General features: G+C 36.5%; 5 protein-coding genes across 11 annotated transcripts in view; 3 read left to right on the top strand and 2 right to left on the bottom strand.

Moving 5' to 3' along the window:
- Window positions 1–88411: 88411 nt before the first annotated feature.
- Window positions 88412–152634, top strand: SLC1A3 (solute carrier family 1 member 3). Its single transcript, XM_021551769.3, has 10 exons — window positions 88412–88532; window positions 90222–90495; window positions 107306–107443; window positions 132954–133158; window positions 134909–134951; window positions 142910–143205; window positions 145227–145460; window positions 147191–147385; window positions 148704–148838; window positions 150066–152634. Exons 2-10 carry the CDS (start codon window positions 90315–90317, stop codon window positions 150268–150270), a joined length of 1632 nt encoding a protein of 543 aa, XP_021407444.2. The 5' UTR covers window positions 88412–88532; window positions 90222–90314; the 3' UTR covers window positions 150271–152634.
- A 63253-nt stretch (window positions 152635–215887) lies between these two features.
- NIPBL (NIPBL cohesin loading factor) lies at window positions 215888–364622 on the top strand. 5 transcript variants are annotated; one of them, XM_077790267.1, is made up of 47 exons: window positions 215888–216018; window positions 265752–265895; window positions 268257–268422; window positions 269530–269660; window positions 279537–279636; window positions 281182–281333; window positions 282371–282531; window positions 285323–285416; window positions 294981–295613; window positions 307838–309358; window positions 322526–322708; window positions 327043–327240; window positions 327425–327496; window positions 327584–327673; window positions 328812–328915; window positions 330093–330179; window positions 332103–332334; window positions 332990–333141; window positions 333846–333926; window positions 334451–334551; window positions 335562–335700; window positions 335866–335948; window positions 336983–337115; window positions 338006–338149; window positions 341685–341774; window positions 342011–342225; window positions 342326–342428; window positions 343300–343398; window positions 343490–343636; window positions 345249–345383; window positions 346753–346851; window positions 348350–348403; window positions 349541–349649; window positions 350225–350361; window positions 351927–352067; window positions 352377–352470; window positions 352581–352735; window positions 353007–353097; window positions 356235–356408; window positions 356929–357119; window positions 357869–357976; window positions 359270–359470; window positions 359862–360008; window positions 361570–361865; window positions 362143–362317; window positions 362883–363068; window positions 363634–364622. In XM_077790267.1, the coding sequence occupies exons 2-47, from the start codon at window positions 265832–265834 to the stop codon at window positions 363997–363999; spliced, it is 8334 nt and encodes a 2777-aa protein (XP_077646393.1). In that variant the 5' UTR covers window positions 215888–216018; window positions 265752–265831; the 3' UTR covers window positions 364000–364622. The 5 variants fall into 5 exon arrangements, with proteins under 5 accessions (XP_077646393.1, XP_021407417.1, XP_021407400.1 ...); XM_021551725.3 differs by lacking the exon at window positions 215888–216018 and adding an exon at window positions 217212–217488; XM_021551732.3 differs by lacking the exon at window positions 215888–216018 and adding an exon at window positions 217213–217488 and having other exon boundaries at window positions 362883–363109; window positions 363634–363748.
- Window positions 364623–371672: 7050 nt separating this feature from the next.
- Window positions 371673–434481, bottom strand: CPLANE1 (ciliogenesis and planar polarity effector complex subunit 1). Its single transcript, XM_077790522.1, has 54 exons — window positions 434130–434481; window positions 433832–433990; window positions 432903–433038; window positions 432598–432717; window positions 431564–431790; window positions 431122–431228; window positions 429260–429416; window positions 428398–428501; window positions 428074–428256; window positions 426393–426645; window positions 425211–425408; window positions 423651–424408; window positions 421126–421310; window positions 420134–420214; window positions 419144–419308; window positions 418241–418414; window positions 415322–415550; window positions 414950–415083; window positions 413160–413377; window positions 412735–412899; window positions 411607–411745; window positions 411161–411270; window positions 409955–410116; window positions 409685–409793; window positions 409017–409326; window positions 407689–408616; window positions 406369–406532; window positions 405283–405416; window positions 404661–404743; window positions 403765–403833; window positions 401534–401613; window positions 398852–399041; window positions 396505–396762; window positions 395594–396340; window positions 394558–394724; window positions 393255–393384; window positions 392323–392377; window positions 391156–391260; window positions 390577–390669; window positions 389802–389914; window positions 389361–389559; window positions 388854–389095; window positions 387422–387512; window positions 386638–386805; window positions 385179–385209; window positions 383786–383917; window positions 382799–382964; window positions 381130–381191; window positions 380567–380731; window positions 379147–379259; window positions 378741–378824; window positions 377285–377454; window positions 376746–376886; window positions 371673–371787 (listed from the first exon to the last, which is right to left on the bottom strand). The coding sequence occupies exons 2-53, from the start codon at window positions 433910–433912 to the stop codon at window positions 376773–376775; spliced, it is 9558 nt and encodes a 3185-aa protein (XP_077646648.1). The 5' UTR covers window positions 433913–433990; window positions 434130–434481; the 3' UTR covers window positions 371673–371787; window positions 376746–376772.
- Window positions 434482–438502: 4021 nt separating this feature from the next.
- Window positions 438503–468546, bottom strand: NUP155 (nucleoporin 155). Of its 2 annotated transcripts, XM_077790283.1 has the most exons (36): window positions 468355–468546; window positions 467246–467383; window positions 466831–466927; window positions 465678–465748; window positions 464769–464861; window positions 463857–464023; window positions 463314–463419; window positions 461354–461427; window positions 460959–461050; window positions 460739–460836; window positions 460505–460657; window positions 460117–460217; window positions 458641–458811; window positions 457480–457590; window positions 456513–456607; window positions 454738–454826; window positions 453457–453516; window positions 452445–452504; window positions 452203–452353; window positions 451320–451386; window positions 450460–450578; window positions 450150–450253; window positions 448767–448900; window positions 446844–447035; window positions 446080–446218; window positions 445285–445420; window positions 444785–444938; window positions 444423–444527; window positions 444165–444319; window positions 443580–443709; window positions 443180–443293; window positions 442599–442719; window positions 441964–442074; window positions 441039–441175; window positions 440255–440355; window positions 438503–439077 (listed from the first exon to the last, which is right to left on the bottom strand). In XM_077790283.1, the coding sequence occupies exons 1-36, from the start codon at window positions 468488–468490 to the stop codon at window positions 438939–438941; spliced, it is 4221 nt and encodes a 1406-aa protein (XP_077646409.1). In that variant the 5' UTR covers window positions 468491–468546; the 3' UTR covers window positions 438503–438938. The 2 variants fall into 2 exon arrangements, with proteins under 2 accessions (XP_077646409.1, XP_077646410.1); XM_077790284.1 differs by lacking the exon at window positions 453457–453516.
- A 3450-nt stretch (window positions 468547–471996) lies between these two features.
- The window catches only part of WDR70 (WD repeat domain 70), a 126891-nt gene continuing 121306 nt past the window's right edge, over window positions 471997–477581 (top strand). For both annotated transcript variants that reach the window (XM_021551634.3, XM_021551628.3), the window contains exons 1-4: window positions 471997–472064; window positions 472154–472216; window positions 472330–472413; window positions 474444–474558. In XM_021551634.3, coding sequence (XP_021407309.2) covers window positions 472043–472064; window positions 472154–472216; window positions 472330–472413; window positions 474444–474558 — 284 coding nt within the window. In that variant the 5' untranslated portion in view covers window positions 471997–472042. The remainder of the gene's footprint in view (window positions 472065–472153; window positions 472217–472329; window positions 472414–474443; window positions 474559–477581) is intronic.

The following is a 477581-nucleotide window of genomic DNA, read 5'->3' as shown; positions in this document are numbered from 1 at the left end:
TCCAGTACCTGACCACCGTTTCGGTGAAGGAAATTTTCCTAATACATGATCTAAATCTCTCCTGGAGCAACTTGAGGCCATTTCCTCTTGTCCCATTGCTTGTTGTCTGGAAGAAAAGGTCGAGCTCCACTTGGCTATAGCCTCCTTCTCTGAACATGCTCCAGCACCTCATTGTCCTGTAGTGAGAGTCCCAAAACTGAACATAGCACTTGGGGTGCAGAAACCTGAGCCTTAACTGTTAGAACTTGGTATTTTTGTGACTTCCAATTGTATGTGCAACCTCTGTATAAACCTTAGTAAGTCCATGACTTGTGGTGTGCACTTCATTGTCACGTTCCACAGCAGTCACAGTATTGCATGAAGTTTGTAATTTTTGTTTTGCCAGTTTTCAGTTTAAGTTGAATACTGCCTAGTTACTATTATGTCCAACAGTCCTTTTTTAGCTTCTGAATAACATTTCATTGTTTTATACTTTTGTCATGTATTCTAGTTATCTTCTGAGATGGACTGTTCAAAATTTTTCAGTCATTAATTATTTTGAATTCACAAACACCCTGCTCCAGATGCAGGTGGCCTATAGGCAGTTGCAGAAAAAAATAATGGCACAGAGCTATGTCTAGTTTGTCCAGTGAAACCAGCTGCACTGTCTGACAACAGATATAGATATTTGAAATTAATGCCTTTAACTCCCTGTAACAGTCTTTATAGAGTTAGGTTGGATCAACAGATATCCATAAGGACAACTGCTGGAGAAGGAGAAAGTATTCAGTGGAAACCACATTATCCTGCCCTGTTGTCAGCCTCAGCATCCATTGCTAGCCACTACTCAAGAAAGGATTCTGTGGTGCCACTCAGCATCACCATTCTTATATTATTTCTTAATACTATATTCATTTTCCTTGTCAAACTCCTTTAAATAGTAAAATCTTTAATACACTGGCAGCCAAGCAGGTGCAGTGTGAATCATCTGAAACTGGCAACTAAAAGTAAAAAGAAAGGTGAAATAATTCAGAAATTGTAAAGCACATGTATTTATTTTTTTGACATTTCAACTATGAATATGGAAATTAACTGGAGGTTAGCTTCTCCATAAGTAGTTTTTTCATCATAAGAAATTAACTTTGTATTAAGAGAGAGAAAAGTAAAAAGCAAAGTAGTTATCTGGGTCTACTCTTGGCTAGGCCACAATATAAATTCCTTATTAGTTCAAGCTCAAAACGGTGCAATGTTCTTAAATAGGCAAAGTAACTATGAATCTTAGATCAAAGTAATTGTAATTTAATTATTAGTCTAACACTTTTGTGAACACTCAATTAAAATAAACAAAACCAAGCGTTTGCAACTAGCATTCAGACAAAATCCTGAAAATGCCTGCATATATCCTGCTGTCATTGACATCTCTGGCACTCTTCTCTGCAGTCCTGTTTCTATCAACAGAACTTCCAAGGACAACACAGGTTCTGGGAATACCAGCATGATGCAATCACATCACTCCTACTTATCCAAAGGTAACATTTGAGAATTCCTTATTTAACATGAATAAACTAAGCACAATACATTAATATTAATTTACAGATACATTAATCACTCAACCAAACCTTTATTCTCTACTTATTAAAATTTTAGGAGGGAGTATAATTCATATCAAACATGGTAACAGTGCTATTGAGGTTTAACCCCAGCAAGCAGTTCAAGCCCCAAGCAGCCACTCGTTCTGTCCTCCATTTCCCAGGATCAGGGAGAGAATTGGAAGGGTTGAAGCTAGAAAACCCATGGGTTCAGATAAACAGAATATAAGAGGGAAAGCAAAAGCAAAGGAAAACAAGGAATTAAATCACGGCTTCCCATGGGCAGGCAGGTATTCAGTCATCTCCAGAGGACCCAGGTCCTATCAAATGTAAAATGACTTGGGAAGACAAAAGCCATCAGTTCATATGTTCCCCTCTCCTTCTTCTTCCCTCCACTTTATATCCTGAGCATGATGTCAAATGGTCTGGAAATCCATTTCGTCTGTTTGGGTCACCTGTTCTGGCTTTTTCTCCTCCCAACCTCCCAGGCACTCCCAGCTTCCCTGACAGCATCACAGTTCAAAAGCAGAAAAGGCCTTGGCTCTGTGTAAGCTCTGCTCAGCAATAACAAAAACATCTCTGTATTATCAGCCGGGTGTTCAAAAGAAATTCAAAATATAGCCCTGTGTTCAGAAGAAATTCAAAATATAGCCCTGTACTAGCCACTGTGAAGAAAATTAGCTGTACCCCAGCTGAAACCAGGTGCATTCACCTCCTGCATCCAGAACATCGATAAGTACATGGAGCAGAACTGACCCTAGACTGGATCTCTGAGGAGCACACTCCTAAATGGTCACCAGTCAGTGTAGTCCCATTTGAGCCCTGCCATCCAATCTGTTCTTCACCCAGCACACTGTGAGCCTGCTCATTCCACTGCTAGACAACTTTCTCAGGAGCATGCTATGAAGGACAAAAATATCAAAAGCTGTACTAAAACCTAGGGAAACGTCCGCTCACTTCCCTTGACCCACTATACCGGTGACCTTCTTGTAGAAAGATACTAGATTAGATGAACATAAATTTCCCTCCGTGAACTCATGTTGCCTGAGCCTGATGGTTATAAATGCCTTTCTTCACACTCTTTACCCCCTTTTTTTGATGGCATGGACGTCTAAGCAGACACAACATGTATTTGCCCCCAGCACATCCTCTGAATGTGCAGGGCAGGAGAGCAGGGCTGCTGTAACACATAGTCCTCCCAGAGTTGGGGCTGTTCCCAATGCATTTCTCCACTCTCCGCAGAACAACACACTCCCAAGTGCAAGACTTTTAACATTGTATTTTTCCTTATTAAAACATTAATTATTTAAATAAGCCTGAGTCACAAAGCCAGCCAGACAACCCACTCCTAAATCATTATGCCATACATAGACTGTTGATGTAAGTGTAGAACAGCTGCAGGTTTCCATTCTCTAGAAAACCCACACATATTCACTGGTGATTTCCCCAAAGACGGCTACTTTTTGAGCAACACCAGCCAATTTTTTACTCATTCTACATGAACTCTATATTGTAGAGTATACAAATTTTTAATCATGACTTGATGCAGTACTAAATCAAAAGACTAGTGAAACTTCATCTGAAAATAAGGGCAGTTTCATTAATCCAAACACACATGTAGAGAACAACTTTTACTACAGAGCCTAATTTTATTATTAAATTTGAAATATTTGGACTATTATTTTAAATTACTCATAGTATTTAGCAAGACAATAATACTTCATTTGATCCAATACTTTGGAGTTCATAATGACTGAGTATTCCACAGGTCATTCCGCAATAAAAACCAAGCAAAATATTTCTAACATTTCTCAATTTCACACAGGAATCGAGAAAAGAATTGTCAACAAATGCTGTAAGAGATGTTAAAGCCTCCAGGAAAACACATTCCTGTTTTTTGTATCCAAATCCCTGATTCCTTAAATTACACCTTTCTAATTTCAGGCAGTCAAGTAACACATCTAGATTAAGAGCCCCATTGCTCTGCTTCTACTCTGTACCTCAGAGAGGGCAGTTGCTGGGACCTGCCCCTGAGGCAGGGCAACCAGGTTCCTTGTTAACAGATACTTTTTTTTACTGGATGAAAGCAAAACAGTGCTAAATAACTTATATAACAATAAACAACTCCATTGAAACCATAACTGGAGAAAAAATGAAAAGGGGTATATAGCTGTTCTGGAGGATGTGATCACCCTAAGAGAGGAAAATTGGGTAGAGAAAACGAGGGAGAGGAGAGGAGAGGGAGAGGGAGAGGGAGAGGGAGAGGGAGAGGGAGAGGGAGATATAGAAAGGTTTCACCACACATGGTTCCAGCCATGTGTGGATGATTGTTGTCTGCAGTTGTGATATGGAGCCCTAGTCTGTTGCAGGTGAGGACCCACATATGTATCAGGAATTGGAGTTTTATAACCCTGGTTCTCCCTATAAATGCTCCAGAACCCCCACCAGGAGTCCTGGCCATGGACAGTCTGATTTCTGGAAGATCCTGGAAGTGTGGTGGCATTGAGAGGAGGCAGAGTGAGTATCTGTGTATCTGTCTGTGCCAGGACAAAGTTCCTGAATAAAATTCCAGAGTTGTGTGTTGGCACAGTGGTGGATTGCAGTATGAGAAGACCAGCAGAGAAAAAACCTCTACCCTACCTCTGCAGAATCTATTGCTTAAAGATATATTGTCTCTTAATTCAAAACCAACTTTTTTAAGGCAAAACTCACCTGCAAGGTGCAACTGTTTTGCTAGAGTGATTTATTCCAGTGATCTGAGCTGCCTTTGGACAGACACTGTCCCTTTAGTGACTGCAGAAGGAGTGAGGAGTCTCAAGGATTCCCTTCAGATATCTTCCAAGTGAGAGAGATTAATAATTTCTTTATAGTCCACATGAGGCAACTGTCCTTCTGAACTCCATGGAATACCTTACAATAGCTTGTGCATAAAAATAAATACTTTAAAAGCCAAAAGTATTTATTAAGTATTTGTTAGAATCATACCTGCTTTTTGTATGCATTAAAATGCTTACAGCCACTTATTATAAAACAAAATAGACAGGCCTTCTTCTTACGCTTTTTAAAAAATTGGAATAATATCTTTGTGTTCAAATATAAGGTAGAAAATATATTTTCTTGTTATTCTTTCTCTACCTTTCTCATCCATCTGATGTATTTCACAAGGTGTTATCAGCAACATGGCATTGCAAAATGTAAAACCTGACACCATGCTGCATTGTTGCTATGAAAATACTGCATGTTCTGCTGTGACTCAGTAAATTAACTCCATGCAACATCCTGACAACTTTCCAGTGATTCTGTAATAGATATGCCAGGACATCATTGATATCACTTAATGCCATGTACAAAAGTCTTGGTTTTAATTAATCTGCCTCCAGTAATTATTGAAAGAAAATTGAAGGAGGACTAGGACATAAAACCCCTGCTGTGCTCAGCCTTTGCTCTTCAAGAGGAGAGGACTGGAAAAGATTGTTTGTCTGCTCTATCAGCTGACCTCAAGTCATGTCAACAGCCACCTCAATGACTTCTCTAAGAGCTAGTCCAGAGATGGAACTGAAAGAATGAGAAGGAATGAAGAAGAGACATCTGAGAAAGCAAGATAATACTGATTAAAACAAAAGTTAAATGAATATGCCATTAGGTGTAGTGTGCACACACACCTTGAATGTTATAGTGAAAACCTGCTTTTACTTGGGAATAACTGGAGATTTTGCCTTGCTGTTAACAAGGACTGTATTCTCTTTTGGTGTCTGAGTTTTAATACACACTTTTTTCACTGAGTTTCCATTCTTTTCTCTGTTGGCATTGAACTCTCATTCCTCCTGGGATAGGAAATGGACTCATTACCATCAGACCTGTAATCAAATACAGAAGCACAATGAGCTACAAGACTTACATATAAATCTCATTTTTATGCTGTAATTTACACATGTATAATATTTCAAATATCTGTAAAGTTTTGATTGTACTGCAGAGCTGCATTTGAGTAGCAGAAAATTCACTGATTAACAGACTACTGATGTTTAATAATGCATATGATAAAGAATGTGTCTTAAATTGAAACCATTACACTCTGCAATAAGCTTGCATCTTCTTTAGCAGTGCAAAGTAACAAAGTTTAACATCTTTGTTAACAGCATGAACATTGGTGTTGAGGGCACCCTCAGCAAGTTTTCTGAGGTCATCAAACTGTGTGTCACTGTCTTAGGATACAGTAGCATTGAGTAAATGCTAAATGGCAAGAAAATTTAGTTTAGCATCACAAAAAATAATGCTAGTTAATAGATAGTGTTATAGATAAAGTTATGCTAATAACATAATTATGCCTTCAAAGTGCATATATTTTAAGGACAAGAATGAAGAGAAAAGAATCGCTATTGCTTCAGTCATCTGTCAGGACAAGATTAAATGGATGAATATGAGAGAAAAATTGTTTCCTATTTCACTATTTTGTAATGTCAGAGGAGCAATTTCCCCAAAAGATTCCCACCCATCAGATGGAAGACAATTACACTGTCCATATTTGTTGAATAAAAAATAGGCTCAATCCCTTTGTCCTGCTGCAAGGGTTTCCATTTGGCAACTCAGTTACCAAGAGACATCAGGAGATTGTTGTGCAGTAGACCAGGCACTTTTGATTATTACTTCAGACTTCAGACAAAACTAAATTTTTTATCCATTGGGTTATCTTTCAACCATTTGCAAATTAGATGATTGAATTGTAAGAATCAATTCAGTTCCTTGTGGTCCCATAGTACTATATTTTTATGTGTCTTTATTTGGTTCTTTGCAAGTACAAAGTGACTTCCTGGAGCACAGAGCAAGAATAAATGAAATTCTTTGCATGACAAGAGGTCATGAAATGTTCAGAATTACCCTTTTTAACAATAATCTTTATTAATCTGTAGATCAATGAGTAGCAGAAGCTGCTTCAGCTATTAGAACTCATTAGTGTTTTAGCACATGTAGAACAATCCCTCTCACTTCTTTTGCTTCTTGAGACATGCTGAGGAAATTCTTTAACTATTTTCTGAGTGCAAAAGTTGTATCACTATTTTTTCCCTGGTGGGGAAAGAAATTACGGTCTTCAACTCAATTTTCATTTACCTAAGAACTGGGAGATGAATAAAACCATAAAGCCCCTTTCTACTGCTGTGATTAATTCAAACTTGGATATGATCAAACCAAAAATATATAGTGCCCCTGGCCAAATCTGATGTTATATTACAAAACCTGGGTAAAAAACCCAAAGCCTTAATTATCAAATACAACTAAATGAAACAGTATTTCTCTAAGAGTGTTGGCAAAACAACATAAAATATCCCCACTTCAAAGGTGATAAAATAGTAATTTTTTAAAGCACAAGAATTGTCTGTCAGTAACACAGTACTTGAAATTAATTAGATAGCCATGGTCAACACGTTTCACAGAACTTTTTACTAGAACCTGAGACATCTAAAGGGCAGACTTCCACATGAAATTTGTGGAAGTCTGGGAAATACTTTTTATTTCAACAAGAGACTGTTCAAACCCTTAATATATCTTATTAAATTTACTAAGCTCTAATTCCTTTATGCAGGAAACCAGACAGATTTGTGTTAAGAAACATGAAATGTTATTTATGTCACTCTTTCACCTCACTTAAATAGAGATTAATTGTCAAGTCCTTTTTGTATAAAACACACACACACACAATGCAGTCACTGGTTTTATTTTTTATTACTTCCTATGTCATTAAATTACCTAGGCTTAGCCTGTAGACTAGATGTCCTTATATAGAATTCATATTTTAATGGGTTTGGATTCTGAATCCTTTGAAGTTCATTTGACGCTGATACTTAAAGCAAACCTTGGGTTGTTAAAGCCTACATTAAGTGAAATTGTAAAAAAAGCCTGAACAAGCCTTGTGGAATTCAAGTATCATATTTCACACATCTCTGATAAACACTGAAATCGCCCTCATTTGCCTCCTGCTGAGGCTCAGTTCCAAGAGTTTGGTACTGCAGTTTGTACAGTAAGCAAATGGGCAGGCCCCAGTGGAAGAAAATGGAGTTTCAGCCACTGCCATACCACGCTGGCTGGCAGCAGGTACAAGAAGGCTTCCTTCCTTGGCAGACCCTAACATGCAGCTGCCAGGGGGACTGCAGGACTGCCAGGCTTTAGCCCAGCTCCTCTACCTGTTTGTGAGTGATTTCTCAGTGTTTGGCACAAAGAAGAAAAAGGAGGTCAGTTCCCAGATCCTAAAGTGGCTGTTGGACCTTGCTGACACAGACATGGCAAGGCTGCATTTTGCCCTGAACTTCCTCTTAATAAACTAACTTGCTGGGCAGAGAAACTTCTTCAAGCTTCCTGAAAGCTACTGTGCTGATATAATCTCCTTATAAGTGAATAATTTGTTTTGGTTTTGTTTTCAGTGTCAATATCTTTATATTACATTGCTTTTGTGTGTGTGTGTACATTGTTGATCAAGTGACTAACTACTCACAGCTGCCAGATCATGGTATTTTAGAGTAAACAAGAACTAAAGGAGTAATTTCTGCATGAATAGGTTTTTATGTGATAACTGTGATACAGTATATTAAAATTACTATAATTAATATTGCTACTGTGGAAACTATTATCATACTATCAGTTGAGTTTTTCATCATTAGACAAACATAAACAGGAAAAAAGATACACATGCTGTGTTTTTGTTATCCTTTATTCCAATAAAATCAGAGCGGCAAGCAGGCTAATATACAAAGTTAGCTGCAATCAAAAGCTGTTGCTCAACCTTAGAGTCAAAAGCCTGATTTGAGTCACTGGTACTATGGCAAATGTGGGGATTGACAGATTGGGCTTTTGTGTAAGAGCTCAGCAAGTGAAAAGAAAATCAAGGAGAAAGAGAATTACTTATGCTCTTTTAAGAGAAAACTAGACAAAGAAAATCAGGATGTAAACTCAGGTAGTTTTGTCTCTCCAAATCAAAGATGCTTTGTCAGTTACCTCTTTAATTACATGGAGATTATCATAACAAGAATAGTGGATATTGACAGATTTCAATATAATCCAGAAAAGCTTTCATTTTTTAATAGTGTTCACAGAGTTCCTTGCTATGACTGGATATAAATTGCCAGGGAATAAAAAGATAAAACCCACAGCTACTGAGGTTAAGTAAAAAAAAAGTTAAAATGCAACATTAAAAAATACATTATTGTGGGTTTTCCCTGAGGAAATATGGTGAGAGATATCTCCCTTTGTGTTTTCCTATAAAATAAAATGTTTTTGTACTCTTAAAATAGAACTACTTACCTTTGTTTCTCCATAACTAGTTTTACATGCGTAAAACTAGTGAGAAATGAGAGCTAGCCAGTGTTATATACTACTGCACAACTCTATTAAACCATTCAACAAACCAATTTACTGCTCAACACATGTGCTGAGAATAACTACATCGGTGTGTAATAGCCGAGTGTTCCTGCACCAAGCCCCAGATCAGATAACAGCTGCTTATCCTGAAACTGCCCAATAAAACTCCTAAAACTGAGCAAAAATGCTATTAACGGACAAAGAGAACTTGGAACACTGCTACAAGACAAATTTCAGTAAGACAGAAGTGTGTAAAAATAATATATATAAGAATAACAATTATATAGTCATAAATGAGTAAGGGATGAATTCTTAAGATCCAAGGCATAAACCACCAACGCATTTGCAAGAGGTAGGAAGAAATACCCAATTTAGGTATTACAGAATTGCACAATCCTCTGAAGTTCACTCAAGCTACTTTCATGGACAGAATGACAAACCATTTATCTCATATGTGGGCTAAAACTAACAGCCTTAAAACAGGATCTGTCTTTTTTTAACGTCCTACATTAGATTTGTGTGAAACCTTTTGAGATGTGTTGGACTTTTTTTGATTTGGAAAGCTGTGTCACTTCCCTACATTATAAGAAATGTAATATATTAGTCACACAGTGTCTTTCTACAGGGAAACTGTTTCTGCTTCATATTGAAACATAAGTTTTCTGATTCTGTGACTTTGCTAATGCATATTTTGTGACTTCATTTATCAGGATACTTTTGCTAAGGACCTTAGCATATTCTGGTAAAAGAATAAAGCAACAAGGTAGATTGGGAAGAGATGGAGGAAGCCAAACAATGGAGGAAATCATCTGCATGAACTTTCCTCCTCAAATTGATTTGCACGTAAGGGTATGGGAAAAGGAAGAAGGTACTGAAATAAATAAAAAGATTTGGAGGAAAAGGAGAACCAACAATTCAAAACATAACAAGTTAATGAAAACTAGAGGCTTACAAGGAAGAGGATCCAGATCAAGGGCAAGGGATAGAAATCCTGTCACTAGGGACCACTTCTACTTTGTTACACTGTAGAACAGCACCCCATAAGTAAAATCCCTGAATTAGTACTCAGTCAACTGGCAAAGCTTCCCCAGGAATAAAAGAAACTTTATGATTTCCAAAAGTTTATCTGGCAGTCTAGCTCTTTGAAAAGAGTATATAAAGAGCCCTAATAAGGACCCAGGCAGGTACTTTCTTCTCCTCCATAGTTCAAATAAATCATATTCTTTTACAATTTCTCTTCAGGTGTGTATCTTCTTCCCTTTTTGAGGCTACAACTCTGGTTCCTCTCTGGGACTAGGATATTAACTTGTTCTTGCCTGTGTCCTTCTCTGACATTTTTCACCTCTCCTCTGAGGCAGAAGTAGACCTGTACTGTAGTCAGAACTCAAAGACTTACTGCTTCAAAGACAGTTAACTTGACCATCAATGTCACATTTGGACATGAGATTGCAAACTCAAGTTATATGAAGAGCTTGATCTATAGTGTTGCACCTGCTCTGAATATCTTTTCACAGATACATTATGGAAAAGCCACAGCTGTCGGTCTGAAAGACTGTTCATATCCGATGCCACACACACACTGCAGCAGTCAGGCATACAAGGCTGAGCCCATGAAAATATTAATTTGCAGCAGACTAAAGTTAGCAGTGTAATGAATTCTAAGAAAAACGGTGACTTGGTATGTTCCCAGCTGCCATGGTATTAGTCAAAAGCTGGCCAACCCCTGAAGGCAATCCAAGGGAATGCTGACCAAAGACAACTTGTGCAAAGTCACAGGTATTGAGGCAGAGCCAGCTCTGTGATGGAAAGTACAGTGGCTCATAGTACTTACAGGCATGGAATCCTTCCAGCCACTTTCTTTAGGATATTAAGAACACTAATTATATTTACATTCCAATTAGTTGTAAGGCACTTGTGTTCCAGAAGTGTCTTTTTCACTCTTCTTTACGCATTGACTTTGTGTTTAGAATTAATGGAATAGGAAAAAGAAAAGGTAACTACTGTTGCTGTTTCAGGGATCTTCATTACCTTGTGACAGTCAGTGCAAAATTCAGCATCTTGGCTTTGTGAGGCTTTTGTGAGAGTCTCTACACGGAATGTTGGAGTATATTGCCAGTACATTTCAGTGAGATGGCAACAACAGCAAAGATCTACGATATAGGTGAAGTGGTCTTTTTACAAAAATGTGCTGGCTTAGATTTTGCCATCTATGGCATATCTATGTGGTGATCTATGGAACCTATACCTATAGCTATGTTTCTTTCTCATCATTGTTAATGTAAAAAAACCTTTCCATTGCTAGAGAAGCATTTAATTTCAAATGCACTTTCATTCAAAATTGTCTCCTTTCATGCTGTAATCTCATCAACCACTGTCTTCTTTCCATTGAAAATTAATTGCCTGTAAATAGAAGTTTTGTCCTAACACAAATAACTGAATAGTCAAGAACATAAGAAAATGTAAAAAGAAATTGCAACTTCCCAGACAATTAAGTAGCATAGCCTGTTTCTTTTTTCTGAATCATATGAGGCAGGGAATTGAAATTGCCAGTATTGTTAAATCTCACTGCCAAATAGAAAAGGGATTTTTCAAATACTCAGGTTTTTTTAAAGTGCATTCAGGATCCTTCTTCTTTTAGTTTTTTTTTTTTTCCTAGTCTCAGTTTTAAAGAAATTTGTATGCCTGTGTAGATCAAAAGGGGAAGAGTGATTGTGGAAAGGTAGTCTTGATTTATGGTGTAATGAGAGTGTATTGTAGCCTTCTAGAAGGCTTCATCCTTGTTTCTGAAAGGTCAGGAAAGATCTATTTTCATTTTGTGTAGTATTGTGCATTTTGTTTTATTTGTTTGTTGAATTAAAAATTTCAAACTGTATTCATATGGATGTTTTTAATGGTATACAGGAGCGCTCCATTTTGTCTGCAAAGAATTTCTTAGTTCCTCAGTAAAATATTTTAAAAATCAGAATTCAGTATTCTTGCAGTTTTAGTGAGAAAACTCACCATTGGTGACTAATAAATATTTCATGTTTGTAAATCTGCCTGGAAGAAGACTTTTCTTATTTCTATTGTATGAAAAAGACCTACTATTTCTCTTCTCCCTGCAGAAATCTTTAAGGGATTTAAACCCCTTTGACATGCATTAGGTGATGAGTACCAAACTTGGTTAGACTCCTCTGAAATCCTAGCCTTACATTCTGAAGATCTGACTGAAACTGCTCTTTGCAGAAATAATTAACCCTCTACTGCCCAGCCTTGGAATGTATACAGTGAGCTGATCAAAGGACATGATCTTCTGGCAAAAGTCCAGCAGATTTGTTTTGGGAATTTACCTCAGAGAAGACAAAAGATAAATTAAAACTGGGCAGAAACATCATAGATTTGCAAAGGATTTGTTTTCCTAGACAACAGACTGTGAATGCAGTTAAAACAAAACAAAACAAACAGACAAAAAAAAAAACAAACCCTAGAAAACCCAACAAAAACAACACAGAAAAGAAACAACAACAACAAAAAAAAACCAAAACCATACACAAACAAACAAAAAACCCCGACCCAAACAAACAAAAGAACCCAAGAAATATGAGGCTAAGTATTTAGAAATACACTTAAAAGTCTCAGAGATCCTGAGCTGAATGTGTTTTATATCTCTATCATATTTGTATAAGATCACTTCCAAGGATTGACTCAGATATTAGAATCTATTCAGATGATTTTCTGATTATTTATACAAATATATAAACATGAAATATTTATCTATATACATAAAGAAGCATGAAATATGAAAAGCTATACACATCCATGGTAAAGTAGGATTTATATTAATGACATTTATAATTTTGCATTATAATAAATGGCAATTACTTGTATTTGATAGACCAACCATATTTATGCCTACATTAGATAGCATGAAGGAATATTATTAGGAAGAGCAACTAAAAAGATAAAGAAGTAAGAAAAGCAAACATAAAGGGAATAAAAGTAATAAAGAGATGAGATAAGAAGCAGGCTGTGAGTAGAAGTGTAAAACCTCTTACATGTTTATTCAAACACCTCTAGGTGAAAGTATCCACTATCCTCCAGGCTAACCTGGGAATAGCCATGTCCATTGTGACAGTGGAGCTAGAGGAGGGATAATAAACTTGAGCAGGAGATGCTCTGTGAGAGCCCTTTGATGGTTCTGTTCATACTGCAAGCCAGGTCACTGGTGCTCTTTGGGGGCTTTCAGAGGTAACGCTTCGCCTTGCATTCAGTAGTTGCACAGTCTGCGGTCTCATGACAGATGCCTCCCTTCACAGGTACTTACAAGATGGAGCAAAGCTCCATGGCAAGTCTTTCTTACCCATCTGTTTTCTTCTATTCATAAACAGTCACTTCAGCCCCCACATTCATGGACTCTGTTACTCTGTCTTCCCTAAGGCACTCTTGCCTATGCCTTACTATCTTGCATCTTCCCAAAGCACAACACAAAAGGATTGAGAATTATGTGCTCTGGGAGATGTTGGTGGTCCTGTGAGGAACTTGGTTGCTGTGTCAATTGAAATATGAAGACTTGAGAAAGACTGAAATGAATGACCAAAAACTTCTTTGTAGACCAAATTTGATGGCCCCATGGACCATGATTTCTGGGCAAGGGAGAAAGTCTAATGAAATCCCCCACCCAGTAGGATTTGGTTTTAAGTATGTATTTTTTCTTCTACAGAAACTGGTTACTGTTTTCCCCAAACTGGACTGCTTTCAGACACCCTTTTATCTTCTCTGGAGCCCAGCTTCAAGCAAAGCATTGGGAATATCCATCTTTGGTCCCCGTTTTACATGTTTTGGGAGTCTGCTTCTCAGTTTAGGCCCTGTTACAAGGAAAACAAAGATCTTTTGTCGTTTGTAACAGTAAGGCTTTTTGGGTCTCATCAATAAAGAGTGCAGCCTTACATACTAGAGATGTTTTCTCCTGAGTATGTCGGCTGTTGTGACAGACAGTATTGAGATGGGACAGAACGTGGAAATCTGTTTTCTCAGAGAAGCCAGTCCTTCTGCTTCTTGCTGCATTGGTCTAGTGAATGGAGTGAAATTCTTTATATATGGTAAAGTAGATCACTTTTCAAGTGTACATATGAAGTCAGATCAAGATGGTTATTTAAGGGCCTTGATGAGATAGCGAAATGACTATTGAAATGAATGAAATTTATCACCCAAGAACATTGAAGGCCACGTGAACGTGTGTTGTGTGGATGACACTTAAGTAAATGGCAGAGCCTTATGCCTCTGGGACAGTCTATGGAAGTGATCTAATGCATTTGTTTCAATGTAGCCAAAGCCATCCAAATAATTTTGAAACACTTTAGAACAGCTTTAACCCTTGCTGGTTGATTTCTTGCCAGTATTTAACTTTTAAATGAAGATAAAAAATTCCAGTCATTCATGCTGTTTTGCTTGCCTGAAGTTAGTTAACATCTTCGGCTCCTCAACCAAGTGCTATTTCAAACCTACTGTAGTCAGAATGGTGCATTATTGCTGCAGAACCCCAGCAGGGCATATAGTGTATCTCTCAAACACCCATGGCTGTGGAGCCAACCAAAGTTGTGTGGTAACAGACAAGGATTGTTGGTAAAAACAAAGAATTGCTGGTAAGAGCATGCTGTGAGAAAGAGCAGGATGTGGTTGCAGAAGGGAACATGCATGGCAAGGACAGCACTTTTGGGGACAAATGTGCTTGATCTGGCTCTTGGAAATAAGCACAGCACAGCACAGCAGGATTGAGGCCGAGAAGTGGGCATGGGCTGTAGGGGGGATCAAGACCACCCAAGACCCCCAAAGCCTTCAACTAATTTCCAGAAAGGTCTGAAAGAATGAACGGCACCTGAGAACTGATTTGCATAGAAAGGGGCATCTCCAGGGCAGGGAAACTTTTCTATGTAAAGGTTCCCCTGTGAAGCCCAGGTGTGCCCCAGGATCCTGGACAATCCAGTAGCTCACCTGATGCTGGAACCAGGATCAGTGATCCTCTGGTGATCTCTCTTTCTCCCTTTTTCTTTCTTTCTACTCTGCTGTAGGAAAGACACAAGGAGAGTAATATACTGCACCTGCTTGAATCCCTGAAGTGCAGGTGAAGACAGCAGTTTAGTTGATCCTCTGCATGGACCAAGCCCCAAGTGGTGCCTCTGTCCCCTCATGTGTGCCTCTTCTGAGTGCTGCATCAGGGATACCCTGGCTGCTGAGGCAACAAAATTAAATTTACTCTTCACATTTCACCTGTGGTTTTGTGGTTGTTCCTGAGTCTTGCCTGTGCCAGCTCACACACTCAGGTTATAAATATTACCTATCCATTTAGGTTCTTCAGTAGCACCTATCACAGATATACCCAATCACCCTTCTCTTTCTCTCTCATGCTTCCTTTCTAAAGGAAGTCAATGTTATCTGTCAGTATTGCTCAAGATTAACTAAAAGGCTGAATATAAATTATCATTCTCAATCATAAATTCATCAAGAATATTGCACTTTTTTGACTAAAAAGATTTAAGTTCTGGAGTGCTTAATAATTGTGAATAATAATATATCTTAATCCTGTCAGTGATTCCAGAGAATGCCAGTCATAAAGAAGGGCAAAGTTGTCCAATGTTTTTCTGTTTTATTCTGGGATACTGCTCATTTTTCAAACATGAATGTTTGAGTGACCAGAGACAAACTGATGTCAGATTACTTTCTTCTATTTCTTGCAAGTCTTGTTTGAATTCAGGATGATCCACTGTTTCACAATAAGATTATTGCATAACTCTAGTATATGATCTCCCCATGTATTTAAGTCAAAAGCATATATTTTGATAATGTTCTTTGACTACTGTTCTGTTGCAAATAATTGGGACTTGGCAGCCTCAGATCTCTTTTTAGCTTCTACTTGTTTAATGTACTGATTTGTGTCCTGCCACTGCCCAAAGTCCTGGCTATTTGTAACACCAGATTTTCCTTTAATAAATTATGTTCTCAAAGGAGCAAAGAAATAAGACACTCGATACACCTATATTGTGACACAATATACATTACTAGGAAAAATGGATTATTTATGCTGCCTCAGATACTGAAGAATCTAGATTTCTGTGATAAAATAAAAGAAGGCACACATAAATTACATTCAATGCTGACTCATTCGAAGTAAAAATTCCTTTGGCAGTTGTTCTTGTTTAAAAACATAAACAAATCTAATCTGTTAACAAAAACTTCAAAATAAATATTGGTTTGTAATAGATAATGTAGTTGTCTTATAGACAGTCTCTACTTAGAAGTGTGCAGGAAAACCTGACTGAGAATTGCTAAGCAGATCAAAGAAGCATTATGCAATTTATGTTAGTGGATGAGTGAATTACCTGTTTTCCTGACTATGGAGGTCAGAAGGAGCAAAGTATTACCTTATTCAAGCTTGTTGGTGAAGTGAGCATATATACATATATATCTATATATATAAATCAATATAAATCTGGCAGATGTAACTGCAGCAACTTAATGAATTTGCAGTTGCAAATCAGGAATTTGATCTAGGTAATATTAGTCCTAAATAAATTATTACAATTTTGCTAACTCCACCTATTTTATCTGACCTGACCTATTTCATGCCTTTGTAATATAATTAGGATTGTGTCACCTGCATGCCATGCTGAAGACTTCATGGTAGATTGTGTGGGTTTGGCAGTCCCATGGGAAATACTACCATCTTGAAACTATTCAATGTTGTGCTCTTTGTGGACTTCTTGTCATTTGGTTTCATTAAAAAAATTATATGTGCTTCAGCAAATGTTTAAGTGAAGTCTTCATCTCTCTTCAGACTAAGAGGCAGCACTGAGTGAAAATAGATTTTTATAATGCTATTTACAGTTACAAACAATGTTTCCATGGAATTTATTGCTAAGGAGAAATAAACTGAGAGGGAATGTATTATGCAAATGCAAAATAAATCACAACATACATTTGTGAAATACCAAAATGTGACTTAAAGTACCATCTTTGCTGATGTATCTCCTTTACATAATTTTACAGTAAAACTGCCATTTTAAGAAAGGGTAGAAAGTCTTTGTTAACTTCCTGGAATCAAAATGCTTACAGTATTATTAGAATAATATAGCCAGCCATGCTGTATAATGGCCATAAAAATTATTCTGGCACTTGCCAATATCTGCACCAAAATGTAAACATTTGCTTAAAATACAAAAGAGGCATAGAAATGTGTTCAGACTAAAAGCTGAAAGAAAATTTTTTAATCTATTATTAATTCTGTAACAATTTTATTATGTATACATTCTTCTCATGTGCAATGGTTCTTTTATTGTTCAACATGCCTTAAACATGCTTTCCATACCAACAGTGTTTATTAGTGAATAACAGGACTTCCAGGGGACATACACAGTTGAAATGCATGCCATTCCACTGTGAACGGCTAAACTGAGGAAACATTTCTAAAGCTTCTCTTTTTTCTGTATGACTTCTGTATGGCTTTTTTTTTTTTTTTTTATGTGGGCTCACTTTGTGGGTTTTGCCTGAGAAACATGGGAAATTTTTGCTTGATAGGCCTGCTGCATAATATGTAGCGGAAGAAAGTGAGAGGTGTGATGCTTCTCTTGTGCTCACCTGATTATACTATATAATTAACTAATTAAATGGCCCTAAATATCCATAAGGCTGTGTTGACTGGGAGGCTGGGAAGCTGGGAAGGAAATATTATATGATAAACCACTTACAAATGGTTTCTGTAAACGTTATCAGCAACAAAAGGGATACTGATAACTCTCTTTTGTTCTTTTTTTTTTTCCATAATGCACTTGTGTAACATGTAATGGGGACAGGTTCAGCTGAAAAGTTCAGTGCCAACTTAATGACTTTGATTTTCCAATAGCTTTATCGTAACTACTCATGTGTATGCAAAACTTGAAATGCCACCAGGGGAAATCCAGTAGTTCTTTAGCTCTTCCATCATCTCGAGCATTGCAAACAGGTCCACAAATTTGTGCAGCTAAAAGGGGCCTTGGAAAGGTCAATCACAGACACAATCACTATGTCTGTCTTTTTGAGGCGGATTAAAAGAGTGAGATCATCTTCTCATCTTAACTCATCTACCCTGGGTCCCAAATCAATGAAAAAAGACAGCTGACAGAGTTTATTTCCATCTTCACTTTGGCCCATTCCTCATACAGTGCTGGCTGAGCTGTTCATAGAACAGCTGTTTCAGGAACAGCCTGGCTTGATGTCAGTACAGTGCTCTACAACAAATTAAAATCAGTGGTGGGTTTACATCAGGTGTGCTGCAGACAGCAGCAGAGGGATTTGCCAGTTATGCTTAACAACCCCTTCCAGCAACCCAGTGTTTATCCAGGAAGCCCCCAGCTGGTATTTGAACATGGCAACTATGGTCTAGAGATCTCATATGAATGCAGAACTGAGTCAGTGGTAGCTGGTTTTAATGCAGTGGGCCATGGACTGAGGCAGCTAAGAAACAAATAAAACAGTTTCATTCAGCAACAGACAAAATTCCTGCTACCAAGAAGGTGACTTCTGGTGGTTCAGCAGAGCAGTAGACTTGTAATTCCAGTCACTTGAGATCAGTTGCTGGATCTGAGTTTGGCTGTGACTGTGGTCAGAACCAGGGTTACCCTGTCTGTGTTGGTACTACCACGCTGTGTAGGAGTTACCCTCCTAGAAACTACCCCCCGAGCTTTTGGCACCATAAAATCACCCACCACAACTCTAACTAGAGAGCCATGGAGGATGTCTGGTGTCTTTATTGATGCAGACCTAGCAGTGCTCAGTGAAAAGAGTAACTCTTCCTCAGAAAAGCTGTATTAGCTGCTGGTGGGTTGTGCTGGTTTGAGCCATAGATCAGCTCACTGCAGCGTAAACAGCCAGCCTGAGCTGAAAGAAGAGCTGGGGCTTCTGAGTGAATAGATTTAAAGCAGGAAAAACACTCACATTATGAGTCAAATGAACTCTGTTATAAAAATAAACTGAGTGAGGCAAGATATCACTCAAGAGAAAACATATTGGAATTCTATACTGGAAGGAATGGAGACCTTAATATAAACATATTTTTCTGCAGGATCCCCTTTAGTTTGCTGTTACCATTATTTTAGTAGAACATAGACACTAACATACCATCAGCAGGAGGAAAGCAATACTTGGGAACAGGGCACAGGAAACTATATTCAAGAGCTATATTGATTATTCAAGTGTTTAGGCTACATTGTCACAGTAATGCACCTCAGATATCAGCCATGCCCTGACCTTACCCTGTGATGTTTGTCCAAAAATCTTTCTTTCTGCCTCAGATATTTCAAAGGGCCCAAATGCTCCATCAGAGAGGGGAATGAAAGGTGAACACACAATAACATCATCATTCTCCTGCTTGCACCAAACTTAAGAAACTTTGTTGAGGGTTACAGTGTAGTTGTGCTGTAGCAATGTGTTTTTAATGAGAAAAACAGTCTAATTTCTAATCTATTTAATGTATTTCTGATCCTTCTCCACACTTGAGCCCTGTAATTGGGGGTTGGAATACCTGGAAAACTGGTCCTGGTTACAGGCATGCATAATGACAAGTAAATGATTACATTTTCTCTATCCCCACCTCTGAGCTGGGGATTTTCCACTACAGTGTCTTTGCTAAGGGAAAGTTTTAGAATGGTAGCAGAGTCTCAAGCTGTCTGATTTTAGTGCTGATAGAATGGTACTTGATTTACTTAACTAAGGAAGCTGCTGGCAAAAAAAATGTTACAATTGGCAATTTACTTGTCTCCATGCATATTTTGCCTCCATATCAAGTTTCTAAATGTTTTCCAGACATGCGCAGAATAATCCACACATCTGCCATATGTAAAGTTGATGAAAATATTTTATTTATAGAAGCTAATGCCAAAATGTAATTTGATATCTTACAAATATAAATTCTAATACTACTAATTAGAGCTATAGTCTCATTGGGGAATTAAAAGATTTTTCTCATTTACTGAGACTGTATTCGCTTCCTTAAAATTCAAGTTTAGAGCTTACAGCATCAGAAACCTTTCTCACACATAAATACTAAACAGTGGACATTGTATAGGTGTAAATATTTGAGATTTAATCCCCATCTCATGGTCAAATATGTAAGTTTACATAAAATGCCTTTCGAATGCAGATCACAAAATGAAAGATGGAAGCAGTCTGCATTACTAAGTTACTGAAGATGATTTGCCATATATTTACATTTTTACAAGCATTCCTATTTTTTTTTTTCTAATGGACTATATATATTCTTATTCTGCATGCAACAGGTTTATACCACATGCCATTTTTCACAGGCTATACAGGGTTGTTTATTTTTTTTTTTTTTTGAAAGTCAGTCATACAATTAATTTGGATGAATATATAGCAATATTAAATAATACCAAAATATTTCTATTCTAGCTTGACTTTTAATTTTTCATCTTAAATACATATAATAAATAACACTGGTAAGATATTATTCAGTGCAATAAAGATACCAGATTGTAATTGCCAGCAGACTGCCCATCCTAAAAATAATTTGTAAAATCCAAGTAAAAAAAAAGTAATTTAAATGAAGGCTTGGAAAACATAAGAAAAGAATGCTGATTTAGTTCTGGTTTAACAAATCACTCCTATGTAATAAAGCTTTTCAGTGCATATATATCTATATACATAGGATAAACTCAGGCTTAAGTCCCGTTTATTTCAACAGGACATAAGCATATGCTCAATCTCTTTGCTGAATTACAGCTCCAGTATAGCTGATGTGTAAAGCCAAAATATAGTATTATATACAGTAACTGACCTTATGATTTCAGTATTCCTCATCAGTTTAACTTCCAAAGGTCATCCTTAAAAGGGTTGAGGAGTCAATTTTCTGCTGACACTTGTGACTAAGTTGTAACAGGGTTGTTGTTAACAGCAATTTAATGGATAATGAATTATGGAGAGAAGGTTAGTAATTCTAACTAATTAAGAAGCATAAAATGACAAACCATGAGATCACTCCTCCTGAGTGACTGGATAGAAATCTAATTTCTTTCTGTCAAATCCCCAATATTAATTGAGAATTTTCAATCAGAGTTTCTTTTGAATACTTCTTATATTCTGCCACAGTTACCAAGATAGACATATGTTAATAGTTTGCAAGCTTTTTTGAGCCAGCTTTGTTTTTAGTTTTCATACCTCACACATTCTGCATATTACTAGGAGAATTCTTCCACAAATTACTGAGGTCACATCTGTTTAACCATCTAAAAACTGAGCTTCTCATTTATTATAATAGCCAGCTAAATTCCCATATATAGAAAGTTCAAAAGTCATAATACACGTGCATACTTATTCTCTATATATTCTTTATGTGTAACTGTTAAGTGCATTTTTTTCCACTTTGATTCTTCAGAATTATGATTTTACTTCAAAACTTTTTAAAGGCTTTTTATTCCATTGCTTCAATTTACCTAAGTTCTTTCGGGGTGGGGGACATGAAAGTAAAAGATACAAAGAAGCAAGGACACAGTATTACATACCCTTAAACAGGGAAGAATTTAAAATTGTGGAAAATTTAAAATAGAAATTTATGTAGGAAATTTAATTTTAAAAATTTTAAAAATTTTAAAAATTCAGCTTGCTTAAAATCTAATGCTACAATATGGTCAACTTGCTTATTTTGATCTTCTACAGCCTCTTCTATTTGACATTTAAAATACAGAAGTTGTATTTATTAGTTTGGATATTTCCTTTCTGGTCTTTAATTAGATCCATTTTAAATGAAATTTTTTAAAAATTAATATGAATATTCTGGCTGCCACTGTGAAGTACTCACTCTTGAAGACAGTGTTTGCTGTGCAGGAGCATGCTGCCTGTTTGACTGTACCATTCCTTAAGATCACAAGTAATGGGTCAAAACCCATCTGAGAATCTCAGATCCTAGTGGATTCCAGTTTAAAGGGCTCTCTTCCACACTAGATGATGTTTCTGGAGCAACATGACTCCTGGTTCCTGTCCCTTATATGCATAACGTAGCCAATTGGACACATGTAATGCTTCTACAAGGCTTCAAATGCATTAACTGCATTCTACAACAGTTTTGAGAGATTCATTTTAATTCCATGCTATGTTTCATGCACATTTTTAGTATTTTGGTTTAGTATTCTTGACTCAGGTTGAAGTAATGCTATGTCTAATTGTTCAAGGCCAAAATGTACAAATCAAAACATAAAGAAAATCTATTATCAAAACCACTTTTCCAGTAATCAATATTAGTCCATATGAAAAAACCTACTGCCCAGACTTTGATTGTTAGTGAATTGTTTCCTTTATAAGCTCACTATCTTCAATCTTGCAATTGAAAGGTTGAATTGAATATAGGTTTGTCCACTTCCAATACACTGTTAGAACTTTCAACTTCAGCTCTGCCTGCTGTCAGAAATATGCACATTAGCTTTTCTTTTTGTACAGTGCGTTCTTTCCCCAAATTTCAAAACACCCTATCCAATGATAGCTGTGGAGTAATTTTGTCTACACAATTTAAAACAGCAGATCTATAGTCAGTTGTTATTGAAGATTTGACTAAAGGTCCCACTCTGACTGAAAGAACATTTAATCAGTTTGTTTGCTGCTTAGATTAAAGTCAGCTTCTTCATTCCCAGACCTGTGTGAGGAATACACAACTTAGCTGCTTGGAGAGATAACAGCTGTACTTAACATACACAAATGAGTAGAAGGTCAGCTTTGAGACTAAAACACAGCTTATTTCAGCTAAAGTTGGATGGAAAACAAACCATGCACCAACACCAGGAAAAGTGAAGGACTTAACACTCTAAATTGGAGGAAGAGTAGTTTTAGTAGACTGAAAGTGTGAAAAGGAGTGAAATAAGTGTAAATAAAATAAATGTAAATAAGTGAAACCCTCAGTCACTGAGGAGCAGGCAAGAGAGCAACAGTAGGGGCAACAAAAGATTTCAAGATGCAATTGTGGGCCCTAGAACTCCTGAACTATAGATGGAAGGAGCGAGAAGGTACAACTGAGCAGACACCCATGGGGAAATTAACCCAGAAGCAAAACGAACCTGGCAAACATCAATGACACATTTATTGAGATGGGGACATCCCTCAAGAGTGATAAACAGAGAAGCCTCAAAACAGCTTAGTATAAAAACCAATTCTTTGGTGCCTTTTTCCTTTAAAGCTCAGAAAAGAGAAAAGCAGGTAACATGTGGCCAATATTCACAAAACAAATTTTGCTTGTATCTAGTTTTAATAAACATGTTGAGAAGGGCCTTTTAAAATTCCTGTGCAAAAAGGAAGTTTTAGTTTATTGAACGTCATCATATCTATTTATAAATTATATTTATAATTCTGCCACTTTTGCAGCTTTTTGTCTAAGACTTTAAGTCTCTCAATATAAACATACCAATATGATACCATGAATTATATACAATTTTAATATATCCATTTAAATACAGTTACATCAATCTGTGGCATCTCACCTGTAAGAGGAAGGGGAGCATCAGTGCTAGTGGTAGAAAGGAAGAAAAGTCAGAGGTTCTACAAAAGCTTGCAAAGTTTTATTAGTAAATTACACACTGGGCATGGGCATTGGTATAAATCAGTCCCTGATCTTGTCCAAGCACACAGAGGTGGGTTTTGCAAAAAAGGGTGGGAAAGGGAAGAGAGAGAGAAAAATGGATTAAAGAGGGGACGAGAGACAGATGGGTTAAAGAGAGAAAGGACAGAATGGGAGAAGGAGAGACATTGTCAGTCCTGGCTCCAGAGCTGATCCAGCTGATGGGGTGTCCTGTGACCCAGATTGGTGGGGTGCCATTTTACAGAGAAGTTTTTCCTATCCAAGTTTTTCCCACCCATTTTACATTTATCTCTTGGTTTTTCCCAAGAGATAAATTTGTCTCTTTCTATGCAAATCAGTTCTCAGGTGCTGTTCATTCTTTCAGACCTTTCTGGAAATGGGTCAGGGGCTTTGGGGAACTTGGGTGGTCTTGATCCCCTCTATGGTCCATATCCACTTCCTGCTGTGCTGGGTTGTGCTGCATATCTCCAGAAGCCAGGAAAGGACATTTGTCCCAAAAAAATGCTGCCCTTGGTGTGTATAGCCCCTTCTGCAGCCACATCCTCTTCTTTCTTACAGCTGCTTTTCAGTACACAGAGGGGGCCTATAGGAAAGATGGAGAGGGACTTTTTAAATGGACAAGCAGTGATACAAGAAGGGAGAATGGCCTTGAACTGAAATAGGACAAGTTTAACTTTGATATTAGGAAGAAGTTCTTGAGTGTGAGGATGGTGAGGCTCTGAATAGGAAAGTTGGGGAGGCCTCATCCCTGGGAGTGTTCAAGACCAGATGGATGGGGCTTTGAGCAATCTGGTATACTAGAAGGTGTTCCTGCCCATGGCATGGGCTTGGAAAAGGATAATCTTTAAAGTACCCTCCAAACCAAGCCATTCTATGATTCTATGACTATGCTCTCACTGAAACAAATTTTGTCTGTAACACCAGCTGGAGCTGGCAGAGTAGGTATTCTAGATTGTTTCTATTTCTGTCATTATAATGGTGATAATTATTATATTCGAGCATTCTGAACCACACAACTCTTTTAAGGTTCTGGTTTGCTAAGCCCTAAGAAGCCTGGCTCAATAAAATATGTTTTAGTATGTGTAGAAAGAAGCTGTATACAGTATGTGCCTCAACATTTCCACTTTATTCCATTTCTATCAGATGTAAATTTGTGTTTGAGAATGTAAAAAAGCACATGACAAAGAGCCCTGTACTGCTCTAAGAACTGACAAAAAGCTTAAATTAATTTTGTTTGTGAGATTGCTGAATTTAGTGATCTTACAATGCTCCACACTCACTACAATGAATGAAACTCTGGACTGAAATCAGAAGATATAGTTCAATTTTACCTCTTCACCAGTTTAAAGCTCTTGTACTGAGTTAGAGGAAGCTGGTGTTCCTTTCTCTATCCCTTTTCAAAGTCAGATGAATATACTTCTAGTGTGACTTAATGCTGTGATATTTTTCCCTACAGATCAAGCTAAGAGCTGATATGAGATGGAAGAATCTCCATAATTGTATTACAAGGGAATCACAGTTTTCAGAGGAAATCACAACAATATTTTCAGAACTGTGATTTTTCCTATATTAATATGATTCAGTAGGATTGATCTGTTTTTCATACAACTTGAATTTTGGCCTTACATCTGTGACAGGGAAAATGCAGCTCTAAGCTTTACAATAAACCCAGACCTAAGTATGAATAACTTTTGTACCATAATCAGATTTTTAGTGACAATCATCAGAAATATTTGCTTTTAGGTTTTTATCAAAACCATGATACTATTAGGTGAGTTTCCTCTTACATTTTTGTTTGAATTCTCAGTGTATGCAAACCTTATTCAAACTGCAGCCAGACCAAAATCAGAACCCTTGCCAGCAAAAACTGCTGAGTTTCACACAGCTTTAAATATTTTACAAGGTCTGAAGCTTTGTTTGCTGTCATTTGAAAGACCTGTTAAGATACTGCTCACAGTTTGCCTGACCTCAGCCAGTAATTTGGAAGATTTACTCTCAGGCATACCTGTAACTTTCCACTTCACACTTAGTCCAAACTACTTGGGAAGAACTGAGTGAGCAATATGTGAAAGGAGAGTCTCACTTTACACCAAAAATGACATTGCTTTTTCACAAGTCACTGGAAAATTAGAAATAGCGCTCTTGAATGCTCAAAAAATCAATGTCCTAAAAGAAAAAAAAAAAGTAACAAAATATGTGGGGCCGGGTGCCTATCACACTAGAGAGCATGAGATGAAGCTGTAAGAACCAGGTTATCATGTGCAGGCTAGAAAGCTGTGTTATCACAAGTCACTCAGTATGAGAAACAAACAAGTAAGGGTACAAAATGTAAATGCAAGTAATGGACTATTCCCACTCCTAGTGTGAACAGATTTCTAAGTATCACTAATGGAATAGCAGCAAGAGTAATTAGCAATTAAAGATTTGTAACTTCAAAGACAACTGCACCACTTAAGTGGCAAAGAGGTCTAATTTGAGCAGATTGTGAAGTCAAACAGAAGAAAACTGAAGTTACAAATATGCATATCTATAATTTTTTTGAAAATCTAATTTTATATTGCCAAAAATCAGCAAATCAGGTGCCCGGAACAAAAGTATAAATGGCAATAGAAAGCATTTTAAGGATAACATGAAAAATTTGGAAAAAAAATTCCTATTTTCTGATAAATGTGGCAGCAGCAATGATCTATACATCTGTATTTATATACAAAAAATATAAACTCAAATGGAAGGAGAAGGAAACTGTCAGCAAGAAAAATAAGCTACAATCTGGAAACTTTCGATAATTGATAAAGAAATCAACATTCCAACAGAGACATATATGGTCTGTAGGGATAGGAATAATAATGAGATTTTTCATACATTAGGAACATTTAATAGATTCTTAATATTATAAAAAGGCCACAGCTACACAGATACAGTAAAATGTTATTAAAAAGCAGTATTTGCTATGATTTCTGAACTGCATCTGCAGAAGAAAAAAACCACAGATTATTAATTTTTTACAGAGAGATAATTGCACAAATATCATGCAAAAACTAAGAAAGGATATCATACAAATGAAGCAGGGGAGAAATCTGCAGGTCAATGTAATTTGCATTTGAAGTTTTAACAAGCTTTAGAAAGTTCAGCATTATGTGAACCTTAACTGTTGATTTTCAGTAACTGTTGGAGCACTGTAAAAGTTCCAGGATACTGGAAAGAAAACTAATGCTTCGCATGCATTTAAAATGTGAAATGTAGGCAGTTCAGCTAATTGCTAGTTTATCCACTTTAAACTGACTCTTATAAAATCTATCATAATATGTATTAATTAGTACAGACCTTTTAGATGGTACTGAAAGTGTTTGTCAATATAAACATCATGAAAATAAAGCCTGACAACACAAATTACTTTTTAATTACTTTTTTTTACTGTGATGCCAAGATCAGAGTATCCTTTCTCACCCTTGTGTATGAACCCTGAGAGTTATCTCAGCCAGTTATCATTGCGAGAGCCTGTAGATGACACAATTTGGAAGACCAGTTACCAATGGGAGCAAGATTTGAGATTTAAATATTCAGTCGATTTCTTGTTCCTTTAAGTTGTTCTTGACATTGGAGAATAAGAAGATCCTTTCATGTTAGGAAAAAAAATAGGAAAGAAGAATTGTAAGGAATTGTGGGCAAGAAACTTTAATCTGATGAGATGGCAGGTGCAAAGTTTGCCCATATGGGAAGACCATGGTCAAATAGAGGGACTGGAACATGGCTTTCCTTGTCAGCATCATTAAGGGATCTTCAAGCAAATGATGTTGAAGTAGGTAATGAGGCTTGATATCAAGATACACAACTGAGGAAGTTAAGAAAAATGGGTGTTAAATAAGTAGAAGTAGCAACAAACAGCTTAAATACATGAGACAAGGCAGGAGAAATATAGATCTCCCAGTTTGCACAAAGAAGAAAAAGCTGAAGTGAAGAAGGCTTACAAAGGTCACCTAAAACCGAGATCACATTTCAAGAAAAATCAGATCTTTTCAAGTGAAAAGCACTGGATTCATAACACTGGGCAGAGATATAATACTACCACAAGTGTTCAGATAAAATGAAGATGTCAGAGCAGTGGGCAGCTTTCAAATCTTTGCTAAGTTTTCAAACTTCAGATCTGAACAAAATTAACCCTGCTATCTAAGACTGCCAGGAAAAAGGGCTCATGTCTGGGGGCATTTAGGCCCTGCATAACCATCCTTGCCACTTTCTCCTTCCTCCCATACTGTTTTGTGTTTGTGCAGCACAGTGGAGGAAGGCAGCAAAAGAATCACAGCCAGAAGAAGATGCTATGAAAGCCTTTCAGGATGGTGTGGAGGTGTGTGTAGCTTGTCCAGGAATTGTCATAGAAGAATGGGGAAAAAACATAAAGGTGAAGGAATCTTGGAAAATGTTAACATGTCTCCATTGTATCTTGAAAACAAGCAGTCTCTCCTTTCTCCTTGTCTCATACACCCAAGCCATATATAATTTTTTCTTCATGCTCCAAGACATTGTTGTTTTTCTTACCATTTTCATTTCTAGATCTTTTGTTCTCTTATTTCACAAAATTTTGCCTTAGTAAACATTTTCCTGGAAATGCTTCCTACCCTTTTACTGGTTATTTCTCCTTGCCACTTCTTTGCCCCTCTCCTACATTCTTTTAATTCTATCTGCTTTAAATGCTAATCCTTTTAGAGTAAGAACATGTCCTTATTGAGTGGTTCACAAATGCAAATTTAGGCTTATGGTCATATATTTTGGGTGGCAATACTGAGTTGTACAGGTTAAAAACCTCAGCCCATCAAACAGCAAAGGAAATGTCTTCTGATCACAAAGCATCCTGCTAATCAGTATGCTCAGGATAAAATCAATTTGCTGTGAATAAAACAAAGAATTTGTTAGATATCAACAACTATGTACTATTAAAACAAAATTGCTGATATTTGACAAACACATAACTACCAATATAATCTGTTAGGCTTATCTATATGAAATTATTTCAATTTAAAACAAATATCTATGATTTTGGTAACATGTCTGCTTCTCATTCAAATTATTACATTCTCATATTTCTCACTAGAACTGTATAAATGCATTTTTTTAATTAAACAAGAAATATTAGATTAGGTTAGGTTAGAAAAAAGGCAGATTGGTTATCTTTAGTGAAGTAAAGGTTATACATTTCAACTACCATAAAGAATTGCAAAACTTCAATGTGAGTAGGGTTAAAGGGTGGAAATGTGCTGTAACTTGCAGTGGAAATTTCCACTGTGTGCTTTATTGGCAGAGGTATGAGCCTTACCCATGGTAAGGGGGGCTGGGAGTGTGGTCTCTTCATAAACACTTTGGAATGCTGTGTCACGATATTTTCCCATCCAGTTTTCTGACCAGCTTTTGGTTTTGGCTCTCCTGAGTGTTTTGGGGTCACAATGCACACTGGTCCACTAAAATCTGTGGGACATTCTCCTGAGGAAAAACTGCAGGGTCATATCAGCCTCCTCTACTGTTTTCTCATACTGACACATTGCACTCACTGCAGTATTCTCCAATCTCTGTCACCCACTCAGTCAGTCACCATTTTTATTTTTGAATGTAACACTGTGTTTTCTAAAATTCTGTAAAGACAAGACATAATTATGGGTATGGGGGTAAGTGTAATGACAAAACCTGTTCTTCTGTCTGTAAAAGATCAGTTCCTGTGCTTCTAAACTAGTAGTTGGTTAGAGGATACAAGAGGGAAGTTAGGAATACTTGGAGAGAAGTTACCTGGAAAGTCCAAAGAAGCTCAGTACTGGAGCCCAAGGTGTTCAATTCATTGGTCAATGATTTGAAAAAGGCCTTGTATAGTGAAGTGGCAGAGTGTGGGGCATTGTTATTTTTAACAATTAAAGATTAAAGCTGGCTGCAAAGGAACTGCAAAAAAACCTCAGTATTTGTGCATTGAAAGGACAAACAAGATAGGAAAGGGTTAGCAGAATAAAAACAGTCACTATGTCAATGTACAAATATGTACTTCATTAAGTTTTTGACATAACTAATAAAACTTCAGTCTGGGTGAATAGTTATCTGTAAGTGGGAATCACAACCCTGTGAATTATGATGAAAGGAAAAAAGAAAAATAGATGGTTAAGCTTCCTTATAATCCATCTTGCTGATGAATCCTTATTTCTGATCACAGTTCTTTCTCAGTGCCAAATTGAATATGTTGGGAACTGAAAAGGTATAAATAAATTAATGACAAAGAGATATGGTTTTCACATGTAAAGAACCTGACCAAAGAGGGACTTTTCATCTTAAAAGAAAGAAATATATCAGAGGTGACTCAAAATCATTATTTGACTGAGAGTAAATAGAAAACAAAATCACAAAATCATAGAATGTTTTGTGTTGGAAAGGACCTTAGTGGATACCCTGGAAGTGTTCAAGGCCAGATTGGATGGAAATTTGAGCAATCTGATCTGGGGAAATATGACCCTGCCCATGTCAGTGTGGCTGGATCTAGATGATCTTCAAAGATCCCTTCCAGCCTAAACCATTCTATGATTCTATGATCTTGTGACTAGATGAAAATTTAGATCTCATGAGGAACCCCTATTACTTGGAATCATCCCCATCACTTGGAACAAATATTTAAGCATATACCTTTGAAAAACAAAACTACCTCCAAAAAATAATTAAAATATTTTGTCTATAGCAAGTGACAAGTAATCAGAAATATAGATTTCTTTGGGTTTGATCTGAAAATCTTGAGGATGGGTGTGTTTATGCCCAGCTAATGACTTGGTAGACAAAAGGGAGGAGTTTTCTGTAGGTCATACTGAGCTAATATATGACCTAATGAGCACAGACATCTTCAATTAGATCAGAGCCCTGTCCAACTTGGCTTGGAATGTTTCCAAGGATGCGGCATCCACCATGTTTTCAGGAAACCTATTCAGTGTCTCCCCACCCTCACTGTATAAAAATTCTTCCTTACATCTAGTCTCAATCTACTCTGTTTTAGGATAATGTCTTTACCCTAAAGATATTACCCTCTGTCCTATTGCAACAAACACTGCCAAGACATCTGTCCCCATCTTTCTCGTAGGCCCATTTAAAAACCTGAAAGGCCACAATAGGGTGAGTGTGCCTGTAGCCTTCTCCTGTTAAGGCTGCTCAACCCCAACTCTTTTAGCCTTTCCTCATAGGAGAGGTGCTCTGATAATCTTGTCTCTCTGCTCTGGGCTGACTCCATTGGGTCCCTGTCCCTCCCGTGCTGGGAGCCCAGGGCTGGATGCAGTGCTCCAGGTGGGTCTCAGCAGAGCAGAGCAGAGGGGCAGAATCCCCTCCCTCCCCTGCTGCCCACGGGGCTCTGGATGCAGCCCAGGACACGTTTGGCTCTCTGGGCTGTGAGTGCCATGGCCGGGCCATGTGCAGCCTCTCACCCACAGCAACCCCAAGCCCTTCTGGGCAGGGCTGCTCTGGGTCTGCTCATGCCCAGCCTGCGCTGGTGCCAGGGGTTGTCCCAGCCCGGGTGCAGCACCAGCACTTGGCCTTGTTAAATGTCGTGAGATTTCCATAGGCCCATTCCTCCAGCTTGTCCAGGTATCTCTGGATGGCATCCTGTCCTTCAGATGTATCAAACCACCTCAGCTTGGTGTCATCTGCAAACTTGCTGAGGGTGCACTCAATACTTCATCATTAAGGTAAATGTTAAATAACTCTGGCCCCAATACAGAGCGGGGCACTACTTGGCACAGATATCCTCTGAGCTATTCACCTCTGGATATGGCCATCCAACTAATTCCTTGTCCACTAAGAGTCCACCCATCAAATCCACATCTCTCCAATTCAGAGAGAAGGATGTTGTGGGCGATCATGTCAGAGGCTTTACAGAAGTCCAGACAAATGACATCCGTATCCTGCCCTTGCCTGCTGATGTGGTCATTCTATCACAGAAGGTCACTGAGCTGGTCAGGCAGGACTTATCCTTGGTGAAGCTCTGATGGTTGTCCCAAATCATCTCCTTGTCCTCCAAGTGCCTCAGCACAGTCTCCAGGAGAGTCTTGTTTGATGATCTTCCCAGACACAAAGGTGAGGCTAGGTAATTTCCGGGGGCCCTCCTTTCTTCTCTTTTTAAAGATGGGTACACTTCCTCTTTCCCAGTCACCTGGAACTTTACCTGACTGCCATGACTTTTCAAAAACGGTGGAGAACACCATGGGAACTACATCAGTTGATACACTCAGGATTCTGGGATGTGTGTAGACTCAGGTCCTGTAGATTCACATGTGTTCAAATTCTTTAGGAGCCTTGAACCTGATCTTCTCTTATAGTGGGAGGGATTTTGCTCTCCCAGTTCCTGGATGGAGCTCCATCCAGCTGAGAGGTGTGGGAAGAGAGGTTGCCAGTGAAGACTTAGGAAGAATGTTGTTGATTGGCCTCAGCCTTCTCATCCACTGTTACCAATTTCCAGTTGTTTTCATCATTTTCTTTTACCTTTCCTTTGATTCTTTGTGTCTTTGGCAAAGTTCAGGTACAGTCAATTCCTGTCCATCCTGAGCCCATTCCTACACAACTGGGTAGTGTCCCCATACTCTTCCCAGGATACCCACCCCTGTTTCCACTGCCTGTGCATTTCCTTCTGGCCCTTTAGTTTAAATAGCCAATGAGCCTTTTCCTGATTTCTTACTCATAGGGAGCAAGAGCTCTGGTGCTCCATGGAACACATCCTCAAAGATCTGCCAGCTGTGTTCCACCTGCCTCATCTCTAAAGGCAATTTCCCGGGGGGCATCACTGGCAAAGTCCTTGAACAACTTGAAGTTTGCTTTCTTAAAATGTAGTGTCTTCACTTCAATCTTCTCCTGACTCTTGTCCTTCAGGACTGTGAACTTCACCAGTGCATGATTACTGCAGCCCACACCACCCCCAATCACTGCAGCCCACACCACCTCTGATCCCATCACTGATTAACTCCCAGGTGTTGGTGACTGGCAGGTCCAGTAAGACACCCTCTCTGGCAGGACTGTCTGTATTACCTATTTCATGAAAATGTTTATCATATATTTATCTCACTTTGAACACTGGAGGGCATCAATGAAATTACCCATCAGAAGAACTGATACTCTTTAGGTAAATAGTTTTTAAACATAACACAGGCATTTCTTGCCATTAAGTGTTGTGGTAGTCAGTATGTTAAGGAATTCAGGAGAAAAGAGACAAAATGCAGTTAATCCCATGAGCAGTGATGAAGCTCTGCAGCTACTCACTCAGGAAATACTTAGGCAAAGGATGCCCAAGCAGAGTGTTAGCTTTCTGCCATTGAGTCTTCCAAAAGTACCCACAGTAGAACCATAGTAGAAGGAAAGCTCTGAGACGAGACAAAACTTAGGGATGTCCTAGCATGACAAATGTGTGTTTCTGACATTAAACACACAGAACCACATTTAACAATAACCTGACACCAATATGTAAAATCTGTGAAACTAAGACATTTGTAATGAAAGCGAATGGACAGCAGGGCTCCATGTGCTGTAGTGAATGGGGCTACATCTGGCTGATGACTGCTCACCCTGCAGAGAGGGAGGTGGGGCTGGCTGGTGCTGTGCTCAGGGTGGGTCAGCAGTGCCCAGGCAGCCCCAAGGACAAACCCCATCCCAACAAACCCCATCCCAGAGCACGGAGCACGGCACAGCTGGCCCAGAGAGGGGATGGTCTCGCTGGGCTCAGCCTTGGGGCAGCCTCACCTGGGGCCCTGTGTGAAGTGCTGATGTGAAACTCCTTGAATGCATCCCAAGGAGGACAACTAAGCTGGAGAAAGAGACTGAAAGGAATGTCCTGTGAGGAGCAGGTGAGGACTTTGGATTGCCAGGTTGAAGAAAAGGAGGCTGAGGAGGGACCTCATTGCTCTCTGCAGCTTCCAGAGGGAGGGGACAGGGACATGCTGAGCTTTTATTATCAGTGACAGAATGCTTGGGAATGATTCAGAGCTGTACCAGGGGTGGTTCAGACAGGACTGTATTCCACACAGCAAATAATTAAATTATGAAACTTTCACAGGTTTCTCTAAATATAAATACTATAAATGTAAACTAAAAAGCAATTAGGCAAACTAATACAACAAAATACCTGCAAGTAAAAACTTCTATGCAAAATTCCCACATTTATAAATTCCATTCACAAGTCACATATTGCTTCAGGATAGAAGGGGCAGATCAAGGAAAACACCCATATATTCCTGTATTGCTTGCAAACTCTTCCCCTGAGCAGCTGGTTTTGGCCATTGGCAAGGACAGAATTCTGGGCTAGATGGACATTTGGACTAACCTAGGATAATATGAAGGTAACTATTTTAGTACACTTTACTATGCATTGTTTGAATTATTAATTCCTTTTTATTCTGATCAAGCATTTTTAGGTGAAGATGCAAAGAAAAATGTAAAGTTTCATTTTTGTTTCAGCCACTTCCTGCCTTGATTTTTTTGCTGTTTTGTGACATTGTCATCTTTCTGGAATGTAGTGGTCATCCTTTTGAAGCCACACAGAGCTCAGAAACTGTTTCATAGGAACTTTTGGATCCGGCCCAAATGTATTGTAACTAATTTTACATCTACTAATATATTAATGTTTAAAAACATTAATAAGGAAAAAATATTCCAAATAGACATTTTCAAAATCAAAATTCAGCCTGTATCCTTATTACACAGATAAAATAAGCTGTCAAAGCTGTCAGATTAATTTTTCCAATTGCCAGAAGTCAAGTTAAGAATACCAGATCTTCCAGACACCTTTTTAATGGAAAAAGTAACGGCAGGTATAACTATACTTTACAACAGCTGGTAGACATAGAATATTGAATTGAGAGAGGATTCATAGGTTTCAAACCTACTTTGCCACAGAACTTTCATCTTCCAGCACAATCATTCCACCTGGGCTGGAGTGAGGTGGGGAATACAGGCCCAACCATGACACATGACTTCTGTTGCAAACTATAGAGAATCCATTATTCTGCAAAAATGCAGAAAAGCCAAGTCTACAGCTACATAATATCCTCTTGACAAAAATCAAGTTTGGTCATAGAAGATAGTGTGGCTGTGATAACTAAAGCAGTAATTCAGGATGTCAAGTAATACTGAGTGGATAATATCCCAAGCATGTGTTTGGGGGGGTGATGTCATCCCTCTGTGGAATATATTGTAGGCAGTAATGAGTCCCTGTGTTGCACAAAGGTGCCTAACACATTAAAAGGAGCTATACATTTCATTTGGAATCAAATCTAGTGGAATGGTGAGAAATATTTTAAACTAGATTTGTGCCAGTAGCAACAACTTACAAAGTTTTCTTCGACACACCAGAATTACAAGCCAAGCTAAGAAGAAACACACAGTCTAGTGCTAAAAGACCTGGCTGCTTGGATCAAGGCAGGCCTAGAGTGGATTGAAAGACTGTTCAAAGTATTATGCACAGATTTTAAGCAAATAGCAGCAAAAGAAGACACATACTTTTGATAGATACCTTATACCCTGCATCTGACAAAGGTCCATGGGTATGAATTTAAACAACTTTTACTAAATTCAGTCCAAAAGACTTTCAGTTTCCTTGAAGTGGACATATTGAAGCCACTGATGGCTACTGAAAACAATGTTAAAAATTACAAATAAACTATTCACTGAGGATGAATGCCTGACCCTTATCTATTGTTAATACTGTTAAATCTGGGACAGCACTAAGGAAATCTCACAGTTTAAAGGAAGGATAAAAAGTAGAAAACTTACTACAATTGAGGTGGGGTTTAAAACAAAAAGTATAAAAAACACAATATGGAATTACGAAGCTGCCATGAACAAAGGATCATACATCTGGGGTTGAAATCAAAACAGTCACAATGATGCAGTCGTATTTCTTGTGTGGGATCATGTGTCCCTGATGTGACTTGTCTTTCCAGATGACTCCATTCATATGTGAAGAATTTAAGACATAAGATGCCTATAATTTAGCCTGTGAGAAATTGAAAATATGCAACAATCACACCCACAACACATAGTCAAACATATGGATAAAAAACATACCAAATGATCTCTCTGCTGCAAGCAAATCTCCAAGGATATTAGCCAGAATATCTAAATTGGATAGGAGGTCAATCTGCTTGGCTTGATTTCTTTTAATGGGATAAAATAGGGGATCATATTTCTCTAACAGAATTGGTAGCAATCTTTGTTAGCCATATGGCAAGGACTAAATTGTCACAGTGAGGACATACAGCAGGAGTTAAAGGGACGCTCCCAGGTGCTGCTACTCTATGACGCATGCAAGTGGCTTCCCTTGGAATTGCTGCACCCTTAAAATTTTAAGCCTTCGACTTCTACTGAGATTTCAACCTCTCTTCTTGTCATTTATAATATTAATGACTATAATTCTAATCATATTAGATTAAGAAAATTATGGCAGAGATGCAGCAAAAAGTAAGAAATATATTTTAATGGTGAATACTAGTAAATTATAAAAACTTTTTTGAAATGATGACAGGTCAGAGGACAACATTAGATTTCACATATTTCTGATGTCAGAAGAAAAGATGTGAAGTTATTTTGAAAAGCAACATTGTTGATATCAGTTACATTTAACAAAAATGACATTTCAGTGTTCTGGGAATTGAGACAAGTACAAAGAATTTGTTATGACTTGCTGGTGTCTGGAAACTTCAGACACATTGCTCTTTTCACCTTGATTGTGAGACACTAAATTCTTTACAGTGTCTTCTTCCAAACTGAGGTTTTTTAAAACCATCTCCTACTATAACAAATACAACTAAGATAATGGAAAATATTTGTAAGAAAATACGCAGTTAACAATCAGAAAAAAATATCTGCCTCTCCGAAGCAAAATTTTAAATTAATTTTTAAAATGCAGCTCTTAATAGATGTGTGGTTAAAGATTCTTGTTCATGCTGACCAGTTTATGAAAAGGTGAGATGGAACAGAATATCTGAAGCTAGGGCATATTATATGCACTACACTACTTGTGGTGTTGGGAAAGACTAATACCCAGTAGATATATTTGAAGATAACAAATACAACTACTTTGGATTAGATTTTAGATTACTTTAAATTACTAGATTACTTTTACATCTTTTAGATAATTAAAATCAGTTATTACAAAAATGCCTTTAAATCTTACACCTCAGACTCACCAGTTTTAAAAGGATGCAAGTACCTATCTGATTGATCAGAAATAATTACAAAAGGTGCTTAAATCCCTTAATCTGAGCATGTCTTCACCATGATGACTATTCAAGGTTTGTTTCAGTAGCACTGATGTTCTCAATTTCTGATATGATCACACATTCTCAAATTACGTGTTTTACACCTTTCTAGAAAAGAATGGCTGTCAAAGAGTAGAGTCTTTTAGTCAAATCAATGTATGCCGTGACTATGATCACCCCTTATAGGTTTGCATATTTTGCATGTTTCTCTGTTCACTAAACAGCTGGATGGCTTTGTAACAGCAAGAAAGTAGTGGATGGTGTTTATATCAATATCAGTTCTGCTTTTGACACAGCCTCTTGAGACACCCTTATAGACAAACAGGTGAAGTACAGACCAGGTAAGCAGACAGAGAGGTGGATGGAAAGCTGGCTGGACTTCAGCCTCAAAATAAATATCTCAAGTGGCACAAATCCAGCTGGAAGTCAGTCACTTGATCTCAGGGCTCAGCACTGGCATCAATACTGGAGTGAGTCCACTGAAAGGCCATGAAGACAGTTGGACTGAATTGCCTGAATACAAGGAGGAGCTGAAAGAGCTGGGACTGTCCAGAGTGAAGAAAACTCAGTGTTGTTATCAATGTGTATAAATATCAGGGGCATGGGGCTGGCAGACTAAAGAAGATTGAGTCAGGCTCTGCCCAGTGGTACCCAGTGACAGGACAATGGGCAATGGGAAGAAACCAAAATAGAAGAAACATTGTCTAAACAGCAGAAATTTTTTCTAAATGCGTAAGTGATTGAACACAAAACCAGGTTGCCTAGGAGAAGTTATATGGTCTCCATTCCTGGCAATATTCAAAACACAGAAGGACCCAGTCCTGGGCTGCCTGCCCTCGCTGACCCTGCTCTGAGCTGGCAGGTTGGACTGGGAATTCTCTGGAGGTTGCTTCCAACTGCCACTCTTCAACAATTCTACCATTGAATTCATCCCACAAATTCCTCTAAACTGGAACCCTCCTATCTTGTATGTTAATAAAGCATAACATGACAATCTACAGAGAATTCCAGTGACTGATTCAATTACACTCTGAATTGATCTAGAGGCTTCCTCCCATGTTTTCCTAGTGGGACACTTGGAAAAGGAGGGTTTTCTACTTTTTCTGATATGCTGGTTTTCAAAGTCTGAAGAAGCGTTACCACCTGCAAAATATCAACAGAATAAACAACACCAAATAATTTAAAACATCTGATTTTTCATGAGCAAGTTTAAAAAAACAAACGAAAGGCTTTGTAATAAAAATGCTGTCTAACAATATAATCTTGGAGCAGTCTGACAAGTTGCCCAATTCTTTCATGGCTGGTGCCTTTAAAAACTACTCCCTGTTGTGCAGCTCTTTGCTGAAGTTCCTGAAGTTTGTTTTGTCTTGCCAGTGTTTCTCTCCTTGCTCATAGTTCAAAGACACACCATGCAAACCACAGCACTTTCATGACATTAGTGATTAATATTGTTTATTATTTTATCTTGCCCAGAGTTAGACAGATACTTCTCAGGAAGTGTATCCCAGAAACACATGGGCCTGCCTTTATTGCACTGATAGTCTTCATGTCTAATATGGCCTGTTTCCTTTTTGCTCTGCTGGGTATTTGGCAGCACAGAAAGAGCATTAAAACACTTCCCTTCTCAACTAGAAAACTCAGGATCAGTGCAGCTTTCTGCCATAAGAAATTTCTATCTGCACACAGAGCTACAGAGGGAGCAATATAACAAGCACTTTCCCCCTTTCTTGCGATGGTACAACAAAAGGGGTTGAAAAGCCCATTCATTCCTTCCCCTCTACCCCTGGATGGTGGCAAGTTTAGAGCACCAGAATTATTATGTAACCTGGGCATTGCCCTGAAGTCACACTTTGTCCAAGGTTTCAAAGCGGATGTGCTTGACTGACACTGGTATATTTTTTTTCTGAGATGTCGAGATCACTTTTCAATTGCACAGGAAAACCCTCTGAGATTTATTTTTATATTTCTATTAGGGCTTTTCTGCCTTAGACAGATGGTATGTTCTTCTCACATTTATGCAGAAAACCTTTTCCAACTAGTTATTTTGTTCCTTGCACAATCTTCCAGGCAGTTTTTCACTGACACTACATTCTTATCATCCAGAAAATAAAAGCTACTGTCCTCTTTCCTAATTTCAAAGACTTTGGGACCCACAGCCCCATATACTATTTCTCATTTTTACTGAGATACCAAATTCTCAGTAGTTGGTTGATTTCCATCAACTACCGTCTCCTGAAATATCCTGATTGCTTATAAACAGCACTCTAAATGACTCTTCAGTAGACTGCCAATAAGAGGATAATAACTGAGTTTGTGGTTTGCTTATCATACAGACCAATGGTATCTTAACATCCCCTTGGGTTTAGCTGATGATATCTAATGTCACTTGTTTTCTACTATTAGATTATTGACCTAAAAAATCATTCTGGGAACTTCTGGCCTATGAATTAGATTTATTTGCATTAAAGTAATGCTATTATTATTCTATGAGGTAATGTAACTAACAATAGTAACAACAGTAACAATAATTATTGGGTAAGCATAGTAATTATGAAGATTATTATTAAAAATAGCAATAAATTTATTTAAATAAATACATTTATTTTTGTCTTGCTATAGTGCAAAACTTGACAATATCGCTGAGCAATAAAAGTTCATATACATCCTTTCAGTAGTAAAAAATGGGAACTGCTCTTTTCCTATAAACCATTGGGAAATACTGGCTTTCCCCAGAAGGTGGTGCTTATGTGCCACTAAATTAAAAACACAACACAGTCCTGTAATTTCAGGCAAGTTTCTCACATTATAGAATATAAAATAAACAATCGTTCCTGACTTCAGTGCTTCATTTTGAAAAGACTGACTGAATTGTCAGGATAAAAAAACGGTATTTTCTTTCCACGGAAATTAATTTTCCAAGTTTTCTAAAATACTCTCTCATCTCATTTTACATGCACAGACAGTAACATAAGTTTTTGCTGGTAGTACTATTCCATGCCCAAAACAATGAGATATAATTTATAATTTTTTTGTTACAAGACAAAACATGTAAGTTGTTTTAAGTGTTAATTATTTAATTTTGTACTAACATATACCTGGCAAGAAGCTGCAGTTTTGATAGTTTTTACAGATTTTTACTCTCTTGCTGAAGTTTTAATGATTGATTTTTACTACTTCAAATTAAGAAAATGTTTTTTAAAGCCATAAAGTGAAGATAAAAATATATTCACAAAAATAAGCTCAAAAGGGTTTCTTTGAAATTAAAATTTGAAGTATCTGGATGTCAAAACAATCCATAAATACCCTAATTTATTTTAAAAAACCAATATTTTCATTTATTCTCTATTTTTCACACAACAGGAACATAGAGATTCTTTTAGAGCCTTTGGTGCATAATATCTAGAATTTCAGAAGTTTTATTTAAAAAGTTAATTTGGAGAGGTGAGTATTGTATCTTCTACTTCAGTTATCAGCTGTTTGTAAGTACTTGAAATTTGTCTGTTCCAGTCTGAAATTCAGCTTAGACTAGACAGATAGCCTCATTCTCTGATTTCTAACAGAGACTGAAGGCACAGGAGACCAGGAGCTGCTCTTTCCTGGTGTTATGTCTGTTCCTCCATAGATTCAGTGCTAACCCAGAGCACTGCATCTCCCCAGAAACACAAACTATTCTGATATCTAAATTCTGAAGTGCTACAGTCACCACAGTTTTTCCTGGTTGTATGACCTGATTCTTGCTAATAAACATGCAGCCATCATTGCAGGCCTGTGTCTTGCCCATTTTCCTTACTGGATAAAGCCATTTAGATGAGTTTGTAGGTTGACTGGTAATTGTATTGAGCCAGGCAGATACCTGATTGGAGAATCTTGGCAGGGTTGTTTCCATCTATGTTTTTAGCTCCATAGTATGACAATTCTTCTGTGAACCTGAATTAATCTAATGGTTAAAAACAATAAAATACAACACCCAAAAACACAAAAACAAAACAAAACAAAAACTAAAAACCAGATCAGAATTGCAATCAAAGGGAAATAGTTGATCAATTTCAGTATGCAAATTTAGATGTTCATTACATATCTGCTTTCTTGACAGAGCCTACCAACTTCATACCACTATGTATTCACACTATGGAGTTAAAAATTAGCTAAAGTTTAGGGCCCTGATAGGTTATCTCCATTGGAATCAGGAATGGGGAATCTGAGTCAGACATCTCCAGACTTACTTCCAAGAAACACCAGACTGCATTTCTGTTTTCTTGAAGATACTTTAACCAGCTGTAGGTAGTTTCTTCATTTAAAAACTTCCCAATCCATTACCCTGCCAAGTATTGTCTTCAGAAACCTCTAGCCCTCTTCTCAGATTCACATATCTAATTATTTTACCTCCCATTTAAGTACATTCTATGACTTTTTGGAAGTGTAACTATGGGAGGCTGCTTTGACTTGCTGCTGAAGGTGACAGGCAGACAGAAACACAAAACCCTGCCCTAGGCCAAGGAAAATCAGATGTTACCTCCATTTGGTCCTTTACCAGAAAAAATAAGAAAAGGAAAATGTCCTCAAACAACTCAAATGTCCTCTCATAATCTGTGACAGGAAAGCAGAAAGCAGCCAGCAGCTGCTGTTCTGCTTCTTACCTCCACTGCTTGGTGGCCAGCTGAGTAGGCATTGATCCCTACTTGTTGTACACATAAGAGCAATTAAAAACGTTATTTTCAAACCTGGCTTAATAGGAGGTTGAAGGACACAAGGAATATGCTGCTGAGGAAGGAAAATTGCATTTTCCAGAGCTGTCCTTATTTTGTTTGTTTATTGTAACTATCTCTTTTGGTGGAGTTTAAATGACTTAAAGCCTGAATTGCATCTATATGGACCTTACTCCTTCCCTTTTAACATGTTCTTTTCTCTCTCTTTCACCTCTTCCCTGTAGAGCTCAGAAACATGGTATCATGCACAGTTTAAACTGCAGTGTTTTGCCCTCCTCAGAAGAATGTGATGAAGCTTTCTATAGAAGGACCCAGGCTGGTTGCAGCTGCTCCAAACCTTTTTGCTCAATCTCATGAGCAAACAAGGCTCTGATGAGATCTCTTTTCACAAGTTTCTGTGACCCAAGGGTTTTCTTTTTCTTTGGTTCTCTAGAACCCCACACAATATGAATTTCAGTTGAGTCGTGTTTCACAGAACAGACATTCCTGGTATTTTTCTCTCATTTTTCAGAGCTTTGATAAGGGCTGGGCTGAAATCACCACCTCAGCATTTTTTGGTTAAACAGTTTTATTCAAGCAGTGCATACAGGAAACCAGGCTTCACTTAGCCCAGCACTCACTTGAACCACTTCCTATTCTGAGGAGTCAGTCCAGTATCTCTGACAGGGATGTAACTCTGCCTCTCCTCCCACCCTTCCCCCTGGTACCTGAAAATCCTTCAATAACTAGACAGTAGGTATTTTTTTCCCAGTTTCCCCTGAAGTGTGGCCTGCGTGGTTACTGCCCTCACAGCTGCTTGATTTATCAACAATGAGATTGAAGTATTTGTTCCTCATTTAAAACTTGAGCTGGCAGAAGTACAGTTTTTATCCCAAGTTTCCAAGAGGAACTTCTACTGAGCACACCTCAGCCAGCAGAGCCAAAACCTCTGTCCTGAAGGATGGTGTAAGACACTGCAGGAGAGTTTCTGCAGAATTGTTCCACACAAGAAGAGCACAGGCATGTCTACACTGGGTGTGGAGTTACTCAGCCCACACAGAGTGAGGGTTCCTGCCTCATATGAGGCAAACAAGGGTCTTTTCTAAAGAAAGGTCTGAACCACAGATCATGGTTTTCACAGGAGTACGCACAGGCTGTTCACCAAACCCAAAATCACAACCTTCCCCTTAAATAAAGTGCAGTATTTTACAAAGTAAAGAGTTTTCCATCCTAATGTACCCTCATCAGAAAAATTAGATTAAAACACTTTTTTTTTAACCCGTAAGGGTTTTTTTAGGATTATTTCACCAATAGTTACATGATGTTTGATAGTGCTATCCATGACGTTACAGGACTATCCTATGTTGGACAATCCCAGTTTATCAAATATCCACTTTGTATGTTTGCATGCTGTTTTATATATTTTTGACTTCTTCTAATATCTAGTAATATTATTTTTGCCCAGTACTATCAAATTTCCTTTTAATCTTTAGGCATTCTGCATACTTTAACATAGGTCTCTTGATTAATCACTTTACTACTTATTTTTGTTATAGAACAAGTTGAAGAGTTGCTGCTAAAATGCTAAGTTCATGTCTTAAAGAAATCTGCACCAACTTCCCTGACATGTGTGTGAAATGCTTGATTCTATTGCAGTGGAAATTTACAGTACACTGAAAAGAAATTTCATCAGGCTTTTTTTCTGCATGCAAACTAATAAAAGGGTTTTTGAGAAGAGATTGTCATTGCAAAGGGACTAGAAAATTTAGGAAATTAATCTCTAAGAAAAAGACTAAAACTTATGCAACTCTGGTGACATATGTCATGTATATTCAAAGGTTTATTTTAAAATATCACTGTTGTATGTGCATCCTCTTGTACAAAATACTTAGTATTTAAAAGCACTGCATATTGAAGAAATAGGTTAATTGTCTCACCTAATACATATGATGTTTTTTTCAGAGGAAAGAAAGATTAATGTGGCTAAAAGACATTATCCAAGTTAATCAGGATAGATACAATCAAAAGTATTTCTGAAATTATAACTTGAGCTCAGAAAAAATGGATTAACTTTTGAAAAACAGATGGCTTGATGCAAGACTTCTTTGAGGAGGGAACCATTTTCAGAGAATTCACATACTTGAGAAGAAAATGAAACAAAGCTAATTCAAAGAAAAGTTTGAAAGCTGAGAAAAAAACCCCTGCCTATTCTCATAACATTAAGTGCTCAGTGGGAATGTCAATTTTCTTTTGGCTATAAAACTTGGATTAGACTGGAAAATGAAGTGCTTGAATTTTAAGGACTGAGTCAATCTTTGAATACTCTCTGCAATTATGGTCTCCCTGTAATTCTTTCTTGAACTTTATCCTGAGTAATCTTCACATGCATGCTTTGCATTCTAAATCATTAAGGGTTTTTTTCTGTGTTGTTTTGCATGGACCTAGGACCTGCTCCAATAGAGCAACTCCTGCACTCTAAATCAGTAGTTTTTAAACTATTGTTTGCAGTCATCCACGGAGAGCTGGCTTGTCACACGGTGCTGGCTGTAACCTGGTAAACAGAAATAAAAGACACTACAAAGATGTATTAAAAACTTTCCCACTCCACAGTCTCAGCAGATAAAACTGAAGGGACTGTGTAGAGCTGTAAGAGCATGGGGAGGGTTCTTGGATAAATCTTGGATTCTGAATGTGATTTTTGTGTACTTCTAAAGCTTCAGAACCCTTCCACTGCTACCTTGGAGTATCAGGACTACTACCACAGAGAAATCTGTTATGAGAATAGCAGTGAAGAGTGGTGAAATCAAGGAGAGGAAGGCAAAATAAAAACAATAAAGTTCAGGAAGGTAGATTCCAGTAAACTTAGGGAGACATTAGTTAAGAATTTATGGCAGGCAAGTTCATGGGGGAAAGGATTTAAAGAGACCTGGCAATTCCTCAAAGAAATGGTATTGAGGCACAAGTACAAACTGGCCCAATGCAGAGGAAGGATGGAAGTGTAGAAAGAGACTGGCCTGGCTAAGTCATGAGCTTGTTATTAGCCCCAAACACAGGAAGAGAGCACAAAGTGGAAATTAGGTTAGACTGCTGGGGACAAGTATTTTTCAGAAGACACAAAACTCAGGCCGAGGCACAAAGAGCTGTAATTAGCAAGGAACACAAGGATGAACAAGAAAGAAATATATAAGTAATTATTACATTACTTGCAATAAGCAAAGCAAGAATAATACAACAAGAATAATACAACAAGAATAATAGGAGATAGGCAAAGCTCCAGGGCTTCAGAAACCATTAAAGAGATCACTTGAGAACACTAAGCTTACAAACTTCATTGAGTGCTAAAATATACAGCTTGAATTTATAAAGGAAGAACAAGCTAGGCATTTTAAAAATATGTTATATATGAAAACAACTCAAAGTAGCTTTCATATGTGTTTTACCCCCCATCAAAATTTTCTTAGCATAATGCCTGATACAACCTCAGGGCATAAGCAGTCCTCTGAGTACTTGTGGAAAAACACACACTTAAGAAGCCTATACAGAGGGAAAATAAAATGAATAACTTTATTTGGAGAGATGGAAAGAAGGAGGAAGTGTTCAATGACTGAGAAAATCCCACTAACAACAACCCTTATGGGTCCCCTCCAACTCAAGACATTCTATGATTCAGTTTGATCATGTCAAAGTTTTTCTATAAAGTAACAGGACTTGCAGCTGAAGATGCAGCAGGTAATTCAATGTTTTTGACAACTGTGCCATAAAACATCCTCATCAACAGCTTATAGAAGCTTTTTTTACTCTCTTAACATAGAAAGGGTGTAAAACTTGTTGGAAATCCATATCCATAGTGACCTTATTTATATTTAGCTGTCAAAAAGAAGGGCAGCACTGAGTGATGCCATGACCTGAATGAAGCTCAGCAGGCATGCATGAAAGTACTATAGAAAGCAGAGGTAATCTACCAACTATACAAATACCATAGACAGAAGATCTGGCTAAGGAGGAGCTGGGGGTAAATCACACACTGAATGTGAGCCAAGACAGGCTTGCCCTTACAAAGGAAGCAAAGATGCAGACTAGGTTATATAAACAGAATGTATACCGCAGAACAAGTGACGTAATCTGTCGAGTCGGGTCAGCACTGATAAAACTACAGGGTGTGCAGGATAAGGCAACCAGTGTGAGGCACTGCCCTTCAAGGAAGACTTAGATCCGCTCTAATGGAAAGTCTAATGGAACTACAGGATTTTCAGACATCTTGAAACCATAACCTAGATAGACTATTAACAAAAGAAATTCCTTAAAATAAATGTGATAATAGTCAAGAACATAGAGATTGGTTTTTTTTCTGCATGGGACTGCTATCTGTTGATAGAATTATTTTTCTATATGCCTATTCACTAACATTCCCAAATCTTAGGCACATTTCTGTGGTACTAATTAGTTATTTTAGAAAAACATTGTAGAAGGTAAATTGTGTTTAAACTTCCATTGCTGTAATGAATATCTCATACTATATACCATTCATACCTTTGTAATCAGCTTTAACTCAGAACTGTCACATTCTTCAGCAAAAGAAAAATGCAGTATACATATACAAACAGTGTTCCCAAATTGTCTTTAATTAATACTTCTTCAGTATCCTTTAAAAAAAGTACAAGAACCAAAACAAAAAATGTTGATCTTTCTAGCTTCCTTTCCTTTATATTCCTCTCTCCTATGCAATAATGACCAAATATTCCAGCTTAAATAATGTCTCTCACACAAAAAGCACTCCTGAGATATCCCTGAAAAAATAAGAGTGCTGCTTTCCTGATGTCTGTACACCTTATTTCACAATTAAGTCTGAGCACCTAAAACAGAAGTGAAAAATGGGAAAAATTCACAGTATTAAAATAACCTCAACGAAACAGTTAGTCAAGTAGATCACCTGTGCAAAGCAGAACACATCTTAAGGTTGAAAACTCTATTGTATCTCAGAGTGCAAATCACACTGCATTTCTCTTTAGCAATAATTATTAGTGTTAGCTACTGTTTTTTCATGGGGAAGTGAGAGAGAAATCTTTATCATGAGAGCTGAATTACTTTGATTTACTAAATTGCTGGACTGACAGTAGGCATTGATTGATACATTACACATGGGATATATGGAAAGAATTAGTGAAAAGAAACAGATTAATTACTGCTTTGAAATACTGTTGTCAGAACTGGTTTATATTTCATAAAGTCAGCAAGGAAATTAGTACAGGATTTAAACTGGATTTTGTCCACTCAGACTAAATTCTTTCCTCCTTAAAATGCCAATCCTGGAAACTGAGATGGATTTGCAAACTCTTTTGATGGAGTTTTCTTTATTTTTAAACTGTTACTCATTTATTGTCCTGATAAGAAACCAAGGTTCTCTGATCTCCACTGCTACCACACTTTGAAAGTTGGTTAACAGACATCCAACCTAGTGCTATGGAAGAATTTGAGATGTCAAATGCTATATGAATTGCCACTGCAACTCTTTCTGCTGTCACCAGCAGAGAGTAAAAAATTACCCTCTCACATAATGAAAGTGCAAAAGTACATGTAAGGGCAGGTACATGAGTGCAATTCTGCAGGTACAAGACCATGAAAGAGCCCTGTTTATTACTTGAGAACATACTCTGTATTCTTGAGGACAAGAGGCTTTTAAATACTTAGAGAGAATACCTAAACAACAAACTAATTGGTCAGATAGTTTTGTATTTAGGAATAGCTATAAAAACTTCACTGATGTTGCAAAATTCAAGCCTTGAAAAATTAGGAAATCCCCTCTGCAACCTTGGCTTTCACAAGTTCAGTATTTTTCACACTGAATATCCTGCTCCAACAGGCATGTTCCTGACCCAAAAAGTTTTTGAGTTTTTGTAATGCAATGTAAGGAAAATAGAGCTGCTTCTAGTGTCATTTTAGCAACAGCCAAGCTGATACTCCTATAAAAAAATTCCAGCCCAAGACAATTAGAGTGGTGAAAAGGTCTAACCATTGAAAAACAAGATTTCATAAAGTTTTAATAGAAATGAGAAGTAAGTTTATCAATAACAAATATGTAACATACACACAGCTGCAGGCACAGATGTATACACACAACTGGTCAAGATTGGCAAAAATAGTACAGGAAGTTTGTGCCACTCTAGCAGTTACACTACTGTGAAAATATGCAAAGGTATAATATGCAATATAAAAAAAATATTATAAAGCATCCATAGCATAAACTGTAGGTAACATGCAGACAACTTGATTTTAGTGATGACACTTAAATTATTTTGGATAGAGTATAATGCTTTTTTTTCAATTCAGACCAGTGAGACTTTCATCATGCACCAATCTGCACAATGCAGTGTTCACATTTTTTTTGTGAGGGATTGTACTGTATTTTCTTCTTCATTTCAAAGTGCTTCCTTTCTCAGGGTAGTGCTCTCTCTTTCATGGTGAGTCACTCGGAAGTACTCTAGCAATGCTGCATCTTGTAAATAACTGAAGACTTATGCTTTCTCCTTTATTTTGGTGGTCTCTAATTTGGGTGGTCTCTAATTTGCATTTGGTTTAAATGTGAAAGCAGTTACTGTATGCTCAACTGATTTTTTTAAAGACATATTTAGTGATTACCTAAGAAGGTAAAATCACGTGTCTGCTATCAAGCAGGTCCTGATAAAAAAGATCATGTTCTCCTTCAGACATGAGAACAAGCAGTAGTTATTTCTAGTCGACAGTAGTTAAAGAGAACAGCAGGGCTCAATTGAAGTTTAATTCAGGAGGATCACAGTAGCAGTACTAGTTCCAGAGCATTGGTCATGTTTCTCACCTCAGAGTGACCCTGCAGGGCTCCTGTTCCCCTTCTCAGCATAAATGCAGGCAGTCCCTGGAGGATGGACACTCCCTAATCCACCTTCAGGAGGCTAGAAGGATTAAATAATAGATGTAAGATTTATTTACAGGTAACTGGGATGCTGCAGTGTTACATTTCTATGCCACATGGTTCAAAAGGTCCTGCAAAACAGCAGATGATAAGTCTGGCAATGAAAGGAGGCAGTTTATGCAATTTATCTACAAAGGAAGGAAATAGCTTTTTTGAGGATGAATCACAGTTCCTGTGAAATCAATTGATCAGTGAGACCAGCTATTCACTCTGGTAAGGTAATTTTAATTGTTTGTAAATGTAGCTTTAGTGTACATTTACTGATTGAGTAAGTATAATTGAAGTTCCTATTTTATTATTTAGAATTTTTTCCCTCTTTTGGTGAATGAACAAACATGATATCCCTTTAGACCACAGGTCTTACTTTACACATTGGACACATTTCTGAGGAAAATCCCCACTTTGTTTATCAATAGAATGCATCAAGTCTCAGGTGAAAAGAACTGAGTGACAGAACAGGTGACCTTTGCCTGCTTTATCCATTCTCCTGGCTTTCATTTATGGCCCCTACTAAGGAAAGAGTTTCACAGACACTTTTGGTGTGGCATAGACTGGCAAAAGGAAAGAGAGAAAGAGAGGGATGAATTAGTCAGTGAGAGAGAGAAAAAGGAAGAGTGAAAAAGAGATCACAGTCCTAGTTCCAGCATCAATCCACCTGATGGGGGGTCTCCAGTGTCCATGTGCACCCAGATTGGTGGGGGTACCTTTTTACAGTTAAGTTTTTCCCACTTTGGAGATAAATTTCTCTCTTTCTATGCAAATCAGTTCTCAGGTGCTATTAATTCTTTCAGACCTTTCTGGAAATTAGTTGGAGGCTTTGGGGTTCTTGGGTGGTATTGATCCCCCTATAGCCCATGCCCACTTCTTGGCCTCAATCCTGCTGTGCTGTGCTGTGCTTATTCTCAGGAGCCAGAACAAAGACATTTGCTCCAGAGTGCTGTCCTTGCTGTGTATATCCCCTTCTGCAGCCATATCCTGTTCTTTCTCACAGCATGTTCTTACCAAAAATCCTTGCCTGGAATTACCAACAAACCTTATCTGGCTCCACAGCTATGTGGCTACCAGTGTTCAATACCTGGATACCTTCACACTACCTCCCTTAACTTCTGGGTACTTACAAACTGAGCATAAAATAGAAGAACATCTCTAATTAAAGAGAAAGAATTTTAAGTTAAATTCTAAGTAGAAAGGTTTGAATAGCCCCCAAACTCATGGCTTACATTCTGACATTTTTCTGCAGGAACTTCTGAAATACTTGCTCTCTTCATCTACATAGTCATTGGAATAAAGCTGAGATGATAACACAGTACACAATGTCCAAATCAGAGGTGTTTAATAAAAGTAAATTAAAGACCATAGTGGTTGGAAACAGATTATGGGAAGTTTTAGAAAGGTAAGTATTTTAAAAAATAATATAGCCACAAGGCCTGGTAGGTTCAGAAAAATATTTTCCATTGCAAGGGGATCATAGTGTTCCATGTCCTGACTAGCATCCCTAAAATTTCCAGGCCACATCCAACAAGAGGAAACATCTGAAGGATCCTACAGCAGCACAGACCCCCAGTCTTTGTCTTGCATCACTTAGTGTGAGACTTCTACCATTTGTTTGAATGATGTATTTGAATTGCTTCTACTGCAAACATTTGCTGCCCCCAAAGACTCCATAGCTCAGTTCCCATGGCTCTGTGTACTTTGAAAGATGTGTCATATCTACAGTATCATGTTTCTGTGGCTGCTATGGCAAGGAAAGTACTTGTCTTTAACAACATTGCAAAGTGAAAAACAGGATATAAAACATGAAGATTAAACAGCAGAGTCTGAAGTGAAGAACTGAGGGAGGTTTATCTAAATATGTAAATATGTAATACCAGTGAATTTACCTTCTTTCTGTGTAAGATTAATATGAAGCTGAACTAATCTAATCAAAATAACCCCTTTACCTAAACAGTTCCATGTATTTATTTGTGCATCAGTTGCACAAACGCGTACATTTGTTAAGAAAGGGTCAATGACTGACTAGTATCTCATTATTTCTCCATTTTCCTCTGCAATATAATTGTTCCATTACTTTCTAAAGCATATGTTTATTTGTGTTTTTAATGAACAATGACAATTTGAGTTCAAAGCTAGCGTAGAAAGCAATCCTTGTGTTTATAAAATTAATATTTTGATGTTCCAATTCCCCATCCAGACTGTTAAGAGGGTAGCAAAGTGCCCCTCACCAAATTTTAGTACTTGCTACACAGAAAGTGAACTAACTGGGATACTGTATTTTGCAAGAAACTAAAATATGAAAGCTGTCAAGCAAAAAAAGAACAAGGACACTGAGAAAATATAAGTATAAACCTGAAACAGTAAAACGGGATGTGCTTGTAGAAAGTAAAATCTAATCCACTATGGAAGTGAATCAGCATCTCACACATATGCATTGCTTCTATAGAACCACACAGAAGCACACATACCTTTTATAGAAACACACAGAAACATATGCAAACATAGTCCTATACATGAAAATGCAGTATAAACTTGAAGAGGAATTAGTGGAAACAGTGAAGAATTTGCCAATAACATTTTGGCATCACAGCCAGTAACACATAAGAAATAACTTGTAAGTGTGCAAAGAGCTATGGCTAAAACCCAATATATTTTGCATTGCATATACACAAACAAGTTGACATTAAGCAAAAAAGCCTGTCTGCATTTTGTACAGTTCTATTGTAGTCATGCCTGTAATTCTGAACTCACCACATCTGTTAGAGTAGCACATCAAATTCTTTTTCATCTGCTGGAAACAGCTTTTCAAACTGTGAAGCTTCTAGGAATGTTTCCGATTACCTAGAAATACATTACCTTACACTTCATACTATCATTCTGTTACTCCAGTGTCAAGACCATTCAAATCTTTCTCTATGACCACAGGTGACTCCCAATTCTATGGCAGTGCATACAGGCATCATAGTAATTCTTGTCTTGAGTTTATGGTCTGAAATTATTATGTAAAAAAAAAAAAAAATAGTTAGGAACTAAGGCCAACAAATCTATGCAAGTTAACTGTAGTCCCATTCAACACCTGTAACTTAAGCAAGACATGATCCCAAATCACCAGGATCTCAGCTAATGCCTGAACTGCAAAACAAAGCTTTTTGGATGGGAATAATGCTAAAGCAATGAGTCCTCAACACCATTACTCATAAAACAACCTTGGCATTTTTCCTTCCTCTTAATGATATTAATGGTAACAATTTTATTTGCCATAAACATTTGTCACATACAAACATGATATTGCGTTGTTTACATACCAAATAAATTTTTATGCTCATTCAAATTAAAATGGCAGTGTTGCTCCCCTAGAATTAGTTGTAGAAATTTACTACATACTGTTAAACTCCTGTCTGACAACAAGAATTGTTGCTTTCCTTGCTTTTCTCGAACATTTATTAGTACAATATCTGAATTGTTAGTTCTTGTTAATTTATGTTTTATGACACTCATATGGAATGAAGGGGACATGCCACCTTACAGATACAATAGAGTTGTTGAGTACAACCCTACATATTCTAGGCAATTTCTCTGAAGTTTGCATTATTTTCTAGGCTTTCCCTGAAAAGCAAATGAGAAACAGCAACCAATGACCAAAAACAAAGCCCCTAGGTTTCACCTTGAGGTCTGCCCTTTTAATCCTCTCCATTCTTCCATTCTTCCATTTTTTCAATTTTTTCAATAAAGTTATGGGTTTTAAATTTTTTTTTTTTTTAACCAAGATAAGAAGAATTTAAGGCTAACAGCACAGCAACTGTGCTTAAGGAATAAGCCACCAGTGACAGTCACTGTCCTTATTAAGGCCCTGAGAGGCACCAGGATAAATTCCTATTTGGCCAGATACAGAGATGCTAGCTCACAGAAATAAGTGGAATGCAGAGAACTGGGACAGAAGTGCCCTTTTATGTACTCTTTTTCACATCTCCTCCTCCTTTCTCTATACTTTGTTATGCTAAAGGGTGCAAACAGTGTTGTGCAGCATGTGCCATGTATTGACACTCACAGGTCTTCCAAACATCAATCTATATTGCATCCACCCTTCCTGGGGGGGCTACAGTTCTAAAGACCTATGTTATCTTAATTTCAGTCCCATTTTCCTTACGTACCCAGTCTACTATAGAATAAATGGGGTTATCTTTTTTTCTCCCCTTTCCATTTTATCGATGTTTAGACTTGTAGTCCCTAAGCATACAGAGATAAAAACTAAAAGGAAATAAATTCACCCTCCCTGTTTACCATTCACTTCACCATTACCATCAACATTCCTTTGTATAAGTCAAACCCATTTTCAGATCTTGTAACTGCTCTTTTGTTCCATTAAAATCCATCTTGCTTCTGTAATGAATCTTGTCAGATTTCCCTTCCTTGACTTTCACCCATGGCCCCATTATTACCTGCCATTTTTTACATCCATAGATTCCCTCTTGGAACTTGGTTCCACAAATCAAACTAAACAAAGTGCCTCAAAAAGGGAGACTTTCTCAGTGATGGCACAGCACTTTATCCTACTCTATTCTGTGCTATGGGCTGCATTATCCTCCAAAGTACTTTGAGATGGAATTGGCACCTGTTGGAGCCCTTGAATGGTCACTTTAGTCTCCTAATATTGCTTAAGACAAACTGAGTGTAAAAGGCTGGATAATTTCTTCTGGGTATGGTGCACGGAGGCTGCTAAGTGTCACTTATCAGCGTCACAGCAAGGAACAGAACAATGTACAGAATGCAAAAAGGGGAAGGGGGTGGGCAAGCATGAAGGGCATGGGGATTAGGGACATGGCACATCTTGGTTTCTTAACTTTCATAAGGAACTAAAGCCTAAATCTTCCCTTTATCTATCTTGCTATGCATTTTCCATCTACATTTCCCTGTCCATGATGATGTGCTATGTGTGCCTCTATCCCAAGCCCCACCCACAGCCCCACCCACAATTTACTGCTCCATTCCCCTGACCATCCACCCCTTCAAGTCAACATCCCAGTCCCTAGTACTTTCCCTGGATCAGTCCTTTTCTCCATGGCATTCCTACCAGGTTCCTCCTGCCCCAGCACTGTCTGCACAGCTGGGGTGCAGGACAGACCCTCTGCTCCCAGCAGCTGCTTGCCTGGAGCAGAGCTGGTCAGTGACTGTGCTGAGGGAGGTTTTGTGCCTTGGCTACTGCACAGCGTGCACAGCTGTGTTTTCAGAGTGATGTGTGCAGGCTGGCCAGCACGAAAGGCCATCTCCATCAGACTCGAAATTAAAGTGCTGAACTCTTCTGAAGTTGCAGCATATTCCAAGTGAAGTAATTCAAAGTGTAACTCGGTTATGTGTGGGTGGAGCTCCATGGGAATAGCAATAAATTCTCTGCCAAGCTGAAAATACCATAGTAAAGAGATGGCAGGGCTGCTCAAAGAAGAGCTGATGGATATCTTTCTTAATTTGAAAGTTTTCTTCTATCTGAATGGAAGAATAACATACAAAAACACAACTCCAAATGCTCAGTTAAGGCACACATTCAGTCTGAAATGTGAGTAAAAGCCTGAAAAAGTTATAAGCAAGCAATGTTAGATTCTTAACAAAAAATGCCAGTTAGCTTTCATAAAAGATTGCTACCAGCCCAACCTATAATTACTGTTGCATACATTACAGCTACAGATCTATGTGTTCTCCTCCTAGTTTATACAAGTTACAGCTTATTTCTTGCAAGTTCAAGGAAGTGGGTCTTGTGGAAATATCTGATAGGAGAAAATAATTTCACAAGAGTTAGTTTAGGCAGACTATTACTTATCTTATTCAGACAAATTAGAAAAAAGCAACAACAACAAAAACAATAAAGAAACAAACAAAAAAACACTAAAAAATACCCAACAACATCTATATGTTTTTTTTAAATTGTCAAATTCACAGTGGAAGTCAAATTATCAGCACTTTTAATGGGACAATATGATGTAAGTGTGTGGACAAACAGGAAGTTTTTGATATTATGAAATTATCAAAGTCTTAAAATGCCAGGATAAGAACTGTAGATCAGGGACAGAAGTTAATTTATGACATTATTCCACAAGGTAATAATGCAATCAGATGGTAGAAATACTTGATTAATTGCTTTGGAAACTATAAGGCACTATAGTGTATTTACTCAAATCTCATTTTCTGTTAAATTAATCTAGCTTAAAGCAGTTTATAGTTTACATTGTAACATACATTAGAGCTAATGTATAGCATTCAGACTTCCTTAAAACCAGGTCTTCTTCCAATTTTTAATTTTTTTTTAATATAAGTATTGCCTCACTTTTGAAACTCTTATTAATATAAATTTGTTTATTCTTAAAGATTGAATTAACTGAAACTAAACACCAATGACAATATTTTTGTATAGATAAATAAAAGGAGACTCTTTTAGAGATAGATCTCTAAAGGCTTGGATGGCACAATTCAAAGAAAAATAAGGCAAGGCCGACATTAACTAACTTTGGAAATCTTTGCCAAATTGTTTTGATTTCTGATGGGTTTTTTCTTGCCATTGCGGCAGAGCTGTACACCAGCATGGTATGAAGTCAGTCTACGGGACTGAATGAACAACTCATCCTTCAGTTCACCTAATAAAGAGCTACATAATATTTTGCCTAAAATAAGATGCTATCACTTGCTTTCATGTGTTTTGCCTCTTTTCTGTTAAATGTAGTAATTTCAAAATAATAACAAAATATGAAATACTCTTACAAAAATCTCTAATTTGCTTTCAAAACCTCTGAAATTATTTGCTGAGTTGGACAAGTTTCCACTGAGCTTAATTTTTCACTTGACACTTCATTTTCTAATTTTTCCCACCTCTATCCATATTTTTCCAGTTTGATTAAATGATTGATTGTGGTTATTGGAAATTATTTAAATTAACTATATTTTGGAAAATGCTAAACTGTAACTTTTGCAGTTTAATGAATTCTGTTCATGTGTGATAAAAGTAGCAGATGCAGTCCAAAACAGTCCAAAACAAGAAAATTCCCAAATATACCAAATTACCATAAAACTTTTATTATATTGATCACCAGAGTTCTGCATATCTCTCTCAAAAAACTATGAATTAAGAAAACTAGCAAAGATCAATAGTAATAGGCATTCATTCTGAAAAGTAGACAGCACTATATGGCTGAACTAAAATTTCTTATTATAAAACCAAAAGACATATTTTTGTAATACTATAATACTGTAATTCTGATCCAGAATTTGATCAGAAAAAAAGCATTTATGAGCTAGTCCAACCCTTTTCCTATGAAAATTATAGATGTATTCATGGACACTACACTTCATTAACAGAGAAAAATATTATTATCCATTGTGGCCACCAGAATATAAACACAGCCCAGATTCTCTTGAATTCCAATTAAAAATAAAAATTAAAAAGATAGACTGTTGCTGGTTTGTTTGCTTTTTAAGTATTTTTAAAGAGAATCGATAAGAGCTCCCTTTTCATTGACTGCATTAAGATCAGAGTAGTTCAATGAATTCCCTTGCTCACAAGCCTTATCTTTCCAGACAGTACACAGAACGTGTCTCTTACCCTCTCTGTTTGCTTGTGTCACAGTATGTGAATGTTTCCACCATCCCTCTGCTCTTTAGATATTTTTAATACATACACACACACCTATGTTTGCATTTTCCATTTTATAGATATTCTACAAGAGACAGCAAGAACCCAAAATCTCAGACAGTGATCTACAAACAGCTGAGTCTTTAGATATGGAAAAGGTAGTCTGTCATTATCCTTCATGCTCATATTGCAAAGCTTGAGATCACTCAGAAATAGCAAGGGAAGCTGGAGTCAGTATCATATGTTAGCAGCATTTGTGCTTCAAAAATTTCTGGCAAACATTTCTTTCCTAAGTGGGGAAACCAGAGTGGCCTTGTTTACAGATGAATCCAAATCATTCTTCAGGTTTTGTGTTTGGATGCTGTGTCACTGTTTCAGCCATCAGCCAAAGGCCAATAAGTGCACTTGTTTCCACATTTTGACTGAGTGGGCAGCAGCTAACATACCTATCAGCTTGAGTGCAGTCTTAAGACTTCTTAGACCAAAAATGTATTCACTAGCAGTCATTCAGTATCTAGCATAACATGCCATATTTTGCCACTAATGAGCTACAAACAAAATCTCATCTATGTATTTGGCTGTACTGGAAAAGGTAAGAGACACAGGAAATACCTGACAGAAGTGTAGATTCAAGCTGATGTCAGTAATTAAAGTGCTGGCTAAAAGAACTTCTTGTGAGAGAGAGATTCAGAGGAGCCCAAAATACCTGGGAAGAAAATGAGTGACCATTTAAAAAGAAGCACCAGTCTGAGTCAGTCTGAGACCAAAATGACATTTGAGACTGAAGTGACTTGATGGAGACTATATGGTCTCAGAAACCACAGCACATTCAGCCATGCATGTATTGTTGAATGTTAACAAGTGTGCCATGTGCAGAAGCCATGGCAAAGTCCAGGAGAGAAGCTGGGCTGGCCAGCATGATTTCTCATGTTTTCTCATGTGACTTCTCTGTCCTTCATCAGGACACTATTTGATGCAGAAGAAAAGTCACAGACCAGAAATCATAGAATGGTTTGTGTTGAAAGGCACCTTAAGGATTATCTATTTCCAACCCTCTGCTGTAAAGGCCAGTCAGGTGAGCACAGAGACGCCAGGGGGGCAGTTTGGTGATCCTGGGGGCACTTATATTTGTGCTTCTGCTCACAGGCTTAATTTAATGTGGACCCTCTAAGATATGGATGACACCTTCATGTTTTTGGGTTATCTTAACAAATTCTTGCCTATTGTGTGACCCATGGTGACTGACTGCTGAACTTCCAGCAGGTTTATAACTGGCTTAGTAATATTTTTTAAAAATTTGAAAAGCAGAATTACTTCATTCAGGCATGAATATATTATGCATTATGAATGTAGTGGCTTAAGACTCACCTGAACATTTTTTTTCCACATTTGTCATAGTCAAGAGTGCTGTTACACTACATAGACAATATTCAGTTTCTAATACATACTATGAACAACCTTATTTATAGCTGTAAAAAACACAGCATACAAACTATCTGAACTGTATTAATTGTTGTTAATTGCTAAATCACTGTATAACATATGGAAATTTTTCAAAGCAAGCTACGAAGTAGCAGGTAATAAATTGCAATTCCTGCCATAGGAAGATGAACAGAAATCTCTTGAACCAAGACTCAAAGCCAGACAGTGTACTTCCTCTCTTTTAGATCTTCTAACATGTAAATTGACCGTTACAAAGAGGATTAACCACTAGAAGTGTTCGACTGAGCCCAACATTCAGCCCTGCTCTTTATTCACCGCCAGAGCAGACCAGGTGTCCAGAATCCTAATGCTGGCCTCTGCAGTTGGGGTTTGTATGATCTGCATACTAAACACAAGTCACCATTGTATTCTGGTTTTAATTTATTGGTGGCTTTAACAACTGGCTATTTTACTGCTAATTGTACTTTAAATTGCTTGTACAAAATCAAACAGTACTTGGGACTCTAAACACGCACTTTCATGAAGTACAGTTATTTTTTAAAACTGTTTATTTTATCAAAGAATTACATTTATGCTCAGAGATGTAAGGCTTTCTGACAGTAAAATGCCTTTTGGCATTTTAGTTATGTTAATAGCTTAAGCTATTTTTTTAAAGCTTTATAATATGTACTGTAAATGGATGATGGTGTAAGAAATAATTTTCAAAAGCTGCCAGAATCTAATCACAGGTATATCTCTGTCATTGCCTTCAGCATTTGAAAATCTCCCCTTTTAGCATTTCTTGCAAAAAAAAAAAAAAAAATTACTAGGTATTCTGAAAAATTTAATGTTGGAAAATCTGTCTTATTTACCAAAAGTCGGCATCTGGCTTCAGTTTCTATTTTGAAGTACATCTTGTCATGATGTTTGTGAAACAGAGCTAAGGGCTGGCAGGGAATATGGAGTTCACCTTGCCTGACTGCAGATGTAAATGTTCCTCCGGTACAGTGTAGCCTGTATCTTCTAAGTAATTTTCTCTTGGAGAAAACTAATTTAAATTACATGGCCTGCTAACTATTTTGAGCTCTGACTTGCTGAAATGCACTGTGAAATAATAATAGCTAGCTTCTTTTCCTGGATCTCAGAGCATTTTACAGATCTAGAAAAGCTAGAGCTTTCTGCTTAGACCATATTTGTAGATGAAGAGACAATTAGGTTGAAAGGATTTAGGTCACACTAAGCCCCCCTTGCAAAACTGGTAGCAGTCACTGTAGCTGTCACTTCCACTCCAGGGTTCAGTAACAAAATAATAATTTTTCAGTAAAAATTGAGGGTCATCCTGATCTACACAAAATACAGAAATTGTCACGTAACTCAGAAAGAAGATCCACTCTACAGACCACAGGACTGCATGCTTACTCTTCCAGAACCAGGCTTCATTTTTCCACTTCAAAATACTGTCCAGGCAGAGTTGATAGAATACTTCTATTTCAATATTTACCAGACGTGCAGTTGCCCATGATAAAAGTAAAATTTCTAATGGTATGAGACTGTGAGGTCAGAAAAATATAGTGATAACTATGGCAGCTATACAGTAAACTCGAGGTTATGTATGAGAAGTTATTTGGTCTGCTCTGTATTCAATATTACCAAGCAAGCTTAAGCTCTTCTGCTCTCAGAACATTAAACTATTGTGTTTCCATCCCATGGAGTACAGTCGTCATGTTGTCAGTCATGGAGTGCCCTGTGATACTTCCAACAGCAGTGAAGTAGTTTAAAGTGCTTGGAATGAATGAACAAAATAAAAACAAAGACATACAGTATAATGCTCAGGGAAAAGCCAAAACAAAAAATCCACAAAATCCCCAAACTGAAACCAGATTTTTTATCAAATTCAGATCATAAAAGTAAAATCTTGGTTGCAAGTGATGCTTTTGAATTTAAAAATTAATTACAAAATATTTTAGAAGTATATTTTAATGAAATTCTTAAAAACATGAAGCCATCTGCAAACATTTGGTGGGTTTTAATATAAGATAAGCAGTAGACTTAAAATTTCTGTGGAAGATGTAGAAAGCAGAAGTGCACTCTTTTTAACTCCCATAACACACTGAAATCTTTGTAGTTTTCTTGAATGATTGCTGCTACTACAGAAGTGTAGATCTGACCCTCAGCCCCATGGCCTGTGAAGAGGGCACAGTTACTTTATGATGTGCAGCAACTCGGTGAAGAGTGTAGAAATGGTAAACAGGCTGGATAGTCTTTTCATTCTTTTCCTTTTTAACCTTGTCAAAGACATAGAGGTAACAATCCTACTTTAAGAATAGTGCTGTAAATATTTTCACTATTCAGATGAGGGCAAGAGCTTGATGTCATATTTTGTTCAAGTAGAATCACTGAGATTGTGTGTGAGATTAGCTCAGAATAACTACTATGAGCTGAAATGTCAATGTGGCAGCAGCAAACAATTTTTCCACGCTATCACACACAATTGCTGAACCTATCAGAATAATTTGAGGGGACTGTTTAGATTGCAGACCAACATAGGATGTGGTTAGTCTGTCAACACCTACAGCATTTTCTCTGATTAGAAAGGTCTGAGCAGCTGCAAGATGACACTTCAACCTGTGTTACTGGAAAATTAGTGTCAGGCTTGAAAAACATTATTAATCCTGCTTTTTGCTACTCTGCTTTCAAAGCACAAACAATTAAACCATCATTATTTATAAACTGACCAATGTAAAAAGAGTACTGAAATTTACTGGACTTTTAAGATTCTTGATTATTTATCATTAGAAAAGTGATGCTGTCTTGTGACAGAGGCTTGGCAGAGCTCTACTTTGTGCACATATCTAGAGTTAAATTGAGTCATAAATAATGGCCTATTATTCTTTTCCTTATGTTTAATGTATATTGTCTGAAACTAAAACTTAGGAAAAAACCCTGGAGCAGGAATAGAGTTATTCAACTTGATTGAAACATAGTGAGCTGAAAGATTGAAAGACTGTGAGTGCTTAATTTTAAAGGTCATTTTTAGGTATCTTATGTCAAGATTTTTGCCCATTGTTAGCCTGTTCAACAGAATTGAGAAAAAAAGGTTGGATTATGACTCTGTCAGATTTACATATAAGTATTTATGTTTTGATGGTGTTGTCAATTTTCCTGTTCAGTGCTCCTTAGCTTCAGTCTACAAACCTTTGAGGAAGCTCAGATGGTGTGTTTGGATTACTTGCTAATGGTTCAAGCATCTAAATCATGTGAAAGAGATTTCTGTCTTTTTATTCCAAAATGATAAACATTTATCTGTCACTTCTCAATGAGAACTAAGAGCTGTGCAAAGAATTGTGAGCAAAGGTGAAGAAGAAATTTCACTTCTATTTTGTTAAATAACAAGACACGGAAAGACTGTGTTGTTGAAACATTCTTAAATAGCTGTGAATAGTCCATTTTTCAAAAAAAAAATTCACCTTAAAAAAACCCATCACTATAAGTATACACACCCTCTTAATCTCTGTTTACTGAAGTCAGTATTAGAAGAGGAATGCCTTTATTCCATAATTCTTCCCTCTGTATAAATACTATTTTTGATATGTTACTTGATAACTTGAAACTTGCTCTTCTACCTACACAGCGAAAACAATATTTAACAATACTTACTTGTGACATAACTGATCTGTGGTAAAGAACATACAGAAATGTTAATATTAATCAACCCAAAGTCCTGTTTTTTCTTCTCACTATGGTTTCTCTATCTGTAAAATAAAGAAAAGATAATGAGTTACGCTATGAAACGTTTTCAGATCTGTAGATGGGAATACCTGTATGGGAACCAGGTATTTTTTATTATAACTAAAGTTAGCAATATTGGGTAAAATCAACATTTTAGGAAACCAGCTTACACACAGAACATTAGCTAATTTAGACATCCTTGTAGAGATGCAGATTAAACATAAATATACATTTGTTTTTCTTTTCATAGTCTGTCCAAGGAGCTGTACAGCATGTGAGCATTGACAAACTCATGTCACAGTACTTTCCTTTTAGACCCTAATAGGAGACAGGATTCTACATATGTGATGATCAGCATTAGACTGTCTGAAAAGACATGCCTGAAAATTTGAAACCTTAGGAAAATGTTCATGATAACCTGGGTAATGCATGCAACCAGTATATACTTTTTCACTCTATACATCCTCTGACATCACTCTTGGCCTTTAGAACTGAAAATGAAAGCCTAAGAAAAGCTTCCAGGTTTCCATAGATAATGTTGCCTTCCAATAGACATGGGTTTAACTGTACTTAAAACATTCCAGGAAAACTCTTTTTTTTGTGCATTGTTTTTGCATGGCCTGGCTTTGGCAGCAGGAAGGACCTGCAGGGGTGGCTTCCTAGTGAGAAGCTGCCAGAAGCTTCTTCCATGTCCAGCAGAGCCAGTCCCTGGTGGCTCCAAGGATGGAGGAGCTGCTGGCCAAGGCTGGGCCAATTTGAAATGGTTGGAAATGTCTCTGGTAACATATTTAAGAAGAAATAAAACCAAAATTGTGGTGCAGTTGTAATACTGAGCAGAGAAGAGTGGAGTAAGAGCATGTGAGAGGAACAGCCCTGCAGACACAGGGTCAGTGAAGGAGGAGGGGCAGCAGCTGCTCCAGGAGCCAGAGCAGAGATTCCCCTGCAGCCCCTGGTGCAGCCCATGCTGAGGCAGCTGTGCCCCTGCAGCACAGGGAGGTGCAGGGGGAGCAGAGATCCACCTGCAGCCCTGGAGGAACCACACCAGAGCAGGTGGGTGCCTGAGGGGGCTGTGAGCTTGTGGGAGACCTGTGGGAAGAGGGCCCTGCTCCCAGGCTGGAGCACCCTGAAGTCCCTGAAGGACTGCACCCCACAGAAGAGTGACCCACTGCTGCAGAGTTTGAGGGCTGCTGTTGCCCATGGGATGGACTCACACTGCAGTAATTTGCAGGGGGCTGCTGTCCATGAGATGGAGCCATGGAGAAGTTCATGGAGAACTGTCTCCAGTGGGAGGGACCCCACGGTGCAGCAGGGGAATGACTTCTCCTCTCCCTCAGCAGCAAGAGAAGCCCAGGTGATGAACTGACCACAATCCCTATTCCCTGTCTCCTTGCACTGCTGGGGTAGGAAGTAGAGGGAAGGAGGGAATAGGGTGGGAAAGGTGTTTCTAAGGGTTTATTTGACTTCTCATTATCCTGCTCTGATTTTGTTAATAATAAATTCACTTAATATCTCTAAGTTGATCCTGTTTTGCCTGTGATGGTATTTGGTGAGTGATCTGTCCTGGTCCTAATCTCAACCTATGGACCCTTGCTTACATTTTCTTTCCCCTGTTCAGCTGTGGAGAGGAGTCAGTGAGCAGCTTAGATGGGGGCCTGGCACCTGGCCAGCATCAACCCGAAATATTATATCTTTTCCTTTGTTCAAATACCAAAATTCTTTATTTACTTCAGCCTAGCTTCTATTAGAAGTAATCTCTGTTTTCATGTCTGACCTACAACATGAAATAATGCTCTGTTATGGTAATGAAGTGAGTAATATTAATCTCTATAGAAGAGTATAAAACAGTGCTTTAGTGTTTCTTTGTATGAATGCTAATTTATGAATATTTATTAATTTTAACATAACATCATTCTTCGGGTTGTGAACATTGTGAATAACAGATTTTTTTAAGGAGGTAGGTATTTTTCTTTGGTATCTTGATTTTACCTATTTGGACAAAAGAAATGAAGCATCAGTTGGGTTGTAGGTAATTTATAGTTCATTCTTTTGCCTAATTCTTTCTTCCAGATTGACACTAATCCATGGATAGTGCTGCAAGAAAGTGGCCTACAAAAAAAGAAAGTGACTTACAAAATCAGTGAATAAACCAGAAAAATCCATACCTTTTACTGGGACTGGAAGCTATAAATGCCATGAAGACTCAGCTGCGGGTTTGTTGCAGGTTTCAAGTAGTTGGCTATTGTGCAGTCATGCTCCCTCAAGATCATATCTGAAGCAAAAATGTAAATCAAAACATTTAAATTCATTCCCAAGGTTTCATCCATTACATCTCTTTAAAGATGTCAAAACCTTGCCTTTTTTTTGCCATTCTATAAATTTACTGAGTATACTTTTGTCTGAATTTGCATAAACTATTTTCTCTAAATCAAATGAGAAACTATATGTAACTTTAAACCTCATCTGAGATCCAGATTCAATTGCAGATTCAGATTACAGTTAAATTTAGATTTATTTAATGAAATGCATTTGATTAACATGATTCATACTGTGTTATTTCTGAAAAATCACAACTTTTTTCCATTTGAGAAGGCAGTATTTCTGACTATATAGGTGAAGAACCAACAGCAAAAAATACAATGAAGCTCAAGAATTTCCTGCAAGAATTGCCTGTGAATGAGAAGACAGTTACAGACTTCTTTGTGGTTTCTGGTATTGACTGCTAAGTTGTTTACAAAATTACAGATTTTGCTGTTATTCTACATCTTTCTAACATTTCTTCACTAGAATAATTTCTATGACCAGTTGGTAGATAAAATACTGACTCATTTCTGGATAGGTATTTCTTCTACAAAAATGCTTTTAGGAAGATTCATGAATGTCCTGGGTCAAATATAATGGGGGGAAATTAGAGTGATGTTAATCTTCTTATTACTGCGATTTTTTTCAAATTTTTCTGATGAACAAAGTAAAAATATATTTCATTGTTCCTGTTCAAGCAAACAGTACTCCATGACAAATATAATAACTACCTTTTATGTATTATCTGCTGCATATTTGCTGGTATTCGTTTCATGCAAGCCTGGTTAGAAATACAACACTTCCCTGCCATCTATTTTACTAGTGTATTGTTCTAGTAAGCTTGGGAACAAACATAAACGAAGAACAGCAACATGATGTCCAAAGCTGCCCTATGGCAGACCAACACCTATTATATAAAATTACTGCAGGAATGCAGCCAATGGAGCTAGATTGCCTGCAGCTTCTAAACATGACTGAAAAACCATAGAAGGCAGGTGGAACTAAAGAGGAAAATGAGATAGGTATGCATCTTCCTTTTATGCTCTGAAGTACAATAAATACCAACAGAAGGGTGGGAGTCTCCTCCAGTAAATTTTGCTGCACTGACATTTTAGTAAATGAACACAGTGACAAGAGTTAGCAAATTTGTGTCCTCCAGCAGTACAAAATAAATAATTTACACCTACTGCCTGTTAGTTGTCTAAGTAGTCAATGATTATATTAAGTGTAAGTCACACATGTCAGTTTTTGGCACCCCTCTGATGGAGAAGTTTTACAGAATTTTTAGTACTGTAGAAGGCCTTGATACCTTGGATACAAATGGATGAAGCAATGGGCAAGTAAGGTCTATAGAAAGGGGAAATTGCTCTTTATTAGACTAACTAATAAAGCTGGAAAAAACAGGTAAGTGTTGTCCTTGCATTAATTTGAATTTTTTTATAAAGCTGTATCTGTTTCAGCCTACTAAATTTTATTATTTTCTCCTTGTAGTTTTCCTTTTAAATATCTGGTCTTTTTGTGAGAGCTTAATTTCAAAATTAAATTAATTAAGGTTACAAAAGTCTTTCAGATAGAACTAGCTGTGGAAAGTTTTGCTTGTGTTCAAATTCTCCAAATTTCCCTTCATAAAAGTATTAGTATTGGCAAGTCAGAGCATGTCTCCCATTTATTACCTGACTTTTTTGACTGTAACTTCATTGCGGCATTCTTCAAATTTCCATGCAACATCAACTTTTTAACAGATTTCTTTAATAATTTCATATTTAGCATTTTAATTTCAATAGGAAGAGTAAAAACTGACACTGGAACAATCTCCATATGTAGCATATATATCTGAAATAATATTCAGGTCAGTGGAAAAGATAGGATCACTTTTCCTTTTATCAATGGTATTTACTTCTGAGAGCCATAGCTCTTGTTCCTGGCATACTACAATGATTTGTGGTTTCTTTTAAAATACGCTTCCATGCAGACATACTTTGCATTTTTGCTGGTAAAGCAAGCACAAGAATCCACAAAGAGGAATTAAGGTGCCTGGTTCACACATCTCTTCCATTCCACAGAGACCATCCAAGCAGTTTCACAGCTCCCTTCCAGCCCCAGCAAGTCAGAAGGCTGAGAGAGGATACATTGTCTGATTTTCTTTTAATTTTTCTTTCTTTTTTCTTTTTAAATTAATTCAGCTGAACACTTTTTGTTTTATACTGAGTGTTATCATACCATGTTACATCTTTAATGTTATAGAACCCTGGACATAAAGTCCAGCTAAATTACCCAGATCTTATAGATGCTTTTTGTATGGATAAAACTTGCAGTTTCTGAATGTGATGTTCAGAATTCTCAGGGAAAGGAAAAAAAAAATGGACAAATCATTCATGGTAGCATACAAATTTATGCTAACCTGTCACACAGCAGAAATGAAGAATAGGATATGAACCAGCTTTGAATAACTATTATTTTCTTCTGTGTACGGGTGCATTACAAACAGGGAAAGGCAACAGCAGAAAGTGAGGGGGGTTTGTAAAATTACTGCAGCTTTGACTGCAATAAAATGAGACCCATCACATGTAACTGAATCCTGGTCAATGGAAAGCTCTATTTATTTTTATGTGCCTTTTATGGATGGTGAGTACTCATGGTTTTTGTTTCTTTCTAAATGCTCACTTCACTCTCTGGTAGTTGACAGGAACTGCCCACCGGGCTGCTGTTTATGTGCTCTAGCTCTTCCAACTTTTGGTCATATAATTCACTTGTTTACAATTGCTATGGCAACACTGATTGCTATGGCAACACTTAGTAAACTGACACTAGAAAAGAAAAGTTAAAAGAAAAGAGACAAAGAATAAAAGAAAATAAATCTTTCACTAAATTGCAGGAAGATAAAACATTTTTACTTCAGCTCACTTGTTGCAGGACCAGATTCCATTCCCCTTTCTCACTCAGTGAGTTAAGGTTCAGGCCTGATTAAGGAGAAAAAAGCTAACAAAATGAATCAGATATCCTAATTTACCCTATGAACTTAAGTTTCCCACTTCTGCAGAGCTCTTTTTAATTTTCAGTATACTGCTGATCTAGTCATATAAATACATCTTAATTTAAATTCCATTACCATTGCTGTTTTTACAAATTACATGGATCATTCAAGTCATAAGGACCAGATAATTCTTAGTGTATTTAGTTTCAAAAAACTTCTCTACAGACAGTCAAATGAGCTGAGCAAACATTTTGCAGAGGGAAGACTGAGATACAGGAGCCTCACTTAGAGATGCAGACACTTAGTACATATAGTGTCATGAATTGCAGATGACAGCACCACCTTATGCTTGGTCCTAGCCATGGCAAATGTGAAAAAAGAAATCACTGCCTTATAGTTCAGAAATGTTCTATGAGAGACATCAAGTTATCTTAAATCTTCAGTTAAAAGACTTGCAATCCAAATCTATTACAGGGATATTACATCACTACTGTGTTCAGTCTCAGAGGGCTCAAAATAACCTGAATATGTTGGGTTTGTACATATAATAAACACTTACCAGCATGGTCATATTTATAAATATTCTAAGTTTCAATTTAGGCTTTAAGTTTCAAATTAAATTCCAGGTTACAGGGTGGAATACAGTATTCTACTCATTTAAAAAATTGATAGCTCTTAGCAGGTTGTGTCTGTTTCTTGGACTGAAGGTTTTTCAACCCAGCCATTTCTGTCTTTATGTTTTTTATAAATTATGTAGAAGTGATAAGCCTTCTCCGAAAGTGTCAGCATCCTTATTAGGTTATGTTAACAGAAATCCTAACTTCAGAAGGAAGCCTACAGATTGACCCTGAGTTAGAAGACAGTCTGACGACAGAGCACTACACAAAAAATGAAAGGTGTGACCCTTCTGAGAGCCCACGTTATCTCTGTAAACATCTTAAGGCTGTCCATGAAGTAATGGGATACTTCAGCTACCAGCATGGGCGAGTCTTTTGTAATGCTTAAAAGATAGTCTGTAAGACATGAAAGGCAGATCTTTAGGCAAGTAGGGTAGAGGTTCATAGACATCAGTGTGACAGAAGGGAAAGTATACAAACTCTGAAACCTCCCATAGAGAGTTAGCAATACATGATCTCTCTTGGATACAAAAAGAATGGGGTTTTTAACCCGCCAAACCAACAACCAAGATCTGCCAAAACAAAAACCAATAAATGGCAACTTTTTTTCTTGTCATAACTTTTTTCTTAATTTTCAAGAACTCTCTATGTGGCCTGCAGAATAACCAGCCCAGGAGTATCACAGGTAATTTTTATATTAGTATCTTCATAAACAGAAGTCTAAACTTGGAATTTATGTCTAACATGCAAGGAAGTAATTTATTCCATAGATTTATAATATACTCTTACCAGTCAAACAAATCCATGAAAATCTAGTTGAGAAAGCAATATATTCAGCAAGGAAATCAGATAATCTTTTTTATACATCATATATGAAGACTGTATTTTATGAGAACATGCCACATTCTGGTATGAGCTAGCATTGTTCATATGGGCTTATTTCAAAAACTATTCTCTGAAAAACATCTTTAGCTGATGTCAGGTCTGAGCTGAAAAATTATGTGAACTTCTTTACAGACAAAAGTAATCATATAGAAATATTTAATTCCTTTTCTCCAAACCATCACCATAATAAAACAAGAAACTACAGCATTTAAATACTTTCTACAATTTTTTCCAAGCTGTTTGCTAATCTCATTCATCAGGTGAGATCCAAAAAATTAGTTTGGTATTTTGGTGCTTAATACCTTAGTGCCTAAAAATAAGAATCCAAGATGCTGATAAATTCCCTATACCATGACTGAGAGGGAATTAGACAATTCTAAGTAGTAGTCAATCTAAGAAGGAGTAAATACATCCAGGGAGCAGAAATGCTAAGGAAAAAGAAATCCCAGAATTCTGTGCCCTGACTGCCTTAAAGATGCAGTTATGAAACTTCAGAACTCAGAGCCCTAGGATACATGTGGTGCTGACACATTTACCTGGGGAGACACTTCCTAGTCATGGAGGTGACTGATCTGAAAATTTACAGTTTTGTTATTGATGCTATAAGTTAATTCTCAGCCCTCAAACTGGCCAACTGTTTAGTTTCATTCTGGCAAAAAAAAAAGGCTTTGGACAGCAAGTTGAGCAAAGGCTTACAGGAATCAAGGCACTGCAGATTAAGGATATATAATGGTACAACTAAGGGCAGCTAAAGCTGAGTGCAGCTAACAGGCAGAACAGCTCTGCTCTTGGCCTATGGGTGTTTAATCTTTCCCTTGCATTAGCAATGGTTCTTCCTTGGTACTACAGTCATCCCTATCAGGAAGCTGAACTGACTTAAAATCAGCATTATAGGGGGAGAAAAACTGCATTCCCATCAGATCATCCCACTGTCTCTGCATCCACCTAGATAATGTGCAAACCACCTAGGAGGGCTGGGGAGTCAGAGAAAGGACACAAGGGCAGGACAATACTGGGAGCAAAGAGGAGACTGGCTGGACTTGGTGCTGGAATGTCAGAACTGTTTTAGGTATAGCTTAAATCACACCAGCTCTTCAACAGCAAAAACCAAAGTTGAGAATTTCAACACTGACACACAGATCATTGTTTTCTCCTAAAATAATAACGTAAGTAAATACTGGTAGTTTTATCTTTAGCACTGCAATCTAGTGATTCAAACACTTTCCTTGTCATTGAAAAATGCTGGTTGCCTTCTATTTTCAGGGAGGGGGCTATTTCAGTGTTACATCACACAAGAAAGACAATTGTGAAACCTGTTTGGAGTACTTTGTTTTTTGTAGAGTTGATAAAGATGTCTATAGAAAGCATCCTGGTTTTCATCACAGGGTAAATGAGATAATTATAAAATCATGTGGGAAACAGAAATGAAATTTAAAAAAAAATAAATATATACAGTTAATTTTGTAAATATAAGCCCTCTTTATATAAAATTATTTCACTTTGTACTGCTGTCTGTAACATTTTAATGTTTGTTCTGTCTAGAAATACAACCTTGTCCCAACACAAGAAGAGATACATTCAAACAGTTGGGGTTTTTTTACCCACTCCATAGAGTATAGCTATGACTTTATTTTCCTCTTCTTTGGACTCTTACTTTAGTCTGGATACACAAATCTCTGAATAGTGAGTACTAAATAGCATCTCTTTCTTTACTTTCCCTCAGTTTCAGAACTTAATATGCAACATTAGTTAGCCCTAAAAAGTTTCTTAAAACCTGAATGCCAGGTTTTAAGGCATTCAGTCCATTGCCTACTTATTGTTAAGAGTCTTTATAGACATCCAAGTGCTAACAAACGCAAAATAAAAGAACTTGCTTTTCATGTTACCAGAGGAAAATGTCAGACCAAAGGAAAAGTATGAAAAGAAATATTTGTCCAAGATTCTCTAAATGTCTCTGATGATATGATTTCTAGTAATTGAGTTCTAGTAATGGCATTTCCTGCATTTTCATACACAACTCACAGCTGAAACAATTTGTGTGTAAATAAAATAACAGTGTGTAGTCATTGGTACTGCTTTAATCATGTTATGCAGATACTGAAGTCGCATATTCTACAGTTCTACAATTTCTTATTTTACCCTTTTTCAGATGATGAAGCAGAAGAGAAATAAATTTCAAACATTAATTAAATAAGCCCTGTTTTCTTTTTTGCATTTCTCATGTCTCTAAGTGTGGTTGCAGAACAAGAATCATACCCTTTTTAATGTTTGGGAAACCTAAAAAAAACTTATTAAAACCTCTTTTGTTTTTATTCCCCATCTTTGGGAAAACCAAAAGAAGAATTTAGGCACTCAAAGTGTAATTTTTACAGAACTTGAATGTTTACATTTGTTTTAAGCCACATCTGCAATATCAAATGTTTTAAACCAAAATTATTTACCTGTCCAAACTTGCCATGCTCTGCATTCCAGATGCACTTTCAGCTTTGCAGCTCTCACCTGAGGGCACTTGGAGCCCACAGCAAGACACCCCTGTGCCTAAGTCCTTAGAAGAAAAGAAAGAAATAAAAAAGGGGAGAAAAGGTGGAGGGGGGGGGGGGGGGAAAGGGGGAGGAAGGTGTGCTCTGCAGTAGAGAAAGTGAAGCTAATATTTATTCAGAGATGGAAATTCTGAGTGAAGAAAAGAATTTGTCCTGAGGGTTTATGCAGCAAAGAAGTGGGTGTAAATGATCTCATTCTTATCTTCTTCAAATTTGCCCAGTAATTTGAATTCCTTCTAGACCACTGAATTAGGATATCTTAATACCAAATTATTCCTGTAGCTGGCATGACTAGTTTCCTAGCCATTTTTATTCACGAGATCAGACTTTTCCTAAATTGCTCCCTTATAAAGTATAAGTTTACACAGTTACAAAAACAGAACAGAACACTCTCTAATTCTGTCTCCTAAAGCTCAGTTATCTACAGGAACCATAAGAAAATAAAGTGGCAAAAGTCTTCTCATTAAATCCTGCTGAAATTGGTTGTGTTCAGAGCATCAATTTTGTATATACTAAATATCTGTCTCTATAAAAAGTTTTCATTATGCAAGCCCAATTCTGATATTTATGAATTGCTTGTAGTACTCCAAGTTTGTTCTTTTGTGACTTCAAATCCAAATGGACTCACTGTTTTCCTTCCTCAAATACTTGTATTGCTTTAAATTTACTAACAGGGTGAAGAGATGCTTTTAATAGTGATTGAATTATGAAAATATTGATATCTGGAGTGCAAGAATTAATGCACCACTACCCTGCAAGGTCTGAGTATTTTTTTCTCCCTGTGTCAGCAAAATCTTTGCCTCGGTATTTATATGTCACACTTTACACTTTCCAAAATAAAAGCCACTGTGTGGCTGTGTGAGAAATTCACTTCCAGCACTTCCAGATGGTCTGCACCCTAATGCCCAAGTCTGCCCTGGTGGATTTCAAGACAGCTATTGACTCTACTCTGCAATGATGCACATCTCAGGCCATCTTTAAAGAACATTCCAATAACTTCAGCAAAATGTAAGTAAATCTGGTAGCTGAAGATAGTTTTGATCCCCCTTACTGTTAGCTGGCTTATGGTTTTTATCTGTAGTGTGCTGCTGCCCAAATTATGTTATGACTTTTGAGGTAATGCCCTCAACACAAATCAAGCGTATGTCAACACAAGGATTAATCAGCCTGATTTAAGGCCTTGCTGCACAAGACCTTATCCAGTGAAATTTTGAATATGTCACTGACAGGGACTCCACGACTTCTCTGGTCCCAATTTCAAAGTCTATTGCCATCTTATTAAAAAAATCTTATTAAGTCCCTTGTTCCAACTTGCGTCCATTGCCCTCTGTCCTTACACTGGGCACCTCTGGGAAGAGAATGCATCTACACTCCCCCCCCACCCACCTTGGAGAAATATTTCAAGATAGCAGTAAGATCTGCCTCCTTGGTTTTTCTCTTTTGAAGACAGAACTACCACAGTTCTCTCCTCATATGTCACATGTGTTGCATCCCCATGATCAGCTTCACAGCTCTCTGTTTGACTTCTCCAGCATGTTGATGTCTTAGTCACACTTGGGAGTGCAAGGCTTGACACTGTAGTCTGACTGAGGTATAACTAGTACCAAATAAAGGAGAATAATGGGCTCCTTTGACCTACTGGTTACACTCTAAAAGTCATCTTGTTAATGTGTTTGGCCTTCTGCAAGGGCACACTAACACAATCTTGTGAAAATATGCTGCTCCTAATAGAGATAAAGCTACCTATGATACTGACACTGAGTTACAAGACCAGCAACCGCAAAGCTTCTGTTTGGACTGTACACTTAAATTTTATCATCAGGCCTCTCTTACATTTTAAACAAAACAATTATGAATCTCTTACGCTTTACCAGGAGACATTCTCCACTCAAGATAGCAACTTTGCTCTTACTCCCTAAGAGAAAAGTATTACAAATAGTATTTGATCCCAAAGACTAAAGAGTGTAATAGGAATTACTGGTTCAAGGGAAGACATGTAACAAGAAGGAGCAAGGAGAAGTAATGACATGGAAAGAAAGAAAGGGATTCATGAAAGGGCAAAATGGGAAACGGTAGGGGAAAGGGCAAGAGAATTATTGTAGAGGTGAACGCTGGGAAGAAATAGTCTTTAGTCTTTAAAAGCATCTGGAAAGTCTGGCAATACTAGCAAAGGCCGCTTCTCAAGCCCCAGAGCCTACTGCAAAAACAGACCCTGCTGACCTCCTCTGTCAAACCCTTTTAAAGTTCTGAACACTATAAAATCTATCCTAGTGTTTCAAATAAACTCAGTGACTGCTTGCAGTGCGTGAATCCTTGATCAGTCTTTTGGCTCTGCATAATCAACTTTCCACAGTACACTGAGACTTTGGCATTGCTTCTCAGTGGCCAGTGCCAGCAGCAACCTGAGTTTCAACCGTTTTAAATTTGGAAGGATTAAGAATTTAAATCTAAATTCAGTGACTTTTTTAGTCTAAAGAAATATTCTATGCTTCAAATTTATTTTTTAACAAAATCAATCCACAAGTCTAGTAGCTGTTCCTAAACCAGCTGAGTTTCTGCTAATTTTGCTTTTCAGCTTTTGAGCTTTATATTCAAACTATCTTCCTATTTTTTTAGCCATTTGCCCCAACAGGATCGAACAGGGAATTTTTGTGTAATGAACTCCTTTCTCCATGACCACAGCTTTCACTGTGGACAGCAAAAACGTTGCAAATTGGGCTTTATTTATTTATTGTATTTGTTATATAACACCCATCCCCATGTATCTGGCTGTCCTACAAAAGTTAAAGGCAAGAATAAATAAAATAAGGCCATACCCAGTGGCCAGAGAGAAGCAGCTGTACTGCCAAGAGAATAGCCAAGAAAAAACAACTCTGAGAAAAAGAGCTGTTGAGAAAATCATGATAAAATGATCAAAGATGCATCATTCAGAAAGGTCAGCAGAGTTTATTATTGAAGCTTTCACATGCCCAGTCTGCTTAATTGCCTTTTATAAGCATTTTACAGTGATCCCTGGAGGCTAATGCAGGTGGAGATGGTGTACAAACCTATCAGTGGAACCAAAAAATACTCAGCAGCTGTCCCGAAGTCACAGCAGTGTGAAAAAAAATGAATTATGACAGTCAACTATAACAGCTTAACAAAGATGACGACACAACGCATTCATTTGCTAGAGTCACCATCATAGAGTCATGTAAAAGTCACTGTCACATAGCAGCAACCAACCAAACCAAAACAAAATAAATTATCTTTACTACTAAAAAGGAAAGACAATATCACAAGTACTGAAGAAAAGTTCTTTTTTCCATGGTATAACAAAGACATCAAAATTACAAAAACAGGAAAAAAAATTAGCACTCCATCTTTACCTCCCACCCTGAGTATCTTATAGAAATATTAGTTAACTGCACTTGAAATATGTCTCTCCAAACAGTAGGGAAGTGTTCTCTCTTCTATTTGTTTAACACAGCAGAATACAGAAAACATATAAATTTTGAACCCTAGCAGTACAGCCATATGATATTAAATTCCTGCACAATACAAATGCCAGCCAGATCTCCCTAGCTTTTTACTCAGTGTGACTATATGAAAATTTTGAGTCCTATCTGGAAGACACACAGTTTACATCCGAGCCAAATTGTCATCTGTGCCACTGGGCACAGTGAGATTGTTCTGCTCCTCTGCTGTTGCTTTTTCCACGTTCCCTGCTAAGCTGGCATGCTCCACTAGAGATACCTGCTTGTACTAGAATATATTTAGGGCACACAGTGGCTGTGTGTTCTTTCTGGCCACAGCTGTGCCAGCTCACACTGCTACACCTCCTATTTGTCCTTGGCTTCTTGCTGGTGCACCCTTCGCAGTGTTTGCCACACTTTCTGTCTTGCCAGCAGAGCTTTCCTGCAAGCACCTTTTAAAACATTTCAGACAAATTGAGTCATATGCACAAGATTCAGTGGGAAACTTGCACATATGTCTAGTTCAAATAATAAATCCTAACAGTTCAAAGAAGAAGTCCAGGCTAATTTACAGGAATTGAAGTTGATAAAGTAATGACGCCATAAACAATACCTGTTGCTCTAAGAATCTTATATCTCTTCTTTTTTCCTTTTATCACCAAAATCCTAAACACAATTAAATTTCCTCTACCATGATAGTTGTGGTTTGAAAAGCCGGCCTCTTAAAATTGCAATAAATAACCAGACATATTTTTATCTTCTACCAACCATAAGGCCTCAGCCTCCTGGCAAATTTCCAGCTATAAAGATTTTGTTGCTGTTTCCCATCCCTTTATTCCTTTTAAAGGTACTTCCTCCCAGTCCCCAGACTCAGGAGAAGATACAGAGAGTGCATGCCATGCAAATGTTATAACAGAGCCAACAAATTGATTTGTTTGGTACAACCTACTCTATTCCACATCTTCAGACAGAAAGCCCTTCAGGTCACAGTCTGTCTCTTTTCTGTGGTTAAATGACACAAAAGGCCCAACCTACCCTGGGGACCTGGGTGCTATCTGGATTCTCTGAGATGCTTTATCTCCTTTCATTATCAGGCCATCCCAACAAATATCATGGGCTGGGCTTAGCCTGCTGAGGTTCTTTAACATTTGTCATCAGATGTTAAACACGTGTAAAAATGAAGCACATTCCTTCTATTTCTTCTAAAAGACCCCCTTGTCCTTAGTCTCCCAGTATGTCAGTCTCATCACAAGGAAGCCATCGCCAAATCTGGGTGCAATTTAGCACACACAGGATCCTGTAGTTGTCTGCAGCCCAATATAAGCTGGCCTCATAGAAAACAAACCTGCCGATATGTGGATTTTTTAACACACAGAATCTTTAGATGCCATGGTCGTGGCAATAAGTACCTGGAACACAAATCCCTGTGAGCATTCTGGCTCCACTGCTCATACGGAGTTACGAAATCACCATGCAAATACAGAGTGTTTTCTAAACTGCTCATCACACCGGGACCAAACCAAACACACGCAGAGACTGAATTACCTCTTGTCCATGAAGAAAATATTGCTTTTGATTGCAGGATTGAAGTTTTTGGCAGGGTACCAGGGAGCTCCCAGTGTGGCTGCCTGTATGACCCAGGAGTGTATATGGCTAGAGGGCAAACATAAGATTCCTGCTGTGCCAACATATCAACCTTTGGAAACACAAATATGGAATGAAAAATAAGAAGCAGCATGACCATATCATGGTATATGATATATAGGTAAGTGCTGTATTTATTATTCTTATGCAAATGCTCTGAATAAAAATATCTTTGTGGAGGTTCTATTGCCTTTTCTCTCAAAAATAAAGCATTTCTAAACCCACAAGAGCTGATGGGAATATTTTTTCTCAACTTGATAAAAGATCCCAGAAGGAAAAATCTGATTTTAAAATGTCTATTTTTTTTCTTAACACCCTTTCAGTCTTTATTTTCATACATTATGGTATATGGCAGTTATCAAAGTGTATCTGAAGCATACCCTTGAAATGCAATGTTCAAGGAAAACAGCTCTCCCTGACCCCTCAGTCATCAGCTCCCTGCCTATGAGCAGGCCACATTCTGTAGGAATGGTATTGTGTGGCAAATTAATTTCTAATAATTTGAATTTCCTATTTTACTGTTACAATTTAATTAGAACTTCAATTTGAAACTGATCTGAGGAAAACAGTTATTTTTCTAAAGTAATTTTGATTGTCCTGTTTGTAAATTTTGAGAGAAAATATCATCATGATGAAAAATACCAGGATACCTGTTTCAATCCATTTTCACTCTTTCAGCTAACTTAGACCCAAGGTTTATACAAAATTTATTCACAGTAGACCTGGGAAGAAATTTATAGCTCTTACTGCAAGCTGTGTGAAATGTAATGGTTTTTTCTCTGAGTTTGAGGGGATACACATTTTTCTGAAAACAAAACAGCAAATTTCTTTACTTCATCTGAGTTGCAACTCTCACATTTTCATGTGCTTAGAAACTCAACTTTTTAGTCTTCATTCACAAAGAATCCACAGGCACCACCGCCATGAGAGCTGTGCCAGGGGTAAGGCAGCTTCAAGATCAAAGTGCAGATTTATCAAGAAAACAATGAAGAATAGGAAAACAAAACCACTTTAACTATGCAAAGTCATTGTAGATTCATACCAAGAAGATTTCACTCATTACCACATTTGTGAACAAAAGGGAGAGGCAAGCATAAAAAGGAAAGGCAGAATGACATTAATGAGGTTGCAAAAATGCAGCTGAAAGATTTCTCCCTCAAGTTTCACATGTGTGTAATATAATCAGTGATGGATTAACATGCTGGAAGTGAGAGGTTTGGAAGATTTTCTGAGCTCTGGAGAATGTCTAGTTTAAAAGTGTTGTTGTAGCTATTCTGAACAGTGTCTCCAAAAATGCTATATGGCAAAAGTATTGCAATATTAAACTTTTCTAATAACAATTTTGTTTCACTCCTCTTAGAATTTACAGTGTTAAAATGCGGGAGTACCTACAGGGAGGAGTTAATATTTTCCTGTCTGCAAGACTCTTATTCAAATATACTACAGAATGCTATACTGAGAGCCTCAAATACTGCAAAAAACATTTTCCAAATGTCATGGTGAAGTCAATTTAAGTAAATAAACCAGTGTCAGTAAAATCAGAGAAGTAGAATTTAAATGTGGTACTAGTGCATTTTTTCTTTCATGATCCCTTTTAAGATTTTTCTGCTGCAAAGCCATCAGTTCAGAACTTTTCTACTTGTCTAATCACTGACCAGTTTTGTGGTTTACACAGTGCTCCTATGATTCAGAAATGAGGGCAAGTACTGACTTCCATACACTTGAGTATAGGAAAAAAGTCAGGAAATTATCTTACATATATTGTTAGGAAAGGAAAAAGTAGTGTCAGTAGGGACAATCTCTTTTGATTGTTTGTTTTGGAACAAATTCAGAAATAGAAAGATATTATTAGTATTGCACTGCTGGCAGGACAAAACCTCTTCAGGTCTGGCAACTCTCATTAATTCCAAGTAAAACTGTGTCTGCTTTCTCTGCCCTGTGCTAGAAAGAACATTCCTGTCCAGAGAGTGAAAGGCTTCAAAGATGTTAGCATGAGAAGAATGGTTTCAAGATTAGCACATATGAAGTTCTTTGAATATTGAAGTCAGGGTTTAGAATCACAGCATTGTGCTCATTCTATGGCACCATCCAAATTTCACTGATGTTTCATTCAAGATCTTTTTGATCTGTTGATAGCAGGAGGAAGGGGCAAGTAAACAGGCAGAGCCATCCTTTACTCTGGAAATATTTCTATATCCTGTGCAATTAAGTTGAGGTGCTAGTTGAGACAGGCAGAGACCACAGATCTTCTAAAGGGTCATCTTCTCTCAGCTCTGACCACATTTCTACCACCAGTTGCACTTTCCTGTCTTTTATTGTCACCTGTCTCTGATGCTTGTTGGATCCTTTTGCGATTTGGTCCAAGTTACAAAGCAACAAAGAGTTTTGAAACAGGAACGTTCCTAACAATTTGTAGATGACCTTGCAGCCCAGGTTATATTCCAAAAGTCTCACTATTTGGTCAAAGATTCATTCAAAAGCCACATAGTTCTTGAAACAAAATTGCAAATTTTTCAGGCTCATAAAAGGAAAATACAGATGTCAGGAAAGTTCATTTTGTGGGCTTTTCCTGGCAAGTAATGTAATCAAATGACCACCTACGTAATATTCATAATGGTAAAAGTTTTTGAACGATCTTTTCTTAAGAAATGCCCAAAGTAATCGGTGGATACCTTAATTCCTTTTGTCAGATTGAAGAATATCTTGTGAACAAGACTGAAATCAACTGTTTGGCAGAATTTTCCCAGGATCCTCCACAGTGATAGCTTCTCAAAACATCTAGCTTTCAACACAGTCACAGATGCTGACTTATACTAATGCCAAGTAAAATCATAAACTTATCTACAAGTGATCTTAACATTAGAGTGTAGAAATATGTTGATTCATCTCTACTAGAAGAGTGGACAACTTATATTTTTTTATGATGATTCAAAATTACCTCAGGACCTTCTAACTCAGAGTTAATTTGGCAGCTGGTGGAATTAATAATTAAATACTTAAAAATAACTGAAATATTATGTTTATTTTGCTATTAAAAAGAGAGAGAAAGAGAAAAGCAAAAGAAAAAAGAGAGGCAGCAATTATCATGCTGCATGAAGATTGCTATTTATTCTGGGTGCTAAGACCTCATCTAGAAGTGATGTATGAGTACCCTATTACATTGTACTGTGTTAAAAGTACCAGAATGAACAGAGAAGTTCTGAAGTGGTGAGTCTGGGAGGTAGTATTATCATGACCTGATGTCCTTCAGCAGGAACTGAATATGTTCCTTTCTTCAGGACTCTTGTGTGAAGGTCTCCGAAAATTAATAGGACTGTAAATTCCTCTTAAAGTGCTTAGGAATCCAGAGCTGAAACCTACTTCTAAAAGGCAGTTTAGTAGTAAATTTTTTAAAACTTTAGAATTCAAAAGGAAGCTAGAAGATTTCTTGTGCTCCTCTTCAGACAGTTTTTTACTCTAATCTACATAATCACAGTAGTAAAAGAGAGTAATTTAAGAGCTGCAACACAAAGATAACTCATGAAAAAAGGTGGGATAGGTCCTTTTACATGTACCAATGTGGCTTCAGAGGAAAAGGTCCAGAAAACAGTCTGACGCAGTAGAAAAAATACCTGAGTTTATTATTACTTTTCAAACTTGTATGGAAATTTCTGAGTTTAGTTTGTGTTTTCTTGAAGAAATTTGAGGAAATCCTTATTTGGGATGGGAAGAAAGCCTGTGATCATTAACTTACATCAGCTACAAGAGTCCAGTAGGGAAAGATTACATCTGATGTAAAAAAAAAAAAATCTCAAAAAGCTGTTAAAAGTAAGTAAAAACCCTTAAATGAAAAGAGTCATCAGCAGAGAACTAATGAAGCAGGATGAAGAGTTGAATTGTTCTATATGAATACTATGTCAAAAGTGTTCTTACAGAAGAATCCAAATGAAAGCAAGACTATTGGTGATGGAAATCAGGTACCTAGATGGCATCCATCCTGGATTACTGGGCAAAACGGATTTCCAGGATTATCTAGATATTTCTATTTAATACAGTCTCTATTTCATCCATCTGAAACACAAAAAAAATGTGATTCATGACTCCTGCACTATGATGTAATTTTTGGGGCTTTGAGGGGCCTTTACTAAATATCTGCTAAATATTTTTAATGTGAATGAAGAAAAGTTCTCTGATAGGCAGAGAGATGCCTTTTCTGGATCACTGGCCCCACACCTTGCAGAGCAGGAACTTGTCTGTGGAAGATGGAACTTAGATAGAGTTCCTGGAGTTTCTGGTAATGAAAATGAAATATATTAATGCCACATATCTGTATTTCTCTTCTTAGTGGGAAGGGAAATCAGAAGTATTTTACATTTATTTTGCACCACATTAAGAAAGCCTTAGGTATTGGGAAAGAAAGGAATGAAGCTCCTAGCATCCCTGATAAAACAGGGGAAATAGAAAATTTAAAGTTTTAACCTGAGACAAAGCATATTTGATTTTCATGGTATTCACATAGATCTATCAAAGTAAAATGTTATTCCTAGAATCAAACAGGATTTCAGCTGTTCATATTTTTTGTGTAAAGAGGAGTTCTGAGTCTCATTTGTTAATGAACTACTGTAGACTTCAATAGCTTGTGATTTTAAAAAGTTCTCATAACTTGTTTTAAACTGACAAAAAGCATGACAAAAGCGACAGAATGTGATCATCTCACTTCACTCATCTCTCATTTTATTCTCCTGTTTTGTGTTATTGAATCACTGGGATTCACTCTTTAATAATTTATCGGGAACCTGATCAAAGAATTAAATGCTCTCATATTCCTTGGCCTAGAGGAAGTCAGGAGTAACAAATACTTTATAAGTATTCAGATTGCAGAAAAAGTACTGTTTTAATGATACTTCTCCCAAAATGCCCTCTTCTCATAGGTGATGTATTTTTAACATTTAGTCTAAACAAAAACTACTGGGTAACATTATACATTTATATGTACATTACATTATAAATGTCTAATATACATTAGACATTTATAATGATTTTATAGAATTAATGAATCATCAGGAAAATAATATCAAAGCACAGCTGACTGGGTTTCTATTCAGCACTTCTGAATCACTGCTCATTGAGCAAAGCAATCACTGGACAATAGGGGTTTTGCCTGAGCAAAATGTGAGTCAGGGGACCTGGACTCACATTGTCTTCACTGGGAGTTTTGCCTGCATATGGAGTGAGCTGAGACTTGTGGTGAATGGGAACCATTCACGGCGTGGCTAAGCAAAGCACCCAATACATCACCATTCTCAAGTTAGCACTAGGTGGTAGACATAACTGGAAGAAATACAGACATTTTTGGAGCCATGTAAAAGGCTTGTGTAAAGCAGCATTTTCAAACACATTGTCTCTTATTTCCCCTTATTTTGGCCTAAATGTTTTTGTTCTGAAAGGCATCTGGCTGTTCCCTCTGACATTCCCTTTGGTTTAACAAATTAATTAAAATAATTCCCTTTCTGCATGCAGTCTGTAGGCGGAAGAGACACCTCTGCTTGGAAGAGCTGACATCCTTGCTGTTTAAAAGGGAAATCTGTTCCACTGTCCATACCCTCTATCATTGTCTATTTGGAGGAGGAAGAGATTTCTAACTAGCCAGTTTTCAGCATGCAGCTATGCAAGTGCATATCCACTGTGTAGAGACAGTGCTACATGTTTATAGTACAAATTTCTCCATGAATCCAGTATGAATGATGCCTTCAAGATGCCTCCCAAACCACTGAGAGCTGGTGTAAATGGAACACAAGTAAAAGCTAAAGGTGAAAAAGATACAGTGAACTAAAGTAAAAGAACAAGATGGCAGGAGAAAAAGAAGGAAAAATAACATGAGTGAACAGAGGGAAAAGGACTATTACAAACTATCCAAATAAAGCTCATAAAATAAGGAATGGTTTGGAACAGGCATCTAAGAATCAAACAGGGCCAAGGTCTAACTTTTCCTCAAAACTTGGATTCATTGATTCAAATTAAAACAAGACCTGTTCAGAGTAATTTTACTCTGACTCAAAGGAAACTTATGGTGGGCTATGGACTAAAATGAATGAATGGAAGTAAAGAGAGAAAGAAAGCAGTGAACCTGCAAAAACATGGGGAGTAGTTGTTTTACCAAGGAAAAGAGGGCAAGGGGGGACAAGGACATTAAATTAACTTGTCTTGGGGTAGAAGTTCATAATGGAGCAGACTAGATGGAATAACTGACAACATGAAGAAAAATCTGATATGTAGTAATTACTGAATCCATAAATGAGGGACAGGATGCTATATTATGGGAGAGGTATTAGACTCACATCTTTCTTTTAATGATTTCTGGTCCAAATGAAAAGACTACTGTTTGTTTTCTTTCTATAGATGCATTTATAATGTATGTCATAAAAGCTTTCATTGTATGCCACAGAAATCTCAATAAAAACAATGTGCAGTGTATCAATCCTTTGTCTTGTTACAGAAAGATGGCATTAAAATGTAAATTCAATGTATCTTTTTTGTGATTGTATTTAATATTTAATTACAATGATCTGAACCTATTTGTACAACAATAGTATTTATATCCTCCCAGAAGCTGAGTGAAGAAATGAGTGCTGACAGAAAAAAATTGAAGTAATATGCCATCTTTCCTTTGAAACACACTTGTTCACACTATAATCCTTAATTTTCCTATATATATGATGACAGGCATTTGACCAGATTTCAAGAAGAACAATGAGTAATAAATATTAAAGGACAGTTCCTGTTTTAAGCTAATTGCTGGTTACCAATGAATTCTGTGAACTCTGGATCCCAACAGAGAATGGAATTTCAGAATGAAAAACACAGCAAGAAAATAAGTGCTGATCACCACACAGCCTGAGTGTCTGGATGACAGGGATACTATGAAACAGATATTTTGAGATCTTCCACGATATATCAAACAGAGATTCTCTAAAAGAACCCAATTACTTTAAACCATCCTAGCCTATGTGAACTACAGACACAGAAGCAAAACAGAATTTCTGCCACTCTGTTTTGCAAACCTGATGCTGCTTTTTCCTTTGCAGAAAATTTGCATGTTTTCTTAGAGCCTGTTTCTTTCTCACAATAAACAATGCAAAGCTGTCCTGCCAAAAAAATGTCCAAATGCTAAACAGTTTCTATTATAGTCATTATTATAACAGCAACTTTGAGCTGTGTGCTTTTAAATTATAATTATTTTTACAAAAGATTTTTGTGTGTCTTGATTGCAGTAATTATGATTCCATAGTAGTAAATGTCTATTTAAAAAGTCACGTTAGCTTACTGCTCCAGCTAAATTAGTTTCCTTAAATGAACTTCATGCAAATGAGTGGGTTTTTTCTGTATTTATCTTACTTGCTATACTAACAAGAAATTAGGATGTATTAAACAGCTGATAAATTATTGTTTCATTATAATAATAACTATGGACAAAGATGTCAAATGAAAAGCAATATTTTTTATGAAAAGTGCATCATGCAGATAATACCATATTCTAAATCAGGAATGCCCACTTCTCTTTAGTCTTGTTTCTCACCTATCTGCCTTTGCTTTGTAAGGAGGACATCTCAAAAAAAAAAAAAAAAAAAAAAAAAAAGGCAGTGGAAAAGGAAAAAATAATTCAAGACCAATCTGTTGTACAAGCTAGCACATGCGCTAATGATAAGCCTTTACCTTGTTTAAAGAATACCCCCTATAAACAACACAAGATCCAAGAAATGGGCTTCTTCAACAGCAAGTCTGGGAATTAAGACAGAAAGCACTTCAGCTAGTGGGACGTCCAAAAATGATGCTATTATCCCAAATCAGGACCTATGTGGGACCAGCGCTCTGTTACCACTGTGACAGGCAGGGATTGAAGGTCACGATTTAAATTGGCAGACTACTCAGTGGCACTGAGTAAGTACTCTGCTGGAGCATCCCCGGGGCACTCTCAGGAGCTCTGCTGATTCACAACCTACTGAAATTTAGCAGCTGAACAGAGAAAAGGCTTTAAAAAAAGGAAATTGGGAAGAGGAAACCAAGAGGGACCTGAGTGACAGGGGGTAGCAAATTTCTGGCTCTAATGCCATGCTCTTTTGTAACTTGCCACAATGCTGTATTAACTTTTCAAATGAACCTGTCTCCCCCTCAGCATCCATTTAAGTGGCTGCCACTGGCTGTGGGAAAGCCAGCGAAGCCACAGTGTACAGCCGTCTGCATCTGAAATGCTATCGGCTACCCACGAGATCCCATTCGATTTCTTACAATGACATAGTCCCATCCTATCCCAAATCCTTCCTAGACAACCTTGCTTATTCTTCGGTGAGAATCACTCCATTGTACATACAGACATTCACATCCTTGATAAGACAGTTAGGGGAAAAGTTCACGAGCCACATCCTCTGCTGGTATAGCTTCATTTCCCTCCCCCCTTCTCCCAAGAGTGAGTGCTGATCTGACGCCCTGTGTTGAAAGGAAACAAGGTTGTCTATTCAGCTGCAGTCAGACATACAGTGTGTGTTAAGGCTCAGACAGCCTATGATACTGAGTGGAGATACTGAAGGTTCGTGTTTCTCTGCTGGGAATTTTCACACAGCAGAAAAGGAATGCTGCCTTTTTTGTGTGTGACTTCCGACTGACTACTGACACAGCTCAAATGCATAAAATCACATTTATTCTCACGGCACAAGACCTGAAAATGCAGGAGGATTTGTTGGCTGGCTTGAGTGAGCAATGTTAAGACTGTAATGGGACATTAAATAGAAACATAGAAACAGATCACTGAAAAATTGAAGTCCCGCTGCTTAGATTGGCCTGTACTACAAGTAGTTAATCCTAATCTTGGACAAAAAAACTTTACTTTTGAAATGGTTTTTTGACAGAACGGTAGCATTTTCTAAAATAATTTTGTCATTGCCATCAAAAGAACATTTTAACCCTGACTTGGGGAGTTTTTTTGGTAAGTGAACTTGACCAATGGTTTACAACTTCTCAAATATAAACTGAAATAATCAGTAGAGGAAGTTTCCTTTAGAAGTCACCAAAACATGCTTGATTCATTTCATGGAGTGCTTTTAGAAGGTGGGAACTGGATTCCTTTAGGAGAAAAAAAACCAGACCATACAATCTAAGAACTAAAAGGTGATTGAGGCACAAAATGAGGTTAGAAGCAATTCAGTGTAATACTTCCAATCTGCAGATTCTGCAAACTTCATTCTCAGAACCAGCTGTGAAGCTGCAGAACTTTTCCTGCAGTACTTCATACTTGCTAACAGCCCATGGGTTTGTTTTTGGTTTGTTTTTTTTTTGTTTGTTTGTTTTGGTTTGGTTTTTTGGTCTTTTTTTTTATTATTGTAGTGCACATGCTGGCTAAATTTGGCTGCCTCACATTTGGCTAGCCAAAACAAAGGTATTCATCAAATTCCCCTTTGATATTTGGAAAGAAACAAACACTAAACCTCAATTTTTCCTACTCAGCATGCTCAAAAGAGCAAGAGCCAACCACGTATCTCAGAAAGAAAACTATGCCATAATCCTGTGGAAATATTCGGGAGCCTAAGGCTTAGCTTTGCCAAATATTTGCTAACTTGCATGGATTAAATTCGACCTCTTAGAGACTCAGCTTCTTCACTGATACAGCAGTGTATAATGATAATAAACAGTTCTAAGCTGGATTGCAGCTTAAAAGGGAGTAATATATTTTCTTATTTTGTCCAGATTAATTGAAGTCTGCAACATACTGGTATGCCATTTACCATTAATAAGTTTATTCATAAAAGTAATAATAATAATTTCACAATAATTTTACTCCCATTTTACCATTATGTTATCAACAGTATTTCACTGAGCTTCTAAGTAAAACTCCAACACTTCAGATATTCAGCCAGTATTAATTTATAGTGCTGACTTACTAATGCGAAACCGGTGTTACTTTGAATCTTGAAGTTTATTTCAGCTGGGATCCATGCAGTCTCATGCCACATTTATTGCTATCTGGGAAATTAAAGGATTGTACAATTGGTTGCTTCATTTCCACTTTTTGAATGTGTTACAACTAGCTTCCCTGGGTTTTTGTTTGATAACTTTTGTCAGCTGAAAATAACAATACTTTGTGTTGGAACAGCAGCTTCCACTCTAATACCTTTACTTATTTTACAGAGGCACTCAGATACTGTGTGAAGTGCATTTATTGACAGACTTTGTCAGCCACAACCACACAGTGCTTGGGTTTGCCACAACACATGATTTCAGCTGGCTGAATCCACACTACTTGGGAGTCAGAGACAGACCTTACCCTGTACTTGCACTTCACTGCCTTGCAGACTACCAGGGGCATTATCAAAGAATGGCTGAAACTGGAACCCAAAGCACAGAATAGAGTGCTGAGATCAGCACAGACACAACACAGACAGGCTCACCCAGGCCTTAGGTCATTCCTTGTCAATTTTTATGAGGAAAACCTACCACCCTGAAGCATGTAGAGATTATTTCATCTATGTAAAATTGGTGGTTGCACTGATGGCTGCCCCTCTGTGTCACCCTACAAAGCATTACAAAGGTTTTGTGTAGTTTTAGCCTTGTCTGATCCAATCTAAAATCTGCAATGTGTCTAACTTCTAAATTGGTCTTCCTGGAAACTAATGCTGCTGAAAACACTGCAGATAGAAGAACATAACCAATAACACTTTAAATTTGTCCTAGTCCTAGTATTAAATACTGCATACTAAATCTGTTAAATCTATCTATAAAGGGCAATTCCAGTGCATTTTAATTACATGTGTTTCAGATACCATGTTATGAACATATTTGACTTTTTTTTTTTGCTATCCAGGGATATCTAAAATACATGGGGTTTTACAATATAAAGCATAATACTCTTGGAAAATCAATACAAATTGAATGTAGAAGATGAAGCAGAAAGGAAAAAAAAAAAAGAAAATTTTGAACATATTGCCATAAAAGCTCTTAATATTCTGTTTCTCTAAGAAGCATATAATAATGTCTGTTGTTCTCAGAGAGATAATGGAAGTATCACAGTTGAAGTTAGGCTTAGCTGTCCAACTGATTATTGTTTATTTTAATTTTGTCTCACTGGATAGTTAAATCTCTCACAGGATTATCTCATTTCTCATAGACTCCAGTATTAATGAAAGCATTAAATTATGACATACTTTTGGATCACCTCACTTGGGGCCTGACCCTGTCCCATTAAGTCAAGTGTATCATCACTATTCATATGAGCAGAGGGCAGAAATATATGGGAGGTTTTGCAGAAAGCAAGCTGTGCTCCAAAAAGAAAGATCAAACAATCAGATTGCTAGAGGGCAAAGGTTCATTTAAAGGTCAGTCCACATCTACAGAAAAAATAGTGAAAGTATTTAAAAACTGCACCATGAAAAATAAAAGTGAGATAGACATTTAGGATGCCAGGTGCAAGAAAATACAGCATGTGTTTCTATCTTTGCAACACAAGCTGTCAATATTTTTTCTTCATTTTTAAAGTCAACTAATAAGTTAACTTAGATGTTTTCTTTCTTAAGTTATACACTAAAGAACAAGATTCCATGGTACACAAATCAATCTCAAACACACATTAATCATAAGCAAATTTGAAATTATTGTTAGATTATTTTTCTCTATGTTATGCGTCATTTTTTTAATTACATTCAAATTGGAAAACACTATAGCAAAACCATTACTCAGACTATGTGGAAGTAAATCTGCTCTTTATTTTGTACCTATCTATTATTGTTGTGTATTGCACGTAACTTTTTTTCCTGTATACTTAAAATGACTTCTCAGGAAAATAATTGAAATATCAACATAATTTATAAGCAAACCTTCAAGGATGAATATATATAGATGAATTATATATGTTTATCATAAAATTATTGATTTAGAATATTTGTCTTATAAGAAAATACTTTAAATCCTGTGAAAGATGCACTGAAATACAATTATGGAATATTTTAACCTGAATTTACCACTGCTTGAAATGAAAGTGCTTTTCTAAAAAGGAAAGTTCTTTGGGAATTCCCCTGACTCCCATCAACAAATACCTTTTCAACAATGAAATGCTAGAAACTTTCAACTTTAAAACGCTAGGAAAACTGAATGCCACTTATTTCTCAAAAGTGGATACTTTATACTTTTCCTTTCATTCACTCATTCTCTGTTGTTGAAACAGACTGAATGGAGCTTGCTGTCAGTTGAGTTTAAATTGCCAACCAAGAGGCAAGTTTTGCTATGTATTGTGAATATCTACACGAAACACACAAAGGATTACAACTGATAATGTTTTTCTCTTTCCTTGATAATGCTCCAGTTGCTTCTGAAAGATATGTCTGGTTTCCCACTCTGGGAAGAGTAGATCTTGAATAGCTGTCTGTAAGAATTAGAAAGTATGTGATAGCTTTCACACCTTGCTTGTTTTTAGAACTAAATGGCATGCTCAGATATTTCATCATTCATTTTAAAAAGCACAGGGCTAGTGTTATATAATTATGTTTAGGATTTTCAGAAGTCCAGCCCGGAATGTCTAATGAAGAAGAGCTCAAGCCTCCCTTGCTCTCTGTGTGTGTGTGATCCTTCAATTCTTCCCGGATCTTGATTTTGCATTTCTAACGAAGCTGAACTGACAAAGCGTGAAAGTGGTCTAAAAGGAAAAACAAAGAAAGTGACCCTGCTTTCACTGTGCCAGACTAATCAATATTCCAGAAGCTTCGCTTTCCCCTCTTCGCTGATGCGTGATTCGCGGTGGGTTGGATTTTTTTTTTTTTTTTTTTTTTTTTTTTTTTTTTTTTTTTTTTTTTTCCCGCGCGGCGCTGGGCCGGCAGTCTCCTCCCCTTTCCTTAAGTTACCGGGATAGTAAATTGGCGCATTCCGGAGCAGATGCAGATGTCCGTGTGGCGCTGCCGCCCGCCCGGCCGCGCCGCTCCGCCGCCGCGCTCCTGAGGGCAGCAGCGCTGACCAGGTGAGCCCGCGGCGGGGTCCGCGCGGGAGGCAGTCCTCCCCCCGTGCCTTTCTATCTTCACTGAGGCCATGCTCCTTCTGCCTGCGCTCACAGTCCGTCCTGGACTTGATGTAAATCCTGCAGGACAGATTGCCTGTTAAACATCCTGGAAAGATTTTTTTTTTTTTTTTTTTTCCCCCCTTAAATACATGTATTAATCGGTCGGGGGAAAAAAAAAAAAATCCTGCTTCCTACAGCAGTCTTGTCCACGGTGGAACTCTTATTAATGTAAATATTTACCTAGGGCTCAGAATTTCTGTTTCCACTCCTTAAAGCAGCAAAGTTTATAGCGTTCTGTTAAAATTCATGGAGGATATTGCGCTAAAGTGACAGTCTTGAAACATATGGTAAAAGCAGCGATCAAAATCCACCAAAATAAACTTGTTACAACATGCGATTTTGCTTAAAACGTGCTGGCTGAAACCCTTGTGTATTTATATTTTAAACGCTTTGGGGAAAAAAAAAGTGTTTTGGCAGTAAATTTATTAAAAATTCGGTGTTAGAGTTAAGCTGTCTATAAACAGAGATAGATTTCGGCAAGCACCTAGGTTTGTCCATTTATTCATTACTAATTACTTTTTAAAAAAGTAATTAGTAATGCTTTTAAAAAGCATACCAGTTTATGTTGACTAAGACTTCAGAAAATTGTATTCTCAGTCTGGAAAATACCTTTGAAGAGGCTCCATTGCTAAACAAATTCATACCCAGCAGTCATCAAAACAAGCCCACACCATCTAAAATAAAAAGTAATACCTTAATGAAAAACATAATATTGAAACATTATAATGTTGATTCAGAGTGTGATTTCTTAAAGTCGGATGTGTTGTGGTTCTTGGGTTGTCCTGTACAGCTCCAGGATTTTGACTGCATGATCCTGATGTGTTGCTTCCAACTTAGGATAGTCTGTGAATCTGTGATACATACTCATAATTGCTGTCAGGACAAGCTAAGCATTACTCTGCAATGTGAGCTGGTATTACAGTCTGAAGCAACAAGTTAAGTGGGATATTACTTCTGATGTTTTACAGATGTACTCGGAGTAGTTTATACAGCTAAAAGATTAATGTTACCAACATAGAGCTGTCAAAGGCATATCTTCTAACTAGTAGTTGAGGGATAAATAAACTATTGCTGCTTCCCGTTTCCATGTGAAAAGAAGGAATTCAGACAATGCATTCAATTATTTAAAAATATCTCAAATGTAGAACAATTTAAATGCACCAGTTAGAGCAAAATATTTCTCGTCAATGGTTAATGTGAAGGTGAGCTAGGTTTTTTTTTCCAAATAATAATGGCCTGATAAAATGTGCAAGAGCAAGCCTGACAGAATTTTAAACATTACAATACCTTAAGTTGCTATGATTTGTACTGATTTCACATTTATCTATCAATAGCAAATATTAAAAAAAAATTACTCCTGGGTTTTACAGCATGACAGCAGTTCATGTCTGAAGATATCTGGGACAGTTATCTGATGAGTTCATGTAATCCTTCTTTCAAAGTCATTGAGGTTCTTCATCAGAAACTCTTTAGATATTAAGAACAATTCAAGTTTTACTGAAATATGAAGAATATTTGCTTCTATGTAAATACATAGCTAATCATTCCCCTAAAATCTTACTGCAATGTTTGATATTTCTTGTCTTGCAGGTTTCTCCAGCAACTCCCACTGAAAAGACTCCTCCACTTTTCTGAAGGGATACTGACAGAAATTAATTATAAAGAAAGCTTTCAGCAAGATAAATGACTAAAGGTAACGGAGAAGATCCAAAACCTGGAAGCAGGATGGAACGAATTCAACAAGGAGTCCGGAAACGTACACTTTTGGCAAAAAAAAAAGTGCAGAGCATAACAAAGGATGATGTTAAAAGTTATTTAATGAGGAATGCCTTTGTGCTCTTCACCGTTGTTGCTGTGATTCTTGGTGAGTAATTTGTTCAATAGGAATATTCTGTTCCCCAGTGCATTTGACAATGATAATGTGACTGAGTGATTTGCATTACAAATGAGTTTCCAAATTCTTCTGCACTGATAAGAATGTTCTGGCTTGGAGAGTTTTGTCTTTGACAGCTGCATGAATTTTAAGGAAGAGCCATTAAATTTTTCTAGTAATTCCTAAGAAGAATTTTGGTGAGAAAAACCAACCAGAACAGCTGTTTTATGAATTCTTCCCTTAAAGAATCAGATACAATAACTAAATTGAATGTTTTCAGTTATATCTTTTCCTACCAAAGCCAGTTGCAGTAAAATGCTCAGGAAGTAACTTCTATTCACCTGAACTATCAAAAAATTAACACTTTGCAATGATGAATGGAAACTCTCAATGCATGAAATTAGGAGACAGTACTAAGCAAAGGCATGAAATAAATACAGCCTCAATCTTTTCAGTTTTCCCTTGATAAAGGCATACCTAAGTTTATTCTCCCTCAGCCACTCACAATCTTACACATGCATCTTTCAGATGCAATTTGGGCAACAATGGCAGTGTTACTTTCTCAAAGGACTGAAAGATAGCACCTGATTAAATGCCTTTAAAAAGTGTGCTGAGAGGAATCCAGTACATCAAACAACCCTTAGATTTGGAATGCACCAAAATATTGCTACATACTTTAAATTAGCATTAGAAAGAGTATCTGTTGAGAAAAGCATGCAATTTTTAAAGCTAATTTTTCTTAAAATTATTACATGATCGCTTAAGGTAATTTTTCTTTAACTAGAGATTTTCAAAGTGGCACCACATTTCATACATATGATCACTGTTTGCAGGGTGAGCAAGAACTTAATGGCTTTACTGTATGGCTTTCACTTTTCTCATTAGTTTAAAATATGAAATTGTGAATCTGATCACAATGATGATGAAAACCCATATATAAGCACTTTAAGATGATGGTCTGTATCCTTTGCCTATGTAGGCCTGAATGTCTTTCATCGTGCTGTTCTGTATAGGTCTGCTTGCTGTGCTTCTACAACTCTTCCAGGGACTGAAATTGTAGGGGTTTACCATTATTGTTGCTTGATACCACATCAGCACTGTTATTTCAAATTAGTTTTAGGGTTGATGGTCTTTTTTTGGGAGACATTTATATTATTTTGCCTACTGGTAAAATAAAGTACTTCTTTGCTAAAGCAGTAACTTCAGTTTTTGATCTCTATAAACAGTATTTGATAGTAAATGTTTTTAATTCCTAACTAAGAGTTTATAGGTGTAAAACCCCCATTAATATCAGGGGTGAAAAAATTAGGTGTTTTATCTACAATGGTCAGAAAAGACAGAGCAAGTCAAGCAAGTTTTGCAATACTGTCCAACCACAAAGAACACAATTCTTTGATTGTTACTTTTCTATACAGGATGTGAAAAAATATTCTTTGTACAATTTTTTTTTCTCTGTCATTTACATCCAGTAGGGCTCCCACAAATTTGTCAATGTGAAAATGAAATGTAGACTGCAGAAGTGTTTTTGCTGTTCTTGCTGGTTCCAGTTAATTTTAGGTAACTACTGACACTTTGCCCACTACTCTACTACCACCTACAGCAGAGGATCAATAGGCATGGGGACACAAGTTGGAGAACTGATGAAAATGTGCAGCCTAGGATGAGCTGGCTCCTTCAATTCTGCTCATGAACCTGTAGACCGGTTATCTAGTATAACATGTAGAAGAGAAAGTCTTCTTGTTCTTATCACAAAATGCTCAAATTTTTGCTTATTTCTGTTATTTGTGGTGTAATTTTGCAGTACCTATATATGAATAGAACGTAATTTCATGGTTAATAGATTATAAAAAAGTAATATTTGAGGCTTTTGAGAGTTTTTTGCTGCTGTGGAAATCCTCAAAAGTAGGGAACAGATGGCTACAGTGGTTGGGAAACACCCAGTGGTTGAACTCCATCTGTCTAGTTTGACAAGGACTAAGTTGTTAACCATCATTCAGGTGTTTGGTGGTCTGTGGAAAATTAGATGGTGGTCTTGATCCCCTCCCTAGGAGACAGTAATCAATGTTGCAGAATTAGCCCACCAGTTAGCACTACTGGCTCTCCCATTTGAGATGCTTGGATGTGAGTCTAGGTGGAAACCAAACTATACTCAGGCCAGGGTTGAATTGTTTATGAGAAATAATGCTTAATGCTCTGTAATCTTACAGACACATGACACCTCTTAGAGCTGTTAGTCCAGAAGTTTTCCATACTCAGGAAAACATTTTATTCAGAGACAGCAACGTTTCTTTAGAGACATTTTTTTCACATCCCTTTAGTCAAGGGATAAACATGAAAAAGCCTTTTTTAATAGAGCATTTCCTATTTCTTAGCTGAGCAGGATTGATTTTAGTAGAGGTTAAGTGCATAGGATCTTATCTTAGTTCCAGTACTGTAGTTTATAGTGGGGGCTTGAGCTTGTGTTGAAGTGGGAACTTGCCCTTTGATATGAAGTGGGTAACTACAACATGTAATTCTCTCTGTTGTATATAGATATTTTGCAGATAGAGTGAGGTTTTTCTGGTATTCATATGGCAAGGAGAAATACAGACATTTATATTGCCATTCTGTTGTTACTTTGATTCTAAACTGAATTCTAAACTAAATTCAGTAGCTGCTACCATACTAAGCCAATTATTCATTTAAAATGTAGTGATGAAGATGCAAGAAGCTATAAGTCATGTTAAAAAATACTTAGAACTATTCCCATAAAAATGCATGGAATGTCCTTCAGACTACATCTTCTGCATAGGTAGGGTCTGTCTTGCTCTTTGTCATAATAATAGATTTTTAGTGAAATTTAAACTTTTCGCAAGCCCTTTGAGAAACTTGGAGAAAAGCGTAGTCAGTAAGTCAATTTATGCAATTTTTCACATTCTTCTTGTTCACATAAAGGTATTATGAATTAGTTTTCTGTAGTCGATCTTGCCAAGACCCAAGAGATGAGAGCAATCCTGTGAGAAAATTTTTGAGGCTGACCATTGGTAACTTGAGGATGCCACAATGACCAGGAGCACTTTAAGGTAGTGTAGGGAACATGGTGGCTCATGGAAAATCTGCAGGAAGTCTCACAAACTTTGAACTGCTAGCCAGATTATGGGCAAAACCTAAGGCTCTCCCACACTACTCAGAATCATCATCCTGTCCCCAAAAACTTTCTTCTTTCAGACACACTTCCTTTAGCAGCCTGTTTTCATTCTCACATCCCATTATCTGAAAAATAGTACAGGAACCCAGACTCTGACAGGACGCTAAATGCCAAAGAATCTCCTGTGAGTTCTGAACTTCCACTGGAGGAAAGACCGAGACACAGAGCACTGCTGAGCAGAGATCTGCAGAAGCTGTCTGCAGAGAAATGCTGTTTTAATTGTGGGGCTAAGTGAAACAGAGGCAGGCTGTGAAGCAAGTACTGTGAAAAGAAGTTTCTGCATAATTATTAAGCTCTAATTTACTAGCTAAAATCCTTTTGCCAGAGGTATATGCTACAGTTGTCTGCTGGGACATTCAAGGGGAATGGATCCATTCCTGTTTTCAGACTGCGTTTCCCCAAGGGGAAGAGGAAATGCAGGTCTGACTGTGTCATTGAAGCCAGGCTTTTGTAATTCCCAGCAATCCCACAATAGGTGTGAAATATAGATAAACCCATACAACCTCTATTCTGCAGCAGCATGCACCATGTGGGAAATTCCAAAGCTTTCAGTGTATTTATAAAAAAAAAATAGCTAAAAGAACAGGTGAGATGAAGGCCTTGCCCCTTGTCCCTGAAGAAAAAAAGTGAGGAGATAAATAAAGCTTTGAAAGGATGCTTTGTGACACAAAAGGCAAAAAACCCACAGAGCCCTTACAATATCTGAACAATGAAAAGTTATGCAAAGGAGCAGATTCTCCTATCTCAGGAAGGGTCCCTGTCTGAACAACAGTTTAAAGGCTTAGGAGGTACAAGTATGCAGGTAGACAAAACTCAGGATAATGCCCACAAAAACAGCAGCCTTGTATATTGAAGCACTCTGTTTTCTGCTATTGGCAGATTTCTGTATCCACTTAAGAGTGAGGCTCACGTAACACAGACAAGAGTATTTGACTTCACTATATATTGACATTGAACACTGTGACAAATCCCAATGCAGCATTGTTAAAATTTGCATGACAACTAAGTGAAGATCCATTGCTGAAAGGGGAACAGCTGTGGGACCTGTTAAAACATAAAGAGAGAAATTATACAAAAAAAAAGGTAAGATAGATGCAAGAAAATCAAGAGAGCTGGCTACAGTTAAAGAGAAATTAATTATTCTTATGCTGAACTCGGAGACAGACTGTCTCAGGGCTCTCCTAAAGAACCTGCCCAATGCAATTGATTTCTCACTAAGTGACAAAACCTTCCTAAGTAATATTCTGAAAAATTTGCTAATCAAACCCTTTGTTTTTTAAAGTATAGAATAGTTATAATTTTGGAAGAAAAAAAGCATAAACACACACCACAAAACTCAGAGTGACACTTAAAGCTCCAAAAGAGATTATTCTTTTCAAAAGGAAGAAAAACTATAGAAATGCAAAGAACTTTAATTCTGCTATTAAGAAGACTGCAGTAAAAGTTAAACTGTGAAATACAAACATTACTTAACAGTTACTTGCAAAACAGAATTATGTTAATATATTATCACAATCCACATTTCTTACCACAATTCATTTTGGTATTACTGAAAAGAAACAACAATTTTTGAATTGCCATATATGGCACAGAGTAATAACAATAAACTTGGCTACCTTGTGAATACCAATTAAGCATTCTGGAAAGAGCAACTGTGCATAAATGCACATTAAAGATGCAAAGTCTGCCAAATATCAGCTCATTTTGATCCTAATACTCTAAACTGTCAAATCAGTGGACTTGTAAAGAGTTGCTCAAAAGCAGTATGTCTCAATGGCCATAAAACAGTTCAGAGAAACATACATTCATTCCACTCTTCATACAGATTGAAAAAAGGCTGTTGAGATTCTCAAAATTCTCTCTAGAAGTTAAAAATAAATGTATATACATAGTAATGCTTCTTAAAAATCAAAATTCAAAGCTATCCTAGGTGAAATGCATGGCAGTAACTATGTAGGGCATTTAGGATTTGTTTTCTAAGAGATTTTACAAGAAAATTCTCTGAATGCCAGTAGAGTATGGTCAACTGAAACAGTAGTTATCTCAAGGATGCTCAAGAAAACTTTTGTGCTGATCCTGAAAGAGGTCAGAAGAGACATATAAACATGAAATAAACTTGTATTAGGGCTTGCCAATCCTTTCCATTTCTCAGTAGACAGGGACTATAATTGCTGTGCTGACTGTAAGGCAGCACAAAATCATAAGCAAGATGCCAGTGATTTGTATACTGAGTAAATATTCAACATTGTTAGATCCTTCCTGGGACTTGTAAAGCTGGAACAAGATGTCATTGGAGATGAAATGCTTTTGAGTTAGGCACAATCAAGGTGTGGCTGAAGATGGTATGTTCAGTTGCTCATGAATTCCTGAAAATATCATTAATTTAGCTTAAAATTCTGACAAAATTCTTTGAAACATCCAGGCATCTGAAAGTTTCAAGGTATTATATGTATCATAAAAAAATGTTTTTATAAAATTCTTATGTTTAAGTTCATTTGAAAAACTGTATTAATAAATCTAATATTAAGGAGAAATAAACAGAGGAGCTAAATATTCTAAATGTTGAAAAGGCTGCTAAAATAAATAAGATATAAATGAAGGCATTGGGATAATTTGTACTGTACTGTACTGACTTTTAGATCCATAGCTGAGACATACTAATTATTTTTATTTTTCATGCCTTGTTAAAGGAAAATCAGGTGTTTTGCAACCAACCAGCTTCATAAAATAATCCTTGTCATCACATTACTTGTGTATATCCTCTGACAATCCTCCAAAGTCCTTCTGTATGCTGTGCATTTCCTTAAGATTTTGTATTTCATTTCATTTCATTTTTAATTAAAACCCAGTGATCTTTTGATTAGTAGACTTACAACAAGGCACACATTGAGGTGCTGCAGCAGGTCCAGACACAGACAATAAAACTGGGGAAGGGTCTGGAGCACAAGTCCTCTGAGGAGCAGCTGAGGGAGCTATGAGGTTTTAGCAGCTTTTCTTCTGGAGAAAAGGAGTCTCAGGGGACTTTCTCACTCTACAATTTTCTGAGAGGAAGCCTTAGCCAGGTGGGGATTGGCCTCTTCTTACAGATAACATGGGACAGGACAAGAGGAAAAGGTCTGATGATCTGTCAGATGATGTTTAGTTTGGATATTAGGAAAAATTCCTTCACTGAAAGGGTTATCAAACACTGGAACAGTCTGCCCTGGGAAGCAGTGGAACCACCATCCCGGGAACTACTTAAAAGCTGTATGGATGTTGTGCTTCAGGTCATGGTTTAGTGGTGGACTTGGCAGTGCTGGGTTAAGATTTGAACTTGCTGATCTTAGAGGTCTTTCCAGCCTCAATGGTTTTATGATTCAATGGGATTTAGCATACATCATCATATATTTTTTTTCACAGCATATTACAATTCAGTTTAACTGGAGCTTTGGAGCAATAAGGCAATGCAACTGGTGTTAAAAAAGTACTTGGTAAGGAATAGTAAGAAATTTCTGTCTCCCATATAAATTTCTTCATTTCTGTTGTTCAAAGAATATTTTGCGGTGGCTACAACATATGTTAGAGAACAACTAGGCTCCTCACCAAGAAGTTTTAAATTATTCATGGATACAAAAAAAATATATATATGGTATGGAGTAGGGAAGAAACTATGGATAGTGGAAGAATAAATGGAAATTATTTCAGAGGAATTTTAGTAAAAGCTGGATTATTGCATTTATTATGTCAACCCATCAGACTTGAAGTTGTATAGCCAGTGTCTGCACTTTCAGTCAGCACAATGAAACCACAGAGTGTGTAACTGTTTAAAATCTATAAAAGAGAAACTTATTTTGGTACTAGGTTTCATGAGACTTTTTAAAATAAGAGTCGAATAATAGGTGTGGTGAAGTGTGTAACAGTGAAAAGCAAAATAATTAAATACTGGAAAAAAGGCAAAGAAGGCCAGAAGGATTACAGGAGAATCAGGACAGTAACAAAATGTCATTGCTACTCATATCTCCTGGTTATTCTCTCACATCCTTTCTTTTAGCATGAATTATATTCACTTTTTGAATTCTCTTTCTAATCTCTACATTAAAAAAATTCAATATCTTGCTTGAAATGTAGCATCTGTATATATATTCTATTGGCATGGATAGAAGACCATAAATAGAAATGAGCTCAAGAGTTACAAAGTGTGTGCTTGTTTCTCACATTTTACTGTAACTTGGTATAAATGTAAATTGATTTATTCAAAACAAAATCTGTAAAAGATAGGGCTTAAGTTTTAAGCATCATTTACACTGCAACATAATCTGGCTCCTCAAACTGGCTCTAGTAAATGCTTTGGTTTTACCATGCACAAGGGCTAAATGAAAGAAAAGTAGAATTGCCTTTGTATTACAAGACCAAAAAGAAGGGAATTCCTGGGAGTACTAACTAAAACTAGTTGACAAATAAGTCTACTACATATATTTTTTGGTGTCTTCTAAAATAATTTTGGCTTGGGAATCCAAACATTAAACAGATACAGATGTGCAATCAAGTTCTTCAAAGTCTAAAATGCAAGCAAAGGAAGCTGTCCATGGAATCTAAATCTCAGAGCTGTGTGTCTTTTTAGTGCATGAGCTAGAGCAAAGAGACTCAACAGTATAGCTACTCAAGTCCACGACCTAAGAAACTATGGAAAGACTGAACTGCAACTGCGTAAAATTTCCAGGAGGAACACAGGCAGTCAAACAAACAAACAGGTTTGCATTCCTACTCCTTCTCCTTTCTGAGTCAGGACCATGCCAGACATTTTCACCCAGTGGAGATGCAGAAGCCCAAGCGTCGCTGTCACTAGTGTTTGAGGAGCTAGGTTCTTCTTTTCCTCTCAAAAGGCAAGTTACAGGAGGATGCAATTCCACCATTCCTTTCAAAGTTGTGTTATTAGGCAGAGGGAGATGTAAGACTTCTAAGGACAAATGCATATGCCAAGAAAGCAAAAGGCAGCAAATAGATGTTTAGATCATGGCAGTTATGGGAAAAAGACAAGCAGTGCCCATTAACTTTAGAGATTTCCAGAGTTAAGCTTTTTTTTATCTAGAGTGACTTAAAAGGTCACAGTGTGGACTCAGGTACTTGCTGTGTAATTATTATTCCAGGTGCAAGTTTCCCTATGCCATTTTTGTGACCTTTAAGATAGGAAAATTCTACCATTCAGAGTAACACCTAACAGTGAGAAGAGAGGTGTCATTACCTATATGGAGGCTACATCTAAATTAATCAAATATGCTACAAAGTATCTTTAAGATGAGTTAACTCACAAGAAGTAAGCCATCATACCTCATTTTAATCGACTGAAATTGAACACTTCTGGAAATTGATGTGTTGGAAGAGGCTGTTGGCAAGTAAAAGAAATAGATGGAAGGTTCTATTTGCATTTGAATAGTTTCACAGTCATACTGAGGATTTCAGGGGTGAAGTGGCTCATAATCAAACAGTGAGGGACTGAAAGCATCCTAGCTATCTTTTTAAGAAAATGGTAACATGATTCCATGAACTTTAGCCATGAGCCTGATTTTCTAATGGAAAGAGTTCACGGAACAAATCAAACATTTAGAAAAGATGTTATGGTAAAGTTTACACCTGATTTGGCAAAAATCTTATGTTCTACAAGCGGAAATGCTCCCTCTCAGTCTATCTTGGTTGTTTGCGTGTCTCAGCAAAATACTGGACAAGAAAGAAATCTTCTAACAAAGTCTGTCATATGTTCCGTGATCCAAATAGTTCTGGCATGGGCATATCTTAATTCAACAAAATACTTAAACCTCAGTGTCAAACAAGTAATTTACAGATGTAGGCTATGAGCACGAAGCTAAATTAACAGGTGGTTTTGTAGGAGTTAAAAGCTGGACTAGCTCCATAGAGATATGTATGCATAGTTTGAATGTCCTGTTAATCATGGTGCTAAACTGCATATCAAGACAGTCCAGCCTAAAATGAACTCTTTGTAGTGTGTGTCTAAGCTGGAAAAAAAAACAAAGGCAGCTGTCCATATCCAACTTCAAGATCTCTGTCAAACTACACTAAAAGTCCCTCAGAGTAGAGTTATGTTTGCCATGACTGTTTGCACAAAGTTCAAATTGGAAGCTGGAGTTTGACTTGAGTGGTCTCAGTCTCACTGTCTGCAATTCCTTTGTTCAGCTACATTGTCAGAAAGACAAAATAATATGGATGGGCAGCTGAAACCACAGTAGGGAAAAGTAGAATTCAGTGCTGGTAAGGAATATGTCAGTGTACAGCACAAGCAAAAAGAGGAAAGAAAAGGTGCCCTATAAGCTTTGAGAGAGCAACTTTCTTACCTGTTTTGATCTATATTTTATGGGAGTAAATACATTAACTTTAGTCATGAACATGAAGCAGCAAAGCCAGGCATGAAAGGAACAACTATTACAGGAACTTTGTAAAGCAAAATTAATAATTTAATTATTTAATTATTTAATTCTAAATAATACTATATAAAATATAATCTGATATATATTGTGAATGTCTGAGCTTTGTATATGCATAGTAAGATATTATTCCTGTTCATGGAATTATTTGTTATCTTTGCATCAAAAGTATTTTTAAATATAGCTCAGGGACTAACAAGAGTACATAAACTAGGCATACTTTGTCTTTCAATGAAGTCTCTTGTCTGAGGATGAAATAATGAATAATGTCCCTATTCCATTAAGAACTGCCTGCTTCAGTGCCATCAGTGAAAATTCTTGATTCCAAATCTGCTACTAATGCCCTGCAATTGCTTGGGGTGGGGGGGAGGAGGCAGGGGTGTGGGGAGAAGTGAGAAATCAATTACAAGCAAGAGGTAAATACAGAAAAGTTCAAGAAAAACGAGCAAAAAAAAAAAAAAAATTAAAAACAGTCAAAGGCAAACAGAGAACTTGAACTTGGATAAAATGAGAACAGTTTTTTGGACATGTTCTCAAAGGAACAAAATTACTTCCTAATTGGGAAAGATAGGCAAATGAGCCAAACAACTAGAGACAAAAGGGAAAAAGTGCATGAGTCTAACACAAGAGCAAAGAAATAGCAAAGGAAAGATTTCAGTGGTTTATAAAAAGCCTTTTTAACAGTACTCAGAAGCTGTTAGGTCTTCAGATTTGGTGTCCAGTTTAGGCAGCATCTGGTCAAATGGTGCTCTTACTCATTGCTTAGTTACATCAGTTCTTAGAACTTCAGACTCCCCTTTCCACTTGGATGCTTTCTCACCACAAAATCCAAGAAGGAGATGCTGTGTCTGCAAGTAAAGGCAAAATGAAAGTACTTTATAGCTATAAAGGTGTTTCAGGAATTCAGGCTCCTCCAGAGCTGTGCAGAAGATGTGAGGTAGAGTGTTTGACTGTCTCTGAGCTGGGAATTAAGTGCCAGTATATCTCTGTTAATCTAGTTCTAAATGCCTGCAATACAAGTTTATGATAAAATGCCTCCGCATCTTTACAAATTTTAACTGAATATTGATGTTAGAAGCCTGGAGTGGGTTTTTTGGGGAAAATAATCTCTCTTACAGGACAAAGCAAACCTTCAGGGTCAGTTTCAGGGGCAGGTGTTCCTGAGGCACTGTGACTGTAGAATTGTGACTCCGTGTCCCCAGTGCAGCTGTGAGCTCCATGGCACTCTTGTGGCCACTGAGCAAAAGTAGCACACTGACTTCTTTTCTGATGCATTGGACAACGCTCTGACATCACCATGACTCTTACTTTACTATAAACTTGATTTTCTTGGGCATGTCCCTTTTTGCAGATCACAGATCTTTTCTGGATCCCAGTCATGTCTAGGATATCTAGCTCTTTCCATTATTTCTCCCATGACTACTCTCACAGTATGTCTCAGGCAAAGGAGAGGTAGCAGCTTGTGTCTAAATCAACACATATTCTACTTTAATACAGATTCTAATACAGAAACAAGAATTATAAAAATCAAAATCATGCTGAGCAAATTGGGAGATTCTTGTGGCAAGCAAGGAAAGAAATAAAGAAAGAGATTTTGCCGGCAACTTGAAATATTTCTTATCACTGGAGAAGTAATTTACCTGTTTGTTTCAAGTAAATACAGTTGTGGACTTATCTGAAACTGGCTGTTAGAAGAAAAGGTGTCAGAACAAAATGGTAAATTAAGCAATAACAAGTGACCCAAAGAACAAAAGCAGTCATTCCAGAGTTCTGCAGGAATGTAGGAATGAAATGGCTGTGGAGCTAACAAAAATATACAATGTCCCATTAAACTGGTAGAAGCCTGATTCCCTCCATGGCTCTTGCCCAATTGCTGTTATAGAACAAAATGTTATTTGCTTGCTGGTTACAAGGTTTTCTGGAACTGAGCTATTAACAGCTGTTAGTTTAGAACAACATTCTACTCAGTGTAAGGGGTTTTTTTTTTTTAGTTATTTTTGAAGTTTTCTATTTCCTGCTGGAAAAGAAGTAGTTCTGTATCATATATATTAAGGGGAAGGATATTGATATGGACCTCATTTAACAGTGTTCTGAGATTTACAGTAAAAAGCAGAGGTGTATATAACTCTTAGTGGTATGTTCTGATTGAGCTGGCAGATACTGATAAAGACAAAGCCGTTCTTGCACCATCACTGATAGTAATTTCCTCTTGAAATATGTTTAAGTGATCTTTAGTCAATTGAGAAGTACAGTTGTCAGAATTCTGCACTTCTTGCTTGAAAATTTAGCAGACAGAATGGACAGACAGAATTATAAGTTTGAAATAAGTGTATGGTCTTAATTCCTATGTGATTCTGAAATAAGATGGAGATCAGAAGCTCATAAGAATTAATTTAAATAACTTAGACTTAAAATAACTAATTATTTGAAGTAATGAAAAAAGCAATCTTCTCTTTTTATTAAATTTATATATATAAATTTTCTGAGTGGGCCAGCAGGATAGTCTTTCTTAAGCTTCCCTAAAATTTTTGAATGGATATTTAGATGTGGGTAAAGCCTCATCTCCCATCTTCTAAGAGTTATGGTTTGGGATTTATTAAAAACTGCTGTGTTTTAAACTAATGTGTAGGTATGACACCGATTTCATATATGCAACACAAAGATTCATGTGAAACAGCCCTCCAATACTGTGTGACCAAGGCATTTTGTAACACAATTAAGAATTTCATTTTATCCAATGAAGATTTTGAAGCTCATTTTCAAATTCAATCAAGGAAATAGTGTGAATTTATTTTTTAAAAAACAACCATCTCCATAATGTATCTCTTAAAAAATAATTTGTATTACAGAAGTATTTTTGTCTTGCTACTTTAGAGCATGACTTTATTGCTTCATCACACTTTGATGTTAATCCATTTAAGACATTTTGTGTAGAAGGTTTTGTGGATTTTTAGTCATACAAGTATATCCATAGTTTTTAAAGCCTGACATGAAGATTTTACTGTTTTCTGCCTGGTACCCAACACCCAGAAGTGAAGACCATAGCCCATTCATCAATATGCTCCTACTTTTGGAATAAAGAATTCCAAATCATAACTCCCACTTTGCCATTTCCATCCTAACTGACAGAATTATTTTCACCTTCAGTTCCTTGCAAGTTTTAAATGCTTTCTTCACCGTATTCACACATACTGAGTTTAATTTTGGTTCAGAAAAACATTGGTATGAAATCAATACAATAAAATGGTTTAGCTTGTTAGATTGTTCTGATTATTATCAGGATTATCTACAAATAAATTTTTCTGTAAACTTAATTATATCACTGACAAGAACACCTCAAAAATCCTTTTATAACTCTAAGCTGATTTGCTTTTCCATTGTAAACTGTATAAACTATTTAACAGTACAGTTCTGTTATATACAAAACACAGGTATAGAATTCAGCTTGTTAACTTAAACAGGCACTATTGATTTTTGTTCAGAAAAAGCCCAAATTCTGGAGATAAATCTACTCTTTCCTGCAGTGCAGAAATGGTACACTATTAACCATTTGAGAAGTCAGGCTCTGATAGTGTTGATTAGTTGATCTTTTCTGTTACAAAGGGTACACAGAAACCTGCATAACAGGTTGAGAGAGCTTGTTTTACACAAGGCTTTGTCTCATTACAATTTTCAGAATTAACCTGAAACTTGAAACTTTTAGTGAGAAAGGCCAGTTCCAGTATGTAATCTTCCCAGTCTTGGTCAAAAAGCGTACTAAACACTCAGACTGCCACACACAAAGTAGTGGATGGTTGTTAGACTACTGCAGCCCTTCCAGAGGTTTAGTACCTCCTACCATGTCTTGGTTCAGGACTTTATTTTGATGCCATTGTGCCTATTTTTGCATCATCATTGCATGTTGCTATCTCACAATTTCAAGCCTGTGAATATTGGTTCTAAGAAGCTAATTCAAACAAGATAAAGCTACTTTGCCAAATTTGAGTTTGCTCTTTCAAGAATTTTGTTAATTACACTTTTGTCAGATGGGATATTATATCCACAATCTAGTTATTCAAACTCAGAACAGAAAATAAAGTTCAATCTTAATTTATTCTAAAATCAAGAGGGACTGATAAAATCATGCTGTCCTGCATTCATTATCAAATCCCACAATGAGGAAATAATTTATATAAATTTCTTGTTCTGCATTAATACAATCAGATTTCAGAAATATCTGTGAAACAACTAGTACTGTATCTATATTTCAAGCAGGGAAACTGAGTCAGAGAAAGGTTCTCATGTCTTAGGCATGACTGCATATAACTGATCAATAACAGTGTGAAAATTAAGGCTGAAGAATTAGTAGCTGTTGTGTGTTGACACATTTCAACATAATACACTACCAGGGCACATTTTTTTTCACATTGCAGAAATTCTTTCTGCAAACTGCAGTGCTGGGAAACCCTGTAATTATGCACAGAGGACGTTAGGACAAAAAAAGCCAATAATTTTTGGCTCAACAAGTTTACATGGAACTTTAGAAACTCACTCTCACTACCAATAATATTAATTCAAAAAGCCATCTTAGGCCACTTTGTACTGCTTGGATGGTAGTGGAACAGATAATCAAGCCCTTACAGCATAGCATAAGGACTAGTTCTTATAGCAGCCTCAGAAACCCTTACCAACCTCAGTGAGGCTTTGTACTAGTGCAGGGATTAATTCATGTGGAACTAATTGCAGAACTGTGACCTAAGTAAGAAACTGGTCTAGCTCTATTTGCTTGTTACCCAGTTGTCAAAATGTAGTGCTCATTAACTGCAGAAACAAAAAGTCCAGATGGATTCTTTATATCTGAAAAATGTGTTTCTCTTATAAAAAGAAAATAATGAGTAACTCAGCAGCAGAATTTAAAACTTTATTGAAAAGAAGGGAAACTTAGGCAGGTCTTTTAAACAAGAATTATGCAGAGGCCCTTCTTCTATGCATTTTATTATGTAATTTTACCAAAAAAAAAAAAAAAACAACAAAAAAACCCATAAACAATTATGTGAAATGCGCTTCAGCTACCTGAGACCACAGAACATGAATGAGACTAAACAAATGCCTTCTAGTCCTGCCACTCTTTTCCATAACACGAACTCCATACTTGGTGTCATTTGCACTCTAATTACTTTTCTCTCCATCCTGTAACACTATTCTCTAGAACACAGTTTTGTTTTCTGTTCTACACAAGACATTTCTGGTCTCCTCTAGCTTAACCAATCTGCTGAAGTCCCTAAATCATGATCAAACAGAGGTCACTAAATTGAGAGCTACAGATGTTTCCTTTCACCAGCAGATGTCAATAATCTGGTGTAGGAGGCATGACAGCATATTTTAGCTAGCAAAATTTGGCATGAAGTTATTATCTGCTCTATGGAAGTACCAATAAAACTCAGTCTTTAAATAAAAGCAAAACCACAAAGTGACTAAGAATTGGAACTAGCAGTTGTCAATTGTTCAATTTTACAGCATTTTCAGGATATACTCAAGTTCTAACATGATCTAGAATGGTGCTGGAATGCTCTGCTGCCTAACATCACTGAGGAGCAGTCTCATAAAACATTTTATGAAACCTGAGTCTGCCTATCCTTCAAAAAGAACAATCCCATTCTTCTCTGAGGCACATATCTGCCAGGGAAAGCACCAATGCCTGTCTGGCCATACAAAATAATTGCATCAGGGAATTGACCTGGCCAAAAATTAACCCAGTAAAATAAATTTGTTTGCTGCAAACCCACTGTGGTTTTCAGTTGTCTGATCCAGATTTCTTCACACACTTTATCTAAATGCCAATACTAGACAGTGATGAAGAACATGGATTCTTGAATGGAAAGGAAAGATAGTTGAGTTTCACCATCTGTATGGTTAATGTGCTCCAGATAAAGTAATACGTTATTTGACTGGGTATGGAAGTCCTACATCAGATAGGCACCAAGCCATTTAACAATTGCAAATTGCAACTGGTCATGTCAACTAACCAAAGAATTAAATAAATATACAAACAAAGCTGTTTGTGGCAAATACAGGACAAAATCTTCAAAGTTGTAGCTGGGAAGCTTAGGTTTCTATAAGTGAGTCCATCTATGGCTTCCATTTGTAAATGTATCTCAAGCATCATTTATCTGTTCCCAGCAAGATAAATGGATCCAGGCATTCACTTGCTCCTGTCCCTCAGGCATTGAAACCCATCACCTAATCACCCAGTAAAACCTTTCAATCCTGATTATCTGCTTCTTTGCAAGTGTAGAGATGTGTAAAGATGCTTAACCTCCTGCTTCTTTTTGACTGTGAAAAGACTAAACCACAAGGCAATTCTCAAATACATCTGTCCTGGTTATCTCCTTCAATATGAAGCAAATCTGTAGGATCAGACCCCAAAGAGTAAACAGGCATGGACAAGACTTCTGAAGACTGGTAGCTAGTATGTATATGCATTGCATATAGGATTACACTCAAAATCTCAGAATTAAGTCACTTGGCTGCAGTAGCATGGATTGTTTCATTAGCACTCAAGATACACCCTTAACAGTAATCCAGATTTTTAAAAATAGCAGTGCAAAAAATCCTTCTAAATAACTGTGCTGATTCTGGCCAGGAGAGGGTTAATTTTGGCAGAAGCCGGGAGGGAGCTTGGCCAGGACCCAGGAGTTATTCTATACAACCTGATGTCATTTTTGGGGTCAGGGGAAGGGGCCCCATCTTGTTCTTGGAGCATGTTGGGGATTTCTACATGGTGAGCACTTGTCTGTGAATCATTTGCCCCTTCTACATGTCATTATTAAAATAATTACTGTTCTTTCTTTTATTTCATTGCTGCCTTCAGTAAACTGTTTTTGTGTCAAGGCATGATGTCTGCATTTTGTGCTTCCAGTTCTCCTCTCTATCTCACCACAGGGGGAAAGAGAGGGGAGCAGGGGACTGAGGAAGCAGGGTGTGGTTTGCAGTGTTTTCACTGGGAACACTAAATTGGGAACACCATTCCTAAACCATGGCAATAACTTAATATTTTCAGGAGTAGTAGTAGATGATACCAGAGAAAGTAAATCAGTGTAGTAAAAACCACAGGTTACAGTTGGATATGTCCAGTAAGTATAGATGTTATAGATGTTCATGTTAAGATGTTGCTGCTTCTTTAAAAGACTGAGTAATGATCTCTTTTCCCTCCCTTCAGGTGTGATCCTGGGATTTTCTCTTCGATCATATAAGATGAGCTATCGGGAAGTGAAGTACTTTTCGTTTCCAGGAGAGCTACTCATGCGAATGCTGCAGATGCTGGTCCTGCCACTAATTGTATCCAGTTTAGTCACAGGTAAACAAAGAAAAAACAAAACAAAATACACCCCCACACACCCTCTTTTGAATAATTTTATAAAGATGCACACATCAAAATCTAAAAAGGGAACATTCTATGTCCTAGAAGTTTTGTATAACCTGCAGAAAGACCTAGCATTGCTATTGCTGCTTCAGACATAATGTAATAAGAAGTTTGAATTAATATACAGGGAAACTGAAAGATGGTTTTCCAAATTAATAAACAGACTAACAGTACAAACTACTATATGCAGCTGCTATGAAGTTGACTCTGTTCTCCGCTGTCTTCTTTTACTTTCTGAACAGATACTTCCTCCACAGTGTCCTGTTGTTATCAAAGATAATGTATCTGAAAAACACAGTGCCAAAACCCAAGAAAATTAAAACTGTTGATTGCGGGCAATAACACACGCCTGTAATCACAGATATGCAAAACATCTGTCTGCCTCCTAGTTTTCCAGCAATAGATTAGGGAAAAACAGAATCCTATAATAGAATTGTTTATGTTGGAAAGGACCTTAAAAATCTTGCTCCAATCCTTTTGCCCTGGGCAGGGACACCTTACACTAGAGCAGATTGCTGAAAGCCCATCCAAACTGTTCTCTGACACTACCAGGGAAGGGTCATCATCCACAACATGTCTGGACACCCTGTGCCAGTGCTCCATCACACTTATAAAGATTTTATTCCTGGTATCTAATCTAAACCTACCTTCTTTTAGCTTAAACCATCTCCTCTCCTACCACTTTTAAGTCCTCTTACAGGCCCTTCAGGCACTGGGAGGTGTCCTAAGGTGTCCCTGGAACCTTTTCTCCAGGCTGAGCAACCCCAAATCTCTCAGCTTGTCCTCATGAGAGAGGTATTTCAACCCTCTGATCATTTTCATGACTTCACTCCAATGTGTCAATGTCCATAGGGGATAGCTGGGATTGAATGTAAAGTTTGGAAGAAAATTAATTCCATCAGTTCTGGTTTGTCTGTCAGAAGCTCTAACAAGCTTTGAATTCTCTTTACCAAGTTGTTCCTCTAATTAGTGATATAATATTTAATTTCTTATGGTGATGTATGCCTTGGTATTCTACCAAGTTTTGTGGAAGACCTCTCAGATTTGTTAAGAATGTTTAGGATGTACCTGTGAGGGATTTATTCCTTCAATTATCTGAAGAAAAGAAGGTATGGATTTTAGTCTGTCAATAAGTCAGCTTGGAGAACTTAATTAAAATCACCCACTTTGTAGTCCTAATATCCAAAACACAAATTCACTGCTTTGATTGATGGAGAATCCAGATAATAAGTTGTTCTCTATTTAGTTGATTGTCAAATATGTTAATATTAAGAGCTCTTAAATATGCAAATGAACAGAGACTCACATGTTCACAGAAACCAAAGAAAGTGTGTACAAGTATAAGCTGTTAATTCAACAGCAGAAAACCAGGGTATTCACAAAATTATGAAATCATTTGCCTTCTCATATTTCAAGGAAAACAAAGTGAAGTTTGTTTCTATGCACACACATTATATGGATACTGAAAGTTAAATGAAAGTTTAAAAAGTTACTGAAACTAGGGAGTAGGAGAAATAATGGTAGGCTTTATTCACAACCACTGTATAGTTTTTTTACATGTCATACATTCTCCCATCTTCTTGTACCTTTCACCTGCAGAACTCTGGGTTGGCAGGACACTGATACAAGAACCATTAAAAGTAGAAAAGGAGAGATATTTACCCTTTTTCAGTAACAACTGACACCCCTGCTGAATTTTGCAGGATGAATTATTTCAGGAGAATTTATCTGATGAATTCTCAATTACGTATAACTCTGCAATCATACTGGTTCTCTGAGAGAGCTCAAGGTAAATCAGGAAACTAAGTAGATAATCCTATACAAGGATTTGAATGATTTTCAATAACCTGAGTAGAAAAACTTAGCTCAGGCAAAGATCAGCAAATCCATCTTACAGAGTCACAAGCATCAACAAGGAGCTGGACTTCTGATAAAACAAGAAGCTCATTTGCTGTGTCACCAGCTCTCAGTAGAGATTATGTGAAATATCAGAAAAATGAGTTTCGAAGTAATCCTATTCTAAAAATAATCTTAATTCTCTGGATTCAAACAATACCCTTCTCTTTAAGTGTTTTTCTTTCCCTTTAAAACCCTTTATCCTTTTTTCGTAACAACTATCTCCTTTATTATAGAAAAGCATTTGTCAAAGAGAAATCTTCTCTATCAGTAAGATTTGCCCTACTGTCATACATGTGCCTTGTAATATTAAGTGAATATTAATGTTAAGTGGATTATACTTAGAGATCCTTTTGAAGTAGAGATAGTAATTTTCAAGGTGAATAACAGCACTTTAAACTTCTTTAGCTGGGTAGGGAGCAATCAGAGAAAACTCAATGCATGTCACAAATGGTAGATTTAATTTCTTTTTAAGAATCATTTAGTACAGCAGGACTATACCCTTTCTCATCGGAATAAAATACTTTTCCAAATTATCCTAAAAATTGTCGGGAAAAGCTCTTTTCTACACTAAACAATACCTCAATTAGCATACTAATTGTTTTTGTAAGAAGGCTGTTTCTACATATTTGCTGCAGAGCTGTCAAAATACAAAATACAAAAATGAACATATAGGCATTAGTAAATACCAAAATAATAATTAAATATAACCTTTGCAGATGTACTACTGTGCCATTTCATGCATGCTTCAATTCTTTTTTTACATGTTATAAGACAATTCAGTGGATAAAAGTTGCATTTCTCAAGTTGGTCTTCAGACCACTCAGTATATTGAAGGCAAATCTCTTATTTCCTGTCTTTTGTTTAGCAAACAAAGTGGATGCCTCTTAACTAATCTCAAACTGACTCCTCCAGGTCTTCATCCTGATAACATACTTGTTTCTTCCAGTTGTCAGTTGTTCGAATAAATATTTTGCTGTTTGCAGGAGCAAAAGTGTCTCATAGAAATTATGTCCTGGATTTCCTTCTGTATTTATGCAAGTGTGATGGATGTAACTGTGGCAAAACTATAAACTATGGTGTCTGTGGTATTAGAAATAGGCTGGGGATGATTACATTCCCTTGCCAACTTCATGAATGTCAAAGACGTTAGAACAATAAAATCCAACTTATAGTTAATGCACTGTTACAGAAATAAAAGATAAATTGAGAAACTGAAGACTTCTGCTATTCAGGTAAACAGTTCTGATGGTTATTCACAGACCTCAGGAAAATAAACTATGTAAGATTAAGTCAGTCCAGTCACTTTTCTTTACCCCTGGTTTCTGTATTTCATGAAAGAAGCAATGCAGGATCACATTCAGAGGTTTTTAGTCACATTTACCTTATGACTTACCCCCATTGCCTGGGGTTCAAGCAGGTGTGCAGCTTTCTCCATGAGATTCTATCTCCTGACATGTGTTTTATTAGGCATGTACTAACGTCTGCTTGGGAGAAAATGGAGGTTATTTGCATACCATTCATCAGCTTTTCATGTTTATAGGAAAATATGATTATATGCATGTCTGTATTATTTATTTTTGTGGTCTAGACACAGATTCATCTCTATACTCTATTGCCATACTGTTTATTGTCTACAGTCTTTAAAATGAGAGAGCTCTAAGTCAGTGTTCCCAATTGGGATCTCATATAAAGTCAAAGGCAAAATTCAAACATGTGTATGAGAGGAAATGTAAATAACCAAATAAATAAATTCCCATTTTGATTGTATTATGGCCAAATCTTTAATATTAACTTAAATACTAATTCCTATACAAACAGAAGACTGACAGTTTTGCTCTGTTTTTGTTCTGTGTTTGCCACAGTTATGAAAGAAACAACATTTTATGCTTTCTCATTTCATTACAGCTTGAAGCATATGACATGAAAATTGATTTACACAATTATTTTAAATAATACATTGTCCCTAAAAGGTAAAAGGTATATAAAATGAATATATATGAATATGATAGCAATTCAAGTCATGAAATAGCCAAAGCCAGAGAAAATTGTAGCAGCAATAAGAGCACTATGCATCAACATTTTTTGAGCTGTTAGAGCAAGATTATAAATGAAATTTAAAATCCAGTCCTTAAAACTGGCCCACAAGTTTTTTTCTGCATATTTCAATTATTCACTGAATATAATGCAGTCAGAATGATGTATTTTTCTTAATGAAAGGGATTTCCTGAAATCCCTTCCATGAAAATTATTCATGGCCAGTCTTTACAAAGAGCATAGTTTTAACATAATATTAGTGAGAAATATTAAAGCTAGAGAAATTTTTTAAGTGTTATTTGAAATGTTTTGCACAGTTCTAGTCCTAGTTCAGTTTAATAGACTGCTTCTCTGTCCACAAAATTTTGAGAGCTTGGAATCTACTTTTACAGGGACAACTATTTTTAAATGCAAGCAAAGTGGTATTAAATTATGTGCAATTCTTTTAAATATCTTTGTGTGGTAAATCGTAGAAAAGCATAAAAAGCTCATTCTAGACCTGACACTAATGTTTGCTGCACATTGCAGAAACAGTAAGTCTACAGTTTGTTTACTAACATACATCAAGATGGGGAAGGAAATAGGAGTGCAGAAAGAGTAAAACTGAAGTCTGCTGGCTCACCAAGGATTATACAGCAATTATAGAATCAAGCAAAGACCCCATTTGTGAGTACCAGTACAACATACTGTACACTAGACAATGCTGATTGTCCATACTGTTTATGGGAGTAACACTAATACGGTGCAAATGAGTCTTAACCACTTACCAGGATTTTGTGTGCAAGATTCTGTACAAACACAGACCATGGGTCCTCTGCCAAAAAAAGAAGTCTGTGTGGAAAAACAGTTTAAAAGAATGAGCATGAAAAATTTACTTCAAAGAAGATAATTTCGTATGTAGTTTGTATAATATCTTTGTTTATATTCACTCCTGTTTCTAACTCAAATAATGTAGCTATTGTTAGTGGGTTCTGGAAGAAACAGAAATGTCCCTGCCTCTGCAGGATTTCAGTAACAGTCAACCACACTGAGTACTGCAGGAGACATGAGTGATTTTGTTTGGGGCAGACTCAGAAACACAAGGTTTTTTTCCTGAAACTTTATGAAAATGTTCTAGTAGTTACTGCTACACAAACTATAGAAAGTGTTGGCAAAAAGAAAGCTGGGATTTCCATGGATGGAATCTTCTTAAGGAACCTCAGAAGTGCATACATGCTTTTGAGTTTAGCTATGAAAAGAATGCAATGGATGGTGCCTGTTAAAAATATCCAGTAAGGAATAAGGTCTATCCTCTCAATTAAATAAAACTAAGACACACAAAATTAAGTAATAAAACAAAGCACTCTCAGGGTTGACAACTAACAGATAAGTGGTAGCTGCAGTTGCTTAAAATTGCCTACAATGGACAAGGGTAATGTTCTAGCAACTGAACCAAGTCACTCCCTTGCCTAAGCAAGGAAAAATGCAGCATGTGGACATGAGCATACTCTACTGCAGAAAAAGCAGGTTTTTCCCAATGCTACTTCTGGATGTAGTGCATCTCTGCTTTCTTTCTCCCTTCAGAGGAACTGCTGGTGAAGTGTTCTCAGGGTTTTTTATAGCTATTAGGCAGCAAAGAAGAGGACTGTATGTGATAGAAATTTTAGTTAAGGCATATAGGATGGCTCAGCAGATCCATATAGCTATTTTGGTTATAATGATGGATTAAATTAGGTTGTATGACAGGGAACTGTGATACAGTGACTCAGCCTCCCACCTCCAGAGAGCAGATATACAGACATAATTCTAGCAAGTAGTCTAATGTTATTAAATTTAGAGATTATGTTTTATATTTGCCTTTTTAACATTGTAAAGATAAAATAAATGATCCTTGAAGAGAACCAGATGCAAATGCTAGAAATAATATCAAACCCCCTCTGTTAAATCATTAATATTTTTTGACAATAGCACTCTCCTTTATTATCATAATAAATTAATAGCAGCAAACATAAAGGGCCAGAATTTTGAATTTGCTCATCTTTAGCTTTCACATCAGAGCACACAACAGGGAGGGATCTGTGCATCAGCTCTTCAAAAAAGAGGCTGTGAAAGTAGCTTGTGTCTAGGTTTGTTGAAGCAGGACCCATACTACTTGAAGTCTCTAAGCAGTTCCTGTGCTCTCCTGTCTGCTGGCAGACAAGTGTACTGTGGAAAAAAGGCTGTCACTTCTACAAGGCCCCAGGTGCTGTCTCATATCAGCTACAATATTTATGGTAATTTCAACAGATGGAAAGTCTCTCATTCAGGCCAGAACAGACCTGAGGAGCCAGTTAATTCTCTCCCAGGGGAAAAAAAAGAGGAGAGATCTAGCAATAATTCCCTTTAATTCATTCTGGCAGAACAGACACATAACCAAGTACCTGTGAAACATCTTAGTACTTACAGTTAAGCTGGAAGATAAAAATGTTAATGAAAGTCAGTCTTAACTTCTGTGTTCAAGAAAAGTTTAAGAAATACAGCATTCCTGGTTCAGTTCATATAGTTCATACACAAAAACCAAGAAGCAGTTAAGCAATGTTCAGTCAGTTTAGCTAGCCACCAGAGCAATGAATCCATTCCAAATTTCAACATTTGGCACATTTTCTGATTTTCCAGAAATTATAATTTTTTTGTGGTCTATATAAAGTATTTGAGAAGTCAGAATGTTTAATACCCACCAAAACAATAAAAAGTTCTACATTCATCTCAGGTGTCTCAGTGATAGAGAAAAGAATTAACAAATTCTCTCTGAGTAAAGTACTTCTTGAATTGTCAGTGAATTTGAGCTGCATATGTATTTGTATTAGGATACCTCTGCAGAGGAATTCTGTAGACCTCTCCTGTGGTAAGAAGCCTGCTATGAGTAACAAATTCATGGACATCCTAGGGGTGTATTATTTTTTCATTCAAGGCTTTCTTTTAATGCATAAAATATTACTTAAAAAGTAACTTGCCTTCCTTCTAGACAACTATTCCCTCTTTCTCTGCCACTCAAAGCTTTATAAGCACATCAATGTTGTAAAAGCTGAATTACATAGCAGTTTTAACTTTATGCACTTGTACATTTCATGCACAAACGAGTTCATTCATATGCATTCATATGGATATTTCCATATCCAATTTACATAACTGGGTGACACAGTTATTTAATTTGAACTTTCACATACTTAAAGGAAATAAAGGAAAGTCATGCTTTGATTTGTGTGTGCCCAAAATAGAGTCTGTCTTAAAGTGTGGGCACATAAATCACAAAGTTTACAATCTTGTAAACAGAATATCCTGTCAGGTTAAAAAAACAATTGAAGAAACATTACAGTTTCATCTCTTGAATCTTTATGGTAGATTCAGGCCAACAGCAGCTAAAAATATGCAAACATTGATGTATAATATGACTATTTTAAAGAACTTCTTTTCAGTAGCTGTATTTCTGTGTAAAACAAATGTCTATCAAGTCTGGCATATAGTCTTTAATAAACATTATTTATATAGCCACTCATAAATTATAAGATTTGAACCTTCTTATATTGTTACACCCCACTGTTTTAAGGAAATGTGAGCAATATATGTTTTATAATTATGTCATGTAAATCTTAAATAAATTGGAAAAATATTTTTGAAGTTAAAAAACTGAGCTTAAATAGCAGGCAGCTGCATTTAAAAAAATTTTTTAAAAAGGTAGCTTAGGAAGTATTCAGTACCTAGAAGCATCAGCTTTCATGTAAAAACACTAAAGAAATTATGTTCAGATTCTGAGTGTGCTGGCAGTCAGCTAGGGAATAAACTATACCTAGCATTTTACAAGACATGAAAGTTAGAAAATCATAATGAAATGTCCTAAGTATTTGTATTATAAATATACCTTTGGATGGAACATATTCCTCAAAAACTGCTACATCTTAATCTATGCAAATACTAAAAGTACGGACTTCAGAAAAGTTCATAAAATTAAATTATAACTCATTATTTCTGAGCCATTTATGAAACTATTTGGCAATACAGAATACACAGAAATCTACCTTCCCAAGAAATCTACCTTCTTAGATTTGACTAAGAAGTAAAATGCAATAACAGCAGAGATTAAATTCCCACACAAAATAACAGTCTGTATAAGATAAAATTTGATTATATCATAAAAGAGAATACCTAAGCAGGACATAGAGCATTCAGAAGGAGAAAGTACAGAGCAGTGTGGTTTTTGAAGTCTTAGTCTCTGAGAGAAGCAGAAAACAGCAGGGGTGTTCAAGAACAAAGTCTACAATAACTGAAGATAGTAAAACTTAAAAAGTTCCTCTAAAGTAATTTAATTTTGCTACTAGTCGTTAATTGAAGGGTGATTTAAACCTAGTTGCAAAATATAAGTTTAGTTGCTGGCCAAAGTATTGAATAAGAGATTGTTATACTTTTATTGAGTTTGCATTCTTCATGAGATTCCAGCTGAATTAACAATAGGGGCAACCTCCCACCCACGAAGACTCAGTTTTGCTTTTATATCTTAGTTCAAATGCATAACATCAATACCTTGCTTGCTGACAAAGCAAAAACTGTTGGAAAGAATACATAAAAATCAAAGCATCTTGCCTGAGCACTGGTGGACTGTTGTAAAGCCACACTGTCTCTTTTCTAACATTTCAGTCATGGGCAGAAGGACTGAAAGTGCATTAGGGAAAACTCAAAACACTTTTTTGAGTTTAATACAAACATGTCTTGGTTACAGTAAAACAGCAGACTTAAATTTTTTAAAAATTCAAAAATACTAAAAATCAGCTGTAAAGTTAGCAACATTAGTTTGTAAATTGAAAGTTTGTATAGTAAAATAAATGTCCAAAATGCAAAGCAAATTATCAGCATTTTGAGAATTAGGACACTGAGCATGCATTTTGTTCAGGATATTGAATACTGAAACTGTAAAGAATGATGTCTCCAATAATGAATGAGTCTGTGATAACTTGACAGGTGAGCTAGAATGGTGGCAAGTGCAAAGTAATACACCTGGGAAAGGGAAATGTGCTACGTCTAATCACGAGTTCTCAAATGGGCATTAGTACAGGCAAGAGTTCTCAAACTCAACTGTGAACAGTCCAGAGAGGGTGACAGGGCTGGAATGAAGTTCTAGTGAAAGACAAGGAGGAATTAAACAGACTTCATTTATTTTAGGTTGAAAAAATACAGCCACAGAAGTTGCTGCAGAAGTCCAGAAAAATTATTAATTCCTTGCAGAAGCTATAATGGAGTGGCTATTTATTACAATATCTCCTAACTGTATTTCACAACAAAGGAAAAACAAATTGTCATAAGAAACACCAAGAGCATGCATTTACGTGAAAGAAAAGACTTTTTACATGACACAATTCACCTCAACTATGTTCATAGTTTCAACTTAAAATTAATTTGTTTAATTAAATAGTTTAAAATTTAATTTTATTTAAAAGAGAGTTCACAGATACAGTCATCACTGGCTAATAAATTTGGGAAACTAGCAATTAGCAAGGCCCTAGATCCCACTGCTCCCTTGTTGCAGGGAGGGCAAACAAGGGCAATTTAATCTATCTTTTCCTCATAGTCTCTCAGTAAGAACCTGTTTTCAGATAAATGTGAAGACAAGTGGGTTGGACAACCACTGGACTAATTTATATGCCATAGTTTTATGCTGGTTTTGCAGTCCTTAGAACTTCTTAACAGATTGAAAGTATCTCTCATTTGCTAAGATTTCACTTACCACTTACTCTGAGGCTTTGACTACTGTATACAGTTTCAGCTCTTCAAGAACTAGTTCAAAACCAAGGAAACACAATTCCTGGATTTAAGAATCATCTCAATATAACCAGGTATTAAATGACTCCATTGGCATGAAAGTGGACTTCAAAATAAAACAGCCAAAGCAAGCCACCATGCACATCAGAACTGGTAGCTCTTAATTTACAAATAGCAACAGTATAAGAGCAATTATCACAATATCAAAATATGTCAACAAACAACCAGAAAATGTGGGCATAGTTACCTACATGCAGGCTTCTTTCAGGCTTTATCAGCTTTCACTTTTCTACTCCTTTCACCTCCTTAACTCTCCCTTGAACACCGTGAGCCACATCCTCATTTCCCACATTTGAATGTAGCACAATTCCATCATATTTTCTTCCTTGCCGGTCTGTGTTTGCTGTAACTGCTTGTGAAAACTGGAAAAATCCAAGGAAGAAAATTCCTGAGGGTGAATTTTGGGAACACCAGGAATGTTACTGGAAGTGCTTGCTCACTGGGAGAAGTAACACATATCATTGTTTCATCAGCATTGTGAAATGTGATAAAATGCAAAGTACTTTCTGAAGAATTACATCAGCTACACAAGATCACTGTAGAACTTGTAGAACATTGTCACTTTCAGAAACGTGGTCCTGTGATACTATCATCAGTTCCTCTAGCCTTGTTTTCACACTTGGCTTTTTTTTTTTTTTTGCCTTTTGCTAACAGACAGTTGTTGACCTATAATATATTGTTCCCATTTAATTCTCAAAGCTAATTGTTGGATCTGCTACATACAGTCCTTCAGACATGTATCTGGATTACAAACTTCTGTAAGGTAGATCCATCATTATCATCATCACTGGAGGTACTGAAAGCCGGGGTCTTGACAGCTTTGGTGGAAATTCCACCTGAACTCTGAGCAATGGAAAATGAGGAGAGACACTGTGGACCGCGAGACTTACAGGATGCAACTTTGGGTCTGGATTCCAGTAACATATTGGGTTGTCTGGGTGAGGAGGAAGGTTTCCTAGATAATTGTTCATTGTAGTATTCTAGCCACATCTCACATCTCTCACTGGTGAAGAATAAAAAGGAGAAAACAGAAACACTCAGAACAAAAATCTCTTAAAAATAGTTTATTAAGACTACATATATTCCTGAGGACCAGGAATACTTGGGATTTGGGTTATATGCCAGGGAGTGAAAAAGCACTTCTTGCATGTGCTAGAATTATTTTCATCCAGACACTTCTGGCAGTGCATAATTTTTTTCATTACTTAGATATTGTTTCTGAATACATTCTATATCATCCTGTTCAGACAATGAGAAATGAATTTAACTTAATATAAATTATGCTGTTGTATATGGTATGGAGAATGTCTCAAAATATAATCATTGCAGTTCTATAAGAGCTGGCCTCATTGATTGAAATTGCTTCTGAGTTGTATCACAGTTCTTTTCCCTAGTTCTTAACTTTCTGCAGAGACATGGCTGACAGACAGGTAGCATACCTTCTCCTTTTTCCTGTTTTGAAATGTTATCTCTGGATGAATGCCTGAGACATTCATGAACATTGCAAAGTATTTGCTGTTTGAATCTTCTCACAGTGCTGCCAGTCTTCTTTAATTGGGTGGAAAGTCTCTTGGTGCAAACTTTTGCAGACTCACAGAGTCAGATCTGTTTCTCTTCACACAGGTGAGTCTAGGGTTCAGCTGTTACGCTGCTGAAGTTTGGTGAGAAACTCTTGTGACCCCAGAAATGACTGGGGTTTTGTGATGGTGGCTTACCCCAGAAAGCAGCAGTTTGGGCTAAGTCTGGGCATACTCTGTCACTTCCATGAACTGCATCAGATAGGTCACTTGGACCTCCCTAATGGCACATTTCTCCACTCCACATGGCCTTTTTCCTTTGATTCTCCCTAGGACTTGGTCTTCCCAGGTCTGACAAAATGATGCCACTGATATACACTGCAGCAAGGCTACATCCATTTAGCTAAAATCACATGTATTAGTCTCTGCAAGGCAGCAAGATCCATTTGAATTCCAGAAATGGGTAAAGAGAAATTTACAGACCTGTCCTCAAAGTAGCCTTTCTTGAGTTGTCTGTCTGACCGTTCCCTCAGGTCAACAGAGTTTGTATTTTTAATGGTTTTGATTTTGGACAGGTGCAAGTTCTTGCAAAGCATAGCATTTCCAAAGGAAAGAGGGACACGTCTAATCAATACAAACAATAATTCCTCAGAGGTTTGCACGCTCCCCACACTTTCAATTCCTGCTATAAGTGGGCACACTTATGTCTAGCAAAATAGCAAGAAAGACATCTGGGATGACAAGCTCTGAAATTTTGGTTCATTGGGTTACCAGATACAGAAGTTCTGTGCATTCCTTCTACCAATAGCATCTTGAAAAGTCCCTTTTCTCTGCAGGATTCTATCAAAGGAAGATATACTAATGATGATCTACACAGACAAGTAAAAACTACTGGAATATAAAGAGACTTGTGCAAAAAAAAAAAAAAAAAAGAAAAGTGCTGTCATGTAGAAAGGAACATATAAAGTTCTTTACAGCTTCACACAGCTGAAGAGCAATTCAGTTCTAAGACTGAGGAATTAACGTGCAAATAAAGAAAACTCAACATTTGTGCCTACAGGAGCTTTTAGATCTTAATGCTAATCTTAAAGAACCGTCATCTCTGGAAGTAAAAATCAAAGCAAACTAAATTCTGGGCCTCTGGTTGTAAAATGAAACTCAAAAATAGATCCCAGCTGTATTCTGAAAACTCAAGAGTCAAAATACAGAGAGCACTTGTTTGAAAAAATTTTGGGGTTTACCCAAAACCATTATTCCAGTGTTTGGAGAATATGACTTAGAGTTCCTGATTTATCAGATGCGGTGTAAATCTTCCAGCAATATTCATGTTCTCCACTGAAGAGTTTGAAGGACTTCAAGTGTATCACAAATTGTGAACAGGTTTTGGACTAAGTATGCTAACACAAATGTTTTTTTATATGCCTTAATTCATCACATTTTCAGTTTGTTATAATTGTATACTTAAGCAGGATTAACTCTTTTTCAGATATAAATGCATTTTTTCATCCTCAGACAACAGTATGAGTAGCTCCTTACTGGTGGTAGATAAGAAAAAACAAAAGTACAGCATAACACTAGAAATACACTATTTGCACTGCAGCTAACATAATGATTCTGATTCTTCCCACCATAAACAGCTCTCTCATTTTCCCTTTACTCACATGCAAAGCTGAATACTTAATTCTGATGTTTCACCACCCACTTCTAACTTACTTCTGAATACTTAGATAATATCAGAGCTTCTCCTGTGAATATGGTTTCTTTTCTGAGCTAGAGAGAAAGTAAGTTTTGGTCAAGAGTTCACCTAATGAATGGCTATTTCATTAATGCAATAATTCATTCTTGGACTGAAAATCAGCTTTGTCCAGATTTTACAATTTCAGTATGTCTTAATTCCCCAACCTCTGAAAACCAAATTATAGAACATGTTCTTGTTAAGCCTGGTTAACATCTGCCTTATGGTGAATGAACCTGTGCAAAGGACCGTCATTCATTAAAAAAATAAACCTTTCAAATTCAATATAGGATGATTACTAGTTTATTAAAAAAATAGGCTAGTTTTCTGTTCTGCAGAACATCACAGGCCATTAATAAGTGTAACCTAAAAAACCTCTCTCTTCTCTTCCACGTGTTTAGTTTGAGATCAGGTGATATTTTCTTTGATACCGCTCACCTGTCATAGAGATTGATATTCTAAATCTTGCCAGCAAGCAGATAATGCCCAGACAGCAACTGTATAGCACTTGAATTGTGGATGCCAAATCCTCTTTTTCATCTGTACTTAGTGCTGTAACATCCTGAAAAGAGTGTAATAATATTATTAAAAAGTACTGATTGCTACTGTCAGGCATTCCAGGGTAGGTATTAACTTCTTTCCATTCCCTCCTACAAGTCTGTAAGATTAAAAAATACAAAGAAAAAAATGTACGTCTTTGATCTTGCAAGGCTGTAACTGAATCAGTGACCCAAAGTTCAAGAGGTCATTGAAACAAAAGAGAGAAAAGAAGGAAAACAAAAGCCTGTTCACATGAAACTTCAATTCCACACTTTCTTAATGAGTTCTCTGAAGCGCCTTAACATCATTACTGAATTGTGAAAAAAACCCTCCAAATTACAATGACAATTGAAAACATAATAGACTAATTGTAGCTAAAGTAATGACTGCTTAGTATTCATATGGTGTATTACCAGAGGACCATAAATTCACAAATAGAAATTGTTTTTTTTCTTAAACTTGATTTGATTTTAATTAATTAAATATTTGGGGTGAATTTAGAGTGTAATTAGGTTCCCCAATGAAAAAAAAGGGAAAAATGCTATCATGTTATGCATTAGGATATTCTCATTTATTATGAACATACTAATTAATAGATTATAAGTGGAGTTTTAAAATGCTACAAGTTTATCAATTTAATCATGTCTATACAATTTTTTTGAAAAACTTTCTGTATGAGATCCCATTCTCTTTAAATAGACTTAATTATATATGATAAAGGAAGTCTCAGATTGTTTCTACATTCTTTATCAACATAGGATTAATATTTTTATTTTAAAACTATGTGCATTGTTTCTTTTGTCAAATGCAAGTTCTTGTGATTCTTTTAAAAAAGGAATCGTAAGGTAGTCTGTATTGTCTAATTAGTTACTGTTCTGTAGTTTCTAATTCAAATAATGACTTAAGAGACACGAATGAGCTCTGTGTGTTTCATTTTGACATGGATAGATACTGTGTAGTGGTGCATCTTCATTGTGCCTGCACTCTCAGAGGAACTGAGGCATCACTACATTAGGTCCTGCACAAATGTCAGCACAGGCTTGGGTATAATGTCTTTCAGGACAAGCCTCCCCAGACTGAGTAGCTGTGATACCAAGATCACTGTCATAGAGAGGTACTAAGGTACTGAGATGCCCTTATCACTGCGGGAGCAGAACAGCAGTGGTACCATGGAGTTTCACTGAAAGCCATTTATGTTGCTACAATGCAGATAGCAACTGAACTTGGAGGGAGTTAAAATTATACTTAAAGTGTGAAAGGAGAGAAGTCAGCAAAGAACACTCCACAGAAGCATACAGAGTGCTGTAAAACGGTGTAGTCTGAAAAAATGTAGGGCACATGGGGACGAATGTGATAAACTAAAAGGATCATGAGGAGATGTAAACACCACAGAGTGTGTGCAACATACACAAAAAGAAAACACTAGCTCCATGAGTAGCTCATGGAAGATCAATGGGTAAAACAGCAGAAGATCAATGAACTGCTAGATTAAAGCAAAATCAACATTTAGAACTTTCAGGTCAGACACAGATGCACAAATACTGATTTTGTGCATCTTGTCTTTTGTATCACTGACAAGATTTATTAAAAAGAACAAAACAACAAACCATTTATTATTTATTTTTATTATTAATAAACTATTCCAAGACTAGATGGTAGCTACTGCAACAACAAAAAGCATGGAAGGTTCTTTAGTGACTGAGCTAGTGGAACTTCACTGGTGAAGTTACTTGTGGAACTTAAGATTACTCAAAATAGCCAAGTGTCATTATACATACCTAAAAGCAATGTCACACCATTTGTTTCCAGATAATCTTAGTACAGATGAATTAACAAATCATGCTCTCCATGTTTTAAAAATTGTGCTAAAATTAAAAATCCAAGCAGGAATCCAAAGGCTAGGTTGTTACCAGATGCATTAGTCACACACTACCATTGATTCAACTCTTTATTAAGTCACATCCAAGTGGGCAAAGCTTCCGTCCAAATGATGGTTGCTGCATGAACTCTATAAAATTAACAAGTGTCAGACCTTAGTGGACAAACATCCAGATAAGGTACTATCAGTGCAAGACACTCTGTTGTTGGAAGTTCCAGTGAAGAAGCCAAGAACAGGTTTGCTGACAATACTGAATCATAGTTTAAGTGAGAAGGTGATGTCTCCAGCATAGAGCTCTGACCAGTAATAATCAGAATAATCCCATGCCCCAAAACCCATGTAGTTTTTCACACAAATAGAGATGTCCATCTCTTTTTTTAGGGGAGAAGCTTAATTTCCCATTCTCTAAATCTTGCACCACTCTGACTAGAATTATATCCATTTTTCTAGCAATTCATATAAGTGTCTCTTCAATCACTTGTTTACATGCCCAAGATGTAAAAGCAAATTTTTTTTTACAGTAGACTGCACTACCAGCTACTTCTCCCTTATGGACACTTCTAATTTCTCACTGTTTTTTCTGCAACAACTAATGTACATCAGGAGTGGTTTAGTATAGTAAATAGTCTGCAGCTTTTTCACACTGTATAGAGCCAGTCAGATAAAAGAAGCACTGTACATTTGTGGAATGTTGATTAATAAGCACTGTACATACAAAAACATGTCTGTGAAGAGCTTCTGACAGTCTGCCAAAACTCAGACTAGCATTTTAGCAAAATAAAAGTTTGCACATGTACTTTATAGAAATCACATTATGGATGTTTATGGAGCACTGAGGAGTAACGTGCTCAACACCGTCCAGAAGACAAAGGTAATTGGATCACTTGTATCATGTCATAGGATGGAGTGCAGTTCATGCTTAAGGCAGGTATTTTTGGCAATACATTTAGAATAAATGAATACTAATATTTCATCCTGAGGGAATAGGATAAAAGTCTTATATCTACTACCATATTTATTTCAGTCTTGCAACAACATGCACTTTAGGATTTAAACCAATTGAATGTGCTTTGGCTTATCAGCTACCAAAATAAACTTGTTTCCTGATTAAACTGAACTAATTTACCATGTTACATTATTCCTTTTCATAAACAAATATGCTTATTTCTTTCACTTCATACACAGAAAATAATTAGTTTTATGTCCAACATACGAATCTCATTTCCAGGAAAGCTTAGTTCAAGTGTCTGGGCATAAAAGGATGTCTTTTTAGAACTGCTCTATGCAGGTAGCAATAGTGTTTTGTTACCAAAAAAATTTTGAGCTGCTATTTTCTCTGTTCCTGGGCCTCTGATTCTTGGCTTGAATACAGTCAGTTCTTTGTACTCTGTTATTACAATGAAGTAACCAAAGAAAGAGAGTCTTGGTTTGAGACTGTCAGCTGTTACTAATCACTGCTTCATGGCTTGCTGTGAATCCCTGCTTGCATCTCCCTCCTGCTCTGCTTAGCACACATAAAGAAGATAAATTACTCCCTAGTTTCCCTTCAAAAAGCATATTGTTTGTCACATTCCAATACTGTGAGCAAAAGACAGAATAATGCGAAGAGTTAAATGAGTATCTCAACAGCACCTCAGCAGGGTCCTTCTCAGGCAGATGTGTTTCAGGAAATGTGCTTTCCTACTGGTTCTTCAGATGTATCCTGTTATATTGCAAACCTGAAAAGCAAGCCAACTACACTTTTCATAACAGAAGAGCATAATCCTGTAGGAGTTTTCATTTAGTAATGTAAGCATCATTGGCACTCAGTAGATGCATCAAGTGTTTCATATTGATATATTTAATTTTACCAGGTGTTATACTTCATTGTTTATAAATACTTCAGCAATAACAAGCAGAGTAAAGAATTATTACATTCTTCCCTGCCCTTTGTGACTCATGCTGACAGAGAGAACACATTTAAAGGAAGAAATGTAGAACAGCTTGCATTGTAAGGTCATGTAGTCCAACCCCATGCAGTCAGCTGGGGCAGCTTCAGCTAGATCAGGGTACTCAGAGCCTTCTCCAGCCTGACCTTGAGAGCTTCCATGGATGGGAGAGACACCATTTCTCTGGCTGAGAGCGTTTCAACTCCCTCATTGTAAAAAAGTTCTGTTTTATGTCCAATCTACCCTCTTTAAAACCATTACCTCTTTTCCTGTAATAGCAGACTTTACTAAAAAGTCTGTCCCCATCTTTCTTACAGGCCTTCTTTATGTACTAGAAGGTGCTAAAAGGTCTCCCCAGAGCATTCTGCTCTCCAGACTGACCGACCCCAACTCTCTCAGCTTGTCTTAAAATAAGACATGCCCCATCCTTCTGATACCTTTGTGGCCCCTGGACCTGCTCTAACAGGTCCATGCCTCTCTTGTGCTCAGGATCCAGTAGGTGGATGCAGTGCTCCACTCCCATGCAGGTGAAGTCTCATGAGGGCAGAGTAGAGGTGGAAAATCATCTCTCTTGACCTGCTGGTTATGCTTCTTTTGCTGGCTCATGTCCAGCCTTGCACCCACCAAGTCCTTCTGGGCAGGGCTCTGGGTCTGTTCATGCCCAGCCTGTGCTGATACCAGGGGCTGCCCTGACCCAGAGGCAGCGCTTTGCACATGGACTTGGTTAAACATGATGGTTTAAACTTGGTTAAACCTTCACCTGGGCCCACTCCTTGAGCTTGTCCAGGTCCCTCTGGATGGTTTGATCTTGCTCCTCAGGCATGTCAAACACCTCTCTTTGGTGTCATCTGCATACCTACTGAGGTTGCACTCAATCCCACTGTCTGTCGTTGATGAAAATACCAAACAGTGCTAATACCATCACAGACTCCTGAGGGACACATCATGGGTCTCCCTCTGGACATGGAGCCATTGACCAATCAAATTTTTTTGCACTGAAATAAGCAAACTAGAAAGAGAGTAAGGCTGTGGGATATCCAAAACATGGAATTTGTTGGGATAAAAACTGCTATTGGTTTGAACTTAAAACTCAATAAGATTTTAACCAATACTGTAGAATGTATTCCCCATGCTAAACTTTGATGGCCCAAGAAATACTTTCAAGCAAACACAAAAGAGTAAGTTTCATAAAGTGAAGCTATTTTACTGAAAGAGCGTTACTCAGTGATGAACCACAGCAAGAGAGTATTTTATTATTCTTGGTTAACTGAAAGGTAGAACTCACTGTAAAGCCACTAGAGATTATTTGGACCTCTTTCATTTACATCACTCAGTGATGTTCAGACATTGTTGTGCCATGGTTTCACAAACATTCTCCTTCAAAGGAATAAACTGTGGCTAAAAAACCAGGTGTTTGTTTGCTAGTGTTCTGCCCCAGACACTCTTTCTTTCTGCTTCCCTTGTAAAAGTTCTGGTGTTCACGTGACAAAATTCTGGGGCAATTCAAAATTACAAATGGTCAGAAACAACTAACCCTACAAAACTCAAAGCTGATCATTTTCTGGCAAGAATGGGACAGGACTGCAGAGCTGTGGGGCAAGGCTAGTCATTAGGACCTGCTCTTAGTCATTTAATTGGCTCTTTGAATTGTATTACTATATCCCAACCATGGGTTTCATTAGTCAGCTTGGCTTAATCATGGTCACATAATTTTGGATCAAATACAACTGCTAATTTTCCTCTATTTTCCCACTGTTTTTAACACAACTGGAAAAAATAATGCAACATTTAATTTCATTATCTAAAAATTCATATCTAAACAAAGATAAGTTTAATTGAGATTTGGGAGCAACTTGTCTCATCAGTTCATGTAAAAAGGCTGTATTTCAGACATATATTTTAAGTGGCTTCAGGAAGTCATTAGCATATTGATTTAATATTACTTAATTTCATGTATTCATATAGATCTTTAAAAATGTTACTGTCTTTTTTCTTTGCAATTTTATTATTTTTCTGTTATTATTATTAAAAACTGTAATCTAGAGATTGGGTAAAAAAAAAACTGATCTTGTGAAGGGCACAAATGTCAAAGCCTAAATTTAACTTTTGTTTTCTGGGAATGCTCAGCACCACAGAGGACATATTCAGCTGCTATTAGAGTAAAGCTCTAGTGCTTAATCATGTTAATTAAACTTGGGCAATACCTCCACCATCTTTACCTAACTATTGCTTTTCCTTAGAAATTTTCTGTCAGCATATTTTACCATGACCTAGCACAGTGTTCTTAATTTCCACAAATCCTCATCAACATACACAAAAGAGTTGTTCTCATGGTCTCACACTGAGAGTTTACTCATCACACAGTGCTTAGTGGATGTAGGGGGTGGGAGTAGCCCATTTGAGACTGCTTCATTAGGAGAGTGAAAGACAACCTTAAAGAAACAAAATTAGGGCAACACTCCTGAGTCAACAGTTGCCATTATTGCTGCTCCACCATAGGAGTCCTTAACAAGCAACTGCAATTTCCTAATGAAGAGACCATAAATAGTGAACAGGAAAATAATTAGGAATAAAAAGATGCTCTGTTCGTAATTTTTTGTGTGTAAAAACTTAGTTCAAAACATCTAAGAGGAATTTATATAAAAATCTCCATTGGCAAGGAAGTAACGTCAATTCAGTTCTAATATGCTGAATAGGAAAAGAATTCATCATGGTCATAGGAATCCTCATTTTTTTTCAGAAAGTCATTATGTATAAGGACAGGAATGGACAGCTTTTTCTACATACTCATTCAGAACTGCTTCATTATGTTATGCATTTTCATCAACATGTTGCCATATCTTGGCAGAATCCTGACCTGGAGGTATTGGGTCCTGTGCCCATAGGTGGGAACCTCGTGGCAGTGGCAGCTCAGCCAAGACCCTGCACCTGGGCTCTGAGCTCACAGTCTCTCCCCTGCTGAGAAGAATTACCACTATCCTGTGATGAATGTCTGAGGACTTTGGGCTTGTCAAATTTGGAGAAAAGGAGGCTGAGGGGCTGACCTCCCAGTATGGGAGGTAGCACACTGGAACAAGCTTTCCAGAGAGGTGGCCAATAACCCCTACCTGTCAGTGTTGAAGAAGTCAGTGCTATTAATGATTTTAATTTTTGGTCAGTCCTGAAGTCTAGTTGGCCTAGATGGTTATTTCAGCTCTAACTGGAATGTTCTGTATTTAAAATGCTTATCATTATGCTTCAAAAGGGATTTTAAAGAAACAAAAATCTAAAAGCAAGGGGGGAAAATGCTTAAAACCACAATAATTTTAGTGTAGAAAAGCAAACACATAAACAGCTTTGATTTGCCAGAAGTTTTTAAAGGATGCCAAAAACATTAAGAGACAGACACTTCTAATATGATGAGCAGTAGTTGAGCATTTTAACAGTGTTCAACTTGAAATTACAGGTATGCATAAATGTATATGCTCACATGCACACCCTCTATTCCCCTTGTTAGTCTTGCTTGCCCTGAGGAATGATAAAATCACCCATGGTACTAGAATCAATCCTACATAATGACTTTTTCCTCAGAGGGTTGCTATTTACTTTGGAGTGTAAGAAAATAGATCCTATTTAAAAGCTATTGTTTATGGGCTCTCATTTGTTAGTGATTAATTACGGAGCCAAATATAAACCCAAGGATGTTTTGCTGACCAGGAGTTTACACACAGAAACAGGGCTTCAGGCATATAGCTAGTGACCAGTTACTGTTGTGGGAGAAAAAGCATTTTGGATCTAATGGTGTAGTATGTATATTTCTTCTTTCAAAATAAATACTACAGGTAGAAACTTTCAAGTAGTGTAATAGGGAAAATTAAGCATAAACTCAAATCTCAGGCTGAAATAGTTCATTGAGGACATTGGACTCTTATGCACAAATCATTTTATTCCATTGATTCTATTGTGCTAATTAAAGGGAGAAAGTATTCTGAAGCTGTAGGACTTTTAGCATAGGTTCATATTTAATATTTCAGCTTTTAGAACAATTCCTTGGAATTTATTCTTGAACTAACAGTTTCAAAGCTGTTTGGTTTAAACACTAAAGAAGACATGCTCAGTGTATTTTATGCTTGATCTTCCAGGAGTACAGTACCATCCCTCTTCTATAATACAAGATTACATACAGAATTTTTATGTGCAGCATGCTTTCAGTTACTAGAAAATTTAAAATAGCAGTAACTCTGGATTTGGTACGTTCTATAATTCTGTATAATATAAAATCGTAAGTAAAATATAAACAAATACCATTTACATAAAACTTGTCATAATATTGTAATTATTCATAATATAGTAGCTATTCATGACAATTCATAGAATCAATAGTTCATGCCAATTTACAGAACAGTGATCAAGTCAGGTGAGCAATAAGAACTACCAGATCAACAATTCAGAATTGTTAGTCATCCTGACTAGATCTTTTCCCTGCATCTTTTCTCTGTCTTCCTCCTCTTGTAATTATGTATTCACTTTCTCACTGCCTTTCCTATATTCTAAAATATTTTAATTTTTTCTCTAATATCTTTGTTAAAGAGCAAAATGGTGTTTTGCTTTGTGACACTCTGGAGTACTCCTTCTCATGTCTTCATTTCACACACGGTGTTACTTCCCAAAAGAGGGAAGGGGTAGGTGAAGGGAGAAAACAGTGGTAAAAGCTGAGGGATTTTTGCAGTTCTACCGATTTATGCCTACCCCATTCTTTCTTTTCTTCCCTCCCTTCTCCCCAGCCTCCCTCCCTCCCCATCAGTACTTAAAAAATCATTCCCATTCATGTTGTGTGAGTGCACAGGCTGGGAGAAATTACAGGGGATCTGCTCCAGATTGCCTTGACAACTTCAAGGCATCTCTGTGCGTGGGGACTGGTGGCACAGCAAAGTTTCCCAGGCCCCCTGGGGAAGGGGAGGGGAGAGGAAGAGAGGAGGCAGAGGTGCTGGAACCAGTAGCGTGGAGGAGGGAGCAGCGAGCAGGATGAAAGGGGCACATACATCTCCGCGGCACAATGGGGGTTTTGCTGGCTGACTGTGAAAAGACACACTGAGGACACAATGCTTTGTGACACATGAAAGCTCTGGGGACCTTTCCAGAGCCCCATTCAGTTCTAAGGGGTCTTGTCAACATCTTAAAATGCAAAGGAAACAACTCCTCTCATTTTCTCGTGTTTTAAAAACAGATTTTAGATATTATTTTAGGCACTTGTTGTTGTTGGTATGCTGGCAGCTTTTGCAGTTTGCCGAGTTCCCGTTAATTGGGGCAGGAGGGGAGACTGCCCAGCAGGTCCCTAGGAAGGGCTCTTAGAGGTGAGAACTTGTTTCCTCCTCATACAGCTTTTGTTCATACTTAGGCCTGTCATCCCTCTGCTTTGAATGCTTTCTGCTATACATGCCACAAGCAGTTACAGCTCAAGAAGAGGGGAATTGCTGTTCCCTATGTCCTAGATGAGAAATAAATTATGATAGCAACAGCAGGAATGAGATTAAAACAGCCTAAAATAAGGAGCAATGTATTCCCAGCCAGAGGGCACCAGGGGAAGCCAGGCTGGAAAGCAGCTTACAAAGACAAGAGCATGACTCTTGCTCCCTCACATACCATTTTCACATGGTTCACCACTCAATCCCAGAATCAGCCCAAGAAAAAAAATAGGATCAAAATAGCTTATCCTTCAAAACATCAATTTTTACTGGTAAGGTATGCCCTATACTGATTCCTAATGACTTTTGAAGTGTAGGAGGCTCAAGCTACTATAAGGGGCAAGGTACAGAAAAAAATCAGGCTTGGTTAAAGCACAGGTAGGTGTGCCTGCAAATCCTCTAAGAATGACAGTGCTCATTCTCTGGCCGTGAATATATTATCTGTAAAGGGCAAAACTGACTGATTCATAATCTCTGCATTTCCAAACATTTCTGCTAAACTGTACAGATTAACTGTTTGTGCTCAAGTTGTAAAACAAGTTTAAATATGTTCTTATCCAAAATGAAAAAATAGATAACCATTGTTGCTACTTTAGAAAGAAAAAGTAAGAACAGAAAAAAAGCTATTAAAATATACAAAAATGATATTGACTGGACTAGTATGTAAACATTCAGTTTTCACTTTTGTAAGTTGTTTTATTTTAGGTTTCGTAGTAATACTTTAAAAATAAAATTTGTAACAATTGCTGTCTGAGATATGCACTGTGCAGTTCAATAGCAGACCTGAAATTTTCCAAAAGTTATTAACTTTTTTTTTATTGGCTAACAGTATTTGCATTATTTCATATTTACATTACTTGAGGACTCTAAAAAGAACCCACAATCTTCCTTCCACAAATAAGAGGGTTACAGGACTTCCTGTTTGTAAAATTTAAAAAGTTATTTGTAACTTGCTACTGTTTACCATTTTTCTCACAGCATTTCTAATCATAACTGTAAATATACAATGAACATAATAATCCAGTTCTGGAGATGGAAAAGCTGAGTAGAAAAATGAAGGATCAAATTCTTCAAATTTTGGATTTCTGTGCTCAATTTTTTTCTATACACTTTGCTCTTCCACTACAATGGCACACACATAAATCAAGCAATTTAGTGTGCGAATCTAGTGATGTCCATTCACAGCTCCTTTTGTAGGTACAATTCTTAGTGACTTTAATGGTTTCTGCTAAAAGGGCAGAAAATGAAAAAATCTGAACTGAAAGGGTAAGTGTGAAGCATGTGTTATGTTTTATACTTTGAAGACTTGATCAGAGCCTGGGACACATCCTTGGTCTCAGCCACATCAGGGACTAGAGTGCTTTCACTGTAGCTCCAAGAGAATGTATCTCCTCCTTGAGAAGACAGACTGAAGTATTATATATCTACAATAATTTTAAAAACTTCTAATTTTGCCAGGCCATGATTTGAGTTTCAATATTATTTATATTCCTGCAGTCCTCTTGCCTTATTTTAAATGCTTTAAATGCTGTCCCCTGAGACAGACACCCAAAGCAGAAGTTGCTCAACTTTTTTAATATTTCATATGTTCAAAGGCGGCATCCATATAAATGGGTAGGCAGCCTTTGTAAGTATAGATTAGGCAATTCTATATAGGAGGAGACAATAAAGCTAAAAGGTTCTTTCCTAACCCCTTTTTTCATTCTGCACTTTGAAAGCTTGATTGCAACAAGAAGCATGAGCACTGCTTTGAGGCAGATGGCACAGCCCTCCTGATGGAGAATGGGCAAATATCAAGGAGAAGGAGCAGTGGGGCATTTTAAGGGGAAGAACTGTCAGACTTAGCTGCATCTGCTGGAAAGAGAAAGAGCATTTCCATTTCTGACAGCCCTCATGAGACAATCCTTCTCAGAGACTCAGAACTCTTTCCCTGGCAGAACTGCACCTTCTATTAAAAAACACATTGCTGCCATTCATCAGTGCAATCTGATGAACAAACACTGTAGAAGATGCCCTAGGGAGCACCCTAATATACATAGTAGATCCAAATAGAGCCAAGAATTAGGACTAAGGTTGCAAGTTCTGCGAAGTTTATGAAAGACTATAACAGTTTATTCATGCACTGGTAAGGATTTTCTGAAACAGGCTAGCAGCATTTAATCTAACTCCCATAGCTTGGGACAGAGGTAATCTGAGGTTTCCCACTGAGGATTAAAAAAAACTCTTCATACATATTAATTGTTGCAAACATTATCAATATTACTTAAGAATACTCACTTTTCTATCTTACAAATGATGTGTAGCACATTTTTCAGACTATGGTGATTATATTAAGAAAAGGTCATGAATTGTCTCACTGGAATATAGGGAGTGCCACACTGCATCAGACCAATAATCTTTACTTTTAATGAAGTGTTAAGAAAGCATGGAAAGTGGTAAGTCTTTTAATAGAAAATTATATAATGGGGGATAGGATGGGAAGACAGTGGCACTATGAGCTGCAAAAGAGTGACATCTTGCCTTGGGTAGCTTTCATTGAGGTCATCAAAACTCTTCCTGCTGAACTATTTTCATCATGTGTAGTTCATACTCTACTCACAATTGTATCAGGTGAATGTCGTTGTGCTTAAATTCACTAGGAATTGCTGCCCTGGATAGTAAAGCCTCAGGGAAGATGGGAGTCCGAGCAGTAGTATACTACATGAGCACTACCATCATTGCTGTGCTGATTGGCATAATCATTGTGGTCATCATCCACCCTGGGAAAGGTACGAAGGAAAACATGCACAGAGAAGGCAAAATTGTGCAAGTGACAGCAGCAGATGCCTTTCTTGATTTAATCAGGTATGGCTATGATACTGCGTATTTTTGGTACCAACAGCTATGACAGTAATGTTGGTTTGACAGAGAACAAAAGTAGAGAATTTGCTAACTTTATGATTGCATAAAGTTAGCAAATTTATTTCAACTGTGTGATATCAATATCTCTAACCCTTACAACGCTAAAAAGGGATATGTGGATTTATCTCCAAATCAAGCTGTTGCAGTGGAAGAAATTGCTTTTAATACTAAAAAGAAGATTTCCTTCCTCTCCTCTCCTCTCCTCTCCTCTCCTCTCCTCTCCTCTCCTCTCCTCTCCTCTCCTCTCCTCTCCTCTCCTCTCCTCTCCTCTCCTCTCCTCTCCTCTCCTCTCCTCTCCTCTCCTCTCCTCTCCTCTCCTCTCCTCTCCTCTCCTCTCCTCTCCTCTCCTCTCCTCTCCTCTCCTCTCCTCTCCTCTCCTCTCCTCTCCTCTCCTCCCCTCCCCTCCCCTCCCCTCCCCTCCCCTCCCCTCCCCTCCCCTCCCCTCCCCTCCCCTCCCCTCCCCCCCCCCTCACAAAAAATATTTCTGTTCTGCTATCTGTATGGGTCCTCCTTCCATTGCACAGAATTTTTAGAATTACTAAAAAGTCCATATTTATTAATACTAAATATTACTATTATTTAGTAGTAAGGTGCTATTACTTAGTAATAAAAGCACCTTATTACTAAATTCCTCTCTTTTTCTTCCAACTTGCAATAGTTTTCTCACTTCACTTGAACCCCTGATTTGCTTATTTATTTTACTTTTGAATAGTAGCCACCAATCTGGGTGCCATCTATTCAATTTATTCAATTATATGAATGGGAAATAACTTCGAGGAACAGGCAAGTTAAATGCTTGAGATAGAGGGCACAGACATAAAATCTTGTTTTTTCTTTGCTCAGAGAATCTGCAGTACCTCTTTTACAGAGCTAATATGTTACAGATATAGTCCAGGGAGTAGGGAAGCTAAGGTTTTGAGCTCGGGAGCTTTGCCACAGGTAAAACCATCAAAATTTTGTGTTACACTAACCTATTTGGAGAATCCGGAGACACGGAGAAAGGCCTCCAGGGATCACACTGCCAGAAAGGGGGACTACAGAAACTTCCATAAAGAGGTTTGCACTGAGGTTCTTCAAGATCTGTTCAGTTAGGCTGCTTCTAAATCCCTCAGAAATGCACAAAATAAAGGAGAACAAACAAACCCCTATCTGTATAACACATGTTGCAGACATAAAACACACACATGTATGTATTATTATTACAGAATACTCAAACTTTAGAAAGATTAGTGGTGTAACCACAACAAGACTAAATCAAGTGATAAATATTAAGTACTAGACTACATAAATGAAAAAATTGTTTGAGAACTCAAAATATATTAAATATTATTAAATTATTTATTTATCTGGATTCATAATGCATTAGTAAGTACAAAATTAAAACCGAGCCCATAGATCTTTGTACATTTAGTAATTTAGCTATTATTACCATAACCAGTTAATATGACCATAACCAGACCTGCTATCCAATACTGAATGAGTCTAATTGCCAGGAACTATCCAATCCTACATTTCATCCTGGTAAAGTTTACCAGGCCAATGCTATATGCAAAGCTCTACTCACTGTTTATGTAATTAAATATTACTCTGAGGATTCTTCAAAAACTAGATGTCCAGTTCTTTTATTAGCTGTGTCCTTACTAAAGGAATTATTAGCATATTTTTCTCATGTTATTTTCTTTCTCTTTCACAGAAATATGTTCCCTCCAAATCTGGTGGAAGCTTGCTTTAAACAGGTAATTTTTTATTAATGGCAAATAAAACATGAAGAAGAAAGAAACTAAATGTAACCATATTTGCCTTAAGAATATTATGTTCTTGTACTTACAGCAGAAACATAACTTACATTTGCTGCTGTTGAAAAAAAATATCCCTGAATTAAACCAACCAAGTTATGCTTTGTTTTCAATTATATTGAGACAACAGTATTTGCTATGAGAAGTGAAGAAAACACTCAGAGTTTGGCAAATAAAAAAATTTCTTTTTTCAAAATGTTAAATTCATAAGCTGACAGCAAGGTTCATTAAGGTGAACTCAGGATCTGGTTTTCTAAAACAGTGTTATGTTAAACTGGGAGATACTGAGATAAATATTCACCATCTGGCAAAGACTGGAAGATTTTCAGGGATGCCATATGACAAATATGCATAGTTCAGAAACAGAAGAAAAAAATTTGTAGACATCAACAGAAAAAGCAAATTAAAATCTTCCTGTCATCTAGAGTAGAAGTCCTTAGGAGCACTGCTTCTCAAAATTCTCTATTATTAGCTTGGTTGTAATCTTAGCTGTACTGTGGAGAACATAATAGTTCCATTTGTTTTTTTTAAAAGGAGGACATTTGTGATTCAGTGAAACCTAAAATGTGTCTTTCCATAATCTTATTGCTTAATCTTGACCTCATAGGTAATCTTGATCTTATATTATTTACCAGATACTGCTCTAGCAAAAAAAAAAAAGGCTGAAATGTGGAGGTCAGGAAGAGCATAAAGTATAAACTTTCCAAAATCCAGCTGAATTACATCTTGCAGAAGAATTGAAAAGAAATTGTAGCATTATCTTTAGCTGTAAAAACAGAAGCCAATAAATATGAATCACTTTCTGCTAAAGATTTCTAGATTAAAGAATAGAAAGTAAACTATACACCAGTCCAAATGCCATGCCTCTGTCTTCAGCAAGGATGTTGATGAACTCAGTACAGAAATGCAGAAGAGCAGTATAGAAATGCAAAAGTCTACATCTAAACTAGAAATAAATTCAAATAATGTAATGTAATAAAGTACAGGAATTATATGATCTTTATCTCAAAATAATGAAATAATTATGGCATAAAGTTACAAATGTAGCAGCAAGTATTTTTCAATGATCTCTCAAGTTCAGATGTAATTATCTAGAGCTCTTCAAAGCAATCAAAGTGTCTTCCAGATTGCAAAAATATTTGGGAAACTATTTAAGCAGATAACAGGCCATTAGTTCAATCTGTTATAATGAAAGATACAAATGCCTTAAAGGGAAAAGTAGAAACTTCATAATAAACAAAACAATAAAATGCATAAAACAAACCTACTACCAAAACCACAAAGGTTTCTGAAACATAAATTGTACTGTATTTCTTCTATAATATTGCTCATTTCTTCTTTTGTTGCTGTTGTTGTTGTTGTTTGTTTTGTTTGGGGTTTTTTATTTTCATTTTTTGGCGGGGGGGCTGACTTTGGAGAAAAACTTCAGAGTTTTTAAGATTACAAAAGTTGAGTAGGGGACTGTAATAATTTTTAAAATTATGGATATAGCAATGAAAGTTGCTGAAAGACTGGAGCTGATACTTTTATGAATGACATTGCCAAAAGATGCACACAGTTAAGTTTACAGAGGACAAGAAAGTCCAAGCAGTTTGTGTTGATATATCAAAAAAAAAAAAGCCAAAGAAGGTGATAAGACCCTGGCACAACACAATACTGTAAAGAACTAAATATTTAGATGTTAACAGTAATTTGTGCTTTGACATAGCAAATTATCATCAAAAATACCAAAAATGTTCAGTTCCTCTCTAGGATATACATTAAGTGACAGAACACTAAGACATGAAATAGGGTCAGAGGAATGTGACCATTTAGAAAACAGAGCGTATTCAGTTTCATTCATTCATAGATTAGTGCAAAATGAACATAGTGAGGAGTTGTTGAAATTATCAAAAGAGCACAACATATAAAGCGAAAAAAACCTGAGAAACTATTCAAGTACAAAAAAAAAGTGGGAACAGAGCTAAATAAGATAAAAACATACAAAAATAAATGGAAATCACTATTGCCAAATTTAAACTGGAAATTAATGATGGTTTTAACCCTACACAACTAAAGTTGAATTCCTGAAAACATCTTCATTTAGGAGTTACAGGAACACTTCAGCAGCTTTACAATACAGCTTAAAAACTATTTTGATAGTATTCTACTGTAACAGAAAACTTGGTTTGGTATCTAGCAGTTCTAAACCTGTGTTCTTAATTAAAGATGTCCTCTAGATTATGTTAACATTTAAGTATCTTGTATTTCTCACGTGCTTTAAAGTTTTAAGGAGGTTTCTAAAACACAATCTAGAAGAACAGGACATATTTAGCAAAAGTTTTTACTGACTTTCAGCAACAACTGAAAGTACCAGGATTTACTGAAGTACCAGGATTTTAAATTTGTTTTACCATTACTTTTTGAACTTGGTACCCAACCCTAGATTTTTACATAAAATTATTCTGTTGTAGCAGATTTATTAAAAAATATCTTAGCTTACAAGTATGTGTAATTTTCTTAGGTATCCAGATGATTTTGCACATCTGACCCCACAATTTTCCTTCCAAAAGTTTCCATTATTTTGTATGTTTCTCAGAAGATATATGAAGAGGAATGAGCCATCTGGCACAAATCTGTTTGTATAACACCGTGTTTGATGATCAGAGCACAGTACTTCTCATAGCTGTCCACATTCAACAGTGTAACACTACCCCACAGCTTTTCACACCTGGAAATCATCACTGGAATATGTACTGCACATTTAAATCACATCTTTGGATAGATCAGATGTGCACATTATGTCTTAGAGCATTCTTAAGCAAGTTTCTTTCCTAGTTTGTATTTGAAGCCACTGGAAGGAGCTAAATGAAATGGAGAGCATAACCAAAATGGGAGAGATTTTAAGTGGAGTTGGCAATGTTTTTATATGATTGCTGCTGGGAGACAAAGAGTCCTGGAGGGAGACTGGAACCTTAGGACTTGTCTAGGACGTATCTGCCTAAATTTTCTACTGTTCTTCTTTCAGTTGTTTGGTCCTTTGAATTCCCTTTCCTGTTTCTTCCCAACAAAGTTGCCTCCCCACTCTTACTTCTCCTCATCCTTCTTCTTTTCACAGATACTTCCCTTTTCCACTTGACTGTCATGAATTTTCAAATATGATGGAAAGTGGTTTTGCCTCAGGATCCTGGGATGAATTTTTTCATGCCCCATACACCTCCACTCAGTTTCATTCGGCGATTCCAAACTTTTGCGTAATGTAGGAGGGACTTGGTTCATCCAAATTCCACCTGGAGATTCAGGGACTTGAGAGATATGGAGAGATATGCCAGATAATGAAGACTGAGACAAATAACTGATTGGGTACCTCAGCCTTCTCAGACTGATTCTTAAACAGCAGATTATTAATCTAAATAACATGTTTTCTAATGATGCTTGTTCTTATATGAGAACAACATTCACTATGCACAGTTCACATGAGGATTTTGTGATTTTTATAAGTAGCAAGAGAATCTGAATAGATTGACTGCAGGTGAATATTCCACACTTAAGTAAAATTAGATTACTTTTTTCAAATTTTTCTCTATACCCTTGTATTCACCCCAGTTTAGGGATATCTAAAGAAATCTCTGGGTTTATCTTTCAGTTCTGGCCACTCTCTCTTCATTTCTTCTTTGCTAAATTAAAAAATGCTGTCTAGCCTGGGGCTGAGCAGTAGTGAGCAGTCTGCTTGTTAAGCAGATACTTCTTTTTAGCTGCATGTTCTTTGTGCTGTGCTCTGGAGGTGTATCAGAGGGCAGAAGAAGCACAAGCAAACTTGTAAAATCAAGAGAAACTGAATCAATCTAAAAATTTGGCAAGAGTCATTCTGGTGTGAATAAGTAGAATTTTATGCCAGTTGAAGCTTTTAAAACTGCATCTGATAGCTGCCTTTCTTCTGAGATACTTTTAAGTACTTTCTCTTTCCTGAACTTGTCATTATCAAGGGGATTTTAAGTGTTACTCACACATCCAGAAATGAATACTAACTAATAAATGGTTTATATTCCTCAGGATAATTTGGAGTAGTTAAGATACAATATGACTTGTGTCATCAGCTCTTACACAGAAAATTTAGAATGCTTTCACACATATACATATGGAAAGCAAAATAAAAAAAAAAAAACAATTCAGAAGATAGAATATCTGTCTTTTTTAATTTTTAGGGTTTGCATTTAAGCAAATTTGTAATTTTTAAAATCATTATTCACAAAATGCTGCATCATCATACAGACTTATCACAGACAGTACTAATGACAGTATCTCAGAGTAAATTATGAAAGTGAATTATGAATTTTCAGAATAGCTACCATTGCGATTACCTTTTCTGCAAGTTAAACAAGTGGGATATGCTGATGCCAGGTTATAATATTGCTTCTTCAAAAGTCCTTCAATATGTCCATGTCAAATGATGGGATATCTTGTATCACTAATAAAACCAACATAAAAATCAAACTGTAAACAACTGATTCATTACATTATTCAATAGAAAACCTGTATTGTCTATTTCACAGTGAGCTAAATTAATTAAATTGAATTTTCCAATTGCTTGTTACCACCATGTCTTGTAAAAAAAGTCCAGAAATGCATTATTTTTGCATTTTACTCACAGATATGATTGTTCATAGAAAGCTGTTAAAATTAATACATTCAAATAACATGTATCTTGCTCCTCAGTTGCTCTCTGTGCATGAACTTAAGGAACAAATATGAGTATTTTGCATCTAATATCTTACCAGGCAAAAATAGGCCTCTTCCTGTAGGCCCAACAAAATTATATCCTCCCAAAATTATAGGACTTCAGTAATATTGCCTAGCCCATCACATATTATCAATGTATGGACCTCTGTTCTCTCTTCTGAGACACTTAAGCCTACAATGAGTGGTTTGTTTTGCCTAATTTCTTCTATTTCTAAAGTTGCAAAGGAACCAGAATCAGCAGAATCACAATGTGAAATTAAACTGTCAGTTTCAGTTTCAGCTACATTAAAAGCAGATTACTCCGATTGCCACTAAGATAGAGATCTGCTGAAAATGGGAATATCATAAAAGTTTAAAAAAATCAACTCTTACCACCAGTTACTCTGCAGAGCAGTAATAGTCAACACTGCTATTAATTAATCTATTTCAAAGCAGTTTCTAACATCTTGAAGGTGTTCCTTCATCCAGTCACTTCCTATTAGCCATTGGCTTTTTCACCATTTCACACACAGAAAATATGTTTTGTGGTGGCCAAGTAATTTTATGTTTTGCCTTTAATGTCATCTGAAAGAGCAATAGTAAGGGTAAAACTCAACCAACACCTTACATTTTTTCCTCAGTAGATACATCCCTTGTGTTCCCTGTATCTGGATTGCTTTGATTTCTTTTGCTTTACCACAGAACTTCTCATAGCTTTTGATAGACAACTTTGTGCATAGGACAGATCCACAGCAGGCATATCCACAGGCATCTCCTGGTGCTCAATCAGCCATAATGGAAGAAAGAGCAGCTCAAGTAAATATTCCAGTGGAACTAAAGTTGCTCTGGTTTCTGTTGCTTAGATTAACACTTTGAATCTCGCTCTAAAAAAGCTGTTTCTCCCTTGCTCTGGAAGGGGCTCCAGAAATACTATTCTCCATAGTAATATTTCTGAACACTTAAGTCTGATTAATAAGGTGAGCTAACAGATAAGACCTACGTCTCTTTGGGCCAGTCTAGTAGCTGAAATGGAAAAGGACTTCACTGAGTGAGTTCTTAAAAATCCATATTATACTCCAAAAGAGACTTAAGTAATGAATTAAAAGCATGTTCCTGCTGCAACAGAATTCCACAATGAGTATAAAATTAAGGCATATACTTATTACCACCTAAAATTCTTTCTAGCACAGGTTTTTGAAGGTAACATCTTCCCATACAGATCCCAACACCTCAGTCCCTCACCACAATTTTGTAGAGGTGTGGGCAGCTCTGACCTAATCTGATGTGAGGGGGGCAATTCTCAGATAAGTAAAGGTCATGGTGCCTCTGATGGAAAAGTGGTTTATGACTTAGCTCATGGCCTGTTCCAACAGGCAGGTGGCACACATCCAACTCTGTCCTACAGCTGTATCACACTTTTGACCTAGTCATGTAGAAATGAGAGAAGAACCTGAAGGTAATGGAGGAGATCAAGAACCAAGTAAATTATGATGTGCTAGGGAAAGTGGGAAATGAATAGGAAATTTCATAAGAAATTAGGCTTTAATTCCAGACCCTATTGTTGCAGAACTCATTAAACAGCTTGCTTTTCTATGTTCATCTAATCCGTGTGCCTGCAAATGCATCTTATTTACAGAATTGCATTAATGGGTTTGCACCTAAGGTTTTTTCCCTATTGAAAAACAGCAATAAAAATAGAAATGTAACACAATTACCACACTTGGAGACAAGGAAAGAGAGTAAGATAGGGAACAGGAAATGGAAAGAGAAGAAAAGAAAACTAAAAGAAAAATTAAAAAGGAAAAAGAAAAAGAAAAATAGAAGGAAAAGAGTGATGTAAATTGTTAGGCAGTATTTTAACATTCCTGACAAGCCAGAATAAAACCACTTTAATGAGCAATTATAATACTTATATGTTTACAATTTAATACCCTTATGTTACTTAAAGGGGCAACCCCATGCCTTCTTCCCTGGCTATGTAGTTCCAGTCTCTGTGTTCTTCCCTCTCTGATGTTCCAAAAGCCAGTGAGAGCTGATTCACTTCCCCAGGCTTTACCCAAATAATGGTGACATTCTTTGCTTGGTGAGATTTCTGCCACTTCAAAAAGTAGAATTGTCTCACTAAGAGATCAAACAAGAATTATCACAGGTTGGTTGTGAGTGGGTGAAGCAGTGGAACTAGGCTTTTCCATGTCAGCCAACTGCTCATAGAGCTCTTAGCTGACTTCTGTACAGCCCAAATCGTAAAAGATTTTAGAAAATTTTATTCAAAACTCGAGGGTATCTGGCCTACAGGTTTCCCATCTTGGAAATTGCTTCATTTCACTCAAGTACTTCTGAAGTGTTCAACAGATACCAGTAAGGATACTTGGAGCTTTCCTGGTAGCTCAAAAAAAATAAAAGAATAAAAATCCAAAGTTGTTGAATAGCCTCAACACCAGCATTCTGCTGCTTTAATGGACTAATTAGCATCTTGAGACACATGAGGAACATACTAGTGATATTTAGGATACTTCGTGTTCAACAGAATTTAACTGGACAAAGCTGCAGGACTTCTTGAACCCAGATAGAATTATTCAGGCTGTACATTTCTCTTTGGGAAAGCATTGGGGCGTAAAAGAAACACAATGAAAAACATTGTGGGGTTTTCAAAACAGACATTTAGGACCATCCTGAGATTTAGAAATTGAATTGTCTGTTCCATAAAGGAATCATTTAAAGTATAACACTTTAATTAAGAAATGTGGTGACCTGTACTGCACAGTAAACTAATAGCTTTTTCACAGCAAAAGAAAAAAGAAGTATGTTATGTTTAAATTAGCTTCAGTCTTATTTCTTTCAGTACAAAAAGATGAAAAAATAAAGTCCAGAGTACAAGAAAATATTCTCACTAGCCAAAAAAGGGCTATAAACATTTGGAATTTTTTGTTAGGGAAAATAGCAATTTATGTAAAAGGCAAATTAAGAAACATAACAAATTTGCATTTTTTACTTCAGTCTATTTATGAGAAAATTATTTCTAGAAGCTAAAGCTGAAGATTCAGCTTTTGATATTAATAGGATTTTTGTTGCTTTCAGGAAAACCAAGTATTCATCACAGTACATTTTTCCTAGATAAATAATAATTTAATTTATGATTTTAGCCTTGGTTTGATATGATTCACCAAATTTCTATCTTTCTTTTGTTTTCATTTTAACAGTTCAAAACCAACTATGAAAAGAGAAAGTTTAAAGTAGCTATTCCATCCAATGATACATCCGCAATGACTTCCATAATAAGCAACGTGTCAGAAGCAATGGAAGCTCTCACCCGAATGAAAGAGGAAATAGTTCCTGTTCCAGGCTCTGTGAATGGAGTGAATGCCCTTGGTTTGGTGGTGTTCTCAATAAGCTTTGGCCTGGTGATTGGGAGCATGAGGGAGCAAGGTCAGGCATTGAAAGACTTCTTTGATAGCCTTAATGAGGCTATCATGAGATTGGTAGCTCTAATCATGTGGTAAGTGCCTCTTTGATAAATTCTTTTTTAAGCTACTAACAATATTTTTTCATCACAGTTAGGCACTGAATAGCAAGAATTTATTTGGCAGAAAGTCAGACGATAAGATTATATCTACCTTGGAACTTTTTTCATGTAAAAAAGAGAGCTGTAACTCTCTGTGATCATAATCTGCTCAAACATACCAACTTTTCAGTGGGTTTCACTTTTGACATGAGAAGAATCAGGGTCTATGGCCGAAGTTGCTACCCTTATCAGACCTATTCTATATCTTCATAAAGATAGCAATCACAGCAGTAAGCTGTTGAAGTTTCCTTACATCCTAATTGAATTCATTAAAGGAAACCAACAAACCTCTTGCATAATCTTATTTCTACACAGCAAGACCTTGTTATCGTAATTTTCCAACACAGCTGGTTCCTGTAGCTGTGGAGTTTACATGTACATCCTTGCATTGTAGCTGCACTGCTCACACATACACATAATTTTCCTGCTTTCATTACTGTGATTATTAGGTAAATAAAATAAATACCTTTTCCCTCTTCTTTTTTTCCAAAAACTAGGATTAATTATTTTCCAGGTAGAAGGTTAACTAAAGAATCTGTATGTTGTTGCCTTCTTTACTACAGGAAAAAGCCATTCCAGGAGTTTATTCAGGAGCACATATATTTACTGCCATACTAGATACGAAACCAAAATTAAGGATATTTCCTCCATTAACTAAAATCTTTTCTCATTCACAAGCACATTTAAAATGTTAAAGCAGTGGATTCAGATAAATTTCCACATGAACTCAATGATGTAAAGGGCAGTTGAGATATAGTGGATAGATTCTGCTCTGTGGTATCTTACTGTGAGAAGACAAGTGGACATTTATAGGAGTAGGACTGTACCTAAATTACTGCTGCAGCAGAATTCTGTTCAAGTTTTATGCTCAGCACCAACTGTTTCTTCACCTCCAGCTGTGCTTCCTGGTAGGCAAAAGCATGTCATCCCACCTGTGCTGCCAACATTTGACATACAGATTTTTTCATGTCTTCATGGTGATGAATATATTATCCAGTGCCCAACTGGTTGAAATGTAACATAACCAGAATTGATGCCTGGAAAATAAATAGACAGACTTACCCAAAAACTTTAGAGTGAATATAAAAGCAAATATTTAGTTGAAACCTTTCAGGTACAAAATATGACAAAAGTCGCACGTGGTATATTAATTCTCCCATTTTTATATGGTTAGTTCATTATTATACTTATCATACACTGTCCAATTAAAAGGTTAGTTGGTTAGATAAGTAATCCTGGGGTCCTGCCCCGCTGGAAGCGGTCCAGAGATTACTTTTGCCCCACTTTTGATACATCTGGTCCAGATTCTGGTTAGAAAACAGAATGTCCTTGTACTCTTCTTGGAATAAAACTAAGCAATATTTAGAAATGCATTTATAAGGTTAGCTTTTTGTTCCTAAATGTAGGGAAGAAAGGTACGAAAAATACTAGAAGCTATAGCCAAAGTTACAAAGCTGCAAATACGTGAAAAATATAAAAAGCTAAAAATCTTAGGTATCAGAAGCAACTTGAAATCTTCAGAAGTTATCAGGCTTCTGTGTGGGTTCCTACCCCAACAGCACTGGAATAGAATTGGGTGCTTCGTATAGTTACACCCATATGTCAGTTTAGCCTTCATTCACATGGGCAGAATTATAACAGGATTGGCTTTTATATTACACTTGAATTCCAAGGGGAATTAATTTCCCTACCTGTCCAAAAGGCATGCTGTGAATCTTGAAATGCTCACCAGATGTTGAATCCATTGAATCCCACCAAAAACATTCACTGCTGCGATTCATTCAATCCAGGTTGAATTGTTAAGAGTGGAAGAGTTAAATTTTTGAACTGCTCCTGAATAGGAGCCTCCTAACAGTGAAATTCTACATTTATGCATATAAAAACACAAACAGGATGGATGGGGGGGTCGAATCTCTACTTTGTTTTGTAATGCTATTTTGATTCCTTACTTGCAGGTATGCTCCACTTGGAATTCTCTTCTTGATTGCTGGGAAGATTGTGGAGATGGAAGATATGGGTGTGATCGGTGGTCAGCTTGCCATGTACACTGTAACAGTTATCATCGGTTTGCTAATTCATGCTGTCATTGTCCTACCTCTTCTCTACTTCGTAATCACTCGTAAGAATCCATGGGTATTTATTGGAGGCTTAATCCAGGCATTAGTCACAGCTCTGGGAACATCTTCCAGGTATAACAAAATACTTTAAAGCATTTTTATAGCATTACTAGTTTAAGAAACAATTTTGCTTAATGTTTGGTGTTTGATATTCTAAGTAGTTTGTAATGTCTTGATAATGAATGATAGAGCTGGCAAAGAATATGCATGGCAAAATGAAGTAGCAAACAGAAAAGTCCTGAGGGGATTCCTATTGCCAGCTGACATTTTGTGCCCAAAATCCTGATAGCCAATTATGGGTACAGAACCTACAACAAAAACACCAGTTTTGCTCTTTGCAGACGGTCAGAGTTATGTCATGTGAATTTAAAAAACTGTTTGCATATATGACAAAAAGAAACATTACAATAAAGTGTATATTTCTATACTATTTGACCTTTCATAAAACAGTAGACATTTTAGTAGATTTTAAAAATATGTCCTAAAGACACGGGCTTTCCATCAGATATCCTGTGATATTAATTTGAGTCCTTGGTGTTTGAGATTATTTTGAAGTAAAAACCTATGCTGATGCAAGACACCATACTGCAAGTGGATTTAAAAACCATTCAGAATTCAAATGTAAGATGACTGTCAGCAAAGATATTTTTCTAACACAACCCCTCTTTATTTTTGTTCAGTATTTTACCAATATTGTGATAGAGTTTTCAAAGACTTAAAGTCTGCTAAGTATTTAGCAATGAAGGTTTCACTGGAATCAAGTAACCTGAAATGCTTTGTCTCGGAAAACCTCTTTACTTTAGTCTGATCAGATGTAGAGATGCAGGCCTGGCTCAGACAGAGTTAACTTTCTTCATAGCTGCTCATATAGTACCATGTTTTATATTTTAGCCAAAACAACAATGATCACAAGCTGACATTTTAGCTATTGCAAAGTATTTGCACAGATCAAGACCTTCTCTGACTCTCATTCTGTCCCCACAGTGAGTTGAGGGGTTCACAGTGGGCTGGGAGGGCACATGGCCAGACAGATGAACCAAAGTAAGTAAATAGATATTCCATGCCACCTACATAGTGCTCAGCAATGAAAGAGGAAAAAGGATTTTAGGAAGGTTGGCCACATAGTACTCCAGAACTTGCTGGCCACTGGTCCATCTGTGGGAGCAGTGCCTAAATATCACTTGTTTCATTCTTTCAGACTTCTTCCATACTTATTAAACTTTTTTATTCTCAACCCCTCCATTTTCTTGTTCTTCCTATTCCTTTTGGTTTTTCCTGTCCCATCAAGGTGTGGAGGCAAAAGAGTGGCTGTGTGATGCTTAGCTGCTGACTGGTGTTAGCCCATAGATCAGAAAATAATACCCTTTGCAGGGGAGCCCACAAACAGGAAGAGAAAACAAGCTTTTTACTGAAGGTTTGAATAGTCCAATTGGTACACCTTCCATAAAATAATGCTTAAAGATTCAATCACAGCTCCATGACTTTAAAACTGAGAAGCAGGAATTTTAGATAGATTCCTGTGACAGGCAGAAGAACCTTGTGACAAAACACTAAACTTAAACACTTTCAGATTAGGGATTATATAGAGAATGGCAGTAATAACCAGCTGGGAAAAGTTTGCAATACTATTAGGAGAACCTTCACCATTAGAAATGCTTAAATTCAGTATTTGCATTAAAAAACCCAATTCTAGTAGATCACATAAAAACTAAGAACTGTGTCATGATTATAAATGTGGCACTCATCTCTTTCCCTCTTTGCAGAAGTTATATAATAGATTATATTTTTTCTTTTTATTTCAGTTCTGCAACACTACCTGTCACATTTAAGTGTCTAGAAGAAATAAATGGAGTGGACAAACGAGTTACAAGATTTGTACTCCCAGTTGGTGCTACAATTAATATGGATGGAACTGCTTTATATGAGGCTTTGGCTGCAATTTTCATTGCACAAGTCAACAATTTTGAGCTGAACTTTGGACAGATTATCACAATCAGGTATGGAAACCACTGTTACCACATTTAATAAAAGCACCTTTGTGATGACCCCTTCCTGGTTTAAGTGGGATTAAACAAAAGCATCCAGACCTAAAAACAAGAACTTCTACAGTATCAGGTTATCTGTAATTTACATTTTCTTCACAGAGAAGATGCATTCAGCACATATTCTCATTTAGATCAACTTTCAGCAAAACTGTAATGTAATACACCCATTTCTGCACTTAATAAAGACAAGTACAAAATTTAATTCATTTCAAATTTTTCTTTTTTAAGAACTCATGCAGGTGTTGGGACCTACAGACTTACAATGAGTACCAGGTAGTTTATAATGCATGTACAAAGCTGAAGCATAAAGTCAACACAGTGTTATTGCTAGAGGAGGAAGTACTTTCCTGGTTTCTGGAGACTATCAGGGCTAGCTGTGTAAGCAACAGTAATACAGTTTTATTACATCAGCTGACGGAAATGGTGAACACAGGTTAAGCACAGAACCCTTCTTGTTTGAAATATAATAGCAAACAACCCACTACTTATGGCATTCAGTGATAACTGATCTGCTTTAATTTCATTTTGTTTATCACAATTTAAGGAAAAAAGATGATGGGTACTTGTGCAGAAGAAAGGAATATCAGCAAGAGGACAAGTGGGCATTGTGGGACAAAGATGCATATCTATCACATAGGAACACTGAAAGTTCAGAAATAGTGCTCCATAAAACCCACCATTTTACTCTACCTTCATTCCCCAAGGAAATTTTTTCACTTTCATTAGTACTAGAGCTGCTTCCTGGCAAACTACCTGAGAAAACAAATTCTCCCTAAGCCAGGTGTGAACAAGCATATTTCTATAAAGTTGCTGGACGGTATAACTCAGGGTTTCTGTCAGCTTTCTTCACCTGGCATGAAGTTACAGTGAGATAGAGAGCAAAAGTTCTTGTGTTAGATCTGCCAGGACAGAACTACCTCCTCAGCTTTTCTTTAAACGTGTTTGAGCTTGTGGAGAGAGCTTTTTTAATGGGTGGGGACATGTAACTGTAATGGTTTTTTCTGGCCCTTGGCATCTGGTAGGGAATTTATCAGTAACAAAATCATGTTTCAAGGTTTCTGGATATAGATTTAGTGAAACACTTTGGATCAAGGGTCATAGTTCCCTGCAGCTATAGAGTGTTCAGATAAGGCTCATCTTTTTATTTACTACTGAGTAAATGCTTTCTTGCTTTATATCTGGTTTTAAAATTTGACTGATGATAAGGAGAGCTTTTATTACAGTTTAATTACAGAAAACGGTTAATTGTTCTTGCCATCTCTTTGCACAGCATCACTGCTACAGCTGCCAGTATTGGGGCTGCAGGCATTCCTCAAGCTGGACTGGTCACCATGGTCATTGTTCTCACATCAGTAGGTTTGCCCACAGATGATATCACTCTTATCATCGCAGTGGACTGGTTCTTGTAAGTATTTTTATGGAATTGTTAAATGCTTAGACTTTATTTAGAAGTGAAATAGCCCAGCTCAGTGTGGCTATACAAAAATATTTTGCTCTAGAAGGCAGTTGGAAACAAGTGTTGAAAAGAATGACTATTTCTTGCTAGTAAGGTATTTTCTTAGAGCAGATCACTATCTGTGAGGGGCGTTTCTTAAATATGGTTCCTTTTGCATGCAGAAGTTTACATAGAAACCTGTATTGTTCAGATACTAAGAAAACTTCAGATACACTATAATTAAATAAGCAAAGAATTGCTTTTTTCTTTTATTTTTTTGTAGGACGACAATAAAAACTTTTACATCAATCAGACTCAAAACTGGATCAGATCCAACCAATTTATTGCAGCCTTGCTGACTGTCTAATCTAGGAAAGATTCATATGTCTACCCCATGAATGCAGAAATTAAAAATAATTGTGTAATAGGCAGCACAAAGTATTGCCCCTCAGTTTTTCCATTCATCTATCTGTAGAAGATGACATGCACCTTTAAATACATATACCTAGGTCCAGGAAATAAATTAAAGGAAGACTTTTTCCAGCCTCTCTTTCATCTAGTATTATTTATCTTTTCTGGGGCTTTTACCCTTCAATTTTCTCTAGTGATCCCTGAAAGAAGTTGCCTGTGTTGTTATCAGAACATAACATCTGATTCATCTGATAATAAAACATAACATAATGATCTAACCACCTGATGTAGGTGGACGCTTACCTACTGACACTACCAGTCACTTCCTGCTGAGCAGAGCCCTCTGAGAGGGATGAATTTTTGTTGTGTAATTTGAGTCATTCCTGCACAATTCCACCCTAAATTACACACCGTATCTTATGGTCAGGAGACAAACAAACCTAACAAGGAGAATTCTTGCTGGCTTACATGTTGAGAGGATATAAGCCCAAACTCTTGATACCCAAGGGTATCAAAATGCCTTCAAGAAGCCATATTCTCCCTTTGCCATACTCATCACATGACCATTTCTTGCTGTGAATTTGCTGAGAGTATTAACACATTTTGTGATTCCATATCCCATTGTATTTGTTAATGTTTGTAGGAGAAGCCATGGCATTAACAGTTCAGGTAAGTGAATGTATATAAAACAGGTGACTCATCTGGCAGCTATTTATCTGGTGCCACTTTTGACAACTAGTCTGCTTGCTTCCCTGAGCAAGTAGAAGTAACTCACTTTTTCCCTAGGGATCGTCTTCGTACCACTACCAACGTCTTGGGAGACTCCATTGGAGCAGGAATTGTTGAACATTTATCACGGCATGAGCTGAAGAACAGGGATGCTGAGATGGGTAATTCTGTGATAGAGGAGAATGAAATGAAGAAACCATACCAACTGATCTCACAAGAAAATGAGAATGAGAAACCAATAGATAGTGAAACCAAGATGTAGACTAGAGAAAGCGTGAGTTCAGCACTGCAAGTGTGGGAAAACACACACTTTTTCCAGCGATTTATATCTTGAATTCACCAACTTCATCTATTCCTTGATTTCTCCCTTTATGCTCGCACTGGAAAGAATTAATGAAAATATATTCCAAACTAGCAGCGATCATGGTATATGTTGGCTTCCGACTTAAAAAAAAATTAACAGGCAACAAACAACACTGGTCCTGCTAGACATATGCTAACTGGGGATAAAAAAGAGATTGTGTATATGTTACTCAGTCCTGTGAATCTTCTTTTTTTTTTTTTTTTTTTTATGAACTGGAAAGTAAAAACAGATAACAGAGCCTGAAAATGGTTTTATTTTTTTAAATACCTGTTGCAAAATTCCTAACACACCATCAACACTTCTAACTTGATAACTGCATCCAGCTAAGTAAATTGACAGGACTTTCACTATTTTATCTGATTTTTTTCTCTCTAGTCTTGTATTATTGTTCAAATACTAGCAGGAAAATAAAAAGCAGGAGATTAATTGAGGGGATAAAAAGGGGGAAGATATATAAATAAGAAAAGGAAATACCCCCAAATCAGCACTTTTACCAGCTGAGATTAAATATTTCTGAGAAAGTTACTTTATCTAGACAGTTTTTTGAATTAGATTCAGCTGATCTTTATAAAAATTTAGCCTAGTTGGCTCCCACTGACTCGCAAACATTTACACATGCATGTATGTACTTCCAATCTGGATTTGCTCCCTTAATTTCAAGATCACAACCCAGTTAAACTGTCTGTATGTTTTTAGGAGCAAAGCCCTGGTCTGGGAGAGAAAATGTGTCTTCATCTCTGTTTGGATAAAAAAACTTGCACGCTCTGGATGCACTAATGAGCTACTTAATAAGCAATTATAAGAAGACAGTGCCAGCCTTCTACAGAAGGTGCAGAGGGTGAGATGTTCAGCTCCCAAATGGGCTGCATTCTGAATCTGAATCCCTGAGACCAGCAAAGATTTTCTGATTGGAAACCTCCCAAATTCTTGATCCACTAATAAATTATGGAGGTATGAACTGGATTGACATTTTGCCATCTGGAGAAGGCTCCCTATCTTCATGTGAAATTTTTAATTCCTAGAGCGTTTACCAGTAGCACCTGAATACGAAGATAAAAGCCTTTAGAAAATAAAAATAATGGATGCTTTTGTATTTTATTAGGAAAAGATATAAAAATTCAAAAATAGTAAATACTATAATATATGTTGAAGTTTTAATTAGAAAGGATTTTAAAAAATAAATATTATAGGCAATTTTCAGGGAATAAATAAGGAAAGAATGAAAAAAAAGAAAACAATGCACTTTTTACAGTGCACTTGATACAGTGGCTTTTTGGTTCAAGATTATTTCCTGAAAAAGCCCTTTTCTAGAACTATAAATTAGATACTTTTCCCTTTTTGCCTTACACTATTAGAGAGGTTAAACCAGAAAGTTTTATAATGCAGATGCAGTTGGGAGAAAGAAAAACTATAAATGGACAGGCACAATAATTTTCAATTACCTGTTTTATTGAAATATTCCATTTTCTTCTTTATTGGTCCTCATGCCACAATAATGCTAATGACAGAAATGAAGGCTCCCTTTGCATTGTTCCAGCTGCTATTCCAAAAACATTCAATGTGTTGCATCTGTCACTCAAAGTCCATCATTAAGTGTACAAGTAACTGTAGTGAAAATGTCAGCATGCTGGTCAAAGACAAACTTTTTCTCAGGCAAGATTGATTTTTTTGGGACTGAAAATTCCTGTCAATCTTCTCCAGTTGAGTAATTTACAAAATACGAGCAAGAACTCTCAAGTGAATGAAGTGAGCAGGGTTTAATATAGGTTACTGAGCATCAACCAAGAAAGCTCTAAATGAATCTCTAAATGAACAACTGAAAGAAAATATGGGTTGTTTTCTTTATTTTTGGTTTTATTTTGGGTTTTTTTGCTAACAGAATGCAAATCTAGGATACAGACAGGCATTTTCTGATACATAATTAGAGATATTTTTATATAGATACTGTATTCAGAATGTGTGTATAAACATTAACTGTAGAATTTATGGCATAACATTTAAAATTTTTGTTAAGATTTTCTTTGGAAATACATTGCAAAGACAATGTAAAAGGCTGTCTTTCTATGACATCAGCTGAGAAAATTTAATTGTGTCACAAAGAATGTGATCTTTTTTATACTAACTTTGTTTCTTATGGAAATCAGGTTTTATAGAAAGATTCCTTTCCGCATCTCTCATCGGTTCTGCATTGATATGCACCCAGAGTGGATTGAGAAACATTACTTTGTAGATGTATTTTCAATAAAAATAGTTTTACATTACTGCTCTTACTGTGATTTAGATTTCTTTCAAAGGCTTTGTAATAAAAGCTTCACACAAATTCAGAGATGAGGAACTCAGTATGGGATTCAGGGATTACAGGCCATTTTGTACAGCAGGGCTTTGAACAGGGCTTCCTCTCTACAAATGCTTACTTAGTTTCATGATCAAAAATAAAGAAGTAAAGGGTGGGAGGCAGAAACATCAAGAATTAAAAGAACCAGTGTTTACCCACCCAACTTTATTCACATTCAAGTATATAAATACATATTAACATCTGCAAAATTAAAAAAAAAAAAAAAAGCATAATTAGATGATCCAAACCCCAAATTCAGCTTTGTAACTATACAACCTTCTTAAACAATCCACTGTTATGTCCATGAAAGCAGTTTATGATGATGGGTTAATTTGGCAAAACCTTCAGCTGGCAGTTATCATCTAGTGGAAGTGAGTACCTCATCAGAGGCACTGGAAAGGTATAAAAGATACAAGCTGAATCACTTGCATCTGGGAAGTTGTGTTGTTTGGATCAAATGGATACAGCAGGGAGAGATCCTGCCTTCCTGAACATACATCAGCAAAACAGGCAACAATGACCTCTACAAATATGTCTGTTGTGTATTAAGTGTAAACAAATTTTGTGAAAGAAATCGGAGATGAAAAAAGTTCAGAGAAGGCATGGTGTTACAGGGCACATGGATGTAACTTTTAACTATTTTATTTCTAGTTACCTGCATTTTCATTCGACCAGTCAAGTATATTTGTGTCTTTGGAACTACTGTCATGATGGATTGAGTCTAACCTTTGACTGATCAACACTTTGTCAACTATACCATGGCACTGGGTGCCATGTCCATCCTTTTCCTGAACACCTCCAGGGATGATGACTCCAACATCTCCCTGGGCAGCCTGTTCCAATGCCTGACAACCCTTCCTGTGAAGAAATAAATTCTTCCTAATGTCCAGCCTAAACCTCCCCTGGCTCAGCTTGAAACTATTTCCTCTCATCCTGTCACTTATCATGAGAGGTGAAACCCTGTCTGGCTACTCTCAAATTTCAGGGAGTTGCAGAGTCACAAGATTCTGCTTGAGCCATCTCTTCTCTGAATAAACACCCTCAGCTCCCTCAGATGCTCTTCACATGACTTGCACTCCAGACCCTTCCCCAGCTCCACTGCCCTTCTCTGGACATGCTCCAGGATCTCACTTGGAGATACTTGTGGCACAGGGGCCTTGCTTACTCTTCCGTGCCCTCGTGCAGAAGTGATATCTCTGGTATTTCATAATTTTTCAGCAGTATTTTCATTTAGAAGTTGCGGAACAAAACGGCATTGCCATTCTTATGCAAGAATTCATGTCTCTGTAATGGTGTGTGGCCAGTAAAAAGTAAAGTGATTATGCATGTGGAAAATCAACTACTGGCATGGGAGATTATTTCTTCTGAAGGACTGAATTTGCACAAGTGACATTTGTGTTCCAATGCAGGCACAACAGACAAGAAATTTGAGGCTTTTTTTTTCAGCTAACCCTTGGTTGTTTTAATAAAGTTACAACAGAAATCGTGCTAAAGAGTATCTTGTTTCTCATGTGATCAGCAGTGTCCTAGTTGTGGTAACAGTGCACGATCAACTTGGTTCTGATGTGATCAGCCATTTCCCAGAACAAGACAAAAATTTTGAGATGAACCAAGATATCACTACATGCCTGGATTTCCCTCTCTCTAAAGGGATCAGCTTATTCTGGAAGCATGGATAAAGTAGAAGATTATACACATCCATGCAAAACTGAAATCTCAGACTTGCAGCATCAGTGAGGCAGCAAGATTTCTATAAGATTTCTATGGATAACAGAGAGCGATAGTCAGGTGGTATTATCCTTCATGATGAGCCCTTTCCTTTTCCCCTCCCCCCACCCAGCTCCTCAGATGTCTCTGAGATACACAGACATATCTAAAATTCCAAAATTTTAGGACAGGAGTAACAGCATCTCTTAACAAAAGTTTCTCTTGAACATGCCTCATTACACAACTAGGGCTGCACAAATAATCGATTTTTCACTTCAGTGATAGAACTGAAAAACTAGGGAGAATAATTCTTCCAAGGCATAATTGAAACAATTTTTTGTTGCTTAAAAAAAATCCAATCTCACTTTGAGATTGCATTAATTCCATTTTAAATTAAAACAAATTCAGCTGTAAAATGAACTGAACTTGGAAATAAAACATTGAATCATTCTGTTAGGAAAATACCAAAATTAAATGTTTCAACTTTCCTATAATATCTTCTCACTTTAATGCCAATTGTATTTATAGAAGTTGGCACAGCTTCACAAGTACTTGCCTCAAAACTGCATTTTTCAGCAGTATATTTTTATATTCATGCGTTTTCTTTGTTCTTTACAACTTCCTTTCGGCAGACATTGCACATTCTTCTGGTTTTCCCAGATTACTTAAGAGTTGTTCTTCATTATACTATTCACTCTTTTAGAACTTTGACACTTAATAAAAATGATTAAAAATGAACTCTCTTCTGATATTTGTCCACTATTGCTACTATTACTCTGGCTCCTAAACTTGTGTTCATTTTATGCATAATTTCTTTTTCAAAATCAAAAATTACCCATTTTTTTACATTGCCATATTCCTTTTTGCATCTGTCCCACTTGCTCTGATGGCTTTCCTCATTTTTACAGCTCTTCCATCAAGAAGTTCCCTACAATAGGTCTTCACATACCCAGATTCAGGTCTCAGGAGTATTCACAGTTTTCAACATGAAAACATTTTTCAACTCAGCCTGTCTGAGTTTTGATTTTTCCAGAAGAATTAAGATTGTGGGGAGCCTGGACGTGGGGCTGACACAGACACCTAGGCCGTATTTTGGGAACCATCCAGACCCGAAAGGTTTGTGTAGCACCCTTGTATTTTTATCTCTTGTGCTCAAGATACTTGGGTGAATTTAAGAATTTACACTCTCTTCAAAACAGAAATTAGATTAATTTTTTCCTCATAATTATACCTAAAACCAGTCCAAATCATGTAATGCTCCCTGGCTCCTTCCATTGGCAAAAGCACCATAAGTGGGAAAGAGAGAATGATAAAATAATGATCTGAGTTGGATTTCAAGCCCTACTTTGTAAATATATTTGTAATAGCATCAGTACTGACGGCAGATGGTGACTGTCATTCTTCTGAGCAGGTGCCACACAAACCTCCCTTCACAGATCTTCCAGTTCACCTTGCTCGTACCCCGCAGTCCCTCTCCTATTCCAGTCCTGCTCCTCTCCCAGGCAGCAGCTCCTGGCCATGCCAAATTGCCTGGTGGTTTTGTGATAGGCACAAAAGGGGACTGGATGAGACCACCCAACTTGCTTTCATTTACAGGCTCAGCCAGGATGTAAGCTCGAGTCTCCAGAAGAAAAAGCCGACAGTACTAACCCACTGTGCCACTTAGCCTGCACAGTGCAAAAGAGCTATTCAGGGGCTGCCAGCACTTCATTTTGAGATGTACTGTGGCTCTGTAATAATCAACTGCCTAAAAACTGGAGTTTCCCAGCAATGACAGCCAAATTTTTGGTCTCGATGGATTATGCTGCCATCGTGTGGCAAATGTTTCTTAAAAGGCACATTTTGCATCCAAGTAAAAAAAATTAAGCTAAACGCTCTTGTGAACACTTGAGCACAGCACTTTATGTATTGAGCCCCAGTTTTTACATTTGTTCAGCTGCAGAATTTTGTGGTCGTTGTTGTTATTTTTATTACTATAATTATGCTTACTCACATAAAGGATTTACTCGTTCATTTTGTCCTCTGTTTGACACAGTCTTGAAGAGGTTAGTGTAACACTGTCATTCTTACATTGATTCTTTGGTGTTTGTGCTCATTGTCTCTGCTTTCTTTGAACATCTCTCAGGCAAGATGAAGGTGTCTTGGGGAAAATGTGTGCCAGAGTTCTCAAAACATTCCCTTATGTGTATGGACTATTCTGCTAGCACTAACTGCTAACATAGCAGATTTCACACAGTACTAATCTGCCTTCCAGTCTCAGTTGTTTCTCTTTGAAGGGCTCTCTCTTGGTAATCTGACATGCCCCAAAGTTTTATGAAAATGGTAGATTTGCACACTTGGAATCTGTACCTGCCAAATTGTGTCCCTGTTGAAGCATGTAGAGTGTACCTAGGTACAATTCATGTTAAAATGGTGAGCAGTAGCTGAGGGAGCTGGGGGATGTTTAGCCTGGAGAAAAGGAGGCTCAGGGCAGGACTTATCATTCTTTAGAACTGAAAGGAGCTTCTGGAAGGAGTGGGGATTGGTCTCTTCTCCCAGGTAACAAGGGACAGAATGAGATTAAGTGACCTTGAGTTGCACTAGGGCAGGTTTAGATCAGATATTAGGGAAAAATTATTAATGGAAAGGGTCATAAAGCATTAGAATAGGCTGCCAGGGAAGTGGTGAAGTCACCATTTGTGGGTTTTTTTAGAGCTGTGTGGATGTGGCACTTGGGGACATGGTATAGCTATGGACTTGGCAGTGCTGGGTTAAGGGTCGGACTTGACCCTTAAGCATTTAGCTTGAGCTAAATTAAGCATTTAGCCTAATTTTTTTACGTGGATGCAAAATGTGCCTTATAAGAAACTTAGAGGTTTCTTCCAGCCTAAGCAGTTCTGTGATTCTATGAAGCAAATGCTCTCTTCATCTGGCTGGGGCCTAAGCTGTTGCAATACTTGCAGCTGCCAATACTTGCAGTAGTATTATTGTATTGCAAACCGCTGGAGACAGAATTGGGATAAATTTGCTTACTCTGTCTTCAAATTCATTTCCAACACATAGCACCATCTAAAAACCTCAAATGTCACAGAGGACCAGAACACAAAAAAAAGATTTCAAAATTACTATTTTTAAGTCAGACTCAAAAGGACTCAAGTAATGATTTTAAAAATTCGGTATCTGTAATACTGAATCCTACTAAAATTACATCCCTCAAAAGTTAGTCCATAAAATATTGATCTTCCTTGCTATTACTGTCTTTGTTAAATGGCAACAGGTCTTTCACAATTCAGCCTTTATCAAACCACCATGAAACTCCACCATTATCAAAAGGTGCACAGTCTGCTAAAAATAAAAGTAAGTATTTTAAAATTGTAAATACAATTCCAAGACCATGGGCTGGACTTTGTTCACTGCCAGCACAAAGCAGCTCTTCTGTTTCAGAGTCATCCCAAATAAAATGCAGCCAAGCTTTGCTTGCTCCGTCTTTCCTTTCAATTCATTACTTTTCACAGTATACTTTAGTCTGATGGGTAAAGCATTCTCCAAATATAAGCTCAGCTGTGAACACAAGAGAGGGAGAATTGAAAGGGTAAAGGGGTGCAGGGAAAATATTGGGAACAGAGCAGCAACTCTGACTTCCTGCCATGGTAGGATAATAACACAAACCCACTCACCATGTGAGCAAACATAGGAAAATATTGCTAAGCAGCTGATAGGATTCCAGCAAAGAGAAAGTCTGTGTCAGGGAAATCTGTCTCATGGACCTCCTGGACTTCTTTGGGTGCACTAGGAAAGAAATTAGTTGTACTAGTGGCACAAGTATCTCAGTTTTCAGAAAGCCGTAGATAATGTCCTACACCAAAGGCTAATAGAGAAAATAAGTTGCTGTGAACTGAAAGATATGTCCTTTATCGATTTAAACATTGTTATAAGAGGAGAAACAAGTGGTAGCATGAGTCCACAGACAAAATGCTTTGGGGATTAATTTTATTGAACAGTTTTATCAATTCCTCTGACAAGACGTTTTGCAGTGCCAATCTCTGTAAGTGATAAAATAACATCTTGCTCTCTAAAGTAGTTGTGTTCCTTAACAATGGCATTGAATTCAGAAGTGGCCCACAAATCTGAATGGGTGAAAGTTTTCCAGGTCATCTTCCCTTAAGAAAAAATACAAAATAGCGCCCTTACTGGAAAAAAAATTCTAAATGGCAACTACACTATGCTGAACTCCAAACTAGCAGTTATAAGGATCTTAGAGTTGCTGCTGTTTGCTGGAATCACTGGATCAATGCACTGGCCAAAAAAAAGGCAGCAAGATGCTGGGCGCCACCAGCCAAGGTGCTCAGAACAAGGAGAAAAGAGGACATACTTTTTCTTCTAGGTAGACTCCCTGGTGCAGACACACCTCAAATCCCCTAGGATGTGTCAAGGAGGATGTAGAGGAATTAAAAGAGGTGCACAGACATTAATACAGAGTAAAACATTCACAACAGGTGATAAAAAATTCTTGGAGATATAAAAAATATTCTTAACTGCAGAAGCTCTATGATGAAGTAAAAAAAAACAAGAAGGAAATGGATAAAGATATGTAGAACTGTTACTGTAAATGTAGAACACAGAGGGAACTGGGCAAGTACTTTAAAGTAGTGTTTAAATGCTGAAGGAGTACAGCTTTACAGAGTGGATAGTGAACACTGAGGCAACAGCATCAACAGGTTAAAAAAGAGATTACATACATTCAGAAACAAGAGATACCAGTGGAATAAGGAAGGACACAAGCCCCAGCACCTTTAATACAACAACTTTGAAAGTTACTGAGGCCACACAGAGAAGTGGCAGCTCACATGTTTTACGTAATAGTGTCTCCACTGCTGAGCAGTGAGAAAATACTGGTTTTAACAGAACAGTGGTCTGATCTTGGAGGAGATTTCTAATGTGCTTTTTTTTTTTTCCATCTATCCAACAACAGCAAGAATTTAGGTAATGTATCATAGCTCATTCTGTTATCTACTAATTCCTTCTGTGACTTTCTACTTCACTGACACATTCCTGAAAGTTACACATCTTACATAAAATAGTCACTCTGGAGCTACAAATTGATGATTCATATATTTCAGGAAAAACTATTTTCTGCCTTCCCACTTGTGATATTGTGTGTGCTCATGTGTAAAATCTGCTATCCTCCTCTTTTGCAGCATGTTTCAAAATTTCTTGGTTAAACCTTTTACAAAACTGACATGACTTCCCAAGCACAGACTTCCTCTCTAGGCCTGGAGCAGCAAGACCCACTCCCAGGAGCTCCCAGTAAGCACCATTGTGCAAGAAACACTAGGTGAGATGCTAAATAAAATGTCACATCTTCTCATCTCTTGTTTTACTCTTCCTTAAAAAAATTCAGAAAATCCAGTGGAGCAGCCTAGAAAGTGCCAATACACAGCTGTAAATTTATGCTTTGCTTCTTTTCCAGATGTTCCATTTATGCAGACAAAGTTCAAAGTCTGGAACAGGGGGACTTCAGCTCATTTATATGTAGTTTCCCAAAACACTACTTTTGCTATTCTTATGCTTCCTCCACTACATACAATATTCTCTTAAAGAACTCATGAAATTATTGGACTGTGGGGAAAAAAAAACAACTCTCCAGAAGCCATTTTTTTTCAGATTCATTCCACTCCTTTGGGAAAAGCAAATAGATAAAGAAAGACAGCAACCCAGTGAAGTAATTAATCTCTTAATGAAAGTACTGTTAGAACCAATTGCTGAAAAGCTTCATTTAAAATGTGATTAATACAAATTATTTTTAATAAATGAAATTATTATTTCCCAACACAAATTATCATTTAAATGTTCTTGTTCAAACATTTTATGGATTTTCATCTTTGGTTAGCAAATCTTTGAAAGCATTTGATTAAAAGCAGGTTACTTTGAAAACCTAGCATTAAAATATGAAGAAGTGGCATACAAAAAAAAAAAAAAAAAAGTGATTTTCCTATTTTAACCAACATGCCAAGTGTATGGGAATGTGAGACTCATTATTTCCTCCCCTGAGCAGGTTAGGGCTGTAATTAGTTATACCCAGTCTTGCAGACATCATTCATTGGCCTGATTGGCCAAGATTAAACATACCTTCAGCTGACATCACGGAACAAAGCACTAATTTATAGCAGAGTACAAAGGATAGCAGCTCTGTTCATTTAACTTCTTTCCCTTTTTATCTTTCTCCTCTTTTACTCAGTTTTCTCTTCTGACTCTTATTTCTGGGGCTCAGACTGATGGTTTCGTACATTCAGGTACATTGTCTGTTATGCAAGAGAGCTCCTGGAAGTCCCTCTCAGAGACTGGGCAGTGGATATCTATCCTTGCCATGAAATTGTTTGAGGTAAGAAGCAGCTAGAACAAGAACTTGTTAGCTCCCACATGCTCAAGATTTTGTGGTTTTAAGCTGCACTACACCAAAGTGCAAAGGAAGCCTGAGCAATAGATGCGAGACACAGCCCTGCAGATAAAGCCACTCCACATCCCTTTCTGAGGTGGATTTGTGGTCTTTCAGTAACCCGTTTCCAGGATGAAATCCACACTAGTTCAGGCAGGGTGAATTCTTCGTTCTTCCTGACACCTAGTGGTCCTAAACAGAAACATCTTCAGCAGCGCTGGACAGCTTTTCGTCGAGTTTCCTGTTTGGATAGTACACACTCAGCCAGTATGTCATGAGAAAAATTTACTGGCTTATGACCTTTTCTAGCATTTTCCTCTGAAGATTGTTTAAAACGGTCTTTTGATCTGAATTCCACTTACCTTTCAAGTGAAGAAAAAAAATCAAGTATTTAGAGATGTTAATTGATTTTTAAAGATAATTATTTGCCATGGGTCTTCCTCATGTGTACAAGAATGCTGTGGGAGAAGAAGAGCTCTGATGCATGACCAGCAAAATAATGGTTCTATGCTACACGGTTGTCCTGCTTTTAAAAGTAGTAAAAGTACAGATTTTCCTGACTTTTTGTGTTACCTTTGGACATGACACTCAGTACAAGAGATGTGTGATAATCCAGTTTAGAATTTATGAACCTAATTTTCACTTTTCATGATTTAGATTTAAGGAATTAATATCTTTTTCAATACAATTTTCTAAGACAAATGTAAGAACTACTAGTATGAAATGCAGTATCAAAAAAGTCCAAAATGTGTAAGGGTAATGGATAAAAGTAGAAAATAATTGTGAAGATTTTTCCACTGGGTTAAATAAAAACTCTTCACTGTTCATCTTTGGCTATGTCAATTCAAAAAAACTATGCAAGAGTAAAAATGTATTTCAAGAAAGACAGAATTCTGGTAAATTAAAGAGATGGACAATCACCAACCATGTGTATTTTAACAAGTGCAAGTTCTGGATTCTGCAGTTGGAGCAGGGCAGTCCATTAATTTACCAAGCTCCATTTTAAAAGCAGTTAGTTAGGATTTGGCATTTTGCCTGCACCTTTATAATTAGGAAGCTATTTATTAAAATATCCAATGGTTAGGAATTTCCTTTATATATCCTATTTTTTTGTAACTATTTGGTTCTGTTCTGCATGCTTCCTAGCATTTAAATACCTCTTCTCAATCCCCTTGTTTACTGACAGGTTTCCCCTTCAGCCTATCTTTTTCTGGACTAAGTAATTTTTTTACGTTTGTTCCCATATATCTCTGCTCCCCTGATTGTGCTTCTGACCTCTTACCCTTCTTGCATATAGGTGACCAAAATTGCAAATGGTATTTCAGATGAAGTTTTGGATGCACAAAAAAAAAAAAGTATTCTTCCTAATAGTTACCAAATACTCTACTGACACACCCCAAAATCTCATTTACTGCTTTACTAGCATCTCATTCTCTCTACATGTAGTCATGCTTTAAACATTTTCAACTAATTATCTCCAAGTATATAGCAGAAATCCTCATTTTTTCTCCCTAAGAGCAATGACTTCGCACTTCACTCAAATGAATTTCATTGCAGTGCATCAGTACTTGAATTCTTTTTATATCAAAGTCAGTAACAGAATTGTTAAGACTGGTCTCAAATGGGATGCTTTGCTAGTACCTCCCTCCCCTTCAATGTCATTCTTTTCCTCTTTAAAACTGTCTCAAACTCTTGCACAGTTCAAACAAATATTCTTCAGTGCAGTAAATTGTTTTCTTCAAGACCAGACACTATGTTGAATATTAAAAAAAAAAAAAAAAAAAAAAAGAGAGAGATCCAGTAAATTATTCTTTTCAAGAAAATTACTTGTATTTAGAAAGAAAATAATGCATCAAATTTGGATTGGTCTGTACCTCATGAGTTTATACTGCCTTTTGTCCCGTTTAATTTAGCCCCCACACCTCATTTCATCTCCTCTCACTTCCTTCTGAAGTTTACCAAGTCTTACATTCTCCTAAACACAGCCTGGGCTTGGTGTCATAGCCATGGGGCTTCAGAGAGATCTGTGCATTCTAAACAACTATGTAGAGGCAAGACCAGGCACATCCAACACTATCTTTGACAGATTAACCTGTTTTCAAAAACTATCATGGCTGTAAAAATCTTCAATTAACCCAATTACTTCTAACTTCAGTTAGAAGTATCTCCTGCTATTCATTCCAAGACCTCTCTACAACAAAAAAGTGCTGGTTTATGTTGTTCTTCTCCTGCAGAAAAGAGAAAATTATTGATCAACATTTTATAATAGTTTTGCTACATGGATAGACTGTGGCTGTTTCACTGTCTTCTTCCTTGACTTTCAAACAACCCCACACTCTCAGCCTCTCTTAATAGCATGTTTTACAAATGTGCATTTTATTTCATATCTTTCTGGCATTTTCTCTAGGTTATTCAATGAAATGATTTTAAATTACTATCTCTTTATGTTTTACTATACAAGATACCTAAATTTAGGTAATTCTTGTTTCAAACATGAATGAAATATGATAACTAGTACAGTGAATATTTCTTGTACAAGTACACAGGGGCATGTATGCTTATACACACAAATATACAAAAAATTAGCCTTAGTGTGAAGCAAATATTTCACTGGGTATTGATCAAATAGATGGATGGGCTGTCCATTTGAAGTACTTGTTTTTTTCCATCTTCTCTACATATCTGAAGCCCTCATGCCACAGACTTGAGTCTATTCAATGACTATAAAGAGTTCATTTGTACTGTCTTTCATTACTACTTCAAAAGAATTATTATAAACAGATGCAAATTTACATTTTATAAATAGCATGTAAGGCATCTAATACACTTGTTACATTTATGAATAGCACAAAGCATCCAACAGTTTCTACAAGAGCCAAAACTATTCAAAAATATTCAGATAAGATTTTTAGCTGATACACAACTTTGTGCTTCCTGCCTTCGTTCAAGAACCAATCACAGAGTTAACCAGCTGTGACTGCCTGCTTGGTCACAAAGTACCCTGGTTTTTTCTGGGAGAGAGAGAGAACTGTAAATTGCTGCTGAGTAGCTGTATAACATTGTCTGCCCACAAATTTTTCATAATTCCATGTAAAATAAGATAGATATTTTGATCATATGGTTCCATATGGAATTAATAAGAGATGTTCAGAAGATAGAGCATAAAGAAATGCTTACATAAAAAAATTAGAATACAAGCACAGATTTTCTTGGGAAACCTGAGCCTTGTCATGCTCCAAGATTTCTCACCTAGTGCTGAAGGGATTCCTAATGTTTTTCCCATTAAACATTTCCCCAGGTAGAAACCTTAGTAAAATGCTAGCACTTTCTAGATTGTTGGGGTTTTTTTAACGGTCAATTCATAATTTTGACAGCAAATTTCATTTATCTCACACATTTTTATGCAGCACTGATTTATTACTAAGATCCTCATTGTATTCTAATTCAGATACTAAACTATCTGTTTTGGGGTTTTTCTTTCACTCCTTTCCATCAAAGAGGTAAATAATCCCTTGCTGTCAGCTCCAGAAGCATTGTTGCATCAGTTTACAGGCTTGAATTCCAGTCTTGTTGTCTGAACAGCCGTGCCTGAATAGCTGATGCAGGAGACGCTCCCCAGGTGGCAGCTGTACCTTATCAACCACATGTTAACATTAACCCCTCTGTTTACCTGCCTCTGCAAATGCTGCAAGCCCCAGCCCTAGTCTCCTCTTCTGCTCGATGACAGGAGAACTTTCAGTGACTTGCTCTCATCTCACCCTCTGTCTTTAACAGAAACAAGCTAGAAAGGTTGCTGTCCAGTAACATCACAGGTTTTAGAATGAGGTTGTGTTCCAGCCCCAGGTAGCTTTTCAAGCTCCCCACTTTCTGATGCTCCATGCTAAACAGTGACAGGATATCTCAAGGGGTTCAGGAACCTGGGCTCACTTGCTAACACAGAAGGATAGCCATCTATTTTCTACGGCTTAAAAGGCTATAGAAATTCTCTCTGTAATTTGAGAATTCAGAATCTGTCCTATTTGAAAGCATCTTCTTGCAAAAAGATGAGACCTTTCAGCTTTTTTTCCACTCATTTTCTGAGTACAATTGCTGAGTTTGAGATTGCTGTGGGTCACACTCTGAACTACTTACAGAAGTACTCATTTCAGGTGTAATGAAAAGCTCACGTGGAACTCAATTAGATTTTCCTCCTCTTCCCCTTCCCTTTCTCCTCCCCTCCTGTACCCTACAGTCACACTATAGGAGCCAGGTCTAATTTATCCCTTACAGCAATGACCATAGGGACTGCAGTATATTTTACTCTTAAAGACTCATGCTCTGATTAACCAGTGATAGTGCTATAAACACCTCTCTCTCTGGAAAGGAAAGTGAGAAATTGGACCTGAAATGTCCTTTGAGTATACCTCCGCAGGGAAGGAGATTGTCCTGTCCCAGATAAAAATATTAAATTAGTAGCCATCACTTGAGTTATGTAATTTTTGTTACCTAAATGTAAGGGGCATAAAACCTAGCATTAACACTTTACTGTCTGCCTTCCCTGAGAGGCCACCAATATGTATTCCATATTTACTCTTTTTTATGCTTCAGTCAGGCAGGAGCCTGATATCTTCTGTTCTAAAAAGCAAATAGTTAAAATTCTATCTGAAATAACAGTTCCCAGAAGTTTCACTTACCTCAGTAATTATTGCTCAGGGAAAGGAAAAAAAAATCCAAGTCTCTAAATCCCAATACATTTTTAATACTTCCTCTTTGCAGCTGACATTGTATTTACTGATATATTTTAATTCAAGGATGAAAAATTAGACAAATACCAATAAGTTTGTTATCCAGAGGATCACAAAGGAAATAATAGAACAGTTAAATAGTACACATTGGAACAGGCTCATGAAATAAATACACCCACCATCTAACTGGCAGCAATATCTTCATTAGAATTCATTTTAGTGTCAGGCAGAGGGAGAGGGAAAAAAGGGAGGGGGGATGGAAAACTGAAAAAAAGAATGTAGTCATATTTTGCAAGACATCTTCCAACACAGTAAAGAATATGGGATAAATCATCTTGGTTCAGCAACAGAGTAACTCCTGCAAAGTGCTGAGGAGACAATAGGATATTGTGCTCTGACCTGCACAGGATTAAAGGTGTTCCTGCAGGATCTACCTGTGAGCTTCTAAAGGCCACAGCAGCCAGTCAGCTGCTCACCACAGGGCACTTACCTAAAGACATCAGCAAACTCAGGTTCAGCCCTCATGCCAGATGTGCCAGCATCCTTTCTTAAGCCAGGACAGTGAGCTTCTTGTTCTGCATGGATCCTGATATTTTCCATGAAAATTTTATTGTCTTCTTGACCAATAAGTAACTAGCTATTTGAAGAGGTTGTTTGCACATTTCACAGCTCTTCTGTTTTCCTGATTGAAGTAAGTGGTATTTATAACAGAGAGATCAGGCGGGGAAGATTTCTCTAGGCTAAGGATATGCTAAATTATGCTGTCTAAATCTACAAGCAGATGTCTTGAAATTACTAGATTCACCTGGGGAATCTGTTTCTGCCAGAAACAACAAATCTGTCTCAGTCTGATCCTTTCAAGCTGACTCAAGTAAATCCCTGTTGTCTTCACAGATTGCTGTGTCCAAATCATGTTTATAGCCACATTTCCCCCACAGAGAAGTTCTTCCACGGCACCTTTGGCTGTAATGTGAAAATCCAGCTTCTGGCACCAACTCCTTTATTAGCTTTGTATCATCAAATGTGGGAACTGAGTGCCATAAAGCAACCTCACCCCTCCCTTTCCAGTCTGTACAGGATGCATGCATCCAACATTTATTGTCAACCTGGAGTAAGAAATCTGCACCATGTATAGCTTGGAATATTTTAATCTCAAAGAGTAATTATTCAGCCAACATAAAAATGCATGTGTCAGATGTAGAACAGGGTAGCTCAGTGAGCAGGCCCAGCAGGGCAGCAGCTCTCTGCTCTGCCACCTAGGAGAGGCCAGGACTGGTGGGTGCTATTTATGCCATATTTGACAGAACTGGAAGGTGCATTTTTACAATAGCAACACCAGTCATGTGCTGGCATCTTTGAAATGCTTTCTGAACATTAGAGATTAATTTGAGCTCTTCTGTTTCTGAAAATGTGTGAAGCAAAATACAAACAAAGGCAAGAAAACTAAAACATACAGCAGAGACGGGGAGTTGCTGCAGTGCAACCCTCCTCATCACCACAAAAAATGCCTCTGGCATAACCTTGATACATTCAGGGTGGCAGGATATATAGGTCCCATGAGCTAAGAGAGCAGATATAACTTTGTATGTTCCTAAAGACCTCAGCAGGTCTGTGTTTCCAGCAGCATTTCCTCTCACCCTAAGGGGATAAAAAACTTTGTTACTGGCTTCAGAATTAAATGGTAAGAAACTACAGATTATGTATTCATGCTAATCAGCCTCACCCCAAGCATTCAACAATTTTGCATCCCACATATGATGGGAGATGCCATTAATCTCCTATAATCTAAATTATGCTTAAAGCCTGATAAAAGTTTGCTGCACCTTTGAAATTAAGGTGCAGAGCAAAAGAGGGGTTTTAGGACAAACTGAAATTCAAAACAACAGTGGGCTGAGGGATTTGGAGCCAAGAGAGTGTCTGGTGCGGCACTGAACAGAAGATGGTGATATTCAAATTCTGAGTATTGTTATCAGTTAGGTGGAACATCCCTTGTTCAGAACCAGAAACGACAAGTCTTGAAAGCAAAGCAGAAACAGCTCCTACCTGTATGGGCCAGTGAAATGTTAAACAGTAGAGAAGAGGTAATGCTAATGCCTGGAAATGTTCAGCTATATCTTGGAAATTAAGATAAAGAGGTTTGGGTGAGAGTATTTGATCAATGAATTTCATACGAGAGCAAGCAGAGAAATGAATGTATGCAAGGAGGGTGGATCAGAAGGACTCAGGTTGGTTTATGATCTATCTGTATAAAGATAGGACCTGGAGGCATGCAGATCACCAGAAGGTACCAGGATGAAGCTAAGACATCTCATGTAATTAAGAAATTAGAATGTTCCAAACATAAAGCACCAAGTTCACCTAAAGCTTAGCTAATTTTCAACTTCTGTTGATTTTCTTGGGATTTCAGTGTATATTCTGCCCTGAGATGTTTAATCAGCTGTCTGTTCAAATAATGGTTTAAGCATTATTCTGTCTCTATGTGTCAACCTCTGTACAGGATTTATCTTGTAGGCTACTTCACATCAGAAAGAATTGAAAGCTACACAAGTGGGATTGAAAGCTACACAGATAATCACCTTTGGGGATTGGTTTCCTTATTAGAAAACATGAACAGAGAAACAAAAATTCATGGTGGACCCAATGTGAATCTGTAGTTATTGCAGTGCAGCTCCATGCCTAGCTTTTCAATTCTATGTCTAACTGCCCTGAAAGGTCCTTTGCCAAGGTTTGTGCAGGGAAAAACAATTCACACTTTGCATCTAGATCAACATTTTAGTTATATGATTCTTGTGGCAAAGGCAAACAGATTTTTGTACACTACGTGAACTACAGGAAAGTTCTGTCTGATTGCTATGACTGCATAACACTTGTAAGGTAAAGCAGCTGAATCTGCCTTTTCTCATTACAGGCTGAGCTTTCACCAGAGTTATAAAGTTACTACATTGGAGAAACAAGGTTTATGAAATTCACAAATAACACAACCTGATTTAGCAAAAAAGAGCCCTGACAAATCCATGCTAGTACACCAACATACTCATAGAGCCAAAGAGCAGCTTTTAAAAACTAGTCTTATCACTTTATTCAACAGAGTAGTAGCTCTTTGAAGGGACTGAGAGAAAAAGACGCCTCTTGCAAAATTTGTTCAACACATCAGAGAATAAGATAGTAGGCAGCATCTAAAAATGCGGAATTTTACATAAATTGTCAACATTTAGAATAATTCAAATTTCTGTGTATGGGTTACTGTAAAATGTTTCTTTCAAAACAAAGACTTTTTAGGGCATCAAGGACTATACTGGTAATGATTTAAAGCTACATTATGGAGGTTCAGACTGGACATCAGGAGGCATTTTTCTAGTGGGGGTGTGGTCAAACACCAGCATCCTGGAGAGGTGCTCTGTCAATGCTCAAGAGCCACTTGGACAGTGCCCTTAATAACAGGCTTTAACTTTTGGTCATCCCTAAAGTGATCTGGCAGCTGGATTAGATCATCACTCTACGTCACTTACAAATTAATTATTCTAGTCTAGTCTGGTCTAGTCTAAAAAAAGAGTGTAGAATCCCTTTGATGTACAGCACATGCTTTCTCCACATTCCTTTCCAACACTTCATATCCTTCCCAGGAAAAATATACCACAGACAAGTCCATGGAAGTAAGCAGAATGCTACAGAGAGACTGTTTTCCAATGGAGAGGAACATTTATTTTTTAAACGTTAGAGCAGAATGTAGTCTAACACAATCCATTCCAGATTCCCAACTGTAAGTTCTAGCTTTTCCACTAGGGATAAGACCCATGCAAGACACCTAGAGAAAAGACGTGTGTATAGGTTATAGAAAAATCAAAAATCCAGATTCTTGCCTGCAACCTTCTGTACTATGCAGTCAGACTGAGCCTGCATGTCTGCTTCAGATCAAATGAAAGGATTCAAATGTGTCTTGTCTCATTCCTCCTGCTGTTGTGCCATTATCTTCTAACTCAGTTCTGGGATCTTTAGCCCCACAGAGTAATGGCTGGTAGCATTCTATAGGAAGTTGTCCACTGAAGTTGGGTTTCCACTTTATTTCTGTGAGGAACTTTTGGGCACTGCGTATGCATGGCTGTTGCAGCATAAAGAGGAGAAATGAGCAAGCATCACCCCCAATGCATGCAGCTCACTGCATCAAATATGTCTTTTGTGGATAAGCCCACAGGGTTCTTCCCTTACATGGCAGCTGACGAAAATAAAAGTATTTCCTAGTGTCAAAACATGGTAGTCAGACTGATTGTCCTTAAACACAATGCAAGTGCCACACAAAATCCCAGGAGTGTGTGCTGGTGCTCACGTCCTCCACCAGTGCATGCAAGTATTTCATGCCTTCACCTGCTATAAGGCTCCTCTGACAGTATCCCCACCATGAAGTTTGTGGTGACTGGATGAGTGAGAGACCCAAGAACAGACAAAACTCCAAAGTACAAAAGAGTCCACTCTGCTCCAAACTTCCAACCTGACTGCAGGCACAAGCACCACATGAGTTTCATCTCATTTTCTCTAATTTTAAAGTCAAATTGGAAATACATATTTATAAATAGCAGTGGGAAAGGGGGAAAAAACCCAACCTAACCCAGAAAACAAACAAGCAAGCAAACAAACAAACAAAAACCCCCAAACCACAACAAACCAACAAAAAAACACCAAAACCAACCAAACAAAAAAACCCACCAGAAAAGCCTCAAAAGTAAAGCTTTTGACACACAGCAGATTTTGCACTTTTGCTGTTTTGACAAACAGCATACTTTTCCACTTTAAAGATTTCATTTAGATGACACATTAATTTTCTTTTCCTATTTAGTCATACCAAACTGCTATTTATCTGAAGTTTATTTCCTGTCTGAACTATGTACAAAATGGAGGTGGCATCTTTTTGATCAGAGCCTTGCTTGGCTGTCTTGATGGTTTCTCTTTCAATCACAGGTGGACATTCAGGAGTGATTTTAGGAGCTAAATGTTTTGAAACTCTTCCATGTTCAGATGTGTTTAAACCATTGTCTGTGGTTCTTCTTTTCACAGAAAGAGAATTCCACTGCCTGGAGCAAATAAATATATAAAAATACACAACTGCAAGATAGAAAATTTACAGATTGACTAATAAGGAGAAAATTCTATTTTGTTTTATCCCAGAAAGTAATGTAGGTAATCTGCTTAATTGAGAGATGCCTGCTCCCTAGTGTTGTGCAGAGCTGTTCCAGCAACTTCACAGCAGAGTAAAAATGCATAATGGTGTGAAATGTGGCACGTTATTGTTAGTTGTTCATCATCTACTTCTGTTTATGCATTCTAGGAAGGTACAAGTGAGTACATTTAAGATAATGACTTTCTAGTTGCAATCTGTAGTAAGCACATTTAAATTATTGACTTTCTAGTTGCAATCTGTAGTGAGTTCTGCTAGAGAATGGAAAACTATCTGCAAAAAAACCAGATTACTACAGTTTATAGCCTTTTATACAAATAGCAGAAAACCGTTCTTATTATATCTGTTCATGTTTTATTGCAAACATGTCGTTTGTGCTCATCAGAAAGATGACTATATTGTTATCTTGTCTTTAAAATAAAACTCTCTCTTGTAAACTATTATACTGCAAGCCTATAAGAACAAATTATCATATTGGAAGTTTTTAAGATAGTAAAATGACTACAGTTTATCTCTAAATTATATTTGCAATTGTTCCAACCAAATCTTTATCAATTGAATGATGCTGTATTCAAAAAGAGCAGAAAATGCTGTTTATTACTGAACTGTAATATCATTGTTGCAATAACTGTGCTTTCTCTATTCAATTCCTCGACATGGTCTTTCCCTCGTGGTATTAAAGATATTTAAAACTTCATTTCATGGGAGGTTCACCACCAGAGGGCAGTATGATAAAGTAGGTTTTACAATTTATATTTATTTAATTAGGAAAAAACCGTGAGCTCTCAATCTGTCTTCTGTATTAAAACCATTTAACAAAATTTAAATGCATTACCTCATTTGCTAAACTTTTTCACGATTTAAATTTTCAAAAACATGAAGAAAACTGTATACAAAAGGAAAAAATACAAAGATGAAACCAGAATATGTGAAAGAAGGCATTCTTTTCATAAGAAAATTACAGAAAAAGAGCACAGAGCATCAATAACATTCTTGTTATTTGAACTCACTGAATTTTTACTCCAAGGTAGGTGGAAAGTTGAGGATCTAGAAGGAGAAAGAACTATGGTCTTTTGGTATCTTTTCTGGCAGAGGATGGTGTTTAGTTGACAGTAACCAAGGGCAAACTTCAGTAGATTATGAGCATCTGTTGATATGTTACAATCAGGTACAGCAGCACAAAATCTCTTAACTATGCTGGCAAAAATTTATACACAGCATCTCTTTATATCGTGTATATAATCACTGCCTTACAGAAGAAACCTGAGGCTGTATTTATTGAAGAACTGATAATTCAGTTAAACTGAACAAGGCTGATGTGTAGCTGATATAAAGGAGGGAGAGAGAGCGCTACAGGGTACTTAATAGCTAAAAAAAGAGTAGACAATTTCAGAGATTATGTTTATTCTTACAAAATTAAGACTGGACTTTTCATTTCAAGTAATTTTCCTTCCAAGTAATTTGCTTTATTTTTAGGTTTTAAATAAAACTCAGAGGTAAGTTATAAAGAAATGACATTTGAAGGCTAATTTGTAACAGGATTCTTTTAAAGACAGGATTTCCTTAATCCAGAAAATAGGATTTTATGCAAAACCAGTATCTAGACAGTCTCGATAAACACTTAAAATCATCTAGGCCAAATGAGGAATGGAAGAGATTTACCCCAATATCCATGACAGTAGCAAGTTCTCAGCTTCTTACATTGAAACCACAGGGTTACCAAGGATTATGAACAAAAGCCCCCTCTGGAGTTCTTCAAAGTTTGAGACTAGTTCCAGCAGGAACTGACTGCTTTCCCACATACGAAAACAATTACAGAAATTACACTCTCCCTGGTTTCAGTATGGTAACATTTATACTCAACTAATTAGGAAGGCAGAAAGACCTGGCTGGCATCCCTACCTGAAACATAAGAAATCATTAGTTGCATGCATGCAGTATAAAATTAACAACACAATATACAGGAATAGTATGTTATCAGTAAGAATGGAAGGCACATCCCATCCACAGGTTTGCAAGGCTCCCAGATTCTGGTAAAATTAACTACATTTTATGAACATCAGATATAGTAAGTGCTTATTTTGTATAGATAGAAAGGACTTTCTAGAAAATGGCTTGTCAGTCAAAAGGAATACAGATAAGGAAAATGATTGCAAGCTTTGTGCAGTGGAAGTATGCTCACCAGAGAGAATCAGAAGAACAATAACTGGAAAGACAACAGAATTGCAACAGTGCTGATACTTTGCTTTTAAATTATATTTTCCATTTAAGAAGACTATTTCTCAAAAGGACGGAAAACACCTGAGAAAATAAAGGGATAGTATCTAATTTAGCCAAGACCACACTATGAATCAAAGACACAGGAACAAAAATTTACCTCTGCTACCACCTGCTCTGCTCCCCAAACAATGTTTACTACTTACCTTGCTAAAAGCACTGTTTTTACTTGGCACTGTCCTTTCACAAAGAATAATCTGAAACTCTTTTTTGCACAAGTTAAAATCACATCCTCAGGAGGTTCCGCTTTGTCTTTATTTGTAATATGTGTTCATTATTAGTTTTAATAAGTATAATACATACATTCCAGACAATTCTGGGGGTAGCACAGGTGCATTTGCCTTCTAGATTGGTCACTGTCTGAGCTCCAGCAGATTTGACAGAGCTTGCACACATTACCAGTTTCAACAAGCCTTGCAAGCAGTCTGTAGTCAGTAGTGCCATGTCTGGAGAACACTTCTGTATTTGAGAGGCCAAATCCAGCACCACAAACAACTGAAACATCACAAACTTTCTGAGACTCTAAGGTGAATCTGACCTATATTCTGGTCTCCGGGCTGCTTTTAGATTTCAGTTTCACTCAGGAAAATTCAGAGGCCATGAAAGAGTATGTGATGAGGAGGGGAATAAAGATGCAAGTTATTTACAAACACAAGTCTAGCTGGAATTCCACCACTGTTTGATGCTTAAGTACATGAGCTGGTGTCAAAACAGAGCTGAGATACATCTTCAGGACACACTTTGATGAGAAATTACTGACACATCTCACTTTTAACAATCTGGCACCAGTCAGAGTTTCAGCAACAATGCAATGTCACTTGCAGCAGCTAATTCCTTTGTCCCAAACAAAGCACACTACTTATTAATTCTCGAATGCAAATCAGGAATTTAATGGAAATACACAGAGTGGTTTTGAATGGTCAGAATTGTCTTCAGTGGTGCTTAGAGTAAGCAGTAGAGGCCAAAAGTGATGAGGCATTATGCTTTGGTTTCTTTCATGTTGGAATTTTGGCAATGCTCTTTCACCTCTGGGGTGCAGTATTGGACAGTTAAAAGAAAATGGGAAGTCTCTCACAGTTCAATAGAGCACAACTGCTGCATCTTTCACACATTGTTGATTTTATAAGATTTAGACAGCACCTGCTTTTTATTATTTTTAAGTCTGTTTGGAGGAAAAATTTGTTACACTGTTGAAGGTTTCCTAACCTGAAGCACTCAATGCTCCTGAAGGAGGAATGTGCATGTCTTAGGTCTCCCATAGCCTGGTCATCTAGGTCCAAATAAAGACACACATTGTAGACCATTAATTCATAAAAGGGGTCTAGACCTTGCATCATTGCCTGTTCTTTCCACATAAACAGCCTATCACCAGAATTGGAAAGGTTCAGGACTTGCTAGCTGTAAATGTGGCCATGATCCTGTCACACACAAGCACATTTCTTCCCAAAAGTGATCCTTGCAGCAGTCAGAGCTCAAGTCACAGCACGAGTATGAAGAGAGGACAGTGCCACCAAGATAGATTATATGTCAGTGACAGAAAGATTGTGGGGTTATCAGGAAAGCAACAACACTTACGGTCACATACAAACACACTGTGTATTTATAGCTCCGAGTTCAGCAGTCTCCCAGGCAGTGAATCAAGTATCATCTAAACTGTGCTGGCTTGAGGGAAGTTATGCATGTCCCACAACAGTTAATAAAACTGGTAGCTCAAGCTTGAGTTTATGTAACTCTCTGTCCTACACTTCAATAAAGTAAAACTACAAAAAATACACCAGGAGTACAAACAGTATGACCAGGGATACACATGATCTCAACTGCTTTTTCACTTAGGAACTTAATTCTTTCAAAGACTTACCTTTAATTCTGAAATCCTGTTATTATAACAAATAATCAATCTTGAACCAGGAATACTTACCAGCTTCTTCTGTTCAAAACTAGTATTTTAAATCTACAAAAAAAATTATACTTGCAGCTGTTAATGATGAGTTATCTCAGATTTTAACTCCTCTGCTCTAAGTAACAGCTGGTGTTTAAGTCCCTTGATGTTGTTTACTCTCTCAATATATTCTCACAGTCTTGACGGAATCACCATATCTCTAAAGGGACAGACTCTAAAGGATATTTGAGTAAGCATTTAAGAAATGTACTTCTAAGGCTGTCCCATGACATCACTTTAGCTTAATTAAACTTCCACAATCCGACATTACCTATTTCTTCTTAAACCACTCTTTCAGTCCCAACCTTAGAACTTCATGCTGCAGAGTTATGTTGTGGTATTTGTGACTGAAAAGGGAAAAACAATGACACTCGGTGACCTCTAAGCCAAGACATCTTCCTGTGGAATCTCTCACTTAGGCCTGCACTGTAGACTTCTCTGTTCAGAATTTTGCATAAACAAAAGAGTGGAAGAATGAAAAAATTATCCAGATCATTCTGTTCCATTAAAAACAAACATTTTCTGTCTTCATCTGTTTTACAAATAGCTTTGAGATTTGCAGAGCAAAAGCATATCTATTTGTTACTTTTCATACAACAGCAAGCCTCGACATCTGTTATCTCAGGTAGTATTGCTAAATGCCTGCAAGATCACAAGCTTTTCTTTTAAATATTTTCAGCACATTTACATGGCTATAATAATGTCCAAACAATCAGATTCCCCCTCTCCAACCAAATTTTGCAAACATTTCATTATTGAATGTTTTTAATGAGAAACTGCTAGGCTAAATGGAACCCCAGATTATGTGTTTTATAAAACCTAATAGCACAAGATCTACCAGTGTGTTTCAAAAATATTTTTAATTTCAAATGGAATAACAGTGTGCTAAAGAAGAAAAATAATCTCTCCAGGGTTTGCAACCCATGTACTGGATATTTCTTTCAGTACAGTTTCTGAGCATTTATGCTATTTCCAAAGCAAGAGTAGCAAGACATTAAACCTTTCATTTTGTGGTTTGTTAAGTAACATAGTTAAAGGAATGGTTTGCACCTGCCAGTTTTAAAATTTCATCTGTGGCTAACATAAAGAGTTAGTGGCAATAAAGCTGAAAGCTACAAGAGTAGATGTGACCACTATAACAAGTCCTTTTGCTGGACTGGCATAAAGTGGACAGGAAATTTGGGGCTCCTACTTAGAGCACTTGCTTCATTCTCCCTGTAAGTTTAATGTTTTCTCAGCATAACCCTTAATTAGTCCTTACAAATTCACCTTGAACAAGGGTCTCAGACTGTGGCACAGATGTAAGCACAGTAATGAGCATTTTGGTTAACCTCTCTACAGTGGAAAAAGGCTTTCCAACTTTCTGTCATGGGCAGGTAACAGAAAATCTTTGCTGCCATAGCAAAAATTTCTGATTTGTCAATTGAATTCTGAATATCTGAATTCTGTCCATGAGCTATATGAGCTTCTAGACTACCTGAGCAGAAATCTGGATGACCACTTGGAGAACAGAAGAGGTGTTGCTACAAAACTGTTTTTACTGTTGGATATTGTGGAAGAGTCTGTTAGAATCAAGGAAATATTTAATTTATTTTACTTATCACTGAAAATATAGACTCTAATCCTCACTTTAAGGTTTAAATTCCAGATCCTAGGAATCATTGGGAAAACTTACTAGCAAGACCTCCTATCACCAAGGTAATGAGTTGAAAGAGCAAGAAATGAAGACCTTTCTCCATGTAACAGGACAATATTTTTTTTGTAGTTGCAAGGAATTTTCTTTTTATAGCATAAAAAAAATGTAGCTCTAACTAGAAAAAAAGATTTTTATAAAATGTAATGGAAAGGGATACATATAATATATATGGGAATGAGGGACAAAGTATGGAAGTGATTTGCCTGATCTCCCAGAACATCTAAAGCCAGTACTGCTGGTATATTTGCGTGATGTGTGGTAGCCCATGGCTTTTTTTTAACAGATTTTGGATTTAGAACCCAGAAGAAAGAGATACTGGGCTTTAAATATGTTGAGCCACATGGCCAAGCCTGCTTACAGCATATGTTAATTTAAATGTTTGGATTTCACAGAGATAGTTTCTCATTCAGAGTAATGAGATTTTTAAGCTATTACAAATATATTGCAAATGCTCCAGCTGCCTAACCAGCATATATTTTCACAGTCCTTGTATTGTGCACTCAGGAACACTTTAATGGCTATTTTTCTCCAGTGTTAACAAGCGCCATACGCCTTTTCAGTTGTAAATGACAGACTTAATTTTCACCTGTGCTTGCTTAAACCTCACAGTGAGGAGGAAATTATGGAAGACAAATGGAAATACTTCTAGAGATGCTAAGTAAAATAAAATTGACAATTAGATGTAGAATACATCTTGACAACACTCAGACATCCTTACAATATTCACTGCACCAACAAAAGTATGTGCTGAATTCCACAGGTTAACAGAGATGAGAAGCAGCCTAAAAAACAAACAGCATTAATTTGTGTTTGGAGTTGAAAGTGTAGCCTTGCTGTGAATGTGTATTATGGAAAGATTCTTACTAGGCAGGGAAAGACTGATATATTCCACAAGTTTACTTTCTTCTTGCCATCAGATAAGTCTGAGAGATGTTGTATAGGAGAGGTCAGTCTTTCCTTGTTGGAAATGCACAGATGGATAATAGATACATCTATCTGTTATAAGCAGTAATATTTTACTAATATTTTTAAATGTTAAACACACCAAGTAGATATATATTTGCATTATCCCTCCCTGTCAATGTCATCCTGTTTTACCACAACTTGTTTATGTCACTGCTCAACCTTTACTAATGGAAATAATTCTGTAATCCTGATTTCTAGTACACTGGAGAGTAGCTAAGATTTTATGAACATTTAAATAGGTTATTTTAGACAGTATGAGTGTCTAAGAAGATTATTTTAGATACTGCAAGTATCACCCTAGGGACAGTTTATCCATTACACTTCTGAGACAGTCTGCCTTCCACACTGAGTCAGCAGGATGGCTCTTTGACCAGCCAGTACCTCCAAAGAGCCAGTTCACTGAGTGGCAGCCCATGGATCATCCCTGCCTGCAAACAGATCTAAGTTCAGCAGCCATGCTGCAAGCCAACTAAAATACAGACCCTTTGCTTTGCTGAGAAAGTGTACAGACTGGCTGTAATGAGTCAGTCAGTCTTTTTGCTAAGGATGACTGAATGAAAAGGCACAACTGGGGTGAAGGACGGACAGACAGGTCTATAGCAATGACATAATTTTGCAGAATATTCTACATTTGACAGGCACCGCTTTGTGCTCCCATTAGTGATTGTTTTGAGCTACAATATGATTTTAGATGTAAGCTATTTCTCAAATAACAAGTGGCATAAATTATTTCCACATCTTGTCATGTCTTGTAGGCTTCCTCTCTCATTACAGAGCTCCCTTGGTTACCTGTACCTTTGGCATCTGGACTGACTCACTTCAAGTGATTCTGCATCAAATGCAATTTAAAACACTAAACCAAGAAGTCTACAAGGGGCATGATGGAATATTTACTAGGTGAGTTTTTATAATGAGTCTTTCAACAGTTTTTCAATTGCTGTCTTCTACAATTATTTGCTTTTTGACTCCACACTGAAGGTTTGGTCTATGCAACTTGAAAAACAGTCTAAAGGGATCATCTATCAGTTACCAACCTTAAATGACAATGAAGTCAGAGAGTTCTTTAAGATACTTAATTTTCTATTCAGACATAAAAGGTAGTCTTACTAATTTATTCATCATAAAAGATTTCCTCTTACAGTATAAGGTTCTGAATCGACTAACACATTTTGTTGATTTCTAAACTCAGTGAGAAACTTCTCTTTTGCTCCTCAGGGAATTATCTTTTGCAAATACTGGGACAGGATTTTTACCTCAGAAAATGGCAAACTATATGTGATTTATTTAAATTTCTGTACCCTTTAGTGAAAAAAAAAATTAAAACTTCATAAAATTACTGAGAAAGTTGTTTTCAATTTAGAATTTTACTACAGAGGAAATTATTCAACAAACTAAGCAATAAAGTTTCAGAGTGCAGTATTCCAGCAGACTTTTTGTTGCTTTTGTTACTTTGCACGGCAATTTTGTGCAGGTTGTTAGTACCTCTTTGCAGTAGTTCCTGCTTAATTAAAAGAACTATAATAATTAACTATAAAAAGAACTTCTGTGCATTTTCACTATGGTGCAGAAAGACAAAGAGGAACAGGAAAATGTCTTCATGCATAAACCCACCTCTAACAATGACTACTTCTGACAATTTGAATTTTGTACCTGGATGTTCTTACCAGGAGCACATGGGAAACCTGAACTCCCCCTTTAGCCATAAAGCATCCTAAATCAGATTTTAGTGAAGCCTGTTAGCTGCCACATGGAGCAGCATGGATTTCCTCATCTAAAATGGGCAAAGCAGTGGAAGGACAGCTGTAGTGGAGAATAGTTGCATGCAAAGGGGTGTCTGGAGCACAGCGTAGCGCCAGGACTCATACACAATATTTAGTCCATAATATGCATGTATATGTGGACAATAGCAAAATTAATATCTGGATGTCACTGACTGGATAGATTGTTAAGAGTTCAGTAACTATAAAGTCAGTGCTGCAATAACCTTTGGCACAACAGATTAAAACTTCTCCTATCAGTAAATCATATTCTGTTGATCCACTGACTGCAATGGCTTCTGAGTAGTCATGGTCTTCCAAGTTATGGTTCTGCAATGCAAATGTCACCAAGGGGCACTTGGGCACTGCAACAAGTGCTGCTTATGAGCCCCAGAGTTATTAATTCAGTAAGCTGAAGGACCTACTCTGATTTTGTCTATGACACTCAGAGACACTAGCTGTGCTGTTAACTTTTGTAAAACCTGACAATTTCTGTCAAAATTCTGCAAGTGGTTGAGGGTGTTCAATGCAGAAGAAAGAGATGTGTCATCTCTTCTCTGCTTTGCTCTGCATCTCTCTCAGCTAATTTCCATCCTCTGTACCTTCGTTTGTAAACTAACTAAAAATATACCAAGATTTTTAAGGCCAAAGGGACCATTACATTAAGCCCAGTGATTTGTGTTTGACCAAGCATGTCTTCCATGTAATTAATTACATAATCATTTAATGCATATAAATAATACTATTATTATATCCTCTAAGATCTATGGGTGAAAAAAATATGTGTAAAAGCTATTTTAATTATAGAAAAAAATATATTAAATTAATAAAGGAAAATCTGAATAGAAATGTCTTGCTTGTGCCATCTCTCCTAACTCACTAAGATTTTATTTGCAGTCCTCCGAAGTTATATGTTTTTTTGAATATAGATGTATACAGGATTTGGTACTGAATGAAGTTTATGGCTAACAAATATTTTAAAAAATATAATAAATGGAGTTATTACAAACTGAATAGTAGATAGTAATTTTTTAATACTTCTATCCCATTACATCAGGCTTTTTGATTAAATTGAATAATTTATTTTTGAAAATATTCAGTATATTGTTAATCTAGTATAAGTAAATAAAAAGTTTATTTTTATAACTTCATACAGTCATATCTTCAATGGAAAAAAGAGTCCCATTTTTCTTTCAGAAGTTCTACTGGTCAGTTGAACATTCAAATAAATCACCATGTATATGAAGATAGGGCTATTTCCAGGTTCTGCCCCTGGAACTCTCCTGTGTGGTTCATTTTACAGCAGTAAATGTTTCATCCAGTTATTATCTCAGTAAGTTAGTTGCTGCTTATTTTCTCCTTATTTATTTCACTTGAAACACCTTGATGTTGGAATAAAATTCTGCAATAGTCATGCTTTAATACATGGTTTAGGATCACTATAGTATCTTCAAGGTTAATAAATTCTGTTAAGTCTTTGGTTTGAAACTGGATAAGATCCAGATTCTTCCATCCTTCATCTTAATATATGCTAATAAAATTTTCTCTGTTTGGGAGAAAACTAGCAGAACAGGAAGTTCATTCAAAATCTTTTCCTGATAATGCTGTAAGTTCAGATTGAGAAGTTTTTAACCAAGATGCTTGTATTTCTGTAGCAACTTTTTTCAGTCTTTTGTCTTCTGCAAGACAGAAACAGAAGAGAAGAAAGAGGAAAAAAATACTGAGTTTAATATTATGTGTATATCTTGTATCTATTTTTTACACCAGAGGTAATGGGCAAGCTAATAGTTCAAGAGGATAAAATGCATCAGTGTAAGCTTTCAATTTTTTGTTAGATTATTTTAGTACCCTACTATGGGTGACAATTTTATCTTGTGCTGTTTAAATTAGTAGTTTTATATCAAGTTACAGAATGATTTGGCAAACTCAGGCAGAATACAATAGCAGCTAACCATTTATTCTACTAAGTAAACTGATGTACATTTAGAGTATATTACTATAAATGTAGCTTATTATATAGAAAAAAACCCTAAAAACAAGAAAAACTTTTGAAACAAATTAAAAAAAAATCTGATAAACTATTCCTAAAATGTTAGTTATATCAAATTAAGACTGATGAAAGAGGATCCAAGAAACTAGGAAAAAAAAAAAAAAGCAATAAACAGTTTGGAACAATCTGCAAATGATTGAAACAATCACCTGGTCAGGCTGGGAATCCCAGCCCTGATCTCTCACTGCCTCTGCCTTTAGAGGCTGTGTATGTTCATTGCTTACCACCAAGGGGGCAGGGGAAGAGAGTAAATTATGTGTGTCACTCATAAAAAAGCAAACAATATCCAACAACTATGCAACACAGCAGACTCTATCTGCAGAGGCCAAGGCTTTTGTGTAATGTCATTGATTTCAGTGGAACTAAACCAGACTGCACTAACTGAGCTTTTGGTCTGATATGGCTTTTATAAAGATATCAAAGGGGGGAAAAAAAAAAAAAAAAAAAAAAAGGTAAAGTTTCCACCAGCCAATTCTAGATTATCTTTCCTGCTCCCTGTGGAAGAAAGGAATACACATTTCTTTCCATGCTGTCTTTGTAACTGCTTTGTCAAGCAATCTGTAGAAGATTGTAACAGTGACATAATCCTTGCATTTTGGAAAAGTAATTTCACTCTAGCTACAATGGAAGACAATTCCAGTAGGAAAACCGAACAATAAAATATTGTCTCCAGTCAAGCCTGAGAGTGTTTAGTTTGCACTGCAGAGTGCCAGGGGTATGTATTTTTAGAAACTGTTCACAGGGTCTGTGTTCCCACCTGTGAAAGCGTTGTAGGCACTCCTAAAGACTGCATTGTCTTCCTATAGAATGAAATCTTCAGCATGAACAATTCAGAGAATGGTTTTCAGTGAATAATTATCAGAACCTCAGCTGACTCCTATCCTTTGTATCTGTGTCAGTTTTCCCTGAGATTCAGATCCATTATGCACCAAACATCTCCGTTATGAGTACTAAAACAAACTTGTATATCTAACAGGCACAGCAGCTTCTGGAATCATCGCTGAGGAGGTTGTTATCTGAAGTCAATTACTTGGAATCAGTTATTTCACAATGAAATAAAATGTTTACATATCTCCTTAACCATAATGTTTTCAGTGATATTACATATGCCACTTCCTTTTGGTCCTCAAATCTCTACACTATAAAAGTAATAATCTCTGAAAAGACCCTCTCTTCAGACCCCAGTTCAGAAAAATACATTGTAGAAGCAGCTGAATAATTTCATTTTGTACTACAGGTCAATGTAGCTTATTTGCATTCATTTTTCAATGTTCTTGAAGCTTTCTCACTCGAGTTTTCAATGCTTTCTTTGTCCTCTTTGAAATTCTGTGATTGCTCTCATATTGCCTGAAGTGCTTGGAAAAATCTCATTCTCCATGGAGAAGGCAGAGTAGAAGGAATAGAGCATTTTCTATTCTGGTTTGCAACTAGCTTTTAGGAGAGAAGAGACTGTCATTTCCATGTAAACCTCTATGCACAGGCCATGAAAACATAGGATAGCTGCAATCACAGAAAAGCACATGCTGTGGTGCCTCTTTGAAGCTCTGCAATTTTTTCGACTGTTCCCTTCATCCAGGTGTACCTCTCTGCTTCAAGTCTGCAGGAAACATGACACTTAACCTCATGAAAAGCATTCTGTATTGTCTCTCTTATTTTGAAGTGGAAGGCTATAGTAGCAGCTCTCTAGTTTCAGAATCCACAGCTTTTTTTCCTCTGGAAACCAGACATCCCCCAGCATACTGACAGCATTCTTTCCATCTAGTCTCTTCAAAGCTAGTAATTTCTGAATTTTACATTAATTTCCAAATGCCTATCCATTTCTCAATATATATTTTTTACTTCTTCTGTTCAAAAAGAAAATACTTATAAAGCTTCAGTAAGTGTAATTATTTATATATTACTAAGATAATACATGGAGCATGTCATGCCAAAATAATCACATATTAGAAAATAATATTTATGTTTTGTAGGAAGAAAATGAAGCAAAGCAGGAAGGAGCATAAGTGTAAAAGAAAAGAAGAGGAAGAGGAGGATAAATTATTTCTGTTATGAATGCAGTACAGAAGCTGTGTCTATAATAAAACTATCTTTCCATTGATTTATCATCTATACAGGTTTTTCTTTTATAAGGTAGTTTTACTTATTGTAATCTCTTGTTCCAAACTTTTTTCTGATTTTCAGTATCTTATAATTTTCTTCTGCAAATGCTTATATGCTTATACCTATGAATGCTGGTATTTATATGACAGCAATTGCACCTCTGTAAACTCAGAACAACCTTCCTCCTTTTTTCCACAGCTCTCACTTCATTCTTCACAATCTTGCTGCAGGAAACACCTGCATTCCTATATAAGAACCTGACTTTGCAGAAACTCTGACTGTTGTTTCTAGTACAGGCTTCAATCCAGCAAGGTAAAATAAATCCAGTCTATCATGAATAAGTTTTTTTGAGCTGATATAAAGTACATGGGCTCAAACACACACATCAGTTTCCACTGAACCAGACCTTGCAGTTTTGTGTTTAATACTCAAAACATTATGATATAGGTACTTTTTTCTTCTCCAAATTTCAAATGCCCAAATTGCAGATGACTCTTCTTCTAAAAACCTGACCCAAATCTCAAGTGTATATTTCAAAGTTCCATTTATCAAATTTCCACAACAAAATATGAAACCTTCTATTGGTACTATCTTTCTTGCAGGTATTTTTGTTCTGATGATTTGCTAGTTTTCAATTTTGCACTAAGGTACTTAAAAGAGACACATTAAAATGTGAAAAGTACTTTTTTAATTAGGACTAACTGATTGAAACAGCTAGCAGATTTTTGCTGTTAATCCTAAAGAATTTATTGTTAAATGTTCCTTTTATTACACACCCTATATCTGCTTCAAGTATTTAAAGTCCATATTCTCTTGTTCATATTTCATCTTAGTCATGAAATCTTTATTATTCCAGCAACTAATGCAGAAGTGTACTTAAAAATAATGTAATTTCTACATACTGACTAATTCTTTATTAGCATTGATCAAGTATTGATATAGTTCTAAGGTAACACTGAGAGTTAATCTGTAAAAACATAGTTTCTGTACCATTCTGAAAGATCAGGAATGCAAAGTAGGCTCTTCCAGCTCCAGCCACAAAAAGGCTGCAATTCTTCTTGGTATTTTCACAAGCTGCCAGAGGCAGGGGAAGTTCCTGAGCCACTCTTTCCTCTGCTCACCTGTAAAAAAAGAGGCTAGCTTCAGGCAAACACCTGAGGATTTGCTTCCCTAAGAAAGGTACTTTGCCTTCATTACAATTGGTAGAAAGAAAAAACTTCCAGTTATTTTTTGACTCTCAAGAAAGTCATAAATTAGGTTAAAAATTTAAAAAAGATCAACTATGTACTGGAAATTAAATAGCAAAAAGAATAAAATTGTTTCAAGTATTTCTCTTTAAAATCCTATTTTTCCCTAAAAGCATATCAGATTTTGCTTTGATAATAAAAAAGGAAAAAAAATTAATCCGAAAATAAAGACTCTGAGAAGCTTGTAAACCTACAGAGGAAATTTCTTTTTAAAGACAAAGATATTACATCATTATGTTATTTTCAGATTTTCAAATTTTGCTCTAAAAACTTGGGTGTCTTGAGTAGTATTACCTGCAGAATGCTGTTCAGTTTCTTGCTTTCTCTATTTGTCATTTGTCAAAAATATGCCTCACAAGTTTCTTTCTGTGCTCGCCTTTTCAGATTTAACAATAAATTCTGTAATAGTATTATCATTTTCTACCTGACTATACAGAACTCTCAATGACCTCAGATCCAAGCAGCCACTGCAGGGTTTTCCTGTTTCAGCCTTTTTTAAGCTTTTATTCAACATTTTTCAAACACAAGTAGACATTATTTAAAAAAGGAGCTCCAGATAGCATGTGATTAAGATAGTAGGATTCAGTTGCAAATTCAGAATAGACTCCTGTAGTCAATTTTCAAAACATTATTTCTTCAATCTTTTCTTTTCCTCACCAGTTTCATTTTACTTTGTAATGTCAATCCAAGGATTTTGAGGGAAACACTTAGTTCTAGCAGAATTTAAGGGAAACATTTCATTTTAGCAAACAAAGGATTAATTAACTGAAATATGTTATTAGGTATCATGAAGTTTTCACAACCTCTCAGTTTGCACATGTACAATACACTTGACCTTTCTCTTGTGCCTTCTTTAAATAATTGAGTCTCAAATTAATCTCATTCAGTTCTGTCTGGCATTTGCTTCTATTAATTGACAAGCTCTTTTCTTCCATACCTTCCACAGCATTATACAGCCCATCACTGTCACCAGGTTTATCACAAATGAAGAACACACTAATACTTTCTCTCTGGAAGACCCATATCAGTGTGCCTTAGTACTAAGGCCATACTGAAAGAAAGTCACAAAAATAGAAACACAGCAAAGAAAACTGCTGTATTCCTGTGATTTTAATTTTTTTTATATATAACCAATGCTATCAAAACTTTTTTTTGGCATACAGATTTTAATATCTCTTTGAACAATTTTCATCATGTAATGCTTAAATTTAAGGACCTTACTCAGGTCTATAATAATTCTCAACTTATCTGACTTTATCATAATTATTGTCCAGCAATCCAGCAGCATATTTTTAAAAACAATCTGACTACCATAACAAACACAAAGGCATTTCCATTACTTCCTGCCACCTAGAATATAATAATGAAATAATATAATTATCTTCTTGGTGCTATGCAAAAGTCCAGTAATTCATAATTATTTTTATATTCTATTGCAATACATGGGGGTAGGAAACACCATCTGTAATTATCTTGATTTATACAAGTTATCCAGTCATTAAAGCTTTTTTTTTTTCGTACCATGTACAAGGTAATTAGGCAGCTTCTAGATGTGATGGTAAATACTTTATGCTTCACCTTCCTGTCCCAGCCTTTCCACTCAAAAGTGAAGAATCTCTCCACTGAAGCCAAGCAAACTGAAACCATCTACTTCAGTTTCAGCTGGTTTATTTCTGGAATCACAATCTTCTCTTCAGTCAAACTTTTTATCTCTGTCAAGAAATCCAGCCAAGATTTCGTTACTGTTGGATTAGTGGGACATTGTCCTTTTGCTTAGTAACAATTCTGAAGTTCTTGGAAAACTCTGAAGAAAATTGGTGGGTTTATGCACTCCTTTTATTTAAAACATGATAGAACAATGCTCTTGCCTCAATGTCTTGAGATCTTTTAATGAAAGATCTTGTCCTTGTAGCCAATTGGTTTTCTCTCATATTCTACTTTAAATAGTAAATTCCTTCTTTTCTAAATGGCAAATTTTCAATGGCAAATTTTAATGGCAAATTCCTTCTTTTCTAAAACTCTCATAATTTTATTTGTGAAACAGAATTTTTACTATCATTGCATGTAGTTGCTATTTCAAAATTCATGTCCATCTTGCCTATGTATTATATTTTTACATTAATACCTAAGTGTCATGGGAAACCTCACTCAAAACTATTTGCCAGACTTCAGCATTTTAAAAAAGCAGTATTCAGCTAATTCTGGGAAGTAGATTTGATATATGGATTGTGTCAGGTGATCCAACATAATATTTCCTAGAAATTCATAGATTGGACTTGGAGTGGCAGGCTCCAATGTTCCTTAGGCTGTCATGATTAGCCTGCAGTTACCTGCTGCAGAAGTTCTCGTCAGGATCCACTCTCTTGAATAGGATTGTTCTTGGGATGCCATAATAGATCCTAAGAAAGTGCATTAAATCTAGACTCTTGTTAGAGCAGTGCCTTGGTCTAAACCAGCCAATTTCTCTGACAGTGGGAGTTGTGCCAGTTTGGCAATAAGGATCCCTCTGCCTACATCCTTGGAGTCCTTGGTGTCAGCTCCCTATGTTATAAATTCACATGGTTTTAAACAGTCAGAAGTTCAAGTTCAGCTCCTTGCTGAGTGTCTCATACAGCTTATAATTGGGAGGTAAGATTAATTCATATATTCTTTGCAAACACAATACTAGCCTTGAGTTTCCTGAACTTGGTATTTGTCAGTGTGTACCAACTTCAAGCTGGTATCTGCATACCATAGTCTGGGAATTTTCCCAGCAGTGGAGAGACCTCTACCTAGGCACAGTCCAAAACACATTAATCACACATTATGTCAGTGAGGCTGTACTACTTTGTGCCAACATTGTAGCTCCTCAGAGATGCAGGTTAAAAGTATCTGCTTGGTGGATAGTTAGGCACATGCTTTTACACATCCCCCTGAAAAACATGGGCTGTGGATGTGAAGAAGTGGTAAGAACATGAGGATTTGGACCTCTAGTAGCCCACGTGACCCCCAGAATTACTCTTACAGAACTTTATTAGGCAAGGAGTCAAATTTTCTAAGGACCATATGAATCAGGAGAAGAGCAATAGAAGACAAACATGTACTAGATTCTTGTCTCCATCTAGCTTTCTCCAGCCAAGGACTCATTTAACTCCACTCAGAAGGGTAAATTAGGACCTTAATTAGCAACTCTCACAAGTATTACAAATGCCATCCTTGAGTGACAAGCTCATGTAGGAAATCCATCCAAATCCCTGAATACCCACTGATATTTCCTTTGTGATCTGCCTAGCTGTCAGAATGATGAGTGGGAACACTGACATACCTCCTTCCTCTGCACTGCCAGCTCCTGCAGTGTTAGCACAGTGTCAACAAACATTGCATCAATTAAAATTTTGTAGATTGTCTCCACTTAGTAAATGAATCAGAAGCTTATCAATGTCTGGAAAGATTAGTCTACAATCCAAGTACATATATCTTTATTGGGATTTGAATAAGATAGTATCTTGTCTGAAATTAAACATAGTGCCTTACAGCAAAAAGGGAAGGGGAAGGGAGAAATTAAATATCTTGTATCTAGCACATGTAGAATGTCAAAAATATATAAATGTAGCAATAAGTGATAATGAGTAAATTATCACCTATTGAGTAATTATGAAAAATCATTACAGAAAAATTAGTTACTCGTGGGAAAACCCCTATCCACATAAAACAGCTGAGAATGCCAAGAAGTTCCCTACATTTTATCAGTAAGCTGTGTTTTCTGATACAGTAATAATAAAGTCTATTTCTTGTGTGCCTTCCATAAGCTTTCAACCCACAGTATACTGTGGAGATGTGGACTGCCTTTTAACAGTGTGACTTCTTGTTCTGGTTTGAAAGTAAAACCAGTGAGAGACTCCAAGTCAGAAATACAATTTATTGGGAAGAGGGAAAAGAAATAAAATACATGCAATAATACGAAAGGAACATCACCAACAAAGTCGGAATACAACCTAACACCCCTTGGGCCAACATGTTGGTAACAGTCCAAATTGGAGTGGCTGCAGTTCCTCTTGGAGTGGCAGATGTGGTTTTTGTTTGTGTAGTGGTCTAGTGGAAAAGGTGTAGTCGGTCTAATGGAAAACCCCAGCTGTGTCCTCTTGGAAACTGGTGGAAAGGCTGCCTCTCTGTCTAAAAATCCCAGAATATATCTAGGTGGGAATGTTTAGCCGCTCCCCCTTGGGTGGAACATCTCACAATGGGCTGACGTCATTCCTGTTAAACAGAACTGGCTCCTGGAGGGAGCTGTCTCAACTCATGTGGCGAGATATTGATGGGCCCAATAACAGGAGATACGGAAAACTGCCCGGAGGACAACTGCTACACAGATGGCAATAGAAAATATCCTGCTTCTCAATCTTGGACACTTCAAAATAAAATTAATGGCCTTTTGATACCAAAGGAATTGATTAGAGGAATGATCCCATCAAAGTAGGTAGTCATTTTTTTATTAACTCCTACACCTAACATAAGAACATCACTCTTTAAATAAACAATGACATAATATAAAGTCATATTAATAAGTTAATATTATAATCACCACTTAATTAAAAGGAAGAGTAAGCTTAAAAACAAAAACTAAAGTGTCTTTGCTATCATGTAACAAAACAGTGTAATTAGCAATAAAACAGGATACTTTCATTTTGACAGACAAATGGAAAGCATGGGACTCCTAGAATGCTTCTCCCACAGTTAATGCATGACAAAGGCAGAATCTTTTAAAGTTGTTACACAGAAATTCAAAGATAATTTGGTTAATTTAAATTTTTCATATAACAAATATGAAATAGCTTTTGTCTTCAATTCAGATATATTCTTTGAAAGCAATTTCTTTTGTACTTGTAAAGTCTCAGAGATTCATATGTGCATGGGGTCTTTGAATTTCTATAAATTTATCTCAGGAAGTGTTCAAGAAGAAAAAAGGTTCAACTCTGAAAATGACTGGGTACATCTCAGGGACACCTATAGAAAAGTGACATGTTTACAGAGACCACAATACAGTCCAAGCATTAAAGAAATGCTGATGCCCTTTTAAAAGTCTGATTTCAATTCAGTGTTAACGTATATTGCATCTTCAATCCTCTGCTCAGAGTTTCCCACAGATTTTATCACAGAGGCATTATCTTTTTCAGGTGGGTAGTTAGGATGCCTCACATCACCCCAAGTAAGTGCACTATGCACTTAGCCACAATTTCTTTTGATCTTTACATTTAAGCATATTTTATGAAAGCTGTTAAATACTTCTATCCAAGGTTAGTATTTGGAGGTTCTGATTAGGTATTAGAATTATTTTTTTAACTGAAAGAGATGTAAGGCATTGGAATAAGTTGCCTGGGGAAGTGATGGAATCGCTGGTTTTGGAAGTGTTCAAAAGGCATCTGGATGTGGATTTTTGGGATATGGTTTAGGAGTGATAATGGTAGCGCAGTTGGACTTGATGGTCTTGAAGATCTATTCCAACATGGATGATTCTGTGGTTCTGTGATGCTTGAAAAAGTTAATAATTTTTTAAAAAAATATTTATTTTCAAGCTCAATAAGGGAGTCAGTGAGAGGCTCCTATAAAGGATCCATTTATTCTTGTGCAAGTCAGTAACTTCCTTACAAACTGACTTAAAGACACTATCCAAGACCTTTTGTGGATGTAAAGAGATGTGTCAAACTCCAGCTCTAGTTCTCAGAAAACGGAACATGTCTACAATGCACGTTTGAAAGTTATATGTGTGTATTTGTAGAATGAAGAGCAATAAGCAACCATTTGTGAGAGAAACTGAACTTGAATCTGCAAAGTAAATGGTGAAAGTCCAAGCTACAGAAGTTTGGCAGGCACTGTTCTCATATGTAACCCTAGTTCATCACACCAGAATACATGTATCAGATTTTCAGTGCAAACCACAAGCTCTGATTTACCACTCTGAAAACACAAACACACACAATGACTTCAGAAAACCACATCCTGATTCCTGATCAGTTGTGTAAAAATCCTCAGCCCTGCTTAGCTGGGTCATAATAAGAAATCATGCACTGGTATGCAAACATGTAGCTGCAGGAGAGGGGAAAAACAAGGCAGAGAAAATGAAAAGGTAATGTAACGCCAAATAAGATCTGGGAACAGGATTATGCTTCCCGAAGGATTATGAACAGACAACCAATATAGTACAAATTTTTTAGTACAAAATACTACATATGCCATGAAGGCCTTCAGCAGCACTTTGTAGTCTGCTCAAACATTTTGCCTTGCTTGGAAATTCTCAGTAGCTGTGAAATAAAAGGCCTCTATTGAATTTTGTGCAACAACTGCTGCTCCAAATAGCTGTATTTGGAAAACAGCAAATACAAATGGTAAATATTTTTAAAATGGGAGGTGACCATCACATACATAATTTCAGTTTTCATTTTCTTTCTCCCACATGAAAGAATATTCACTATGATAGCTGTAAGCCATTTCAACATGTGCAATAATCAGATAGCTTCTGTAATTCTCAGGTGGACAAAGGCAAAAAGCAATCTTATTCTCACAGTTTATTGCTATAATCCTATATAGATCTCACATACAAAGGTAAACTGAGACAGCCTTTTGGGGTATATATCACTAACAACATTCTATGTGAATATCACAGTTTAGGATACACAACACAGTTAGCCGAATGTGATTAAAAGTAGCAAAACTAATCTCTCACAGGATCTTGAGCTTTACCAATCTGCCTCTGTTCAACTTGTCAAAAGATTTCACTCCTAAGTATATCCTATCTTGTAGCCCAGCAGAAACAAATAAGCAAAGCAAACGTATATACACAAGCAAAGTGTGGAAGTCTGTTATCACAGAAGCTTGTTACTTTTCCAGCTGTAGAACATCAAAACTATGCAGTGAAGCTCATGGTGGATTTTTTTTTCAGGATCAAGGAGAGGAAGATGAACATAATTTGCATTACAGCTAATCCTTGCATCCTCTTTCTTACTGCTGGTGTAGGCTTTCTGCTGTTTCTGAAAAGTCCAAAATCTGCATCTTTATGAACGAAGAAGGAAGATGTAACTGCAGTGAGGTCTCCCCCAAGTCTCCTCCAGGTTGAACAGACCAAGTGACCTCAGCCACTCATTACTCTGCTTCTCCTCCTGACCCTTCACCATCCTCGTTGCCCTCCTTTGGACTCTTATAAGTTAATGTGTTTTTTATGTTCTGGCACCCAAAACTGCCCCCAGCACTCAAGGTGAGGCTGCCCCAGTGCAGAGCAGAGCAGGACAATCCCCTCCCTTCCTGGCTGCTGATGCTGTGCCTGATGCCCCCAGGGCAGGGTTGTCTCTCCTGGCTGCCAGGGCACTGCTGGCTCCTGCTCAGGTCACCACTGACCAGGAGCCCCAGGGCCCTTTCCACGGTGCTGTTCTTCAGCCTCGTCTTCCCCAGTCTATACACACAACCAGAGTCGCCAGACGCAAGAATCTTTCACTTGCCCTGGTTAAATTTCACATGGTTTGTGATCGCCCAGCTCCCTCATTTCCTGAGAATTTCACGTTTTTCCTTCCTTCGAGGAAGTCAGAAGCTCCTCCCATTTTTGTTTCTTTGGCAAACTTCCTCAGTATCCTTTGCAGTCCTGTGTCCAAATTTGCAAAGATGTTGAAGTGTAACTGAACTGTCACTGTACAGTAACTGTACAATCACTGTAACCCTTTGTACCCCACCCATGAACCAGTTGCTTACTCATGGCAACATGGTTTTTTTTTTAGCTGTGAGCTGGAGGAGGAGAGAAAGTACAGAAAACTTCGCTGAAACCCAGGAAAATTCAACCAGCTGGCTTCCTGTGATCAGCTAGGTGAGTTATTTCAAAACACTAGGTATTTAGAAGATACTAGCTTGCTGGAAAAAATTTGAATAATGCCATTTTCTTAGCTTATAGAATGAAGAAGTTAATATTGCAAAATGTACTAGAATTCATATTAAAATTATATCAACTTAAGATTTCCCAATGTTCATGTTGTTAGAATAGCTGCCATTCAAAATATGATACAAAACATTCCACTCAAGAAAAATACACAAATCTTCAGCAGATTTATATACAAAGCCATAATCGTAATCAGCAAGTACATTTGTGTTCTAATGTATTTTTCAGGCCCTAACTTACATCACTGAAGTTCATGGAGTTTTTGTAATTCTGGTTATCATGACAAGGATCAGAAGCTGTCACAGATTTTTAGCTCAAATACATAGTTCTGTCATTAGATTTACCTGAAATTCACTAAATTTTTCATTTTTTTTGGCACAAGTGTCATACCAGTAGGAAAGTTGGGTTATCAGGAAGACATCTAAACTTCCAGAATGAAAGACTTAGCAGTTTTAGTGAGGCAAACTCAAATTTTTATAAGGATAAATATGGTTATTATTTTTCTTACTCAGGAATGATTTCTGATTTTCCCAGTCCTTAACTGAAAGTGCTTACAATGTACATGATGCTTAATTAGTTCAGTCTCCCTGGTAACTGCTGGGAGAATAGAAACTATTGTTCCCCTATAGTTATGTACAGTAGTTCCCATCGTGGGAGGATAGAAATAAATGGGACTGACCTTCAAGAAAAACAGTAAGCAATTACTCTAGAGGAAATTTCAAACTGTTATGTAGAGGTGAAGTGCTTCAGATGATGTTAGTCACCCTCACTTATGAGTTTTCCCTAAATAAGTGATTAACAGAAGAAAATGGTACCTTCAACTTATATTTCAGAGTTCCTGTTTTCTTGAATAAAATTTTATAATATTTAAAAACTAGAAGGTCATTTCCATTTTCAGAATATGGACCTTAGTACTCTAAAAAAATACAAGAAGATTAAATAAACCAACACTTTAGTGCATTTATTTATATTCGAGATGTCTTCAAATAGCTTGGTAGTTTGTTTCCCAAAATTTAGGAAGAGCTTATTAAAGGACTTTTAAATGTTGCAAGATTAACACTAAGAAGTAGTCATGGAACAACTGATGACTATAGCAGAAGTGCAGGCAACATGAATCCACAAATTTAAGTTGTAGGCCAGAGGAAGATGATAAACAAACAAATGGACACAAGGAAGATTCTGAATGACAGAACTTTTGGGGGACTTCTATGTTTCAAAAGCATTAATAATGCTCAGATATGAGTGATAATAGGGATGTGAGAGATCAGAACCTTAATTTCTGAGGTATTTATTCATAATATGTAATACCTTACATAATTTTGTAAGGTATTAAGTCCTCTTCTACAAGGTATCTCTTTTCCTGTTTACTATTATTAGCTTGGTTTTCTACCACCCAAAATCTTCACCGTCGCACTGAATAATGAGCAAAAATACATCAACTGTTTCAAAAAGAGTGAAGTCCATCTTCCACTACAAGGAAATTAAATACATAAGATTAGTGCAAGGAAAGGGACCACAAATTAACAGTTAATTAAGATACACAGAATGATCTATAGAACTGATGATGAAAATCAGCAAAATATGGTTATTGTAAATGTCATGGTAAAAGATATGGAGAAGAATTGTGAAAAAAATGTTATTTAACTGCTTTGTCACAAGATTTTTTCCATACTCAGGGACAAGAGGAGACAAAGCAAATACCTGAAAGGCATAGATGCTTGTTGGGAAAAAAAGACTGTGAATGTTGCTGAAGTGAAGACAGAAATCTCCTTTCCTATACATCTGTAATCCAGTAAAGCAGGATAGGTGTTGGAACTCAAAATGTCTCTCAGACATTTTTAGAGGTTCCAGCCCTTGGTCAGAAGCATTTTAGACCCTGGCAGGCAGCTGGAAACAGCTGTGATTTTGAGTTTGAGCCATGGAATGAGTTACCAACTTTGGAGGTGAAACAAGCAGTCACAAAGGGTTAAATAGTATAGTAAAAGTAGTTACAAAACAGGGGAAATTTTTTTAGTATTGTACAGGGGGGTTTTAACACATGTACAGGGGGGTTTTTACTTTGTACATGGGGGTCAGAAGTTCTAAGATGGAGGAAAGTGGGCTGATCCTGTTCTTCCTCCTTCTTCTTCCTTGCCTCCATGTTCTTGGTGATGTTGGCACTCACAGATTGGTTTAGAGTAGAAAAACACTTGGCAACGTAGGTAGTAGGTATTGGGGGAAAACTATAAACATGTAATACGTAATATAGCATATAAAAATAGCAGCAGCCCTGGGCGGGGAGAGAGAAGAAGAAGACACCAGACAGAGAGGATGTCAGAGTGTGTGTGTGCCTCAGCCCGGTCCGCTGACCAAACAGCCATAGTTAGTTATCTTTTAGATAACAAACAATAAACTGCCTTGAGACTGAACAACAAGAGCCTGTGGAGTTTTCCTTTGGAAGCACGGGCTGGAGGAGAGACTTTACCACCACACGAGACTCCAGACCAAGCCCAGGGTTCTCACAGATAGGGGCTAAGTAATAAAACTTCTAGATATGCAGCAGTTGGGTTAATTAAAGTTGGTTAATTAAAAATAGAATTAGTATTACATGAGAATTGTGTCTTTTTTTTTTCTTTTTTACTTTGGATAAAACAACAGCACTGAGAAACTACAAAATTCTATAGAAAATATTTTTCCTGAACATCTTCAAAGTATATCCTCTTAATTTGTGAAAAGTAAAATAAAAAATAAGTTAAATATTACTACTTAGATGACTGCTTCAAATGATTACCATAGGTAAAATGCCCAGTTTTACAAACAAATAAAATCCCATTAATCTCAATTTCCTTTTCTTGAAAAATGTTAAGTAGCAGAAATAAAAATCATGCACTTGAAAAATGTGAGTTTTTATTCTGGAGGTGATCCCTACCCTATGCTCTTTTTCTTCGCTAGTATCATGAACATATAAAGGTTCTGTTATACAATGTAAGAGCAAAATTGTAATGGCTTGTTGGAACAAAAGTTGCTCATGAAAGCCATGGTAGTCTCTTTAGTGCCTACCTCTATTTCCTTTCAAGTGCACAAGAGATTTTTATAACAGTACTGGATTTTTGGTCAGGCCCCTTATCATTCCTGAACAACTCATCAAGCAAATGCATTAAATATACAGACCAAAATGATACCATAATCATAATCCATACTTTAACTAACAGACAGAAGACACTGAAATGTGTTATGTGGAATTGAATACACCCAAAACACATAAGAAAAGAAAGCAGACAAACTGGGAGATGTTTCCAATTCCCACCTACCTGATATAGTCATCAGCACCACCATTGCAGTTAAAAATCTACAACCCTGACTTTCACATTTGTTTATGTCCGTAAACCATCACAACTATCCCACCATTCCTATAGTGTTTGAAATGTAGCTTATAGCTTTCCGTTACAGAAAGTATCAAAAGCAACCAAATTAATAAAAAGCTACTTTTGATAACAAACTCCTTACAGTTCTCAACTTGAGAAAGACTTCTATCATCTATGAGTTGCTGTAGTCTGGAGGGAAAAAAAAACAAACAAACAACCAAAAAACCAAACCAAACCAAAATCAACCAAACAGAAAACTCCAGCCAACCAACCAACCAACCAACCATTGAAAGGCAATAAAATTTATTATTGACTAATGCACACAGTGTAATTGGCAAAAAAAAATCTTCTTAGCTGTATCTCCATACTTTAAATTTCATTTAACATATGTTTGTATTTTAAATGTAGTCCCAGAGACAAGATGAGACTCAAGACAGTCACTGCAGTGTCTAGGGCTCACATCTATAAGTCGTGTTCTGCAGCTGATGCCTAATGCAGATTCATTAGAAATAAATAATTTCACAAGAAGTACAATCTGAAGGGTTTTAAATAAAATGACTACATCAAATCAGTCCTTCTTAAAAAGAGTTTAGGTTTTACCATCCTTATGTTACTGTGGAACAACATGAAATACATTCTAATAGGTCCAAAACCCATTAGCTCCAGAATACAATGACTTATTACAAAATTATTATCATCAATGTCTCATTAGAGAGATTAAATTTTGTCTTTCTTTGTTGCACATTTATATTCCAGATGGAGACTACAAATGCAGGTCTTCTGTTTTTAAAATAACCATGGAAATCTCTACCTTTATTAATAGAGGACAATAATTCAGACAAAAATTATGTTCATTTACCCTGTTACTTTCTGTGCCTCTTTCTCACAGCTGACTTCATTCTGTAAAGGAGATAAAAATATAAATCAGAAAGAATTGAAAGGAAACTGATTTAGTCCATTCTCTTGCCCAAGACAAGATCTAAACTGTTCACAGTACCTGTTCTTAAATCTTCCTACTACAGTCTGTCCAGGCCATCTACTTCAGTATTTAATTATCAAATTGTGAAAATACTGGCTTTGTTTTCCTTTTTTTTTTTCCCTCTAATGCCTAACATATATCTTTTTTCCTGCAAACTGAGCTCTTATATTTGTCTCAGAAAAAATACTGGTGTTTGCTTTCCCATTTTGATATGCTTTACATATTTGAACGCATGCCATCCCACCTTTGGTTCTACAGCCAGATTTAACTTTATGTTATTTTGTTCATTCATATTTTTGCAATGTTAATTTTATTCAAGTTGTTAGGCATATTATGTTTTCCAGCAGCTTGTTCTTACTGTATCATGTTTTGCAGCTGCTGATTCTTGAGTTGTCCAAAACTTTAATGAAATACAGTTGTCAAACCTGAAAAAATCCCCACTCCATTTTAGTCTTTTTCAGTTTCAAGCACACTGGACATACCACTTCGTATACTTAATGAAGATACTTTTATTTAAACATCTAAATATTGTGCTTGATTATTGGATCGTAGTATGACAATTTTGATGAATATTCAGGACAGCTACTAATACTTCTTTGCAAATTTCTAATTTGCTATCCTATGTTTTTTGGTTTTATTATTCCAAGCTCCTTCACTTTGACATATTTCTGTCTTTAATGTTGTTAATGTTTTTTCTAAGCTATCCTGAGATCTTAATTCAGATCTTTTACAATGGGATTTTTTACTAATAGTATTTTTATTTTCATCCCAGAAATCATGAGTTCAATCATTTCATTACCACAATCATCAGTGTTTCTTTTCATCTTCAAATTCTTCTAGAACTCTGTACTGAAAATTCACCTTGATTTCCTTCTTAAGGTTGAAATAACAAATGTTGTCAACACATTCCAAGACCTTGTTAATATTTTGCATCTTGCAATATGCTGGACTTCTAGCAAAGTTCAGCCTAGTCTGAAATTATTTAATCTGCCTTATCACCTTTGTCTGATGTTTCATCCTGACTGTGAAAGCACCTTTGTTATTTTTCTCTTTTATCACCACTATGGACTTCATATATTCTGCCACTCAGCACAAGCTGGTGTACCTCAATATATGGAATAATATCTTACTCCTCTTCTTTGACTGTCATTCCTAATAAGGTTTCATATTCTATATTCATATGTGAATCATGAGACTTAAATGCTCTGGCACTGAACAGATGATTTTTATCCACATAATTTGGTTTTTTTCTCACTTTACAAGTGGATGTATTGCTAACTGGGTTTCCCAATAGTGCAGTATGACAGCATGGGTTAAAAACCTGGTGAATGCATAGCATTAAAACAAATCAACTATGCTAAAAAGTAATAATATTAAGGGTAATAGAACTTTTCTAAAAATAGAAGGTGTCTGATGCAAATTTTAGAAGCAAAAATTTTCATAGCTCAATAATGCTGAGAAGCTGTCCAGCTGTGCTAATAACATTAGCTACCCTATCACCAAATATTTATCCCAGTGTCAAAATTTATTGATATTATTATGTTGTTATTGCCTTAGGAAAAATTATTTTTAATTGGTTTTTAGATTTCTAAATCATACCAGAAAAAATTAATGGACTGTCTGGTACAATTATAAGGGTTTACTTACATTTTCATTAAATTTTCCTTAAGATCATCTACAGATGAAGAAGAAAACCTTTTAAGTCCATTGGGGTTTTTTTTGAGGACTCATTTAATTGTTGTCTTAGTAAGATATTTAACTAATATAACTAAAAATGTGTATTTTCTAGAAAGTTTACCTTGTTTTTGAATATTACTCTAATGTGTCTTGTGATTTATTGTATTTCTTTTTATGTCTTGTTCAATGAATCATTTGTGAACACTTTAGGAGATAAATAATATGATTTGGCAATAATAGCACAGAACACCTATTGTGTCTGATGCAATAGCTACTCAGAGTCAGAATAGGGAAACTTAGAAAAATTAAATGGTTGCAGAACTATAAGCAAGAATTTTGTCTGAAAATCAACATTTCAAGCCACAAAATTCCCTAGCAGGATACACACTTAGGTAGTGAAATAGAAAATAAAGCAGTGTGTTATTATTTATTAGGCTCTTTAGTTAATCAGATTGAGAGAAATCACACTGTCTGTAGTAGCTACTAAGATGTACAATTTTCAAATAAGGTTTTTCCTGAGAAAAAGACACAACACATAGTTCTTCCATATTCTGAGGGCTGTTCACCTCTGCAGACATGCAGCGTGCAAATTAATTTTTTTACTCCAGCTGAGGCTGTACTGCGCCCACTGAGTGATTTATATTTGCAAAAGAGAAAGCAGTATTTGCACTATTAACTTTCCCTGAGACTTTGCTGGGGGAAGCTTTCCTCATAATTTTTATATGATTACAGAAGACTCTAGGTATGAGAACCACCCTAGACAGAAATACATCTGGGTATGATCTGGCCATGGACCTTGTATCTGCAGTCTTATTCATCTAGGGCACAGCACAGGCCCTAAATAATGCTTTAAGACAGCTGTAAACTGTTTTCACACTTTGCTGTGAAACTTTCTATTATCAGAATGAATCTGTTCTGAATTGTATTTGCAGAAACTGACAAAATTTAGAAGTGTACATGAATCCTAAAACAGTTTATTTGGAAGAGTTTGTACCTTTGAAAAAAATCTTGTAGTGAACAGTAAAGCAACTGCTGGTACACTAGAACAATCTGTAGAAATTAGATTGGCCTACTAACATGTATAGATTTGTTCTCCAAAATCAAATAATAACTTGTTAAATGTATTTACTTGTTGGTTCTTTTTTTTTAATATATGTATGTGGGCCTTAAAGGCCCATAGAAATCAGATCTCCTTGTCAGTTAAAAAAAAATATGCTCTCCATTTTTAAGGAGAGGTCAGGTAAAAAAATTAAGAGACAACAGCATAACAAGATAAGCATTAACCTTAGCTGTTCAGTTGTTCTACTCTTCCAGTATTTCCCATTCAGTCCTTCTTCCCTTGGCTGTTTATTTAAACTGTAAGCTATTTAGAGTGAGGGTGTTGTTTTCTGTCTCATTGTCCATACAGATTGCTGGCATTCTGTATGAGCAAACAACTGTTATAAACATCAACATGCATATTCTCTTTCATTCAAACACAACAGATTTTTTAACCATCAAGAGTAAAGCTTAAAAAACAGACTCTACACCTCAGAGTAGAACACTGGAAATTTGCTGAGATTAAATAAATGAATGAGCCAGATCTCTGGAGTTAAAACACAGAATTTGGCAATGCCAACCCCAGCAAGAAGTGTTGAAGAGACAGAAGGGAAGCTTCTGTTAAAGTATTGGAAGGGACAGAAAATGAGATAGGGGTGAACCACTCTAGTGTGAATATCGTTCTCATTCAACAGAGCTGAAGGTTTCTAACTAGAAATTTCACATTATATAGCTTCCAGGTAGTTGAAATTGCCAAGTCAAAACACTGTTGGGGAAAAAAATCCAAGCTTTGCACAGACACTGCTCAGCATGTAACAGTGACTGGCTCTGAAAGAAGATATTTCCCTTTCTCAGTGCCCAGTTCAGTAATATTACAGTGACACTAAAACACAGCTATTTTACAGATGGCTCTATCTTTATTCTAATCAATTTCTTTTGTTTTTTTAATGGAAAAATTTACTTTGTCAAGGCTAGCCAAAAGCACTAGCAAAAACTGCTTTGGTTTCAAAATGGAAATAGACAATATATGTGTTTATCACTGAAGACAGGACATAATCAGTAGATTATCAGATTCTCTTAATTGATTAAGAAAATTATTGTGTGTGCAATTGCATATACTGAGTCTTCTTAAGAGGGAAACATGATAGGGAGGTTTTTTAATTTGTCCAAATAGCTAGATGTAAAACAGAATAGACACTACATGAAGAGACTTCATTCATTGTTGTACTTATGGAATTTCTAAGAATACATTTAAAAAGTACAATTCACATTTGCCCATCTTAAAAATGGGGACTCAAATCACATTGCAGAAGAGCATAAACTAGATTTTAGTCCTGAGTGAAAGTATTCCTATTTATTATAATTACATAAAAACAATTATGCATATCACAATGATTAGTAAGTTAGATTCTAAATGCCTTTGACTGTCTTGCTCCTCAGTGCATTTCTGTATAAATTTTGCAAAGTCATTATTTTTGTCACTTTAGTTGAATTGATTATTTCCTGCTTATTTCAAGATAAAACTCTAAATAATTTTTCATGAAATGCAATTACTATTATAACATTTTTCTCAGTGTACCTGGAACTACAGCCTAGAAAGCCTGATGTCCACAGCAGGAAAAATGGTAAAAAATTATACTTGAACCATGAAAATAATGGACACATGAATAAATACTAGTAAAGAGGAAAGAATGAACTTGGCTTTCTGGAGTCAAATAGTTTTTCACAAATCTCTTGGACCTCTCTAGATCAGCTCTTAATTTTTCTATTACATGTAATCTTCATAGATCTCTTAATACACAGAATGCTCTATATGATTTCTTACATTTCACTAAATACATTTTCAAATGTCAGTTAACTCATGGCACAAACAAATGTGGCAGAAAGTGACAATTAAAAGATGTAAAATTCAGTTATTTGCTCACAACTTTCTATACTAACTACATTTTAATGCTATTGCTTTACTATTTCTTTAACTTACTTGCTCTACAGTTCATGTTCCTTTTTTTTGTTTGGTTGGGGTTTTTTTCCTTTGCTTAATCTGTGTGTTTCATATTTAGAAATCTGGTGTCTAGGATTGTGGTTCCAAAAATCCTTTACTTCAGAAACAAAACTCTGAAACACTACTTTTTTTCTGGTCTGTGTGTGTCTAGATGTCTTTTGATCTATTCTTTCTCAAGTGCAACACTACAGTAAGTAATAAAAATAAAGATAGAAACTGGATGAAAAGCAGAAATTATTGTGAGAACCAGGTAGAACATTAGAAAAAATGTGGCACAGGCCAGTTTATGTTTTTCAGTGCGGGGAGTTTGCTAAACAAAGACTTTCAAGATTAACTTTATTATTCAATATTCCTATTTTCCATTTGCTATATTTTCATGGTTGCACTCAACATCTCAGATAACCCTCTCCTTTCTAGAGGAATCAGGCCTGGAGGTAAGCACTGAGATAACTTACAGGCAATCAGAGAAAGAAGCATGGAAACCACTGGGGAGGAAGAATTGTGAAGGAATTACTTTGCAACCAGTCCAAACTTATAAAATTGCTCATTTGAGGATAATTTTTATCTGTTTATTTTAAAAACTCAGTGTTTCCTAGGTGAGGAAGAATTGTGAGTCTTTTAATGGCTATCAGTTACATGACATATGCACCATTATTTTACTGCAGCATTTACCATCCAGTTACCTAAAGTTTATATATTTTTGATACAACTACCTACCTGTGTTTCCAAATATATTCACAGTTTCACGTTTTGCTGCTGTCTTTACAAATGAAAAACAGTTCCACAGATAACCTCCTCATATAACTAAGATCTTCCACAGAGTTATTCATACTGTATGGTTTGAGAGATTGCTATGTGCTGAATTAAACCATTCTTTTTGAGTTAGACAAAAAACTGTCTAACTCATGCCATTTAGAATGCCAAATTTCTGAAACAGATATTCCTCCAGTGTCTTAATAAATTGTGCACATTCATTGAGGAACTCAAATACTTTCTGTCTCTTTGTAAAACTCCACCTTCTTTAAAATCTTAACAGAGTCTTCACTTTTTACAAAACAAGGAAGAAGTTTGTTTAAAAGTACTTTCACGAGACTATTCACGAATGGGAATGTGAACCCGCACGAGGTGAACCTGCTGCTCTAGGAGCAGGGAAGCCAGAGCTGCTCCTGCATCACCATCTAGTGGAGAAGAGCCCTGCTGCCCATCACACAGCTCTCGAGCTCCATCCTGACTGAACTTCAATTGATAGATTGCGCATTACCTCCTTTAGCTAAATCTTTATGTCCAGACATCAACTAATTTCCAGACAGGAGGCTGGAATTTACATCTAAGTATGTTCAAAGTAACAACCTAAGACTTCTCAATACCTTACCTTTTTTAGTCTTTTGCCTCTCTCGACCAAAACATTCACTGTATTTTTTTTTAATGTAATAAATGTCATGTTTGGAGGTAAAAAAAACTATAATCTGTTACCTAACTGTCATTTGGAGTAAAAATTAATCACAAAGAATGGGTTTCTTGCAAATTAATGAGCCATTAAATTAGGCTAATTATTTTAGGGAAATAAAACAACTGGCACAATTTGCTCAATTCCTGAAACAAGGACAAGAAGGCACTACTGGAAAAAGAATGTCTATGGGGTAAGCATTCAAAGAACAGAGAAAGATTTCTAACACTTATTATCCTTTCTTATGATATTAAAGCAGTAAATCTAATGCAATAATAAGGGAAATAGTAAGGGAAAAATTTGATTCCAAGACAAATTTTACATCCAGTAGGGCTAATATTTAAAAGCTATATTGATATTTTCAGTGACATTAGAGGGACATGGCAACTGTTCTCAACATTTTACTGGGGCTGAGGTATCGTAGTGTATGTACTTCCAATAGATTTCAGCTATTAAATAGTGTGATGTATATCTTCATAGATCAGTGTAGCATTTAGGGTTTTTTTCCTGACCTAATTGTGTATTTTCATACCTAATTATATTCACAGAACTACAGAATGGGTCAGGTTGGAAGGGCCTAAGTGCATCATCTAGTCCAACATCCCTTCTCAAGCAGGCCACATGGCACAGGATTGTATCCAGTCTTAGATATCTCCAGTGAGAGAGCCCACAATCTCTCTGGGCAATCTGTTCCAGTGCTTGGTCACTGCACAGTAAAAAAGTTCTTCCTCATGTTCAAGTATAATTTCCTGGGCACCACCACACTCAAAGATCCCCCCCCCCCCCCCAAAATAAAAACAACAAAACCCAAAACCAAAGAATTGTAGCCATCTTGCAGGACTGTAGTGTTACAGTAAAAAGCACATTTCTACCTAGAGAGGGGTCAGGAGGTCAACAGAATCAAACACCACTTCAAAAGTTCCCAGTGCTCACAACACTTTGTGGTACAAAAAGGAAGGCCCCTAGGTTTGATTGAAGACAAGCAAACAACAAAATTCACTAGGTGAGTACAATAGCCTATTTTACACATTCTTTTAAGTACTCATCCAGCTCTAAGCAGCCATTACTCATTTGCAATGTTTTAAACAAAATCTTGCACTTTATTGTTGTTATTTTGCAAAATGAGTTTTCCTTCTACTTTCACTTTTGAAGACTGTGTTTGCAGTTGGACACCATGTGTGCATTCTAGATTAGATAGCCAAGACTGATGTTGAAACATAAACAGAAAGTGCAAAACACTTTTCAGACAAGAAGTTATGCAGCAACAATAAATTTAAATATTCTAATGTCTAGTATGTTAAAGGAAAATATGATATCAATATACATGATTTGTCGAACAGCTGTACAAGTAACTCACCTTGCTTGGCCTTAAGCAGAAAAGGAACTCAAATTTGTAGATCCATTCATATCACTTGGGAGGTTTCTGGAAAAAGCTCTCCTGTACTCATGCAACTTCAGAAGTTTTTCTGCCAGAAGTCATTCCACATGTTCCTTGCTACCAGTGAAGGCCTAATAATTGATAACTTGGATTACCTTTAATATGGCGGAGTAATATTGCCAATTTCCTCCTGCATTTACTTTAAGCTATATTCCTTCCCTTCTTCCTAAAAAATGTAAGCGGCTCTTGCCATAAAGTTCAGTATGATTCAAGCCATTATCCTGTGAGAATCAGAGAATAAAAGAGAAAGGAAAGAAAAAGCATGGTTCTGAGAAGGAATATGGACCTGGAAAATTTGTCAAAGATGGAAGATACTGAAAAGAAAACATTTAATTTTAGGCGTTAACATTTGTGTAAACACCACAGGGACGCAGTAGTATGACCCTAGGAGATAAAGTGAGGAAGGGAAATGGAATTTCTGGTATTTAATATGGCAATAGACTGAAGAGGCTAAGAATTGAGAAGAAGGTTATAGGGGTTTTAGATGCTTTTATTTTGTTTAACAAACTTTTTGAGGGATTGAACTGCCACTTGAAGTTAAGGAGAAGCAGAAGCTGAGAAATAAGGAATAGTAAGGAAGAAAGACTAAGTCTAGAAATTTCAGCTAAATGACCCTTTGCATTATTTTTAAAAGTAAGTACAAAATTTACAATTTTCTTTAATCTCCCAGCAGCTGCATTTGGGAACCACCACTGGATGTCAAAATCCCATACCATCTTACCTTAGATACTTAAGTGCTTAAATTGGGAAAGACAGGTTGGGACCCAAGCTCTCAGAGTCAGGACACCTCCATTTCTCCACTTATTGCTGAAGAGAAGAGCTTCTGAGAGGTGACTGGTAGGAAAAATGCGTGCTAATGTCTTTACAAACAATTCTATGGGTGAAAGAATGGGTATTAACATCTTAGAAATGGGTCTTAATATCTCTACTGACTTCAGGCCGCAGGCTTGTTACAGATCCCAGACAACTTTACTCCTGACACAGGCAAGGGTCTGCTCTAGCCTCAACTTCCGAACTTTGGGGTAAAATGTATAGGTTCAAGGGGGAATATGTGGTAGGTGGTTTGGGAAGGCTGTGCCTTCTTAAGACCTCAACCAGTGGGAGAAAGAAGAGGGCAACATGCGGCCGGGAGTTTAGGGTAAAAGAAGGCTGTATCCTCTAAATTCGAGAGAGAGAAACCTCGCGGCTGTGCCCGGGTGGACTCGCTCCCATTATGTGCATGAAGTTGCAGGACCCCTCTGTCTCTTTTATGGACACTGGCTTTTCATGGCGTGATTTTCCGTACATGCCTGAGCCCACCTGAGGAAAGCAGACGATGCTTGGTCTGCAGGGATGGGGAGATTGCTCACCTGGACAGGTAGGCACCATCCATACAGGGTCTACAAAATTCTCTACCGGGAATCATAAAATAAAACAAACCAGCAAACAAACAAACAAACAAGACAACACCACCCCCGCCACACACACACCCCTTAGTTTACCTATTCACTATTTAAATATTGTCACACGTTTCCACAACACCTACGAAGAAGACATGTTGGAAGACTTTATCAGATGGCATTTAAGGCCATTTTGCAGGTGCGGGGTCGCTGCCCCCGCTTCACACTGCCTGTCTGAAGTGTGTTCACTACCCTGACCTGCCCGCGGTGCTCCAGCGCAGCAGATCCCGAGGCTGAACCCCACTCTGCCTCCGCCAGGCGGATTCTTTGGGATCGGCAGGAAAGGGTTAAAGCGGAGCGTCGGCGCCTGGAACGCGGCGGACTGTTCCATTACCTCGAGAGGGGAGACACACTTGCACATTGCTACATATTCGCTATCAAATAATGTTAAGACTCGGAAAAGAAAGCTACAACAAGTCGTTATAAAGCATGAGAAACAGGTTTGTGAGTTAAAAGGGGTGAACCTGAGGTAAAATCCTGAGGGCACCTGTCTTTCCTCCTGCGTGGGCGAGTTGCGCTCAGCCCGGTCTGAGGGAGGAGGCGAGGCGGCACCCCGGTAGCGTGTCTGGGGCTCACAGGGCACTTTAGGAGTTTTAGATACACTTTAATTTCTCCTTTCAGCATCGCTAGAGTTTTCCTCTTCCCCGGCTGCTTGTAAGAGGCCTTGTTTGCCTAAGCGGGACTGGGAGGAGAGGGTGAAGGGCGGGCAGGGAAGCGGTGACGGCAGGAGGGCTCTGAGGTGACAAAGGCGCGGGTAGCGGCCGGAGCAGCCCGGCTGCTGCTCGGTCAGGGGGTCCGCGGCTTTCTTTAGCTCAAATAACGATAGAATCGGTCGCGCCGAGCCCCGTGGAAGAGGTGTGACAAACAGGTTTGGGAGTCCTGAGCACAAACGCCGTAACTCGGCCGGATTTCACCGGCGGTGCTGGAGAGCCGGGGCTGAGATCCGCCCCAGGCACTTCGGGAACAGGCGGAGGGCGTCCGCACACATCCGCTCACACCAGTGTTTTGGGGTGTCTTAGAGACATTGTCTGTGTTCTTCAGGACCGACTTAATATGTCAGTGTATGGGGGAAAAAAGCGCCTTTTATTTATTTTTTTTTTTTTTAACTATTAATGGTAAGAATTAAGAAAGAAAGGTTCTTACGTCTGCACCTTGGCAGAGGGAAACTGAGGGTGCTTCAAGTCTTATGAAGGAACTGGTTTAAAAGCAGCTATTAGTGATAGAAAGCTTTCCATCATATTAAAAATATTTCTGTGGAATCATAAGCATGGGCAGTGCTTCCCAGGAAACTATAAAATGCCAAGCCCACTCCCTTTGAGAAACTCTGAAACTTAAAAGCAGATCAAAACCACACAGCATCAACAAATTTAGTGCTTACAGTGAGGGAAAAGGGGGGATGTTGTCTTCAAGAAGCCAAATTCATTTTTGTAAAGTATTTTATTCTGTATTATTTGTTAAAAGATTTCTTGTCTGCCTAGTTATTCTCCAGTATACTGTGGTAATATAGTATAGATGGAGAATCTACATATTTCAGATAAATATATGAGACATTGAGCTACTTTATAACCTGGGTCCCTCTGGCGTGCAACAGTGAAACAGCACCGGGAAGTGTGCTTTAATCGTTATTCCTTCTCTGGGCTTTTTTTTGTGGCTAAATAAGGATCTCAGTGCACCAGACTAGCAACTCAGAACCTTTCCTGAGCTCTACATTACCAAAAATAGCGTTTAATTAAAAAGTTGCTGTATGTTTTTGCAATCAAAAGCATATATGTGTTTTTGAAGTGTATATGCTGGAGAAAACCTACTGGATCAATAGTACTGTAAATTTTTTGCTTGGCACGTAAAGAGTTCTAAGAGCTTATCCTTAAAAATTCTGCAGGTGGAACCCCCCCATCCCCCACAAAATTCCTAGGGGCAATAGTTAAATATTATTCTACAGCTACCTAAGCATGTAGTTGTATTCCTATGGCCATGTTATTACAGGTCTATAACTTCCCAGAAATTACATAAGAAATTTTCTATTTCAGGCATTTTGACAGCAGTAAATAGCATTTTGAATGAAATTTTTGGTAACTGGACAGATTTTATCTATTACATGTGAAGAACACCAGCCATAAAGAAATCTCATATAGACATTTCTGAACTGCTTTTTGAAGAGTAAACTGGTAGAGGCCTGGTAATAAAATCTTCATTTAAATATACACAATTTTATTGTTGGGAGGGAAGATTATTAAAGGAGTGAGAAGGAGGAAGAAGGTGTAACTGCTAAAGTTAATCAGTTTGGTAGATCTTGAATGTTCAGCTGTTACACGGTTTTATACTAACTTCATAACACCATGACGACCACAGGAATGATATGTAACACAATGTCCATCGTAATGAAACAAAGCCTCACAGCCAGGCCATCAGACATGTATGTGACACTCCTTCCCCATAAGCCATGTTATATTTTTGAGTTAATCATCAACAGTAAAGAAATACCAAGGATTTTTCTCACTTTTGAAGTTCTAGATGGAATTTATGAAAATATATGAAAGCTAAGGAGACGATAAGGATATCATGACTAACTAAAATAAAACATACTTCCCAATAAAATTCAGATGGACTAGAAAAACTGCATTTACCTCTAAAAAACTAGTTTTTGAAACCAAAACAAACTCCCTAAACATCTGTCTATCACTAATTTTATATTATCAATTTTTCATTAAATTTAATTCTAAAGGAAAGCTCAGATATGGGTAACAAGTCTACTTGGCATGCCCCTAGGCTGGACAGTTAACTTCAGTACTTCCGAAGTTTATGAGGCAACATCCGAGTTTAGCAATCTGAAAAGTAATTTGCAGACAATAATAAACATAGCAGAACATTTACATTTTAAAATTAAAAAGAAAAATTGCACTAACTAGTCTAAATGAAGTTTGGTGTGAAAAAAAATTTTAAAAGGAATGATCAATTTTTGTGACAGTTTTCATGTAAGTACTTTTTGTGCTATCCTATAATTTAAACAGAAATTTATAGCATGGCTTTTGCAAATAATCTCTTTGACAGCAGATTATCCCTTATTTGATTGAACATTCTTCAGTCACAAATTCCTTTTCTATAGTATTAAAATGGAATACCCACCAAAGTCAGTTTTTCATTCACTTTCAACTCATAGTGCATTCTTCTTTGGGCATTTGACTATTCTGTAAACACAATTTAGAAGAAAAAAAATAAACCCAGTAAAAAAAACCTAACGATTCTTTAAGTGAAGCAGATAGAGATTCACATCATGGATTATTTTGCCAATGAAGAAAAATCAAAATAGGAAAATAATATAAAGACATTTATATGCTGCCTCTAACCTTTGGGAGCGAATAAGAAGGAAACAATCCAAAACATTAGGGAAAATACAACCTAATGGCAGAGAAAATATAAACATTGCCCAAGGAAATACAGGAGGAAAAAAGCACTTTAACCAGAGGAGAGTAGTCACTAGTGTAGCCTGGGATAAACAAAATACTTTCTTAAGTCTGGAAAAGAGGGGAAATAGCAATGGAAGGTATGAAAGTAACGAGTAAGTTTAGGAAAAAGTCTAGCGAATGAAAGTATATAGAGTATTTTGTGGTGCACATATTTTCCTGACAGGGAAATTCATATTTTGAAAGTTGCCAGGTTATTGTAATTTAAGGATCTATTTAGAAGGCAACTGTCTTTAAAATTGGTAGCGTATTCTTACTTAATTTGACTTGGTTAGTGCAGTGTCTCTGGTCAGAAAAAATAGATGGCTTCAGATGTTTTGATGAACTCTATTTATAAAGACTGTGTGTTCATTATTTTCCTCTGAAACCATGTGAATGTTTCACTCAAGGTCTCAGCTCCTTTTTGGTTGATAGTCATCTTGAATCTCACTTGCTCTGCTTTTCTTACAGCTACATTCCCAGGGTTTGCTCAGGCCTGTGTATGGGTATCTGTGGCTTCTCTGCATCTGTTTCTATGGCATTTTACATCTCTTTTTCTCACATATGCCTATCCCTCAAATATCCAACAAAACATGTGCCAGCCACTTGTGTCTTTGTTTTTGGTGGTGATGACATGCACCCATGTTCTTGTGGAATCTGGCTCTCTTTTTTTCAGAAAGTTAAACTACTTCTTACGGTGATTTTTGAAGAGCACTGCCTATGACAATTAGCTGTAATGCATTTTATCTAACAGCAAGTTTATGGATAACAGACCACGTTAACAAATTGAACCCAGCATGGAAAACATACTAGCAATAGCACAGGTATACAGATCACAGCTTCCTCAGGAGAGTCACTATTATTTTTCATATGAGTACTTGCACTGGAATGCAATCAACAGTGGAAAAAGTTGGTAAACCTACAAAATGTACAATAATAATTCAAAACTACAAATTAACAATGCTGTGTACACTAGTGGTCTTTCATTATCATCACAATTTTAAAATTATTTCCACTTACCTATAAGCTTTAAGCAAACTGCTTATGCTTAGTGTGTTATTTTTTCAAGTGTATACCTTTGAGGCAAAAATTTTCAATGGTGAATTCATCTTTTAATATATGAATTATGTTTAAGAAACCTGATGAAGTTGAACATGTATTTTCAACTAGTGGGAGGATAAATACAGAAATGTAAACATCAAAACCAGGAATTTAAATACATCATGACTGAGAAAAGGACATTTTCCATAAATAGATAATTTTGACGTGATTTTTAAGCTGTGTCATCCAGCCAGAGACATATATTTGCATTTAATTTGAGCTTCTCCATGTCAGCATCTCAATTTTCTGGACCATTTATTGTCCCTGTCAAAAGTTTAAACAAAAATTTTAAAAAGGTTTTGTGCTTCAGAATGCACAGTATTGCAAGTATGTGAGAAATTAAATAAGTGATAAATTTATACTGCTTTCTGGTTCGCTAATGGAGCACCCACACATCTTCTAAAGTCCTGACAAAGTAGATGCAGTGCTATTTGTCCCTGTGGCCATACTTAGAAGCAAATTTCCAGCACATGTCCAGCTACATTAAAAAAAAAAGATGAAAATAAAAGTTATAAATTGAATACTCAGCATTCAGAAAGTAACAGATTATGTTTTATTTATCCTTACTCATTTTCTTTTCTTATCTTAAAATCAATAAATTAGGCTTCAGAAGTCATTTTCATTACAAATTGATGCTGACAGCCTTAACTCAAAGAAGTGCAAAAGTTACTCATACTTATTTCATTTTATTGCACTATATTGCACAATCTCACTGTAACATCCTTTCATAAAGGCCACAGGATGTCTAAACTAAGAAGGACATCTGCTACAGGTTAGAAGTCTGGTTTAGACACTGTGTAGGACTTATTTTAAAATGTCTTCATATGAACAAATATCTCAACTGATAGCCAAATTTCAAACAACTTTCTTTTATCAGGTTACTGTATCAGATCATTAATTGCTTGACTAAATAAATAATTAGAAATGTGAATGTGATTTATCCCTAGATGGGGAGCTACAGTTTCTTCTTACCTTCCTTTTATCAAGTCACTTTGAAAATACTGCTTTAGGTGTGTCTATAAAATGCAACATAATTGGAACAGGCATGGACATTGGAAATAATCTGTCTAAAGATTGCACATTAAAGTATTTGAACAGACATTGGCACAGGCTCAAAGCATGCCAGCTTGCACTTTCCCAGAAAATTCCTGTGCACAATTTAGGCATTAGTATTAGTCACGAACCATTCTCAATGGGTAAAAAATACATGTGACTATCCTGGGTAAAACATGGAACATTATGTGGCTACAAGCTCCAATGCCAGAGAACAGTCCCAGGCATGTTTAACCTGATATTTATATGTAGCCATTTCATGCTTTGGCTGAGGATAATTAACACTTCTGAAAAATAGGAAAGTTCTCTCTTCCAAGGAAGCAGTTTTTAAAGGCCTGAGCCCAAGGCACTTCTTTTAACATACGCTATATAGATAAGCATATCTCTGTTTTAAATCTTCCTTTTCTGGCAGGTTCATTAAAAATGGAATGGCAAGGCATGTTGTGATATTCTCAATTTTTTTAATGCATACAAATATGATGTTTTGAATGCAGAGCTGAATATAACAGCCCTTAAGACCAATTTTAACTTCTGTCTTTTGCCAGAAGATGACTGTCCACATTTATTTGCTGGCCTGTGAAGTTCTGTATTTATTTAGTTTTACCTCTTAAAAAGTGTAGAAAGAAAAAAAAAAAAGCCTGAATATTTTTGTATTTCTCTCTTAAATTTTTCCATAGTGGGCCTCAACAACAGTCTTGTAGGAAATTGAACAGTATTTCTGATGTGGCTAACATGACAGTAAGTTGTCCTCCCAGTGCCTAGACAAACCAAGACAATTGAGAGAATAGAGTTATATAATGCTCAAATTATGAACAAAAAAAACAACCTCCCCTCCCAAAAAACCCCAAACAACAACAACAACAAAAAAAAAAAACCAAAAACTAACCAAACAAATAACAAAAGAAAAAAAATCCCAACCAAACCAAAAAACCACCACAAAAATTATAGGAAATCACAGCATGTATCAGGAATGATACCTGCTTCCTTTCTGAAGTCCAGCAATGGTGAGAAAAGGACCTAAAGAATATCATTGGCAATGTGCAACTGATCATGTATCTTCTCTAAAAAATCAGCTTCTGTTAGATCTGTTTTTATAGCCCTGATATAACAATTCTGGGACAATCTTGTCCAGCAGTCTATCATTGGTCTTTTTTCAATTATATAATTGAATATTTGCCTTATTGAATATATGAATAATTGAATATGTGTCTTATTATTACACATATTTTGTAGTCTAAATTACATGTTTTAATTTTCTTTATTTTAACTATATTCAGAATCCCTAGTACTTTGCATAATTAAGAGTTTACTTTAACATTCAAATGAAACTACCAGAATTTTGTCTTGTCATTTTTTCTTCATAGAAACATTATTGTACAATTTAACATATATGCCTGCCATAGAATTCATATTAAGTACAAACAGAAGCTCATTCTTAACATGGTAGAGATAACACAAGTTTGCCACTTAAAATGAAAATGTACATTTAATTTCATAGTAAATTCTTCTTAGTCAATTAAGCTAAATAATTAGAAGAAGGAAAAAATATTGCATCCATCTGGTTTACCAGGAAAAAGAAATAAAATTCAGTAGTCTCCATGAAGCTGTAAACTTAAGGAAGTAACCATACAAACATTTGACTCCTCAGGCTTCTTTGACTTTTTATTTAGCCTGTGCCACTGTCAGTTTCATATTTAGGTTGCTTACTTTCCACAGCGAATATTCCCATGTCAATTAGTTACATGGTGCTATTATTTGTTCCTGTGAACTAAAGGCAATGCAAAGAATATACCTTTGTATTAGTTGTCATACAGCATGCATTATGAAATTCTTCGTAATCATTGTGTAGTACAGCCTTAACACCAGATTCTTATAGAATTCTTAATAGAGTACTTCTAATAGTACTTCTATTAGTACTTCTTATAAAGTACTTAAATTTAGGATGACAGATAACAATTGCATTACTGTATTCAGATAACCAGCTACCACTTTTTATAGGAAAATTCTTTCCAGTTATTGAGAGAGTATATAAAATATACAGTTGTAATTTTAAAAAATACTTTATTGTTATGTCCTAATTATTTTAAATATCTACTTAGAAATACATATACTGTAATAAGGGTAATATACATACCTATGAATTACTAAGAGGTAAACAGAAAGCAGTGTTTGTGCATCACAACTTAAAGTAACAGGTAAACAACTTAAAATTACATGTATTTGAATGTTATACTGGCCCTTAAAGAGACAAAAATGATAAAAACCAATGCATTTTTCATTAATTCTACAGAAAAAAAAACAAAACAAAACGACAAAAAACCCCAACAAATTACAACAATAATATCTAAGGAAAATATTAGTTCCAGGTGTTTTATTTTACTCCAGTATTACATGCTGTACATAATTGATGAAGCTGAATAACAACATATAGCAGTCAGGGAAGTTAACATCAGAGTGAAGAGGGCAAAAGAGGTCCCTTCTTTATTATTTTCAGCAATACTATCTTTGCATTTATAAAGCTTATCTCAGTACACAGCAGCAGCAGTTGTAAACAGCAGCAAGAGACATACTTACAGCTTTCCATATGTTTTGTGAAAATGTTATGAGTAGTCTCTCCATGAAGATTTTTTAAATTCCTGCCTTTTGAATTAAAATTTACTTTGAAGAACAAAAAACTAATCTAAGAGTAACAGACTGGATAAATAGCTTAAATTTAGGGGAACTCAGTCATTTGTTTTGGGCAGAAGATGCATTTGCCCTTAACATCAAAGGGAGCAGGATTAGGTTCTAAAGCTTTACCCTGAAACTTGCAGTTAATTTTCTGGACTACATAGGTGTGGATTTGTCAGGGTAATTCAGAGAGCTCTGCCCTTCTCCATACTGCCACCAGTTTTGTTCATGCAGTGTATGCTCCTTAGTGTGCTACAGTCATGGTTGCATGGCTGCATAGCTCCTCCCATACAGATTAGGGCTATCCCCACCCCATGACTCAGGCCTGGAACACAAATAAGGTTTAAAGGCTTTTTGCAGTAGTTATCAGGTAATCTGAAATACTTGATTTATCACTTCACTGGTCATTTCAGGCATAATGACACGAACCCTGTGCATACTAAGGTGCTTTAGGAATGTAGTGAACATCCATTCTGCAATAGATTGTTGTGAGTGAGCTTTTGAAGCAGAATACAAGCAACTGCTTGTCTGAATGAAGACAAAGTATTCGATCTTTCATTTTAAAAAGCATAATAAAAATATTTAATTTCCTTAAGGAAAATAAATTCCTGATTTGCCCATGTGTGTTACACACCACCTTCTAGAAGAACTAATGGCTTAAATTAGTTGTTCTCTTGTGCAGGTAATACAGCATAGTACTCAAGTAAAATAGCCACTTCTACAAGATCTTTTAATTGAATGGTATTTTAAAAGCATTAAATGATCTAGTGATATTCTCACTGAAACCATAATCAAATAGGACTTGTGCCAGACCATAAAATCCAAAACATATTTGGTATTTGAAAATTAAAATTTCAATGTTCTGTATTTTATTTACATATTAATTCACGAACTAAGAAAAAAATAATTATTTGAATGGATTGCTAAAATCATGGAAAGACTACATCAACATGAATCGGTAACAATCACTCAGAAGTAGATCGAAATAGTATTCCTGAGCTTTGTAATTTTAGAATTACATTTTCCTGGAAATTCATAGATGTATAAGTACACATACATATGCTAGGTGAATTCCAGATAGGTAGCTCCTTAAATTATATTTTATTTCCAAGAGAATGTAAATAGTTTTCCCCTTGAGTTGCAGAGTTGCAATGTATTAAATTAAGTGCAAAGACATAAGGACACACTTTGTTTGCAAGACCAATTATTTACCTTTATTTCAAATTGCTAACTTCAAATTATAAATGCATAAACGATTTTAGGATCTTTTCTATTAACCTGGAACAAAGGTCTGTAATACATTTTTTTCAGAACCCAGTTTACTCTGTCTCTGTTAATACGTGTCATTGGAACAATAGTATTTCCACTACTGAATTACCGTGTTTTCCAGTGCCCTCTTCATTTCTGTGCTTTTAAGCAAAAACATACTTTAAGACAAACTTTGATTCACCCAAAATTACGAATTTTGTAGTAGTTTAAGCATAAGAGAGGCATTTGAAATCTGTATTAAAGACAGCACTATTCAAAAAATCCTAAGCATTGGAGAGATCAGGTGCACTGGTGTAAGATTTTATCCCTTTGTGCAAATAACATTCATCCAGCGCTGAAAGGGTGTGTTTATATGTCACAGGGTATTTACAGCTGTGTCCAGCTGATTCCTGAAGTCGACAGTCAAGGAGTTCTTCCTCTAGAAATGAAAGGAATTTTGTCCAAGTACTGAGCAGCAAATCGACATTAAGTGAGTACCAAAAGACACAGTTAATTCATGGGATGTAAATGCTTCTTCATTATTACCCTGTGCTATAATTATTCAGTTTTACCTGTACAGCGGGACATCAAAAAGTCTTTCAGACCAGGACATGCTCTGTCTCCAAACACTCCTTCACAACACAAAAAATATTTCCAGTAAATCTGGTGGTGGTGGAGCCTGAGCCTCCAGCGAAGGACATTTCACCTGATCAGTATTTTCCCCAGTGCTGGTCCAAAAAGTCCGTTTTTGAAAGTCACTCTCGTTCCCTATGTCCATCTGGAAATCCCTCGCCCCGGCAATGCTTTGAGCAGCGGGTCTTTGGTTCCTGCGGGGCGGCCTCTCACGTCCACAGAGAACGGGCATGAGCGGCGACAGTCACTCCAGCGAGTGTCCCACCTGCAGGGGCTGCCGCCCTTGAGGGTTCAGTTTAAGGGCTGTTTCCAGGTCTGCCTCCTGCGAGGCAGCCTTCGGCAGTCCTCCTCCTCGTCCTCTCCACCATGCTTAGGCAGGACAAAAAAAAACAACCAACCAACCACCACCACCAACAAAAAAACCCGAACAAACAAACAAAAAACACCAAAACGTATATTCTTTTTCCAAGAGAATCCCTTCTTCACAGTTCCTCAGAGCAGGTTTAAACGTAAGCTTCGGTCTCGTTCCGCGCACCAAAAGGCAGGGAGGAAGGGGAAAATAAAAAAAGAAAAAAAATAGAGAAGGTCGTGCAGCAACCGGAGGGGTGTGGAAGGGAGAGGAGCTACGGAGGGGAGACTGCCGGGAGAGGCGAGGCAAGGGAGCCCCTCCAGCTGCAGCGGCGGAAGCGGCGCTGGTGGAGCGAGGGAGCGATCGGGTGAGGAGGAGGCAGCGGAGGGAAGGGGGAGGTTGCTGGTGTTTGGCGCCGGTGGAGGGAGTCATTCCTGCCGCTGCACTTCCGGTCGGCATTTTGTTCTGAGAGGGAGCGAGAGAGACACACAGGATCCTTCCCCCTCCTCCTCGCCCTTCTCTCCCTCTGCCCCCCCGCTCGGTACCGACTCACCGTGCCCAGGCCGCCCCTCCCCGCCCTCCTGCGCTCGCACTCTCGGAGGGAGCGGCGGCGGCGGCGGCCCCTTGGCAGCGCTGCCCCTCGGCCACCCTCCGCTCTCCCCGGCTCGGAACCGGTTCGGCGCGGCGCGGCCCGGCCCGGCCCGTGTTGATGTTGTGAAGCAGGCTCGGGGGGAAGGGATTTGCCTCGGCCGCACACCCCCCGGCTCTACATGTTCGCTGCACTGAGGAGGAGACGGAAGAGGAGCCAGCCCCCCTCCCGGCCCGGATTATTGTTGTTATATTATCTCCCCTCCTCCTCCTGCTCCGCGGCGGCGGCGGCGGCCCAGCGGCGGCGGCGGCTCCTCTGAGGAGGGAGGGGGGCGGATTTCTCTCCCCCCCTCTTGGATTCTCGTTGGATTCAGACGCCGATTTGCTCAGGTAATCCCCCCTCCTTGTCTCCCCTTCCCCTCCCTGCCCTCTCCAGCAGCGGGCTGGGCCTCTCAGCCCAGCGGCCCAGCACTGCCGGGAGCAGAGGGGATTAGCTGCTATCCAGGGTAGAGGGGAGTAAGTGGCAACCGGAGGTGTTTATTTCGCAGCCCCCCCTTCCTTCTCGGTCGGGTTTGGCGGAGGTGGATGGTTCGTGCCGGGCTGCCGGAAGGCCCAGGCCCGGCGGAGGGCGCAGGCCCGCCGGCCAGCGCCTTTACTCCAGCTCGGGGATTAGAAAGGCGAAGCGGCTGCTCAGTGACAGGCCTCAACCCGAAAAGAGCAGCAGGAGGAGGAGGAGGAGGAAACAATGCAATTAGTCGCAAATGTGCATTGATCCTTTCCCATATTTACAACTTCACCTAGGGCAAGGAAGGAGGGTCCCAGCGCAGACAGCCCTTTGAAGTGGGACAGGAGTAAGTGGAGGCGTAGGGAAGGAGACAATGTAAATACTCAGGAACAAAAATGCCACTTGTCTTTGCTATCACCTTATTCTTCTAATCAAGTGTGATCTGAACATTCAAAAGTTTAAATGCTTTGTTTTTATAATCTGCAGACGTCTCATTTCTAAATAACGTTATTGATTAGTATGTTAATGACTTAGTATATTTATAGCATAAAATAGTGCTTGAAGGATATTGACACAACATTGGACACCTGCAGACCCAGGAAATACAGGTAGCCAAGCATATTGTATCAGGTACTCCACACAATTTTTGTGTCTGTGTCCTGTATACACTACAGGAATATATGTTAAAGGAAGGAATGCCATTTTCTGCTTCTAGTAAACAGAAAACAAGCAAGGGATCGTGTGTAAAATGCTGTGTTTATGACATTTAAGGGACCAGGGTGAAGATAAGATCTTAACCAAAGTACTTCAGAATCACATGTAAATTTATTTAAGTGCAATGTGAGGAATGCTTAAAAAGTGTCATCTTTTCTTGTCAGGCTATATCACTTTGAGATCCTGAGGCTGTTATTGGCTGTTTGTGTCTATGATGTTTGAATATGTAATTAGGCATAATTTTTACAGGTCAACTGTGTTTTGAAAATGACTGTTATTAGTCTCATGTCTTTATAAATAAATAGTAGCTGACGTGCAATAAAGTAAATCTAAGACTTGTAAGTGGTAGAGTTGTAAGTGTTGCTAAAAACTTAGGCACATTTAAACAAACACCCTGTGAACTAATAAAAATACTTCTACAGAAATTACATTGCTGCAAGAAATTTTAAGATACAAAGTTTCCATCCTTGTAGCGAGGAGTTTTGTTAGTGGCAATCGTTTATTGATACTAGATAATTTGTTAAATTTTCAGCAGGCTTTTTGGTTATTCAGGTAGATTTGCTGTTATAATATATGGTTACTATATCTAATAAAGTAACTTTCTGGGGCGTTGTGTTCAGAGACTTGTAAACGAAACTGCTACCGTGCCTCCCGCGTGCCCTGATACATGTTTAAAAGGGTGAAGTTAATATAGCTGTCACGTAGAAGGCGTGTTTTTAATGCTGTAAATCCGTGTAGTAGTCAGTAGCGTGTCCGTGATTTGTATTGGTCAGGGAGCAGTTTGAATTTTAAAAAGCCAGAAGATCCTGCTGAGCCCCAATCGCGGCCTCCCTTCCTCCCACTAATCTCCCATTCCTGTCTTTGTGCTGCCTGGTCCTGTTAGACACTGTTTGCAACAGGGCCTCAGGCCTACGTGCGTGGAGAGGAACCATTTACAGTTCGAAAAAGCAGCTTTTTATTTTTAAACTTTGTAAAATGCAGAGGGAGCCACTAGTCGTCTCTAACTGTCCCCACCTCGGTGTCTAACAGCAGAATTGCTGTTTGCTTTTGCCGTGTAGTGTACAGTGGACACCGAGTGTAACTCTGCTTCACAGGAAAGAAAGGACTGTGCAGAAGTAGTTGTAGTTCTTGGGTAGTTTTCATCATCAGGAAGCGACATTACAGCCCTAGCGTTTCTTGCGTCTATGTTTCAGGCAGCTGCCGTTCTAAGAAGAATGTGTTTGTTGAGCTAACAGTAGTGAACTTTTCTGACTGATTTTTCATTTAAGGAGGGTTGCTTTAAATATTCTCGATATGAGCAGGAAATGAGCTACTGTAGTTACACAGTTCCTGTCAAGTTTATCTTGCCAGGGCTGTGTGGTTGTGTTTACAGCACCCTTTTTTTTTTTTTTCCCTTTTTTTTTTTTTTTTTTTCAGAACGGATGCACTTTTCTGGAATGAAAAACACTTGTATTTTTTTCCCATTATATAAAGGAAAATATAAGATGTTGTCAATTTTAATTGTAATTCGTTTTTTGGGTTTGTTCTTATGAGCCATATGTGGTTAATCTGGAATTAGTTGCTTGATCACAGTTTATATAGTTTAACAGAAATATTTAAAATTGAAATATTTATAAGAGGACTTATTTTCCTTTTGAATTGCATGTTTTATCATATTTGAGAGTGTGTGTGTGCATATGTGGAGCAGGCCTGTAGCATTTTCATACTACTTTTCTCCTGATGTTAGGAGCTTCTGCTGGTTCTGGTGTTTATCATAGCAGCTAGCTGCTTAAAGACAATGTATTTATTTTATTGATGTTGTAGAAATACAAAACTAATTATTCTCAAGAGGCTAGTTGTAACTATTACTTTATCAAAAAGAGGAAAATGCTTATTTCTACATTTTATTTTGCACTTTTGCCTGCTTTGTGCATTTTGAGTTTACTTACTCTGCACAGGTTAGTTTTTTTCCTCTCAAATTTTTGAACATTTTACCTGAAGTTAGTCCAACACAAATCTCTTCCTGAAGTCTTTTACTGTTGATTCAAGCTGAAGCTGGTTTTTTACTTGTAAAAAATCAAGACACAGAAGCAGGCATACCAGTAAAATAATATATTTTTTTTAAATTTGCAGTGTTTAAATTTTGACTTAGAAGCAAGATGGATCAGAGAAGCAAAATTATATACCTAAGCCCTTTTGAACATCATTATTCTACATAAAAGCACAGGTACCCCATGAAACCTTATGCTTGGGACTCCATGTATATAAATGTTATTCTTGAAGAATCAAGGACATAGATAGTAATTTCCTTAGGACAGAAGAGTTTTGTTTGTGTTGTTGCATTAGTGTAATTATTAAGGTACTACAACTTTAATCCTAAGTGTTTCATATATATAGTCCTTTGCAATATAAATAAACTATATTTTGGAGCATACTAGGTGAAAAATATTACATTACAAAGTGTTGGACTAATTGTATTGCATTTATATTAATATTTCATAAAAATTGCACAAGGCATATGAAGTTTCTGGATAAATACTGTAACTAGAGAGAAAAAAAAAAACTTTTATCCTGAATATCTAGGCCTAGGAAAGAAATCAAGTCTTCAAATTCACAACTTTATGATTTCTAGAAATTATGTTAAAGGAGTGTGTAATATTCATGAATGTGTGTAATTTGGATAACAACCATGGGAATACTGAATCAGAAAAATATGAGTAGCAATAGCTTGAGAATTTGTTGAGTGTAGGTGTGAGGTGGGTCAGCTGGCATTAGGGTGGCTATTTAGTATCACAAAACACTAAAAGTATTTAACATTTGAATGTTAAAACGGCCATTTCAGTATCATACCACTTATTTTTTATCTTGTTTTTGATTTGCCTTTATTAGAAGTAGTTTGGGTTAGGTTAGCATCTGATTTTGAAACATCAGCAGTAATGAACAATCAGTTGCAGAGAAACCTGCAAGGAAATGCTTGAAATTGGTTATACCTGTGTATTTTTGCTAATAACTCTGTACAATAATGATCCCTTTTAATAATAAAAAAGGAAGTATTATTGAAATTAAGAAAACAAGTATTTAACAATTACAAAGTCCTTAATATAATTAATCTACATTTGTATTTTTATTTTCTTTCTATTATAAACATAATTCTTAGTTGCTGATCCTGACCCCCAAAAGGTGCAAAAGAAGTGCTTTATATTGACATGTATGACACCCCATGTGTAAGGAAATTGCGTTTGAGGAGATCGTGTAGCACCTGTCATTTGTGTTTCACTTCCTGTCCCTACTGCTAACCATGGAAAATCTCCCCATCAAAAGGGAGGGAAGAGAGCATTTTGGCCCAACTGTATGTGGAAACCAAAAAGGATTCCAGTCAGATTGAATGTGATTGTTGATACGTCTTTTAAGGTGATTACTTGGTCTACACAAATAACTTCAAAATAATGTAAATATCCAAGACCAGTTTTCATGTTGAAGTGATAAAAAATTCTAGAAAAGGTAATTTTATGGCCTTTAGAATTTGTATTGGTTTTAAGTGTAAGTAATCAGAGATCTCAGATTCTTTTTGTATTAGTAGAGAACTAAATTTTTAATTTTATTGCTGTGGTTTGATTTGAAGTGCTCTGGTTTTTGTAGCAGTGTATATGTGTAGACATGCAATGCATTTTAGTGGAACAGTGTCAGAAAGCTCTAGGCTGCAAAATAAGGGAGTCCTATAAAGAAACAGCGACTGAGGAGCTGGGCCTTTAACAGCACCACAGTATTCAACCCTACCCTTGCAGCCCAGCTCAGTGCCTCATCCAGTGCATGTGATATGCCAGCTAACCACGTTTATAACCTAGCTTATATACTTAACCATTCAGTGTGTAGCCTCTTGCCTTATTACCTGCTGTGTAAACCCCAGTCCTTCAGGAAGGCTGAAGTGTTTTCATATTTTAATTCATAGTTATCTCAAAACAAGGCACTTTTCAGACTTCAGAGAGCTTTTTTTTGAACATCTGTCAAATATTTCTTCAGTTTTATAGATGCAAGACCGAAATGGAATCAAAACAGTGATTTTTGAAAGCTTATAAATCGTATCTACTGTGACATGCTTTACTCTTCAGATTTTTAAAGTTACTTTATAGCACTTAGGAAGTTCATAACAATTTTTTTGTTGGCCTTATTTGTGGTCATGTGTGCTCTTCACATCAACTTGTTAGTTTGTTTCTCCTCCTGAAGTAAGAATAAGTAAGAAGTATAGAATAGGTTTTCACTGAAGGCCTTAAATATCTATTAAATTTCAACTCTTCTGATTATGCCAACCATTGGAAAAAAACAAACTGCCTGTCCTGAGAAACTAGAAAATAATCACTATCTCTTGAGGTTTATCAGGGAGCAGAGAAAATGTGATGTATCATTTACTCAAATCGCCCAGGTAATTAAATGTTACTGCTACAGTATTGAATACAGAGATACAAAATGTTACTGTTACTCTCTAGGATTGCTAGTTCCTGTTGGAAAGTATCCTAAGCATTGGGTTGGGATTCTTGGGGTTAAGGCTCTTGGCTCTTGATCTGATATTTGTTGCACTTGATATAGAGTGCTTGAATGCCCAACTCTACACCAGTGGTCAGACCACTGCCATGTCAGACAGTTGGTCAGGCTCCCCTAAGACTGTTAGTGAAGCAAGGTTGTTCTGAGGTGTAGTAAGTACATTCCTAGCCAGAAAATTGCTTTGGGGATGTAGGGACAAATGTGTAATTGTATCAGGCACAAAAGTTCTTGAACTTTTTTCTTCCCCTATGTTTTTTTGTATCATGCTCAATGTGTGGCTCAAGGGCTGTGAGTACATTATGGAACAGGCAGAATAAGTAGCACTTTAGTCTTATTAACTTATTTCCTTTCTGTCGTGTGCAGATTTTCTGCAAGAGTACATTTGTGGAAGTTTTTTGTTAGTTTGTTTTGGTTTTGATTATTTTTAAGAAGAGTTGTTTTTAATAAATGTCAGTTTTTGGCAAAAGATGTCTTCAATGAAACTTCTTAGTGAACTGGTTTTATTAACTGTTTAACTATTAATTTATTCAAATTCCTTAGTAGGAAAGTTTTATGTTCCACATAAAGCACCTCTTTTTACTTTGTAAGTTTGTGTTTCATGACGTGTATGTCATGCGCCATATATGGGGCAGTGATCCTGTGAATAACAAGAAATGTTATATGATCATTTCGTCAATGACTATCACAATGCATAAGGAACTAAAATATAGGTATAAGCAACCATAATTCTAACATTTCTTAATTCTTCTATGTTTGTTTTTGTAGTACTAACCTTTTTGCTCCCTTTTTCTTCCCTCAAGCTCACTGAACAACAAACATATGTCTGTGATAATACAATCTCTATATCTCATGTTTGAACTTAGTCTCCTCTGTGTTGACCTCAGAAAGGATGAGAATTGCAAATACTCAGTCTCTGAAATTTTGTTTTCAAGTCATATGACTTAATAAGACAGTCCACATTTCTTTCATGTTATTTTCCATTCAGATGTGTTGCTTTCTCTTTTTCTTCAGATATACTTTCTGGATATGGGAATAGGAAGAAGAATTTGGAGTGCCTTCACCAGATGCTATGTACAGAAGCTGACTTTAAAAAATTGCTGTAGACAAAATAATCTGGAACCTGCTTTTTGTAGTGTAAAAGCTGGACAGGTTTTGATGAGATTCTAATGAGACTGTGACGAGAATTTATGGGGAGTTCTTTGTGAAGTCCTAAAATCTTTGATTTTTTTAAACTTTGGTGTTACCTTTTTTTTCTAAAGGGAAAATATAAAATCTGTTTGGTGACATGTTTGTTAAGGTTCTGGTTAAAACTAATGTGATGTAATTGCTTTTTATTGTGTGAATGCTCTATTTTCTTTTTCTTTCTTTCTTTTGAATTAATGAAAAATGGATTTTTTTTTTTTTTTTTTTTTTTTTTTTTCTGCTAGCATGGTCTGTAGTGGTTGGCTGTTCCTGGCAGTTTCTTTTAAAAACTCATGTTGAGGCATAGCCTGTAACTTAGCACAACTTCATTTATCCAGTTAAAATTTGGCAGTTACAAGGATTTGAAGCATTGCTTAACAGAGTTACTAGTTGACTTGAGGAATGCATGTTTCTCCTTGCATATAGGTAGGATTGGTTCTCCTGTGTTTTCTGATTATTGATGTACTATTTAAAGACAATGATTTTACTTCTGACTTTGCTAAACTTCAGTCATTTGGGCCAAAATCTTCCATGTTGAGTGAATGCCCTTTATTGACTTATTATTTGAATAATGCTTAAAGTGATCGTAGCTCACTAGCTTCTAAGGGTTGTGATGGAGGAAAAAATATTTTTAAATTATTCCTGACTTTTTTTTCAAGCAATTGCAGCACTGCTGTTCTTTGGGAAAAGGAGTTTAGAATTTCAGTGTGAAATACTTTTTACATTAAGGATGTGCATTTAGTTGCTATTTGAAAAGCTTTCAGAAAATTGGGCAAATTATTAGTGTCTAAAAAATTAACTGTCTTCCCTGATTGTTGGCACTACTGCTGAAAAATTTTGTGTGCACAACAGAACTTTCCTAAAAAGTTCTAAGCAGTGAGATATATGTACAGACAAGAGTTTTATGGTTTCCATTCTCTGCTTATCCACAGCAGAGATTAAACTGAGTGTGTAAAAGACAAGAAGTTAAATTGCAGACAGTTGGAAGGGTGAGCATATGGAGGAGAGCAGTGGACTGGAACTGGACTTAGACAGATGGGGAGGGAATGGAGTTTGAAGGGTAGGAATTGGGGGAAGTCAGGAGCTTTGAAGTTCTTAAGGAGCAGGCCCACTCCTTAAGATGATCAGCAAATCTCCTGTGAAGACAGAGAATTGAGAATGTCTGAAGACAAGAAGGCTCTGGAGAGAGACTTCATAGCACTTTTCAGTACCTAAGTGGGGCATTTTGAAAAGCTGGAGAGAGCTCTTTTACAAGGGCATGTAGTGCTGGGATAGCAAGGAATGGTTTTAAGATGACAGAGGGAAGGTTTAGATTAAGTTTTAGGAAGGCATTTCTTACTGTGAGAGTGGTGATGCAATGTGTTGCTCAGAGAAATTGTGGCTGCCCCATCCCTAGAAGTGTTCAAGGCCAGGTTGGATGGGATTTGTGGAAGGTGTATTTGCCCATGGCAGGGAGGATAACCTTTAAGGTTCCTTCCAACCCAGATTCATATTGTTCTATGAAATAATGACTGAAATGTAGCCACTGGATAAAGGAGCTGGCGGGGCATATAAAAATGCCCTTAAGAAAGATAAAGGAAGAGCTGTGAAACAGCTTTATCAAGAAACAAAAGCAAAAAGATACTGTGGATTTGCTTGTACAGTTAAGGAAAGCAGTTCAGGGATGAGAAAGGATGGGAAGTGTGTTCTGAGAGAGGCCAGAGAGGGGAAGAAGAAGTAATTGCCTGAGAAACCAGAAGTACAAAACAAGGATTGGCTGGGTGAAGAAGCATTACTTCACAATAAGGAATTCATTGTTTGAGTTATCGTTTTGTTTTTTTCTTTCCCTAATCTGAGAAAATTACTTAGGGGGACAAAAAAGCTCAGAAATTTGGACTACTTCTTTTAAGAGCAAATGATGGGAGATTCTGTAGTACATATTACCTGTGTAAATATGTGTCACTTTTGTGAATGCATTGTGATAGTCTTAGTCTGTAATCTCTTTTTTTACTGACAACAGGTTGTCTATTTCAGTGGTTGTGTAAAATAAGTTGAATTGTGTTTTTTAATTTTTTTTTTTTTTTAATACAACAGGTTATATGAATGTCTCCAAGTATTTGTGTTAGATATTGTCGATTCTGTCTTGGAGAAAGGGATAAACTCTAAAGATTGCTTTCAGTCCTGTTTTTTATGATTAAACATTTTGATTCTCTTGGGTGTTCAGTGTGTAGCCTATTGGCTGAATTGTTCTGTGTCATGAAGCCCTGCTCCAGAGACAGAAGTCTTAATTCCTTATAGGCTTTTCTGTGATCTGTGTTGGAATATTGTGATTCCACAATTAAGCTCCAAAAATGCTTACTTTTAAAAAGTTTTTGAGAGTAGTATCTAATCACATAAGTTGAGTACTGAGATGAAGAAATTGATCTTTATTATCTTTGGAAGTCTCACTGGAACAAGTATATTACCTTAATTTTAAATTAACTGGCTTTTTTGTTTTTTTAATCATTATTTATATGGTGATAGTAGAACAGATTTTGTTCATTTTGGTTACAAATATGACTAATCAGTGCTTGTTCAAATTAGGCTTTGGGGCCTGCAGGATAAAAGGAACACAGAAATATTTGCCATTGGTGATGAAAATAGAATGAGATTCCCAAGAGTGACATTTTTCTGTTTCCTGCTATTTGATCTGAAGCATCTTTCCCTTTATATTTTCTTTGTTTTTACTTGGACTTGCAGTGTCACGTGAACAACAGACTTTACAGCCTTATGAATAGACTCTGATTCATTTTCAAAGCAGATCCCTCCTGTAAGCTGAAGGAAGATGGGGCCTAGGGATGGCAGAGAAGTGTTACATGGTTACATAATCCAAGGACCATGTCAGAATTCTTGGAGGCAAGGGACATTTATTAACTTTTGATTGACTTTGCAGAGACTTTCAGCCTGGGGGTGTGGGATTTCCTGTAAAAGACTAGAAACTTTTGGGTCGATACTCAGAAAATGTAATATTTCAGTATTTGTTGATATCAGCTTTTCAGTGCTGATTGCTCTGCTTTGGAGGATGCTTTTAAATCATGCTTCTAACATTTTGAATAGTAAGAGATTTAACATACATCTATGCATTTAGTGTGATGCATTGCTAAGCATTGTCTTGTAAAATAACTGTTAAAGTGCAATAAGTAAAATTTACAGTCTTGATTTCTACATCATAAAAAAGAATTGGAGTGAGACCAAAAAGGGACTTGGTTGTGATACTGCTATTGAAAAGGTCACCCTTTAAATATCAGTCAAAAGTTTGAGAGGTGAGAGATGCAAAATGGAACTTAGCTCCTTTGGTGCTAAGTAAGGGATCCGTACTGGCTAGTCGATAGAAAACACTGGAGAGATTTTTTCATCCTGAAGTTCAGTTTGAATCACTTTATTTGAAAATCATATTCTCTCCTTCAGGTTTTTTTCCTGTTCTAATTCATTTTCTTTGCACTGTGATGTAGTACTCCTTCAGCAGGAGGATAAAGGAATGATCACCTCCCCATAAAATATAAAGCCAGTCAAAGGCACTAAGAGATAGTGCAAAAGCATGTTTGAATGTTCTGCAGCTGAGGAGGATTTCAGAATCTGTCTGATACCTCAAGCAAGTGTTCAGTCTCTGTTCTCCTGAGGTCTTAAATGAAGTGTTGGAGGCAAGGACTAGTATACAGTGCCGAGTAATCAATTTTTGATGGATTAGGAATGTTCAAAGCATGTTTATGACTGGACTTTCTTACTCTGAAGGTTTTGCCCAGACTTATGGGTAAAACAGGTGTTGAGCTGCTTGGTTCTGACATACACTGAAGCAAGGTTGTAGGTGAGCTTTTCTGGTGACAAGTTAGGTGACTAATGTCTTAGAGAGTTGTAGGAACAGACTGTGCACTCCAGAGTCACTATTATAAAAGATTACTTAGAGTTATGACTCTGCATATTTACTCACTGGAGTAATTCTCTCTGGCATTCTATCTAGCATGATGGAAAATTTTGTCATGTTTTTTACAAAAATAGGTAATTTATTTTTACCATGGAAAATATAATGAAAATATTTGAGGAATTGAAATAAAAATGGAATGGTTTAAAGACTGTTTTGTCTGTAATTCACTAAATATCATTACATGAACAAGCCATCATACTACTGGAAAGTAAACATTCTCAGTTTTCACATCATACTATAATTTTAGCCTGCAACCTGGAGAAAGAATAATGAGAACCATTTATTTCATTTTATGGTATATTAAATGCTTGTCTTGAACTAGTAGACTTCAGAATAGGAATTCCCGCTTTTTTTTGTAAATGTTTGTGTTTTTTCATGACAAATCTTTTTCCTAGACTCAAAGTAGACATATGATTTAATGGAATTAAGCAAATTCCTAATCATGTCTTGATAAACAATTAGTCAGTGAAGCCTTATAAAAAGCTCTGTAGGTGGACTTCTGAGAATTCAACATAGTCCTGATAATGTGAAGTTATTACATTCTCAGTTACAGTGAATGTTCAATTGTGTATATGTAGCATGTGGCAATTGCAAATAACTTGGGTTAATTTAAACATGTTTCATTGCTGGCTAAGGAAGATTGTATTAATTTGCATTCTTCATGGACATTATGTACAGTTATTGAAAGTCAGCTGATGCATGGTTAACTAGACAGTGTAATCTACTTGGACTAATCAGCTTGCCCATGTGTGGCTGTCACTCCAGGTAGCCCTGTGTAAAATTTAGGAGACAACAATATTTGTCTGAAACAAAAATCTTTAAGGTCTACTACCTGCCCCTACTTATTGATACAGGTGTAAATTGGAGCAACTGTTTTGGGAAGGACAAATCAAATTGATGTAATCCTCATTGTGAAATATGCAAATTATGTAATTGTGTTAGAAGATATCATAAAGCTTGTTATAGATATAGCAGATAATTATTTTAAACAAGAACAGAAACATTGGTTTTATGATGATGCTTAAATACTTATGCTATTTTGTAAGGAATCAAACAAAAATTAGAAAATTTACATACTTTCATTTTAAAGGTGATCCTATAGAAACAGCATCAGTTACTAAAGACATTGAACTTCCTGTACAAAACTTGTAAATTTTATTTGCAAAATGACAGTTGCCTTGATAGGAAGAATTTAGTTTAGTTTCATGTGCATGGTTATGATTTATGAACATTCTGTAAATCAAGTTACATGCAGATTCATTCATAATGCTTTAAAATTATATTTTTGCAAATGGATTACTTTTAGTAATCCAGGGTTTACACAGATATGATTGCTAAAAATTGATATTTTTCCTTAAATAAGAAATAACAAGGACCTTAATGTTAAGGTAATGACATATAATGGAATATTTATTTTATGAACTGAGTTGTTGTGGTAGTAAGTAGTGAGTGCACACAAGACAAAATAGCTCCTTTTTCCTTTAGATAATACATGATAATTTTTAGGCTAGATTTACCCATTAAGGGTAATAATAGCTTTGTGATCCTGTTGTAGTTACTTATTATTGTTCTGTGGTTAGTTCAGTTTTTTCACAATTATTGTTATGGGTTTTATGGATCTTTGTAAGTTAAAGATGTTTGTATTTTGAGGCAATGGGGGGGAGTCGGTTGTGGTCTGGAGTGCTAATTGATGAAATGTGGTGGGCTCCCAGTTGTGATTGCTTTGCAGTAACTCTCTGAACATAGTTTAATAAATTCAGCACTCATTTAGCTTACTAACACACTTATCAGTGGTGTGTTAATTAGCGTCAGTTAACTTGAAAGATTTTTTTAATATAAACACCAGCGTAAAATGCTTATGTATTTGTTTGGGTAATAACTCAGATACTTGTCCACTGAAAAAGTGGAGAGTTGTCTTTGAGAATCTTTTAGAAATAAGAAGTACTTACTTGACAGTTAGTGTCTTAGAAAATGTAGTAAAGGATGTTTGTTGTGAGTAAACAGTAGGAATAATTAGCAGTGGGGGGAGCTCAAGTTCCTTGTAATATGGACCTGGAAGACACAAATATAAGTGAATGTTGGATTATGTGAGGTAGGAGTTCAGTACTATACAGAATACTACTGTCAGTGTAAATTGGTGTCTCAGACACTAGTATTATCATGTGTGCCAAAGCATGCAGACAATAATGTCAAACATTTGGCCTGGGAGGGCCAATTGTGATTCTGCAGGCTCTAATTTATGGTCTCCATGGCAACTGTTACAGAGAAAAAATATTATGAATTAAGATGTGTCCCACAGTCATATCTTAGGAGTTAAATGTAAAGACTTTATTTTTTTATGGATATAAACAACCTATTCACACAGGAGCAGATATTTACCTTGCTTCTAAGGAGTCCTACTCTTTGTTGTATGTTTAATCACAGAGATTAGTAAATTAGCAAGTATTCTGTTGGAAAAAGGACAAAAACTCAGCAGTTTCATGGTCTGGAAAAGTGGCTACCAATAGTTAGTGTGCCTGCCTGTATAGGTACCTTGGCATCCAAAATAAGAATGACATATACACATACTAAAGTAAGAATAAGGACTAGCTAATAGTCTTTCAGTCTTGATGCAAACCTAAGCTATTTGAAGCCTGATTTGTTTGAGATGCTTCTGGTTTCTCTTCAGATGACATGTGAGTGAAATTAGAAGGGTGCCATCCTTAATTTTTGCTGCTTCTGAGTTGTTAGAATAGTCCCAAAAAGATGTGTAGTTTCTATGTCTCCTTTGTGCTAAAATAACTTTCAGTTTGGAAAAAAAGTAAATGGATTCTAGCAAAACTGCAGAGAATTGAGAAAAAACTCCAAAATGAGCTTGTGACTTGAGAATGTTTCACAGCAGAAAGATTGTGCTGTCATTCTAAAAGGTGGATGTTATCAGCTGTATCTCAGGAAAGACTGCAAAGATCGGCTTTAGTCTTCCCTCAAAGGTACTGCCCTAAAAAGATAGATTTCTAGCAGTGCTGTGGTTTACATCTTACTCTGTACATTACTTGTTACCATTCATCAGTGATTTATGATCAGCAAACAGCTGTAACTGTACTTGTCTTACAAGATAGTGAGCTGAAAATCACAGAACACTTATTTTAGGATATTTTAAAATGTTTAATTTTAAAGTAATTGGAAGATACAAAGATAATAATTCAATTTTATGAAGAGTTAATATTTTTTATCAAGATAGGTAAAATTTAGCTCAGGTGGTTAGAGGATGCTGCTAATCACCAAGGTTAGGGATTTGATCCCTACATGGACCATTAAATTATGAGCTGAATTATGATCCTTATGGGTCTTCCAACTCAGAATATTCTGTGATCCTTTGTGATACTTCAGATATAACTTACCTCTATTTTAAAATCCACTCCCTTCCTAGAAAAAAGCAACATGTAATTGCAAATTATTCTAGTTCAACAGGTTATGAAAATAAAGCATTCAGCATCCAATTGTGTGACTTCTATTAAAAAGTTAAGCATGACTCACTAATCTAGTCTTCACTTTATTCATTAATTTGATTATCAGCATGGTCAGTTATGATTATCCTTGTATTTGTAGTGTATGGGCCACAGTTCACCTTTACCTTAGCAACAGCTGGGACAATAGTGGTGTCTGAATTCTAGTCAAAAGTTTGGTATAAAAGCCTCAGTGAAACTGAGAGCTGTAATTAGGCTTCTCTGGCACAGTATAGAGGTTCAAGCCTTTAAGAAGAGATGGTTGTCGTTTAAAATGAAGTACCTGGAGAGTAAAGTACATAAAATATGAAGAACATCTGTACGTTGTCAGGGAAATATTCAGTGTGGTTTTTTGTAGTGTGACCCTGTGGGGTATAATTGAACCTTCATGGAGGAGTTCTTGGGCCTTCCCCATATGCCCACAATACAGTTAACTATGCAGCCTGGAACTTGGAACTGTTTTCCTGGCCTTCTTTAATGTTAGCTCATCAGTTTAGAATTTAGAGATTTAGCTATAGGATGCACATGGATTTTCATTTAGTCAAATAATATCTGCAACTCATATAAATAAAGTTCAAAAAGGGGAAAAATTGCAAATTTTTCAGTTTTGGTCATTAACTGATGACCAACTTTCTAATTTTGGAAGGTGTGACTTATTTATATAAATATGGAGAAAACAGTTGCTGTATATGAATGAATAGAGAAGCATTTGCAGTGCATTTATCCTCTCTCAGGTGTTACTAGTAATTTCTTTGAACAATCATTGCTAAGAGCACTATTTTCTTTCACATATTAATGGTTTTTTGGCATGTTTTTTATTTGTCAGCTTCATTGACTCCTTGCTTCTGTAAGTGAGAGCTTGTCTGTGTGACATAATTAGAATATACTTTTTGGAAAGGCGATGTAAATACTTTAGTAAGTGAAGTTGAAAACAGGCTTAGCTAAACATAAACCAAGCTGCTTTTACACTGAGACTTAGATTTCTGCATTTCTCTGATATCTCTGATTAGTTTAAATATCTACTTTTTAGAAAAGTGTAGTAATTTTTCATTAGTTAGGGCTTGCTCATCTCTCTCTTTTCCCTCACTTCCCCACAAATAAAAATCTTTCTTGTCCTGTTTCTTTGGAGCATTGACAGAAGATACTGGTTGAGTGAATTATGAATGAGGCTGGAGCTTTGCAAGAATGTGACATGAGCTAGATGGTCCCTTTCTCGCCTTGCAAAATACAGAGAGATGTATTTTGATGTCAGTGAGTTGGGTAGGTTTGTGGCAGAAAACTTGATTTCTGAGGGAGCATTTGTTGTTGATTTGCAATGAATTTCATTGTTTTGTGATATTGTAGTGCTTGATTAAAAGTATTTATAAACAATTTGGGAATACTTACTTTCAAAATACATTGCTAAACTAGATCCTAATAAGTATTTTGGCTGATTGGAAGATATTAACAACTTACACATTTCAATAGAATAGATAATTCTGCAGAATATTTTGGTTTTTTTGACTTTTGAGGTAAGATGGATTAACATGTATGAATGTGTTGTCTTGTTTTCTTACATAGCTTACATATTAAGTTTTAGCAGTCATCTGATCTAGTGAGGACTTTCTCTGTATGGAATGTACAGTTTTTGATGATACTCTGCTCCAAAGCAAAACAGAAACAGTGTATGGCATCTCTGGTTTTTGGAAATCTTACATCACTAAAAATCCTTAATTTGACTTTTGAAAACAACATAGTGATATTTGTGAGGAAAATTCAAATCAAAGTGTACTAGAGCTGCAATTGTAGAATGTAATTAAAGTGTTCTACTTCAGAAATAATGTAATTCTATAAACCTGAAACAACTATGTTCTGTTATTTTAAAGTTGATTAAAATGGAAATATTTTATAAGATGTGTCCACTTTGATATATGACAGTGTTCAGTGAAGCATTCTAATTTTAAAAAATCTCATTGAGTTAAATGGATAAATATTTGGGAAGAGCATAAGTATTTTCTCTCTAGCCACTGCAGGAGAGACAAATAGGATTTTTACCAGTGTGTCCCCCTGGTACTGTATTTATAGGGGTCTCATATGCTGTAATATTATCTGAATAATGTTGTAAAACTTCTGGCCATTAAATTATTTCTGTTTCTGTACATGTATAAGTTAGTAGCTGTAAGATATCTTGCAGTCTTGTATGCTTTTTGCTTTTCCAGTTATTTTCTAGATCCTATTATGGCTCATTTCAGGGAGCCTTAGACACTTTGATCTCATGCATTATTTAAAATTTTTGCCAAATAGGCAAGTTTATTAAGATATTGCAGGAGATGCCAAGGACTTTAGGAGAAAGTTCAGTTGCCTTGTCATGAGCGTGATTTTTTTTTTTTTTAATTTGCTAGATGTGTTTTTGGAAAATACAAGACAGGGAATTAAGTTCAGTTTGTTATCTCTTGACCATAACACTGCCTACTGTATGTTTTTTGGTCAGGTTCATATGACAGGGTAGTTGTAATACGAATATCTGTTTTTCAGCTCCTCAATTTTGAATGTGTTACATTAAAGTTTCCCTAAGCTAAAAAAAAAAGTACTCTGGGTGCAATGATTACATTAAGACCAGCTAGGTAAACTATGGTAATCAATGAAGTTTATCTGAATTTACTAATTTCCTGTACTATAAAATTGGTGGTTTAATTATATGAGTTTGACAGTATAGTACTAGGGACTATAAATCCAAACCTTTATGGATGATGTGTAATAAAATTTCTTTTCAAATCAACGAAGTTTATTAGGAGTGACCACACTTAGTCAGTGCACATCTTCTAAATTATAGGATATGTACTTTGTTTATCTGAAGAGCAATATTTTTCCAAATAGGTAGTGCAGAAGCTTTGCAGTTACTGACATTAAATGAGTCTATTAAATTAGTTGATTCAGAGTTGTTGAGTTGTAATGAGAAATAGCTGATGTATCCAGCTATGATTTTCTGACTCTCTAAAACTGGAAAAATAAGGAAAAATGCTTTTACTCAAAATTAGTGAATGAAACCTCTTGATCAAGTTTTATTTACGTTTTGTGGTAAGAGCCTCCTTAACACTGCAATTTACTTTGAATCTGTGAAAAGAACAGTTTTTTAAAGAGATTAAATATCTGTGTTAATACTGTTGCATGCAGTCATTACATATTGACTAAAGAGTTCTTTCTGGGTTATGTATCTTTTGCTTCCCATGTTTTGTGCTTGAGGTGGGAAAAAAAGTTTTGCATTAGATTTAAATCATATTACCAAATAGATTGTCATATGCTGGAGTTTAACTGAAAAACACTAATGAAATCTGAAATCCTCTAATAATTTTCTAGTTTTACAGTGGTTCTTCTATTAGACCTCATTTTGATATTGCTTGTCCAGCTAACCCTTGTAACTACAACTTTAATCTACTGAAACTAAAAAAGTTTTTAATTTAAGTACTGTTACTGGGAAGTGTTAGTGGCTAGAAATTTTTATGATTGGCTTGATATCATTAACCTTGCTTGCATTATCTATCAAGTGTGCATCTGTATATAATACAAAGAGAACTAACAAATGTATAGTTTGAAAACTGGTTTGAGTACCAGGCAGAAAAAAACCCAGGCAGTCAAACTGTGACTCTTAACAAAAAATGTATTGATTCCTAAAAACAGCTCTTCAGAATAATTGATTATTTCACTATGATGATGTCAGTTGCCTTTCAGTCTGTTTTCTGAAACAATGGGGGACATGTATTATTGTGATGGAAATCACTTTATTATTTTTCATAAGGACTTGTCTATCCAACTGAATTTATTAAACCAGTGGGAGGCATACTATGAGACCATATGTCAATATTAATGGTAAACACTCTTCTCTGTACTTGAAGTTGTCTCTGAGTATAATTTCTTAGCTTTTCAAGTTCTTAGCTGGAGGAATGTGCAAAACATATTACAATTATGTGGAAGGTGGTATGTCTAAAAAAGGGGTAAAAAACTCTATTTTTAAAAGCTTTGCAACTTTTTAATTTTTCAGTACCTTCAGCAGAGAGTCTTTCTGGCTAGTCAGGTGTCATACTCAGCTTTAAATCACAGAACTTTTTTGGTTGGAAAGACCTTCTAGATGAGCCCAACTGTAGATCATCAAGTGCAGCCATTCCACAGCTTACACAGCTTGTGCCTTTTGACTCTTGAAATTGTGTGAATGATTTTTAATTAAATTATTAAGAAACAGGTTGTTAAGAAACACTTTGTGACTGCTGCTTGAGAGGTCTTGGTTGCATTGTAGCAGAAATGTTGTCAGTAAGAAAATTTTTTGAAGTTAACCCCCAGAATAGCAATATACTGTGTTGACATGCAAACTCGTATTTTAGAGAATGTGTTATTATATTCTGTTAGTTAGGCCTTGCCTTAATCATATATTTTGCATTTGACTTTGGATTTTCTGTGTGCTAAATATGTCTCACTGAATTCCTGTATAAGTTTATATCTTCTAAAAAGCCTTATATTAAGGGCTGAAGATAACTACATGCAGTAGTACATGCCTCTCCCTGTTCACCACATCTTCTATTAATCAGGCATGTCTGCCTACCACACTTTAAAACTCAAGATAACTTTCTGCTCCTTTACAGGTCAGTGAATACATCTGCAGGATCCATAAATATTCCTGAGAAATATTTACATTGAAGCCCAGGCTATACTTGCCCCTTCATGGAAGTACTACTTAATTTTCAATATTTACTAGTACTGTTGTTTGTGAGTCATGAATCATCTTGGGTCCTTAAGCTTTTCAAGAGGATTTTACTTGACAGTGTTGGAGTTGGTGCCAAAATATTCCTGAGGTTTTACACTGAAGACATTATGCCTTAGAAGGCCTGTATGCTTAATTTGGAGTTTTGAGGTCAGTTTGTCCACAGAATATAATTCAAGTTAGAGAAGAGCTTGCCCTTAATATCTGAAATAAGAACCTGTATAAAATCAGCCATTTTCAGTGAAAAGTGAGGATTAAATTTGAAGTATGCCATATATTCTCCTTCACAACGTTGCAGGATGGGTTAAATATCTACATATATACGCAGAAATCTCAGACCTCCACTGTGAGTTGTTTTCAGTCAGTTTATTCAGTAGACCAAAACTACCTTCAAATGAACAATGTTAGGGTTTACTTGAAAAGTGAAATATCAAGTGGAGTTTGACTTTGGGTCTTCAGAGAGCAGCAGGGGTAATCTTTCTACAGTATAAAAATAGAAATAATTTTGCTGACTTTCCAGGCTGCAGTAGTAGTAACTTGGTGAAGTTTTAGGTGTTTGTCTGTAAAGTAGTACCAATGAGAACAGCCAGAGGCTGCCATGGTTGTTATGCTGCTATGCTGCAGTGTAAGGTAAAGTTTCATGGATTCTGCCAAATAATATGATAGAAATTCTTCAATTACCTAGGTGTATTTTAGTGATTTTATGTTTTCATTTTATAGTGGTTATAGTATATGGTTTTATTATATGTATATAAATTTATGTATTGTCAGGTATGTGGGAACAGTCAGGGTGTTTGACAGTCGCTGAATGTTGAGATATGAGTATTTGAAGTGACCAACTTCCCCATATGGGCCAACTTTCAATAAGATGGTAGGAACAGGTGAGACAGAAATTACCTGCCTTATATCACTGGATGGTCTCTGGAGTAGCTGGAGGTGAGAGGCCTTTCATCAGAGTACTTTTCAACATTGATTATAAAGTTGCCATGGCCTTTATTTGTGTAGATTTCATTTCTTTACCTGAGGGAGTTGTTTGGTTTAGTTTTTATTTGTAATTTTTCCCCCTGTATATCTGGCTTCAGGTGTACATCTCAGGTTTAAATTATTACTCTAATATTTAAGAATTTGGGAATACAGATAAATAGGACAGAATTCCCTCTATCTGTGCTCTCAAACATTACGTCCTTTTCTCACCACTGCTTCCATTGACACTGACATTGATGTGCTATATTGCTGGTGTTCTGTGTTGAGAGGGAGCAAAAGGAGCAGGATTAGTCCTAGTATTTCTTGGTGTTTATGAAGCAAATATTTATCTTTGCATGAAGCAGTGGGACAGCATGGAAGGAAATCTGGCTAGTGAATAGAACTGAGAGAAAAGAAAGCAGTAAGAAGTAAAACAGTTGAATTTGAGAAAATGTTTTTGAAAAACAACATTTTGAAGAGTTGGTGGTTACAACAGTAGTAGGAAAGGAGGTATATTTGGTTTTTTTCTTCAGAGGTTGGGAATATACAGAAGAATGCAAAGGGAGATAAATGGTTAGCGCCTTTCTACTGTTTCTCAATCCAGGTCCTAATTGCATTAGAAAATTAATTAGAAAATCAGAAATTTCTTAAGAAAATTAGAAATTTTTTTTCCCCTTTCAGGATAAGATTAGGTTATCTCATTCTTACCCTCCAGTTTGTGTACTTTTTTGTGCTTTCTCATTGAAATGAATAATGAATCAGAGACAGTGCTGTGCAAGCAGTAGCTTTCAGTGGCAGTCAGTTCAACTGTTACATAGAAATTTATCCTGTGCTTTGTGTCAGCACCTTTAGTGCTACTACTCTCACTCAGCATCTTCTATTCTCAGGTTGTCCTGCACTTAATTCTTTCGTATGTTACTTTCTATTTACTTTTCCTATTTCTTGATACATTAATTTGTAGGAGGCTATGGGACTAACTTTTATCAACTGATAATGTTATTTCGTTCTCCATTTTTTTGTTTATGTACACAATGCAGTAAATTGTTAAAATTATTTTAGACTGTGAACAGTCTAAATTTTAAATGTATTAATAATTCCGAAGTAATTTAGATTGCAGCATCTGCATCTTTAATGTAGCCTACAATACAAAATATTTCTAATATTGCTGCACTAATGCAGAAGTAAACGAAACAGAAATATTCCTAATGTATAAAACACTTTTTCTAGGCCTAAACTCCCATTGTCAAAGTATGATAACAATGTTTTTATATATTGACAGAAAGAGGCTTGTTTGCACTTCTATTATATTTGAGTTGCGAAGCTGCAGGAAGTCAGCAATGACCATATCTTAGCTGGTTTACAGCAGACTGAAGAAGAGACCTAAGCCAGAATATTGGCAATATAAACTCATCCAGCAATTTATCAGGAAAGCAATCAAATCCAGACCTGAAACAAATAGTTTTTCGGAAGTTGTGAAAAAATAACTGATTTCCTCAGCTGTGTGGCTGTCTTCTAAACCAGAAGTTCCAGTAAGTCTCAGGAAAGATGGGGTAATTTGTGGGTTAATAAAATAGGTAAATGCAGTTATATTTACAAGTTTATATAAATGGTTATCATGGTTAACTTTATCCCAGTTGAACCCACCACCTTCATGTATACAAGTTGTACCTTGCTCAGGATAATCAGCAAGTGCTATATGCATTAAGGAGAGTATTGTTCAAAAAAGATACCAGGATGGAGAACACAAAGGACTTGTGATGTATCTAGGAAATTTACTTTGTATACAGAAGACAGAACAAAGCATTCAAAGCGCTTAACTGTTAGTATGAGAGGAGCAAATGATAGAGGAGGCTAGCCTTATTGACAGTGTGGAGGAGATGGAATGAAGTGTGATGTGAGACAAAGCATATAAGTGTTATGGAAAAAACCACAAAATTGTGCAGCTGTAACATTGTCGGGTAGATATGGAAGCTGGTTGAAGTTAGAAGATAAAAAGGTGGACTCAAAATGCCATAATGACAGTAGTAAATTACTCTGTAAGACATGAAGACAAAACCAGTCTGAAAACAGAATGTAAATGACACAATCAGCTAAAATAAAAGATGGCTGAGAGGAGCAAGTGTGACAGAGGGCTACTGAGATGGTTAGAGGGGTAAAGCATGAAATTTAGAAGTAGAGTCTGAGGTTTGGTTGTCGTGGTGAAAAGAAAGCTAAGAGAGGGATTGAAATGCTGTCTTTAACCTGGCTAATAATGACCATTTGTGTAGAAGGCAGAGCAGACTCCTCTGAGGGGCAAAACAAAAGAAGCAACAGCTGCTGTTGCAATAAGGGAAATAAGGGAAATGCTGACTGGATTTAGCTGGAAAAAATTCACAGTGAATCCCCATTCTTGAAAGCAGATTTTGAAAGTATGGCCCTTAATAACCTGACATAACTTTGAGATTGCTCTTACTTTGAGCAAAAGTTTGGTCCAGATGTTCCTCTGATAGTAAATGGGCTGATTTTTATTGCCACTTCTGTGTAGAATCATTGTCTATACTTGGTAGCAACAGGAGTTACCGAGAGAAAGCTTTAAATACTGGTCCTGTTCAGTCTTACTTGATTTATGTATCCAAGATAATCCAAGTATGAATACAAAGTTTTGTTTAACCACAACATTTGGTAGTTACTCACCTGTCTGAGTTGAGTTATATGGTACCTCTCATGGATTTGATGGAATTCAATATTTCAGTTAGATAAACATATTAATCTAAAATGTAATTTCAAATTTCTAGATCTGATTTACTGTAATTGCATATTCAGTGTTTGAAATTCTATGTTTAAATTATGAAAGAGAGAGGGGGAATTGTAGTAATTTACCTAGTGGTGTTTCCCTCCTGGGTGTTACTCAAAGCAATCATAATTAGAAACTCAATTTCTTCCTAATATTTTTATTCTTTATTTCCAATTCTTATGGATGTGCCTTTTTTGTAGATGGAAACTACTGTTGTCTCTTAAACTAAATATTCTTTCACAGTAGTGATATTTAAAGAATATAATTAAATCTTTTCTAAAGGACATACTTTATTTTAGCTAGTGAAAAATTATATGCCAGTTAAGAATCTAATTTTGTATGTTAGTGCAAGAAGGAATGCACTGAAATGTAAAGCAGTGTTAGACATTAAAAGATAGTTATAATGAAATAAGACTTCTGAAAGATGAATCCACAAACTTTTCAAAATAGAGACTTGTTTAAAAAAACATACTAAAAAGTTGTTACTTGTGGATATAAAGTTGCTATCTATTGTCAGCATATGGAAGATTTGGAATAGCTGTCAGGAAACATTTGATAACCTTGAGTGCTGCAGAAATAGAGGTGGGATAAAATTCAAGTGCGAAATGTTGGTACATTTAAAGATTTGTTACTAGAATTTATGTTGTAAACAGCTTTTCTGCTTGGTATGTCAGAGGAAGCGTAAGATCTGTGTATATTAATGTTTTTACAAAATACTTAATCGTCAGCAAAAAGAGACTATTAAAAAACATGCACAGTTTTTTAATCTACCAGAAGATTATATCAGAGGTATATCTTCTGATAGAAATAGAAATATTCAATATAGAAATATTGCAGTATAGAATAATAGAAATATTAAAGTATCAGAGTATAAGCATTGACATGCAATGTATTGGTGTATGACCCTTTTGGGCTCAGGAAAATAATGAAATGGTATCAAGTGTGGAAGATAAAAAAATCTTAACAAAACTTACAAGAACCTGAATATCATATTATGTGACTAGTATATTTAGCCATATTCAGACAAACAGAATTACTGGTAGGTTTAGACTGTAGCTGTCTTTGAATGGGAACTTAATATCTAAATTATTCAGGTGGTCTTCTATATGTGTTCTGAATCTTTACATTGATACCTGAAATTTCTGTTCTTTTCTTTTGTAAGGGTGTTTGTTTTTTTGTTTTTTGTTTTTTCTTGTTGGGAATGTAGAGTCATTGGTATGACTAGTAGGTGAGATTAATTTGTCCTCCTCACTTTGATCAGCTGGAATTTACTATTCACATGTAAATCCGCTGGTGCTAATAGGATTAAGATTTCTGAGTATCTTAGGGTGGAAATGAAACAAACATTTGTAGTGTTGAGCTGTTTTCATTTAAGAATTTGTGCTACTGTAATGCAGGACCAGTGAAGTAGTGTTGTTTGAAAGGAAGAATCTGATTTCATGCTGCATTTGAAGGTGCATTTGATGCTGCACTTAAAAAACAAATGCACTTGCTCTGCACGTTCCTTTTCTTTGAAATGAGTACATTTCAAAGAAATGGTTTTGATTTGTAATCAATGCTGCTATAGGAGCTATTTTTTGAGATACAAGAATGGAATTGGACTATGGGATTCACAAAAAAATCCCATAGTTGAGACCCTGTTTTGGAAAGCTTGCTTTCTAAATGCATATTGTATCACTTAGTCTCTTTACAAAAACTGTTTCTGTTGCTGGAGTGCATTTCTTTGTTTCAAAGTAATTAACTTGACTGTTTCATTTCTACTCTTAAAATAGTTTTGCTCTGTTTTCGTGTATACTCAGATAGGACTTTAATTTGTGAATACTTTTGTGAATGCCTGTGTTTGATAAATCTTAGAAAAGAGTGTAGAAAGAATGAAGGGAGTTATTTTTGTGTTCTGTTTCTGTATATCTTAGATATGCCATCCCATTTCTGTACAAATTTAAAGAAAAACTGAGGCATCAAGAGGTGAGTTTACCTGGACCAAAAATCATGTAGCAAATTATTTGATTGTTAAGAAAAAAAGGAACCAAATTCTTTCTAGCCTAGTTTGGAGTCCCGTGCTCTTGTCGTGGTTTCTATCCGTATTCTTGAAGCCAAAGAATGCATTGATTATGATAGAGAAACCTGCATTATATGACAATCAGGGACCATGGAGTTTAAACTACACCTTGAGCTGCAGCCTTATAAACAAGAGTAATGGACATGGTGATAAATCTTTACCTAACAAGCTCAGCAATCCTTAGCTGAGGAGAAAATACTTTGTGAATTCCCCTGTCCCAGGAACACAGTAAACGGAGTGAATAGCATTGTGATACTTGGCTGTATCATTCTTTACTAAGTGTTAATAGAATGAAAAGTTTAGAAGCACTTGTAGTCACCAGTATGCTATTTCAGTCCCTCACAGTCAAAACATAATGAAAATTTGCTACTAACTGATTCTGTTGTGTTCTCTTCCCCAGAGTTTTTTGATTAATTTGGAATAATTTGAAAATGCTTTGAAAGAAAAGCTTTAAGTTTGGCAGTAACAGAAAGTTAAATATTTACAGTTCCTGAAGTTTGCAAAATTTATGTGAAACCAGACAGAAGATCTACATTTGTAAAATTTGTATTTGAACAAGCAGTTGTAGCAGTGAAGTAAAGCTGCAAACAAATACATGTAGGTGAGACTTTGATGATATTACTTTAGTATTCTAAGTTGCTGCTGGTTATGCCACCTTCATTTAATGACTTACTAAATTAAAACATCATTTCATGATCCCTGTTCTCTTGAATCAGGGATTTGATAAGAACACCTCTGAGTTAAGTTGCTAGTCTGTTCAACTTGCTGACTATAATATGTCATTTTCTGTAGTATTTCCCTGTCTATCAAGATACGTTTCTTAAGATTGTGAGTGCTGTGCAATTCCTTAGCTTAATTTCTTACAAGAAAGAAACCTGGTTGTACCAAGTTCTTAAACTTGTCGGCCAGTCAGCTGCATCTGAAAGAGAAGCAGTTTGCCATGGCAGGCTTCATGAAGGTTGTCTTGGCCAAATGTGTCAAAAGCTTTAATTAGTTCTTCCCAGACATGTTGTCTCAGAATAAAATCACTTGTAACTTCACTTTATAGCACTGGCCAGCATCTGTGTAGCTCTGAATTAGGAATGTGATGTTGTGTGTTTTATGTAGTGTATCTATAACGTGATAAAAATGGTTATCTATAAACTGTTAGTTAAGGCCTAAAGGCTGAAGTTCAAGTTGTAATGAATACGAAGTTGCATGAAACAAGTTCTCCTTGGTTCTCCTGTACATGAAACAGTTTGTTTTACTCTATCTCTGTGTACAGAGAGTGGAAAGAAGCAGAGAAAGTGTTTATGGTTCAAATCTAGAGCTTCTGATGATAATGCCTGAATTCTTTCCATCCCTGGCAAAATATTTGGACTCTATGGAGTGTGCCAGAATTCTCAGGGTTTTAAACAGTGGTTGGTGTAAACTCTCCTGGCAATTCTGAGACACCAGTGTGAGAAGGAAAACCTACTTTTGTTATTGAGAGGCGCATTAAAAAAAAAACTGCAGAGGAATTCTCTTTCCTAACCTGAAGGCAGTTTTGCAGAGCTGAAATACAGTTTTAAAATTCTCACATATTTACTTTCTAAAACCTAAAAAATAATTTTTAGTCTGTGATAAAAGCGAGTTTATATAAGCCTTTCTGACCCAAAGTATGTAACGATAATTTTCATTTTTCTGGGTAGTCTTTTATATACAGTGATATAAATTGGTACATTTTTGTTTGTTTGGCTTTTTTGCATTAAATTTTTCAGCAGTTGTTAGAATGGCAAAAATTCCATTCTCCTCTACAACTGTGGAAGTAACTATTATTAGTTTTCATTGATAGCAAAGGATAGTTTATAAGGTAAACTGCCTTGACTTACCTGCCTTTCTCTCCTGTGTACTGTTTGTTGCAAAAATCAAGTGCTTCAGGTTCTGATAGTGTTGAAAATAGTTCCCAGCATATAGATTAATGAGTTTTTGGGGATTTGTAAGGTGAAGATTGAGAGATGTGTTGACTGTTGCAGTGTGGAAGTACCACAGCTGACTTTCAGGAGGAGCAGATGATTTAAAACTACAGATTCTCCAACAGTGACTTTTCTCATGTCCAAAAGCTTCAAGAATCATTGATGGATCCTCTTCATTGTCATTATTGTCAGTGTGGTTCATGGTTCAAATATGGTTTATTTGCCATGCAAAGTAGAATTTGAAATCATTGAATCATAGAATATACTGAGTTGAAAGGGAGTCGATTGTGCAGCTCCTGGCCCTGCACAGTCATCCCAAAAACTCACACCATGTGTCTGAGAGCATTGTACAAACACCACTTGAGCTCTGTGGCCTTGAGGATGTGACCATTGCCCTGGGGGGTTCTGGCAGTACCCAGCTTTCCTCTGAGAAAGACCCTTTTCCTGATACCCAACCTAAACCTCCCCTGACACAGCTCCAAGCTATTTCCATGGTTCCACTTGTCACTAGAGAGATCAGTGCCTGCCTCTCCATTTCCCCTTGTGGGGAATTTGTAGACTGCCATGAGGTCTCCTCTAGGCTGAACAAACAAAATGAGTAATTCCTTGAGAAACATTCTACATGGAATCAGTTGGTCCACACAGACTGAGATGAAGGACATACCTCTGTAGAAATTGCTGCAGTGACTAGGAACTTACAGGGACAAAGGAGAAAACCAGTATTATGGAGTCTAAAAGTTCAGCTGTTATTTGTTTAGGCCTTAATAATCTGAAGCGGAATGCAAAATTAGCATTCTGTGCTGCTTACTGGTCAGTAACCATCTGACCAGCTGGTTACTACTCTACAGTTTCTTACAAATTGTGCAGTGTTGCTGAGCAATGTTAAAAATTTGTAAAATATTCTATTGTGTCCAGAGTTAAAAGAACAATGAAATGTATTTCAGTAACTGTACTGGTAATGCAAAGCAGTAGTCCACTAGTTGACAGTGCAATTCTTTGTGTCCAGAAACCCTGCAGCCAATATTTAAACTGAATCTTGAATTACTGAGTACTTAGATTAAAAAAACCCAAAAATCCCCAACAAAACTACAGCCAAAACCACCCCCAAACCCAAAACAAATGGGCAAAGCCAAAGCAAACTGTACAACCACATAACTGTCATATGCTTTAGTTTTGTGAGGGTCAGTATTTGTTTAGCTTTCTGAGGTAGAACTCCAACTGAAAGCAGCAGGAGGTGTGTAAAATAAGTGTCAGGGGATAATGCGTAGTTCCTGCCTTGACTACTTGATAGATACAGGCTTTTTTTTTATAATGTTGTCATAAAGAATTATCTGAATTTACCCATTTGAACTTTATCTGATGGCTTTACCAATAACGAGAGAAGGATCCAATGCTGTGATTTATAGGATAGGCTTTTAATAAAACATATTTCCTGGTGAACATCTCTCCAGAAGATGGAAGAATTTAATATTTTGTTAATCTCTAGATAATTGACATGTGAAGGATGTAGAATGAAGCTTTACTATTTGTTGATCAGTGTTAAATCAGAGGAGACAATTTCCCTCTTAAAAGACATTCTTCATTAAATGAAATTAAATGAAATGCTAAATCAATTGGTGTTTTGGTAGGAAATTTATGTCATTTAGATGAGGAAAAAATGAAAGTATTTATAATCTGTTTCATACAGGTTTTAAAAGACGAGATTTTAGTTACACAGAAATGCGATGATAAACCATTTGTCATCTCAGAAATAGTCTTACACTGAGATCCTGGCTGTTCATGAATTTTAGAAATTCTGTTTCAGTGTTCAGAGGAGGAGGATGATTGTCATGATTCAGTAATATTGCCCAGAAACTTAAAAATGCTTGGTATGTCCAGCCAGAACTACTGGAGTAGTTTCATTATGTGCAGTTATAAATTGTACAGCTGATACAAATCATGGGACAATGTAATTTTTAATTCGTAACTTAATTTGTAATTCATAAAATTAAATGCATTCTGAGGAATGCTTCTTTTTGAAAGGCACTTTGTTATACCTGAGTCAATATCATTAGGCAAACACTTTGATGAGTTTCTTTATCCTTACCAGTGTTTATGGTATTCAGTTTTTGCATTTGTTTCAAGTGCTTTCTGTATTCTCACTAGCTCCCAAGATCTCATGCATGTTGCAGAAGTCTTTGCCTTTTTCTGCAATGTTTTTGATATTTGATTTTGTTATTTTCCAGTATAACCAATGTGCTGGTAAAGTGAGCAATTTTATTTTCTAGACCATTGATGATAAATTTTCATCAATTTATAGTTTACTGTGGGAAAGCATGCTAGTGGATTTTTTTCCCAATTTATATTTTACAGTTACTTGTTTTGGGGTTGTTTTGTTGTTTTTTTTGTGTGTGTGTGTGTCAAATACTGATACAATTTTGTAAAATATCTGAGAAACTGAGATAGTTCACCAACCAAATATATACTCAGATTAATCAAAGTCCTGATTTTAGATGGAATAAATAGGGACATTGCAAACTAATGTAGTAGTTTAGCTTTCCTTCTGGCTTTGGACAGTTATTCTCTCATCTTTATGTTAAGCTCTTGTAGAGAGTTCTGCTTGCTGTGTGGTTTTCTATATATAGCTTCACTGTCTTGATCAAGTTTACATTGTTGCTTCCCTGTGTAGAGCAAAGGAAGCATACTGAACCTGCTTGTCCCTGTATTATGGATAGAAATTGTGATATTTTAGTTTGATAAACAATGGAATTGTGAGAAAATCCCACATGGATTTAGACTCTTTTTTAGAGAGTAGTTTTTTTCCCGGATAGTATGTATTGCAAGTTTTTTGCTTGTTGTCTTGCATTGAATCTTACTTTAAAAATCATTTGACATTTGCAAGCTTTCTGAATCAGCACTGTAGAAGGTGTATGAGAATACTTCCACTCAGTCTTGTGTAGATGTTTTGAAGAGCTGTAGTGTACTCTTCAGGCATGAGGAAGGAAAGATAGCTGCTGGAGGGTATTATGCTGTACATGTGTAGATTCTCTCTTAATTGGGTCACATGGACCTATGCATGTGTTTGTGCTGTCATGGCAGGGACTTTGAGAAAGAAGTTCCTTGGTTTCCTGTGGTACTTGATCAGAGAAAAGTTTAGTTGAAAATAGTTTTGGCCATACATGATTTGTCGTAGTCCACATTTGGAGTTGATTCTCATGCTGTTTTAACTGACAAGGGATTTCAACATTTTTGTGAGAACACCACCGAAATCATTTTATTTCCCTCCTATTATTAATTTTGGAAGCTAAATAAATCTTCTATCACTATCTCCTTGTACCTTTTTCATTTCTTAAATCAATGCTGAAAACCCCCAACCTGTCATCTATGGGTAGTGAATATGAGGCACTTTAAGGCTCTTCATTAGGTGGAGGTTCAGAAGGTGTAGAAGTTTATCTAGCAGTATTTGGTACTGTGTCTTTCCCCGCTTTCCTAAGAAACAGTCTTTTAGTTGTAGAGAGGTTCTTTATTCCAGATGCTGTTCACACTCTGTGCTGTGGTGCTATTTTGACTGCTTAAAATATTACCTACTCTAACAGTTTAGACTTCTAGTTTTAGCTTAGTTTTTTTTTTTTTCCCACCCTTAAATTTTCAGAAGATACAAGACGTCATTTGCAATTTGAATCAAGTACCTCACCTTTTTTAGGCTAAGACATATAAACTGCTATTAAGGAAATGCTGAGTGAATTGCTTAGTGGGAAGAGTCATAGCACTTTTCGATCACTACAAAGGAAATGAGACTATGTTATTTAAAGTTCTTCTTCCTGCAAATTTACCTTTCAGTTCTGAGTAATGTATAAAACCCAAGGTAGTAGTATGAGCTTGAATTCTCCAGGCCTGAACTGACTCTTAGTCAGTGCACAGATACAATGGGCCACGTATTCCAGTTAAAATGCTGCTTTGAAATGTTACTGTATGGGTAAAGCCTTTTACCTCTTCATCAAAAATTGTTCTGTACTGGAAGGAACAGGAACATCCACACTTGTAAGTACATCATAGTGATTTAATTTATTCCAGCTATATTTGTTTAGTTTAGTGGGACAAGAAGAAGACTTCATGTTTCCTGACAGTAAAATAGAGCTGAAAGGTAAGTTACTGAAGCCAGGAATTAATGCTGTAAAGACTCTTTTAGTAGGTACCTGGCACTTACGAGATGTGCTGATTACAAAACACAAAGACAGTTTTCTGTCTTAACAGAGTGATGTATTTTTTAAAAAAACCATGTAATCATATAATGTTTAAGGTTAGAAGGAACTTCTAGAGGCCATCTAGTCAAATGCCTCTGCTTAGAGCTGTGTCAACTACAGCAGATTGCTCAGGGCTCTGTCCTGCCAGATTTTGAATAATTCAAATGAGAGAGTTTTCACAAACCATCAAATGCCAGTGTTTGATTACCCTTAAATCAAACAGGTTTTCACCTAAATGAATTTGCTTCTGCTTCCCTATGACATTTCAAGGTTTGCTGAGGATGGTCTCACACTGACATTGCCCAGCTCACTCAACACTCATGGATGCACCTGATCAAGTTCCATGGATTTATTTGTACATATCCAATTTGCCTAAATGTTCCCTAGCATGATCCTCCTTTACCCAAGATAATCTTCATTGCTTTCAGACTTCTCAGCTGGCATCAGTGCCTGTGTTTCCTATAGCACAGTCTTACCAGTTAAAACCAAGGTAAATAAACTCAGATTTTTACATAGTAGCACCACTGCTAACTTCCAGAATATCATGATATAAAAAACATCTCCAGGTAAAGAATTGACTGTCATATGGCAATTGACCAAATTTCACACTAACGTGAGTCTTGACAAGAACTGTAAGACTATTTCCCACTTCATAACACATTTTGTTGACAAATTTAGGAGTAACAAAAATGCAGGAGCTGCTCTGAGCAGTGTCATTAATGACAAGGATTTGATGGCCTTCATCTGATAGTTTCAAAAGGACTGAACATCAAAGAACAAACTGGAATATAAAAACTATTAAGAACAGTCTCTCAAGAGATACATAGTAGTCAAAACCGCATACCTCTTCCAATAGGCAGTGAATGACCTTGTAGTTGTACCAGCTCCTACTTTCAGCATCTGAAAAACTTATTTAAATGTCCATTAAACATAAAAACTAATGAACATGTAATTACAATACTCAGAAAGCAAAGTTTAAAATAACTTACAAGGATTCCACATTATAGCAGTTTAACTGCAGTTATTTAAGTATGGTAAGTATAACTCTAGACTGTTATTCTTAAAACAGACACTGAGTTCAAGTGGTTTCTAGGACGACTTTCTGAGATCTGTACAAAAGAATAATAAAATTAAAATAACCCTAAATTATTTCTGTGAACTAATGTTATGGGGGTAAAAGTGAAAGAGAAATAACCTATCCTTCCCTGCTATAATCTGATAAAGCTTCGCTCTTTTGTTCTAACTGCTGAAGAGTGCAGAACTTCACAGTCTAACTAATTCAAATGAACTAGGGAAGAAAGATACTTTATTGCAAAGTGTTTTAAAAAAACTAACCAAAAAGGACTGGGCAGTCAGAAAGTAATCACTTTTCCTCTGCTTTCTGCTTCAGTCTGCATTTAAAATTTCACCTCTAAAAAAAGCACAATTCCCTAGGTCAACATGTTCAATTAGGAGCAAGTCTTTTATGTGTGCTGTTTATATTCATTGGCAGAAATTACCCACCAGCAAAAGCACCTTTAGTAGGTCTACCAAGACAACATCAAAAACTTATAAATTCATAACAAGTGACCCCACAAAACTGCCTAGTAAATTATGTGGTGCATTAATATAATCTCTGTATTTGAAATGCTGCTTTCCATTAGGAAATTTAATTTTACAAACCGAAAAAGGCCAAAACTAAGTTATAATCATGAGGGGAAATAAAGTATATACAGAGTGTCTACTTAGACAAAAAGTGAAATGTAGCTGTGAATTGCAAAATACTTGTTCTATAACAAATAAGGTAATAAATGGAAAAAATACAGCACAGTCACCACATGAAAAACAGTGCTTCCTTCAATTAATAATGCATATTACCAGTCTTAGAGTCAAAAGTTTAGCAAGAGAAAAAGCAGAAGTCAGTTTGTTTCTTCTTAAGTTTTTGCTGACATCACAGAGAGGCATTGTGCTGTCTCTTGTTTAACATTACAACATACAATCCTCTAAAGTTTCTTAAAGTATTAAATATTTTAAAAATGCAAAATTTGTTCATTGCTGCTCTCTAGAAAGCATCAGAGTACTTTAAAACTGCTTTAAAAGCAGCAGTCCTTGCTAATTCACCACTGATGTTTTAGAAGATGTCTCCAAGAGGCATAAAAGGATGCATGTACACGGCATACATTCAAACAAGTTCAAAAATTTCTTTATCTTCCAGTCAAAGTATCTTACTCTAAAAGCATTCACTACTAAAAGTCATCCCTTTTTGTCACCAAAATAAGGTGAATTTTTGTTGTGGTTTGAGGGTGGGCCTAGTTGTTTGTTTTGGGGTTTTTTTTGGCTGATTGGGGTTTTTGTTGTTTCTTTTCTTTTAATTAAGCTCTCTCTGGTGTCCTCCTTGCAAGGCAGGAACAAGCTACATTTTTTTCTTTTAAAACTTCAAATTGAAGTAGAATTTGTTTGAGGAATCCCTCTGAAAGAAAAATTTAATCACTTCCAGCAGCAAGAAATTCCGTATACTCAGTCCCACTGAAAATATCATATGGTACATGTATTGCACAAGGCACTGTTTCACACTAGATTGTAAGAAAGGGGTAAAGGACAGACTCATCAGAAGAAGGTGAAGTAAAATGAAATCCTACAGGACTCAGACTCCTTCAGTAACAGAGACTACTACTCCATATTGTCTAATCCTCTCTTGCAAGTGTGAGATGTCTTCCTGATAAATTCATATGACTGGTATCCCCTCTTCCCTAGAGAGAGAAAAAAGGTGGGGGTAGAAGGAAAAATTAAAAAGATACTACTTATTATACAGCACAAAAATGTGATAATGCTATCAGCTGAAATTATGTTATAAATTGAAATGGTACATGGACTGAGTCTTATATGGCTTCTTCTGGAGCAGACATCCATTTTATCATTTTGGCCATTGCAGGAGCTAAACCTGATGACCTCTGTAGTCCCCTCCAATCTCAGGTCACCCTAGTTTCTTGGACAAATTGTGACTGAAAGATATTTTTCCTTGACTGTCAAACCAAAATACACTGTCACTGTAAAACTGAACATTTTAAAAGTAACTTTAAGAATGTCTCTTTGTCCTTTACCTTGTCTATCTCACCTTCATTGAGACATCATAAAATTCAAGCTGAAATTGATTTTTGTGCTGTATAATAAGGATTTTGCAAATATCCAGGAGAGGGTAGGGAGAGGATTGTGCATTATGTGATAGCAGTCTGGCAGGACTATGTCATCCAAAAAACTATGGGGAACACTGCTTACCATAGATTAGGATATGCTGGGAAAAGACATGATGCTGTGGGGCTGTGGTGCACACTACAGGATATAAACAATAAATTCAGCATTTCTATGACACATATTAAAAATGATGAAAATTATTTTCATACTTCTGAAAACAAAAGTTTTTCAACCTTGCATTTAAATAGACTGAATTACAAAACTAAATAAATTAAATCATTATAATGTATTTACAAGCATAGATGTTCAGAGTTTTAGACATTCTCTTCCTTCTAGCCTAGAACAATTTTTGATGAAGAAGTAAAAGCTTACCCTGTACAGTAATATTCTAAAGCAGCATTTAAACTGGAATGTGTTTTCCCACATTTATTTCAGAAGCAGCAGTTTTTTGTCTAGATACTTTATCACCTTTTTGCTTTCAAGGCTTTTGCAATACATCTATAGGAAACTTTATGTGATGTGGTGATTTGTAAAATATGTGTCCTTTCATGTGTCTTAATTTTACTAATTAAAATATCCTTTTGATTCCTCTTGTTTTTCCTTGGGAAGTCATTAAGTATTCACCAAGCTTCAGAGAGGTGTATTGGTAGAAGTTGTGATGACAGCTTTATGCCATAGAGGATAGTCTTTGAGTCCAAAAAAAATAGATTTTACAGGTCTTATGTATGCAGTGTACATTGTTATTTTCTTCTACAGAATAAATTTGATGATTAGAAATTGGATTTAGATTTATGACTGTTTTCATTGTAATAAGAGATGCATTAATTCTAATAGAAAACATGCAGTTGTAAAATGGTACTGATAACTCAAAAGAAAGTTGCTGAATGTCATGAACAGTGCTGAAAAAAACAGCATTGCTACCTTTGGGTTTATCACTGTAGAATGGTTTGGGTTGGAAGGGACCTTAGGAATCATCTTGTTCAAACACCTGCACTATGGACCGGGACACTTTCCACTAGACCATCCAACCTAATCTTGAACGCTTCCAGGGCAGGGACAACCCCAGCTTCTCTGGGCAACCTGTTCCAGTTCTTTACCACCCTCACTTCAAGGAGTTTCTTCCTGGCATCAATTTAAGGCTATTCCCTCTTGTCCTAGCACTGTATGTCCTTGTAACAGAGTCCCTCTCCAGCTTTCTTGTAGGCTCCCTTAGGGTACTAGAAAGTGCCATGGTTTTCCCAGAGGCTTCTCTTCTCCAGGCTGGACAGCATGTTTTCATAGCAGAGGTGCTCCAGCACTTTGAGCCTCTTGGTGGCCTCCTCTGGCCTTGCTCTGTAAGGTCCATGTCCTTCATATACTGGGGACTCTAGAGCTGGATGCAGTGCTCCAGGTGGATCTTGACAGTGGGCTTCCTCCCCTGCGGCCCACAGCGCTCTGGATGCAGCCCAGCAAAACAAGTGTGGGTTTCTGGGCTCAGAGCTCACATTGACAGCTCATGTCCTCCTTTCCATCCCCCAGCACCCAAAAGTCCTTCCTGTGTGTGTTCTTGGGATTACCCTGACATGTGAGGATCTTGCATTTCGCCTTGTTGGACCACATGAGATCTGCATGGGCTCTCCTCTCAAGTTACGCTTCATTGGAGTTTAACAGTTGATAAAAACTCTGCTTCATAAGTGGCTAGGTATACTCTTTAATTTTTGTACTTACTGATTAAGCAGGCATTGTCATTCATGATTAGAAAAAAAAAATGTAGTCTGGGTCCCCTAAATAATTTCCAAAAAGAGCTATGCTTTAAATTACTAAAGAGATAATTACCACTTTAAAGACATGTAGTGTGAATCTTTCCAGTTTCTTCAAATTATCTCAAATTTTTTCCAGGTAGGATTTATTTTTGTATATCATAGATTATATTCACCCTTCATTATACATGTTACTCAACTTTTCTTTAATATTCCTTTTTTTTCCATTAATAAACAATGAGATCTTTCTAAGTAAATTTACTTCAAAAGATGAAAACAAACTTACTGGAAATTTTATGGGCGTGACTGACTGCTTATGTCTTTCCAAGATTGTTCATCTCACATAATATTCTGGACATTGAAACAGCATTTTTATTTGAGGTTTTGCTTGGTTTATGAAGGCCAGATAACAAAATTGCCTTCTGAGCTTAGAACTTGGAATCACCTTGAGAGCTATGACATTTCCACTTATTTTTGCATCTAATGAAATTTCTGCTGAGGAGTGATTTTGAAGGTCTTCCATTTTTCCAAGACAAACTGAAGTCTAGTAAAGACATTTCTAAGAACCAGTACCTTAAAGGTGGGTCGGTTGATTTGTCTGGGGCTTTATTGTCTTTTTTTTTTTTATTAACTTGGAATGTGATTTTCAGCATCATTCATTCAAACTCTGAATAACGTACTGTCAAATTTGGTGTGCTAATTAGCAATAATTCCCTTGGGAGATGGTTCTGGCTTGCAAAGTCATGCTGAAAGATTGCATTAAACTGAGGGAAATCAGAAAGTCATTGTGTCAGCCACGTATTTTCTGTCACAGTTACAAGGGCTATGACTGTTGCCTTGAAACCTACAAAAAAGTTTCAGGTGGGTCAGATCAGATGTAAAAGTTACTTAGGAAGAATTGAGCAGTTTGCTAAAATATTTTGTTCCTTCAAGGCTTGCAAAGCAAACATTTTGTTTGTGAATCTGTGTGCTGAGTGTGAATAATGGTTAATTCAGCAGTTGAAAGGCATTGTTGTTAGTAATTTAAGAGAAGGATTGCTGCAAAAGGAGAAATCTACAGCTACAGTCTGATTAGAGAAATAGAAAAGTTAGATACTTGGATGTGTTTCTCTTTCAACTTCTTCATCTGGTTGCAGAAAGCTTGTTTAACCAAAGTTCTTCATATTTGTCAAAGCAAGACTAGGAAGCATATGGCTCATATTGAAAAGCACTTAAAGCTGAAAGTTGAATCTTCTACAGTTCCATGGATCCATTAATTGAGAAGAATAGAAAAAACTTCATTGCATCTACTAATCACGTGGGAAAAAAATGTCTCTGTCATTATAGATATTTCTAATTTTGTTTAAAAAGGCACTTCCAAATGGAGATGTTGAGATACTAATTTCTTTTTGCAAGTTGCTTTTAAAAAAACTCTGGTGGTTTTTGTTTGGTTTGGGTTTTTATTTGTTATTTACTGTAAAAGGGATCTTTTAAAAAATATAACTATTTACTGTACATGCTAGCTGTCTTCAATCAAGTAACTTACTTTCTGCATTCCATCAAAATAATGCATTAATAGAATTAAAAGCCAAAAGTAAAAACTATAATATGGAATAGCTTTGGAAGTCTTTAGTGTAGACTTAATTATTTGCATAATTTTCTACAATTTCTCAATTACTGATGATCTTTAACTTGGGGTGACCTTTTCTAGCTGTATGTACTCTTGGTGTATGGTTATGTCGTTAATTGTAACTTACTTGGTCTTAATATTGAAGCTAATCTGGACTTGAGGAGAAGTTTTTGCTTTGTTGCTGTCACTGTCAAGATTAGAGATGTTACTTTCCTTGGGGCCTTTGTAATCTAAAACTCACTGCTTGCTCTTAAAATGAAAATGGAGAAAGTGACTACTAGAGTAGAAATTAAAATAGAGTATTCTGCAGTCACTGAAGATATTAACTTTGCTTATATAATGTTGCTCTATGGATTGTTTACACTTTGTAATAGGGAGCCTTAGATTTTGGGATTTTTTTTTCCTAAGGCTACTAAAGTATGTTGTCTCAATGGTTGAAATTTTTTAAAATTTATTTTGTTATTGAGCAAATCGGGTGCTTCTGTGTCAGCTTTAATAAATAAAACAGCCAAATAAAATAGAGTGCATAGTCAATTTGAGTCCATAGATTTTATTTTTTTTAATTGGGAGGGTTTATCTCCTCCCTCCCCCACTGTAATTTTCTGGACATTGTGGTGTCTCTGCTTGAGTGGGAGATCGGATAAGACATCCTCCAGAGGTCACTTCCTTCAGCATCTGTGTGTTTTTGAGGAAAAATGTGGTGAGATACAATGTGTAACTCCTGGACGCATAAACACAGTAGTAGTTCTCTATTCCTTCCTTCTCCTTCAAAGGGTAAGGAGTTGGAGGGAACAAAGATGTGAAAACAAATGTATGTTCAATGTCTTTGGTATTTATTGTCATTAACTGTTTATTTCTTTGGTACTCAAAGGCATTGTTCAGCTGCAGAGGTGATGGCAGTTTGCAGTCCTGTCAAATTTAAAGTAATTTGTTCTCTGCTGTTCTTTGGGTTGCATACTGAAAAGGAGAGCTTTTGAGAAATATCTGCATGGGCAGACCATTTTTTTATGCAGTAATGGGATTAATCATGGACAGAGATAAATGATAAGCATTTGGAGCAGGAGAAAAACAGGTCACGGAACAGTAAGTTTGTGTATTGTACCTTCAGTCAGCTAGATGTTATTTTCAAGTGTTCATAAACATTTTGGGAAGTTTATCTGTCTTCCTTTTAAATTATTTGTCCTTGTTCTGTTCTCCACATCAGCAAAGCCAAATTCCATAACAGGATGGGAACCCCAGTTGGAGTTACTGCTTGGATTTATCTCATTTTTCCATCTACCGCCCTGGTCTGTACAAGTGCACAGCTGTGTCTGCACATCCACCTGTCTGAGCAACTAAGCTGCAGCTTTCTAACTCTGTGACTCAGCCTCATCCTTAGGAATTGTGTAAAACTGATGAAACAGATCTAAAGGAGCAGAACAAAATCACAGTAGAGTACTGTGCTGGTTTTGCATTGGAGTCACCCATGGAAGTGATTTTTTCTGAGAGGAGCTGCTGAGGGCTTCCTCTGTGCCTAGCAAAGCCAACTGCTGGCTAGCTTTGAGAATAAGCTTGTTAATAAGCCAGTTAAAAGCTAGTTCTGCCTTTTAAAGTTTTGAACCGGTTTTGCCTTCCTTCTAATCTTATCTCACAGCAAGAAAGGAGTAAATACATTCTAGTGGATCTACTGGTAAGTTTGGCCAGTGCTAGACCCACCACATATACCAAGACATTAGATTTTAAAACATCCCACATTTTGGATGTGGGAAAAAGGTCAGTAAAAGATAACTTGTTTGGCTGCTGGTCACATTAATTTCATAGACTGTTCAGAAAGCTCTTTGGCCTAGTCTCTTCCAGCCTTGTACTTTGTGGAATTGTTGTGAAATGAGGAGGTAGCCATAACAGTCGGGCCATGTGCTGTGATTTTCAAATGAAGTGAAATATTTTTCACCATTCCTCAATTTTCAGCTCTCTGTGTCACAGTTTATGATCTGCTCTGCTTTTTAAGGTGAAAGCAAACTACTAGATTGACTAGTTCAATATTGAAATGTTGTAGCTAATCTTCAGTTTTCTATGTTCTACACACTTTTATTGTGATTGATAAGTTTGTATCAGAAGTTCTGATAGGAAATGTACAATGTGTAACTTAAAATTGTTCTTGTTTCTTGGAAAAACAAATGTGAAGCTAGTTCGTATGTGTATTATTTGTGTTCAGGTGAACTACTTAAAAAGGTATGACTTTTTTCAAATAATTAGAAATAAAGGCATTGCTCAATTCTTATCTACATGACAATACTTTAGATTTTTTAATGCAAATTAATAGGAGTAATTATTTTAAATTGGTTTCGTTGAGCTACATTAAGCATTTGAGTTTATATTCTCTTTTAGAATTAGTATCAAAATTAGTAGCTTAAATTCAGTTGGACTTGTTTAAGATGGACAAGGCCACACATTAAAAATCCCCAAGTTTTTTTTGTACATAATCAACATAATTTCATCTAGTTGTTCTTGATTGAATGTTTGTTTATACTCTGACAGTGGTAAGTTTAAAAACTTTGGAAGTTGCAGAGCTTAACCTTGATGGAAGCTGTGAGCTTGCCTTTAGGCTATGAGCAACTTTGCTAAGTACTTGGTGCATTTTCTGTGTAGTTTGGTTTACATTTGTAGCAGCTGCAGGCTATCAAGAGTAAAATGTCTAAGATAGTCACTAAGGTGAGAGAGACACCACTTCAGAGAATTTTGTTTTGGAAATACATCCCTTCTTTCAGTACAATACAATAGGTGAGCTTAAGAAACTTCTGTTGTGTTTTTGCTGCAGCTGTAGAAGAACCAGCAGCAACAACAGAAGTTCAGAATTCATAGGACATTTTTGTTGGTAGCACTGTGAACCCATCCCCAGACCTACAAGAACTAAACACCAAAATAATATTTTTCATAGCTGTTGAGAGATTCTAGATTGTTACTGTCTAGCCCAAATTGCTCATGGTAAGCCAGTCTTCATTTGAGTTTAGCAGTTATTCCAACACAGTACATCTAGATGTTGCATGCATTGTGCTTCAGGGTTTATTAATAATTTTCTAAATGTGTTTGATTTTTTTCCCCCCAGCTATTCTTCATTTGTTTTCTGTGCTGTCTTTGAGCTCACTGTGCTTCATAAATTTAGCTGACCACAGTGTGTGTGTGGAATTGGGAATAAGGACTATATACTGACTAGTGATACTGTGATATATACTGACTGTGATACTGTTTCATAGGCTTATTTGTAACTTCTTTGTTTATAATGTTAATAGGGATTGTAACTAAATAGGATAGGAAGATACTTTTTTAAATACCATAAAGGAAAATGTCAGGGAATCCTGACACTAACTGTAGTTACAAAGTCATGGAGCTTTACAGTTTTAGCATTTCTAGGCTGAATGGCGTGTGTTCAAAAAGCTTATGTAATTCTCAATTTTTGAACACAAACATTAACTAAAATCAGCTATCAAACATATGAAAAATTTAATCTCTTTAAGTCTCTATGCAGTTACTGTATTTATTAGACACTAATCCTGCAGTTGGGTTTTTTTTGCAAGTTACCTTTGCTCTTTTGTTGAACCTTTTGATGCAATATGTTTTTGCAAGATTAGTAATTTTAATTAAACTGTTAAATTCCATTGATTATTTAGGGGATTTTGTCTCTTAAATGTTAGCATACTTTCCTTTAGAGAGTGTATATGCCTGTATGCTGCATAAACAATATATAATACCTGATGTAAAATGAACCAAACAAAACAGTAGGGAATGCTATAAAATTACAAAAATAATTACATTGCCAGAATTGCCACACTTCACAAAGTTTGCACAGTTCCACTTCTCAAGCCTGTCCAGGTCCTTCTGGATGACCCCTTCCCTCCAGTGTGGGACTGCATCACAAATATGTACAGTAGGACATTATAACCGAAGCTCTTTGTGTTTCTGCACACATTGAGTAAAATTACAGGTTAATTTAATAATTTTCTACCTATTGATCATTGGTAACCTCTTTATCTTTAAGTCCCTCAGCCTAATAATTTTGGAAAGCATCAGCTTCAGCAAATTTCAGTTATCATTAGAAGGGCTGGAAGCCGCAAGACAGTTTATTTTGTGAAAATTGGTTGTTGAATAGAGGAGATTCTTGTGTTTCCATTGAGAAAGAGACAGTGGCATGTGCTGTCTCTCTTCATCCAGCAGCTGAGACATGTGGGAGTGGATTTGATATGAGAGAGAGAAACTGGATATGTTACAGAGAGAGTCTTTGCATGGAGGAGTCGCTTCATTGTGTTGAGAGCATGAGGGGAAGTAATACAGCAATTCAGAAGAGAAGCATCTTAACTCCCTGCAGTGCTGTATAGCATCTCTCTTGTATGTGGGAGAAGTTAAAGTTGAAAAACAGGCAACAAGATGAATATTAAGACAAATGAAATAATGTATCACTGGTCAATATTAATTACAATATGAAGAGGCACTGATGTGTTTCTGAAATGCAGCTTACTAAATCTGTTTATATAGAATTTTATGGTTTTGTTTATTGTGGATTACTAAAGAAATGGTATACTGGTGAATCTGTTTTCTTAGTGTATATGGAAGAAGTCTGGAGGAATTTTATTTTCAAAGTCAAAAAAGAGGCAAAAATTGTGTGTCATGAAGACTTGTGTAAAATCAGTTGCTACCTCAAGAGGTTAATTTCATACCAGTTTTGTTTTGTAAAGGTTGTGAAGCATCTGAGGGAGTTCAAGAGCAGAAATGCAAAATTAAAAGTTGGAAGAGACTGTTGTATTAAGTAGGTTTTTAATCACTAGCCTTTTAGTCTGGTCAAGTTCCAGCTGAATAAAAGATCAGAAAGTCTTTAAAATACAAGTAAAATCAGTAAACAATTGTGTTTAGGAAAGGGCAGCACCATTAACAGCTAACATGAGACATTCCAGAAAGTTGAAAAAAAACCAAGCTGCTATGTCTTCCCTAATACCTGTCACAACTATTTTATTATTGAAGATGGGTATTGCAACCTAAAGTATTCTCCATTTGGCAGAGCTGACTTAAATGAACTCTTTGATTTGCTTTTGCTCTTCTATACATCCCTTAGCTATTTCCTTCTAATAAAATGAACTATATCTAATATCAGCCACTGCTGCATGCCTGATGCACAGGGCTATGCTTACTTAAAAGAGCTTTATATTCTTCATTGGTGTAGAAATTGCGTGTGGAAAATGTAGTGCAGATGAGAAATAAATGTATGAGCTAGTGAAGTAGGTTGGTGTTTTCCCTTCATGTTTGTTTCTCGGTGATGGTTAGTGTCATGACTGCCCCACTTCACAGGGTTTGCACAGTTCCACTTCTCAAGTCTGTCCAGGTCCTTCTGGATGACCCCTTCCCTCCAGTGTGGCACTGCATCACACAGCTCACAGTTGTCAGCAAACTTGCCATGGCTGCATTCAGTCCCACTGTCCCACAGATCAGGGAAGCTGCATATTACTTACAGGCATCTCTTCTCTGGCCTGGTCTGAATTTGGGCATGGTCCAGTTGTGTCAACTCCCTTTATTTCTTTCCCCAGGAAGAGTTTTTACAAGTGCAGAGCACAACTGATACTTACCTGATAGAAATACATGCGCTCCTGCATTAGCGGGTGTCTTTCGCTGAATCCACAGACCAATCTTACTCTGTTTGTACTTTCACTGCTTGTGCTGGGATTTCTCTTCTCATGTTTTGGGATGTCACTGACACTGGTACTGCACGGGCAGGGGAGCCATCAAACTTGTTGTTTATCAAATTAGAGCAGCAGAGCCCAAAGGATTGTGGTAGTAGTTACAGATTAAGAAGTTGGCTGCTTTAATTTTTTCTCCATAAAATTGCTTTATACTGCAATTTACAATTGTACAGTAAAGTACTTTTCACTAAGGTTTTTTCCCATAAAATGGTTGTAGATTGTTGATTTGAGCACCTACTATAGGAAGACACATTATGCTAATACTGGTTTGGAAGTTTTACTAGGTAATCCTTATCTCAAACCCTCTCATTTTTCACTTGTTTTGTCAGCATCGCTGTTCCTGCTGCCTGATAATTTTATGAATGAAACATACAGATTTCACTAGTACACACTCTTCCCTTCTTGCACCCCCTCTTTTCCTTCACCTCCACCCACATGCTGCAACCACCTCTTTGGCTGTCGAATAAATATACAGTAGCTTCATGTTTTCTTGTGTTACTATTTTAACCTTAAGACAGCTGCATCAGGCAGCTGATTAATAAATGTTCACTCTTCATTTTCAATACTGACTTTTTCTGAGATTGAATTAGCTTTAAATGCTTTATATTTTAAAAGTGTATGTTTACCCCTCCCCAGATACTTACTAGATTATGTTTTGTCAACTACATCACCTTCCTTAGTATGTTTTTTGAAGTATTTTTGAAAGCATTTAGTTCTGAAAACTTACTGTCATTGTATAAAACTGTAGTTCTGGAATAGAAACCAGAAATCTGCCCTCTTGTGGATAAATCTGTCTGATGTACCTCAGTCACAGTATCTTACCTGAATGAGAACTAAAGGATGTTAATTGATTCTCTCTGTGAGTCTCAATCTTTAAGCAATTTTTAAAGGATAGTTTATGGACTGATAGATAGCAGAGATTTATGTAGTAACAAACAAGAAAAGTAGTTTATTGCAAAATGTAGAAGTTTAAAATTGACTGTGAGATAAAGATTTGTAAATTTGTGATTCAGGATTGCCGATTTAAATTAATAGAAAATGTCCACTGTTCGTCTAAATTATGAATTAGCTAATATGTAGTTGTATTTATTTAATTAGCTTATGCATCTGAAGAAAAATCAAGATCATGATACTGTGGTTATATCTATATGATGTTACTCAACATATAGGAAACCAAAACTGCTTTTTAAAGTAATTTCATGCTAAATAACAATTTCATAATCTAAGCAGAATAAAACAAGACTATTTAAAGTACTCTACTTAATAGAATGTATTTTAAAAAGAAAAGCATACATATCTAATATAGGTTTATTTAAAATTTAATTTTAATCCACCTTTTTACTTCTTGGAAAATACCAGGTCACTTACATACAATACATTGATTTAAATCTGAATATATAATTAATTAAACAATATCCTGGAGAATGAGAAATTAAACATTTAAATGTACAATAGGAAACTGCCCAGTACTGAGATTGGTTACTTATCTGTGCTTTGCTGCTGAGCCTTTTTGTATCACTGCATAAACAGATTTTTCCTTTTGTTTTGTTTTTTATTCTTCTCATGCATGCACATGGCAAAGCTGCAGAAAACCTGGTATTTTTGTTAGAGATATGACAGTTTCTCAACCAAGAGGAATGTCTCATTAATACAGAGCCTGTACCATTATATGAGAAACAATGGTCAGAGTCCTCTCATAATTTAATTGATAGTTAAGTGCTGCAATATCTGAAAAAATACAACTGCAATTTGTTTCTATTTCTTATTTTATTTTTACAGGGTATTTTTTGTTTTGTTTGCTTGGGTTGTTATTTTTTTTTCCTTTAATGCTTGTAGTTTCTCTTTGCTGGATGTCAATGTCTGTACTTAAATTGCTCCCAATTTACTTTCATCCTCTCTTCCTCCCTTAATTTTGTCTTTGCAGTACAGGGCAATAACGATAATTAAAAAAAAAAAGGGAAAAGGATAACTTACAAAAATAACACTTTAAATTTGTATTTATTAACCACAGCCTAAACTTTTTTAAAATATTTTTTTCTTGCTGTGTTGGCTTGGCTTTTCTGTATTAGTGTATATTATGATGATAACTTTTTTCTGTGTTATTCTTTAGATATGCTGCCATTTCACTGTTTTCCTTTCACTGAGGGGTTCTTTATGTTGCTTCCTTTGTACACTGCATGAAAATGTCTTCCATGATATCCATTCTTTCTTCAAAGAAACAAGAGCATAAATACCTATATACATTTATATAGACTGGATTTCTTGTACTCTTTCTGAACTGCTACACTCCAGTGTAATGCATTGGTTAAAAGCTTTCCAGTGCAGATTGATTTCTTTAATTCAGCTAATATAACTAACAGTTTCATTTTTTTCAGTTAACGGGTAAAAATATTACACTCCTGTTAACAATTACTGAACCTGCCTGGCAATGGGAAATTTTTAGATATTGAAAATTATTGTTCTTCTTGACTAGTAATGAGCAGCTACATTAGTACTTTTAACTCTTCTTATATTTGAGGAATAGAGGTAGGGGAGTAAAACCCCAACAAAATCTATCTTATAGTCAAGCTATTGTTACGTGCTGTACTGATGTTTTGCATGGAACAATCTATACCATCTTGAGCTGTCAATCTTTATTCCCCTCACTGCTTGAGATTTTAAAATCTTTAAATGAATGGGTTTTCTTATGTTCTCAGTAGCATCAAATTTGAGTTATAGTTTCACTGGATCTTAGTCTTTGCTTCTGTATTTGAATCACACCTTGTTTGCCAGTTTTATAACAGATGCAATTTTATCCTCAACACAACAGATGTAGTATTTGGACCCAGATATTACTATGTGGTTTCTTTATATTGTGTTTGTTTTGTAAACTAATCCCATCACTTAATCCCATCAGTTTCTTTTTTTCTCTTGTTTACTTTCATCTGTTTATTAATTTCATCATGCTTAAAGAAACTTCTTAATGTCAGAGATGGAGTTCTTGAATTGCCATGCTTAGCCCCCACCTGGTGTAGACAACCACATCCCGTCCCTTTTGTAACATCTGTACATTCCATTTTTGGAGTAATAGTGTTGCTTATCTCTACTAATGTAAGGCTGTTGGAGAAGTCGGCAGCTCTGATGGTGGATAACTCTCTTCTGGTTTTCTTCTTGCTTGCATTTATGTGCCCATGTATTGTTGTGTTAGCATTGCTCTGTGGCTTTCTTTCTTTATAACCTTCTTTGACTGCCTTAGAGAGAGCGACCACATCCCCTCTTGACCTTTGTTTTGTTAGTTAAACAAACCAACCCCTTTTATTCTTCTCTTACAAAGAAAGTTTACTTTTCCCCTGCCCACTGCACTTGCTCCACTCTGAGGTCTGGACCTTGCCATGTTCAGGTCCTTATCATGTATTTGTGGAGAAGATTTCTAATTTTAAATGTACGATTTGGGAGGAATTATTCCTGTATAACGTCTCTATAATTTTCTTTATTATGTCAGTAATACTTGAATTAGGAATGAACTTGAATTAGGATTGATCATTTCTGTGTTAACAGCTTTCTCATGTGTTGAGGAAGTGAAAGTGAATAGACTTTTTTTTCTTAAATTTCATTGTTTCTGTGCTGCATAAAAATTTCCAGTAATACTGGCTAGTGGCATGGCCTTTCATTTGATGCAGTTTCAGTTGGGAGAAGTCATCAGACATGATATTTTTACAGTAAATACAATTTATGTGTGAAAGGTGTTCTTTAGTTCTAGGCTTTCAGTGAAATCTTGAATTTTAAAAGTGTTATCTCCTGTCAGTTTATTGCTACAGACTCCTTATGGGACTCTTTTAGAATATTTTCTTTGATTCTTAAAATTTCTTTTTAATAATTGCTTATTTGTGGAACTAGGCAACCACTGAAATTCTGCATATATTTGTATTCATTCAGAGTAAAAACCCCTTGGGTATTGAGTAGTACTTGAAACTGTTCTGATGGAAGTTTTCTCCTGCATTAAAAAAAGACCTAAACGCAGCATTCACACAGGGTATCTACTGACTAGATTTCTGTATTGGCAATGTACTATATTTTTAATTAGAAAAAAGTAATTTAGGTGAAAATGAGACTGTGGCAAAGGAAGTCAGCTCACTGTCAGTTCTGTTTAACCTCAGTTTTTCAAAGAATGTGCAGATAGGGAAACTTTGAAAAGGTAATTTCACTGCCTTATGAAAACTTTGAGCACAAAAAGCCTCCTAACATTTCTTTTCCTTGTCCTGTAGTCTGTATGTATTTATAAACAGTGGTGCTTTATATATTGCCATATGTTGCCATGTTGGTGCAGCATAAGAAAGAATGTTACTAAGAAACATTACTTAAGAAATAACAAGGATCTCATGACTTGTATGTATTTTGTATGCAATTCTCAAAAACTACAAGGAGCTAGTGGTTTGTATGTATTTTATATGTAATTCTCAAAAATGTAGGCTTGTAAAATATAATGATTTCAGCATTTCAGTAGATAAGAGAAATGCTTATGTAAGGACTCTACTATTTCTCAAACTGTCAACACAAGTGCCTGTCTACAACAGGTAACCTCATATCAAATTCCTTTAATATCTTCAGAAAAACCATGTCAATTTCACATTATACTAGGGGATTGCAGTGTGCCATGTTTGTTGGTTTGGAACTGCAGTTTTTGGGTTTCTTTTAGCAGTGTGGACTTCCTTATATTTGGGATCTTTATAATTAGTGAAATCCAAGTGAACTAATTCCTTTTTCTGTTGTTGAATATAAAATGTGCTGTTTTACAGGAAAGAAATGAGCTTGTTCAGTGGTGGCAAAACTTTGTTTTTTCCCCAAAAGGAGTAATTAGAATTTCTGGTAGTAGTTTGACCAGGCAGAATTATGTATTAAAGATATATTGTCAAATCAATTTTGAAATAGCTACTACTTCTGTAATGTACTTAGATTTTGTATTTGTCAGTATATTTGTTCCTTTATTTTTGAATCTGTAAATTACTCCTTTTAGTTTTGCTAGTCTCTTTATGAAAATGCCTCCTTCTGCAATACTGGGAAGTGAATGTAACTGCTAATTACTTAGACTAGTTATGTATTAAGTGTGATTAAACTTCAGTATGAACTAACAGAAGTTTTGTTACCAGTTTTTGAGTTGGTATTGCATAACTGGACCAACTTTTTTTTAAGATTGCCTTATCTTACATCTTTTTTTTGATGAAGGGGTTGTTTCTGGGACCAGAAGGAAGCTAATGCCTCCTGTTACTTAAAATCTACACTGTTCTACTGACTCTTGAAAAAGTTTAGTTAGTATGCAGCTCAAGGTAGTATGGTCTGTTTAAATTATGTTGATGAATGTAAACTTTGTAAAAAGTAAACTGAGAGATTTTATTTGTTTTTTTTCTTTATGTTTTGTGTTTAGTGCTTGGGAGATGGGAAGTAATGATAGCTGGCACCTGAACTGAAGTATCTGTGTAGGCACTACTCTCCCAGAACTTCAGGATGAATGGGGATATGCCTCATGTTCCCATCACTACTCTTGCAGGGATTGCTAGTCTTACAGACCGTAAGTACTCTTCTTTTTCTCATCTTTACTATGCTTTTTTCTACCTCCTTGAAAAATACCTGCATTTTCAAAATTCTAAAAAGGTTTTATTTAAAAAGTTCTTACAGTTAAATCTGTTTAAAATCAGACTTGTCATTAAATATGTTAGCCTTGTTATTTAATTGTAAAAGTCTATCCAAAAAACCATGCATATTTAAGCATAAAGTGAAATGCAGGTTAAAACCCTTAAGGAAACCTGAAATAAAATACAGAAATTCATTATTTGTTTGCAATATCATTTAGTAGCATACTGGGTATCATACAAATAAAGAAAAATATATTAATGATAAAGTACATCTAAAACACGCATCATCTTCACTAAAAAGACAGAGACGCAAGATTAGATTGACGTGTAACTAATCAAAAGAGTTGTAGAATATATTAAATATACTTTAAAACTAGTTTATTAATTGGAACTAGTTAATAGGGGCACAAAATGACTGCTAGAACAGAAATAAGCAGCTGAACCTGTCTTTTTTCTTTGCTGTTCAGCCTGCAAAGGGAGCATGTGAAGTGTGTGTGCTGACTTTAAGTACATCAGGAAGACAAAATCCTATGAAAGAAAAATAACTATTTACATTACAAGCTGATACTGATGCAAAACCAAATCATTATAATATGATCAAAAAATAATTTCTAATGTAAACTAGGAGGAGATTTATTATTATATAGTGAGGACATAGAACAACCATTGCAGTAAGAGCAGCTGGGGCAGAAAGGCGTCTTGCTTATATAGTGTATGAAAGATTTTCTTGGTCAGTTGTCTGTCCGAGGATAATTGGACTCAGCGACCTTAGGTGCTTCTTCAAAGCACTTCTGTTGTTACACTGTTGAAATTTGGAGGCTTTCCGAGAAACACTGGAAGTATATATCCAGCAATTGAATTTAATTGCTCACAGTAAAAAAGGCAGATGTTTTGGAGGAAAAACACACTTCATGTACTTCTGGTATATTCTGAAGTGTTTAAGTGAAAGATGCAGGTCATGTATTTAAATGTGTGTCTATGTATGAGCATGTCTGTCTAATATCAGACCACCAGGATACAAATAGTAGGTTTCTGGCTATTGACAGTTTTCCAGAATTAAGCATTTGCAGATAAGGTTGCTTAACTGGTGGAAGTCACTGATCAGACTCTGGTACAAGAGTTCCTTTAAACACCGGACTGTAATGGAAAAGGCCAGTTGCCCTGAAATCATGGATGATATGATGTCTGAAGGCAGTAGAGTAGGCTAGTTAAATTTACCCTACGTTAATCAATATGTTTTGCTGATTTTGCTGATTTTTCCAAGTTTCAAGCATATTCAAGATAATCTGTTGCAAGTAATGAAAGCTAGTGATATTAATGTATTACAAACTTTTATATGAATTGCAATTTATTCCTAAGTACGGCATTATAAGGGGTGAAAATGTTGGAATACCTTACTTTTTAAATTTCAAAATACAAAAGAACCAAAAATCACTTAGATTGGCTTTCTTCTTTTCCTGAAACTGTTTCTAATGGTTCAGTTAAAACCTTGATATCAGAGATATCATCAGCCTGGTAACTTGCACTTAGAGTCAGCTTGTTTTCCTGAACCAACTGAGGTGACCGTACTCTTTATATAGCCTTTTGGCCTCTCCTGGCTTAAACTCCTTTTGTCTGTGTGGCTGTATAATCATCTATGTGGTCAAACCTTCTTATATGTACCCTTCCTTGTAATGTCTGAAGAAAATAGTGTTTTCACTAAATCTTTTCATAAGATTTGTGAGTAAGTTTTTCTAACTGAATTGACATTTCAATGAACACACCAACCAACAATACTAGGGCTGTTTTGAGAAGATAGTTTACATAAGAAGAAATGCAAAAAGAAAAGAATAAAATGAGAGTTTAATTAGTGCATTTAATTGATTGTTGAGTTGCTTGGTCTTTTTGCTGGGCTGTTATTTTTGGTTTTTCTTTAAAGACTTTATTATAAAGTGGTAAGACTGATTAAATATTGAGATCAAAGTAGAAAACTGAAATCCTCAATACCCTTACAGTACTGCATGTAACTACAAAAATTTTGCATTTCCTTTTTTTTTTAATCCATGCTTTTGGCTCCAGAAGAAAGGTGCCATAATAAAGAGCTTAATATTCTGGAATGTTTAGAGAGTCGTGTGTGGGGGTGTGCATTTCTCTGTGTGAATTTAAGAATTTTTAAAAAATTCAGAAGTGTTTCCTGTGTTTTAAATCTAGTTACCAGGTTTTCTTTCTTAATCTCATGAGAGAGCAAGGGAGTGTCCACATTTGTATGTTGTGTCTTGTGAAATTATTCTGAAGTTCTTCCTGTTTTCTAATAACAGTTTTGAACCAGCTGCCTCTTCCATCACCTTTACCTGCTACCACAACAAAAAGCCTGCTTTTCAATGGACGGATAGCTGAAGAGGTGAACTGCCTTTTGGCTTGCAGGGATGAAAATCTGGTTTCACAGCTTGTCCACAGTCTCAATCAGGTGTCAACAGATCACATGTATGTATTTTGAACTTTTACATCAGATCACCATCCTTGAAATCAAAATTTACTGGATTGAGAAGGCAGTTTGTGAGAATATGAAAATTAGAATATGTAGGTTTTTCCTTAGACTTGCTTAGTTAGTGGCTACAATATAAGAGTCAAATGTTTCATTCAGACAACATTAATAATTGTCCATCAGCCCTTACACCTACCTGTGGAGTTATTTTACAGATCTAATGTTATTCCCTTCTTTATAGGTTACAGTGCAGACTTTGTGGTTTTGATTGTGCAATACTAATTTGTGTTCAATATCAGTCACTAATGCACACAGACAAATTACATACCCAAAAGAAGATTTTTTGACACCTGTGTCAATTCTGATTAGGTATTGTTAAATAGTTTAACAATTGAGACATCAAGTATGCTAATGTATTCTTTTTGTTATTTTTTTTAATTTCTCCCTGGTGTCCCTTGGATTGTTTTATGTTGACAACCCTGTTGTTTCCTTATGTGTTTTGTTCAAATGGATGTAGCTTTTTAAAGTCCTCAAAGCATACAAGAAGTGAGTGCACAGATGTATTTATAGAAAATCCATTGCATTTCCTTATGGTTCAGAGGGAATCCTGTGATCTCAAAGATATACCATTTTCCCCTTTTCAAAATAAAAAGGTTTTCAAAGCATTGGGTTGAGACCTGAATGTTATACATTCATACATATGTTATTTTCACTCCTACAGTAGTATCTTCTTGATATTATGCCAAAGTGTTCTTTTATAGAGAACACCATGATATAAAAATGGGTCTAAGAAACTTCTTATGAGAATCTTAAACTGACAGCCACGTATATGTAAGAGCATAGTAACGGAAAATGACTGTGAGGACTCGCAGGAATATTTCTTCTACCATTCCTTAAGGAAGAGGGTGAAAAAAACTAGAGGCAGGAAGCAGTGCTTTGCAGACTTGATTTTTTCTATATTTTAACAGTAAATTGTCTTCTTTCATTTTGGTTTTGGTTTTTTTGTTTGTTTGTTTTTTTGGTTTTGGTTTTTTTTACTTGACTCATAGTTTCTTATAATTTGAAAATGCATTTGCCTCTTTATTTGCTTACTTCCACAATTCCAGAGAGTTGAAAGATAACCTTGGCAGTGATGATCCAGAAGGAGATATACCAGTCTTGCTGCAGGCTATTCTGGCAAGGAATCCTAATGTTTTCAGGGAGAAAAGCATGCAAAACAGATACGGGGTACAAAGCGGTAAGGATTTTTGATTATCTATTGATTAATTTTATGTTGTTCTGTAAATCTAGGGGACTGATACTTACCACAAATATATATGGAGCACAGTGGTTGTATTTATGCTTTGCCCTTGTGTCTGATAGTAATTTAAAGCTATGTACTTTATTTAACATCTTCTAAGAGCAACTATATAGTAAAAAGATGGAAAATAAAGATGGAAAATACCTACCAGGTATTATTCTAAAAAATGTTTCATTTCACCTCAAAGTTTAATCTCTAGGATAAGCAATTGGATTTTATTTTGAAATAATTTTATTTTGAATTTTTTATGCCTAGGTTCATATGTTTGTCTTGGTAAATAATTGAAGTTGAAAACATATGCTTTAATCTTACTGAAAATCTATATGGTTATAGTGTATCATTGCAGTGAGAGTACTTAACTCTTCTGGAGTAAGGAATAAGGTTGAATGAGGCATCCTTAACAGCTCCGCCCTGCCATTCCTCATCTTAGTAACTTGTGGTGCCCTACAGCTCTAACCTATTTATGAATTTTGGGAGACTAAAGCCTTATGCATCTTTCCATGAGTGTCATTTACTTCAATAACATTTTTATATTTATGCAAGAACTCAAGTGCACTTTTGCATGTAAAAGGAGAAAATGTCACACATGCACTTTTAATAAGAATATATACCTAACTGAAAAATCACCTGTTGTTCAGCCATCCTAGCTAAAGCATGTATGCTGCTGTAATACAGTTTATCTGTACAAGATTTTTTATGTAACTTTGAGTTATGATTTTAAGAAGTGCATTCTTTGCCATTTGGTAGGAATGCTAAAATGGGTTTATGCATAATGCTTTTTTACAAGAAGAAGTGTAGTAAAACTGGGAGTATATGTAAGGAATCTCATTCTAGTAATGTTTCCACTAGGATGGTGTTACCTGTGCTATGTAGTAATATGACAACAATATGAAAAAATAAAAGGTACTGTAGTGCTAATGGCCACAGACTGATTTCAAATTCACTTTAGACCCAGTGTTTGGGGCTTGTTTTTACTTCTTTCTCATTACATAATTATTACATATACAGTTATCTGTCTGGAAACTTTGGAAAACGTGAGTTTTTTTGTTGTTGCGGGTGTTTAGTTTTGGTTTTTTCTATCTTTTTTTCTCTTACATTACCTGGACTGGGTCTTCCATATCTTGCCCCTGCCCCTGACTTTCATAAGAGAGGTATAGAAAGGAGAGAGAGGAGCTTTCCATCATGAATTAAGTTAATTAGGGGATTTTTTTCAATGGCATTAGAAAATTAATTTTATGTTTTCTGTCATTGTTTTAACCCAGAAACTACCACATTGGTGATTCAAAGCATGTTTCAAATTAGAGAAGGGAAAATAAATAGATGTATTTTTTAAGTCCTTAAAAAGAGCACTCTGTACTTAAAGCACAAAATTGGAACTTTATATAGTTGCTTTTGTTTAGGGCAGATTTGGAAGAAAACTTCTAAAGGGGTTCCTTTAGAAAGCAGATTTAAGCGGCCTGTCTTCTAACTGGTTTGCTAAAAGATTTCTTTAGAGAAGAGTGGGGAAAAAACTGTTTATGTAACAGGTAAAGTATTCACTAGCATAAAAAATGAACAATATTAAACAATAACATTTCTTTTCACTTTGAAGAGATGACAAACTCAGAAAGTCCCCTTCGTGAGCTGTGGCTTGGCTTGCTTTGTTTTTTATTAGTCTTTCTATCACTGGAATGCAGTGTCTTAGGCCCCAGTGGGCTACAGGTGTGAGTTCCTGGTGCTCTTTTGGGATTTTAGTGTAGAATAGGTTTGAGCAGTTCTAAAACAAAAACCATAGTCTAGGGAGCTTTTATGCCTCAGCTAGCTAAAAACTAACAAAAGGCAAAGGACAGCTCTGTCCCACTGTCTGTGTTGCAGATAATATAGTCTAGGATAGAAGGATGCAGGGGAACAAGTGCAGTTTCTGATAACTAATTATGTGCTTCTTTTCTCTCCTCTTTTTCTCTCAGTACCAGTCTTAATAGTGCAAAACTTATTTCTGGGCAAAACAGATGAATGGGAATATAAGTATTATAAAGTCACCCTAGGACTCCTTATCTCTATATTGTTAGCTTACTGCTAAAACTAACATATATTCTAGCTTTATAAACACATCTTGATATATATATATATATATGGTGTATAGCTATATTATAGACAATAGCAGTACCACTTAGTGAACAGTGATATTTACACACAGTTTTTACTTAATGATCAGATCTCCCTGAGGTACATATTGCTGTTTAATCTTTCTGAATTATCTAATATGTGTAAGTTGGTTTTTGAGCAAAGATAACTCTATGGATGGGTTTGTTTGTACTTGAGGCAGGATTGATCTTAATTGTCTTTTCTAACAAATCTCTAATACGCATCACTGGGACTTTGTTTCTGTATATTGTATGCAGGGGCTCAGATTGGGCAGGGCCTGCTCGGTTGGTGGAACTTTGGCTTTTAACTAATTAGGTGGCCTTTGCTAGATGCTGCTTTTAATTTTTCACAGATCTCTTACTCAGTGTTTTTAAGGTGGCTTTTAACAGTCTATTGGACTTGTTTATTTTGCTTGCAGCTGGTACATGGTAGGGGATATGGTATATTCAATGCCTTGTTTTTAGCCTAGGTGTTGCTAAGGCTGTGAAATGAGTCCTGTTGTCTGATTTAATTTTTTAGGGGTACTATGCCTTTAAAAGATTTGTTTCTTAAGGCTTAGAATGGTGTTACGGGCAGTAGTATGAGGCACAGGGTAGGTCTCCAGCCATCCTGTGCTGGCTTTTATTATTGTGAGCACGTAGGGCTTACCTTGGCATGTCTGGGCAGTGTGATGCAGTTAATTTGCCAGGCCTCCCCATACTTATATTTGGACTACTGCCTACCATATTATAGGGGTTTTAACTGCTTGGTTTAATCACAGCACACGTCTTATAGTCATGATTAACTTGAGAATACTCTTTATGGTTAAATTTGCTCCTTGGTCTTGTGCATACTTATAAGTGACATCTTTCCTCTGATGGCTTGGGGCATTATGAGCCTATTTAGCTAGGAACAACTCTCTCTTGTGTTGCTAATTTAAGTCTATATTTAACACTTATATTTTTGCAGCCTGATTTACCTGTTTATTGTTTTGGTGCTCCTAATTAACTTTACTCTTGGGGACGTGGGCATTTACATGGTGGATTTTTATAGGTACTTTCTCTATTTTGGTTGTAATGTCTTTCTACTCTTTAGTAGCCTAAATTGGTTTTCTTTTACACTGTTAATTGCTTTTTTTAAAATTCTCTAACTATTCCCACAGAGCATTGGCTATTATCTATGAATTAGTGTAGATGTAGAGTTTTGGCTACTCCCTTTTAGCAGTGTTTAGGTCTAGTTGAATGGCTTTGAGTTTAGTGAGTTGGCTTGATCTACCTTTTCCTTTAGTAGATTTTGTGACTTCTTGTGTTCAATCCTCTACAGCTGCTTTTTAATATTGTTTCATCCCTACAATGCAACAAGTACTGTTAGTAAAAAGAGTGTAACATATTTCTTCTGCTGGCAGCTGGTTGTATAGTGGAGCTTCCTTAGCTTATGTCATTTCTTGTTTCTCTTCATTAAAGTTTTCACTTTTAGGCCGACTTGTAATTATCTCTAAAATCCCAGGGTGATTTAGATTTCTAATATGGGCGCGCTGTACAATGAGAATAATCTACTTGTTTGGTGTGGCATTGGCAGCATGGTGGGTAGAGGAAACTTGTGTTTTGAACATCTACTTTAGCACTGGTAGTCAGGGAGCCAGGAGTTGTGCTTTAGTGCCGATGACTTTTGAGGTGGCTTGGACTCTTCTGTAGGCTGCTAAAATGTTTTGCTTTGTTGGAGTGCTGGCTTTAGACCCTCTGTAGCTTCTACTTTAAAATCTTAGTGGTTGACTTTGAATCTCACTAAGCACTTTCTGCTATAGGCTCTAGGGCAGACCATGGCTTCTGGCTGTAGCATAGAGCATGTTCTTTATATCTGGTCTTGTCTTGACTTGGACTAAGGGCTATTGCATGAGTGATTTTTTGCTTGATCTGGGTGAAGGCTTGTTGTTTAGGGCTCCACTGGAAAACTGAAGTTCTTCTTGCAGGTGACCAGGTAGAGAGGGCTTACAATCTGGTTGTACTTGGGAATATGCATTCTCAAAAAACTTAAGGCACTTAAGAAAGCTTGTGCTTCTTTTTTGTTCTTTGGTGGAGATATTGCTGTGATCTTGTTGATGACAGTAGTGGGAACTTGGCACCATCTATCATCTGTCTTGCTACTTTACTCTCAGGAGTTGGATCTCTTGAGCAGGTCCCCTAACTTTGCTTTTTTTGATGGCAAAACTGGCTTTTAGGAGAATTTGAATGGTTTTTTTCTCATTTTTCAAACATTTCTGCTGCTATGTTCTCCTACACAATGATGTCATCAAAGTATAACAGGTGTTCTGGAGCTTTACCCTTTTGTAGTGTAGCTTGGATTAGTCCATGGCAGGGGTAGGTAGGACTGTGTTTTCAACCCTGGGGCAGTCAGTTCTAGGTATACTGCATTCCCTTTTATATGAAGGAAGACTGAGGCCTGCATTCTGTTGTTGAATGAAGGGAGAAAATCATGTTAGCAATGTTAATAGTGGCGTACCACTTCGCTGCCTTGTTCTTTAGCTTGTACTGGAGCTCTAACGTCTCTGCCATAGTAATACCCACTGGTGGAGTCAATTTAAGGCACAATAGTCCGCAGTCAGTCTCCGTTCTCCTTCAGATTTGTGTATAGGTCAAATGGGCTGTTGAAAGGTGAGTGAGTTTTGCTGATCACTCTTTGGCTCTTTAGCTTATGGATTATTTTATGGATGGGAATCACAAAGTTGTTCTAGACTGTTGGTGGTGCACTGTCAAAGTGGCAGTTGGTACTCATTACTCTTCCCCTTCAGAAGTCTTACTGCAGATGGGTTTTCTGATAGTCTAGGTAGGGTGTTCAATTGTTTGATGCTCTCTGTCTTTATAGCTGCTGTCTTAAATGGCCACCTAAGTCCCCTTGGTTTTTTGAAACACTCACTTTGGAAGAAATCTATGTCTAAAATGCATGGGGCTTTTGGGCTAGTCACAATAGGGTGTTTCTTCCACTCATTTCTAGTCAGACTTACATGAGCTTCTACTAAAGTCTTGCGATGCCCCCTGTCAGCAATAGAAATAGATTTTGCCCTCACCTGTCTCGATAGGATTCATGTGCACTGTGCACCAGTATTGACAAAGGCTTCGTATTTTTGTGGTTTTCATGTGGTAGGCCAACAAATTCACAGCCTAAAAAATAAGGTTTTCCCTAGCCTCTACCTGGCAAGAGGCAGGGCCCCTCTAAGCTTGGTTATCCTTTTTTCCTTGGGTGAATGTCTTGGAGGTTTTTTTAAGGGGATTGGAAATGTCATTATCATAATATCTGGTAGTTTGTCTACAGGCTACCGCAGCTGTTTCTTTCTTGGTGGAACTTCTCTGAGTCTTGCTGGCTTTTAATTTAAGTGCCCATTCTGCCAGAGCAGTAGTAGATTTTCCATCCCATCTCCTCATGTTTTCTCCATAATCACTCAGGAAAAACCACAGCTCATCTGGTGGGGTGTACCTACCTTCTTCCTGATCTGGTGAATGTCTGTGTTTGATATTAGAACTTCTGATCTATATTGCCATTTTTTGGAGAAAGCCCTTTCATTTCTTCTCTAATCTCTTCTCTGAGTTTGTTAAGATTCTCCTCTATCTTACCTTCTAATTTCTGCAGACATGTTTCCACCGCTGCAATTCTGGCATGTGATGGGACATGCACAGCATCTGCATATGCTCAGAGTTTCTTTGCCATATCAAATACGATCTCGCCCCTGTCATCCTACTTCATTATTGCTAAAGCAGGAGTGTATTTTTGTAGCCTAAGTTGTGTAAATTTTTGCCACATCACGGATGTACATGGTACCAAGTCTGGATTTATAGTGTTTAGGTCACCTGAGAAGACCATTTCTGTCACTGCCATTTCTCTCAAGCATTGAAGCATTGTACCTTGGTCTTCCACTGGGTTTGCTGCATATAGGGATCGTTTGCACACTGATATCTTTGTGCCAGACTTCCCAGGACCTTTGCCCAGAGTATGTGAGGGTTAGCCCTCCTCATCGTTCCTTGGTTGATCATGGGACTGTATGACAGGGATCCCAAATGCCTCACTTCAGTGCCGTCCAGAATTGCAATCTTGCCTGCAGCATCCCAAAGACTGACTAACCAACTAATTATAGAATTTTCATCTGGTGGTTGATTGTAATCTTTTCTTAGGCTGTGAAGATACTTCAGGAAAAAGGACTTAATAGTGACTTTTGATTTTGTGTCAGTTGCTTTGACTCCGACTTCTGTGTCAGTAATTGGCATTGAGGGTCCTTCTCCCAGATCATAATCATCGATCACTGGCCAATTGGTTTTGCTTGTTTGCTTCTTTCCCGCAGCGACTGCCAGTGGCTTAGGCTCATTGTCTGGTTTAGCTGCAGGCTTAGTCTCACTGGTTTAGGTACAACCTGAGTAACTGGGGTGTTGGCTGCAGCCTGAGTGACTGGGGTAGCTGCTGATTTATCATCCTGCCACCCTGCCTCTGTCTGCTGCCCTGCACTATCTAGTACCATGCGATAAGCATATGGCAGGACCCAGCTTACTGCAATGTAATTTTTTTCCTTAGAGTCATCATGGCAGTTCTCTTCCCCACCTTGTCTGGGTTCTGAATTTGTTAATGTGAAAATTCTTTGGCTAGGGGACCAGAAAAGACCTTCAGGATTGGACCTATTCTATTTGCTACACCACTCAGAATTTTCTATACCTGGGTCTGCTTCCGGGTTAGGGGGTCTCATTAACTCCTCTGCACACCTCAGCCCCCATTCTAGAGAAGGTATAGACTATATACAGAGGAAGCTTACTAGATTAGATACCAGGAAGTTGGTCCCTTTAACATTCTGGGGAAACATTCTGAAACATTCTGAAAAAAGTGAGTTAATAGATTCAAAGAAGAAAGAAAGGGAAGGCTGAAAAGCCTCATCCCCTGCTCTTCTTCTAAGAAATTGAGTGCAATTACCAATGAACTCCCAAAACATGCTTCTGGAACTAGAACACAGGGTAGGACAAAGAAACCATAAACCATACTTACATTAAATAGTCTCTAGTACCTTATTAAACTCCCTATAAATTATTATTATTGAGCCCAGCACAATACCTATTCTAATCTGTGCCCCTCAACTGTAAAAACTAAGTGTTGGGGACAATACTGGAGCTATTTCCAGATAGGAAAATAAGCCTAGGGACTAGAAAGACATTTAAACATTAAAAAGCCTGGGGGCCAGAAACATGTAAAGGCCTCCACCCAGAGAGACATCATGAATTCAAGAAACATGGCTACTGATTGCTTTATCCTGATATGGTGTATGTACAACAAAAATGCAGTCAGTACAGAGTTTCTCACATTGGGCACCAAAAAATGTATTTGTCCTGGTTTAGGGCAAATGTGGGAGAAAACCTCTAAAGGGGTTCCTTTAAAAAGCAGGTTCAAGGGTACTCCTGCCCAACTAGTTTGGGAAAATATTTCTTTGGAGAAAAATGGAAAAAACCTGTTTATTTAACATGCAAGGCATTCAGCAGCACAAAAAAGGAACAATATTAAACTGCCGCGCTCCCGCCCCGGTTCCCGTTGTCTCCGCCCCGGCTAGCTCTCATCCTGGGGCGAGGGCGGGCGATGGAGGCACCCTCCGCCGCTACCAGCTGGGGTTTGGAGAGTGCCTTTGTGGGTTCCGGGCAGCGCTAGCAAGCCTCGCGGTGGTAAATGAAGAGCGGATCCTGCTGGGGGCTAAGTCCGAGTTTATTGTAGCCCAACGGGGCCAAATATCCTAGAACGGTGCCAGCCAACAGGAACAAGCACAAGGTGCTTGCACTGGCTTATAAACTGTAAGGGAGGGGTATCCAACGACCAATGGGGATAGGGATAGGGGGTGGCTCCGGGATGGGGGGATATGGTGGGGTCCAATGGGGGAAGGATATGGGGGGAGCCCCAGGTCCTCGCCCAATCACCCGGTGCCCTGAGTAGAAGCTTCTGGATGGATGGGAAGGGGCACCGAGTGATAGACAAGGCACCCGGGGGGGGTAAAATGCCTCTTTCAGGGTGATGGATAGATGCTGGGAAGGCGGGAAGGGCAGACAAGGCGGGAAAACTGGGGATAAACCAAGTTGCACACGGGGGTACAAAGGAATAAACCAATACATAATACAGGGATAATAAAACATATACATAACGCAACTCCACATTAAACAATAAAACCTCTCACTGCTCTGAAGAGATGACAAACTCGGGAAGTCTCCTTCATGGGCTATAGCTTGGCTTACTCAGTCTCTTACCAGTCCCAGTGGTGCTGGAATGTTGTGTTGTAGGCCCTAGTGGGCCACAGATGTGAGTTCATGGTGCCGTTCTGGGTTTTCCGTCTAGAGTAGGTTCAAACAGTTCCAAGAAAAAGAAAAGCCATAGTCTAGGGAACTTCTCTGCATCAGCTAGCTAAAAACTAACTAAAGGCAAAGGAGAGCTCTGTCCCACCATCTGTCTGTGCTGCAGGCAATGCAGTCCAGGAGAAGGATGCAGGGGAGCAAGTGCAGTTTCCGTGCTTCTTCTCTCCCCCTCTTTGCTCTCAAAACCCCTCTTAATGGTGCAAAACATATTTCTGGGCTAAACAGATGAATGGGGATACAAGCATCATGAAGTCACCCCATCATATGTATTATCATATGGTATATGTATATCATGCTGATATGGTTACATTATGTCAGCTTTCTGTACAGGAATGTTATTTGTTTGGCTGAAATATTGTACCTAGCTATGTTGAGAGTGGCAGTGAGAGGTGAGGGGGCAGTGGGCATGCTGGGAGCTCCTTCCAGCATAAAAAATCCCTGGGATTTTGTGTTCACTTGCCTCATGTGAGGCAACCAGCATCCATTTAAACAAATTTTATAGAAGTTGAGGAGTCCCTGTCTGTTACTCCAGACACTGAAATGTACTCTACATTGAGGTATCAAAATACCTAACTTTTTTTAGCTCAGCATAGGACTTTAATTCCTGTTCAGGGCCAGTATTAGTGTGCTATAGTATTAGTACATGGAATGCAGCATTTGCCACCTACTAGGGAGGTAGTAATGGCTTAATTCCTGTGGGTTTATCACTGTCTCTGCTGGAGAAAATAGAGGAGAAAAGAGGGTGACAGGGAAGGTTTCTGAAACTAGTTTTGCATGTGTGATTATTGCAGTAATTGAAATTGATGGATAGCAACTGTAGGATTAACAAAAATCTTCCAACAATTTAATATTGGGGACTTTAGTCTGTCTAAAATATTTGTACTATTAATGAGCTTCTACATAGATCACTTGCTGTGGTTTCCCTAGACTTCGTGTGTTCATGAGTTATGGCACTTTTTCAGCTGTAAGTTATTAAATTCTGTCACTAAAATAACTGCAAATTCATTTACATTTTTGTGTTTCTGTGTCACTTTGTCATGTAGTTGTTAGGATATTCTTTATTCCTGTATCGAAGAGAGGCAAAAAAAAGATTCCTTTAAATTCCTGTTTCTAACAATGTGACTCAGAGAACACATTTTTATGTCATGATGTAAAATGGACATTACACATGGATTCAGTAATTTCTAATTTTTTTAACAGTTGTGGGTAGATGATCTTAATGTCAATAACTTTTATAATGTCATTAAAGTTCATCATCTCATTGTATGTAATAAATTCTCAAATGAGATACTTCATTGATTGAAAAGTAAAGTGTGTAAAGTAATGCTGCTATCTTTTTTTTTAATAGGGATGATGATGTCACAGTTTAATATTTCTCAGAATTCCATGCGTGGTAGTCCTGCATCTTCCAATTATCAACAAACCACTATCTCACATAGCCCTTCCAGGTAATCCTTTCTTTTAAGTGGGGTGGGAGTTGTCCTACACTGACAGCCAATTCTTGTTGCAAATATGTAAGTGGAAGATGGTCAGTGTCATGACAAATTTGGCATTTGTCTGATAGCAGGGTAAGTTTCTTCATATGCAAAGAAACATCTTTCTGTCAGTGAACTAATCCCTGTACTTTAAGGATTCATCTTGAATTTTCCTCTCTCTCACTCCATCCCATAATTTGGTCAAACTTTCTTTCCTGCCTAAGGACTCCCTCTGCCGCCTGTCTTCTACCCATGTCAGAGGCTGAGACTGGTGGAAAGAAGAATAGAACAGAATAGGCTGGTGTGTTCCAGCTTGTCCCAGTATGGTTTAGCAGAACGGTGGGAAAGAAGATTTGTAAAAGCATGAAGTACTACTGTAACAGTTCTGCAAAAAGCTTCTTGCAGAAAGATAGGCCTGGTAGTTTGGCCAATCTTCCAGCAGAATCCTCATCAGATTTCTGGGTTTTTAAGTTTTTGAGTGTTTGCAAGTAGCATTTGCCTATAATTTATGCTTTTATTAATATACTAAAATACTCTGGTTGAGAGGAGAGAGTTCTGCCTGCAGTTTCAACCCAGGTACTGTGCTTTAACAGGTCCTATCTTCAGTTATTAGATATCATTATTAAAATAAACTGATTTCAGCCTTCACTTCAAGTTACTGTAACTGGCAAATGAAATGTTCTATATCTCACAACAAACAACACACTTTAAAACTTGTAAATCTAAAAGGTTGTTTGCATTGTGAATATTACAATTAATAGTACAAAATTCTCTCGAAATCCTTGCAAAATCCTTATGTTAAGTACTTTGCTGTTTCTGTGGAGGCTTACCTTCATGGAGTTCCTGTTTAGAACTTGGGATTGTGATAGCTTGTAATGTAGTTACTGATGTATTTATTTGGTTATTTTAATTTTGAGAAACTCATATAAGAATGTAAGTAATAATGTGCATGTATTGTCACAAGTCAATGCTATTTTTATGGCTTCTTATCTCTAGAACAAGTCTAAGATAAAGCCAGTGAAATAGGAAGTTGTATTCATTGGGCTTGTGTCACGTCATACCTAGCTGCCTATAACATTCCTCTATCTTGACAGTGTAGTTCTGTTAGAATGAGTTATTTGGAACCTTGCTGAAAAGTAAAGAAAGAGTAAATGGCTCCTTGTTAATCCTAGTGACCAAGTTGATTGCTGTCACTTTGATTCAAACTTCTGAGATTAACTTTAGGAAATTGCAGATCTAATTTCCATACATATTTGTGTCATTGTTTCCCTTCCCTAGGTGGAGGTCTTATGAATGCTTTTTATTATCTTCTGACTCTTCAGTAACATGTGCAGTTAGGAACGTATAGACAGCTTAAAATACTGCTTTTGAAGGAAGTTCTCAATTGTGTTGGGGGCTTTTTTTATCTTAAATGGATTTTCATGTTTTGAAAGTATGATTTTCAAAGAAATAATGAATTTGTCTATATTTGTTATTCCCAATTTTAATAACTTTTTTGCAATTTTGTTTTCTTTTTAGCCGGTTTGTGCCACCACAGACAAGTTCTGGTAACAGATTTTTGGCACAACAGAACAGTCCAGTGCCTAGTCCATATGCTCCTCAAAGCCCTGCAGGATACATGCCATATTCACATCCTCCAAGTTATACAGCTCATCCTCAAATGCAGCAAGGTAAGTCTGTGATGTTTGTTTCATTTTCCTATTTCATGTCAACTTTACTTCCATGTGCACATTTCATGGGTTTCTAATTTATTTGAAGGAGTTGCATACTTAATGCAAATCTTTGAGGCAGGTATATTTAAGCTTTGCTTTTTTTGTCTGGAAAATGTGGTGGTATCTACTTTGTTTAAAAAAAAATTAAACAGAAGAAGAAAAGGTAAAACACATTAATGTTGCAATGTTCCCATTTGTGTCCAATTTGCATTGTTGCCCTGTATATATGACAGTGAAAATAATCTAAGCAACCCAAAAGTTGTATTTGTTGTCTGTGAGCATCACTTACATGTATGACAGAAAGCCCTCATTCCTGCCAATGAAAAGTTAAGTTTTATTAACTTCAGAGATTCTTTAGTTAACTTTAGAGATTCTTTAGCCTTACTGGCCCCTTTTAGTGTCAGATTAATTCTACATTAGCTAGAATTATGCTCAAGGTATGCAGTAACTGTCAAAGACAAGCTTCAGAACAAATGGATTTTTGTTCTTCCCTTGTCTGAAAACAATCCTGAACACGTGATCAGTATTAAGGTATCTAGGGCGCTTTTTTTTTTTTTTTTGGAAGTAGAATTCTACTGTATTCTTTCAAATAATTTTTTCTTAAAGTTTAACATTGTGCTTAGAATATATGTACAGTTGTTTTATATGTAATATGTCCCACAAACACCTTGAAAGTAACTAAGGTAGTGAGTTCAAGTTATACAGAAGTAAACAAAGTTTTCTGGGATCAGTAGGAAAGATACTGAGTATAATTAGAATACATATGGAGAGAAAATTGGCTAATTTGTACATGGAATTAATATTTTAAATCCTTTTGAAAAATCTTAGCTAATGTGTTTTCAATCAAGGTATCTGTAGCAAGTTGGATCCTTGTTCAGATTCCAGACCTCTTGTATCCAATATTTTGATATCCACCATTAGGGTGTTTTCTCTGAATCTTTTCAAGTTTATGGCTGCATGGCTGTATCAATATAGTTAATTTTTTTGTATTCCAGCTTCCGTATCCAGTCCCATTGTCACAGCTGGGATGAGGAATCTCCATGAAAATAAAGTTTCAAGTCAGTTGTCTGGAAATTCAGCTAATCATCATGCTGATAATTCTAGACACAGCTCAAATGAAGACTACCTACAGATGGTGCACAGACTCAGTAGTGATGTATGTTATCTAATCAATTTATTATGATAAAACAGATATTTATTGTGATAAAGGAAGTATGTGTTTTACTGCCTTAGAAGTCAGATACTTTATGATGCTGTTGAGGAATAAAACTACTGAAGATAGATTTCAATTTCAGATGTGTAGATTCATTTGAAAATGGCAGACTATCAAAACATAATACCTCCTCTTTGGCTCTAATTGGAGAAATGCTAGACATAGAAAGTAGTAAATGTTGTAAACTTGCATTTTTATCCATTTGTGCACTTCCTTAATGGTGCATATGTGTTGCCTGTGTTTTATTTGTAATTATAAATTTAAAGCCGATTTTAGAAGCTATGATGCAGAAAACAATATGAAGAATATTGAATAAAGTTTTGCAGCTCTGTATGAATAATAATTATAATGTTGCAGCCTTTTCTGCTTTGGAGAAGACTTTTATGAATGAGTATTTTAAGAATCAAAAAAGTCAAGAACTTAAATTATTTTATTCATTTTAGGATTTTATTGCTTTAAAAAAGTTAATACATTATGTTTCTCTGAAATGCAAAATCAGTAAGTATACCCTCAAAGGCTCACAACACATTAACTCAATTTAAGGACAATTTTTGGTAAACTTGAGAGCATTCCTAGAATATAATTCATCATTTGGTGAAGCTGCAAACTAAGGAAGTGTAAATGCATGTTTCTAAAAATTTGTCAGCTGTGTTAGGTATAACATCTCTACCCAAAATATTGTATGCCTAGTTTGTATGTTTAGTTAATTTAGTAGAAGTTGTCTTTGCCTGTGTGTTTGACAATCATGGTTAAAGATCTTCTCCTGACTTAAAACATATTTGAGAAGAAGGTAAGCTTACTTTTCAATGAGTGTGTTTCTGAGATTTATTACAAGTCAAAGAAAAGTCAGTTTGGGAAAAAAAAATCAGTTCTATAATTTCCATGCAGTAGTGAAATGCGTAACTCAATAGGATATCAGTTCCCTTGCACTTAAAATAGCATCATATACTTTTGATACAGTGCTCATTTTATTGTGCTGGTCTGAATATTAATACAATTGAACTCCTTTGCCCATGAGAATTTCCTCAGAAGGTAACAACTCTTTTTGCAAGCAATATTGAAAAACTAAACAAAACAAAAAAAAAACCCCATCATTAAGACCACAGTGTAAGTGTAGGTTTATTGTGCTGTGAATGGAAAGAAAAAAATCTAATGTAATTGTGTGATAAGTGCCCATAGGTGGTAAAACTGATGAAATCTGATTTCTTATGGATTTGTGTTCTTGGAGTTGTAATCACCTTAGGCCAATAGACTTCAAACTCTTTCCCCTTTAGCAGTGTCATCTACCCTTTCATATGGCACAGTCTAGTCTATGGCTACATGTGTGGAATTTGGCTGTTTGGCCACATCAGAGTGTGATTGTCCATCTACCAAGGAGGCTGCTATCTCCTTGAAATACCAATTTTGTTTTCTATTTCACTACTGAATGCTGTTTTCTTTCATGCAGACATGTAAAAACATAATTAGAATTAAACCTTTTAACATTCTGTTTATTTAGTTTATATTGGTCAAAAGGTTAAAAAGTATTTATCACACAGATAATTCAGATTAAAAAAATAAAGGAAAGAAAAGGCTATATGAAAAAGTTGCTTTTATACAGATACCTCAAGAAGAGCCACATTAGAATGTTATCTACTGAAATAACCAATTTAATTAGGGAACATGAAATAACTTCTTTGGAGACTTCATTCATTTGTATCTCTGTACCTTTTGGAATAATGACATTTTTAGAATTTGTAATTACAGAAATTTACTCCTCATAGATACAGATTTTGATAGCTTCTTTTTTTTTCCATCTCCCAAACATTCTTATAAATGCTGTACAAAAAGCAGTAGTTGAGGTGGGAAATACCATTCTATAATTGAAGTTTAGTTAGGGCACTGCATGAATGAGTAGTTGTGACCAGCAGAGGGCTCCACAAAAGCATTGGAAAAAACCAAAACCCATGTAAAACTCTGGAGATTGGAATAGTGTGTTTCACGTTTTTTGTAAGGATAGTGTGGGGGTAAAAAATGCACATTTACATTGCTAAAAATAGAGTATGGATATAATTACATTGCAATTATATTATTATATTATGAAAAGGTTTGTCAGAAATTATTAATTGCTTTGGAGCAGGTTGGGGAAGTGCTTTATATTGCTATTGAGTTGTTTCCTGTTTAACTCTTACAGCTAAAATCACTCTAGCTGTGTTTTACATGAGACTAACCCAGCTGCTGTAATGGGACTGCTAGAAATTCTGTTCAGTCCTGGCTTCTATATGCTGAGGATACAAATACAATGTGTTACTTTGTTGACCTATAAAAGTGAGGTAGCATTCTAGATAGTCTTTTAAGAGTACATTATGGAAAAAACAGTTTTAAAAACCATTTTGTTTCAAATGGTGATGTATAAAAGTCATGCATCTTTACTATGAGTACTCTTTACTATGAGTACTTGCAACAAAAATGGAATCTTAGTGTAAAGTCAAAAGTGCTTGTCTAGCTAGAAAACATACACAAAGATTTATTTATATGTGCCTTTTTTGTGATTATAGATTCTTCTTAAGTCTCGTTGGAGCATTGCTTATAGTTTAATAGTCTAGATTACAGAGATTTTAATGTGACTCTTTTTCTAGTATTTCTTGTGTGCTTTTTGCCCAATCCATTTTGTCAATTTATGTACTAATTTCAGTTTTTATTTTAACAGATATTTATGTTCATATGTTAACTTTTTTTATTATTTTTACTTTAGGATGGTGATCCTTCAATAAGGAATGCTGCGTCTTTTTCCTTGAGGTCACCACAGTCAGTCTGCTCTCCAGCTGGAAGCGATGGAGCCCTTAAAGGTAGTCTAGCAGTCATGTATATGTCAATTTATTTTTCCCAGTTTGAAAGAACAGAGAATTTAAAGGGGTATTTTGTTTTCCCTCCTGAGTTTTGTATTTAAATAGTACTACAAACTATGCCATTATGTTTTGGATGCAAAATTATTTTGAGCCCTGATCCAGAAGAAATTTCTGATGGTGTGACAATTAATCTATCATCCTTCAAAATAAAGCTTAAATTTGTGGAGGACAGAAGGATTTAAAATCCTTTCTAATATGAGAATTAAATTCTTTATAAGAATTCAGTTGCTCTAAATAAGAAAAATTTTAAAGGCAGCATTACGAGTATTGAACCCTTAACCAGTTCAGAAGTATTTTAATATGCAGCACTTTCCTTAATTACAATAATGAAATTTTAAAAATATTAAAATAAATTAGCTCAATACACATAGCATAAATGAAGCCTGAAAACCTTAGCTGTGGAGAGGTATAGAGTGAACTGTCTGTCAGTTGAGAAAAAAGCAGAAAAAAATTGCTCAAAATAATTCGTTATATTAAAATCCACTTGGTAAGGTAGGGGCTGGGACATATTCTTGTTAGTTTTCTTTTCCAGTGATTGTACATTACAGGGCAATAATTGATAAATGAAACAGTGCTTTCTTCTCTATAGACCTGAAACAAAAAAATAAGTCTTACTGGGTGATCATTTTATGCAGTGAAGAGGACAGAAGAAGGTGGAGATTACAGTAAAGGTTAAGGCATTAAATTGCAGCCTGGATAAAAGACATGTTTGTCAGGGGTGGACCTCAGGGTAGCCTTTCTATGCCTATTGAAGAGATTATCAGGAAGACCTGAGTTAGTCTTTTCATTGTTAGGGAAAAAAGGATGAAATACAATGGACTTAAATTTAAATAGGAGGTTCTAACTAGATCTAAGAAAAAACTTTTTCACTATTAGGACAGTCAAGCAGTAGAAAAGGATCCCCATAGAATCTGTGAGTTTTCTGTCCTTGGAGATTTTCAGGATCAGATTGGATAAAACCTGATATAATGTGTCCTTGCCTTACCCTGCTTTGAGCATGAGGATGAGCTAAATGTCTTCTGAGGTCCCTTCCTAAATGAATTATCCTATGGTTCAGGTGGCAGTGAGAAGTATGTGTATAGGATGCCAGGAGCTTCAGTATTTCAGGATGTCTTGTTCTAAAGGGCTTCCTGTAAGCCTTGTGGAAATGTGGTTACTTTTCACTCTTTGTAAAACTTATAGGTTTAACAAGGTTTTGGATCTAAGTTAGCCCACTCATATATGTGATTACTACTCAGTCAGGCAATACTTGAATTTTTTTTTTTTTGTTGTTAAAATTGCTGCTGTTTCCATTGGCTGTCTCAGAACCCAGTTTTGAAGGGATGCCTTTTCAGATTATTTCTGAAAACGGACTGATTGTATAGTTCAGATTGTAATGCTTCAGTGGTAGCACTAAAGTGCTGAAAGAACTTTCTGATTTATCTCTATGTTAACTTTACTTTTCCATTTGATAAATTACACGGCTGAAATACTGCTGCTAATTGTGTTAATATTTTGCCCTCCTTAAGACATTAGTGCACCCTGATCAAGAGGACCAGTTCTTGATGCTCCATCTAGGATTTTAGAAATGCATAGAAGAGTTGTAAATAATTTCAGTATTATTAAGAACATGGGATCCCCTACAGGGAATTTTTGGGCTATGATTTGTAGTGAAAGTTGGGATGAATACAACAAGTATTTGTGCTGAGCTCTTTGTTGTTCTTTTATTAGCCCCTGAAAGTTCTGTTAGCAGGCGACAAACCTTGATAAAGAAAAATGCGCAAAATACTTACCATTTGTCTGGAAGGACAAAAAGAACAGCAAAAGGTTTAACTAATCATAATCAGAGGGAGATTTCAGGAAGGTTGTTATAATGTTGGAACTTTCTTATATAACATAGAGGTTTGAGGCATTTACCGAAGGTTACAAGACTTTTGGAGAAATGGAGACCATGATTGCACAATCTTGAATTACCTTCACACTGAATGTAGCTGTCTGTTTTACAGAATCTAAATGAGGGAGAAGTTTTGTTTGCGACACAGGCAAATATTTGAGATATGACAGGACTCACATGGTTTGGGTGGTTATTAATTTAATCAGTAGGGTAAAATTTCACTGTCTTTGCTTCACTTCTGCTTCACTAAAGGTACAAGAGCAGCTGAAGTTTTTTTTTATTTTGTTTTAGCTATCTGTTTTCATGCTGTCATCTGTTGATAGTGGATGACTTTTTTAAAAAACTCTTTCTGTGAATAGAGTATGGAGCAATATGGAGTGTTTTCCTCTTGTTGATGTCATAAAATATCCCCTGGATTCCATTACTGAAGATCAGTTAGTCATCAGAATGTTTTATCCATTTGTTCTACTTTCCTACTGCTATGGAACCTTACATTTTATTTTAATTATTTTTTTTTTTCTTGAGGAAACTTCTGAAGGATTGGCTAAAGGAAAGGCTTCCACAATGTTTTTAGTCCACTGCTTTTCATAACATTTTCAGGCCTGTTTACATACAGTTGCCTAAATAATTAGGAAAACATCTGTAAGGACTAGCAACAACTCTTACAAAATTATGTAATTTTGCACTTTTTTTCCCAAATAGGTTGTATTCCCTCCATAAATTGTGAATGAATATTTGATTATTTTCTGAATAATTTGGAACAATCATATCTATTTTCTTAGGGCTTTACAGAGCTTCTCCAGTCAGGTTGCATGCACTTGGTCTCTGAATATAGAATAGATAACAAGAAGAATTAGGAATCTTCTCGGATCTATAGTGTATACTTCAGTACTCTCTCTTCAGTGCTAGTCTTGAAGAAAAAATACCATCTTCCCTTCTCTCCTTCAAAAGAATGGCAGAAAACATTTATTCAAGTTTTTTTTTTTTTCTGATAGCACCAAAATAAACATTCATTCTTATTTTTCCTTCAAGATTTAACTTCGCATGCAAGGAGGCTCTAAATACAACCATTCTGAGGTAGAACAGCAAAAGCTGAGTTTTTCATGAGGTATTTCAAACTCTGGGTGGGACTCTTCTCTGAAAACTATTGGAAAAGGAAATGGAAAGTGAATACAACCTTTCCCTAAAAACTTCTCAAATCTATGTTCTTTATCTCTCTCATATGCTATCTCTTCAAGCTTGAATTTTAAATTAAGTTATACACTTTGAAAATAAGAATCAGTGTTGTTTCCTAATCAAAATAAGTAGCATTTTCTTCATGTCTAATGCAAATTTTGGGAAGCTTTCCAGAAGAAGATTCTAGGATTTTAGAAAAAGCTGCAGGAAAGGACTTGACGTCTTGCCATCTTTCCACAGTACCATGTCTAAGCTGTAGCAGTACTACTCTCAGTAACTTCCATGTATTTTAAAATGTCAGCAACAGTGTTTCCTTGGTTTTGCCATAGATCTTATTCCAATTCTTAGTGCTAGAAAGCTCCTAAGGCTTAACCTGAATCATTTTTGTTGCAGTTAGTCATGATGCTTCATGATTTCTTTCCAATGGGCAAAGAAAAACAGACCACATCCTTTGTTTTTAATATGAGACATTTACATATCAAAGAACATTATAATGTCTTGCACTAATCTAATCTACAAAGTGAACATCACAGTTTCTATTACCTTTACTTAAGTCATCGTTTCTGAGCTTCCAATTGTCTTTGATATTTTTATCTGACTTTTAATTTGTCTGCATATGTTTTGATGTTCTTATGGCCTAAGTCATAGATATATCTCTATTTGAAGATTTAGGATGAGTAGTCAGGAAAGTACTAAAGACTACTTTGAGTGATACTACTGTTGTATATACAAGTATAGCTGCTGTTTGCTGATAACTTAAGATTTATACTGCAAGTTGTTTTAAGCATTCTACTGTCTTTTTATAGAGCTTGTCTATCTTCCTCTTATGGTTTGCAATTAAAAGATAAATAAGAAGTTTGTGCTTCTTGTCACTGAATTTGTTTTGTTTCAGAAAATTACTCAAATTACTCAAGAAAACTTTTGATTCTATTTTTTAAAGCAGGGTTGGACTCTTAAAGACTTATGATCAAAACCATTAATGATATTTACATTAATAAAATTGCCTCTAATTCTGTTACATTAGAAGATATTAATGACAAATATTTTAAACTGCAATTCTTATGACAGTGCTCTGGAAAGCTGCACTTGTTCGCATATACTCATTTCATTTTTATTAAGAAAAATTGAATTTGTATCAATATAGCTTCACAGTAGGGTTTACAGTAATCAATGTATTTTTGTCTAGATGACACTAGAATAACACTCTTGATCTTGTTAGTGAAAGTACTGTGAGAAGCTATATGGAAAGCCGTGCTAGCATCCAGATATGGCACTCAACTCTCTTCACGATTTGATGATAGTTATTTTTAACAAATTCCTTTTGGAATATCATTTCTTCATTATCTCTGTTTATACAGAAGAATTGTTCTACTGTGTACTTCAATCATACAGGCTATGTGTTATACTCTGGGTAGGCCTTTTATCATCCTTTTGAATGGGCTGTTCTTCCCTTTTTGAGTCTTCCGGAGGCACGAATTCTCAAAGTGATTATTACCAATTTTGAGATTGGTTTAGCCAGAGTTCCATGGTGAATTTGTCTGATCACATTTTTATGAAAATCTTCTGTTTATGTGAAGGTGATAAAGAAAAAAAAAGATACGCTTCATTTACATATTTTAGCTACAGTCTCTTAAAATCTGCTGGCAATGGTGTGTTCCTCAGGTTCTGTAATCACAAAGTTCCTAGCTTTTCCAACAGACAAATTTCATTGTGATTACAGTATGAATGCTCTGGTTCTTTTCTCCCACCTCTGCACTTAGGAACTTGTTTACAGTGTAATTACTCATATGTGAATCTTAATAATTCACATGTGGCACATATACATTTCTTAAAGCCTCTCTTTTCAAATGCTTTTCCAGTACAATGTCTGGAGTGTTGTGTCCGGGTTTATACACCAATTTGATACAGGTTTAAATCACGTTCTAGGAGTATGGATGATCACTTTCCTATGGATTTAAAAAAGCACTTGAACATTCTTGAAGTTTCTCTCCAATGTGAATGTATGAACCAAGTATTAAACACCAGTCTTCATTTGTTCTCTAGAAGTTTTTCCAGCTTTCATGCTTAGAGAATGATGCTTCTGGCAAAACAGGGTGTAGGATGGTTGAAAGGCTTTTATCAATATCTGAGAACCTTTGCCTACAAGGGAGTTAAAAGTGTGTGAAGATACTGCTTCATGTGACCCTTTGGAAGTTGTTACTGTGCAAGTGGAAAAATAATAATTTTTTAAATACTGAAAAATATGTGAGTTCTAACTTCCTGAGAACCTTAGTAAATGCTTTTAAATCATGTGGACCACAACAGTGTTGGATCAGTGGTGTGACTTTGCTGCATCATCTTTGGAAGGCAAGTGACATGAAGAGACTTAGAGATGATCAGAGGAGATATCATGAATAATTAAAGAAGGTGTGAGTATTGTGGTGTGATTAGCAAGTACAGACAAAACCATAAAATGGAGATGTCGGTGATATGTGCAGTCTCCTGGACAGAAGCTTCTTTGTTTGCTATCCAGGCTAGTGATACACATTGAGCAAGTAGAGCCAGGGTAAACAAACCAGAAGTGGATTCAAAACCTTACATTTTAAAGAAGGCTAAGACTCTGTCAATGCAATTAAATTCTTTTTATAGCTGATTGCAAAATACAGGATTTGGTAAGATACAATTCAAGAATCACAGAAAAAAAGGTGTTTGCAGATTGGTACAGCAGTTAATAAAATTTCTTCCATACTTAGCGCCATCTACGACCAGGAAGCAATAGAAGAACTAAGAAATTTAGAGAACCAAACCTAGGATTATCATGGGTGGTCAGAATAATTGTTGCTGAAAAACTAGAGAGTTATTGTTGATGGTTGTGTTTGTTCTCTGTAGAGATCTCATTTTCTATGATGGTACCTACTTCTCAGCTATGTTTGGTGTTATCTGGTTGGCTGTCAATATTTGCTGTTCAGTAAAGATACAGTGACCTTCCTGAAGCCTGCTATATAAAGAGAGCATGCACAAAGTTCTTTTAATTATACTATCTATGGAAAATCAACTATAAAAAGTCATGTTTATTTATTTTTCTCCTGAATTACTGCCCAGCCTTAGATTTAGATTTAAAAATTGTCTAAATTTTCTCTGTTTTAAAATAAGAAACATGGTAATTTCATAAATATTATTTCTGAAGATTTGTATATTTACTGCATTGACAGCATTTTGTAGAACAAGCATTATCAGTCTTGGTTCAACTGGTTCAGCAAGCTCATCATAACTGTCTGTGTTTCCTTTAAGTTTTGTTTTTTCTTTTTCTGTCATCCAGTCTTGGTAAAGATACTTCTCTCATAGGAAATACTCCAGACTGATTCCACCATTAATAGACAAAACTCTGTCTGTATAATGGGCATAGTTTTCATAGAATTATTAAGGTTGAAAAGATCATCTGTTGCAACCTTCAAAAAAAAAAAACAAAACAAAACATCATGTCAGCTAAACCCTAGCACCAAGTGCCATGTCCAGTTGTTTCTTGAACGCCTCCAGAAATGGTGACTGCCCACCTCCCTGCCCAGCCCATTCCAATGCCTACCTATCCTTTTAGTGAAGAAATTCCTAAGATCCAACCTGAACCTCTTCTAGTGCAGTTTGAGGCTGTTTCTTCCAGTTGCCTGGGAGAATAGGCTGATCCTCACCTGGCCACAACATCCTTTCAGGTGGCTGTAGACAGTGATGAGGTTTCCCTGAACCTCCTTCCTAGGATAAACACCCCCAGCTCCATCAGCCACTCCTCGCTGGGCTTATACTCCATCTCTCTTCCCCTTTTCTAGTCATGCTCCAGCACCTCAGTGTCTTCCTTGTAGTGAGGGGTCCAGAACTGAACAAAGCATTCAAGATATGTCTTCACCAGTGCTAAGTACAGGAGAACAATCACTGCCCTAGTCCCACCGGCCACGCTATTGCTGATACAAGCCAGGTGCCTTTGGTCTTCTTGGCCACCTGGGTACTTTACTGGCTTTTGTTTGAAGTCTCAGAATGTGCTATGTGTTTGTTGTGTAATAACTTTTCAAAACTGCTAAGGTTTGTGGTAGGGTGAATCTGTTCAAGAATGCATCATATTTTTCAGTTTCTTTTCACCTCCATACACAGCCATTTTAGCTTCTTAGCCTCCTTGTTCTCAGAGGCTTAACCATCATTATACATCTCAGAAATATGTGAAGTTATTGCTGGAACATGGTATTTTAAAATGCAGCTTATTGGTCTTACTATCAAAATGTTTCTAGAATCTCCTTTAAGAGGAAGATATTTTCTAATACTTATTCGTAGTGCTGCCTAGGAGAGGCAAAACTTTACTTTTGTGTCTTCATTTACTGGATTCTAAGACTGTTCAATGGAATGCAGTGAAATCCTTCTGGCCTCCTCAAGTCTATTCAAAGATAAAAAGAACCACTTTATCTTTTGCTGCAGTCTTACTTTTCAACATGAGAAATGCCAAATTAATGCCAAATCAGATCTTGTCATATTTATCTATAAAGCTAGGACAAGGGCGAATAAAGTCTGTCCTCTGTGTTTAGAAGCATAAATCTGAAAAATAGTAAGTGTTCCATTGTTGCAACTTTAAAAGTACATATATAAGAGATAAATCAAGATTAAGATATCTATAATATCTCTTTGAAAAGGTCTGAGTTGCCTCTACTATTTTAGAAATATCCTGCAGGTTGTACTTCCTGAGTGGTAGTCATTACCATAAAATAAATTAGTAGCTAAGAATTCCTGCTACACATTATATTTAATATTTCAAATTAACCAAAGAAATGGCAGGGGAGGAGCTTAACAAGAATAGGAATCTTTTGAAATGCAAGGGAAAATCTTCTGAAGGTGTAATGAGAACTTTGGTACTGGTGGGTGAGTGTGCTATCTGATTTGAGGAAAGGAAGAAGAGTAGTAGAACTGTTTTGAAAATTAGGATAAGTCAAAACAGGGCTTCCCAACTTTTTGGGTGTTATTGACAGAATACGGATTTGTTGCTGAGGGCCAAGAAGACTTAAGATGTGATGTGACATCACATAAAGGGCATGTAATACCCTGCTCGTTACATACAGAAATTATGGCATTTTTACAGAATGGTCTAGGGCGACAAAAGCATAGCAGTCTATGCAGAGAGGCCATAAGTAAAAGCCCTTTTCATGTAAATTGAAGCTTCGCCAGAGATAACCATTCTGTTTTTTCATCTATGGTTTGGTACATTGCTTAATGATTTTTAACACTTCCAAAAATGTTGGGTAGAAATTTAAGCTGCAAAATAAGCTGCTTTCTTGTTTAGTGGTGCTTCTCGAATGAAGCATACAGGACTTGCGTTCCACTTAATTTTTACTTGCTGTTAGAAATCCTGACCTATGATGACCTGACCAGAATGAGTAATAATAATCTCAGTCACTGCTTTATGAAGATCAGTATTTCTCTAATGGGTGAATGGAATCTGAATGGTTGCTTTAGGAAGAGGAGTCTGTGTGTATTCCCCACCTTGCACAGTATTCCCTTCTAAGCCAGAACTATAGCTCAAAATTATAACTGGGACAGGTTAAAAAGCATCTCTGTTTTTCAGATTTCTTTTCTAGGCTAACAGTTACAGGAAGGTGATTAGTTAGAGGACTTCAAATGTAATTAGTTGGAGAAATTATTTAATTAGAAGTGTCCTCTCTTTAAAATTTCTGTAGATACCCTCAAGTCCTGGAAAGAGTGCACATACAAGCAAAAAGTCATACATTAAACAAAAAAGGAGGGGAGATAAGGCAGGGAATGGTAAAAGGATGCCTTTAGATGATTAGTTTTTCCTAGATAGTAATAAATGGGGGAGGTTGGAATAAATTTGTCCAAAATAAAATTTAAAAAAATAAAGAAAAGAAAAATAATTTTAAATAACTGTCAGAATCCAAGTTAACGAGGTTTTGTATGTTTTGGTTCTGTTGGTTTTTGTTTTGTTTTTTTGTTTTTGGGGGTTTTTTTGTGTGTTTTTTTTTTGTTTTGTTTTGTTTTAATTAAAAATGCGTGGCTGAAATGGCTAGTGCCTATATACTGATCATTAAGTCTTCATCACTGGACCTTAATAAGAATCTTTTTGATCTTTACTTTTTTCTGCCGTCAACTTGCTTTTGTTGATCATTTTCTAATAGCTGATATTCTGAACCTTAAGCACTACTTTTATTTATTCTTATTTGGTGGTGGGGTTTTTTTGTTCCGTCTTCTCTGAAATGATCCCTTCTCTACTTGCAGTGGATAGCTAAAATTCCTAGGAAATACACTGCAACTATCTAGATTGCATCTTGATCTAGAGATGATGTGCTTCCTACCAGTCTTATTTAGACCTTTTGTGAACCCAGTTATATGTAGAGATACACATTAAAAGTATGCAGGTTATATTTAGTGTGTTTTTATATAAACATGAAACAACATAACTGTTCAGTTTTTCTGAATTATTATTCTAGGATCAAGACAACCTTTAATCCAACAATCTCAGCCTCCACCTTATTCATCACCTAGAGATGTTCCCCCAGACATATTGTTAGATTCTCCAGAAAGAAAGCAAAAGAAACAAAAGAAAATGAAGTTAGGCAAGGATGAAAAAGACCAGACTGAAAAAGCTGCAATGTATGATATCATTAGCTCTCCTTCCAAGGACTCCACTAAGCTTACATTAAGACTGTCTCGTGTAAGATCTTCGGATATGGACCAGCAGGATGATATGCTTTCTGGTTTGGAAAACAGCAGTGTGTCAGAGGGTGATATTCCTTTTAATGTGCAGTACCCAGGACAGACTTCTAAAACACCCGTTACTCCACAGGATGTTAACCGCCCACTAAACGCTGCTCAGTGTTTGCCGCAGCATGAACAGACAGCTTTCCTTCAGGCACAACAAGTGCCTGTTTTACAACAGAACACTTCAGTTGCTGCAAAACAACCTCAAACTCCTGTGGTACAGACACAGCAACAGGTTTCGCAACAAGGAGCTATAACGTCATATGATGAAGTAGAATTGGATGCATTGGCTGAAATTGAGCGGATAGAACGTGAATCAGCTATTGAAAGGGAGCGATTTTCAAAAGAAGTGCAAGATAAAGGTAAAAGGATTGTGTGTGTGTATATACACTATATATTATATAAATATATATATATGCATATAAACCCCATATATATATATATATAAAAAAAGGCTTCCTGTCATTGTCACATAGTTCAATTCTGTTTACAACAGTGTAGGTTCTTTGGCAACATTCATCTCCATTCCCTTCCAACAATGAAATGTAATCTTTCATATATGCATATTTTGAATATCTGATATTCTTTATTTGGGGTCTTAATGGATGGAAAGTGAAATTCTTATGTTTCAAAATTCTTTTCAAATACTCTTACTTCTAACCATGAGACTGAATGAAGTACAGTTAATGTTGTTTATAGTTCCTAAAATCCCAGCAGTACCATAAATCAAAATTTGCAGCAAGTTTTGACAGTTGTATTATTAATCCATGTTGCCATTTAAGAAAATGCAGGAAAACTGTTTTATCCCATTTCTATTAATATCCCCGTTTGGATTTAATGTGAAGGAGATGTTAGACTAAAATCACATCTGTTATGTTCTTTTGAAGGCAGTATAATGATTGGGTAATATATGCAATTATGTTGTCACTAATGTTTGTTCAACTGGATATTAATTATTATGTAGGCATTAGAAACTTTAGAGAGCTACCGTATATCTCTGTGGTCTGTAGCACAGAACCAGGTGGGCTTCTGAAATGTTTTATCTTCACTTTGATAGGTTAATGGATTTAATTTAATCTATCAGTAGTTTTTTTTTTAATTTCTGTTTCTTTTTCTGTTGTAAACTGGTTTGAACATCTTCGGTTTCAGATGTATTTAATGAATTAGATAGTAATAATTTACCATAAGTATTTTTCGGAATCTTCCTCTGCACCATGTTTAACTTCTGAGAAAAAAAAAGTTTTGTACCATAATCCTAACTTATTAGATACTCTCACGAAACGTCTTGCAGAATGGAAAATGGTGAAAGTTCTGATTTTGGAAGTTCATAGGTGAAAATGGCCCATGTTGACATACTTGCATGGAATGAATTTACACACAGTTTGGGTCTTTAACCAGCAGGAAGGGTGCCAATTTTCTTCCTATTTAAAGTGGTTTTTCACTATTTTTAGTGATGCCTGAAAGGTGAAGGGAGGAGAGCGTTTGTGTGTGTGTGTATGTGTGTGTGTGTTTCTACACATGGTTGCAATACTAAAAGGTTTAACTTCTAAGATATTTCTTATTTGGTAACTAAATCAAATCTTTTTAGGAAAAACTACTTATGAATATACAGAGAAAATGTGTGCTCACCTCAAAAGAGATCTCTACTGATCTCTACTGTCTTTAATTTTAATTTAATGAGGTGGAGAATTTGTTTATCTGCTTAAATCCCTTCCATTAATTTTAAATTTATTGTTGGAGAGCTTGTGGTTTCTGGCCTGTTATTTCAAAAGCTGTGTTTATGTCCACACACTTGAAATAGCATCTCTACCATGTTTTGCCTGAGGAGCAGCTGAAAAAATGCACAACAGGTTTCAAACACTTTGATCAAGAATGAAAACACATTTTCTGTTTTGTTTTGGCTTTCAGGAAATGTTGACCATTAGTTGTAAAGTTTGTTTATGATAATCATCATAATCAGATCAGAGCCTTGATTTGTTTCTTTTGGGGAAAGGAGTGATCTCTATAGAGACTGTGACCTTTCCTGTTCATCACTGGTCAATGTCCATCTTCCCAAATACAGATTCTGACCTTACGGTTCCCCTTACCTTCATGCTCTGGTAGGTCTCAGATCTCCCTGAGTTCCTATAATTGCTGTAAATCAGGTTCAAGAGTTGCTGCCCTATACTGGGACAATGACCACTGTTGATTCACTTGTGCTAAGTTGCTTCTATGATAGACAGCAGCGCTTTTCACTTTTTCATGCTGGCTCTTGAGGTTTCAGCCATAAGTGCATAGTATTTAGTAGAAAGATTTTTAGCAGTCTTAGAACAGATTTCCTGAAGATGTTACCTTGGAGAAATATAGTTCCTACTTTTTTGGTAATACTTTTGCCATTGCTTCTAAATTTATGCTATGTCTAGAATCCGATACACTCTGGGATTGTTCTAGTTAGAGCTGTTTGATTTCGTGGGGCTGTAAGAGAAAGTATCCTCTATTGTTCCTATAGGAATATGTCTGTTAGACATACATTAAATAAATTCTAAATATGTAATGTGTTTCTGCAAAGCTACATAGTGTATTTACACAAAATTCTGTCATTTGTGCCTTTTTGTAAATGTTCACATTATGTCAGGAATCACATTATGTCAGGAAAAGTGTGTGGGTGTAGTAAGTGCTCGGTCTAATTAGAGTGGGAGTACATAAAGCCAGCTGATGCTTTAGAATAGCAAGCATACCTTTAGAGAACTTACTCAAAATGTTAACACATGCTAAAATGTGCATGAAAGTGTCTTAGCTGCTTTTGTAACAGAGGCATGGGAATGCATATATACAGCCATACTGTGTTTTCTGTGTATATTTACACTGGTTTCCATAAAGTACTTTCAGTAAAGTGGTACTCAAAAGTTCTCATAGTAGATTAGTGGTCTTTTCTGTCCTTTATTTTATATATGAAATTTCCATAGTTCTATACTCCAACACAAATTTTCAAATGCTTTCTTTTTAATAGTAGGGGTTTGGTTGGGAGGACAAGTTCTTCTGAGGCTAATAACCAGTAGTGTGAAGGAGTTTATTTCAGAGAAGCAGCAGAGATTTTGGGGGACATTCTTACTAAAAATTAGACACCTTAACTAAGGCAGTGGTGAGGTCTGGGTATTTTTTGTTGTTGTTGTGGTGTTTTCTGGGTTTTTTTTTTGGTTTGTTCTTTTTTTTTTAATGCTGAGGTCCTTTTATTATATTTGGTACTGGTGGTAAATGGGGATTGGAGCCTTGTGGTAATTATATTACTTTCTGTAACAAATCATTGTTCCTAATATACTGTTAAAATATTTAGCTTCCACCAAACAAAGTGTCTTAAAATGGGAAGCAGTCTGTGTTTCAGAAGAGGAACACAGGATTTTGCAGAGTGTCTTCTTCTTTGTAAAGCAGCTTCTCTTTCTGAAATCTGATTTTCATGCTTTTGCTTTATTTGCTTTATGAAAAAGGAATCTTTAGTGCAAAAATCACTAATTCAAAATCTGACAAATTTGAGCTACTGTGTGTCAGATATGCATAAGGAGTTATTTTATAATATAGATTTCCTTCATCATATCCAAGTACTTTTTATAGCTATGTTTTTATAATTCTATCTTTTTGGGCTTCTTGGTTCTTGGATTAAGTGGAGTATATCCTCTTCACAGATCATGATAGAGAGGTGCAAAGTTTAACAAGTTGGTTTCATCTTGTCCTCTGTGTGGAAGGGCAGGAGTTCATCTCCTCTTTCTACTTTATCCTCAAGAAAGGAATTCATCTCTCCTTTCTACTTTATCCTCTCTATTGATTAATTTAATAAGTAATTTTTCTGTATTTGTTAGTGAAAGGAGATTTTGAAGATCTAGGCATTTGGCACCAAAAGTTACATTCTAATACATCTCTTACATTTAATAGCTTCAGTACTGCTAAATAGTCCATGGAACATGACATAACTCAGGTCCCTTCACAATTGCCTCTCTACCCTCATCAAATAAAAGATGTTGATCAAAACTAGATCATATCTTCTCTTTTGAAAGAATATGTAGTATTACAGATAGATCTAGCTATTATTTATTATCAAGACAGATTATCTGAGTTGGAAAAAAGTGATTCAAAAGGAATTTTAAAAGTGGATTGACTTTTTCCGCAATGATTGACAGGTAAACCATCCACCGAACTGATTACATTGTGATATTTTGATGATATAATTTCTTCAGAAAGATAGTGAAATTCAATTCACACTTTCTTCTCTTCTAACTACTGCCAGTAGACACACTTCCTTTACTACTTGGTGCAGTTGAAGGCTTTTGAAACAAGTAGAGGTCTATATTCTGAACCAGTTTTGTTCCCTTAACTGAAACTGTGCTTTGTTCACATTCTGAAGTTGACAACTCCAAGAAACTACAGGGAATCCTATTAAGCTTTAGAAATTATCCTAGGAATTTCTGTTGTTCTCAGGCATCTTTTTTTCCTTTTGGGAGATGGTAATGTTGAGGGAGAAATTTCATTTTTGTAACCTCAGTTCTTTGCATTAACTTGTGCTTTGCTGCTGTTCAAGTGCAAGTTACGTATTTTTGTATGTAATTAAGAAGTTCAAAGTTAGTCCATCACTTATAGACTAAACCTTTCCTAGAACATTACATTAAGTTCTTCTTTTTCAAGATTTAGACCTTTAGATACAGAATGAATTTGTAGATACAAAGTTTATACATCAAGATCTTTCATGCTTTTCTAAAGCCTCCAAATACTGTGAAACAAAAATGTTTAACATTCTAATGCTAAAAGGAGCTCAGAGTCTTTTAGCGACACAAAAAAAGGAAGATAACCTTGAAAATTACATGAAATCCCAGAAAGTAACCCATCTCTTTCAGATACTCTTTTGCAAATTGATATTTTATTCCAATTTGCTACTTTTTGATCTGAGCTCTTCCATACACAGAACTGTGTACTTAGGTTTTAGGCTTCTTCAAAGATACTTTTGTATAATACAGCTCTCTTAACAGATTGAGGAGTTCTGCTTGTAAAAGGCTCTGTTTTCTGGCATTTGTGAGAAGAGTAATTAAATCATTAACCATTTCATTAGGAGGCTAATATTTTTTCAAACTTAAAAGAATTAGAAAAAAATTTTTAATGAGACAAATCAACTTGTATATGTGTGTTTTTTCCTATATATTTTACCCATGAGGATCCATTTTACCCACTTCTTTGGAATCTTACTGTGGATTCTTTGAAATAGGAAGAAGTGAAGCTGTAATAATTTTATTTCCAATAATTGGATCAGTTAGGGGGCATGTGGATGCCTGCTGTGGGCCTTTCTTTTTTTGGTTTGTTCCAAGCCCTTAGCAGCAGAGATACACATCCCAAGAGTGTGAATCTGCCGGAGCAAAACTCTCAAAACTACAGTCATAGGTAAGTAACCTTTTTATCTTACCTTTTAAGTTCTTACCCAGCTCCTCTCCCTTTCTCCCCATTACCCATCTCCCCCAAAAAATTCCCTAAAGAGGAAACTAATAGAAGAATACTATTAAGAATGGATAGTTTATGTCTAATTTTATGTAGTGACAGAATGTATAATTATAATCAGTATATTAGCATTCATTGCCAAAAATATATTGTAGTTATTTCTGTAAAAATGGAGCTACAAGTAGTAATTTGTATAGTAATCCTGCAGATTGCAGTTATTAATACTAGAAGGTGAAGAAATAGAGTGTGAAAGATACATGAGTGTCTGTACAGTAGAATGTGAGAGTTAGGTATTATGTGTTTTGTGTATATAAGTTTTCATTAGGTCTGCATTTTGTAGTGTGATGTAATGGATGAAACTGGCACCTTATATAGATCTTCCAAGAAAACACAGCTTTGCAGCCTCTGGGTCCTATAAAAGACCAATTTTGTGTTTGTGTGTGTTCAGACATGTTCTAAGAAAGGTAAGGGGAAGAAATTCCTGTTCTATTTAGAGGCATTGCAATGAAATGCTGCAATGTTTACACCTATCTGTGAAAAGTTACTTCCTTTTACAGTTTTTATAAAAAATTAAAATACTTTACAACTGATTTTTTTTAAAAAAGGTAGGATCGTATAATTCAACAGCATTTTTATTTGTGCTTATATGTAAAATGAAATCAAAATTCCCCTATTTATACCAGGTTGTGCTTTACATAGCTAATAACTAAACTATAGCAGTTTAGCAAGAAACCTTCTTTGTTCAGCCTACACTTTAAACTAAGACTAGAAAATGCAGTATAAATTGCATGTGATGTATACCCTAGATTGTACCTGTTGGATGAGAGGATTTATGATACCATTAACCTGATAATGACTTACATTCTGGGACGGATATTTCTCTATAATGGATTTAAATCTTGATAAAGAAATGTCACGAATAGTTAATAAACCCTAGTAAGAGCTTAAGCTCAGCATTTCTGTAGTTCACAGTCACTAAGTTCATGCTGACGTCAACCTAAGAAGACACAATTTTCTTTTTCATTGTCATGGAATATAAATGTTAGTCTTGTTAATTGATGATATTTTTGGGTACAAGGCAGAACAAAATCAACAGTTGGAAGGGAGAAAGGAAACTCATTGCTTATTTCTAGAGTTTTCTGTCCATACAAATGAATTAAAATCCAATTGGATGTGTTAGCTGTGATACTTAAAGTTTTCATTCTGATGTTAGTGTGTTGCATTTTTCTTATGGAATTAGATACTGCACTGGGTATGTCTAACTAAGTGCACTTGAGGTTTTGCTAAGATATTTTGGGTTTACAAAATTGTAATTTTGTACAAAATTACATAGATAAAAGCTAGTGTTTATGCTGAAAAATCTATCTCATAGAAAAACTAAAGTCATATGGTTTGTGAAAGCAATATTAAATTCAAGGAGCTTAAGTTAAGAGTTTCCAATCTCTAAACAAACGTAGATACTTGATTATATTTTTCTGCAGTTCAATTTTTTTTTGTTATTTCCTGGTGTAGCATTTCCTTTGTATTACTATAATTGACAGAGAATAGTGAGCAACCAGACATCCTTAAGTAGAAAAATTCTTAAGACACCATTATAATTGTGTTATTGCTATATTTAAGAAAACAATGAAAACTTCAGAATCTCAATTTTGATAAAGTCTGCTACACCTTACTGCCTTAAGGTATGTCAGGTATCACTGTATCCTTCTTATGTTTTAAATTGAGTGAGTTTAGACATCCTTCTGATGGGGCTTCCTTTTTGGACAATGAAGAGAAATTTGATTAAGTCTTTCAACAGGTCGCTCAAGAGTAGCAGGTGTTTCTGTTCTGAGTCTTGCAAGTCCATTTCTTTGAACTACAGCAGCTGAAAGTCTTCTGGTCTCTTCAGAGATTTTTGGAATTATGTGCCATTCTATAAAGCTTCCTCTATGAGGTTCACGACTGTTCATTCTTGATTTCTTCTGTAAGGGAGGAAGTAGTGAGAATAAAATCTTTGCCCTGTGTTGGCTGAATATCTCCTTCAAGGGGAAGAGCTTGTAGTGTGGAAATCTCTTCTGCTGAAGGGAAGGGTTCTGTTTGGTTGTTCAGTTCTTTTTTTCAGTTGGCATAAGACTTTGAGGGGAAATCAGATGGGAGAAAACTCTTATAGGTTGTCGATACATGAAGGAGCTGAAAAGAATGGATATTTGTCCTAACCCCACTGATAGGTTGTCCATTGGTACCATTGAAGTAATTTTAAAGATTCCTTGTATACAGATTAGATTGTGGTGGTCTACAGAGCACTGTTAACTGGGGGGACAGGACACTTAGCTTCAAAGAGATCTGTGAAAAATAACTAAGAAAAGGAAACACTTGACAGTAGACATATATTTGTTATTTGAATATTTAGCTCTGTGTCATTTGTTGAAAATTTCTAATCTTGATTGTTAATTTGTGATATAATTAAATATGTGCTATTTCAAATGAGTAAAAGCATATTCCAATAATTTCTTATATGAGAGATTAGAAGAATTAGAGGTTTAAAGGTGCAAAACTCTTCAAGGTTATCCTTTACATAAAGAAAATTTATACTTTCAATTATCATTTGAATGGTTCATCTAGAATTCAACATGAGAGGATCAATCTATTTTGTGTCTTTGAAGAGAAACATTTACATTTAACCATTTTGAATATGAAGTCTTCCACTGAGTCTTGCAGGGTGTAAAATGGGGAAGCAAAAATTTATCTGTTATGTCTATTTTTAAGTATACCAAACAGTATTGATGGAGGGAAGTGTTACCATTCTGCTAAAAGGAAGCTTAGCAATCATGTTTATGGTTATTATTTAGACTTGTTACCTTTTCATAAATGCTTATGAAAGGCCCATTTTCAATTTGATAGATCAAGCAGTTCTAGAACTGAGTATCATCCAATTGTACTCAGTTGTTTAAATAGTTAATTCTAGGATTTAAGGCGTTCATCAGGCTCACAAGGAGGTAGTAACATGGAGGGTTTCAGTACTAATGATATCTTGACTGTTGCTTTGGAAAGATTCCAGGGTGAGTAAAATAATAGAGATACATTTATAATATAGCTCTTCTCATCCACCTGCTTGGTTTCCAAGCATATCTGTTTTCAGAATGAATGGTCTTCAAATCATGATTGCTTAATATTTGCAGCAGAAATATATCTCATTATGTGTGTGGTTATTTCAGTGCAATGTGGTTCTTTGCACAAAGGTTCCACAGTAATGTATTAATTAAATTCTAAATCTTAAAGTCCTCATAACTTTGATATGCAGATATTTCCAAAGGTGAAGGCCATAACCTCCTCTACAGGAATACTGTTCATAAGAGGATTGGTGGGAGATTACCACTTGGAAATCTAGCTAATTTTTTTCCCATGTCAAGCTTGTGCTTCCAGTAATATTTTGTTTCTTGTGCCATGGTGAATAATTTCTTTTGATAGAACAGCTCTACTGTTTTTTTAGTATAGTGTAGTTTATGATCTTGCTCTGAGTTCCAAGGTACTGCCTTTTAGTGAGCATGTTGCAAGGTAAAGAGAACATTTTTATGAATTTGCTAAGTCAAAAGGAGTCATATATAGAGTAACTGTTCTCTGAACAACCATAAATTTCTTAAAGGAAGTAGAAAAAATGTAGGCATGTTTTGAATATATCTACAACCTCACAGAAGGGTGGAGGAGTGAATAATTGTTTTGAAAATAATCTGAAAACAACAAACTAGTATGTCCAAGCATTAATATAGTCAGAAAGTTCTTCTGTAATTTAGTACATACTCCTTTTACTATGAAAACTGTTACAAAGATGGAAGCAAAAACATCCTGATCACACTTTATCGGACTAAAGAGATTGTGAGCCAATATATTTGGAACTGCAACAAGCTTCAGATCTAGGTCTGTAAGATTTCAAAGACATTAGTCTGATATTTTGGGGAAGTCCCAGATCCCAGTATTTCCCCCTGCAAAAAACTACTACTGTCTATGGAATGAAGTTTGAATACTGATGCCTTGAAGGATATGAAGTATATTTCAATGGATTTTGTAAAAATTCATCTCTTCATTTTGGGACTCATGACTTAACAAAGCAGCTATATGCAAACTTAAGTATATTCAACTGTAAAAGAGAAGATCTGAAGACATCTGTTTTTAGAGGTTTATTACTCTCTTCTCATCTCACTGAATCTAATTCTTGTATAGCTGAAAGTGAGTTCCAGATTTTATGAAGCCCTCAGAACCCAGTGTTATGTTTCAGCTTTGAAATTTTCGTAGCTGTCATGTCAACTTTAGAAGTTTTTGTACTTATTCAATGGAGTTTTTTTTCATTATACTTTATGAAGGCAGTGGTACTATGTATCCATCCTACCTTTTTTGCCCTAGTTCAACTGGATATTTTCTTATACTCAGGACAGCTTTTTTTGTCCTAAATCCAGAATTCTCATAGAGGCAAAGTGGTAATGATTGAGTCTCATTTTGAGGCTCACTTTCAAGATGTACTGGAAATAAGAAGAAATCTGTGAATGATCTGTAACTCTGTCTGCAATCACCTTGCCATCTAAGAAAATAAAATTATGAAGGTGTCCCTTTCTTCTCAGGCAAGATGTCAAGTTACTAAAACATCAGTATTCTAATGTCAAGAGAAATGAAGAATGTGCATCAGAAGAGCTATGTATTTAGTGGGAATATATGTAACAAGTTCTGATGTGATCATCTACTTGTGTTCTCAACTTATAATTTGACATTTTGGATGATGAAGAGCAGCGCCATGTTGAGCCTGGTGACTTACAGAAGTCCAAGCAAGAAAATTGGCCCAACTTGAATTGTTTTGGTTGTTTGTTCTTGGTGCCTTCACCATGAGGGCTCTGAAAGGTGAGTTTTGGTTGATCCAGCTACAGCTGTCTAAGGCATCATAGCTCTTGGCCATCTGCTTCTATAATAGGCATAAGAGAGGAAAGCATTTTCTTGCTTAAAACTGAATCATTCAGCCTGGTAGGTTAATGCTAACCACCTTCACTGTTGCCTTATGGTGATGCATTAGACTAGTTGTAGAAACATGAATGTGTGTTCCCTTCTGCTAGAGATGATAACTTCAGTTAAAGAAATGGGGCAGATAATGAGTAACAGTAACGTCTTAAAGACTACTGTGACATCCACCATCAGAGCTTTTTAGGATTTTTTCAGTATGCATGGCATTTCTGGACTAATATGACAAGGCTGACCAACTTTTTCATAAGAGTACAACTTTCTGAACTTAGATTTCAAGATGTAAAGGCTTTTAATTGAGAAGTAAGGTAACGATGTATGCAGATGTATGTATAGTTGTTCTAATCCATAGTGAAAAAAATTCATCTATGTAAGTCCTCATACGAATCCAGAAGTTGCTGTAGCACAGAAAAAGTAAAAGTCTCCATGCTGAAAAGCTGCATCTTTGATTTGGAAAATCTATTTTGCCTCACGTATCTATCATAAAGTTGACATTCATTCCTACAGGCTTCTATTGAGCTTTGCAAAATTCTTTATTTGCAGTTGATCTGTTTCTGCATGGAGTTTATTGATCTGCCTTTACTGTCTTCCAGCCATTAAATCTCGTACAAAATTTTTGAGTTTTAGATAGTTAGAGATATCCAAATAGATTTGATTATGAAAATGGTAGGGAAAAATGCCTGTTCACAGGAATTGACCATGTTACTGCTTGTTTTTGTGATCTAATTTTAATTTTGGAGGTGATCTTTCAAAGTATTTCGAAATAAGAATCTTATAAAAATTTACAAGATATTAGAATTCATATATTGTAATTCTGGTTTACAGTTCCAGAGGGGCTGTGTGAGTTTTCTCATTGATATTTATTTCCCTATTTCTTGATTGCATCCTCCTTACTGTTCATTTGCCTGCTCTGAGTACAAGAGCTGGTTCATTGCATCTGGTGATAATGCACCACAAACCTAAGCACAAAGAATGGTATTTTTCTTGCTTTGCATTTGTGGTCTAGGCATTTCAGCAATAGATCTATGTTTAGTTATTCCTTCGACTTGAAATCATATTCCCTGATTACAGAGAAAGTAATTTTTTTTTTTACAAATTATGCAGTGGTAGTTGAGAAATGAGAACATAAGCCTTCATGCAGGTAGAGCATCTAGTTTGCATGGCAGAAATACTTTTTAGTTCAGAGTTCTGTAATGGGAATATAAATGGGTTGTAGTTTTATATAGGTAGAATATACTCTTTTGGATACTTCAATATGCTTCTCATTTCTATGAATTCTACCAAATTATAGGTGATTGACTTAATTTTTCTGTATTCTTTTCCTAATGATTTTTTAGTGTAAACTGAAAGGCTTATTGCAGAGTCAGGTTCTTGACAGAAAATTATCTCTATACTTCGTGTTTCATCTATAAAAAGCATTATGATTGCAAAGGGAAAATTACTCAAGTTTTTAAATGTGTAGTGGTCCCCCACCTAATATGCATATGTTAAGGTAGACTCCAACCCTTGGTTTACTGCTTTGTTTCAAAGGAAAGCATGGAGGGGCGGAATAGCTACTTCATCAGTTTTGTTCATTGTTTGTGTGTTCTCTGAATAAAATACATGTGAAGTCCAGCTGATCCACTGAACCAAGTAGGGAAAATTTGTCATAATGATTGCAGATCCTTGCTTCATACTTGTGTAATAAAATGGGTTGGATCTGCATAAGGTGTCGTCTATAGTAGTATTCCTCAAAAACTAGTTGTGGAGCTGTACCTTAACTTTGACTTTTCAGACTTCTGCTTCAAATGTAATTGAGTAGTTTGAAGGTTTTTTTAAATGAGGTGGGGTTTTTTGTCCTTATAGATTGCAGCTGCCTTATTAGGTGGTTCTTTTGAGAATTACACAGGGCCTTTGATTTCATGTTTTGAGGGAGGGCTTTTTAATTATTAGCTGGCATTTGTGGGAGACAGATAATGAATGATAGTATGAATACATGAAAAAGTGTTAGAGAAGTCCTATTCTTGCTTTTAAATTTGGTGGGTTTTGTTTTATCTGCACATCCATGCTGAGGAGGATTCATTGTGGGAGTGGAAGGGAATGAACATTCTTTGTTGAACACTTATCAGTTTTTATATATAATTTGTGATTTTTTTTCTCTTTTAACTTGCAGATAAGCCTTTAAAGAAGCGGAAACAAGAAAATAAACCACCAGAGGCTGGAGGTGCTACTGGAGGGAATAGAGCAGCTTCTCAGGAGACAGGTTCTGCAGGAAATGGGGCACGGCCAGCGCTGATGGTTAGTATTGATCTGCAGCAAGCAGGAAGAGCAGACTCTCAGGCAACAGTAACTCAGGATTTGGACACCATCAAAAAACCTGAAGAAATTAAGCAGTATAATGACGGGTTTATGTGTGTTCCCCAAGAAGACACTGTTGGAGTTCTTAAATTTAAACCTGAAAATCATCCAGAAATTTTTAGGAAAAAGTCAGACTTTGAAAGTCAAAAGACAGATATCCAGGAAAATGAAAACAGACAAATGGAATTCCAGCAAAATGAGACCAGACAGTTAGAAAGTAAATACAATCAAAGCAAGCAGTTAGAAGTGAAACATGAAAGCAGACAAATGGAGATGAAACAGAATGAGAACAGACAGACAGAACTGAAACAAAACGAGAGCAGGCAAATGGAGATGAAACAAAATGAGGGAAAACAAAATAATGGCAAACAAGAAATACGGCAAAGGCCAGAAACGCCAAAACAGAAGAGTGAAGGTAGACCTGAAACACCAAAACAGAAGAGTGAAGGAAGACCTGAAACACCTAAACACAAACATGATAATAGGAGAGATTCCAGTAAACCTTTGTCAGACAAGAAAATTGAAATATCTAGGCACAAACTAGATGTGAAATCTGATCCTTCAAGGATGAAACCTGAAAGTCGACCTGATCCAACAAAACCGAGGCCTGACGGACACTCAGTTTCTGATGCACCAAGGCGTGACCATGATAGCCTTAAACAAAGATCTGAGGACAGGGGAGAGTCGGAGAGATACAGAGGAGATCCATCCAAGATTAGAAGGCCTGAATATTTGAGATCCTCAAACAAAAATGAGCATGATTCTAAGCATGGTATTAAATCTGATGGTTCAAAACCTGAGAAATTTGAAAGGAAATATAGGCATGAGTCTGGTGATTCAAGGTTTTCTTCTGGGGATCAGAAATCAAGACCTGACAGCCCTCGTATTAAACAGGAAGGTAAAGGGGATTCTAGCAAATCAAGACCTGATAAACCTGGTTTTAAGTCACCAAACAGCAAAGATGAACGAAGGACAGATGGTAATAAGAGTAAAATAGATAGTAATAAAGCACATGGTGACAATAAAGCAGAGTTTCCCAGTTATTTGTTGGGGGGAAGATCTGGCGCATTGAAACATTTTGTCATTCCAAAAATCAAGCGTGATAAAGATGGCAATGTTACTCAGGAGTCAAGGAAAACTGAATTTAGAGGTGAACATAAGGACAAAGTAGAGAAGATTGGGCTAGTTGAAGATCTAAATAAAGGAGCTAAGCCTGTAGTTGTCCTTCAAAAGCTTTCTCTGGATGATGTGCAGAAATTTATTAAGGACAGAGAAGATAAATCAAGGGGCTCTTGTTTTAAACCTAACAAGAACAAGTCATCCAAACCTAATAAAGGTAAGATTGTTTTAATATTAATTGCATTTTTTCTTTTACACATGAGTTATTGTAAATTTTCTACTTCTGCTGTTAGAAATTAAATGCAAACATTTGATAGTTTATATGCTTGCTTATATAGTGAGAAATAAAGTGAAACTAGTCTAAGGACTTGTCATTATGTAAATCTTGCTACAAATGTATCTGAAGTTATTTATTTACTTCAGTACAAGTACTTAATCTGGCAACATTTAAGTAGTCTTAGGGTGTGCTTCAGCTATATTAGTTTTATATGGTAATTTATCTGGTGAAATATAACTGTTGTGTGTATAATTTTACCTGGTTTAGATGTGCCTGTATAAAGGACTGCCAGGACTGTAAATATTGTAGCTGGAATTATGGGAAATACTAAGTGTGCAAGCCCTAAGATTGTTTTTTTATTTAATTTGAGGTGAAATGGGTTTTTCCAAAGCATGTTTTGACATGGTGATAGTAAGAACATGGTTGCCAAGTCTCAGCTACCTCTTTTAACACTGTAGATACAAATCAGTTGAGGAGGTTCCATACTTGAGGCTTTGTGACAGTGACTTAGAAAAACGTTTGGTCTGTAGGAGAATTCATCTGTCATTGTCTCTAGTGTCCATTGTATGCAGAAAGAAGAAAGCTGAACAATTAGCTGGCATTTTGAAATTAGTAATATGGACAGGAAATAATTTAGAATAGCTTGTAGGTTTGATATTTAGCTGATGGTCTCTTTTGCAGATTTAACACTTTTTAAAAATAAGATAGTTTTTCTTCTTGGTGCTTTCATTTTGGCTTCTTTGGTTTCAGACTGAAGTAGAACATTTCACACTGTGAAATCAATATTACTAACTGATTTGGTTTCCTTTTTTTAACATTTAAAGAATTGAAATTTCTTATATAATGATGTTTATAGAGTTGTCATGTCTTAAAATAGACAAATAAAAGCCAGAGGAGAGGTTTTACAACTGTATGCAGTTGGATGGATGATGTATAAATCCATTTCCAGGTGTATAATGAATTCAAGATTAAAACATTTTCTTATATAGCTGATCTGGTAAGGAATGATATAGAAATTATCTTCATGAATGTATAACTATTTTACGTGCACCTATAAAGAGGTGTTTTCTGTATAATTAATTTCTTGTGCTATGTCTGTTTTCTAACTACTAACCAGTTTATATTAACTCTAAACAGCATTGTGATGTACTTTGCATCTTTGTAAAATATTAGCCTCCTTGTTAGGGGTTTATCTTTGTCCTGGAAATAAGAACATTGTTCCTGTCCTTTTTTGAGATTCAAAAGAGGCAAAATTTCAATTTCTAGTAATAGGTATCTAGAGTTAGCCATAAAATTATGATATCTGCAGTTTAATCTGAAGCTTTCAAATGAAGCAGTTATGTTCTTGATAGGAAATGCTAAAAACTTTCTGATAGAACTCAGATCTAGTCTCAGTAGGATAGATTTTTAATTCACACATTTTTATGTGCAGAAGATCAGTTACAAGTCTTCTGAACAATAGGCAGCGCATATATGCTTTCCAAAATGTTTCTGAATTACTTTTTTATTGTAGTTTGTATTATATGTGGTTATGTATGTAACATGCTTGTAATGTGTAAAGGTTTTGATGACTTTTGGTGTGATTTTAGTACCTGTCACACAAGAGCAATGCATTGATTTTAAAGTTAGGTTTATAATAGTTTTTCCTGAATTTTTTTTTCTTTCTGAAGTTATCATTTTCTTGAATTTCTTGCACTTTGAAGTAACTTGGGACATGTTTTATAGGGAAAAAATTGTTTGACTCTGATACAAGTCTTTTTGCAATTGTATTCACAATAAGGTTCTTACAATGATACTAGAAATAGGTTTCATGAAAAGAATAATGTAACTATTTTTATCTTACAAATCATGTTTTGAGTGTTCAACACGCAGGTTTTGGAGGAAGTGTCTTTGAACTGAAGATTTTTGATGTGTATATTTAGTTCTGTTTTTTTTTTTTCTGGTAACTTACTTCCTAGAACACATTATGCTAATTAACCAAGTAAATTCCAGTGTTTGAAAATATACATATTTTATAAAATTATTTATCTTCATAAGGCAAAGTCTATTTGTCAACAACTAACTGACGTAGATGTATTCATGCCGTTGACTTGGTGTCCTCAATCCAGTTGAAATAGTGTTCACAGTTTTACTTGGTGCCATTATTACTTATAAGCTTTTTAATACACTAGGAACTGTAATTTTCATAAATCTTCTTTTAGTTCATCCTATACTACTTAGTAGATTGTAGCAATTCTTTTTTAGTGTTACCTTTTAGCATCATTATTCAACATCTCACATGCCTCTTATGCCATGTAGCTTAGTATATTTTACTTTCTCTTATTTCATTACCCTTGTATCTTTTGTCCTTTCTTTTTTGCTTTCTCATCCATCCCTCCCTCAAGATGTCTTCTCCTGGCTTTGTCATGTACAACATCATTGCTATAATTTATCTGAAATGCAGTTTAAAATAGGGTTGTTCAGCTAGTTCAAAACACCATTTAGATAGTCATTCTTTCTTAAGGGGCTAATTCCCATTCATTACAAAACTCAATAAAATTGATTCACATTAAGTTACAATTAATTCTATGCAAACTGAAAGTCCATACAATTTTTTGCCTTGTTTTAGTAAATTTTAAATTTTAAAATCGTGCCTTTATTTGCATTGAACTTCCCAAATTTTATAGACATGTTTGAAATTTTATCGAGTTATGAATGGGAAAGATAGCCACAGTATGTGACTATTAATATTTAATCAATCCAAGAGTCCCTTTTGGCATTTGCAAGGAAGAAGTATTTTTTCTCTCTCTCCTTCTCTCTCTCTCCCCTGATTTTTGAGCATTTTTCTGAAAGATTCAGTGTATCTCAGAGGGAAGTTACAGATTATTTTTCCTAGTGTTTTTGTTACAGGGTCTTGTGGCCAATTTTGTCCAGGTCAGAATGAACTGTGACATTTTCTTTGTCAGACTTTAACATCTGTTAACGTCTTTTGTCTTGGTTTTAATGCAATTGTATGTTGTTGTGGGAACCATGAAACTTTTTCCTTTAAGCCTGTGCCTGCAATGAGGTCATGTTTGCTGTCCTTTCTTTTCAGAGTGTCAGCGAACACTTCAGCTTCAGTGCTGCTTTTTTAGAGCTTTGCTGATCAGCTGTGTTGGGATGGGAGCTGTTAGCAGCTTCACAGTTACTGCATGCTGAACAAGTCAAATTTTTCTTTGTTAAATATATAAGTAATGAGAGAAACTTTTAACTATCTGTGCAAGATGTCCGAGTAGGTTTATAGTATGTTTGAAGGATTGTCTTTACAAAATAAGCATCTTTTGTATCTTCCTATATCACCTAAAGGAGTTGGTTGTTTTAAGGGAAAAAAATAAATTCTGGTCTGAAGGCCATTCCTCCATTGTGTAGATTGTTATGGGATTTCATTATCTTCATAACGCAGAGCTGAAGACGTAAGGTTTCGTTGCTCACTACAAGTCTTCCTAAATATACTGTGTTCCCTGCTGCTCTGATCTGAAATTTGAGTAAAGACTTGATGTTATTTTGAAGGTTTCCTCATACATACTCTTTACAGGATCAGCTAAAAATCTTATGGCTTGATCATCTTCATGTCATTAAAACAACACTTCTGTATTCTTCTGTGCTCTGTGCTTACATGGTTTGGGGATTTTGATTTGGTTTTTTTAATTACAGGTAACTTTTTCAGAGCCTGTGGTAACTCTGAGTCAGTATTTGTGTAACATGACAGTCTGTCTTTGGGTTCTAGCACTGCTGGAAATAGTTTCACTTGGGAAACAGCAATCAGTTATCTTCTTGTAGTGACAAGAAAGGGAATATTTCAGGATGAAAAGCTGTATCCAGATTGTGTGGGCTCAGTTGAGTGAACTTGTTATGCCTCTCACTGATTTCTGGTTAAACTACTTAAAGGTGCTGAATGTAACAGATGAAAACTGTGAGCAGAAAGGAGGTATCAGTTCTAAACCTTGTTTAAATCCTACATGTACAGGAATTCTATAAGGGTAAAATTGGGTTAAGGATGTTAGCACATCAAATTTTAGAGTTCACACAAATTTTTTTCCAAAATAACAATTTTTTAATGCTGAGACAGACACCCCCCAAAATCAGAGGAGCCACGAGGAAATAACTGGAATAAAAACTTACTACCTTGGGAAAGGAAAAGTTTGAAACTCAGCTTGCTTCCCATAAAATTGTGATTTTAGCATTGTGAAAATCCTCAGTTCCCTGTAGCTTGAATTTGAAAACACTGAAGTTCCAGGTAGCAAATGCATTTGCATGTGTCAAGGACAGTATAATAGCCTGCTGACCATCTTGCAGCACTAGGTGGATCTGTAGAAAATTATGCCACATTTCAGAGGAAAGAAATACTGTATTTTAGCCTTTACAGCAGAAAAATTATGATGATTCTTCTTGGCTCAAATATTTAAACCTTCTTCAAACTAAAATTTATTTGTAGTTATAGAAAAACAGCTATGACTTTCATAAGAGTTCTACAGTCTTCTCATTTTTTTTCTTTTTGGATATACTAATGACTACTTCCTCTCATCTTAACTCGACTAGAAGAGAGGCTGGCTCACCCTTGTGCCATTAGAAGTATTTCAAGATATGTTGGGTTTGCAGAGGATCCACTTTAATATGCACTTTGTTCATTGAGCTCTGATTATTTGGGGTTTTTTCCTGGATTAAAAGGTGCATGCTTTGAAAAACATTCCAAGCATTATTTAGTTAAAAGTCTAAACAATATATAACTTGTTAAAGTCTAGGATGTTCTGATTTCTCCAACATGCTTTGCACTGGAATGGTTTTGCTCCTACTTGCAGGGAATTTTAAGGTACAGTGTGTCTGTCCCATTCCAGAAGGTAGCTGGGATTGGTGTGGGCATTGTACATACTCTCTAGGGCCTTCATTTTTGGTGCTAGTCTTTCAGAAATAGATGTTGGATAAACTGGTATTACTACATAGCAGGAATCAGCCACTGGAGTAATTCCTTATGTTACTCTATTGCTGGTAATAGGGGTGACATTTTCAGCACAGAGCCTTACCTGGTGGCTGCTTTCCTGCTATTTGTTTCCTATTTTAGTCTTTGCTACTAAGGTAAATACTTTGATTCTTACTTCTACAGTATTTTTCTGGATAGGAAGAGTGAACTTAGCATGTGTCACATTGAATTCTGAACAGCAACAATGATTTTGATCCAGCCCACTAATTTCATTATCCTTTGATTATCTGAAAAATGATGCTTTGTGTGTGTGTAAATTTAGGAGAGCATTGTTTAATTAGTTGATTTTTGAAAAATTACTTTGACATATGTAATACACATTTATTACCTAATTTGTCAGAACAACTGCTCTTGGTTCATGGACGTGGATGCTTGATTGAGTTCCGCTTACTTTTGGGAATAACTAAGGCTATTTTGAGTAAATAATTTTTTCAGCAATGCATTGTGTAAATGTGGCCCAGCAATTTGTCTAATGTCAGTTACAGTATGCAGTGCAGACTTGTTGATGTGTCTAAGAATCTAAAGGTGATATTGATCTTGACTTATGTGCAGGGATATGTACTTGAAATGTTTGGCTTGAATTTTCTTCTAGTCAAAGGATAAATTTGACTAAATACAAATACAAAAGAGCTTCATATTTGCTTCTGGAGAGTTAGCTTTTCTGTTGGTCAGCATTGTCAGCTCTTCTAGGTGACTCTTTTCACGTAAGAAAATTTAAGCTGTTTACTTAAAAATTGAGGTTTATTCTTTGCTCTGTGGGAATACTACCAGCAAATAGAAAAAAAGTATGAAACCTTTTTTGTCTTTTAAATTATTGAACTGCTGTTTTCATTGAATAACTTTTCTTTAAATATACATTCTGTTTAATTATCTTCTGAGCTACTTTCCTGTACTATTTTATATTTAAAGCTAAAACACTGGCAATCTTTTGTTGTTGTTCCTTATGTAATTGTTATCTTGAAGAAGCAAAACTAGTAGCTTCATGCAATATTTTCAGTGATAAGAACTGAGAATGTTTCTATGCAATAGTAAGAAAAATAAGCAAGTGATGTGCCTTGATGTCACGGATAAGATGTAAAATGATTTTTGTTTGCTTATTCTCTACAGAGGTTTTGGTTGTATTATATTCCTTATATAGAAGTTTTTATTTTATAAGAAGAGAAATTTTGAGGAACAATCTCATTTTATTTAATTAAGGTATTTTGTCTCAGGCTCAGTAAGCAACTAGAATACATGGCTGGAAAAATACATTAGTCATAAATTTCAGATACCGAACATTGATCATTATAGGGTCAACAAATTGTTTGGGTTAGAAATTATCTTAAAGTTCATCTCATTTCAACACCCTGCTATGGGCAGGGACACCTTACAGTGGATCAGGTTGCTCAGAGCCCCATTCAGCCTGGCCTTGAACACTGCCAGGGATGGGGCACCCACACCCTTTCTGGGCAGTTTGTTCCAGTATCCCACCACCCTCTCAGTTAAAGAACTTATTTCCAACATCTAAATGAAGTCTCTTCTGTTTTGTTTTAAAACTGTTTCCCCTTGTCTTATTGCTATCTGCCAGTGTAAAAAGCCACCCTCCCTCTTTTTTTTGTAAGCCCCTTTTGAGTACTGAAAGGAGTTTTAATAGAAGCATATTAACAGATAATTACATGCTGGATTTTGCAACTGTACAAAATATCTTAACTTCCTAAAACAATAAACTGAGTTGGCCTAAATTTCAGGGCAGGTGACAATTTTGCAATGACAGCAAAATTCAAAAGCACCCCCCAACACTGATTCATTAAAGCAAAGCAGTTTGTGCAGTATTAAAAGCCAACCTTGCTTCTTTTTATTCTTAGTACTGCTTTATTTTTTGTACAGCGTTTTGGAAAGCTAGACTGCTCTATCCTCCTTTTATCAATATCTGTACAGACAAAAATTCAGCAATAAGACCGACAGAAAGTTCCCACAGCAATCATATACTTGAGAATATCATTGATGCCAATGTGAGTTCTCTTGGTATCTTGGGAGAGTATGCGTTGGTTGTATTCCCTGCTCTCTGCCTGGGTATTTCAGAGTTCTCTTTTGAAATATCTTCCCTCATTCTAAAAATGTTTATTTCTTCTCAGAGTATTTTTTACTATTGTAAAATTCTTTTGGAATCTATGTTTCTTAGCTGTGGTTAATGATGACCTGTGTTGTATCATGGAATTATTCTGTTGCTATGTCCAATCCTTCTCTGACCAGCCTATCTGGGTCTATCTTTCACGGCCAGAGCTAAGAACCGGAGTAAAAGCAGGGAGTCTGAATTTTTTTTTTTTTTTCTTCTAGGCTGGGAGCCTTTCCTTTGTGCTAGTGTTGGGGCAGATGAGGAAGAATTGTTTTAAAAAATATGTTAGAGTAGGTTCCATGAAATGTAGGAGATACTTCTCCCTAACATTGCCTTTTTCCATTCTGCTAAATTGACTGCAGCAGAGAATTCCTGTGTGTGCAGCCCCTTAGATGGTGGTGAGGGCATCTCAGTCTCCATCCTTTTTCTGGCATGAGTGTACGTGAGGTGAGCTCTGGAGTCATCCCTTCATATGTGTAGTTAAAAGATGTGGGTAAAGCACTCAATAGAAGGTTATATCCTTTTGGATACATCCTGTAGGATGCAGCTGTATACCCTTCTGTAAGCTTTGCAGCAGTGAAGGGGAGAGGGCAGAGGAAAGAGTGTAAATGTCCAGTTTGTTTTCACCAGTATTCATTTGATTATGTGTTTTTCAGCTGATGATAGGGCATTGAGATAAAAGTAGAATTTCCATCATATGAGCAGATATGTCCTCCTCAAAACTTAAATTCACCTATAAAAATTACTGGGATCTTCTTGTGTTTCCCCTTCTGTTCCTGAAACTGTTCAGGGCACAAAATTATTTTGACAAGTGTGAAGCTGGTGAGCAGCAGACTGCTTGATCACCAGGGGCTCACTGCCCCATATACAGAACACACTGGAGCATTCTAAGGGAGAACCTGGTGGAAATTATATCATTAAATTTGCACACCTGAGAAAGAATCAAAGATATTTCAGCTTTAACTAGCAACATCTTCATGAGTTGTGGCCCTTTGCATTCCAGTGCCTGAATGCTATGCTGTAACAATAGTTAGCTATTTTAGAATATGTTATAAGCTATTTATTTTCTAAACAACTTATAACATATGGAAATACATCTGTTCTTTCTTTTTTTTTTTTTTTTTTATTTTAGTTCCTTATCTGAAACATAACTTTATCTTCATGAGAGTATGCTGTAGATTTAACCTTCTAGTCTCTGCTTTTGTGGCTACAGTGACATGGCTATTCAACAAGATAGCAGCACTCTTCTTATAGAAGAAGGATATTTTATTTCATTTAGCACAGGTTTCAAAGCTGGTTGAGATAATCCAGAAAGAAACTGCTTTCCTTCTTGCATGTATAAGATGACATAAGACAGAGGATGAAAGTTAGACTGCAAGCTTTTATTGGAAAAAGGAGGAATATTCTGTATCAAATGCTCAGAGAGGATATTTAAGGAAGGTGGGCTTAGTATCTGTGGAATAATAACAAGACTGGATAGATTAGTCATTGGCAAAATAAGAGAAGTCCAGCAGCAGGTAAAGTCTTTTGTAACAAAAAAGGAACAAGAAAAGGACAAAATTGAGCTGCAGTCAGTAGGGATTTTTTTTTTTTACATCCAAATGAAGATGAGTGACATTTCTCTACTGTAGAAATACAGTTGTCAGACTTCAGTTTCTAAACTATGAGAAATGGGAAGATTCGTATCCTCACCCCAAACAGGTGGCATTATTCCCTTCTCAGACCCTTGTGTGTTCTTTCATATAATGTCTTCATAATTGGAAAAGGTGCATTTTAAAATCAAGATATAGAGAGAGATTACAAATATGAATTTGCATTAACTGCAGTTTTGCTTATTGCAGACAATTAGGCAACAAAAATGGAAATATATGGAATATTTTTGAAAAAATATGTAATATTTATGTTTCCACTGTATTAACTGTCTCATAGTTATGAAAGTAGCAATTCAGAGTTTAGTTTTTTAAGTATAGTTTAATCTTGGTGGCTCATAGTTCACAGGAAATTGTACTAAGATCTGATCTAAACCATGCAGTTGTCTTCCATAGTTTAGAAAGCAAAGATAAAGCATTTAGTAGAAAAAAATAGTTTATTAATGTTGGTTTTGATTTCATGACAGGAACAGTCTCTCTGATCCTGGAAAGCTCACCTAACCATCTTTAAGAATCATTCTGTTTTCCATAGGTGCTTGTTTGAGGTTGTTACATCAAGCCAGGTGAAACTAATATGAACACAAGTTGCTAAGTCAAAAATAATTGTGCTGTCTATATTGAATGGACCCAGCAAAAGTCCATAATGATGTTACCCTTTTTAATGTTTAACCTCTCTTGAAGGATGATCTGCCTGGATCAGGAAGATCTACTTGACTTGCAAAGTCAACACAAAGTGATACTGGATCCTCTAAAAGATAACATATGCATAAAGATACTAGCTAAACTGTTCCACAAAGTTGAAGCTGCAAAACACAGTACAGAATCGTGAATCAGATCTGTTCTTTTCCATTAGTTTTTTAAGCCATATATGGAGAAGGGAAATACTACATCCTCTAGATATTTATACAGATTTTTCTCCTATACACAGCAAAACCCTCTGGAAAGCTTTCCAGACTATAAGATATGAGACCAGGCTTACAGATCAGTTAATTTCTCACTGAGATTCTCTGATTGATTTTTAACTTTATTATATTTTGTAAAGAAATGCTTGGTGAGAAAATGTGTTATCTTGAGGGTCAGTGGACATTGAGTAGTAGATGGAGATTCATTAACATCTTTCCCTAGAAACTTTTTGATGATAGCAATCAAGCAAACCCAAGAATTTTTTCTTCTTTGGGAAGTAACTTGCATGTAGATTGTGGACAGCATTGCATGTGTTTGGAGGAGCACTGTAGAACTGACTGTTCATGTATGCAGTTCTTTGAAATGAATTGTTCTTCTGTGTCTTCCCTTTAGTCTCACCAGTGTGGAATTTGTTAGAATGCTCTGCCTGGCAGTAAGAAAAAGATTGTGTTATGATCGTACTTTTCTTCTGGGTTTTGTTTGTTTGTGTTTTTCCTTTGTTTTTGTTTGTTTGTTTGTTATTTTTGTTTGTTTTGGTTTTTTCCAGTTGTTACTTCAAGAGTTTCAGAAGTTTTGAAATAATGTGTAAATGACATCTGAAGCATACACGTGCCTATAATCTCATTTGAGACATATGGTGTACATTGAGCACACATATTGCAGAAAATTGAGTTTTTCCATTGGTGCTGACTGTCCTTCCACAATATATTTGGGCATTCTATTAGATTATCAAGTAACTTTTCGGTAAAGTCGCTTCCTTTTTACTATTTAAAAAGCCATGCAGTCTAGAGACAAATGTAACTGCATAAATTGAAGACATGAAAGTAGGTACTAGGTCTTAGCAAACTTAGCAAACAAATTTGAAAATTGAAAATAATTTTACATGGATTTGTCAGTTTTAAAGGTGTTTGTGTTACATGTCCTATTAATTGTTTTATAAAGTTTCCCATAAACTGAAAAGGCATTAGTATGTGTTTTATAACCTAATTCTTATTGCCACGTGACTGGATTCTTAGGTAAGCTGGATTCTTGTAAGTATTTCTTCACCACTCTGAACAAAAAAAAATAGTGCCTACATTATAAAATATGAGATATTAAAGAAGGAATTTAGTAAGATATTTCTAGTGTCTTTTGAGTTGCCCTGACTCAAGATAGCATAATTAATAGAGTAAAATAAATATTAACAAGCTTCTGCCTTGACCAAAAGTACAGAATATCCCTGATTTTCTTCAGAAAGGTTGATAAGTCCTTTTCCATATATATAAGAATTGTACATATGTGTGCAGTCATGCTTAACTTCTTTGTACAGCAAAAGTAAAACTCCTCATATTTGATTGTTTACAATCCTCAGCAGCTAAGAAAATTGGGTATGTGGCACACTTATTTCAGGGAACATTGTGACAGGAAGAAAAACATCAATGATATCTTATAGAGAGCTTTATAATAATTCCACCTGTTCTCTCTTCCGGTGTTCTGCACTTGAATAAAGGAAAGTTTACCTATTTCCTAATAAAATAAAAATGGTTACGTTTATATAGTAATCTGAAATATCTGTAACAGAAGAGAGTGCAAATCAAGCAGTAGTTGAATTTAGCACTGGAGAAATAGAAACTTGAAAATTTTGAGACAGAAATAAAATTAGTTTTACAAATATTTAAAGTAGTCCATTTTTTCACTTATGTCTAATGAATATTGTAACTTCTGATTTTAAAAATGAGTACAAAATAAAAAGTCAGTGAGAAAAGAAAGCAAGAACAGATACTCCTAGCAGACAATAGAATAGCCTGTGAGTTTTGTTTGTTATTTAAGGATTTAATGCAACTTTCATTCATTTACTTGTAGCTGTCTCTTGCGATGTTTTTGTTTGGCCAGATTTATTGTAGACTTCATGCTACATGTGTAGGCCTGCTGATTTTAATGAAATGTACTGTATAGGCATACAAAGTATGGGGACACAGAGCTCAGATACGCAGCTCTGCAGCATCCAGCCTGGACCTGGCTGTCATCCAGTCAGGTGCTGGTACACTCAGAGGAAATGGTCTGCCCATGCTGCCATACTTCAGTCTGAAGTCAAGTGCATAGTGCACAAAATCAATCATTAACTGAGAAACATGGCCAACCACACCATGAAATGTTTTTCACCATTTTCAAAAGCAATATTGATAATTTAAGTAGCATTGTGTAAGCATGGCAACCTAACACGAATAAGTTAACAGTGAACACAATGTGAAGGAAGCAGGAACTACTTTAATTATCACTTTACTTTGTATATGTTTCACTATGTCACTTCAAAAACCCCAATATTTGAAGTTAAATTATTTTTTAATGGACTTAAATGACTTGCAGAATATATTTTGATGATGGAATATCATGGTAATACTAGTCTAATTCAAATTAAAGATGTTTAAAGAATTTATTATCATCCAGAAGATAGGCTTTTTTGGATTAATGTGTGTTATAGCAATTTGGAGGTGATTTCCTCTCTTAATAATATAGTATGCATTGGGAAGGAGAGAGTGGCACTTATGACAAAAATGTTTCTTCAGTTGCTGGAAAAAGATTGACAGTTTAGTCTAACAACCTCCAGATCTGTGTAATAGGTTCTTCAATAAATAAAAAGAAGACTTCAAATAAACAAACTCCAGAGAAATACTTTTGAATTGATTTGGTTTCCTTGTGTCAGTTGGAAAAATTTTGCCTGCAAATTTCTTTCATTCTGACTGCACATGGGTTTAATCTTGGTTTCAAAATTATGAGAATGGTGTGATATTGTCTACCTATTTATCACTGTGGAAAAGAAACAGAATCTGTGCTTCAGCTAGCTGTCTGTATTCAATAAAAATGTTTCAATTTTGTTTTGTAAAAAAATCGAGTAACAATTTGCATTGCATCATCATCATCAGTAGGAGGTAAGAAAAAATCAGAAGCAAAAGCTGAGTTGTCAATGATTTGGCCTGTATTTAGGGATATGACTTCCACAAGTTTTGCCACACGTCTCTTCTTCCTGGAAAAGGGAATATTACTGTCTTGGGTACACTAATTACAATTAATGATAGTAAACAGAAATAATGATTAGGCACTAAGCATCCATAGTTTACTTACAACTGATAAACAACTTAGAAAACCTGATAAATTCAGAGGATGAACTGAAATAAGACTAAACTTTCTGGAATAGACCAAGGATATCATTCACCAAAGGTAATTGAAAAGGTGATTCAAAGGTAATTCATTTTTGTGACTGAAAGTATTTTATTGAGGGGAAATGTGTATACAATTTATTGTGCTATTTCTAATTGTAGTGTGGACTTTAAAAAAAGGCTCTCAAATACTTTCAGGTCTATCCAACTGTGATTTAACTGATTGCCAGTGGTTATCCTGTGAGTGGTTCCTGAGAAAGGATTGTAGTACTGGGCCCTCTTTTTTACTTCACGTTCACATTTGCTCTTCTTACTCTCCACTAATAGGTAGCATAGATCAGTCAGTGTTAAAAGAGTTGCCTCCTGAGCTCCTGGCAGAAATTGAATCCACCATGCCACTTTGTGAACGTGTGAAAATGAACAAGCGCAAACGTAGCACAGTTAATGAGAAACCAAAATATGCTGAAATCAGTTCTGACGAAGATAATGACAGTGAAGAAGCTTTTGAATGTAAGTAGTACATAATTCTGTTCGTTAAGGTGAAAAAAGCTAATATTTTATTTTTACAAAAAGATACACTTTTTTGAAGCTGACTACCCTAAAATATACAGCCCCAAATTTGCTGTCCTGACAACTGCCTGGCCAAGAACCCTTGTCACTTTAAAAAGAAAAACTACTTGATTGCAATTTTTCATCCTGGATGAAAAACAATGAGTTGTTAAATTTATTTTCCTGATTACTGGAAACTGCTCCCTAGATTTTTTTTTTTTTTTTTTTTTTTTTTTTTTTTTTGCTTTCAGTTGTACCATAAAACATTTCTAAGTACTCAGATTAATGAAAATATCCTCTAAAGAAGCACAGAATTTGCATACAAGTGTACACAGAGAGAAATTTCACTAAATAACTTCTTGAATTATTCTTAGTTTAATTGATAAGAAAAGTAGAAGATCTCCTCTTGAACTTTTTCTGACATAATAAATTGAGAATCTTACTGCACAGAAGTTTCTTAAAATATTTCTCGTCATAGCTCTTGAAAAATATAAGTTACTCTTGATGAATTCTCAAAATACCATTTGCTGCTTCTACTATTCTTGAATTAACTGTTTTCAAAGGAAGAGAGGAAGCTTCTCTTTAGAGTTTTGTTGTGCAATTGAATAAAGTTCTTAGGAGAAAAAAAAAAGTTATTTGCCTCAAAGTTAAGAAGGCATTTCTTATTTGTTCATAGAAGTATGATTGGCTAGTTTCTATGGTTGTACAGTTAACCAGCACTGGAAATAAACTGTTAGAACAAAGTGAATCAGTTCAGTCTGAGTGGTGTAGCCATGCAGGGCTGCAGGAGAAGCCTGTTAGCCTGAGAAGCAATCTTGCTTATAGTGATGTTTTCCCCAAGTTTTGCACCTTTGTTTATAGAAACACCTTAATGAACTTTCATAAAATATAGTATTTTGGGGTTTAGTATTTCTTAAGGTCCAAAGGGGAAAGATTTGCTTGCTCTGCTAATTAGTATTTTTCAAATTTTCACACTGTGTTTTTGCCCATGAAAATTATAACACAGTTACCTTTGATCTTTATCAAAGAAGCTTAAAATAATGTCCTTGTGTTTGTTTGTTTTTCCTTTTAATTATAACTGAATAATGCTTCTCTGTGCATGAATGTGATGTCTTGAGATAAATTGTAATCAGACTAAATTTTGGGAAAGGATTAATGATGACTTGCTTCATTCAGGAATTCTATATTCTCTGTTTACCATATCATATCACCCTTATATAATGTTAATAATTTGGAACAGTGAATTAAAAAAATAAATTTACTAAGCAAAATTATTTAAGTTGGATGGGAATGGAGAGAATTGTAAACAATTTCAAATGCTTTAATCTATATATTAGCCATAGTGGCTGCTGAAGTTCTCAAATACAAAGTAGAACAAGTTAAGGAAAACTTTCACAATAATTATTTGCCTTGAGGATTTCTAATTTCACTATATCTGCTCAAGAGATCTGGCCATCATTCTAATCAATTCAGTGAGTTCATGTGGTTTAAAAATAAATTACAGTATTTCTTAAAGAATACTGTGGAACTGAATCAAGACAAAACTATCAAAAGTGAAGCATCTTTGGCAAATACACTTAATAGATTTGTATTGTTACAAATATATGTTTCTTAATTATTTTGTTTGCCATAAACTGAACTTTAAAAATATGAAATAGTGATTGGTATAGAAAAGGATAAGTTTCTTTGAATTTGATTAAGAAGGAACATGCCATTAAACTAAATAATGAGAAATTAAAGATTGATGAAGTCATTCTCTTACAGTAATTACTAAATGTGATATTGCATACATGTTTAGCAGAATTCAGTAGGAAATTGGGTGTTTGTATTCCAAATAGTATTTATTTATGTATAAAATCAATCCTAACTCTTGGAAAGTTATTAATGCTTACTTTTTTTGTCAATTTTATTGACTTCAAAATAAATATTGTAAACCAGTGATTGTGAATAGCTGCTCCAATATTCACATTATTTGTCCTGTAAAGCTAACAGAACTGTAACCCATTCTGTTTTGTCATACAGCATTGGTAAACTAGTCAATTTAAAATTCTGCCAGAAAGCAATATTGGAAGTTACTTTTCTTGTGGAGATGTAACTGGGGTCAGAATTCATCCTACAGAGCTTAGTGTTACAGATGATTTATAAACTGGGAAAAGGGCCATCTGCCTTCACCAAACACTGTCTCATAGGGCAAAGGAGTCACTTAAGATGTGTAAAGCCTTTCCCATAGAACTCTTACTCTCTTTTCCAGTACATTTACTCCAGGTATCATAGAATGGTTTGAGTTAGGTTTAGGAAGCAACCTTAAACATCATCTAATCCCAGCCTCCATGACATGGGCAGGAATGCCCCACTAGTCCAGGTTGCTCAGGGCCCTGTCCAGCCTGGTCTTGAACATTTCCAGGCATATTGCATCCATAGCTGCACTGGGCAACATGCTCACTGCCTCACCACCCTCACATAAAGATTTTCTTTCTGATCTCTAATCTAAACCTGTTCTCTTGCAGTTTAAACTCATTACTCCTTGTCCTAGGACTCCATGTTCTTGTGAAAGAGTTCACACAGGCTAACCTTTAGAGCCTGTCACAATCCCTCCCTTCTGAATAGCATTCATTTCCTCCAGTGCACCAGCTCTGTGTCACCTGCAGCTTACTGAGGGTGCTCTCAGTCTCACTGTCAGTGTCACCAGGATGTTAGAGTGCTGGTCTCAGCACCCACCCCTGAGGGACACCACTTGTCATTGGTCTCCATCTGGCCATCAAGCCATTCACCACACGCTTTGAGTGTGGCCATCCAGCCAATTTCCTACCCACTGAGTGGTCCCAGATGGCTCACCAATTCTTCAGTCACAGTTAACTCTCTCAACCGTTTTAGACAGTGCTAGTACCTCTGCCATCTTGAACATGACTATTGCTTTTCCAGAAGGAAGTCTGTTCCAGATGCATTAAATCTTGAAACTGGAACTGAGTTATTATATTTAAGACTTGGACCACCTCTATTACATTTTTGGAATTTGAAACCTCTAGGGTTCATTGCAAAACCGAAGTGTTCCCTTAGGGGTTATTTTTATTAGTTCTGATCATAGGCTGACTACTGATTATAACCTAGTATGTTTCCTACATTTCTTAATAAATGGTTTGTGGTAAGACTTCAGTTCCAGTTCTGTATAAATACTTTGAGCCATTTTGCTCAGAAAGAGTCTTATATACAGTCACACCAAGGAGACTTTGGTAGAGACACCCAATATCAGGACTGTTATATGTAGGTCCAGAAGCAGCCAACTGGCAATAAACACTGCCACTCTGGAATGTGATATTTGGAAGTGTTGTGATCTTTGCAGTACAGTCTGTGTAAGATATCTCTTTGGCAGCTCAGTTAGCTGATTATGTTAAAAATTTGAAAGTTGGCTGATTTCATGGAGAAAGCTACCTCCTTATCCAATTCCTTTCATTTAAAACTGAGCACTGTCAACTTCAAAACATGCAAGACTTTCTCTCAAAGTAACAGAAAACTGTCATTCTGCTCCCCCATTTTATTTCCACCAAATCCTTATACAATATTTACTCCAACTTCTTCAACATTCACTTTTGCTAGGCTTTTTGGTCCTGCATGAAAATTATTGAGAATAATTATCTGTGATAAAGGCTTACTTTTTGACCCAGAATTGTGACTCCAGCTTTCTCCTTTACACAAATTTCCTGCAGTATATATCAAGAAAAAATTTTAGTTGTCTTGGCAAAACAGAATATCTTTTAGAAAATAGATTACCAAGTCTCACTGGAACTCACTGGTGTGTTAGATGCATAAGGCAGTCACTGAATTGGAATATGGACACCCAGTAACAATTACAGTTTAGATAACTGAGGAAATTATCTATGTATTCTCTTATAAAAAGTTGAAACTTATTTTAATTTCTTCAACTTTGTTTAATCTGCTTTTAAAAATGCAAATGTCCTGTAAATTCATATTTTTAAATGCTTTCTGGTATCTGTGCCAATTTAGCACAGTTTTTCTGTAATTCAAAAGAAAACATTAAAATAAGTAATCCATAACAGTTGTATCTGATAACTTAGTTGTCCATTTGATTTAGAGAACAGCTATACAAGACTGTTGGACTTGAAATCATAGAATTATTTAGGACCTTTATGATCATCAAGTCCAATCTACAACTAATGCAAACTCCACTACTAGACCATGTCCCTAAGCCCTACATAAACACATCTTTCAAATATTTTAAAATGTTTGATTTTGAACTATTAACGGTGTAAATTTTGTGAAAATGCATTTATTTCTAGCTTCTCGTAAGAGACACAAAAAGGATAGAGATGAAGCTTGGGAGTATGAAGAACATGACAGGAGAAGTTCCGGTGACCATAGGAAAAGTGGTCATTACCATGAAGGAAGGAGGATTTCTGGTAGTGGCCGTTACCGTAATCGCAGTCCCGATGACTCTGATATGGATGATTATTCTCCTCCTCCTAGCCTCAGCGAGGGTAACTGATCACTATAAGGATTTAATTTTATTCCATACTACTAGTGATTTTTTAAATGGATATGTTAAATATTTTAAAGTGGACATCATTGCATGCAATATTGAGTACGAGTTTAAGAAATGTAAATAATCCTTTCTTGAATTTTTAAGAAAGTGTTTGTTTTACTCCTTATTCTCTTAATTAGTGGCTAGAAAAATGAAGAAGAAAGAAAAACAAAAGAAGAGGAAAGCTTATGAACCTAAACTAACACCTGAAGGTAATTTTAGAAGATTTATTTCCTACAGTTTGTATTTTCTGCTTTGTATTTAAGATAATTGTTTATTAATTTACCTTTATTCCCCAGAAATGATGGATTCTTCAACCTTCAAAAGATTTACTGCTTCAATAGAGAATATTTTGGAAAATCTGGAAGACATGGATTTCACAGCTTTTGGTAATATATCATAAATTTTAAAAATGCTTACCCCAGTTAGAAACCTGAGAAAAAAACTGTGTTGGTAGTTTTGAACTTCCTTCATGGTGACTTAATTTCATGTGGGAAATTGGTAGAGCCCACTAGATTTATACGGTTTCCACCTTCAGTGGTGGCCTTTATGTTTCCAGTTTCACTTGCTGCTGCCTGAAGAAGATCCTTCTTCTGCCTCTCTGCAGAATCCAAAAGGGGGATAAATCATAATCAATTGTAGAAAGGATACTTCTTTGGAATGTCATTAGGGTGTTATCTTCTGTCAAGCATGTAAACACGATGGTTCTCCTGCTAGCAATGTCTCATGCACATAACTACACATCGGCTACTTGCAGATACAATTATTCAATTCAGACAACAGAATCCTTGTGTATTTATGGCTAAGACACTGAATCACCTATTTCAGTGGAAAAACAGCCTCCTTAACTAAGTGTCTAAAGAAGTAGTTCATGTTGCCAAAGGTAACTTTCTTTTGAAATGGATAATGGAGTAGTCATTAATTTTTTTCCCTTTCGTCTTTGTCACAAGACTAAAACAAGGGGAGGGGCATAGTGAACAAGTTTATATAGTTTTTAAAGCCACAGTGTATGCAACCTTGAACTTAGGAGTGAAGTAATTGGATCTTTTTGTGTCTAGTAACATGGTTTTTGTTATATATATATATTTAAATACAGTTAAGACTCAGATCATCTCAAGTTGCTTAATTTCTCATCTATTGCTCTTGCCTAGATTTAGACTTCAGGGGTACAATAGTTTAAGATTTGTTCTACTGAACTGAAAATTATGGCAGAAGTACTGCAATAAATGGAATTTGGTATTTTAAAAATCTTTAGTTTGTGACTTTCAGAAGTCTTAAGAGCCTAAAATGCCTCATTTTAGATTCCTAAATGGTATTTCAGAACCAGTCATACTTAACCAGTATTCATTGTTTCAAGCAAAAGGTGTCATTATCAGTCCTTATTGGATTCTAATTATTTGGAACCATTAGATTATTTGGACAGTCAGCTGTTTTTTTTAGTTAGCATTTTCATATGGAATAAAAAATACTAATTTCCTAGAAGTCTTATTACAAATAGAATTGTTAATTTTTCTATTTTTTTTTAAGGTGATGATGATGAGATTCCGCAGGAATTGCTACTGGGCAAACATCAGCTTAGTGAGTTGGGTAGTGAATCTGCAAAAATCAAGGCAATGGGCATTATGGACAAGGTACTTCTTCATAATCTAGCTATTTTTTGAACATAAAATATTCACTAACGTAGAAAAACTTAATTTTCTGTAATGCCATTCTACCCTCTTCAAGGGCGCAGAGAGCAGAAGAGCAGCTGGGCTTCTGTTCACTTACCTGAAGTGCTTAGGAAGTTACAGTATCCTGACTGTTACTCTTTCTAAAGCTGAGACATTTTTGTTGAAAGGTCCTCCTCTGTGTCCTGCTCTTCCCCAGTCAGTTCAAGGAACTTTTGTTGGTGCAAATTTGTTAATGTCTCACCTCTAGAAACAGTGTTCTTGATTTCCTTTTATCTTCCTGGAGCTCTTGGCTTCGGGCAGTCTTATGTTAAACTCTTTTCCTGCTCTTGATCACTTATATTTGTGGAGTGTCTGTGAAACCACATACTATTATAATTACTCTGGACTATTTCAAATTTACGTAACCCAAACTTTACCTAGTCCTCCTGGATTTTCCTTTCATTTCCCTACCTACCTTTGTAGTTTGTGGGTGGCATGATCATTTCTCTTTCCTGATCATTCTCATCCTTAACCTCTGTTCCACATTTTTCATACATACATACATGTCTATATAAAATCAATTTTGTTGCTTCCAATGGTGAATAGTATCCAGATGAGAGGAAACTGGCTCTCCTTAAGGTCAACATATTCCACAAATTATTTAATCAGACTTATACAGAAGATCAGTGAGTTCAGTTTACTTTTTTCAACATGCTACTTCTTTGAAGTTAACACTAGTATTAAGAATACATTTCCCTTTTAGTATCTTTCAAATATCAGGGAATTAATTTCTGCTTGTTCATGCAGTATGGATTTTCTCATAAGAAAGCTCTATATGGTCAGTTAGAATTTGTAGATCATACATGAATTTGGTAAATTTATATTTTTAGAAGGAAATAACTACACAACATTAGTGACAGGCAATTTTAAAATTTATTTCTGTGGGTTTTGCTCATTGAAAATGAAGTTTAATTGCAATCCAAGAATATGTTTTGCCTGTTTCCATTATAGTATCTGCATTCTCTTTATGCCAAATTGCTTACAGTTGAAATAATTCAGATTGTACAAGTTCTGTCATTCATTCCTCAATGTTCTTTTCAGCAATTTGGAATAATTTCTATTCCTGCAGTTATTTGACATGTTTCTTTATTTGTTTTAGCTCTCAACAGAAAAAACAGTAAAAGTTCTGAATATTTTGGAGAAGAATATTCAAGATGGATCAAAGCTTTCAACTTTACTTAACCATGTAAGTTTGAAATTTCATAATTTCACATCATTGTGCAGAATAGTTTTCTTCACTTGAGTCCTATTTAGTGATAGATTCAAATACTCTATATGTGTGTGAAAGGGATTTCTGATACGTCTGTGATTGAGTTTGCCAAATTTTAATACTTGAGGCAAAATTCGATTGTATTTTTTCAATACTAATCATGTTTTACTATAGTAGTGACAACTAACAGATGTATTGGGAGCAACTATATTTTCTTTTGTTTCATTTTAGATATTATAGTAATCCTGAAATATTCATGGTAATTCTGGTGTAATTTGCATTGTTGGACATTTCTTTGCTATGTGTCCATAAAACCTCCTTACAAAATGGAAGAGATACTGCAGTTTTCATGTAGAGTCTTATCTTTCTCCTGAGCATTAAGGAGGAAGTTTAAGGTTTAGAGTGTTCTTACACTATGAAGTGACATTGTCAATGTAAATAAAATTAACAGGAAGTTTAATATTTTAGGATGGGATTTTATTCCTAGTATACCTAAAACTGCTCAAAGATTTTGAGGTTTTATGAGATTGGTGTTCCATATTTCACATTTAATGTATTTATTTATACGCTCTCTATTCAAAGCAATATTGCAGCAAGATTAGAATTGAGTTTTACAGAAAAAAACTCTTAATCTGTATAAATAAGAGAGTAGTGATTTATATCAGAAAGGAAGAATTTGAACTTGCACATGAAAACCAGACATTAGATAGTTTGTAGGGGTTTCAGAGTTTCAGTATATGGTTCTCAATGTCTTAGGCAATACAAAAAATGCATAAAAAGGAAGTACTGGTTTACTTAGTTTACTTCATTGTGATGAAGTCTTTATGCTGATGATTTTAAAGTGATATTTTTCTTTTAGTTTTTTGAAATAGAACTCAAAATTATTAAGTTAATTAAATTGTCCATTGCTTGCAATTCAGAAACAAACTTGGATTCAAAAAAAGAACCTTAAAAAAAAACCAAACAACTTTTAGATTTTCTTAAAATGATTAAAATTTATTTGAATAATTGTGGCAAAGAAGGTCTCTTCTAAGAGGTAAGGTTGCTACTTTTACGGAGCAGGGAAGATATCTTACCTCCATGTCAGTATACTTTTCAGAGGCAGAGGGTGCTTTAATATTTTCACCAACCTCTGATCTTTACTAGGAAAGCCAACAGTATTGAAGTGTGGTGTCATATAGGTGGTAAAGACCCTTTTTCTCTGGAGGCTCTGTCTGTACCAGAGAAACTATGAGAAATTCTCACTAGCTTTGGTGTAATAATGCTATTACAATATTTAAGTAGTGCTGGATGTCAGCACTCATGTATTTTACCTCATGTATTGGTTACCTCATATAAACACAGTAATACAGAGTCTCAGTATCGTATGGTGAACTAAATGGACATATTTGATAAAGAGGTTGATAGTAGGCAGGTTGGTCTATGAAGCAAAAAAAAATTTGTGTACTTACATTCCACTTTCATGGGCTTGGAACAATCTTTTTGTATAAGAATTCCCTCTAGTGGCAGAAATCAAATGGATCAAAGCAGCAACTAGTACCACTGAAGAAAACGCTGGATTAAGGAATTAGATTTTGCTTAATGTACATGGCTCTTAAATAGGGCATGCAGCAGTCTTCCCTCATAGTGCTTCCCAATGAGACACAGAAACCTTCTTTGTGTTCCAATAGAATACAGAATACAGGACTTTGAAGACCCGTAGCTTAGAGAGACATTACAAACTTGTTGCTAGTAAAACAAATATTACATTCTTTTTAAAAGAAATTATTGTAAAGGAAATACAGTATTTTACACATGAATGTATGTAAGCATATTTAAGTAATGTTATTTTATTTTACTTGGTGAGAATAAAAATTTGATTTCTTGTTCATACTCTGCTGTTTCTCTTGCCTGTTGCAGAATAATGACACTGAAGATGAGGAGAGATTATGGCGAGATCTTATTATGGAAAGAGTGACAAAATCTGCTGATGCTTGTCTTACTGCTATCAATATTATGACATCACCAAATATGCCTAAAGCTGTATATATTGAGGACGTAATAGAAAGAGTTATTCAGTACACAAAATTTCATTTGCAGAACACTCTCTATCCTCAATATGATCCTGTGTATAGAGTGGATCCTCATGGTGGTTAGTATACTAAGAAATCTTTCCTTATTAAAAGCTATAAAAAGTTAATCTACTGTATGTTGGTGTAAATGACTTTTTGGAATAAGATTTTTGTATGCAGCTTTTATACTGATAGAACTTTCTTATCACATACAGTATCCTGAATTAATGCACTGTTAGTGTGAGGATGATGGAAATAGAGTGAAAAAACAATTAAATGTGTCATCTGAAGAACTTAGTCATATAGCACCTTGGTTTACTGTAATAATGTCAGTGTAACCAATGTATTTAGACTGAGGTATTTAGAAGTTTGAACTTTTATGTATAGTTATTATGTCTTGAAATAAGTGATTTCATACTAATATGAAATACAACTAGCCATGTATATAATTTGTTTCAAGGAAAATTGTTTCACTTCTAGCCTTTTGTTTTCATGTACATACCTACAGACACATGGCTCAAAATTCAAGATCTTTTCTAAAAATCTCAGGTCCAGTATTTAGAGTAATTATGAAAAATATTTATCATGTGAAATTGTTGCTTTCAAACTGGTGCTACTGAGTAGTTTTTCTAAATTGCTTTTGCAAATCTGTAGTCATGCAGTTGTTTCACGGGCTCTTTGTGAGAAAGATCATCTTTCTAATATTTGAAACACTGAAATTATTTTATTTTCTAGGTGGTGTTTTAAGTTCGAAAGCAAAACGTGCCAAGTGTTCCACCCACAAGCAAAGAGTTATAGTTATGTTGTATAACAAAGTTTGTGACATTGTCAGCAGCCTGTCAGAGTTGCTGGAGATACAGCTTCTCACTGATACAACTATTCTTCAGGTAGGTTTTTTTAGAATTCCTGTCCAAAAATGTTAGCTTTGCTTTTCTAGAGTAAATGTGAAGTATAATTGTCTCAGTGACATGAAGTTTGAAAGTACAAGCTTTTGAATTCTTAATATCGGTGTGACTAGTTTGTTGTGCAGTATGTCATTTGCGTCTTCTCTTCTGCACTTCAGAAAAGTTTAACCTGATTGTATTGAGGTATAGAGTAGTAGAACCATTTACACTGGAAAAGACCCTTAAGAACATGAAGTCTAAACTGCAAAGTGCACCACTAAACCATGTCCTTAAGCATCCTATCTACATGTCTTTCAAATATCTATGGGCATGTTGGCTGAACTGCTTCCATGAGCACTTTAAATCCAATCTAAACCATCCCTGGCACAACTCACGGCCCATTTCCTTTGTCTTGTCACTTGTTAGTTGGGAGAAGAGACCAGTCTCACTTGGCTACACACTCCTTTCAGGGTGTTGTAGAGGACTGTAAGGCCTGCCTCGGAGCCTCCTCTCCTCCACACTAAAAAGTCTGATACTCCTCAGCCACTCCTCATAAGAGCAGTGTCTTAATTTAATAACTTTATTTGCAAATAACATTAAGTAATTGTTGAATGCCTTACCTGCTGAATGAATAACAACTTGAGAAACTGTGTTAAGTACCAGTATGTTAGTCCTATATACTTAAAATAACTTCTGTCCATTGATAGGTATCATCGATGGGAATAACACCTTTCTTTGTAGAAAATGTCAGTGAGCTACAGTTATGTGCCATCAAATTAGTGACTGCAGTAAGTACTTTCCAATTTGTGGGTTCTTGTGCCTGTCCTGCTGAGATTTCTTAGAGCATTTACATAGGCTGTGTTTCCTCTCTATTAGAGAATTGGAGTGTAGAATTAGTGCTATTCTTGCATGTTTTTACAGTTTGATATAATATGGAAATAGTGTTGTATCTGCCTGAGCTGCCCCTATTTGCTGAGTACTATATAGAAGGAAATATTATACTGTTTGACTTTCCAATATAATGTGTTATACCATTGACAAAATTATTTTAAATGGAAGACATTTTCAAGACCTATTACACATTTATGTTATATAAAGATTTTTTTAAAATTTCTATTTGGAAAAGTTTTAATGTATAATTTACAGAAATGCTCGCATTGAGAAAGCAACTCATTAACAATAAGGTGAATTGTAATTTATTGAAGTGTCATGTGAAGTGTATGCTGTCGTATAATTATTTACAATATATTTTAAAAGCTATGTTTTGTGTAACAATAAATCATTGTCTAATAATCCTGTAAATATTAAATAGGTGTTCTCCCGGTATGAAAAACACAGACAGTTAATATTAGAAGAAATTTTCACTTCCCTTGCACGACTGCCAACTAGCAAGAGGAGTTTGAGAAACTTCAGGTAACTTCTGATGTAAATTAATAACTTGTAGACTATAGTTTTTTGCAGGTTGAGATTTCAAAACAAATTGTTTGACAAAAGTTTGTAATAATTGCTCAATTTTATGCTATCACTTTAGTGCCTACTTGCAAAAATAATTGAAACATTATTTTTCTCACTAAGAATGTGAATGAGTTTAATGTTAATGTGTGTTGAGGATTACTTTTTGTGGGTCAGTTCTTTAATTCTGTTTGTATGGAATTACATAATTTCTTCATTGCTAAATCTGGCTGAATTGCTTTAAGGATACACTCAGAGCACTCTTTTCAGGAAGGGAATCAGTTTCATATCTATATCCACTAATATGTCAGAGTTTACCACCTTTAGATGTTGTTAAGTGTAGCAATAAGGTGGTGTTAGTGTGTGTATGCACAGTAAACTCATACTATTTCTGAGGTTACATCAGGGAGAAACATAGTCTTCTTATCAACTTAAGACAGTTGCCTGATTAAGTTCATAGTATGCAATGCTTCTGCAGATTATTGTAGGTGTAGCCCTTGTCAAAGTTACTGTAGGTCATGGTCATTATTTTCGCTTTTCTGAAGGTCCTATACATTTCACATACATTAAACACTACATAAAAAATATTACAGCAATAGTTTGGTGTATTTTGTTGCATTGTATTGGAGAGAACATGATATTATACATAATAACTTTATTATTAAGTATTTTAACAGGTAGATGTTTGTTTTATTAAATATTCCTGTAGCTGCTTCAGCCAGTGAACTGTGTGTTGTTTCAGTTCATCTCTTCTGTGCAAGAAACAATACTTACTGGTTTTGTTAGTCAAATGTTACACTGCATAAAAAGAAGCAAATTAATAGATTAATGTCTGGAATGTGGATTTCTAGCTGTGAAATATCCACCTTTCAATTAATTTTTGAAAGATACTATTTAGGAGCAAAAATTTTTCTTGTATTTTGTCCTTTTTGTTTACTTCTAGTGTAAAAACTGTCTTTTGTTTTTAACAGGTTAAACAGCAGTGACACTGATGGAGAGCCTATGTACATTCAGATGGTAACAGCACTAGTTCTGCAACTTATTCAGTGTGTGGTGCACTTACCAACAGCAGAAAAGGATTCTAATTCAGAGGAGGAATCAAACAAGAAAGTAAGATATTTTTAAAAGCCTTTTTTTATGTATATGTGCAGAAATGTGTGATTGTAAGCATTGCAATTTTAGGTATGCTGTAATTTTTTGATGCATAAGAAATGCTGATCTGGAAATCATAGATCTATTTTGAGATAATAGACAAATGTATCTTGTTATTTTTAGGTGGATCAAGATGTGCTTATTACTAACTCATATGAAACAGCCATGAGGACGGCACAGAATTTCCTTTCTATTTTTCTTAAGAAGTAAGTACTGTTGCATTCTTTAGTCTATTGATAAACCCGACTCCAAATGAATACTTTAAAACCTGACCATTGAACAGTAATAAATGCCTATTCATAAAGTTATTTATAATAATATACTGTATAAATGCCTAAGAGAGCTTCTTGCCTAGACAAAAATTTTTATAGAAGAGAAATTCTGCAGAGTATTGTTCATACATTTAAGAATCTGTTTCACAGTTCATGTAGGATTCCTTTATTATGGGCCTCTAAATTACCTGAAGCTTGGAAGAGAAGGCTGAGCAAATATTTAAGTGGTGTAATCATACTAATTTGGTCATCAGATATAAAAATCCTAGGAATTACTTTCACTGAGCTAAGAGTCTCACTATCTCAAAAAAGAATAAAAAAGGTACCTAAATTAACTATAAGATTTCAAAGAGCAGGTCTTTAGGTTTCTATTGTATTAATTTCTACTGATAAGCTATTTAATAAGCCATCTAGCAATTGGATGCTTCTGATGTTAAAAGTAGGGATGATACATAGAAGTCAAAAAGTATCAGGTATGTTAACTTTTGGTGGCTTTTTGTTGTTGATTTGGTCTGTTGGTTGGTTGGCTGGTGTTCTTTTAGCATTCTGATTGTAACCTTTGTGAAGCATAATACTGAGATGTAATATCACTATCAGACAAACAAAATCAAGCTTAAATCAACTCTTAAATATCCTACTCTAGCTTCATTTTAATAACTCTACCTACTTTGTCTATCCAAGTTAATACAGACTTTAAAGCAAACCTATAAATAAAAACCTTAGCAACAAAATTCTGCTGTCATGGATTAGTTGCTTTATTTCCAGCGCAACTTGGAGGGATAACTGTTTAAGCTATTTCTCTACAAACAAATAAAACAAATTTTCTGCTAGTATTTCAGATTTGTTTTCTTGTAATTGCATAAAACTGTTTTTTTCTGATTAAACATTGAATTACTTCTGTTTATATCAGAATAAAAACTTTATATGACTGTTAAATTTGCTTACAAAAAGCATTTGCTTGTTAACAGGTGTGGCAGTAAACAAGGAGAGGAAGATTACAGGCCACTATTTGAGAACTTTATTCAAGATCTTCTTTCAACAGTCAATAAACCAGAATGGCCAGCTGCAGAGTTGCTACTTAGCTTACTAGGAAGGCTATTGGTAAGGGATTCTTATTTTTAACTATTTCTTATTACAATGAAAACTTGTTTATTTCTGCTAAATAAACACTACTACTTTAGGAATGCTTTCTGATTGTTGACATGCAGCATATTAAGGTTTTCCTTGCATGTAGTATTACTATGCAATACATAAATAATAGAATTTTGGTTAGAGAATCAATTATATGGAACTTGTTAAAAAGTGTATGTATAGTTTCTCATGTAAGTCCAGTTTCATTATTTTATTACATTTTCAACATTAAAAAGTGTTATTTCATAGCATCTTATAAGTCCATGTATTTATTTGGAGTAAAGTCAGACTAAGCTGTAATTATACATATTACATCTCTTCTCTGGACTGTTCCCTTACCACAGAATCAGAAAACAACTCACTGGTTTGGTTTTTTACAACTACAGCAAATGCTTATGACATTTTACAGAATGGGAATGCTTGTGTTAGTGTGTTTTTTAAGTGTTGCTCTTCAGTATTGTAATGTAATTAATTCAGTAACTTGAGCTGCTTCTTGAAAAAGTACTGTAAGATCTTGTTCTTGGTAAAATGTAGCTTTATATTTGTGTGAATAATGAGGAGGTAGCATTATGGTGTTTAAAATCTCTGCTGTTGAAGACCCACTGTGCTAGTTGTCCAATTTATGTAATAAAAATGCATTTTAAAAACTCTGACAGACATATCTGTAGAGCGAGACTCAATAAGAAAGAAATATTTATATAAAGTAAGTAATATATGTTTGATGTACTAGTAAGTTATGTAATTTTATGCAATATGGAAGTTAGATGGAAATTTTAATAAGAGAAAGTAATCTTTTGTGAGAAGAATCTCTGTGGCATAAATAAATATTTATTTTTAAATGTCTATTCTGCTTTTTTTAGGTTCACCAGTTCAGTAACAAATCCACAGAAATGGCATTAAGAGTTGCATCTCTTGACTATCTTGGAACTGTAGCGGCAAGACTGAGGAAAGATGCAGTCACTAGCAAAATGGATCAAGGATCTTTAGCCAGAATCCTGAAACAGGTGTGTGAGACATCCATGACAGCCAGATAGAGATCTATCCATTCAAATGCTTGAAATTTTTAAACATACTTTAAAAATCGACATTATGGAGAATCAGTCTTAATTCACTGTTTAGGTTTCTGAATCAAATATACACAATTTATAAGTATCAGATGTGTTAACTCATGTCTTAACTCATGTGCAAAAGGATTGCACCATTTCTGTAGAGATCCTATACATTAATTAAGTACAGTGGTTAGTCAGTTTTCATGTGACAATACTGAGGAAATAATGGAGTAACAGTTGGATTCTATCTTAAGACGCCTTAAAAATACATATGAACCTGCATTTGCTATCGCAAAGTGGAACCTGAGCTTCTGGAGCTCAAATACATACTTCAGAGAGTTAATCTATTAGTCTTGCAGGTCTAGTTTTTATGTGGTGTAATTTGATGTTTTGGGCGTGGTTTGATGTTTTTCCCTGAACTTGCATATGTGTCTGTAGTGGGTTGATGCTGGCCAGATGCCAGGCCCTCACCCAAGCTGCTGTGACTCCTCTCTGCAGCTGCATAGAGGAGAGAAAATGTAAGAAAGTGTCCAGGACAGATCACTCACCAAATACCATCAAAGGCAAAACAGGCTCAACTTAGAGCCTGAAATGAATTTGAATTTATTGTTAACAAAATCAGAGCAGGATAATGAGAAGTCAAATAAACCCTTAGAAACACCTTTCCCACCCTGTTCCCTCCTTCCCTCTACTTCCTACCCCAGCAGTGCAAGGAGACAGGGAATAGGGATTGTGGTCAGTTCATCACCTGGGCTTCTCTTGCTGCTGAGGGAGAGGAGAAGTCATTCCCCTGCTGCATCGTGGGATCCCTCCCACTGGAGACAGTTCTCCATGAACTTCTCCAGCATGGCTCCATCTCATGGACAGCAGCCCCCTGCAAATTACTGCAGTGTGAGTCCATCCCATGGTCAACAGCAGCCCTCAAACTCTGCAGCAGTGGGTCACTCTTCTGTGGGGTGCAGTCCTTCAGGGACTTCAGGGTGCTCCAGCCTGGGAGCAGGGCCCTCTTCCCACAGGTCTCCCACAAGCTCACAGCCCCCTCAGGCACCCACCTGCTCTGGTGTGGTTCCTCCAGGGGCTGCAGAGGAATCTTAGTTCCAGTGTCTGGAGCATTTCCTCCCCCTCCTCCTTCACTCACCTTTTGTCTGCAGGACTGTTCCTCTAAACATGCCTGGTCACAATTACATTTGAACAATAACTTTTTTGTTCTTTCTTCTAAAATATGTTATCTCAGAGACATTATCACCATCTCTAATAAGCCTAGCCTTGGCTAGCAGGACCTCCATCTTTGGAGTCACCAAGGACTGGCTCTGCTGATATGGAAGAAGCTTCTGGCAGCTTCTCACAGAAGCCACCCCTGTAGCCCCTCTCACTACCAAAACCAGGCATGCAAAGTCTTTAATTAGAGAGTCTGTATTTGGATTTCTGCTAATGCTGCTCAAAATCTGCAGGAGTGGCAACATATGCTAAAGCAGAGTATACATTTGGGCTCTATATAGTATATAATATGAGAAAATCTCATGTCCCGTGTGCCCTTTTACAAAATGAGGACTTATATTTTTCTTATGGACACTATGAGTTTCTTTCTGAACTGTTGTCAGGATTTCCCTTCCACATCCCTGAAAGACTACAGACCTACTACACATATTTTATAATGACCATTGGATTTATACTGAAGGAAAAACTCCTATACTTTTCAGGCATTCAATTAAAGAGTAAAAGTCATCTACTCTTTTATGAGGCTGATTCTTCCCATCATTTCTTTCTGTTAGAATATTCTGCAACATACAGTGTCAAATATTTATGTCCATGGCATAATACAATTTATACTTCTGTATGATAAGGGAATACAGTTCTCCTCTGTTGACAGTGATTCTGACAATTTTACATTATACTTAGTGAGTAAGTATTTCAGAAGAATCCTTTTCTCTTTTTTTTTATCCTCAGAAATTGTAATAGTATTGAAAAATATTTTAGAAATATATATACCTGAGCAGTGACCTGAATTTTTCTGTTTGGTTTCAGGTTTTTACAGGATCAGGTAGCTGCTAGGCATTGGCATCTAGAGAAAATAAAATTGTTGTGGGCAATTAATTGTTAAAACTTTTTTTTTTCAATTTCTCAGGAAATTTAACATCAGTAATGGTAGACAGTGCAATCCATGCATCATGGAAAGCGTGTTCTATACAGTACCATCAGGGTAGATTCAAGTCAGGGTAGATTGTTGTGTTACTTGTAAATTTGTAAGAGAACAGCTATGTATACAGCACAGCTAACCTTCACTTTCCTGGTCAAATGGCAAGAAAATAAGAAAACCTATTAGCTGTTGTCACTAGAAACTTAAATTATAAGCTAATTATTCAGAAATTAGCTCACAACTCTACAGATTTTTCTTCCCTGCTAAATTGAATACTTCTGTTGGATATTTTCTACTGCACTCTGATATCATTACCACAATATTAGTCAATGGTTGATAAATGCATATAGTGCTCCCTGCTGTGGTTTGGACCCATGGTTCATAGAATACATTTTAGAGAAAAATCTATTCTGTTTTGACATTTTCAAGCAGTATTTTCTTTTTAGAAATAGGTTGTCTAGTTTATTTGAACACTTGAGCATGCCTTTCATTAGTTTAGCTCCTGATACACAGATGTTTTGGACTTGTTAATGTTACCTTTCTCTGCTTGCTGATGCTTGCAAGCTGTGTTACATGCTGCATACATGTCAAGTACAGAACTGAAAATAGTTTTAAGTTAGAACTTTCATTGCTGAGAAGAAAATTTTTTTTCTGGATGGAGAATTTAAAACCAGAAATTATTCTTCTACTTTCATTTTGATTATTGAATATTATTTTTTAAAGGATTCATGGTTTCTCTTTGTTTTTTTCTGGGATTTTTATTTGTTTGATAATAGTTAGGCAGTTAAGCATCAAGCACCCCTTGTATTAAGCCAGTTATCTACAGAATTTCAGGTTTGTCACAGGCCAGAATTTCTACTCACAATTTGCACATCAAAGTATTTATATATATATGTATAGGTAAAGCTAATCAGTATTATATACTTAATCAGTATTATGTGTCTTGTGGGCATGCTTTCAACTCTTGAACTCATTCATTTTGGAGTAAAAGAATAATACCTTTTTCCTGCTGTAACATCAGCAACTGCAAGGACATGGGTGTTTCAGTGTAATATTGAGGAAATAAAGGTGTTTTCTGGGTTTCACCCTTTTTTATTTTTCTGTGACAGAAGGTCCTCATGCAAGATCATAGAAAGAAAATGGACCAAATCAGTCAGTCTGTTTTAAAACCAGTCTTATTCTACTCGTAATGTTTTTTTTACTTTGTAATGAATTGGTTAAAAAATTAGTAATGCTGTACAATTGTGCAAACAACTGACTTCAATGTATTTCATATGTGGACATGCAGATTTTCAGATGGTAATTACGACTGTGCAATATTCTTGTTTATAACTATCATTCTACTTCTAACAGGTTTCAGGAGGGGATGATGAAATTCAACAGCTGCAAAAGGCTTTACTAGATTATCTGGATGAGAACACAGAAATTGATGCTTCATTAGTGGTAAATTTCAGCTTTCTTTCATCAAGAATGTTTATAAATAATTTCAGTAATATGTGCTGAAGAAAATTTTTCTTTATTATATATATTAGTGCTTCATTAAATTATCACCCTAACATATACTGTTGATTGTGTTTTCCAAAATCTTGATGCATTAGATTCCCTAAATCTCATTATAAATATGTTAATTTTCTTTTTCTTTATTTTCTTTTTCTGTTCATCCTGCCATATTTCTCCAGTTTTCTCGGAAGTTTTATGTAGCTCAGTGGTTCCGTGATACAACTATGGAAACAGAAAAAGCAATTAAATCTCAGAAGGATGAGGATTCATCTGAAGGAACTCATCATGCAAAAGATGTTGAGACCACAGGACAAATCATGCATAGAGCGGAAAGTCGCAAAAAGTTTCTACGAAGCATCATCAAAACTGCTCCATCTCAGTTCAGTACATTAAAGTATGTTTCAGTACCACTTTCTTCTTTATTAGCCATGCATTTGATGTTTTAAATAATTTTTTGTAAACATGTCCTGATTAACACATGGAATTTATTTCAGGATGAATTCTGATACTGTGGACTATGAAGATGCATGTTTGATTGTTCGCTACTTGGCCTCTATGAGGCCGTTTGCCCAGAGCTTCGATATTTATTTGACACAGGTAAACTGTGGCTGGAAGTGTTGGTACAGTGAGACACAGTTGGATTCTGCTTCCAAACACTTTCACAGCCATATACTATTATCTGTCCATTGCTGAGCAGGGGTGTTTACAGGCCATGAAAACACCATGTGCTTTCATATTCTGTGTTGATGGCAAAAGCGATTATGTTTCTTTTTCTTGCATGTATTTTGTATGTTATAATGTGCACGCATTATTTGATTTATTCATTTATGGTTATGGCCAAATCACTGTATGCACACAGTAGGAGGATCATCACAAAATGTTGAAATAATTTTCACAACTTCTGTAAGATGCTTATTCCTCTGGTAAGATTAACTTATGAAATTGAGCTTAATTTGATTTGAAAGTAAAAGCTAGATTGGCCAGTTGTTTGCAGTGCACATTGCTGTCACTTTGGAACCTGCTGTTTGACCAGTGTAGTTTCTTGCTTTTTCTGGGAGAAGGGCACTAACATTGGCACAGTGCCATCTTTGAAATTCAGTACTAGTTTAGGTTGCACTACTTAAATTGATCTGCATACAGAGCCATTCTTAGAATGCTCTTGTCCAACTTTGCTGTTAAAGAACCATGATGAAAGCCACAACTGAATGACAAAAGTAGAATTTAAATTTAAGAACCTTCTAAGCAATTTTAGAGAAGTAGTAAATCATGGTAAATATCCACGTTCTGTTTTCAGTGCCATGAAACATCACTTACATGAACCTTTTAGTTCTGTGAGAAGATAAACTCAGCTTTTAGTTATTATTATTTTAATAATATTATTTTCATATTATTATGCTGCATTTTTGCTCTTAAGTATCACTTGGTACCTTCCCAAAACAATTGAATCTGTGTTTTTGTTCTCTTCTAGATTCTGCGTGTACTTGGTGAAAATGCAATTGCTGTTCGAACAAAAGCCATGAAGTGTTTGTCTGAGGTTGTTGCTGTAGACCCCAGCATTCTAGCCAGGGTAAAAAAGAAAATATCTACCATGCACGTATCACCCTTAAAATAAATCTTTATTTCTTATTCTGAATCTTTGTTTCATCTGTTCTTTTTAGCTGGATATGCAACGAGGAGTTCATGGGCGGCTAATGGATAACTCCACTAGTGTAAGAGAAGCAGCTGTGGAGCTGCTTGGACGATTTGTGCTCTGTCGTCCTCAGCTTGCTGAGCAGTATTATGACATGCTGATTGAAAGAATATTGGTACGATGACTTGGTGGTATTTATGGTAAAATAAGTGGCATTGGAAAATTTGCTTTTAACTGAGCCTGTTTAATAAATTGAATTGTTTGAATGGTGAGCCATCATGCTTTTAGGGACTACCTTGTAAAATGCATCACTTACTTCTAGGGACGCTTTATTATGTTGAAAGGTGAACTTCTACAGAAAGTCACACAGCATCAAGACCAGGCTATATTGCTTTTGATTCCATTATTAGTGCTCAAATTAGCTGTGTCATTCTTTAAGCCCAAATAGAAGTTTTGCACACACCATGCAGCTGCTCACTTCAACCCCTGCATCTCTTATCCCTACCCTGGTGGAATAAGCCAGGATTGCAGTAACTTTTACATGTTGAGATAAGAATATTTAATAATTAAAAAGAAAGTAAAACACAATAAAAATTATAAATAATGATAATAGAAAGGAAACAAACCATTCATGCACAAAGCAGTTGCTCACCATCTGCTGACCAATGCCAGAGCACTGTTCCCAAACCTAGATTGGCTGTGCTTTCTAATAACTCCCCCTGGTTTATATACCAGGCATGACATTCTATGGTGTGGAGTATCCCTTTAGCCAGTCCAGGTCATGTCTTGGTATGCTCCCTCCCAGTTTATTTTGCCTACCTACTCATTGACAGAACATGAGACAAGGAGGGAAAGAAAAAGTCCTTGACTTGGACAAACACAGCTTAGCCAAAACCGAAACATCAGTGTGTTATCAACACCACTGTTATTCTGAATCCAAAGCACAGCACTGTAACAGCTACTGAGAAGAAATTAGCTTATCCTAGCTTTAACCAGGACAAAGTGAAATAAGGAATTTTGCTGCGTATTTGAAGTCTGAAATATGGATAATTGAGGGCAGATTTTCTATGCTATTTTTAATGTTTTGAAAGGTTTATTTTTTTTTACAGAAAAGTTGGGTTTTTTGTCCAGGTGTTCATTGTTAATTTAACTGTTGGATAACATTAGCTTATGGTATCCATGTCAGGATTTTAGTCAAGTACTACACATTTGCTATACTTACATGATAAAACAAGTTTGTGGAGGCTTTTGGAGATAAGTAGGTCATGTGCATATAATACTACATAAAGCAGTTAAACCTGACATTCAGATTCAACAGATTTTGAGTAAGGTGATTTGAAGTGAAGCTCTTCATCTGTCTCCTTAGATGAAGCCTAGTAAAAGGGAAATTACTGCCTGCATTTATCTTATCCATAAGCTTTATCCAAAGGCTTAAAGTATTACTGTCCAAATCTATAGGGGATCTTGTGTGTTTCAGTAAAGTAGCTAAAGCGTCACCACATCTGGCTTTTAAGTTCTTGAGTAAAGAAGTGGATTATACAATCGCAACATCATGAGCTCTTAGATGGGAGTGTATAGATGGAGAAGATGTGTCAGCACTCTGGGAACTCAGCCAGAGCCTTTAGAACAAGCTGAGTTTTTGTATAAATGCATTCCAGAAGGTTTTAGTTGCTTTTTCTAAATGAATTTTGCAAGTCAAATTGGTTGATCTTCAAATATTAATTAATATAGAACATAAATTAATGTTTCTGATTTGTTTTCAAGAGTGTAATTCTTTTCCTTCACAGGATACTGGTATCAGTGTCAGAAAAAGAGTCATAAAAATACTTAGGGATATCTGCATTGAACAACCAACCTTTCCCAAAATTACAGAAATGTGTGTGAAAATGATTCGGAGAGTCAATGATGAAGAAGGCATTAAGGTAGAATGAAACATATATTTCAGAATTTTAATTATTGTTACTTTAGTGTTTCCCTATTTTGACAAAATTTTAAAAGTATTTAATTTGTCCTTTGTAATATTTATGACTTATGATTTTTTAAGAGCTGATATTTTAGCTTTCTGTAATTCTCTCTGACTTCTCTCTTTTCTATCCTCTGTTTTCTGTAACTTCTTGCTAATAATCAAAATATTTTCAATATTTTCCAAAGATTTTTTTCTTCTTACAAGTATTTTCTCTGGTGCTTCTCTTTTCTAACAATTAAAATTGGCATATAAAACTTTGATTTCTGCAAATCAATAAATTTTAAGTAAAAATTAACTACTTGACATTAATATATGCCACATGTAATTATTAAAGTATTAATCTAATTATAAAGTATTAATTATAAAGTGCTAATCTGTGCTAATGTTCAGTGAGGCAGTTTTTCCCCTGAAATGTTGCTTATATACTCATACTCTACCCTTTGTGCAGTGTGTATTTACAGAAGGGCACAAACCTAATATAATGTGTTAAATCGTAAAGCTGACAATGATTATTTCATTTAATTTGACAAATTATTTTTAAATTGTTGAGTAATTAGGGACATGGCTGTAGTAGTTTTGTATCACACTTTCAGTGAAATTTAAAAATTTTAAAGCTGCAGCAGATATTTTTACCTCTTGAGGTATGTTAATGTAAAGTGGCTTTCTGAGAAGACTCTTAATCGACAAGCAGATGAACAGCTAGAGCCAAGGTGCTGTTGGAAAGGGAAGATGACCATGTTCTCTCCCCTCCTTTGTCTCACCTTTTTAACAATAACAAAAAATGAGGCATAAACTTCAATACATTTTTAAAAATTCCATGAAAGAGAAGTAATTTTGGAATAATTTTTATTCACTTGTATTCTATTTCATATTGTCCTCCATTCAAAAACATTGGAAGGTAACATACTTCCTATATTTGAGTGTAGAGACTTGGCTTCTCTCTTTTTCCTACCTTGTCACAGCTGTTTTGTAAAGTAGAGGAACCTACCACTGCTGCTGCAGTTCTCCTGTTTGTTCAGTTGTCATCTTCTCAGCTGTGTTTTTCTGAGGAATACCAATTAATGCAGAAAGATGGTAACTTTATTTATGCAGCATCAGTTCCTATTGTTTCATTTTGCTGAAGTTTGACATGAGATGAGTGTAAGTCCTGTAATAGTAATCTGGGTCTGTCTCAGATAACATTTCCTACTACAGTCTCATTTAAGATGTGTAATTCCTTATGAATAGGCACAGATCATCAGCATATCTGCTCTAGAGATGTATTATATAATACTTATGTGACAATGTAAGTTTATTATTTCTGGTAATATTTTATTTTCCTTTAGAAATTAGTAAATGAGACATTCCAGAAGCTCTGGTTTACTCCAACTCCACACCATGACAAAGAAGCAATGACAAGGAAAATACTGAACATCACTGATGTGGTATGTTAAACAAATTTTTGAGTTGTGTGCAAAATTCAATTTTGTTTTTAGTATCTTAGAAACATTATCTGTTTTGAACACAGTATGTTAGACAGTTCCCCTTTTTATATTTCCTGACATGAAATGTATGCCAAAAATATTCATGTGATGGAAATTTTAAATGCTCACTAATCTGCTGGCTATAATAACTGTGACCACACTATGTTCAGTTTCTGTCGAGTACTTGTTCAGTTAAAACACAACCATTTTCTATTATATGTGACATTCTACAGGAATTGCTACTAGCAGTGTATAGTTAAGCCTACCTAAGAACTTGTCTCCTAAAAGAAAATTTTCCTCAAACAATTGATAAATAACCTTTATTTGGCACAGTTAATGAGCTGTTTAATAAATATAAGGTCATGTTTTTACTCAGAGTAAACTGATGTCTGTCATAATTGTATCTTACTATTTAGGAGCAGCAAATTAAATAGCATATATCCAAAATACCAAAACCTATTTCAGATAAAAATGTTTTAATTTGTAGTGAAAATACATTGTATAAAACCACTGTGCTGAAAAGATGTTTTAATATAAATTATTCAAAGATCTAAATTTCACATTAAAAACCTGACTTCATTGCTTACAATTATAGGTTTAAACCTTATTTTTCTTTTCAGTGTTTTTAAAACTTACAGTCTAGTTTGTATTTTTTCTGTCTGAGAAGTCAGTCAATTTGACTTCTGTTTAATTCTCAGTTCTCCTGCAAGTTCTAATTTGAGCCACCTGTGTGCTGTTCCTGATATATGATAGCAGTGAAGGCTTGTTCTGTTTATATAAAAACATGTATATATGTGGGTGTGGGTGTGTGTGTATATATATATATATACATATACACCTAAATAAATGTGTGTGGGTGTTTGCGTGTGTGTGTACTTTTCCCTGGTGCCCAGTGACAGGACACAAAGGAATGACCTGAAGTGGTTTCGGTTGGGTAAAAGCAAAAGGCTGTTCACCCAGAGGGTGACTGGGCACTGGAACAGACTCCACAGGGAAGTGGTCACAGCACCAAGCTTGACAGAGTTTAAGGTTTGGACAATGCTCTGTGAGTCTTGGGGTGTCTTGTGCAGGGCCCAGGTTGGGGCTTGATAAACGCTGTGGATCCCTTCCGAATTCAAGATCTGTGATACACATGCTTGTCTGTTTTCAGTAGCAGGATTATATTTATACATAAATTTGTGCAAAATTTCCTACTAAACGGAAGCTTATTTTGCACTAGGAACAGCAATCTCCAGTAAAAGCCTGTAGGCTTTGTGTTGTATGAAATACAAATTCTGGAGTCACTAAAATGGTGGGAACTATTTTTCAAATACAGAAGACCGTTTCTGGTCTCTATTGTTCTTATTGCATATAGAAATGTATACATGTTTGATGGTCTTTTGAGATTACATGTGTATTTAAACAATTTTTGTTCAGATGTCTTATTTATTAACCAGTTTATTCTCCAAAATACTTACAGGTTGCAGCTTGTAGAGATACAGGGTATGATTGGTTTGAACAGCTGCTTCAAAATGTAAGTAATGAATGTTGAATGTGTGGTACAAACATTGTTAGAATTTTAGTGTTCCTTTTGCTTCTAAAATACATAGAATGGGAACTCCAAGAGCAGTCCTACAACAAACAAATTGAATTCCTGCTCTTTAACATCTGAGCTTTTTCCTATCTTTCTCAGTGTAGTTTTCTATGGCATTAGTTTCTGTCTTTGCAAGTGATCTCTTAAAAATACTCCACTTCTTGGTTTTGGGAGAAGTATAATTTGTTTCTTTAATTTCATTAGTTCTTCAGTAATGACTCACATAATACAAAGTTCACAGCTAAGATACTTAATTCTGAAATAAGGTATCTAGTGATGTCAGGATTTTTTTAACAGTAAATAAGTGTATTTTCACATGCAGTGTATTATCTACACAATATATGGAAGCAGTGAATCTTCAGAGTATAAGTTAATTCTGCATTATATTCTACTTATATCTAATACAATTCTAAGAATTGAGCTTGGTTTGGTATATCTCTTAACCTGTGTTATCATTCTCCACATCTTGCTTATACTGGTTAATTTTCAAGCAAGAAAATCCTTTGATTCCACTCTTGCCTGGAGTGTCATGAAAATAAATTATCAAGTAAATCAAAACCTCTTCATTAAGAGCCTCTTCTCTGAAGAAGAGGTTGTAATACCATCTCAGTCCTTATTAGATACTAGAAGAATCTTCATGGACACAATTTTACTACCCAAACTCATATGTAAAAAGTTTAAATAAAGTGTTGACATACAGCTATGTTAGAACCTCATTTGTTATTTTAGCTTAGTGTCAAAAACATTTGTTTTGAATTTGCACTTTATTTCTCTAAGCATTTAAAAAATCTTCTAACTCCTGCTACTTTCTGCATTATTTCATTAAGCATAAAGCAGCTGTCATCCTGATGCAAAAAATAAGAACTACTATGGATTTTTATGAGTTACTTTTTCTTTTTATGTTGCTTTTTTACTTCTTGTAATTTTTTCTTCACTATGTAAGCTTCATGGAGAATTAAATACTTTTGTAGTCTAAAATCTTTGTGTATCTGTAGTAGTTGTTACAACACCAGCATATATTCTATGCAAATGAATGCAGCTTTAACACTAAACCATTTTTTGTTTCATCTGCTACAGCTGTTGAAGTCAGAAGAGGATGCCTCATATAAACCTGTGAAGAAAGCCTGTACCCAGCTTGTTGACAATTTGGTCGAGCACATTCTTAAATATGAAGAATCTTTATCAGGTAATATTTTTTAAAATTCAGTTAAAATCCTTTGATTTTTTTAAATGCTATGACAACAGTTGTTAAAATCACTTCATTGCAAAAAGTTACTGTGCTGGAATTCCTGTGAAAAGCTGATTGTATTAAATCATTGTTCTTAAGTGATGAAATTTAAAGTACTGTGTAATAATAAAACTTCCCTCATCTTCATTAGCTAACCACAATAGTAGAATTACTTCTAAAATAGCTGGTTCAAGCTTTCAGATCACTAAAACCAAAACTAACATGGCAAATTGAATTTGCATTAATATGGTCTACATTTGTAATAGGAATAATACGCTGGGCTAGTCTAACATTTACAGTAAGGAGTTTATAAACTGGTCTTTGATACATCTTCGCTTCTTTTTTCAAGTCTTTTGTAGTCACATATAAATGTTAATACAGTATGTTCCCATTTCTAATAAAAGCATTCTGTTTTGATCTTTAAAGAGATGCAATGAAAGAGATACTCTAGACAGTGTTTAGGCTATATGTTTTTCATTGCTTAAACAGTACTTGGTCTTACTATCCTTTTTGTATTTTCTAATCTTTTGCAGATTCTGACAATAAAGGTGTGAATTCCGGTCGCTTGGTTGCTTGCATAACCACTTTGTTCTTATTCAGCAAAATAAGACCCCAACTAATGGTCAAACATGCCATGACCATGCAGCCATACCTGACCACTAAATGTAGTGTAAGTAGAGACGATCAGTATTTTCCCTAGATAATTGAGCATGAAAATTAACATCTGTCTTGTATACTTGATAAAATTTAAGGTAGGAAAAGGAAAATTTTAAATGTGGAGTTTTTTCATGAGCATCATAGCTTTGGAAGTTACTAGATCTTTTTGACGATCTCTGTAGCTTTTATGATGTTCTCCTTCATGCTCTACCTCCATATTTTGCAGCCAAATGAAACTGAATCCTGTGCTGCCTCCTTCAGTTTTTCTCCTTTCAAGAAATAGTTTCTTAGAATTGCTTTAGTTTGCAGTCACAATCTAAAAGTACTTAATGTTTAATATTTGAACCTTAAGACTAAAGATAAAGTTCCATAAGATAGAGTGATCTGATATATAGCAAATGTATGAGAAGAAAAACATCTTCATCCTTTTCTAGACTTGATTTCTCATTTCTCTAGCTCTAGTGCTCTTGTGTTCCCCTGTAAGACATCATAGAGACCTCTTACACTGAAACCCTCCCCCAGTCAGGTCTCTGAATCTTTGCAGTGGTTTCTGCCATTTTGATCTGTCCCCCTGACTGGGTAAAAAGAGCAGGGCAGGATCATGCACCCATTGCTCAAGGATGATGAGCATCACTGGGTGGCAGCAGTGCTTTTCAATAGGTGAGCTGCCCCAGGGCAGGCTTAAGGGGTAATCTAAGGTAATTTAGATTGTAGATACAGCCTGACATTTTGCAGGCATTTTCCACATTCTCCAGGCACATTTCCAACAGGTTCCTAGAGCTGCTTGAACAAACAGTATAAGAAAGACTTACTTAAATATTTACTTGCTGCAGCTCACTTAGTGGGTTGCAAATGGTTTGTTTTGTATTTACACATGGTTGAGATGAATCACAGAATTACTACTGACAGCTTGAATATGTCAAATAGCTTGATACTAGCATTCAGGATTTATACTATCCTGATTAGCAAGCTGGATTTGTCAAAAGTCAGTTTCTGACAGTGTGTCTCTTTAGCAGATGTTTTCCATAGATTGCATACAGTCATGATAATGCAAACTACTAGTAATTTAATTGTGTTTTCTACATTTGTGCACATTATTACCTTCTGTTTAAGGTGCATTAAGTCATAGCACAACTTTATTTTGTTGCTGATACCTTGTTTTCAGGTGTTGGGTCTTCTCTGTGTGCATATCTCAGGAAGAGTTCCTAGATATCTTGTAAGACTCCAGAAAATTATCAGACCCGAAGGTTTTCAGGTCTGACACAGCCTTGATAAGAGGTGTAATTCTGTTTATACAGACTTTTTTCCCCGAAAATGCCTGCAGTAAACAGAACTACATTTCATAATAATATGTAATTTAATAGCAGATGTAAAATATATATTCTTTCATATGTTTACCAAATATCTTAATTAAGTTGGAGTTCTTAACTGTCAGTGCATATTAATAGTACTTAGGTTATCCATGACCAGAAGTATTAAATACTATAAATTGAATTATTAATATTTATATTCAATATTAATGTTATATTAAATAATATATTAAAATTATATTAAACACTATAAATGCTGTTGTTTCAGACTCAGAATGATTTCATGGTGATCTGCAATGTTGCAAAAATCTTAGAGCTTGTAGTGCCACTAATGGAACACCCAAGTGAGACCTTTCTTGCCACTATTGAGGAAGACCTCATGAAACTCATCATCAAATACGGCATGACAGTAAGTTTTTAATTGCTACTATTCTATTGATTCCATTTCACATGACTTGGGTTTAAAGACGGTCTTGTCTTCATTATGAAGATAACTACTGAGTCATAAAAAAATCAGTGGTTTGGGTTTACCAGGGTTTCCACATGGTTTTGCTCTATTATAATGAGTTTGAGTAGATTTTCAGAGCAATCTAGGTAGGGATATTATATCTGTTAGATTGTTAATTTTAGTTCAGCATAGCTTTTCCCTGCATAACTTCACAATAATCTGAATTTAAACTTCTAAGTAGATAATTTATTTGTTCTTTCTTGCTCCTAGGTTGTTCAGCACTGTGTGAGTTGTCTTGGGGCTGTTGTGAACAAGGTCACCCAGAACTATAAATTTGTGTGGGCTTGTTTTAATAGATACTATGGTAAGTAAAATCATAACAAGTATCTGTCACTTTTTAGTTTTGAGTACAAGTCTTTTCTGAGTGATACACCACAATTAAACTCTGTGATAAAAACTTTTGTTTTACTGCAGGTGCACTTTCTAAATTAAAAAATCAACACCAAGAAGACCCCAACAGTACAATACTTACTGCCAATAAACCAGCACTCCTTAGATCACTTTTCACTGTTGGAGCACTGTGCCGGCATTTTGATTTTGATCAGGAAGATTTTAAGGGCAACAGTAAGGTAAAATAACTTCCATTTATTCTCCATGTCTTAGGTATACTGAATGTTCCACTTCAGTTTGAAAGCATGTTATTCCTAGTCTCCCAAAGATATATATTTTTTCATAATACATATGGTATAGCTTTCTGATTTTTAAATCCATGATTTTGCAAGGGCTATGTAGTAAAGTTGTGTTTCTCCTTTCCTTTTTTATATATATGCTTTCTATAAGAGTTTTAGAAACATGTCTTTCATCTTGAAATAGCTATTATTTTTGTTTTAATTTGCCCAGGTTAACATTAAGGATAAAGTACTTGAACTGCTGATGTATTTTACAAAGCATTCAGATGAAGAAGTACAGACAAAAGCTATTATTGGTCTTGGTAAGAAATATTAATGTTTTTTTTATTATTCTGCTCCAGTAGAAATTCATGTGTATCAGTACAAATTTATGTATTTGTGTAGTCACAGTAGTATTTGCTTAAAATCAAAACTTACAGCATAATTTGTTTGAGAACTGGTCATAACAAAGTTGTCAAAGGGTTGCTAGTTGTATAAGCCTGTAGCAGCCTGGCTGCTTTTGACAGTCAATGCCTTTTGATGTGTAACCAGGTTGTATAGGGCAGCAAATTTCCAAGGTAATGAAGATGCTATTTTTTTACTCCACGTGCAAGTATGTTGTAACTCCAAACCTTATTTTTCAGTTTACAAGGTAAAAAAGAATGGAAAAACTTGAAGCATTTTAGGGGGTAGGAACAGGAATTCCGCAGGAGTCAAGGGAACTGCTGTTTATAGTAGCTGGATACTTTTGTGAGATTAGTATGGCATTTCAATTACTTGCAGTAGAAAATGAACTGCGACTGACTTCGGGACAGAAAATCTGAGAAAATCTTGTTTTGGCCAGAAGGGTCTTGGTGTCTGGAAGAGCTCAATTATGGTTATTGCATGGTCTAAAATTAATGGTCTCTAAGGCCTCCAAGGCCTGAGAGCGTCCATTGTATAATTTAACTGTGGACAAGAAATTGCCTCTTGTTTTTGCTTTTTAGGTGACTTTTCAGATATCCTACTCTAATACAGGCTAGAGAGGGTTCTGAGGATAAGGGTCAAGACTGAATCTTCATTTCATATTCTATGATTTAAACAATTTAAAGACAGTTGAGCAGGATAAATGGCATTGGAGTTGCCTCTGTTGTATAGCAATGCGGTGGTTCTCTGGATGACTTGTAGTTTTGCTAGGCATTATGTCAATGTGGATGATACTTACCTGTAATCCAGTCCAATTAAATTGCATTCTGCAGAATATCATATGTGGGGTAGGGTCTGTATTCCTAACCATAGACATGATCATTCTGCTCATGGGTATGGAGTATGTCACATTTGCCAAAAATGATGTTTCTAAATTATAGACTGAACTGTGATGTGTTTTATCAGAAGTCATTCTTCAGATTTTTTTTTCTGCCTGTAAGAATATCAATCTTTAATTAAACCTCACTGTTTTAGTGATATATTGATTTAATCCAAGTACTGATTCTGAAGATAGCTTTTGGATTTATGGAGATGTGGTAGACAATGGAAATTTCCACCTCAGGCTGGTCACTGAGCAAAGTTGTTGAACTCATTCAATGTTTATGAGCATTACAGTGAAAAGGACTAGCAAGCTAACTTAACAGTTATATATGGTGAAAAAGGTCATGTGAAGAATGTACTGTCCTGTCAGCCTTTCACTTCAGTAGGGACACTCAGCAGTTGTAGCCTTCGCCTCAGGATGTGCCAGTGCTGTTGAGGGATTAAGCCTAATCCTAATGTTAATTATTATGGTTGTGCTTCTCCTACAGATGTGTACTTGAAAAACAAGTTGAGGATATAAACTTGTTAGTAAATTTAGCTAAACTTTTAAGTACCTAATAGTTAATGTTTTACTCAACCAAGTTCAGTGCTTACGCTAAAGAGTCTTAACAGAGTGAAAACAAAGGTGTGAAGAGAAATGGTGTGACAGCATCTGTGAGATGTTAATTCAGTCCTTAAAAAAACATACAGCAGGTGTCTTTCTTCATCTCCTATGACAGCCTCTTATGCCAAGTAGGATTTCTTCCCCAGTTAACTGGGGATGGAAAAGTAAGAATTTCCCTGAGAATACTGGTGATTTAGATTTCTTAAAGTGAATGAAGAAAAAGTTCTGTGAGTTGTTACAGATACTTCCATATGCTTTTCATTTTTAAAATTAACCATAAAAAATGGGTTGGACTTCGTACAGAGGTAGTCAAGTTACAAGCATCAATATACACTTGTATGGACCACACAGTCGTACTACATATTCCAAAGACCACCCTAATTTCTTTTTCTTCTCCTTTCCCTTTCTCTCACCTGCTTATCTGCTTCTTTTTTTGGGACTGAAATGAGATCTGAAACACACTGAGGGCTTGCCTTGGACTTAGCCTTTACCTATACTGTCTTTTTGTGTATGAAGCCTGTTTTAAAAACTTGACTAAATCTTCCCTCTGTTACAGATACTCATATATATTGTTCTTGTATCATTTTCTTTGCTTTCATTTTCCCCCCATTTATCTCTCATGTTCCTATTTTTTCTGTGTGTGCCCATTTAAAATCTGAATTTTTTTGTGATCATAGAAAATGCATGTAATGTCTGCTTTTCCTAAACAGTCTTAAAAACAATTAATTAGTTAAATGTAGATTAAATTAGAATGTTATATTCTCATTACAGTTTTTTTAAGATACTCCATAAGAATTTGTCAGCAGCACTTCTAAATCTACATACATTATCTAAAATGGTATACTGCCAGTAATTTAGAAAAGGTTTTATTAAATACAGACTTAAGAATAGCCAGTTCATTGGCAAGGGTAAGACAACAGCTCAGAACTGTTCTGTAGTGTGTCTTCCAAAACATGTGGTCTTGGGAACACTTCAGATGATCTTCAAGAGAAGACTACAATAGGTGTATGAGAATGATGGCAAGAAGTACAAATTGTACTGTGTTCCCTGATTACTGTTTTTTCTGTTATGATGTTAAATATTCATGGTATTTATCAATTTTCCCACATTTTCTCTGCATCTGTATGAGTCACATTTCACAATTGCAGCAAAATGTTTGTCTCTAGATGTATTAGAATGTCTAATACATTAGAATGTATTAGAAAAATAGTAGATAATTTTTGGTAAAATTTCTTTCTCATTCTTATGATAGCTCTTAGTCATTGAGATGCAGGCTACTACACTGGACCTGGTTCCAGACGTGTATAATTTTCCATGCAGCTGCCCTGGGTCAATACTCCATTTTGTCCATCAAATAGAGTAGTGGTAAATAGAACTGCCATGGCTATCAGAATTTCTTGTTAGCAATGGATGATGTCCATATGGAAGTGTGATACTGTTTGGACTAGAAAAAGCTGTGCTACTGGGAGGAGATAAATTTCATACCTTTCTTCTGAAGAACTTAAAAATCAGAAATACAAATTCTAGATCATAATAACGAGAATCATTTCCTCTTTTCTCCACTCCTAGGATTTGCATTTATACAGCACCCAAGTTTAATGTTTGAACAAGAAGTGAAGACTCTGTACAACAGCATTCTTTCAGATAAGAACTGCTCAGTAAACTTAAAAATCCAGGTGTTAAAAAACCTCCAGACCTACTTGCAGGAGGAAGATACACGTATGCAGCAGGCAGACAGAGACTGTAAGTGCTCAATTCTTCTGTGCTCATGAGCCTTGCAAAACCTGACTTTGTTGCATACAGTTACTATATATCTGTGCTGAGTCACTTAAAGTTGTAAACAAATCAGTAGTATTGTACCCAAAGTATTTTACAATTATTTAAAAAGGGGTATATGCATAGATGTATTATTTACTTCCAATATGTACAAATATTTGAACCAATCCAGAATTCATTATTATTGTAATTATGGTAATAATATTTTTTATCGAAATTCCTTGGAGTTTAATCTGCAGATAAAAAATAATTACAACATTTAAAAAAATACTTTATTAAGGAATTAAGAGTTGAATTAAAATTTTATGTATTTTTTGATATGTGTTAATACATTCGATTGTTCTGTGTTTCATGAGATCATAAAGCCATTCTAAGACAGCTGAAATATGTATTTATTGTGAAACTCAAAAATCAGCATATATCAAGTGATGACAAAATAAGTAGTTATACTATGATGAGTATGCTATTGCTTTTGTCCTTTTTACAGGGAAAAAAGTAGCAAAACAGGAAGACCTGAAAGAAATGGGTGATATTTCCTCAGGGATGAGTAGTTCCATCATGCAGCTATATCTCAAACAGGTCCTTGAGGCTTTCTTTCATAACCAGTCCAGTGTACGCCACTTTGCTCTAAATGTCATTGCACTGACATTAAACCAAGGTCTCATCCATCCTGTTCAGGTATGATAGACTCTTGTGGTTGGACTTTCTTTTATTCATGTTTTTAGAGGCTTTCACACTTGCTACATAGATTTCCAGGTCTTCTATTCTACTTACATTACAGCAGCTTCTTACTGTAGTCAGAGGCCTTTACAGAAGACATATTTTGAAATCTGCTTTATGTTGTTAGCCCACAAGACTCCAAATGCTTCATTATCTAATTTTTTGATTAAGAGGTAAAACCCAAGGCAATACCTAAAGAGCATGTAGATATGCACACTGTAGCATAATTCTGTCACAACTTTGAGTTATATGCCAAAATATTTTCTTTATTTAGTTCTTTATCCTGTGTCAGCTTGTTTCCACCTCAATCCCTATATCCTCCAAGCACTGTGGAATTCCACAGTCAGTGTCAGAGCTTCAGATGTCATCTCCATCACTCTTTGCTTATATAATGTTTTGTAATTATTTTTTGGTGCTGTAAACATTGCACATGTTCAGTCATAAGTGGTTTTTTGTTTTTTTTTTTAAATGTAATTTTCTGTATTTTAAATTCACTTTAAAGTTTGAGAAAAAGGGAAGTACTACCTGAAACCTCACAAATTCTTTAGAATGCTGGTGTCTCATAGTATTTTGTTCTTTTTACTTGAAAAAAGAGTAGTAAGTTGCATAGACCTTCCTATTCTAATTTCTGCAGTAGAAACAAAGAAAATAGACTGAGAAAGAGGAGGTACAATGCCTCTGAATAACCATTTCATTTGTTTTTCAAGTGTGTGCCGTACTTAATTGCTATGGGCACAGATCCAGAGCCCTCTATGCGAAATAAAGCTGACCAACAGTTGGTGGAAATAGACAAAAAATATGCTGGGTTCATTCACGTAAGTAAATCTAATTTAACATTTTACAAAATACTGTTATGTTCTCTAGAGCTTTAACACTTCAATATGCTTCAGCTCCAGAAAAAAGAGTATAAACTAAAAAAATAAACAATAACTCTAAGCAGTTGTAAGATTACTCCCCTGAGAAACAGGAAGGATAATATAATTTGAAGTGTCTCTTCTAGTCCAAAATCTCCTTTAATTTATGATTCAGATTAATATCTTCCACACTAAATAGTATTTAAAAGCCTTTATTTTATAAGAGGTAAGGACAAGTGTTTCGTAATGTTTAGTGGTGATTTTCCTGTATCAGTGGACTAGAATAGAAAACACCATGTAATAGTCAATTGTTAGAATATATATTATATTAGAGTGTGCAAGGCACCAAGGCTTTATAAATTATAATCTAAGCAGAAGCACCATAGGAAGCTGTTTACCTCTGATGAATCTTGCTGAAGGGAAAAACTAAGGGCTATGTAAGGATGTGGAGTTGTGGCATACTGCCAGTTGTGCTTAAGATCTGAAATTAAGCTGCAGCATTCTCCTTACTTTGGAAGATCCCAGTCTACATTCTGTAGGACTTCTCACATGTCCTTCTTTGTATTCCAGTGCATTTGGACTGTTGCACTGTTGATGGCATCCAAACAGATAACTTATCCATTAAGTGAAGGCCAGTAGTTGAAATTTGTTGTGTCAGGCAGCTGGCTACAATGTATAGACACATAGTCAACTTTGCTGAACAACAGCACAGGTAGTAGGAAGGCAGTTGGCTATGCAGCCTAACTAGAGAATCAGTTTGTTCTGAAACTAGAGCAAGACCATTGAAATGAGTAAAATCAACTGGAAATTATTGGATATATGAAAAAAAAAAAAACAACAACAACAAAACCCAAACATTTTCTGTTTGTTAGTCCTATTGTACTCATATAGATTCAGTTATTGGTTTCACTACAGGGGATACTGAGCATATACATGTGGTAGAATATTCTGTTCATGTATGAAAACATGTCAATGTTCTTGAAAAATGTTTAAATTTAAATACCTGGCTATAATGGATAAACAGATTAGCTGTATGTTTGTAGCAGAATTTACAGTCAAAGCAGTTCAGAAGACATTCTAATCTCTGCCACAGGTTCTGTTTGACAGCTCAAATCTCTTTACCATCTCAAAAGGTAGTATTGCCTCAGTGCGTGTTTTTAATTTAAATTTTAGATGAGCATCCCTTTAAAAGGACTCAGTTGTACTGATTTGGAAGCAATGTTTTGTATAAAAATAAATATATTTCTATTTCAGATGAAAGCAGTGGCTGGTATGAAGATGTCTTACCAAGTACAGCAGGCAATTAATACCTGCCCAAAAGATCCTGTGAGAGGTTTTAGACATGATGAATCATCCAGTGCACTGTGTTCACACCTCTACTCCATGATTCGAGGGAACCGTCAACACAGACGAGCCTTTCTAATTTCTTTACTCAACCTCTTTGATGATACTGCAGTAAGCACCACATTTCCTTCACTTGAAAAGAAGTTAAAATGCAGCATTAGAAGCTCCTTTTATAATGTATTTTAATGACATAATTATTGATAGCTTTGTCCCAGTGTATATTTTTTACTTTCTAATATAAGGTATTTATCTGTGCAATAGAATGCATGTTGCATCACTCTGTACCTTTTTATATTCAGTTTGAACTGATCAGAAATAATATATATTCAGGTATGACTAAATTTTGCATGTATAGATATTATTTACAGTGTTTTTAGGGGGTTATATAGCATAAAAGTTGTGGTCACATTTTTTGCTCTAGATTCTTGGGAGCACTGCAGAAGTATATGAATCCAGGATATTTCTACACGTATTGATGTGTAATTTTTTCTTTAACTTCCAGAAAACAGAGGTGAATATGCTTTTGTACATAGCAGACAATCTAGCCTGTTTTCCTTACCAAACACAGGAAGAGCCATTGTTTATAATGCATCATATAGACATCACACTATCAGTTTCTGGTAGCAACCTACTACAGTCATTTAAAGAGGTACGTGCATTTTTATTTTAATATATTTATGGTGGTGGAAAAATAAGCTTCTCTATAATGTGGTCCATTTTTCAGTGAATGCAGTAACATTATTGTTGTGTTCACCAGTTGCATTACTTGGCATGTAAAGAATAGTCAAAAACCAAGCAATACTGTCTGTTCTGACCTTTATTTGCTAGACACTAGTCAAAAACTCTACTTACATTGCTGCTTATGTTATTAAAAAAGAACGATGAATTTTGAGATCAAATCTGTATAATTTCCCAATATGTCTGAATAACAGTTAATTGTATGCATCTAAAAACACATGAACCCAGAATCATTGTGGAATACTAGTTTGTTGTGGTTCTTTGTAAAATTGTAATAATAAAATCCAGTTGGCAGTTTATTTTGTTGTCAAGTAGCTGATGGCAGTTGCATTTGTTGCCTGAGTGATTTAAAATGCATTGTTCATTGCGAGACAGGAGTGGGCAGTATTCCTTAAGTCAATGGTAAGAACCTGAATCATGATAAAATACCTGTTGTTATGGCAACACACAAGCCTTTGAGAGGCCTCTGCTTCTTGAAGATTTCAGTGTCTTCCTTTCCTGAACAGCTGTTACAGAAGAAGGTGCAAATTGTCAGGAAGCAGTTTCTAGTTTGACAAATAAACATGAGTCAGAGTTGATGCCTGAAAGTTCACAGCTTGAAATGTACTGTGCTTTAAATTCTCACCCTACCAAAGTTGATTTGCTAGAAAGAGACAATACGTTCTTCAGGTTGAGAAGCAGTGTGTAGCACATAGCTCCAAAAGGTCCAAAAGCTGTTTAGGTCTGTGTCCTGAAAAGTCATACTATGTGCAGTAGTAATGCATATGTGAAATTCTGTAGATCTATAAGTAATCATAGAACTAATTATAGAATCATAAGAGGGCTAGGGTAGGAAGGGACTTTAAAGATGCCTTGCTCCAACCCTCCATTATGGGCAGGGACACCTTCCAATCTGGTCCGCTAGACCAGATTGCTCAGAGCCCTACCCAGCCTGGCCTTGAACACTGTCAGGCATAAGGCAGCTGATTATTATTATTAATCATTATTAATTCATTATTAATATGATTACTTTGGTCAGCAGTGTAATTAGTGTCATAGAATGTTAAGAGACAAGGATTTAAAACCACCTTGGACACCAAAGTACATTATGGAAATCTCCATGAGACACAGAAATTATTCAGGTGAAAAAAAACCAGAATTTTCATCCTGATTTATTGTGTTTGGTCTTCTACTGTATTTTGCTGTCACTGCTAATAAACTTCAGGCGTCATTTAATGAAAACATAGCAGGGAAGTACTTGTTGCTTCAGTTCCTTCTGTATGCACCTTGCAAGAAAATCTGGGTGTTGGATAAATTTTTCAGTATATATTTGCCATAAATAATTTTAAGACTATCAAGTTATAAATTATAACATTGTTCAGCGAATTATCTTTATTTTAAGGTAGTAATGATTTTGGACAGATTATTTTAGGAGCATACATGATGTTACTTATCTTAATTTTGGAATGTGTCTTAACTTCTCTGTCTTGCAGTCTATGGTGAAAGACAAAAAAAAGGAAAGAAAGCCTTCATCAGGTGAGGAGACCGAGAGTGACAGTAACAGTGGTAGTGGGAGTGAAAGCGAGGAGGAAGCTTCTAAGCCTCGGAAGTTACGGAAACGAGTGGACTCTGATTCAGATTCTGATGAAGAAAATGATATAAATGCAGTGATGAAGTGTTTACCTGAAAATTCAGCTCCTTTAATTGAATTTGCTAATGTCTCCCAAGGCATATTATTACTTCTGATGCTGAAACAGCATCTAAAGAACCTCTGTGGATTCTCTGATAGGTAAGGCTATTTTGATAATAGGATACTTGTTATGCAGTGACATTCTTCCATTTGTTTAAGTTGATTGTAACTACCTGTTAAGCAATACATTTATGTAGCAGGGAAAAAAAATGTATTAAGTTGAATTTAAACCAAATTATTTGATTTCTTGCCAGGCTATCTATTGTATATGGAATGATTCAGAGAGAAATACTTATGTTAGAGGTTTTAAAAGCTTTTTGGTCAAATTGCTCTGGATTTTCCTTTAAAGGTCTTCTCTCTTGTTTTCTTTAAACAGTAAAATTCAAAAATATTCTCCATCTGAATCTGCAAAAGTTTATGATAAAGCTATAAACAGGAAGACAGGAGTGCATTTTCATCCAAAACAAACTTTGGATTTTCTGCGAAGTGATATGGCTAATTCCAAGATCACAGAAGATGTGAAGAGGAGTATAGTAAAGCAGTACTTAGATGTAAGTAAAGTTGCTTTGCAGAAAGTCTGTAATTTTTTAACACAGTATAAACTTGAAAGTACATTTAAAAATGTTAAATTCCTGGTTATCTTATATGATGTGTGGATCTTCTTTTCAGGATGTTTAGCAGGACTGTATTTCAAAGATTTCCAATGAGTTTAAACTCAGTGATAATTAATTTCAGTTTAAGGACATTCATCTTTATGGAGTATTTTCCAGTTTCTGATATCCATGGTGTATACCTCTCCCATATTACTTGTTCACTTTATTCCTGACACTTTCTTAACTCATCATGAGAGCAGAGACTTGATGTGGTTTATTACCCTGCAGTAACAGTTAGAGAAAATTTGCCATTTGGGAAACACAGGAAGAAAGCTTTTGTATATCTACCAAAAAAAAATCAGAAAGTTAAATTTGTAGAACACAACATGAACTGTTCAACTTGTCTGCTGTTTGTTTTACCCTGTTGGGTTTTTTTTTGCTACTTGTTTCTAACATAATGTAACACATTATAAATGTCCATGTTTAAAGTTACAAAGTGAACTGATCTTCTTTGTTTTAATAGTTCAAGCTCCTTATGGAACATTTGGATCCTGATGAAGAGGAAGAAGATGGAGAGGTGTCAGCTAGCACAAATGCTCGGAACAAAGCAATTACCTCGCTGCTTGGAGGAGGCAGCCCTAAAAACAATGCAGCTGAGACAGAGGACGATGAAAGTGATGGGGAGGATAGAGGAGGAGGCACTTCAGGGGTGAGGCGGAGGAGGAGTCAACGTATTTCGCAGCGTATTACGTAAAATGATTTTTATGTGCTTATAAATGTCAGTTTATTATATTAAATGTACACCAAGTAATGTAATCCACATGAAAGAAATAAGCATTTTGTAGATAGAGATTCTCTACTTAACCGTTTATACAACTTTTGTAGAAAGTTTAACAGAAAAGACAATAAAAAAAAACCAAACTAGAAAATGAGATTTATCCCGTATAAAAAGTTATTAATTTTCCTTTGGAATGTACTGTGTGTTATCCTTTTTATTGTTGCCAAGTTTTTATGTAGCTTTATGATTCATGTGTATATATAATTTTATATATCAATAAGAGATAAAGACACGGGTACAAATTAAGAGTATGTGGTTTTACAAGGATATGTTAACCCCTTGGCGCTGGCGGTCGCGGTGCGTCTCATTGCCGGCAATGGAATGTGTGCCGGGGAATCCCAACTCCCGGCGTCAAGGGATTAAAAGCAATAAAAGCAATAATTTCACTAAAGTTCTTTTGTGTAACACTTGGTCTTTTTTCCCCCCAATGTTTTAGTCATTGAGAAGGTCAAAACGAAATTCAGACTCTACGGAGTTGGCAGCACAGATGAATGAAAGTGTTGATGTCATGGATGTCATCGCTATTTGCTGTCCAAAGTACAAAGACCGACCACAAATTGCAAGAGTAGTACAGAAAACCAGCAATGGCTTCAGTGTTCAGTGGATGGCAGGCTCCTACAGTGGCTCCTGGACTGAGGCTAAGCGCCGTGATGGCCGCAAACTGGTGCCTTGGGTAGACACTATTAAAGAGTCAGACATTATTTACAAAAAAATTGCTCTAACGAGTGCTAATAAGCTGACTAATAAAGTTGTGCAGACTTTACGATCGCTGTATGCCGCCAAGGATGGAACTTCCAGCTAATGAATTTGTACATGCAGCCAAATTTACAGGAATTGAAATAACAGAAAAACTTGAAGTATCAACTTTCTGGCAAAAAAAAATCAGTTAAATGAAGAGTAAGAATGGAACCTGGGACGCGGGGAAAAAAGAAGGAAATGTTTGGTAAACATTTTTGTGGGAGCTTCCTTCGCTGTTGTGCAGCAGAAACTTCTCAGTTCATTTTTACTCCCACTGTATTATAGTTTAACAAAAAAATTGTTTATATCTTGAAAAAAAAAACCTTTCTGTTTAAAAAAAATAAACAAGTGAATGTTGGAAATTAGTCTGTTAATGTTCTTAATAAAGTGTTCTTGGAGTTTAACCTAGCAGCGGATGGCTTTCTTTAGCTTAGCCCAGTTTCCAGGAAAGCATTGTTTTTCCAGGCTGTAAAGTGGCAGAATCTCCTGGATATATAATTTATTCTGTTGAAGAAAAAAAAAAAAAGAAAAAAAAAAAGCATGCAGTATCTATGACCTATCTGCAGGAGGAGTTTTTGTAAATGTAGATTTTGATGTATTAGGTCACCCTGAAATAATACAAGAAAAGGGATCCCCAGCAAATCTGGTGGAACGAATACTGCAATAAATTTTTTTACTTCTCTTTGTTACTTGTCTGTTTCCATTTGAATTTCTTATTGTAAAGATCTGTTTAAATCCATTTATATTATTTTGCAGTCTTTTATGTAAAATTTACTATATCAGTGGTTTTCAAAACAAGACATAAAATATTGTTTATACAGTTTGTATAGACTGACTTCTGAATAATTGGTATCTTTTCATTTTTGTCCCTAGAAGGGTGTTAACACAAGTTAACTCCAGGGTTTTATTGTATCCTGCAATATTTAGTATTAACTTTATGATTTAGCACTGTGCCAAACACATTTTCAAGAGTACATTTTGATATAAAAAGAAACTATAGTTTATTCCTTGTATGCTTCAATTTCTTTCTAATGCTGTCCAAGTGGTAATTTATGATAGTTCAGATTTGGGGAAGGCTGAATGACTCTTCTGCTTGGGCCAACTGGCCATGTACTCATTTCTCTGGGTTAATGTAGAGAGGCTTGTGTCAAGAGGAGCTAGCTACCAGTGTCAGAGGAGTGAATGGGTATGAGTCTGGGCAATTACACTACATTCCTTCACAGATGAATTTTTAAAGAAAATGTTTGTATATTAGACTAATTTTTTTACTAATTGAAAGATGTTTTCACTTTTGTAAATTGAAAAAATGCTATTGAATTCTTCAGAAGTATTTGCTTCAACTGCCTTGCCACAACCTTTCATAAGCAGTTTGTATTCCTAGAGAGCAAGAAAAGCAGCATATTTGCAAATAGGAAAAAAATCTAAAAACAGCTAAACTTTTAGGAGTATATTAAACCCTGGTGTCTTTTCAAATGTATTTATTGAAAGCAGGTGTTCCTCAACATAGTTATTTTTCTATTATGTTTTGTTTCTTTTAAAAATTTAATCTATTATAGGGGGCTGTTTTTATGAAACTAACTTGCGGAATTCTAATACATTATTCAATTTGTGAGGAATAATAACAGTATTTCAAAATATTGATATGTTAAAAACTCAACCCATTAAACAAATTATTAATAACTCCTTAGAATCCAGTTAGTAAATTGTTGGGGAATGCCTTTTTGTTGTTTCACCACTGGAATTTTTCTGAACAGAAATTATTTAGTACCTCTTTGTTTGATAGTGTTGATAGTGGTCTCTTCACCATACAAAAAGCCACCTCTTGGGCTAAGATCAGTATTGTAAAGGAGGGAGAAGTAGAAGAAACAGGAGTCAGTACTCTGCAGCTCTGGAAATGGGACATTTTTGTAGCAAACAATGAAAGACTGTATTTTGCAGGGCCAAGTGCAGCCTTTATACTGGCAAACTCATACTTGGAGACTAGAGGGGTTATATGACATATCAGATATTACTGATAAGCAGAGTTGAAAATACTTCACCAAGAAACTCCCAAGTGATAAACCCAAGGATTTCATACAGTTGCAGTTTAAAATTAAGTTGGCTGTTAGGAATTTCTGATGCAATTATATTAAAGCATCTTATTTTTAATAGGTAATACAAATATTTCCTTGTTCATTTCATGTGGCTTTTTCCAGTAGTAAAGATGGGGGGTAATTTTGGTTTGCTTGGTATTTATTGGAATAAAATTATCAGAAAGAAGTTATAATTAAACAATATAAACTTGAAGTCTAAAGTTGTCTTAGTTGAGAGGATTTAGACCATTACTCTATTGTATGTTATGCCAGTGGCATACATGGTCCTTGATGGGATGTGATGGTTGTTACATAATTTGCAGTTACAAAGCTGATTATAGGTGATTAAATAAATTGAATATGATTCTTACTAGTTAAAGAGTTGAATTTTACCCTCCCGAAGTACACAGAGTAATAAATACCTAGTCTGGTTTTCCCCATCACAAGGACCCTGGTTACCGGCTGTGGAGAAGGTAGCAGGGCCCCGTTTTGGGAAACAAACTCCTGTTTGCTGTGTGAGACTTGGGCTGACAGTGCCAGTCTCAACTCCAGTGCCATCAGTGCAGGGCTCAGCCTCTGAGCAACATTGCTCTTGTTACCAGCATGACCACGGCAGCAGCCACAGCACACACCAAGATAAGAATTTCTCTACATGAGAAAGTGGTTGGTTTTGTTTTGGTTGTTCTTTAAGTGCTGCAGTGCAGTAATTGAATCCAGTGACACAATTTTACTCCTTGGTATTGACATAGCTTTGTAGTATTTTTTCACTGTATGGCTATAGATTTTTACATATATAACTGTAAGATTATTGAATTCTTCCTGCTTTCTCCCTTTGAGTACAGGATCCGTACATGGAACTTACTCAGTAGCTTACCTAACAAAGGGGTATTACCAGGCTTTTAGAATTAACATTAGCCATGTTGTACTTTTTAAGAAAACACAGACACTTCCACAATCTAAATAAGAATGAAATTATTATTTTTGATCTTCCACTTCATACTGTAATATTGCAGAATAATCCTTGAATATTTTCAACATCACAATAGTTTTTGACAGAACTGTAATTATAAGTATTTTTTTAAATTATTCAGTAACACTCTTTTGTAATTTTGATGTTCTTTATTGCTTATATTAACAACTCTAACATGTACAAAAGTAGGCATGGGAAATATTCAGCATAAGTATGTTAGTGCGGTGTGGCCATTATAAAAAAGCTATTTAAATTTTTTAAATTTCAGTCAAACTTTAGCTTTTGTTTTGCTGTTGTGGTGTCACTAGTAAGAATATTGTTGCTGTGGAATAATTAAGTTGTGCTAAACAGTAGCTCTAACATGCAATACCTTGCAGCCCTAAAATAGTTCTTAAATGTGATCGTGGCTCATGTAAAAAAAGAGGTTTTAATCAGGTCTGGCTCATCTGGTGCTAGTTAACAGCAGGACATTCTGCCAAATGCATGTGTTAATGATATTACAGGGAAACGAACAGATGAGTTCAGCCCCAGGCAGATCTTAGTGACACTGAATTCAGACAAACACCCTTTCTGTGCTTTCCTATGTCCCAGCACTCCTGAGCTCTCATGCCCTTCACGTAACAGGAGTGCAAGCCGCAATTCCTATATCCTAGAGTTCCTCCACTCACCAAAGAGCCACACCATGATCGTATGACCATTTCCATATCCTTCAGAGAATTTGTCATCTTATCATTGAAGTTCTGAGTTGTAATGGGTGAGTTCTTAATGTAAGTAGCAAGATTTTAGATCTCATGGTTCCTTGACAAAATATTAAAGTGCTATTGTTATATACAAATAAGTTCATAGTATTTTAATATTTCATTTATTTAAAATAAATGTTTTAAGAGTACAGTCTGGACCTTTCCAAAATCCTAGAATGTTCACACACTTTGTTATCTCTTTTTCACTGCTCACAGTTCCCCATCTATGTCTGGGCACCTGTAAATCATCGAGGGAATGCATTTTTTGATTATTCTGGGAGACTTCTTGCCAGTCTGTGTTCTCCCCCATCAGATATAACTACGTCATTTGTAATTTCCGCATTATTTAGGGGCAGTGCAGCTGCATGCGCGGCTCACTGCTACCCAGACTGTGAGGTCAGGTATCCTCCAGACACACCTTGCCCTGCGGGCCGGTTCGGGGGCACGGGCGGGGCAGGGGAGGGTTTATCATCCTGCGAGAACTGAGCCGGCTCAGGCCAACAGCACCAGCAGGGTGGCGGTCCAAGTGTGCCAAGGGGATGGCCCCTTGGCAGTCATCCCAGGGGGAGGGACTCCTTGCACCGCAGGTGCAGCAGAACGTCACCAATGGATGTCCCACCTACAGAGTCTGGCACGGGCTGACCCATGTCACTCGTTACTTCAGCGGCTTCTTCTTTAAAGCAATCTGGTTTGGCTTCAAAGGAGCTTTTCTCCATCACTGTTCTTTGTGCGGCTGTGTTGTAAGGCTCATATTTCTATTTTAAAACAAGATCCTGCTTCCTAAAATCTGGAAAGGTGATTTATCTGATTTCACCCCGACTTTGCTGGGGATTGGTCATTAGCAGGGTGCTGCAGCTGTGCCTGCAGTGCAGCCTGTGCCTCTCAGCAGCTGCAGCCACCAGCACCAAGCTGTGTTGGGTGGGTCATTGCTGAGGCTGCACCTCACTCCCCACACTGTCCATCAGCTCACTTTCAATGCACTTCCTCCTTTCTCTTATCTCAAGAGGGCTTCTGAATTTGTTTTACCTATCCCTTATTTGTATTTCTCTTCCTAACTATAAAGGGCTACAAAATGTGCTGGAAACAGCCCCATTTTCCCACTAGATGTAATTTATTTAGAGAAACCATACAGGGGCCCATCTGTTTTTCATTTTGACTTCACAAGCACAGACTGAAGACATGTTTTCTTTGAGCAAGTCTTCTTTTGGTCTCTTATTTTGCATGCTTTATTCTCTTGTTAGCATTCATGATTGTACAGAAATACTCCTTCACTACACTTAAATCCTGAAAGCCAGAAATATGTGTGTGGAGGGAGAGATTTAGTGGGTTTCCTGCTTAGACTGAATGTATTCTCTGAGCACAAGCAAAGTGTGATGAATCCTTGTGTGATGAATCGGTTTCTTATTTTGAGAGCTTTTTTAGTTTGAATAGTCTCACTTGGAGGTGGATGTTCAGATTCAAGGTCAGTGTTGAACATCACCTCTGCGATGAGTCCCTGCAGTTCCATCTCCACTGACAAATCTGCAGGACAGATTCATATAATACCAGGTTCTGGGTGATTTGGACCACTCCTCATCAAGGCTTTTTATTTGCTGTCCAAAAATACTGCTGTTGCTCCACTCAAGAGCAACACTCCACTCAAGAGAGAGAGGTTCCCTTTCCTTCCCTTCGTGTTGAAATCAACATGAAATAATTGCAGAAGTTGTTATTAACTCTGTGCTCAGCCTTCGAGCCATCCAGACCAAACTTTCCAGACCAGTTTAGGCTTGTATACACTGAGTTTTTTCCTTTGGACAACTGATCCAAATTGCAGGATCCTCCATGATTAGTGTAAATTTTTCCTACCTTTGATTTTCAAGTCTTGGCTGGGAAACCCACTCTGGCCACTTCTTCAAATGTCATACTAGATATTTGTAGGAGGGTGCACATAATTACAAGGCATGTATTACTCCCAGCAAGCCCTTTTCAAATTTAAGTACTTTTTGAACCTTCCTTCCATATATTAGTTGTGTCTTTCTATATCAGAGAAAGAAAAAAGTCCTTTCCTTATTTTAATGTATTTGAAAAATTCTCAAGTGAGGCTCAGGGTTGTCTTCTGGTGCTTTATCTCCTGTGTGTTATCTCAAACTGACAAAATTATTTCAAAAGCAAGTTTTAGGGTTGTATTTCTTATTCAGATAGTAGTGAAATTTTGTTCTTTTTCCTACAAAATTTTACAAATTGTAGTGCAGATTTATTTTATGTACACATTCCAGTGCTGCACGTAATTTCTTGAAGCCTGTATAGGATCCTTAAAATTCCACAGCTGAAGACACTTGCTTCCATCTTCAGAAGGTGTAAGTGTGGTTTTGAGGACACAGGGAGCCCAAAAGGAAACTTCCCTTGTCTTCCCTTGCATGTTCCTCTTAGAACCTAACTATTTCTCTTTCTTCACTGGCCAGGGGTTTTGAAGAGAAAACACAAATACCAGTCCTGTGTATCTTAATCTGTGTTTTCACAGAATTTGACATCTATTTAGTAGTCTGTAAATTTAAATATCTCAGCCAGAGCTCTAGATTAGAGATGCTTCTGCTGGAGGTGCTTTACATCAGCCAGTGGGTAAGTACCATTGACTTTATTACTCCCTGAGTCCCTTAATAATCAAGACTCATATTAAAGAACGAAAATAGTTGAAGTAGTATGCTCTTACTTTTGTAGCTTTGTCTTTTTCATCTTATTTTAATTCTTGTAGTTTTTTGTGTTGTTTAAGTTGGTGTTGGGTGTTGTTTCCAATGTCTCTTTTTGGGGTTTGGTTGGTAAAATTTTTTTTAGTTTTGCTTTTGGTTTTACTTCTACATTTGCTTTGTTGTTGTTTTTTTTAAGCTTCCTGCAAGGAAGTCTTTTTCCTGAAATGAGTTGCTTTTGACATTTAAAATCAGACAAAAAACACCACATTAAACAAAGATCAAAACATATTAAAATGTAAAATTCATGGCATACAGAACACAGCCTCTATATATTATTTAATCCAAAGAAAATGATCATGTGCTTAACCTGTGAGGCTTCCCTGTCTTTTGTTCAGATGGAAAAGTCATTCTACTGGAGTGCTAAAGGAAGTTCAGGTCTCTTTGGATGAGATTCCTAAGCTGTGGCAGTGGATGGTTGCCTCAGCACCCAGCCCCAGCAACATCTTCATGCAAGTGCCCATGGCAACAGCCTTGGGCAATGGCTTTGAGTGGCGGCTGCCATTCAAAGGATTTTTCACAATGTGTCACGGTCCGCTAGTGCAAGCGGGAGTCATGATGGTTCGTTTTGCCAATCTCAGAGTGCAAAAGCAACACAGAGGGTATTTTAGATCCATCCTATCACGTCAAAGAGAATCTCAAAGTCACTGGTTAACTCGGGGGTCTTTTTTAGTCTCCACCGGGGGGAACAGGACGATATGTTGAGGGAACGGGTACAGAACAGTGAAGAATAAGTCTGTTGAGAACAAGCACAGTTCTGAACAGGACAACCAGTCCCAGTAGTGAGCAGGACTCATTGTTTCGGGACTGGTTTCCATGGGAAACAAGTCTTGGTCCAACAAACACACCTGCAGGTAATACTTGGCAGACATCCCACTTCAGTCAGGCCAGCACCCCTGGGTTAGAATATTAAGGGTCTCAGTCTCAGTCCCCGTTCTTGATGATGGTCATGAGGCAGATGAGGGATCTTCTATGGGGAATCACCAGAGTTCTCTAAAGCGAGTGGTATCTGACCAAGAGGTGGGAAATTCATGGGCTGCTCTGTATGAAGCAGGTGTACAGAGCAAGCTGCTCCTTGCCAGTCCCTGCTCGAAGCAGTGCAGCGTGGCAACACAGCAACAACACCTGCAATCCATCACTTGGTGAGCGTCCACCTCAACCAGGCCAGAACTCCACTCGGGGTCTTCAGGGTCTTCTGCCATTGCAACGATCATGGGGCAAAAATGAGGGGAACTTTGGACTGTCTCTTATACTGTGGCACCATCCTGGCTGTGTCAGATGCAGTGAAGCAGGTGTTGCCATGGTCCTGCTGCACTGCCAGCCCTGAGGAGCATCTGCCAAGGTTCCCTGCAGGGAACAACAAAAGACATCCTGCTGTCACCCTGTTTGAGCAGTACTGCTGCATCAGCTACAGACTGAGAGTCACCAACTCAAACACAGCTGAGAAACCTCTGGGTCATCCTGTATCTAGTGGGTAATATGTACATGCAGATGTGCAGATGTGCAAGTTTAAGAATCAAAAGAGAATTTGTATATTTACATGTTTCTGTCTAAGGAAGAAAACAGAATTTTAATGTTTAAAATTATGTTTCTTACACAGTGACTGTGGAAAAAAATGCCAAAGAACTGCTGGGGTTAATGACCCTCAGTGTAAAGTTCATCATTTTCCCAGTATCTTGCCATTAATTGGCAGGTGCTGCACTGTTCTTTCACTGCTTGGTTAACAAAATTAACCTCGCATTTCAGTATACAGTACAGAAATTGGAATAGCATAGCATAGCATAGCATAGCATAGCATAGCATAGAATAGAATAGAATAGAATAGAATAGAATAGAATAGAATAGAATAGAATAGTTATGGTTGGAAGCAATAATCTAATCCAACTGCCACTTCCAAAGACCTTTTTGCTAATTCAAATAACATTTTGGGACTGAGCAAAGGTTAAAGCCTATTGCTAATGGCACTTTCCAAATGCCACTTGAACACTGACAGAATTGGGGCATCAACCACCTCTTCAAGATGCCTGTTCTTCTCTGTGACCACCCACAACCCTCGTGGTAAGGAAATAATGCTTCTTTGTATCTCCTGTTTCAGCTCTGAACCATTCCCATGCAACCTGTCCCTGGATGCCAGGGAGAAGAGGTCAGCACCTCCCTGTGCCCTTCACCTCCTCATGAAGCTGTGGAGAGCATTGGGTGTTGGGGTGTGTTTTAAGTTTCCCCCACAGTTATGGTTGCTCCCTCTCCCCCTCTTTTTGTAAAATGGTCCAGCTTCCCTTCTCCTCCACACTCCGTCTGCCTGTCATTCCTCCCGACACCCAGTTCATTGTATTCCTGCTGAGTTATCCCCCCCAGCCTCACCCGGAGCCTGTCTGTCTGTCAGAGACCTCTCCCTTCCACCTAGACAGTTCCATCCAGGGCTTCAAATGATAGGCTGGTCTCCGGGGTCCCCTCCCTCCCTCCTTCCTAATGGGAAGTTTCCCCTGCGTGTCACCCCTGTTACCACCCCAGGTGTTATCCCATTGTCTGGCTGCTGTTTCCTCCCCTTGGTACCACCCGCCTTTAACCAGCAGGGCACACGGTGCCCATCGCCTTTTGGTGCTTATCTTCGAGCGAGTAAACTCGGAACACAGGTACCCCCAGAAGGACGGCTCCTTGCTTTTGTCTGGGTCGCTCTGCGTGCCTTTCAGTCTGGTGGCTTCATCTTCCCACCGGCCGTACCTCGTGCCCCCAGCAGCACATGAGAGTGGCCTTTGCTGCCAGCGCTACAGGCACTGGGCTGGCCGAGACTTGGGACACTAGCAACAGCGCTGGTGGCTCCATGGTAGAATTCCTGTCTGTCACGCCAGCAGCCTGGGTTTGATTCCTGGCAGGGGCACTAGTGCTGGCTGAGACTTGGGAAGGCACAGTGACAACTGAGGTCACTTTCTCCAAAGGTAACAAGCCCAAATACTTCAGGTGCTCCTCACAGAAGGTTCCAGCTCTGTTTCCCTCCCCAGGATGCACGGAAGGACCTTCCCATCCTTCTCCACCCGCAGGGCCCAGCAGACCCCAGGTGAGGCCACCCCAAGGCTGAGCCCAGGAGGACCATCCCCTCTCCGGGCTGTGCTCGGTGCTCTGGGATGGGGTTTGTTGGGATGGGGTTTGTCCTCGGGACTGCCTGGGCACTGCTGACCCACCCTGAGCCACTCCTCTCCCACTTCATCCCTGCACCTGGTGTTACTCCTTCCCAGGTGCAAAATCCACCTGGGACTTGACAAATTTCACCCCATTTATGATTGCTCAGTGCTCCAATCTATTTAGATCCCTCTGCAAAGGCTTCTTGTCCCTCAAAAGATTCTACAGCACCTCCCAGTCTGGATCATCAGCAGACCTGCTACTGGTGCACTCACCCCCAGCATCCAGCATTGACAAACACACTGAGCAGAACACACTGTAATTAAACAATAAGCATTTTGTTTGTATCCATTATTCTTCACCTTTCATTTCATTTCATTTCCCAAAGAGACTACTTTGAAGATTTCCCATGCCAGCCACTAACCCAAAACTAAAATAAATGAAGTTATGTTTCTAAACATTTATTCTGTGAATAGAGTAGACAGACATTTGCTTGGGAATATTAAGTATTTTTAGGAATCCAGGAAAAATTTTTAGGAATCCTGGAAAAGCAAGCCAAACGTGTCCTGGGCTGCATCCAGAGCCCCGTGGGCAGCAGGGGAGGGAGGGGATTCTGCCCCTCTGCTCTGCTATGCTGAGACCCACCTGGAGCACTGCATCCAGCCCTGGGCTCCCAGCACGGGAGGGACAGGGACCTGCTGCCCAGAGGAGGCTGTAAAGGTGACTAGAGGGATGGAGAACCTCTGCTCCAAAAATAGTCTGAGAGAATTGGGATTGTCCAGCCTGGAAAAGAGAAAGCTCTGGGAGGACCTTAGAGCTCTTTCCAGTACCTGCAGGGGCCTCACAAGCAAGCTGGAGAAGGATTTTTTACAAGGGTAGGTAGTGATAGGACAAGGGGCAATGGGTTTAAGCTGAAAGAAGATCAACCCAGGTCAGATACAGAGAAGTATTTTCTGTTAAAGGTGTTGAGTGAGTCACTGGAAAAGGTGAGAGGCTGTGATCAAAAAACCACCAATAACAAAAATCCCAAAGGGATGGCAAAAATGAGGCAGGTGGATAAAGAAGTAAAATTTGTCAACTTCTTCCTTTTCCAAAGTTTTGAGTTCTGCAGTTTGGTGTTTGAGGAAAATCTTAAGCCTTCAAATTTGAACATAAGCATTAACTTCTCTTTCAGCTTTACAAGAGAAACTTCAGCCCTGAAAAACTAAGCAAGTATAAAGGCAAATAAACTGTAAACCAGTTTGGATTAGTAAATATATATACAGTTGTATTTTGACTACCTTTACTAGGACATTAGAGAAAATGGGCTTTTTAAAATTTGTTTCTAAAAGGTTGCAGTGACTTAAAAGATTTTTATTTGTTTGATCCTCATAACTTCTATGACAGCAGACCTCCTCAATGTGTTTTTAATGTCTATTTCAAGATTTCTTTAATTTCAAATGACTATCTGCTTCTCTCATAAAAAGACATTCTAAACAGTTTCCTCCTCTTCAGCCCTAGAAGGGGCATCATAGAAAAGAAATTGCAAAAAAAAAAAATTGTGAGTCCATGGAAGCAGTTTGGTTAAGAAATCACTCTTGCAGATCTTCTCATGTGTCCCAAGTGCTTTTTCTCACTGCTGTGGCTCTGCAGGAGCAGCTCTGCTGGCCCAGACTCTGCTGCTGTCACAGCTCAGGCAAAGTGTGAGTTCACTGCTGACATCCCGACTGGGAGGTCTCTGAACTGCCTCTCTGCCCCTGTGTTAATGATTTGTGATGCTATGGATCTGGAGGCACATCAAGAAAGTATTTCCTTTATGACTGTTAAAATGAAATGGACTGACTACTTTCTCTTCCTTCTCACAGATGGCTGTGGGCATAACAAGACTTCCACACTTGGCTAAACCAGTATTTTTTACAGTATTTTTCCACCAGGAACAGAAAGTGCTTCCTGATGATTTGTTTGCTGCCACTCTGAAGAAACACAGTATTACACTTTGGGTAAAGTCACAGTTTCATGCTTGGATTGGCTCTTGAAGGCACTGACCCCTTTCATTTGAAGATGACCAAACTCAATCCTGTAAAAAAAGCTGATGCAGATTTTTAGGACTGCTAAAAAACTCCCATGGCTAGTCTGGACCTCTGAGCCTACAGGAACTGTCAGTTCTATCCCAGCATGTGTGTAATCCTGTAACAGTCTCCCTCTGAATCTTATTTTTTTATTTTTGCCAAGGTGCAGCTTCACTTGGAAACATAACATTTTTAGGGTTTTTAACTATTATAGCTTGGGGTGACAGTAATTAACCACTGGAAATTAATACACCTTTGACTTCCATGAAAAAATAATATTTCTTCACTACAAAATAAAAACCTTTGGGAAAAAGTCACCATAGCTGCATCTGTTCAGACATCACAACTACTTGATAGTCACTGAGCACAGGGGAAATTGTTTTACAAACCCCTGGGGGTTGCTGAAGGAGCTCTAAACAGCAGCATCCTGCAGATGGAGGAACAGCAATACTGTAATTTTTTTTTTTACCCCAGGAAGTACTTGCCCTTTTGTCTCACACTGCTGCCTGACTTTCCTAACAAAAGTCTACTTTTTATTTTCATTTCTGACTATTTGTACGTCTTTCTGTCAATCGTTCAGACTCTTGTAAGATTTTTCAAAACAACTGCACAAGTAGACTGGGTTTAAAATATGAGGGTGGTGCACATGTACACATACAGCCCTAGTGGTACACAGCAATAATTACGAGTGCTGCATGTGTAAATCATTTACAGCAGAAACAAATAAAATCACTTTTATTAAACCTGTTTATCACAACCCTTATGTTACAAAAATAACTTCATAATAATGGTGAATATTAAATGCAAAAGTAAAACAGTTGTACACTACTCTTAAAATAACATTTTTTAGTGTTTTATTTATATTTCTATGTAAAGAAGCTGACCCAGATCTGTTTAAGACTATGGGTTGGCCTTTACCAACTATATTTAGTTCTTCTTGACCTGAAAACATATGGAAGGAAAAGTACATTTTAAGGAATTCAGTTTCATCTAGGCTAGGCTGGTAACAGTGAGAATTTCCACGCTGCTTAAGAAGGAAACCAATACAAGCCTCAATCCATTTTAAGTAGAACAATTACTAATTTTAAAACACAAAACCCAAACACCAGCAACTATTTGGAAACTTTGTGAACTGTTTACTTGTCCTCCACATCTGCTATCATAGCCTCAACTGCATTCATTCCAGTCCAGCTTGCTGAGGATGCTCCCTGTGCTTTCAGAACCATTGCTGGTGTTGATACTGCCGAGAGGAGAGAAAATCATGCTGTGCACTGAAGAGGTCTGTTGGGGACAGAGAAGATGAACTGATCACTGTGCTTCATTCATGGACAGCAGAAATTATCCCACTCTTTTAAAACATGTCCAAATCCAGTTACAGGTCTGATTATTCTGCAACAAATGCAGTCTATTGTCTCTTAATGCCCTCCCACTGGTGTCTGTTGCCTGGGCAGACAATGTGTCTCTATGGTTGTTAAAAAGAACATTCAATTTCAAGGCTCACAAAACTGCATTTGTAAAAAAAAATAGCATGGTTCTGCTGAAGCCCCATAATTTATGACTCTCTGTATCTATCTGACCCACGAATTTTGAATAGAGAAGCACATTTTAGATAAAGCAGAAGTAAACAAAATATTAAGTGGCAAGTATCAAATAGTTTATAGAATAAGTAGGTACTCTACCTGGAACATGGAGTCATGAGTATCTTGAAGTATTCTTTGGATATCATCAGGCACAGTCCATGGACTCACCACATCTCGATCAGCGTCAGGATCAACATCTTCTGTCTGAACTGCAGTGGCAACCTGAGGAGGCTTTTGTGTTGAGCTTCTGCTGACTCTGCACTCAGCAGCTGAGGAGAGAACAGGCCAACCTTAGCAGGGTAACTCGTCTTGCACTTTTCACCTCAATCTCTTAAAACTCCTTCAAGAATAGAAGCTTCAGGTTCTAGGAACTGAAGCTGTGTGTAAATCCATGTGAAAACTGCAAGCTCTGTCATCTAGAACTCCTGTGGGTCTATGGTGAGAAAAGGCTGCTGGTTCCTTCCAGTCTCACGCTCTGAACTGCCCTCCCAGGGCAGAACACAAAGTGGAACAGGACCATGCATGGCGCCTACAGCTCTGTGGTGCCATCCTCCACCAAAAGCACATTGCTTCCTTATTGGCAAAGGACTAAACTAAATAAATTCTGAATTTATGCCTCTTCAGAAGACACGAAACCCTTAGCAGTGATGTGATATACTGGGAAAACAGATACAAAAAGGTGCCAGGAAATCAGAGAAAGATCAGCCTGAATATAATGTTTAAAAAGTGAATATATGGAATGGAGAAAAATTACTTTTCCACATAAGTAGAGCAGATTCAGGAAAAGTGCCTTTCTGCTTATTATTACTTCTGTCAATTTCCTATACTGCCAAGTCAAATACATTGACCTTTGACTGTCCAAACTATGCCAATAGTATAATTCTGGTGTAAGGCAGAATAGAATCAGGCTACAGTATTTCCTAAGTCTCAGAGTGATTCACTTCTAATTCTTTGATCAGAAATTCTGCTGCTGTTAACAAGTACTGTATCTGCTAAAGAATTTGATTAGGAACAATCTTCTGGGGATCCAGACCGACAAAGACAGGCACGGGAAAAAGTACCACTAAAATCCAAAGAGGATTTTTTGTTAAGCTTAGTCAAATTTTTCCATGCTAACATTATGACAAAATGATATATTAGACGGCTATTATACAGAGGATAACAAGGACAATTCCTATTTTAATGAGCTTGGAAAATAATCGGCATAGAAAAGTAAGGGAGAGGCATAACTCTTGTATCCTGGATGGTAATTAACTTTCTCTCAGTGGGTTTGAAATTAAAGATAAAACTCAAAGCCTCTGTCCCTTGTGATTTCATAACACGTGTTTCAGGAATTCACCAAAATCAAGCACACTTATTTCAGTAATCTTGAAACTGTCATCTGGCTAAAACTGTTCAGAAAATAAACAGAGGTGATATTTCACAAGTTTCTAATTAAAAATACTTTTAAGTGGGGGAAAAAAATATGAATTTTACTCTTCTAAACAAATTTTGTATCTGCATCTTATTCCCCCCCGTATTATGTAGCACTACATCATTGTTCTGTGTAACTTACAGTGTCTAAACGTAACAGGACAGTTTGTAGCATTTCTCAGTCTTCTTCTGGAGGTACTTTTCTGAAGGAGCATACAGGCATTTCCTGTAAAGACAAAGTAAGCATTTCCTTTTATAAATGCAGATCAAATATACTCAGAGATGCTTAGAGATTTTCATCTACAAGTTTGCTGCCTGGATTACACAGTACTCTTGCTATGGCAATTTATAGTATGCTGGATTTAAAGAGAAGTGATAAGAAAAGGTAACTCCCATCATTCTGCAAAACAATAGCAGCAGAATTGCAAAAGCCTCAGGACAGGAAACATCCAGGATTATAAATTTGATTTTTACACAGATATCCCTCCCAAAAATCCAGGAGTCACCTGAAGATCCTTTTCAATATGTACCTTCATTACCGTTCTTACCTCTGGACTCTGTAAAACCAAGAGCTGGGGTGAAATGTTGTACTTTTTGACCAAAACCAGGTTTGGCAGCACTTCTGCTCCTTTCTGCCAGAACAAGACTGTTCAAATGCCCTCTGCAACAAGACAAAAAGAAATGAATGACACAACAAATCTTAAATACTTGCTACTGTGTACCATATACCATTCCTCAACTCAGACCTCACAGGGCATATTCAGAAGAGGCATAAAAGCCAGAGAAATCACAATCAGCCCACTTTGCTGAGGACCAGCATCACCAGAATCACACTGCTTAGGGGCCAGTAAGCTTCACCAGAATCAGAACTGCTGCAATCACAGTGAAGACACATCAAACTGGCTTTACACAGAGCCTCTTTAGGTCCAACAAAACTTCTTAGTTAGTAGTTCCTTCCACTCCTAAGTGGATTCCTGCATGATGTTCCTTAGCATGTCTGATTCTGGCTGGGCTGATGCACTTAAACGTCCCCTGGACCCCACCTGCAGGCTCTGCACAGCACTGACTACCTTCAATTTAATGTTATATCCTGGAACTGTAACTAAAAAAGACACTGTATTGAAAAAGAGAAGCAGAAGTATTAAATTAAAGGATTACCTAGTAAGTACAAAGTTCTCCCTATTATTCTGAAAAGCATAAAATTGTATCTATAAGAAGAAAAACTGCAATGTAATATACACCTGTATTTCACATATACATAGCATTAATACCATCAAACTGAGTAAATGTATCAGTCAGTTCATAACACACAGATACAGCCATCTTCTCAAAAGGAAATAAGCAAAGCGTGGAAGTAAGAACAAGTAAAATCCTAAGTAATGGAAAATTAACAAGAAAGAGAACAAGTCCAGAGTTTGCAGAGCCGAATTTTTATTCGCTGCTAGCCTGTTGTTAGATGCTTTCAGGTCTATATTTCTAGTTATAGTCCAGTGGAATTCATGGAATCACTAAGGTTGCAGAGGACCTCCAAGATCATGTACACCCTCTGATGGGATTACAAGCCTGTCAACCAGACCCTGGCACCAAATGTCACATCCAGTCACACCTCAAGGGATGGTGACTCCAGCACCTAACTGGGCAGCCTGTTCCAGTGTTTATCCACGCTTACCGTAAAGGAACTGATGTTGAGTGGAATGGATTAGGACACTGCTTACAGTTGGGCTAACTCCTGGGTTTGCTTATTTGGTGCTCCAAAAGGCATTTTTAAGGCTCCCTCCAAGATTTGCAGTACTGGTTTTAACAAGCCTGGAACAGGGACTTGAGAGTCCTCTGATCCAGACAAATTGTATCTTTGATTGCACCAGCATATGACTTTTCTCTCAAACCATTCCTGTCTATAAACTTGCTACAAAATTTGGAGGTAAAGACACCAGTGGAACACAACAGGTTTAATGCTTAGAGTGTTACCCTGTACTAGGTGCCACCTTCCTCCTTCTGTAAGCTTGAGCTGATCTTGTGCTGGACAATGTCCTGTGATCACTTGCTCGTGATGCCACTGTTTCAGACGACATTTCATTCACCAGAGAAAGTGCCTGCGATACTCTGATTCTGTAATGCTCTAACAACATGGCTCTGTGAAGAAATAATATTACACATTACCTAATGCTGTCACTCATTTCACCACAGCTGGCTTGTGAGTACTGTAAGGCTACATGAAGAGTATTTTTTACAAGATTGCACAGAAAATATACTAAGCCTTTTAAGATATCATTAGCAAAAAGTTAGCACATTTCTTACCTAATTGTTGGGGAAAGAAAATAAACAATGATATTTGGAAAGCAACAAAAATAGGCAAAGGATAAAAATGTTCAGAGTTTTCCTAAATGGTAAAGGAAATATTAATTACTTATTCTTTTGGTTGAAATTTCATTCATATCTGAAGTTTCATAAGCAATAAAGTTAAAACTATCTCTACAACTTTCTCAGGAATGGAAAACTAATATGAAAATAAGAATTTAAAAGCAACTTACTTGTCTTTTTCTTCTTTCTTCTTCTGGAAGACTCTAATATCCTTTGAAGTAGGATTATGATGCTGTTTAAGAAAGTATAAAGATCTTTAATTATGTACTATGGTCTCATTCCAGTCTCTCACTCTCACTTTACTTGACTTGAAAGTTACTGCTTAAGAAACTCTTCAGAAAAGAAAACCACTATGAAAGAATATGGCCATACCAGGAAATTCAAGTAAGATTGTCTCTATAATTTTCCAGTCTCAAAAAAAATACTGAAATCCTGCACTCACATGTTCCATACTTCATATGCTTAAAATATTAATATTCCTAGGAAATGTCCTCACAGTCAAACACAAAGTTTCAAATGACCTCACCTCCAGTTTCCCTAAAAATCAGTGTCAACGTGCAATCTTGTCCTGATATATAAAACTGGACAAGATTGCACGTTGACCTGTGTTTGCTAGAGTACAATTTGAAGTCTTTAATTTTTCTTTATACCAAACCCAAACCATCTAGTGAAAGCTGGGAATCCCTACACTAATGATTTCAGGAAAACAGCCCATAGCAAAAGCATCAAGTGTATATTAAGGGGTTGACAACACAGGAAAGGGTGAGAAGCAGGACCCATTTTTCTTAAATCACTTCTCTCCACACATGTACAGAAGAATATCCCAGGTCAGCTCAAAAAGGTTGTTTAATCTTTCAGAGGAAATACTTTATTTCACATAGATCTGTTACTCTTTCTGAAAGTGAATACAATTGAATTATTTAGTCACAGGGAACTTGCGTATGTTACAAAATTGCTTCTTGGAGTTAAAACAAGCAGAGCTTCAGCCTGGAATTACCTACAGCATATCCTGAATTCAATAAGTAGAAAGTATAGAAATATATTTGGTGTTGTCATCTCCTGTAGCTCTAGAGCTTCCTGTGACTCAGCAGGGTCTTTTCAGGTCCTGAAGGCATCCAGATGGCAAATGCATATTTTAAGAGTTAATACTGATTGAAAAATGTCTTCTGAACTGCTTTTGTATGGTTTAAAAATTTTTCTAGTATTTCCAGCACAGAAAAATTTCCAGATCAGGCATAAATATGTTTTTACTAATTAAATTTAAAATTTAAAAAATTCTGTGAGTGGACTGTTCATTGAAACCAGCCTTCAGCAAAAATTTCCTAAGACACTTGACATACATGGCATATTCTAGCTTATCTGCTAACCCCTTATGATTTTTGTATGCACTCCAGTGTGGGTAAATGACAGTGACAACTGCCCTCAGTAGCCTGCCATGTTTGAAGGGATGCTGGCATCTGAACTCCACTTTTTACATTCCCTGGGAGGTGTGTGGGAAGATGAAACAAGGTGTAAACACATCATATGAACAGCTGGAGCTATCACTCCCTTAAAAACACATCTCTCATCAGTGAATGTTGCAGCTGTATCCATCACAGTTGAGAGCCACCTGCATTACTTTGTAATACACCTGCAGCCAATGGTCACCACTGCAGCCTGTGAAGAACACAGGTGTATTTACTTACCTGACACAACTATGGCCAGCTCCAGTAAAATGAAACCATACATTACAACAGGAAAAAAACCCCAATCACTCCCAGCCTTTCTATTACCTAACCTGAATAAACAACACTTGTATAATAAGTAACAGTTACTCTTCAGTACACCTGTTATTCTTACCACATTTTTTCTCAGGTTAAATGGATGATGTTCTTTCTGTCTTTGTTCATCCAGTTTCTTCAAATATTCTCTCATTCTTTCCTTTTGCTTTCTTTTCATCCATGTTTGTATCTCTTTCCTTTCCTTTTCTGTTCTTTGAGAATGCCCAGAAGCAGAATCAAGAACTCTGAGGGCAGATGTAAACAGGAAATAATCTAGCACATGCTGTAAATTGTAAACAATGACAACTACATGATATAACAAAAATACTGAAAACCCTTTAAAATTCTGACACAGCTGGAAGCATAAGTAATGAACAAGAGGGGAAATTTTCTTTTGCAAAATTCTACTACATAAAATCCTGGTAAACAAGTAATTTCCAAGACATCTTCTAAAATTTTTCTTGCACTTATCTGCTACATTCAGATAATAGAACTAGACCTTAAACTGGTGGGAACTGTATCACCAATGGAGCAGATTGGTGACCTGAACAGCTGCATTATTTTATCTTGCCAGCAATTGATATTCCAAACTGCAGTAGAAAACACCTGTCACTTTGACCTCTCTCATGAAAGAACACAGCTGATTTTATAACTGCCAGTCAGGAAGGTGTAGAAATTTCCAGAAGGGAGGGTAGCATGACAGCTGGAATCTGGGGCTGGAAGTTTCTGAAACTGCTGTACCACTGGCAGGAAACTTGTATCTTTCAGAACTGCTTTAAAATACCTGAAGGTCTGAACTGAATCTGCTGTATAAGAACAGTGTGCTCCAGCCTATACCTAGCAGAGGAAGGAAAAAACAAATGGGAAGGAAAGAATTTCAAAACCAGAATACTAGAATTAGTACATTTGAGAATAATGCCTAGTAGGTTCATGGTGATTAAAAGCTCTACTAGTCCCATTAACATCAAACCACATACTTGCTTCCATTGTTTACAGGGTGTGAACTACAAGAATAACCAGGGTTAAAATGATTTAAGCAACACACAACAAAAAGCCATGTTATTACCTAAAGGTTTTCTTAGCCTGCGTTCTTGCAAAGCCAAGCTCCAGCAAAGAGGTGTCACCTTCCACCACACAATCATTCACCACATCAGTAACATCACTCGGACCAGTAATTTGCAGGGGATCTTCTAAAGAGCTTGATGTTAGGTAGGAGAAAAAGTTGTTACTAAATTAATGCTGAACATTCCCACAAAAACAAGCTAAACACCTTCCTTTTATACTTAAAACAACAATATCCAGGCTGTTTTCCATAGAGCCTTTGGACTGAATACTCTTTCCCCACATCTCCACTGGGTTAGTACACTTGAGAGAGCTTTTGATGAGGACAGAAGGAGCAAGATCTGATTGTCCCATCAGAAGGACGATCCACAACTGAAATGCTTGAGCTCTGCTGTGGTGTGTGAACATGGTTAGCCTAGCTAGTTCACACACCTGATAGCCACAGGAGGCTGAGTCTGGCAGCCAGCAGCACCACAGGGTTTGTATTGCTGCCCATGAGGAGATAAGGTTAGAGGGTGCTGCCAGTTTCAATGGTACCCAAATATCCAAGACCTTTTGAGCAAGAATCAGTGTCAGTGAGAGCACAGCTTCACCTAAATTCTTCCAATTTCTTTCCTCTCTTTTAATCAGTTGCTCCCAGTAAAAAACAAATCTCATTGTTTAAGACTACAAGCTATCAGTGTCTGCTAAAGTTTTGCCTCACACCCATACTCCACCTTATGTAATCACTTCCTAATCCACTTCAGTCACAACAACCAGTTCCACTTAAAATACTAGAAAAATAGAATAAACCATTAAGTTTACTGCTATGCTTCAAACAAAGCAATAAAAATGGGTAATGGAGCAGAATGACCAGGAAGAAAACAAACCAACTACTCTTTTCTACTGGCTCCAGAAGACTAACAGTAGCTAAAAGTAAAAATATATGTCAGACCATTTTATTTAATGCATAGGCTCTTTACAGTTTTGAAATCTCCAGTCTGTTGCTTTACACTTCTCACACTTTAAGATTTTAAAACTTCTCACACTGCAAGACTTTAAAAACTTTCTGGTGATAGCTGGTCTTCATGGAAAACTACCCATAGCAGTTTCATGTATTTTGCTGAAAAGGTGGTTTGCAAATTGAAGAAATAACAAATGCACATAGACAAGAGCCCCATCTACATTAACAGCTCCAATACATTTAATTAGAAAAGAACTTCAAATGCTTCTAGAGCTTTTGCATGAAGTAAATCCTACAGGCACCACAAAAGTCAGAGTAAATGTCTGAAATTAGCTAACAGAAGGGGTTTTATTAAGTTTGAAAATTAATGCCTTGATTTTTATAAAGTGATGATTCCACCCTGACAGTCACCTTTTTGGTAAACTGTCAATAACACCAGTCCCAAAATACATACCCAAGACGTATATCTCTGCATATGTGAGAACCTGAAACAGAAACAATCCTTATTAACAATATCTTTGCACTTGTACATACACTAATCATACATATGTTAAACAGCCAGTGGGATAAAATATAGAAACAAGTCAACCTCAATTGACATTTGACAGCTGACATTAAAAATAAATTAATATTGTACATAAGCTTAACAGCCTACAAGACAACAAGTCACTGACTGCCAGGTGAGCACAGAGGCTCCAGAGAACAACAATTAACAGCTCCAGGTTTTTGCGGGCAGTTTTCCTAGGAAGATATTGTCACTGTTTACAGTTTTCTCCCATGATCAACAAACTGGAAATAGTCTGTTCCAATTAATTATACAGTGTTTCTTGGAAAATTAATGATTGACACTTACTTGAGGAATCCAGGTATTCAGAAGAAGCTTGGAATTCAGAAGATGGAATTGAAGAGCAGTATGGCTGTCTTGGAAGGAAGAACACCACTTCCTCTCCTAAACTAATCTCTCCATCTCAAAAAATTATAGTTTTAACTTAGTATCACCTACAGTTTTCTTAGCTTACAAGTTTATACTTAAAAAACAAGTTTATACATAGAAAACGCTATTACTGTTTTCAAAACTTAACTGGGTGTGTGTACTATTTGAGATTCACTTGTGCTGTGTACAGACACAGGAACCACATTTTAATACCTTTTAAGACAGATTGCTGTAAATATGGCTATCAAATGCACATTCACATGTACAAAGCACATACCACTTTTGGGAGCCTGACTGCAAGCAATGCAGGCAATACACAGAGAAAACAACACAACTGCATTTTTAATCTCAGGCAACAAATTACTTGCAGAATATTTTCCCTCCTCCTTTTAATGCTACCACAGTCTTTATAATTGCTAAAATCAATTTACCTTCAGTATTCAAAATTATTAGACATCATAAAATAATCCTTTAAGACATAGATAGTAGTTATTGTACACAGAAATAAATCAATCGATTTTGCTTATGTAGACTGGATTTAAGAGAGATGTCACCTCTCTAGACATAGGTAGTTGACAGAGGTGTCAAAACAGCTTTTGGAGGAAGCTTTGAGTTTTCTGTGATATCACATTTATATTCACTTAGGTAAATAAGTGCAAATCAACATAGTGGCGGGCTTCAGAAACAGACCCAATGCTGACTATTTTCTTTCAATAACAGTGAATTTGAGTGCAAGTATGACTCACTGCTGAACTGTTTTCAAAGCTTAGTGATACTTTTATGCCATGTGCTCTTTATCAGAGCATATCAACAAAGCCATTCTAAATAATGCAATCTAGAAAGGCTCATGACTTTAATGAGCTCACTGGCATTATGTAACATTTTGTGTAACAGCCATGAAGAAGTATTACAGCATGAAGAAAAGGTTTTCTTATTTTTAAAAGATGCAAAGGGGAAAAATACACAATAGAAGTTATACCAGAAGGTGATTTCAGGCCACTGGGAGACTTAGAAGCCAAGGCTGCAGAGGCAGGAGAGTGTGCATCCACTGTAGTAGAACTGGGCACAGGATATTTCAAGTTGAAGCTTTCCTTTTGGTCATCTGTAACATCTTCAAAAATCATGCCTGACAAATGATGTTCTGATTCTGTGGAGAAAAAAAACCCGTACTTAGTGTAGACCAACGGCAAATCCTCACAATGCAGAAACTATGCCTTCTATATCTTGATTAGTGGTATTTTAAATTTATCTGTTACTTACAACAGCTCAGACCTGGATCAGCTGTGCCTCCCTATGGAAGGAGACTTCCAGGACTGTGCTGTGTGAACCAGTCCTGTGCACACAAAGAAAATGACTGGACCAGGAGTTGCTCTGCGTGAGTCTAAAGGACATCTTAAATATCGTCTTACATATGATTACAGATACAGTCATGATTTGGTTCCACCACTCAGCTCCGTATTAACTCCATAAGTAGATCAGATTATGTTCTTGGCACTGGCCAGGAGCTATAAGTAGGCACTACACAGTTATTTGTTAAATAAACTATAAATAATACATCTGCTCTAGTAAATATTTAAGCTGATACAAGATTTCAATAAAATCAGAAGATATTATAACTCAACATTCAGATCAGCTACCTTTTATTTTATTTGTTTCTGTGGTATTTTTGGTTCATACTTCAGTAACACCTTTGGTAACTAGAATTTATTTAAGATGCATATTCCATGGCAAGTTTATTATCCTTCTGTTAATTGGACACATACCAGCACCAGTGACTCCAGTAGCTTCAGAGACTGCAGGATGAGCACCAAGGTCTGAATCAGCATCCATTTCAGAATCTATCAGCTTCACTAACTGTAAGTGAAACCCAAAAACTAGGTAATGATACTTTCTTCAAGGTATTTCTGAGACTTACACCACAGATATTTATGCAAAGTCCACTTTAAATATATTTTTCCTGACTGAATGTTTTTAACATTTTAATGCAAGTTTTCTGACTGAAAACAAACAAAAATATTCAAGAATCAAAGTAGCCCAAGTAGATTAATTTCATGTGAGAATTACAATTTTCTGGATACTTACTTTGAGGAAAATACATATAAACACTATTATTTGTTTGAACAGTTTTACTCCTACTCCTACTGATCACATTATGTTTAAAGTAGCTGAAGTTTTCCAATATATATTTTATCTAAAACCCAGATATTAAAATACTTCCATCATCTTCATAAGTCTGAAGTTTCAAACTAGAAAATGAAAACTAAAACTAACCCAGAGTGAGACATTTTACTGAGCATTAGTCTCAAAAAGAACAAATCTCATAACTGACATGTAATACATAAGAAATCGTTATAAAAGGAAAGACCAACTAGTATGAACTTAAAAACAGGGGAAAAAAGGGGGTTTTCTTCAGGATTTGGCTAGATACCCGGAAGCTTTAAGATCCAGATGCTATGAAATGCTGAAACATTGGTCCTGAAATACAGGATATACCAAGATTTTTTTTTCCCTACAGTGGTCTTTTAAAAAATCTGACTTAAATAACAATCTTGATGAAGAATAGAAGTGATTAAATAATCCACCTGAGCGTAGTAACTGTGTGTAGTGACACAATGAGGACTTTACACTTCTGTGAATCATAGAATACCCTGAGTTAGAAGACACATAAAAAATCCATCACAGCCCAATTTTATTTTAATTCCATATTAGGATTTATAAAGATGGCAAAAATGCAAGTATTTTATGAAGCAAATTGGATCAGGTTCCAAAAATAGTCAAATAGTATTTTGCAGAAGTACAACTGCAGAAGTCTTTGCCAAAAAAGGTCTCCTGCCCAGCCTGAACTCAGTTACACAAAAATTAAATATGTTCTGCCCATTCACTAGTAACATCACCATTCTACCCAATATTTGGTCCACTGTAAACAACCATGTCAGCCAACACGTTCAGAACTAAATATGGAAGAACACTGTATATACATATATATAAAAATTTTATCATAACATGGATAATATATATATTATATATAATGTTACAAACATATAATAAACATATTAGATATATTATATATAAAAATATTATTTTCAATATCTTTCAACGGATACTAAGCAGATGTGAGAACATATTGTTCCAAAATGGAAGTTTTGTCTTTAGTTGAAAAAATAAACTGTTTAAAAACCAACAGTCAGCACTCACCATTTCGAAATTTCTGAAATCTTGATCCATATTTTCTGCTATGATCTCTAGTTTCTGTAATTGCATATCCATTTCCTTCTGCTTTGTGGAAAAGTACTCTTTATTAATTAGTTTGGATTGAAGTCCTGAAGAAGGAAGAATTCCTCCATGTTCATGTGCTGTGTTCCAAGTTAATATATCTGTAGCAGAATCTGACTTATCTTTCTTTTGCAATTTGTTTGACACATTCTTCTGATGATCATCTTAAAAAAAAGGAAAAAAGAATGTACCAGTATCACTAAATAAGCCACAAGCAGCTGCAAATAATTAGGCATAAATACCACCCAAACCTAACAGGGTGTTTTAGAAGGCAAGAATCATTACAAAAAAAGTCAAATGTATCAATGTTTATGTTTAAGACTAAAAAGCCATGAGGTTAATTGGGAAAAGGCTGCAGATTTTCTGTGAGAGTATTACAACAAAAGAGTGGTATTACTTTTTCTTGGATTTAAAACTGAAATCATTTACCTTGCTTCTCAAGTACTCCAGGTGGAACTGCATTAGTAACAGAAGCTGCTCTGTGATGAAGTTTTGCAGTAGATGGAATTTCAAGCTTCTCATTCTGCTGTGCAGCAATTATCTCTTCTGCAGACTCAGGTTTTATGGGCAAATTGCTAAGGATGTCACTGTCTTCAATGTCAGTCACACTGATATATTCCTGTTTATGCTAAACAACAAGATAATGAAGAATTGTACAGTATGGGTTTTGAATAAGTTGCTTATAGTGCATTGCTCACCATTACCTCTTGACATTTGTAGATGACAGACTTTGTTTTGGGAACAAAATAAATACAATCTTCCCTACCATATTATACAACTGACTCATGCAGATACAAAGAACCCAAACTCACGAAGACAAACAGTATACTTAAAAATGCATTTAAACCATATGTACACTAGATCACTAACCAAATCAGGTGCATCTGACAGATGGGATGGTAAAGGTTTCTCACTGACTTCAGTGGGGAAACTCTGGTTTAAATACATGTCTGGCAGTAGTATCTCAGACGAACTGGATGATTCTACAAGGAAATAATAGTCAGGAATTTATTTAGTAAAAGTCACAAAAATTTCAGACTATTAAGAAACAGCTCTGCATTCTCTAGATGATAAGAAAAGCATTGAATAAGCTGCCATCTAGACTTCTATTAATATCTAAGTCCCTCCTACTTAGGTAAAAATAATCTCCATCTTTACTTAATCCAAAGAAATTAGATTACTCAAATGAAAACCTCTAATTTAACTATCTCAAATGAGTCATGTGATATAGTAAAATTATCTTCAAACAGAAAAACACTGTTGCATTTTACAATAATAGAAAAATTTGTTTGCTCTCTTAGTACCATAGGGAAAATAGTTGGGTACTGAAATCTATGTAATGTATTTATGGAACAAGGCTACTGCAGCTCAATTTCATGTGATCTGTTTTAACACCCCACTGATCAATTAACTTGATCTACATTACACTAAATCTAAAGATTAAAGTGGGCACTAAAATCAAGCTAAAATCCACAAAATAAGGATTTGGGTATCAAGATGTCAGATAAATTAGCATTTTACCTATACCCTGCATTAAGCTGTCTCAGGTACAAAACCCACTTACACACAAAACCCATGTTAGAACAGTAATACTTTTACAGACTTCCCAAACAACAAATGAAATGGAGAAAGACTGCAGCCACACCTGATGCAGGAACAGACGTGACCAGCTCATTTTTTTGAAATTTGGAAACCTCATTTCCACCACTGATCCCCCAATCCTGGTATGATTTGAGCACTTGATCGGAAGAAAAAAAAGAAGACCAGAATGCCTATGTTTATGTAAAGATACCAATGGCATTATCTGAGTGTACATTTCTGATTTGCCAGTTTACAATCAAAGAAAAGTGGGGGAAGAGGAAAGGAAGCAATTTCAATCAAGTGTGAAACATTGTCTAAATTGCATTTCGATAAAGTCAAGTTAAAACAAGCTTTCAGAAAAAGTCACAGCAGGACTGACTTACAGAAAGCATGAGGAGACTCTTACATAATTGCATCTGTAATATTTTTAGTTATAATTATTTTAACTACTGCTTTCTAATTTCCAACTAGAAATTATTCCATTGTTTTCTGGTTTAATTATTTTTGAAACAAGAAAACTGAACAAAAAATTGCTTCCCCTTTACAAACTTGCGGCATTTTGAAAACTGATCGAAGAGCACAACTAATCAAGAAACAACACTAGTAACAGTTGGTTTCTGTAGATCACCCATGTAGCATTTACCTGGGCTAGTATTAGTACTTGCATCTTGAGTTTCTGCTGGTTTTTTTCCTACAGAAGCCAAATAATGTAGATCTGCTGAGGTAATACTTGCTTTATCCATTGCATCTAAAATGTGGTAATACAAAATAGGTGTCTATTAACAATATAAAAATTAGACACCTTTGAAAGCAATAATACTAACTCACAACTAGAGGCCCCAACATTTTCTTATTTGCATTTATGACAGATAACTTGTCTAAGCATACCTCATAAATGATTCCAAGAAAAATTCATGCTACCAACTTTATGTGAATAAACAATGGCACTTACAATGTTACACTGACTTGAAACCAAGATTCAGTTTAGATATGTGATATTAAATTAAATATTTTAGCATGCTGAACAGTAATAGTCTGCTTCACATTCTAAAAGGAGTAGAGGAACATTCATGACATGTATGTCTTAATTTCTTTATTGCTGTTTCTACAGAGTTTGCATTTCTTTAAGGCCAAATTTCAGAGAATGAATTGCATTTTGTTCCATGACAGAACTGAATATTGTCATGAATTAACATACTATATAAAGAAAGAAATCTTTCCACAGGCCTGGTCTTCGTATTGTAGGCTAGAAATATTGCATGCATTGAATTTCTTTTACAGGAGCTCTAAATTTTGTGTAATTAGAATATGCAGGCAAATAATGTCAGAATAATATCTTTTCAAAATACATTAAAAATTTAGAATTAGAAATGTTTACAGAATTCACTGTCAACCACAGCTAATGAAATTAACTTGACATACTGTTATTATTTCATTAACTCTATTGTTTATAAACATAAATACAAGATTATCACTCATTCTGAAGAAAAATTAAAATACTTCTAAAATTCTTGGGAAAACTATTCTGAATCTTCAGATAATTTGTACAAGATCTTAAATTTGCCTGCACCTCTCTCCATAAAAATTCCAAAAAAAACAAGTATCTCCCAAAATTTCTGGACACCTGTTGTACATCCTGAAAGGTCTGGGGAAAGATCCCTTAAGGCAGAAAGCTCAATTGCCCACAGACCACAATATCCTACTTTTTAACACATAGATTATAGTAGAGTTTTACTGTGAATTCTAACAGACTAATGCTTCTTGATTTTTTTTTTTGAGTACTCAAAGCATTAAAAAGACTTGTACTTGCCCATTGACATGAAAAAACCATCCTGAACATAAGATGTCGAATTTGGTTTGTGATCCTAATATAAGGAAAAAAAGAACCATTTTTAAAAACAGTTCCAGTGTAGATTAAAGGCTTTCTTGTTGATATTAACTATCCAATATACCTCATATGAGTAATGATTTGGGGGGAAAAAAAAGAACTGTCATTTACTTCTCTCAATACGTGTTTTAATTCCTCTGATCTATTCCAACTTAGAGGAATTTACTTACTATGTAACATTATTTTATATACCTTGGGATCACCTGCATTAACACAAATTCCTTAGTCCTCTTCAAGTTTTATCCTACCCCTGAACATCTCCAGGTCTGGTGAGGGTCTCCTGCTGCTGTGCTGCAGTGAAGTCTCAGAGAAAGTATGGTATGGATCAGAAACACAGCTCTGGGCAGTTGGTACTTGTAAGATAAACCCCAAAAGAACCAAAAAGGCCTAATCAAAACCCAGCTTGACGAAGGCTTTCTTTTTTCAGAGTCTGGAGTGAGAAAAAACTGAGATTCCAATGCTGCACATCCTTACTCTTATACTGTCATACATCCATGCTCACATGGAAAGAATAATGCCTGGGTCACCTGTCCTATCATTAGTACCAGGAAAAATATATTTTCTTTTTCGTTTTTAACATTATTTTATGTATTTACTACAAATGTACATACAGACTTATATCCTATCAAAACAGACAAGTTCATGTTCCAGGAAAAGAAATAGCAACCTTCAAATCCTTTATAAAAATCTATCTCCTGTTTACAGAAAATGCAAGTATATTACTTAAAAATATGCATACTGTTTGTAGAGCCTGGAAGAGAAGTATATTATTGTTTGGCTTATAGTTTTCTCCTTCTTTCTTTTCTGCTAATACTTGAATGGAAAAAGGCTAAGAAAAAAACATAATTCTATACCCCAGTCTCTGATTCAGTAGCCACTGCTGTGTCACTAATACTGATGACGGAGTCGTTTGGACAGAAGGACACGCTTGGTTTCTTCTTATCCTCCTTCTCTTTCAGTTGTTTCTTACTACGCCTCTTTTTACTGTCAACAAATTAATTACAAGTAAAGAGTAAGAAGTGCTCTGAAATAATAACAATACCTATCATTGTTTTCTAGGAAAGATTACTATTAAGAAATAAACACTGAAATAAAGATCAGAAAAGATAAACAGCTGCTGCACATTGATCAGTTCAAATCACATTTTCTGCCTGCTTGAAACTTACATAAAAATGTTGTAGAACCCATACAAATACCAGCAATTACACTCAAATCTATTGTCTAATAAATTACTTAAATTAAATATTACAAACCACATAGTATTTCACATCTATATCTTGTGTATAATTAATTGCTACACAAAGTGCCAATAAGAAATCTATAAGAAGCAAACGTCAATTACACAGCGGTTTTCTAATTACTAGGTGACAAATAGATTACACAACAGTAACTGCAGCTTCTTCTTTAATATGTGACAAGTAGATTATATGGCAGCAACTACAGCTTTAAGCACTTCCACAGATACTATTAAAATCTATTCTTAACCCTATCTGCAGTAACTTGTGTAGCAAGTTTTCACTTTACAAGTGAAAAACTACTCTCGAGCCCCTGCTCCACAATGTCAGAAGCATCATAACTGAAAGAAACCAAGTATTCTATTCCAGAACATTCTATCAGCATTTTATAAGAATTGAGCAAATATATATCAGCATCTTAAACAAACTGTTTCAACTGTGTAAGTTATAAATAACATACTTATAAAAAAAATCTCAGCTTCAGCAGGAATTTTGTAAATCACAGTCTGTATTAAAACAGCCTACATATTTAATTATCCTGAAAGAGCATATAATCCTTTCCTTTTTGAAGATGACAGTGACAATATGCAGCCCAGACAATATTAGCAGTCTACTTATATTCTCTATGTAACTGAGTGAAGCATTTCATAAAGAATGTACAGCAAAAAATAGGCAGGAGACAACAAGACTTTAAAACACAGACAGTGGAATGACTACCTTCCTATTGTGACTCTTCTTCTTATAAATCTCCTAAGAGCTGGAACTCCTCACACCCTAATGACACACTTCTGCTGTGTCTTTACGAACACTTACTATTCTATTCTCTGCTGAGAGAATACATTCCCTCTGATACCAAAGCTAGAAGGTACAGGTTACCAGCTAGTCTGTCAAAGTGAAGTTCTACTTTAAAAATATGGCTTGCCTTTTTCTTTTGCTCTGCACATCTTTAAGTTCAAATGGTCCAACGTCAGTTCTTAGTAGCTGGATAGGATTGGCTTGGTCTTTTTGAAAGGAAGTACTGGGCACAAAAAGATGCTTGTGTCCTTGCTCAAATGCAATGAGATCTCGAGGTGGGATGAGGTTTGTTGCCTAAAAGAGTTCAGAGAGAGAGAGGAAGACAGAAAATGGGGAGGGGAACCCCAGATTGGCTGGAGAAAGTAAGTCCAGTTTGGATTTCAGTTACACAAATGAAACTCCTGTAACATTTTCTTAAGAATATGGAAATGGAATATTAATAGCATCAGACCAGAACCCCTGCCAATATGTACATGTATAAACTATTTTCTGAAAATTAAGAGGTATGAATTTTCTACACAGAGCACATGAATTTTATCCATAGAACATATTTCACTAATATTTGCATTTCTTATGTAGGTAGTTCAGGGTGAAGTTAGGAACCATCCAGTGTAGACAAGGACTGAAGAAGCAGTTTTCAAGGAAAAGCATTTCCATTCTCTTCAACTGGGATATGCAAGCATGTAAGTGTATAAGAAATAACATTTTTCAAAACATCAGGTATTCAGCATCTGTAATATTTTCTTACCAAGCTTTTTGCCATTCCATTTCTGCCCTGCAAAAAAGGATTTTTCACCACATTCTATTTCTGTAAGTAATTCTATTATAAGCTTTATAGGAAAATACCCTAGTTTTTTACCATATAAATATTGTCCAGTATTTTAGATAGTAAATTCTTTACACTCATTAGCAGTGGGCTGAACATTGATGAACTATGGAATATAGAATCAATCTTATGTAGTGATAAACACTTTCAGGCTTGCAGTCTGCCTCATACTGACATGTCAGTAAGCAGGTACCCTTAGTTCTAGATCCCTCTTGGTACCTGTGCTGAAAAATTTCAAATTCAAAGTCTCTAAACATGAAATTATTTGTGATGACTAAGAAACCATGAAACTGACAAAACACTACAACCTAGAAAAATATTTATTAAAATCCAGTACCTTCTTTTTCTGAGGTAAATTAATCTGAAGTAGTGCTATTCCTGCACCCCACTGTGTTCCTCTGGTGTCAGCAACCTTTGTTGCAGGTTTAACAGGTATTAAAGTAGTAGTGATTGGCTGCCTTACAGCTGGTGGAACTCTAGGTACTGGGTCAAGCAAATGCAACAGTGGAATGGCAGCCACGTTCTGAGCAGTTGGTGTTTTGAGCACATGCACATTTTCAGGAAATTGCAGCTGAGGTGAATCTTCTGGCTGTCCTTCACACTGATCTGAATTCAGATGTTTGGGAGGGACCTTACACACTGTTTCTGCCCATCTCTCTTCTTCTTCATGCTTTTGTCTTAAAGTCTCAGGGTTGTATCTACTTCTGTGGAAATTTTCCTCTGCTTTACTCTTTCTTGGTGTGTATGATAACTGATGGTTCTGTAAGGAATCTGATGAACTCCAAGCTACTCGTGGTACTGGAGGTGGCCTGGAAAATGCTGATGACATTTCTGTTAGATGTAAAAATGCTGGTTTAACATTATAATTTGATTCAAGCTCAAGCAAAGGAAATCCATTTGAGTAACTAATTTTTTTTTCAATAGGAATAAGCTTCACTTTTTTCTGGATGCCTGAGGAAGGAGTTAGGAGATGAAGTGGTTTAGCAGGCACTGAAGAATGCAAATCTTGGGATGGTGACATTAATTCTGTTTCCTTGCTGTTGCTTTCAAATAATGTCAAAGAGGCACTCATATCCAGATGATTCTAAATAAAAGCAAACAAAACAAATACTTACGTATCAACCATGGACTAAATACACACAAAAATAGTTTTATCTACACCAATCACTACTAACACATTTCCTAACTCAACAGGATAGATAACATACCAGATAACAGTCTTCATAAACTACACTTTTATATACCTACTTTTATTTGACCACTGTTGCCTTCATCTTCTACATTCTTCCTTGGATGAAAAACAGAGTTCTCTTGACCAGTTTTTCCTTTTTCTTTTTGAGAGAACACCTCTGTTTTTGGAGAAACATTGCTTTCAGCAGCATGTGCAGGCTGCCTCCCTGCCAGGTGAACCGACTGATGCTGCTGTAATACTTGCTGCACATTTGGCACACTGGTAAAGGATGACTGCACTATTTGCATTAAACTCATGAAGTTGATCTGCTGGAGCTGAATACACACAAAATCAAAGTTAACAATGCCAGTAACTTTAACAGAAATCTTAGCAAAAATGTCTAAGCTATCTTGCAGCTGCTCACTATTAGGTGATGAAATAAACAACATCGCAGTAATGGAATGATTCAATAATGATTAATTTGTATAATTGTTTACTGTATTGGACTTCCTCATGAGATGTAATAAATACCTGCCACAGACAGGTTATGCTAAAGCAAGATGAATATCTTCAATTTTTTGTGAAGTTTCAATAAATGTAAGGTCACATAAAATTGGCTCAACATACTACCATCACTTAAATCCTAGACTAGTTGAAAAGCTATTACAGCATAAGAATTTTTCCAAATGTAAACTATTAAAGGACATTGACTTATGTGAGCTAAAACACACTCAAAGATCTATTATTATATCACTCATTTTCTTGAATTAAAAGCAAGAGTTAAGTCTAAAATAAATTTCACAGCGCTTAACATGGAACTAGGCATCTCTTTAAAGAACAGCCTATGCTGGTTTTGCAGTGGAGCCACCCACGGAAGTGTTTTTTACTCGGAGGAGCTGCTGAGGGCTTCCTCTGTGCCTAGCAAAACCAACTGCTGGCTAGCTTTGAGAATAAGCATATTAATGAGCCAATTAAAAACTAGATCTGCCTCTGTGAACACACATGTGAAAACGAACAGACCCTGGGAATTCTCTCTCTCCCTTCTGGCTTGGGAACAGGTACCAAGGCTGGCCTGGTCCCTTGTCTCGGCAGGCTCTGCTGCGGTCCGGGGGCAGTGGCTGCCCTGCACGAGGAAGGGAAGCCATCGGCGCTGGGATCCCAGCCCTCCCCACAGTGCGGGTGCCAAAAAAATCCCCAGAGGCAGCTCTGTAGCCCGTGGAATTGAACGCAGCAGAGGCTGGAAAACAGCCATGCCATGCAGCCAAAGCAGTGCCTGGCATTCTAGCCTGGGCCCCAGAGATTCCAACACAGCCCCAGCGTGGCTTAAAAATCCATCAGATCCATCATTGTGAGCACTCTGGACACACCTGGCAGGGATCACATGAGCATCTGCAGGCCCCCAGCGAGATCTTAACTTTTTTAGGGCATAGATAAGACTTGAAAACCTTCAATCCTCCCTCAGATGAGAGAAAAGGACAGAGTAGAGACACAGAGAGAACAACATGAGACATGAAGGTCAGTGAGAAGAAGTCAAGTCCCAAATGAGAGGGTTGAGGAGATGCCTCAGGTTTGGACTGAAATCTTCTTGTAAGGCTATGGAGAAGATATAATTGATACATCAGACTCTTCTTCCCTGTAACTCATTGGAAGTATGGGGGGATGAAGTGTTCAATTTGTAGATATAAGCACAGGTATGTGTGCTATAGCAAGCAGATGCTGAAGTAGTTGTGATCCCAGGAGAAATTTGAACAGAGAGAGAAAAAAATGGAGAAGACCCTTTGCCCCAAGGGAGAGAAGAAGACCTCTGCTCCCAGAGATGTAGATCCCTGAAACAGATAAAGATCACCTTTGCTGTTGAACACTTCATCCTTAAAACAGTAGCCCATAAGTTGACACAGCTCATAAACACAGCAGTGGGAAGGCTGCAAAAGATGGGAGGAACTCCACAATTGCAGATTTCTAAGCAGCTGCTATTCATGGACATTAAAAGCCATGGGAGACTGTTTCTTGTGGAGAAGTCTGTGGCATGGCAAGGGCAACTCCCCTCCCTAAGTGAATGGAAGAAAGACTATTCTAGAGGTGATAAACTGACTGAATTGTTTCTGTACATTGTAAGTGAGAGAGAAAAGGTTGTAGAGGGGAGGAGAACTATTCTAAAGGTTTTATTCTGATTCTTATTATTCTTTCTTTGAGTTACTGTTAATAAAGTTTTCTTTATACCCTTTTAAAGTTTTGAGCCTGCCTCGCCTTCCACCTAATCCTATCTCACAGCAGGAAATGAGTAAGTACATTCTAGTGGGTGTACTGGTATTTAGCCAGCACTGAACCAACCAGACACAGAAGGTCCTTAAAACAGTAACTATTTCCATTTTTTTAACAACACAGTTGGTACCATGAAAACTTAAAATAATTAGATGCCCTCACCTGAACTAATTTAAACATTTCATCTTGCAGCATCTGCCTGACAGTTTCTGATGTGCTTGGTTTCTCTTCTCTAGGGACTTCTGCCTTGACTTCTTGCTTCTTTGCACAAACAGAAGTATGGGAGGCAAGACTTGACACAGAAGACACAGCAGTCTCAGAAGGCTGAGAATCACTTCTAGTATCTACACTACTTAAGAAAGAAAAGAACAAACTATGAAAAACATTCAGAACATTCAAAACAGCTATACATGTTGTCTTAAATCAATCCAGAAAAATTTTAAAGATACCTGTGTATTTTAAAAACGTAATTAATTTGTAGGAACAACTAAGTAATTAACAGTGCATGATCTTGAACAGAGAGCACGTACAACATATCTCCTAATACTTCGTAAAATACAGAATTAAAAATAGTAGTAAATATGTATGTTCTACCTGATTTTGTAGCATAAGTTTATCTAAAATATTATTGTCACTAGAGATACAGGTAGAAAACAACAATTTGACAAAAAAGACAGAAAAAAAGCCTGGTCAGTCATAAAGTCAATCAGCTGATGAAAAATGAAGAGGGACGTTTTTGGCTGAAATAAGGAAGAAGGTGGATTAATTTTGACTTAAAGTAATGTTCCTTTAAATATTTGGGCTTAGAAAGTAACAAGATTTTAGATTAAAGAAAATAATTTAAAATTGGAGTAACACATACAATAACATTTTCCCACAAAACATTTTCCCACAGTGATAACAAGATATTTTAGTAGGTAAAGAATATTAAATACATTCATTCCCTACATGAAGAAGAGAGGGTTAGGATTTACATTAAGCTATAAAGAAACTGAAGGACTTTACTTACACCAACGGGAATTAACCCAAAAGACATTTTCTCTGTTTAAGAAAAATGTTGACATTGCTATGGATACAACTCTTAGAGGACTCGGACTTGTCTCTGTGGAGGCAATTCTTAAGAGAAATTTTTACAATTGTACAGAATGGCCTCCAATCATGTCAACAAAAGGGATCATAAAGTAATTGATAATGAGTAAAAGCTATAGATACATAATAGGTGTGAAAGAGCACATGAAATCTTTTGGAAGGCAATTAGAATGTGCAAAAATGACCTGAAATGCCAAAAGTTTGAGCAAATTTTTTTTTGAAAAGAGTTAGCATGAGAAGCTCAAGAAGGAAAAGAGATTAGAGATACACAAAAATGAAGTCCAAAAGTATGCACAGTTCATATTTTCATCTAAACTGAAAAAAGCCTCATAGAGGACTGTTCTAGAACTGAAAGCCCAAGACTGACTCCTGATTCCGTTTCCCAATTCCAACATGCTCTTTATTTTGTATATATTTATGTAAATCTATCAGTTGCCATAGGATAGATGCTTTTTACTAATTTGAATTTAAATTTATATATAAGTTTAAAATATTATTGTTCAGGTGTTCTATATAATCAAGTATCTTCTACAGTAATATCATATAATGAATTCTGTCCAGAACCAGAAAACAAAACTACCATGTCTCTTGAAATCTGGTAGCTCTGAATTAACATTTGTGTCATGTGATATTCCAGACAACACATGAGAGTATATGATCCACAAGCATTATCGCAGAAAAAAGTTTCAGAAAAAGCTCCTTAGTTTGCAGATACAATACATTCCACCTGCAAATACTTTGCAGTCAAAACTACACATCACATTACTTCAAATAAAAAATAATTCTTTACTACATAAAACAGCATAGGTTTACCTTAACTAGGAACTTCTGCATCTTGTTTTAAAGAAAATGAGTGGGAAAAGGTGCTAGTAACAACCTTAGTCATACTATAAAGAGAGAAGTAGTAGTATTGCAAGTACTACAATAATTTGTTATGCTGCCTGTTTCCATTTTTTACACATGTATGTATATAAATATACACATAACCTCTTGAAAAAGTATTTTAATTAGTATGAGATAAAGTAATTGAAAGCCACCAGATCAAAGCTATACATATCTGCATCGCTTCTATTACTGCATTACATTGCAATCTGAGCTGGCAAACATTGACATTCATGTTTTGTCTCCCCTAGCAATCAGAAATTGACTCAAACAAAAGCACTGAAAAAGTTCCAGCTATTCAAGACAGCAGGCAAAGAAAAGGTTGATTCTGGTAGACAAAGGAAGAGAAAATCCAATTTAACTAATATTGTTAATATCACTATAATCTGCATCTCCAGAAGAGAAAAAACAACGACATAATAAATTCTTGAGGGGCATCTTACACTCAGTTAAAGCAAAAATCTGTGGTTTTAAAAAGTAGAGAATTTAAAATCTTTCTAAAAGTAATTTTAAAGTCTTTCACAAACATTATGTATACATAGGAACATTTATTTATATGCCATTGTAATAAGATTTCCTATTTTCCCAGTTATTTTCTATCTTTCTCCTAGATAAAACACACCTGCCCACTGTGCTTTCTAATAAAACTGTGCTTGTTTTATTAGATCATTACTAAAATAATGACTCATCAACCCAGCCCTTCATATATGTAAAATATAGGAGACGACTGAAACTGCAACTATGACTTTGCTGCTTTAAGCAACAGCAGGAACCCCTGAGACATCACTGGATATAATCATTAACAAAACTACTTTAGATTTTTAAGCAAAGTTAAAAGACTTAAGAGTTAAAAAAAATCAACAAGTCACTTACATATTCTGTTCAGCCTTTTCTTCCTTTGTTTCTTCCATATTTGGATCTTGAGCACTATCTACAGCTGAAATGGCACCCTGCTGAATATAAAAATATTAAAAGATCTAAACTTGCAAATTTTTCTATCTCTCCTGCTTCAATAAAATACAAGTTTTTTAGCCTGTGGCAAATGTGTTTTTGATAAATTATCCAATTACAAAAATCTGACTAAAAATAATCAAAATTACATAGTTATCAGAAGACAGTTACAGATCAGCAACAAGGAGACATAACAATTTACTTGAGAATCTTCTTTCTTAAAACAATCTCATTATTATAAGATTTAACAATTTACCTGAGAATCTTCTTTCTTAACACAATCTAATTATTATAAGATTTTAGTTCCAAATACATATTAATGTATGACCCTGGGTATATATTCTGCTTATCTAACATCTCCTAGGTAAAGATGAAAATGTGGAAACAACCCCATTATACACAAACTGCCTACAAAACAAGAAAATGAAACAAATGTAGGATTTTGCATGTCATAGATTCATTAAACAGAGTTGTTATGCTATGTATGGAAGACCACAATACATAGCATAGCAGCTCTGCCCTTAGCCACTTTCAAAGAAAAGGTAACTATGACCAAAAATCATGCACAAAAAAGTAGGCTTATTTATAAATCCAGACTGAGTTTTCAGACAGAAGTAAAATAAACATCTCCATATATTTAACTTTTTAAAAATCAATTCAATTTTATGAATATATAATACATCTATATATATATGGAAGCATACACACATTTTCATAAGTGCTCAGAGTAGATGTCACTTTACTACCTTTCAATTGTTAATTTTATTATTGAGCAAGGAAGAAGATTCACCACCCCTAAACAATTTAGCCCTCAAGTTCACAAATATATTGATGAATTCAGGATACTTTGAAAACAGTATGTGTAACAATTCAATGCTTCCATGTTCTTACATTTCTCCCGTCACATCAGGAGAAATGCTGGAGCTGCTCCCTGTGTTAGAACCAGCACAACTAAGGAAAGCTGATGGGTGGTAGTAGGAGATAACTCTCAGAGGTAACAAAGCACCCATTTGCTGACCTGACACACTCTCTAGAAAGGTGCTGCTTCCCTGGGGCTCCTGTCAGGGATGCTTCTGAGAGACAAACGAGCCCTGTACAGCCCACTATTACTTGCTGCTGTTGTTTCACACAGGTTCCAGTGACACATCTATGAGCAGGCTGAGAAATGAGGGCTCTGGAGTGCACAGTCAATCCTCTCAGTCAAAAGGAAGGGGTTTGAAAGGGTTTGAAACTGGTGAATAACAAATTGTTACAGGACTGACATGGCTCCTTTAGCCATGGGACTTGATTTGAGAACCTGGTCTGCTGAGGGCTGATGGTGTTCATCTACCAGAGAAGGGGAAGAGCACCTTCAGTCATAATTTTGGCAAGGGCGAAGAGGCCTTTAAAACTAACATTGCCAGGGGATGGGCAATTTTTGGCAGAGTCAGAAAGAGATGCCTGGAGAGGAGCTGCTTGTCAACAGAGCACCTGAAGAGCTGCATAAAGGAATTACAACTACTCCTGCCAGTAAGTCAGCTTCATTGGGGCCTCCAGGCAAGCATACACAGCATGGAGAAAAAAAAATGTCAGAAATATTTAGGTCTGCCAGATACGATGTTACTGGCATTGCAGACATGTGGTGTGATGGCTCTTATGATTGAAGTGTTGGAATGGATGGATGCAGGCTCTTCCTTTAGGAAGCACAGGCAGGAGAGATGAGGAGTTGACCAAGAGTTTATGGCTCAGGTTTAGAGGGAGGGCAGGGACAGGTGATATTACAGTGGGGTTCTGATAAAAGGCTGCCCAACTAGGAAGATGAAGAAGATGAGGTCCTTTATATGCAGATAGGAACAACCTCATGTTTGCAAGCCCCGATCCTCATAGGGAACTTCAACCATCCCAGTATCTGTTGGAGGGGCAGCACAGCATAGCACAGGCAATGTGCTATGAGCACAGAACCTGGAGGTTCTGGAACACATTGATGATAACTTCCTTCCACATGTGACAGAACAGCCAGTGAGGAGAGGTACTATGGTGGACCTCATTCTGACCAACAAGGAGAAGCTGATGGAGAATATGAAGCTCAAGGGCAGCCTTAGTTGCAGCAACCATGAAATGGCAAATTTGAGTTCCTGAGGGCATCAAGAAGGACACACAGAAAACTCACTGACCTTCACTTTAGGAGAGCAGACTTTGGCTTCTTCAGGGATCTGCTTCATAGAGTCCCATGGGATAGCACCCTGGAAGGAAGAGGGGCACAAGAAAGCTGGTTAATATTCAAGAATCACCTCCTCCAGCCTCAGGAGGGATGCATCTCAATGAAGAGGAAGTTTGGCAAAAATGCCAGGAGGCTTGCATGAATGAACAAGGAGTACTTGAACAAAGTCAAGCATAAAAATGAAGCCTACAGATGGTCAAAATAAGAAAAGGGTGAAGAATACTGAGAGATTGTCCAAGCCAAACATATCCTGGGCTCTGCATCCAGAGCGGTATGGCTAGCATATTGATGGAGGCAATTCTCCCTTCTATTCTGTCCTTGGAAGACTCACTGGAGCACTGTGTTCAACTCTGTGTTCCCCAATACTTGTTAAAGCAAGTCCAGAACAAAGGGTGTTCAGGGCCCTGGAGTATCTTTCCCCCAAGGAAAGGCTGACAGAGTTGGGGTTATTCAGCATGAAGAACAGAAAGCTCTAGGGAGACCTCAGAGCAGTCTTTCAGTATCTAAAGGAGCCTACAGGAAAACTGGGGATGGACCTTTTACAAGAGCACAGAGTAACAGGTTGCGGGGGGAGAAATTATTTCAGACTGAAAAAGTGTGGTTTTAGATTACATTTTAGGAAGTAATTCTCTACTGTGAGGGGACGAGGCACTGGAACAGGTTACCCAGAGTAGCTGTGGATGTCCCATCCACGAAAGTGTTCAATACCAGGTTGGATGGGGCCCCGGATTATCTGGTTTAATGAAAGGTGTTCCTGCTGATGGCAGGAGGTTTGTAATGAGATCATGTTTAAGGTCCCTTCCAAACCCAAATGTTTCTATGATCTCTGATGATTGTATGGCAACTTGCCTGTTCTCTTTGATGTTCTTCAGGTCTGATCTTGACAGAGCTATTGGAGCTCTCTGAAGTTTCATATGGCTCCTCAAAGAACTCTACAATATAAACACAATTACTCTAAATTAGAAAACTACAAAGATTATAGTATTGTCACGTGATTTCTGACTAGTGTGGAATGAGTGTTCAGAATTGCTTCTGCAAATTCAAAATTTGTGTTCTTACTAGTGTTGATGCATGCACCCAAAGAGAGAGGTAAAAAAATCCCCAGCTTATGTAAAGGGTACAACTATGATAATTTACACATACTCAGCTCTTAAAATTTGCAAAGTGTTTTGCACAGTTGTGAAAATATTTCTGGAATGAATGTATATGAGAGAATAGAACATGTTAACATACATTTTTCTATCTCTATAGAAAAAAGTGACATAATGAAAAAGCAATTGGAAAGTCTTGATAAAACAATTCAATATAATTTAGTTATAATGCAAACTGGATAAAATCATTCCAATAGAACAATGAAGACATTTGCATTTTTTTGATTAAATAAACAGAGGGACATAAAATCATATCCATGCAAAACTTCTACTACTTTATAAGTCAGATCATAGTAAAAGGATATATCATTAAAACAAACCTTGTTCTGATGTTACATCCAACTCCTGCTGAACAAATGATCCCAATTCATTCAGATCTTCAGTTATATGAGGCACAGAATTATTTCCATGATTATTTTTCTTCTTACAGAAATATTTTGACTTTGCAGACATTCTGGTAATAGAGATTAGGAAACAATTAACAATCTAAGTGTCTGGCTCACTTCACATATGCTGTTCCTTTCAGACTGCAGGCTAGTGCCTAACTAAAATAAACACTGTTGTGATATAATCAATATTCATTTAGGTTTTCTCTCTGACTACAACTTAAACCAAGCTTAATTGTTTTTTGCATAGCTGTGATATTTTAGTGCCATTAATTGTACACTATTTCAGACAGGCTGTTGCCCCACAAACTGTGCTATGTCTTCAAAATCATCTGATTTAGGCTACATTTATCTCCCTCACAGGAACTTCATTTATTGAAAAAAGAGAAAATGGTCAGACAAGACATACACTCATGTCTCAAAATACTAGAGATTATTTTCAGAATACTAGAGATGTATATAACTCACTCTCTCATACATATTCTAATACTAGAGGTAAATTTCTTTCTTTATAGCAATATAAGATGAAATGCCAGAGAGGAGTTCAGTTTAAGGATTCTTTATCTTCAAGACAGTGGAAGATATTATTAAATAAAGTATTTACTTTTTTCTATCTATTTTTCTGACATGCACACATATGAATATAGCTAGATTACAGATCCAGAGTAAAACAAACTAACATTGTGGACCACAAATCTCAAGTCAAAGGAAATTATGCTGAAGAGAGGGAAAATTATCTGAATTCTTTGAGAAAACCATGACACCCATTATTTTGGAAATCTAGATTCTATTTCCACATCACTAAGATTATAAACAATCACATACAATTAATTTAATATGCAACAGCTACATTATGTACATAAACTGATGTAGAATATGCAGCTGTAACCAATATGCCCAAAGTTTGACTTTTCACATAAAATAAAAGATGTATATAATACATAACAACAGTAGATCTCTTCATGCAGCTCAGTAGAGAATTTATGACCAACTAGAGTTCTTTGGTTAAAAAAAAATTACCCCAAATCACTTTCAGAAATATTATCATCTATTTGTACAATCTGGACATTGAGAGGAGAATTGGCCACTGTGGAAGAGCCTTCATCCATACTAGTTTCTTCCTCTGTTCTAGACTGGGCTTCTGATAGAGATGCAATTTCTTTCAGATATTGATCATCTGGATGCTATTAATAAAAATAATGATAATTGAAATTCACTAGTTAAAAAAAATACCAGCTACTTTTTAAAAAAACAAAATACGTTAATACACAATGATTATACTTAATTCACATCCTTTTCTTCATTATAGAGCCAAGAAATCCTGGATTTACAGTTGCCTGTGAAACATGAGTTTCTCCCCTTTTTGCATTAAGTGAAGCAATGGTCCTCTGAATTATTCAAAGGAAATATAAGAAAGATTTTTCAGCATCAACTGAGTGTGAATTGCCAAAGATATGATATATATATGACAATATAATCAAGACAAATATATAAAGTAAGATTTGGCCTTATCCAGACAATATAGAACTCTCAAATTACCCCTGAAAACAGTATGCAAGGCAAAAGAAAATACATAACCTTGTAGTTAGATATATGTACAAAATCTGTAAGTTGTAAATAAAATACTTGTCAAAAAACCAGAAAATACAAACCAAAAGTAGGAAAAAAAAAATCCATTTTGAAATTGGAGAAAAGCCTTTTCAACATGTGTCCCACAACCCTCTTCCCTCAAAGCCTTTCATGTATTCTCTGACTCTGTGTACTGTTAATTAAAGAAACGAAGTGATCCAGTTGTCTCTAAAGTATAAACTGAAGCACTACATACGAGATTCCTCTGGCCAATCTCATCTTTCAGATCCACGCATATACTCCAAATCTCTCTAACAGCTCTTGTAATTTTTCACTGGTCTTTAACCAGTTAAAATACTCCATTCAGACTGCATCTGAACTGACCTTAAACACAAATGAACTAAAACTCTTGTGAGAGGAACTATTACATTATTCTTTGCCTTGTTTTGCCATATTCTAGTCCAGTAGTATGTTTTTTCAAAGATGATGTCTAAAACTAGACACAGGCATTTGTGCAAAAAATGCAGTGTCTGGATAAATGACCTATATTTTGAACTTCCAAAGAGAACTTTCATCTCCAACTGAAGTATTCATACTGACAGATTTTCAGTATTTCTAGAATTTTTCTCTTAGCAACTCTAAAAAGAAAGGCTATATAATCAATATTCCATGTTTTACTGAGAACAGAACTATGAGGTAAACCATGTATCTTATTTTTCCCCATGGCACAACTCACTCACACACTTCACAAACACTCATCCTTTTTCTTACCTTACATTTTATGCTCTTTATTTGAGATCTGTCTCCATATAACTGTTCTAACAACCAAAAAGATGTAAGGACAGCTGGTGATGATGTTTTCAAATGTATCACTGGGAGAGTCTCTTCTAAGGAATCTTGTTTATTGGAACCACAGGGCAGTCTTTTGTCAGACCATCTGATCATCCACTCCAGCAATTTTGAAATATTGCTCAATTTTCCCATCAAATCTATAGGCAGTTCTTCTGCTGGAGCAATACCAACAACATCAAGAGTTTTGTAAATGTATTTAGGAATTGCCTGAGTTTGCAGGGTAGAGGAAGTATGGTTAGAAAAGGTCTGGCTTGCTTGTGCAACAGTGACTCCTTGATTGTCAGTCTGAGCTCTGTATATTGACATGTATTTTAAACCAAATAAGCCTTCTTTACGTCCTTTTGTTAGGTTACACACAGAAGACTCTGTGGGCTGTCCAACAGACTGTACAATTGGTGGTTTTTCCAAAAAATTTCTGTTATCATTATAGGCAGACACTTTTTCAGGATCATAAGATGCCAGGGTGATAGTATAGCAAGACCCTGCTCTAAACACACTTTGACTTCTAGTTTTGTTTTGTCGACGCTTTAGTGTTGTATGAACATCAAAAAAGAGAGAGTTCAATTCATGTTCTCGAAGCAGCTCAGAAAAGCTAGTGAGAAATGGAATTCCCAGGTCACTGTACTTTATCAGGTCTCTCTCAAGAACATAACTCAAGAAGAGTTCTAAAAATCCAACATACTCATCATCATCACGTTCAAATTCCCATACACCAACTACAGGCAAATTATGTTCATTAAGCCTATCTCTCCTACACACTTCATGTTTTGTTTTACAGTTAGGAGCTTTTATCTTGCGTGTGGTATTTTTACCACCTACTTCCCTTTGTCGTTGGAGTTCATTTGCCCTGTAAGACAATAGATGTAAGAACCATTAATATGCAAATCCATTTGAAGAAGAATTACATGCAACATTTAGCTCCTTATCTTCCATGGAAATTAAAAATAGCCAAAACCCCCAAATTAACATTAGTACAATACACAGGTGGCAAATTAATCAAATTCAAAATCCACAGACAGAAACTAGGCAGTAACGTATGTGAATGCAGACATATCTGATAGCAATTTACACTTCAATAATTTATTAGTCACATACTAACTCATATAACATAAGCAGTTTCTATGATTTGGAAAATCTGTAATTCTTCACTTGATAAATACCCCATAGGGACAATTAACCTGTCTGGTGAAGAGATTGTTTTTTCCCCTAATTTAAATCAAAAGCCTTCTGCTGCAATTTTCTCATACCTTGGGAATGAAGGTGTTTGAGCTCTTGTTTCTTCAGTAAACAAAGCATCTGAAACTGTGTCTGCCGTGTCTGCATCATTATATACCTGAGGATTCCCAACATCAGTAAGTGTGCTTGTGCTTAGACTAGTGCCTAACGAGAATCTGTCACAATAGTGTTCCTCATCATTTGATGCTGCCTCTTCTACTGGCTCCCAAATATTCATTTCTATAGGGCCTATGTTCTTTACTACACGTCTCAAGACCCTCTTCCTCACTTCTTCAGCAGACTGTATAACAACAGACATCATTTCTTCGCTTTCATGATCTACTGAAAGAAAGAAAACCAAGTTTTCAATCTTAATTTTCAGTTTTAAGTTAGTGTCTCAAATTGAGACATGAATTAGATTTCAATTAAAATCATACATTAGAGCCATTTATAAATTCAACAAGAAACTGTGGTAAAGTGAAGAAACACCAACATTTTGAAAGCCATGATATCCTATGACTGGTATAGAAATCGTATGTATCAGAAAGGAAACAGAATTTGTCACAAAACTAGAAGTTGTCCAAATCAAAATGACAATAATTGTTTTGTATGGGGTATGACAGAAAGTACGGTCACAAGCTGATAACTAGAATAACAAACAAAGCTTGTTTAAAACTTCCAGAAGAATGATGAACATTACCTTTAACAGTACTGTGTCTGAGTCGCTGCTGAAGTCCATGATATTTATCTCGTAGTGGAACTCTTATATCTTCAGGATTAGGAAATGCTCTTACAAAAATCTCAGCCACCTACACGAAAAAAACCCCATCTTTTCCAGTAGCTGTCATACAAGTCGATGTCTTTTCACACAGAACTTATACAATGAGAAAATCTAACTAACATGTTTTCCAAGGAGGAGAAATATTTGTGATAATCTCTATTCTTTTATTCTAGTTTTAAGATCTTTTACCTTTTTTACTGGTGGCAATTCTCCAAGCAAACTCAAAATTACATCCTGAACTAATTCTTCAACATTCATGAATCTGCAGAAAGGAAGCATTCGACAAGCCCACTCCACTGCATTCAGACAATGCTCGACTGTGTAGGTATCATGTCTGTTTGTATTCGGATCCTAAAAAAATCACCAGAAACATTAATTACTACAAACAATGTATTTCAGCAAAATGATTCATACATTGCAAATAGTAATTCTTCTCAAAAAATAAAAATCTCTAACTTATCTGCCAAGCAGAGCAGCTTATGAGGACAAGAAACAGATCAATGTTGTAATGGATCATAATTACATTAAAAAAACAGAGGAAGAGAAAAAAACGGCTTTTTTAAACCAGCTTAGGAAATAATTCCATCAGAACACAACTGAAGAGTACAGCCACAAGTAAAACCTGAGGATTTGCCTAAACTGTGAAGTAAGTAATTCTATTTTGACTTCAGGTGATCATAAATTCTTTCTTGTGAGCAAGATAATTAAGCCTTGCAAGAGGCTTTTAAGATGGATTGGTTTATTTTGAACAGTATTTTCTGTCTCATTGTCACTGTCACATGAAGTACCGAAGAATCAGAATAATCCACCACTGGAAATACAGCCATGCTATTTATCTGAAACTTGTTTTTTCTGATAAAGAAAAATTTTGGACTTGTTACAAAATACATGACAAATATTCTAATAGTTTCTTTCTTTCTCTTCCTGGATTTCTGACATCAATTGAGAAGGTATAAGTAGAGAAAACATGATTAAATTTTAATTTTTTTCATTACTCTTTCTGACAACCATGTATATTTAACACACCATAAAACCCCATTTTTGTTTTGTACTAAGTATATATTATTCAGGTAATACTCAAAATATCATAGGGGAAAATAAACAAACCAGAAAGTAAATTCTTAGGTCAACAAGTGTAGAAGCTATTGCTTTCCTGGAAGCTCTCCTGACTCAAATACCAAGCAAAAGCCTAACAAAAATAATGTCAGGAAGATGGAGATAACATGCACACTGCTCCCTACCATCAGGTATGTAATTCACATTGCAAGCACTGTGCTCATTTTGTTGTGTTAAGCAAATACTAGTTCTCACAGAAATATATAGCAGATCTTTAGAATTCTTCTCATAGCTTCATACAATTAAGATGTAGCTCTACTACATTAGGAATACAATTACCTTGATATTGTTAATATTTTCCCTTGCAGTTTGGTACCGCCTACAGTTTTCAGATAATTTTTCACGAATGTGAAACATCCAACATAATGCACAGAACTCTCTGAACCAACCTACAATACAAACATGCAATAGGGTGAGATTCTATTTAAATAAATTAAATGGAGCAGTCTAAGATTTTTCAGTATTGATCTGAAAGGAGCTACAGCTCCTTAGTCCCACTTAGTGCTCATGCTCTTTCACAACTATCAGGTCTCTAACACAACCCCCCACCCCCAATCCAGAACAGCACATTTTAGAATAAGTTTTGGTAACTAACATAAAAGCATGTGTTCCTGACACATTGAAATATACTATTTCAATCTAGTAAGAGCTTATATGTCACCTGTGGATTTTCACTGGTGTTCTTTTTTCCAGCTCTAAATTATTTTATGTTATTGCATACAGACCTAAAATTTTACAGGTAATGTCATCAAACTGATGGGCTCCAGAAGATGTAGATCCATAGAGAGCAGTGCGGAAATTGCAGTAACAAAGCAAAGTCTCTGGGAATGGACTCAGCAAAGGAAGAGAACCTTTCTTTCGAATCTATAACAACAGGTAAACAATCAAAATGGAAATGAAAATCAGTTAACATTTTGCATGTATCACTACTGAATGCATAGCCTCTCTCTCAGTTATTAGAATATTGCCAAGATCAGTAAAACTCCCTTAAACTTGCTTTCCATTTTCTTCAAATCACTACTTTGAAAATTCATTTAAAGGAGTATGTTTAATATGAGCTATGGCACAAAGAATGATTTTGTTTGAATGGTACTCATGATTACCATGAAATACAACAGCAACACCAAGTATAAGAAGAACTAAGATCAAGAAACCAGACTGCTTCAACACAGTCCAGGTTGCTGTCAGCAAGGCTGACTAGCTTTGCCTCCAGTTTCAGTTGGTACATCTGACCAGCTCCCCATGCCAACATTAGGCATGTGACCATGCAAACAGAAGTAAATACTTTTCAGCCATATCATTTCCTGATCTCAATCACTGCATTAATGCTGGTGCAGGGTGGGGGTTGCAGGAAGGAAGAGCCATACACAATGTGACAATGACCTAAGACTGTACACAAAAACTTCTAATTAATTTATTCTGAACTTGCTTCTGTGCAAACAAATCACACAGAAGTAAAATGATATCTTACAAGTTCTGTGCACTAAGATGATCCCTTTACTTGAAGTGAACATTACCTTCTCCGTTAATATTCAGCCCTAAGTGATTTGGAGCATCCAGCTAACAGCTGTAACTCCCAATTAATGTCTGTTTTTTTCTTTCAATGGAAAATAAATGAATTTGTATGTTACCAAGTAGAAAGACACCCAAAAAGAATAATTTTATGATTTAGATACCCTATATCTTTAAACTCTGGTCTCCTATAAAATGAACATTAAGTGTAAAACTAGAAGATGACATGTACAAAACACAACATCAAAGCCAAGGTAAGACTGAATGCTTCTGTAACTGCAAACCTATCAGTAATATTTACAACTAATAATCAAGTTAAAAATAGAAAGTTAAATGTTTACTTTCTGCATAACTTTTCTTGCCCACTTCAGTTGTGTAATATACCACTGTGCTGCAGAGCAAGAACAATGAGCAGCCCGGAAGAGCAAGATAATTCGCTGAAGAACTCCTGACACTTTCTGACGGACTTCTTTCTCTGTTTTTAAAAGCACATCATCATTGTCTTCCTGAAAATGCAAAGACAAGCAAAGCCCAAAATTAGAAAGGACACATAAATAAATGTTACTGGTCCTAATTCCATCTTCTTTATAACATAGATAATTTATGGAAAAAACACAGAGGCACACATACTTCGTCATCACTGCTGTGCTAGCAAGGTAAATGAGCAGACATAGAAAAAAACAGAAAAATGAGCTTAAAAGAACCAGAATAAAGCTCATAAAGACTCATAAATACCATCAAACAAATATACAAGAAACACATTTACTTCACTGAGAGAAGCTGGCTGAGGACAGTACAATGGTGGTGCTGGAAGACAGAGCCCAACAGGAACCAAACCATAAAACTTTCTGCAAAGATCCTTGGCAGAATCCATCAAAAGCTGAAATGTGTCTGAGAGAATATCAACATCTGCCATAACAGCTGCTTTCAGTAGTTCCTCTATTGAACTGTAAAGAATATCTGCATCTTCCTCTTCAATGGGATCTATAAAATATTAAGCCCCAGAAACTGATAAATTAATTGAATCAACAGATCTTCATTCTGACATCATGAGGTTACATTGTCTGAATCTGCATTCATATATTACAATGACAGTCCTCATCTACTTGCTTTATGATAAGATCTCAATCATTAAAAAGTAGTATTCAATTACTAATTTTAAGTTTTGCCCCATTACCATTATGCCTATTTAAATTTTGCCCCATTACAATTATGCCTATTGCCTTTCTAGGTAGAGAACTGAACTTTTTAGCCAGGCATTTGCTTGGCATAACATTCTGGCAAATAATATTTACCAAAAAGGCATAAAGAGGTACGTTACTAATAAAGACTAAAGCAACCCTTTCATCAGTAAGTACATCCACCTGCTGACAAGAACTTGAAATGCTTTCAGATAAAAGAGAATAAAGTATAGAGATTGTGCCAGTAAACTTTCTGTAGAATATAAATAAGGATAGGTTGATCTAGACAATGGTATGAATTTCAGCAGTTAAGTATTAAGTTAGGAGCTCACAGTATCTGCAGGGACCAGCGAAGACCTGGCCAACAGCCAGAGAGACAAGTGAGAGACCTGCTTGTGCATCTTCATGTCTCTAAAGGCAAGACAAGGGGAGACCAAGGGAGCCATGACCATGTGCCAGAAATACAGTGTGTATATATGTATGTGTGCGTGTGTGTGTCTCTAAAGGTCAGGCACCTGGACAGACTGAGGAGCCCAACTCTCTGCTGTATCCTGTGTACTTGCAGGACTGTATGCTCCAGGCCAGATGCTGTGGGGTGCATAGACAGTGTATGTGTGCGGGGAAAGAGGGTGTTTGTGAGTGGCTCTGTACCAGAATGTAGAGACAGGATGGGGCTTTGGGGCTTACATACACAGACATGAGCAACCTGTGACACTCAGCAACTGGGTCAGCTAGCCATCTACTCAGCTAATGGTCTTGCCACTGGCCCAGCTCCCGGAGTGATACACATTTGTACCATGTGTACCTATATGCCAACTTTAATCCTGACCAACAGGAGAGGAAAAGGTGATAGGATTGTTGGTGCTGACTGTGTGAGTGGTGAGCAGGTCTGTAGGTCTTCACATGTGGCCAGTCACATACAGGTGCTGCGTATATATCTACTGGGAATACACTCTTAGCCTTGCTAGCAGCTGGACCTGGGGATTCACTTTATCAGAAAGGAAAAAGCAAAACTTAGCATCTTCTTATAGCTAATTCAAGTGTGATGATACTTCCCATACTGTTAACACATAAATTTATTTGTTTATTGTAACAAAGATTTGGCATCATTCTATATAAGTTAATATCAAATATGGTCAAGCAAAGGTTTGTGCAACACAAATGAGAATACAGGATTGATAATATATTTCATTTCTGGAATGATCAAAGCCAAAACACATAGCCTCATGAAATTAAAGTGCTTGAATATATTAAAATAGTAATACACACACTGGAGAAGACAAAGCAGTTGTTTCTTTCTCAGACAGTGTATAACACTGTATATGTAGTCAAATAACATGAAAAAACAACCACAATTATTTTTCATTTTAAGTACCTGTGAACTTCTTGTATTTAGTAAGTCCTGATGTATCAGAAGTTACTGGCTGTCCTAACAAAGACTGTAACTTTTCTTGAAAAGTCTGCAGTGGTAATAAGCTTAATGGCAGGTGACACTCTGGTTTTTTCATTCTGGAAGATAACAAGAAACTGCTCATGAATAAAAAAGTAATATTCATACATAATCCAATGGAGGTCTCTTAAACTAGTATCTATGCCAAAATAACTAATCATAAGACCTTAAGTTCTACACCTACTACAAGTCTAGGAATATGAACTTCTGAGGCAAAACACATGGCTTGTCAAAATAAACTTCATGGAAATAACTATATAACAGAATGTAGTATACTGATTCCAACTGCAAGTTTACCTTGGGAGGTCATCAGAGTTCTGACAATACAGCTGGTAGGCAAGACCAATTGACACAGACTGCTTCCAGTCCCCAAGTGTGTGTGCTAACCACACAGCCTCTGGAATTAGTCCACCAATAAAGAACAAATCAAGAGCATATTCAGCTGTCCACACAGGTGAAAGCTTCTGGTCCTTGACAGCTCGGGTAACCAAACAGTGTTGCAGTGGAATGATGCGAGGAGGTAAGTCTGTGACATGAAAAGCACATATTAAAGTTTACATAAATCCTCGTGCTATCAGATGAGTAATCTAGAATTCATTTGCTCACACTGATTGTGGATTAGTTTCAGTGTACAACTGCTTTTATTATTAATTTACTTTTATTAGAGGTACACTAGGGAAGTATCTCAGCAATGGTATAAAAGCGAGTCCAGAATAGGCTATTTTCCTGCTTAATAATGTGAGATAGGAAAGCAAGTGCAAAGCTTTTGTTTTTTTTTTTTTAAAGACTTAATCATACTGATGGACTATTTGCAAATATTCCTCTTATGTGTAGGATATACTAGAGGGTACACATGAGATAAATGGAAATTCCTAGAGTTTTCCTAGCGTACCCACATTGTTTGTATACACTGTACTTATTGCAGAAGACAGAATGCTAAAATGCATTTTTGGGAAAGAACAGTACATAATATTCTGTAATTCTTTGATTTTAGGAGAGTATATAGAGAGAAACTTCAGACAAATGTAGTATCTCCTTTTTAATTTAGATTTAGATTTGTTTTTCAAGGTTTCGTTTCCTGGTTCTCCTGGAGGGGTGCTGATCAGCATGAATTCTAAGAACTTATTTGCTTCTCTCACAGCTTCTGTTTTGCTCAGACAGTGGCATTACTTAGGAGATATTCACAGTAATGAATAATCCAGCTTGCGCAATGTAATTTTACCCCAACTCTCTCACCATGTACATTGATCTTTGCCTAGCCAAGTATTAAAATCAAGGTTTTATTCTGTAGGTTTTATCTTGAAAGCGGTCCAAATAAAGCATTCAAAGACCATGAAGAAAGAAGTAGATACAAGTGCATGCTGTAGTACAGAAACATTAAAAGTGCTCAATGCATTCAAATATATTACAGAAAACCTAATCAATCAAAATAAGTTAATATTGTAAAAACATACACAGCATTATAATATCATCTTACTGGCAGAGTACTTAAAATGCTTCCAAATAAATCTTTATTCTCACAAACATTTGAAAAAATAGTTCTGAAAATAAAGATTTCTGAACAAAGGAAGAAAACGCTTTCCTCTGGCTTTTCAGTTGGGGGTCATACCAGATCACAGTATCAATTAAACCACTTCTTCAGCACTGCTGTTATCTCACATTTGGGAGGATCAAAGACAGTCAGAGCTAGATCTTTAGGCAAAATTGTAACAAAGGATGATAAAAAGGCTGAGGTACTTAATTCCTTCCCTTCCTCAGTCTTTAATAGTAAGACCAGTTTTCTGGGTAACAAGCCATCTGAGCTGGAAGACAGCAATGTGGAACAGTATGAAGATCCCAGTTCAAGGGAAAATGGTCAGCCAGCTGATACACCACACCATTGGGCTGGATGGGATCCATTGCAGGGTACTGAGGGAGCTGGAGGAAGTACTCACTGAGTCAGCTTCCATCATTACCCACAGTCCTGGCTCACCAGGGAGGCTCCAGCTGACCAGAGGTTGGCAAAAGGGACACCCCATTGACAGGAAGAGCTGGAAGAAGGGTCTGGAGAACTACAGATCTGTCAGCCTGACTGTGGTGCAGAGGAAAGTCATAGATCATCTTGAGTGCCATCATGAGACACATACAGGACAACCAGGATCTGGCCCAGCCAGCAGGGATTTGAAAAAGGCAGGTCCTGCTTGACCAACCTGATCTCCTTCTATGACCTTCCTTCTAGGGTGCAGGAAGGCTCTGGGTTGCAGGAACTCTCAGGCAGAGGGTTCTGGATTGACAGGCTGAGGACAGTTCTATGGTATTTAACAAGGCCACGCGTCACGTCCTGCACTTTTGTCACAACAACCCCTGCCTACACTACATGCTGGGGGAAGAGTACCTGGAAAGCTGTCCAGTGGAAAAGGACCTGGGCATATTGCTTGACAGCGGCTGAACACGAGCTACTGTGTGTCCAGGTGGCCAAGGGCATCCTGGCTTGTATCAGAATTAGTGTGGCCAGCAGGACTTGGGTAGTGATTGTACTCTGCACTGGTGAGGTCAGCTTGAATGCTGGGGTGAGCTCTGAGCCCCTCAGTACAAGGAAGACATTGAGGTGCTGGAGTGTGTCCAGAGAAGGGCAAAAGGCTGAGGAAGGGACTGGAGCATAAGTCCTGTAAGAAGCAACGGAGGGAGCTGGGGATGTTTAGCCTGGAGAACAGGAGGCTCGGGGGAGACTTTATTACTCTACAACTTCTTGAAGGCAGGTAGGCTGTAGCCAAGTTGGGATCCATCTTTTCTCCCAAGTGCCAAGTGATAGAAGAGGAAATGGCTTCAAGTTATGCCAGGGGAGGTTTAGACTGGATATCAGGAAAAACTGCTTCTCTACAAGGGTTGTCAAGCACTGGACCCAGCTGCCCAGGAAAGCGGGTTGAGTCTCCATTCCTGTAGGTATTTTAAAGATCTGTAGCTGTGGTGTTTAGGGACATGGTTTAGTGGTGGGCTTGGCAATATTAATGGTTGGACACCATGATCTTACAGGTATTTTCCAACCTAAATGATCCTATCTGTTGGAACAAAAATTGTATCAGCTACACTTTTTTTGTGACCTCCTTATGGTTTTTCTGTCTCCTACTCCACTGAAAAGCTAATTTGATCATCAAGTTACATCATAACAGACATCAATGATACATGTGAAAAAAATGGTAAGATTTAGACAACTAGAACTGCTTGTACAGGAAATACCTTGTTTGATGTGAAGGGGATGAAGGATGTCAACATTGTGAGGAGGAAAGATATAGAGCAGCTGCTTTGTGAAATAAGCAGCCATGAATCGTGCCATGGATCGAATCACAGCCATGGCAGTGTCAGTATGAATGCTGGTTACCATCCATAGTTCATGCTGAAAATACTTGGTATCTAAAAAAATCCAAACAAAAATATTACAATAAAAATTATTTTAAATTTGAATGCCAAAATTATTTAATCACAGGTTATAAAACATTTTTTTAAAATAAGCAAACTTACATAATTCCTTGACAAGCTTTCAGAACTTACAGAGCTTAATCTTTTATACTAATTATACATTATACTAATAATTGTACATTATACTAATATTAGAAGACTTTTATACAAGGTTTTTAATGACCGGAGATGGACCTTTAACATCTAAATTTAGACCTGCACTGAGAAAAAAAATCGCTTCTTCAAACTTGGAAATTTAGATTTCACTTGGATTCAGACTTCGGGAAAAAAAAATTTACAAGCATCGCAAAACATCCCACTGTCAAATTAGGACTGGTGACCAAACTAAAATTTGCTGGTTTTCATACCGTATCATAAAAAAGTTAAATAAATGTCAAATCAAATCACATTATTTCCCCCTTATTTTTCTTATTCAAAGTCTTTCTTTGGGAGGATTTGAATCTAAAAATATTTAGCAGGTGACTAGTAGACAATGAGAGTTGTCTAAACACATATTTCAACAAGTGCAGCTGAAATATCAGAGGATCAGAAAAAGTCACTGAAAACAGTGTAAAGTGTAAAGCGTCAAAAGGTGTCAGGTATGCATGTGAGGGCACAGAAAATCGACGTTAAGTTCTTCAGTCTCAACATACCTTACCACACTTTTAGGCAATGTAAACATACCAGAAAATTCTTCCATCTGACCTGTGGAGAGCTGTGATCGCCTTAGAATCTCTCTTACCAGATGATCGCAGAGTCCCTGAGCTTCACACAGGTTATATTGATACAGGTGACAAAACAATATTGCAAGATAGTATCTACGCTGAAGAAAACATGCTCTTTTTCCTCCTGCATTAAAAGATTTAAAAAAAGGTAGAAGTCCAAGTGGAAAAGAAACAATAAACACAAGAAGAGATGCAGCAAATTATAGTACTAGTTCTTTCCTCTCTAGAAACACATCTACATAAAAATACACTTTAAGGAGTAGAAATCAGGAGCTGCTACTTTAGGATACGATCCTTCTATACAGCCTCTAAGTCCCTAGTAAGTTAATGCTCATCCACATTTTTATTTCTAGAGATATGGCAGTTTTTAAAACAATACTATGCATAACTGTTAAGACACAGACAAAGACAGGAGAGCTTAAGGAAACCCAGCCTTCAAAGAAAGAATGCCTGAACCACAGTGGAGTTGCTTAGACACACACCAAGCCGCCAATAATCTGAATTTTTTTCCTCAATTAAGTATTCTTTAATAACCAGGAAAAATTTTTCTCATGATGCCTGGAAAGAGACTCTGGTATACCTGTTTCAAATCAACTCTTATAAAAACTCCTTACACAAGTTTTATTTTGTTACTCTCCAAACACTAATTATTTTAATTTTACAGCTACTGAAGGAATTGATTTTTGTTCATCTGTTTTGACTCTTTCTTTCATATGAATTCATCTAGTACTTTCCTGTACCACGTACTTCATAGTCCTAAGAAAGCTCTGATATTAAAATAGAAATGCACAGAATTTTCTCAGAGAGCAACCAGACTTAAGTTTTGACTGGTGTCTACTCATCCTATCTTAATTTCAAATATGTACCCTTTCTGAAAGGCAAACAGAGTCACAAATGTAAAATGATTATACAGCTCACTCCCTCTACCCTCAAAGATATTATCCCTTACCATTTGTTTTGAGTTCACAAAGAGATCTTTTCCAAATGTCCACAGCTTCTCTGTATGAGCCTAAAAGGAACTTCTCCTCACCTATAAAATCACATATTAACAAATTAAAAGCTCTACTTTTAGTAATTACTTTTATATTTACAAATACATACACTCTTCTTTCAGCATCAGAGACTTACTGAAAGCAGAACAAAATATGTGAGCCCCCAGCAAACTTCTATTTTCACAATTAAGTCTAGGTTGTGAACATCTGAGAGAAGATGAATATTGAATACTCCCTGCCAGGATAGGTAATGTATGAGCTCTCCTCCAGGAGAAGCCAATGTATTGTATGGAGTGCTGTAGGAAGAGGCATTAGAATTGTCGTTTAGGGGAGAGAAATTTCTCTCTCTGTCTTGCCATGACATGGCAAGGAAACAGAGTTGTAAAGGGAGACATAAATGGGAAGTTGGTTTTAGCAGTGTAGAAGTCAAAAGGAAAGTAGAATATAGGACAGTAAAGTGTAAGAAATTAGGCTACAACTATATACCCTTTGGAGAATAAATATGCTAGATTACCAAGCACCTTAGGTTACACTAATTAGATGCGTAGTTTAAACTGACCACATTTGTGAATACAACATACTCATGACCACAATGACCATATGGAGTGAACAGTCTTTCTACACAGAAATCCAGTAAGAGACACATTGTGATGCCCATTTACTTCAGAAGAAACAACACGGGAGATCAGAATTAAAATCTTCCATTCAGATTCTTTAGGATATGGCTCAAAGCAAACTGAAATAAATTCAGTCTTCTTATTTAGCTTAACAAACTCTAAAGATTATAATGCAATCTACAGACATACCAGGACATAAAGTATTTAAAACAGAATTATGGTAAGAATTTTAAGAGAAGTCCAAATGTTCACTTTTTAAAAATCTAGTGGTCAGTTACCAATTACTAAGATGGACCTAATTTTCCTAGTTTTCAATTAACATTTTTACTAACCAGATACAGAATTAATCTTCAAATGTTGTTCTAATGTCACTCCTGAAGACTGAATGGTTGCTTGTATATGACTTAAAAGCAATGAGACAATAGAAACCTCTTCTGCATTCCTGTTCACTTTTCTTTTCAACTGCACCTGATACCAAACCACTTTCTCATATAATAGTCGCCATAGTACAGTCAACCTGTAATTCAAGAAGTACAATATTATGAAATTAAGCAAGAGTTAACAAAGTTGCCTACATCAATTTCCTATATTCTTTTCTTTTATATTATTCACCCAAAAACTAAGTTCTATTAACTACTTGCTTGACTTTGCTGGGGGGAGAAAATGAAGCACTTTTTGCCTAATTTTTGACTAACAAACATTAAATCTTCTGAATTTTCTTAAGCACAGGAATCTACTTTAAGAACCTAAATGCCCCCAAAATTAATCCCCTTGCTAGCTAAACAATGGGGAAATTAATTTATCTCAGACAGAGAAACCTCAGAACAGGTATTACTATCTTTATAAACAAGACTGATTAAAAAACAATTAAAGCATAACACAGAAGAGCAAAGACGATAAAACAAGATTGCAGAATTATGCAATTCTAAATAAAATAAATAAATAAAATAAGAATGAAGAATGTTTTAGGGCTGGCAAGTCCCTGTTGCCTAGCACAGTCCTACTAGATGTACCAGCTCAGATACATAGTAAGTTTAACAATACAAGCAAACACACATTGCTAGAGGCTTGAAAAAGCTTGCACATAACTGCAATACATTTGTATCTTGAAGTACTACTGGGTTCATAATTAACACAGAAGCAATCAGATGCACAGTGCTCATCACCTGGAGCCCAATTAATCAAAAATATGGATTATCTTCTCCAATATAACTGAAACTTGTGTATCAGATTAGCAGAGAACATAGTACTATATTTAATGATTATTGAAGAAATGCCTTTCATTGTAGTAGGAATTAATTAATGAGTTATAATGCTACTTACGTTCTAAACCTCTGGAAAGCAGAAGCCTGCTCATGTAAACAGCACACTTTGATTCACTGGAGTTTTGCAGCATAGAAATACTCCAGTGATAACAGTATACTTTCCTAAAAGCTGACAGCACATTTCAGTCAAGTTTATGTGTGCAGAAATTTAAGTAAGTTCATTTCCACAAATGGGCTTTTCTTACTGCTCTGAGACACCACGTCCATTATGAATAAAAACTTTGCTGACTAAATTGACACCATTGACATATTGCATATGAGCAGACTCTTGCTCCATATAATTTGCAACTAGGAAGAACTGAAATGCACAAGAGACAGTTAAAGCATCTAAATTTCAATATCTGGATAAATGCTGCACTACCAGGCCTGGTGTCAGCTGTCAACCCATCAGTTATCTCCAAACCGATTTGCAGTTATAGTTTAGTCACCAGAACCAAACTATATTCAAATATAGGTCTGAGTCTTAATCCGTATGCCTTGTTTATGATGCCTTTCCATGGAGTAAATGGCAGGAAAAAAAACAAAAGGATATTTCATTATAGTTTAACTCATACAATTTTTGTTCCACCATATAGAACCACTTAGGCTGGAAAACATCCTTGGGATCATTGTGTCCAACATTAACATTGCCAATCCTACTTCTAAACCATGTCCCTAAATACCACAGCTACATATCTTTTAAATATGATTCAGCCCACTTCCCCAGGCAGCCTGGTACAATGTTTGACGACACTTTCAGATACTGTGGGGCCTAGGGCTAGACACAGGACTTGATGCGTTGCCTCACCAGTGCCACGTACAGAACAACTGTCACTTCTCTGGTCCTGCTGCCAGGATTTCATTGGCCTCTTTTGGCCACCTGGGCACACACTGGCTCATGTGCATCTGCTGTCAACCAACACCAACCAACATGGGCAGCTTTCCAGCTATTCTACCCTAGCCTGTGGTGCTGCACAAGGTTGTTGTGACCCAAGGGCAGGATCTGGTACTTGGCCTTGTTGAACCTGACACCATTGGCTTCAGCCTACCAATGCAGTTAGTCCAGATCCTTCTGCAGAGCCTTCCTGTCCTCCAGCAGATCAACAGTCACACTCAACTGTTATTTATGAACCGAGTGAAGGTGCTCTCAATCCCCTCACCTTAAGCATTGATAAACATATTAATCAGGGCTGGCCCCAGTACTGAACCTTAGGGAACACCACAGCAACTGGCTGCAGCTGGATGTAACTCCATTCACCACCACTTCCTAGGCCAAGCTATCAGGCATGAATCCATTTTAACTCAACAAAGAGTGCTTTTATCCAAGCCATAAGCAGCCAATTTCTCCAGGAGAATTATGGGAGCCTGTGTCAAAGGTTTTACTAAAATCCAGGTGGACAATATCTACAGCCTTTCCCTCATCCATCAAGTAGGTCACCTGTCACAGAAAACCAGGCTGGTCTTGCAGGATCTGCCTTTCATAAACCTGTGATGGCTGGGCCTGATCACCTGGTTTTCTTGTACATTTTTCCCCATGCAAAGCTTATTCATACCTTTTTTCTGTTTTTGCATCATGGTTTACTTGAGGACATTCTCTAAGCAGAGATTTCAGTGAACTAAACTGCTGAGTACTATTATCATCAAGAACTAAGAAAACAGGCACAGTGAGGGAGTCAAGTTCCACGAGAGTATTAGTGTCAGGAGAGGCAAAAAAATTCTCATACTGTAGTACACATACTCTGCTTAGGATATAAGAAACCATTTTCAAAAGACAGAAACATGCCAAAAGGTTTTTTGAGAACAACAGATCTTGTTGCTGTATAAACATCAGTTTTAAAGTTTCTAATGTAAGCTTTGCCACATGCCGAGTCACACTGGCTCTTGAATGCCAGTACAAGACAGTCAAACACTGCTGAAAATATTTCAAGACAAAATGCATCCATTGAGTATTCTTCACAGACTTGTTCAAAAATGCATCCTGGTTTAGCAAAGTACATTTCACAAACTGAACAATTCTGAAAAAATGGATAATGCAGTTCACTGTGTAATTCAGTAATGCATCTTTCTCTTCCAGTTTTTTTGAAATCCCTATCTGCCATGCACCAAGGAGGTTTTTCTGAATGGAATATAGTTCCAGTGATGATTTATCTTTCTCTTCAATATCGTCTTCTGCATGGATGGTATCAAACATTGATGCAAATTCTAAGCAGCCTTCATCAGCTTTACCAACAGATGAATAGATTCTTTGGTTATAGAAGATGGAAGGGCAATTGTAAAACTGCCTTTCATTGTCTGATTCTTCTTCAACGTCCTAAATCAGACAAGTGAAAAATCAAGTTTAATTCAAGTTTACTGAGAGAGAGCACACAAAGACTGCAAAGACTCATAATTTAGTCAGTGTCATAAATGAAGTTTTTATGCTTAATTACCTTGCTTAAATGCTAGTATATCTAATAAACTGCAGTTTCATCTCAGTCTCAAATTAAATGTCATTCTTTGCAAAACAGTTGGGCAGACAAATTAAATTACCTAACACCAAAATTACACTGCCAATATAGCAGAAGATTTTATACCAGAAAGTGAAACCCCATCCTTCACTAAGCCTAGAATAAAAGACAGAAATTCTGCCAGATACCTGTAAGATATAAAAGACATTAAACAAAAGCTCAAAAGCTTCAAAGAATGAACCAAAACTCAAAAGCATAACATGAAGTTGGGAAAGGCTGTTCAGTAACTATGTTCACGGGGCCACTCTTCCAAAAGACAAATACAGATTTCCGAACTTATAAAAGAATCCTTTAAAACTCAGGATAAAGGTAAGTATCTTATTCATTAAGAATAAGATTGTTACTAAAATAGTCTATAGCCCCAGTATATCTAATAGTTAATGTTACATTTTACTATAAAGTGAAGCTGAAGTATTAGCTTTCCAGGGAGACCTTACAGCACCTTTCATTACTTAACGAAGGCCACAAGAGAGCAGGAGGCTTTTGACATGGACATGTAGTGAGAAGACAAGGGACAATAGTTTTAAACTGAGAGATGGCAGGCTTAGACAAGATGTAAGGCAAAAATTCTTTCCTGTGAAAGTGCTGAGACTCCATTGAAAGTACCTTAAAAGTACATAATTTCACGTTAAGTGGAAGAATGCTATTAAGTACCAGCAAATCCATGGTTTTCTCATTAACTTCTGTTGTATCCTCCTCCTCCAGGAATCTCGGAATGGTGGAAAAGATAGAACTTTGATTTTGAACTTGTTTTAAAAGACTGGCTTTTAAAGACAACAGTGATTGTAGAGATCTCCCTTTACACTAGAAGAAATAACAACAGAAAACATATCAGTTTCTAGCAAGACAGACAGTTTCTAAACAAGTCAAGGAAATTGGCTACTGTTGTAAAAAGCTTCAGTTCAAGTCCCAGACATACAAGGAGAACAGGTCAGCAAGCATCTGTTGCACAGAAACAAACTACCATTTGATGATGCTTTGGGGAAGCAGAATTCTCTCACACCAGACAACTTTAGTTTACTTCATACTGAAAGAATCTGCTGTCTTGATGCCTGAAAAAAAAAACCTAGAAATTTGCCTGTATGTAGGGTTTTTCTGCATTTTTACTAGTTAACATATCTATTTAAGTCCTCAAATCCTTGCTCACTATTCTAGCTTATGCAGGAATAATACCATGACAGCTCACTTTTCCAAAAATCAGAATAGGAACTGAATTAGAAGAGAAGCTGCATTCTATCAGCAAATGCAAATATTCTGAACTAAATATGTGTTTATATCTTATGTGGTCAGCAACAGTCAGAGGACCTCTTCCTTCAACGGCTTCCCTTCTCCCAGATGGAGAATTCAGAAGTGACAGAAAATGAAACAGAAATGCTTTAACCAAGCTATAATTGCCACCCTTGCCTGAAGACCTAGTGGACAAATACCATAGGAACTAAGTTGTAGAAGATTTCCAGAATTCTTCCTGCATCATTGTGAAAGTTGATGAGAGTAGCATAATGTCAACATCCCCAACCAACTGTATAGATATAGATATCCCTGCTTCTTTTACAGTTCCAGAAAAATAATACAATGACAGTTCAGACTGTCCCATTCACTACATTTTCCTGAAATATCACCCAGACATCAAAGGAATAAAATTTCAGGAAATCTGTATTCGTTGTTTTGCAGATTAGTATGATTACTTAAACAACTTTATAATTCAAAGATACTGGGTCTTCGATTTACACTTTTTCATGCACATGAAATTTTTTACTTATAAGCTTTCAAAATAGTTAATAATCCTACCTTGAAGTTCAGCAAATTCTGAGAGATGTTTTCTAACAGCTGTTGGGTTGAATCAAGCAAAAGGGATCTCATAAATCCTGATGGTGAAAAGTTGTTAGGAAATCTTAGCAGTGTTATCATGTATCCATCAGAGACAATCAGGTAGGGTAGTCTTGGATGTGAAGCAACAGAGAATCTCTGTCTCAAGAAATCACGTTCAGAACCTGAAGAACCAAGAGACGGGCTGGAATCTCGACAACAAGATTGGTGCTGTCTAAAAGAGAAATACATCAAAAATTAAGAAGCATATGTAATAACTATGAACAAAATAATTTCAGAACATGTAATACCATGCAATCTACTACCCAAATAAATCCCTTCAAAATCCTAGGGAAGTGTCTACACTTTCGCATGATAAGCACTCTTGATAACACTATTTATGCTTGCAAGGTGCCAGTATGTTACTACAACAACAACTTATTTTAATTTAAATAAATTAAAACCAGCTTTCAGCATCCACTTATTATTTCTTTAGTAATAATTGTATTTTTTCATAATTGGAGTCTAAATTTCCATATCACATTTTCTTATCTAAGTTGTATTAGCTTTATTTTTTAACTGCATTAACTGTATTATTTAGCTTTATTTTTAAACTTTTTATTAACTTTCTTATATAACTTGTCATTAGGTATGACAAATGCTTTAAGGTGAAATTTAAAGGTTTAGGCTAGGAAAGTCATATATGAAAGAAAAGAACCCCTTTAAAATCTGACTTACTATTTCAGCATAAGTTCAGATATTAAAAATGTTTAATAAACACACATCTTCTCTTTCAAAATGTTTTTTTAATACAGAAATCCCTCCTTACTGAGTTCTAGAATACATGTATTCTAATGTTAGCCACATAACACACTGTTTGTGTTTACTTGAAAAAAAAAGTAGCTGAATATATTCAATACATCATCATAATTCATGTATTTTAACACATTCTAGTATCTGATTTTTTCAACCAGATAGTGTAAGAAGGTAGTATACTTCTTTCAATGTCTTCACAAACTGTTATATTTACACACTATTTGGTTTAAGTCATGCAAAGTTAATAAGATTTTTAAAAAAATAAAGTTTAGATTCTCTTGTTTTCTCTATTTAGACTGTGTTACTTTCAGTTTATGCTAAAGTGTGTTATCAAAGATCCTTCTACTCTCTCATGCACCCAGCAGCATAATCTCAGAATTTAGATCTGGAGAATCCCAAAACATTTTAAAAAACAACATCTTTCTGTCCATGCAAATACATTATTTGCAGTATCTTACATCAGGTTCTATATGTAAAATTAAGCATTGAGCAGAGAAACAGCACTTGATTAAAATAAACTTGCATTTTTAGTACTTCTGCAAGTTTAATTTCTTCTCATAAAAACTAACATGCTAATTTTAATGACTAATTACTAATAAATTCAAACACTTTTAGGAAAACACATCACTTTATATATACTTACATTGTCACAATGTCAATTTTCATCACGACAAACGCATTATAAGAAATAGAAGAGAACTATGAATGAGAAACAGATATTGGGAAGACACATGAAAAGCAAAGAGTGATTTTTGAAAGATAACATTTATGCAAAATTATAATAAATATGACAGAAATAAGGTAAGACCAGAAGACAGAAATGCATAAATTTTTTAAACCCTTTTACCTGTATGTTATTAGTGGATGAAATGGAATAAACTGTGCTGGTCCAAATTCTACAGAGCATCCAGAAGCAATTAAGGTCAGCAATTCCCCCATACATGTCAATAAAACCAAACATCCACGTTTTAACATGCAAGCCAAGAAAAGGCTATCAGGAGTCCAACTCATATCGCCAACCCAGTAAGATCTAAATTGAGCAGGTAAAAAATATTTTTTCTCTGTCAAACTTTAGCATCAGAGGGTTAGGAGAGTTATAAAATAAACAAACAAACCATAACACAAAACCAAAGGATCCACAACAGCAGCAGAAACAGCATCATTTACTGACCTGATGAACCTGGATGGGGTCATGCTACTTTTACTACTACAACCTTTCAGGCTACCAGAAACAGTTACAAAATTCAAGGTGTTCAAAAACAAAACCTGAGTTGCCTAGAAGGAAAAAAATAAAAGACATCATAAGTGTTTGTATCAAAATGCCACTACTGTAAAAAAAACTTCTACTACTAACTTATGCATTAGATTTGGTGGACTGGTAACATCACAATATATGGAAATGACATTGTATTTCAATAATTATTACTATTTGAGCATTTATTGAATTTTACACATTGTTCTACACTTGAAAAATAACTAAGGACTATTATATACTTAATATGTAATTGAGTATTCTTTTCAATGTAACTTTTACTAAAACATTCAATGTAACATCACTCTTCTTTAGTCTTTCTGGTACTTAACAATTGGATCATTGAAGGATTCCATCATCCTAATCTACATCAAAAAACCTAGTTTATTTTCCTTGTCATCATTAGCATTAAAAAGTATATTAAAATTTGACCTCTGAGTTATTAATAGGAATAACACCATGAAGTGGGAACTCCAAAACATGTTAGGCTGAGGTTTGACTGAGAACCACCCAGAATCTTTGCAGATATGACTCAGGAAGTGAAATCAATTTCTTTTTTATTACAGCTTAGAAATAACAGGATCTTACCAACTTCTAACTGAACATCACACATAAACAATTATGAGTTGTATTAAAATATTTTAGCTAGGGATATCAGTGTAAATATAATTTCATGTCTCCTTATGAGTGCTAAAATGATACTAAAACTGTGTTTTAAGATCCTTGTTACCACTTCATTCAAACTGAACTCCTAGCTTAAATGATGGGCTGTCATACATACCTTTGGATCAGTTTGATTTACAGCTACTGCAAGCACAAGTCCATCTCTTGCAAATGCACATAGTAAAGCTCCTCTTGATTTAACAGACGCACACTGAGGGACCAAACTAACAAGAGAGCGAGTCTGCTGTACCCACTGGATCTGGTATGGCAAAGAACTGAATATCAACAAAAAGATAACAAAACCAAGTGGTTACTTCATTTTGCAGAATGGGATTATTCCTATACAGTAAAAAAACATGCAAGACAAAACCATACAAAGCATGAGCTATTAAAAAAAACACCTTTTTCTTCAAATGCCTTACAAATGAAAAAATATTTTGTCCTTACACAAGTTTAAAAATTAAGTCTGAGCACTAAGAATTATTTTTATGGGATTTATAAATCTAGAACATGCATATATATAGAGATCAATGGCATATAATTGAGACACTTGCATTCTAGCCAGGTACATCTTACTCAGACCTTGTAACACCATCCACCACAGGAATACTCAGAACTTGAAAATCAACAGTATGAGGCTCTGAACAAAAAATAAGTGGATGACCCATCACTGGAAGTGTTCGAATGACATGCTGGATTATGCTTCCAGTAACGTGATCTAGTGGAAGGTGTTCCTGCCCATGGCAGGGAGGTTGGACTATGTGACCTTTACAGGTCCCTTTCAATCCAAACAATTCTGTGATCCTAAAAAGATTCAAAACATGACAGAAAATACAAGAAAGATTCTATCTTGAAGTATGCCATTTAACTGACAGGAAAAAAAAAGCATTTATTTGCAAAAATTAATTGAACAACAGCAAGCAATGAAACTAAGCAGGAGCTAGCACAAGAAAATATGAGTAAGATGTCTGAGAAGTGTAGTTACAACTTTAGCCTGCAATCATTATGGTGTGGACAGACAGCTAGCTACATACATACATATGCATTTCTGCACTGGGTATACTATGATCTATTTCAATTTTTATATAATACCAGAAAGGAATTACCATGCCACTGATAAACTGAAGATTAGGTCAAGTAGGACATCACTACGAGGTATCAAAAAGACATCATATAACAAAAGCAGTTGTACCACATCATGTGCTGGGCAAACTTTAGGCAAGTTATTCAAGTAACAGCTGTAGAGGACATACCTATTTAAACTCATAGATATATATGTCACCCAGAATGAGGAATAAGACTATACATTTGCTCCAGATTATTACTCAATTGTATTTTTAAGTGGTTGTATCAGTATGACTATTTCAGCACTTGGTTCAAAACCAGATATAGAAATGCACACACAATGAGCAGAAGAAATTAAAAGGGCAACAGAAAACCAATAAAACACGCAAATCCACATAATAAAGAAGAGAAAGAGGTAGTCAAGGAATTCATGGCTGCACAGTACAAGAAATATAAGAAAATATATATAACCAATATAACAAAAAAGAAGAAAAGTACATTCTATCATCATCATGCAAAAAACTATGAAATTAAAACACATGTGCCAATGTGTATACATAGCTACCCACACAGAGTGATAAATACTCCCACTTTCATCTAGGTGGAAGCTAATGATGAAGTATGGGATATGTAAATAAACACTCTTGTATTAAACACATTTTACAAGGAACATGTGAAGAAGGACAGGGGAGAATGGCCTTAAAATGACAAGAGGGCATGCTATAGACATGCATACATAAATATAAGTAGGTGCTTATAACCATAGGTTAATGGAACGTTAATATAAATGTGTTCAGTTTTGTGGGTTCTCAGCATGCAGGATTCCAGGATACAACACAGCTGTATCTCTGAATCCCAGCTCTAAAATAAAAACATTCCTGACATTGCTGTAACTTCACATGTCTTTGAACTTACCTAACATTTTTCAAGGTATTTTCATGCCATCGAAGAATCAAAAATGTGAGCACCAAACACTCACCAGAGTAAAATACAAAAGAACACAAACAGCAATCAGCTAGTACCTGTGGAAAAAGATAACACGATCAAAACAAGCCCCAAAAGGCTTGTCACAATCAAATTTCCCTGTATTTATCTACCTATTTAGATCAATAGCTATTACAAATAACACAATGTTGTCATTCAGAAATATAAAGGCTGGCAAGAACGTAAGTGGGCTAGAAACTCTGATTTGATTCAGTATGACTGTTCTTACATTGTCACCAAACGTAACACGACCCAAAATATTAAGCCTCTGCAAAATGCTGAAGAGGCAGACATTGCTTTCAAAATTCACTGCAGATTTTGTGGCTCTAATTTAATTAAGAAATAAAATTATTGTTTAGGGCTTATTTTTCACCTCATTTTGTATGAAAGCAGCATCCACTCCAATTTCTTTTTCTTCAGGAGAAGGCAATATGACTGATTCATCAGGTAAAACTTGTGTCCAACGCCCAGGAGAGTTTTTACCAGAGGCTGAGTTTTCATGTTCTGTGCTCTCCCACAAAAAGGCACATGCTGTAGGAGTAGTTAACAGTACCTTTCTGCCATCTCCAGATACATACAAGTACAACCTCATTAAACACTCTGAAGGAAAAAAAAAAAACAAACACAACAATGTGCCAAGATTTCTGTTCCTTTGTTAGATACAGAATTAAAAACAATAGAGAAAGTAAATTTCTCTTCTCATCTGTAACAAGAAATCCAAGCTGCCATGCTAAGTATCTTTAATTTTCAGCTTCATGACTAAGAGCAGACCCTGTGCAGTAGTAAAGTCAGATGGGGGTTTCATGTCTATGCAACCTATGAATCATCTTTCCCACAACACTCAACCAACCATTAGAGATGTTTCCTGAGATAGCCTAAGTGCTCTACTTATGGATTACTTTTAGCTCTTAGGCATATTACTGATCTTCCCTGAAATGACAGAATTTCTTGTGCAACACCTAACTTTAGAAGCTGGCATCAGTGATGCTATCCAACACAAGACAATATTTGATATTTAAGCTTGCAAATACATGTCTGTATTTTATTCTTTCCAGCTAGCACCTGCCATAAAGCCCACCTAGAGAACAAGCTTCAAATTATCCATATATTGTTTACATCAAACATATATCTGCCCTAACTGATAACCTAGTCAGGTATGTTTTACAGTAAAAAATTAAACATTAAAAAATACACTTACAGTATCTGAAAATGAACTATTTACAAGGGATTACTAAATAAAAACCTGTACGACTCAAATGACATATGTCAAAGTTTAACTAGCACACAAATTATACAAATGCTAAACAATGTGAGAATGCTGTTTTACTCATATAATAACCTTTAAAGAAAGGAAAACAACTTGCCCTTTATTCCATTTCTTCCCAGGATTAACTGAAAAAAACCTACCTTGTGCTCCTGCTACTACTTTCTTGGACTCTTCGATTGCTGGTACAACTTTCAAGCAGTCCTGATCTTTATTCCAAAGAAAGAGCTCTCCTGTTGTAAGTATTCCTGCCAACCAAGCAGCTGTGTTCGTTGGGGGAGAGAAGTTTTGAAGGATATTACTGTTAAGTTACTTAAAATTACTTCTCTTCCATCTTAGCCACAGTTTAAGTGAACTGGCAGATCCTTTAGATAGCAGACTTTTCAGAGTGTTACAAATACAAATAAAATAATCTGAGCTTATAACACATTAAGATATTATACTTAACCATTTCCTGATGTTGTTAAGACAACCACATTCTTCAACAATGACTGCAGTGAAGGGATTTTCTTCCTTGTCTTCCCTGACGACAAGTTAATTTCATTTATATGTTTACCATCTAGAAGAAAAACAGCCTCTTTTTCCTATTAAAAGAATAAAAGATCATTTAATTTTTCAAAATGCTATTTTCTACACAGGCACACAGAATAATGCAGAGAAAAAACATTAGGGAAAAGAATAATTTTAAAAAGTACAAAAAGGCAGAAATTGCCATACTAATTTCATTCTTTGGCATATTTGCTTTACAGTACATTATATCCAGCATGGACTTCCAGTGATGATGAATTTGATCCACAGGTTTCAAAACACCAAAATGATCTTACAGTCATTACTAAAAGTTATTCAAAGTACTTATGCTAACCCACCTGCTAAAAATGCCAAAACTGGACATTAGCTATCTTGTCTTGTAGTGTTTAATTTAGTGAAATAATTGCCAGAGACTTCAATAGAAAAAAAAAATCAGCCTTAAATTGCTACCTACTTAAATTCAAATCATAGAAAAAAAAATTAGTGTGATTTTATGAAAGAAGTCTAAGAAAGTGTGATCATCTTTCAAGAGATGAAGGATGGAATGAGGAAAAAACAATCGTGCACATTTCCCACGATGTACTGTAAAAAAAGTTATGAAAAACGATAACCATCAAAACAACGATCTCATCTAGGGTATGAGTCTTCGGGGTAGGGAAAAAAAAAGGCTTTGCAACGTTACTCTGAGAAATTTTGAATCTCCAGTCTCAGATCAATAAGATAAAAGTAATTTATTTTATAACTCTTAAGGTCACTCAAAATACTTCCTGAGATTGTTTTTACATCCTCCTAAAGGAAATAGAAGTGCAAAGTATTATACAATTAAAATTCAGAGTTTGCTACACTTACCTGTCCAACCCATGATACGCGGGGCCATGGTTTTCTTTGCTTGATACACGTAGAGATGAGCACATCTAGCTTAATCTCCATTCTTACTAGACCTCTACGTAACCATAATCATTATTTGCACAGAACAGCAAACAGTGGCTTTTCCACGCATTTCTAGAACTGAAGAAAGAAAGAAAAAAAACCCCAGAAGTTTTTGTTATCTGCAGGTAGGTGCAGAGGAGAGGAATTCAGACGGAAAGCTTCGACTATCTCCATCAGCTTCCTGTTAAACACAAAGAGAACTAACGCTTGCCCGTACTTCCAAACTGTATTTTCCTCCTAGCAGCTCAGGGGCGATGCGCTGCTCAGAAGGAGTCGAGAGAGAAAAGCCGCGAGTACATCGTGGAGAACTCCAAACATGCACGAGACGAGGAACACGTCCCGCAGCTTCGTCCGGCGGGAGACGGGAACTGCAGGGCAGGGGCGCTGGCCTGCCGCGGGGCCAGCCGCTCACCCCAGCGTGCGGAGCGAGGGGCGGCTCAGGCTTCCCCCGCTGCCGCCGGGTACCACCCGCGGCAACCCGCGCTGCCTCTGCCCGGCTCAGGGCGGAGACGGCCCCCGGGGCGCATTCCTCCCCGGGTACGGGCAGCGGGAGCAGCCACGCGGCCCGACAGCCGCCGGCCGGCCGCAGCTCCCGGGCCGCGCCCCGCCGCCGCCGCAGCTCCCGGGCCGCGCCCCGCCGCCGCCGCAGCTCCCGGCCGGCGCGGAGCGCAGCGCGCAGCCGCGGCCGCGCCCCGCCCCGCGGCTCCCGGTGTTCAGGGCGGCCCTTCCGGTGCGGCCCGCGGGCCCGGCCCCGCTGCTGCGAGCGCCTGCGCCTCCGGAGATGCCAGCTCGGCGGGATGGGTGGCAGGCTCGCTAGCCGCCCGGAAAGACGAGCCCATCCTGGACCGTATTCAAAGCAGAAGGATGATGGAGAGGGTTTTCTCTGCTTTGATGAGACCCCACCTGGAGCGCTGCATCCAGCTCTGGGGTTCCCAGCACGGGAAGGGCATTGGACCACTTGGAAAAAGGTCCAAAGGAGCACAGTGATAGAAGAGGAACACCGCTCTTATAAAGACAGGCTGAGAGAGCTGGGCTTGTTTAGCCTGGAGAAAGTTCTGTGGAAACCTCATTGACTCAAATTGGTCACATTGACTTAACGGTGGCTTATAAAATAAAATAAAATAAAATAAAATAAAATAAAATAAAATAAAATAAAATAAAATAAAATAAAATGGGACTTTTTGCAAGGGTGTGTAGGACAAAGAGGAATAGGTTTAAACTAAAAGAGAAAATATTTAGAGCTGAAAGATGTTAGAAAAAAATTTTCAGAGGGTGGAAAGGGCACTGGCACAGGTCGCCTAGAGGAATTGAGGATGCCCCATCCCTGCTAACACTGCAGGCCAGGTTGAATGGGGCTCTGTACAGCTTGGTCTAACTGAAGGTGTCCTGCATATGGCAGAGGGGTTGAACTATTTGATTTCTAACATCCGTTCAAACTCGGACCATTTGAGCATTCTGTGAAGTCTATCTTAAGAATTGACTATGGAGACTTGATGATCAACAGGACTCTCTCAGTGGGGAAAGCCAGACACTATGGACTGCCTGTGGCAACAGCCCACAGGGAACAGGGCACATGGCTGTGGCTCCATGGGGGAAAATTAGCATCATCATCAGTATTTGGGGATGAGGGGCATGAGTAACAGCAGGAGACATAGCTGTAAGAGATCAGTGTTCTCTATACAATACAGGAATTAGTGGAATTTAGGTTGTCCTGGTTTCTGTTGAGATAAAGGTAACTTTCTTCCAAGTAGCTGGTACAGTGCTATGTTTTTGATTTAGCAGAACAATTTTCAGCTGTTGGACCATAGTACTTCATATAAAGGAGTTTTCAATGTCCTGTGCTCTGCCACTGAGCAGGTACACAAAAAGACAGAACAGAGCACAGCCAGGAGGGCTGAACTGGCCAAGGGGGATTCTCCACACTGTGGAACATCATGCTCAGTATATAAGCCAAGGGAGTTGGGCAGGAGGAACTCATCATTGCTCAGGGACAGGTTGGGTACCAGTCAATCCATGATGAGCAACTGCATTATGCCTTATTTGTGTTTCTTGGTTTTATTCCTCTTTTTGTTACCTCCCTTTTTGTTACTATTACTCTACCTTTTCTTCAGTTATTAAATGTTTATGTCAACCTATGGATTTTACATTTTTTCCAATTCCCCCTATCCTGTGGAAGGGGGTGTGGGAGTGTGAGGGGATTAAACCATGCTAGAGGGGATTAAACCATGACAAGGTGAAATACGAGTAGGATAAGCTGTCACTACATTTCATCATCTTGAAGAAATACCCTCGATTCACTTAAAACAGCTATTCTTTGAAACTCACCCTTGTTCCCACCTTCTGCCACCTTTCCATAATCACAGCCTTGATTGAAAGTTACAGAAGAAAAAAATAGAAGTACAGATACATTGATAATATTATTAATGAGCACTGTTTCACATTCATGTTGGCCTGTTACTTGCCTGTGATTATCATCCTTCATTTCATCTGCTGCATTAACCCACCCTTCTCCCCTCTGATTCTAATTTTCCACATACCTCCAAATTCAAATTAGGAAACAGAACCTATCATTTCTCCATCTGAGAATAGAGTAAGTGTTATGAAAACAAAAGCTTATGTGTATACTGGAATTACCTGCTGTCATCTGAAAAGTATCAGAGGTAACTTGTGAGACACTTTGAAATACTACTACTTTGATAAATTTGCAGTATTTCCAGAGGAATCCTTATTCCATTAACTGGAGAAAAAAACAGAAGAGCTAAACTTCAAGTCTGTGATTTGTGTTTGTTCCAAACTTTTCAGTTATTTCTCCAAATCTGAAAATAGAAATCTGTTTAGTAATCACAGATTACAGAATGTGGCTGAACACAAGATATTTTTCTGTAAATATTAAAATTCAGTTAAATATATCAGGCAAGACTTTGGACATTATTTGTGTGAAGAGAACTGCACTAACAAAACCAGAGTAAATGCATGACATCCTTAGTATGAAACAGCTTAACAGAAGATAACTTCTAATAGTTAAAGATGGTTTATTTTACATGGAAAGAAGCCAGTATTTTTCCCAGGACACACAGGACTACTTCTATTTAAATACTTTCTATGTTTATAACACCAACAAAGAAGAAAAGTTAATTCTAGTATTTCACCTCCTTTTTCATCTAATAAAGTAGAAGAGTTGTATTTTGATTTTTACATTACATCAACAAGTGCATTTGCTGGCTTAAAATGTATTTGGTAGTTGAGAAGGAAAGAAATTTAAGCAAAATTTTAGAGCAAGCATTATTTCCTAATAAAGGTGCTGTAGAGCAATCAGCATATGAGAAAAAGCAGGATTGATGCCCTCATTCTCCAACACTTTTCATTCCCACTGTCTGGACAAAGACCCTTTGATAGGGGTCCCATGTCCTTGAGAGGCAGCAGGAGCAGTGGAAGCATGCTGGGCCTATAACCTAGAGGCTGATGAATTAAAACCCTATTGTAATGTATTTTTTTGTCTTCCATACAGTACAAGACCTAGCAATCCCCAGGAGTAAGAAACTGGGCAAGGGAGGCTATGGACCAGCATGGCAGATTAGGGAACTGCTGGTCAGACTAAACGGAAAGAAGTAAATGCAGAGATAATGGAAACTAGGACAGGGAACCCGGGAAGAGTATAGAGAAAGACTGGTTATGTAGGGATGATGTGGAGAAGGCAAATAAGCTGGAACTGAACCTGGCAAGGGGCATAAGGAATAACAGGAAGGGCTTCTACAGATTTGTGAAGTAGAAAATGAAGATCAGAGAAGGTTTAATGCCCCTGATAAACAGTGATGGAAGACTCTTTTAACAGATGAAGGCTGAGGTACTCAACATTTTTTCCTCAGTGTTCAATGGAAACCTCTCTACCCACACACATCTTGAGATGATGGACAGCAGAATGGCAAGTGGGGGAGCAAAGTGATTCCCACTGCAAGGAAAGATCAGGTTCATGATGACCTAAGGAACCTGATTTTACATTAAGTCTATAGAACCTGTTAAGATGCATCCTAGAGTCCTGAGGGCATTGTCTGCTACAGTTTCCAAGCCATTCTCCATGATAACTGAAAAGTCACGGCAGTCAGGTGAAGTCTCAGGTGACTGAGAAAATATATACATTTTTAGAAAAAGAAGAAAGAACAACGCTGGGAACTATTAACTGTCAACCTCCCCTCTATGACTGGGAAGTTCATGGAACAGGTTCTCCTAGAAACTGTGCTGAGGCACCTGGAGGACAGAGGCGACTCGGGACAAGCAGTGCGGATTCACCAAGGGTAAGTCACGCCTGATCAACCTGGTAACCTTCATGATTGAGTGACTCCAACAGTAGACAACTGAAGGGCTACAGATGGTATTTGTCTGGACTTCAGTAAAGCCTTTCAGATGGTCTTCCACGCATCTGTGTAAGGTGTGGGTGAGAAGCTGGACATGCCCTGGCCATGGCACTTGCAGCCCACAGATCCAAATGTGTTCTGGGCTGCATCCAGAGCCCCACGGCAGCAGGGGAGGGAGGGGATTCTATATCTGTATACAATTTGGTGTTTGTGTGCATGTAATAAAAATAGACAGAAGTCACTTTTTGACTTCTTTATTTGATTTTAACAGATACAACATATTAAGATAGAATAGGGGAAATGATGGCTTTTCCCCATTATTTAAAACAAAGAAAAAGAAAATATTTTTGAAATATTATTTATCCCCATGGCAAAGGTCACACAATGTATTATTTTATTTCAACAGTACAAAAAAAAGCTTTCTATTGTTAAAAAACCTAGTAGTAATAAAAGCAAAAGTAAAAGAAATTCCATTTGTCACATTTACATTCTACAGTTTGTAGATACTTTTAAAATAGCATGAATACAGGCCACACATTTGATAACTATGGCAGGAGAAAACTCTCAGGATTTTTTTTCTGAGGATTTGTTCGTTCGTAATTCAGTGCCAACATCGGAACCTTTATTTCAGTTAGCATGACCTGCACTAATGATTCTGTTCTTGTATTAGTCAATCAGTGAAGCCGTTCTAACTTGGCCTGCAGAGATTTAAAATTCCCAATAGTAGTCTGCACCATTAGGGTGGGGCTCATAGACTGAAGTTCAACTAGGTAGCAACTAACAGCATCCAAGCAAACATTTGTGAATCGTCGCCTGCAAAGAAAACACAGAATAACAATGAGCTCCTTTTTAATCCCGTATCTCAGAATTCATCTGAACTAGAACATGAGCATTCTTTGAATTGCAATGGAATAGCATATCAGTAAGACATCTGTCAACTACTTTAAAGTATTTAACTATTCATTAAGAGAAATTTATTTTTAAAATCTAATGCCTGTGACTAAGGCAGAATGGGAAATAAATGACCCATTACTATTTATCTGGTATTAAATATATACTATAAAAGCATGGTACAGTTTATAGCAATGTGAAATATTTAGGCTAATACTTTAGATTATGTATAAGTTATTAATTTAGATAGCAGTTTAAATGTCTTATATTATAATCAAATCTCAATTTATGTATTGTCAAAGTAGGTATTAAAATCAGATATTCAGTAAAGTTCTAATAGAGTATTAAATCAGCCAACCATAAAAGACCAATTAAATGATAAGATAGAAGTAAACGATATGTGAACCAGGGATATTTATATGTATATTTTTCAAAAGAATCGGAAATGTCTATGTTTAGAAAACTTATCAAGACCTCACCTAGTTCTGCTTTTTGTTTCTGAGACAAGATAGCTCTGACTGAAGTTCACTTAGACTGTTTAAATAAAAATTGTCAAAACTAGAGGTGATACATAGGCAATGTCTTCAAGTACTTAGCTAAACTTCTACTATTACACCTAAATTTCTTCTGATGTGAACTAAGCCGAATTTTAATCTTGGAGACTGATTCATCATCAACCTTTTATAAACAATTGGGGAAGATCCATCCCAATGTTTGGTCATCTCTTTTGTAGATTAACTCAGAGCTTCTAGAATTTGTACATGAAACAGTTCACTGTTTCAATCACAAAATGCCAAATTTGTGTTTCCCCCCACTTTCACACATTGCATCAGATTTGTCTGAACTAGTCCTTAAATATATCACCAAAAATTACAAAATAATCCTCTCAGTTCTTAAAGTATCTTCAGTGAAGAAAATTGCCTTTGTGGAAGTAGTTTACAAGTTCCACAAGTTTCTAACAAATACTTTTGAATGACAAGTTTTAGGAATAAAATATTGAATTCACCCAAAAGAAAAGAAGAAAAGCTTTGGGAATTGCTGGAGTGAAGTATTTTAATTTTATGTCTCACTCTCCATTAGGATATAGCTATCCTTTTACCTCATAGGTACTCTGCTTGGATCCTGTACATATCCTGACAGTAATACGTGAATACACTCTAAGAGGTGCAAAGGCTTTTTCATTCGACTCCAATATGGATCCTAAAAAAAAACCCCAAAAAACCACACAATATTAAGTATACAAATATTAAGACAAAAAAAAAAAAAAAAACAGTGTGTCATGTGTATAGGAATTGCCAGCTGTGCAATTTTTTTTTATTTACTGTATCAAGTTAGATAAATGGGAATTCTACATTAACCTATATTTAAGCCTACATTTAAATATTTTTTAAATTATATTTGAAAATATACACTATATATTAAAATAAAATATACCTTATATATTAAAAGAAATTAATTTAACTCAGTTTTTCGTTACCACACAAGTCAAATCTCTTTGCTTATTGCATCAATGGGTCAGACAAGATGTAGTAATACAATAAATTTTAATCATTATTAGGAAACAAATAAAATTCATATACTCAATATATGCTGTTCCTTCTGCAACATAGGAATTCTAATCCTATTTCATGTTAAACTAGCTCCAGGTGAATTAAAAGAATTAACAAATTACCTCATCATGGTCTGGTACTGAAATGAATAAAGTCCACAGATTTTATTCACAAAGAGAAAATGCAGGTTTTTAAAAGTCTTTGAGTAAAGAAAGCAAAGCTTTGAATGTATATTTCATTATATCCTTCCTTGTATTATTTCATGTTTCCCACTAAAGAGACACCTTGATAACAGCTGAATACATAATTTTTATTTTGTGCAATTTTCCTTACCCGTGCTTTGAACAGCTGGTCATACACTTCAAGCAGTCTTGGCAATGGCACTCCAATTTCTTGCATGGTGTATGTTACAAAACCTACATCCCAGTTCAAAGTGCAGACTTGTTGCTCTAGAAACTGCACTAGAAAATCTGGAGAACATAAACAAGGGAATATTTAGATTCCAACTTTTTACTGGGAGTCCTGTTAAACTAAGGTATTTAAGAGTAATTTCCTATCAGCAGTACATGGTAGGAATTACTCATACTTAGTACTTTGTTACCATTTTGCCTTGCAACTTTGCTGTTAAGAAAAATTTATTAACTTTTGTTTCTACACCAAACACATACTATGACTACATTTGCTAGAATGGCCAGAAAAACTACTGAAGCTTGTTTAAGTGCCTGTAATGATTAACAGCATGTTGGTCAGCACTAAATGTTCATATTAAATATAAGTTGCACATTATTTTAGTAGTATAAAAGAAGATTTACTCCTGAACAATGTATTTGCCAAGTTGTTATATAATAGCCCATTGTCAAAACATAAGAGCATCAGAAAAGCAGAAATTCTAAAAACTATCCAGAAATCTCCTGAATTGTTTCAGAATCTACCCCTTCAGATGGCAGATTGTTTATATGGAATTTCAAGAAACAGTAAATAAATGTGCTTGCTTGTAATCTTAAATGTGCAAATACACATTTTGTACATTGTGCTTTGATGCAAACAAGCTTTACTACTTTCTAAAACGGGATCTGCACAGCCATCCAGAAGTAAATTAACTTTAGGTGGCAGTAGCATTTATTTCTCATTTCTTTTGAGATTAAAAAACAATAAACATTTATTAGTTTAAAACATTTTTTAATAGTCTAAAAAAAAAAAAGCTGAAACCCATTGATCAAACACATATGCTTATTTACCATGCAGGCTAATAACTTGCCTAAAGGAAAGTAGCGAGGTGTGCCAGCATAGATCTTTCCAAGCAATGCCAGCTTCAGGCAAAGCGCTTGCATTCTGTCAGCAGGACTCAGAGATACACCATCGCTCAACTCTGTAAATGAAAAGAAAACACTTAGAGAGAACTTCAGAAAAAGTTCCACATTTATACAGAATGACACTGAGGCACCTAAATTTATAAGTACATTAAAATCTTACTCTCTTGTCAACAAAAAATCAGCACATGGAAGTAAAAATACATTTCCTGGTGTGTTTGTATGTACATTTTTAAGTTTTTATGCTTCTGTAAAGTTCCATACAAACTTACTTTAAAAACCTCAAAAAAACAAAACCACATTCCAGAGCCCCACAACAAATCCACTATCACACAGCTTTGCCCTGAGATATCTATCAATGTGGTTAGCATAATGGTAAACTTGAGCCCAAAAACCAAGGGGGAAAAAAAACTTGAACAATCAAAAACAATAGGAACAGACAGTGAATTACTAAGGTAATATTTGGAACAATAAAAATTAGTCTGTCAAAATTCTTATTATTCAGAACAATAAAAGTGACAGATTCAATTAAAGCAGGTAAAGGATGAGAGATCATCACAACACCTACTCCATTAAGACCTACCTTTTTCAATGACTTCCTGCCAGAGAGTTTGCACCAAGATAGGATCAGAATGACCTGCACAATGTATAATTGCAAGCTTACATTCCGAGAGCTTAAAAGGATCAGCAAATTCTCCATACAGCTGAAAGAAAAATTACCAAGCTTTACCTTTCATGTAGGATCAAATTAAATTTTCAAAATCAGTTGTTCCTTATTTTGTCTGATAGACAGCCTAGTAAATATACAAATTAAATAACTGTTGTTAATCACTACATATTTTTGCTACATTTAGTTTAATTTCTTAGATACAACACTAAATTTTATATGAATTTGAAATTAAAACCTAATTTTCCAATTAATTTTTCAATGAATGAAGAAATCTAAGAGACTTCATAATGAAGATAAATATGTGAAAGAAATTAAAATACTAAAGACTGAAAGACTATTAAAAGTACAGAAAATAACAGTCCAGGCTAACAGATATTCTGAGACCAGGAATAATAAACTGCCTATTACTCTTCCTAGTAATCATTCATTGCAAAATATTTTTTTCTCCCCAAGATTTGATAAACTGTCCTTTAACAAAAGGAAATTTCAATCACCTTGGTTATATCCATAAGCTCAGCATCAAGCTGGGAGATTGCATCTTGTACCGAAGAATGATGAGAATACTGCCGCTGCAATGTTTCTTGTATTTGAAGCTGGATCCTTGCAACCTTGTTTAAGAGAAAAATACAGTATTTAAAAATTTAATTAACCTAATCATAGTTTAAAAACACACACAGAATTACTTTTAAATGTAGAAATATTGCTGCTTATTTAAGAGCAGAAATGTTGCTGCCTTACACCATTAAATCGATTTTCATCTGCCTAACTTTGCCATGTCAGGACAAAAGCAAAGAAATCCATTTACACAGAACTGGTAGTAAAACTGTTACATGCCAATGAGAATAATTGAAATAATGCATTTACAGTGTAGCTTAGATTAATATTTTTTCTTACTTCCATTTTCTCTTCTAGTTCATGTAGGAATTCACCATCTGCAGCTAAAGAGGATATGGCAGTGGAACTTTTGGCACTCAAAATGGCACGTGCAATGTATTCAAGACGCTGCTGAAGAGAGATTTCTGTGCTGCAAAACAAATATTCATAATAAAATGAGTACTTAATATAATTATTTGAGGGTTAATTATATTCTAGCTAGTCTCTGGGATGTAAGATGTGCTTTTCCCAGATATTACTAAATCATGCATGACACAATCCAACCATGCAACCCCATCTTTGCTGCAAGTTCAGTTCTAGTGTACTTCCCAATAAGAACTGGCCACTTAATAAATTGTAATTGTAGGAAATACATTGCAAAGTAATGTATAATACAAAAATAAACATTATCAATTATTTCCAATAATTGTCTAGATTTAAAGCTAACACATTCTATTTTGTTTTGGTTTTTTTTAAGAAAACCTCCTTTTTAAAAAATTCTTATACAAAAGGTTTTAATTTTGGCTTTTTCAATTTTTCCCTAGCTACCTCAATATATATACAATAGAATATACAAGGGAGTATTAGATCACACATAATTCATACCTATGGAGGTCAGCTAACTTAGCCAAGACTCTGGCAGCATTACTAAAATTTCTATTTTTTTCGAAGTATCTCCACAGTAAATCCATATAGCGGACTTTGTTCTGGTCAATCTTGGTCATCCGCACTAGGTAGGGCTCCAAAAAGGGGGCAGTAACCTGCAGATGCCAGAAAGGTAACAGTTATACTCTTGCTCTTCCCTGTTTTTTAAAGCATTATTATCGTAACCTCTCCCAGTTTGTTCTGTATAGACAAGCTCACCTGTAACAGTTTGTCCGCCAAGTCAGCTTGTATCAACCAGTTGTAAAGTGCAATGCTGAAGAGCTCGTCTGTTGAACGCTGGGCCAGCTTTAGCATTTGTTCAAACTAAGGGAAGAAATGGCCAGAACTGCTATTAAAGAAGTGGTCACATTACTTTAAGCCCTGAATCACCATGCAACAATACTTAGGTGCACATTTACATGTCATAATTTCTATGGATTCTCTAGATATTGAGGCCAATTCATGGTTGATCTTCACTTCACTAAATTACTCCGTCATTTTATTGAAATAATAAATTCTAGACCCCTTCAAATCACACTGTTCTCTGGAGTGCCCTCACGACTTTTTTGGGCGTTTCTTACATGATGTCCAGCTTCTTCATTGCTTAACATGTTGGGGTCAGATGACAGCACTGGAGGACCTGGCTTTTTGGGTACACTAGGAGACTGAGGAGCAGCTTTACTTTGATTCACTAATTCTTGAAGGGTGTCAGTGATACACTTGTAGCTGTTCAATCTGTAAACGGAGAAAAAAAAAAAAAGCCTCATAAGATTTAAAAAGGTCACAGATTATTGTCAGCTGGTTGTCACAATCTAGTTTGCTCTTGTTCATCTTTTTAAGAAATATTTTTGTAGTGTTCTGATCCCAATGTTTTCTGCATGTATCACTCCTTGCTTCAGATTAAGTTGCTACCATAAAAATCATGATCAAAGGGAGCATGCTGGGCATATTTATATTGTGTCCCTTATCATAAAATGCTTGTTTATTATTACCCAGCATTCCTTCCCTAAAAGAGCTACTTTCCCAGTCACTTGAAATAAAGCACCCCATATAATCATCATAAATTATCATGAAAACTTGCCTTTCTTGAAAAGCTTGGAGTCCAACAACATCTTCTTCTGGTTCTCCATTTTTATAGAAATGAAGGCCAAGACCTTGGGGATCTTTCTTTTCAGCAGCTGTAAGAGAGAGCTCTACTACTCCCTCATAGAAACGCACTAGGAAAAATCAAAACAAATATCACTGTTCATTATTGTATTAAATGCACAGCAAAACAGTAAATGACATCAAACATTTCTTCTTTTAACAAGCAAGAAAATATGACACTATGCACTCTGGTCTGTATAATTTAAAGTCTACACCTGTTCCTACCCTGTGGCATTTATATGCAAGTTTGAAATTAAGACACTAAGTTATGTATAATGTCATACACAATATATAACACTGTACAGAGGCCCATTTCTTAACTGTTACATAATTCAGATAACTGATAACTATCTTCTACTGCACTAAAGAGGATTCAGAGCCATCTTTCAAACAGCGTATTTCATATAAGATGTACCTGAAACCCTCTGCTTACACAGAACCAAAACATTTCCCTAAAAATATTTTAACCACATATATGAAACAAATGGACACTGCAATATGAAGTAAATGCACGGGACTATTTTATAGAAATGGATTTCTTGGTTGGTCTGTGAAATTTAGCAAGGCTTTAAAAAAGAAAAGGTTGCCACATTTTAATTTTAAGAGTTATTAACCGTTTATGGTAAAAAACTGTAAAACTGAGTTGAAAGTTAGTAAACAAAACAAACAGAAAAGAGGGCATGAAAGGATAACACAAAATTATTCAGCATGATCACTGACTGACTCTTACCCTGTCTGTACTGTGCACAAACATTAGCAAGGTCTACTTGATTGCTGATCTTCTGGTACTCTTTCAGTGACTCCCTCAGCATCTTCTCTTTTTCCATTTTGCTTTGAGCTTGTCGAGACCGCTGAAGAAGTTCATTTGCCTAAGAACAAATGCAAAATGGGAATTATGAACATGAGCACATCATGAACAGATCATGGACACTGTTAATGAGCAATTATTCGAAACTTCAAAGCTGAAACAGCAGAAATCATCCTCCCAAAAGCAGTCTCTGGGCACTAAGTTTCCAGCAGAAAGGCTACAATAGCATTAGAAGAGCTAAAGACTTAACCAACTGGTTTCCTACTCTCTCCTTACTGTATACTTGTTTCAAATTAATCTGAAAAGCTTCAAAGACCCAAGTTCTTCAACACAATTGCCTGCCACAAATTTCAGTAGATTGTGGAACGGACAAAAAACCAAGATACTATGCTGAGGAAGACTAGAATAAGAAAACATTTTATCATAAAGAAGACACAGTTAAGATTAGAGATCACATAAGAGTTAAGAGACTATGAAAATAACTGCAAATGCTTCAAATAGTTTTTGTGGAATGTTACACATTAATCAATTAAAAGATTAAAATATGTCCACAATTTGACTTAATTATTTCTTCTGCTTCTGAAACTACATAAACATAATAAGGACTTACAAGGTGCCCAATGTACCTAATTTGTGCATGTTCTCAAGTTGTGTTTTGGTGCTGTAAAATCTGGAAGTGCACTTACCTTTGAACATACAGCATCATCGGTGCTATAAAGAAGAGGACAGATATCTTGCAAATGGGCAATGATTCCATCCACAGCCGCATTATCTCTGATGTAACAGTTTATAAGAGAGGCAATGAGTGCTCCAGTCAACTCTCTATCTCTAATCACCAAGTCTTTAAAAGCGGTAATCTTTAGCTGTTCTTGAAGCTCCTGAAGATGAGACAGAATTCTATTAGTTTACCAAATCTTTTATTTGACCCTATTTAGAAATGTCTGAATGTTCCAGCAGCATAATTAACTATTTCTAATAATTAGAAACATACAAAACTCCAATGACTACAAGGTACAGCATAGAAATACATTATTTAAAATACACATTTTATAGCAAAATAACAATAAAGCAGGGGCTACCACTGAAGGCACTAGGTCCCTGGATGCCTAAGAACAGTGAAAACTTATTAACAGACTTCCTCTGCCATCTTCCCTATGTGTCCCTCTGTTTCAGATCTCTGACAGTAAGAATGGAATTAGCAATTCCTTTTACTTCAGGGGACACTGTCAGAATGCACACCCTATGAGTCTGTCAAAGTTCTTAATATTCGGAACCATAAAAATGACAGATTCAATAATAGCAGGAATTTAGAAAGTTTGAGGTCTGAAGTCTTTATGCTTTTTAAGTTTAAAATACATTGAAGGTTTCCTAATCTTTTAACATTTATTACGAATATTTGTGTACATAGCTATAGCTGCCAGTAGGGTCTAGGTGGTGTCTACAGATGATACTAACAGCATGTAATGCAATTACAAAAACTCTAAATCTACTGAAGACAAGCATTTAACTTGTTAAACAGTTAGTTAGCTCCTTGTCCAACACAAATAAAAGTTGCTCAAAACTCCCCAATGCAGCACCATGAAGAGCAACAGCTTATGCACCTCTATACAGTTTTAAAATTTTTCTTTTTGTGAACAAAAAATATAACTTCTCAAATAATCCCATAAAGTTTTAGGACAAAATGCCTAGCATCCAAATTAATAGCTTTTTTCAATAGTTAGCTGCAAATCTGACATTAGCAAAGGGTGCTCAGCAGTAGCACCCATTGTTCTACAAATTTCCTTCTTCACAAACCAGGAGCCTGAAAGAACTGGGATCATTTAGCATGGAGGCTTAGAAGGCGGTATGTGGGATCTTACTAATATTTTTGAGTGTGTAAAGAATGCAGAGTCAGTTTTTTCCCAGCAGTAACCAGTAACAAGACATCCCACAATGGTAAAAAATGGAATCGAAGGAAATTACACTTGAATATAAATCTTTCTTGCCCTAGAGGTGGTTCAACACCAGAACAGGTTGCTCAGAGACACTGTGTAGTTTTCATCTTTATAGATATCCTTACTGGACACAGTCCTGAGCAATCTGCTCTAGCTGCCCCTGCTTTGAGAGTCAGATGATTCCCCCCACTGCAAAGGGTACAGATGGTGTCCCCAGTGGTTCCTTCCAACCTCAGCTTTTCTGTGGTACATTCTGCTACCCAACTTAGACAGAAGAGCAAGGACTCTATTATCCTATTGTTCTCCATCTTTCACCAAGACTAAGGCAAAGAGTGAATTCAACTTGCCTGGAAAATGCTTTTCAGAACATTTTGCAGATTGTGCTTCAGGTAAAAAACCAGTCATTTATAAAATGAGACTTGGTATTAACTATCAATAAAAGTAGAACAATTTACTGTTAGTCACACTTTCAATTGCATAAAATTAAGTGATTATGTCAATACTACGCGTCAGTCTCAAACATTTGTGACTACACATAAAAAATTTTTTATGTGGTTTAAAATTCATTATGTTTCTCAATTAATTTAAATAATAGTCCTTTGGGAATCCTTAGGTAGCAAAAGAAATTCAGGTGATCAGTACAAACTAATTAAAATTGCATTATCCAGATCTTACCTTTTGAAGCTCACCTACAGCAACACTGAATTGGTGCTCACATAGCAACTTCCATAAAGCCAATGCCTGGCAGGTTTTGCGAACAAGCTGCTGGATGCCTTGAAGTGAGGTCTTCTCAGTTAGCTGTGCCTCAGCTGAAAAACCAGAGACTGTCAGCAATTGTTACACGTTTCAAATAAGCCTGTAAGTTTTTGATGTTTTTCAGTAACCATATCCTTAACTTTCTATTTTTTTCTGTCTTGCATTGTTGATTAATGCTGCCTAGCTCTCTTGGGAGATAAATGCCATGTTAACACTGCCCCAAAACAAATAACCCTCTGTTAACATTTATTTCAAACTATGCAACAAAGGAATCATACTCTCTGAAAAACAAGTAAATGCACTAGATTTAGACATCTTAAATTTTTACCTTTTTTTTTTTCAAAAATAGCTATTGTAATTGTATTTCTGATAACATAAAAGAAATCAAATTAAACCCATACATATTCCCTTGTTTGATCACCTGCATTTACTTGTAGAGAGAATTACAATTACAGCTGTAGAAAATACTGTCTACACTACCTTTAAAGCAACTACTCCAAAAACTACATTTAAATCTGATAAGATATATTATATAAACTGAAATTATAATGTTTTTGTAGTTATAACATAGAACATAATTGCAATAATTTATGTGTATACTTTTAAGGTTTACACTTCACAAATTTGGTTAACAATAATTACATTGTGTCATTCAGCAATCCAAAAGGATTGGTGAACTCAGTGAAGAATACAAAAAAAAAATTAAAGGTCTACCAAATCCCACATTGTGACTTAAAGAAAATTTTTACATTTTAAAAATTTTTAAACTTTTTTACATATTAGAAGCCCAGGATTACACCCACATGGACCACAAACATTCTCAATTCCATATATGCAGAAGCAATACTTCCCAACTTCCCTGCAAGTGCTGAGCAAGAGTTGCACTGTTAGAGGACAAAAACTCGAATGGGCTGTGTAAAACAGACCTCATATTTCAAACAAGTTTTGTACACATTTCAATGACTATACCATTGGAAACCTGCACTACGGTAGACTTTTTCTAGGATATCCTGCTCACTCATGTCATAAAATAACTACTTCATAAATCCTCTCTTATAAATACAAATGGTTGTGCAGCTACTAAGTACAGTAGTGAGGAGATAAAAAAATATTCTCTGCAATGGAGAACATTAGAAAGGAAAAAAGGAGAGAGGTATATGTGCAAAAAATGGCATGATATTTAACATAAAATTTGTGTGGAAAAAAGGCCTTTTTATTCACATGATGTCACAAGAAAAGTGAGAAAGGCAACATCCAAATGCACCACTCCTTGATACTTCCTGCTCAAAACCAATTACATACCATGATATTTCCTTTGGAGTTCTTGCTGGACTTGCTGAGAACTTCCACCATCAGGCCGCATAAAACCCAGGAGCCTCTGCTGTAGATTGGCTGGGGTGCTGAAACTGCAATTAAAAAAAACCAACAAAAAACACTAATATGATTACAAATACCAAACCCCTTAAAGATGAATCTAACAAACTCATTTTTAGCATCTGAATGTTGAAGCTGAAGACCATACAAACGCTTCAACTTAGCAAAACACCTATGGGTATTTTTTCAAAAGTTGGACATTAAATAGCACATGTAAATTTACCACAATTAATAATACCTTGGGTTTCCAAGTGCTCCTACTGTAGTAAACTGAGAATTTCTATCCAAAAATTCTTGTAAACCTTTCAGTTCTTGTAGCACACATTCCAGCATACGGGCTGGAACACTGCTTTCTATCTGCAAAAGAAAACAAACTTCTTTACACAAAGTTGCATTTTCACACTTCTTTTTCCAAAAACCTTCAATTAAGCTAAGGTCACTGAAAAGACAAATAAGAGGATACAACAAATAATGTATTAGTAACAGATCACTAGAACACAACCTCATTATACCACATTCATTGAGACAGTACACATGTGAAGAGGCAGGAATCTTCTGAAGATACACAGTACTCAAGATGCTATTTTCTTTGTTCCTCAGATAACTAAATCAGCTATGCTTTACTACTTTCAACTCTAAGCTAGAACAAGGATTAAGCACTGAATTCTATTAACAGCCAAAGCCAGAAAAGATTTTACTTTCATTAAGGACAAAAAATGAAACAGCACGATGCTAATTAGGCAAATGATGATTTTTTTTTCCAAATCACTACATCATTTAATTTTTAGGGTTTATCTTGAAGGAGTATGCAGAAACCCTAAGTGGGTATCAAGAAAGTGACGTCAATAAACATGGTGAAAACTGCCCATTGGCAATTAAGAGAGAATAAATTAGTTTGAGATCAAATTAGTTCAGTTTCTTAGAAAATACCATTTAAAGTAACAGCTTTAAAATACAACTAATTATCAGCTAAGAGCTCAGCAGTTAAGAATACAATGACATGGCAAACAATGGGTTTTGTACCAAATGGTTTATAACTAAGAATGGAAGTTTAAAAGGACTTAAATACTAAAGAACACAGAATAATATTTTACATACTGCAACAATTTCTCGATTGCCACTTTTGAAAACTCTCTCCACGACTATACTGCCATCCCAAATATTTCTGCAAAACAAAAAAATGTCAAGTGATTTAACCAAGTATTTTTGTAAGTCTTCTATGTATAATTTCTTGAAAAAGAAATGGTAAAACTTTAAAGCTATAAATCTAAAATAAGGAATAATTTTGGATGAAAACAAAATATTAAAAATACTATTATATAATTATGAATAGTGCAGTTATAAATAATTAGCCAAATTCCAGATCTAAAAACTTACATTAATTTGACACTTTCAAATATTATAGATTAATAAAATTCCCTGGAAATACAGTGTAAACAAACAAGTCTCATACAAAAATTTCCCTGTCATCATGGAGAGAGATCACCAATACATGCAGAATTCTGTTCTAGCTTGGGTTGTTTAGGGCTCAACATCCAAGGTAACAGAATCTTTAGTCCTGCTTCATTGCTATGACTTGCGCATTCTGATTAAACATTCTTCATAGAAATTAAAGATAGGACTTTGATCTTTTAAGTCCTTCTGCATTTCTGTTTTGTCTTTCAGTAGGAGTTTAAAACATACAAGTCTAAAGTTTGAAAACTAAACCTGGAGATTTCACAGCTCTGTTTACACACTTGATTGCAGCTCAGTATTTAAGCAACTTTCCTGCCCTAGGCATTCACTGAATGTACTATTATTAAAAGAGATGAAAACACAACATATTATATAGTCAGGTATGAACTAAATAAACACAACATTAAAATTTACTAATTTCCAATTTAAATACTATTACTACAGAGTGCACCACCTACAAGCATTACTGCACAGAAAAACTATGAAACAAATTGAGTGACAGAATCTCTTTTTACAAAGACCTCACCCTATAATCCGGGCAAAGTATATGCAGATGCCATTGTGTCTTCCAGAAAACACTATCTCGGGACCCATCATTCCACTAATGGATGTACCAGGGTGAGAGATGGAATTTCCAGGAGGAAAAATAGGAGTTGACATAGCAGGAGGTTGTAAACCTAGGGTAAAAATAGCTAAGTATTACTCATTTAAACACCAATGAAAAAGCCTACTTAAAAAAAAAAAAAAAAATGGAGAAGAAGGTGTTACCTTGCCCAGATGTCAAAATGCTAGGATTAGAATATGGACTATCAACAGTCAAAGGTGAACCTAAGAAGGGAAAGGAAATGAAGGTAAGGTTGTTGAACACAATCCAAAATTGCCCCCTCCCAAATCAACGCCAGAAAATATATGTACGAAAGCAGCTAAGTTGTTAAATCAAATATTTTAAATGTTTTGTTTATAGTTATGTACCAAATTGCACTCACTTCTTATCAACTAACACTCCACAAGTCAAATGAATGGATACACTTCCTTAAAGAGCAGGTGAAGCAGCATTCATATGTTAATTTATGGCACACTGTATGTTGTTTGCATTGGATATAATATTGCCCACATATTTTTTTTGCCGTTTATCACCTTCTAAATGCTGAACACTGGTAATATTACTTTCATTTTCACGTGGGGCAGATGTACAAATATTACATCAACACTGCTAACTCAAAATACTTTGAGACTTTCCACAGCCTCAAGTTCAGCTATGAATACTCCATCTCTTCCTGCAAATTAAGTCTGAATAGCTAACTTAGGACCTCAAAATATCAGGAGCATGTGTGGTCATCTACAAAAATGTCCACATACCATTAGCAAAAAAGGTGATGTATCACAGAAAAGGCAAGAAAAACTCACTCTGAAAATTTGACTTTTATCAAAGGATACAGTTTTGCCCGATTTGCTACAGTTCTCTGAACCTGGCAACACACAACAGCACAGAGGATACCACAGTGCCAATACATTCTCAAGAGCACATTGTCATGTGTGCTAAAGCAAAGCACAAACTCGCAGAAAAGCAGCATGCAAAATGCATGACTAGACTTTCAACAGTTGGAAAAAGATGGAAATAAGTGAAATGCACCTGGCCTTTTAATGCTAACATTATTGTTATGTAGTTTCTCATGCAAAATTATGAGGTGGTTGAATGAATTTCTGTCAGCAGTGTCTGACCCACCACATGGGACATCCACAATATCAGAATCTTAATTTCACATGACAGTTTCTCTACCCTTTGAGCAAACCGAGAAAGTAGTAGAAGAATGGTGCCATCTTCCACCTGGACCTGTTACTGAAGCAAAATGGAAACATCTGCTTTGATACTAGGTTTGAAAGGTAGTTATCAAAGAATGACAAAAATATGCAAACATTAAGACTTGGGAAAAATACATTTACTCCTAAAATGAGTCTCCTTGTTGACTACAGAGCTTCCTGCCATTTCCCCCACAACCTAATTTCACTCTTAGTCTGCTTCCGGCACCTGTTCTTCCCATAGCTGCTGCTCTCTCCAACTCAGATTTGATTTTGCATTCTTATGCTTTGCCTCAGCTCTTGCTCACTGTTCCACACCAAAAAGGTTGGAAAGTGATGCCGTAAAAGCAACCACTCCTCTTAAGAGTTTTAATAGTAGTTAAGAATTCTGAAAAACATGGTCAACTGTTTTTCCTAAATTTCATCCTAGCTCAACACATTTTTCTTCAATACTTAGGAATTTGGATACATGTCAAAATATAGTAATGAAATGGAATTTCTTTGAATTTCAGGCAAAAAAGTTTATTTCTCAAGTCTGTTGTGTAAAACTTAATGCCACATGTCAGATGAAGGAAGAGGATCTTATACATTAATTAATATAATTCAGTATTTCAAACTCATCATTGTGAATTTCTTTTTTAAAAACTCTTCCAATCTGAAATTGAGTGATACATCAACTGTATAAATTTAAGTGAATTTGAAAGTACATAAAGGCCTTCACTCCAAGAAGCATCAAGTTCTGGAGGAAGAAAAGTAACCACTTTTCTCCTTTTTAGGTGGCACTGAAGACTGAAACCAAATGCTGAAGACAGCTTTTAAAGAGAAATCACTCTGAATGACTAGCTAATTTCTTGATCAAATTTCTTCTTCCTTCTCATAAGCAGTATTTATAGAGGCATGACAATAACTATGTAGGAAGATACTGTTATAACTACACAGCAACCAAGTAAGTTTCTTGAAGTCTCAAATACATTATTGATAAGTTGTGAAGTGACTGAAATTACTCTGAAAGTATACCCTTCTCACAGTGTCTTAACAGAGTATATGCAATATAGACACATTACTTGAGACAACGACTCCCTCACTAAATCCAAAAACCACTCAAGAGAAATGGAAAAAGCTCTTGTCATTAACTAGCAAGTAAGTGAAAAACACAGCCTATTTCAGAAAAAAAGAACACAAGCACTTGTGAAAAGACAAAACACAACAAATTCAAGGGAAAAAAAAAACTGTCCAGGACTATTAAATGCTTGCTACATACCTGCAGAAACAGGAGAACCCAAAATAGGTCCAACGTTGCTGGGAGGAGGCAGAGCTGATGGAAATCTCATTTGTGCTTCTCCACCATACCTAAAGTTTGCAAAACCAAAAATTCTCAACATGTCATGTACAGCCCATTCAATTTTCATGCCTTTGAGAATTAACAGCAATTTTCTTCTCAAACAGGGGATAAAAATTCCAGAATAGTTTTTAAGAGAAATTTACCTATTCCAGATGCTTTAGCATCTTTTCATGGTTTGCTTCTATAGGGAAGTGGAAAGAAGGGCATGTTGAGATGACCCATGGTTATCTATCACGCACAAGTAATTTCTATTCATCTCTACCCTACAGTATTACATGAGCAATTTGCTATGTCATGCCTTGTTAACTCCAGAGTTATAATCCACATTTTGTCTTTTATTTTGTGATAAAATTGAATTTAATAAAGAGCAACTATTCACAAACTACTGAAAACAGCTTACTGACTTTAACACCTGCACAGTCTTGGCAAGGAACTAGTAAGTTTTTGGGAATGCAACACTCCAGACTGCCCATTTTATCATCACTCTCAACAGCCCTACCTTACCAAAAACTGTTTTCTCTCCCTGTGAGGGCAGCCAAGAGACCCACAATATAAGGTCACAAGAACCTCATGGGGTTCAACAAGGCCAAGTGCAAGGTGCTGCACCTGGGTCAGGGCACAGACTGCAGAAAAAAGACTCATTGAGGGCAGTCCTGTGGAAAAACACTTAGGGGCTCTCATAGGTGAAGAGATGGTAATAAACCAACAAAAATACAATAGTTGCTCAAAAAGCCAACACTATTCTGGGCTGCATCAATAGAGTGATAGGGTGATTCTCCCCTTCCACCCTGTCTTTGAGATACCCAACATGCACACCCTCACTGCATCTACCTCTGGGGCCCTCACTTCAGGAAAGACTTTGGACTCATTGGAGCAGGTCCACATGAGGCCATGAAGACCATGAGGGTGCTGGAGCAGCTCTGCTGTGAAGACAGATTGAGAGCTGGGGTTGTTCAGAGAGCAGATGAGAAGAGTCTGAGAAGACCTTATAGCATCTTCCAGGACTTAAGGGTGTCTTATAAAAATCAAGGGAGAACAACTTTTTACAAGAGCAGATAGTGATAGGACAGGGAAGAATTATTTTAAACTAAAAGATCAAAGAGATTTAGGTTAGGTATTACAAAAAATTTCTTTACTGTGAGGTAGATGAGGCACAGGAAGAGGTTGGCCAAAGATGGTGAGGATATTCCACTCATTAAAGTATTCAAGGTCAGGATGGACGGCGTCTTAAGCAACATAATCTAGTGGGTAGTATCCCTACCGAAGGCAGGTGGGTTGAAACAAAATGATCTTTAAGGTCTCTTTAAACCAAACAAGTTTGTGACTCTCTGCATACACTGATTTCTTTAAGGCAGCTAATAAAAATACACATTTGCACCATTCCAAGGATATACAGCACTTAAGATACATGAGTTAGAATTTAATCCTCAGGAATGAAAGCCTATACTTCATCACTTAAATTGTACTGGAAAAAACATACCAAACTAAACAGCAACAACCATAGCCAAAGCAACCAACCAACCAAAAAAAAGAAACACAAAACCCAAAACCACAACCACCAAAACCATCAACACCTATAACCAAAAGTCACCAGGCCCTGAACTCGCAGCTGGTTAAAAAGCCTGTACAGATGTTTAGTGACTGTAGTGATCCTGAGCATAATATTCAGAATTACAGACAGAATTAAAACTTACCTAAAGAATGCTCGAGTCGCCCAGGCAGACACTTCTCTATCACATGCAGCATTAGAACATGCCAAAATAAGGCAAGTGGCACAGGCCTGATCCTCCTAGAGCATATTACAATGTTAGAGTGCTGCCTTATATCAAGTAGGAAATTTACAGATACTATATTCCTCAATAACTAAAACAGTAAGTACTGTATTTAGAAGCCAGGGAAATCAGCTCTTCCAAATTATAGAAAAGAAATGAACCCCAGCAAGTTATTCCACTGTATCAGGTAAGTTTTTGCTATACAGTTTTTGTAAACTCAGTGCTACTATTGGTAGGAAACAATTTCCATGCCTGACATTTAATTATGACTAAGATTCATAAATCTCTATAAACAGAAAACTATAAATTACAATTGTGTTTGAAGAAAAAACATTTGTAAAAATCAGTGTTTGTATGTTCTATTAAGCTGTTACCATACCAACTATGTCCTTTCCAAGCACAAGAGAATAGATTACAATGAACACTCACGACAGATACTACACAATACTAGTAATATTAAAACTGCAATCCACAATAACCAAGCTTCTGCTTTTTTATTGTGTATCTCAAGCTGCTAATAAAACAGAATACCCAGACCAACTACACACATTTCTACTGGCCTTCAAAATATAAAAATCCCTTGTAGTGGTAGGAATTCAACTTTTTTAGAAACTCTTCCTCTACTGCTCTCAGATGAACTTCTTTCTAAATTAATAAGTGCACTACACTTCTGCATACAAGATACAGAAATTTCAGGGAAAGTGATTGACATGTTTGGTTTTAGGTATCATAAAATGAGAAATTATTTCTCTATACAATAGCTTTATGTAGACAAAAGAAGAATTTACCAATTACTGTAATTGGTAAATGAAACATTGACCAGAAGGTTGCAGCAACAATGAAAAGGTGACAAGTCTTCCATTTTTCATAACACATCAAAAGCTCTTACCTGATGCAATTTGAAAAATCTCTCAATCTCTTCTCCATCTCCACCTGTATTGCTCACAAGCAGATGCCGCAGCTGATCAACAGGTCTGAGTTTATGAAACATAACACTTCCCTAAAAGCAAGGCAAAGCAAGTTAGACTAAAGTTATCTTTACTCTGTTTCATCACAACACACCCATCTCCATGACATTTATCTTTGGCATTCTGAGTTTTCCTCCACTGCACCAATGGATAAAAATGTACCTGGTGCCCAAAGCCCAGTTCCCAATCACTAGTGAATCAAGGCAAGGCAGGCAAGTGTGGAAACGGTTAGAAACTCTCCACAAACTGAGTTAATTTTTTTTAATGCTATTCTTAGCCTAACAAAAAGCATAGAATATAACCATATAAGGAAATAAGTATATGCTTATATGCATTTAGGCATATGCAATATACACAGAAAAGAACGGTTTTGAGTGTCTTGCAAATCTGAAAACTGCCTGAAAGAAAACTCCTTGAATAATTCAAGGCATGGTAAGACTCAACATTAATCACGTTCCCTGCATTCAAACTAGCTACTGGAAAATGTCCAATTAACACCCTTAAAAAACAGCTGCTATTAAACAAATGCAGCTTGCAGATTTAGGGTTTGCAAGACATTAATATTTAAACACTATTGTAAATAGCCTATTCGTTGAAATGCTGAGTGCCAAAAATATTGCTAAATGTAATCAGAAAAGTAGGCAAATTTACATCTTTTTGTGAGTTTGTTTTCTAAAATGCTCTCAAAAAAAAAAAACTTTTCGGACTCTATGACAAATAAGAAATTCTAAATTCAAATTTCAATTGCCAAAAATATTTACTTGAATTACTTTTCTGGGCAAAAAGTGACTGTTTAAATTTCACATAATTGAGAGCATAACCAAGGCTATAAGAACTTTCCGGGCTTATACCGGCAAGGGTTTCCGGAGAGCAACAAAAACTACTAATACACTGTATAAAAGCAGTTCATCTAAAGCCTTTGAGTAAATTTAAAATAGGTATAGATAGTTCCAGCAATCTTCTTCCTGATTCGATTCATTTTCATGTTCAAAATATAATCTTTAAAACATATCTAAAATGAATTATGTACAGATTTAGATGAGATGTCCAACCTATGTCAAGAAAAGTAATACTCTACTCACTTGGGCTGAAAGCAGAACAAACTTCTTAGGTGGCAGCATGTGTTGCTGCACAACAACAGGCGAATCAGTTATGGGAATAATGTCTTTATTTAGTGGGGTCACAATCTTCTGAACTTTAAATTCATCAATAGCAGAAAGAGCCCAGGAATGTCCATCAACACGGGTTGTCATCTGATCAACAGATAGATATTATTCACATTTTGATAGCAAAAATGGGTTTTGCACATCCATGGTAATGTTTGACTATTTGCCATTTAAAATTACACAAAATAGAATCTGCTCCTCACACAACAGAGCCCAACAAAAATAAGTTCCTGCTGCTTTTGAGAGAAAGGGAATAATATATTGCTTCTTTTGGGGGAACAGGATATTGTTTTACATTTAAATATAAAATAACTTCCAAAGTAAGGCTGCTACAATATTAACAGCAACCATCTACTAATCACATGAGAACTAAGCACCGTAGGCGTAATTAGTTTGAAAGATTTCTTTAAAAACTCAAAAAAAGTTGCAACTGAATTACAAAGGTTTAGAAGACTTTTGCAGTTAGCAGCAATACTTCAAATATAACTCAGGAAGAGACCAATAAGACATTCCAGAAAACTCTGTATGCTATCCAGTAAGAATTGCTGCTCAAGAACAGGCAGCAATTTTGTTTGGGAAACCTAGCTGTCTGCTGCTATCAGATGCCTTGGGAAAAAAAGAGGTCAGCACTTGGGATATTAATGTCTAAGTTTCTGCAGGGTAGAGATCTGAAACAGCTATAAAGTTCCTTTGTAAGTTATTAATTAAACCAGCAAATTAATCAAAACCTGACTTTGACATTTTTAATTTACATAGTCACTTCATTCACTCCAACTCTGCTATTTCTTCAGTAATACTATTTTTGACACGTCTCTCCTCTTAGAAGACTTGAAATGTCTTTCAGAGATTAAATGTTTTCCCTGAACTGACACATAAGGCAGCTAACCCTCCCCAAACTTATCTTACAAACCCACTTACATAATAAAAATGGAAATTAAAGTCAGAAACCATCCCCCTATGAAATAATGAAGACATTAATCACGTATGGATTTTAATGAAGACATGGCATGTAAGCTTAAAAAAGGAATCACAAATTTCTAGCATCTACATTTTAAACAACTTTTGTACTGACAGAGAGCCATGTTTTTCTGTGCTTGTGCACAATATGCAGCATTGCTACAGACAACAGTATTCTCAAATACATTAATTAGAAGTCAAGTCTTAGAAGTTAAGGCAACTGCTTTTGACATACAGCTTGCATCAAGCTAGAAGAGCATGCTTGAACTAGGGACCCTACTAAGAGAGGCTCATTCAGCTTTGTTTTCAAACTCCTGAAGAAATTTTCTGTCACCTACTTATTTCTTTCAGACAGTATTATTCAGGCATCTGTTTTTAGGAAAGAACACACAATACCTAGATTTCATCAAAATCATAAAGATGTTTGCTTCATACCTGTGTTTCCATCATTGGCTTTTGAAAAGGGAAAGAATCATGATTGACACACCACAGGATGTCATTATCTTCATTTTCCGAAGCTGCCATCAGCAGGACTCCTAGCAAGAATAGCAATTTTAAGTCCATATTAGAAGCAATCATCATGCATTAAATGCAAACTCATTAATTCATTCCTGTGTTAGCAAAACTCAATCTTTTAGTCATTATAACACAATCTGAACAGCAAATAATAACTCCTGGATTTCTATAACATACGGTACTTCAAAAGGTCACTTTTAACACCATTTCGCATCTTAAACGTAAAACAAATGTTTACAGGAATCAAAGTAATTGTGACTGTCACACACAAAAAACATTCTCATCTGAGCCATGCTCCACTGCCTACCTTTGCTATAAAGAGCTCTGTGAACCTTTGCAGGCTTCTCTACATTCGATGAAGCTGAAAATCCAGGTGGCAAACGGACATGGACCAAGGTTAACATAGAAGGACGAGCCGTTGGATGTTTAAATTGTGATGTACTAAAATATAGTCGGACACCTGAACAAAAGAAAGGTCAAAAACTGTGCAGATACCATTTATCAGTTTAAGTAGAGCAGAATTAGCATTTCTTTTTTTTACCTGCATGTGTGATTGCTAGGAGTTGACAGTCTATGGATTCAGAATTTTCAATCACTGCTATTTGAATAATAGGCTTAAATACAGAACGATCAATTGTTCTGAAAAATAAAACAAAAAAACCCCAATACAATTATAATCCAAAGAAACAGGCAAACTCTTCAAAATTGCATTGTGAAACTACGGGTCTTAAATGAAACCTCTTATATTGTCATGAACATACCTGGCAATGCTCCCTGCAGCAGAAACGATAGCATTTTGTGAAAGAGAAGTAACCCTAGTCATTCCTTGACCATCTTGTCCCAAATCATAAACCTGCAATTCAGTAACACAGCTTAGTGATTTATGAATGAATGAATAAATTCAGCCTCACTAATCAAGAAGTAACTCAAGTTGTATTTTTATTTTGTACTCATGCTTTCACAGAATTGAGGCTACTCTTTCCTAAGAAAAGAAGCTTTTAAATCTTCAGCACACACATTGCTATGAAAAGATAAACAAGACTAAGGCCTAGCATAGCTACAGAGAACTCTCAGGTATTGAGGTAAAATTACAGAGGTACCTGTACATTATTACACACTTTAATAACAGACCAAAGACTTTTAAGAAGGCACATACTTGCAGGACTCCTTTTTCTGAGCGGGTATACAAGATATTTCGAGAGTTGTCAATGGCGATTTGAACTACAGGATCTGGAGAGGGAGGAAGAAAAGGGAGAACCAGCAAATCAACACTGGACTTGGGCAAGCAAGTTTAGGACAGAATGTTTAAAATAATGAATGGTAAGTTCACAAAAATTGCATGTTCATACAGGACTGCTGCTGTAAGGGATTTAAAACATCAATCAACTAACACAATTGCTACTAAACAAACAACAAAAAAAATCCCAGAGAAAAAAACTGGAATTTGAAAAAAAAAAATTGACTAAAGCAGCAAAAGTAAGATTATTCACTTATACATTTTCCATGTTCATGGTGATACCACTAAGCATATATTAAATTTGTGCTACATATCACTCACTTTAGTTAGAAATGTCAAAGAATTATGTCAGTTTTTTCAGGCTTTGCTATTTACATCCTGAACTAAACACACAATCTGGTTCAATTTCACAGAATCACTAGGTTGGAAGAGACCTTCAAGATCATCATTTTTTTAACACCTCAACTAAAACATGGCACCGAGTGCCACACCTAGCCTTTTTTAAAATACATCCAGGGATGGCGACTCCACCACCTACCTCCCCAAGTGGACCATTTCCGTACTTTATCACTCTTTCCATAAAATACTTATTCCTAATATCCAACCTACATTTCCCTTAGCGCAGCTTAAGACTGTCAGTGGCAAGGTTCTGTCAGTGGCTGCCTGGAGAAAGAGACCAACCCCCACCTGACTACAGCTACCCTTCAGGGAGTTGTAGAGTGATAAGGTCACCTCCGAGTCTCCTTTTCTCCAGGCTAACCAACCCCAGCTCCCTCAGCCCTTCCTCTCAGGGCTTGTGTTCCAAGCCCCTCACCAGCCCCGTTGCCTCCTCTGGATGCACTCAAGCACCTCAACATCCTTCCCAAACTGAGGAGTGAGAACTGGACACAGCACTCAAGGTGTGGCCTCACCAGTGCTGAGTACAGGGGAAGAATGACCTCCCTGCTCCTGCTGGCCACACTGCTCCTCACACAGGCCAGGATGCCCTTGGCCTTCTTGGCCACCAGGGCACACTGCTGGCTCCTGTTCAGCTGCTGTCACCAGCACCCCCAGGTCCCTTTCTGCCTGGGCACTGTCCAGCCACACCGTCCCCAGCCTGTAACGCTGCAGGGGGTTACTGTGGCCAAAATGCAGGACTCGGCACTTGGAATCCTACCTGCCCAACAGACTGACACACACTCCCCACTTAGTGTCATTTCCAAATTTACTGATGGAAGATTCAATACCCTCATCCATGTAGTCAATAAACACACTGAACAGGACTGGCCCCAGCACAGAGCTCTGAGGGACACCACTGGTGACTGGCCCCAGCTGGATGCAGCACTGTTCACCACCACTCTCTGGGCCCGGCCATCCAGCCAGTTCTGAACTCAGCAAAGAGTGCTCCTGTCCAAGCCGTGGGCTGCCAGCTGTTCCAAGAATGTGCTGTGGGAGATGGTATCAAAGGCCTTGTCAAAATCCAGATAGACAACATCCACAGCCTTTCCCACATCCACCAGGCGGGTCACCTGGTCATAGAAGGAGAGCAAGTTGGTCAAACATGACCTACCCCTCCTAAACCCATGCTGGCTGTGTCTGATACCCTGGACATCCTGTAAATGCTGTGATGACACTCAATATTAACTGCTCTATTACCTTACCAGGTACTGAGGTCAGGCTGACTGGTCTATAACTACCAGGCTCCTCCTTCCAACCTTTCTTCTGAATGGGCATCTGGAACCTCTGTGCAATTCTTTTCTAATAATCAACTACTGCAAGTATCATTGACAATAACTAAGTGCTCTGAGTAAGCAAAATATTCAGACTAACTTCTCGGCAGTATTATTTAAAAGATAACATTAAAGAATTGGCTAATAAGAACTTTAATATCAGTACTTACCATCCTCTGAGAATGTGAACTGTAGCAACGAAGGAATAAGAAAAGACAGTGCACTCTTTGAATGATTAATTTTTCTACAGCGCTGGCTAAACCAGCCTGCTTCAGCCTACAATTTAAAACAAATACAGCATTGAAAAAAAAAGCAAAAAAAAAAAACCCCAAAAAAACCAAACTAGAAGTGATATTAAAAAAGTCTTTCACAGGACGAGTATGAAAACAAGCAAAGATCTATCTGCAAACTACTGATTTAATTGAACAAGTATGCGTTATTAAATGGAAAGAAAACAGTGATCATTAAAATGAAAATTCTGCATATAAAAACGTGTGCAGATGTCGCAATTTGAATTTTTAAAGTTGACCAAAACTGCACTGATATTCCCCACATAAATACTACTTCTTCAAAGAAAATACATCTAGCCTAAGCCGTTGTGCAACCAACACATGCAAAACAATTACAGAAGAGACATGTTTTAGAACTATTATTGCTGAGATCTCACAACAGTGAAAAATTGAAAAAAGCCTGTGTGTAAAACCCACAGTCACCTGGTATGCTACTTCATATAAGCAGCCATCTTTTCCTGCCAGAAAGATCCTTCCATTATCAGTGGATGTGATTGCCAGGATGTAAGTGTTGTCAGTAGGAAGCGAATACAGAGGATCTGGTAGCAGCTGCATTCCGCCAGACATGCTGTCATTGAGTGACCCAGTGCCTTCAGTAAACAAAAAACCATAAATCCTCTTTAGTTTTTAAGCTGTTTTAATAAATAATACAGGTCTGTGATAAGAAACATATCAGAAACCAGAAAAAACTACAGCAAATTTATGAAGGAACAGCTTTCGTACAATGTGAACTGCAGAGTAACAAATCCATTCTATATAGGTTTCTGAGGAAGGAAATGCAATGTTTTTCATTTCTATAGACTGTTCTCTCCTTTAAATCATACCAAGTCCAAAACACAGGTTTCTACTTGTTTTCTCTTTCTCATTGACATATTATTAAAAAAAAAAAGTAATATAGTTCTCTCACTTTCACCAAACAAGTTTTTCTCTTAGTATATATGGCATAAAAACATGCTATCAGTTTCTCAATTGTTGTGGTTGGAATACAAATGCCAACAAAGTTAATGAACTTTATTCACAGTTTCAAAATTCATGTAGTTATCTTCTCTCCCTCTGCAATATGCTGTTTAATTAACAGGAGCATCTGTTTCAAAAGCTTTTTTCTACATTAAATAAGTGAGTAGTAAAATGTAATGCTTCTCATGGAGTCCATGATCCAGCAAGTGCACACACCATAAAAAAATTATCTTCCCTGCTTGTAACATGACTTAAAAACTAGCAAGGCACTAGGCACATAGGTTTTTTTTATTTTTTTAAATGACTATTAATAAAACTGCCATGTGTAAATACACATGGGAATTAACACACTGGGAATACGGGAGAAGAGAGAATTACCTGATTGTATATTAGAACAATGAAGCCCTAAAATCACAATATCCACAGGAGTAGCCAGAACAAGTAAGTGTCGTACATGAGGCTGGAAGATACCTACAGAAAAAAAAAAAATTTAGTTTGCATCCTGCTTCTCTGATCACAATGATGTAAGCAAATAAATCCATTGGAAAGCCACATCAACTGATCAGACTGAATAGTCATATGTTAAGCCTAATGATCTGTGGAATTCTAAAATTAGAAAGGAGTATCTGCCATCAGCTCGACTTCCACTTCATGAAAAACAGGATCTTTAAAACTACATTTCTCTTACCAACATGCTTCTTTTAAACTCAACTCATTTGCCAATTCAACTTTGACTTTAATGTTATCTTAGCAGTAGATACTGAAATAACTAGGAGGGCTTGAAACCAAAATCTCATGGAAATTATCACTTGAATGTGTAAATTTATAAACAGTACAAATGCTAAAGCATGATATGGCAAAATGCAAGCTTATAAGTGAAAATAGTTGTTAAACTATACATTATCTTTGGCTCATAATTTTTAATGTTTCTAAAATCAAAATAATCTCATACAGTCTGTGTGTACATATATATATATATACACATACAAACCACAGATTTACACATAGAATAATTGACGCTGGAAAAGACCTCCAGGACCACTGAATTCAACCTTGAAACTGAATACCAGCATGTCAACTAAGCCATAGCATCAAGTGCCACATCCATCCATCAAACACACATGCATGTTAATATCTACGCATATATAAAACCCAAAAACTTATTTTGGCTTTTATATTACCTTAAATTGCATTTTTTGTATTAAATACAAAAGCATATATAAAGACTGGAAAAAATAGACAGAAAGTTCAGTACTGTCCAATTCTAATATCTGTCATATTTCTTACCTGCCTTTGGCTTTACAAGGCCCACTGCAATAATAGTTTCACTGAGGCCATCAAAATAAGCCAGATCTCCTCTGTCAAACAATAAACAAAAAACTGCATTAAATTTGCCATATAACATCACATAATAACGAAGTAAATAAAATCAACGTATAATTTAAAATTATTAATGCTTCTGCAACACTCTGAAGCCATATACATCTTTCATTTTCACTGAAAGAAGGTCATTTGAGTTGCTTGAAGTGCCTACAGTTGATTTTCAAACCAAATCCAACTGCAGTATTTTATGTTTTTGGATTTGTTGATTCATACTGTCTACTCCGAATTACATAATGCACCATCTGCAATACTGATTAACATCAGGAGAAGGAAATCACATGGGATTTTTTTCCCCCCCTGAAAATTATCTGATACAAAAATTCACAACTTCTTCCTCACTATCTACCACTAACACCATGCAGTACTGTTTTCTTTGGAATGTATTTCATACACTCTGACATAATGTAGATGTATAGATAGTAGCTATTCTGAACTTTATTCTTTTTTAGGAAATGTAACAATATGTACAAAGCAATTCTTACTACACAAATGCTTACTATGTGGGCAAATAAAGAAGTAAACATGCAAACTATAAATTGATCAATGACATTTCAAAATGAGCTGAGCTTATTTTCAGTTTTATGCATCCATAAAATAAGCATGGAGAGCTTCTATTACAATATTTCAAAATACTAGTGACCTATTAGTAATATAATAAATACCATTGTGGAAATATTGTGGGAACGACTGGTCACTGCATATGCATCTCAGTACATACTAAATCTACTTAGGCACTTAGAGGGATTTTTATCTGCTTTTTCAGTAGAAGCAAAGCCTTTGCATAAAAAAAGCAGTAACTTTAGGATATTAGATATGTCTGACCCAAAGAAAATACATTTTTCTTTCTCTCACCTGTAGATGATTTGGCAGCATTACTAACTCTTGAATAGTAAGTGTATAATGATCTGTAAAAGTTTTAGTAAAATCTAAAAGGAATTAAGATCAGTTAAACTGAACAGCACACCTCCATGCTTTCAGTAAATCTTCCAACTGCTCCAGTAGCTTACTTCTGGTATAATACCAACAGAACAACATCAGGAATGCATCCTTTACGTACCCATCCTCATAGTTCCACATAAAGATGTCACTGTCAATGGTCAGCCAAGCTCGGCTTATCTCTGGAAATACTCCCATCATACAATTGCACTGCATATCTGAAGCACTGCTGATGTAAGGATTAAATGCATTTTTTGGGTAGTAACAGCAAAATCCTCTTCACAGCATTTAAAAATATCATTAAAATACAGTATTACACAAACTGCATACTTCAAAATTCATTTAGAAACCAAATCCACCAACAACTCTATGTAAATGGCTTTGTTACCACTTAGAGTGTTATTAAAATAACCTGAACAAGATTGAACTTTTTTGCTGGGAGTCTGAAAAAAAAATTGGGAAAGAAAAATATGGAGGAAAGCTTTTTCTAATATTACTTCTTACACAATCTTGGACATTTGTTTACATTAGGATACGTCCAAACTGCTCCACTAGCTCTGGTGGAAGTGGGACTCGGCGGACTGAGCTGATTTCCGGAAGATTGGGTATGGACAGCAAACCTGGTCCTTGTAAAGGATAATCCATATCTGACATACCAGATACAGTAGGGCTACCTGCAAGTAAGAAAGAAAAAAAAAAACAAAACTGAAACTTTATACATCTAAGTATCACTATTCACAAGATACATGTGGACAGAATTTTCTCTAGGAGCAAAACCACATAAATCTAAGTCTCAAATGAGATAAGAGCAAACAGATTTGCAAACAAACTCTTATAATAACTCACTAGGACTCCAGCCTACTCTTCACCCTTTTTTTTCTATGATACCCTGCAGTGCTTTTTTCATTGTATGGTCAGACATTCACATGAAGAAGCATACTCCTTCACCTAGAAAGGTAGCCTGTACTCCCAGTACCACCTTAAAACACCCACTGTTTTATGTGCTGTGTATCCACGACCCTGCCAGAGCAGCTACACTGTGGCTATGTCATCACTGCACAACAGAACGCAGACACTCCTGTTTACATTCAGCCACCTCTGGATATATACTACTACAATGCCTCTAGGATCCCACTTTGCTAGCCAGTCAGGACTAATGGAGTGCTGGAGAAGGAAATGCTGCCTCCACGTGTTAAAAACGAAGCACATCTTATACCATAATGTGACAAAAAGTTGCAGGGAAAAAAAAAAAAAGAGTGAAGCTTAAGAGAGTTTCGAGGCTTCTTGTAACTTAGGCATGGTGGGGGGCACATGGCTACCATAACAGCATTCTGCACGGGACTTCTCAACAGGAAGAATGGAAAATTAGAGCTGTTCCCGTCACCTTTCAGAGGGACAGGAGGCACCTGAAGTCCATCCCTCCTGCCCTCCTAGAGTGTTAATATCCACAGCTCTCACCCGCGCACTGAAGAGAACACAGCACGGCCCCACCCCATCCCGCGACGGAGACGGCTCCGCACACCCGGCCCCAGTCCCGGAGCAGGGCCCACGCGCGGCACGCGTGTCCGGCCGGGCCGCGCCGGCCGAGGCCGCCCGCGGCGGGGCCCGGGGCCGCAGGGACCCCGAGCGGGCGCTCCTCACCCACCAGGCGCCGGCACCGCCAGCAGCTCCGACAAGTCCGGGTAGCAGCGGTCATCCTGGATCTGCCGGTCGATGATGCGGCCAGCGATTTCCAGCGCCTCCTGCGCAGCGGGCGCGGCAGGGCCCGTGGCGGCGGGCATCGCGACGGAGGCGACGGCGGCGGCAGAAGGACGGCGGCGGCACGGCGATGGCCGCACGGCGGTGGCGGGGCCGCACGGCGATGGCGGGGCCGCGCTCTCGCGCCGCTCTACCGCCCGCCCAATCCCGGCAGGCCCCGCGCGCCAGGCCGCTTCCGGCGGCGGGAAACGGGGCGGCGGAGGGGAAGGGGGAAGGGGAAAGGGCTGGGGAGGGTGGGCCCGGCCCGGCCCGGCGCGGGCGGCGGGCTGCGCATCCCGCTACGGGAAATGGTCGCTGCCGGAGAGCATCGCTGGAAGAGCCGACTAAGACGGGCCCTCATCAATGTGCTTAAATACCTAAAGGGAGGGGGGAAGGGTGCCAGGAGGATGAACTAGGCTCTGCTGGGTGGTGTGGAGCAAGAAGGGAAAAAGCAACGGGCAGAAACTAATGCACAGGAAGTTCCACCTGAGCATGAGGAATAAATTTATTGTGCAGTGACTGAGCACTGGAACAGATTGCCCAGGGAGGCTGTGGCGTCTCCCTCAGTGGATATAGCCCATTTGTTTGCACACAGTCGTGTGCCATGTGCTCTGGGATGGCCCTGCTTGGGCAGGGAGGCTGTAGTCTCTCCAGCCTGGCCCACCCTGTGATCTGCTGGAGCAGGCTGGCTGGGGCTGCGTGCATCACCGGCGTCCTCAGGGCCACCTGAGGGACAGGCGTGGTCTGCTCTGCGGCCCCTCAAAGGCACAGCCTGGCCCCAAGGAGGGCAGTGGGAAGCTTCACTTGCAGCAGAGGCACATGGCACAAGAAAGCAAATCGACCCTTGTGTAAACCCAGGGCACGGGGAGTATTTGCTCTGGGGTGTCCTGACTCCCAGGGGAGCACTGACTTTGACCCTCATTCATGGAGAAAACTTCAAAGCCTCAATGTAAACTAGAAACCACATAAGTGTGAAATAGATTGTAGCGATTGTAGATAGTAGTGTAGTATATCACATGGGTGACAAATTTAGGTTTTAGGATTTTTAGTATGTTATAGATGGGTTCAAGATGGAAGATATAGGGTGTTGTCTTGAGTTTCCTTCTTTCTTCCTCTTTCTTCCTGGGTTTAGGTGGTATCTTTTAATTGGGCAGGAAAGTCCACATTGTGGGTCTTTAGGGGTCAGTTATTGGGTTAGAAAGGAAAATAATTTAGGTGTCACTTCTTAATAGGGTAGCTTAGTTTTTGATTAGCCGTAAAAGGCCTGGTAACAAGAGATTGTTAGCCATTTTTGTGCTGTTTTTCCTGCACAAAAAACATCTGGTGCAGATGGCATGCTGAAATTTTGATAAGGTAACAATAAACAGAAGCTGAAGATTGAAAAAGTCCAATGCGTCTCTTGTTCCTGACACAGAATTGCTCCAGGAGGGTCTCCCCTGCCAGGGGAGCCCCCAGGGAGTTGCCCAATTTGGGGCCTGCAAACTCACACACCCTCACTCTCTGCTTTCCAGAGTTTAACTTTCCAAAGTTAAACTTCAAACCCAGCAGGGTTTATATCACTGTTGAAGTTTAACCCTAGCCAGAAACCAAGCCCCAAGCACCTGCTCATTGACTATCCCACTCCAGGATCAGGGAGAGAATTGGAATTAAGTCACCACCTCCCATGGGCAGAGAGGTGTTCAGTGACCTCTGGCAGAGCAGGATCCCATCATGCACAATGATTACTTGGGAAGATGAACACCATCACTCCAAATGTTCCCCCCTTCTTCTTCCCCCATAATTTATATACTGAGCAGGATGCCATATGGTCTGGAATATTTTTTGGCCAGTTGAGTCACTTATCCTGGCTGTGTCTCCTCCCAACCTCCTATGCATCCCCAATTTCCTTGCCAATGTGGCAGTTTGAGAAGCAGAAAAGACCTTGGCTCTGTAAAAGCACTGCCCAGCAAAACCAGAAATACCTCTATATTATCATCCCTGTGTTCAGCACAAATCCAAACCATAGCCTTGTACTACCCACTGTGAATATTAACTGTACCCCAGCTGAAACTAGCATAATGAGAAGATTTTCTATCTTCTCAAGATTAAGAAGCTAGTGCCTTGTCACCAGCAGGGTTTCCCAGGGCTCAGTTTTAGGAACAGTGCTCTTATAAATGATCTGGTGGCGGGAATTAAGTCTGGTTATACTAAACCAGGAGGAGCTGTTGACTCCCTTGATGGTAGAGGAGCCTAAGAGAGATTTGGATAGAGAGCTGATCAATCACCAATCATCTAAAATCCAAGAAGTGCCAGAGTCTCCACACTGGGCAGGGAAATCATGATTGCACAGAAAAATTAGGGGATGAGAGCCTGGATTGCAGCTCCATTAAAAGCAATCTGAGTTTTTGGGTTGATGTCAAGTTGAATATGAGCCAAGAGTGTGACACAAGTGACAGTCGAAAGGCCCAATTGAGTTGCGGAGTTCATTTGCCACAGCACCGTTGGCCAGTCCAGGGAGGTGACTATGCATTCTACACTGTGCCGTGGGGCTGTACACTCCATGTTGAGTCCTATGAGCAGTTTTAGGCACCTCAGTTTAAGAAGGACATCACACTGTTAATGTGGCTTGATTAGGGCGCCCAAGACGATGAAGAGTTATCAAGGTCCACGTTTAAGATACTGAGGTCTCTGGGCTTATTTAGCTTGGGGAAGGTGGAGCGGGAGCCTCAGGCTGTGGATACTCTGTGGTCAGGGATGTGCTGACCTCTTCCTGATGAACAGCGGCAGGACAAGAAAAGATGGAAGGAAGCTCTGCCAAGGGAAATTCAGGTTGGACTTCCTCACTTTCTGAGAGGGTGGTTGTTCCATGGAAAAGGCTTCACAGGGAATTTGTCAGGGCACTGTCAGGAAAATTTATCCATAAACATCAGAGGTTTATGTGCAAAAAGGAGACAGAGGAGACCTGTTACTTTATCTGAATAAAGGGAGAGGCCATGGGGCATTCCCCTGGGGTCGCTTGAATTTTTGGAGGACAAAGCCTCCTTTTTATCCTAATTTCCCGGCCGCATTTCCATTCTCTCTGTTCCCATTGGCTGAGCTACTTGAGAGGTGCAGACTTCCTGATATGCCTGATACCAGAGATTTCCCTCTAATGTATCCCTCCCTTTTAAATGTATCCCTCTAATGTATCCCTCCCTTTTAAATTTTAATTCTTATGGATTTTAGGTTTTTCCCCCATTGTTTCTTTCATCTTTCAATGTCCAATTTAACTTTTCAGCAACCCTAAACCTCATTTATAAAAGCAGTATCTTTTTCCATTCATCAGTCAGTGGAATCCTTCCCTTCTTTTATCTCTCAGTGCTAGTTTTATCTACCAGCAGATGCACAGCTCGTTTGTAAAGACACTTCTCTGCCATTTCACTCAGCACCAAGCCTGGTGGAGCTCGAGGAGCACCTGCACAGGTGCGCAGAAACGTGGTTTAGCTTTGTGCGGCGCTGCGAGGAGCACGCGTTCGGCTGCCGGACGCCGCAGCGCCTCCCCAGCGGGAAGGAAGCTCAGCTGTGCCCGCCCGGCCGCTTCCTGCCGGCGCCTGTTGTGGATCCGGGGCAGGCGTAGCATGGAGCCGGCGGCCGGGAGCGGTGAGGGACGGGGCGCCGGGGCTGAGGCGGACCCAGCTCGGCCTCCGGCCCCGCTCACCTCCGTGGTTTCTTCTCCCTTCTCGTTGCAGATGCGGAGATGCTGGGGACACCCGACCCGGAGCTGGCGGCCACCATGGGCTTCTCCGGCTTCGGTGCGTGGCGATGCGGCGGGGGGCCGGGGGCTGGCTGGCGGAGCGGGGCGCAGCCGTAGGGCCTGTCAGCCCCGGGTGGGCTTGTGTTCCAGCGCCGCTTGCTTCATTTCCAGGGAAGAAGGCTCGGACTTTCGACCTCGAAGCCATGTTTGAGCAAACGAGAAGAACTGCGGTGGAGAGGAGCAGAAAAGTCTTGGGTAAGAACTGCGAGCGTAGTTGGGGCTTGCATTTTAAAACATCTTTTAATTTGCTCCCTCAGGGAGGTATTTGAAGTGTCTCGGAGTGGTTGTGTAGAAAATAAACTAGAAACACAATTTTGTTCGGGGAAGGCAGCCCCGAACAGCTTGGGTCTCGATGAACAGTAATTTGCTGCTGTTGTCTGAGGCTGTTAGAGCAGAGTGCGTGTGTAAGGCTCCTGTTAGGTATAGCTTGCAGATACAGGAAGAACACACAAACTCTTTTCTTTCTTCTTTTATTTAGCTGTGTATTTATTTTGGAAGAGAAATTGGTACAGACAGCTTTAATCTAGAGTCAGCAGAAGTGAGGCAGCAGAGTAGTGAAAAAGAAATGTGTGTCTTAGACCAAGGGGCAGGTTGTATAGCAGCCCACAAATATATTGCTGCCTTCTGCTGTGCTGGGAGTGGGCACTTTTTGAGGGTATTATTTTGTGAGAGATGGAGAAAATTGTATAGTTTGCTGCCTGTAATCAAGCGAATGTCAGTTCAAACAAGTTCTCTGAGAACAGTCATGCATGTTCTACAAATCCCTTTGTCAGCCCAGTTATTCATGCTTTCTTCTTCCTCTTGGCCAGTTTTTGGAGCATGGATGCCTTTTGTTTTATTCTGATACCGTGTTTTTTATTGCTCTGATTCTATACAGAACCAGATCATAGCTGTTTAGAGGTTCACTGACTTTTTGGACTTTAAGGCACTATGAAATTCAGATATAGAAGGGATTCCAAAATAAATTTCAGACTGGTGTTTTTTGTTTGTTTGGTTGGTTTTGGTTTTGTTTCTTATTAATTTTTTTTTTTTTTTTGCATGGCTGAATCTAAATACAACAATGTATGTCCATGTTGGAAGCCTTTTTATGTTTGATACTTGTTCAGGTTGAGCTACCTTTCGTTATGAGGAATTGTTTATTTACGTAATATTTTTGTTTAGTAGGGAAATTCAGTAAGTGATTGCAAAAATACAATGTTTTTAAGTCAAGATATCTTGACCTGCATCTTGAGTATGTCCTCTCCCTTACCCTGCAGCAGACCACATTCCAGCCCACCCCCAGGTTTCTAGGCTTATACCCGCAAAAGAAACACACAGCATTTTGTTGTTTATAAAATAGATAATTTTGCAAAAAATCACAGTCTTGTATGTAATTCAGCTGTTTAACTTAGAAGCAAATTTTAGTATTGAGTCTATAGCAATCAAGAATATGTATGTGTTGTGGGGGGTTTGCTTAATTTGAGCACTTATTTTCAATTATTTTGAGATACACTTCCACTTTTTAGCTTTTTGGAATGACGTGATAACTTTTGGATATGTTTTCCCCACTACCTGATTTGTGGAACTGAGATCAAAATATGTTTCCTGGTTCTGCATCTTGCAGCTGTTTTTGTTTCTCTTCAGTGGGAAGTGTTTCCTAGCTTCGCTGAAAAAATGTTTTTCTTTTTTTATATCTAACAGAGATCAAAATAGAATACAATGTTTGTTACTTAATATGAGATGGAAGGTTTTGTTTGCTTTGATTTTATTCCAGTGTTTCATAAGGATTCTTTTTCAGTGAGTTAAGAAATAATGAACTACTAATACAAGCAGCACTTTTTGTGCTTAAATGATTTAAAATTCACCTATTTATACATCTGTATACTTTAACTGCACAAATTTATTTCCCTGTGCTTTTATCTAAAATGATTATACTCTTTTATTATGTTGAAAATAATTGAAATATCAGCATCCTTGTATGATCAACTTATGTTTGATATCATGTACCAATGACCAACTGGGAGGTGTTTATGTTGTCCTTTTGATGTTTTGTTGAGTGATCATTGAATAGCAATGGAAATTTAATATATATGAAAATGTATCTTGAATCTTTTAATTGCTGTTACCTTTTCAAGTATTTATCTGGGTCTGAAGAGGAAAAAAGCTGTTTTACTGTCATTAGCAAGCCAGTAATTTTGATATTTGTAAAAGGCTTGATTATTTATTTTTGTGATCTCCCTATTCAGAGGCCCGTGAAAGAGAAAAGGAAGACCAGACTGAAAAGGAGTTTAGAACTCCATGCACTGCTTCATCCGTTTCAGCATCCAGTGCAGCAGGACTTGGGTCTACATTAACTGAAAGGTACTTTGATGTGATGGGAGATTCCATGCAGCAGCTTTCTTATCTGAGGAGGGTATTGGCTTGTTTTGATAACATGAGTATCATTTAGTTTGTGTGACTATATCTTGTTATCTTAAGCAATTCAGTGGGAATACTGATTTTAAACTTTTTTAAAAAATTCTTTCTTAAAGATATGTCAATATTTGCAAATATTGATGTTATTTATATTTAACAGGCAATTTTGCTGCTTCCTCCTTGATCGTGTTCTGCGTACTTTTTTAAAAATAAGAATAATGTTGTTATCCATGTATTTTTTGAAAATACTAGGGCAAATACAGTGGCACATGTGATGACTTTATTAGCAGCTATGGTGCCCAGCTGCATACAGAGTATTCTTGTTCACACCTTATGAAAAAGAAGGCCAAGTAGATGGACAGGCTGTGTATGCAGATTTTATTGAGTAATGGTGAGGTAGAGAAAGCTTTTTTTTTTACTTCAGTTTGAAATTTATTCTTAAACTTTTGTCTATTAGTGACAAGCAGTAGATGCTATGGATTTTGGAGTTTAAATTCTGAAATTCTGGGAAATCAGAAGTAGCTGAGGGAAATGGAGACCACATAACTCCATTATGTGGCAGGGCTGGCAGGCATGAATGTGTTGTACATTTTTAGATATCATACTGTATCTATGGAAGTTTAACAACCCATACAAGACTTTAGTAGACCTTTATATATGCATATTATGGGCTGATGTGTGGTAGGTTATTATAGACAAACTTGTAGAGTTTCAGACTGAACAAATGTTTTTTTTAGAAAATTTTGGTTTTGCCTGTTGGTCCTTGGAAAACCTGGGCACTCTCACTAAAATACTTGATTGTACAATATACTACTACTTTGTCTATCCTATGTATGTCTTGTGCTCAAGGAAGAATATTTTGTATTTCCATTTGCTTCTGATGATCTTATATACCCATTTGATGACATTATGAAAGGTGACAAGAATTTAAATACAACATAGTTGTGTATTGTAGATGGGTGACTTCAACATACATAAGAAATCCAATCAAGTTATAAAGTGGAGAGGGGTCAGGCAATACAGAAGCTTTTCATAATTATCTCATTCTTCTAATTGATTTGAGAAGAGCGATCTCCAGGGACTTAATATAAAGGAAGATAACAAATAGGTTTCAGTATGCTGAGTTATTAGGTAGGCTCTGTAACTTACTGGAGTTCTGTTCATAGTAAATTTTGTTTGTTTTTCTTTTTGATTTTACTAAGCGTTAAGAAGGAAGGGCTTAACAGGAAAAGCTGTCCTGCAAGTTTTATATTTCCATTTAAAAAGGATGCGTAGCTTAGTTCTTAAAAGTAAAACCGTAAAACTAGAAAGACGTACAGTTGTGACTCAGTCTTAATTCAGAGGAACAATCCTGCAGCTGACATTTTTAGTGGGAAATATGGGATTTTCTAGTTCTTTTTATAACAAAGATTTTAGTCACTGTATATTGATCTAATATGCATAGCAACTTTTATTCTCTGATAATGGCAACACTTTACTGAATTTTAAATTTTTAAAATTTAAAATTTTAAAGAGTAGCCCTTATGCTAATTTGTAGAGTAGCCCTTATGCTAATTTTTCAGTTGTTTAAAAGTCACTCCAAAAATTATCAGAGTATAAATTATCAGAGTAAAATTATCAGAGTAGCCCTTATGCTAATTTTTTTTTTTTTTAAAAGTAACTTCAAAATGATGTGAAATACACCTAATGATTATTTTTTCTCTTGAGGTATTTTGCGGTAGAGAAATGTTTGCAATAGCTATGGTACATAATTTATGCATAAATATAATCGCACCTTGTGAAGTGAAAGAATCTGTTAGTATATGAGGAGGAAAAACCTGAGAAAATGGTCTGCAGAAAATGAACACATGGGGGGGATATGCTCACATACTTGCACAGCACTCAGAATGTTTTTTGTTACTGCTCTTCTCAGTGTGCCATCAATACTCTTATTTTTGTTTTTCCTCTTACAGTTTGTTTCACTTACTGAGGAGGTAATGAGGGAAAGCAAAAACAAAATTCCTTACACTTTTCTGAATCCTAGCAAAGGGGCTGGCAAAATGGTTCTTCTTAATTTATAGCTCCAGGTAGACTAAGATTGTAAGACTGTAAGTTGAGGGAGACACCACTTGCTTTGTCCTTTCTGCCAGCACCGCTCCCAGCTGCTGTCAAAAAGGTATATGGGCATTTGGTCTGTCTGCATTGGTGTGTTCTTATGATTGACTTTATTTCAATCAGGACAGAGGATACCCGTAGCTGTTGCTGGAGTATTTGGCTTTCCCTTCTGTGATTGGAGTGTGGTGAAAAATTGCACTGCAGCTCTGGCCACATCACATGCAGAATGCCAGTACTGCCACTCAGAATACTGAAATGTTTGATTTGATCAGTTTCCATCCCAGCAAATGAGAGAATTATAAAGGAAATTAGGAAGAAATATATATACTGTTCTTGGGTGTCTGTATAAAGATCTGAAAATTTGGGACTCAAGGATTGGCATGTTCTCCTTGAATCATTATGTTGTATATATCCTTCTCACTGGCACAGTTTCTATTTATTTTCATTCCAAAACGAATTAGTTTGGCTTTTGGGGTGTTAGGAAAATTAATCCACAAAGATCAGAGTAAAAGCCACCTGGCATCTCTGGAAGGGGCCGAAGGCCTCCCTCCCCTGGCAAGTTTCTTTGTAACTCTGTTACTGGTTTTAGCGCAAATCAAACAACCTTTAGCAGCTCGCTTAGCAGGAGTAAAAGACCCACGTAAAAAGCAACATACATATTTTTTTGTAAGGCCAGAGCATCCGCTGCTTACCATCCCTTGCAAACCAATTATCTCCTCTTTCCTCTGCCCCACTCTTATTAATTATCTCAAGTACCTCTGGTAGAAAAGACAGTTTCTCTTGCAGTGGTGCAGTTAGTAGGAGCAAAGGGAGGATTGTAGAGATTTTTGGCAACAATGCAGTTTTCTGAGCTTCTTCATCAGCCAGTCGGTTTC

This window comes from Lonchura striata, chromosome Z (genome assembly GCF_046129695.1).
Source record: "Lonchura striata isolate bLonStr1 chromosome Z, bLonStr1.mat, whole genome shotgun sequence".
NCBI classification, from domain to species: Eukaryota; Metazoa; Chordata; class Aves; order Passeriformes; family Estrildidae; genus Lonchura; species Lonchura striata.
Note: the sequence above shows the minus strand (reverse complement) of the source record. Positions and strands in the feature narration are given on the sequence as shown.

Excerpts from the sequence above, each read along its gene's own strand:
- SLC1A3 (XM_021551769.3), top strand. The coding sequence starts at position 90,315 with ATGACTAAAGGTAACGGAGAAGATCCAAAACCTGGAAGCAGGATGGAA. Across the intron at positions 107,444-132,953 it reads TGTATCCAGTTTAGTCACAG|GAATTGCTGCCCTGGATAGT; the intron begins GTAAACAAAGAA and ends TAAATTCACTAG. Across the intron at positions 148,839-150,065 it reads ATCGCAGTGGACTGGTTCTT|GGATCGTCTTCGTACCACTA; the intron begins GTAAGTATTTTT and ends CTTTTTCCCTAG.
- NIPBL (XM_077790267.1), top strand. The coding sequence starts at position 265,832 with ATGAATGGGGATATGCCTCATGTTCCCATCACTACTCTTGCAGGGATT. Across the intron at positions 327,497-327,583 it reads ACCTAAACTAACACCTGAAG|AAATGATGGATTCTTCAACC; the intron begins GTAATTTTAGAA and ends TTTATTCCCCAG. Across the intron at positions 334,552-335,561 it reads AGGAGTTTGAGAAACTTCAG|GTTAAACAGCAGTGACACTG; the intron begins GTAACTTCTGAT and ends TGTTTTTAACAG.
- CPLANE1 (XM_077790522.1), bottom strand. The coding sequence starts at position 433,912 with ATGGAGATTAAGCTAGATGTGCTCATCTCTACGTGTATCAAGCAAAGA. Across the intron at positions 432,718-432,902 it reads CTTAACAACATCAGGAAATG|CTGCTTGGTTGGCAGGAATA; the intron begins GTTAAGTATAAT and ends CAACGAACACAG. Across the intron at positions 396,341-396,504 it reads GCAACAGTGGTCAAATAAAA|AATCATCTGGATATGAGTGC; the intron begins GTAGGTATATAA and ends GCTTTTATTTAG.
- NUP155 (XM_077790283.1), bottom strand. The coding sequence starts at position 468,490 with ATGCCCGCCGCCACGGGCCCTGCCGCGCCCGCTGCGCAGGAGGCGCTG. Across the intron at positions 442,720-443,179 it reads AGCTTATGGATATAACCAAG|CTGTATGGAGAATTTGCTGA; the intron begins GTGATTGAAATT and ends TTTTTCTTTCAG. Across the intron at positions 439,078-440,254 it reads CCAAGCAGAGTACCTATGAG|GCGACGATTCACAAATGTTT; the intron begins GTAAAAGGATAG and ends TTTTCTTTGCAG.